Below are 576716 nucleotides of genomic sequence, written 5' to 3' on the forward strand. Positions count from 1 at the left end.
ACCCTTCTGTTCAGCCTTCACAAGTAGGTGATCATTAGCCATAGCAAGTGGAGGTGAGGACCAACACATGCTGAATTAGAAGAGCTGTGTACTTACAAGAATATCACTATAACAAGAACATAATATGCAATGTGGAGAATACTGCATTCAAGGGTTTACAGGGTGACCAAGTATGAAAGACCTGATAGTTTATGGTAAGGCATACTGCAGTGTGGCACCTTAGGGAGAGTTTAACCAGTGGGATACTTGTTCTGATTATCATAGTGGAAACACTCTGGCTGCAGTTTAGAGATTGCATTGGAAACACACAAGAGTGCAAATGGGGAGGCCAACTATGAGGGTTTGTTGCAATCCAGGAAGAGGCCTGAACAAGGCAATGGCAACAGAGATGGAGGAGACGGGGCAAATTCAAGGACTATTTAAGAGATGTAAGTGGTAGATATGACTCAGTGAATTTTGGATGTGAAGAATAAGGAAAGAGAGTCTAGGTTTCTGGCTTTGACAACTGGATGTAGAGTGGTGCCAAAAACCAACACAGGAAATTCAGGAAAAGGATGAGATTTTACATGGAAAATGGTGAATTTATTTTTGGACACATCGAGTACGGTTATCTGTGGTTTATCCAAGATCAGACATATATTGAGTGTTGAGGGCTTGGTTCAGATGTGAGTGAAAGAGGAAGATCTGAGATTTACCAGGTCTTAGTTGAAGCTATGAAAGTGGATGAGATAAACCAGAAAAATATATAAAAGATGAGGTAAAACTTACAGATCTGGGAAATATTAACTTTTAAGGAGCAGGCAGAGGAAGTGGTGACTGCAGGTAAAAGTTAGATATAAATCCAGAAGATTAGCGCTCTAAAAACCAAGAGGTAAGGTGATTTCAGAAATAAGTGGGGGAAGTTGGTCACTGGCATCAGATTCACAGAGAGATTAGGCAATAGAAGAATCAAAGAGAGTTACTGAGATTTAACATCCTGGTGGTCATTGGTACCCTAGGGTAGCTCTTTCCTTCAACATGTAGTAGAGAGAGTAGCCAGACTTTAGGACTTTGAGGACTGATTGGATTGTGAGGGTTGCTGAGTATGGTTATGCAGGGAGCGGCTTGCTTGAGAACTCCCATCAAGTAGGCAAGTGTGGGCTAAACATACCCACTTGGTCTATTTAGTGGGTCATATGCCCAGTTACAAGGTGGTATACATCCTAAGGAATTGGCAACGTTTTCTAATTTTTTCAAAGGCATTGATGGTTAACTGAAGCCTGAGGGAGGATTTCCCAGTAATACTAAGTATGAAGAGGAAAATGAGGTTAACAGCTAGAGGAATGTAAGATTTGTTTGATTTTTAAAGATCAACTAGACTTGGCCATACTTAAAGGCTAGAGGCTAAGACATAATAGAAACATAGAGTTTAGAGACAAGTGAAAAGAAAAGAAAAACAAAACAAAACAATAAATAGAAGGACCTGAAGAAAATGGGATGTAGAGACAGTTAAAAAAAACAGATTAGGGCTTCCCTGTTGGCGCAGTGGTTGAGAGTCCGCCTGCCGATGCAGGGGACACGGGTTCGTGCCCCGGTCTGGGAAGATCCCACATGCCGCGGAGCGGCTGGGCCCATGAGCCATGGCCGCTGAGCCTGTGCGTCCGGAGCCTGTGCTCCGCAACGGGAGAGACCACAACAGTGAGAGGCCCGCGTATACCGCAAAAACAAAACAAAACAAAACAGATTAGACTTGGGTAGAAGGAGAGATTCCTCTTTTACTGATATGGAGAAAAGGAGATAAGAATGAGAGAAGATGCAGAGGAGCTTATGTGTAAAGAAAAATGTGAAAAATCCTGAAACCAGGTAGAAATAAAACAACAAACAGTAACCAAAAGAAAGAAATAGAAGTACTGAAAATGATAAATTAGCTAATTGAGAAACGGTCAATAGACATTGTGTCCAAATTGGACACAAAATGAGACTAGGTAGATAACCTAGCAGCTTGTCCAGAATGTAGCTAAGGAGAAAAAAGAGATAAATTAAAAAAAGAAAAGAGAAGCTAAGACACATTAAAGGTAGAGTGAACAGGTTCGCAGATGTTTAAAAGAAATTCCAGAAGAAGTTAATAAAAGGAATGGCCTATAAAAAATATTAAAATAGATAACATATGAAAATTTTCTCAAATTGAAGAAGAATATGAGCTTAAATTAAAAGGGTCACACTAACTGCCAAACAGTTGAAGTAAAAAACAAATCATGATTGTGGTAGATCAGGGATAAAGAAGAAATTTTCAAAGCTACAAGAAAGAAGACATTTTAGCTATTGTGGTAGGTGGTATTATTGGTTTACAAATCTTTCCTCCCTACCCTTACCAGGATGGGTGGTATATACCTCCCTGACCCCTTGATTTTGGCCAGTGGAATATGGGTGGAACTAACAATGTATAAATTCCAAGTAACATTACCCAGAGAGAAGGAATAGGGTATAGTCTGAAGTTATTCACAGTTACAGTAAGTTTAGAAACTATTGTTCAATGTAATTGATTATAAAAATAATTTTTCTTTTAAAAATATGTAATTCCAAATAATAAGAAAGGCAAAATGTTTATTTGTATGTGCCTGTATAAGAATGTGATTAGCATATCAGATTGTATACACACACAAACATATCTATGTACAGGTGGCTGGTCCACCATATCCTCAGGTTCTGCATCCTTGGATTCAACCAGCCTCAGGTCAAAAATATTCACCCCCTCCAAAAAAAAATTCAGAGATTCCCAAAAAGCAACACTTGAATTTGCCATGCACTGGCAACTCTTTACATAGCATTTATATTTTATTTACAACTATTTACATGGTATTTACATTGTATTAGGTATTATAAGTAATCTAGAGATGATTTAAATTGTACGGGAGGATGTTAGGTTATATGAAAACACTATGCCATTTTGTATAAGGGACTTGGGCATCTGAGAAGTTTGGCATCCGAGGGGGTCCTGGAACTAACCCTCTGCAGAGACAAAGAAATGACTGTGGATGTATGTGTTATCTATATATACACACATAAATTATATACATTTATAATTTATTTACTTGTATGTAAGTTGTAGCTTCTAAATCATCAGAGCATAAAAAAAGATGAGGGGGATGACTAAAAGCATATAAATGGGAAAAGACAGTAGAAATAAATCTAAATGTATCAATAATTTCAAAAAATATAAATGGACTATACCTGCTACTAAAGAAAAATCTATTGAAATATCTAAAAAAAAAATAAACAAAAAGGTTGTCACATATTATTCCCAAGAGATACACCTAAGCCAAATGATTCAGAATTGCTGAAAATAAAGAGCTGTAAAAAGATATAGCGTAAAATTCTAACCAAAGTTAAGTGAATAGAACAGTATTAATATCAAGACAAAAGAAAATTTAGGAAAAAAGGACTAATAGTCATAGCTAGGTATAGTAGATACTTATGAATAAACTTCTAGCAAAACAGAGAAATCATTTACTTTATGCATATTACAATATGACTTCAAATCATCTAATGTAAAATGGATAAAATTTCAAGGGGAAATTGACAATCAGTAATTATAGTATGGATTTTAACACATGCTTTAGAAACCAATAGATTTAACTGACAAAAATTTAGTAAGTCATAGAAGATTTGAACAATAAAATTAGTAAATGAAATATATATTGTGATATTATATATATTACTTTTTCAAGCTAAAATGGACTTAAAAAATGACCCTTTATAAGGCCACAAACTCAAAAAATTCCAAAGAGCACATAACATACAGACTACTTTCTCTGACCACAATTGAATTGAGTCAGAAATTAACATACAAAATGGGCAATTTCCTTACTCAGCGTTTCTAAAAAAGAAGAAAATAAAATTAACTAATTTATGGATTAAAATATTTCACTGGAAATTGGAAAATACTAAGAACTAAAGGAAATTTAAAATATTCTATAAAATATGAGATACGCATGTGGACCATAGATTTTATTTGTGCCCTGACTTCACATCTTAGAAAAAGATTATAACTTTAAATTACATTCATTAAAAAATTAAGAAAATTGGAAAATAACTTATTTAAACATTCAAGAACTAGAATCAACTCAAGAATTAGAACACAGAAAATAATAAAAGCAAAAGTATAAATTATTGACATAGAAACCATAACCAACAATAATAGAACCAATAGAAATGTTTAAAGAAAATAATCCTATCTTTTGAAAAGATGAACAAAATAGAAAAAGCTATAGTAAGATTAACATAAAAAAATTAAAGATACAACTGTAGAGTGGATATTTTAAGACATTATAAGATACATTTTAAAAATCAAGACAATTGCACCAATAAATCAGCAAACTAATATTAAATACTTTTCTAAAAAATATAAAGAATTAAAATTGAATAAAGAAAAATTACATTAGTCAAAATTATTTATTCTAAAATAAACTAGTTTTAAATTGTTTTAGAAATGTTTTCTCAAACTTATAAGGAACAGACAATCCACATATTATAAATTTGCTTCCAAGAAAGAAAAAGAGAAAATGCTATCAAATTAATTTTATGTAGCTGTAACATGCACCCTAGAGTAGGACAGCATAAAAGAAAAGCCAGTTCAGTCTTCTTAGTGAACATACATGCAGAACTACCTAATAACCGATAGTGCACAATTCAAATGTTTGCAAGACAGCAGGTGGATAAGATAAATGTTCGAAGCAGGTTGGGTGGGGATAAGAAAGATAGTGTAAGGACCATGGCAAATAGAAGAGCACACATAAACATGTCCTTGTGAACTTGTGAGAATACACCTAGTTTTGTCAGATTGGCCAATTTTTTAAAGAAGAATCCTAAATCTATATTTCTAAGTATAATCTTCTGATTTTTAAATGTTGACAACCTATTCAATTTTTGTGAGCCAACTGCACATGCCCATAGGCGGGATTTGGTTGGAGGACCAGAAACAGCTCTGGTTGACTGTTTTCCAACTTTGCTATGAGCGCGGACAGCGAGGCTTGGGGAAAGAGTAGGTCCATTCATTCCTTCTGACCTCTCAGTGCTCAGATGACCACCAGAGCCTCCAGCTGTGCCCAGAGCCCAGTTTCTGACTGGGATCCAGGGATGCTACGATTGGGTCAGCACTGGTGATTGGCCTACTTGCCACTCAGCTGTTTGGTTACCTTGTGTGACCCAATAACTTTTCTTCATACTTTGCCATTTCTGCTCAAATATGCCTATCAATTTTTAAGTCTAATCCTAAATAGTCTTACCAACATCTTAGAGAGTCTTTTCCTTGCTTCGTTTTCTTTAAAGGTCTGATAGGAGTGAGGTTGTTCTTTTCCTTTGGAGTAGATGTGGTCTGTCACTGATACTGTGAAGTTATTTTATGAGCTTTAAAGTAAAAACTAATGTCTGCAAACATCTTCCCTCAAATAAAGATGATCATTCCAAGAGACTACAGAGCCAAAACATTCCTTGCAAATTGAGTTCATCAGAAATATCTGGCCTTATTCAATGCTGTGATGTTGATGCTGTAGTCAACAAAACATGTGGAACTGATAATCTTTTTTGTGTTCAGTGATTGTTGACCTATTATTGGTCTGTTGCTACATGACCCAGTGTTGTAGTTTTATTTAAAAGGTTTTGATGAATTATTCTTTTTCTTTTTGTTATTTCTAGTAAGGTGCAATGTTGACACATAAGATTTCATGCCACATTTGGAGTTGTACCAATAACACAATATGAAAATCACAATCAAACAACTCAAAAATATTCTGTAATAATGCAGGGGGCTGAAAAGAACTGGCCTGTAGCTTGCCAAGAAACAGCAGCTTTTTATACAGCAGGAAATCAGGTTACTTTTAAGGCAATCCTCTTGTTACAAATTTTCTTAATCAGATTATATCTGTACACAGAGAGGAAAGGGGAAAACTGAGGCATGTAGCTTAATATTTTTAGCTTTAAACTTGTTTTTGGCTGGTAATATTAAGACAATTGATGCCAGGGTGATAGTCAAAGGCCTCGGTTTTCTAGTTTGTTCTCTCATTTCTGCATTTTAGTTTGACCATTGTAATACACTCTGTATCAGGAAATAGGGTGGAAAGTACGGTCCTTATTCTAGGCATATTGTGGGAAGTCTAGGGGATTCTTAAAGTGGGTACATGCACTTTTTTTTAAACTATAAAAAGGAAGGACTTTAAAAAAATTATGATTATCTGTCCAATACTTCCTCTCAGGTTTGATACTGCCTTAATTATTCCACCTGCCGAATAAGACCTATAAGAACTGTGAACACTAATGTGTAGAAATTAACTTGAGCAAGTATATTTTCTATTTTATTTAGCATTCACAACCAAAGCAGGGCTATTTTTGATGACTACAATCAACTGCCTTCATGCCCAAGTCTAAGCTTCCTAAATCAGCAAGTGCCAGAAATTACACTTTGAACCTCCAAATAGTGTGAGTTGAACAGAAGTGTATTTTTGGATACCAAATGTGCTCTCATATCCTTCCAACTCTGAAAAATCAAACAAGCAGGAATTTCATTATCTGGGCGTTCAGCCTTTATCCCTCACAACTGGCCCTGTCTTCCTGTGACCCTGTTCCCCTGCATCAGACAGAGCCATAACTGTATCTCAGTGTTCATTTCCATCCTACCACGACCCCTCCCTCCACCTCCTCCCTCGCCCTCTCCCCTTCCAGCAGGGAAATGCTTCAACAGAAGGGAGAGAAAACTCAAAGAATCCCCCTTTACCAGCTAGAACTAAGATGAATTGTGTCAGAGTTCAGAGCCCCGTTGTTGCTTTGGCATGAAATCACTGCCCTTGGTTTCTGCCAAGACGGGTGTCAGCTGGTGAATTATAACACTGGCAGACAAGACTGAGATAAGCAAAAAATACAATGACAGCTGCTACACAGAACTATTCTTTCTGGCCTAGTGAATACAAAAATACATTGTGTAAATAAAGACAGACAGCTTCATTATGCAATTGTCTGCTACTGTGTCACTGCTGAAGAACAAGTATTGATTCTGGAAAATATATCCAGACTCTTCAAGCTAGTATGGTCTTGCTCTTGGCATGCAGGGGGCGTTAAGGAAAGTAATCATCTCATCTAACTTCTTAACTTTGGAGCTGAACCAATAATGTAAATTTAGTATAATGTCCCATTACTTTAGACATTTGAAATTTAACTTTTTTAAAAAGCCTCTTTTGCATTCAAGTCCTCAATTTTTTATATGAAAAAATATATATTTCGTGTAAAATTCTAGGGCTTTGATTAGGTTTTTATGAATTATAAAGTAAGTGTGTGTATTAGTCTGCTCAGGTTGCCATAACAAAATACCATAAACCAGATACCAAATACCATAGAACAAAATACCATAAAATACTGTTGGCTTAGACAAGAGAAGTTTCCCTGTGCTATACAATATATTGCATATTTATTTTATATACAGTAGTTTGTGTCTCTTAATCCCATACCCCTATCTTGCCGCCCTCAATCCTCTCCCCATTTGTATCCACTAGTATTTTTCTATATCTAGTCTGTTTCTGTTTTGTTATATATATTCATTTGTTTTACTTTTTAGATTCCACATATAAGTGATAACACGCAGTATTTGTCTTTCTCTGCTTCACTTATTTCACTAAACATTGTATTCTCTAGGTCCATCCAAATTGTTGGAAATGGCAGGATTTCATTCTTTTTTATGACTGAGTAATATTCCATTATATATATATAAAAAATATATATATGTATACTAAATTTTTTTTTATTCATTCATCTGTTGATGGATACTTAGGCTGCTTCCATGTATTGGCTATTGTAAATAATTATGCTGTGTATATTGGGGTGCATGTATCTTTTCAAATAAGTATTTTCATTTTCCTTTAATACACACCTATAAGTGGAATTGCTGGATCATATGGTACTTCTATTTTTAGTTTTTGAGGAACCTCCATACTGATTTCCATAGTGGCTGAACCAGTTTACATTCCCACCAACAGTTTACAAGGATTCCCTTTTCTCCACATTCTCACCAACATTTGTTACTTGTAGATTTCTTGCTGTTAGCCATTCTGACAGGTTGTGAAGTGATATCTCATTGTGGTTTTGATTTGCATTTCTCTAATAATTAGTGATGGTGATGTGGAGCTTTTTTTCATGTGCTTCTTGGGCATCCATATATCTTCTTTGCAAAAATGTCTATTCAGGTCTTTTGCCCACTTTTTAACTGGGTTGTTTGTTTTTTTTAATATTGAGTTGTATGAGCTGTTTGTACATTTTGGGTATTAATCTTTATTCATTATATCATTTGCAGTTGTTTTTCTCCAATTCAGTAGGTTGTTGTTCCATTTTGACAATGGTTTCCTTTGCTGTGCAAAAGCTTTTTAGTTTAATTAGGCCCCATTTGTTTATTATTACTTTTATTTACTTTGCCTCAGGAAACAGATCCAAAAAAACATTGCTACAATTTATGTCAGAGAGTGTTCTGCCTATTCTCTCTTCCAGGAGTTTTATGTATTCAGGTCTTACATTTAGGTCTTTAATCCATTTTGAGTTTATTTTTGTATATGGTGTGAGGAAATATTTTAATCTCATTTTTTTACATGTAGCTGTCCAGTTTTCCTGACACATTGTATATTCTCACCTCATTTGTCATAGATTAATTGACCACAGTCATGTGGGTTTATTTCTGGACTCTCTGTTGTGTTCCCTTAACATATGTATGTATGTTTTTGTGCTAGTACCATGCTATTTTGATTACTGTACCTTTGTAGTATAGTCTGAAGTAAGGAACATGATACCTCCAGCTTTGTTCTTTTTTCTCAAGATTACTTTGGCAACTTGGCATCTTCTGTGGTTCCATATAAACTTTAGGATTATTTGTTTAGTTTTGTGAAAAATATCATGAGTATTTTGATAGGGATTACATTAAATCTGTAGATTGCTTTGGGTAGTATGGCAATATTAATTCTTCTAATCCAAGAACACAGGCTATCTTTCCATTTCTTTGTATCACCTTCAATTTCCTTAATCAATATTTTATAGTTTTCAGAGTATAGGTCTTTCACCTCCTCTGTTAAGTTTATTCCTAGGTATTTAATTCTTTTTGATGTGATTTTAAACTGGATTTTTTTTTATTTTTTCTTTCTGATAGTTCAGTATTAATGTATAGAAAAGCAACAGATTTCTGTATATTAATCTTGTATCCTGTAATTTTACCAAATTCATTTATTAGTTCTAATAGCTTTTTGGTGGAGACTTTTGGGTTTTCTATATATGGTATGTCATCTGCAAATAGTGACACTTTTACTTCTTCCATTTACATGATGTATCTTTCCATCCCCTCACTTTCAGTCTGTGTGTGACTTTGTCTCTGAAGTGAGTCTTTTGTAAGCAGCATATAGCGTGGTCTCGTTATTTTTGTCCAATCAACCAACCTATGACTTTTGGTTAGAGCATTTAATCCACTGATTTTTAATTATTGATAGGTATGTACTTACTGCCATTTCATTACCTGTTTTCCAGTTGTTTCTATAGTTCTTCTCTGTTCATTTTTTCTTCCCTTGTGATCTGATGATTTTCTTTAGTGGTATGCTTTGTTCCTTTCTTTCTAGTTTTTATGCATCTATTGTAGGTTTTTGATGTGTGGTTACAATGCAGTTCATATATGTTGACCTAAAACTTTGTTTTAAACTGGTGGTCCTTTAAGTTCAAACACATTCTAAAGATTTACCGTTTTCACTCCTCTCCACATTTTGTGCTTTCGATATCATATCTTATGTCTAATGTTAATCCCTTCCTTTTTATTGTAGTTATAATTACTTTTACAATTTTTTGTCTTTTAATTTTCATTCTAGCTTACTTAAGTGGTTGATTCTCAGCACTTACTATATATTTGCATTTCCTAGTGGGATTTTTCCTTTCCTATAGATTCTTATTTATTGTTATAGCCTTTTCTTTTCCACTTAGAGAAGACCCTTTAACATTTCTTTTAGGGTTGCTTTAGTATTGCAGAACTCTTTTAGTTTTTGCTTGTCTGAGAGGTTCTCTATCTTTCCTTCAATTCTAAATGACAATATTGCTGGCTAGAGTACCCTAGGTTGTAGGTTTTACCTTTCAGTACTTTGAATATATCATGCTACTCCCTTCTGGCCTGCAAAGTTTCTGCAGAAAAATCAGCTGATAGCTTTATGAGGGTTCCCTTGTATATTACTCTTTTTCTTTTGCTGCCTTTAGAATTCTTTCCTTATCTTTTACTTTGCCATTTTAATTGTGATATGTCTTGGTGTGGAACTGTTTGGCTTCACCTTGTTTGGGACCCTCTGTGTTTCTCATACCTAAATATCTGTTTCCCTCTTCAGGTTTGGGAAGTTTTTAGCCATAATTTTATCAAATATATTTTCAACCCCTTCTCTCTCTCTCTGTCTTCACCTTCTGTGACCCCTATAATGCAAGTGTTGCTATGCATTATGCTTCATGGTATGCTTCATGTTATCCCAAAGATCTCTTAAACTGCTCTCGTTTTTAAATTTATTTTTCATTTTGCTGTTCTGATTGGGTGATTTCCATTATTCTATCTTCCAGATCACTTACGCATTCCTTTGTATCAGTTAGTCTGCTATTCATTCCTTCTAGTGTGTTTTTCATTTCAGTTATTGTAGTCTTCATTCCTGACTAGTTCTTTTTTATGTTTTCTAGTTCCTTGTTTAAATTCTCACTGTGTTCATCTATCCTTTTTCCTAATTCAGTTAGCATTCTTACTACTAATGTTTTGAATTATTTATTTGGTAAATTATTTATTTCTGTTTTATTACTTATTTTTTCAGGGGTTTTCTCCCTCTCTTTCAATTGAGACCAGTTCCTTTTTGTTTTGCTTAACTTTCTGTCTATATATATTTAGGTGAAACAGTTACCTACTGCAGTCTTGAAGGGGTGCCCTTCTATGGGAGTGTCCCTATACAGTCTGTGGGTGCCCATTGCCTTTGGTGGGAGAGCTGGATTGGAGCTAAAGTCTCATCTTTCCTCAGGGTGTGCTGGCAGCTATCACCTTGGTAGGAAGTGGAGCTGGAGCTGGAGGGACTTGGGCCAGAGGCAGGTGTAAGGCGGGACTTTCCTCTTTGCTCAGTGGCCATCACTGCCCTTTTGGGTGTGGGGTTGGATCCCAAGTTGATGGAGCAGAAGCCCTGATGGTTGGGTCCAGGCTGGCTCTGTTCCCTTTAAGTGTGTGCTCTCCCTTCTCCCAGCACTGGTACCCCTGCCCCAGTGGGGAGCAGTGCTGGAGCAAGAGGGGCCTATGTGGGCTTTCAGCTCATGATGAGATGCAGGCTGTGGTGGGCTGACTACAGACAGAGGCAATCCCTGTTGCATTTAGGTCTCCTTTGTCCCTCACAGCTGATTACTCCCCATAGCCTCTTCCACCCCCACCCTGTTGTGGAGCCACTCTGCAGAGCAGACAGGACCCATGTGGGCTCTCTGTAGCAGGGGCTGTGGCAGTCCAGCCTTGTGATTTCTTTTTTTTATCCTAAGAAATGTGTTCACATTTAGAAGCAATGAACTTTTTGGGTTGGCCAAAAAGTTTGTTCAGATTTTTCCCATAAACTGGCTCTAGTAGTGCTTAGTTGTCCTTAACTTCATTTGAAACAATTTTGTTAGATTGTATTGTGACAACTGTCATATCAGTGTGCATTTAAAAAAAAAACTTATCAAAATTGGTGAATTTGTGGGTAGCCATTTTAATATTGAAGATGGAAGAAAAAAAGAAACATTTTCGGCATATTATGCCTTATTATTTCAAGAAAGGTAAAAACACAACTGAAACACAAAAAGAGATTTGTGCAGTGTATGGAGAAGGTGCTGTGACTGATTGAATGGGTCAAAAGTGGTTTATGAAGTTTCGTGCTGGAGATTTCTCGCTGGACAATGCTCCACGGTCTGGCAGACCAGTTGAAGTTGATAACGATCAAATTGAGACATTAATTAAGAACAATCAACATTATACTATGCAGGAGATAGCCAACGTACTTAAAATATCCAAATCAAATGTTGAAAATCATTTGCACCATCTCCGTTATGTTAATCGCTTTGATGTTTGTGTTCCACATACGTTAAGTGAAAAAACCTTCTTGACCATATTTCTGCATGTGATTTTCTACTTAAACGTAATGAAAATTTTCCATTTTTTAAAACAAATTGTGATGGGCAATGAAAACTGGATACTGTACAACAATGTGTAATGGAAGAGATCATGGGGCAAGTGAAATGAACTACCACCAACCACACCAAAGGCCAGTCTTCATCCAAAGAAGGGGATGTTGTGTATATGGTGCGATTGGAAGGGTGTCCTCTATTATGAGCTCCTTATGGAAAACAAAACAATTAATTCCAACAAGTACTGCTCCCAATTAGACCAACTGAAAGCAGCACTGGACGAAAAGCGTCCGGAATTAGTCAACAGAAAATGCATGATCTTCCATCAGGATAACACAAGACCACATGTTTCTTTGATGACCAGGCAAAAACTGTTACAGGTTGGCTGGGAAGTTCTGATTCATCCACTGTGTTCAGCAGCCATTACACCTTCAGATTTCCATTCATTTAGGTCTTGACAAAATTCTCCTAATGGAAAAAAATTTCAATTTCCTGGAAAACTGTAAAAGGTACCTGGAAGAGTTCTTTGCTCAGAAAGATAAAAAGTTTTGGGAAGATGGAATTATGAAGTTGCTTGAAAAATGGCAGAAGGTAGTAGAACAAAAGGGTGAATACATTGTTCAATAAAGTTCTTGGTGAAAATGAAAAATGTGTTTTTTATTTTTACTTAAAAACCAAAGGAACCTTTTGGCCAACCCAATACTTAATGAACTGCTATTTCTTATGTGATCAATGCTTGATGCTATGCAGTCATTCATGAGTAAAGGAGTCATTCAGCATGCAATATAGACCAATGTATTTCAAAGTAAGAGATTATAAAAAAATTCCTTGATAAAGTTTCAAATTCCATTGCAGTTAACCTTTAGGAGCTACCTCTGATTGAGCTTTTGGCATGATATCAAAGGTGAATATACACAATATAAAAAGGCTACTGACATCTCCCTTATCCATCCGCATGTCAGTGTGAGACTGGATTTTCTTCGTATGCTTTAAACCAAAACTATATATTTTGACAGATTGAGCAGAAGCTGATCTGAGAATCCAGCTGTGTTCTATTAAGTGAGACATTAGACAGATTTGGCAAATATGTAAGGTGATTTTACTCTTCCTAGTAATTTTCTTTGTTTTGACAAGAAAGTTATCTTTTTTGGTAAAAAAGTGTATTATCTATGTTAGTGTGTAATGTGTTCATTATTATTGATTTAAACAAATCATTAAATAATATTTTATAAAATTTTCAGTTTTATGAGAAACCTTGAGAGAGATAGCTCATAAAACAAAAGCTCTTTGGAATACCCAGTATTTTTAACAGTGTAAAGTGTCCTGAGAGCAAAACAGTGTGAGAACCACTGGTGTAGTGGAAAAATAAGAGTATTTGTCAACTGGAAACCTTTTTTTAAAAAAATGTCCTCTGCTAGTTATTTTGTGAGTTGGGGTAAGTTACATGATCTGAGCTATAGTTACATTATTTATAAAACAGAGATAATAAGGCCTACTTCACATAGTTTTTGTAAGGATTTATTTAATGGGTTCATGAACATGAAAGCACTTTATAAACTGTAAAGTGCTAAACATTTTCAGTTGTGTGTTGATGTTTGTCTCTAGCATAGACTTATGGGACCGGCAAGATACTGAAAGCTCACAGAATTTTGCATTACGTCTTTATTCTTGATTTGCCCCTTTTAATCCTGTTCATCAACAACAGAACAAAGATGATAAATGTCATCCTTTTCTTCAAGGCTCTCTACAATACAGCTCCAATTTACCTGTCCCCAGTTACCTTCCACAAGTGCTGTATGTGACCAAGAGAAGCCCTGGCCAGAGGAGCTCTACTTGCAGGTCCTGCATTGTGCTTTCTGCTCATGCTGTTCTCTCTGCCTGGGATGGTACGTGGAACTCCTCCATCCTCAAGGCCTTTTTCAAAAATCCTTATGAAGCCATTCCTGCCATTCCTCTCCTCTCCTGAATTTGTAAATGTTTTCTGTTTTTTGACTCTGCATATTAATTTAATGTGCTTAATTTAAATACATGTAAGACATGCTTCTCCTGGTTCATTTGTCTTTGCAGTTATTTAAGCTCAGGCCACTTCTCTTGGACCATGATTCTCATCAAAAGGATTTTGTTAAGCTCACCTCTTTTATTCTCTGTAAGCAGTACTGCTTAGAGGAGGTATTTCATAAATTTTCATTGAGTAGAATTGAACTTACAAATATGCCAAAGCCTATTTTATATGGTAAGAATAATTTGTTTATAAGGGACAAGATGGCATACGAGGCTAAAATTCTTTTGAAGTCTGAAAACAATTCTCTTAGCACGTATTGTAGGGGAAACATCAAAAGATTATTTGTGATTTTCTTATTGAAGCAGGTAAATAATGCTTCCCTCTCACATCTCTTTCATAACTTCCTGTCATGCACAGCTTTGTAGCACACCTATAAGTTTCCATGAACCAATTCAATGAATTCAATAAATTGAGCTAAAAAAAAAATCATCCAACTGTTTGCAGTCCATTGCAGAAACTTTATTTTGCTTTTGTTTTCTGTTTTTTACTTTTCAGGAATTTGTTTTCTTCTGTAGAGATTATTGAATTATTTTTTCAGGTCTTGAAGTATTCCTAGCCTTTAATTCATGTTTAAAGAAGACCATACGAATTCCCTGTTCCTCTTGGTAAACTGCAAGATTAATGTGAAGTAGTGCTGACCAATAGGACTTTTTACAGTAATGGAATTGTTCTCTATCTGTGCTGTCCATCACAGAGCCACTAGCTACAAGTAACTTTTGAGCACATGAAATGTGGCTAGTGCAACTGAGAAACTCAATCTTAATTTATTTGCAGTTTGATTAGTTTAAATTTAAAATAATTTAAATTTAAATAACAGTGACTAGTGCCACTGTATTTGACAGCACAGGTGTAGATTGTGAGTCAAAAACTTTTGCCTGTCTGAGACAACTGGCCCATGAAATGGTAAACTGAGGGAAATAGTCTAAAAGTAACTAAACTTACCTTTTTTTCTTCAAGAAACACAAAACAGGAAATGTCTTTTAGTTTTAAACTGAAGGAGCAGGGAAGAAGAATTTATGGTCACAGACAAACAATAGAGAAAATGGAAACACGAAAACAGATATACAAAATGACCAATACATACTTAGGCTGAAAACTGAAGAGAAGGAAAAAGTAGTCAGAACACCGGGGATTCTGAAGAGTTAATTAAATATTCATTCTACCCTGCCTTACATTTGGATTGTGTCTTCAGATTATTACCACTTCTAATCTTGTCCTTTTATATTCTTGTCATTCACTGCTCATTGTTCTCTGTTTTCTTTCATCAACCTTAAAGACAACTGGTGTTCCCTCAGATAATTCTAGAATTTCACTAAGATGAAATGAATTCACTGTGCTGCTACAGTAATGTCCAGGAAAAAATAATATCCCAAGGGATGCATAAAAGTAAGTCAAGGGCTACTGTGAATATGGATTTACTCAGAAGCATGAAGAAAGGAAGGATCAGAAAAGTAGTATTTTTATTAACTGAGAAAGAGTAAAAGAAAAAATACTGTTTTAAGTTTTATGGGAAATTTGGATAGATATCTGCTATTAGAGAATATGCTGCTTCATTCTTGATCCCCTCATTTCTTTATCAAGTGATCTATGAAGCTGCAAATTTAAGATGTTAATAATTGGCAGGCACGTTTAGTAAAAGTCATTAGGTTCCATAAAGAAAAGCTGATAGCGTTTGCTCCTTTTTAATCTCTAGACTGAGTAGTATCGCTTCAGGTGCATCTTGCTAAAGCAGGTGGTAGACCTAATGATCTCTTTAACAGTAAATCAAATCCACAACATTATTGTAAAAACTGATAATGTTCTTAAAGACCACCACTAAAAGTGAGAATGTAGTAATTGGAAATATTGTGTGTGATCTCAGCTAACCAAACCATATAAGTGAAAATAGAATAAATTTAATTTATGCTTCTTACTTCTAAGAATACTCCTTCTCAAAGCTTTTTAATAGCCTCAGAACCCTTTAGGCAGTAATAATCTACAATATTGCCATAATTTCACTAATATTAAAAAGAAAACAGTAAAAGGGAACTTTGAAGTAAGCTTCATCATACATTAAGTCTAAAATAGCAGTATTTCTTAAACTAATGGTCCTACAACATTGTGAAATCAATTTAGGGGACCTCAATAGCAGTGTTTATCTCTTTAAGGAAAACAGGATGGGATAGACTGGCCTGTATTGCATGTAGTAAGGGTAAATATTATATCATGAAATGTTGTTTCACTTAGATAAATATATATTTATTTGTATACTGTTTATGTTGTATGTTTTTCTGTTGTGAGTTAACTTGACAAAGACTCTTCTAAGTGAACAGTCAATTGATTTAGTTCTAGTTCCAAACAGGGCTAAACCTTTTCCACACAGAAACACACATTTTTATTCTTGGCAATGGACAAAAATTTTCAACATATTCATAGAAATGTCCTTATTGATATTTTTGGGTTAAAAAGATGGTGAATTTGTGAGGGTTTACTGAACTGAAAATATAAATATATAGGATATCTGAATATTTATCATGGGGTTTCTGTGATTCATTGGTGCTGGGCCCTCTGTGGTCCCTTTCAGTCTTGAAATACATGCTGTTCAATTCTGAGAAATTTTCCTGAATTACTTCTTCGGTAATTTCCTTCCTTCTGTTTCTTTTGGTCTCCCTTTCTGGAAATTTTATTTGGATGTATCCTTAAAGGACCAATTAGCTAATTTCTCATCATTTATTTTCTAGTGATGCTGTGTTGTCTTTTGCTGTACCTTCTAGAAGCTTTCTACATCTTTATCATCTAAACTTTCAACTGGCTATTTTATTTCTTCTACCACCATTTTAATATCCAAGAGCACCTCCCTTCCATCTTTTTCCTTGTTCCTTTTTAGTGATCCTGTGCCTTTGGACTCTAAACTTCACGAGAGTTTCTCAGTTTTTTTCTCCCTCTGTAGGTGGGACAGGATGGCTACAGCTGATTGGAGTTGGGTATTTCCCTTTCCCCAGGTCAATTAGGCTCTGATTAAACCCCGGCAGGTTTGGATCTGGTTAATTAGTTTCTCCTGAGGGCAGACCTTGTTAAGAACAGAGCGTCGTGGCAAGTTCCAAAATGGTTTCCTTTCCTCTCACCCGGCTGGAAGCTCTAGGAGATTTTTCTCCATTTTTTACTGTTACTATGTTGAGCTCCTGGCGGCAAAACTCAAAAAGCTGTGGAAGTCCCTCCAGTGACTGGGTCCCCTGGAGTTCTGAACTCTCAGAGTTGTTCATACTCTAGAAATTAGTAAATCCCAGTTTGGTTTGTCTTACTCCCAGCAGCGTCAGTTCCTGGTTTCTGCGGCTGGTTCTGCTCCGCGTCTCTGCTCTGGTAAGCTGTACCATGTTCCTTTGTTTTTAATAGCATCTTGTTTCATAGTTGCAATGTGTTTTCTTATCTCTAAAATATATATATTTATATTACTTCATCCTTCTCGCCTAGTTTCCGTTTCCTCTATTTTGTTCTTTTTCTGTTTGGGATTATTATTCACATTGAATGCTGTCATGAAATGTTGAAAATTGTTTGTAATTGTTGGCTCATGATTTTAATTGAATTTTGCAGTCCCTAAATACAGCACCCATCCACCTCCCATTTATTTAGGTTTTTACTTAATCTCACTAATATTTTAGAGTTTTCTCTGTAGAGGTCTTGCATATCTTTCACTAAATTTATTCCTCGATATTTGGTGTTTTTCAAATTTGCTTTAGAAAATGGTATTATTTAAAGAGATTTCTTTCTAATTGTTTGTTGCAAGTATATAGGACTATAATTTATGTATATTATCTTTATTCAATAGACTTCATAAATTAACTTTTTAATTCTGTAAATTTATCTGTGTATTCTTTTGTGACTTCTCCCTATGCAATCATATTGTCTGCTAATAAAAACAGACTTCGCTCTTCCTCATGATCCTTATACACCTTTTATTTCTTCTTTTTGACTAATTTCACTGGTGAGGACAACTGTGGAGTGTTAATAGTAGGCTTTCTTGTCTCATTCCAGCTCAAGAGTAAACGATTCCATAGTTCAGTCATAAGTTTGGTATTTAGGCTTCTTTCTTTTAAAGATATTTATCAGATTAGGGAAGTTTCCTTCTATTCCTTGTTTATGGTGCATTTAAGAAAATAATTATTGGATATTGAATTTTATCACTAGCTTTTCTGCATTTAATATGATCATATGGTTTTTCTGTCTTATTATTTTAATGTGGATTAAATGGATTGATTTTCAAATGTCAAACTAATTTTTCATTCTTTTTTTTTTTATTTTAACATCTTTATTGGAATATAATTGCTTTACAATGGTATGTTAGTTTCAGCTTCACAACAAAATGAATCAGTTATATATATACATATGTTCCCATATCTCTTCCCGCTTGCGTCTCCCTCCCTCCCACCCTCCCTATCCCACCCTTCCAGGCGGTCACAAAGCACCAAGCTGATCTCCCTGTGCTATGCGGCTGCTTCCCACTAGCTATCTACCTTACGTTTGGTAGTGTATATATGTCCATGCCTCTCTCTCACTTTGTCACCGTTTACCCTTCCCCCTCCCCATAGCCTCAAGTCCATTCTCTAGTAAGTCTGTGTCTTTATTCCTGTTTCACCCCTAGGTTTTTCATGACATTTTTTTTTCTTAAATTCCATATATATGTGTTAGCATACGGTATTTGTCTCTCTCTTTCTGACTTACTTCACTCTGTATGACAGACTCTAGGTCTATCCACCTCATTACAAATAGCTCATAATTTTTCATTCTTAAACCCATTTTGGTCATGATATATTATTTCTACATATTGCTAGACTTGCTAATATTTTGTTTATAATTTTCACATATATGTTTATGAAAGTGATTTATCTGTTGATCTGTAATTTTCCTTTCTTAAAATGTCTGTTAAATTTTGGTATCAAGTTTTGTTGGTCTCAAAATAATTCGTTAAAAGTTTTCTCTATTTCTGATCTCTAGAAAAATTTGTGTGAGATTGGTTTTATATCTGCCTTAAATGTTTGGTAGCAATAAATAATAGCATCTGAATCTGGATATTTCTTTATTGGAAGGTTAATTATAGATTCAGTTTTTAAAAATTGATATAGCACTACTTTGACATTTTATTCCTTCTCATATTGATATTGATCATTTGTGTTTTCCTAGGAATATGTCCATTTCATCTGTTTTTAAATTTATTGGGGTAAAGTTGTTTATAATATATCCTTATTGACTACTTGATTCTAAGATCTGTAGTGATTGCCCTCTTTGTAGTCCTGATATTAGTTGTGTTTTCTCTCTCTCTCTTTATTTTAGTCTCATTTTGGATTTATTAATTTTGTTAATTGTTTCAATGAGCCAACTTTGTCTTTTTTTCTCCTTTAAGATCTATATTTAATTCTGTTTTATTAATTTCTGCTCTTATTGTTTCCTTCCATATAGTTTCTTTGGACTTACTTCCTCTTATTTTTATTTTGTCTCTCTCTGCCGTTGCGTTAATGAAAACCATCAACATTGGATATTTTTAAAATGTGTACCTTCTCAAAACAATTAATGGGGTGTATGGAATGGATAATTTAATAACCTATTAAAATCAATAATTAAAAAAATATTAATATTTCCTGTGAGAAAATTGCAGTTTTTACAGATTGAAATTTAAAATGTTCTGATAATATCATGTAATTGGGAAAAATCTATATAGTTTTAAAAGATTTTTATTAAATTAACAGATATTTTAGGAAAAAAGTTGCCAAAAGTAGCAATATTTCTAAAATTATAAGGAAAAACTAAGTATAGGAATTCTTTGAATTCATAATAAGGTGATGTACTGAATGGAGAAGATATTATTACTAAAACTTAAATTTTAAAAGCTATATATACATTTAAAATACATTACAATTATTGGTGTACTTTAAATTTTAAAATAAAATAGAAAAGAATTCAAATTATTAGTATTACTTTCAGAAAAGGCAAAATTAAGAGACTACTGTAATCTTCCATATATAATTTAAAAAATTTATATATTGTGGATTAGCCTCATAAAAATTCTGGAAGTTGTGAAATGAATTTTTAAAATGTGAATAACTTACACTGAGTTAAAATGTACTATTGTCAAATGGAATACTGATTGGATTGCAAAATTAAGATTTCATGGAATTTAAAAATTACTATAAATTTATGAAAACAGCTTCCATTTTCATCTTCCACTCATTTTTCCTTATATTTCTGCTTTGATAATCTTTCTTTTGGTCTCTTTTTTTGAACATGGAGGAGGTCTAAATAAGCCTCAATTAAAATATTCTTTTAGATTATCCATAGGAAGTATGCTGTGGAAATAAGCTTTCTCATGAATATTTGTGATGAATGAACATTCTCTTCAAAGCAGTAGTAATGGTTTGGTGATCATAGTTTGCGTTGATTAGATTATAGCTTTTGTACTGCATTGTTAACCAGTCTTTTTTTCCTTAAGGATTCTTTATCTTGACTTGTAGTCTACACAGTTATAATTTATTAGTGATCAGATATTTAGTGTGTGCTGCACAGTGTATCATTTTAACTTACATGCAAAATCTCATTTAATGTTCACAAGTAACTGCATAAAGGAAGTATTATTTGACTCCTTTAACAGGTGAGATAGCTAAGGACTATAGTAATTAAGCATTTGCCCAAGGTCATTTGAGTAGTAGTGAGATTTGAATCCAAGAAATCTCATTAGAGTGCTTACTCTTAATGTATTTAAAAAAAATACAGGATAATGAAAATAAACTTTACAGTTTTTTATTATTTAAACAAAAGTCATCATGGAATTCAATGTTATCCTTCAGGGGAAAGAGTTTTATAGCTCTTTGATTACCATTTAGAGCTTTCTGATGTTTGACATAATCTTGAATTTGGAATTTTTCTGGACTTTTGAGTGTCAAAGATATCCTTAAGAACAAATAGCAAGAAGTTTTCCTTACTCTCTGAATATCCTATTTAGAAAGTGTGATAACTCTGAACAATGTTCTAGTTATTTTATTTGACCCTCGAAGAAGTAATGATCTTATAGGCATCAGCAATAATGATTTCTGTTCTTTAAAATATGCAGTTTTCCTCAAAACTGGATATTACTGTTGAGACAAATTTTAACATACTTATAGGACAAATGTGCAGATGATACAAATAATTAAAACAGCTACTTTTAAGTCCAAGGGCACTGTTAATACAAACAAAACTTTATTTTTAAATACCACACAGACCTTAAGAATTTAGCCTTTTTTTCTCATGGTCATTTCATATTCAAATGCTTACTATTTCTTTCACTCCTGTAGCCATGGCTGCCATGCCTAATTCCTTTCTCTCAGTTGTAAGCTGTTTTCATTATGTTCAGGTGGAGAATTGTCCCTGGTTAGGTAAGGCTGATGGAAGAAAATCATTGTATCCCTCCCAGAGGGGTGTTGCCTCAGTGCTTTCAGAAATGCATTTTACAATTAAAAGCTGCTGAAATGGTGGTGACCAGTTTAAACAACTTCAGAATATGGTCAAGAAGGAATGTAGATTTGGTAGAGGATTTTGTTTTGTTTTATTTTGAATGCTGAAGTATAATTTCAAACTGTTTCTCTGAAAAAGAAAAGGAACTCCCTTTTGAAGCATAAAACTAAATATCTATTAACAGGAATCCCATAGGATTGCTTTTTGCAATCCCTGTGTTTTTTGTGGCAGTGAGAGATAAAAATTAATGTTCTTGGCTTCTTTTTCTCGTTGATTATAGCAAAATCTGATGCTGTGTATTCATGGTGTTTTTACTATGCCAGTACAGCCTATCCATTGGAGTGAATTTGTTATAAAGCTTATATATCTTCTTCTAACTAAATTGGAGAGAGTAGATGTAATCATCTGGTGCATTTTATTGCTATTGTAGTCTCACATAATCACTCAATGTGATGCAGTTCACATGAGGACTTCATAGAATTTCTTCCAAATTTATTGAGTTAGCTTTGCTCTGGATTCACAATGCCATGGCTATTATTCATAAATATCTTTACCTCATCTTATTCCCAGTCCATCTCCAATTTTATATCCTTCTCAATCTCCTCATAAAAATAAAACTAAAGCAAACAACTAAAGAAGAACGTTACTTGCAAGTGTTTTCTGTTGTTGTAATAAATGAGTTGTTTTACTATCAATTGTAAAGATAACCAGACAAAAGAGTAGCAACCAGCTCAAGATACTGTAATTACATCTGTTCTTTGCTTTATTCTACTGAGAAGAAAACCTTTGTTTCTAATATTCACTGGTATCTTAAAAGCAGTCCTCAGAGTTCCCTAACATGTTTAATTATATATCGTTGATATACACACAGGGCTCACTAAGTCTGTATTTTAGAGTGAAAGAGCTGGAAGGCCTCTTAAAACTCATTTAGCTCAAACTGTGTATTTCAAAGTTAGGACAGTGGAGGATAGAGACAGGTGGACTATGGCTCTCTCACTCAAGGGCTCTCAACCATGTGGCAGATCAAGAATCAACCTAGGGTGGCTGACTCCCAGCCTGTTACTCTTGGTAGCATCATTCTGCCTTCACTAGAACCCAGCATACATTAATGTGTGCACATTCATGTCTAAGAATGTATATAAATATACTCTGTGCTTCTCTATGTCTATAAATGTAAATATATTGGTGCAAGATCAAAGCAAGTGGTTAAATCAGAGAATCGGAAGGCATGGAGTTTAACCACTGTTTTGAAGGTAACAAAGCAAGGACATACAGGGCAAGTGAAAGGTATTTTAGGCCATGAAGTTCATTATGAGCCCATGTTTTGTCAACAACAAATTCAAAGCAGCTGCAAGGAAAAAAAAATATATCCCAGGGAAATGTTGTAAGTTGAAAATCTTGAGACAAGAATGAACAAAATATACTGTTTAAACTGAAAAGTTCGTCCAATGTCATCATTTATTCTTTTTTAACATCTTTATTAGAGTATAATCGCTTTACATTGTTGTGTTAGTTTCTGCTGTATAACAAAGTGAATCAACTATACATATACATATATCCCCATACCTCCTTCCTCTTGTGCCTCCCTCCCACCCTTCCTATCCCACCCCGTTAGGTGGTCACAGAGCACGGAGCTGATCTCCCTGTGCTATGCGGCTGCTTCCCACTAGCTATCAGTTTTACATTTGGTAGTGTATATATGTCCATGCCATTCTCTCACTTTGTCCCAGCTTACCCTTCCCCCTCCCCGTGTCCTCAATTCCATTCTCTAGTAAGTCTGCGTCTTTATTGCCGTCCTGCCCCTAGGTTCTTCATGACTTTTTTTGTTTTTTAGATTCCATATATATGTGTTAGCATATGGTATTTGTTTTTCCCTTTCTGACTTACTTCACTCTGTATGACAGACTCTAGGTCCATCCACCTCACTACAAATAACTCAATTTCATACCTATTTATGGCTGAGTAATATTCCATGGTATATTATGTGCCACATCTTCTTTATCCATTCATCTGTTGATGGACACTTAGATTGCTTCCATGTCCTGGCTATTGTAAATAGAGCTGCAATGAACATTGTGGTACATGACTCTTTTTGAATTATGGTTTTCTCATGGTATATGCCCAGCAGTGGGATTGCTGGGTCATATGGTAGTTCTATTTTTAGTTTTATAAGGAACCTCCATACTGTTCTCTATAGTGGCTGCATCAATTCACATTCCTACCAACAGAGCAAGAGGGTTCCCTTTTCTCCACACCCTCTCCATTTATTGTTTGTAGATTTTTTGATGATGGCCATTCTGACTGGTGTGAGGTGATACCTCATTGTAGTTTTGATTTGCATTTCTCTAATGATTAGTGATGTTGAGCATCCTTTCATGTGTTTGCTGGCAATCTGTATATCTTCTTTGGAGAAATGTCTATTTAGATCTTCTGTCCATTTTTGGATTGGGTTGTTTGTTTTTTTGATATAGAGCTGCATGAACTGCTTGTAAATTTTGGAGATTAATCCTTTGTCAGTTGCTTCATTTGCAAATATTTTCTCCCATTCTGAGGGTTGTCTTTTCATCTTGTTTATGATTTCCTTTGCTGTGCAAAAGCTTGTAAGTTTCACTAGGTCCCATTTGTTTATTTTTGTTTTTATTTCCATTTCTCTAGGAGGTGGATCAAAAAAGATGTTACTGTGATTTATGTCATAGAATGTTCTGCCTATGATTTCCTCTAAGAGTTTTATAGTGTCTGGCTTTACATTTGGATCTTTAATCCATTTTGAGTTTATTTTTGTGTATGGTGTTAGGGAGTGTTCTAATTTCATTCTTTTACATGTAGCTGTCCAGTTTTCCCAGCACCACTTACTGAAGAGGCTGTCTTTTCTCCATTGTATATTCGTGCCCCCTTTATCAAAGATAAGGTGACCCTATGTGCATGGGCTTATCTCTGGGCTTTCTATCCTGTTCCATTGATCTATATTTCTGTTTTTGTGTGAGTACCATATTATTTTGATTAGCTTTGTAGCATAGTCTAAAGTCAGGGAGCCTGATTCCTCCAGCTCCATTTTTCTTTCTCAAGATTGTTTTGGCTATTCGGGGTCTTTTGTGTTTCCATACAAATTGTGAAATTTTTTGTTCTAGTTCTGTGAAAAATGCCATTGGTAGTTTGATAGGGATTGCATTGATTCTGTAGATTGCTTTGGGTAGTATAGTCATTTTCACAATGTTGATTCTTCCAATCCAAGAACATGGTATATCTTTCCATCAGTTTGCATCATCTTTAATTTCTTTCATCAGTGTCTTATAGTTTTCTGCATACAGGTCTTTTGTCTCCTTAGGTAGGTTCATTCCTAGGTATTTTATTTTTTTTGTTGCAATGGTAAATGGGAGTGTTTCCTTTATTTCTCTTTCAGATTTTTCATCATTACTATATATGAATGCAACAGATTTCTGTGCATTAATTTTGTATCCTGCTTCTTTATCAAATTCATTGATTAGTTCTAGCAGTTTTCTGGTAACATCTTTAGTATTCTCTATGTATAGTACCATGTCATCTGCAAACAGTGACAGTGTTACTTCTTCTTTTCCAATTTGGATTTCTTTTCTTTCTTTTTCTTCTCTGATTGCTGTGGCTAAAACTTCCAAAACTATATTGGATAATAGTGGTGAGAGTGGCAACCTTGTCTTATTCCTGATCTTACTGGAAATGGTTTCAGTTTCTCACCACTGAGAACAATGTTGGCTGTGGGTTTGTCACATATGGCCTTTATTATGTTTAGGTGAGTTCCCTCTATGCCTACTTTCTGGAGAGTTTTATCATAAATAAGTGTTGAATTTGTTGAAAGCTTTTTCTGCATCTTTTGAGATTATCATATGGTTTTTCTTCTATTGAAGAATACTTGCATTCCTGGGATAAACCCTGATTGATCATGATGTATGATTCTTTTACTATGCTGTTGGATTCTGTTTGCTAGTATTTTGTTGAGGATTTTTGCATCTATGTTCATCAGTGATATTGGCCTGTAGTTTTCTTTCTTTGCGACATCTTTGTCTGGTTTTGGTATCAGAGTGATGGTGGCATCGTATAATGAGTTTAGGAGTGTTCCTCCCTCTGTTATATTTTGGAAGATTTTGAGAAGCATAGTTGTTAGCTCTTCTCTAAATGTTTGATAGAATTCGCCTGTGAAGCCATCTGGTCCTGGGCTTTGGTTTATTGGAAGATTTTTAATCACAGTCTCAATTTCAGTGCTTGTATTGGTCTGTTTATATTTTCTATTTTTTCCTGCTTCAGTCTCAGAAGGTTGTGCTTTTCTAAGAATTTGTCCATTTCTTCCAGGTTGTCCATTTTATTGGCATAGAGTTGCTTGTAGTGATGTCTCATGATCCTTTGTATTTCTGCAGTGTCAGTTGTTACTTCTCCCTTTTCATTTCTAATTCTTTTGATTTGAGTCTTCTCCCTTTTTTTCTTGATGAATCTGGCTAATGGTTTATCAATCTTGTTTATCTTCTCAAGGAACAGCTTTTAGTTTTATTGATCTTTGCTATCATTTCCTTCATTTCTTCTTCATTTATTTCTGATCTGATCTTTATGATTTCTTCCCTTCTGGTAACTTTGGGGTTTTTTTGTTCTTCTTTCTCTAATTGCTTTAGGTGTAAGGTTAGGTTGTTTATTTGAGATGTTTCTTGTTTCTTAAGGTAGGCTTGTATAGCTAAAAACTTCCCTCTTAGAATTGCTTTTGCCATATCCCATAGGTTTTGGGTTGTTGTGTTTTCATTGTCATTTGTATCTAGGTATTTTTTGATTTCTTCAGTGATCTCTTGGTTATTAAATTGTGTATTGCTTAGCCTCCATGTGTTTATATTTTCCACAGTTTTTTTCCTGTAATTGATATCTAGTCTCACAACGTTGTGGTTGGAAAAGATACTTGATATGATTTCAGTTTTCTTCAATTTACCAAGGCTTTATTTGTGACCCAAGATGTCATCTGTCCTGGAGAATGTTCCATGAGCACTTGAGAAGAAATTGCATTTTGTTGTTTTTGGCTGGAATATCCTATAAATGTCAATTAAGTCCATCTTGCTTCTTGTGTCATTTACAGCTTGTGTTTCCTTATTCATTTTCATTTTGTTTGATCTGTCCATTGGTGAAAGTGGGATGTTAAAGTCCCCCACTATTATTGTGTTGCTGTCGATTTCCCCTTTTATGGTTGTTAGCATTTGCCTTGTGTATTGAGGTGCTCCTATGTTGGATGCATAACTATCTACAACTGTTATATCTTCTTCCTGGATTGTTCCCTTGATCATTATGTAGTGTCATCCTTTGTCTCTTGTAATAGTCTTTATTTTAAGGTATATTTTGTCTGATATGAGAATTGCTACTCCAGCTTTCTTTTGATTTCCATTTTCATGGAATATCTTTTTCCATCCCCTCACTTTCAATCTGTATGTGTCCCTAGGTCTGAAGTGGGTCTCTTGTAGACAGCATATAAATGGTTCTTGTTTTTGTATCCATTTAGCCAGTCTATGTCTTTTGGTGGGAGCATTTAATCCATTCACATTTAACATAATTAACGTAATTATGTAGCTTCCTATTACCATTTTCTTAATTGTTTTAGGTTTGCTATTGTAGGTCTTTTCCTTCTCTTGTATTTCCTGCCCAGAGAAGTTCCTTTAGCATTTGTTGTAAAGCTGGTTTGGTGGTGAATTCTCTTAACTTTTGTTTTATCTTTAAAGGTTTTAATTTCTCCATTGAATCTGAATGAGATCCTTGCTGGGTAGAGTAATCTTGGTTGTAGTTATTTCTCTTTCATCACTTTATATATGTCCTGCCACTCCCTTCTGGCCTGCAGAATTTCTGCTGAAAAATCAGCTGTTAACCTTATGGGGATTCCCTTGTATGTTATTTGTTGTTTTTCCCTTGCTGCTTTTAATATTTTTTCTTGGTATTTAATTTTTGATAGTTTAATTAATATGTGTTTTGACATTTTTCTCCTTGGATTTATCCTGTATGGGACTCTGCACTTCCTGGACTTGATTGCCTATGTCTTTTCCCATATTAGGGAAGTTTTCAACTATAATCTCTTCAAATATTTTTGCAGTCCCTTCTTTTTCTCTTCTTCTTCTGGGACCCCTATAATTTGAATGTTGGTGCGTTTAATGTAGTCTCTGTGGTCTCTGAGATTGTCCTCCTTTCTTTTCATTCTTTTTCTTTATTCTGCTCTGCGGTAGTTATTTCCACTGTTTTATCTTCCTTGTCATCCATTCTTCTGCCTCAGTTATTCTGCTATTGATTCCTTCTAGAGAATTTTTATTTTCACTTATGTTGTTGTTCGTCACTGTTTGTTTGCTCTTTAGTTCTTCTAGGTCCTTGTTAAACGTTTCTTGTATTTTCTCTATTCTATTTCCAAGGTGTGGATCATCTTTATTATCTTCACTCTGAATTCTTTTTCAGGTAGACTGCCTATTTCCTCTTCATTTGTTTGGTCTGGTGGGTTTTTACCTTGCTCCTTCATCTGCTGTGTATTTCTCTGCCTTCCCATTTTGCTTAACTTACTGTGTCTCCTTTTTGCAAGCTGCAGATTTGTAGTACCTATTGTTTTTCGTGTCTGCCCCCGGTGGCTAAGGTTGGTTCAGTGGGTTGTGTAGGCTTCCTGGTGGAGGGGACTGGTGCCTGTGTTCTGGTGGATGAGGCTGGATCTTGTATTTCTGGTGAGCAGGACCACATCCGGTGGTGTGTTTTGGCATGTCTGTGAACTTATTATGATTTTAGGCATGGGTGGGATTTTGTTTCTGCCTTGCTAGTTGTTTGTCATGTGGTGTCCAGCACGGGAGCTTGCTGGTTGTTGAGTGGAGCTGCGTCTTAGCATTGAGATGGAGATCTCCTGGAGAGCGCTCTCTGATTGATATTACGTGGGGCCAGGAGGTCTCTGGTGGTGCAATGTCCTGAACTCGGCTTTCCCACCTCAGAGGCTCAGGCCTGACACCTGGCTGGAGCACCAAGACCCTATCAGCCGCATGGCCAGGTACATGGGGAGTTTCTTGCCTTTTGGGAAGTCTTCTGCCCGCATTCAGTAGGTGTTCTGTAGGAGTTGTTCCACATGTAGATATATTTTTTATGTATTTGTGGGGAGGAAGGTGATCTCCACGTCTTACTCCTCCACCATCTTGAAGGTCCTCCCTTGCTCATTTGGGGCTTAATCTCTTCATCCAAGTCCAAATCTTCTAAATCAAGGAAATTGTCTTCACCTTCCCTGCCCGATTCATATCACCTTGAAAGGAACTGCCCCAGTGTCATCTTTAATGAAAATACTTGAATCGTATGTTTTTGTTCTAAAGGCTAACGATCAAAATAATTCACCGTGTACTGTTGAAAAATGAATGTAAAACAATCAATTATTTATATGAACTATAAGAATCACTGCTTAGAAAATACAAAGTTGTTTATACTTGATTCTTTTTCTTTGTCAAGAGACCTCCGCTTGAATAATTCATTCAACCTAGTACTCCTTTTTATTCTTACCTGGGAATATGTCTTATTGTTTGAAATACCTTAACACTGCTTTTTTTCTAATTTACATGTATATATTAAATATACATTTAAGCTATATCTTGCATCTTTCTCCCTATATTTATTTTCATGGCAACAACTTCTTTCCAAAGCCCTTTTCATTTGAGAATGTTAAACAGTAAAAGCTCTAGGAGTGGTGCTGAATAGACATTACTAACAAAGATGACTTGAGATTTGAACTGATAATTTTTTTCTAAGTGATGTAAAAAGTATTTTAAACCTATCTGCAAATTAGAAGACCAAGTACACAATACGATAATCAACGAATTGTACAAATTAGGATTCTTGCAATTACCAAGTACCCCTCATGTGTACAAAACTTGAAAATAATGAATTTTTGCCTTCCAAGTTTTTGTTTTCTTGTGTATGTGTATTTTTTTTAAGATGCTAAGTGTTATTAAATGATCCCTATCTACAGAGAAGGATGACTTTACAGATTAGGCATTGTTTGTGTTGCTATTATTTAGAGGGGTGGTGGGAAGTTCCTTGCCCAATTCCTGCTTCCTCAGGGTCCCAAGTAGTTATTGTTTCCTCTGGACACAAATATTCTGAAAGTCTGCCCTGCCCTGTCGCCTTGTGTGTGCCTCAGAGGAAGGGAAGGGACACAGAAGGTTGAGATGATGGAATGGGTGAAGGAAAGCTGTGTCACAGAGCCTTACCTACATGGGAAAGCTCCCTCCAACCTTGGGACTTTGCTCTCTCCCCACATTACTAAATGCGTGTCAGATTCTTGCAAAACATTACGCAGTTGTTTAAAAACCTGCAACCAATTATTTTTCCAAAATGTAAGCTTGTCCTTTAAAGATTACAGATTATTATTTATAAGAAAATAAACTGATCATGTAAAACTCTCGGTAGGGAGCAACAAATAGCTCAGAATATCTCCTTTTTTTCTTAAAAACCATATTATATTTGATGCATTTATCATTTTTAAAGTATCTAAGAATAAATCAAAAGGTATTTTCCAATAAGATCCTACCACATTCACTCTTTACAAAGCACTTGTGACCTGATGTAAGTAAAATTTTTCCTTTATAAAATTTATCTGAAAGACTCAAAGCAGTGTTTGATTTTTATCTTTCAGTTAATTTAATAAGCCTTTATTGAACTCTTATTATGTGCTAGGCACTATTCTGAGTGCTAAGAGTATGAATATGAAGAAAACCCTGGCCTCAGAGCTTTCTAATACAATAGAAAAACATTTACCATAACAATAACATGCATAAGTATAAAATATATTATCAGTCTATGAAAAAATGCAAGTACATATAAGGCAGAGAAGCAGCCCAGAGAGAGAGAGATAAAGGATGATAGAGTCAGGAAAGGCTTTTTGAGGAGGACATGTCTGAACAGGTTTTTGACAGTTGAATAATTATTTACTCAGTGGAGATAAGTTGATAGGTAGGGTAATCCAAGCAGAGAGATGGTGTTATGTGTTGAATAGTGTTCTCAATACCTCACAGTATGACCTTACTTGGATCTTTCCCAAGTTTAGGTCTTTGGCAAGTGAAGATGAGGTCATTAGGCTAGACCCTAATACAATACAACTGGTGTTTTTTTGTTTTTGGCTGCTTTGGGTCCTACTTGCAGCATGTGGGATCTTCATTGCAGCATGCGGGATCTTTCGTTTCAGCGCATGGGCTTCTCTCTAGTTGTAGTGTATGGGTTTTCTCTCTCTGGTTGTGGCACGCGGGCTCTGTAGTTTGCAGCACGTGGGCTCTTTAGTTGAAGTATGCAGGCTCTGTAGTTGTGGTGCATGGGCTTAGTTGCACTGTGGCATGTGGGATCATCCCAGACCAGGGATTGAACTCACATCCCTTGCACTGGAAGGCAGATTCTTTACCACTGGACTACCGGGGAAGTCCCCACACTGGTGTTTTGATAAAAGCAGGAAATCTGGAGACAGATTGGCATACAGAGAGAATGCACGTGAACATCACGGAGAGACCAGGGTGCTGTGTCCAGATTTCGCCTCACAGCCCTCAGCAGATACCTTGATCTCAGACTCTCTAGTGTCCAGAACCTTGATCTCAGACTTTCTAGTCTCCAGAACTGTGAGAAAATAAATTTCCTTTGTTGAAGCCACCCATTCTGTTGTACTTTGTCAGGTCAGCCCTAGCAAGCTAATATAGATTGGCAAAGCCTTGGATGTAGGGAATAAAAAAATATGAGTTGTTGAGGAACTACCCGTATTTCTGAATGCTGGGCTCCTAAGAGCCTGTGCTGGTAGAGTACCTAGAGGTGAGGCTCTATCAGCAGCCAGCACTGGTTCCAGAGGGCTCAGCCCAGGAGTTAGACTTTATCAAGTAGATAATGTGGAATCAGGCAGGAATCTTAATAGAGTGATGTTGCCATTTTTGTTTAAAAAAGACCTATCTGGTGGCAGTGTGAATGCTATTTTGGAAGAGGAAGAGTGGGAGGAAGAGAGATTGTAAGCAAGGGTCTCCTTGGTCGCACTTATCAGAGTCTAATGATGCTTGGGTGATTCTAAGGTCTCTGCAGAGCGAATGCAGATGATACCAAAGAGTCCGTTCTGCGGAGACTCATGCATCAAATCAAACCATTGAGAAGTTCATTCACATGTGTGTTCTCCACATTAACTAAAATCAAAGAACAAGGAAAATGCTGCCTGAGTCCTAGAAAAGATCAGTATTTCTTCCTTCCAAATTACAGTCATTATACTCCATGGAAAATACTAGATAGAGATTTTTCTTGACTTGTGAGGAATAGACTCCATACAGTAAGGTGCATTTTGCTAATCTCAGGCTCTCTTACTTGCTAATGGACAAGCCTGCAAAGGGCTAACCACTGTCTTTCATTGGCTCTTTATTAAGTAGCCTGCACTGTAGATAATCATTTTCACTGAATCTGACAAGCAACCTAGTTGAACCAGCCTGGAGAAGATCGTAGGTTGAACAGCCAAAGTCTTAGAAATGAAAATTACAAAGCTGAGAGTACTTTGAGCCAGTTAGTCTGGTCACTACCAACTTAATGTTTGACAATACTATAAAAGAGCATGACTGCAAATAAAAACAACTCTAAAAATCATTTCTGGGCTTCCCTGGTGGCGCAGTGGTTGAGAGTCCGCCTGCCGATGCAGGGGACACGGGTTCGTGCCCCGGTCTGGGAGGATCCCACATGCCGCGGAGCATCTGGGCCTGTGGGCCATGGCCGCTGGGCCTGAGCGTCCAGAGCCTGTGCTCCGCAACAGGAGAGGCCACAACAGTGAGAGGCCCGCGTACCGCAAAAAAAAAAAAAAAAAAAAATCATTTCTGTGTTGTTTGGCAAATTATTACTCTTAGTATGGCTGCTTAAATACCTCTTTGGGCTTCTTTTTTTTTTTTTAGGCATAGGCTTAGCACATACGATAGTATATTGACATTTACATCTGTGAAGTCATCGAACATCTGCACAGAGCCATACATGCTCATGCTGATAAATTTTCTTGTCTTATAATCATTTCTTATTTATATAAATACTTACATACATTTTTATATTTATTTAGTCATTTCTTATGTGTCTCCCAGAAGACAACTCCCCACCTACCCCACCAATGACTTTTCCAACTGGCAACAGAAATAAAGTCAGATTATCATGTAAACCATGAGATAAGGATAATTTCTGAAGCCTTTGCTATGCAAAAGTACATAATACAAAAGTAACATCCATGATAAATTGTCCCTTGTGTTCAGGGCATTGTTCCTCCAAAATCCTTTCAGAAGTGAAATAGAGCTGTTAGAAGGACAGCCATGGTCGCACGGTTCCGATAATATATTAACAATTTCCAGCATTTACTGCGCTCTTGTCATATAGCAGGCATACTACCACATACTTGGTATGTTTTACTTTACTTAATTCTTATATCACAATATGGGATTATGATTATTATCCTTATATCATATGGGGAAATAGAATCTTAGGATGAGTTAGTAAATTCCCTAATAAGTTTAGTCAATACTGAAGCTGTTTTTTTGTGGGAAGAAACAACCATTAGGCAAAACAGTGTCAAATGCCCGTAGGAAATGGTGTGTATGTTTGTGTATGTGGGTGGTGTGTGTGTGCATATTTATATTTGTGGCGAGTGTCCATGTGTGGTGTGTGTGTTACATGTTGGGGCTGAGTCTCATGTCCTTTCAGGAGGACAGACAGAGAATCTCATCGTCTTTAAGAACCTTGTGTTGGTGTGATCCATCCCTATAAAGGGGGTAATATGATTTACTTTGTATTGGGCAAAATATGTCAGTATTTACTAGGCTATCTCAAATGAATTATGATTTGAAAAATAAGTTTATTTGTAACCCAAATGTATATTTCACAGGCTTTTCCCCTTTCCTTCCTACTCACCATTCCCCCAGGGGCAAACACATGTCATCTGCAACTCTACACAAGGCCACAAACCAAATGACTCAATTCTCACAGGGACTGGTGAGGAACTTCCCCATAAAACCGAACAGGAATGCCTACGTTAAAATGAAGCAGACTCAGGACTCCTTTGTGGACCTACAGAATGCACCTAACTGTGGACCTAGAGGCCCAGCTTGTGCATATGGATTGTGTCATGTATAAATTTAGTTTGCAGCTCTGCTTTGCTGGGGTTGATTTATTCAAAGAGAGGAGACAGGACAACAGCTTACGGAAGATGTTGTTTCCAGTAAGTCTAGGGCTTTTGAAAATGGATAGGCTGACTGCAGCATCCCTCCCCCTTGTTTTGGTAGTCTAACACCTCTACGCTTCTGATGGAGGGATATTTTCCCCTCAACTTTAAATATTCTAGTCACACTAAAACGTGCACTTCTAGTTTTTGGTCTCCCTTTCTCCAGATGGAAACTTTTCTTTGACAGGATTCAACTTATATAAACAAATACAAATATTAAACTTCAAAATAAAAGACTAGAAATATATTTCACTCCTTAGACTCTCCGTGACCTTGAAAAATGCCTGCCAGTTGGCAGCAGCCGCTTCGTATAATCATGCTGTTGACCTCAGCTATGCCTTTCCAAGAACTCAAATGGTAACAGGGCTCTTAAATGGGAAAGGGACTGCTTAGCTTAAATATTTTGTTTTCAATTCCTTCACACCTGCTACTGGACTCAGGGAGGAGGTTTGCAAGTGCAGAGAGATACAGTGGGAGAGATCTCAGGTCATGGCTACAAAAACAAGCACTGTTTGTTTTGCAACTACAAAAAAATGGCCACTTCCTCTCTGAAGAACTGTGATAAGCACTTCTGGAGGTGTGTGTTGGGCTCTGAATGAAATTAATCTTTCTATCTTAAGTCACAAAAAGAGCCTACAGCCTTCATTGTTAACACAAGTTCACACCCCATTTCCTCAATGCCACCCCTTCTTTTTCACAAGCCTTCTTCCTCTTCCTTCCAGCTCCAATAAACCTAAGAAGGATAAAGACACGAAAACATCACGCAGCCAAACACACACACACACAGCCCCTCACAGTGATACCAGTATTTTCAGATTCGCATTTCAGCTTGCAAATGGATTATTTAAAATAAGGCAGAGAAATAGTAGTGAAATACGTGCATTTCTTTCTCTCCTCCATGCAATTAATGTAAGAGTAAACTTGAGGTCACTGATAGGAGGAAAAGTAAACTCAATCCTATGGAAATACTCAGTACAATCATTTACTTCTTTGTTGTAACAAATGTTTATTAAGTGTAGCAAATTTGTTTGCTTTGTATTAGAAGGGTAGCAATTCAACTTTGTAATACGGATAAACAAGTTAGTACAGATTTGCTAATTCTCAGAAGAAAGGGAGCTCTTTTAAGATTTGAATACGAGGTTTAATCATTTCTGGAACAAATCATTGGGGACTTGCTTATGACATCGACCTTCCTGAAAGACATCTATGAAATAAGCATTAACCTTCCTGGGAAGACAACAATTCATAGCCACCATAATATATCAATAATTGGAAAAAGAGACTGGCTTCCTAACAGAACTTCTGTGACAAACTATTTTGTGTGTTTACATTTGACTTCTAATTCACCAAGAGAACACAAATACTGGAAGAGGCAATTCTGTCATTGACTCTGACAGCATTCAAAGAAGAAAAAGCCCAGATAAAGCTATTTTAAGTTATTCTTGTCACCATTTTCCTATAAACTTGAGCCACATTTTCTTGACAATTCTCATTCATGGAGATAACATTGACAATATCAGATCTTATCTAACACGTAGAGAGAATGCGTAGTTTTTTCCTAAATCTGTGCTGCACATGTGGCTATTGAGTATTTGAAATGTGACAGGTTCAAATTCAATGTGCTATAAATGTAAAGTGCACATTGGATTTCAGACTGAGGATGAAAAGTGTACAATATCTCGTACATAATTTTTTAATAAAGATTACATGCTGAATGATATTTTGGATATATTGGGTTACATAAAATTTATTATTAAAGTTAATTTTATATGTTTAATCATACTTTTCAAAAGTGTGGCTGCTAAAAATTTTAAATTACATGGATAACTCACATTCTGTTTCTATTAAAATAGTGCTACTCTAGGCAATTCATTTTGTTTTCCACATGACATGACCAACTATGAAGATATATTTTGTAAAACAGGTTTTGAAAATTTTCTTTTCCCAAAAAATACAATTTGAAATTTATGGTGAGATGTCTGTTGCCACTTTTGTTTTCCTGTAGAGTATCCAGCAGTTATTCAGAGTAAAAAAATTAAATTTAATAGAAATTTATCTTTTTATATGTGTTTAATATTTCTTCATTGTTTGTGTGTGTCTGTGTTTCTAATATGACTAATGGTGGTTACTCTGTATTGTCAGATTAAGTTTTTGCTCAAAATTACTATCTTATTCTCAACCTATCTCATTTCCACTGTAGCACCACTTTTCTAAGATTCTTAGATATTCTTTTAACCCTAAGATTAATTTGTACTTAAAATAGATTTGATTTGTATTTTTAAAATAATTTTTGAATAGCAACTCTATAAAGAGTGGCCTTCTCTGACCTGGAATGGACATAAGCAATTAGTCATGTCTGTCAGGCAATCAACAATACCCACGTCATGCTTTCTTTAGGCTTGGCTCTCAGCTAATGCTGTTAAATAAGTAATGAGAGTCCTGGCTCCTACTCTTAAGAAGCTGATAGTTTTGTAGTTGAAGAGTCAAAATGATTTGCATTGAACACAGGTGAAGTAAAATAAGATAGAAAAATTTCATACTAAACTCAACATTTGTGGCTTCTCTTGAAAAATGGCAACACTGCTCTGCATTCTTGTCATGCAAACCATTGTCTGAAGTTAGTAGCTACTGTCCACATGAGATGGGCGTACAGTGTGCAGTGTGCCACTTTACATTGTCTGTCTGGCTCATATAGACATTTGAGTTCGATTCCTGATGTAGGTAATTATTGATGTTCCTTTCAACTGCCAGCTTTGATTATGAGCTTCTTGACCCACTAACTTAGAAATCTTCCTCAAAGGACTCTCTTGTCAAAGTAGACTTGGCTCCTACTTAACTTCTACTGAAAAATCATAATCCACTAGTGGTAGGAAGTATATCGGGTAGCAGTTCAAATAATAAGCATTATGGAAAATCATGTATTATCTGAATTAACTTTTCACGATAGTAAGATTAACTCAGTATTTGACAGATCTAGTTTCTGCTGCTCGTGTGAGATCCCTTTTCTGGGCAAACAGATACTGGCATGGGATTATTAAAAATGTTACCCATGTGTTTATGGTATCTAACAAGGGATAATCTGTGTAGTAAAACATTGTGATGTTATTGTTTACTGGCTCATTCAGAATTGAGTGGTAAGATGCCGTGATGGAAAACTGTATTGCCAATTCTTTCCATATGTTCTTAGATATAAAAATAATGTGTTTGTCACATAAAATTCTCTATTGGGAACTGTAATAAGCCAATGTTGCTCTTATTAGACATCCCCAAAGAAAGCAGTGTGTTAGTGGTTTTTGGTATTTTGTCCTATTAAATACTAATGGATGATGAAATTACATCCTAAAAAAAAATAATAGGGAAAAGGACTATAGTAATATGTAGAAGTAAATATAACAAGAATTTACAAGAATATTGAAAATTTTATATTAACTGAACAATTATAACAATTATTGGATCAACATTTTGTCACTTTAAAAAAATTGATAAATTATTCTTTCTACGATATGTATCAGTATTTTGGACAATTCAACGTATAATTAAAAAGTACTTTTTAGAATTTCCTACCATTAAACAACAAGTAGATATTGATAATTTAAAGCTAGGTCAAAGAAAGCATTATTAATAGTGAAAAGAACATTCTAGGCAGATGAGAACAGCTGTCTGAGGGAGAGGGCATGACTAGGCCAGGTATGAAGAAATTGAACTCTAGTTTGTATTGTTTACTATGTATTAACTTGCTAGTTCCTCATTAGTCAAGGGCTGACAAAGAAATTAACAACCAGTTTTTATCACCTCCCCGTATACACTGAGTAGCATTCTAGATTATGTGAGGGATACAATGAAATCCAAAAAATAGTCCCTTTCAAGAAGTATACACTATGTCTTGGGGTTCAAGTAAACAGATAACAGATGCTACTTGGTAATACGTAATCGAGTTCGGCAGGATTTTAGCAAAGTTTAATGAAAATTTCTAACACTGAAATAGCTTGGGAAAGCTTCATTGATGAAGTAGGACTTTATGAAGACAAGGATGAGGCTGAATCATAGTACTTGCTTATGGCAGAGGTGGTACAAATACCAGGAAAATTTAGGCAGAAATTCCTTTTCATCCGGTGTTTCAGTATTTTATACTCCTTCTTAAGACTATGGAAAATTATGCATAGAATTCTGAGTCTACTTTTTTATCTGTGGAAAGGAGATACTATTATACTTAATTTCTCTATGATTCCTTGCAATATAGAATGTTAGAAAGTCAACTTCGTTCCAATCAGTTCTTTCATTGGTGAAAAAACTGAGGCCTGAGGAGGTGAAGTGACTTGATCAAAATTACTTTGTTGCTTCTAGATGTCCATAAAGAAAATAAATTGATAGCTACTATCCTGGCTGCATTGTACAAGTGACAGATTGAGCATGTATACAGAGCACCAGAAGATACAACCTCAGAAATATTTTGGGGGAAGATGGCAGAGAATTTTATGTGGACATTAAATAACCATCCAAAGAAAAATTAGAACTTTATTAGATGTTCTTATGGTTCAGCATTGTTTTTGTTTTGATTTATGCAGATGAGTGGTGAAGAGTGGACACCACGATATTTTAGAATGTAGGACTTTTAAAATTTTTCATATAGCCCTATTTTGGTCTTTACTTTTAAAGTCGTCTTCACATTTTTACCAGAAGAATCTCAAATTAACTTTATATTGTTAATACTTCATGTAAAAGTCTGTGTTCTACTATTGGGCTTAGCTTCTCTGGGCCTTTCCCAAGTGTATATGCTCTTTCCCTGATGAACACCTGGACCTTAGAGCAGCTTTTTATTCCCTGCACATAGCATGGGTGGAGAGGGTAAGGCAATGGCCATAGGTGAGTGTTCTGCAGCCCTACTATTGGACTTTGCCTTTCTTGTAACATCCTAAAAGGGGGACCCATGGAAAAAGGTCACACACAGATACACAAAGAAGCGGCTCTTCTCATCGAAAGCACCCACTCTTGCCACATTAGAATGTACTTTTATGCATCAGGCCCCCAAAGATCAAATGGACCATGCACTTGATCTGATTCTTGCAAAGGACCATATTACCAAAAGGTGCATTTAATGGGAATGCTGTTACATAAAGAGTTGCGACACGAGTGAAAGGAGATGGAATTTCATTATCGATTAATTTGAATTCTACATTACTGTCAGTTAAAAGGGACAACTTTTATCTGTATCTTCAAATCATCCAAAAGGCTGGTAGTATATTTGGCCAGTAGAATGAGAAACAGCATTGGACATTTGAAATCTGTGCCTTTGGCATTATTTGGAAACTTTCTTGTGCTATTAATAACACAAAATAAAGGCTTTTAACCATCAGAATTTTTTTAGCCAGTTATACCGATATGTTTATTTAACCAAAGCAAATCCATTATGCAATGAAATTTTACATTTTAATAGCTTGTGATGAAGTAGGTTTTCTGTCTGGCTGTTGAGTCAGTTCTATCGGATATTGAGTTAGGTAACCCTTTTGATAATGATTTCTGCTATTCACAGTGCTAAGCCTCTAATGAATGCTAAGTGGATGTGAAGTGATGAGGATGGTATAAGTTTAATTTGTCAGTGCCATGAGGAGAATGAGGAACCAGAACTTTGTAATAAGGAAAGACATAAAAGCATATCTTTACCAGACTCAGCTAAGTGTTTCAGCCCAGATTTGACATATTCTTTAGATGAACCTTGCAAAAGATAACAAATGCAATTTACTTGCACCTTGCCTTTTTATTCATTTATGACATGCAAATATCTTCCACAAAAATCTGGGGGAAGAGTGCTCCCATAGAAGAGGCATATCTGGCAACATTGCTGGAGATTATAATTGTGTTCTCTGCTCTACCTGTGGTATTGATTAATTGAATAATGGAATCATGGGGATAGCAGTAGAATCCTCTGTGGGCCTGCAACGATTAGGCTTTTCATAATTTGTTTATGTTGTATATTTTATCAGAAACACAATGAGGAAATAGATTTTCTGCCTGCATTATGAACTTGATTTCTCTGTTGATGGTTCATGAATATTAGTCATTGAGTGACAGATTTTGTTGTATGTGTTTGTATTCATTGCTCTTCAGAGTGGGTGGGTGTTATATCTTGAATATGCCAGCTGTCTCTTGGGCCCACTTGACAAAATGAGAGGCTTTTCTCAAAGGGTAGTATTTTTTTTCCATAAAGTGGAAGTCAAGTTCTATTTTTTCCCTTCACTATTTGAAAAAATTAAATATTGTGAAGAAAAAAACATTTCTTTTTCAAATCATTTCTCTCACACAAATGGCACTTAGTTCAAAGAGTTTTGCACTTTTCTCCAAACAGAGATGAGTGACACAAAGAAATCTGACTTGAATTTAATGGATTTACATGGTAAACACCGCAAAGCACATAGAATCGTCTTCAACAGTGGCATATAATAAGACCTTTATATCAATGAAAGGCTATAGAATAGAATCTGCAATTCCTAGAAATTCTTTATGCATAATAGTTATCTCTACGGATAAGAAATGGATATCTTGCTGAGAAGAAACATGAAACATACTGAATTTGGACAAGGATAATTGTGTCTGGTGTGAAACAAGAATCTTCTCCATTTTTTCCCCTACAATAAGAAGCAGCTGTGAGTCCTGAATCAGAAGTAGCTAATAATGAAATCTACATATATTTAAAGGTAAGTGAGATGCATGGTTTGTAGAAAGGATCACACCTTCTGGTTAAAGTACAGTGGATGAAGAGCTAGGATAGTAAGTTTCACATGTCACCACTGAGACTAGTGAGCTTAGGAAATACCAGGAGGAAGAAGACCTTGGGTTTGCGCAAGTATGAGAGATGAGTGAGAGTGGAATTACTTCTCAAATTGTCGGATTTTTGTTGAAGCCTTCAGTACTCCTCTGCATAAATTCATGGCTGACTGATAGAAAGTTCTATAACCAGAGGGTGAAAATATCATCTCTAGAGCCCAACTACCTGGTACACTTGGGGATAAATTCAGGGTGTACTGCACAGCTAATCAATAAGAATCTAGCCAATGGAAGATGAAGGAAAGTGAGCTGTATAGGAATATGATTCAATGGAAATTAAGACCTACTTCCCAGAAAAGTGGTATCTGTCAATTTCTAGGAGCCCATGCACACACATTCTCTGCTCCAAATCCAACCAATTATTTTGACCTCTTCCTGTTAGATGATCAGAATAGGTCCTGAAAACCTTATTTTAGAATTCAAAGCCAGGGCCATGGATGGTTGAGCCACATGAGCTAACTAGGAAATGACTGCTTCCCTGTATCTGCCTCCTCAGGTCCATGTTGGGTGAATGGGCCCCTGCTTCCATCAATATAAGGTTCTGTTCCTTAGTGGAAGCTGGGATTAGTCCTATCTGCATGTAGTTCAATGTGCCTTTTTTTTTTTTTTTTTTAAGATTCCAGGGTAACTTTTATTCAGATATACCTTTTAATTTTGGATATTACAAAAACAAGAGTATCACTACACAATTAGTGATATTCCCCCAGAAAAACTTTCTTAGCCAGGGTGAGGGTTCCACTGGACACTCCAGCATAGGAATGCAGTTAAGAAAGCCTCTGTTTCAGTCAGCTGGATTATGTCATACTGTGAAATCTAGAGAATTCCTCTCATGCCTTTTGAACCATGAAGAAAACCCTAACTAATAAAATAGCACTTAAAGGCATATAATTATCATCCTCATATATAAAAGCTAAAGTTTATTGGGATTTTTTTTATGTGTCAAGCACTATCTTAGACACTTTATAAGCAACACTCTATTGTTTCAACACTTTTATAAGATAGGTACTAATATCCATCCGTTTTTTCACATGAGAAAACTGAGGCTCAGAAAGGTTAAAGAACTTGCCTAAAATCAAACACCTACTAAAAACCAGAGCCACGTTTCCAACTCAAGACTGTTTCCTGAATCTGAGATTTTTAACAACTTTCATAAGTTGACTCTTTTAGAAACCATAAAGATAGAAATTTGGTTTCCCAAAACTTGAACAGTGTCTGAATGTCTAAAACACTGCAAATAATGAAAATAATACTAGCTCTCATCAAGTTTGTACTTGCTATTTCCTAGACACACTGCTTAGACTTTATGTCCATAACAGGTCACACCATCCCCATTTTATATATGTTAGACCTGAGTCTTTTTTTTTTTTAATTGAAGTATAGTTGATTTACAATGTTGTGTTAGTTTCTAGTGAACAGCAAAGTGATTCAGTTATATATATATATATATATATATATATATATATATATATATATATATATATATAAACCATATTTTCCATTATGGCTTACTATGAGATATTGAATGTAGTTCTCTGTGCTATACAGTAAAACCTTGTTGTTTATTTTATATATAATAATTTGTATCTGCTAATCCCAAATTTCTAATTTATATGCCCCCCCTTTCCCCTTTGGTAACCATAAGTTTGTTTTCTATGCCTGTGGGTCTGTTTCTGTTTTGTAAATAAGTTCATTTGTGTCATATGATAAAACTGAGTCTTGCTGAGCCAGAGAGGCTTGTCCAAAGTCACACAGCTAGTAAATGATAGAATTCGGATTTGAAACTCAAGTTTGCCTAATACCAAAATCTGTCCTCCTACTGAAAGACTGTTTGCAGTCATCTGGAAAAAATATTTGCTTCATTTGTAACAGACAAAAGGTTAATAACTTTCATTCAGAAAAATAAGGTGCTGAAGATGGAAAAAAAATATACAGAATTATAGAATGCAACGTTAGGAAACAAGCGAAGAAAAATAACTCTAATGGTCAATAAAGAAATATTATAAGTTAATATAAAGAGATCAAAAGAAATGCAAACAAAGCCAATAAGATACCACATCTGAACAAAATAATTGAGGCAGAGTTCTTATGTTTTAATAATACCCAGTGACAGTAAATATGCAAGAAAACAAATATTCAAATACATGGGGGAGTAAGTTGATATACTCTTTTCAAGAAGGGAATTTGGCAATATATTAATCTGAAGCCTTGAAAGTGGATGTTGGCTTTTCCTCAGTAATTGCATTATCAAGAATTTATCTTAGATTTAACAAAGATTTGATGAAATAGAAATTATAGCATATTTTAGAGTGCTGCAAACCAAAAGCAAAGTAAATGGGTAGTAATAGGGATCGGTTAAATAAGTTACGACACATTTATAAAATGGAATGTGGTACAGATTTTACAAGTGATAGTGCAAATATGTATAGACTGATTGAAAGTATAGTCACAATACAATAAAAGAAAATAAGGATAAACAGTGTGTACACCAATGTCACCTTTTTTCTTGCTGTTAAAATAAGTTTATTCATAGAAAATTCTGAATACATAGATACAAAATATTAACCATTTTTTTGAGTAGTGGGTTTCTGGATCATTTTCTTTTTATGCTTCTCTAAATTTCTAATTTTTCTTGGTTGAGAGTATTTAACTAAAAATTGAACCTAAAGAAAGAGTCTAGTACACACACACACATGAAAATCTCAAATTTAGTATGGAAATGAAATTACTATCAGATTTTCCAAATGGAAGAAAACTTCTTCTGGGTTTCCAAACAATTAATGTCTGGTAAATTTAATTAATGTCTCCTAGATACAATCTAAGTAAGAGTTTATATAATTTACCTGAATACTGATGGGCATTGACATTATGTTTCTTTATTACTTACAAGAAGACGATTGATATTAAAAGAATAGACGTTTGACTAAACAGTCATTTGTTTAACAAAAGGAGAAACCAACATCGAGATGAAATGTAACCATAAACAATAGCAGAGTGGGTTGATTCTTTCTTACTTTGATGATTAATCCTGCTCCTGTTTCCGATATATAGACTCTCTCTGCATTGTTTACCAACAACATTTTTCACCAACAATGGATTAATTTATTTAAACAACTAATAATCCTTGCATTGCATATGAAAAATAATTTGATATTTAGTCCCCAAACAGTTCTTTAATTTTAAGAAAGCAATAAATATTAGTTGCTATTTAAGTTAATGAAAAAGTCTCACTTGTTAATTATATCCTCATATGGATCATCTTGATCATATATTGCAGTTATACATTTTTTGATTTGATAGTCTCAGAATACTTTTTCACAATAATCCAGACCAGTATTCTTGTGGGATAACAGAAGCATAAAATTTAATGTTTAGGTTTATTTTGAATTTGAATATTCACAAAATGACAACTAAACTGAGATACTACTTTTGGTCTCTGATTTCTCAGCTGTCAAGACGTAGCATCTATTTCTCTATTCTGTCATCTATCTGTCTATCTATCTGCCATTTATTTATCATCTACTTATTGTATACATAACATTTACTGTGAGGAATAGAAATAAATGGATGTATACACTTCCCTAATAACTGGAAATACAATAACATATAAAATATTCATTTTTAAAATTTTATATTATGAACTAGAATAAAAGTCTCTCAGATTTAAAAACTGTAATGAATTTTCTCCCAAAAGAGTCTCTACTTTCTCCCTCTTTAAACTGCTAAAAATTAAAAAAAAATCTTCTGACATTGATTTATAATGATCAGCAAGTATCAATTTACTTTATCAAAATTTGGAAATACACATTTTTCTATCACTCCTCTTGTGTTTCCATACTGTTTAGTTAAGAATTATTTCTGCAAGGAAAAAGAAATTTGTTTTATTTTTTCTTTTATATCCATATAGGATGAAGGATATTAACTAAACTTATTATAGTAAACATTTCATAATATATGAAAGTCAAGACATCATGTTGCATACCTTAAATGTGCATAATACTATCTGTCAATTATATCTCAGTAAAACTGGAAAAAATGGAATTATTTCATAAGTATGAATAGACTTCTGAGGAAGAATGTCCTTAGGATTTCTTAGCTTGAATAAAAATTATTCTTTCTTTAAAAAATAAATAAGTAAAATACAAAAATAGAAGAATAGTATTAGCAAGAAGATTTTGTTCTTAATGATGAAAATTCCTATCATGGAATTTTTAACACAAGGCCAAAGAACCTGTAATTAACCCCAGACTTCTAACTGGTAGTTCCTTTCATTTAGGTAGAAAACCAGTTGGTCCTAAACAGCCTCACATCCATGATGTTATGTTTTATTCAGTACAATAATAAAACTGAAGCTGTTTTTGCATAGTCAATTATCTGCTTACGTTGGGGCCTCCTATATCTCGTAAATGATTTGTTCCTCTTCTGACATTTATTGTTCAGAGACCTACCCTCTTTTCAGAGTGGCTGGAAAGTGCTGTGTCGGCAGGCAGTGTTTGGGTAGTGCAGACTGTGCTTTCCTCTCTAGCTGAAAACAGACAGAGGAAAGGAACGTGTCTTCCTGCAGCCCTGAGCTGCCCTCCTGGTTAGACGCTCTCCGCAGCTGCAAGGCTGGCCACCTGGGCCGGCGGCCCTGTTCAATAGCTGGATATCCTGTTCTGCTTTTCTGCTGCTGAGCTGTCCAGGATGATCGCCTGGGAAGTGAATTGTGACTTTCCAGGGTTTTAAGCTTGCCAAGATTAGTTAGGAAAACACAGTTTGAGGTTATACAAATTCCAAATTTTCTGGCACTCTTGTTGCCTGAAATTTGAGAAAAGGAAAAAGTATTGGTGGGAGTTGTAAGCTTAAGTGTGTTCTAGCGTGAGGATTTTTGTTGAAAATATATAAATTGTCAGTGAGCATATTTTGTATGCAAAGCGCAGGGGCCCTATTGAATTTTTTTTAATGATGTATTTAAAAAGTACGAGGTCCCTCTGTGCTGCATGGAGTAACATGTAGAAATTGTTCTCAGAGGCAGTTATGGCAAAACAAATGCTGAGTGTTAGAGTTAAAAGGCATCTTTGAGACTTGGTTGAATAGTTAATGCACTTAGATTTTAGAGGAATGTTCTTACTTTGAAATTGTTCTGATGCTCCAGAAAAAAAAAAGGAAAAGAAAAAAAATGTTTGGAGGGGAAAAGTTGCTTCTATGCTTTCTTACTGGCAGTCCTGATACTTCCTACCAGATATGCAATTGCTGAATAAATTCAAGGGACAATTGCTTTGGGAAGATGCTTAGACCCCACAACATCAAAAAGTCTGCTCCAGCCTCACTTGAAAGGGATAAAGTCATGAATCTGTTATGTCAGGAGATGGAGTCTGACGAAATACTCTCCATCTAGTATTACATGGACTTTTTTTTTTTTTTTTGCGGTCTGCGGGCCTCACTGCTGTGGCCTCTCCCGTTGCGGAGCACAGGCTCCGGACGCGCAGGCTCAGCGGCCATGGCTCACGGGCCCAGCCGCTCTGCGGAATGTGGGATCTTCCTGGACCGGGGCACGAACCCGTGTCCCCTGCATCAGCAGGCGGACTCTCAACCACTGCGCCACCAGGGAAGCCCTTAACATCTTTATTGGAGTATAATTGCTTTACAATGGTGTGTTAGTTTCTGCTTTATAACAAAGTGATTCAGTTATACATATACATATGTTCCCATATCTCTTCCCGCTTGCGTCTCCCTTCCTCCCACCCTCTCTATCCCACCCCTCTAGGTGGTCACAAAGCACCGAGCTGATCTCTATGTGCTATGTGGCTGCTTCCCACTAGCTATTTTACGTTTGGTAGTGTATATATGTCCATGCCACTCTCTCACTTTGTCACAGCTTACCCTTCCCCCTCCCCATATCCTCAAGTCCATTCTCTAGTAGGTCTGTGTCTTTATTCCCATCTTATGCCTAGGATCTTCATGACCTTTTTTTTTTCTTAGATTCCATATATATGTGTTAGCATACGGTATTTGTTTTTCTCTTTCTGACTTACTTCACTCCGTATGACAGACTCTAGGTCCATCCACCTCACTACAAATAACTCAATTTCATTTCTTTTTATGGCTGAGTAATATTCCATTGTATATATGTGCCACATCTTCTTTATCCATTCATCCGATCATGGACACTTAGGTTGCTTCCATGTCCTGCCTACTGTAAATAGAGCTGCAATGAACATTTTAGTACATGACTCTTCTTGAATTATGGTTTTCTCAGGGTATATGCCCAGTAGTGAGATTGCTGGGTCGTATGGTAGTTCTATTTGTAGTTTTTTAAGGAACCTCCATACTGTTCTCCATAGCGGCTGTACCAATTCACATTCCCACGAGCAGTGCAAGAGTGTTCCCTTTTCTCCACACCCTCTCCAGCATTTATTGTTTCTAGATTTTTTGATGATGGCCATTCTGACCAGTGTGAGATGATATCTCATTGTAGTTTTGATTTGCATTTCTCTAATGATTAATGATGTTGAACATTCTTTCATGCTTTTGTTGGCAATCTGTATATCTTCTTTGGAGAAGTGTCTATTTAGGTCTTCTGCCCACAGGTACATGCAAAAGTATGAAGTTAGAACACTCCCTAACACCATACACAAAAATAAACTCAAAGTGGATTAAAGACCTAAATGTAAGGCCAGACACTATCAAACTCTTAGAGGAAAACATAGGCAGAACACTCTATGACATAAATCACAACAAGATCCTTTTTGACCCACCTCCTAGAGAAATGGAAATAAAAACAAAAATAAACAAATGGGACCTAATGAAACTTAAAAGCTTTTGCACAGCAAAGGAAAGCATAAACAAGCCCAAAAGACAACCCTCAGAATGGGGGAAAATATTTGCAAACGAAGTAACTGACAGAGGGTTAATCTCCACGATTTACAAGCAGCTCATGCATGGACTATTGATGGCACCGATTGTAGCTGCCCCTTAGGGAACAAACTGTTTTCATCTGGTTTCAGATCATGTTTTGAAGTCCTGAGCTTTCTCACTAACATGTCTAATTTTTTTTGTGTCTGCTTTAAGATAAAGGCTATTCCTTTTTCTATTTCTTTGGTTTAGGGAGTGTCATTAGTGAATGAAACCATTATCTCTACCTTGAAGATGTTGGCTTATGCAATGACTTGGATCTGTTTGGAAAAAGGAGTATACCATTTTATCACAATGTTAAATCATTGATATCAGATCTTATAATAATCAGAATATTTACCACGCATAGAGCTTTATAATTTAAAAATTACTAGCACAACATTTTAAAAGTGAGAGAAAGAAAGTAAATGTATCATCGAATAAGGAAAACACAACCCCCTCCCCCCACCTTTTACCGCTTCTGCCTCTGTCCCTATCCTGCAGCCACACATTACGGTTCTGTGCCAAGCAACTTCAGGGAGAGGCTCTGGGAGGATGTTGATGAGAACATTTTCTCCCCCTTCTGGATCATCACTTCACTTTTTGTTGTCCCCAGTGAGAACCATAAGGACTACTGTTTTGAGAGGTATATAAAAATCAAATACATCAAGAAACCAGGAATTCACTAAAGGCTGATATTAATTTGGAAGTCCACGTTTTTACATGTGAGTCAGATAACCCGATCTTCAACTAAGTATTACAGTTCACTTCTCCAGTTCTAAACCATAGAATATGAAAACTAAAATTAAGTTGTAGGAAAAAGCATTTAAGCTTTCACAGGTTCAAAGAAGAGCAATGATTATTTACTACCACCGAACTTCATAAACTTAATTCTGGGACTAGGATATTGGCCTTCCACTAAATTCACCATTATAATATGGAAGGCTAAAATATCTAAGTATTTTTAAAGTATTTTTACTTTTCCATTATCATAAGAGCTACAGTTTAACTTGAAAGTTTACTGTGATTGTAATACATAGGCATCAAAAATTATTTTTCACATTTACCTCTAAGTGTATCTTTTGAAAAGTTAGTATGTAAATGTAAAATTCTTAAAGACACTTGCCAAGAATGAAGTTTTATATCCTATCATTCAAACTATGCATAGGGTTTACTCAAATCTCCAATTTCAATTCTGAGGAACTGTTTCCTAAATGTATATGTAAACACACCCTCACACATACATGCATGTATATAAATATGTAAAATACTCAGAAAGTAGATCTTCAAAGAGGTCAAGTTTTTAAAAAGTATTATTATTCATATTTTGATCTTATACACAGCTGTGGTTTTCCCTCTTCTGTTTTTAGTAGGGCTATAACTTCTGTTTTTGATGAAAGCAAAACAGAGCACTTTGGAAATTTATGGTGAGGCTGAATGTTAGTTAACATTCAGTCTCTAGTTAGGGTGAGTGTGGGTGTGTGTGTGGATGTTGGTGTTTAATTTTATCTACAAATATGGTTAACCATGATATTAAATAGTTTCCAAGGTGAATTTCAATTTTTTAATTGAACAGTCATAATTTAAGTTTTCTAATAAAGAGAATTAGGTTGAGAATAGCAACATTCATAGAGGTGATATTTGCTCAGCATTAATGCAGTGTGAGTAATAGAAGTCACCATGTCTTGGAAAACCTAATTCATGACATACCATTAAATAATCCAGATTGAATGTTCTTTGATGGTCATGATTCATTCATTTCATTCATCCCTTCAGCAAATCTTTATTGTCCAACAAAAGATTAATTCAGTTTACTCAATAAATTGACCATAATAACAGAAAAAAGTTTGTGAATAGTTTTATATTAGAATCTAATTTATTGCTTATCCTAAATTGTTGGCATCATGAAGCTAAGAAAAGCAAATACTAGTTTCGGGTTGATTATGGGCAGTATCTACACATTTTAGGCACAAATATTATATCATTTTGGTAATTTCCAAACTTTGAAATATTTCACATGGGCCATAATCTCCTAGCATGTTACAAACATGCAGATTCTGTGATGAGATAGATAAAAATGTGTATATAGTTCTAAAAGAATGTGAAAATATAACTTGTGAAAGAGTATGGCATGTTTCATTTATGTGCTTTATATTTTATGTCAAGCATAAAAATTATACATATTCATTATATATATATATAATTTTAACAGGGTTCAAATCATTATTTTAATAGATTTTGATCTTTAAAGAAGAATTTAAAGATGACTTAGTTTAAAGAAAAAAATCAATACCAATCTTTTTCAAACTCTTCCAAAAGTAGAAGAAGAGTGAACACTTCCAACCTTATTCTGTGTGGCCAGCATCTCCCTGACAACAGAGCCAGACAAGAACACTACTAGAAAAGAAAATTATAAGCAAGTATACATGATTTCTTACATATAAAAAATCCTAAAGTCTCCACCAAAATATTAATTAGAATTAATAAATGAATTCAGCAAAGTTGCAGAGTACATAATCAACATACATAAATCTGTTGTGTTTCTATATGCTAACAGTGAACTATTCAAAAAACAAATTAAGAAAACATTACCATTTAGAATAGCATCAAAAACAATAAAATACTTAGGAATTAATTTAACCAAGGTGAAAGATCTGTACACTGAAAATTATAAATAGATAAAAGAAATTGAAGAAGAAACAAATAAATGAAAAATATACTGCATTTATGGATTTAAAGAATTAACATTGTTTTGAGTAGTATGGACATTTTAAACAATCTACAGATTAAAGTCAATTCCCATCATAAATTCAATGACATTTTTCACAGAAATAGGAAAAATAATCCTAAAATTCACATGGAATCAGAAAAGACCTCAAATAGCTTTGTTCTTCTTTCTCAAGATTGTTTGGCTATCACACTTTCTGATTTCAAACTGTATTACAACACTATAGTAATCAAAACAGTATGGTACTGGCATATAAATAGAGGCACAGACCAATAGAACAAAATCAAGAACCCAGATATAAACCCATTCACAAAGGGGAAAGGATAGTCTCTTAAATCAATGGTGTTGGGAAACTGGTTATCCACATGCAGAAGAATTAAATTGGACCATTATCTTACACCATATACCAAAAAATGAATTCAAAATAGGTTAAAAACTTCACTGTAAGACCTGAAATCATAAAACTCCTTGAAAAAAACATAGGGGGAAAGCTCTTTGACATTGATTTTTGCAATGATATTTTTGGATCTGACACCAGAATCAGAGTCAACAACAGGAAAAATAGATAAGTGAGACGACATCAAACTAAGAAGTTTCTACACCGCAAAGGAAATAATAAACAAAATGAAAAGATAAAGTACAGAATGGGAGAAAATATTGCAAACTATATACACAATAAGGGATTAATATCCAACTATATATAAGGAACTCATACAACTCAATAGCCAAAAAGCAAATAACCCAATTGAAAAATGGGCAGTGGACCTGAATAGACATTTCACCAAAGAAGACATACAAATGGCCAACAGGTATATAAAAAGGTGCTAAACATCACTAAACATCAGAGAAATGCAAAGCCAAACCACAATTAGATATCATGTCATACCTGTTAGAATGGCTATTATCAAAAACTCGAAAGATAGCAAGTGTTGGCGAGAATATGGAGAAAAGGGAACACTTATAGACCATTAGTGGGAATATAAATTGGTAAAACCATTATGGGAAACACTATGGAGTTTCCACAAAAAATTAAAAGTAGAACTGCCGTAAGATCCCGCAATCCCACTTCTGGGTAAATATCCAAAGGAATTGAAATCAGGATCTCAAAGAGATATTTCTTCTCACATGTTCATTGCAGTATTATTCACAATACCCAGGAGGTGGAATCAACTTAAATGTTCATTGACAGATTAATAGATAAAGAAAATTTGGGATATGTATGTATATAAATATTATTCAGCCGTGAAAAAGAAATTCTGCCATTTCTGACAACATGGATGGACCTGGAAGACATTATGCTAAGTGAAATAAGACAAAGAAAGACAAATACTGTGTGAACTTACAATACATGGAAAATTAAGTCAAACTTAGAGTAGCAGAGACTAGAATAGTGGTTAACAGGGCCTAAGGGATGGGGGAAATGAGGACAAGTTGGTCAAAGGATAAAAATCTTTCGGTTATAAGATGAATAAGTTCTTGACACCTAATTATAGCATGGTGACTATATATAAGAAAATATGTTTAAAATAAATTTTTATAAAAATGTATATTTTTAGGGTTGAAGCATTAGGGGAGTGAGGTATAAAGCTAACACAAAATAGTCCTTAATGCTAACTTCAAGGGTTTTTTTATAAGCAAGATTGTTTAATAGTGAAATAACTGGGCAAAAGATTACATTAGGTTTATATGATTGAAAGGGAATGTAAAAAAGAAAAAGTCATCACAAGAATTTTCATTTAGAATGGAAATTATTACCAAGAATTTGTCCTTGTCTCATTTCTTATTTTATTAAATTTATGACATTATTGAACATTGTGTCCTATCCCCCTGACATTCTACTAAGTGAAAAATGATAGAGCTCAGCTAATTATTTGATTATGGTATAGAATTGTGTCTGATATGTCAAGATAAATGTTAACACTGGTACAGAATGTATGGATTTGTAGACAGTATTTAATTTTTGGAAAGAAATCTTTCATCAAAATTATTAATCATTTATTATTGTCAACACAACTGTGTGGTAGGTTTCATTACACTACAGTAAAAGATATTGAATGTAAAATCTCTTTCTGGACTGACTGTCATGAAACACCTAAAACATTTGAAGAGGAAAAAATTTATCTGTGTTTTCACAAAGATTTACACCATCATCAGTTTTATATAAAGAGAAACCCTGTGCCTATAGAGAAAAGATACCTGCAGGTAAAATGTACATCAGGGTAAGTGTGGATCCATGAGATCTCTGGGACCAGGGGTCCAATTACTAATCCACTTTTTTTATTTTAAAAATTGATAGACTGGCTTCCCTGGTGGTGCAGTGGTTGAGAGTCCGCCTGCCGATGCAGGGAACACGGCTTCGTGCCCCGGTCCAGGAGGATCCAACATGCCGCGGAGCGGCTGGGCCCGTGAGCCATGGCCACTGAGCCTGCGCATCTAGAGCCTGTGCTCCACAACGGGACAGGCCACAACAGTGAGAGGCCCGCATACCGCAAAAAAAAAAAAAAAAAAAAAAAAATTGATAGACTTTAATTTTTAGAACAATTTAAGGTTTACAGAAAATTGAGCAGAGAATTCTCTTAACTCCCTCTTCCCCCAGCTTACATATTCCCCATTCTTTTTTAAAAATTTTTATTGGAATATAGTTGATTAACAATGTTGTGTTAAGTTTCAGGTGTACAGCAAAGTGAATTCACTTACATATATACATATATATGTATATCCACTCTTTTAGATTCTTTTCCCATATAGGTCATTACAGAGAAGTGAGTAGATTTCCCTGTGCTATACAGTACGTCCTTATTAGTTATCTATTTTATATATAGTAGTGTGTTTATGTCAATCCCAATCTTCCAATTCATCCCTTCCCTCTCCTTTACCCCCTGGTAACCATAAGTTTGTCTTCTACATCTGTAGCTCTATTTCTGTTTTATAAATCAGTTCATTTGTTTTGTTTTTTTTTTTAGATTCCACATATAAGCAATATCATGTGATATTTGTCTCTCTCTCTCTCTGACTTACTTCACTCGGTATGGCAATCTTTAGGTCCATCCATGTTGCTGCAAATGGCATTATTTCATTCTTTTTAATGACTGACTAATATTCCATTTTATATATGTACCACATCTTCTTTATCCACTTCTCTGTCAGTGGACACTTAGGTTGCTTCCATGTCCTGGTTATTGTAAATAGTGCTGCAGTGAACACTGAGGTGCATGTATCTTTTCAAATTATGGTTTTCTCCAGCTATTTGCCCAGGAGTGGGATTGCTGGATCACATGGTAGTTCTATATTTAGTTTTTAAAGGAACCTCCATACTGTTCTCCATAATGGTTGTACCAATTTACATTCCTACCAACAGAGTAGGAGGATTTCTTTTTCTCCACCACCTCTCCAACATTTATGGTTTGTAGATTTTTTGATAATGGCCATTATGACCAGCATGAAGTGATACCTCATTGTAGTTTTGGTTTGCATTTCTCTAATAATTAGTGATGTTGTGCATCTTTTCATGTGCTTTTGGCCATCTGTATGTCTTTGGAGAAATGTCTGTTTTGATCTTCCATTCATTTTTTGATTGGGTGTGTGTTTTTTTGATATTGAGCTGCATGAGCTGTTTGTATATTTTGGGGATTAATTCCCTGTCAGTCACCTTGTTTGCAAATATTTTCTCCCATTTTGTGGGATGCCTTTCGGTTTTGTTTATGGTTTATGTTTTGTTAGGTGCAAAAGCTTTTAAGCTTAATTAGGTCCCTTTTTTTTTTTTTTTTTTGTACGCGGGCCTCTTACTGTTGTGGCCTCTCCCGTTGTGGAGCACAGGCTCCGGATGCACAGGCCCAGCGGCCATGGCTCATGGGCCTAGCTGCTCCACAGCATGTGGGATCCTCCTGGACCAGGGCACGAACCCGTGTCCCCTGCATCGGCAGGTGGACTCTCAACCACTGCGCCACCAGGGAAGCCCTAGGTCCCATTTTTTGATTTTTGTTTTTATTTTCATTACTCTAGGAGATGGATCAAAAAAGATACTGCTGAAATTTATGTCAGAGAGTGTTCTGCCTATGTTTTCCTCTAAGAGTTTTATAGTATCTGGCCTTACATTTAGGTCTTCAATCCATTTTGAGTTTATTTTTGTATATGGAATTAGAGAGTGTTCGAATTTTATTCTTTTACATGTAGCTGTCCAGTTTTTCCAGTACCACTTATTGAAGAGGCTGTCTTTTCTCCATTCTCTTGCCTCCTTTGTCATAGATTAGTTTACTATAGGTGTGTGGGTGTATCTCTGGGCTTTTTATCCTGTCCCATTGATCTATATTTCTGTTTTTGTGCCAGTACCATACTGTTATGATTACTGTAGCTTTGTAGTGTAGTCTAAAGTCAGGGAGCCTGATTCTTCCAGCTCCTTTTTTCTTTCTCAGGATTGCTTTGGCTATTCAGGGTCTTTTGTGTTTCCATACAAATTAAATTTTTTTTGTTCTAATTCTGTGAAAAATGCAGTTGATTATTTGATAGGTATTACATTGAATCTGTTGATTGCTTTGGGTAGTATAGTCATTTTGACAGTATTGATTCTTCCAATCCAAGAACATGGTATATCTCTCCATCTGTTTGTGTCGTCTTTGATTTCTTTCTTCGGCGTATTATAGTTTTCTGAGTACAGGTCTTTTGCCTCCTTAGGTAGTTTTATTCCTAGGTATTTTATTCTTTTTGATGTGATGGTAAATGGGATTGGTTCCTTAATTTCTCCTGATCTTTCACTGTTAGTGTATAGGAGTGCAAGAGACTTCTGTATATTAATTTTGTATCCTGTAACTTTACCAGATTCATTGATGAGCTCTAGTAGTTTTCTGGTAGTAGTTTTCTGATTGAGCCCTCTTTGTATTTGTGGCAGGACAAAAAAAAAAGATACTTTGTCTTCTAAACATCAAAAATTTTTTTCTACAGAGTTGCTTTTGTAAAAATTAATTTATAAAGTATTTCCATATCTGTTGGTTTGAAAATAAGTTCTGCTTTTATTTCAAGTGAAACTACGCACCAATAAGGATGTGTCTGTTCAACATCCAACATGCCAATTAAAGTGTAACAATATTAACATAAAAGGTTTCTCAAAAACTGGAGGTAGTGTCTTTAGGATTTTTCTAGGTATAGTATCATGTCATCTGCAAACGGTGGTAGTTTTACTTCTTTTGTAATTTGGATTTCTTTTCTTTCTTTTTCTTCTCTGATTGCCATGGCTAGAACTTCCAAAACTATGTTGAATAAAAGTGGCAAGTCTGGATAGGACATCCTTGTCTTGTTCCTGATCTTAGCGGAAATGCTTTCACTTTTTCAACACTGAGAATAATGTTAGCTGTGGGTTTGTCATATATGGCCTTTATTTTGTTGAAATAGGTTCCCTCTCTGCCCACTTTCTGGAGAGTTTATCATAAATGGGTGTTGAATTTTGTCAAAAGCTTTTTCTGCATCGATTGAGATGATCATATGGTTTTTATTCTTCAGTTTGTTAATGTGGTATATCACACTGATTGATTTGTGTATATTGAAGAATACTTGCATCTCTGGGATGAATCCCACTTGATCATGGTGTATGATCCTTTTAATATGTTGTTGGATTCATTTTGCTAGTATTTTGTTGAGGATTTTTGCATCTATGTTCATCAGTGGTATTGGCCTGCAACTTTCTATTTTTGTGGCATCTTTGTCTGGTTTTGTTATCAGGATGATGGTGGCCTTGTAGAATGAGCTTGGGAATGTTTCTTCTTCTGCTATTTTTTGTGAGAGTTTCAGAAGGATGGGTGTTAATTCTTCTCTCAATGTTTGATAGAATTCACCTGTGAAGCCATCTGGTCCTGGACTTTTATTTGTTGGAAGATTTTTAATCACAGTTTCAATTTCATTACTTGTGATTGGTCTGTCCATATTTTCTATTTCTTCCTGTTTCAGTGTTGGAAGGTTGTACCTTTCTAGGAATTTGTCCATTTCTTCTAGGTTGTCCATTTTATTGGCATATAGTTGCCCATAGTAGTCTCTTATAATCCTTTGTATTTCTGTGGTGTCAGTTGTAACTTCTCCTTTTTCATTTCTAATTTTATTGATTTGAGCCTTCTTTGTATTTGTGGCAGGACAAAAAAAAAGATACTTTGTCTTCTAAACATCAAAAATTTTTTTCTACGGAGTTGCTTTTGTAAAAATTAATTTATAAAGTATTTCCATATCTGTTGGTTTGAAAATAAGTTCTGCTTTTATTTCAAGTGAAACTACGCACCAATAAGGATGTGTCTGTTCAACATCCAACATGCCAATTAAAGTGTAACAATATTAACATAAAAGGTTTCTCAAAAACTGGAATATTTTAAGTATAGCCCTCTCCTTCCTCAGAGTGAAATGCTATATTGAAGTATAGCTCTTCACCCGATTATTTTAGTAGTTGGTAGCAGTTGTTATATGATTGTAGTAATACTCATGTTAGCAAATTAACTCTTTTTTTAATGCATAGTGAAACAAATAAGAAAACAGCAGAAAGAAAAGGATTACTCCTTAGCAATCTAAGTTTAAAACTCTCTGCTATTACCTTAAAGAAATAACTAGCTTTAACAAGAGAAACAAGTTTACTTCTCAAGATAATTCATCTTGAAATGAAGTGATTACATAAATATAAGATTTAAATCGTATATGCTAAAATCTTGTGAATTAAATGCTCTGGCGAATAATTTAAAAAATGGTAACTTCAGAGCTTCCTTGTCCTCGCGGTGAGACACAGCCAACCCCAACTCTGCAGGAGACCCTCCAACACTAGCAGTGCTGCATCCAGGAGTCAGTGCTGTGCCTCTGAGGTAGAAGAGCCAACTTCAGGACAGTGGTCCACAAGAGACCTCCCAGCTCCACATAATATCAAACGGCGAAAATCTCCCAGAGATCTCCATCTCAGCACCAAGACCCAGCTTCACTCAACGACCAGCAAGCTATAGTGCTGGACATCCTATGCCAAACAACTAGCAAGACAGGAACACAGCCCCACCCATTAGCAGAGAGGCTGCCTAAAATCATAATAAGTTCACAGACACCCCAAAACACACCACCAGACGTGGACCTGCCCACCAGAAAGACAAGATCCAGGCTCATCCCCCAGAACACAGGCACTAGTCCCCTCCACCAGGAAGCCTACACTACCCACTGAACCACCTTAGCCACTGGGGACAGACACCAAAAACGACGGGAACTACGAACCTGCAGCCTGCAAAAAGGAGGCCCCAAACACAGTAAGATAAGCGAAATGAGAAGACAGAAAAACACACAGCAGATGAAGGAGCAAGATAAAAACCCACCAGACCTAACAAATGAAGAGGAAATAGGCAGTCTACCTGAAAAAAATGGTAACTTGAATATACTGAAAAAAATCCTAGTGGCCTTAAAAAGTTGATGTCTTTTAAAATAAGAAAAACAAGCTTAATTTACTCTCAGGGAATAATTTCAGCACTGGGAAAATTGGGTAGAAAAAAGAAAACTTATAAATGAAAGTCAGTCTTTAATGACTACTAGCATAAAAATCTATAGAATACACACAAGATAGCAATTCAAGTTTTAGTTGAATTCTTTTGAAAAGACATCATCTTGATTAGATTTAAGAAAATGGCTTAACAGGGAAATTATGTGCATATATTTTGAAACAATAATTTATGTTAAATGACCTTCTGTATGACATGAGAAAAAGTAAAACTGGAGGATTTGAGATTTACATTGAACGTGTACTTGTCATTAATTTTTTCCAACTGATGACTTTCTAATGTGGTAAGCCTTAAATCTCTCTTCTTAAGAAGAAATGTTCCCTGAGCTTAATTTTAGAGTGAATTCTCCTTTTCCTGTCAGTACCAAATGGAATGGATAGCAATGGAAGAAGATGTAAACAGTTTTCTTGCTATAAATAAGTAGTTTATGTAGAAAGTATTTTTTTTAACAAAAGCTTGCTTTTATTTAATAAAAATTGAGGATCAGTGCCTACTCTAAATACTGGATAAACAATGGATTTAGAAGAAAATAGGAAAATACCATTTACTAAAATGACAGTTCCCTAGAATTGCCCATGTCCAATGTGGATGTTTAATCTAGACTGACAAATCTATTGCTATACCTTCCCCCAAAGATGAACCGTGGCATCTGAGCAGTATTTCAGGTCCTTCCCCGAGTGTCATGATCTATCTTGAGTGTTCTTGAGTTGTACTCACTTATAATCTGCTCTTCCTCTCTTATTTATGGTTTAACTCCTTCCTATTAATTTCATCGTCTGTATTTGTTCTTCCTTCATTAACTCTTGGATCTCTCTCAGGGATATAGTTTAACTTTCCTACTGACTCTTACTGTTCCCAGCTCCACATTCAATTAGTCAAAGACTCATGGTGCTTTTCCTCTTAAATATTCACAGAATGTGTCTCCTGCCCTCCTCATTACCACCAGTTGCTTAGCTCACAATTACATCTTCTCTGAGTCACTTCAAATATTACAGCACTCTGCTCACCAGTTGTTTTGCCATAGTCCTTGTCAACTTCTAGTCGATACACTACACTTTTCTAGAGTAATCTTTGTAAAAGAAAACGTATATTATTTCCTTGTTTAAAACCATTTGATGCTTCCCTGAGCCTTTTTGGATATCATGTAGACTCCATTGCATGATGTGAAGGTTCTTCATGGCCTGGCTCCTGCCTTACTTGTTTATGACTTTCTCTTAACAGTCTTCAGAAGGAACACAGTACTTCAGCCATACTGAGCTATTTTCTTTTCTTTGAACATGTTGTGTTGTTTCAAAACTGTGTGCCTTTGTACTTGTTGTCTTCTCTGCTTATAATACCCTTCTTTGTTTATCTGTGAGAAATTTAAATAAAGTTTGAGTATGAAGATCAAATGTTCTCTGTCATAGGTAGGGAAAGTGTTGTGGATGAGTTGAGACATTTATAGCCCTCAGTGTATGAATAGCATCCATGAATACTGTCAGAGAGTAGTAAGAACCCAGGTTTTGCCTGAGAGCTAGGGTGCCCAACAATCCCAGTTTGCATACGACTGAGGGGTTCCCAGGACACACGATTTTCAGTTGTAAAACCAGATAGTCCTGAGCAAAGCAGGATGGTTGGTCATCCTAACTGAGACTCAGGAGCTAGAAAGAAACAAATCTTCCTCTTATATATCCCCAATGTTTCCTAAATCTCTAAGGCTTATCACTGTCTACTGCAGCTGCTTTATGTTTGTGTCTGATTCCCACAGCAGGCTATGAGCCTCTTCGGGGATTGGGTCTTATTCACCTCTGTGTCTTTAGCAACTGCTTTGTTGCCAGTCATGTGTTTTTTCCCCAGGAAATGTTTGATAACCATGAGTGAAGGAATTGATGAGCAGATACATGAATAATTGAATGATATAGAAAAATTGAAAAGGGGAGGACAGGACTCATGTCCCAAGAGTTCTAGATAAATTAACAAAATTGATCCAGAAATTAAGACCTGCCATAGAGATCTCAGAACAAGCAAGAAACCCACTTCTCAGATTCTGGGGCACATGAGTACTGTGTCAACAGAAGTCTCTTGCCTCTAGAAATGTCAGGGTTGTTAGTTTAAACTCTGGTTCCTCCATTGCATGGAAGTCTAAGTCTCTCTCCAGTACATTAATAAATTCTGGGAGTGAGGAAGATTATATTCTGACTGTCACATCTGTCTTTGGGTTCTTGGTTCCTCAAGTACCAAATGTGTTTGTACCAGTACCAAATGTGTTTGTACCAGCCAAAAACAGATGAAAAGCTAAGTCTTGTCCATGGTTTCCAAAAACAATTCACTCACTCAAAGCATTTGCAAAGTTGTAGAATTTACTGAAGATTTGGGGTCAGGGAGAAGAAATGCTTATATTACAAAAATGTGGAAAACATCAGCAAAAACACCAAAACTTCAAAGTGAACTTTGGCATCTGTGATCCTGCACTCAGATATCCTCTGGCCATCTACATCTGGAGAATTTCCACACACTTTTCCTCTGAGAGCCCCTCCCCTGATACTGGCTCTGTTGTTCCTATCCCTCTCCCTTTTCTTGTCTGCTCTTGTTTTTCTTCTCTCTCCCTCCTTCACAAAAATAATTTATCCTTTTGTCTCCTACTGAACAGTGTACCTTGGTTCTTTCAAACATCCAAGTTTTCTTGGACCTACTCTCTACTCCAAGGGGCTTAACCAAGGTATAGTCCCAAGAAAAGACAGTTCCCTCCCTACAAAGTTCTTGCCAGTCTTGATGATTACATTTCAATTCCATTATCAAAGTTAGAAGCAGATTAATCACAAAAGTGCAAGGACAATGAATCTCAGAGTCAAATAAAAGGTAATAATTGCTTGTTACCTAATGATAGGCAGGACAGATTATGAATGGAACTGAATTCTGCTCTGCTTGAGGGTAGAGACCATTTCTGACTTATCTACGATGTATCATCAGCACTTAGCCCAATTCATGTCACATAGTAAATACTCACTAAATGTTTTAAAATTTTGAATAAATAAATGAGTTTGCAAATTTGGTGACATAAGCGTTTGATCAAATTAAGTCATTGAAATACGTGGTCTGTTCAGAGTAAAACAATCAGTTAATCCACTTACTTAATACAACAGCCAGTTTATTAAACACAATCAGTTGTTAGCGATTCTGAGAGCTACCAATGCAATTCCACAATTTTTTGAAAAGTGGAAAAATAAAATTACTGAATGATTCTTGTCACTTCCTTTGAAAACAAATTTTTATGTTAACTATATTATTACCTTAAGAAGTTGTATAGGCGGAAATAAAACCACAAATAAGCATTTTTGCCTAAGTGTACTGCAACAGAAGGCATGTAATTGATTTGGGCTCAAAATTAACATTAACAGATTAAACAAATAAGTGTACATATAACTTGGAAATTTATAATTAAATTATTAAAGCAAACAGGCGCATTACAGAATGCTTTAATATTGCTAACACTGCTTATTCAGAGTTATGTAAAATGGTAAAGGCTTAATTTGTTTCAACAAGCAATTCATAAATCCACAGTGATGTCAGCATTACCAAAACTATAGGAGTGATTTCTTACCCTATCAAGGTTAAAAGACTATCCTCACTGATAACATTAGTCATCAATGTATGTGAAATACATTAAAAAAAAAAACAAAACAAAACAAGAATCTTAACTGCACAGTCACAGTTACATAAAAGCAATAGTTTAGCAGGAATTGTTTTAGAAGCTTTTGTCATTTATAAAGTCCTTTTGTAGTTCAAATATACATGTATTAAAAATATTTTACTTTGGGGAGCCCTGGAGACAATGTTTTGGTATTTTATTTCATTTCAGTTATTCTTCCCATGGATTATTTTTACACTTTTAAAATTCAGAGTCAAAGGAACAATTCTAATGACTTTCTTTGTTTTTATTCTGTTGTTAACAGAGACAATTATAGGTTATTACCTAGTGGGATTCTGTTTCTAATATTCAAAAGAACATTCAATAACTAAGAGACAGAGAATGACAGAGAATATAGATATTGTTTCAGCTCGCTAAATCTGCACATTAAATAATCATGAGAGCATTTAAAACCATCAATGGGTTTTCTCATAAAATGTCTCTTTCAAGTGTCTGTTCTTCCCTCCTTCCATTTTACAGAATTCAAGATGGGAAAGCACATGACTTTCTTTTGTTCTGGCCTTCGATTTTACTGTCCCCAAGTGTAACTCAGACATCACAGCTATTTTAGCTAAAACAGGAAACTATTCTGTAATGTGAGTAAACTCAGATTGTTAAGCAGCTCTTATTACAAAAATTCCTGCTTTGCTATTTTTCTCAAGGATAGCAAGAGTTACTAGGATTCCAATTTGGGGGAAAAAAAAAACTATAAGGGGAAAGGGAACTAGTCCATCATGTTATTTAAGTCTGGTGTGGTGAAAAGGAAACAACTTTGATTTGTTGAGTGGGGCATTTTTATAAATCTTTTGAATGATTGAAGTCCGAAAACATATATAACACATATATTCATTTTGATATGTCATTTTTAGGATATTAGAATTTAAAAATTGAAATAACTGCAAATATGGGGCAAAATGGGGATTTAAAATATTTCTTCTGAAAGGCTCACCCACCCTCTGCTTTGCCTTTCATCAATTATGGATCCAAAGAGACTGTTGATTTTACTTGGATTATTTATGGCAACACAGTCTGTTTCTGACTTCTTTTGGTGGAAAAGTGTCTGAGGAACATTTTTATTCAGTTCTTAAAATTGCCATGTCATCCATCTCTTTTTTTTCTCTAATGAACACTTTAGTTGTGTTCATACAACACCAGACAGAGCTAAAGTTCAGTATCTCAAAGTGACATAAGACTGTCCGTAAAAAGAAAAATAACAATATTCACTAGAGGAAATACTATGTATATATTTACTTATTTATTTGTTTGCTTCGCTTTCTTTAGATGAAATAGGATCACCCTGGGCCTATGTTATGAGCAAGCAAGCTGTCCTAGTTATGCTCTGATGGGCACCTTGGAGAGTTGCCTTAAGTGGAAGGGAGATATGTGAACTGGCTGCCAGTGAGTTGAAAGAGTTCAAGCAACCTCCAGGGCTACCTCCTAGGATGTAATTTATATGCATAGAAAATCCACCTCATTTTTCTTAAAGACCACAATGTACGCCCTATCCCCTAGCATATTTTGAAGCATTATTTATTATCATAGATGTTGGAAAAGGAAACACTTACTCATACTACCATTTTCCCAGAAGTATATTTTTTCAGGATACCCTGACAGCTTTGCCTAGTCGAACTCTAAATGATTGCAAGCGTTTTCTTTTTTTTTAAATCACCAACTTGAAAAAATTTTAAATTAGCATCCTAAGTTTTTCCCTTGATATCTGCAATTAATCCCTCAAATTTACTGAAACCAATTTACCTAAATTAGTCCTCTGTGCTGATAGTCTTCAACGTTTGTGGAGTAGAACAACTAAAATTCCTTTGTTTTCTGATCCATAGAAAATTTTTGAAGTTATTAGTCAAGTATTTGTCTTCGTTGAATTGTTATATGCATTTTACTACATTTTAAAGTCCAGAGTATCTGTGCTACATTTAATTTTGGAAATTTCATTATTGTTTTGCTCTCAAGAAGTATTATTGAATTATGTATGGATCAGTCAATTATTCATTCTTTTATATCCTTGTACTGCAAGTACTGGTCAGTGCATCTTTCTAAAGAAGTAGTTTAATCTTAAATACAATACTTTTATTTTCCTCATTTTCTTTAAATTGTTTAAAAGTTTAAATGTACTCCTTGCCTGTATGTATACACATATTAAATACATTTGCTATTCCTGCATTTATTTAACTAATAGCTGTTGAAGGTTACCTATGCCACTATTTTAGGCATTAAGAGATATTTGTCCCAATAACTTGAAAAAATTATTTTGTCTATGATAACATCTAATCATTCTTAAAATTTCAGATAATTACCCCTATTGTATCATTGCAAATGATTTATATATTACCTATTAATCTTATGATCTTATGCTTAATAGATGCTTAAATGGCAAATACTAATTCCTAATAATGCAAATGCTCACTTATAAGTCTATCCACAATGTTTTCCATTAGTGGTATTTGCAGCAGATATGCAAGGTGACATCGACAACTTTCCACAGGGTCATTTGGGGTGAGAAAGTATGCAAGTCTTACCAAGGAAAATTAGCTTGAAGGCAAATTGCCTATTATTTTGTAGCACAGAAATTGGAAAACCCAGATATGTGGTTCTTTTGTCCATTTGCACATTTTCTATTGGTAATGAGATATATTGGGCTTGGAAAAAAGAATTTGACTTCTTAACATAAAAAAATGTATCTTAAACCTATGCGATCAAATGTTCTTGAGTTGTTCACTAGAACATGGCAAACCTTGGGTGTGGACGGTTTATCGTCTTATCTGAGGAAATGATTTTTTTAAAGGGATGATTCGTAACAGTCGCAGATTAAACACTTTTCATACTAGGCATTCCAACATCATAAAGAGTTAAATCACAATGTAAGTTGTTAGTTATTGTAAATTGTGTCAGTTACTATACTCCAGACAGCATGTCCTCTATTGAAAAGAGTTTTGAAAAGAATAGCTCACTTTTATGGCTACCTAATTGTTCTGCAATATCAAATCCATCTCACAGAAGTTAGAACTCAAGTGAAAAATAAAATGAGACAGAGAAGACTTCAAAAATTGAATTGTGTGAAAGCTACTCAAGTGTATGTATATGTCTCTGTGTGTGTACATTATGTATATAGAGAAAATTCCTCTTTTGTACTGGGCTATAACCTCCCATAGAGTCTGAACTTAGCTCTTAACAGGGAAAGAAATAGGAGACAAAAGACACAAGTCTAAAACAACAAACATTCACATAAACCTCAAAGTTAAGACCTTGCGGACCTGACACATTTTTACAAAAGTATATGCCTGCTATTTAATATTGATTTCAAGTTTCTTTATAGGCTTTTTGAATTCCTACAGGCGTGTGTGTGTGTGCGTGTGTGTGTGTGTGTGTGTGAGACATATATCTCATGGGACAACATGCTAAATTCTCCTAAGAGCTTAATTTACTTATCCTGTATTTTTTCAATCACATAAAAATCAGAGTGGAAATGAACTAATCTTAAGATAATTGATGAGTTAAAATCTGACTGTTGACATAACAAATAATTTTAATTAAATGTATCCAGTAAATACACATCAAAGGCAGAGCGTAAGTACTTGAAAGTTAATGTTGTATATGTGCTTGCTAGACTTCAGCGGACTGTTGAAAGTTTTTATAATGGAACACACACACACACACACATACACAGGCTCTTGCATATTTAGAATAAGCTCCCAAAAGTCAGATTCATTTCTCAATAAAAATGTCTCAACTCAAACATACTGAACTGAAGTATTAACATCTTTCTCTTTTATATTACTAAATATCTATGCATTGTATAGAAGTAATATTGCATTTATTGTTTTGTGAGACTTAGCACCGTGGAAAAATATTGGAGAAGACTTATATTCTTTCCTGCTTTTAAAATTTGTGAGACCCATTTCATGCCACATGAGATTCAATTTCATAGTCTCAGATGCCCCTGAAATATTTTAGGGATGCATTCCGTGAACAAGACATATTGTCTGTCCTCACCAGGTGACAGTTTCATGCTCAAATATCAAATATTCTCAGACAAAATAGTAACAACAGTATTTTTTCACACAACTGTAAAATACTTGATTTTCTCGCAAGGAATCAATTGTGACGTTTAAGAATCTTTATAGTCAAGCCATATCATTGCACAGTTGTAGTCCCTCATGTTGGAACTAAATCTCACTTTTTTCCTTGTGCTCTCAGTAGAAACAAAGTTTCTGACAATGGTAAACTCTAAATGTATTTATTGAATGAATGAATGAATGACAAATAGCCAGTTATGTGTTTTGCATATGAACCTCTACTGGCCAATATTTATAAAAATTAATAACTCAAATTGAAGTTTCTCATTTTTCATATTTTCATTGCATTGAGCTCTGTTGTAATATACTAAATATAATATAGCAGTGCATTAAAGCTGAAAATTGCATGTGTGAAATAAAGATCCTCCGTTTCTTTCCTGCTCCCAAACTCATAAACTCCTATCTGTGCTCTCCTGGTCTCCCTCTATCCTTTCTCTTTCTAGCCCAAGTCCAATCTCCTGCTTGTGCACTGTATTTCACCCTTCTGCCCTAAGGCAACTTGCCCTACCAGTGATCCTGTTTCCTCCTCTGTGATTGCACTTTCTCCTTCATTTATCTAAGGATATTTTCGGTATCAAGTATCTCCTAGCTTAAAACAGTGAGTCTGAAGTGGTTCACACTTTGCTGCCTGTCCTTCCTTCTTTGCTTTTCATACCTAATAAGGATTCAGACTCCTCCTTCATCATCCCATGTAAGCTATTCATTTGGTTTCATTACTGGCCACTTTGCTGTACATTTTCCAGTTTTCATCTTATTTGACTTTTCATTGGCATTGATGGGATGACCAATGATATCTTCCTTGTTGGAAACTTGCTCTCAGAAAAAAACATTTGGTTTAGGTTCTTTTCCTAATTTACTAGGTATCGCTTCTCAAGCTTGGGTAGACTTATCTTTTCATGCACTCCTTAAATACTATTCCTTTCCTTCCCCCAGAGTACAGTGGTCTGTCTTCTCATGAATACGATCATGAGTCTTTATTTTTTCTCATCCGCAAACTCTCTCTGTGAATCCATGCTTACTGACAGCTTCCACTGCTACTGAAAGGAATGTTGACTTTCTGAAAAAAAAAATCTAAATTTCAAGCCCAGAATTCCTTCCTGGGACATTTGGGGCAAGGTGGAGTCTTATAGTCCCAGAAGTACCTTTTGGCTGACCCCTTCAGCTTCTAGGAGGTAGCTACTATAGTTCTCCTAATTCTAACTGACCTGACTTAACTCTTCATGTTTTGAAAGTTTTTTTGTACTCAATTTTCTGTGATTCAAAATAAAAACAAAGCTCTTGATTTAAATTGTTAATTCTATCAATATTACGATTTTTAACTCTATTTTATAAATAGCAGTAAAACTTAAGGATTTAATTGAATAAACATGAGCATAGATTATAATATAATGTTACATTTATATAATTTTATTATTTTCAAAGGATGTTCTCATGTTTAGACAATAAATTCTCACAACCATCATGTAACTTTATTATTATTATTTATTTTATTGTAGGAAACTTTGGCTTCTAGAAGTTTGGAGGCTTGCCAAAGATCACACTAGAAAGTGATAGAACAAGGCTTGAAATATTTAGGAAAAATTAAATATCTTTGCATAAATATTACAAAGTGTTTAATTGTTACCAATCACAAATTAATCAAATCCTGTACCATACCTGAGGATAGTTTTCCTCAAAGATGTTACAAAGAAGGAAATATTAAGTTTCTTATTTTTACTAGCTTGTCCATTTTTTTGATGGAAGTAATAATTTAGTCCTAAGGCATAAGACAAAGTGGAAGATTAGAGAGGTAAATGAAAGACCATGTATCACCTATTAACTTGAGTTTTATATTCTAAATAATCAACAGTTAGTGACTGTGTATGTGCTTTCTTTTGAATGAGATTCAAAAAAAATACATGCTGGACAGTATCTAAAATTAGAAAATAGATCTTACATTTTTTTTTTCTTAAAGGATTAAAAAGCTCCTTCCCCAAGATTCAGAGAAGTTGCCTGTCCCTAGTGGCTTTTGCTCAATTTGCTCATACGGCGATGGGCTTTTGACATTTGCCTTAAGGGCGTTTGCTGATCTTGCCACCCGCTCCACAGGTTTAAATAAAACACGTGGTTTTGCCAGTGTCCTGCCACCAACCAACCAGGAAACGTAATCTCTGAATGAGACAGGAGCCAAGACCCCAGAAGTTCTTCAGAGTTATGCTGGGATGAGACTTCCGGCTAGCAAAGAAGGTGCATTAAATTCCTTCCTGGCACCTGCTGAAGCAAATCTCAAGAATGGCAACAGGCTTGTTTTAGGGGTTTTAAACTATCAGTCTGGGATCAGCAGTCTGTTCTGAGAGGCTGGGGATGTCAAATTCCAGCTGTCGCAACTTGCTTCTGTGAGAACCTCATGCTCAGTCAGAGACGTGGAAGACGAACTTTGTTAAGACCATGCACCAGAACCCTTTTTATAGACAGAACAAACCGAAACCGCAAATCTCCCTCTTGAAAACCCCGGCCCTTCCTTCCTAGTTTGGAATACGGGGTCAACACAGGGTTATCTGTAGGTTGGGTGTGAGCACCCAAACAAAATATTTAGCCAACTGCGTGACTAGTTTGTGGTTTCAGGTTTTCATTTCAAAATCTTTGCAGCCCATTAATCACTATCATGAAAGAGTCTTCATCAAGAGTTCATGCTTAGTTCACTCACTGGGCTACAGAATCAGTGTTTGTATTTTCAAAGCCCAAAGAGAAAAGCAATAATTGACTAAATTGAATCACAAACATGCCTTGAATTTGGAACTTCCAAGCAAAGATTTTCCTCTGGACAAGATTTTCATTTATCTACACATGACTCTACAGTAGTTACTTGGGTGATATTAATTTTCTTAGGGAGGAAAAGGTAAGGTTTCAGCTCCACGTGCGTTTTCCCAGGACCAGAACCATGACTAATGAATTGTTCATCAACAGGAATAATAGCTGAGCTTCAGAAAGTTAGGAATGTTTCACTGGTTAGCTGCAGTGAACCTTATACTTTATTTAAATAAAGTGTTTATTGGACCTAACAGGTCTCTGATTATACTCCTTAAACAGAATTTCCTAAATTATTATCAAGAGCAGTTAAGTAATAGTTAAAAATAATTGAATTCTTAATAGGTACAGTGCACTGTTCTGAATCTTTTACTTGTATTAATGCTTTTAATCCTCACAATACTACTAAGAGGTGGCTATTTTCATTATGCCCGTTTTATTAATGAGAAATATTAGGCCCAGAGAAGTTAAATAACTTGCCCAAGATATCACAGCTAGAAGGTGGAAAAAAAATAGGATTTAACCTTGATGTTGCAATTTAAAATAATAGAAAGCAATAAATGGAAGGCTATATTTATTGCTGCTGAACTTATTCAGTCTTTTGGCTTCCCTCTTGAAATTTGTAAGAGCTACTTATATGCTACGTACGTCTATGAAATAATATCATGATTGGATTTTCAGTAACATTACTCTTCCCATTATTATAGTTTAACTTTGTTGTATGAGTGGTCATTTTCAATAAGTCAATGGCAGTGTTGATACTCTTGGTCAGTGTTTTGGATGGAGCGTGAGGTTAGGAGTCAGAAGGCCTGGGTTTTAGATTCATCTCTGCCATAGACAAAGTCTTTGTCCTTCACAAGTCACTTAACCATTCTGATCCTGTTTCCTCTCTCTCTCTCTTATGGTCCTAAGGCTTCTCCTGTTCTGCCCATTTAATGGAACTGCTTAGACATCAGAGACAAGAAATGTGTTAAAGGATTGTGTCCATAAAAATATCATATGGATGTAAGCTGTTATTATTTATTGATGAAATAAATACCCACTCATCTTAAAGCCACGAATGACTTTGACAAAAACTAATAGCTATTTACTTATAAAGCCAGCAATTCTGTCAGATGTTACAAAACTTAATTTTGATAAAGTACAACTTATCCATTTTTTCCTTTAGTGCTTTTGGTGTTGTATCTAAAAACTCATTATCAAAAGCAAAGTCATCTAGATTTTATCCTATTTTATCTAGAAGCTTTATAGTTTTGCATTTTACATTTAAGTCTACAATGCAGTTTGAGTTAATTTTTGTGAAAGATATAAACCTTTATGTCTAGATTCTTTTTTTTTTGCATATGGATATCCAATTATTAGTATAATTTGTTGAAGAGACAATTAATGCCTTAGCTCCTTTGTCAAAGATCAGTTAACTATATTAGTGTAGGTCCGTTTCTGGGCCCTCAATCCTGTTTCATTGATCTATGTCTATTCTTTAATCAGTCAATCAATCAGCACTACACTATCTTGATGTCTGCAGCTTTATGGAGTCTTAAAATTGGTGCCGTGAGCTCTCCAACTTTGTTCTTCTCCAGAACCCTGTTGGCTATGCTAGGTCTTTTACATTTTCATATAAATTTTAGAATAAGGTTGTCGGTATCTACAAAATAGCTAGCTGGAATTTTGTTCAGGATTATATTGACTCTATAGAACAAGTTACAAAGAATTAATATTTTAACAATATCGAGTCTTTCAATATATGAACATAAAATACCTCTTCATTTATTCAGGTCTTTCTTCATTTCTTTCATCAGTTTTGTAGTTTTTGCATATAGATTCAGTACATACTTTGTTAGATACCTAAGTACTTTATAAAATACTAATTTTATTTGCTGATACTATTGTAAATGTCATTTTTCCCCCTAAATTTCAAATTCTAATTTTTCAGTGCTAGTATAGAGGAAAGCAAGTGACTTTTATATATTTACCTGTATCTTGCAACCTTGCTATACTTCAGTATTAATTCAAAAATTTTTTCTTTTTTATCAATTCTTTCAGACTTTCTACATACAAATGTATGTCATCATATATAATTCTTTGTATACATTATTGGATTTGATTTGCTAATATTTTATTGAGGGATTTTGCATCTATGTTCATGCAAGATATTAGTTTGTAATTTTCCTTTCTTATGTTTTCATGATAGTATTTAAATGTATCAAAGAACTAGTTGCAGTATAAATCAGGATGCTAAATCCAGTCAGCAAAGCTAATTTATGGGTGCAGGCAGTAGCAGATTTTAGGCAGTTTTTTTCTCACTTGCTGATCCATATTAATGTTATATCTATTTGGCATCCTTATCTCACTAGAACATAGCCCAGAACCTAAAGTTTAAAAGGTCTTTGATGGCCTACAATATATATCTATTACTGAAAATACAGAGGAGATCACCATCAGATCTTATTTACTTCTATTTGATATAAAATATTAATAACCTTGGTAACATGACCTTTAAGTCCATAGACTAGAAAACACAAATAATTTGATTGAGGCTGGAGGAACACCAAAAGAAATCTTACAGAAGTGAGAAGTTATAGCTGCCAATTTTGGAGCACTGTGGCCACATGAACGGCAGTCCCAAGAACACTGGTATAGGTATAAGTTCAAAGACTTTTCACATCTCATCAGACAATAGAACTACTACTGTGTTATAACTATACACATTAATTGCTTTCACACTGATGTCAGTAAGTCCTCAAGAAAAGCTGGAACTGCATCTCTGATGTTTTCGTTCTGCATACCTATCCATTTTATATGTGATACTTGATGTGGTTCAGAAAAATTGCCATAAAAATAGATAAACGAACAAATCGTTGTGTAATACGATTTTATTTATCTTCCAAATACCAAGGCAGAGCACCATCTTCTCTGTATTTTTGGATATAGCATTTCTTCTGAGCTTTTTCTTTCTAAGAAAGCAAACTGGAATTAAGGATATAGGACTGAGCAGTGACAGGCCAGGTAAACAGTACCTTTCAGACTCTACTCACACAGGGCCAAGTCATCTAAGTCAAGTTTTTGAGACATATTTGGCACTTGGTGTCTTCACTTCTTTCCCTCTAATTTTCTGCTCAGTCAACAGTGATCTGGGTTTCACCTCCTACTACTTAAGTAAACTTACTCTCACTGTTGATTCCAAAGCACACTCTCCCATCATTCTATCACTTGAACTTTGGGGTATTGGACATTATTGACCAACGTCTTTCTTTAATGCCCTTTTCCCTTGGTTTCTTGGACATTAGACTGTCCTGATTTTTATCCTATACTTATGGCCAAATCCTCTTGGTCATCTTCACAATCTCTTCTTCTTCCCCTAATTCATAGATATATACATCACTCTTCCTTAAAATTTTATGCTGCCCAAACTAAATTTTATCATTTTCCCTGTAACTCGTTCTTCTAAAAATATTCCCTACTGTATTTATTTTATATTGCTGTTGTAATGATTTACCACAAACTTTGTGGCTTAATACAACACATACTTATTGTTTTATGATTGTGGAGACCAGAAGTCTGAAATTGGTCTCAAAATCAAGGTGTTGGCAGAGCTATGCTCCTTCCCAGTGCTCTAGGGGAAAATCTGTTTCCTTTCCTTTTCCAGCTTTTAGAGACCACTGGAGTTCCTTGGTTCATGCCCTTTATTCCAACATGTAGCATCTTCAAACATCTCTTTGATTTTTACCTCCTTTTCTTGCCTTACCCTTTCATGTTAAAGTACACTTGTGATTACATTGGGCCTATCAGAATAATCTAGAATAATCTCCTTGTTTTAGGGCCAGTTTATTAGCAACCTTAATTCCATGAACAGTTTCATTCCACCTAACCATATTATATAACATATCATAAGTTCCAGGAATTGGGACCAAGACATATTTGGAGAAGGCCATTATTCTGCTTACCACACCAACTTTTGTGCATGGCAAACCCACAAGCTAAAAGCCTGGAGGTTTTCCTAGATTCCAGCTCTTTCTCAAATCTGAACACAGTATGTTACCAAGATTTGTCAATGCTACACTCTGATTTTTCATAAATCATCCTCTCCTCCACACAATCTCTGATTCTTTCTCAAACATAGAAGTTCATGTTTTTAGCACTGCTTAGGTAACCAAGGTACCCTCCTAATCATTCTCCCTGTGGTCAGTCTCACACCATCCTTGCTCCCATTATCCTAACATCCCTGCATATTGAAACATCTGCCTTATACTCTACAGGCAGATAGGTATAAATATGGATAGAGATATATAGTTTAAGATTCAGAGTTGACTATTCTATTTTCATTAAAAGCTTCTTTCAGTGGGTCTCTACATCTCAGACGGTGACAGTCAAATATCTGAGACTGCCACTCAAGGCATTCAGGCCTGGCTCCTGCAAACCTATTCGTGCTCACCCCCAACACATTCTCTGCTACAGCATATTCAACTCAACTCCTCATTAGGTGATGCTACTTCTTGCTTTATTTTCTTTTGTACTTTCAATATCTTCTCTGTCAAATCTTTTTCCTCCTCTATGATCTTTCTTCTAGCTAGCCACACTCATCCTTCAAGACTCTGCACAAACAAATCTTTCTTCAAGACTTGCTTGCCCTGCCTGGGTGGAGAGTTAGTCTTTATCTATGCTCACAGAGTACTGCATTTCTGTCAGTACTCTTACTGTGTTATAATCTGGTTTACTTGTCTGTCTCCTCATGACCTTCTTGAAAACAGGAACTTTGACCTTTGTTTGGTCAGACCCATCAGACCTACAGAGTTATTGGTAGGAAATAGATACACAGAAACTGCTTAATGAATGAATGAGTCCTGGGGTTATTAATCTATTCTAGGAGCTAAAGGAGTATTTCATCTTGAGCTTGGTGAGAACAGCACTGGTGTTAATCCATTCTTCAAGGCTTTTCTCAGGTAGAAGCAGAAATTCTAATCCTTGACATCCTCAGAACTGTACCAGCATTTAGATTCTTTCTCTAAGAGGAGGCCAGGAAAACATTTCTTCTAGCTCTTGTTTAGAGCCACAGACCATGAAGTAGGCTTATGAAAGGCAGCAAGGATGCATGCACCAGATAAATGTTACAGGACTTGAAATGACATCTCCCTCTTGTCTCAGTTCTTAATTGGCTGCTCATGGTCGCTGGGGTGTTTATATGGCCTCAAGGCTGGCTCCATTCTGCTGCCATCTGTCTTAGTTATAAGTACACTACAAATTCCATATGGCTGCTTAATTCCAGTGACCTTAAAGCATTCTCATATTCCACAGGGCCAGTTGAGACAAATGACTTACCTAATTTGTTTGGGTTTGGAATAACTAGGAAATGAAATTAGTAGTACCCCAAATTTCTCAAAATGCTTTTCCTTTAATAGAGGAGGATACTGTGGGCAACTGACCCCACTGCTACATCTTCTCACATGTTTATCTACTCTCTAAATGGAGAGGACATGTTTGCTCTTAAAGGAATGGAAAGAAGGTTACATTTTTATTTGTAGTCAAGAAAACTAACAATATCCACTGGATTCATGTTAAACTTACTATTTCTTTCATAGTATAGATCATTATTCTTTTTAAATGATGATGATGATAGTGGTGCTATTTTACCTTGCCTGGGTACCTCATGATCAGAAATTACACATGCATTTATTCAGTCAGAGATTTTTCTTCAGTGCAAAGATTTCTCAGTTAATTATGTGAATTGTTCTTTCATGAGAACCCTTTGAATCTTCATTTCCCTTACTCTTTTATCTGTTTCATAACTGCCCTGCAGAGTCCTAATCCTTGATTTATGCAACCATCTGCCTTACCAATTATAACTAAACTGGAGAATTTATGAAACTATGCAACTTGGCCTCAGTACACATTTACTGTGTCCCAGGCCTGATGGGACCTCAGTCTATCATCGATTCCTTGTCCTTCAAAGGCTTCTATCCTAGTGCCTCAACAAAATTTCTGAAGCCTTACCATTCTTTTCATGACCCAAACTCTTCCTTTCCTTTCCCACACCCCTACTCAACTTCCCACTTCTTACAGCTACAGACTACTCAAAGGGGCCACCTCATCCTTATCCATTCTAATCTAGGAGGATTAGTTATTGCATGAAGACTAATCCTTCCAACTGTGGTCTCCAATACACTTCTCGTCTTCTCAGGGGGCCTTGCTTTATCAGTTGCCTACTCTGTTTGGAATCATGACCCATTCTTTTTTACTAGATTCTTCTCTTCATCATTAAAACATTCAGGTCAACATATCCTCTCTATATAAACCATAAAACAAAGACCCAGTACTAATACTGTCTCTAGATTATACCAAGATCTTACATTCCTTTGTCATCAAAAGTTCTTGAATTCCTTCTCTATACTTGCTATCTTCACCTCCTCCCTCTTTTCCTTCCCCCATCTCCACCTCTGTTAACTGTCTTAAATGATGCACTCTTATCTGTCATGGAACTTCATGTTCTCTTTATACCTCTGTCATGTATGTGGGCTCCTTTTTTCTGTCCCTTAAACTATCAGTATTTCTAAGATGTTGCAAACTGACCTCAGTTAATTAGGCAATTCATGATCCTAAGTTTCATTTTTTTGGTAGGCAATGGTAGTCACTCTAAGGGTTTGAGTTGGTAAGAGTTAGCTACTTCTCTAGATTTGCTACTAGTTTATAATGAAAGCAAATTACAGATCAAATTCTGCACAGGGACTACAGATGCTTATTCAACAAATGTTCGCTAGAAAAGCAGACATTAAATGAGTCTTTGCAATTGATTTAATCTTTGATTTTTATACTGAAATCCCTCTGCATCTTTTAGTTTCATTAGATATCATCATGATTTGAGTTATGTTATATGTGTATGGATGGGCTGGGTAAATAGGTGCGTGTGACTCCTTCTATGTTTATGTTGGCATGCCATGAAACAGGTGGAAAAATTCAGTTACAAAATCTCAAATACATTTCCACATTCATCTGTGCTAACTGGGGAGAGAGAGAGAGAACATGCAACTAAAAAAATACCTCTTTTTATATTCATGACCCATCAGGTACCTATTATATTTTTACTCTGTAAATTCTCCTTCTTTTGGCTAATTTCTATGTGTTTCTCAATCTTCACTTTTTTCTAGGTGGCCTTTTCTCTCCACCCACTCTTCCCTAGTCCTGATTGGGTGCTCTCTTTATGTGCTCTCCTTGCCCTACTTTGTATTATGTTACTACCTAATTTCCATTCTGACTGGATCCACCATGAACTTTATGAGTCAAAGATAGTATCTTTTTTCTCTGAATCCTTAAGGCTAAACATAATAACCTCTGAGAAGGTTATTCTAATATAGAATATGTTATACCATATGTTAATATTGCTATGAAATGTAAGCTAAAAGGAGTTTAATGACTCTTGGAATTTACCCCTTTCAAGCCCTAATTCCTGTGCTAAGGATCAAAATGATTCTATTTCAATATTTTTCAGCAAAATTTACTTTGGTGACAACCAACTCTAAGTGACAGTCACCACATTACGGTCATGTGAGGGCACAACTATACTTTCCATGTTGAAATTATCATAATAAAATTGGTCAAGGCCCTCACAAAATACTTTTTACCTATTTTAGAGTTTGGAAAGTAAGATGAAACCTCCAGTTGCATTTTAGGAAGACTTTTGCATTTTGGTTGCACAGATAGAGATAACAGAATTTACATTTGGAACTCTGGTCTTTTAGAAACATCATGGGCAGAGAGATGGTATGTGGGCTTCCATGAGCTGACTGCAGCTCCCTGTGGATATCAAATGGTGGGTAGACTGCAGTTTCTGCATTTGACACACAGAGCGCTTTCATCACTTAAGTAATTATGGACAGGAATGTGAAAAAGAAGCTAAAGAGGAACTCATGACACTGAGGTTTTGGAAAAATGTTATGCTGGTGAAACATTAGCAGCCCAGCCTAGTTTGGGATTTTAACTATTTGTTGCTGCCATTCCTCTGGTTATGCTGGTTCTACTCATGATTTTTTATCTTCAGAAGTGGTTATAACTATCACTGTTAGGTTTTCCCTGGTCTCATAATATTCAAAATCAACATTAAAGGTATCATCTTGATTCTGAGAAACATAACCAGTTTAAACTTATGAATAGCTATAATAGTTACTTTTTAGGTAGGCATTTTTTAACTTTATGGTTTACTGTGGTAATAATGATCACATTCTTGCCTTCCTTCCAGGTAAAACAATGAACATACCAAAGGCATTTGACAAATTATTTATAATATCCTCCATAGGCAAGAAAGCAACAAGAAAAATGGGCTCCATTTCTTAGAAAAGCAAACAAGTCATGGTGATGTTTTATGACTTACTCGTGGCACATGCCCTACAGATCAGTAACAACCAAGGAAGCAAAGTGGCAGCCACATAACTACTTGCAGATTCTCGAACATACCAAACCCAATGGCAGGCATGGTAATAAATCACTGAGTTAAGAACATTTTTTCTAAAAATATTCCCAAGTGAAATATTCCCCAGATACAGTTGTTTTTTTTTTTTTTTTTCACAGAAAGAAATAGGTATGAAGTATAAAGTTTTACCTCAGGCAATAGTTTTATTCATTTTTATGCATTCTTCAAATTACTTATTTACATACTTATTCATTTAAATAGGTAACACATGCACACAGTAAAACAAATCATTAAGTACAAGGAGTATACATGGAAAATACAGTTTCATCTCACCCCTTCCCTGGCTCCCACTTCTCTCCACAGAGTCAACTAGTTACAGGTTAAGACTTGTGCTTATATGATTATACATACATTTTTCCTTGTTTAAGAGACTTAAGTATGTTCTAGTCTCAATTTAAAAATTTTAATCTCTAAAACAAGGCTGATACTAAAATAATATCTATTCTCTTTTCAAGGAAAACCACAAACTCAGAGCCATCATCAGTCCTAACCAGTTATGTATCTTTAAAAAGAAACACATTTGTTTCACTCAAAGCCAGCTGTACTTGTAAGGAACACATAAATATTTAAAGAAACAGCAAAAGCTGCAAAGTAAAAACTGTGATATTGGCTGAACTCTCACAGTACATCTTATGTACAATATTAGATGCCTCTTTTAGAGTCATTCTGGAAAGGTTCTTATAGAGGTCTATTGAGGAAGTAAACTTTAATGCTTAGGTTTGGGAATACTGAATGTCCTCGACTGCATATTAAAAAGGAAGTTGTTGTAAGAGTATTACAACATTATTGTCAAGACAGAATAAAGTGAAATAGAAAAATTCATTTTTCACTTCAGGAAGTCCTTGGTTTACTTGACTTTATTTTGTTTTCATACCTAATGTGAATCCACAGTCAAAATAGAGGGTCTGGAGAAATCAAGGAAGAGGGTATTATGTTTGCTTTTATCATCTTCTAATTCTGAATATATGAGGTCAAGAATTTACTCAGTGGAAATATTATTGCATTTTGGAAACTAGAGAGCTTAGAAAACTCTTGTAAAAGAACAGTGAATTAATTGGAAATATCTTCTATATTTAATCACAAGGATAAATGGATCTGAGTAAAATATTAGTTCTGTGGTCAGGATTTGGTCATGATGGTTGACTAAGTATTCAGTTAGGTTATTTGGGGTAGGTTTTCTTTGGTTAATTTTATATACTAAATTATGCAAAATTATGAACATTAATTTGGTTTTGGTAAGATTTGTAAATCTATTTTCCTAAAATTATAATTACCCAATTATAATTTATATTAAAATTTAGTAAATAATATTTTCCCATTATTTATAATGCTTTCTTTCCCCTATGTGAAATACTCTGACATATGCTAGGGTCTTATAATGAATATTCTTTTGTGACCCATTGATATGTATGTGTGATATAATTATGAAATTTTAATTATTTTGTCTTATAATGGTTGTAATATGTGCCAAAGAGATAGTATAAGTTCCTTCACAATTCCTCTACCATCCATTTATGTAATATGTACTTGTGATAGTATTGTAGCATTTAATTATTTTGTCGTGGAGATATATCTCATTGTTGCTTCATTTTAAAATAGTTTGAAAATATAATTTGATAATCTTTTATAGTTCCAGATGAATCTTAAGTTAATTTTGTTTTTCTTCAGGAAAAATCAATTGATTTTATTTTGTTATTGTATTAACTGTATGCATTAAATTTGGAAAAACGAATAACGTATAATTTACTCATCAAGAAAACATTTGGAATCAGTTTAAGATAGATTTTTTAAAGTTACAGTACTTTTCTAAGAAATATTAATAATAGGAAATTGTTTTGTTTGATACAATACCGAGTGAAAAAAGAAAAAAAATATGGCTCATTAAAATCATGTTACCTTATATGATTTTTTAATTTAACTTTCCATTTTACATTTTACAGTTAGATCTGTGATCCATTTTGTGTTAACTTCTGTACTAGATGTGAGACTTGTTTATTTTTTGCCAGTGGATGTCCAATTCCTCCAGCATCATTTGCTACAAAGACTTTTCTCTGTTTAATTACATTTTTACCTTTTTTTCAAAAATCAGTAAGGAATATTTGTGTGGGTCTCTATTCTCCATGATTTATGTCTGTCCCTCCTCTAACACCACACAGTTTTGATTACTGTAGCTATGAAATTAGTATCGTAATCAGGTAAACTGATTCCTCCTATTTTATTCCTCTTTTTCAAAATCGTTTTAGTTATTCTAGTCCCTTTCTTTTCCATAAATTTTAGAATAATTTTGTCCATATCTTAAAAAATTATTTTGGGATTGTGTTAAATCTGTATTTTAATTTGTGGAAAATTGATATCATTATTATATTGAGTTTTCCATTTACTTAGTCCTTTTTGATTTCTTTTATCAACATTTTGTAATTTTCACCATGCAAATCCTGTGCTTGTTATGTTAGATTTAGGCCTAAGTATTACATTTTTTGAGCTATTGTAAAAAGTATTGTATTTTTAATTTTCATTTCCACATGATGTTGTTAGAATATTAAACTGTGATCGATTTTTGCATGGTGATCTTACATCCTCTGACCTTACTGAACTCACTTATTAGTTCTAGGAGGTTTATGTAGATTCCTTGTTTTATTCCATGTAGATAATTGTTACTGACTGAATGTGTACACTCAGTATTCATATGTTGAAATCTAATCCCCAATGTGATGGTATTTGGAAGTGGGACTTTCGGGAGATAATTAGGTCATGAGGGTGGAGCCTTCATGAATAAGATTACTGTCTTTATAAGAAGAGGCCAAAGAGCTAGCTTGCTCTCTTTCTGCCTTATGAGGATACAGCAAGAAGTAGACAGTATTTCATTCTTTTTGTTTTTGGCTGAGTAATATTCCAGAGTGTGTGTGTGTGTGTGTGTGTGTGTGTGTGTCTGTAGCTATATCACATCTTCTTAAACCAGTCATCTGTTGATGGGCACTTGGGTCGTTTCCATGTCTTGGCTTTTGTAAATAGTGCTGCTATGAACATTGGGGTGCATGTATCTTTTTGAATTAGTGTTTTCATTTTTTTCTGGATATGTACCCAGGAGTGGAATTACTGGATCATATAGCCATTTGCAGCAACATAGATAGTCCTAGAGAATATCATACTAAGTGAAGTAAGTCAGACAGAGAAAGACAAATGTATAATATCACTAAAAAATAATACAAATCAGTCTATATACAAAACAGAACCAGACTCAGATATAGAAAACTAATTTATGGTTATCAGAGGGGAAAGGGGGGGAGGGATAAATTAGGAGTATGGGATTAACAGATATAAACTACTATACATAAAATAGATGAGCAATAAGGTTCTACTCTGTAGCACAGAGAACTATATTCAATATCTTGTAATAATCTATAATGGGGAGAATAATCTGAAAGAAATATATATATATAACTGAACCACTTTGCTGTACACCTGAAACTAACACAATACTGTAAATCAAGTATATTTCAAAAAACAAGATTCTGCAACCCAGAGGACACAACTCACCAGAACCTGACCATGCTGTCACCCTGATCTCAGACTTCCAGCTTCTAGAACTCTGAGAAATAAATTTCTGCTGTTTATAAGCTACCCGGTCTATGATACTTTGTTGTAGCAGCCCTAACTGGCCAAGACAATGATAATGTTATCTGTAAATATGTACAGTTTTACTTCTTCCTCTTTGATCTATATGTTGTTTATTTCCTTTTCTTGCCTTTTTAGCTAACTAGAACTTGCAGTACTATGTTGAATAAGAGTGGTTAAGAATGGGTATCTATCTTTGCCTTGTTCTCAATCTTAGGGTAAAAATACAGCCTTTTACCAATAAGCATAATATGAATTGTAGGGGTTTTACACATGATCTGTATCAAGTTGAGGAAGTTTCCTTCTATTCTTAAGTTGCTGAGAGTTCTTTTTCATGAATGTGTTTTTAATTTTGTTAATTTTTTTTTTTGCGGTATGCGGGCCTCTCGCTGTTGTGGCCTCTCCCGTTGCGGAGCACAGGCTCTGGACGCACAGGCTCAGTGGCCATGGCTCAGGGGCCTAGCCGCTCCGCGGCATGTGGGATCCTCCCGGACCAGGGCACGAACCTGTGTCCCCTGCATCGGCAGGCGGACTCTCAACCACTGCGCCACCAGGGAAGCCTTTGTTAACTTTTTTTTTTACATAAGTTAATATAATCTTGTGATTTTTCTTCTTTTGCCTGTTAATATGGACGAGTACATTGATTGATTTTTGAATACTGAACCAGTCTTGTAACTCTGGAATAAAAAAACAGTCATGGTGTAAATCTTTTTATATATTGCTAAATTATATTTGGTAATATTTTATTATGGATTTTTGGTCTATATTAATGAGAAATATATATATATATATATTTACTGTCTTTGTCTCATTTTGATATCAGGGAAATGAATTGAATTTTCATTATAAAATGAAATTGGAAAGTGTTCCCTCCTCTTCTTTTTCTAGAAGAGATTGTGCAGAATTGTTGTTAATTCTTCTTCACATCTTTGGTAGCATTCCCTAGTGAAACAATCTGGGCCTAGAGAATTCTCTTTGGAAAATTTTCATCACAAATTAAATTTTGGGTGAGTTGTGGTAGATTGTGTTTTTAAGGACTGTTCCATTTCATCTAAGCTTTAAAATGTATGTGTGTAGAATTATTCATAATATTCCTTATTAGCATTTTGGTGTGTACAGGGTCTGTTTCACTCCTGCTATTGGTGATTTGTGTCTTTTCCCTTTTTTCTTTGTTAGTCTTATGAGAGTTTGTTAATTTTATTGATTTATCCAAAGAATTAGCTCTTCATTCATTGTGTTTATTATCTTTCTCTTCTTAATTTAATTGATTTCTGCTCTTATATTTGCTTTCCTCCACTTGTTTGGGTTTATTTTGCTAATCTTTTTTAAGTTCTTGAGTTAGGCTCTTAGATTATTGAATTGAGATTTTTCCTCTTTTCTATTGTATTCAGTTAGTGTTATAAATTCACCTCTCAGCATTGTTTTAGCTACCTCTTTGACTCAAGGAATATTTAGAAGTGTGTTTAGTTTCCAAGTGTTTAGATACGTTCTTATTATCTTCTTGTCATTGATTTCTAATTTGATTCCAGAGAATCAAATGCTCAGAGAATTTGAGAATACGCTATGTATGATTTTTAATTCTTTTAAATTTGTTCTTTTATGGCCCAAGATATATATTTCATGGTCACTTGGTAAAGAAATGTATGTTCTGCTACTATTTGGTACAGTGTTCTAGAAATGTTGATTACATTATGCTAGTTGATGGTGAGTTTTTGCATACCCTTGTTGATTTTTCTATCAATTGTTGACAGAGAAAAGTTGAAGTCTCCAAATATAATTATGCATTTGTCAGTTTTTTCCTTCAGTTCTATTCGTTTTGCTTCATATATTTTGCAGTTCTGGTTTCTGGTGCATACATGTTTAGAATTGTTATGTCTTGGTGGATTGACAGATGTTTTATTAAATAATGTCCTCCCTGCCTCTGGTAATTTTCTGTGCTCTGAAGTCTGCTTTATCTAAGATTAATATAGCTACTCCTTCTTTCTTTTGATTAATGTTTACATAATAGCTATTTTCCCTTTCTTTTAACTTCAACTTGCCTATATTATATTTTAAGTAAGTTCTTTTTATATAGTGTATGTTTAAGCTATGTTTTTAAATGTCTTGTTATTTATGTATTTTGATCATTTACATTTAATGTAATTATTGATATGTTAGGCCTTAAATATGCTTTTTTATTTTTTGTTTTCTGTTTGTTTCCTTTGTTTTTTATTTCTCTGTTTTCTTTTGCTTTATTTCTCTGCTTTCCTGTAGGTTATCAGAACACGTTTTTGCACTTTATTTTGATTTATCTATATTGTTTTCTTAGTGAAAACATTTAAGTGGTCACTCTGTGTATAATGTTATATACAAATAACATGGTCTACTGGTTTTGTCATTTCCCCAGTTTAAATGAGGTATACAAATTATCCCTGCTTTTGTGTTCCTTTTTTTCTACCTAGCTATAATTGTCTTAAATATCTCTTCTTTTGTCTTCATAATATGTCTTAAATATTATATATATTTAGAACTACATCAGGTGGTACTCTAATATCTGCTTCAATTGTTAAGCATAATTTAGAAAATTTATGAAGAGAAGCAAAGTCTTCATTTATCCATAATTTTATTACCATGTGATTACTTCCTGATGTCCCAAGGACTCTTCTTTTACCATTTCTGTTTAGAGAACTTACCTTAGTCATTCTTTTAGTTTAGAGTTTTTGGAAACAAATTCTTAATATTCCCTTATCTGAAAATGTCTTTTTTCCCCCCTTATTCTTGAAGGATATGTTCAATGGATATAAGATTATAAGTTGAAGTTCTTTTCTTTCAGCACTTGGAAAGTGGTTGTGCCACTTACCTCTAACTTCTATGGTTTCTGATGAGAAATCTGCTGTTATTGAATTGGTTTTCTCTGTTAGGTAAGGTATGGTTTTCTTTTTCTGCCGTTTTTTCTTTGTCTTTGCTTTTCAGAAGTATAAGTATGTTATAGTATAGATTTCTTTTGGTTTATTCTATTTGAGGTTTCTTCAGTTTCTGGAATTTGTAGGTTTGTATATTTAACCAAATTTGGTATGTCTTTCACCTCTCTGTCCAGTTTCCAAGGATATAAATGTTAATTTTTTTAGTAGTCCCACAGTATTCCAAGGTTCTGCTTCTATATTTTTCAACCTGTTTTCTCTCTGTTGTTCAGATTGAGTGATTTCTACTGTTCTACCTTTCAGTTCACTGATTCTTTCCTCTCTTCCCTCCATCCTCCTGTTGAGAGCATCAATTAAGTAATTTAATTTTGGTTATTATATTTTTTCAGCTCTAAAATTTCCATTTTGTTTTTATTTATAACTTCTTTTTCTTTTCTGAGACATTCCAGTTTTTCATTTATTTCAAGTGTATTTGTAATTACTACGAAAACATCTTTATGATGGCTACTTAAAATCATTGTAAGGTAATTCTTACACCACTGTCACCTTGGTGTGGGCATCTGTTGACAGTCTTGATTCAGTTTTAGATGTTCCTGATTCTTGGTATGATGTGTGATTATTTCTATTGAAACTTGAAACTTTATGGCACTATGATTATAGACCCTGGATCTTATATAAACGTTCTATTTTAGCTAGTTTTGTATGGCATGACTCCATCAGTAGAAGAAGGGGATCTCTGCTTTCTTACTACCAGGTCAGGGCAGAAGTTCAGGTTCTGCCAGTAGGAGTAGAAATTCAGGTTCCCCATTCAGCCTTTGCTGATATTAAGTGGAAGGGGCTTATCCTTCTGTGAAGTGGGAGTGAGATTTCTGGCTCCCCACCAGGCCTCTATTGATACACCCTGGCTGAAAGGGGTAGAAATGCCTCATTACTCCCCATGTAGCCACTGGCTACATCACTGGTTGTGTGTGTGGGGGAGAGTCGTACCCCTTACCTGGCAGTGGTGAAAGTCCTGGGCTGAGTGGTCACGAAAGTCCTGATTCTTCTGGATTTCCTTCTATACTGCCCCAGCAGAGAGAGGGAGGGCTGGCTTATTAATACTGAGTGGGAGTGAAAGTCCAGATGCCCCCATAATACCTACTAACACCATTCACTGGGGGACACATGATCTTGTTAATGCCAAATGGGATGAAAGTTCTGGCTCCCTACTTGGCCTTCTCTGACACCACCTTAGTGGTCAAGGGGAGGTGGATTGTGTCACCTCATTGCAGCCTGGAAAGCATGAAAATCTAGGCTGATGATTCAGCCTTTGTTGACATGGATGGAGATGGGGCCACATTTTATTTTCCATGTGGTGTTGGGTTGGAGTAGAGTGGTTATTGTGCAAAATTTTTTTATGTTGCCTCTTTTCTTGTCCTTTGGTTGAGAGAACAGTTTTTGTTGGAATTTATTTATTTTTTATTTATTCATCCATCCTGAACCTATTGGTGTTTCTGGGTTGTAGGCTTCTGTAGCTCCAAGTCTGATACATATGAGGTACATATGAGACAAAAAAGAAAACACAGGGAACTCACCACATCCCCAGTCCTAGATGGTCTGCAATCTCTGCTTCACCTTCCAGAGTCTTAATGTTTGCTTTATATATTATGTCCAGGATGTTTAGTTGTACTTAGCAAGAGAAATATGAAAGTATATCTATTTCATCTTCCTAGAAGCAGATGTCTGAAAGTTTTTAAGACTTTTAAAGTCCATAAAGTATAACATTTTAATATATATATATATTTATACTTAGGTGAAAGCTAAATGCATATTTTAGTAGTGTAGCAATCCAGTATTACTTAAGATAACAAATCTGTCACAATTGCCTAATCACCAATAAAATAATCACAGATCTTATTCAGAAATGTCCGATTTTCACTTGGAAATGAGCTAACGAAATATTGACATCAGGTCCACCATAAGAAGTGTCCAAAGGCTGAAAAGTCTGCTGATTAAAGAATCTCATGGGGGTATCATTTATCTTTCTCCATTTCTCTGTTTTCTTAAAATTACACTAACATTCCTAACCTGGTCCAATGTGATTTCATTTGGGAGGAGTACAACTGCAAAGATAAAAACCCCAGAGTTTTAAATTTGTTAACATGTTTTACATTATTTTCCTTTTAATACTTTTTTTTTCTGTGTCCTACTTGGGCTGGTGTAAGAGCAAAGATTTGCTCAACGTTGCTTAGATTAAGCCCCCAGTTTGATGAAACAATAAGTTGGTAAAAAAGCAGCAGCTTGTTTGAGATATAAAGGGTGAGCACAGTGCCTGTGAAGGCCTTTCTCCTCTTTAGCATACGGAGGTGGGCTTGTGGCCTGTGGGGATGTGTACATTGGGGCTGGGGGAGCCAGTGGAAAGCATTGCCTATGAATCTTTGTGTCTGGAAGATCTTTCTCTCTGCTTGGAAGTCAGTACTCAACCATGAGCCTGTGCAGATGGCCACCGAAAGGGCCACACCTTAAGTCTGTTCAGATAGTTCCATGTCATCAGCAGTGGAACAACATTATTATGTCATTCCCTGCCGATTTTTCCACCTACTTCCATTTACTTACTAAAGAATACACTCTTATTTCAGTAATAAACTATCCCATCCTTGACCAGATGAAAGAAAGGGTTTCAATAATTCCTGTAGGAAAAAAAATCGTAGTTCAAGATAAATTCAGTCTTGGTAAGCTTAGATGGATCAGAATATGAAATATTAAACAGGCATGTGCGTGCGCGCGCGCACACACACACACACACACACTTCAGTCTGTCACATCACATATACTCAATAACTTCCCATAAGCAACCTTCCAAATATTTTTCAGAGACATCCTCCTAGAAATTGGTAACCATTGCCTGTGCTAATTTTCCTTCTTGCTCAAAGCATCAAATGTTTGTTTAAATTACAGCCACTTTGGAATGCACAGGAGATTTTCAAAACAGTGAGCTCTTAAAGTTCTTTTCCATATGCTCAGTATGCTTTTGGGAATCATCAGTATTTAAATTTTCCCCATTGAGAAATCAGTTCCTGCAGAGGTAAACATAGGAAATTATTTCTCTTCCTTTATCTTATATTGTTGCTGCTCTGCTAAGAACTGCAATAGAAAACAGAGAACAAAACACAATATTTATATATTTGATGCAAGTCATTACTTTAAGCTATGCTGACCTCTAACTAGTATGTCCTAGTTTCCAGCCATGTAAGATCACCAGATATTACTTTTGAGTGAAGTTTACTTTCAGAAATGCCACAAGAGAGGGAAAACATGTAATTTGGATTTTGTTTTAGATGTTGTAAGATAATTCCATACATACTTCAGAAAAACCACATGTGAAAGATATATCTGTTAAGATAGATATTTGTAAATAAGGATAACTTTTTAAAAACTATGCATGTTAATGAGATGAGGGAAAAAGGACTAATTGTAAACAACTTTTTTTCCTTTCTGCAAACTATAATTCTGAGAAAGGAACACTATGCCAGATTAATGGGTCATTGAATGTGAGAATTCAATGCCTCTCTTTTAAGAGTCATGCTCTGAGCATCAAGACTCAGCATAAGCATGACATCACCCTCTAGCAGTCTTCATTCAGATTAGATTTCATGCACTGTTTCAACTTTGCAATGATCACTGGAGTCAGGCACTTAGATTCTCTGTTATGTGGATACTGATATTGCTGGACTATCACCTGATTAGAGAAATTGGTATCTTTTTTCAGCAGGCATTCTGGAAAACAGAGCACATGATCAATGATGGAGATTGTTATTATGGTACCTAACTAAGCTGAATTGCTGTTACTGTTTGTTTCTTTATACAAGTTATAAGATGTTAACATTCGATTTAAAAACTATTACTCCTGGAAAGAAAGATGGAAATATGCTCTCCTTACACATAAAGATGACAGATGCCTTGCCCACCAGAGGTTCAAATTCAGTTCACGTTTAGCTTGTGTCTTGTCAGGAAAAGGCAGGCAGAGATGAAAGGCCTAAATTAACCCCAAAAAGCCAGTTTATGTTTATATGCCTTTAAATAATTTCTCAGTCTGTAAAATTTAGTAATATGTTAATAATTAAACATCAGGCAATTTGTAACTTTTGGAATATAATAAAAATAGCTTAGTAATGTAATCATATAGAACTTTCCATTTTCAAAAGTGTTTTTATATGTATAATCTCATTTGCTCCTTACAATAGCATACTATACAGACCGGGGAAATGTCATTTTCCTCATTTTTCAAAGGAAACTAATGTTCACAGTGTTGATTGACACAAATAAGAAGACACAGAATCAGTCTGGTAACCAGGCTTTCTGATTCCTCCTGGTCTAGTGTTCTAATCAACAGATGAATTCCCATCAATTCCAAAATAAAATTGTTTAAGGCTGAGTTCCCTAGAAGCAGAATCCAAAAAATTAATTTGCAGATAACTTACTGAGGGAGTATTCTCAGGACAATCTTCTAGGGTGGTGAGGAAAGCAGGGTAGAGCAGGGGGAGAAGCCAGGGAAAGATGGGATCTCAGGAGAAGGCTAGCCTCAGCCTGATCCTGCAGGCAGCTTTGGCGTGTGAATTGCACCTAAGGTTTCCCACTGAAAGGTAAGAGCTGTTGTACGGCTTTCTCCCCATCAGTCATTCATTAGCTGTGGACACCGTGAGGGTGGGATGGGGTGGGATGGGGCAGCTGTCTTGGGCATAGTCATGGGTGGTGACTCCCAAAGTAAACTAAGGACCACGCTCTGAAGAAGGGTGCACAGGAGAGCAGCAGATGGGTAGGGGGCCACCGGACCACTAAAAATACCCAATAGAATCTGCTACGGATAACTAATTATAATTATTCTTTGAGAATTGTTTCATTTTTCAATTTGTTTTGTGAATAATTTGAAACATATATCAAGATAGAGAGAAAAGCATAATGAACTCCTATGTACTTATACCTGCATCAGTAATAATCAACATGTGGCCAATAATATTTCCTCTGTGAACGTTGTTTTGAAATACAGTGCAGTGCCTGTTACTCTCTGTGTTCAGGACACCAACATACACAGCACAGTTTAAATAATTCTTTTGATTGAAATAGTTCCTTGTTGTTGAGGAACCATTTAGTCTACTACATTGAGACTAGGATTTATGATATATGTGTTTCAGTCTTTGTTCTGCAAAGTTAGGGAACCGGACAGATTACCCCCTATGATCCTTTGTAGCTTAAACACTTGATAGTTTCCTAACCAAAGGTAGCATAGAACAAATCGCTTATATTCTCAAATGCATTCAGAAGTTTTGCACTAGTTCTCTGATGACTGTTGAACCCAAGACAGACTCCCAAGTACAGCTTGTACAAAGTGGCCTTCTTCAGGTCATCATAGGACAGATGGGCATGCCAATTGGAGCCCTAGGGCAGGGGGTCTTAGCAGATTCCTATTGTTCATAGGATGACCTCCACACTCTTAGGTGAGATGCAGGGGTCTACACAATCGTGCCGCTACATCTCTTTACTGCTTCACCATCCTCAAGTCTCCCACATCTATGCTGTGTCCCTGGCACTCCTGCTCCTAAGTCACCATGTCCTTTGGTGTGACTCTGGGCCTTTTAACTTTCTATTCCTCTGCCTAGACTCTGAGCCTCCACATTGCTGTGTGAAAAGATTAGTAATAGTACAGAATATCGTCTACCCTCAGAAATATTTTTCAGCCTCCATTATTTCCTCTTTTCACACTTTCTTTTTCCTTCTTTCCCTCGTCTTTTCACTCTCACCCCATCTCTTCCTAGGCAAAGAGTGATTTCTTTGTCCCCAATTAATAATCTACATTCCTAGAAATATCTAGGACAGTGCCTTGGTGCCTTGTTTACATTTGCATGAAATGGGAACCTAGAAAATAGTGCCCAACAAATTATTGTTAAAAATGAACAGATGAATGTAGCTCCCTCCTTTGATTCCCTTGACGTTTTTAACATATATTGACTCTACATTTTTTTTTCGTGATTATCTGCTTCCATGCCTGCCTTACATTTTATGTTTCAACTTCACTGGGCTAAGGGATGTCAGATAGCTGGTAAACTATCTATTTCTGGGTGTGTCTGTGAGGATGTTTACAGAAGAAGAAGATCACCCTCACCAATGTGGGTGGGCATCATCCAGTCCACTGAGTGCCCCACTAGAACAAAAAGGTGAAGGGAAGACAGATTCTCTCTCTCTCTCTCTTTGAGTTGGGACATCCATCTTCTCCAGTCCTCAGACACTGGAGCTCCTGGTTCTCAGGCCTTTGAGCTCAGGCTAAATTATACCTCCAGCTTTCCTGGTTCTTCAGCTTACACGTGGCATATTGGCAAAGAAACTAATATCTCAGACTCCACAATCACATGAGCCAATTCCCATAATAAATCTTCTCATATATCTGCATGCAGTTGATCCCTGAATAAGGCCGGGGTTAGGGGCACCAACCTGCACGGTGGAAAATGCACGTATAACTTTACAGATGGCCCTCTGTATACACGGTTCTGCAGCCACAGATTCAACCAACCGCAGATCATGTAGTACTGAAGTACGGATTTTTTTTTTTAAAGTTTGCATACAAGTGGACCTGTGCAATTCAAACAGTGCTGTTCAAGGATCACCCGTATACCCCCTTGGTTCTGTGTCTCTGAAGAATCCTGACTAATATACCTATTGTCTTAATTTGCATTTTCCCAGAAACAGACCCTGTGTTAAGGATTCTAGAACAAGTAGCTTATTTGTGTCACGATATTAGGAAACATGAATAGGGGAGTGGAGAAACAAGATAGGAAAGGAAAAACCAACACCGTGGGCAATTGGAACTTCAGCCTGATGGGGAGCTCTGGAATCTGTAGAACATGGACTTCAGTGCTATCCCATCTGCAGAGATTGATGTAGGACTGTTTCTGAGAAACGTTAATTTCCAGCATTTCGGCCTACTGCACATGGGCAGAGCAGGATTTGATGGCCAGAGAGAGCCCTCTGATAAAGAGATTCAAGTGCTGGCTGTTGGAAGTTAGTCAGGCATGGAGGAAAATAGTAGCACCAAGGGCATCGGGTGTGGCGCCGAGAGCATCTATTTTACATACAGATTGAGGGAGGTGCTGGATTTTAATCAAGATCAATTTTGCTTTTACCCTATCCCGTCAAGCTAATGATAGTGTAGAGGACCAAAATAAATGCTATAAAATGAATGCATAAATTGGTAAGTGAATGGTATGATGAATGGCTCCACTAAGTTATAGTCATGCTAAATCCAACCAGGCTCAGGGTCCTGCGAGGAAACCTCAGACCAGCACAACAATCCTGTCCTGGAATGTGATTTACTCTCCCATACCGACAGATTTTAAGACCCTCAAGCTGAATCCTTTACAACACACGCATACCACCAAAATGCCACCCCTGCTATATGTGGTAATTCTACTCTCCAATTGTGGCTTGTTAGCTGAAACCGTAAAACATAATCATAAAAGGCCTTGATATGGGTAACCTAACACATTCCAAATTTTTTCCAAGCCCATTTTCCATTAAGTTGCCAATGTGTGGTTATTTCAAGTGGAATACGATCCATATGGCTCATTTACATTTACCTCTCTGAATATTGCTTTATAAAAACAAGTTAATATCCTGAGGTACATTTTCAAAGATGTTTTAATTTGAATATATTTCTCTTTGCCTTGGAGATAACTTGACCCAGAAAAATGAAGTTGATTTTTGTGGGTTTTGAGTATCAAAAGGTTTTAGGATTGAGTTAGGTATGCACTTAACACAACCCAGATTTTGCCATCATTGCTGTGTAAGGCAATGGGGAGTTTTTATCATAGTTAACATATTTGGAAAATGAGTGTGATTATAATGATTTGGTGTTAAAAATTTTTGGCTAGGAAAAAAATGCATTACAGCCAATCTTCCACAGTGAATGAAAGATATGTGACTCTGGTTTCTCTGAGATATTTGGAATAAAATGATTTTTTATGCTCACATACACACACATACATAAACAGAGGGGAGAAACTTGTATTTTCTTTCACTTGTGAATATAATATTGTTGCTATAGCTTAAGATATATTGATGTCACGTATTGTGAAGTTGATAGGCTAAGTAACATCATAGGTAACCTCTTTTATTTGCCTGAAATCTGTGAGAGTTTAAGATTTTATGTTAAAATTTGTTTCTCACCACTTTGTTATGAAAAATTTCAAATATACAGAAAAGTTCAAATAAATTTACAGCGAATGCCCATACACCCATCACCTAGATCATATCATTAACATTTTACTGTACTTGATTTATCACATATCTACGCGTCTCTATCCTTTCCATCAATCTTCAATTTTTGTATGATTCATTTCAACAAAAATTGCAGCTCTCAGTACTTCTTAAATACTTCAGCATAATAGATTTCATGTTACATTACCTTTGAACAAAACCATGTTTTGGAAGATAAATAATGAAAATAATTTTAATGCTGTTGCATTTTATTACCTTTCATAGTTTGCAAAATAATCTCAAAAACAATTTTATGAAACATAAGAAAGATTTTATGTTTCCATTTGAAGAAAAAGAAAAAAACGGAAAAGAATATAGCACTTGTCATAGTTTGTAAAACTAATATGTGATAGTTCCTATAGATCACAAAGGTAGGTCTTGTGTCTCCCAATCCGATCTATTGCCAAATATATTATAAGGCTGAGGTATTTACGCTAAAGATATATGGGCAGTGTTGTTTAAATATATAGATATTCTTTGCTTCAACCATCAAACATAATTTAGAAAACTCAAAAGGAGGAGGGAAGTCTATAATATTTATCTATATTTTTCACTATTTCTTCAAGATTTCTTAAGGTTTTTTTCCTTTATTGTTTATTTCTTTTTCAAGAACTTCCATTAGCCGTTCTTTGAGTGCAGGTTTTCTGGTGACAGATTCTCTTAGTGTTACTTCATGTGAGAATTTCTTGATTTCCCCTTAATTCCTGAAGAATATTTTGCTAGATATGGAATTCTGGCTTGACAGTTCTTTCAGCACTTGAAATGTAGTGTCACTTCCTTCTGGCCTCTGTTGTTTCTGATCAGAAACCTGCTGTCATCCTAATTACTTTTCTACTTCTACTTTTCAAGATTTTTTTTTTCATTTTTAGTTTTCAGAAGTTTGATTATGTTATTTGGCATGGCTTTTCTTGAGTTTATCCCGTTTATGGTTTGCTAAGCTTCTTGAATTTGCAGATTTATGTCTTTTACAAAATTTGGGAAATTTTTAGTCATCTCTTCAAATATTTTTTCAATCCCACACCTTTTCTTCTCTCCTCCTGGGGCTCTAATGCTGTGGATATTAGGTCGTTTGTTTTAGTCTTATGAATCCCTGAGGCTCTACTTACCTTTTCCAGTCTATTTTTCTGTTTGTTGTTCAAATTGGCTAAATTCTATTGTTCTGCTCTCAAGTTCATTGATTTTTCTTCTGTCCCCTCTATTCTACTGTTGAGCCCATACTGGTTTTTTTTTAATTTCAGGATTTTCTTTCTAAAATTTCAATTTGATTCTTTTTTATATTTTCTTCGCATTTTATTTTTGGCTGAGAATTTCTATTTCATTTGTTTCAAGTGTTTCCTTGATTGCTCATGGAAGCATATTTATGATGACTGCTTTAAAATCTTTGCTAGTTAATTCTAATGTTTGTATTATCTTGGTTTTGTTATATGTTCATTATCTTTTCTCATTCAAGCTGATACTTTCCTGGTCTTGAAATATTGAGTGATTTTTTTTTTATTGTATCATGGATACAAGATTCTGGATTTTATTAAATATCTCCCATTACACTGGAGGGAAAGAGTATACTGCCTTGTTACTTTCAAGGGAGTGGTAATTGATTTCTCTGTCTTGGTCTCTGTTGGTACCCCAGTGGGGGAGGATGCCTCATTACAGCTGAGCTTGATGAGAGTTCAGGCTCCCCACTAGGTTTCCAATAACACCACCTTGACTGCAAAGGGAAGGAGTTCCTAGTTATTATACCCCATATAGCCTCCACTAATTCTGTGGTCAGGAGAAGACCTTATTCATGCTGGAAGGTGAGGAAAGTTCCTGCTTCCTACTTGGCCTCCTCTGACATTATCCTTGTAGGGAGAGAAAGTGGTGCCTTGTTACTTCTGGGTGGAGGTTGAAGGGTCCCCTCATGGTCTTTACTGACACTGCCAGTGGGGAATCCTTATTATTCCCTAGTGGAAATCAAAATCCCACCTTCTCACTTCTGTCTTCTCTGGTATTATACCTCTGACATAATCTTGGTGGGAGGGAGGTATGACTTGTTACAGTCAGGGCAAGGGTGGAAGTCTAATCTCCCCATTTGGCCTTTGCTGACATGGAAATATAGCCAATTCTCTGTGTTATTTTGTTGGAGTAGAGCAGTTGCTGTCTAAAAGTTTTCTGTCTTACTAGAATGCCCTTTTCCTGGTCCTATGGTTACAGAGAGCAAACTTTCCTGAGGCTTTTTTGTCTGAGCCATTGGTTGGCATTTCCATGTTGCTTGCTTCCTCAGTGCCCACTCTCTCTATAATAGAAAGCCCGGGGAATATACCACTGGGTCTTTTCTTGGGTCTTGGGAATCTTAGCTAATCTGCCTTCAGAGCACTCTTATGTTTGTCTCATTTACAATGTCTATGGTGTTTAGCTATACTTAGCAGGAAAGATGAGAAGTGTGTCTACCACGCTTTACTGTAACTCAAGTTTGTTTTAATAGAAGCATAGAAAGAAAAAAGTAAAAGTATCATTTAATGAGACCATACAGATCATATCTATTAATATTAATCAAATAAAATGGTTAGAAAAGTAGATAGAAGAGAAAAACATAAATAATAATTAGAAATCTACTGTGCTTGATATCTAGTTCCTTTTAACAAAAGTAACCATTATGAACAGATTTTGTTTTAATACATGTATATGTCAAGGAAAATGACATAAACAGAATATGTCGATATAAAACCAAATATAAATATTGCTTTCTAGTATTTTTTTAAAAGGAGGGATAATGTTATACTCAGAGATCTATGTCTTTCCTATACTCAGTGTATCTTAGGAATCAAGACATGAATACATTGATTTCTTTAGCAGCTATATGGATTCCATTACAGAGCTGCACCTTTATTTATCCCATCCTCTAAAATCTCTTGGGCTTTTTTGGTCATAAATATTGTCAACTATAGAAATAACATAGTTTTGTTGTCATATCTATAATATAATTTAGTAGCAGTGGATTTTGTTGGTCAAAGAGCACATACATTTTTAATTTTGATAGATATTTCCTAAAAAAGTTCTCCCAGTTTGCACTTCCACTATAGTATATGAAAGTGCCTCTCCTACAACTTCAACAACTGTCAGTATCACTAAGCATCTATTTTTAAATGATTATGTATATATCTAACGGCTGAAAATAATACCTTAGTGTTAATTTCACTTGCATTTAATTATGAGCAAGTTTGCATCTTTTTTCACTGTTTTCCCACTTGTAGCTCTTCATCTGTAAGCTACCTATTGGACCATTTTTAAACTGAGCTTTTCATCTTATTTATTCTCAGGAACTCTTCTTCACAAGAAGAGATTGTCTTTTCTTTCAATTTTATCATGACGTTTTTGCTGAATAGAATGTTAACTTTTTTTTTTCCTAGTCAGATTCAAAAACCTCATACTTCATGGCTTTTGGGTTTTGTGATTTTCCTCAAATGTCTGTTGAGATTTTGATTGAAATTGTATTAAATCTTTAGGTCAATTTGCAGAGATGACGTCTTACAGTATTGAATTTTGAACATTATATACCTTTGCATTTTTTAAGTCTTATTTCTTTCCTCTCTATAATATGTTGTAGTTTTTAGTGTAGAGATTGTGCACATCTTCCCTTAGATTTATTCCTAGGAACAAGATTTTTACGGTACTGTAAATGTTATCATTTTTTAAATGTAATTTTTTGATAACTTTTTGCTGGCACATAGAAATAGAATTGAATTTTGCTTGATGGTCTTGCACTCAGCATCTTACTGAATTCACTTATTGATCTGCATTCTCTATTTTTATAGTTTTCAAGTTTTCTGTGGGTAAAAACATACCAAGTGGAAACAATAATTATCTTATTTCTTCTTCAATCTTCATATCTTTTATTTATTTTATTTTTACTGGCAAGCCTCCAATGCAGTGATAGATTGGAAGTGTTGCTACAGCGTATCCTTGTCCCTTTCCTGATTCCACAGAGAATGTGTTCAGTAACTTACCAGTAAGCATAATGTATGCTGTAGTGTTTTTCACTTGTATATATTTTTTATCACGTAAAGGAAGGTCCCTTTTATTCTTAGTTGGCTATGAGTTTTTATCATGAATGGACATTGTCTTTTGTCAAATTCCACTTCCACATTTCTGAAAAAAAATTATCTTTTTCCTTCTTTGTGTGTGTTAATGTGGCAGATTACGTTGATTTATTTTCATATGTCAAACCATCTTTGCATACATGGAATAATAATCATTCTTACTGCTAATTTTTTTTTTATGTTTGGGTTTCATGGTCATATCATCTTCAAAAAATGAATTGGGAAGTGTTTCCTCATTTTCCATGCAGAATGTATGGAAGCTTTCATCCCTGAAGCCAACTAGACCTGGAATTGTCTTTTTAGAACAGATTTAGGTAATGGACTTAATTCTTTAATATGTATGTGTCCATTCATATTTTCTATTTTTCTTTTATTAGCTATGGTAAATTTTATGTTTCAAGGAATTTATCCATTTCACCTAAATTTTCATATGGATTTCTGTAAAGTTGTTCATAATATGCCATTGTGGGCCTTTTTTTTTTTTTTTTTTTGTAGTCAACAGGATCTCTAGTGATGTTCTTTTTTTTTTTTAATAGAGAGAGTATTTTGTCTGTTAATGCAGTCTTGATAGATGTCACAGATAGGACTATCACTGCATTGTAAAGTAAGCTTTCCTTTGTGATTCTTGTCTTTAGCTGGGTGAACCTGAATAAGCTTCCTAAAAATAATCAAATATTAAAATAACCATTTCATAATGGGAGTCTATTTTACAGGTTATAATTGAATTTTGATAAAATCTATTATTTGTTGGATAACATGATATTATAAAATAGATATGACCATTTGAAATAAATGCCTATTTAATCAGTTTTTCTTTCTGATTTGACAATTGTTTTGCTTCCACAAAAGTACATAGAAAATGCTGTATTCACATATTGAGTAACTTCATAGAAAATTAAAATTTTTCTTTGGTTTTTAATGAAATTTATTATTAAAACGTTGATAAAGCTTCAAAATAGATTTGACTGTAGAAAATATCAACCTTGCATAATTTCTACTTATTGTCCATTGTTGTTTTTGAAGTAGTTTCTTTCATCCTTCTGGCCATTGAGCCATGACAGATGTATCTTCCTACGACTTTACAGAGCTATAGTATTTATTATAAAGACACCTTATAACAAGCCACTTAGGAAAGGCCCAAGAAGACTTCTGCAACCAAATTCCTAATCAGTCAAGTTATTATTTAAAAGTTGCTTTATTGTTTGTATTTTGCTGGATTCTAGTGAGAAAGAAAAGAATTGTTGGTTGTTTTACTTGCTTCCAGTGGCCTATATTATTATTATTTTTAATATTGGCTATATTCCCTGCATTGCACAATATATCCTTTTAGCTTTTTTATTTTATACATAGTATAAAATAATGGCCCATGTTATTTTACTGACAGAAAAACCTGATATGTAAAACAGCTAGAAGATAATACAGAATATAATAAAGAGGAAGTTTTGTTACAGTGTGGGATGGGTTCGAATCTTGAAAAAAGATACTAGACCCTTTTAAAATCATTTAAGAAATGCTATGACCACATCTGTGCCTACATGATACCAGAATAATCTATTGAAATACAAAAAAAAATTATCCATACTTGCCTGGTACAAACTGACAGCATATTAACAAAAATGCTGTTTAAAATCAATATTTTCTTTAAAATATTGGTCGAAAAAGTTATGTCTAAACAGATGGTTAAAAACTGAAGGAAATGATTGGGCAAATAATAAGTTAATCATTTTGTGTACATTAGTCTAGATAATAGTCTGGATGATTTTTGTTTTGTTTTACTAAACTGAGTGATTTTTATGGACCTAAGTAAGCATAATATCAAAGGCTCTTTCAGGAACTACTGCAATTCATTTTTTTATCCCGGAGAAGAGTCAGGATGACTAGGAGAGTACTCAACAATGAAGGTTAATACCAGATTATGAAACCAAATGAGGAGTCTATATAGAGTCCAGTGGTAGCATGGAACCTGAAAGATAGATACAGATACTTCCCTCAGATTTAGAAATATATAACCTTTTAAACTAAATGCAGAGTTTATGAAGTCTCTATCTTGAACTCCCTTCTCATTTAAATTTTTCTTGATCTGTGGATAGAAGATGAATCAGGGCTGTGTTTAGTAGAACTGATATAAGCAAGATTCTTTTGTCATGTCACATGATAAAAAATGATTACAGCTGCAATATGGGTACATAATCTCCAGAGCAATATTACATAGAAACTTCATAAAAACCCTCTATTTCTAAAACACACTATTTCTATTCTGTGAAATTGAGATGATGACATAAACTTTATGAAAAATAGTAGCTTTACCTACTGTAGTTTCAAAGTAAATTTGGGGCAATAACTATTTGAGGAATATAAACTGTCCTACATTTTGAGGTTAGGGTTTTAAAAAAAAAATGTGAAACACAAGATTTGTTAGCAAGGACATGGACGTCTTTAACCTACACATTTTTGGTGCAAGTATATAATAGTACAATTTATTCAGAAATCTGTCTGGCAGTTTCTCATAAAGTTTAACACACCTACCCTACCGTTCAACAATTTCACTCCTAAGTATATACTCAAATGAAATTAATACGTAGCACACACACACGTACACATACATACAGACAATGTGTACAGAAGTGCTTGTAGAAGTTTCATTCATAATAGCCTCGAACAGAAAACAACTCAAATGTCCATCAACAAGAGAATTGATAAACAAATTGTAGCATATTCATACAATGGAATATTATACACCCATGAAGAACATACTACTTATATACACAATGACACATATTAAGATAAAAAAATACTATGCTCGATGAAGAAGCCTGAAACAAAAGAGAATATAATGTATGATGCCATTCTTATGAAGTTTCAGATCAGCAAAATTAATCAATGCTGGTTGAAATTCAGAGTGGTTGCCAATGGATTAACTTGAAAGAACATGAAATAATTACTCTGGTGATGGAAATTTATATCTTGAGCTGGTTGATGGTAATAAGCAGTGTGTCCTGGTACATGCTTTAACAAGTGGCTCTCTGAAGGAAAAAGAAAATCCTACTTTGCAGCACAAATTTCTGAGTTGTAAATACTCTCGCTATGGTCAGTTTCAAATTACCAATATGACATTCCTCAAGCAAAGCCAGGAAGGGATGTACCCAGCAGGTCTTGTGAGCCAGTAAAAGTGGGCCTTCGTACATCACTGGTTGCAAGGTGTACACATTTTTAAAAATTCATGAAGCTGCACACCAAAGATTTGTTACTGTATTTAAATTATATCTCAAAATTCTAAAAAAAACTTGAAAAAAGAAAACAACATGGAAAGTTCCTCTAACCCCTTTTAGTAATCTGAAATCCAACAGTGAAAGGTCACTCACTAACAGTGACATTTCTAAGACATATTTATGAAGCATCTAGCTTTGCTACATTATGTTTAGTGAGTTATAAAGATGAGTAAGCCTTGGTTCTTATCCCCCCGTGAGCCTAAGGTGCAAGTAGAGCAATAAAACAAAAACACTGAATAGTTGCAACATACAGTAAGAAGTGTAAATACAAAATACATATATACGTGCATACATACATTCATACAAAATGCCTGGTAATAAAACACATCTGATAGAAAAGGAAAAAAGGTGTCTTCACAGTATGTTCCCTCCAGTTTCTTGCTAACTTAATTGAAACCTTATTCCCAAGTTAGCCTGGGTGAAAGCAGTACATTTTTCTAGCTCTCTGGTGATGTTCCATGACTTACATTTTTTTTTTTTTTTTTTTTGCGGTACACGGGCCTCTCACTGTTGTGGCCTCTCCCGTTGCGGAGCACAGGCTCCGGACGCGCAGGCACCCCGGCCATGGCTCACGGGCCCAGCCGCTCCGCGGCATGTGGGATCTTCCCGGACTGGGGCACGAACCCGCATCCCCTGCATCGGCAGGCGGACTCTCAACCACTGCGCCACCAGGGAAGCCCAATGACTTATATTCTTGTACCTCCATGTACCCATGATTTTTACTTATCATTCTGTACTTCTACTTAAAGTACCTGCTTTTAGGGCACATACTATATTCACTGAGGACTTTCCATCTGCTTACAGTGGCCTTCTATACCTCAAATCCTGTCATCACAGGAAGTTATTTCATCATCTATGAGGATGCCAGTCCAACTCGGGATTCAGTTAATCCCTGTGACCATCACCTTTGTTCTACCTTAGCCATCCTCTTTTAAGTGTATGCAGCAGCATTGTTAGCTGAAACTTCTATAACTTTGAACTCAAATGTCCAACTTCCTGATCTCAAACTTCTGTTTTGCAACTTTTTCCACACCTTATTTCTCACACCTGCTTAAAGTAGCTTAGATTTCAGAAGTATTTCCAGCCCTTGCCCTTGACACTTAACACTTTGACTGGGGTTAATAGTTCTATGTCAGGTTTTCCTCTCCTCCTACTTCTTCCCTCTGGCTCCCAACGTTGATTGTTTAATTCCCTAGTTATTTGGCACCGGAAATAGACAAAGGTTTTGATAAATATTAGTTGAATGAATAATGAAAGTCCTTGATATTCATTACCAGAAATAAGCACCCAGTGATTCTTGCTGACACATGGTTTTAAGAAGAAACAATGACAAATTTAATTAATTGTGATTTAAAATTACACCTTAACACTTTAAATACACCTTTTCTGGAAAATTACAACATGCCTGTATGTTACTCATCTGAGTTATGACAATGTATTAACCTTACATAATATTCTTTAAAACTGGTGGCCTTTTTGTGTTCAAAATATTTGCAAGTTATAATTAGAAATGACTTTAAAATTTCCGAACTGAACTTGTATGTATTGATACCATGTATTACCTGGCTTTAAGTTGTCCATACTTGATCAAGCTCCACAAATCTTCTATAAACCATTCAGGAAAGGTGGATATTTAAATATTAATGAACAATAGCAATGCCACTTATGGGGGTGGCGCCTTGCTGACAGTTTTGTACTCCTCTTCTTGTTTTTCTTAAAGGACCCAGTGCTGTAACATTATAGATTCATAATTTTAATTCTAACATATGAATTGTCTATCCTGCCCCTAAAGTGATACATAGATTTAAAGTGCATTTCTGAGATTATTCTTAGTAATTTGGATATAAGTATTAGAGCTGTTTCACATTCCACAAGTGTTTCAACATCATTTACTTTCAAACTGAGTTACTGTATTTGAAAGATATGAAGCTACAATGCAGGACACCCTATGCCAAACAACTAGCAAGACAGGGACACAACCCTACCCATTAGAAGCAAGGCTGCCTAAAATCATAATAAGGTTACTGACACCCCAAAACATACCACCAGACATGGACCTGCCCATCAGAAAGACAAGATCCAGACTCATCCACCAGAACACAGGCACTAGTCCCCTCCACCAGAAAGCCTACAAAACCCATGGAAGCAACCTTAGCCACTGGGGGCAGACACCACGAACAACAGGAACTACGAACCTGCAGACTGCGAAAAGGAGATCCCTAACACAGTAAGTTAAGCAAAATGAGAAGACAGAGAAACACAGAGCAGTTGAAGGAGCAAGGCAAAAACCCACCAGACCTAACAAATGAAGAGGAAATAGGCAGTCTACCTGAAAAAGAATTCAGAATAATGATAGTAAAGATGATCGAAAATCTTGGAAATAGAGTGGAGAAAATACAAGAAACATTTAACAAGGACCTAGAAGAACTAAAGAGCAAATAAAACAGTGATGAACAACACAGTAAATGAAATTAAAAATTCTCTAGAAGGGATCCATATCAGAATAACTGAGGCAGAAGAACGGATAAGTGACCTGGAAGACAAAATAGTAGAAATAACTACGCAGAGCAGAATAAAGAAAAAAGAATGAAAAGAATAGAGGACAGTCTCAAAGACCTCTGGGACAGCATTAAACGTACCAACAATTAAATTACAGGGATCCCAGAAGAAGAAGAGAAAAAGAAAGGAGCTGAGAAAATATTTGAAGAGATTATAGTTGAAAATTTCGCTAATATGGGAAAGGAAATAGTTAATCAAGTCCAGGACACAGAGAATCCCAAACAGGATAAATCCAGGAGAAACACGCCAAGACACATATTAATCAAACTATCAAATATTAAATACAAAGAACAAATATTAAAAGCAGCAAGGGAAAAACAACAAGTAACACATAAGGGAATCCCCATAAGGTTAACAGCTGATCTTTCAGCAAAAACTCAGCAAGCCAGAAGGGAGTGGCATGATATATTTAAAGTGATGAAAGAGAAAAACCTACAACCAAGATTACTGTACCCAGCAAGTATCTCATTCAGATTTGATAGAGAAATTAAAAGATTTACAGACAAGCAAAAACTAAGAGAATTCAGCACCACCAAACCAGCTTTACAACAAATGCTAAAGGAACTTCTCTAGGCAGGAAACACAAGAGAAGGAAAAGACCTACAATAACAAACCCAAAACAATTAAAATAATGGTAATAGGAACATACATATCGATAATCATCTTAAATGTAAATGGATTAAATGTTCCAACCGAAAGGCGTAGACTGGCTGAATGGATACAAAAACAAGACACGTATATATTCTGTCTACAAGAGATCGACTCAGACCTAGGAACACATACAGACTGAAAGTGAGGGGATGGAAAAAGATATTCCATGCAAATGGAAATCAAAAGAAAACTGGAGTAGCAATTCTCATATCAGACAAAATAGACTTTAAAATAAAGACTATTACAAGAGACAAAGAAGGACACTACATAATGATCAAGGGATCAATCCAAGAAGAAGATATAAGAATTGTAAATATTTATGCATGCAACATAGGAGCACCTCAATACATAAGGCAAATACTAACCGCCATAAGAAGGGAAATTGACAGTAAGACAATCATAGTAGGGGACTTTAACACCCCACTTTCACCCATGGACAGATCATCCAAAATGAAAATAAGGAAACACAAGCTTTAAATGATACATTCAACAAGATGGACTTAATTGATAATTATAGGACATTCCTTCCAAAAACAACAAAGTGCACTTTATTCTCAAGTGCTCATGGAACATTCTCCAGGATAGATCATATCTTGGGTCACAAATCAAGCCTTGGTAAATTTAAGAAAATTGAAATCATATCAAGTATCTTTTCCGACCACAGCGCTATGAGACTAGATATCAATTACAGGAAAAAATCTGTAAGAAATACAAACACATGGAGGTTAAGCAACACACGACTTAATAACCAAGATATCACTGAAGAAATCAAAGAGGAAATCAAAAAATACCTAGAAACAAATGACAATAAAAACACAACAACCCAAAACCTATGGGATGCAGCAAAAGCAGTTCTAAGAGGGAAGTTAATAGCTATACAAGCCTACCTTAAGAAACAAGAAACATCTCAGATAAACAACCTAACCTTACACATAAAGCAATTAGAGAAGGAAGAACAACAGAAAAAACAAAGTTAGCAGAAGGAAACAAATCATAAAGATCAGATCAGAAATAAATGAAAAAGAAATGAAGGAAAAGTTAGCAAAGATCAGTAAAACTAAAAGCTGGTTCTTTGAGAAGATAAACAAAATTGAGAAGCCATTAGCCAGACTCATCATGAAAAAAAGGGAGAAGACTCAAATCAGTAGAATTAGAAATGAAAAAGAAGTAACGACTGACACTGCAGAAATACAAAGGATCATGAGTGATTACTACAAGCAACTCTATGCCAATAAAATGGACAACCTGGAAGAAATGGACAAATTCTTAGAAATGCACAACCTCCCGAGACTGAACCAGGAAGAAATAGAAAATATGAACAGATCAGTCACAAGCGCAGAAATTGAAATTCTGATTAAAAATCTTCCAACAAACAAAAGCCCAGGACCAGATGGTTTCACAAGAGAATTCTATCAAACAATTAAAAAAGAGCTAATACCTATCCTACTCAAACTCTTCCAAAATACAGCAGAGGGAGGAACACTCCCAAACTCATTCTATGAGGCCACCATCACTCTGATACCAAAACCAGACAAAGATGTCACAAAGAAAGAAAACTACAGGCCAATATCACTGATGAACATAGACGCAAAAATCCTCAACAAAATACTAGCAAACAGAATCCAACAGCACATTAAAAAGATCATATATTATGATCAAGTGGGGTTTCTTCAATATACGCAAATCAATCAGCATCATACACCATCTTAAGAAATTGAAGGAGAAAAGCCATAGGATCATCTCAATAGATGCAGAGAAAGCTTTTGACAAAATTCAACACCCATTTACGATAAAAAACCTCCAGAAAGTAGGCATACAGGGGACTTTCCTCAACATAATAAAGGCCATATATGACAAACCCACAGCCAACATAATCCTCAAGTGAAAAAGCGAAACCATTTCCACTAAGATCAGGAACAAGACAAGGTTGCCCACTCTCACCACTATTATTCAACATAGTTTTGCAAGTTTTAGACACAGCAATCAAAGAAGAAAAAGAAATAAAAGGAATCCAAATTGGAGAAGAAGAAGTAAAGCTGTCACTGCTTGCAGATGACATGATACTATACATGGAGAATCCTAAAGATGCTACCAGAAAACTACTAGAGCTCATCAATGAATTTGGTAAAGCAGCAGGATACAAAGTTAATGCACAGAAATCTGTTGCATGCCTATACACTAATGATGAAAACTCCAAAAGTGAAATTAAAAAAATGCTCCCATTTACCATTGCAACAAAAAGAATAAAATATTTAGGAATAAACCTACCTAAGGAGACAAAAGACCTGTATGCAGAAAATTATAAGACACTGATGAAAGAAATTAAAGATGATGCAAACTGATGGAAAGATATACCATATTCTTGGATTGGAAGAATGAACATTGTGAAAATGACTCTACTACCCAAAGCAATCTACAGATTCAGTGCAATCCCTATCAAACTACCACTGGCATTTTCACAGAACTAGAACAAAAAATTTCACAATTTGTATGGAAACACAAAAGACCCCGAATAGCCAAAGCAATCCTGAGATAGGAAAACGGAGCTGGAGGAATCAGGCTCCCGGACTTCAGACTATACTACAAAACTACAGTAATCAAGACACTATGGTAATGGTACAGAAAGCGAAATATAGATCAGTGGAATAGGATAGAAAGCCCAGAGATAAACCCACGCACGTATGGTCACCTTATCTTTGATAAAGGAGGCAAGAATATACAATGGAGAAAAGACAGCCTCTTCAATAAGTGGTGCTGGGAAAACTGGACAGCTACATGTAAAAGAATGAAAGTAGAACACTCTCTAACACCATACACAAAAATAAAATGGATTAAAGACCTAAATGTAAGGCCAGACACCATCAAACTCTTAGAGGAAACCATGGGCAGAACACTCTATGACATAAATCACAGCAAGATCGTTTTTGACCCACCTCCTAGAGAAATGGAAAAAAACCCAAAAAAAACAGATGGGATCTAATGAAACTTAAAAGCTTTTGCACAGCAAAGGAAACTGTTAACAAGACGAAAAGACAACCCTCAGAATGGGAGAAAATATTTGCAAATGAAGCAACTGGCAAAGGATTAATCTCCAAAACATACAAGCAACTCATGCAGCTCAATATCAGAAAAACAAACAACCCAATCCAAAAATGGACCGAAGACCTAAATAGACATTTCTCCAAAGAAGACATACAGATTTCCAGCAAACACATGAAAGAATGCTCAACATCATTAATCATTAGAGAAATGCAAATCCAAACTACAGTGAGATATTATCTCACACTGGTCAGAATGGCCATCATCAAAAAATCTACAAACAATAAATGCTGGAGAGGGTGTGGAGGGAAGGGAACCCTCTTGCACTGCTGGTGGGAATGTGAATTGGTACAGCCACTATGGAGAACAATATGGAGTTTCCTTAAAAAACTAAAAATAGAACTACCATATGACCCAGCAATCCCACTACTGGGCATATACCCTGAGAAAACCATAATTCAAAAAGAGTCATGTACCACAATGTTCATTGCAGCTCTATTTACAATAGCCAGGATATGGAAGCAACTTAAGTGTCCGTTATCGGATGAATGGATAAAGAAGATGTGGCACATATATACAATGGAATATTACTCAACCATAAAAAGGAACAAAACTGAGTTATTTGTAGTGAGGTGGATGGACCTGGAGACTGTCATACAGAGTGAAATAAGTCAGAAAGAGAAAAACAAATACTGTATGCTAACACAGATATATGGAATCAAAAAAAAAAATGGTCAGAAGATCCTGGGGGCAAGATGGGAATAAAGATGCAGACCTAGTAGAGAATGGACTTGAGGATATGGGGAGGGGGAAGGGTAAGCTGTGACAAAGTGAGAGTGGCATGGACATATATACACTATCAAATGTAAAATAGATAGGTAGTGGGAAGCAGCCGCATAGCACAGGGAGAACAGCTTGGTGCTTTGTGACCACCTAGACGGGTGGGATAGCGAAGTTGGGAGGGAGGGAGATGCAAGAGGGAAGACATATGGGGACATATGTATATGTGTAACTGATTCACTTTGTTATAAAGCAGAAACTGACACACCATTGTAAAGCAATTATACTGTAATAAAGATGTTAAAAAAAAAAGAAAGATATGGATTATTCCCCAACTCCAGACTTAAGTTAATAGACACCTAGAGATATATAAAATGTATTTTTTTATTAAGGACAATTAAGGTTTTTTTGTCCAAGAAATATTACAAAAAAAATCTGTTTCATTTGGAATGTGTTTCACCTTCTTGACTATCAAATTATATTAATTTCACTATATGAAAATCTGAAAATTTTTTGCTATTAGGAGTATATTGGGGTATAATAACAGGAAATAAAACTATTCTATCTCGGTAGCTGATGAAACTACTTGGTGTATAGGAATTGGTCTTTTTCACTGTGAAGTGATAGAATTAGCATAAGCTGAAGGATTTGATTAGAAATAGCCAACAAAACTCCATGCTATGCTTTCACAGGTAGTGTCCAAGAGCATTTCTTATAGACATTTTTGACCAATTTGTCAATTTTTGTTTTATGTAATTTGTGACTCATGCAAATGATTACATAGGACTTTTTTTTTTAATGGTACAGTCACTTTTTAATTTTATTTATTTATTTTATTTATTTACTTTTGGCTGTGTTGGGTCTTTGTTTCTGTGCGAGGGCTTTCTCTAGTTGTGGCAAGCGGGGGCCACTCTTCGTCGCGGTGCGTGGGCCTCTCACTATCGCGGGCTCTCTTGTTGCGGAGCACAGGCTCCAGACGCGCAGGTTCAGTAGTTGTGGCTCACGGGCCTAGTTGCTCCGCGGCATGTGGGATCTTCCCAGACCAGGGCTTGAACCCATGTCCCCTGCATTAGCAGACAGATTCTCAACCACTGCGCCACCAGGGAAGCCCTGCATAGGACTTTTTACATTGACCGATAAAATGCTATTGGCTACTTTTAATTATGTTGTCTGGTCACAGTAAAGAATACATTTCATTTCAATTTTTTTAATTTACTTTTTTGGTAAGGAGAAGATGTAAATAAACAAGATATTAAATCAATTACTTAAGTACGTTCATGTTCAGGGGATTTCCTAAGTACAAATTTAAACTGAGATTTATTTTATATTAGAAATGAGAGTACTTAGTGACATTTTAGGATTGTTCAAATTCTGGTTTAAGAGAGAATCAAATGTATCTTTCTCATATTGAGTCAGCATTCATTCAACCAAGTTTTGGAGCAATTCAGAGTCTATTTAATATTTAATATGCTTTATATTTAAAAATAAATATGAAAATATGATTATATATATGAGGTATAAGGGGATGAGATCAAAGGATTGAATTAATTTAGAATATCTTGACAACGGATCTACGTTGGCACCAGGAATTGATTCTGCTTCTCGCAGGCCTATCTATTAAGTTGTTGGCACATTTAAATGTGTTCACACCCAATAATGCCAGAGTATATTGATATGAATATGTTCAGCAAAGTATTAAAGCTAGGTGTATCTCTATAATAATGTTTTTATTATGTTTGTGGCATGTGGTTAGATATTTATGGAAAGAAATAATTTTCTATCTCCAAATGGACTTTCAAATACAATGACTTTCACTTAAAGACAAATTAACTCCAGAGTTTACCATGTATATTCAAAAAAAGTCTGTTTTGCCATCCCCAAATTATCATAGTACAATTGGATTCTATCTTTTAAAATCTCACTCTGTTATCCAGGGTTTAAATGCCAAAAATGTTTTTGTTTTGTTTTGCTTTGTTTTAAATGTTAGTTTATGTGAATTGCTTAAGTCTGCAAATTTCAGAAGGAAATCTCTGCAGTACAGACTTTGCTAAAATATTTCCAGTATTTCCTGCATCTGTTTGGGTGGAAATGGTACCCAATGCAGCTTTTACAACTATTTCAGTAAAAAACAGAGGTGGTTAGAATATAAGTTTAAAACAATGGAAACAAATGTTGGTTATTTTTAAAGTTAAAAAATGTGTTTTAAGCCTAGTTCCTGACAAGGTTAAACTGTTAGTTATTTCTTATCCTGTCTGAATTCCTCCAGACCCTTAGTCCTTGAGTTGGAAGTAACTTCAAGGAAGGTTTAATTCATTATTATGTGTACATTCATATGTATAACACAGTTTCTAACAGTTTTATTTCCCCAGTATTATTAATTTTTCTATTAATCTATAAACCATGGTTAATTAGGGAAAATTCTATTTTATTGTATTAAGTTACAGCTCCACTGTCATTCCAAATAGAGTTATTTAAAATTCCACTTGGAATTAGCAGTTAATCTGCATAATCTCATGTATATATTTAAAATCTTTTAAAAATCATAACAGCAATAGAAAGAACACTCGTAATAGAGGGTCAGACTTCATTTTTGATGTTTGATCACTGACAGATTTCAAGCCCCATCTTCCCCTTTTTTTGCATCATCTGAGCAAGCTGATAAGAAACTTTACACACACTGCCCCTTTTGGTACCAGCAAAAAGTTTAAGCCTTGCAACCCTCCAACCCAGGTTCTGGAACTTTTCCCCAGCCACAACTCCTAGCTGCTATAAAGGCTCAGCCTACACACCCTGTCTCATTCAACTCAGCTCAAACCCACTTATAGTTCCCTCTTTAGATTATCCGTTTGAAGAGACACAATACATTTTTACTTGGCTACCCATGGGAGTACCTCTTGAGCCCTGCCATGGCACACAATATTTGCAGACAAGATCTTAACTACACCCAGCCTTTCTCCAGAAACACAGGTATGACATTGCACTAATGACCTCAGCCCCACAATTGGATTCACCCCCTTTCCTTGTAATAACCAGCCCTGCAGGTGCATTCACTCCTCATGATGATATCACCTTCACAGCTAGATTCATCCCCAGTGATTACCTCAAGTCTAGAGTTGGAACAGTTGGATTCATTCTGGACAGAATCACCCACAACCCTGAGTCCCATTATAAAACCTATGAAATATATTTTCTCCCCCCGCCAATATTCCCTTCTACGCCCCAACTTTCAGCAACTACCACCTTGATTAGTCAGTAGCCATCAACATCTAGGCAAGAGGCTCAGATGATGGTTAGCATTTTTTAGCAATAAAGTAGGTTTTTTTTTTTTTGCGGTACGCGGGCCTCTCACTGCTGTGGCCTCTCCCGTTGCGGAGCACAGGCTCCGGACGCGCAGGCTCAGCGGCCATGGCTCACGGGCCCAGCTGCTCCGCGGCACGAACCCGTGTCCCTTGCATCGGCAGGTGGACTCTCAACCACTGTACCACCAGGGAAGCCCTAAAGTAGTTTTTAAATTAAGGTTTATACTTTTTTTTGGACATAATGCTATTGCACACTTGATAGACTACAGTATAGCATAAACATAACTTTTATATGAACTGGGAAACCAAAAAATTTGTTACTTGGTTTTTCATGATATTCACTTTATTGCAATGATCTGGAACTTATCCCACAATATCTCTGAAATATGCCTGTACATACATTTTGTTTTGTCACACTTTGTCAGTTCCTTTGTTTCTGGATTCCAGCAACTGCCAGTCTTGTCCTTTTCTGCATCTTACACCATATCTGAAAACACTGTTTGTCAGATCCTCTCCTTCAGTTTGTTGCTTTGACTTCCTGCTTATCTCCTGTACTGTCTGACTGTCTGCTCCCCTTGGATTTTAGCTTCATCCATCCATTCTTACTGCTGTGGACATTTGCTCCCCACTCTGCATGGATTTCCTGTATCATGTTGCCCTTTTGCCTCTATGCCCACCACTTACACAGGGCCTTCTTGACATACTACTTTCCAGTCTTAGTCCCTTTTCTTCTCCAAAACCTCATGTTCCTTCAACGATCGCTGAAATTCATCACCTCTAACCTTTTTCTCTCTCAAATTTTGACTCCGCCGGGAGTTAGGAAGCGTGGCTATTTCTGGTGGTATCACAGTGTGTAGTGTGTACTTGTTATTTATACCTGCAGTCAGTCGTTCACTCTTCTTTTCAAAAGTCCGTATTTTTCTATGAGATAACACCTCCTCTAACCTTAGTCCAAGCAGTTTGTTTGGGAGAAGGTGATTTGCACCTCAGTATCTTGGAAGACATATGACTCAGGAGAAGCCCCTTGGGGCTGAGAGTAAAGAAAGGACTTTTATGGAAGTATAGGAAAATAAATAATTTCTTTCCTGAGGGATTTCTGTAAGATTAGATATAACCTTGGAGATTCACTGTAATCACAGTTTGCAAGAGAGTGCTCTCCTTGTCTCTTCACATGGTATGAAGGGAGATCTGGACTGGATTCATAGATCTGTAAATCATTATACAGTATGCTGCAGTGTCAGCCAAGTGAGCTCACTGAGTGACTGACTATCTGTAGAGTGAGAAATGTTGCCAAATGGAACTTTGGAGGAATGTCCAATATTTCATGATTAGGTGGAGGAAGACAAATCCGTAGAAGAAAAGAGAATGGCCAAGATAATTAGGAGAAAAATTGGGAGCTATGGCTAAAATAAGACAGAGAAAATGTTTTGAGAAGTAAGGTATGATCAACAGAGTTAAAATCTGCTGAGAGACCAAGCAAATTAGAACTGAAAACTGGGTGGTGGTGGTGATCTTGGCAACAGATATTGAAGTAAATTGATGAAGGAATGGGAAATGAGGGAATGGAGACAGCAAGTACACCTATGCTTTCATAAAGCTTGACTCTGAAGGGAGGAAATAGGTAAGGAAGCAACCAGAGACCAAAAAAAAAAAGATCAAAGAGATTTTTTGAAGATGAAAAGGATTAACATATGTTAATACATTGATATGAAATATGGGGAATGTGAGAGAGGGGAGAGATAGAGAGGGAACTGAGGAAGAGAGAGAAGAAGGGAAGAAAAAAAATGAAGAAAAGGCTATTCGGTGGAACAAAGTCTTTGAAGATACTGGTGGGAATAGATTTAAGCTCACAGGATGAAAGCAGATTGCCTATCTTCTTCACCCTGCATCACCTTTCCCCACCCTGCTCCTAGGGCTGAGATTTATGACTAGTAAATTTTATATCATAGTTACTTAAAGTTATCTCAAACCCTGCATACACTAAACATTTCCTTATCTTTTCTCTGAAAATCTGTTTTCCCTATTATATTGCTTATCTTGATACCACCATATACTTTGCATTTACTTTCCCAAGTCAATAATCTCACATTCATTCTTCACATTTTGATCTGCCTTACTCTTATTAGCTCATTAATCAACAACAATTTTTGTTTCAAGTCCTTATCATTATTTACTGCAGGTAATCTCTAAGAAGCATCAAAACTCTCTTGAGAATCTCCACTCTCCTCCTCTGTATCCCTTCACAGGCAATCCTTTCTCTATTCATTTATGTTTGAATAAATAAAATAATGTTGCAGAATTGCTGTATATAAAATCCTAAAACAGGCTTCTTGATATTTTCATTTCTCCCTTTTATATTTTTTCTTACTTTCCTCTTTCTAGATTTATAGGATCTTCATCATGTCTCTAAGGTCTTTCATAGTCAACATCTAAGACACTATCTGTCTAGCACCCCTTTCTTCTCCTGGGAATGCTTCTCATGTGGCTTCTCTCCAACATTTTAATGTGGTTGATGTTAGAACTACCATGTTTTTATATGCTGTTGATTCTAGAAATAGTTGATTGGATCTGGAGTGGTCCAAGACCTACTATGATACAATTAGGGTTCTTTCCTGGGGCTATTTGAAACAAACTGAGGAAGTGAAAGAAATAGTTTTTCTTTGGTGGTGGTTTTTTTTTTGTTTTTTGTTTTAGAAGATGTTGGGGGTAGGAGTTTATTAATTAATTTATTTATTTTTGCTGTGTTGAGTCTTCATTTCTGTGCGAGGGCTTTCTCTAGTTGTGGCAAGCGGGGGCCACTCTTCATCGCGGTGTGCGGGCCTCTCACTATCGCGGCCTCTCTTGTTGCGGAGCACAGGCTCCAGACGCGCAGGCTCAGTAGTTGTGGCTCACGGGCCTAGTTGCTCCGCGGCATGTGGGATCCTCCCAGACCAGGGCTCGAACCCGTGTCCCCTGCATTACCAGGCAGATTCTCAACCACTGCGCCACCAGGGAAGCCCCTTTGGTGGTGTTTTTTAGAAGAGGTAAAACTCCATCTTCTGTAGAAGAATCTGGTATACAGTCAGAGACAATACACACACCCCACACCCACATGCACATATACACACTCAGAAAGAGAGAAGAGAGAGAAGGAGAGAGAAGTTGACATACACAGAAACATACATAAGATTTTGAGAACAATTTCAGGTGATTTTCAAGCCCATGATATTAGTTGTTTGTAACACCCAGCCTTAACTGTATGCCTACTCTTACTGAGGTCATGCCCATTTCTTACAACAATATTTCAGGTGGTTTTCTGTTACTTGCAACTGAAGGATTTTTGAATAACAATCTCTGTTTACAACTCTTAGTTAAAAAGTATGAAAAAATAAACCTGTTGTATCCTTTAGAGTTTGTGATAACAAAATATTTTGTGGTAACAAACAAAACTAAGTGTTACTGGCTTATAGCAACAAAAGTTTATTTCTCTCTCCTTTTATATATGAGTTGAGTGTCACTGTGGGTTTATTCATCATGTGATCCAGACCAAAGAAACAATTCTTACTTAGGATATACCATTCTCATGGCAGAGGGAAGAACAATTACAGAACTATGAAATAACTCTAAAGCTTCTGCCATTCATGGCACACAGCGCTTCTTCTCTTATTCTATTGGCTAAACCAATCACTTGGCCAAACCTTTGTCATCTTGATGCAAAGTATTTTCATTCCACAGGGAATTCTGTAAGTCATAATAGCAGTGAACATAATATATGACTCATAAGAAGGATGATGAATACTTTCTAATAAGAATTCAATCTACCAAACCTAGTTTTTTCCCTACAGTATTCCATGTTCTAAAGTTACATTTTCCACTCATCATGCCAGTTCATCAAAGAGTGAAATAAAATTTCACCTCTTGTCTTCCCTGGTCTCAGATACATATTAGAAAAAAAAGATTGAACCTGTACTAAAGCCTTCCCAGAATTATTTCTCCTGTTAAAATAGGGGTTGGTTTAAAAAAAAAAATTGGAGTTGTTCAAGTAATAGGAGAAGAAATAAGTGAAATATCTTGGGCAGTGTGAGGGGAATACATTTTGAGTTATATCTGCTTATTTTATCTATCTTATGACTAGTTAATATCTTCCCTGTTTTACCTAAAGCTTCATGAGAGAAGATACAAGAGCAGGGAAGCATGGTGTGGTAGTCACACATCCCTTACTTTGGAGTTAGACCACCTGGGTTGAGATTCTAGCTCTACTGTTTCCTAGCTATATGACCTAAATTCTTTTTCTTCTCAGTGTCTGAACTTCAACCATATAGTGCTTTTTTATAGGGTTAATGATTAAGCAAGTCTAGAAGAGGCACATAATTTAGAACAGTGTCAAGCATGGATATAAATCTTTGTTATTGTTGTTACTATAGAGATGTAGAATGTCTTGCTTATAATCACATTCCCAGGGATTAGCATAATGCCTGTATGTAGCAGGCACTGAAAATATTTACGTATTGAGTGGATGAAAGACTGTGTAAATGAATGGATGATTATATCTTTGTATATATTTTTCTGCATGTGAATATATCAATACATCAACATTGTATATATGTATAAACATATATACATGTAATTGTTTTATCTTTTTATGGTAATGCATTAAGGCAAATACATTTAAAATGTAGAAGTAGTAAAAGTCTTACATTTTTAAAGCTATAAAATCATTAATTTTGCAAGATGTCAGAATTTGAAAGGAAATTATCAGTGAAAAGCCATGGAGATGTTTCTATATAATGGGGGACAAAAGGAAAGAGGTATGGCATTTATTCTTCTGCCCTGCCACTTGGGCTTTATGTCAGCTGCTTAAAAGGTGGCACTGAAGTATGTGATTGGTTTTATAAGAGCCTTAAAAATGAAAAAAGAAAAGTGATTCTTGCATATTAAAACAAAGGTCCAGCAGATTCAACAGACTGAAAGAGAGTGAGGAACAGACATCGTCACATTTTATTATGGATACCAGTGTCGCTTCACCATCCTGAAGCTGACAACCAAGATGACCATAGAGTGTTAGGCCATTGCTTGTGTACTGATGATTCTCTGCGTTCCGTATATATTTGTAGTTTTAGGGAACCTCAGCAGTGATAGCCAGCCGGGAACTTCTGACAAATAAAATCATAAAATGCTGATGCTAGAAGGAAACTCAGGTTATATGAATTCAGGTCCAGCAACCTATCCCTGCTCTGAGATTGCTTGGTCTGACCTGTTTTGTTTTATGGAGCCTGTTAGGCCAAGGAAAGAAAACATTTATCAAATGTGGCAAATGACATTCAACAGTTTGAACATATATAAATTATTCATTCAAATTCAGAGAATCTTTTTCTTTTTTCATGTTTAAAACAAGTAATTGGAAAACTGAAACTTAGTGCCTTCCCAAACCATTACTAATTATAATAGTAATTAGAGATTTATTTAATAAACATTCAGTAAACAGTTTATGATTGACTACTGGAAAATTATTATTTTTTTGCTTTTTGAAAGATTAGTCAAATTTACATACAATAAAATGTCTCAATTTAAAGTATCCAGTTCAGTGAGTTGAGGCAAACAGAATCAGCCATGTAACCATCATGAACAATATATAGACTACTTCTTTTACCCCAGAAAGTTTCCTCATGTCCTTTTCCAGTTAGTTCCTTCCCACACCCCAAAATCAACTGCTATTTTTGCTTATACTTGAACTTCATGAAATTTATATCATGCAGTATGAACTATTTTATTCCCATATTTACTCATTCAACATAATGTTTTTGAGATTTTTTTCCCAAATTGTTGCATGTATCAGTGGTTCATTCTTTGTAATTGCTGAGGGGGATTTTATTATATAAAGTATTACAATTATTTTCTTCATTTTGCCATTGCTGGATATTTGATTGTTTTGCATTTATTAGTTATTATGACTAAAATTTCTATTAATATTTTTATATTAGTATTTTTGTGGATGTATGTTTCTGTTTCTCTTAGGAGTCAAATTGATGGGTCAAAGGGTAGGTATGTTTTTAATAAATTGCCAATTACTTTTCAGAATGGTGGTAGCATTTTACACTCACACAAACAATATATGCACATTATGATGGCTCCATATCCTCCCTGTGTTGGTATTGCCAGTCTTTTAAATTTTAACGATTACAGTGTGTATAAGACAGTATCTCATTATGCTTTTAATTAGCATTTCTCTGGTTACTAACGATGTTAAGCATCTTAACAGATGTTATGTTCAAGTCTTTTCACTTTAAAAAAAAATTATTTTATTTATTTTAGTTTTGGCTGCGATGGGTCTTTGTTGCGGTGCACGGGCTTCTCATTGTGGTGGCTTCTCTTGTTGCGGAGCACAGGCTCTAGGTTTGCGGGCTTCAGTAGTTGTGACACGTGGGCTCTAGAGCACAGGCTCAGTAATTGTGGCTCACGGGCTTAGTTGCTCCGTGGCATGTGGGATCTTCCCAGACCAGGGCTTGAACCCGTGTCCCCTGCATTGGCAGGCGGATTCTTAACCACTGTGCCACCAGGGAACCCCAGGGTCTTTTCACTTTTATGTATGGGTCTACAATACACCTCAAATTAACTTTTATATATGAAATAGAGGTCTAGGTTGTTGGTTGGTTGGTTGGTTGGTTGGTTTCCTTTTTAAATGTATGACTATCCAGTTGTTCCTGCACCATTGGTTGAAGTCTATTCTTTCCTCAGTGAATTATGTTGGTGTATGTGTCAAAAAATATAATTGGTCATGCAAGTGTGGGTCCATTTCTGAAAACACTATTCTGTTCCATTTATCTGTTTGTTTGTATGCAAATACTACATTATCTTGATTATTGTGGCTTTATGTTGAGTTTTAAAATCAAGTAATATAATTTCTCTAAATTTGTTATACTTTTCAAGATTGTTTTCACTATATTAGGTCTTTAGTTCTTCCATTGTTTTTAGAATCAGCTTATCAATTTCTATTAAAAAAAAACAAAACCTGAGATTTTTTTGAATGGGATGATGTTGAATCTATAGATAAATTTGTAATGAATTAACCTCTTAATGTCTTAAAATCCGTGAACATGGTATATGTCTCTACTTATTTAGGACTTCTTTAATGTCTCTCTATAATGTTGGAGATTTTTAGTATAGAGATCTTGAACATAATTGTTAAATATATTGCTGAGTATATTATGTTTTTTTAATGTTACCGTAAATGGTATTTTTTCTTAATTTCATTCCCAGTTGTTTGTTGCTTGTATACAGAAATTAAATTGATTTTGTATATTGAATTTCTCTTCTTAAATCTAGCGAAAATCACTTTTTATTTTTAGGAGGTTCTAAATGATTTTATCACTTGCGAATAGTAGTGTAACTACCTCTGTAATCAAATGTCATTAAGTATGTGTGCAGTCAACTATGCCATAACCACAAATATTTACTTCATGCTACTCCTTTATTTTCATAGCTATTCCCTGTCCCCAAGCCATCCCTAATTCCTGCCAGCCACTAATCTGTTTTCTACATCTATAATTTTGTAATTTGAAAAATGTTATATGGATGAATCATATAGTATGTGACCTTTTGAGATTTTCTTTTTGACTCAGCATAATGTTTTTGCAATCTATTCTAGTTGTTGTTTATATAAATACTTTTTATTATTGAGTATTATCCATGATATAGCTATGACATTTTATTTACCTATTTACCTGTTGAGAGACATTTTGATTGTTTCCAGTTTCTTTCTACCACAAATAAAATGGCTGTGAACATTCATACACAGGTTTTTGTTAGAATATAAATTTTCATTTATCTAGGAAAAATGCCCAGCAGTGTGATTCCTGAGTCATATGATAAATGTAGTGTAGTGATTCAAAGAAACTGCCAGACTATTTTTCACAGTGGCTTATCCATTTTGCATTCCTATCAGCAATGTATGAGAGATCCAGTTTTATTGCATCGTTGCCAGCGTTTTATGTTGTCACTATTTTGTAATTTTAGTTTTTTAATATATGTTTTGTGATATCACATCATGGTCTTATTTGCATTTCCCTAGTGGCTAGTGATGTTTTCATGTTTCTTTTTCCATTTATATTATCCTCTTTGGTGAAATGTCTCTTCTTGTACTTTGCCTACTTTTCAATTAGATTGCTCACTTTTTACAGTTGTATTTTAAAGATGCTTTACAAATCCTAGATATAAATTCTTTGTCATGTGTCATTGGCAGATAGTGTGTAGTCTTCTTATCTTCTTAACAAGGTCTTTTGCAGAATAAAAGTTTTTAATTTTAATGAAGTCCATTTTATTGGGGTTTTGTTTTTTCCTTTTACTCATCATGATTTGGGTCATTTCTAAAAACTCTTGCCCAAGCCCTAGTTCTTAAAGACTTTCTCATTTGTTTTATTCTGAATGTTTTACATTTAAATATCCATTTGAAGTTAAACTTGTATAAGGTGTGAGGTTTAGCTAGAGTCTTTTTTTCTCTCTCTTTTTTTTTTTTTACCTATGGTATATCAGGCAAAAGACTATTCAAAGACTATTCTTCCTTCATTGAATTGCTTTTGCACTTTTGTAAAAAAAAAAAAAGAAAAAAAAGAAAAATTCGTTGACTGTACTGGTATATACTTGTGTATTTTAAATTCTGAATTCTTTATTTTTTCCCACTGATTATGTGTTTATCCCTCTGCCAGCACTACTGTTTTGATTAGACCAGCTATATAAAAATCTTAAAATTGTGTAGAGAGATTCCTCCTACTTTATTATTCTTGTCCTTGTTAAAAAATTCTATTCTAGTTATTTTGCCTTTCTGTAAAATTTTAGAATAATTTTATTTAAATCTATAAAGTATCTTGCTGTAATTTTGATACAGATTGCCTTGAACATATATCAATTTAAAGAAATTTAATATTTTTACAATGTTAAGTGTTCCAGTCCATGAACATGGTATGTGTCTCCATACCATTTAGATGTTCTTTGATTTTTTAAAAATAAATGTTTTATTTTTCAGCATGCAAGTCCCATACATGTTTTGTTTATTTATACCTAAGAATTTATGCAGTTCACTTAGTATTATTTATTTAGAAATAGCTAAGTATTTTAAAAATAAATTTATACCCTCTTCATCTATTTCTCTTACCCCCATTCCCTGCCTCTGGCAACCACCAATTTGTTCTCTGTATCAGTGAGCTTGGTTTTGTTTTATTTTGCTTTAGATTACACATGGAAGAGAAATTATATGGTATTTTTCTTTTTCCATTGGACTTATTTCACTTAGCATAATGTTTTCAAAGTCCATCCATATTGTCACAAATGGCAAGATTTTATTTTTATTTTTCATAGCAGAATAATATTCAGTGTGTGTGGGTGTGTGTATCACAATTTTCTAATCCATTCATTCATTGATGGACACTTAGGGTTTTTCCGTATCTTGGCTATTGTAAATAATGCTGCAGTGAGCATAGGGGTGTGTATATCTTTTTTATTTAGAATTTTCATTTTCTTCAGAAAAATATTCAGAAGTGGAATTGCTGTATCATATAATAGTTCTATTTTTAATTTCTTGAGGAAGCATTATAGTGTGTCCCATAATGGTTACACAGTTTACTTTCCCACCAACAACGTACAAGGATTCCCTTTCCTTTACATCCTCACCAACACCTATTATTTGTTGTCTATTTGATAAGTCATTTTAATAGGTGTAAGGTGATATCTCATTGTGGTTTTAATTTGCAATTCCTTGATGATTAATAATGTTGAGCATCTTTTCATGTACCTGTTGGCATTCTGTATGTCTTCTTTGAAAAACGTCTATTCTTATCTTCTGCCCATTTTTTTAAACAGAGTGTTTTTAAACAGATTGTTTTTTTGCAGTTGGGTTGTATGAGTTCTTTATATTTTGGATATTGTCCCCTTATTAGATATGCGACTTGCAAGTATTTTCTCCAGTTTAGTGTGTTGGCTATTTATTTTGTTGATGGTTTCCTTTGTTGTACAGAAGATTTTTAGTATGATATAGTCCCACTTATTTATTTTTAAACTTTTGTTACTTTTGCTTTTGGTGTCAGATTCAAAAAATCATCCCCAAGCCCTATGTTGCCTATATTTTCTTCCAGGAGTTTCATGGTTTCAGGTATTACATTCAAGTCTTTAACCCATTTTGAATTCATTTTTGTGTATGGTGTAAGAGAGTGGTCTAATTTCATTCTTTTGCATGTGGCTGCCCAATTTTCCCAGCACTTTTTTGAAGACACTTTCCTTTCCCTATTGAATAGTCTTGGCTCACTTGGTATAAATTAATTAACCATATACACATGGATTTATTTCTTGTCTCTCTATTGTGTTCAGTTGATCTGTGGGTCTGTTTTTATGACAGTTCCATACTACTTTAATTACTATAGTTTTGTAATATAGTTTGAAATCAGGGAGCATGATGTTTTGTTCTTTTTCAAGATTGCTTTGGCTATCTGGGTTTGTGTGTGTGTGTGTGTATGAGTGTGTGTGTGTGTGTGTGTGCACGTGTGTGTGTGGTTCCACAAAAATTTTGTGATTATTCTATTTCTTTGAAAAACACTTGAAATTTTGATAGAGATTACATTGAAATTCTAGATTGCTTTGGGTAGTATGGACATTTTAACAATACTGATTTTAATCCATAAGCTTGGAATATCTTTGCATTTATTTCTGTCTTCTTCGGTTTCTTTCATTAATGTCTTAGAGATTTTAATATAGGTCTTTCATTTCCTGGATTAAATTTATTCCTAGATATTTCATAATTTTTGATACAATTGTAAATGAGAGTGTTTTCCTTATTTCTCTTTCTGATAGTTTGTTATTTGTGCATAGAAATGCCACAGATTTTTGCTTATTGATTTTTTGTGTGTTTTTTTGAATTTTATTTAATTTATTTTTTTATACAGCAGATTCTTATTAGTCATCAGTTTTATACACATCACTGTACACATGTCCATCCCAATCGCCCAGTTCACCACACAACCACCCCCACCCCCCACCGCTTTCCCACCTTTGTGTCCATACGTTTGTTCTCTACATCTTTGTCTCAATTTCTGTCCTGCAAACGGGTTCATCTGTACCACTTTTTTAGGTTCCACATATATGCGTTAATATATGATATTTGTTTTTCTCTTTCTGACTTACTTCACTCTGTACAACAGTCTCTAGATCCATCCACGTCTCAACAAATGACCCAATTCGTTCCTTTTTATGGCTGAGAAATATTCCATTGTATATGTGTACCACAATTTCTTTATCCATTCGTCTGTTGATGGGCATTTAGGTTGCTTCCATTACTTGGCTATTGTAAATAGTGCTGCAATGAACATTAGGGTGCATGTGTCTTTTTGAATTATAGTTTTCTCTGGGTATATGCCCAGTAGTGGGATTGCTGGATCATATGGTAATTCTATTTTTAGTTTTTTAAGGAACCTCCATACTGTTCTCCATAGTGGCTGTATCAACTTACATTCCCACCAACAGTGGAAGAGGGTTCCCTTTTCTCCACACCCTCTCCAGCATTTGTAGTTTGTAGATTTTCTGATGATGCCCATTCTAACTGGTGTGAGATGATACCTCATTGTAGTTTTGATTTGCATTTTTCTAATAATTAGTGATGTTGAGCAGCTTTTCATGTGCCTCTTGGCCATCTGTATGTCTTCTTTGGAGAACTGTCTATTGAGGTCTTCTGCCCATTTTTGGATTGCGTTGTTTGTTTCTTTAATATTAATCTGCATGAGCTGTTTATATATTTTGGAGATTAATCCTTTTTCCATTGATTCATTTGCAAATATTTTCTCCCATTCTGAGGGTTGTCTTTTCGTTTTGTTTATGGTTTCCTTTGCTGTGCAAAAGCTTTGAAGTTTCATTAGGTCCCATTTGTTTATTTTTGTTTTTATTTCCATTACTGTAGGTGGTGGATCAAAAAAGATCTTGCTGTGATTTATGTCAGAGTGTTTTTCCTATGTTTTCCTCTAAGAGTTTTATAGTGTCTGGTCTTACATTTAGGTCTCGAATCCATTTTGAGTTTATTTTTGTGTATCGTGTTCGGGAGTGTTCTAATTTCATTCTTTTACATGTAGCTGTCCAGTTTTCCCGGCACCACTTATTGAAGAGACTGTCTTTTCTCCATTGTATATCCTTGCCTCCTTTGTCATAGATTAGTTGACCATAGGTGCGTGGATTTATCTCTGGACTTTCTATTTTGTTCCATTGATCTATGTTTCTGTTTTTGTGCCAGTACCATATTGTCTTGATTACTGTAGCTTTGTAGTATAGTCTGAAGTCAGGGAGTCTGATTCCTCCAGCTCCGTTTTTTTCCCTCAAGACTGCTTTGGCTATTTGGGGTCTTTTGTGTCTCCATACAAATTTTAGGATGATTTGTTCTAGATCCATAAAAAATGCCATTGGTAAATTGATAGGGATTGCATTGAATCTGTAGATTGCTTTGGGTAATAGAGTCATTTTCACAATATTGATTCTTCCAATTCAGAAACATAGTGTGTCTTTCCATCTGTTTGTATCATCTTTAATTTCTTTCCTCAGTGTTTTATAGTTTTCTGCATACAGGTCTTTTGTCTCCCTAGGTAGGTTTATTCCTAGGTATTTTATACTTTTTGTTGCAATGGTAAATGGGAATGTTTCCTTAATTTCTCTTTCAGATTTTTCATTATTAGTATATAGGAATGCAAGAGATTTCTGTGCATTAATTTTCTATCCTGCAACTTTACCAAATTAATTGATTAGCTCTAGTAGTTTTCTGGTGGCATGTTTAGGATTCTCTATGTATAGTATCATGTCATCTGCAAACAGTGACAGTTTTACTTCTTCTTTTCCAATTTGTATTCCTTTCTTTTTCTTTTTCTTCTCTAATTGCTGTGGCTGGGACTTGCAAAACTATGTTGAATAATAGTGGTAAGAGTGGACATCCTTGTCTTGTTCCTGATCTTAGAAGATATGCTTTCAGTTTTTCACCATTGAGAATGATGTTTGCTGTGGGTTTGTCATATATGGCCTTTATTATGTTGAGGTAAGTCCCCTCTATGCCACTTTAAGGACAGTTTTATTACAAATGGGTGTTGAATTCTGTCAAAAGCTTTTTCTGCATCTATTGAGATGATCATATGGTTTTTCTCCTTCAGTTTGTTAATATGGTGTATCACAGTGATTGATTTGCATATATTGAAGAATCCTTGCATCCCTGGGATAAATCCCACTTGATCATGGTGTATGATCCTTTTAATGTGTTGTTGGATTCTGTTTGCTAGTATTTTGTTGAGGGTTTTTGCATCTATATTCATCAGTGATACTCGTCTGTAATTTTCTTTTTTTGTAGTATCTTTGTCTGGCTTTGGTATCAGGGTGATGGTCTCATAGAATGAGTTTGGGAGTTTTCCTTCCTCCTCAGTTTGTTGGAAAAGTTTAAGAAGGATGGGTGTTAGCTCTTCTCTAATTGTTTGATAGAATTTACCTGTGAAGCCATCTGGTCCTGGACTTTTGTTTGTTGGAAGGTTTTTAATCACAGTTTCCATTTCATTACTTGTGATTGGTCTGTTCATATTTTCTATTTCTTCCTGGTTCAGTCTTGGAAGGTTATACGTTTCTAAGAATTTGTCCATTTCTTCCAGGTTGTCCACTTTATTGGCATAGAGTTGCTTGTAGTAGTCTCTTAGGATGCTTTGTATTTCTTCAGTGTCTGTTGTAACTTCTTTTTCATTTTTAATTTTATTTTAGTCCTCTCCCTATTTTTTTTGATGATTCTGGCTAATGGCTTATCAATTTTGTTTATTTTCTCAAAGAACCAGCTTTCAGTTTTATTGATCTTTGCTCTTGTTTTCTTTGTTTCTATATCATTAATTTCTGCTCTGATATTTATAATTTCTTTCCTTCTGGTAACTTTGAGTTTTGTTTGTTCTTCTTTCTCTAGGTCCTTTAGGTTTAAGGTTAGATTTTTTATTTGAGATTTTCCTTTTTCTTGAAGTAGGCTTGTATAGCTATAAACTTCTCTCTTAGAACTTCATTTGCTGCATCCTGTAGGTTTTGGGTCATCGTGTTTTCATTGTCATTTGTCTCTAGGTATTTTTTGATTTCCTGCTTGATTTCTTCAGTGATCTCTTGGTTATTTAGTAACGTATTGTTTAGACTCCATGTATTTGTGCTTTTTACATTTTTTTTCCCTGTAATTCATTTCTAATCTCATAGCATTGTGGTCAGAAAAGATGATTGATATGATTTCAATTTTCTTAAATTTACCAAGGCTTGATTTGTGACCCAACATGTGATCTATCCTGTTCTGTGAGTATTTGAGAAGAAAGTGTAATCTGCGTTTTTTGGATGGAATGTCCTATAAATATCAATTAAATCTATCTGGTCTGTTGTGTCATTTAAAGCTTGTGTTTCCTTATGAATTTTCTGTTTGGATGATCTGTCCATTGGTGAAAGTGTGTCCATTGGTGTCCATTGTTAAAGTCCCCCACTATTCCTGTGTTACTGTCGATTTCCTCTTTTATAGCTGTTAGCAGTTGCCTTATGTATTGAGGTGCTGCTGTGTTGTTTACATATATATTTATACTTGTTATATCTTTTTCTTGGATTGATCCCTCGGTCATTATGTAGTATCCTTCCTTGTCACTTATAAAATTCTTTAAAGTCTATTTTATCTGATATGAGTATTGCTACTCCAGCTTTCTTTTGATTTCCATTTGCATGGAATATCATTTTCCATCTCCACACTTTCAGTGTGTATGTGTCCCTAGGTCTGAAGTGGGTCTCTTGTAGACAGCATATATATGGGTCTTGTTTTTGTATCCATTCAGCAAACCTGTGTCTTTTGGTTGGAGCGTTTAATCCATTTACGTTTAAGGTATTATCGATACGTATGTTCCTATGACCATTTTCTTAATTGTTTTGGGTTTGTTTTTGTAGATCCTTTTCTTCTCTTGTTTTCCCAACTTAGAGAAGTTCCTTTAGCATTTGTTATAGAGCTAGTTTGGTGGTGCTGAATTCTCTTCGCTTTTGCTTGTCTGTAAAGCTTTTGATTTCTCCATCAAATCTGAATGAGATCCTTGCTAGGTAGAGTAGTCTTGGTTGTAGGTTCTTCCCTTTCGTCACTTTAAGTATATCATGTCACTTCCTTCTGGCTTGTAGAGTTTCTGCTGAGAAATCAGCTGTTAACCTTACGGGAGTTCCCTTGTATGTTATTTGCCGTTTTTCCCTTAATGATTTCAGTAATTTTTCTTTGCCTTTAACTTTTGCCAATTTGATTACTATGTGTCTCAGTGTGTTTCCCCTTGGGTTTATCCTGTATGGGACTCTGTGCACTTCCTGGACTTGGGTGGCTATTTCCTTTTCCAGGTTAGGAAAGTTTTCAACTATAATCTCTTCAAATATTTTCTCGGGTCCTTTCTCTCTCTCTTCTCCTTCTGGGACCTCTGTAATACGAATGTTGTTGCATTTTAGTGTTGTCCCAGAAGTCTTTTAAGCTGTCTTCATTTCTTTTCATTCTTTTTTCTTTATTCTGTTCCACAGCAGTGAATTCCACCATTCTGTCTTCCAGGTCACTTATGCGTTTTTCTCCTTCAGTTATTCTGCTATTGATTCCTTCTATCTATTGTATTTTTCATTTCAGTTATTGTATTGTTCACTTCTGTTTGTTGGTTCTTTAATTCTTCTAGGTCTTTGTTAAACATTTCTTGCATCTTCTCGATCTTTGCCTCCATTCTTTTTCCGAGGTCCTGGGTCATCTTCACTATCATTATTCCTAATTCTTTTTCTAGAAGGTTGCCTATCTCCACTTCATTTAGTTGTTTTTCTGGGTTTTTATCTTGTTCCTTCATCTGATACATAGCCCTCTGCCTTTTCATCTTGTCTATCTTTTTGTGAATGTGTTTTTTGTTCCACAGGCTGCTGGGTTGTATTTCTTCTTGCTTCTGCTGTCTGCCCTCTGGTGGATGAGGCTATCTCCAAGGCTTGTGCAAGTTTCCTGATGGGAGCGACTGGTGGGGGGTAGAGAAGGGTGTTGCTCTGGTGGGCAGAGCTCAGTAAAACTTTAATGCGCTTGACAATGCTGACAGGTTGGGCTGAGTTCCCTCCCTGTTGGTTGTTTGGCCTGAGGCGACCAAGCACTGGAACCTACCTGGGCTCTTTGATAGGGCTAATGGCAGACTCTTGGAGGGCTCATGCCAAGGAGTACTTCCCAGAACTTCTGCTGCCAGTTTCCTTGTCCTCACTGTGAGACAGAGCCACCCCCGGCCTCTGCAGGAGACCCTCCAACACTGTCAGGTAGGTCTTGTTCAGTCTCCCCTGAGGTCACTGCTCCTTCCCCTGGGTCCCAATGCACACACTACTTTGTGTGTGCCCTCCATGAGTGGAGTCTCTCTTTCCCCCATTGCTGTCAGAGTTCTGCAATCAAATCCCACTAGCCTTCAAAGTCTGATTCGCTAGGAATTCCTCCTCCCATTGCCAGACCCCCAGGTTCAGAAGCCTGACCTGGGGCTCAGAACCTTCACTCCAGTGGGTGGACTTCTGTGGTATAAGTGTTCTCCAGTTTTTGAGTCACCCACCCAGCAGTTATGGGATTTGATTTTATTTTGCTTGTGCCCCTCCTACCATCTCATCGTGGCTTCTCCTTTGTCTTTGGATGTGGGGTATCATTTTTGGTGAGTTCCAGTGTCTTCCTCTCAGTGATTCTTCAGCAGTTAGTTGTGATTCCAGTGTTCTCGCAAGAGATAGTGAGAGCACATCCTTCTACTCCGCCATCTTGGTCTAAATCCCTGCTTATTGACTTTGTATCCTGCAACTTTATTGAATCCATTTATTAGTTCTAATAGTTTCTTGGAGGATTCTTTAGGGATTTTATATATAGTATCATGTTATCTGCAAATAGTGACATTTTTATTTCTTCCTTTCCAATTGGATGCTTTTTATTTATTTTTCTTGCTTAATTAATTTGACTGGGACTACCAATACTATGTTGAATGGAAGTGGAGAGAGAGAGCATCCTTGTCTTACTCTTGATGTTAGAGGAAAGGCTTTCAGCTTTTCACCATTGAGTATGATGTTATTTTGTGCTTCTCATATATGGCCTTTATTATGTTTTGAATGATTATAAATGGTAATATATTTAAAATTTTGGTTTCCATGTGTTCTCTGGTCATTTATGGAAATAAAGTTAATTTTGTTATGTTGATTTTGTATTCTGTAATCTTGATGAAATCAGGTATTCTTTCTAGGAGTGTTTTTGTAGAGTCCTTGGGATTTTCTACATAAACAATTATGTCATCTGCAAATAAGGACAGCTAATTTCTTCTTTTATGATCTTTATGTCTTTTATTTCCTTTTATTTTTACCTTTTTGAATGGACGAGAATCTCTAGTACTATGTTGAATGAAGTAGATGTCTTACCGTGTTCCAGACCTTAGGGGAAAAGCATTCAGTCTTTCACTACTACATACTATGGTAGATGTAGGTTTTTTGTAGTTTAGGAAGTTTCCCTCTAATTTGCTGTGAATTTCTAGCATGGACAGGGGTTAAATATTATCAAATGCTTTTTGCATTAATTTGCAATGCTAATGTGATTTTTCTTCTTTAGCTTGTTAGTATGGTAGATTACACTGATTGGTTTTCAAACATTGAGCCAGCTTTGCATCCCTGGATAAACCCCACTTAGTCATCATGTATAATTCCTTTTATATACTACCCAATTTTACTTGCTATTATTTGGTTAAGGAGATATGCAGCTATGCTCATGAGGGATATTGGTTTGTAGTTTTCTATGTTTTGGTACTGCCTTTGTTTCTTTTTGTTATTAGGGTAATACTAGCTTTATAAAACAAATTGAGAAGTGGCCCCGTTTACATTTTCTGCAAGAGATTATTTAGACTGGTGTTAATTCTTTAAGCATTTGGTAGAATTCTCCCTTGAAATCATACAGGCCTTATTTGGAGAAGTTTAAAATTTTGAGTTCAATTTCCCTGATATTTTTAGAGCTACTCACACCTGGGCTACCAGACACTATGTGGTTTTTTAAAGAACTTCATATTTCTGGGAACAAAACTTTTCCTCCAGAAAGGGCATGTAATGAAAAGAGAACCTTGACTCTGATGTCACTTTACTTTTCCCACTTCATATCTAATATTTTGTTATTCTTCTATAGCAATAGTTTCCAAACATTTTTTTTTTTCATAATGTGGAAGCCCAATGTAGAAAATAGACAAAAGAAGTGGTCAGAGTTGGAAGGGCTCTCTCTTGTGTTTTCTCATAAGGTGTCTCTGAAATGAACAGGACTCTGTGAGACACACTTGTCAGTAACCCTGGTCTAGGAAAATAGAGTACTGGAGTGTGAGTCAGCAGGTCTGCCCTCTTAAATCATCTCTGCCATAAAATTTCTGACCTCGGTTACATTTCTTTATTTCTCTAGGTCTCAGTACTCTACAGAATAGAGCATTAAACTTGATCAGACATTCATAACCAGGGTGCAAGTAACACATGAAATTACATCCAATATTTTGCTTGCCTGTGAATATATTTGTTTTTCTTGGTATGATATCCAGAAATTTTATCAAATTTCCAATAAGTTCTGTGACCTAAAAGTGTTTCAGAAACATGGGACTAGAAACTGTTCTCTGTTCCATTCTAGAGTTAAATCTGTGATTCTAAGTCATTATATTATAAATATGATAAAGCCAAGGTATGGAATGACTTGCACTTTCTAAAATGTTATGATTTTAGCTTGCTTTTATTCATATTCTTATTTGATTTTGATAATAGTCTGATAACATGGTCGTACAATTTTTTCTTTATTCTATAGGAAAGAAAGAGTATAAGTGACTTGTCCAAGGTAGAGAGATTTATATAGGGAAGCTGACAAATGAGCACAGACTTTCTGGCTTCAGATCCAAATTCTTTTTCCTATCTCATATAACCCAGAAAAGGAACGTTTGAGAATCATTTTGAGGGTAATTTTATGTTAAAGCAATATGAGGTAGTTCCATTTATTTAGTGTCATATGAAGTTCACTTAAATTCTAGGCCTATTATCCCAATATCTGTCTAATAAGATAAAAGATATTCCATTAAATTTATCTCTAAGTTGACCAATAAGGGCCTACTATATAGCACAAGGAACATGGCTCAATATTCTGTAATAACCTAAATGGGAAAAGAATTTGAAAAAGAATGTATACTTGTATGGGTATAACTGAATCACTTTGCTGTGCACCTATAACTAACACGTCATTGTTAATCAACTATACTCCAATATAAATTACTTTTTTTACAAGCCTAATCTGATAGGCTTTTAAAAATAGTGAAATAAATAAATAAATAAAGTTGAAACCACTCTACCATCTAGAGTGTAGGTAAAACCTGATGCAGGAAAAAAAAATCTAAAAGCTGTATTTAAAACCTTTTGATTTATTATAAGGAAAATAACTTTTAAAAAAGTTTTTTGTGTTTCTTTTTTTAAAATTTTACACTATTAGGAAATATTTTTAATCATTTTTATGCTACAAATACAAATATTAAATTTCCTCAGTTTCTAGCTACTTACTTCTAAAAACTCAGAGAACACAGAGAACATTATCTCTTAGAATAATGATAGAGAATTATTGTAAAGTATAATTATTAACAGGAATTTGGAAGATAAACCGAAGGTCTAAGGGAGGTGATGTGGAAACTGTATTCACTGCTTTGATCTCCCTATTCCTGCAAAGAGTTAAATCTATTCTTAAAAGTTCTCAAGAAGAAAAACTACGTACAGATATAAAGACAAATGTATAGACACCAAGGGGTGAAAGCAGGAGGTGGGAGGTGGTGGTGGGATGAATTGGGAGATTGGGATTGGCATGTATACACTAATATGTATAAAATAGATAAGTAATAACTGCTGTATTAAAAATTTCTTTTTAAATAAAAAGTTCAGACATACAAAAAAAGAAAAAAAAAAAAGAAAGAAAAGTTATGTAGTCCGAAACTCTAACAGCTTGTACCAGATTCCTGAAAGTTGTTTATGGAAAGAATATTTTTTCTCTCTCCTTAAAATTTTAAGTCAAAGCTTTATCCTGCTGAGTGGACTTTAATAGGAACCCAGAAACTCAAATTCAGATTTATTAAAAAAAAAAAAAATTCAGAAGATAGACTCTGTGAAGTGAATCAAAGAATAGAGTTGCTAAATATACTAAAAGGTTTTTTCTTTTTCCCAACTTTTTTTTTTAATATCTTTATTGGAGTATAATTGCTTTACAATTGTGCATTAGTTTCTGCTTTATAACAAAGTGAATCAGCACTACATATACATATATCCCCATATCTCTTCCCTCTTGCGTCTCCCTCCCTCCCACCCTCCCTATCCCACCCCTCTAGGTGGTCACAAACCACCGAGCTGATTTCCCTGTGCTATGCGGCTGCTTCCCACTAGCTATCGGTTTTACGTTTGGTAGTGTATATATGTCCATGCCACTCTCTCACTTTGTCCCAGCTTCCCCTTCCCTCTCCCCGTGTCCTCAAGTCCATTCTCTAGTAGGTCTGTCCTCTTTATTTCCATCCTGCCCCTAGGTTCTTCATGACCTTTTTTTTTTCCTTTAGATTCCATATGTATGTGTTAGCATACAGTATTTGTTTTTCTCTTTCTGACTTACTTCACTCTGTATGACAGACTCTAGGTCTATCCACCTCAGTACAAATAACTCAATTTTGTTTCTTTTTATGGCTGACTAATATTCCATTGTGTATATTTGCCACATCTTCTTTATACTAAAAGGTTTTTAATGGGCTTTTCCCTTTCTTCTTCAGAAAATATCTATACTTCCTAAGTACAAGTTAATGGAGAAGGTTAAATAACTGCCTTCACAAAGACAGCCTGAAAACATCGATTGCATGTTAATGACCACCTATCTTGGTATTGCACGTAAAATTTCTGAAAAAATATACATCTTTAGTATTCTGCGCATGTTTCCGATAAAGCTATTTGTATTATTTCTGCTTTAAAATAAATGATTAGAGCAGAGTCTGCTCTAGTTTGTTTTCATACTTTTCCGGAGGATTGTGAACTAAGGTTAACTACTTTTTACAGATAAGTTTCAAGATAATCAGATTTGAATACACACAATTATCGCATATAAAGAAACTGTCATAGTTCATTGAGAGTCATTTCCTGAGCTTCACTGCTGATAAAGAAAACTTAGAGGGAATTGCCTTTAAGCTCAAAAAAAAAAAAAAAAGAAAGAAAGAAAAGAAAAGAAAAAAGAAATCCCATGCTTAGGCTGACATCTGGTAAGTAAGAAACTCATCTGCCCTTTGAGCAATGGAATCTGAACTTCAGTGAGTAGAGGTTACAGTGAGTCCAAATCTTTTATCATTCTCTTGGCCTCATTCAGTATTCAAAAATCCATCACAGTGGAGCTGTTGTTGTTCGTGTTGCTCAAAAGCTTCAACAGATATGCATGCCAGTATTTGTGGGAATAGTTAGTAATCTTCCTATTTCAGAAGAAACAGAAAGAGAGTTTCTTCAAATTGATGGAAAAGAAAACTACCCGAAGATTTTATTTTTTTGTGGTAAAAACTCATCTACAATCTTAGCCATTTTTTTAAGAGTACAACTCAGTAGTGTTAAGTATATTCACATTACTGTGAAAGAGCTCTCCAGAACGTCTTCATCTTGCAAATTCGAAACTCTACATTCATATTAAACATTTCCTCTTTTCCTCTTCTCCCCAGGCCCTGGCAACCTCCATTCTATTTTCTCTTTCTATGTGTTTGATTACTTTTGATACCTATATAAGGGGAATCATATAGTTTTTGTCTTTTTGTGCCTGTGGCTTATTTCATTTAGCATAATGTCCACAAGGTTCATCCACATTGTAGCATGTGAGAAAATTCCCTTCCTTTTTAAAGGCTGAATAATATTTTGTGTGTATACCACATTTTGTTTATACATTCATCTGTCAGTGGACATTTGGGCTGCTATCACCTCTTGGCCTTTGTGAATAGTGGTGCTCCAAAGCTTTTATTTTACTTTTCTAATTTAATCTAATTGTTTGGCTTACATCAAAGCAAATGTGGGAGAATATATTTAGTTAATTGTCTAGGAGTTTTGTTTTCCTGTAGAGTGAACCAGGATAGTAAATATGTTTAAATGAATTTTAATAAATGAGTCAGGTACAGTTTCTCTAAGAGCAAAATTAAAGAGGGAAATGCTCCAGGAGAGACTATGGGAGTTGGGAGTGGGGATGGAAGTTGGGCTTGAGTTGGGAAGTGAGGTGAGAAGCAGGGTTGATTTGCTTGCCTCAATCTAGTGCCCCATGCAGACATAGGAGATGAGTCCTTTGGTCCATGAAAATTAGGGATTTAAAAAAGGGGCCTTCACCTAAAGTGGGGGCCTTTGAAGTGCTATGCCATCAGTGAAATGATGGACAAAAGTAAGTTCACATACCTGTATAGGAAGATAATCAGGAAAGCTTTTGCTCTGGTTAGGAAAGGTAAAGTGTCCTCTAGGAATTCCTAACTTTTTGCTTATTCTTACATGAGTTTGGTATTTAAATTTATGCAGTTAAGCTGAGAAAATGACATACAAAGGAGTCCCAGACACACTAAGTACTGGCAGAGATATGGAGGAACTGAATTCTCATACACTGCTAGTGGGAATATAATATAGTACAACTGATGTGAAAAGTAGTTTGACAGTTTCTTAAAAAATAAAACACCTACCATATGACCCAGGCATTCCACTCCCAGGTATTTTTCCAAGAGTAATTAGACATTTTTTCACATAAAGTTTTGTATGTAATTGTTCATAGCAGATTTATGTGTATTAACTTCAACTGAAAACAATTCAAATATCCATCATAAGTGAATGTATAAACAAACTGTGATATGTCCATGCAGTGGAATACTACTCAGAAATAAAAAGGAATAAACTATTGATATGCTCAATAGCCTGGATGAATATTAAATTGTGACACTTTTATTATCAAATGTCAAAACCATTATGTTGAAGTTTAAAAGTTATGCAAACAATAGTATATACTATATGATTCCATTTATATAAAATCCTAGAAAATGCAAACTAATGCAAATGTGGCTCCTCCTCTGGGAAATTACAGATTAGTGGAAAAGGAAGATCTATTTAATAAATATATACAAAAATAATTTTCAGATGGATCAGAGACCAAAATACAAACATTTGCAACTGTTAAGAACGATATAAGAGTATATAACAATGACCTCAGGGAAGGAAAATCTTCTTAAAAAAGATATTAAAAGCATAAATCAGGGCTTCCCTGGTGGCGCAGTGGTTGAGAGTCCGCCTGCTGATGCAGGGGATGCGGGTTTGTACCCCGGTCCGGGAAGATCCCAGTGCCGCGGAGCGGCTGGGCCCATGAGCCATGGCCGCTGAGCCTGTGCATCCGGAGCCTGTGCTCCACAACGGGAGAGGCCACAACAGTGAGAGCCCCGCGTACGGCAAAAAAAAAAAAAAAAGAAATGTAAATTAAAATGAAATTATATATCTATATAGATTCCTAATAGGTTTTTTTTTTCCGACGGCTTGCTAGGTACTCTTTTTTTATTCATTTTTTAATTGAAGTATAGTCAATATACAATGTTGTGTTAGTTTTAGGTGTACAGCAAAGTGATTCAATTATATATACATATATTTTTTTCAGAATCTTTTCCATTATAGGTTATTATAAGATACTGAATTTAGTTCCCTGTTCTATACAGGAGGTCCTCCTTGTTTATCTATTTCACATATATTAGTGTGTATGTTAATCCTAAACTCCTAATTTATCTACCCCTTCCCCCCACTATCCCTTTTGGTAACCATAAATTTGTTTTCTATGTTTGTGAGTCTATTTCTGTTTTGTAAAAAGTGCATTTGCATCATTTTTTTTTAGATTTTAGATAAGCAATTATCATATTTATCTTTCTCTAACTTACTTCACTTAGTATGGTAATGTCTAGGTCCATCCATGTTGCTGCAAATGACATTATTTCATTCTTTTATATGGCTAAGTAGTATTCCATTGTATATATGTACCACATCTTCTTTATCCATTTATTTGTTGATGAACATTTAGGTTGCTTCCATGTCTTGGCTACTGTAAATAGTGTTGCTGTAAACATTGAGGTGCATACATCTTTTTGAATTATAGTTTTCTCTGGATGTATGCCAAAGAGTGGGATTGCAGAATCCTATGGTAACTCTATTTTCAGTTTTTTAAGGAAACTGTACTGTCTCCATAGTGGCTGCATCAATTTACATTCCCACCAGCAGTGTAGGAGGGTTCCTCTTTCTCCACACCCACTCCAGCATTTATTGTTTGTAGACTTTTTGGTGATGGCTATTCTGACTGGTGTGAGGTGATACCTCATTACAGTTTTGCTTTGCCTTTCTCTAATAATTAGCAATATTGAGCATCTTTTCATGTGTCTGTTGGCCATCTGTATGTCTTCTTTGGAAAAATGTCTATTTAGGTCTTCTGCCCATTTTTTTTTTCTTTTCCCTCCCTCTTGAGCCTCCCTCCCATCCTCCCTATCCCACCCCTCTAGGTCTTCACAAAGCATGTAGCTGATCTCTCTGTGCTATGCAACAGCTTCCAACTAGTCATCCATTTTACATTTGTTAGTGTATATATGTCAATGCTACTCTCTCACTTCATCCCAGCTTCCCCTTCCCACCCTGAGTCCTCAAGTCCATGCTCTACATCTGCATCTTTATTCCTGCCCTGCCACTAGGTTCATCAGTACCATATTTTTAGATTCCATATATATGGGTTAGCATACGGTATTTGCTTTTGTCTTTCTGACTTACTTCACTCTGTATGATAGACCCTAGGTCCATCCACCTCAATATAAATAAAAAAATTTCGTTCCTTTTTATGGCTGAGTAATATTCCCTTGTATATATGTGCCACATCTTCTTTATCCATTCATCTGTCGACGGATATTTAGGTTGATTCCATGTCCTGGCAATTGTAAATAGCACTGCAATGAACATTGTGGTACATGTCTCTTTTTGAATTATGGTTTTCTCAGGGTATATGCCCAGTAGTGGGATTGCTGGGTCATATGGTAATTCTGTTTTTAGTTTTCTAAGGAACTTCCATACTGTTCTCCATAGTGGTTGTATCAATTTCCCTTCCCACCAACAGTACAGGAGGGTTCCCTTTTCTCCACACCCTCTCCAGCATTTGTTGTTTGTATATTTTCTGATGATGCCCATTCTAACCAGTGTGAAGTGATACCTCATTGTAGCACTGATTTGCATTTCTCTAATTATTACTGGTGTTGAGCAGCTTTTCATGTGCCTCTTGGCCATCTGTATGTCTTCTTTGGTGAATGTCTATTTAGGTCTTCTGCCCAATTTTTATTGGGTTGTTTGTTTTTTTAATATTGCGCTGCATGAGCTGTTTATATATTTTATAGATTAATCCTTTGTCCATTGATTTGTTTGCAAATATTTTCTCCCATTACAAGGGTTGTCTTTTCATCTTGTTTATAGTTTCCTTTGCTGTAGCTTTTAAGTTTATGTTCCATTTGTTTTTATTTAAATTATTCTAGGAGGTGAGTCAAAAAATATCTTGCTGTGATTTCTGTCAAAGAGTATTCTTCCTATATTTTCCTCTAAGAGTTTCATAGTGTCCGGTCCTACATTTAGGTCTCTAATCCATTTTGAGTTTATTTTTGTGTATGGTGTTAGGGAGGGTTCTGATTTCATTCTTTTACATGTAGCTGTCCAGTTTTCCCAGCATCACTTATTGAAGAGGCTGTCTTTTCTCCATTGTATATCCTTGCCTCCTTTGTCATAGATTAGTTGACCATAGGCGTGTGGGGCTTTCTATGGGCTTTCTCCGGGCTTTCTATTCCATTCCACTAATCTATATTTCTGTTTTTTTGTCAGTACCATACTATCTAGATTACTGTAGCCCTGTAGTATAGTCTGAAGTCAGGGAGTCTGATTCCTCCAGCTCTGTTTATTTCCCTCAAGATTGCTTTGGCTATTCTGGGTCTTTTGTGTTTCCATACAAATTGTGAAATTTTTTGTTCTAGTTCTGTAAAAAATGCCAGTGGTAGTTTGATAGGGATTGCACTGAATCTGTAGATTGCTTTGGGTAGTATAGTCATTTTCATAATATTGATTGTTCCAATCCAAGAACATGGTATATCTCTCCATCTGTTTGTGTCATCTTTGATTTCCTTCATCAACGTCTTATAGTTTTCTGAGTACAGGTCTTATAACTCCTTAGGTAAGTTTATTCCTAGGTATTTTACTCTTTTAGTTGCAGTGATAAATGGGATTGGTTCCTTAATTTATCTTCCTTATCTTTCATTGTTAGTATATAGGAATGCAAGAGATTTCTGTGCATTAATTTTGTATCCTGCAACTTTACCAGATTCATTGATTAGCTCCAGTGGTTTTCTGGTGGCATCTTTAGGATTCTCTATGTATAGCTTAATGTCATCTGCAAACAGTGACAGTGACAGTTTTACTTCCTCTTTTTCAATTCATATTCCTTTTATTTCTTTTTCTTCTCTGATTGCCGTGGCTAAGACTTCCAAAACTATGTTGAATAATAGTGGCAAGAGTGGACATCCTTGTTTTGTTCCTGATCTTAGAGGAAATGCTTTCAGTTTTTCACCATTGAGAATGATGTTGACTGTGGGTTTCTCACATATGGCCTTTATTATGTTGAGGTAGGTTTCCTCTATGCCCACTTTCTGGAGAGTTTTTTATCATAAATGGATACTGAAATTTGTCAGAAGCTTTTTCTGTATGTATTGAGATGATCATATGGTTTTTATTCTTCAATTTGTTAATATGGTGTATCACATTGATTTCTGTATATTGAAGATTTTTGCATCCCTGGGATAAACCCCACTTGATAATGGTTTACTATCCTCTTAATGTGTTGTTGGATTCTGTTTGCTAGTATTGTGTTGAGGATTTTTGCATCTATATTCATCAGTGATGTTGGTCTGTAATTTTTTTGTAGTATCTTGTCTGGTTTTGGTGTCAGGGTGATGGTGGCCTCATAGAATGAGTTTGGGAGTGTTCCTTCCTCTGAAATTTTAGGAAGAGTTTGAGGAGGATGGGTGTTAGCTCTTCTCTAAATGTTTGATAGAATTTACCTGTGAGGCCATCTGGTCCTGGACTTCTGTTTGTTGGAAGGTTTTTAATCACAGTTTCCATTTCATTCCTTGTGATTGGTCTGTTCATATTTTCTGTTTCTTCCAGGTTCAGTCTTTGAAGGTTATACGTTTCTAAGAATTTGTACATTTCTTCCAGGTTTTCCATTTTATTGCCATAGACTTGCTTGTAGTAGTCTCAGGATGCTTTGTATTTCTGTGGTGTCTGTTGTAACTTCTTCTTTTTCATTTCTAATTTTATTGACTTGAGTCCTCTCCCTCTTTTTCTTGATGAGTCTGGCTAAAGGTCTAGAAATTTTGTTAATCTTTTCAAAGAACCACTTTTACTTTTATTGATCTTTGCTATTGTTTTCTTTGTTTCTATTTCATTTATTTCTGATTTGATCTTTATGGTTTCTTTCCTTCTATTAACTTTGGGTTTTGTTTGTTCTTCTTTCTCTAGTTCTTTAGGTGTAAGGTTAGATTGTTTATTTGAGGTTTTTCTTGTTTCTTGAGGTAGGATTGTATTGCTATAAACTTCCCTCTTAGAACTGCTTTTGCTGCATCCCATAGGTTTTGGATCATCTTGTTTTCATTGTCATTTGTCTCTAGGTCTTTTTTGATTTCCTTTTGATTTCTTCAGTGATCTCTTTGTTATTTAGTATTGTTTAGTGTCCATGTGTTTGTGTTTTTTACGTTTTTTTCCCTGTAATTGATTTCTAATCTCATAGTGTTGTGGTTGGAAAAGATGCTTGATAAGATTTCAGTTTTCCTAAATTTACCGAGGCTTGATTTGTGACCCAAGATGTGATCTATCCTGAAGAATGTTCCATGTACATTTGAGAAGAAAGTGTAATCTGCTGTTTTCAGATGGAATGTCCCGTAAATATCAATTAAGTCTGGTCTGTTGTGTCATTTAAAGCTTGTTTCCTTATTAATTTTCTGCCTGGATGATCTGTCCTTTGGTGTAAGTGAACTGTTAAAGTCCTGTATTATTATTCTTTTACTGTCGATTTCCTCTTTTATAGCTTTTAGCATTTGCCTTATGTATTGAAGTGCTTCTATGTTGGGTGTATATATATTTATAATTGTTATATCTTCTTCTTGGGCTGATCCCTTGATCGTTATGTAGTGCCCTTCCTTGTCTCTTGTAACATTCTTTATTTTAAAGTCTGTTTTATCTGATATGAGTATTGCTACTCCAGCTTTCTTTTGATTTCCATTTGCATGGAATATCTTCTTCCATCCCCTCAGTTTCAGCCTGTATGTGTCCCAAGGTCTGACCTGGGTCTCTGGTAAACAGCATATTTATGGGTTTTATTTTTGTATCCATTCAGTGGGCCTTTGTCTTTTGGTTGGAGCATTTAATCCATTCACATTTAAGGTAACTTTCGATATGTATGTTCCTATTACCATTTTCTTAATTGTTTTGGGTTTGTTTTAGTAGGTTCTTTTCTTCTCTTGTTTTCCCCACTTAGAGAAGTTCCTTTAGCATTTGTTGTAGAACTGGTTTGGTGGTGCTGAATTCTCTTAGCTGTTGCTTGTCTGTATAGCTTTTGATTTCTCCATCAAATCTGAATGAAATCCTTGCCAGGTAGAGTAATCTTGGTTGTAGTTTCTTCCCTTTCATCACTTTAAATATATTATGCCACTCCCTTCTGGTTTGTAAAGTTTCTACTGAGAAATCAGCTGTTAACCTTATGGGAGTTCCCTTTTATGTTGTTTGTTGTTTTTCCCTTGTTGCTTTTTTTTTTTTTTTTTTGCTGTACGTGGGCCTCTCACTGTTGTGGCCTCTCCCGTTGCGCAGCACAGGCTCCAGATGCACAGGCTCAGCAGCCATGGCTCACGGGCCCAGCCGCTCCACGGCATGTGGGATCTTCCCAGACTGGGGCACGAACCCGCATCCCCTGCATCGGCAGGCGGACTCTCAACCACTGCGCCACCAGGGAAGCCCCCCTTGTTGCTTTTAATAATTTTTTTTGTCTTTAATTTTGATCAGTTTGATTACTCTGTGTGTCAGCATGTTTCTCCTTGGTTTTATCCTGCCTGGGACTCTCTGCACTTCCTGGACTTGGGTGGCTATTTCCTTTCCCATGTTAGGGAAGCTTTCGACTATAATACCTTCAGATATTTTCTTGGGTCCTTTCTCTCTCTCTTCTTCTTCTGGGACCCATATAATGCAAATGTTGGTGTGTTTGATGTTGTCCTAGAGGTCTCTTAGGCTGTCTTCATTTCTTTTCATTCTTTTATCTTTATTCTCTTCTGTGGCATTGAATTTCACCATTCTGTCTTTCAGGTCACTTATCTGTTCTTCTGTCTCAGTTATTCTGCTATTGATTCCTTCTAGTGTAGTTTTCATTTCAATTATTGTATTGTTCACTTCTGTTTGTTTGTTCTTTAAGTCTTCTAGGTCTTTGTTAAACACTTCTTGCATCTTCTCGATCTTTGCCTCCATTCTCTTTCCGAGGTCCTGCATCATTTTCACTATCATTATTCTGAATTCTTTTTTGGAAGGTTGCCTATCTCCACTTCATTTAATTGTTTTTCTGGGGTTTTATCTTGTTCCTTCATCTGGTACATAGTTCTCTGCCTTTTTATTTTGTCCATTTTTCTGTGAATGTGGTTTTCATTCCACCGGCTGCAGGATTGTAGTTCTTCTTCTATTGTCTCTATTCTGCCTGTTTTTTGTAGTGAAAATAATAAAAAACATAAATTATTAACATCAGACTGATAAAACTTTAAAAAATATCGCGAAACTGAATGTCAGCATGGAATTCTCACATACAGTACTCAGGGTTTGAGTATAAATTGGTACAGCCAGTTTGGAGAGCAACTTGAAAACATCCAGTAAATTTTAAAATTTCTTTTCCTTAAAACCCAGAAATTCCATTTCTTGGCTTATACACTATGGAAACTCTTAAAAATATACCTACTAAAACATATACGTATTTTCCATTAGCATCATTTGTAATAGTAAAATCAGAAACATCCTAAATATCTAGCTACAGAATAAATAATTATAGCATTTTTGTTATCATCAAGTAAAATATGAACCAGAAAATTTTTCAAGAAACATAAAGCTAAAAAATATACACCCATTAAAAATTGCTGTTCAAAACACTATCTAAACATTTTGACCAATACCATGTATTTTTATGTCTAACGGAGTTATGGTAAAAATATAAGATAAACATATTCAGGCTCATAATAAACACTTCATTCACTATTATGGTTACATTTAGAGAAGGGAGACTGGAAGATTGCATTTCAGAAGGATATACTGATGTTTTCAACTGTATCTATATTGTTTGATTTCTTAAGAATAATTTTAAAATATCACAGTCCAATGCAAGGTAAGGTTTATATTGATCAGAGTTGGCTACAAATTCTTAAGAGTGTTCTTAAAACATTAATAACAAGAGAAGCTAGAATTTATCTGTCTCTATGACAGTATGCTTTTAAAATGTTCAGTTTTTCCATCACCTGCTTCTGTATCCCTCTGGGTAGTTGCTTTACAATGTAAAAAGGAAAACAAGCAGTTCAGGCAGCTTGGGTAGTTATCTCAGCCTTTTGTCCTAGGCTGAGTTTCCTTTGCATGTACTGATCAATTACTGGAAATATTCATGAAGACTTAGGTTACTCCAGAAAATGAATTTTGCAGGTTGTGGACCCAGTGGAAAATTTGTGACAGATTTGAAGATTTTCTTGTTTTTGTAATTCATTGTCAGTAATTTGGGTGGCAGAGTTAAAAAGCATTTAACCAGGACTCAGGAAACTATCCTTAGCTAATTTTTTGACTTTGTGAAAATTTCTTAAACTCTCCATACTTATCATTTTTTTTAAAAAAATGCAGACTTTGGATTATCTCACCAATAACCATCTTTCCAGTTCTAAATGTTCCAAGTTTCCGTTTTAACATTAATTCATATTGTTAGCCCTAAGGGAATTATTTTAATTCTATGTACTGTGTTGACACAGTCTCACTGTGACAAAATTTTAGGATGCTAGCTTGAAGCTTCACATGTTATTTGCTGACATTAATTCTCTGAAGACATAATTATATTTGGTTTATCAACTAAACACATAATCACAGAACTTTTATCAGAATATAGTTTAAAATGTACACATATATTCTTTTGAGCTAAAGATTAATGTTCTAAAGATTCCAGTATGAACCAGTTGATTTGCAAGCTGTTCAGGGAATTTAAATGCTTCTAGGATATGCATTAAATTTTAGTCACAGCATGTGTTTTCCTTCTCCAAACTATATTTCATTGATACACCGTAATTAATTGGCTTTTAAATAAATGTTCTCTTTGTATTTATCAAGCTGGCAAGAAATTAATCAAAATCATTATTTAACTTTTTAACTTGAAATAACTTTTAGAGAAATTTAAAAAGTTTTTTTTGTCATATGATTTATAGTTTCCTCAAAAATACAAATAGTTCAAGAACATTTGGGGTATTAGAGTTGACTATTCTCTAGCCTGGTATAAATAGGAAAGCTCAGACTTTATAATATTTCTTTAATGAGGTATGTATTACATTAACTTGTAATGAGATGATTTCAGAGATACAGTTGCAAATATCAAATAGTCTGCTACAGATTAAAGCTAATTCCTTCCAAATGGTTGGAAACTCTGTTACACACTCCAATCATCACCACCACCTGGCAAAAGTAATTCTGGGATTTACACAAAAATATACATTTTTAAAATTTGAAAACGGTACTGTATATTTAAACCTTGTTAAGTGTGTAAATAACTGTATAAAAATGTATCAAAATGAACTCTTCCCATAATTCCCTTAAGGTTTAGTCCTTATCATACCAATATTAGTAAAATGATTTCTGGGGGAATCAGTTCATAAGTAACTCTTTCTGGTTACTTGTTAGGGTTTTAAATGAAGCAATTCATAATATATGAATCTTAAAGAACTATGCATTGAGTTTTACACAGTGTATACCATAATATTCTTGTATTGATCTCTTATCCAACACTTGTGCAGGGAAATCTGTTTGTTGTGTTACAGTAGGCAGATTGGCAGAATTTCTATTTATGGTACAAATGAGCAATTTTCACTGATTTTTCAGAAAATTAGTCATATAAGATTAAATTATGTATAAATGGTAACTTATTGAAAAATAATTATTTGAAATACTTAGTTGTATCAATATTCCATCATGTATATTTGTTCTTCCAGGTACATTTGTCAATACTTCACCTCTCAGTCTTGATTTTCCAACTGAATATTAAGCCTCATCTATCTTCTGAGGTTCTGGGAAAATAAAAGAAACTAATTAAATATATGATGTTCACAGTAGTTTAAAAACAGACAAATCTATTATTTTGAAAAATCTTATTTTTCAAAAATTCATATAAATAAGCCTAAGGATTTTTTATAAAGCATTTTTTAAATTAATTAATTTATTTATTTTTGGTTGTGTTGGGTCTTCATTGCTGCACTTGGGTTTCTCTAGTTGCAGAGAGCGGAGGCTATTCTTTGTTGCAGTGCACAGGCTTCTCATTACGGTGGCTTCTCTTGTTGTGGAGCATGGGCTCTAGGCATGTGAGCTTCAGTAGTTTTGGCACACAGGCTCTACAGCACAGGCTCAGTAGTTGTGGTGCACGGTCTTAGTTGCTCTGTGGCATGTGGTATCTGCCTGGACCAGGGCTCGAACCCCGGTACCCTGAATTGGCAGGTGTATTCTTAGCCACTGTGCCACCAAGGAAGTCCCAGTCTAAGGATTGTTAATCGTGGCCAAATATAAGTTTTTACTGCTTTGCTTGTGACTGCAATACAAAATTTAATTCCAAAAATTCTACGTTTAGTAAGACAAAATAGTTTGGAACTCTTCTCAGTTTAATTAACCACAGGTTAAAGGCTCAGGAGAGCTGGAAAAGGATGCATTAACATAACCTTCACATTGCTTTTTCCCCCATTGGGTTACCAAATAGCTCTTGAATTGTGCCCAAATCTATTTATGGCAACTGTACTTTTTATCACAATTATATGATTTAATTAATGTCACAATAAACCAATTATTATCACCAAAAAACTAATGAGAAATGAGTGACAAATGGAACAAATTCTATGAAAACTCATTTGAAAGCTTTGGAAATATTAATGATATTATAGTGAGTTGCTAAAAAAATAATGTTAAATTAACTTTGATCAGACAATTATAAAGTATAGAAGAAAGTATTATAAAAATCTTAAACAAGCCTGCATCTAGAGGGCTTAACAAATATCTATTATTAATTGCTTGTTCATCTTTAACAGTGTGGTAATCTCAGATAGTGCTTTATGAGTGTGACTTATACACAAAGACTGGGAACTCCAATCATTGGATCTACAACCAAAGACTCACCCATGCATTAAAAGAAGATGAATGAATGCAACTTCTCTACATTTTATATATATATACATATATATTTCATATGTATGTTTCCCATCTTAATAGACTTAAAAAGTTAATCTACCAGTGACTTCTTCTAATCATTTGAGAACAGAGGATATCTATCTTAAATGCCAGGCAAATTATGGACATTGGGAATGGAGTGATGAAGAAAGTCCTTGCAACTTTGAACATCATTTTCTGTATTCCTTGCAACTTTAAAAATCACTTTCTGAGACAGGTGTGGTAAGACAGACAATAAATATAAGAGCCAATAATCAAAAGATAATTACAAATTAACTCAAGGTAGTAAGTGCTATGAAGAGACTATAAACATACAGAGTAAAAGGGAGTGATAGTGGCTTTGACTGTGGTGGTCAGGGAAACCATCTTTGGAGAGCAGAAATTTGAACAGAAACTTGAAAATAATCATGAAAATATCTATAGTTCTCTACAGGGAGAAAATGATTTGACGTGCTTAAGGAACATCTAGAAGGTCACTGTGGTTAGAAAGTTGTGAATAATGGGGAAAGTGGAGAAGTTAAATTCAGAGGGAGAGGTAGGGGTCCGTTTACATGAGCGTTTTTAGATAATAACAAGTCTTTTGATAAGGGTTTTGATTTTAGTTTAAATGCAGTAAGTATCCACTGGGGAATTTTAAGCAAGTATATAATATAATCTAATATGTTCTTTGATTCTTACCTTAAAATGATGAGAAGATACTGCAGAATCTTAAGGATTAGCATGGTAGCAATGGAGATGGCGATCTGTGACTTGAATTATTATCTTTTTCTTTTTTCCAGAATGTAGCCACCAGATTTTGCTGATAGTTGGTATAAGTGGAATGAAAGAGAAAAGAATCAAAAATAACTTATAAGTTTTAGGCTTAGCATCATTAGCTAAGATTGTAATGACTAGGGGAGGGGTAGGTTTGGCATATGGGGCAGGTGGTGATAAGTGATTAGTTCTGAACAACAGTTTCAAAGTTGAGATGCTAATTTGACACTAAGGTAGAGATGTCAAGTAGGAAGTTCAACATACAACTCAAGATCTCAGGAGATGGGTTGTAGTTGGAGATACAAATTTAAAAATCATCAGAATCTAGGTATATTTGATGCCCATCTAGGGAAAGGGTAAGTCCAGAAGAGAGAATAAAGAGAATAACTGAGATATGAGCCATGCTGTCCTTGAGAGGTCGGACCACAGAGAAGGAGTCAAAAAGGAGATTGAAAAGAAGTAGCCAATGGGGTATAAAGAATTTGACAACTTTGCGGTAATGAGAAGTTAAAGGAAATGCTGCTTTGAAAGAAAGAATGGATAATATAAATAGTTGGGAAAGAGACTGTTGGGGCTTCAATAGTGTCTTAAGAGCCCTTCTCAGAGCTCTTCTTGTTAGTAGTGAGAACAAGCCTAGAGTTCCTTAAAAGTATATGCTATTGATACTGTGTATAAAATAGATAACTAATGAGAACCTACTGTATAACACAGGGAACTCTACTCAGTGCTCTGTGGTGACCTAAATCGGAAGGAAATCCAAAAAAGAGAGGGTATATGTATATGTATAGCTGATTCACTTTGCTGTACAGTAGAAATGAATACAACATTGTAAAGCAACTATACTCCAATAAAAATTTTAAAATAAACTATTCAAAATTTTTAAAAAAAGTAAAGACATGAAGATGTGCACCCACAGTATAAATGACTCATTTAAGGAATGTTGCTATGAATTGACGAGAGAAATGGGTGGTAGCCATCAAGGAATATAAGGTCACTATGAGTGCAAAAGATATCTCATATTAAGTAAGCCATGTTGCTATACCAGTGACAATAGTACTGGTGTGAAGGAGAGATTGAAGATGTAGGGGGAAAGTGGGACAACCACCAAAGTAAAATCCTTGAACAAGTGACTGAGATTGGCTCCAAGCATAACTGTAGAGATTGACCTTGGATGAATGCAAGGCACTTAATTTATTGTGACAGGAAGAAGTACAGCGTAAATGAGTCCAGATGCAGAGGATGGATTTGGACAGGTAAAGTAAGTCCACTCCCATTTGAATATGTAGTAGTTAAGAGCAGCGCTCTAGGGCAGACTGCCAAGGTTCATTTCTTAGCCTGGCCTCTGACAGCATTCTCATCTTGGACAAGTTACTTGACCTTTGTGTGGCTTGATTTCTTCATCTGTAAAGTGTAGAACTACCTTATAAGGTTGTTGTGAGAATTCAGTTAGTTAATATATCTCTAATACATGTACAGCAGTGTCATGATCCTTTGTGCAAGCTGAACTAGCTTCTAAGAGTGAGGAGACAAATAGAAAGGGATTTTGGAAATTGTTGTTTTTCTTAACATGGTATTTGTCCTGACAATCTCTTAGGCACTGTTTTAATGCTTTAAATGTATGAATATATTAAATACCCACAACATCCCTAATAGACATATAAATAAGAAAATTGCCTAAGGTTACACAGCTGGTAAGTGGCAGAGCTAGTATTCGTATTAAGGGAGTCTGCCTCCAGAGCCTGAAATCTTTTCTTTTCTTAAGGGGGATTTTTTTTTTCTTTTTTACATTGGTATTGAGGTACAAAATACATAAAGTATCCATAAAGAAGATATACAAATAACAAATAAGCACCTGAAAATATGTTAGCCATTAGAGAAATTAGCCATTAGAGAAATTCACGTTGAAATTATATCACCCCTATCAGAATGGGTAAGATGAAAAATAGTGGTAACACCAAATGCTGGTGAGGACTCAGAGAAAGTGGATCACTCACATTGCTGGTGGAAATTTAAGATGGTACAGATACTCTGGGAAATAGTTTGGGAAATCATTTTGGCCTTTCAGAATTGAAAATGGACTTAACATAAAGCTTAGAAATTGCAGCCTTGGGCATTTAGCCCAGAAAAATGAAGACTTATTCTTATTCATGTTTGTAGCAGCTTTATTCATTATAGCCAAAACTAGAAACTACCCAAATGCCTTTCAGTGGGTAAATGGTTAAACAAACTGTGGTATATCCACACCATGGAATAGTACTCAGTGACAAAAAGGAAGAAACTTGCTATGCACACCAAATTGGATGAACCTTAAGGAATCATGCTGAGTAGTAAAATAGCCAGTCTCAAAAGAATACCTACTCGGGTAGATGCACATAGAGTCTGTCATACAGAGTGAAGTAAGTCAGAAAGAGAAAAACAAATACTGTATGGTAACACATAAATATGGAATCTAAAAAAAAAAATGGTAGTGATGAACGTAGTGGCAGGGCAGGAATAAAGATGCAGACATAGAGAACGGACTTGAGGACATGGATGGGGGAGGGGAATCTGGGTCGAAGTGAGAGTAGCATCGACATATATACACTACTGAATGTAAAATAGTTACCTAGTGGAAGCAGCAGCATACATAGCACAGGGAGATCAGCTCAGTGCTTTGCGTTGACCTAGAGATGTGGGATAGGGAGGGTGGGAGGGAGGCTTAAGAGGGAGGGGATATGGGGATATATGTATGCATATGGCTGATTCACTTTGTTGTACAACAGAAACTAACACAGTACTGTGAAGCAGTTATACTCCAATAAGGATCTATTAAAAAAAAAAGGATACATACTGCATGATTCCATTATATTACGTTCATGAAATAACATAATTAGAAAGATGGAAAATAGATTAGTGTTTGCCAGGGTTAGGGATGGCAGAGAGGGAGTGGGAATGTGGCTATTAAGGGCTAGCAAAAGGTAATCAAGTTGAGTTTCTTGATTATGATGGTAGTTACATAAGGCTACACATTAATAAAATTGCATTGCTCTGTGTACATAAAAGAATGTATGTGTAACCTATGACATTTGAATAAGTTCTATCAGTTGTAGTATTCTCAATGTCTTGGTTTTGATAGTCTAATAAAATTGTGTGAGACGTTAAATTTGGGAGAGGCTGGAGAAAGGAAGCACATAATTTCCCTGTACATTTTTTCTTTTGCAGAAAGAAAAGAAATCTATATTTCTTTGTGAATCTATATTCATTTCTTTATGAATCTATATTGTTTCAAAATAAAAAGGTTTTTTTTTTAAAGAAAGCAAAGTACAAAAATGTGCCATCACCAGTGTACAGCTCAATGAATTTTCACATGCGCACATGTCCTTACAACAACCACCATGCAGATTAAAAAACAGAACAATTCTAGCACCCTATAAGGATTTCATGTGCCTCTTCCTAATCAGTACCTGCTCGCTCAGACTTCTATCACTACTCTGACTTATATTACCACCGATAAGTTTTTGCTGATCTTGGAGCTTTGCAGAGATGGAATCCATTGGTATACTCTTATGCATCTGGCGTCCATCCATGCTGCCGCATGCATCAGCCATTGTCCTTTTCCATTGCTATGTGGAATTCCATTGTGTAAATACACCACATATTTTTTTACTTTGCCATTGATGGATATTTGGGTTGTTTTATAGTCTTTGGCCATTTTGAATAAAACAGCTATGATTGTTCTTACACATGTGTTTTGGTACATACATTTTTCCCCCCCTTGGGAATGTGCCTAGAAGTAGAATTGCTTTAGTACATACAGCCAAATAATTTTGAATCAATTACACTTCCACCTGCAAAGTATGAGAGATCCAATTGTTGTACATCTTTGCTAGCACATAGAAAGTGCAGTCATAACCTCTATGCTATACATAGGAGTAAGGAAAAAATGTGAAATAAGCACAACAGAGAGAAGAAAATGGACTTTACTTGGAAAGTGTGGCAGGATTACTGACATTAATAAATATCCATTTGAAATTTCTTGATCCTAATTTTAAAGGAAAATGAGTAGTCCTGATTGTGTAATTCACTCCATCAAGATTTAGCTGCTTGAATGATGATATAGCTTGTTGGATTTAATCAAGGTGTTTTAGGAAAAGCAAGTAGAACAGATTGGAGCCCTTTGAAGTGCTTAACACCCTGTAGCTAGGAGGTTTGTAGATGGTGGCAACAAGGACAGATGACGCATGCTTGAAAAAGTGGGAATAGCTATATTTTGGGGTATTATATATTTCTTGGGGTACTATATATTTGGGGTACTATATATTTCTTGCTTTAAAAGAACCTCAATATCTCCTTTGTATCTTTCAAAAGGTCTTAATACATCTTTTAGAGAGTGCAAATTTATGGTATTGATAAGAAACTACTTTAGAGAATCATGGCAGATAAAATTTCAGTAATATATCATTGTTTACCCATTAGGATCCCTCATTTTGCTTTTCTGTTGCTTGTACTTTTTACTTGCAAAGCCCATTGTTTGATATTCTCTATAGAACTTCACAAAGTTTAAGTTTACATATCCTACAATACATCCATTATCTTATGTTTCAAAGCTTTTAGAAACATAAAGGGAGACAGCATTGTTATCACAAACTTCTGATTCCAGTTCCCCACATATTTTTTAAATCTGTTCTATAATCCTGCCTGTTGGAAGGTTTCCTTGAGAATTTCCTCCAGAGATTCCATTGCCTTTTCATATTTTACCTGCTAAGGAGGCTTAGCCAAGTAATGTCTTTCAAAAAAACAAGATAGTCAATTATTTTTAACAAAATAATTATTGATAAAGATATTTCCAAGTAGTTATGAATTTTACAGAAAGTCACCTGTTTTTCTTAATCATCATCTTGAGTTTTCATCATCTTTTGTAGATAAGACTGTTAGCTTATCTCTACATGTCTGTGTTTATAACTGTGTTCTGCAAAAAGTTTCATGAGTCTTTTGATTGGGCCATCCCTTTAATAACGTAATTTTGTTTCATGATATAGAATTCTTGACCAAGAACTTTGGCTAGAGTGACTTTAACTTATTTTATGATGCTCTTTCTCAACTGCATACATAAATTTAAAAATTTCTACCACACAGTAAGTTGAATTTTTCCAATGCTGTTTTAAAAATTTCTAGAAAATACCTTTCTGTATCTCATGATAACTTAAAGTGTAGAATAATTCCTAATGTTATTGGGAGGTATTATGATTTTGTGGTTTTAGTGACTACTTCTGCTAAAACACCCTGTGTTTCAACCTGAGTGTGCCACGTGATTTTGGAGGTAGTTGGAATGACCTTTTAGGTGAAAAATATCAGCTCCATAGTAAGATAGCTTTTCTTTACATAATTTATAAAAATATGTTCATCTTACTACAATATCATTTACTACTTTTACTGAGAGCATTTACAATAGTGATTTTTAGAAAGGATGAATATTACGGAGATTTCAAGATTCCAGCTATAAGAAGAGCCAATTTTCAACTTCCTCCAAATTTTAAAACCACAGACCTTACCTTATTATTCTCTTATTATATTGAGAGAACTTGTCTAGGGGTAAAGAAATTATTGTTACTAAATTCCATAACTCTTTTTATATAAAACTACCAATTTGATCATTTTAGAAATTTATTTTGAAGAGAGGAGAACCTAGATGGCAAGATTGAAACTGAATCTATTCTCAGCATTTACATCATCTACAGTACAATTGGCTATAAAAGACAGAAACCAATTCTGACTTGCTTAAGCAAAAAATAAAGAATTATTAAACAGATATGCAGGGCCACATCATGAATGGGAGTCTGGGAACCAGGCTGGGTACTAGGAGAGCTGCTTAGAGCCAAAAAGCTAGAAGCACAATGACTGTCTTTTAACAGAAAGAGTAAAGCTAGGTCTTCTGAGGCTCTAGGGTATGGTCTCTTCTGTAGCCTTAAAAGAATTCTTCTTGTTCCTCATTTTTTATGTCATTCAATCAAGAGACAAAGGCCTACTGGGGCATCTGATAAGCTATTGCAAAATGATGTCCATATGTGCTGCCTGCCAGTGTAGAGCAAAAGTTCTTGCCTTTCTGGTACTGGTAGTGGGAGACAGACCATTGCCTTTCAACAAGGTGACACATACAGTAGGGAACTCCTACCAAATAGAAAAGAAGGATGGAAACTCATCAATCAAAAGAAGATACCAAACTTATAAATGAGCTCTTCCCCATTAAAAAATTAAATATATACATACATATATACACACATTAATACACGTATATATAAATTAAGTGTACATATACACATGTGTATTTCATGTCAATATGCATGTATATTTTACACATTTTAGAAGAAATAAAATTCCTTGGAAAAAAGAGATCAATAAGTACTTTTTTCTGTGACTCTTTCCCTCCTTTTTCCCTTCTGAGCCATAATATTTTAATCTAGAGAAAAAGTATTTTGACTGCTGGTTTCCTCACCTCTGTGCAATGAATTAGTGTGTTAACAATGTGAATAAAATACATAAATATTTTCCAATGATACTGTCCTCTAAAATCCAAAAAAAATGTACAATTGCCCCATTATTTCACTTTCCAAATGACAAGAGTGAGGAGAAATTCAAGTTGCTTATTTTAATAAGGAGTAGACAAGTGATGCTGTCACAGGTGCTACATGATGTGTCCCATGTACATGACCCTGTTGCCCCGAGAAAGCTCCCTGACATGCTTCCATCAACCCTCCCTTCATCGGCGGTCTGCATGTTCTGAGGAGACCCTGCAGACAGAACTAACCTTTCCCAGCTGTGTCCTGGTCTCTCCCTCCTTTCACTCAGCACCTCGCCAGGAAGAGGCTCTAGGGCTCCAGCAGCTCCAGCCACAGGGGGCCTGGCTAATTTCTACTCTAGGTGCATTTTCAAATGATATAGTTTAAAGTTCTGATAAAAAAGTGCAGTTTCTCTTGCTAATGCTGCATCTCATATGGGAACCAGGATCTCTAGTCTGAAAATTTGTAATTAGAGATTGATGCAACGTAGAGGACTATATAATTTTAGATATTAACCAGGAGATAGGCAGCTAGGTACATAAACAGATAATCACAATGTTTGAAGATAATCATACTCCAGACTTGTAAAGTGTTTGAGGAAAACTAATGCTTCCATTTTCTTTTCCTTATATTGAACCAAAACATATATTTTAGAGAACAATATATAGCAATATTTACAATTTTGGAGTTATATCTGAAGCTCTTATTATTTTCAAAGTAAAGAGTAATATAAATGGATTGGACTTGGATTACAACATTAAACAGTTAAGAAAATAATTCTCCGTTAAGTTTGTTCCTATGTGTAGGGCCACTCTTAAATTCAATCTCTCTATGACACTGATCCACAGCTTTTAACAAGAAACACCTGTTTACAGAATAGTACATATTTTCCTTTTGGACTGTCTTGATATTTATATTTTCTATTAAAATACAAAAGAATAGGGCTTCCCTGGTGGTGCAGTGGTTGGGAGTCCGCCTGCTGATGCAGGGGACACAGGTTCGTGCCCCGGTCTGGGAAGATCCCACATGCTGCGGAGCGGCTGGGCCCGTGAGCCATGGCCGCTGAGCCTGCGCGTCCGGAGCCTGTGCTCCGCAATGGGAGAGGCCACAACAGTGAGAGGCCCGTGTACAGCACAAAAAAAAAAAAAAAAAAAAAAGAATAAATTTCAGCCCACTTCTCATGGTGAAAGGGTGACCCTTCTAAAATATTTTTTGGCATATTTAAGTTGCAATGCAGCAATACAGTGTTTTTCTAGTGTTTAGAGATGATGTGTCAGAGAAGACTCTTTTAGAGAGCAGAGTTGGCTCAAATCCTTCACAGATGTAGTTAGCACAACTTTAAAACTAAAATAGGAAACAAATACATCCAATGTGATCTAGGTATATCTCAACTGTGATCGGAGCCTGTCTTTTCTTTCCCTTTGGAAACGCTGGGTCTTCCCAGAAGTGGATTAAGAGAGAGGACACCTGCTTCTCATTTGAGAGCTGACAGGTCATCAAACATTAGTGATTCTTGCTTAGTTCTTAACATTCTTTTCCCTGTTCTGATTTTATTCTCATTCTATGCTCTTCAGTATAAATTAATATTTCAGCCCAAATGTCCAAGCTAGTTTTTACCTTAAGAACCAGCTCATCCCTTACCTTCCCACCACCATCTTTTCCTTTGTTGTTGAGTTATTCTACTGTCATCTCTTTATTCCTCCCCTTTAGTGAGTCACTCATACCTAGCATTTCCCCACTGAGCCACCCTGACCAACACAAAATCACTTTATAGCAACTACTCTTAACCACCAAGAATAAAAATAAAATTTGAAATAAACCTCATTCTTTGTAAGTGGAGGTGTGAGAGGAAAAGTACTCCTTTGTTTTCATAGTCACAGGCTCTCTTGGCTTTTTTTTTTTTTTTCCAGTTTAGAAGGTGAGTGTATCTGACACCGAAGCATATTTTATACCCTAAACTGAGGGAAAATAGCAGGAAATAGTTCTAACCCAATGATAGAATAACCAACTTTGCCCATTGTAGTAGTACAGGGAGAGAGTACTCAGTTGCTTGGAAAAGATTCCTTTATCGGGTTTTTGCAAACCAGATGTATTTTATCCTCACTAACGCCTTACCCCTCTCCCTATTAAGTTTCTAAAGCTTCATGAAAATGATTAGACAAAGGATGGGGAGAATTCACTTTCTCTGGATATGTCAAAGAACTATGTTTTTCCTGTTTATTTTAGTTTTAAAAAATTCTAAACATTTTTTTTTTTTATTTCTTCCTCCTCTGCTTTCACATCACTGAGTCCCAAAGAGGTTGTTACTTCGAGTACTTTTTGAAAACTGACAAATAGACAAATACATGGAAATAAAGTTAACCGCAGCAGTGGATGTTTGTTCAGACCTAATTAAAGAAATAGAAATTTGATTCAAGGACATTTTTACCATTCCGATTTGAGCTTGTCCCCAGCAATACTGAAATAACCTTCTTCTTCATAACTAATGTTTTTAGCTCATTGATGTGAAGCAGGGGCCGTTTTACAGTTTGGATGAATTGTGTGAGGGTTGCTGGGTGAACAGGACTGGCTGCCATCCTCAGGCCAAAAGGCTTTGGCTTCTGCAGCCTCTGCCACTTCTGCCATCACCTGTAGGGTTGAAGGAATGGACACTGAAACCATTCTGCAGACTCCAGTGCAAGAGGGACTGCTCCTTACCAAAACTTACCGGAAAAAGAATTTCAGAGAAATTTTCATTCTGAGTGCAATGAAGACAATGGGCCCCAGGGGAAGGTCCCACCTGGAAACAGGAAGAAATGTGTAAGAGACCTTGAATTTAAAAATGGTGATATGGTTGAAAGAATAATGGTGCCCTAAAGATGCCCACATCCTAATCCCTGAAACCTGTGAATATGTTAGGTTAAAGGGCAAAAGTACATTAAGGTAGCAGATGGAAGGACTTCCCTAGCAGTCCAGTGATTAAGACTCTGTACTACCAGTGTAGGGGGTGCAGGTTTGATTCCTGGTCAGGAACTAAGATCCCATATGCCTTGCAGCATGGCCAAAAAAAAAGGTGTCAGATGGAACTAAGGTTGCTAATCACTAACTGACCTCAAAATGGATTATCCTGGGTTCCTGGGTTTTCCAGGTGGTCCCAATGTAATCGCAAGGATTCTTAAAAGGGGAAGAGAGATATAGAAGAGAAGGTCAGAGTGATGAAGTATGTGAAGAACGCAACCCACTGTTGCCGGCTTTGAGAGGAGGAAAGGGCCATGAGCTAAGAAATGTGGGTGGCCCCTAGAAGACAGAAAATACAATGAAATAGATTCAGCCCCACAGCCTACAGAAGTCTGTGTACCATTTTTCTAGATTCCACATATATGCATTAATATACGATATTTGTTTTTCTCTTTCTGACTTACTTCACTCTGTATGACAGTCTCTAGGTCCATCCACGTCTCTACAAATGACCCAATTTCGTTCCTTTTTATGGCTGAGTAATATTCCATTGTATATATATGTACAACATCTTTATCCATTCATCTGTCAGTGGGCATTTAGGTTGCTTCCATGATCTGGCTATTGTAGATAGTGCTGTAATGAACATTGGGGTACATGTATTTTTTTGAATTATGGTTTTCTCCATATATATGCCTAGGAGTGGGATTGCTGGATCATATGGTATCTCTATTTTTAGTTTCTCCATAGTGACTCTACCAATTTACATTCCCACCAACAGTGTAGGAGGGTTCCCTTTTTTCCACACCCTCTCCAGCATTTATTATTTGTAGACTTTTTGATGATGACCATTCTGACTGGTGTGAGGTGATATCTCATTGTAGTTTTGATTTGCATTTCTCTAATAATTAGTGACGTTGAGCATCTTTTCATGTGCCTCTTGGCAATCTGTATGTCTTCTTTGGAGAAATGTCTATTTAGGTCTTCTGACCATTTTTTGATAGGGTTGGTTTTTCTTTTGATATTGAGTGGCATGAGCTGTTTGTAAATTTTGGAGATTAATCCCTTGTCTGTCACATCATTTGCAAATAGCTCTTTGTTAAATATTTCTTGAATCTTTTCAATCTGTGTCTCTATTTGTTTTCTGAGATCTTAGATCATCTTTACTATCATTACTCTGAATTCTTTTTCAGGTAGATTGTCTATCTCTATTTAGTTGTTCTTCTGATGTTTTATCTTGTTTCTTCATCTGGGACATATTCCTCTGCCATCTCATTTTGTCTAATTTTCTGTGATTACTGTTTCTGTTTTGCAGGCTGCAGGGTTGTAGTTCTTGCTTTTCCTTTCTGCCCTCTGGTGGATGAGGCTGTCTAAGAGGCTTGTGCAGGCTTCCTGATGGGAGACTGGTACCTGCCCACCCAGAGCTGGGTCCTGTCCCTCTGGTAGGCAGGTCTCTGTTGGGGGTGTGTTTATCAGGCAGCTGTTTATTCACAAAGACTTTAAGCTTATCTACTGATGGGTGGAGCTGTGTTCATGTCCTATTGGTTGTTTGGCCTGAGGCATCCCAGCACTGGAGCCTACAGGCTGTTGGGTGGGGCCAGGTCTTGGTGAGAAAATGTTGGCCTCCTAGAGGGCCTACACCAATGAGCACTCACCAGAACCACCACCGCCAGTGTCCCTGTCCCCACAGTGAGCCACAGCCACCCCCACCCCTGCCTTCACAGGAAACCCTCAAACACTGGTAGGTGAATCAGGCCCAGTTTCTTATGAGGTCACCACTTTTTTCCCTGGGTCCAGGTGCACACAAGACCCTGTGTATGCCCTCCAAGAGTCAAGTTTCTGTATCCCCCAGTCCTGTGGAATTTTTGTGGTCAAACCCTGCTGGCTTTCAAAGGTGGACTCTCTGAGGACTCCTCCTCCCATTGCCAGACCCCCAGGCTGGGGAGCCTGATGTGGGGCTCAGAACTGTCACTCCTGTGGGAGAACTTCTGTGATAGAATTGCTTTCCAGTTTGTGGGTTGCCCACCTTGCGTGTATTGGATTTGATTTTATCACAGTTGTGCCCCTCCTACTGTCGCATTGTGGCTTCTTCTTTGTCTTTTATATAGGGTATCTTTTTTGATAGGTTCCAGCGTTCTTTTTGTCAGCCATTGTTCAGCAGTTAGTTGTGATTTTGGTGTTTCCGTAAGAAGAGGTGAGCTCACGTTCTTCTACTCTGCCATCTTGCCTCCTCTCCTAAAGTAATTATCTTATTCAGTGACAGCATTATAATCCAGTTAATTAGGTTTTATCATCCCTGAAAATAAAATATAAATTTAAATTCACATTTTAACTGCACTGTACGTATCCTTCTTATTAGAATTTATTAGAGGTCAAATTTGGGTATTCAAATATATGTGTTTATTGATTTACCTATCATGTTAAAAATTGCAGAGCTGCATAAGTAGTAATCATTTATACTTCTCCTATGTTAGTGTTACTTCAGCAAAAAGTCTGTAAGGCATTTCCATTTCTTCCAAGTAAAAGCATTATGTGACAGAAAATATAATACAGGAAGTGCATTAACGTGACACTTAGGAATATTTTAATGATTTAGGGATAAATTTTGAGCAATAAATCAGAACTTTAATTCTTTCATGTTGTTTCAACATGCATGTAGATGAGACAGGTAACAATTTCCCTGAAAAATTTCTGGACCATCTTAACTTTCATCTCCACTTTATATGAGCTACAGTGCCTGGAGAAAATCCATGAACTTAACCATCACCTGCAAATGGTCCGCCTTGAAAATCATAAATGTAACTTTCTGCTCTTTGACCACATTCTTCCATTCTTCAGTCTCACTCTAACTTTCCCAATATGCCCACTTTTCAAACTAAGAGAGCTCCCAACTCCCTGATGCTTTCTTTTTCTCCTAAGCCTATCAGCCCTCCTCACTGCTAATCATCTCCTTCTGCATCTCTCCCTTCCCTCTCCCTCATTTGACACCAGTAATCCCAACTCTGCTGCCTTCAATTCCTGTGGAGAGAGAGCAGAAAATAACTTGGTTGCACCTGCCAGTTCTGCAAATCCTGATCTATAATCCTGGAAGCAACCTTTTAATATCCTTGGTTCATTAGTGATGAGAGGTTTGCTTACGCTGCCATAGAAAATCCCCAAATCTCAATGGCGTAACACAATAGGGCTTATTTTCTGCTCATATTATACTCTGATAATACTTGATAGCCCTTCTTCAATTTATAGCTTTTCCATTGGAAGCTCACAGCCTGTAAGATTTTCATAGCTGGTGGAGAGCGAGCATGGAGCAGATATACCCACTCTAAACTGCCTTTGACTGGACAACACTCTGCTCACATGAGCCCTCCTAGATGTGTGAACGCTCAGGAAATCTAGAGGACAAGGTGGATATTTGCTGAACACTAACAATGTCTGGCACACATCATTAGCTCAACTCTATTTTCCTGAATATATGTTTTACATTTTATCACTCTCCTTAAGGCCTCAAATCATTTTCTGTATCCTTCTACCTACCCCACCTCCCTCACTTCTCCTACCATTTTCAATAGATGGCCCTTTCCTTCTTCCATGAAAACTTTGAATGTTTATATTTGATCTCCTTCTATTTTCCAGTCCTATCCATCCCTCATCATTTCTCTTTCACTCTCATGCCAATGAATCTACCCTAACCCTTTCTCACCAAGACCATGCTCCTTTAATTCCTCCCTATTCTCTATCTTTAGACAACCTCTTTTATCCTAGGATCTTCTCCTCAACCTATAAGTACAGATTTAAAAAAATCTATCCTAAATGCTTCTTAATCCCCTGTTTACTTCCTTTTCGCCTCCAAACATCTCAGAGTTCTGGTTTATTACCTCTCATACACTCATGCCATTGTAATCTAGCTTTTGCTCTCACTATGTTTTTGAGATTTTACCTTACAAGGTCTAAATACAAAGGACAAAGTCTTTACTTCAATTGACTCTGCTAATCAGTATCTAGTTCTGAAAACTTTCTGTATTACAAAAGGAACATACTCTTTTGAGTCTTTTCCCATCTTTGCGTTTTTCCATGTAATGGATTTTTCTCCACCAGTCCTTTCAATGCTGATTCCTGGAGGCTTCATCCCCAGCAGCTGTTCATTTTGCATTTACTGTGGGAGATATTGTCCAATTTCATGTTTTCAGAGACCAACCATATGAAAAAAATAGCTCTGAAGTCTGTGTGTCTAGTCAAGGCCACTTACATGACTTGAAGACCTTGTATCTGATTGCCTATTTTACCACTCCAACTGACTGTTCTAAAGATACCTCAAAATCAAAAATTTAAACAGTGAACTAATTTTCTCAGCACCGTCATTCAGTAGACACGTTTTCCTGAAGTCTGTTTCAGTTGGTGATGACATACTACACCCTGACAACAAAGTAACATTCTGGTCAACACCTTCCATAACACCAATAGAAGCCTTGACCTCCTCTCTCAATCTGCACAATAACCAACCAATGATGAGGGCTGTCACTCTCACTTAGCATATATTTCTGAAGTCACTGTAACCATTCCTAGTCCCACTGCCATAGTTCAGATACTTTTCAACTCAACTTGACTACAGCAATAGTCTCCTAGATGATGTTTCTCCTTCTAGTCCAGTCTTTCCAAGTCTATTTTGCATATCCATAACCTCAGGTAATATCATTCTACTGCTTAAAATTCTTCTTTGACTTCTCACTACCCACAGGATAAATTCCCAGTCTCTTAGCAGGGCATATAAAGATCTTTTCCATCTGTCCCTTGCCTACCAACCCATCTTCACATCTTTACCTATTTTGTATGTTTGCTTTCACAACATTAAACTGTTAGGAGAGCAGGAGCACACCATGCTGTTTCTCCCTCTATGCCTTTGATCATGATGTCGCCTTTCCCTGGAATGTTCCTTCTCCCCTCTTCACTTGGCTGGGTCTTCCTGTTCTCCCCATTCTTCACAACAGGGAACCAATAGGAGATATATAAACATACATATACATTGGATTTATTATAAGGGATTTTCTCACGTGATTATGGAAGCTGGCAAGTTCCAAATCTGCAGAACCAATGTTCCTGTTTTAGCCTGAAGGCTGGCGGGCTGCTCTTGTACCAGGAAGAGCCAATGTTTCCATTTGAAAAATTACCAGTGCCTTTGTGGGTCAGTGGTGGGTCAGCCTTTGTAATATTCAGGACTTCAACTGATTGAATGAGGCCCATCCACATTGTGGTGAACAATCTGGTTTACTGTGTCTACTGATTTAAATGTTAGTTTCATTCAAAAATAGCCTCCCTTGTAGATCAACTATACTTTAATAAAAGAATTGGCCTCTCAGAAACACCCAGAATAATGTTTGACCAAATATCTGTTTACCCCATGGCCCAGTCAAATTGAAACATAAACTTAACCATCACACCACCTAATACTATTCTAATGTATCTTATACTTGAACTCTTTTATAGAAGACCTTATCATACTTCTGTGCAATTAAAATATTTATATTAAAATTTTTTCTGATCATTATCCTCTGTTAAAAAAGTTTCCTCTAGACTGAGATATTATTATAATGATTATTTCTATAAAATGGATCAAAATAACATAAATATTTTACATTTTTCATAGATTGTTAAACATAAAATTCAAAATTTTACCAAGAACTCCTATTTTAATAACATAGATAGCTGCTTTCTCTTCAAATAGTTTCCGTGTATTCGGATGAATAGTACTTAATGCAGGACTGAGAATGGGTTTGGCATCAATTCTATCCCTACTTTTCATTTTTATAAATGTGAATGATAAGGAATCTTGTTTTGATATAGCAGTGTCACTTGACTCCTTGTCATATGCCAAAAATCACATAGTTATCCATCATTTACAAAAAAGAAAACTCATCTTTTTGTTGACAGCTTGATTAAGTCCTCTAACTCTTGAATCAAAGAATCAGAAGCCACCCTAGTGTGATAATCTGGGCTTTCTTAGATTGTGACAGGTAACACTGTATAAAATAATCACATACATGTGTTTGCCTTTCTGACTGGTTTGTGAGTCTCAAGAGGACAGGGACAATATGGTATCTATCTTTGATTCTACAGTGCTACATAATATCTGTCACATAGTAGATGCAAATTAATAAAAGTTAAATTCATATATTGTGGTTTGTTTTATAGTCATTTTTATTATCTCCAAAGGTAGATAAATAATAGGTCTCACATGAGGCGTAAGTAAATTAGATAGTTACCTGTATATAAAACTACTGATAATTTTTTTCAAGAAAAATTAAGAAAATCCTCTCATTCAAAGACTGGATAAATATTTCCTGCATTGTTTGCTAGGGCTGTCATAACAAAGTACCACAGACTGGGTGGCTTAAATAACAGGTGTTTATTTTCTGACAGTTCTGGAGGCTTGAAGTTGGAGATTAAAGTGTTGACAGGATTGGTTTCTTCTGAGACCTTTCTCTTTGGCTTGCAGATGACTGTGTTTTCCTTGTGTTTTCACATGGTCTTTCCTCTGTGCATGTCTGCGTCCTAATTGCATTTTCTAATAAGGAGACCAGTCATACTGAATCAGGCCCCATCCTAATGATATTGTTTTAAATTAATTACCTCTTTAAAGGCTTTATCTCCAAATACAGTCACATCTTGAGGTACTGGGGGGTTACAGCTTCAACATATGAATTTGGGGGGGGATACAATTCAGCCCATAATAATCCCTAATTAATAAAATGACCGAATTTTACCTTAATTATATCTTTGATTTTACTTTCTGATTGAAATCTTATTTCCCCCCCCATCCTCACTCAAACTACTGAGTTACTTTATTCTAGGACGAATTCTCAGTTGTTTCAGTCTGTCAAGGAAATGCCTTATTCACCTACCTGTGCCCTTGCTCTAATTGCCCACAGATCTAATTGCTCAGTGTTACCAAAATTGCTCTTGTTAATGGGAAGCCTTTCCATGTGTAGGTGTATATAACCACTGATCAAAATATATATGTGTACAGTTGTATAAAGAACCTAGTACAAAACTTTACTATGGAACAGATTGTATTCATTGTTGTGTTATTTTTATGTGCTTATCTCCTTCACTAGTGTATAAGTTACTGGAGGGCAGGAACCTGTCTAATTCAACTGGGACTTAGAACCAAACACAGTGCTAGTAATATGCATAGTGGTATCTCTGTAAGTGTTGAATGATCAGTTAAAAATCATATCTTAGGTTTTGCTGCATTTCAACTGATTATGTGTTGATTTTCCTTTTAGTTGGTGTAAATCTCCGCCAGACTTTTGGTGAACATAAAGGAATTGAATAGTAATTCAATTTTATTTATGTCTTTAGTAAAGAATGTTCTCAACATCCAGATGGGAGAAAAGAATGGGATAAAAGCAAAAAGCTTGAGCCTTTGAGTTTTCTGTCCTTTAATGTTCAAAGCAACTGATGCTTGAAATCTACTTCCTCACTTTCAGTGCTTGTAAGTGTCAATGTTTTAGGGGAGGAAGCATCTTGTTCTATTTAGAACTTCTTTTCCTGTGCAGGAATCTGCGCTTTTTTTTGCTTTATTCCCCCTCCCAGAGAATTGTGTTGTATACCATCAGACCTGTGTCTTCTCTTTTTCTATTTGCTGACTCTTCTCACCAGCTACCTACGTTTTTACTTCAGGATCAGCTTGGAAATCACACTGGCTGGCTGTGATGTTGAAAATGCTTGTCCGTTTCAAATTTCTAATACAGATGGTCAGTTCCCATAACTATCTTCGTCATTTGATCAAACATACCCAGTGGAGGTGACAGAGGGGCATAGTGATCAGTACTACTCTCTTTGTGACAATTAGCTTCATTTTCATTTTCTTTCAATTGTGAGTTATATGCATTCATGGACAAAATGATGAGAAATTACTTTTACATGTATATATGACAAATCACATTAATGCCAAAAAGTTTTAGAGCACAGTGTTAGCTAAGTAGACTCCGTTCTATGAGGTTATCTGTAAATATTCTCTAGTCTGGAAAAGACTGATAAGTGAAAACATTAGTCTTAGTTTACCAGATTGCTATAGAAAAAATAGCAATATGAGAACAAATGTAATTAAATAAATGTCTAAATGCACCAGATATTTTTAGAGACATTCCACAGAGGAGTAGTAAAAATCAGTTATCGGGCTTCCCTGGTGGCACAGTGGTTGGGAATCCGCCTGCCAATGCAGGGGACACGGGTTCAAGCCCTGGTTCGGGAAGATCCCACATGCCGTGGAGCAACTAAGCCCGTGAGCCACAACTACTGAGCCCAAGTGCCACAACTGCTGAAGCCCGCACGCCTGGAGCCTGTGCTCTGCAACGAGAGAAGCCACCTCAACAAGAGGCCCACGCACTGCAACTAAGAGTAACCCCCACTCTCCGCAACTAGAGAAAGCCTGTGCACAGCAACAAAGACCCAACACAGCCAAAAATAAGTAAATAAATAAAAAGAAAAAAAAATTTTTTAGATCAATTATCAATTAAAGCCAAAATGCTATATGAGCACAAAACATATACAGTAGGTTAGAATAATACAATTCCACTCAGATAATTTTCTAACTATAACTTAGAAATGTTAACAGTTCAATCTTTATCTTCCATATACAAGATCACCTATATTTACTGGTGTATTTTGGTTGATAACCACCAACTTTATGTTCTCAATGAAGTACAGAGAAATAAATGCAAGAAATGTATTTTCAAATATAAGCAAAGTGTATTTATCTTTTTGTTGATAAACTTGGGCCAGGAAACTCATGGTTCCAAGCTTTTACAAAAGTTATCTAAAATAAAATTAGGTTTTAAGGGCTTGGGAGCAAAAGAAATAAGGCTACTTAGATAACAAGAAGTTTTGATTAAAAATGAATGATTGTGTACGTATGTCACTTTATATAGAAATTATTGGGGTTGCTGCTTGTGCGACTACCTTATATTTATAAGCTTATTTCATAAATACTTCTTTTAATAATCATGACAAACTTATTAGCTAGATATATTATTCCTCATTTACATATGAAAAAATTGAGTTTTAAAGGGGTCAGTCAGTGGCCCAAGATCACGCAACTAGAAGCAGAAGAGCTAAACTTGAACTCCCATGTACGGAGTTTAGTATATCCCAGCTTTCTCTCATGAGCGGCAGCTAAAATTTTTTTAAGGTTTAAAGTTGGAAATCACCTTAGAATGTGATAACACCAAATGTCCCTTAGATAGTTAGATTATCTTTGTCTATTGACAACTGTTATTTCTTCCTCCACTCACTTGCCCTATTCATTGCTTCATAAAATCATAGAGCTGAAAGGGACCCAGATCTCTCCTTTGTTTGTGAGAAAACAGAGACTAAGAAAACCAAATATATTTGTTCTAGATAATCCAAATAATTATTGGAGAATTTCAAATAGAATTTAGCTTTTCTAATCCCCATTTCAGGGATCCTATCATTGCATTCCTAGTGAAGCACATAATCATTCAGAAGTTATTTATTGAAAATCTGCTCACTGAGGTAGTAAAAAGCTTCATTTTCTCTGACTTCTAAGTGCCTTATAATTCAGCTGGAGAGATATAAAGATATGAAATAATAAAGTGACTGTCATTGACCGTAAGTTTACTGGTACACCTCAGAGCAAGCAGAGATCAGTTCAGGACATGGTACAGGAGCCCTAAGTGAGGGAGGCTGGGCCTTAACCCTTCCGAATAGGTAGATTTCTAATGGAGGGTGGGGCAAAAGAGAATATTTTAGAAGAGGACAACAGTCTGTCCTTAACCCATATGCTACGAACTTTGTATAGATGCTCCATCAAAATTGTGAACAATTTGTTAAATTTATTGTTGCTGCAAAACAGAGGCTCTGGTGATGACTGTCAGATGGGATGTTGAACTGAGCAAGGGTAAGGGACAAGTAGCTGAAGGATGTGAGAGGTGTGGCTCAATGTTTAGCTAATACCAAGGAAAAGTTGCTTTTTTTCCTCATATTTGTGAGAACTTTGTTTTGTGAAACTAGGCAAGAGGGCTATCAAGGAGGTAAATGGTGCCATTCAAACAGAGGCAGCACAAGACAATTGAGTAAAAGAAGAACTAGCTAGATCTTTCTAAAGGTGTACTGAGCCAAGGGTGATCATGTGGTCAGTAGTACTGATGTGTTTGGTAGTTCCTACAAGAACTTGACCAAAATACTAATTTTAAAAAATAGGTTGCAAAAACAAAAAGTTGCTGGTCTCATAGGAATGTCCATAATGACTATCAGGAGTCAGTAAAGAGATGGAGATTCAGGCTGGAATGGATGGCCTGAATTGATGCGGGAAAGGAACCTGCGCTGCCGCTCAAACAGAGGAGAAACTGACAGGCATATTCTCTAAACTTCATTGGGTTCTTTGTTGTTGGTTTCAGTTAAAATGGAATTCAATCTCATTCCTGTTCCTAAATTTCCTTTAGAGAAAAAATAAAAGTGCTTATTTTGGTCAAGCAAATCAAAAATAAATCACAATATCTAATACCAAAAGAGATGAGATAGTCTTTCCAGCCAACCCTAGACCTAAAACTTGTTACCTTGTCCATCCAATATTTTAAGGAACATGATCTCCCTTGACAGGAATCAATTCACCTTAAATATATGTATAATGACCAGGCTTTTTTCTTATTCTTGACATGTTCTGAAGATAAAAGAGCCTATGAACCCTCCAAGGAGCAAAATTGAAATACTGAACTGAAAACAATCGTAGTAATAGGAAGGCCCTAAAAGGGCTTCAGTTTTATTAGAATCACAGTAAACCAATGCGTGAAGAGAAGCCAGTTGCAAATGAAAAACAGAGAATAGGTGAAGATGAATTACAAAGAAAATATATGCATTTAAAATAATCAAAGAATATTATAAATTGTCACACAGCTATATCCCAAAAAAAGACTAGGAAATAAAGGAAAAAAAGATACTAACAGGGTGAAATTGGAAAGTTAACATGATTATAGCTAACTTGTTACCTATAAAACAGCAATTACAAATCCTCAAACAACACTAGAGTTTGTAATACTGTGACTTTTTAGTCTATTTTTTTAAAGTATGAGCAACAGATACATATATCTTGACAGGATTAAATTTAAAAATTTCTAACAACATTTAGAACATGCTGTAATTAATTATTAGTTCTGGCTGAGTGCATTTTGCAAAAAATGCTCTTAGAAGAATACTTAGATGTTAATAGGCTCAACGTTGAAATCTTTTCAGTAAACTACAGGAAAGACCTGAATTTTAAAATAGAATGGATAGCTCATATGACAAGAATGTTATTTAAAAGAGTTGGTCATACTTCTGAGGGAAAAAAAAATTAACAATTTTACAGCCTGGCTACAGCCTGGCAAAACTAAATAGCAGAAATTTATGAAGACACAAAGTAAAAATTCAAAACTAAAGTAATAGAAAAGGTGTGGCAAGTAGAAATGTAAGGACAGTAGAAAAAAAGAATGCTACCCTTTTATTCCTAAATATTTCGGGAACAAATTAGAAAATAAATATACAGAAGTATTGAAGATTTTAAAGCAAATGTAGTAAATAGAAGATGAGGGTAGTGCATGGTGGGGGTGGTGTGTCTGTGTTGGTGGTAGTGGTGTGTGTGTGTGTGTGTGTGTGAGAGAGAGAGAGAGAGAGAGAGAGAGAGAGAGAGAGAGAGAGAGAGAGAGAGAGAAAGAGAGAAAGAGAGAGAGAGAGAGAGAGAAAGAGAAAGAAACTCAGTACCCAAAGGAAACCAACCAATAGGGTTTTGTGGCTAGATTTAAAAGGACAGCAAGTTGATCTTTCAAGCTTGGTGGTAAGGCAACCGTGGGGCTTCAAATGAAAACCCATACTCTATAGGGTCACATACTTTCTTTCAAGTATAACATGCATAACTGTGGATTAGTAGTGCTACAAAGACTTGGCATTACACAGCTCATTTTGACAGATTCATCAAATCATGGATCAAATTGCACCTCTAGTCTATATGTCCAACATTTATGTTGTGTGATACATAAAATGTAGCTGCACTTTGGGGATATGAGGAGATCCAGAGACACCTTTCAAACTATACTAAGAAAACACATTGCACCATGGTTTTATAAATCTTATACGCTCACTTAGAATAGTGAGGGTAAAAAGGAATTTGAAAACAGAAAAATTAAAAAAAATACCCTTTAGAATCAATAAAGTGATTATGATGTAAGAAAATAATTAAAAAGTGGGAATGAAAGGGAAGGTATGTACATGGGAGGTAGACTTACAAGAGTGCTGAAAGGATAGATTTTTAAGTGCAAAACAATGGGACATTGGTAATTAGTATGAAATACCATCATGAACGTACAGTGGGCTGGTAAATTCAAGAGTATCATCAAGAACCTAGGGTAAGCTTTTATCTAAGACAATAAGCTATCCTGTACTGGCATCATGCCATAAACACATTTCTTTCTTTTTTTCTTTTTTTAACTTTAATTATTTCATTTATTTTTTATACAGCAAATTCTTATTAGTTATCTATTTTATATATATTAGTGTATATGTGTCAATCCCAATCTCCCACTTCATCCCACTACCACGCCCCTACCTCCACTTTTCCCCCTTGGTGTCCATACATTTGCTGTCTACATCTGTGTCTATTTCTGCCTTGCAAGCTGTTTCATCTGTACCATTTTTCTAGATTCCATATATATGCGTTAATATACGATATATTTGTTTTTCTCTTTCTGACTTCCTTTACTCTGTATGACAGTCTGTAGGTCCATCCACGACCCTACACATGACCCAATTTCATTCCTTTTTATGGCTAATATTCCATTGTATATATGTACAATATCTTCGTTATCCATTTGTCTGCTGATGGGCATTTAGGTTGCTTACAAGACCTGACTATTGTAAATAGTGCTGCAATGAACATTGGGGTGGATGTGTCTTTTTGAGTTACGGTTTTCTCAGGGTATATGCCCAGTAGTGGGATTGCTGGGTCATATGGTATTCTATATTTAGTTTTTTAAGGAACATCCATAGTATACTGTTCTATTTAGTAGCTGTATTAATTTACATTCCCACCAACAGTGCAGGAGGGTTCCCTTTTCTCCACACTCTCTCCAGCATTTGTTGTTTGTACATTTTCTGATGATGCCCATTCTAACCAGTGCGAGGTGATATCTCATTGTATTACTGATTTTCATTTCTCTAATAATAAGTGATGTTGAGCAGCTTTTCATATGCCTCTTGGCCATCTGTATGTCTTCTTTGGAGAATGTCTATTTAGGTCTTCTGCCCATTTTTGGATTGTGTTGTTTGTTTTTTTTAATATTGAGCTGCATGAGCTGTTTATACATTTTTGAGATTAATACTTTGTCCATTGATTTGTTTGTAAATACATTCTCTCATTCTGAAGGTTGTCTTTTCATCTTGTTTAGAGTTTCCTTTGCTGTACAAAAATTTCATTAGGTCCCATTTGTTTATTTTTGTTTTTATTTCCATTACTCTGGGAGGTGGGTCAAAAATATCTTGCTGTGATTTATGTCAAAGAGTGTTCTTCCTATGTTTTCCTCTAAGAGTTTTATAGTGTCTGGTCTTACATTTAGGTCTTTAATCCATTTTAAGGTTATTTTTGTGCATGGTGTTAGGGAGGGTTCTAATTTCATTCTTTTATATGTAGCTGTCCAGTTTTCCCAGCACCACTTGTTGAAGACACTGTCTTTTCTCCATTGTATATGCTTGCCTCCTTTGTCATAGACTAGTAGACCATAGGTGCGTGGGTTTATCTCTGGGCTTTCTATCTTGTTCCATTGATCTATATTTCTGTTTTTGTGCCAGTACCATATTGTCTTGATTATTATTGCTTTGTAGTGTAGTCTCAAGTCAGGAGTCCGTTTCCTCCAGCTCTATTTTTTCCCTCAAGATTGCTTTGTCTATTCGGGGTCTTTTGTGTCTCAATACAAATTTTAAGATTTTTTGTTCTAGTTCTATAAAAAATACCATTGGTAGTTTGATAGGGATTGCATTGAATCTGTAGATTGCTTTGGATAGTATATTCATTTTCACAATATTGATTCTTCCAAACCAAGAACATGGTATATCTCTCCAACTGTTTCTGTCATCTTTGGTATCTTTCATCAGTAACTTACAGTTTTCTGAGTACACGTCTTTTACCTCCTTAGGTAGGTTTATTCCTAGGTACTTTATTCTTTTTATTCTAATGGTAAATGTGATTGTTTCCTTAATTTCTCTTTCTGATCTTTCGTTGTTCGTGTATAGAAATGCAAGAGCTTTCTGTGCATTAATTTTGTATCCTGAAGTTTACCAGATTCATTGATTAGCTCCAGTAGTTTTTTGGCGGCATCTTTAGGATTCTGTATGTATAGTATCATGTCATCTGCAAACAGTGACAGTTTTACTTCTTCTTTTTCAATTTGTATTCCTTTTATTTCTTTTTCTTCTCTGATTGCCATGGCTGGACTTCCAAAACTATGTTGAATAATAGTGGTGAGAGTGGACATCCTTGTCTTCTTCCTGATCTTAGAGGAAATACTTTCAGTTTTTCACCATTGAGAATGATGTTGACTGTGGGTTTCTCACATATGGCCTTTATCATGTTGAGGTAGGTTGCCTCTGTGTCCATTTTCTGGAGAGTTTTTATCATAAATGGGTGCTGAAATTTGTCAAAAGCTTTTTCTGCATCTATTGAGATGATCATATGGTTTTTATTCTTCAATTTGTTAATATGGTGTATCACATTGATTGATTTCCATATTTTGAAGAATCCTTGCATCCCTGGGTAATCCCACTTGATCATGGTATATGATCCTTTTAATGTGCTGTTGGATTGTGTTTGCTAGTATTTTGTTGAGGATTTTTGCATCTATATTCATCAGTGATATTGGTCTGTAATTTCCTTTTTTTGTAGTATCTTTGGTTTTGGTTTCAGGGTGATGGTGGCCTCATAGAATGAGTTTGGGAGTGTTCCTTCCTCTGCAGTTTGTTGGAAGAGTTTGAGAAGGATAGGTGTTAGTTCTCTAAATGTTTGATAGAATTCACCTGTGCAGCCATCTGGTCCTGGACTTTTTTTTGTTGGAAGATTTTTAATCACAGTTTCAATTTCATTCCTTGTGATTGGTCTGTTCATATTTTCTATTTCTTCCTGGTTCAATCGCAGAAAGTTTCACCTTCTAAAATTTGTCCACTTCTTCCAGGTTGTCCATTTTATTGGCATAGAGTTGCTTATAGTAGTCTCTTATGCTTTGTATTTCTGCAACGTCCATTGTAACTTCTCCTTTTTCATTTCTAATTTTATTGACTTGAGTCCTCTCCCTCTTTTTCTTGATGAGTCTGGCTAATGGTTTATCAATTTTGTTTGTCTTCTCAAAGAACCAGCTTTTAGTTTTATTGATCTTTGCTATTGTTTTCTTTGTTTCTATTTCATTTATTTCTGCTCTGATCTTTATGATTTCTTTCCTTCTGGTAACTTTGGGTTTTGTTTGTTCTTCTTTCTCTAGTTCCTTTAGGTGTCAGGTTAGACTGTTTATTTGAGATGTTTCTTGTTTCTTGTGGTAGGCTTGTATACCTATAAACTTCCCTCTTAGAACTGCTTTTGCTGCATTCCATAGGTTTTGGATCATCGTTTTCATTGTCATTTTTCTCTAGGTCTTCTTGATTTCCTTTTGATTTCTTCAGTGATCTCTTGGTTATTTAGTAACGTATTGTTTAGCCTCCATGTGTTTGTATTTTTTACGTTTTTTTCGCTCTAAATAATTTCTAATCTTATAGTGTTGTGGTCAGAAAAGATGCTTGATATGATTTCAGTTTTCTTAAATTTACTGAGGCTTGGTTTGTGACCCAGTATGTGATCTATCCTGGAGAATGTTCCGTGTGCACTTGAGAAGATAGTGTAATCTGCTGTGTTCGGATGGAATATCTTTAAATATCAATTAAATCTATCTGGCCTGTTGTGTTATATAAAGCTTTTCTTTCCATATTAATTTTCTGTCTGTGTGATCTATCCATTGGTGTAAGTGAGCTGTTAAAGTTCCCCACTATTACTGTGTTACTGTTGATTTCCTCTTTTATAGCTGTTAGCAATTGGCTTATATATTGAGGTGCTTCTATTTTGGGTGCATATATATTTATAATTGTTATATCTTCTTCTTGGGTTGATCTCTTGATCATTATGTAGTGTCCTTCCTTGTCTCTTTTAATAGTCTTTATTTTAAAGTCTATTTTATATGACAGCAGCATTACTACTTCAGCTTTCTTTTGATTTCCATTTGCATGGAATAACTTTTTCCATCCACTCAGTTTCAGCCGGTATGTGTCCCTAGGTCTGAAGTGGGTCTCTTGTAGACAGCATATATACGGGTCTTGTGTTTGTATCCATTCAGCGAGCCTGTGTCTTTTGGTTGGAGCATTTAATCCATTCACATATAAGGTAATTATTGATATGTATGTTCCTATTACTGTTTTCTTAATTGTTTTTGGTTTGTTTTTGTAGGTCGTTTTCTTCTCTTGTGTTTTCCACTTAGAGAAGTTCCTTTCGCATTTAGAGCTGGTTTGGTGGTGCTGAATTCTCTTAGCTTTTGCTTGTCTGTAAAGCTTTTGCTTTCTCCATAGAACCTGAATGAGATCCTTGCTGAGTAGAGTAATCTTGGTTGTAGGTTCTTCCCTTTCATCACTTTAAATGTATAGTGCCACTCCCTTTCCGGCTTGTAGAGTTTCTGCTGAGAAATCAGCTGTTAACCTTATGGGAGTTCCCTTGTATGTTATTTGTTGTTTTTCCCTTGTTGCTTTTAATAGTGTTTCTTTGTCTTTAATTTTTGTCAGTTTTATTACCTTGTGTCTTGGCATGTTTCTCCTTGGTTTTATCCTGCCTGGGACTCTCTGCACTTCCTGGACTTGGGTGGCTATTTCCTTTCTCATGGTAGGGAATTTTTCACCTGTAATCTCTTCAAATATTTTCTTGGGTCCTTTCTCTCTCTCTTCTCCTTCTGGGACCCCTGTAATGCAAATGTTGGTGCATTTAATGTTGGTTGTCCCAGTGGTCTCTTAGGCTGTCTTCATTTCTTTTCATTCTTTTTTCTTTATTCTGTTCTGCAGCAGTGAATTCCACCATTCTGTCTTCCAGTTCACTTATCCATTCTTCTACCTCAGTTATTCTGCTATTGATTCCTCTAGTGTATTTTTTATTTCAGTTATTGTATTGTTCATCTCTGTTTGTTCTTTAATTCTTCTAGGTCTTTGTTAAACACTTCTTGCCTCTTCTCGATTTTTGCCTCTATTCTTTTTCCGAGGTCCTGGATCATCTTTGCTATCATTATTCTGAAATCTTTTTCTGGAAGGTTGCCTATCTCCACTTCATTTAGTTGTTTTTCTGGGGTTTTATCTTGTTCCTTCATCTGGTACATAGCCTTCTGCCTTTTCATTTTGTCTATCTTTCTGTGAATGTGGTTTTCATTCCACAGGCTGAAGGATTGTAGTTGTTCTTGCTTCTGCTGTCTTCCCTCTGGTGAATGAGGCTGTCTAAGAAGCTTGTGCAAGCTTCCTGATGGGAGGGACTGGTGGTCGGTAGAGCTGGGTGTTGCTCTGGTGGGCAGAGCTCAATAAAACTTTAATCCGCTTGTCTGCTGATTGGAGGGGCTGAGTTCCCTCCCTGTTGATTGTTTGGCCTGAGGTGACCCAGCTCTGGAGCCTACAGGCTCTTTGGTGGGGCTAATGGCGGACTCTGGGAGGGCTCACGCCAAGGACTACTTCCCAGAACTTCTGCTGCCAGTGTCCTTGTCCCCGTGGTGAGCCACAGCTGCCCCCTGTCTCTGCAGGAGACCCTCCAACACGAGTAGGTAGGTCTGGTTCAGTCTGCTATGGGGTCACTGCTCCTTTCCCCTGGGTCCAGATGCATACACTACTTTGTGTGTGCCCTCCAAGAGTGAAGTCTCTGTTTCCCCCAGTCCTGCCAAAGTCCTGCAGTCAAATCCCACTAGCCTTCAAAGTCTGATTCTCTGGATTTCCTTCTCCCATTGCTGGACCCCCCAGGTTGGGAAGCTTGACGTGGGGCTCAGAACCTTCAGTCCAGTGGGTGGAGTTATGTGGTGTAATTGTTCTCCAGTTTGTGAGTCACCCACCCAGCGTTTGTGGGATTTGATTTTATTGTGATTGTCCTCCTCCTACCATCTCATTGAGGCTTCTCCTTTGTCTTTGGATGTGGGGTATCCTTTTTGGTGAGTTCCAGTGTCTCCCTGTTGATTGATTGTTCAGCAGTTAGTTGTGATTCCAGTGCTCTTACAAGAGGGAGTGAGCATATGTCCTTTTACAATGTACACATGTGCAGAGATCATGCACACATTGATCTCTGTCTCTTTGCTTGCTAATTGTGAAAAAATAAGCAGAAAAATGAAAAAGAGTGCCAAGAGAGTATAATTACTCATTTCTCTCCATTTTTTTCCTCTAACATTATGGATGGCTTAAAGATGACCAACTAAGTGAGAGACTGAGAAACAGCAGGGTGCAAAACCACATGTGTAATAAAGGAAAAACAAAGAAAGAAAAGGAAGTATACCTCAGTTATAGGTGACTAGATTGCTTCAGAATATAATTAAATTTTATGATGGAAGAGAAAATTCGAAACTTGACTCCTTGAAACACTCTTCAAAGTATTATTCTTGACTCATTGCCTGAACCTGTATAGACTCAAGTACTCCAAGCAGTTGCCTCAGGCTGCCTGAAATCGTTCCTGCCTATAAATAGATAAGATTGGAATGACAGTTTACTGATATCCTACTTCTACTATGTTAATGCAGTTATAAACAAGAAAAAATACTCAAGGTCAGTGTTTTCACACGTTATAGAAAAGCAGGCAAACCTCAATCTAGACAGATAACTACTGTACTTCCTGTTTTCAACTACTAACTCTTCCAATTCAGTGGAGTATCCAGTTGTCAGTGATAAGGTGGTGTTGCTAGGCAACAAGGGTAGTCCTTGCTACTCTTCGGCAGAAGGAGCTGCTGCTGTGCAAAAGCCTTTACCAAGCCTGTATTTGTCTAGAAATAGCTAGTACCTACCACTGTCTTCCTGCTGAGAATCACAAATGATAGCAAAGCCTTTTAATAATATTTAAGAAATGAATATTGGGTTTTGAGGAAAATTATTCTGCAGAGTCCATCAAAGTTCACATACTACAAAAGGGGTCCATTCCACACACACACACACAGAAAAAGGTTAATAATTCCTGGACTAGAGACAATAAAGAATTATATAAAATCAGAATTTAATTTGGAAGGTCAGAAAATTTACCTATCTATATTAGATATCATCAATAGAATGAAATGTTGAGGTTTAACCAATTTAAAAAGTATTAATGTGACAGGAATTCTAATCTGTCAACCTTAGGGAATGTGTGCAAGGCCAAGGCAGAGGTAGAATTCTAGGTGATGTCCGCTTGTGTTTTAACATTTTCTCTAAGTGTTTTCCTACCACTAAGTACTGGATTCCTTCATGCCATTTCAGACATGACTGTCATCATGTACTATCTTCAGATATTTATCTATGTTATCTAATTGTCAGATCAAACACTAATATCTCATTACCTCTCATTTTGCTATTCTTGCTACTTTTTATTGCAAATATTAATGATCTTTCTCTTTTGGATATGTTCATGGTAATGTTAAGGGAAGTTAAAATGTCATAAAATTTAAATTCAGTACCTTCAACTCATTGAGGTACATTTTATCTTGCTTTTTGTTTTATGAGTCTCATTTCTATATAATGTATCTAATTATAGTCTTCAGTTCATGGCAAACTATCATCATTGGTCTGTTTTATCTGAGGTTATTAATTTTTCCTCTTCAGCCTCTCCCACCTACAGGAACCCAATCTAATGTGTTTAGTATCTGACTTCAGTATGGGGCTATTCTATATGATTGCAGTATGTTAGTTTATTTTAGCAAAGTGATATTGTGTTGTATTCTTGTTTTCTTTCTCAATTTTTTCACCTAACATTATGTATTTAGAACCTACTCATCCTGAGCTATAACACACTCACATACACACACACACACACACGCACCTCAACTTCAGTGTTTTTGATTGCCGTATAGTATACTGTTCTCTGTTTCTACCATATGAGCTTCCCACCCCCCCGCCAGCCCCCTGAAATTGCCCTGATTAACAGCCATATTCATGTCCTCCCTTGGACCTGTGGGAGAGAGTCCCTGTGGACACACTAAGAAGTGGGATTGCTGGGTCAGAGAGATAGGTTGCTGTGCTAGTTTTCAGAAAGGTTGCATTTGTTGACACTCCCACTAGTAATTTATAAAGGTTTTTATTTCCCATACATTTTCTAAAACTTAGTATTATTGAGCATTTAAAAAATGTACTAGTTTTTATGGAGAAAAGTAGAACCCCATAGGCATTTCTCTGATTACACTATCAGTTGATCATGTTATTCTTACATCAAAGCCACTTAGGATCTCCTCTTGTGATTTGCCTATACACGTCCTTGGACCATTTTCCTGTTGTGCTTCCCATGATTTTCTTGCTAATTAATGAGAAGTGCTTGTTAATGTTAGATACATTATTCACATCTCTGATTTAGGCATCACTAACAACTTCCTCCAATGGGTTCCCCTTTAGCAATTTTGTCTGTGGTATTCTTCATTGAATAGAAACCTTTAATTTTGATATAGTTAAGTCGTACTATTTTTTTGCATTTTGTTTTGTGCTCTTGCATTTTATTGAAGAAATTTCCACCCCAAGATCACCAATATAGTCTCTTATATACTCTTACTATTTACCTTATAGTTTTACCTTTCCATTTTTTTTTTTTTTTTTTTTTGGTACGCGGGCCTCTCACTGTTGTGGCCTCTCCCGTTGCGGAGCACAGGCTCCGGACGCACAGGCTCAGCGGCCATGGCTCATGGGCCCAGCCGCTCCGCGGCACGTGGGATCTTCCCGGACCGGGGCACGAACCCGTGTCCCCTGCATCGGCAGGCGGACTCTCAACCACTGCGCCACCAGGGAAGCCCTAGATATTTTTTTAAATTAATCTGGGTTTTATTCTTCTATGTTATTTGAAAGAGGGGTTGAATTTTAGTTTTTCCTATATAGAGAGTCAGTATTACAAATGCAGTCATACATTATCTATAGTAAAATAATATCTATTCTCCTACTGCTCCCTGTTGTCACAGCTATCACACAACACTACCCTAACTAAATATAAATCTGCTTCTGGGCATTCTTGCTTTTCCCTACTTTTATGTGTCCCTGTACCAGTACCATACTTTTTTATTACTGTGGTATAGCATGCATTAAAAAAGCAATAAGGTGAGTCCTCCTCTTTCCTCTACTTCCTCAGAAATTTCTAGCAGGACAAAAAGTTTACTGGCCACATTTTTTTTCCTTCAATATAAAATTTGCTATATTTGAGAATGCTGAAAAACAATATATAAAAAAAACTTTTATGGGCTTCCCTGGTGGCGCAGTGGTTGAGAGTCCGCCTGTTGATGCAGGGGACACGGGTTCGTGCCCCGGTCCGGGAAGATCCCACGTGCCGCGGAGCGGCTGGGCCCGTGAGCCATGGCCGCTGAGCCTGCGCATCCGGAGCCTGTGCTCTGTAACGGGAGAGGCCACAACAGTGAGAGGACCGAGTACCGCAAAAAAAAAAAAAAAACCTTTTATTGCCTGCTTTAGGAATGTCAATGCAGAATTGTGCTCTGCCCTGGAACCACTAACACTTGATCTTTGGTATGTTAGAATAGGAATTGGCAGCAGTATTTTAATATTTCATTCAGAAATTAAAGCATGAGTCTTGAAGCCCAGCCAGCAACATACTCCTCCACAGTCTTTATTTTGTCCAGCACTGCTCAAGGACTTAATGTGAGATAGTTCATTAACTCTTAGCCAAAAGTTTTTTAATACTCTATTGTTTTCTCTCTGTTGATCCTACTGCTTATTTTACCACTACTAGCAAAAGGTATACGAAAGAGTTTGAGAAACGTGAAGGCTCTTAATACAGTACGTATTTTCCATTATAAAGAGTAGTGTTTTATAGATAATAACAGTAAAGCTTTATGTTTGTATGATTTATAAGTTTATACAGTAAGACTTTATTCTTTCCTTGACTTTAATGACAAAACCTCTGACTTAAGAATTTCTCTTATCCCGCATTATACACGAAGGATCTGAGGCTTAGTGTGGCTCTCTTACTTTTTCAAGATCATAGGGCTGTGTGAAAGGCAGAATCAAAACTGGACCTCAGTTCTGTCCGTCAGCATGCTGATACCATTTCATTGTTTGTATTGGCAGAAAAGCCTTGTCTACTGTAGCAAATCACATAAGAGACCCCTACAAGCCACAGTGGAATCTATTATAGGTTGCATTAAACTAGAACCTCTGGGTAAGAAAGATAACCATGCATAATGTTTTTATGCCTGATTTATAAAAGAATATACTATGGCTGTCAGGCAAACCGGATTGCAGTAACAAGAGCGTTAATAATCCTCTATTGGCAATATTGTTCTAATATTACCAATTATTCACTCTCCTTTTTAAATCCTTTTTCCCCCCCGGCTCAGCTTATATCATACGTTCTGTGCATTTGAACAGTTATGCCAGAACCACTTGGCATTTATAAAAGCTTTCCCTCACAGACAAAAGTTGGCAAACACGTTGTGAGACAAATGCAAGAGGTACTGTGGCATTTGCGAGGCTCAGAATATGAGGAACATATGATCACTGAGGACAAATAGACTAAGAAAAACTAAAAATGTGCACAATACGCCTCTGATTTTCCAAACTGTGATGTGGGAAGATTGGAAATCTTTGATTTGTTGCCCCTATTACTAAGAATTTTCTCACCAAAATGAAGATAACAAAAGAATTTAAGTACACCTAAATATTTTAAATATTCATGCAGAAAACCCAGTGATAAATAAAATCTATTTTTTGTGTTCTTTATTGCATCATATATATATTTATATATATGCATTTTATATAATATAGAATTATCTCCACGTTTATGAGAAAGGGAAAAGCTTATGTTGTACAAAATATGCTAGATGAAAAATGTTTAAAGGAGAAAATCTTGTCACCTGCTTTTTATTTTTTTATAATAGGCTATAAATTAAGGGACTCAGCAATATAGGTGAATGACCATGAAAGACATGTGGGACTGACTGAGAGACCCTAGCAGTTTTCTTTTTATCTTCTTCAAATGAGCTGCATTAAACATTACTGGTATCTTGTGAAGATCAGCTCTTCATCTCTTTCTGCAGATCTCTTGAGCTTGAAACTGTGGAGTGTCTCCAAACGACTCCTTTCTCCACATTTATCTCCTAGTGACAAGTCCATGCTCCTGTACCTCTGTAATAGTTTCTCTCTCTCACCACTGTCATTGCCTCAATAACTCTTTCCCAGGAGTAATTCTGGACCCTATTAAAATAATGAATAATGTGGCCTTTTAACACACACCTTCCCACAACACTGCAATCTATTTTATACATTACTTTCACATTAGTTGTCATTTCGAACAATTTCACTAAAGAGTTTTCCTTCCCTAATCAAGATTTGTGAGCCTGTAAACAGCCCAAGGATGGATTTTGAATAGCCGAGGCCATTCACCATGCCACTCTGCCTGCTTTTTATGGCTGTGCCTCTGTTATGTATGGTTAGATTTTTAATTGTTCCAGAGCCTTCAGATAACATGTCAGCAGAGTACATTTCTAATTGGCCTTTCCAGCAACCACATTGGTTCAACGCTGAGTGCTTTATGTATGTCCCAAGGAAGAGTCATTTATATCCACCCTAGTCAAGATTCATTTGCTTCAACATTTACTATATTTAGATGTTTGACATCAGAACATAACTCAAGGTATAATGATGGAAAAGGGAGGAATTTACAGGCATTCCTTTGCACAGTTCTCATGGGCACAAATACCAGTTGCCACGATTTAGTAAATAACACCAGTCTACCAACAACACTTCAAATTTCAATGATCACTGTATTAGCTGTGAGTAATTGTATTAGGTACAAACTTGGAGGCTAGCTCTCAGTGCACAAATCACTACATAAATAACAGATGCCTTTATGATCAGGGACTGACTGACCACATCACTTCTTTCAAAATCTATCAGTGATTGGTCACTGCACATCTATTATTTGGTTCACCCACAGACAGCAAAGGGTATAGTTCAGTTACCTCCTTGACTCCCAATGATAAAACCCACGTGACATTTTACAAAAGTGGATACCCAGAAGAGGAAATTGGCCAACAAAGATTGAAGTGTAGCAAACAAATGATGAATGATAATGCTGGAAGTGAAATATGAATTGGGAAAAAATGGAGATATAAAGAAACAGCGAACCTGGGCACGTTGTTGGGGCCCCGATTGGAGAGAGTCTAGATGGGCAGCCAGGAGAACTTAATAAAGGGGAACTTGACATAAATGAAGAGAGTGGTTGTGAAAAAAAAGGATGACGACTGTCCCGAGGAACAATACAGGCAAAACATTTCACATGAAAGGAACTCCTGGAGTTATTTCACAATACTGAAAGCACAAAGGATAAAATGTCAGAAGCATATTCAAAGTTGGAGAGAGGTATGATGGTTCTCCAAGGCTTAGAAAGAAAAGTAGCTCTGTATCCTGTTATATGGCAAGAAGAAGGCAAGCACTGTTCAAACAACCACTTGATAAGTTTTTTTTTTTACATAAAACACTCTAATTCTCAATATTTCTAGTGGTTAAAATTATAGTTTAAGTAAATAATAATTTTACATCAAAAATGTTTTAATACATTTTAAACTAACATTAACAGAATTTTTAATGTCCTGACAAAATTTTTAAAGGTCACCAAAGAATCGTAACTTTCCTTTTTAATTGTTATTATGATCACTTTACACAGTTTCAGCTTATATGGTCATTTTTACAGTCCCATACTGTGCAAAGTGAGGAATACACACTGTGAATGTGTGTGTACGTGTGGTCGAGGTATGTGTGTGTATTTTGGGAGATAAAAATGACAAATCTTTTCAAATAAAATTTAGATATAAAGTTTATAAAGTGTAAAATGTTATTTATATATATAGCCCACATATATTTTACACTCAAATTATAGATTACTAAAAGAAGTCATGAAAAGCTATACTTTTATCAGAAAGATTACATTTATAAAAACTTAACTGGAGCTCGTCAGAGTTTATCTTTTAATTCAAATGTTTTTCAGGAGAGTTTTAAAATGGTTATATAACCATGTATTGAGCTCATATCTCTCTGGCAAGTTTACCAACCTCTCTGGAGAGTGCACCAACATGGCAGTATAGCAGTGAGTACTTTCCAATGCCCCCTGCCAAAAGGAACATTAAGTGGTTTCAACAAACAATGAATTTCAGCCACTCATATTGAATACTCTGTGTGCCATCATTGACCTACTAGAAATAGGATCCTTACCACATTTTGCCTGCTGTAATTTTGTGACTCGATTGTCATACAGATATGAACAACCTGTACTCAATAATGGAAGGCATACTTCAATCCGTTGTGCAAATAAAATGTAATTTTTTCCTTGATCTTGAAGCTTTGCAAAGCAAGATGTTGCAAAGCTACCAAAAGTTGTTCATCTGTATATGCATATGCTACTTTAAAAAACAAAATAAAACAACAAAAGCAAAACACAGAAACATCTTGTGGTACTGAAATCTTGTCCACATGTGCAGTGAATACTCCTTAATCAATAGATTGGAGAATGCAAGGTTCAAATCACTCAAATATTCTTAATAACACACAGTTACTCTACATGTGTCTTCAGATATTAATATTTCAGATAAATAGGGCCAATAGCATTGCTTTCAGTATAATTCTTAATGAATTAGAAGATATTTTAAGATATTCTTTATGAATAGAAATTGTAGACCTCAGGAAATACAGTGCTGGTTAATGGGGATTTCTGCCTGAAGGGAAAATATTGCCAGACTTTAGGATGTGCTGTTAATAAAAAAAAAAAAAAAAACATTCTTTAATTTGCAGCAAATGCTATTTCAAAAGATTTATGTGGTTTGGAGATTTTGCCCATCTGTCATAAAAAAGGCAAAAATTACCCAACTGGTTCAAACTCATCCTTAGGCCATGGGGTTCCAGCGTACTCTGAGGAGTCTCCTCTCTAATATCACCCTGAACAAGTATCACACGCCCACCCTCTTCGCTGCCACGCCAACACCCACCTTACTCCAATAACTCAGTCTTAACCTATCATCTCTAAAGGTATTACCTGAACATGGTTGAATTTCAGTCTGTGTCAACACTTGACAGCAAGAAGATCCATATATAGGTCTTTACTCTGTGAAATGCATTTTCATAATTTCTGCTTCATTTATCTCTTAAGGTTCCAAGGGGTAGGCTTTGGGTTTTATATTTCAGACCTGCTAAAGGAACTGTCTGCTTTTTACAACCCCTTCATGGCCTTATAAGCAGCAACACAATCCTATTTGGCACTTAGGTTAAAAACAGGCAACTTACTAAATTTGTGGTTTGGTTATGGAAACTTACCATCATTTACACGTTAAATACATAACTCTACAAGGCCTAGGAAATGTGAATTTGCCGTGAGGTGGTTAAGAGGTTACAATGTAAGAACCAGAGTCAGCAATCCTGGGTCCATTGCATGACGTTTCGAGTCACACAAATTCTATTCTCACTTTCTTCATCTATAAAATGGGTATAATAATAATTTATGCTGCAGAGTGTTGTTAAGAGGATTAAATGAGATGATGTATATCTTTATACTTGGTGGCATGTAATAAGCACTAAAATATTTTCAACTATTATTAGAACAACAACATAATTTATAACCAAGCCCAGAAGTTTTGTATTGGACAAATGCCAAACCAGACAGAATACGGGGCTTAAAATAGGATCACCCCAGGAAAACCAGGATGTATGGTGACCTTAGTTATTATTATGTGGTTGTTTTAATTAGTTTTACTTATGGCAATTGCAATTAACCTTTCTACCCACCCATTCTTACATTTTTTTGTTCTTGTATCCCAACCTATCCAAGATGGCCATATGTAAACCATAAGATGACATTAGCAAATGGTATACCATATCCAAAGTCTCTGTGGCCATACAATTGATTGCTGGAGTGGGTCAGCCCCAGAAGTACAGTGGACATGATGATGGCAGTAGCTCCATTCATTACAGCTGGCCCAAAGGTGGGCAACCCATTTTCTAGACCTGAGTCCTTTATAGCAATCTTCCTAACTTTTTTTTTTTTTTTGGCTGCTTTGGGTCTTCGGTGTTGCGCCCAGGCTTTCTTTGGTTGTGGCGAGCGGGGACTACTCTTCATTGCAGTGCACGAGCTTCTCATTGTGGTGGCTTCTCTTGTTGTGGCGCATGGGCTCTAGGCGCGCGGGCTTCAGTAGTTATGGTGCACGGGCTTAGTTGCTCTGCAGCTTGTGGGCTCTTCCCGAACCAGGGCTCGAACCCGTGTCCCCTGCATTGGCAGGTGGATTCTTAACCACTGTGCCACCAGGGAAGCCCAACCTTCCTAACTTTTTCAAAGCCTTCGTCACTGTTACTTTTATTTATACAAATTGAGGACTATGAAAGTTCAGTTATAACTCATGTTATTATGTGAATTCCAATTGATGCGTGCTTTTCAGCTAAACTCAATAGTTCTTGTGTAAGTAATTCTTCAGAGTTAAATAATTCTTACCCGTGAATCTCATTTTACTCTTCAGATAAAACATTTTCTTGTTTTTAATAGCTATAAACTCTAGAAACATGATGGCATTTTTCTTCCTGGAGCTAGAAAGATGTAATAAGAAACCAAGCAAGTTTATGCAACCATGGTGCTAGCAGCTGGATTGTGTCAAAATTCCTTCATTTATTACTTCAGATTTACCAACAATTATGGACTCTTTTAAGCCAGCCTTCAGAGTTTGAACATATTTTATTTCTATAATCAGAGTATACTCCAAACAGATGGATTAAGAAAATGAGACCATTGACCTGTGAATGACAGTTGGGGGCAACTGGGGGAGAATGTGCAAAGTATTAGGGCTGCTGGAAATTTCCTCCTTTTATACCAAGTTTTGGACTTGAAGAAGCATGACTATTACATTTTTCTGACTAGTGGTGGGAATCATTTTCATTAGTAGTAGCCTTAGTGCCAGATTAGGACAAGGAAACCTGGGCATCAGCTAGTATTTTCACTTAACCTCTAGAGTTCAGTGTTTTCTCCTTAATATAAGAGAATTGGCGTAATCTTCAAGATGTGTGCTTTATCTGTAATTCTCTGCTTCTAGGGTTTTCTTGACAATTTAGGAGAAACTAGTCATACTTCTGGGATAATAAATCTTGCAATTGCATGATGCATCAGAGGAAATTGAAGGAAGAGAGAGAAACTCTCATATAAGAGTCAAAACCAAGCCCCTCTGTAATCCTACAGCATCCCCTTGATGCAGTACCTATGCTTAGAAATGTTTGCAGTAGGGACTCTAGGCATTTTTACTTAAGATCAAGGTCAACAGTTGCCACAGTTGTCCTAAGTTACTCTTAGTAGTAAGCAGTCAGCTACATAAGTTCTTCTGTGTGTGCCTGAGAATCCTTCACATCTCAGAACCTTGGCCTTCCTTAGAGCCACTTGATACTTCTGCCTCAGTTTCTCAAGTTCAGTCATTACACAGTAAGTCATACAGGAAGGTGTACTCGGTGTACAGAGAGTCCATCATTCACTGCAGTATGACCAGTTTAGCTTTAGTGGAAGAGTTGATGAAGTTGATTTCCACCAGGATGGAATGAGGTTGGTCCATCTGGATGTTATGCGGGGAAGACTACACAAAAAGAGAACTTCTTTTTCCTTTGCAGATTTTAATGTATGTTTTTCTTTAAACATCTGATCTCAGAGACTAAGCTTTCATTTTATTGTTGCATAATGTCTTGCTTTCTTTCCCTTTTTCATATAAATGCCATCTTTCTGACCTTTCAGAATCACTAATTGTGTGGCATTTATCCTGAATGTATTTTTGAGTTGTATTTAAATGGAACAATAACAGAATTTCTTATGACTCTGTCTCTAAGCTTTTGCCAAATGTCCTTAGATCCTCAGATTCCTGAATAACTTAAACATGCAATCAGAGATCTATTCTTTAGAAACTAGGCCTCACGTATGTGAGTCACAAGAGGAGAAAGTAGCGTCATGACCTCATCCCCAGATGCCTATCAAAGGTGAAGCAAAACAGGACCAAGTCATACTGACATCCAGGCCAAAGAGGTTGCAGAGGCAGTTACTCAGTGTGCCAAGACCATAGCGCTTCATCACGTGTCCCTCTAGGAACACTGAAAATTCGAACTGAAGGAGATTTTAATATGATTGTAGCTTCAGAACAAATATTTTATACCTCCAAGAGTAATATGCTGTTTTGGTGAGTTGCCATATCCTGGCCTGCTTTCCTGCATGAAGAAGGTCAAGCTTCAGTACATTACATTTATGATGCCACTTGGGCCTGCCAAGGGAACTTAAGAAACACACACCTGATGTCTAAACTGAAATATTATTTTTGAAACCAACCCTATTTTGTGTAAAACTCAGCTATGTACTTTAAAAAAAAAGCAGTTACTACTCAGCATTTACCCCCTTTCCAGATCAGGAAGCTGAGGTCTGTTTTATAATTGGCTGAGAATATGTAAGATTATCCACTGCAAGTTGGACTTCAAATTTTATAACCAGTTAGAGCTCTCATTAAGCTGCATGTCCCATGAATTTGATTCCATGTCTATTCTCTTCTTGCCAACTACAGCAACCTTGAAATACTTGTCTACTATAAAATTTTGCTTTGCATAATAATCCCCAAAGGAAATCAAATTTAAACTTGGTCAGTTGGGTTTTTCTTTTGCTTGTTTTATTTTTGTTTTTTTTTTTAATCTCTTTATCAAGAATATTCTCACCTTGGTAAAAATAATGAATTTCATCTGGGTCCTGGTACCAATGTGCAGCTCCCAGACTGGGAAACTTTTCAGGGTGGATGTGAAACAAACACTGCCAGACCTCCGAGGGTCTCTAGTCACTGTGGAATGTCTTTTGTTTCTCATTGTGCAGTCTCAGGAGCCCTGGAGGTATGTAATTTTCATGTACTGGAAAGTCTTAAGAGCTAAAGTGGAAGTCACTAGACCTGGAGGAAAGAATGGTGACTTGCAAAAAGGTCTAAATAAAATATCTTTTTTTTTTTGCTGGGTATTTGGAGAGATTAGGTTAGAAATACCAACACCATAGGAAAAGATACATGCATCAAGGCACAACGCGTCAGATTAAAGAGAACTCCTGAGTTATTTGAGTTCTCGGGTGTTTTCTCAAGGGTCTGACTGCCTTGGAGGTCTCCTCTGGGGGAAAAAAAAACACCTTACTCTTGTAATAAACAAGTTTTTTATTGCTAGGTGAGGGCCTAGCACAGTGTCTGACTCAAGAGTAAGTGCCCTTACTAAGTAGTTGTTATATTTCTTTGATATGTTGTGACTTTAAACAGTTTGAAATATCTTTTTGTCCATTATGATGTTTTTCACTTTAAATTCTATTTAGTCTTATGTTAAAATTGTTACATTGGCATTTTTATCCTGTATGTTTTATGTACATTGTCGTTCTTTGATTTCATGCTTTCTATGTCCCGTTGTTTTATTTTTCTTGTAAACAATATACCATGGGACCTTCTTTTTAAACAGATATGAGAAGCTCTATCTTTTGATTGTGTGTACCCACTTATATTTGACTCTTACCCATTTATTAGCTCTGATTACTCTTATATCTGCCATCTTGTTTTGTATTGTCTTGTGCACATGTGCCTGTGTGTGTATGTGTGAGACTTTGAGTACCCTGAGTTCCATGGCCAGCCAGCTAACACCAGCTGAAGTTTGTGACTACAGTGGAGAAGGTAACACCTTTCTCAGGCAACCCTGATGGCAGCTTCTGGATTGGCCAAACTCAGGGCAACGTGGGAAAGAGAACAGAACAACTAGAATGCTCTCCAACTTAGTCCACTATAGTTGGCTATTTCCTCCCTGTCAGGGGACTTGTTCCTTTTCTGATCTTTCTCAGATAACTTTTAAGTTTTCTCCATGAATGCCTTAGGACCCATGATTCTCTACCCTCACTGTACATTATTACCATCTAGGGAATATTTAGGAAGTACCAGTGGTGTAGTGTCACCTTAAGGGACTCCAGTTTAATTGGTGTAGGATGAGATCGGGGAATTGGTTGTTTTTTGTTTTTTTAATTTTTATTGCAGTATAGTTGATTTACAATGTTGTGTTAGTTTCAGGTGTACAGCAAAGTGAATCAGTTATACCTACACATATATACACTCTTTTTTAGATTCTTTTCCCATGTGGGCCATTACAGAGTATTGAGTAGTGTTCCCTATGCTCTACAGTAGGTCCTGATTAGTTATCTATTTTATATATAGTAGTGTGTATATGTCAATCACATTCTTCCAATTTATCCCTCCCCCCCTTACTCCCCAGTAACCATAAGTTTGTTTTTGACATTTGTAACTCTTTTTCTGTTGTTCAGATAAGTTCATTTGTGCTCTTTTTTTAGATTCCACATATAAGTGATATCATATGATATTTCTCTTTCTCTGTCTGACTTACTTCACTCAGTATGACAATCTCTAGGTCCATCCATGTTGCTGCAAATGGCATTATCTCATTCTTTTCTATGGCTGAGTAATATTCCATTGTATATATGTACCACATCTTCTTTATCCATTCCTCTGTTGATGGACATTTAGGTTGCTTCCATGACCCAGCTGTTGTAAATAGTGCTGCAATGAACATTGGGGTGCATGTATGTTTTCGAATTATGATTTTCTCTGGATATATGCCCAGGAGTGGGATTGCTGGATCATATGGTAGCTCTATTTTTAGTTTTTTAAGGAACCTCCATACTGTTCTCCATAGTGGCTGTACCAGTTTACAGTCCCACCAACAGTGTAGGAGGGTTCCCTTTTCTCCACATACTTTCCAGGCTTTATTGTTTGTATAATTTTTTAACATCTTTATTGGAGTATAATTGCTTTACAATGTTGTGTTAGTTTCCACTGTATAACAAAGTGAATCAGCTATATGTATATATATATCCCCATATCCCCTCCCCGCTGTGCCTCCCTCAGATTCTCCCTATCCCACCCCTGTAGGTGGTCACAAAGCACAGAGCTGATCTCCCTGTTCTATGCAGCTGCTTCCCACTATCTATTTTACATTTAGTAGTGAAGATATGTCACTGCTACTCTCTAATTTCATCCCAGCTTACACTTCCCCCTCCCTGTGTCCTCAAGTCCATTCTCTACATCTGCGTCTTTATTCCTGTCTATAAGCTAGGTTCTTCATAAACATTTTTTTTTTTTTTTTTTTTTTTTTTTTGTGGTACATGGGCCTCTCACTGCTGTGGAGCACAGGCTCCGGATGCACAGGCTCAGCAGCCATGGCTCACGGGCCCAGCCACTCTGCGGCATGTGGGATCCTCCCGGACCGGGGCACGAACCTGCGTCCCCTGCATCAGCAGGTGGACTCCCAACCACTGCACCACCAGGGAAGCCCTATAAACATTTTTGTTTGATTCCATATATGTGTTAGCATACAGTATTTGTTTTTCTCTTTCTGACTTACTTCACCATGTATGACAGTCTCTAGGTCCATCCACCTCACTACAAATAACTCAATTTCGTTCCTTTTTATGGCTGAGTAATATTCTGTTGTATGTATGTGCCACAACTTCTTTATCCATTCATCTGTCGATGGACACTTAGGTTGTTTCCATGTTCTGGCTATTGTAAATAGAGCTGCAATGAACATTATGGTACATGACTCTTTTTGAATTATGGTTTTCTCAGGGTATATGCCTAGTAGTGGGATTGCTGGGTCATATGGTAGTTCTATGTTTTTTTTTTAAGGAACCTCCATACTGTTCTCCATAGTGGCTGTATCAATTGACATTCCCACCAACAGTGCAAGAGGGTTCCCTTTTCTCCACACCCTCTCCAGCATTTATTGTTTGTAGATTTTTTGATGATGGCCATTTTGACCGTTGCGAGGTGATACCTCATTGTGGTTTTGATTTGCATTTTTCTAATTAGTGATGTTGAGCATCCTTTCATGTGTTTGTTGGCAATCTGTATGGAAATAAAGATAAACAAATGGGACCTAATGAAACTTAAAAGCTTTTGCACAGCAAAGGAAATCATAAACAAGACGAAAAGACAACCCTCAGAATGGGAGAAAATATTTGCAAATGAAGCAACTGACAAAGGATTAATCTGCAAAATATACAAGCAGCTCATGTAGCTCAATATCAAAAAAACAGACAACCCAATCCAAAAATGGGTGGAAGACCTAAATAGACATTTCTCCAAAGAATATATACAGATTTCCAACAAACACATGTTTGTATATTTTTTGATGATTGCCATTCTGACCGGTGTGAGTTGATATCTCACTATAGTTTTGATTAGCATTTATCTAATAATTAGTGATGTTGAGCATCTTTTCATGTGCTTTTTGGCCATCTGTATGTCTTCTTTGGAGAAATGTCTATTTAGATCTTCCTCCCATTTTTTGATTGGATGACTGGTAGTTTTTTTAAGTCTCACCACCCCTGGGGATTCTAATGTGCAGTCACAGTGGAGAACCCCACTACATTACAAATATCATCTTTCACGATTTGTAACGTTTACCTAATACAAGGAACAAAAGCCTAGTCCTGAGTGGCTGCTCCTCCTGGAGGCTTTTGGAAGCTTTGTACATGTGGGGAGCTGCTTGTGGGGCTATGAGTACCCTGAGTTCTGGACTGACAAACCCCAGACAACATTTGTGGTTACCAAGGAAAGAGGGCCACCCTGCTCAGACCATTCTACTAGGAACTTCTGGGTTGTCCTCAACCAGGACAATATGGAGGGAAAGGGTTAGAATAAGGCACAAGGGGAACTTTCTACCTGTCCTCATATTCCATATTGTCTTTCCCTAGCCCTCTCCTACTGTAGGCTGCTGTTTTCTCCCAACGCAGGGACTTAACCTCCTTTTTCCAAGGGTCTCTCATAGGATTTTTGTTTAGGTGACCAGTGAGGCTTTAAGTTCTGTCAGCCTCTCCTGTGCTCTTTCTGGTATTGAATGCTCCATCTTAAAAGGGCATTTTCCCTCAGCTCTTTTTTTTCATCCCTCACTGCCTTTGTCTATCTACAGTTGTAGGTTTTCATGTCTAACTGTCTTCTAGAGTGACTAGACTATAATCTACTTGAGGGTCAGAGCCTTTGTCTCTGGTAATTATTGTTTACTCTGTGCACAGAGTGGTGCTTGGCTTGGTTCATAAAATTATCTTTATTCCTGTTATCTTCAAGTAGTGAAGCTCTCCATCTTAAACAGCTTTGATTTTACAAGTTTCAATAAAAATATTTTTTAATAATCAGAAATAAAACATACATTAATTTAAATAATTTATATAATTTATTTTACTCATTTAATAGGAGGTAGGGCTATAATTTCAATTTTGTGATGGCCTCTAACTAGTTAAAATGAGCTTGTAAGTATCAAACTATTCTTAGCACGCTATGATATTACTGTTGACACAAATCAATCTGATGTGTTTATTCTGGAAAAATTACATTTTATAAAAGACATGGGCCTCTAAGATATTTTAGTTTCCTGGCTTATGGCTACATACTGCTTTTTATAATACCTAAAGTTCTGGCAGCAAATAGAGCCTTATAGAGAAAGAAAAGTAGTTGAAGGTGTTTTATTACACCTTGGGATACAAGAAAGGGAAAAACAAGGCCAAACTTTGGAGGGAATAAGCCAAGTTCAGAGCATACCAGGAGCCTCAGGAAACAGGATCTGATGGCTTCAATTAGTCACAGAGGATGAAGAGGGGAGGCTGTAGAGCACAGTAAACAAACCGTCTTGCAATAGGCTTTAGAGCAGGCGTAGAGTCAGTTACATGCCTGAAGATGTGGAGGTTGTCCTTGTGGAAAAATTAACCTGAGAGAAGAGTCTGTCTCTGCCAGGAGAAAGGAGAAGAAGAAAGACCTAATTGGGCTTATAAGCAATTTGGTGAACAAACAAACCAAAGGGAGTGGGGGCGGGAGGGAGAGTGAAAGAGAGTACAGAGAGCAAGAGAGAGTTAATTTCCATAACTAAATGATCTGTTGGGAGAGTTTTATGTTTTTCCTTTGAGAAAACATCACAGTTTAAATGGAATATGATCAGTTTCTCAAGCTTATTCACTTTCCTTTGATTATGGCCACCATACTTAACAAAGATAGTTGGCTCGGTATAATTTTTCTCTTTGCTTGTCAGTTAGTTTATTTGCTAACTCTGAGAAAATAGCCATACATATAAAATGATTTTAATTTATAACATAATTATGAGATATGAATCTCAATTTTCCTTTAAAAAGAGTATAAAAGGCAAATTTTACATATCAGTAATAGCGTATGCATCATTATGTCGCATTAGTCTGAAGCATTAAATATATTTTTAAACTCAAAGGAGACATGTTTAAAGTGAATAAGTTAATTTTATGTGAATTTTTTTATTCATTAAACTTCTGATAGCCAAAGGAACATTGAGATTTAAAGTTTGTTCATGTTCCATCTTCTAAAATTGAAATAATTTAAGCCCTACACATAATTTTAAGACATTCAGAAGTAAAACAACAGGGTGTCTCTAACTCCCTGGTTAACTGAGTTAAAGGGTTAAAAAGACTGTACAAGTCAATTTCAAAAGGAATTCAGAGATGTAAATCACCATGGCCAATGTCCTGCTTTCAATTAATGAATAAAAAACCCTGTAGAAAATCTACAGACTCCTATTATAGAGAATGCCCTGAAACAGCAATTGTTCCATAATGTATTGTTAAACAATAAAACATTGTCTTTTCCTTCATATAAAGTTTGAATATTTTAAACAAAGCAGAATACCACCCATCTCTTGAAGAGCTCTTGCAGCTGTTTTCCCCAGAATAAGGAGTCTATTGTTTTATAAACCAGATCTGTCGGGAGCTATCTACATGGCTGAAAAGAGCGGGATAGGCAGTAAACGGTTCATCTATAATCCCAGCAAGTCAGTTTATTGATGGTTCAGTAATCCCTCAATTCCTTGAGTTGAACAACTGGGGATTTTTTTTTTTTTCTCTTCAGTTGATAGATGTGTCTGCCTCCAGACTCAGAATTTACCTAAAGCTCTTAAAGGATAAGTACACATACTTTATCAGTTAGGAAAAGCATGTTTGAAGTTTCAGACCATTGGTTCTCTGATGGTAGCAACTTCCTTAATTTCTGGTTTAGATTAGTCTTCCGAAAAATGATGAGATAGAGTTTGTGTAAATTATATGACAGCTATCTTCTATCTCTGAAGTTCTATAGCACTACCAAAGGATCTTATTCCACAAAAACAGTCACTGGAATTTTTCATTTTGATAAAAAACTGGCCAGAGATATATTGCTCTCGACTTGAGGTGCCTCATGAATAGACTCAGCACTAAAATCAGGATGCACGTAGAATGTATATTCTTGTCAATTTTCCGACAAAAACAAGAGTAAAATCAAAAGCTGTCTGAAAAGATGAGGTGATCCCAAATCTAAAGGTTTCTATATTGGCTTGTAGTTGCTATGCTTAGTAATTCAAAGAAGTACTTTTTATTTTATACTTTAAATCCACAACTTGATACAATCACTGCTGTGTTTTTTTGAGATTATAATCATACGTGAATTATTGACAAATAATCTCACGGGTTGTAATCATTGATCACTTTCTCCATTTATTTGAACGTCGTTGCTCCAGGTGTTTTCAGGACTCATAGCAGGAGTGGCCCAGACTTGAAAGCTGCAAGCACAGGCATGGAGTGTGCTCTGTGAATCAGCTCTTTACAGTTGGGCCACAGTGTGAGCTTACTACACTTATTTTCAATAATTTAGGCACATAAACTATAGTACAACCAAAACTTACATCTAGATTTGAACAAAAGTTAAGCTAATCTTCTGGTATAAAGACCTCAAAAATAGTCTGTTTGCATTCCTGGTCTGGTTTACCACATTTTCCAGTTTTGAATAAGATCAAACTAAAATAATCTGCATAAATAGCATGCTAACCCAAAAGAAAACAATTATCCAGTGCCATAAATCTCACAACAAGAATTTTGTTGGCAGAGTTTTGCAAATCTCATTGATATATGAGGGCCTTGAGCTGTGTATCTGAGTACAGCTGACATTCATCAATGATTGCAAAAAATTAAGGGAGAATTAAAACACTAGAAATACTCACTGCAAAAATGGGAGAAGCTGTGAGGTGTTCCTAATCTTTAAAATAATTCCTGTCTTTCAGGGAATATATTATGTAATCAGTTTATTAGTTAAACATTGCTTTTCCTATCACATCCTTCAAGCACAGTTCCGTTCTTTTCCTAGAACATTTTCTTTATTGTGTGCTTGCATTTATATACCTTTAAATGCTCTTTTGACATAAATTTTGTAGTATTGTTTAAGCTACACCTTAAATCTTTTCTAGAGTCTTGTTACATAAGAAAACAATATTAGATGTGAAGGATTTTTTGCCATATTAAAAATCAATAGCTAAGATAAATAGTATCAAAAATACTGTCAAACTGTAAAGATAGGGGATGGTATATTGATACATACATTTAAAAAAATAAACATATGCTTGTCATAAAAAATTAAACTCGAAGAAACCTGAGAAAACTACAAATATATGTCAACAAAAAGAAGGTAATATAGTAACTGACTACTGTGAACTACATCTAAGTGGTATATATTTATAGTATATAACTATAGATACTATATAGTATATGGCTATAGCTAAGTATTATATCTAGTAAGTTTTTTAAAATTTTTATATTTTTATAAAGGGGTCTTTAAAATTAATTACAAGCAATGATTTTCCTCCCCTTTTCCTACTCTCAGAAGTGAGTGCTTTTATCTCTTTAGCTTTTTCTTTTGGAAAATAATATTCTTCCAGCTAGTTCTCCATCCATCATTTTAGCCATTGATTATCTTTTGCCAGACAAATGAAATTTATCTCCTCTTTTGCCAGACCTCTAGCTCCCCTCCTCCCATATTGGAGATATATACTTTTTGTCGAGATTTAGTTCCTTTTTCAAAATGTCCCATTATATCTGTAGGTAATGCGTTAACCTCTTATTTCATGTTCCCTCAATTATGGAAGATCTCTTTGATGCTCCACTTTGTAACAAATGGATACAGTCTCCCCCATCCTACCCCACCAACAGCTCTTCTTATAATTGTGTATAAATACTGTTCATTAAAGACCCAAGAGTGAATATGATTCCACTTCACTTCTGCTGCTGCTTTTCTTTTCCCTGAAGTTGCTAATTATTCCTTTTTATGTACTGTTTATAGTAAGTATTCCCTCTATTTCTTTCTAATCATGTGTGTTTTTTTAGAAACCTTTCTCCAAGGTCTCTGTGTTCGGCTTTGATCTGGTACTCTGTACACTACATTTCTTTCCTCTTTCCTGGATTCTGTGTTTTTTCCTTTCCTTTGCTTTTCTTTCCTTTTTCCTTTTTTTTCTTTTTGAATTCTGTTTTGCTGCATTCATTTAGATGGTTTGGGTTGGGTCCAGAGATTCTGAATTTCTGTATGATGCTGATGCTATTGGTCAGGGAAACACACTTTGAACAGTATTGCTGCAGACTAGTGCTGTCCAGTAAAAACATGATGCAAGCCAAATCTGTAATTTTAAAATTTCTGGTGGCCATATTAAAAAAGTAAAATAAACAGGTAATTAATTTTAATAATATATGTCATATTACCCAATATATTCAAACAGGTAACATTCAACATGCAATCAATATTTTTAAAGTATTCAAAAAATATTTTCATTATTTTTCATACTAAATATTTGAAATCTCGTACATATTTTACACTTTACAGCATCTCTGAATTTGGACTAGCCACATTTCAAAAGCTCAATAGCCATATGTGTCAGGCACCACTGTATTGGACAGTGTAACCCGAGGGGACCTCTTGCATATGTGCACTAGGACATGTGTACAAAAATGTTCACAGTGATGATGCTCAAACTAGCAAAACAATGGAAAAACCTAAATGCCTATTGACAGGAAATGAATAAGTGACTACTGTGCAGGATTAAAACTACAACTTCAAACAACAACAGGGATGAATATTGGGAACATAATTAGTTAACTAATAAAAAACTTAGTTAACTAATAAAAAAATTAGTTATATAAAACTGTACTTATAATACTATTTTATAAAGCTCAAAGACATAGAAAAGTAAAACAGTATATTCCTTTGGAATACATAAACATATGTTAAACTTATAAAACAAAACTACAGTAAGAGAGTGACAAAACCAATGCTTGTGACTATGGCTTGGGGAGGGCACGAGGGTTGTGAGAGGCTGAGGAATGAGATGGGGAGAAGCACATAAGAACTTGTGAGTTATTGGAATGCACTAGTTCTTGGGAGGTGGGTAGTGTAGCCAAGGGTGTTGTAGTTTATGTAACTGCAATTCAAACCTTTTAACTTGCTTTCTTGGCTGAGGTTCCCCCAGGAAGATAGAGCCTGAGACAAGTGATGGCATGCAGGTGGTTTGTTATGAGAAGTGATTCCAGAGAACAGGATAGGGATTTTGGAAGAGGGAAACAGGGAAGAAGAGAAAGCCAACAGAGTTATTGAGGACAACTGGGGCAGGACAAATCTGCCAGGACCTCTGTGGGACCAAAAGAATCTACCTCAGAATCCCAAAGTGATGCATTCATCACTAGCTCCTGTCTCCTTTGGTCAAGGATTGCCCCATGGAGCATTAACTTCCCACTTCCAGGTGGGGCAGGAATGAGTGCTGGCTCAGTTCACCCCAGCCTCCCGCATAGTGGTTTTAGGGAAGCCTCAGCCCCCAGGTGAGAGATCACCACTCAGCTAAAGTAGATGGTCGTGGCGGGAATGGCTATAGGAATAAAATGTCCTCGAGGATGTGAAGCAGGAGACCAGAGTTGTCCAGACAACTTCCCTGCAGAATACATATATTCTTATGTAGGTATCAAATACATTTTAAAAGTTGATAATAAGGAAAAAAATACATGTACGTTTCTTTTTCCCCAGATAAAATTATTTCATGGGTACTTAATACTTAACAGATATCATAGTGTCCCTAACATGGCCAAACATAGCGTCCATGACCTGGTCTTGGCTACTTCTCTAACCTCATTTTCTAACACCCTCCTCATTCTTTACAGCAATCCATCAACATTGCCTGCAGATATTCCGGGGACTCACCAACTCCTGGAACTCACCTCAGGGTCTTCACTGTTCCCTCTGCCCGGCTGCTCTTCACACGGCTTACTCTCACTCCATGGAGGTAGGTCTCTGCTCACCTGTCAGTTTATCTGAGAAGTCTTTCTTGAGCACCTAACCTTCACATGAGTGTCCCCCACTGACCCACTAGGTTGTCACTCTCTGTACTCTTGTGCTGCTTTTCTTTACATGGCATTTCTCACTACCTGATATTACGTTATAAAATTACTTTTGCTGTCTGTGTCTCCCACTAGAGTGAAAGCTCCATGAGGACAGGGATACTCCCTGTTCAATTCATAATTCATGCCTGTACCCCAAGGGCCTAGGATAGTACCTGACACCTGATGAATATTTATTGAATGCCCTCTTTTTACTATTAAAAAAAAAAGCATACCCCTAGCTAGTTTTATTTGTTTGTTTTTGGCCGCACCATGTGGCATGCTGGATCCTAGTTCCCCGACCAGGGATTGAACCCATGCCCCCTGCAGTGGAAGCATGGAGCCTTAACCATTGGACCACCAGGGAAGTCCCAGTTCTCTTTTTTAATTTCACACTCTACCAAAATCTCACCTACACTTCTTTTTCCAAGGACTCAAATCTAGAACAACTGCTTGAAATATATGACCCCTTTGTAAATAGCTGTGCCTTTTCTAGAACCTAAGCTGACATTTAAGTTTTAATGAAACCTAAAATTGGACAAATTCACATGGCCTCAGGCCTAACTGAGTACTTTGCATGGTATTGTATAAAGTATTGTATAGAGTGGTCATTCATTAGCTCTTCCAGACAACACTTGCCTCCCCCGGAAGGATATTTGGGGATGCAGAGTTACAGCTGAATGGTTATGGGCTTCCTTAGGTGGCACAGTCTGTGTGTTTGTGAATCAAAAGTGTGGGCAGAAATATGCTTCACAGTCTAAAGAAATGTAGGATAATACTAACATTTGTACATATTACTTAATTTAGCCATAGGCTATTGTTATAATATTTCAGTTTACATTAAGCTGTTTGGGTTCTATTTGTAGTTGTTTCTTCTCTGACAAATGGTACATTTAGAACCGATTCGTAATGCTCTCCACATAGGAAATGCTTTATACTAGCATATATTTGGTATGTAAGCCACATGGTCTTGCTCACAGGGCCAGTGGAATCACAGAGCTGATCAGTGGGGAGGAGCAGTATGAGTGACGATGGTGATTTTTACACCATTAAGTTGTAACTCTGAAGGTGGAGGACTAATGACGCTTTAGTGTTGGTGCCCAGGGCACCTATCTAGGTCCCCTTGGGGCTGAGTCACTGTCCATGGAGTCTCATCTTTGACCTGGCTACACATTATGGGTTTCTAAGAAGAAAGGACATTCACATTCAGGGGTGGCAAAGCTCTGCCTTGAAGGAAGCAGTTATGCCTCATTCATACGTGGGGCCCAACATATGAGGACCTAGTAAGTATCTGTTGATTGAGTTAATTAAATGCCCAGTATCAATGATCAGCTAGTACTAAAAGAAAAACAAAGGGCAACTTTTGTTTTTGTAATTCAAAAAAGTTTAAAAGTATTTTTTTCTTTTGAAAAATGTACTGTCAGTTGTGTAGGGGTCTTTTACCCATAGCCTTAGACCAATACCATTACTTCTTAACCTCAAACTAAATAATAATAATAATAAAAAAAAGCATGAAACACCAAAATTTTTAGTACTACAAAACCAAGGTTTTTTCATCCTTTGTGGCACTACATATGAGTGTGTGTGCATGCATTTGCATGTATATATAATACAAAAATATTAGTAAATTTAGAAAATGATATCAAAATATAAAGAGCCCAAATCCTGAAAAATAACTTGAAGTTAATAATTTTTCTACCACTATAATATATATGATGGGCTTTTTTGATTTTGTGTTTGTTCTTTTTATATCTGAAGATTTAATGAATCAATACATGAATAGTACTTGAAAGAGTGCCTATTTAAAATGGCACTTGGTTTCTCAAGGGAACTTGCCAATAATTAGAATGTCGGTATCTACATAGATATGAGAGGAAAAAATATTGGAGTTTTTCTAAGGTTTAATGCAACATTTCATGAAAGATTATAAGATAGAACCTAGGAGTACTAGTAAAATTTCAAATTTTAAGAAATTTTAGCTTGTGTCGCATTAGAGAGTTGTGTTCTGTAGATACACAGTCCTCATCCTTTCCTCATTTTCACGCCAAGTATTTTGGCTGCACCATCTTCAAATATCCATTTGGAAAAACATGTCAGCAGCTCATTTTCTCATCAATTTAAACTACTAAACTATAAATTTGTTGCAAACCGCAGATGGCCTCAAAGATTGTGTTGACTATATAGAAAATACGCTGGATGCTTTCTAAATACGTAGCAAAATAAGAAGCATTTTTCTAAGTCAAGACATTATACCCTTTACGGAGAGACCTTCAAGATGATGGAGGAGTAAGACGTGGAGATCACCTTCCTCCCCACAAATACATCGGAAATATATCTACATGTGGAACAACTCCTACAGAACACCTACTGAACACTGGCAGAAGACCTCAGACTTCCCAAAAGATGCCCTCAGGCGACCTACACACAGAGGCGGGGCCAAATCCAAAGCGAACCCCAGGAGCTGTGCAAACAAAGAAGAGAAAGGGAAATTTCTTCCAGCAGCCTCAGGAGCAGCGGATTAAATCTCCACAATCAACTTGATGTACCCTGCATCTGTGGAATACCTGAACGGACAACGAATCATCCCAAAATTGAGGCGGTGGACTTTGGGAGCAACTGTAGACTTGGGGTGTGCTCTCTGCATCTAATTTGTTTCCAGTTTTATGTTTATCTTAGTTTAGTATTTAGAGTTTATTATCATTGGTAGATTTGTTGATTGATTTGGTGGCTCTCTTCCTTATTTTTTAATATATATATATATGTATTTTTTCCTTTTTCTCTTATTGTGAGTGTGTATGTGTATGCTTCTTTGTGTGATTTTGTCTGTTTAGCTTTGCTTTTACCATTTGTCCTAGGGTTCTGTCTGTCTTTTTTTTTTTTTTTGGTATAGTTTTTAGCGCTTGCTATCATTGGTAGATTTGTTTTTTGGTTTGGTTGCTCTCTTCTTTCATTCTTTTTTTTCCTTTTTAATTTATTTTATTTTCCATAATTTTTTTTCTTTTTTCTTTTAATAACTATTTTACTTTATCTTATTTGTTCTTTACTTCTTTCTTTTTTTCTCCCTTTTCTTCTGAGCTGTGTAGCTGACAGCATCTTGGTGCTCTGGCCGGGTGTCAGACCTGTCTCTGAGGTGGGAGAGCTGAGTTCGGGACATAGGTCCACCAGAGACTTCCTGGTTCCATGTAATATCAAACAGCAAAAGCTGTCCCAGAGATCTCCATCTCAATGCTAAAACCCAGCTCCACTCAACGACCAGCAAGCTACAGTGCTGGACACCCTATGGCAAACAACTAGCAAGAAAGGAACACAGCCCCACCCATTAGCAAGGAGTATGTCTCAAATCATAATAAGGTCACAGACATGCAAAAACACACAACCAGAAGCAGTCCTGCCCACCAGAAAGACAATATCCAGCCCCATCCACCAGAACACAAGAAGCAGTCCCCGCCACCAGGAAGCCTACAAAACCCACAGAAACAACCTTAGCTACTGGGCGCAGACGCCAAAAGCAACTTGAACTACGAACCTGAAGCCTGTGCAAAGGAGACCCCAAACACAGTAAGTTAAGCAAAATGAGAAGACAGAGAAACACATAGCAGACGAAGGAGCAAGGTGAAAACCCACCAGACCTAACAAATGAAGAGGAAATAGGCAGTCTACCTGAAAAAGAATTCAGAGTAATGATAGTAAAGACAATACAAAATCTTGGAAGTAGAAAATATAAGAAATGTTTAACAAGGAACTAGAAGAACTAAAGAGCAAACAAACAATGATGAACAATACAATCAATGAAATTAAAAATTCTCTAGAAGAAATCAATAGCAGAATAACTGAGGTAGACGAACGGTTAAGTGACAAGGAAGATAAAACAGTGGAAATAACTACCAAAGAGCAGAATAAAGAGAAAAGAATGAAAAGAATGGAGGACAAACTCAGAGACCTCTGGGACTATATTAAACACACCAACATTCGAATTATACGGGTGCCAGAAGAAGAAGAGAAAAAGAAAGGGACAGAGAAAATATTTGAAGAGATTATAGTTGAAAACTTCCCTAATATGGGAAAGGAAATAATCAAATCCAGGAAGTGCAGAGTCCCAGACAGGATAAATCCAAGGAGAAACTCGCCAAGACACATATTAATCTAACTATCAAAAATTAAATACAAAGAAAAAATATTAAAAACAGCAAGGGAAAAGCAACAGATAACATACAAGGTAATGCCCATAAGGTTAACAGCTGATCTTTCAGCAGAAATTCTGCAAGCTAGAAGGGACTGGCAGGACATATTTAAAGTGATGAAAGGGAAAAACCTACATACAAGATTACCCAGCAAGGATCTCATTCAGATTTGACAGAGAAATTAAAATGTTTACAGATACGCAAAAGCTAAGAGAATGCAGCACCACCAAACCAGCTTTACAACAAATGCTAAAAGAACTTCTCTAAGCAGGAAACACAAGAGAAGGAGAACACCTACAATAACAAACCCAAAATAATTAAGAAAATGGTAATAGGAACATACATATCGATAACTACCTTAAATGTAAATGTATTAAATGCTCCAACCAAAAGACATAGACTGGCTGAATGGATACAAAAACATATATATGCTGTCTAAAAGTTACCCACTTCAGGCCTAGGGACACATACAGACTGAAAGTGAGGGGATGGAAAAAGATACTCCATGCAAACAGAAATCAAAAGAAAGCTAGAGTAGCAATTCTCATATCAGACAAAATAGACTTTAAAATAAAGACTATTACAAAAGACAAAGAAGGAAACTATATAATGATCAAGGGATCAATCCAAGAAGAAGATATAACAATTGTAAATATTTATGCACCCAACATAGGAGCTACTTGACGAGTTTAATTGTACAAGAAGATGTGCTGGTGAAACCCTACTAAGTCATTCTGTACTTGGACAGGAACTATTGAGAGACTAAGTTTCACTGGAAATGAAAAAGACTTCCAATCATTGACTGAAATGAAATTGTATCTAACAAAAATAGTTTGCAATTTAAAAAACTTCCCATCACCTAAAGAAAAAAGGACTATGATAAATGAGAGGGCAGAAATATTTTTTGGATGAAGATGGACACTTCTTTATAGAGAAAAAAAATCCAGTAAGAAATTTGGTTTGTAATGATATAGAGTAAACTTTCTAGTCAGGAAGGTTGTATTTGTTTATTTTTACCAAGGGTAAGTCCTAATATGTTATCCCAGAAGAGAGTCCTCCTTTCAAAAATATACAGTCTAAGCCCTACACTAAGGATTCTGTTACAGACACTGAAAGGACTTTAGATTTTAAAAAGAAAACTACAGACATGACTCTTATCACTGTAAGTCAAAAGTACAGTGCAAGACTAACAATCAGAAGTGGACGGGGATGACAAGATCTAATTATTTCCACCTCTGATCCAGGTTTCTCAAATTGATTCATTGCTAGTGCCCACTAGGGAATCTTAAGCCCATCATTTGCCCCTTACATAAATCCCTTTCATTGTTCCCATAATAATCAGACTGGCACTGCTATAATTTGAAACAGTGGTTTCATGGAGTCTTATTTTTCACACTAGCTATAAGAATTCTTTGAGACACCTGGACCATACTATCCTTTGATTTTTTTCTAAGGCCCAAGGGTGAATCATGAAAGCAAAAGAGTAATGATTCCATGTATGGCAAACTAAAGACACTTATAACCCCTTTGCTGTAACATTCCCGGAGGGTTGATGTAAATACATTAATCATTCTGCCAGGAGCTAAATTTATATTCTAGTTTGCACAATTGCATCATGACAAGCAAGGTACTGTATGTTTCAAGACATCATACTTAATTAAGGCTTTTTAACAGGTCTTCTTTCCTTCTTTGGAAGAAGAATTTAAAACATTTAACATAATGTGATCTGGCTTCCTGAAGTTTACTATAATTTGTTTGGGCAAATTAAACAAACAGTATTATAACTGTTTTGTAGATTCTCATTATTTTTCTAAAATATAAACCAGAAATATGAATTAGAGCCACTTCCTCAATGAAAACCTCTGATAGATTCCCATAACTAATGCCATTTATTATAACAATGTTAAATAATACAATTGTATTCTTGCAATATAATATTATAATTGTAAAGTTATTAATATAATTACATACCTGTTAATTATGGATTTATACATTTTATTATATATATAATTAGCAACTTCCCAGATACACAATTAACAAGCACAATGATAAAACTCTTGAGAGAGGAGCATATAGTACATCTCTTGAAAGAGTTGAAAGATCTATGTAAGTTTCCTTAAAAGTTTGTCTCTATGACAAATTCAAAATATGTACAATCTTCATACATCTATTTATACACTGGATTATGGTTTAAAATTACTATGTGGTTAATGCTACTCCTTATAGATACTCTAAGAATAATTTTTAAATAATTAAGTAAATAAATGCTCAGAAGCAGATATAATTCATACACATAATTACTATCTCCCTGTCACATGTGTGTCAACATTTATGAATTAGGAGGCACAACTTACACCTGATCACATTTGTTCATTTATTCTCTTGGATAAAAGAGTAATCACATATAAAACCTTCTGAGCTGCTCCTTGGGGAAATATACATTGGTATTTATACGTATGAAGATGGATAGCTGGTGGGTGGGAGAGAGGTTGTTCACTGGGCTATGAGTAATAGCAGCCTTGACCTCTCCTCTTACAGTCAAGACAAGGTGGAACCAGCGAGGCAGAAAATTCCTGGGGTGCTGCCATGGCATTTATTGTGCCTGGAGTTGTTATGTATGAAATGGGATCAGCCTGGGATCATGAACCTGGTATGGCCCATATGTCTGGGTTGTGTCTACTGTGCTCAGAGTATTCAAAGTAGAGAGGCAAGGCCAGTACCTGCCATGGAGTCATTGGTGTACCTGGGCCTTTAGTAGAGCATGAATAGCTAATATATCCAGGTCATCAATGAGTGCAGTAAAGTCAATTTTCTCCATTCAGTCAGGATGTCAGTCAGACATCTGGATGGAGTGCAGGCTCCAAAAGGATCTAGGTCTACCTGCTTCCTATACTTGGCCCTTTTGTGTCCCTCCCAAACCATGACCCGAGCCTCTGTTGATGTTAGTCCCAGCAAAAATCTATACCACTCTCTTTGCCTACCTACTCCCATCTTAGTCCTCACACACAGCTCTACGTAGAGTTTTGCCCGTAACCGTGGGGCCCATAACTACTACAGCTCTGGACTTCATGTTCTGGAGACCAGAGAGTGGTGGCCTAGATGGCTAATGACTTCTCATTGTGGGCTCCATATGTAGGCAGTCTGGGGTCAAGTCCCAGTTATGCTACTGTTGGTTAGGGAATTTTGAAGGAAGTAACATAACATCTTTAAGGCTCAGTTAACTTATCTTTAAAGTGAAGAAATTAATAATATCTATTTCATAGATATTAGATATGAGACCATAAATAATGCCTAGCTCCATGCTTGGTACTGAATAAGCAATGAAGAAGTGAAGTGATAGTTGTCTTCTTTTCTTTTATCCCTCAACATAAAACATTCTTCTCCCAACATTCATCTGAGTGTGGTTTTTCCATAGTCACTAGGTGGTTACACACTCATCCCTAGACTGAGAGCGTGAACCCGGGGAAACAATGGAAACCATTTCGTTGGAAACCTGTATTTCCATCCCCATCTGCTCCTCACTGCCGTCTACATTCCTTCCACTCTGAGCCTCTGATTTTCTTCCCACAGCTCTTCCACACCACTCTTCTTGCTTTCACCTCTTCCCTACCTTGAAACTCCTCTTAGACTCAACTCAAATATCTGCTCTGTAAAATCATCACTGACCTCAGGAAGAGTTGAGTTCTCTCATTTGTGTCCTCAGAATTCTGTGTACAGACTCCTCTAAGTACTCCTCATATGAAAATTATTTAATTCTTCTGTGAATTTAAGGAGATGTCCATCTAACGACTGCCTTTTATGTTTTAATTCTTAGGAATATAAACATCTTCCTCTGAAAATAAGGATAAGTCAGCATTAATATCACAGTTTCAAGTCACAAACTTAAAACACATACTTTAAATGGCACAGCAATGAAGACCCAATGCAGCCAAAAAAAAAAAAAGGTTCCTAAAGCAGTCAACATTTTACACACACACAACTTCTTTCAAAGTCATATATCATAGGCTTTTATAATACATAATTAATTATATAATTATAACAGCAAGGAAAATTGGCATCACCAGTTTGGGGAACAAACACAACTGACTCTTGGTAAGCACAACTTGTGGGAGAAAATAGATGTAGGTAAATAAAAGATTAGCTTGCAGGTTGACTACAAGCATTAACTATTCTGTGGGCATCACTCAGCTATGTTTTGCACAGGGAAGAGAAATCTTTATTTGAGATTGATGATGCATTAATTATACTTAACACTGGATGAAAACACTGGTGTGGGGTAAACTTATTTATTTGTATAATTCCTATAAAACTACATGAACAATTTATGAACATTGAATTTAGATGTGCCACAAGAATATTAGTCCAGGTCATTCTGTTAGGTGATTAAGTCCAAGTTAGAATGGAGAATGGCAACTGTCTGATGGGATCTGACATAAGATGAGGAGAGATGGTGGAGAGGAGCAGACACTGGGAGAGGAGTCTGGGTTCCAGGCCCCATGTCATTGGCACAGGCCATGCAATGAGCCTCTGGTTCCTACCTGCAAATTAGGGATCCCATCTGCCTTTCTAACACATGATTAAATGAGATGGTAAATGTGGAAACCTTACAAAAGCTGAAGGTAACAATGAAAAAAGTGTGATTATTATATTTTACACATTATATTTAATCTATGGAAAAACCAGCTTTTAAAATGGAAAAGGACCTTACGTGGTTTTAAAATATGTCCATTTAAAATCTTTTATGGGGCCTCAATATCCATAGTAGATAATACCAAAGAGATAGCATCCAGATCCAGCTGATCTATGGGAGAAAAGCCCAGGGTCCTACTTCCTGAGGCTTACTCTCATCCTGTCAGGCAGCCCTTAAGGCATCTTAACTCTCTCCTAAGACTCCACAAAATTCAATTTAACACCAGAGATCCAGGCCAACACTCAAGTATTGCAGATAAGGAGTCTGAGGGCCAGAAAGGCCAAGCAACAAATCTGTGGAGACTTGGGGAAATAGAAAGGCTGTGATTTCACTTTCAGTAGGTCCTATTTTTTTGACAATTTGCTCACGTAGTGCCTTCTAATAAAGAGCTCTACTTAACGCGTTACTGTTCTCACTGGTTCACTGAAAGGTTACTGCCAGCACATGAACAGATGAGGAAAGCAGCATGCGTGGTCAGAATACAGCACATGCACCGTCAGCACGGCACCTAAGGCAGCTACCGTGGATAGATGACTCATTCTCTACATGACACTCAGGCATCTGCCATGTGCCAATACTAAACATATTTTGCTCCATTTTTTTATAAACCAAATTTGTTTATATAAAATGTCAAGATGATGAAATTTCTTTTTTTATTGAAGTATAATTGATTTACAATGTTGTGTTAATTTTTCCTGTATAACAAAAGTGACTCAGTTATATATATATATATATATATATATACACACACACACACACACACACACACACACACACAGACATATATATATTCTTTTTTATATTTTTTTCCATTATGGTTTATCCTAGGACATTGAATATAGTTCCTTATGCTATATAGTAGAACCTTGTTGTCCATCCATTCTATATGTAATAGTCTTCATCTATTAACCTCGAGATGATGAAATTTCTTAATTTCTTCTGGGAATTTTTTGAGTAGTAGAGACAAAGCACATAATTTCTGTTTTTACAGATAACACTATGTAATTCTAGATTGTAGTCTCAATCATGCTCTCTCTCTCATATATACACACACACTTACACAGACATAAACACCCAAGGCAAAAAAAAAAAAAATTGCTCAAATGGTTAAGGTAAACAATTTTCTCAAAATACTATACCATGCCCTAGTACATCAGTCCTGGACATTTAATGAGTAGAAAGGGTTATTTCAAGATATCCCAAACTAGAAAGAGTTATCACATATCCAACACAAGACATTCATATGTTTTAATTTTTCACATTAGCAGATTTCCTTGTGAAAAGTGTCACTTCTGTCCTAATATATTTAATAAAAATATTTAAATATTTAGAATAATAAGACCCAAATTAGGAATATGTATTTTATATGAATAGCTCAACTTTGTTAAAAGAATACAGTTGGTTCATTTTTTAATGTGGGAAAAGTTTGAGTAAAACAAGAGGAGCCTTAAGGGAATGGAACTTAAATATGCCTGGAAATAATACTTTAGGAAAAAGGGGAACATTTTTGACCCAGTGGGAGAAACTAGAATTAAATTTATGTTGTAAAAATATAAACAAAGGATAGAATCCAATGTGGTTAACTAGGATGTAACTGTAGAAAAGGAAATTAGCAAAGGAACTTTAAAGCACAAACAATGTGGTAAGGGAACAATTTTGAATACATATTATAAAAATAAGCAAAACTAAATGGAAAAGGATAATTAAGAAACAAATGAGAATAGACAGTATGAAAGTCAATTAAAATTTTGCCAATGATTTAAAATGAGTTTGATAATATGTGGGAGTCAGCAGTTACATCTTTGGCAAGCCTTGATGAAAAATTATTTGTTCATTGTAATTGGACTGTTTTCCTCATGAAAAACTTTATTTTGAATATTTCCTTGTATTGATAATTGAATAAAGGATAACTCCCCCCGCCACTCCCCAATACTTGACTAAGTTCTCCTGTTCAGAAACCTGCTTCCAGCTTCTCAGGCAGTCTCACCAAATAGATGCAATTAAGTAAAATATTTTTCACACTTCCAAGTAACTTTATCCTGAAATTTGTCAAGTCAACTAATTCTTTCTTCTCTCTATTTCTCTTTGCTTTCTCCAGCATTCACTTTCTCTTTATTTATTCTCTGCTAGAATATGTGCCCCATCCTGTTTTTCTTTCTCTGTTCCTGGAAATCAAGATGGAGAAGAAGCAAGCCTACCTTGGCTTACTTGATCATGTAACACATTTGAGTATAATTAAATGACTTCTTTCATGTTGTATAATGTCCCAGATGTCAGTTCTGATTTAGACATATTTAAGACTCATCTTGAGCTAATAATGAATTAATTTCTCATCCTAATGAACTAAGTTCATTGTATACTAACTTGGGACCAGTTAGAATGCATCATATCATACTTTTCTTTGAAAATGTTTTCCTAAAAATGTTTTGTGAGTTTAGGATAGATTAAGAGAAATTCTTTTATTAGGGAATATTATCACTCTCAATTAACCAATATTTATTGAAACCCTACCTCTCAATTATAGCAACTGTGAATGATAGATACAAAGATCAGATACTTTGTCAAGAGAGACAAATATGTATTCTCACAACTCTGTTGCAAAGTAAACAATGATACATTTTATAAAGTAGACCCAGTGCAAGGGCTGTGAAAGAAACTTTGCTCCCTGTGCATGAATTTTTCTCACACTGTGTATCCTCATTTGGTGGAGTCCTGTGTCTCCTGTATTGTTCAAAGATTTTCTTCACAATGGCCCTTAAACAATGAAAAATTGACTGGATTGGCAGTCTTCCAGTTTCTTTCTCCCAGGGGCATTGGGTGGGGGGCATAGGCGGAGGGAGAATTTAAAATTTTACTCTGCTTCATTTTTAACCAATGACCTCTATTCTCCGGAAACAGGGAAATGCATAACCCTGAGCTGCTAATTGGCCTTATTCCCTTATGTTATTCATGGGAAGAAATGTTCTGCTTTTTCATAATAAAACAAAAGCCCATATTTTAAATGCTTTCTAACCATTATAGTTCCAGTATGTGAAGGATCCTATGATTAACTGAATATAAAGTAGGTATGATTTGGAATTTCATTTATCACATCAAGTGACTTTGTGTTTTGTTCTATACTACAATTAGAACACCACACAGAACAAAGATTTCAGCAGTGGAAATATTCTGGGATTATCCTTTATGGCTAGGACTAGAATGAGATGACTGAGGAACTTGTCTTGGACATAAAGTGTAGAGAGGTGCTGAAAAATTCAATAATTAAGATAAATAATATATAATGCAAGATTTATAAAAATAAAAACTAACCTAGAAAATACATAATGAACAAAACATCACAATTAAAATAAAGACAGATTAGTGTTGATGGTTTTTCCTTTTGCCTCAAACTGTGGCTCAGCACAGCACTGGCATTGTCTCTGAGACTTCAGTGTCAATGGCCAATCTTGAATTGGTTATTCAGTCAAGATTCATTTGTTCGGTTAAAGACATACTAAGTGGCTAGATCTGCAGTGATATGGTTATTGAGAAAGTTTATCATTTTGGTCCCCAATTTATTTTGCCTTGAACTGATGAAATTGACAAATCATTTTAATGACATGTAGACTTTACCATACTTACTCTTCTGTCTTTCTCAATTTTGCAATTCCTCTTTTTACTTTTTTCCTCTTGTGGTTTTATTTCTTATGCAAATGATGTCTGACCTTTTGGAGGACTACTTTCATTATATGTTGTAACAGATTTTTGATGGTTCACTGGTAGAACTTTGCTGACTTACTTCCTCTCCAGATTTTTTAAAATCCACTAATAATACAAGGGAAGTGATAGGTCAAAATTTTAAAGCCTTGATTATAAACCTAAATTTGAATTTCCTCTGGAGATGATTTCTTATCATTTCTGAAATTTAGTATTTTTTATCACAACAGACAATGTGTAGCTTTTTTTCCCAAAATGAATGATCATAATTTAGTAGTGAGACAGAAATACTTCTAGTAGGGTATAATTGCTGGTGTAGCATTTTTAATGCTAAACACCTCAGTTGCATACACTCCTCTTAAAATTCCAGATGAAACCAAATCATCCAGCTCTGAAACTAGCTTCAAATATCATAGCGCTTAAAATAATAAAGAGTAAGATCCTTCCAACAGTACAATTGTCATTCCTCCCTCCCTTCTTTTGCTATACTGTTCTCATACAATTTACTTTTACATATACAATAAACTCAAAATACATTGCTACTATTTTTGCTTTAGATATACAGTTTTAAAATAAATAAAAGATAATAAAAATGCCTCATATTTACCTGCATTTTAGCCATTTCCAGAGATCTTCATTTTTTGTATATACTTAGGTTTCTGTCTGGTATTATATTGCTTCTGCCTATGGAACTTACTCTAAAATTTCTCATAGAGTAGTTCTGCGGATAATAATTCTATGCTTTTGTTTGTCTGGAAGAAGCTTTACTTCCCCTTTATTTTGACATTTTCTCTGATTATAGAATTCTGGGTTTAGTTTAATTTTTTTCTTTCAGTACTTTAAAAGTGTCACTCCAGACTTCTGGCTTGTATAGTTTCTGACGAGATCTGCTGTAATTCCTATCTCTGTTCCTCTGTAAGTAATGTAAAACTGCACATAGAGACCAACTTGCCTCCCAAGAAGACTCCTCTAGTATTATTAAACTTGGCACTCAGCATGCTTGGATAGATTTGAATCCATTCAGAGATAAATAAACAGAAAAATAATGAGATTAAATGTGGGACTTGTGCAAATTTTTGTCAAAAAAACCACACACACACATAAAGCATGCAAAAGATAGATGAGGAGACAAGATATTTTGATTGCATACCCCAATACAGAGAAAAAAAATTGGATAAAAACTTCTTTGAACTTTGAAGGAAATTAAAGGAAACACAGATGAGAGAGAGAGAGAGAGGTAGAAATGAAGACACTATCACTCTTAAATGCTATAGATCTTTTGATTAGGAAAAGGGAGTGTAAGTATTAGCAGTCCCAGTACCTCAAGTGGCTTCCAAGTGCTTTCATCCTGTGCCAGTTGAAATTAGGGAATTATGAAGCTGTTTACCAATATTACCTTTATATAATTTCCCTTAACATGTCGGGTCTCTCTCAGGAAGTAGGATTATATGATTAGAAATATCTATAAATTAGAAATCATATAATCTATACATTAAAAATATAATCACCTTTCATACAAATTCCACTATATCTGGCAGAAATTCCTTTATGTATATATTTGGCACTATTCCCTAATTTTGAAACCAATGAAGTGGCTGCCACCTTTTTCATTTCTCCTTGATCATTTCAATCAGTCTGGAAGAGGAATGTGTAATCCCCTTTGCCGCTTTCCCAGAAGTTTGTATAACTGATTAAAAACAAAACACCACCACCAGCAAAAAGAAAGACTATATCTTTTGTAAAGTTTAGAATCTGTGATCACTGCAATAATCAACATTAATTAATAAACATTATAATTTTTAATTAATAAACAAAAACGTCTGCTTTGTAGTTTGGGCTTTAATTTTAAAATTTGGATATTTATTAATATAACATCTTAATTATAAAAATTAGAAAATATAGGTTAGTGAAAACAAGAAAATAAAGTTACCAGCAATCACCATTCAGGGCTAACCGTTGTTGACCTGTTAGTCTGGTGCCTTTAAACTTTCGGAAAAATCTGTTTGTCACCCCTGCCTCCTCAAATTAACAAAATATTATGAATATTTTCCCAGGTGAATTGTTCCCTAAGGACACCTCCACATTATTTCACATTCACTATTGTGATGTTAGACATTTTCCAGTTATTTGCTACAGCTATATCTTATTTTCTTGATTCTGTTTTAAGCTATTCAAAATGGTTTCTATTAAAATTTTCTCCATCCCCACATCAATACTCTTGTGCTTTATAGAAGCCATTTGTCAAATAAAGATCTGATTGTTTTGACTGGAAGACAAGCAATGAGTTTTTAAGATTCTCATTTAAATCAAATAGGGGCCTATTCATATGGACTTCTCACATCTATATAGGAATTGAAGTTATCTTTTAGGATGCCTGAATGTTCATCATTATAATCAACTTAGTTGTTGAAGAGCATTACATCTTCAGGAGCTCATACTAAATAAATAAAACAGAAGTTTCAGGTCAATACATGTACTTGTGTCTTAAGAGATATACCTCCAGATGGCACTTTATAAAAATAATACTCATCTATAAACTCAGAGTAATATATGAAACCAATTGACTTCTCTAGTCTCATCAATACTGGGATGATAAAATCTTCTGCATCTGTTACATATGGGTAAAAATGGAATCTCATTAATTGTTTTAATTTGTGTTTTTCTGATCACAGGTGAAAATGGATATTTTTCTAATTATAAAGTACTCAGTCAATACTTGTGCTGTTTTTATTGAAATATTTCCTTATTGATTGGTAATTTTTTAATGTATGAAAGGTAAATCTTGATAAAAACATAAATGTGATTTATGCTTTCTTATTTCTTGCTTCAGTATCATGCTAAGGAAGTCATTCCATCCCCCACAATTATAAAAACTCATCACCTGAATTTTCTTTGCATATTTCAGTATTCAACATATACTTCAAATATATATTTTATATATATATATATATATATATTTTTTTTTTTTTTTTTTTTTTTTTTTGCGGTACGCGGGCCTCTCACTGCTGTGGGCTCTCCCTTTGCGGAGCACAGGCTCCAGACGCGCAGGCTCAGTGGCCATGGCCCACGGGCCCACCTGCTTCGTGGCATGTGGTATCTTCCCGGACCGGGGCACGAACCCGTGTCCCCTGCATCGACAGGCGGATTCTCAACCACTGCGCCACCAGGGGAACCCTATTTTATATTTTTAAGCCATAAATAATAAGCCCATAAGGAATTTATTCTGTGTAATGAATTTGTAATGTATAGTGTTAAGATATGATTTTAACTGTTTTTTAAAATTTTACTGAAGAATAGTTGATTACAATGTTGTGTTAATTACTGCTATATAGCAAAGTGATTCAGTTATACGTATATATTCTTTTTTGTATTCTTTTCCATTCTGGTTTATCCCAGGATATTGAATATAATTCCCTGTGCTATATAGAGTAGGATCTTGTTGTTTATCCATCCTCTATAGAATAGTTTGCCTCTGCTAATCCTTCCCTCCCAGACTCCCTCCCCCTTGGCAATCACAAGTCTGTTCTCTATGTCTGTGAGTTTGTTTCTGTTTCACAGATATGCTCATTTGTGTTGTATTTTAGATTCCACATATAAGTGATATCATATGGTATTTGTCTTTCTCTTTCTGACTCATTTCACTTAGTATGATAATCTCTAGGTCCATCCATGTAGCTGAAAATAGCATTATTTCATTCTTTTTATGGCTGAGTAATATTCCATTGTATATATACCACATCCTCTTTATCCATTCATCTGTTGATGGGCACTTAGGTTGTTTCCATGTCTTAGCTATTGTAAATAGTGCTGCTGTGAACATAGAGGAGTGACTTTAACTGTTCTGAGTATTGGCTATTCTCAAGTGGGTAGCTTGTTTTACTGAGTGTTCCATCCTTTGCTCAATTATTTGAAATTAAACTTTCACTATATACTAAATTCAGGCTTAGTAGTCTACCCTATTGTTCTAGATCTACTCCTACAGTAATACCACACTTCTTTAATAGATGTAGTTTTATAATACACGTCTAATTGAAAACTTTTGGATATAATTGCAGATTCACATGCAGTTGTAAGAAATAATACAGAAAGAAATATGATTAGTTTTCCCTAATCATAACACCTTGCAAAATTATAGTCCATTATCACAACTAGTATATTAAAATATTTACCATCCATGAATCTTATTCAGCTTTCCTCAATTTTATTTGTATTCTTTAATGTATTCTTCAGTGTATCTTGACTGTGTGTATTTAGTTCTATGCAATGTTATCACATGTATATATCACCACAGTCAAGATATTGAGCAGTTCTATCACCACAAAGATTCCTCAGGTTTCCCTTTTATACCCATATATACCTTCCCATCTTCCTACCCCACTCCCATTCCTAACCCCTGTCAATCACTATTCTGTTCTCTATCTCCAACATTCTGGTGAGGATGCAGAGAAACTGGATCACTCATTCATTGCTGATGGGGATGTAAAATGGCACAGCCACTCTGTAAAACATGTAATTACCATATGACCTAGCAATTTCACACTTGGGCATTTGTCTCAGATAAATGAAAACTTATATTCATAAAAAAATTTATACACACAGGTTCATAGCAGCTTTATTCATAAAAGTACTCAGTAATAAGAAGGAATTATTGATACACACCTGAATGAATCTTTGGGAAAATATGCTGAGTAAAAAAAAGCCAGTCCCCAAAGATTACATACTGTATGATTCCATTTATGTAACATTTTGAAATGAAAACATTTTAGAGATAATGCAATTTAATATCTGTTAGTGCATGACCCTTATCATGTTTTTTTAGCATTTTTCTGCCTAATCTCACAACTTTAAAAATTCTGATCAAATTATCAAATCTTTTTTACCTTATTTTCCAATTACTGAGTTGTGATATAGCTGAATTACTATATTAAAATCAGGAATTTGACCCTGTGGTACTAAATATTGTCATATATATGACTTAATGAGTATCTCCAATTCAAATATTCTTTTATGTTGCTCAGTAGAATTCATGGATTCACCCATGGTGATCTTGCATATTTCTTATTAAGTTGATTTTGAGTCACTTCCTGAAAATGTCCTCTTATTAATTTCACTTTTTACTTTTTACATAAATGAAGGACACTAATTTCTGTATATTTATTTTATAAAAACTTACACTATTCATTATGCACTATATATACTATTTTTTTCCCCCTTAATGCTCACGATTATTGAGCACCAAGGTTTGCATATGGGTTAGATACACATTTTTAGAAGATTCGGTTTTCTAGTTATACTATTAAATAATCATTAAAACATCATTTGCATGATGGCTAGTTTTCATTTATATTTGAAATGATAAAATCCTTTGATTATTTACATGCTTTTTAATTCACATCTATAGATGCCAAATTGACATAAAAGACTTTGGTTGTTATTTAGGTTGAATTTCTCTTTGGTCTCTTAGAGTAGACATTGAAAAACATCAAAGTTCTTTGGGAGTTTGGAGCTCAGGTTTGGATTCAGGCACTTTTGACTGGGTATCTCACTGGGTATCTCATCAATTGTGAGACCTTGCTCAAGAGAGTTAACTTCCACCAGGTCTCAGCCTCCTCATCTATGAAGATGAAAGCATCCATCTTACAATGCTGTTTTATAGATTAAATAATTAAATTTAATATAGATTAAATATAAAATATTTGGTAGACAGCCTGATAGAGTTGGAGAGCAATAAATCTGTGTGTGTGTTTGTGTGTGTGTGTGTGTGTGTATATATATATAATATAAAAAAGTATATATTATATGAGAAGATTTATTTTGATGTGATGAGCTGGACTCTTGTTTTAGCTGAAGTCATGCAAGGGCTATAATAAGTATATCTAAAAGATAAAATATATATTTTTTTTATTTAGTTTTTTAATAGATCTTTATTGGAGTATAATTGCTTCACAATACTGTGTTAGTTTCTGCTGCACAAAAAAGCAAATCAGCCATATGCATACACATGTCCCCATATGCCCTCCCTCTTGAGCCTCCCTCCCATTCTCCCTATCTCACCTCTCTAGGTCAGGCAAAGCACCAAGCCGACCTCCCTGTGCTATGCTGCTGCTTCCCACCAGCCAACTGTTTTACATTCGGTAGTGTATATATGTCGATGCTACTCTCACTTCGCCCCAGCTTTGCCCTCCCACCCTGTGTCCTCAAGTCCCTTTTCTATGTCTATCTCTTTATTCGTGCCCTGCAACTAGGTTCATTAGTACAATTTTTTTTTTTTTTTTTTAGATTCCGTGTATATGAGTTACCATACGGTATTTGTTTTTCTCTTTCTGACTTACTTCACTCTGTATGACAGACTCTAGGTCCATCTACCTCACTACAAATAACTCAATTTCATTTCTTTCTATGGCTGAGTAATAGTCCATTGTATATATGTTCCACATCTTCTTTATCCATTCATCTGTCAATGGACACTTAGGTTGGTTCCATGTCCTAGCTATTGTAAATAGTGCTGCAATGAACATTGTCATACATGTCTCTTTTTGAATTATGGTTTTCTCAGGGTATATGCCCAGTAGTGGGATTGCTGGATTGTATGGTAGTTCTATGTTTAGTTTTTTAAGGAACCTCCATAGTGTTTTCCATAGTGGCTGTATCAATTTATATTCCCACTAACAGTGCAGGAGGGTTCCCTTTTCACCACACCCTTTCCAGGATTTACTGTTTCTACATTTTTTGATAATGGCCATTCTGACCTGCATGAGGTGATACCTCATCATAATTTTAATTTGCATTTCTCTAATAATTAGTGATGTTTAGCATCTTTTCATGTGCCTCTTGGCTATCTGTATGTCTTCCTTGGTGAAATGACTATTTAGGTCTTCTGCCCATTTTTTAACTGGATTGTTTGGCTTTTTTCACATTGAGCTCCATGAGCTGTTTGTATATTTTAGAGATTAATCCTTTGTGTGTTGATTCTTTTGCAAATGTTTTCTTCCATTCTGAGGGTTGTCCTTTTGTCTTGTTTATGGTTTCCTTTGCTGTGCAAAAGTTTTTAAGTTTAATTAAGTCCCATTTGTTTATTTTTGTTTTTATTTCCGTTACTCTAGGAGGTGGGTCAAAAAAGATCTTGCTGTGGTTTATGTCAAGGAGTGTTTTTCCTGTGTTTTCCTCTAAGAGTTTTATAGTGTCTGGTCTTACACATATGTCTTTAATCCATTTGGAGTTTATTTTTGTGTATGGTGTTAGGTAGGGTTCTAATTTCATTCTTTTACATGTAGCTGTCCAGTTTTCCCAGCACCACTTATTTAAGAGGCTGTCTTTTCTCTATTGTATGTTCTTGCTTCCTTTGTTGTAAACTAGGTGCCCACATGTGCGTGGGTTTATCTCTGGGCAATCTATCTTGTACCACTGATCTATATTTCTGTTTTTGTGCCAGTACCATACTGTATTGATTACTGTAGCTTTGTGGTATAGTTTGAGGTTGGGGAGCCTGACTCCTCCAACTCTGTTTTTCTTTCGCAAGATTGCTTTGGCTATTCGGGGTCTTTTGTGTTTCCATATGAATTGTAAAATTTTTTGTTCTATTTCTGTGAAGAATGCCATTGGTAATTTGATAGGGATTGCCTTGAATCTATAGGTTGCTTTGGGTAGTATAGTCATTTTCACAGTATTGATTCTTCCAATCCAGGAACATGGTATATTTCTCCATCTGTTTATGTCATCTTTGATTTCTTTCACCAGTGTTTCATAGTTTTCTGAGTACACGTGTTTTGCCTCCTTATCCAGGTTTATTCCTAGGTATTTTATTCTTTTTGTTGCAGTGGTAAATGGGAGTGTTTCCTTAATTTCTCTTTCTGATTTTTCATTGTTGGTGTATAGGAATGCCAGAGATTTCTGTGCATTAATTTTGTATCCTGCAACTTTACCAAATTCACTGATTAGTTCTAGTAGTTTTCTGGTGGCATCTTTAGGATTTTCTATGTATAGTATCATGTCATCAGCAAACAGTGACAGTTTTACTTCTTTTCCGATTTGGATTCCTTTTATTTCTTTTTCTTCTCTGATTGCTATGGCTAGGACTTCCAAAACTATGTTGAATAAGGATGGAGAGAGTGGACATCCTTGTCTTGTTCCTGATCCTAGTGGAAATGCTTTCAGTTTTTCACCACTGAGTATGATGCTTGCTGGGGGTTTGTCATATATGGCCTTTATTATGTTGAGGCAGGTTCCCTGTATCCCCATTTCCTGGAGAGTTTTTATCATAATTGGGTGTTGAATTTTTTTCAAAAGCTTTTTCTGTATCTATTGAGATGATCAAATGGTTTTTATTCCTTAATTTGTTAATGTGGTGTATCACATTGATTGGTTTGCATATATTGGAGAATCCTTGAATCCCTGGGATAAATCCCACTTGATCATCGTGTATGATCCTTTTAATGTGCTGTTGGATTCTGTTTGCCAGTATTTTGTTCAGGAAAATGATGTCTATGTGCATCAGTGATATTGGCCTGTAGTTTTCTCTCTGTGGTATCTTTTTCTGGTTTTGGTATCAGGGTGATGGTGGTTTTGGCATCAGGGTGATGGTGGCCTCGTAGAATGAATTTGGGAGTGTTTCTCCCTCTGCAATTTTTTTGAAGAGTTTGAGAAGGATAGCTGTTAGCTGTTCTCTAAATGTTTGATAGAATTTGCCTGTGAAGCCATCTGGTCCTGGACTTTTGTCGGAAGATTTTTAATTACAGTTTCAACTTCATTACTTGTGATAACTCTGTTTATATTTTCTAATTTTTCCTGGTTCAGTCTTGGAAAATTGTCTTTCCAAGAATTTGTCCATTTCTTCGTGGTTGTCCATTTTATTGGCATATAATTTTTTGTAGTAGTCTCTTATAATCCTTTGCATTTCTGCAGTGTCAGTTGTGATTTCTCCTTTTTCATTTCTAATTTTATTGATTTGCATCATCTTTTTTTTCTTGATGAGTCTGGCTAAGGGTTTATCAATTTTGTTTATCCTCTCAAAGAACCAACTTTTAGTTTTATTGATCTTTGCTATTGTTTTTCATTTCTATTTCATTTATTTCTGCTCTGATCTTTATGATTTCTTTCCTTCTACTGACTTTGGGTTTTCTTTGTTCTTCTTTCTCTAGCTGTTTTAAGTGTAGGGTTAGATTGTTTATTTGAGAGTTTTCTTGTTTCTTGAGGTGAGAATGTACTGCTGTAAACTTCCCTCTTAGAACTGCTTTTGCTGCATCCCATAGGTTTTGGGTCATCGTGTTTTCATTGTCATTTGTTTCTAGGTATTTTTTTATTTCTTCTTTGATTTCTTCGGTGATCTCTCGGTTATTTAGTAGCACACTGTTTAGCCTCCATGCATTTGTGTTTTTTACCATTTTTTTTTCCTGTAATTGATTTCCACTCCAATAACATTGTGGTCAGAAAAGATGCTTGATATGATTTTAGTATTCTTAAATTTACCAAGGCTTGATTTGTGACTCAGATGTGATCTATTGTGGAGAATGTTCCATGTGCACTTGAGAAGAAAGTGTATTCTGCCACATTTGGGTGGAATGTTCTATAAATATTAGATCTGTCTGTTCTGTTGTGTCATTTAAAGCTTATGTCTACTTATTTATTTTCTGTTTGGATGATCTGTCCATTGGTGTAAGTGAGGCGTTAAAATCCCCTACTGTTATTGTGTTACTGTCGATTTCCCCTTTCATGGTTGTTAGCATTCGCCTTATGTGTTGAGGTGCTCCTATGTTGGGTGCATAAGTATTTATAATTTTTATATCTTCTTCTTGGATTGATCCTTTGATCATTATGTAGTGTCCCTCCTTATCTCTTGTAATAGTCTTTATTTTAAAGTCTATTTTATCTGATATGGGTATTGCTACTCCAGCATTGTCTTGATTTCCATTTGCATGGAATATTTTTTTCCATCCCTTCACTTTCAGTCTGTATGTATCCCTAGGTCTGAAGTGAGTCTCTTGTAGACAGCATATATGTGGGTTTTTTTGTATCCATTCAGCCAGTCTATGTCTTTTGGTTGGGGCATTTAATCCATTTACATTCAAGGTTATTGTCGATATGTATGTTCCTATTACCATTTTCTCAATTGTTTTGGGTTTGTTTTTGTGGGTCTTTTTCTTCTCTTGCATTTCCTGCTTAGAGAAGTTTCTTTAACATTTGTTGTAAAGCTGGTTTGGTGGTGCTGAATTCTGTTAGCTTTTGCTTGTCTAAAAAGCTTTTGACTTCTCCATTGAATCTGAATGAGATGATTGCTGGGTAGAGTAATCTTGGTTGTGGGTTTTTCTCTTTCATCACTTTAAGTATATCATATCACTCCCTGCTGGCCTGCAGAGTTTCCACTGAATAATCAGTTGATAACCTTCTGGGGATTCCTTTGTATGTTATTTTTTTTTCCCTTGCTGCTTTTAATATTTTTTCTTTGAATTTAATTTTTGTTAGTTTGATTAATATATGTCTTGGTGTGTTTTTCCTAGGGTTTAATCCTGTATGGGACTCTCTGTGCTTCCTGGACTTGGGTGACTATTTCCTTTCCCATGTTAGGGAATTTTTCAGCTATAATCTCTTCAGATATTTTCTCAGTCCGTTTCTTTTTCTCTTCTTCTTCTGGGATCCCTATAATTCGAATGTTGGTGCATTTAGTGTTGTCCCAGAGGTCTCTGAGATTGTTTTCTATTCTTTTAATTCTTTTTTCTCTGTACTGCTCCTTGGCAGTTATTTCCACCATTTTGTCTTCCAGTTCATTTATTCGTTCTTCTGCCTCAGTTATTCTGTTACTGATTCCTTCTAGTGTATTTTTCATTTCAGTTATTGTGTTGTTCATGTCTGTTTGTTCTTTATTTCTTCTAGATCTTTGTTAAACATTTCTTGTATTTTCTCAATCCATGCCTCCTTTTTATTTCCGAGATTCTGGATCATCTTTACTATCATTACTCTGAATTCTTTTTCAGGCAGATTGCCTATTTCCTCTTCATTTATTTGGTCTTGTAGGTTTTTACCTTATTCCTTCATCTGTGACATATTTTTTTGCCATCTCATTTTTTTTTTTTTTTTATCAGTGGGATTGTGTTCCTGTTTTACTGGTTGTTTGGCCTGATGCTTCCAACACTGGGAATTGCAGGCTGTTGGGTAGATCTGGGTCTTGGTGCTGAGATGAGGAACTCCGTGAGAGCTCACTCCAATGAATATTCTCTGGGGTCTGAGTTTCTCTGTTAGTCCAGTTGTTCGGACTCGGAGCTCCCACTGCAGGAGCTTCAGCCCAACTCCAGGCTCGTAAACTAAGATCCCACAAGCCACCTTGGGCAGAAAAAAAACTAACAAACAAAAAAAATACAACAATAGCAAAGTAAAAAATAAAATTAGACTAGGAAAGTAGCAGCTATGTTAGGAAGAATATAAAAATAAAAATATAGATGAATCAACAACCGGAAGGTACATCAGTACCACAATAGTAAAAAATAGGAGGAGGGAAAAGAAAAGAAAGGGGTGGGGCGAGGCCTTGGCTGTGGTGGGGCCTAAGCAAGGGTGAGGTTTGGGTGGTGGGTGGGGCCAATGCTCAGGACCCACAGGGCTGGAAAAGGCCTTGGGGGCTGTGAGGGGTGAAGCTTAGGCTCAAGGAACAGAGGGGTCCAGGCGTGCCCCCCACCCCTGGTCTCAGAGGGCAGGGGACCTCACCTGGGTGCTCAGCAGGCTTCCTGGGCTCAAGTGGGCAGAGCAAACACCCTCCTCTCCTCTCCTGCTTCCTCCGGTCTGGGAGGGCTCCTTCCGCCTTCCTCTCCTGATCTCCCTGGCCTCACTCCTATGCCCCCAAGGATCATCCCATCTCCTTGGGCATCAGAGTCACCCCCAGCAGTTGGCAGGCACCCTAGTTGTGGGGAGACGCTAACTCCATGTCTTCCCACATCACCATCTTGACTCTGCCTCTATATATGTTTTATTAAAGTATAGTTCATTTACAATGTCATGTTAGGTTCAGGTGTACAGCATGGTGATATATATATATTTCAGATTATTTTCCCTTATAAAATATTGTTATTACAGAAGGTTGTTACAAAATATCAAGTGTAGTTCCCTGTGCTATACCATAGGTCCTTGTTGGTTATCTATTTTATATATAGTAATGTATGTATGTTAATCCCAACCTCCTAATTTATCCCTCACCCTCTTTCCCCTTTGGTAACCATAAGTTTGCTTTCTATGTCTGTAAATCTCTTTCTGTTTTGTAAATAAGTTTGTGTCTTTTTTTTTAGATTCAACATATAAGTGATATCATATAATATTTGTCTTTCTCTGACTGACTTCAGTTGGTATGATAATCTCTAGGTCCATCCATGTTGCTACAAATGGCATTATTTAATTCTTTTTTGTGGCCGAGTGATATTCCATTGTATATATATGTACTACATCTTCTTTATCTATTCCTCTGTTGATGCACCTTTAGGTTGCTTCCATGATCTGGCTATTGTAAATAGTGCTACAGTGAACAATGGAGTGCATGTATCTTTTTGAATTACGATTTTCTCCAGGTATATGCCCAGGAGTGGAATTCCTGGGTCATATTGCATGTATCTTTTCAAATTAGAATTTTCATCTTTTCCAGATACATGCCCAGTAGTGGTATTGCTGGATCTTATGGTAATTCTATTTTTAGTTTTTTTAAGGAATGTCAGTACTATTTTCCAAAGTGGCTGCACCAATTTACACTCCCACCAACAGTGTAGGAGGGTTTCCTTTCTCCACACCCTCTCCAGCATTTATTATTTGTGGACTTTTTCATGGTAACCATTCTGACAAATGTGAGGTGATATTTCATTGTAGTTTTGATTTGCATTTCTCTAATAATTATTGATGTTGAGCAGAAAAGGTAAAATATATTAATGTTGCTTTTTGTCAGGGAGGTTTTACTATACACACAGGGCCCCCATGAATTGCCATGGAGTTTGTACACAATCCAGGCCCTGGAGCACCATTCACACAGACTGCAATGAGATGGTGACCTTTGTGTCTATGACATGCGCAATCAGCAGGTCCAAAATTAAGGTGATGTGAGTGATGCAATCAAATATTAAATATTATTTAATATTTAATAAATTAAAATATTAATATTTCAGTGTAAAAGTTTTAAATGTCAGGTAGGCATATTTTTGCTTTTGCCTCAGACTCTGCTATAAGTGCATGGCACTGTTTCTGGTCCTGTCTTTATTTACACTTTTTATATTTCGTTCATGATAAATTTTTGCATTAATTTTTGATTCTTAAAAATATTTGTAAAATATTGCACTAAACTAGTATTTATTATCTTGATTACTGAGTTTTTCGGTGACCCCTTAAATTTTGCACCCAAGGCAAGTGTCACACACTCGCCTCACCCTAGTCCCAAACATTACAGCTAGTATAACTTTACTCAGTGGATCTATGTGTACAGCTGTCATGTGACAATAGTATTGATAATCCCAAACTTTCTCTTCCTCCAGTCATTTCCTTCTCAATAAATGGCACCACCATGTACTCAATCCCTCCAGGCCAGAAACCTTACAGGTGTGTTTAACTGATCTTTTTTCCTCTACACCTCGCATGTATATAATCCACATGTAATGTGGATATGTGTAATTCACATGTAACCTAATCCAGCTGATTCTCCCTTCAAAATATATTCTACATCCACTTTTCATTACTTTTACAATCCGCCTTAATTCAAGCCTGGACTAACTGGTGTTTTTTCTCTCTTAACCCTCACCCTCCTAGTCAAGATGAACCAGAGGGATTTTTATAAAATGTAACTCAGACCATGTCATTCTTTTCATAATCCAGAGAGACATGATTTGTGGCTTACTATACAGTTAGGGTTCATTTTTTACAAATTGGCTCTTAGAATCTAGATTCTAAACAAACATAAAAGTATTTATATTCCAATCATTAGAGCCCTCCACTGGCTTCCCATTCCAGTGGAACACAATTCAAATTCCTTTCAATGCCCTAGATCATCACAGAACCTGACTTTAGCCCATCTCTTCCTTGTCATCTCCAACCACTGACAGCCACCCTCACTCCAGTCTAGCCACACTGGCCTACTTCTGTTACACTACCCTGTATTATTCTCCATCAGAACACTTTTTGGTATTTAATTATAAGTTATCTCTTTATGTGTTTATTGTCTCAGTTGCACAATTGAAAAAAATTGGAAGATAGCCTTACTTAAAGTATGTAAATGATAAGGATTACTAGAATGTAATCTTTGCAAGATAGTAATTTGTCTTGTGCTTACTATGTTACTTTTTGCTTGCCGTGAAGACTTTTCTTCATGATTTTTAGCATTCCATTGCAAAATATATTTCTTGTAATTTATCTAATATATACTCATATTGTTAGAGGAAAGTTCCTCAAATTATCTAGTCCTGTATTTTTAGAAGCAACTCTTTCTGAGTAATTTCTTTTTAAATAAGAATTTTAGTTTATATCAAATTTAAATGCCAATTAAACAGTGTATAATGGCTAAATATTTTTAATGTTAAAAAATTATATTTTTTAACAAAAATGCCACCTGAAAGTTTTGAAATTGAGAAGAAATACTCTTAAATCTTCAGATAAACAACACGTTACCTGAAAGTTTCTATTGGGAGTCTGCAAGTATAATTGTCATAAAAGCTTAATTCTCTACCTTTTAGTTCTCTGTTATCCAGGAGAGACCCTGGCCCCATGTGCTATTAGCACTAGATTTCAAGGACTTAGCACAAAGGAAAGAGTTTAATTTCTCTTATGAATGATTTGTATTTTACTTGCACATTAAAATGATAATATTTTAGACATAGGGAGCTAAATAGAATGCATTTTTAAAATTAAGTTCACATGTTTATTTGTACTTTTAATGTGGCTACTAGAAAATTTAAATGATGTTTATGGCTCCCACAGTATTTCTCTTACCAAGCATGGTAGCTCTAGCTACCATTTTCAGATTTTCTACAAATTTAGTCATATTTTTAAAACAGTCTTGAAATATAAACTGGTAATGATTTCATAAACTTTCAAAGTATAACTTCCAAAGAAGCCTTAAATATAAGATAAATGCTATGGGTACACTTTATGACACTTGTTTTAGAATTTGCTTTGGATAAGAAATGGTTTTAATTTTTGTTCCTATTTACAAATATAGTGCATACCCTTTGTTAAAATTTCAAACAATTTAGACACGCATAAATTGAAAAGGCAAAAAATGAACAACTCAGTTCTAACCATTCAGAACAACCTTTATAAATACCACAATATTAGATCTTCAGAATTATTTCAATTATGTACACATATACATATGATTGATTTTTTAATTAAACTCTTATTCCAAAGGTGCACAAAAGAACTCATCACTGCACCAGTAGCAATATTTCTGAACTAAACTGATGACTGTATATAACAAAAAGTAACTATGAAACTATTATGGAATTGATACAAATTACATGTGAGATGCTAAATCTATATCTTGAGAGGTTCCCTTAATTTTTATGAATTTTTTTGTAATGATATAACTTGCTTTCTACATACTGTGAAATGTTTTTTAAAAGAACTGTAGTTACTAAGAGAAAACCCTGAGTAGTCCGTATACATTGCACCAAAATATCCACTTCTAAGAAAAGTTTAAAAATACACTGTGAGAATTCAGTAATTGCAACGAAAACCGACTGAGCAAAGGTGAAACCTATTCCTTAAGAAATGTATTAAGATTTGGGGGTGGGGTGGGAACTGAAGAGTTAAAATAAATACATCTTTGACAAGGAGTCATAAATTTAGTTACCATTACTATTTATGAAGGCAGTGCTGATGCTGAACAGCCAAAACACTTCCTCCATCCTCCATGGACTTTGTATTCTTAGAAAGTCATCCTAACTGATGTTGACTGTGAAATCTAATGATAAACTTGGTTTGTTAATCTATAGAGAAAATCTTACAGTTCTATTCATTTCCCTCTGCATTTTTCAATAATAACATAAAATTATCCAAACACTGTGCCATTTTTTTCAGGTTCACATCTACAGACACTGTGAGTTTCTTTTAATGAGTTTTGATACTTACAATTACTATAAACTGGGAGATAGCATACAAAGTAAAATCTAGTATTAAATCATCTGAGAACTATAGAAGTTTGTAGTTGTTGATTTTATTTTACCTCTTTGAGAGTCATCTGCTTTACTCGTTTTCTCATGGTCTAGCCTAGATCAAATGTGAGAATTGACTTTGAGTTACCTTTTAGTGGCTTAACCGAATATAATTCATCTTTTTACTATTCTGAGAAATTTAAAACCTATAAAACTGTCTATTAGATTTAATTCCAGTTTTGATTAACAACCTACTGCCATATACTCCTTTTTTACCAAATAGTGTGTGTATTTATATAGATATATATGTAACTTATATATACTTACCTATAAATATACATATACAATTTTAACATTAAAAACTGTCCATATTGAACATTGTGATTGGCTTACATGTAAAGTATAATATGCATCATCTTAAATTTCATGGAAGCAACTTTGGTGGTAGAAATCTTCCCCTCTTCCTTCTGTGATGACTTGAGCTGTGAGGCTAGGGGTGGGGGTGGAAATGGCAAATAGAAAGCTTCTTGACAGTGTGAAACTCTCAGGAACATTATAGGGGAAAGAAAATTAGAAAAAAAGGAAGGGGGGTGTGAGGAAGAAGGAAACTGGGAAGCAGGCATTGAACACCACCACCTATCAGGACTAAAGATCTTCCTGAGTCCTTTGCGGGAATGAAGGTTTATGCAGCGTCTGAAATCCACCACTTTTCTGAAATCAATTCACCACTTTTCCATTACTATTAAGAGGACAGTCTGTCCCTATATGCTTTGTCATCCTTGTGATAAAAAAATAGTGTTTACAGATGTTGAAACTCAAGAGAACATATTTGAAAATGTATCTGCTATTTTTTCCACTTTACTAAAACATTTGAAACTTAAAACTAATTCCAACATCAGAATTCAAAATTCATATGATCTAAAATACATGTGTTTGCTTTGTTAAAAACTATGACTAAGAGTTTGATCAAATAAAATATAAATGCATTAATAAACAGAAAAAATATAAATACTAATATTCTGTTGAACACAAAGTAAACACAATTGTTGAAAAGTGTTTTAGAAAAATAATTTTTTATTCTTTTTTTAATTGAAGTATAGTTGCTGTACAATATTATATATTAGTGATATAGTGATTCAAAAATTTTAAGGTTATACTCCATTTATAGCTATTATAAAATATTGCTATATTCCAATATATCCTTGTAGCTTAATTTATACCTAATAGTTGGTATTTCTTAATACCCTACCCCTATATTGCTCTTATATTTGTCTTACTCTGTCTGACTTATTTCACTTAGCCTAGTGGTCTCCAAGTCCATCCATATTACTGCAAATGAAAAATTTTCATTTTATGAGAACAAAATAGCATTTTTTAAAATGAAAGATGTAATTATTATAATTAAAAATTCAATGAAAATTTCGAACAGAATTAATGCACTGGAAGACGTATCTGAAGAAATTATCTTATGTGTAATGTAGAGAAACAAGGCAATGGAAATAATAAAAGAGATTAAGAGATGACAATAGGTAATATTATACATTACAAGAAGGTCTAACATATATCTATTCAGAATTCTTTTAGAGAATGAGGAGTATTAGGTGGGCAATATTTAAAGATCTAGAATGGATGAAATTTGCTAATTCACAGGCAGAGGAGGGGAGCTTAACTTAAACAAGAAAGATAAAAAGAAATCCACCATAGACATAGTGAAACTTCAAGTTAGATTCTTAAAATCAGCCAGGGAGAAAAAAAGAATTGCCTACAAAGAAGCATTAATCAGGCTGGCAGCTAATATTTTATCAGCAACAGTAGAAGGCAGAAAATGATGAAATAATATCTTAAAAGAAGTTGGAGATAATAACTTTCAACTGGAATTCATACTCAAGAAAATGATCATTCAAGATCAAGGATGGAGTAAAGTCATGTCAAATTAAAGAAAAACTTGAGTGAGGATTGGCAAATTTTTATTAAAGTAGCTACTGAAGGATATGTTTCAGAAACAAAATGTCATATGGTAGCTTTATTTTTAGTGTTTTTAGGAAGCTCCATACTGTTTTCCATAGTGGCTGCACCAATTTATATTCCCACCAACATTGTAGGAGGGTTCCCTTTTCTCCACACCCTCTTCAGCATTTATTATTTGTAGACTTTTTAATGATGACCATTCTGACTTGTATGAGGTGATACCTCATGGTAGTTTTAATTTGCATTTCTCTAATAATTAGCAGTGTTGAGCATTTTTTCATGTGCCTGTTAGTTATCTGTATGTCTTCTTTGAATAAATGTCTATTTAGTTCTTCTGCCCATTTTTTGATTGGGTTGTTTGATTTTTTTTGATATTGAGTTGTATGAGCTGTTTGTGTATTTTGGAAATTAATCCCTTGTTAGTTGTATCATTTACAAATATTTTTTCCCATTCCGTAGGTTGTCTTTCCATTTTGTTTATCGTTTCCTTTGCTATGCAAAACTTTTAAATTTAATTAGGTCCCATTTATTTATTTTTGTTTTTATTTCCATAACTCTAGGAAATGGATCTGAACTCGGGGATTTAGGTTAGGTGGGTAGGTAGGTAGGTAGGTAGATAGATAGATAGATAGATAGATAAAGTAGGTTGGTAGAGATATACATTGAAATTTGTATGTATGATATGCCGGGTACTGTCTGCATCTATGTCTATATATTAATCTATATTTATATTTTCACTGAATAAGCCCAGAAATAAGGATACCCCAGTAATAAAGATTACTCCTAGTGCCCAGGCTGTGGTGTCTGTATATTGTTTCCATTAAAATGAACCAGAACTTCTTGGAGAAATGTCTAATTCCAGAACTGATTTTATTTATCAATTACCCACTGAGTATTATTTCCTCTCCTGAAGCTTCATCTCTTGCTACCTAGTGAATCCTTTTGTCTGTCTATAGAACAGTATTTTCCAACTTCCTTTAACCTTGCTCCCAGCTGGAACTTCTGCTTGGTGTCCTTCCTTTAACCACTACATTAGTTGTTTAAAAGACTGTCTGATACATGGTAAATACACTTCTCAGGAAATGTACAGTTCACTAGTTACTTCCACATCCTCAACTCTAGTCATCCCTTAATCTGTTGCAGTCTGACTTCTGAAATGAACTCTTTGGTAAAATTACCAACGAGACACCTTTTCACAAAGTCCATTGTACTACTTCTTGACACCTGTCCACCATTTAATACTGTTTCTTGTAGTGTAAAGAACTTTCTTGGCTTTGTTGGCACTTAGGCTACCTTGATTCATGCTACAATTATTAAAACTCCTCTGTTTTTGCAACCATCAGCTTTATGTCCTATTTTTTTTCAGATTTGCATAACTTCACTATCTCTAAATAGCTCCACTTTCTTCATTTATTTGCTTTAGAATCAAATAAGTGGAAGGATCACAAGTTTGATCAGGCTTAAGCTATCATTTTATGCTGCAATCTGTATCTATAATGACTTTTGTTAAGAGACCACCGAGTCTTTGGCTTGCTAAATTTATAGAGCATTGATGTCAGGCACTATGTAGGTTAAGCACTCACCAAATACAATGGCCCTTTGAAAATTAATTAATTTCCCCATTTTAGAGATGAGGAAACAGAAGCTTAGGTTAAGCAGAAATGATTATACAACTTGTAAGAGTTGGACCTTGATGGTGTGGCTCCACCCACTATCCCTGTTGCCTTGCTTGAAAGTCTTCCTTTGAGGTTGTTCTTTCCGTTTTTAGATAGTTTTTACTGTTAGAAACGTATTTCTTATGTTGAAGTCTATCTCCCCTCTAGTTCCTACTATTTATACTAGCTCTGTTTCTGGAACCATGCAGACTATGGCTAATCCCTCTTTCACATGATGACTTTCAAGTATGTGAAGATAGTTATCACATCTCCTTTAATTAATTGTCTTTCATTCTAGTACAAATACCCTCTGAACCTTCATCTATTCACCATATCACATGATTTTTAAATCACCTTACCATCCTGGCTACCCTCTTCTTATACAGTGTTTCCATTTGTCATTATTTTCCATAAAGATCAATGCCTGCAATTGACTGTAATACTCCATACATGATTTGGCCAAGTAAGAGTAATTCTCATGCTGTTCCACCTGCCAAGAATACCCTATCCCTTATCTCATCTCCTCCTACTGGGATCTTTTACTGGTCCAGATATCTGGTACAGCTGTCACTTATTTGACGAAATCAATACTGTCCCTAAAGCCAGAAATTTTTTCTGACTTCTCTACTTTCTTTGAGCACTTCAACCTCTCTTTTTGCATTACCATACTTGGTTTTATATTTTACATGCATATATGTTTCATCTCTCCTATTAAATAATATTCTTTGAGGTAGGAGACCAAGTTTTAAAATTTTATTTCCCACACCAACTACAGTACTGCACACTCGTCTAAGAATTCTTATATATTAGTAAGTTCTCAGTCCATATTGTGGCTCAGGTCATGAGTTCTTTGCTACTGTGGTATATCTGGCACATGGTAGGAACATTAAGTAGTTATTTAATCACTTATGAAATAAAACTATTAGTTTTACATTCAATACATTTAGGTAGTACAAATTTAATTTTCAAAAATTTTTCCTCTTCATAATAAACACTATACATTATAATTAAAACGTGTTCTCAAGCATCTGGAATTTTTCCCCATGATATCTAACAACTATATCCTTGGAAACATTTGATTAATGAAGTGTTTCCTTTACAATAGAGTATTTTCTATTACATAAACACCACCTCAGGATTTCTATAACTAAATACAAAACAAAATATAATTTTTTAAATATAAACATTTGAAAAATCTCTGGAATTAAGCAACAGATATTTTCATGTCCAAAGAACTAAAGAAAATACACATATAGTCATTCACTGTAATAAGGGTGGCATTCAGCTCTTACTATTTGCAAATACAACCAGAGGGTAGAGAATAAATGTTTTCTTTTGAATTTAGATCTCTGCCTTTAAAGCAAATGACAGAATCTTACTCTGATGGTACATTTTGTTACAGTGAATATTTTTTATAAATTGGACATTTTCTCTACATTGACAATTTAGTACTGGAGGAAAGAAAAATATGAAATTTACAAGTTCCAGTCACAATCTCATGTCACATTTTTACTCACAAAAAAGATTGACAACACAAAGGCCCAACCTGGCATCATTCTCTTGCCTCTCTGTGTTTTTTTTTGATTGTTGTTTCTGTTCACACAGTGCATATTTGTAAGCCAGTATGATCATTCCTCAGCACAGTACTTCCAGTAATATATAATTAACTACATAGTTTTTAGACCCATAATGTCCAGTTGGTTTACCAAAAGCCTTGGTAGAGCTAGAATTAAACCCATTTTGGAGAGTCTAGAAAGGGAAGGGTAAAAGGCAAACAAAGAACTCCCCCAAAAAATTCAGCTCTGGAGTTCAGCTTTTGCTTTGAAGCAGAGGTCACCTAAAATCAGTGAAATTGAAATCCTCTGGTAGGACCTGAGAGCCCCATGCTCTGGCCTTGTGGGCAGTGTGAGTGCATTATGAGACTGCACACCCTGAAATATGAAGAGCCTCAGAAATGGAAGCCAGGACATTTGCATATAGAGTGCGGATTTCGTTGTCTGAGTGAAAGCTGCTCTTGCTTTGCTTCACCCCTGTAAAAATCCGTCCAGCCAACTGTTTACATGCTCTCCATTATGTTAGTGTTGGCAAGGAAAGGGCAATAGCGAAGAGATTTTCTTTCAGCTTACACTCTGGGGAACCGTGGGAGTTCACCAGCTTGACAGACAATTAGACAAGCCTGCCTTCTCTTTCCAAGAAACAAGAAAGTGACCTGTGAGCTATGGAGGTATATGTGATAGTGAACTAGGCTATGTTGCTTGGACCTCAGCTCCTGAAGTTCAGGTCTTAAGTGAGGGAGAGGGCAAAGCAGAACAAATAGAACAGGAATAAGTCAAGGCCATAATATATGAGTGTGCTCTGCTACAATTATTCCTTGTAGACCAAAGGAGCCTCACTGATTTTTTCAAATAGAGCTCCCTTCTAAACTCATAATTTTGTTTTTAAAATCTACTTTTCTGACCTGTTGGGAGCAGGAGGATCTGTATTTTAAAAAACTAGAAGGCAGGGCTTCCCTGGTGGCGCAGTGGTTGAGAGTCCACCTGCCGATGCAGGGGACACGGGTTCATGTCCCGGTCCGGGAAGATCCCACATGCCGCGGAGTGGCTGCGCCCGTGAGCCATGGCCGCTGAGCCTGCGCGTCCAGAGCCTGTGCTCCGCAACGGGAGAGGCCACACCAGTGAGAGGCCCACGTACCGCAAAAAAAAAAAAAAGCTAGAAGGCAGCAGTTTTGAGAAATAGCATGTTACGATTTCCATTGAGTAAAATATTAGCTTGAGTCCATAGCACTGCTGTCCCAGCATCAGAATCTAGGGCCTCTGGTTAGCCCAACTGATTATAACACAGAATCAGCTATAAGAGGATAAATCTCATCAAAATGTAACAACTAAATGCAGGACAGATACTTGTGTAGCACCCATGAGGATCTTCCTCTATTCTATGCATATAGATTCATGTGATTTTCTTTAAAGGTTTGAGTTTGATATTGTCTGTCAGGAGGAAGGTGCAATTACATGGCAGAGATAAATCTCAGTAGGTGTAGGCATCACTAGTGTTGCTGATGAGATGGATAGTATCACATCAGCCCTAGAGTCATTAAGGTGTTTTGTTTGTTCACAGCTGATACCTTGTATTCTGTTCCTACAATCCAACCAAACATAGTAGCTAAAGCAGAGTTTCACAGTTTATCAAGAAATAACTATTCTTAATTAAAAGGATTTTGTTAAAAGGAAGGGGAAAAGAATTTGTTTTTAGTTTTGCATATAACTTATTTTAATTTTTTCTGATTAGAAAAGTCAATAAAGAACTTAGAAATGCATAAAAATGAAAATCATCAAACGCTAAATAATTAAAAAGCATTAAAATTAAGTAGTGGGCTTCCCTGGTGGCGCAGTGGTTGGGAGTCCGCCTGCTGATGCAGGGCACATGGGTTCGTGCCCCAGTCCGGGAAGATCCCACATGCCGCGGAGCGGCTGGGCCTGTGAGCCATGGCCACTGAGCCTGCGCATCCGGAGCCTGTGCTCCGCCAACAGGAGAGGCCACAACAGTGAGAAGCCCGCATACCGCAGAAAAAAAAAATTAAGTAGTGGGGGTGGGCTATTGACTCAAAGGCTGTGCATGAAGGCTTCTAGGGTTCAGGTTATTTTCTTCTTTGTAAGTGCTGGTTATCCAGGTTGTCTCACTTTGTACTTAATAGAGTTGCATTATTTTTGCACATTCTGTACATATACTTCAATGAAATTATAAAATTTCATTGAAATTTCAATGAAATTATAAAAAAATCAAACTCCTTAAATATCCTTTTCTCCCTATAAAAATCACTCATGAGGATTTCCATTATGAATATGAAGGTAGAAGCTCAATATCTTCCACCTTCTCCTTCTGGAACTCAGAGTAAAGAAACAGCAAACAAAAATGATACCACAGACTCCCTTTTTTAGCAAAACTATGAGATTGGCAGCTTGAGAACTGTCAAGAATTAGATCTAAGAAAACACAAGCAAAAATACATTGGAAGTTGATGGGTTCACACTGAATTGCAAAAGTTACATCCTGTTTCTTCAAGAACGTTAGTTAAGATGTAGGCCTACCGGGGCTGATTTCTGGCTGAGAATGTGCAGGGTGAAATGGAAAAAACTGGTATAAAAATGGTAGCTATAGAAGACAGGCAAAGGAGAAACAATGTACTCCTCCTTAAGGAAGAAAAAAGAGTCTCCAAAGGGGGGGAAAAAAGAGAGAAAAGAGAAAAAGAGTGAAAGAAATATTTTAAAGTAGAATTCAAGAAAACTTGAGTCTAAATATAAGAATGCACCATGTACCACATCCTGCAAATTTTACACCCAAAAGTCAATACTGAGACACAAACTTGTAAATATACTGGACGTTAAAAGTAGAGAATGGATCTTTCAGACAGGCAAGCAAAAGGATCAAGCATTTATGTGTTGAGAACAATGAGGCTGTCCACAGACTTTGCCACAGTGACATTCGTTGCAGGAAGACAGGAGAGCAAAACTTACAAGATGTTCATGTGAAGGAGGCATGAGATTTATATCCAATCAAACTCTCATTCTGGTGTGAAGACTGCAGACAGACAGTTTTGAACATGCATTATCTGAGGAAATATTATTCCCATGAACCTGTGGAAGATAATTTTAAAGGATGAACTTCAGCCAACCAAAGGGTTACTGGAAACATTATGGCAGAAGAATTCCTCTCAGATTTGATCTCAAAGAAAAACCTAAGTTTTCTCTATAATGAAGAACCACTAAAAACAAGAGAGGGAGAAATTGAGGAATGTTAAAATATATGTTTTTAAAAGGATGTGTAAATGTATGTCACCAAATGCAAATATACAAACAGAAAAATGTAGGAGTTGCAATCTTAATATCAAGCCAAAGGGTATGCCATAATGATTAAGGGAACAATTCACATTGAAGATATACAGTTATGTGTATTAATGTATGAAATACCATAGTAGCATAGTAAGCAGACATTACAGGAGATGTGAGAGAAATAGAAACAAAGAAACTAGCAGAAGAAAATGTTAACTCACTACTCTCAGTCCATCAGAGTTTGAGTAGACCACAAATAAAGATGTTACAAACATTCAATGTATTTAATGAAGTAATTTTCTATCTACCACCCATCTGCCTGTCCTTCTGTCTATCTATCTATCTATCTATCTTTGTCTATCTGCCTATCAATACATCTCACAAACTCTACTGAGAAATAGGAAACTCTCTACAGTAAAAATGGAAAACATAGATTGCTTTTAAAACAGTCACAAAAATTGCCGACGTATTAGGCCATAAAAATAATCATTCAATTCAAACTCAAAAAAATATACACGTATATGCAAATCCAATTTAAAAACATTAACAATTTGTATAAGGCCCTGGGTGAACTGCCACCTCCCTCTCCCCACCGCCCCATCCCCTTCTGCCTACCTCTCTAATTCCCTTGATGCCTCCCTGCCTATTCCTGAGCACATCAGGCATTTTCTGCCTCAGGGTTTATGTCTTATTCTTTCCTTATTTGGAATGCCCTGGTATATCATTTTACATCCTTTTACTTTTAACCACTCTGTATGTAAGGGTTTCTTGTAGATAGCATTTACTCTGGTTCTATCTTTTTTATAAATGTTGTTTCATTTGTCTTACATTTATCTGCTTTCCTTTTTGAAATATTTATTTTTTCACCCTTTTCTTAGCTCATAAATGTCTGTGCAGCTGCTTAAGTTATATAGGTTTTCTGATAAAATATTCTGGTTTTGTTGATGAGTTATACCCTGTGATTTTCCTTCATGTCAGTGTAGGTTCATATTTCTTTAATTTTAAGGTTTATCTTGTCATATTTTTCTAACTCCTTGAGTTAATGTGTTTGTTATTTTAATTTTTTCTTATTTTACAATAGAGATATTTAAGTTTGTAAATTTCCACACAAGCCCTGCAATAAAGTTTTATTCATTTCAAAAAATGTAAAGTCTATTTTGATTTTATTTTTATATTAAATACATGTTTGGCTTTTGCCTGTTACTTGCATTAAATACCTGAGCGGGAAGATTTTGTTGTTTGGCAGGCCCTTTGTTGTTAATTCTAATATAATACTAGTGAATTCTAGTCAGTGAATGTGTGTTGTGAGCTTTTTCCTGTTTGTATGTTAACGGTTTATCTTCATGATCAAATGTATGGTTTTAGTTGGGATTTCTTGTATGTTTGCAAGTCCAAGCTTTGCATTTGTCCTCTATGTCTTATTTATTTTAGGTCTGCTTGAAGTTTTTTTTAGGGATTTAAAGTTATCTCTTTTTTTAGTTTATTTTTACGCAAAACATTTAAAGTAAGGTAATAAATTTGGAAGAAGACTTCTTCAATAAAGAAAATCACAAAGAGAAATTCAAAAGATTTAACAATTCATAAGCAGAATTAAATGGCAAATAAAGTTAGTGCAGAGCCTCACTCCTTAAATAACTGATGGATTATATTTTAATATCTGATAGAATTTATCAGTCATTTATTACTTTTCTTCATATTATTTTTGAATATGGTCTCATTTTTTCTATATAAACTTTAGAATCATACTGTTTTAGAAATATGAACCTATTAGTATTTTACTGGGGATTGCATGAAGTATATTACTTTATTTCGAGAGAATGGACATATTTATAATGGTGATTCTACTTCTCAAAAACTACCTATTCAAATCTTCCTTTGTGTTCTTCAGTAACCGGCCAATAGGGCTTCTAATGATAAACGACAAGTTTTGTTTTCTGTTCTTTTTTAATGCAGATCTTGCCATTTCTTATATGGTTTATTCCTAGGTTTTTGTCCTGATCCTTAATTGATCATTTCTTCTTAGTGGTTGTTCTTTCAGAAATTCATTGCACACATACCATTGAGCATTGACTAGGGTCCAGTCACTGTTCTAGGAACCAGGAATACAACAGTGGACAGAGGAAACAGCAAAGATTGCCCTGCTGTGCACTAACTTTATTTGCCATTTAATTCTGCTTATGAATTGTTAAATCGTTTGAATTTCTCTATTTAAGAAGTGTTCTTCCAAATTTATTACCTTACTTTTAATGTTTTGACGTTTCCTTTTTTACATTGGGCAATTCATTGCATCCGGAATTTATTTTAACATTAAGTACAGAAAGGAGATAGGTGATGATGTTTTTTTCTCCAAAAGTCTTGCCAGTTTTCTTGATGCCATTTATCAGTTCACACGTTGACTTATGTGCTTCCCTTGCATATATAAATTTCACATATATATACATATATATAATCACACACATAGCTATATCTATTTTATAAATACGAGATTCTCTCTCTGTCTCTCCCTCCACAGGATTCAACTGAGGAGAGTTTTGTTCTTCTTTGTTCTTTGGAACACATCTGCTTCTGCGAGCAATATCACACTGTTTATTGACTTTAGTTTTATACTATTTTTAAATTTTTGGTTCTCCTTTGTCCATCTTCCTTTTATAAACTTTTTCATAAATTTATCTTATTTATTTTTGCCTGTGTTGGGTCTTTGTTGCTGCACGTGAGCTTTCTCTAGTTGCAGCTAGCGGAGCTACTCTTCGTTACGGTGCACAGACTTCTCATTGCGGTGGCTTCTCTTGTTGCGAAGCACAGGCTCTAGGCTCGCGGGCTCAGTAGTTGTGGCTCACGGGCTCTAGAGCACAGGCTCAGTAGTTGTGGCACACGGGCTTAGTTGCTCTGTGGCATTTGGGATCTTCCCAGACCAGAGATCAAACCCGTGTCCCCTGTATTGTCAGGCAGATTCTTAACCACTGCACCACCAGGGAAGTCCCTATAAACTTTTTGACTATTCTAAACTGTTTATCATTCAATTTAAAATATAAAATTATTTATTAATAGAAAACAATCCACTGGTATTTTGATTTGGACTTTTCATAAACTTAAGGATTAGACTGAGTAGTTGATGCCTTTCTGATATCAATTTTATAATCTAAAAGCACAGCATATCTCTCTGTTTATTTGAAGCTTCTTTATCTTTCTCAGAAAGTATCTGAGGCTTTGTTATAGGTTCTCCATATATCTTATTAAGTTTATTCTTAGATGATTTATATTTTTGTTGCTACTGTGAATTTTTGGAGTCCTTGTTTCAAATGTATCTTTTAATTATTTTGGCACCAGCGTTTTTAAAATATTTTGTTTTATATCAGAAATATCAATGATGGTTTAATAATTCTCTTTTTTACTTTACAACTTTTATTATTCAAATTTTTGTTTCATACTTTAGTGGCCAAAAGTTTCAGAAAAAATACATTTAAATGATGCTGATGTGACTTTTTCTATGTTGTCCTAGAGGTTAAGGAAAAATTAGATGTTTCTATGTAACTTGAGAGATGTTTTTATATCATATGAAAGTATTATAATATTGTTCCTAATTTGATTATTTTTTAAGATTGGACTTAGGGTTTAAATTTTATCCACTAGTTTTCTATCATCTGTGGATATGGCATGTGGTTTTCTTGGCCAACTGATATAATATTATAGTTTATGATATTAAATCATATTTGCATACTTATATAAACCTACTTAGAGATGATAATTTTTAAATAAAGCATTCATTTAAATTAAATTTATCCAATTAAAGATATGAATATAATATTTAACAAAACAATATTTATTAATAACTATTTGGGGTTTCACATATATGTCCATAAGTGAAATAGCTCTGTATTATTATTATTGTATGATATCCTGGTATAAAAGTTTTTCTAGTTTCATATTACAGATAACCTTTTAATTCTAAATGTAGTAGACAGATGCTGGTCTATACATTTAAAGCTTGAGAACAAAACTTATATAAAATTATCTATTATATCTAATTAAGACCATTCTATATCAGCTGTCTATTAAACATCTTATTTTAGTATATTATTGCTAGTTTTAAATGCTGTGACTGTTAGTTTTATGTTGATCCAATATTTAGTAATAACAAAGCCTACAACAAGACCTTTAAAGTTCTCCCCAAATCCTTACATATACATAGGACTTCAGGAAAAGAATTTTATCACTTAATGAACACATTTAATGAGTGACTTTCCCCAATACAGAATACTTGAAAATGACAAGAATGCAAAAAAAATTATTTTCAGAACTAGATTTTGGCCCTCAGGCCAAACGATGATAAATAGAAATAAAGATGAGGGTACATTATATATCTTTCTTAATTCAAGACATAGATGTATGTGTGTGTATATATATACATAAACACATATATATGTAAAGAAGAAATTAAAATTGTAACTCCTCACCTTCCTTTTTATGCAGTCTATTAAAAAGTTGCATTTAGTCATTTATTTACACACATCTGACTAATGTTTGGCAAGAAATGGCTATGGTGGAGGAAGGCATGACAAATTATCTAGAATAAAACAAACTTCAGTGCATATTTATAGTTATTGTTCTGGGAAAGTTGCCAAATAGGGAATTTTGCTTAGTAAGTTTAGAGAAAGTGGTGTGTGTGTGTGTGTGTGTGTGTGTGTGTGAATAAGCAAAAAACTGGGGGCAGGGGTTCTAAAACAACTTTTAAAAAGTGGAGTCTTTACTTGACTATTTCAGGTATCAAAAAAGATATTTCTCTTTAGAATATCTTTATGCTTTAAATAAAACTTCAGTTTTTCACATCAAGGGGACATATCTTTGCCTTCCCCCCCCCCCCCACTAAGCACTTGAACCTGCAACATGTGGACAGTATTAGAATAGGATAAACAAATAATATTTTTTCACCTATAAAATCACTTGACTGTTCACTTGAAATAATTTATAAATATTCTGATGTGTCAATTTTCTCTTCCTTGATAGTAAATTACCTCAAAATATAGTGGCTTAAAACAACAACAATTTCATTTGCTCATAATTTTCTGGCCAGCAGTTTGGGCTAAGCCGACCAGTTCTTTTCATGGATTCCGTTCTGTAGTCACAGTCATCTGGGACTGAATGGTGTAAGACGGTCTCACTCACATGTCTGGCAGTTGGTGATGCCTGTCAGCCAGGCTACAGTAAACGTAACAAATGAGCCTGAACTCCTTCACATGGTAACGTCAGCATTTCCAAAGGCAAAGAGTAGATGCTGCAAAGTCTCTTAGGTCCTAGACTTGGAAGTTGACAAAGTAATCTCTGTCACATTTTATTGGTCAAAGCAAGTCACAAGGTCAACCCAGACATAAAGCAAAGGGAGAGTAGACTCTACCTTTTGATAGGAAGAACAGCCAAGTTACATAGCAAAGAGTGTGAATTCAGGGGTAGGAAGAATTCTTATGGATCTTTGCAAACAATTTATAGTTCATATTATGGGACTACTAATGAGAGAAAGTTCTCAAAAGTATGTGAATGAGGTAATAAGCATATCTATCATGTCATTTAATCGATTAAATAAACTTCAAAATAAATAAATTTGATGAATCAACTTCCCCTGAATGTAGAATGTCAACTATATCCATTCAAATAGTTTCCATGTGTGTGTGTGTGTGTGTGTGTGTGTGTGTGTGTGTGTGTGTGTGTGTGTCTGGTTTGTGATTTGGTGTAAAACCTGCCATGAAATGAAACAACATAAACCTAAAGTTTTGGGATCAGGTTTAAAATCAACTTAGACTTTGAAGTGCAGGGTGAGACAAGGAGCAGTTTGCCTCCGTGGGGTTAACATCAGCTAGTATTTTTATTAATTTACCTGTTAGTAATTAGGAGATTATCCGAATAGTCTTTATAGACAGTTGTTTTCCTTACTGATACCATTTCACTTCAACACAGAATTGTGTAAAAATGAGGTGTATTTCTCCTTAATAATTAGATTATGCATTGATCTAATGCCACTTGAGTAAAAAACAACTCCTTAAGAAAAGCTGAAATGTTACATGATAATATGTAAGTGCTTAGTCCATCCTGACCCAATAAAAATTATTTAAATATATGTAAATAATGGCAGAATTGTCTTTAAGATAATTGAGAACAGGAAGTAAACCTGGCTACAGGAAAAGTGAATGACTCATTGCACAAGACCTGAGACTTTGTTTGGGTTTAATATATAATAGCTTTTTGGTGAAACAAATTGTGTTAAGCTAGTCCTTACATAGACAATATATAATCTAACATTTTTTACCTAATCCTTTCACTTTATGGATGAAGAAGTTGAAATCCAGTGAAGTTAAAGAACTTACCCAAAGCCACTTAGTTAGCTGGTAGTAGAAGGGGGCTCAAAACCCAGATTCCCTAACTACCAGGGCAGTACTTTTGTGTTTGTTTTGTTCAATTATTCAAACCTTGCATTAAGTGAATTCATATTTACCTGGTAGTTCCACTCTTCCTTCTTTATCTAGGCATTTGGCCAATGCCATTTCACCCCCGCCCCCGCCCCTCCACTTTTGTTTCATGTGTATGGACCAAACTTTGGGGATATCAATGGTAGCTTAAACAATGTTCTTCCTTGATAACATTTTAATGATATTATAAAAATTAATTTACTCTCATAGTATAAGCACAGTTATACCCCCGATATTAAACATTGTTTTATTAAAATGAAATGTTTGGTTCAAGTAAATTAATTCTTTTAACATCATTAACTATTATTAAGGAAAAATTATTTAAACTGTCACTGATATGACCTATGGTATATTAAACATTGGTTTATTAAAATAAAATGTTCCGGGGCAGGACAGGAATAAAGACGCAGATGTAGAGAATGGACTTGAGGGCATGGGGAGGGGGAAGGGTAAGCTTGGACAAAGTGAGAGAGTGGCATTGACATATACACACTACCAAATGTAAAATAGATAGCTAGTGTTCTCACTAGCACAGGGAGATCAGCTCGGTGCTTTGTGACCATCTAGAGGGGTGGGGTAGGAAGGGTGGGAGGGAGATGCAAGAGGGAGGGGATATGGGGATATATGTATACATATAGCTGATTCACTTTGTTATAGAGCAGAAACTAACACAACATTGTAAAGCAATCATACTCCAATAAAGATGTTTAAAAAATAATAAAATGTTCTGTTCAATCCAGATAGCTCATATCATTATCTTCATTATTCATCATTTATATTTCAGCATTTGGAAAGGTGAGGTTTTATAAATATTATTTGGGACTCTATGGAAGATAATTTTCACATAAGTAACATTAAGTAAACAACTTATTTACAAGTTTGCCTCAATTGTATTTTGCACAAAGGTTTGAATTACTAGTCATTATAGAAAAATTATTTTTCATAGGACATGTACACATTATGGTGAATTATCCAATTGCCATTTTGTAACAATATTGGCAGTTTTACGTGATTTAATCCAATATACATGTTGATTGTGTTACTCTCAATGATTTGTGTGTTGTTTTTCTATATACGCACATTTCTAGTTAAAATTTTATTCAATCTGTTTAAATTATTAATTCAACAAATATAAACGTAAATTAATGGAAAGCTTTTAAAATGGCAAATTGCTACACATTTGTGTTTTTGACAGAACCATGTAATCTTCAAGGCATAAGAAAATTCAGTCTTAAAAATAATATATAACACTCACTCAGCTTCCCTGGATAATACAGCAAAAAGACTTTAAGCAAAAGTAAAGAAATGAGTGAAAGAAGACTGGGATACAAATCAGAAGTTGAGGGTAGAAGAGAAAAGTGGAAAAATGTAATTTTACCAAAAGGCTCAGAAGTATTAGAGTACATATTCATGCCTGAATAATACATTGATTATCTGAGATTAAATTAGAATCAGGAAAAAATGTAATACTACATTTCTTGTATTCACAAAGATATACCAGTTGAAAGACTATGAATAAGTTATTTTCTACTCAACAGTTAAACCAAACTATTTATGAAATTGACAAAGAATCTTTAAAGAAGTGTCCTCTTTGACTTTAATATTTCATTTCAAAATTGGAAATGTTATTTTCCACTCAGAAAAATCCATTAGTTTGTTACAGCAATAAAATACCATGAAGAATAAAGCTATGACCTAATAGTTTGAGAAAATTTTAGGGCCCCTAAATTCAGTTTGGAATGTCTGTGTGTACATCCGTAGATTTTATGACTCCATTTTTTATTTTATTTATGTTTCTTTGGTGTTCCCACATTTGTATTTCATAGGGACTTGTCGTGACGTTAAGCCCATTATTTTGTTTGTTCATTTTTAGCAATGAGGAAGTTACGGTTTATAGTAGCACAGTTTCTTATCTGGTCACTGTTACCAAATAGATTATTCTTTTCTAAGGAATTCAGACTTTCTCTGGCTTTTCCTGTCACTATTCTAGTGAGCCTTCAAAGTGCAATAGCGTTTCACAACACAATAGGTGAGATGGGGACCTTCTTGGATAGAAACTCCTAGAGAAATGAAAGGGTATGGGCAGCACAAGTAGAGAGACCATCTCTAAGTTTCTATACTGAGTGTTAGATGGGGCTCCCAGCTGTCACTGTGTAACTTGATAAGCCAGAGGCCAAGGGTCTTAACTTCCTTGACCTGCTACTGCTCATGTTGCAAAGACTCTTCACTGAACTTCCAAGAGCTTCTTAAGTTTCTATTCTATAAAGTTTTGCTATTCTTATTACCTTTATATTATTATTGTGATTATTATGATTAACCAAGTAGTCTGTTAGGTGCTGAGGATATAATGGTAAACAAAAAGACAGTTTCTGCTCTTATGGAAGGGAAAGACAAATCATTAATCCATAATTTGGCATAAATATGATCACATTTTCATACTTTAGGTCAGTTTTTAACTACCCATAATCCAATTACTGTGTTTAATTTCATCATATACAGATACTTTTGCACAGATCTCAGTTCACCCTTTGGTGTTGAGACCATAGTCACTAAATTAAGCCTCCCCACTCTTTCTCCTAGATAGCATTTTTTGAGTGTCATATGGTAATCAACACTCAATATGTTTATGTTAGCTTTAAAAAGATCTCCACCGTAGTCCTATGAAATCAAAAGCTAGAAATGATTAAGCTTAGTGAGGAAGGCATGTGGAAAGCTGAAATTGGGCCAAAGTAGGCCTGTTGTGCCTAATTGGTTAGCCAAGTTGTGAATACAGAGGAGAAGTTCTCAAAGGAAACTAAAAGTGCTACTCCAGTGAACACATGAATGATAAGAAAACAAAACAGCCTACTTGGTGATATGGAGAAAGTTTTAGTGGTCTGAATAGAAAATCAAACCAGCCACATTCCCTTAAGCCAAAGCCGAATCCAGAGCAAGGCCTGAATTCTCTTCATTTCTCTGAAAGCTGAGAGGGGTGAGGAAGCTGCAGAAGAAAAGTTGGAAGCCAACAGAGGTTGGTTCATGAGGTTTAAAGAAAGAAGCCATTTGCATCACATAAAAGTGCAAGGTGAAGCAGCAAGTGCTGATGTAGAAGCTGCAGCAAGTTATCCAGAAGATCTAGCTAAGGTAATTAATGAAGGTGGCTACACTAAACAGCAGATTTTCAATGTAGACTAAATGGTCTTCTATTTGAAGAAGATGCCATTCAGGACATTCATAGCTAGAGAGGAGAAGTCAATGCCTGGCTTCAAAGCTTCAAAGAACAGGCTGCCTCTCTTGTTAGGGCCTTATGCAGCTGGTGACTTTAAGTGCTCATTTACCATTCCAAATATCCTAGGGCCCTTAAAAATTATGCTAAGTCTACTCTGCCTATGCTCCGTAACAAACAACAAAGCCTGGATGACTGCACATGTGTTTACAGCATGGTTTACTGAATATAAGACCACTGTTGAGAGCTACTGCTCAGAAAAAAAAAAATTCCTTTCCAAATATTACTGCTTATTGACAATGCAACCCATCACCCAAGAGCTCTGATGGAGAGGTACAAGGAAATTCATGTTGTTTTCATGCCTACTAATACTACACACATGCGTCAACAGGTAATTTTGTCTTTCAAGTCCTGTTATTTAAGAAATACATTTTGCAAGGCTATAGTGGCCATAGATAGTGATTCTTCTGATGAATCTGGGCAAAGTAAATTTTAAAACCTTTTGGAAAACGTTCACCATTCTATATGCCATTAAGAACATTTGTGAGTCACAGAAAGAGATGAAAATATCAACATTAACAGAAGTTGGAAGAAGTCATTTCCAGGCCTCATGGATGACTTTGAGGGGTTCAAGACTTCAGTGGAGAAAGTAATTGCAGATGTGGTAGAAAAAGCAAGAGAACCAAAATTAGAAGTGGAGCCTGAATATGTGACTGTATTACTGCAGTCTCATGATAAAATTTGAATGAATGAGGAGTTGCTTCTAATGCATGAGCAAAGAAATTGGTTTTTTGAGATAGAATCTACTCATGGTGAAGACTCTGTGAAGACTGTTGAAATGACAACAAATAATTTAGAATATTCCATGAACTTAGCTGATAAATCAACAGCAGAGTTTGAGAGGATTGACTCCAATTATGAAAGAAATCCTACTGTAGGTAAAATGCTACCAAACAGCATTTCATGCTACAGAGAAATTGTTCACGAAAGGAAGAATCAATCAATTAAGCAAACTTCCCTGGTGTCTTATTTTAAGAAACTGCCACGGCCATTGCAACCTTCAGCAACCACCACCCTGATCAGTCAGCAGCCCTCAACATTGAGACAAGACCCTCCACGAGCAAAAAGATTATGACTTGCTGAAGGCTCAGATGATGGTTAACATTTTTTCGCAATGAAGTATTTTTAATTAAGTTATGCACATTGTTGTTTTAGACATAATCCTATTATACACTCAGTAGACTACAATATAGTGTAAACATAACTTTCATATGCACTGGGAAACCAAAAAATTCATGTGACTCTAGTGCAGTCATCTGGAACTGAACCTGTGATATCCCCAAGGTATGCTTGTATTTTGTCATCACACACTTATTGAACACCTACTAGTTGTCAGGCACTGTGCTAGGATGCAAAAATGAATAAGTTGTAGACCTCAGTGTTGGTGGTGTGATAAGGTAGACCTATTTGTATGCAGATGTTGCACTACAAAGTGATATGTGCAAAGATGGTGGACAAAAACATGCAGCAGTAGCCTACAAGAGAGAAGGCCTCCACATCCGGAAGCTCTAGCTAGAACAGAGAATAAAGTCCTTTGTCTTACCAAAGAGTAAACAATCATCTTCCAAAGAATTCCAATAATTTACAGATCACTCTAGGGTAGGAGCTTTTCCATGCATTTCTGTTTACTGGAAAGGTTCTTATAACCTATAATTAGATTCCATTCAGTTGCAAAAGTTCTCATTACTCACTTTCTCAAAATCCCAGACAGTTTCCTAAATCCCAGGTAAAGACCCATCTCCCCAGAGATCTATACACAGTGGGACTTGCAAATAAAATTCCCTCTGGCTACTGTGGTTTAGTGGCACATGTTTCCACCAATATTAGTTTCCTAGGATGGCCATAATAAATTACCACAAACTAGGTAGCTTAAAACAGCAGAAATTTATTCTTTCACAGTTCCGGAGGCTAGATATCCAAAATCAAAGTGTCAGCAGGGCCTGCCTACCTTCCAGAGGCTACAGGGGAGAATCCAGTTATGTATTTTTCAGTTTCTGGTGGTGCCAGGCATTCCTTGGCTTGTAGTCGCTTCACTCCAGCCTCTGCCTCTGTGGTTACATTACCTCCTGCTTTTCTTTTTGTGTCGCTCCTGTGTTTGTCTCTTATAATGTTACTTGTCATTGGATTTAGGGCATACCCAGAATATCCAGGTTAATCTTCTCATTTTAAGATTCTTAATTTAATTATATCCATGAAGACCCTTTTCCTAAATAAGGTACATTTACACGTTCCAAGGGTTAGGACTTTATATCCTAATATCAATTCACTACACCATCTGAGGCAACCCTCCTTTCCAGCTTGAAACTGTCCTTTGGTTTGTTTTTGAGAGATAATGAAGGATTTCATAGAGAGTCAGGATCTCTCAGTGAAAAGGAAACATCCTGTTTAGAAGAGTTAGGACACACCTTTCACTTTGCTGTCACCTGATAGTATTTGCAAAAATTGGGGAACCAGGAGAGATTTTGAAGCAATGTAGAATTGAGAAGCCTGGCAACAGTCTTAGAGAGACATGTATTCCCGAGAATGTCCTGGGATTTCATGAGTGGCTCTGACAAGTGGAACACAGCTTGTTTTTGATAGAGCTGGGATATCAAATGAGTTTATTTTTTTCACTGTAAACGGCAATGATATATTTGTTAGACCCTCTCTCTAATTCCTAAGCGAGTGGTTTGGCAAACATCCTAAATCTCAGTTTATATCTTTTAATGCACTAGGTTCTATAACAGCAGTAAGCTGAGAAACATTTTTATAGAAACCAAAGAGTTCATTTGATACCTTTAAGCACATCCTCATAGGGCTCTAAAATAACCTTATATGCAACCATTATTCACGGTTTACAATTAACATCTTTATTATCCACTGACACACTCAACCAAGTATATGACATTCTAAACTCAATAGTCATTTTTAAAATGTAGTGACTGAGAAATGTTATACAATGTTTCTCTTGCCTTCTCTGAAACTAATTATGGTTTTGCAGCATCTCATAATATTAGGTCACTGGCTATGCTCAGTCACATATAGACTTTAAATTATCTCAAGCATTTTCAGAAACAAGAAGATTAAATCACATCAAGGAGTTATTTCAATATGGCATTAACAATTAAAGACACAGCTGAATCTAATTTAACTACTGTTTAATTCACCTAGTGGGTAGTGGCAATAGACTCTAGAGATCCTAATATTTTTAGGCCACATTCTTTGCTTGAATAGCCATCCACATTTGCTAGGATAAAACTATAATGCTTCATTTAACTTTTCTAAAATAGATAATGCGTGGATCTGCTGGAAACCCTGTTGAATTTAATCTATTTTTTAATAATTCTTAAACTACCTATCTTCAAAAAGGTTCGATGATTTATAGTATTAACACATGTTTAAGAAACAAAATTATTATTAATTCTTTAAACATCTTTATTGGAGTATAATTGCTTTACAATGGTGTGTTAGTTTCTGCTTTATAAAAAAGTGAATCATCTATACATATTATCCCCATATCTCCTCCCTCTTCTGTCTCCCTCTCACCCTCCATATCCCACCCCTCTAGGTGGACACAAAGCACCAACCTGATCTCCCTGTGCTATGTGGCTGCTTCCCACTAGCTATCTATTTTACATTTGGTAGTATGTATAAGTCCATGCCACTCTCTCACTACATCAGAGCTTACCCTTCCCCCTCCCCATGTCCTCAAGTCCATTCTATACGTCTGTGTCTTTATTCCTGTCTTGCCCCTAGGTTCTTCATAAACATTTCTTCTTTTAGATTCCATATATATGTGTTAGCGTACGGTATTTGTTTTTCTCGTTCTGACTTACTTCACTCTGTATGACAGTCTCTAGGTTTATCCACCTCACTACAAATAACTCAATTTCATTTCTTTTTATGGCTGAGTAATATTCCATTGTATATATGTGCCACATCTTCTTTATCCATTCATCAGTCAGTGGACACTTAGGTTGCTTCCATGTCTTGGCTATTGTAAATAGAGCTGCAATGAACATTGTGGTACATGTCTCTTTTTGAATTATGGTTTTCTCAGGGTATATGCCCAGTAGTGGGATTGCTGGGTCATATGGTAGTTCTATTTGTAGTTTTATAAGGAACCTCCATACTGTTCTCTATAGTGGCTGTGTCAATTTACATTCCCACCAACAGTACAACGGGGTTCCCTTTACTCCACACCCTCTCCAGCATTTATTTTTTATTTTTTTTATTTATTATTTTTTTTCATTTTAACATCTTTATTGGAGTATAATTGCTTTACAATGGTATGTTAGTTTCAGCTTCACAACAAAATGAATCAGTTATATATATACATATGTTCCCATATCTCTTCCCTCTTGCGTCTCCCTCCCTCCCACCCTCCCTATCCCACCCCTCCAGGCGGTCACAAAGCACCGAGCTGATCTCCCTGTGCTATGCGGCTGCTTCCCACTAGCTATCTACCTTACGTTTGGTAGTGTATATATGTCCATGCCTCTTTCTCGCTTTGTCACCGTTTACCCTTCCCCCTCCCCATAGCCTCAAGTCATGGTACATGACTCTTTTTGAATTATGGTTTTCTCAGGGTATATGCCCAGTAGTGGGATTGCTGGGTCATATGGTAGTTCTATTTGTAGCTTTTTAAGGAACCTCCATACTGTTCTCCACAGTGGCTGTATCAATTTACATTCCCACCAACAGTGTAAGAGGGTTCCCTTTTCTCCACACCCTCTCCAGCATTTATTGTTTGTAGATTTTTTGATGATGGTCTTTCTGACTGGAGTGAGGTGATACCTCATTGTAGTTTTGATTTGCATTTCTCTAATGATTAGTGATGTTGAGCATCCTTTCATATGTTTCTTGGCAATCTGTATATCTTCTTTGGAAAAATGTCTATTTAGATCTGCCCATTTCTGTATTGGGTTGTTTTTTTGATATTGAGCTGCATGAGCTGCTTGTAAATTTTGGAGATTAATTATTTGTCAGTTGCTTCCTTTGCAAATATTTTCTCCCATTCTGTTGGTTGTCTTCTCATCTTGTTTATGGTTTCCTTTGCTGTGCAAAAGCTTTTAAGTTTCATTAGGTCCCATTTGTATATTTTTGTCTTTATTTCCATTTCTGTAGGGGGTGGGTCAAAAAGCATCTTGCTATGATTTATGTCACAGAATGTTCTGCCTATGTTTTCCTCTAAGAATTTTATAGTGTCTGGCCTTACATAGAGGCCTTTAATACATTTTGAGTTTCTTTTTGTGTATGGTGTTAGGGAGTGTTCTAATTTCATTCATTTATATGTAGCTGCCCAGTTTTCGCAACACCAATTACTGAAGAGGCTGTCTTTTCTCCTTTTTATATTCTTGCCTCCTTTATGAAAAATAAGGTGACCATATGTGCGTGGGTTTATCTCTGGGCTTTCTATCCTTTTCCATTGATCTGTATTTCTGTTTTTGTGCCAGTACCATACTGTCTTGATCGTTATAGCTTTGTAGCATAGTCTGAAGTTCAGGAGCCTGATTCCTCCAGCTCCGTTTTTCTTTCTCAAGATTGCTTTGGCTATTCGGCGTCTTTTGTGTTTTCCATACAAATTGTGAATTTTTTTGTTCTAGTTCTGTGAAAAATGGCATCAGTAGTTTGATAGGGATTGCACTGAATCTGTAGATTGTTTGGGGTTGTATAGTCATTTTCACAATATTGATTCTTCCAATCCAAGAACATGGTATATCTCTCCCTCTGTATCATCTTTAATTTCTTTCATCAGTATCTTATAGTTTTCTGCATACAGGTCTTTTGTCTCCTTACATAGGTTTATTCCTAGGTATTTTATTCTTTTTCTTGCAATTGTAAATGGGAGTGTTTCCTGAATTTCTCTTTCAGATTTTCCATCATTAGTATATAGGAATGCAACGGATTTCTGTGCATTAATTTTGTATCCTGCTTCTTTACCAAATTCATTGATTAGCTCTAGTTGTTTTCTGGTAGCATCTTTAGGATTCTCTATGTATAGTATCATGTCATCTGCAAACAGTGACAGCTTTACTTCTTTTCCGATTTGGATTTCCTTTCTTTCTTTTTCTTCTCTGAATGCTGTGGCTAAAACTTCCAAAACTATGTTGAATAATAGTGGTGAGAATGGGTAACCTTGTCTTGTTCCTGATCTTAGAGGAAGTGGTTTCAGTTTATCACCGTTGAGAACGATGTTGGCTGTGGGTTTGTCATATATGGCCTTTATTATGTTGAGGTAAGTTCCCTCTATGCCTACTTTCTGGAGGATTTTTATCATAAATGGGTGTTGAATTTTGTCAAAAGCTTTTTTTGCATCTACTGAGATGGTCATATGGGTTTTTCCTTCAATTTGTTAATATGGTTTATCACGTTGATTGATTTGCATATATTGAAGAATCCTTGCACTCCTGGTATAAACCCTACTTGATCATGGTGTATAATCCTTTTAATGTGCTATTGGATTCTGTTTGCTAGTATTTTGTTCAAGATTTTTGTATCTATGTTCATCAGTGATATTGGCCTGTAGTTTTCTTTCTTTGTGACATCTTTGTCTGGTTTTGGTATCAGGGTGATGGTGGCTTCATAGAATGAGTTTGGGAGTGTTCCTCCCTCTGCTATATTTTGGAAGATTTTGAGAAGGATAGGTGTTAGCTCTTCTCTAGAAGTTTGATAGAATTTGCCTGTGAAGCCATCTGGTCCTGGGCCTTTGTTTGTTGAAAGATTTTTTATTACAGTCTCAGTTTCAGTGCTGTGATTGGTGTGTTTATATTTTCTATTTCTTCCTGGGTTAGTCTCGGAAGGTTGTGCATTTCTAAGAATTTATCCATTTCTTCCAGGTTGTCCATTTTATTGGCATATAGTTGCTGTAGTAATCTCTCATGATCCTTTGTATTTTTGCAGTGTCAATTATTACTTTTCCTTTTTCATTTCTAATTCTATTGATTTGAGTCTTCTCCCTTTTTTTATTGATGAGTGTGGCTAGTGGTTTATCGATATTGTTTATCTTCTCAAAGAATCGGCTTTTACTTTTATTGATCTTTGCTATTGTTTCCTTCATTTCTTTTTCATTATCTTTATGATTTCTTTTCTCCTGCTAAGTTTGGGTTTTTTTTTGTTCTTCTTTCTCTAATTGCTTTAGGTGTAATTTAGGTTGTTTATTTGAGATTTGAGGTAGGATTGTATTTCTATAAACTTCCCTCTTAGAACTGCTTTTGCTGCATCCCATAGGTTTTGGGTCGTTGTGTTTTGATTGTCATTTGTTTCTAGGTATTTTTTGATTTCCTCTTTGATTTCTTCAGTGATCTCTTGTTATTAAATGCTATATTGTTTAGCCTCCATGTGTTTTGTATTTTTACAGATTTTTTCCTGTAATTGGTATCTAGTCTCATAACGTTGTGGTCAGAAAAGATACTTGATACAATTTCAATTTTTTTGAGTTTACCAAGGCTTGATGTGACCCAAGATATGATCTACAATGTTGTACAAGTACTTGATAAGAAAGTGTATTCTGTTGTTTTTGGTTGGATTGTCCTATAAATATCAGTAAGTCCATCTTTTTTAATGTATCATTTAAAGCTTGTGTTTCCTTATTTATTTTCATTTTGGATGATCTGTCCATTGGTGAAAGTGGGGTGTTAATGTCCCCTACTCTGATTGTGTTACTGTCAATTTCTCCTTTTATGGCTGTTAGCATTTGCCTTATGTATTGAGGTGCTCTTATGTTGGGTGCATAAATATTTACAATTGTTATATCTTCTGCTTGGATTGATCCCTTGATCATTATGTAGTGTCCTTCTTTGTCTCTTGTAACAGTCTTTGTTTTAAAGTCTATTTTGTCTGATATGAGAATTGCTACTCCAGCTTTCTTTTGATTTCCATTTGCATGGAATATCTTTTTCCTTCCCCTCACTTTCAGTCCGTATGAGTCCCTAGGTCTGAAGTGGGTCTCTTGTAGACAGCATATATACAGATCTTGTTTTTGTATCCATCAGCCAGTCTATGTCTTTTGGTGGGAGCATTTAATCCATTTACATTTAAGGTAATTATCGATATGTGTGTTCCTATTACCATTTTCTTAAGTGTTTTGGGTTTGTTATTTTAGATCTTTTCCTCCTTTTGTGTTTCCTGCCTAGAGCAGTTCCTCTGGAATTTGTTGTAAAGCTGGTTTGGTGGTGCTGAATTCTCTTAGCTTTTGTTGTCTGTAAAGGTTTTAATTTCTCCATCGAATCTGAATGAGATCATTGCTGGGTAGAGTAATCTTGGTTGTAGGTTTTTCTCTTTCATGACTTTAAATATGTCCTATGACTCCCTTCTGGCTTGCAGAGTTTCTGCTGAAAGATCAGCCGTTAACCTTATGGGGATTCCCTTATATGTTATTTGTTGTTTTTCCCTTGCTGCTTTTAATATTTTTTCTTTGTATTTAATTTTTGATAGTTTGATTAATATGTGTCTTGGAGTGTTTCTTCTTGGATTTATCCTGTATGGGACTCTGAATTTCCTGGACTTGATTGACTATTTCCTGTCCCATATTAGGGAAGTTTTCAACTATAATCTCTTCAAATATTTTCTCAGTTCCTTTCCTTCTCTCTTCTTTTTCTGGGACCCCTATAATTCAAATATTGGTTTGTTTAATATTGTTCCAGTGGCCTCTGAGACTGTCCTCATTTCTTTTCAATCTTTTTTCTTTATTCTGCTCTGCAGTAGTTATTTCCAGTATTTTATCTTCCAGGTCACTTATCAGTTCTTCTCACTCGGTTATTCTGCTATTGATTTTTTTTAGAGAATTTTTAATTTCATTTATTGTGTTGTTCATCACTGTTTGTTTGCTCTTTAGTTCTTCTGGTTCCTTGTTAAACAGTTCTTGTATTTTCTCCATTCTCTTTCCAAGATTTGGGTCATCCTTACTACCATAACTCTGAATTCTTTTTCAAGTAAACTGCCTATTTCCTCTTCATTTGTTTGGTCTGGTGGGTTTTTACCTTGCTCCTTCATGTGCTGTGTGTTTCTCTGTCTTCTCATTTTGCTTAACTTACTGTGTTTGGGGAACACTGTAGTTTTTGCATCTATAGAAAGAATTCTTGGTTTAAATACGGAGATGTTTGTTAAAGTACCTTTTTATGTTTCTTGCAAAACTATAGTTGGACTCGTTCAGTGCTTCCTCAAAGTTTTTTTCTTTTCTTGTTTTTTTTTTTTTTTTAGTAAGTATCACCAAAGTGAAGATGCAGCAGCTAAACTTAAAAAATAGGGGAAAAAAAGAAAAAAGCTGTGTTGCTTCTGGAAGAGTCTTTTAAAACAGTCCCTGAGTTCAGAAAATTGTATACCTGTTTCTTTTAAACATTAGATTCTCAAGTGAGATTTTGTTCACTTTGGGGTCCTAGATGTGTGAGAAGGACTGCTGATAATCTGTCATAAAAATGTCACAGTCAAAGCTCCATCTTTTTCTTTAAGTTTCCATCCTACTTTACTAAAGAAGTGGTTCAAAAGGGTGCCTTCAGAGAAGGCCATTTTTTCTTTAATGAAAATTATGTTTAAATTCACTCAGGCTCTTCTTCAGACATTAAATTAGTGTTCTGGTGTGTTCTGCCATAAACTGTGGACGATTTGGGGCCTAAAATACCAGAGTGTGATCTCTGGGGAAGGTCACGCTCTCAGTAGAACTACAGTCTGATAGACACACTTTAGAAGAATCCTTCAAAGGGTATTTATTACATTGTTCAACACCATAATAATCCATATTGAGATCCCACAAAAGCCTGAAGACCAACAGTAGAAATAATTATTTATAAAAAGTTATTTCCAAATGAATTACTTTAGAAAATATTGTCATTTCAGTAGGGTTTAGGAAATTTCTAAGATTATTTTATATGCTCAGAATGTAGATTATTTTAGGTAACTATGTCAGTTATATATGTGAATTCTGACTAATGAATAATGAGGAATATTTTAGAATAATGACTAATGGACTAATTCTTATTAACTTATGAAGATGTATTCAGCCATGTGTACCAGTGTTAAGTGGTGCTCTCATGAATATTCTCAATTATTTAGGTTTATAAATTTAGAGTTGATTATTTTCAAGTAAACATATTATTCATGAAGTTCCGAATTATCACATTTTCCCAAGAATCACATTTTTATTGCATGCATGCAAGTTTATAAAAAATCCTTTTCTTTGGTTATTAATAAAACATATCTGGCATACACATTGGCAGCTGACACATTAGTATCAAAAGTGTGACTAAATTGATTACTAACATTTCTGCTCCCTTAGGATTATGGACTCTTCATTGGATGTTAAAAGAATAAAAAATGCTATTCTGGTCATTCCCTAAAATGCTTGGTTATGAGAAAAATTGAAGCTTATCTACCATGAGTTCTTTTTTACACAAAAATGAATTTATTTCCTGAGTGATTAAAGACCATGTGTTGGCAGAGTTAGTTCCTCTTTTAAAAATATTCCATGATAAGTACATCAGACACAGATTATTCTTTAGCAAGATTGTTATCCTACTTTTGAAAAACTGACAATAATGTCTTACTTAGATCTTGTTATAGGTCTATGTATTATTATGTCTTACCAGGACACTGAAAAGGCTTCTTTGTGGTTTATATTTGAGCAGACAAATCAGTTTTTTTCCCTCCATTAGAAAACAGTCACATTAATAACAGTTTACAGTTATGGTCTCAAAATAAATGGGCACCATGCAGACATTTAAATCATGCCATCTATTTAGTTTGGGTGCTTAACAGAGTTCTATATCATAAGCACAGCTCTATTACTAAACTATGCAGGCAATCATTGAACAATGTTATTTTTATGTAGAATTTTTTATTTAGGTAAAATATTTTGTTTATATTCCAATTTATACTTGATGTAGATTTGATTGCATGCTATTTTTTATGGCCGTGTTGACATGCCTTGATACAAAATTGTTCAGAATAAGTTGTCATAGAGTTAATAAGAACTGATTTCTGCCTAACACAGCTTCTACCCAAAGCATAAATTAGCTATTCACTTTAAATTGCTTGATCAAAAAGACAACAGTTTCTAAAAGCTTCCCTTGAAATTTTCTGGAAAATATACAGTGGAATTCATGTTGTAATGCAAAAGGTCTCAAGAAAATACATTCTTGAAGAATTTCTTACTTCAGTGTACCATCATTATAGTGTTGTACTCCATTGCTTTTGGCTGATAAAGTTATCAAGATAACTTTAAAATTCAATATGTCCTCAGTAAATATTTTTACCTAGTAATCTCTGAACACTTCCTGGCAAAAAACTAAGTCCTTGACTAAAAAACATATAAATTTCTGACTTATGTCCCTTTTCCTTCCCAATTCTCTGTCTCTTTGCCTCTGTGTAGATGTGTGTGGAACTCTTGATATAGAGAGAATAGAACAGGAAAAAAGAAGCTAGAAATGAGTTAAACATAAAATTTGGTATTAAGGAGCTGAAAATAAGGCAAAGAAACTAAAAATTTGTATACATTACATACAATAACATAGTGGGAATAATGGGATGTGAGTAGAGGGATAAGGGAGGAAATCCATTAGGCAACCTCAAAACAAGAAAGTTAAGAAAGATAATAGTGTCAGCCTCTTGCAGATCAATTAAAGAGTGGGAATTGAGCCAATGTTAGAAGGGAAGAATGGTACTATAATCTTCTTTTGAAAACAATGGCAATGGGCCATTTATCCTGTTGGTTTTACCTCGGGCTGGTGTCCAGCCTAGACAATTAATAAAATATTCTTGTTAAGGCACTGGCAACTTTATCTTGCCGCTGTTAGCAAAGTGTCACTAACAACTATGTGCACAGATCTGATCCATATTCTAAGTTTAAATGAAGTGAAAACATAACAATCCAATGCAATTGTAAAGAAACAAGTTAGTAGACAATGGAGATGGATCTTTGCTCTTTCTTGGGGCAAACGTGTTGAATGGAAGGACAATTCAACCTGATATTTTCATGATAATGACCATTTTTACAATGAAATATCGAGATGATATCTGGGTATCTGAATGGATAAGTAAGGTAGATTATTTATGGCTCCAAACAACTGGATATTTGGAGGTCCAAGTACATTGGTCCTAACAAATGCCAAGGTAAAATAACCTAAGTAAATGTGTTTTTGTTTTGTTTTTTAACATCTTTATTGGAGTATAATTGCTTTACAATGGTGTGTTAGTTTCTACCGTATAACAAAGTGAATCAGCTATACATTCCCATAATAAAAAATATATAGTACATTCTGTCCTATGCCAATAATATGTCTGAATTAGAACCAGTATTTGATATTCTCTCTATTTCTCTAAGTATTTTGAAGAGCAAATGACAACGAATACATTAGAGTTTTTTAAATACAAGGAATCCTTCAATATTTTTGCTTTCCTGTGGTTTAATCCCAATTTATTTTTATTCCTCCCAATAAATTTTTTACTAATATTAACATTGGCATTATAAACAATGTATTTTATAATTTATATACATTTATAATAAAATTCAGATAATTAACTTTTTAATATATTATTTGATGGAACACATTTTGTTTTTCATTTGTTCTCTCTTTTTTTTTAAGAGTATTGAAGTTGCTTATTTCTGAAAATTCTTATACTCTACAATGTTAGCCACAATTGGGTCAGTTTAATCTCTTTCAAAATCAGGATCCTATCCAAGAACAAACAAGTCGCTCTCATTATTTTAGTCACAGTACGTAAACACTGGGGAAATGTATTCAATGCTTTCTGTCAGAGTTCTTTCAGTCATCAAAAAATACACTGAATGGAGTCTAAACAATATGATTGTAAATTTCTGATAAAGATCCATTTATTTCCATCAGCCTAAATCTTAGAGATTTTATATAACATGATGGTTCACCAAAAACTAAAGGTTTGTTGTGTGTGTTCAAGTTCAGTGAAAATCTAATTTCTTCTCCATACTGTTTTGTGTTAGAGAAGAAAGACTTTAAAAGGTTAACTTGGCAAATGGTGTCCTTTGTTGCCTTTTCTTCTAATGGAAAATTGATACATTCCCCAGGTAATTTTTATAATGATGGAAAACTTATCGTGTTTAATTATCAAACTTACCACTTATATGCATACCCATACCTAATATGAAAATGAGAGTACAAAATTCTGAAGATTTTAGTTCCATTACCATAACAGATTAGACTACTCTTCTGGAGACTTGGTTTTGTCAAAAGAATAAGAAACACATACCCAAATACAGAAAACAGTAGAGAGGCAATAAGTAACCACTGAAGTGTGGCTGCCATATTTAATGTTTTATGTGCTATGTCTCCAGATAGCTTAGAGAGTAGAGATAGTGGAGTCCCCCCAAGCAGTGTGCCTTACTTATATACTAACATGGCATTATCACTTCAAATTAAATAAATTTTTAAAATAAGGATTATTTAAAAATCCGTAGTTTAATCAAGAGCTTGAAGATAAGCTGCAAATTTTCTAAAACTAGCCTCTGTCTCTACCTTACTCTAGTTATTTTAAGTTTTCTTTTGAAGAAGAAGTCTAATGAGATTTTGCACAAAAGTAACACTCTCAGAAATATATAATGATACGGAATCTTCAGAATAGTTAAGGGTGTTTTGAGTCAACTACGTTATTTTGCAGGATTATTTCATGCAGTGTTTATTTTCACCAGGGGATTTTTATTTGCTGTTGTAGTTGTATGAAGTAATGAAAATACCTTCTGGTCCTTTAAATAAGTAAATTCCTATATCCGACTTACCTAGCAGTAGTTCTTTTAGCAATTATGTGGCAAAACAAAGGACATTTCTTCTATATACAAAAGCTATGTTTCAATCCACGGATTGTTGTTGCATTCCAAGATATTAGGTATAAATCCAGTTTATCCTTATAAAATATTCCCAGTGAAATTAGGTGGAGTCCTGATTGATTTAATACTGAAGAGTCTGGCTTACTGTAGTAAAGGCAGTTGAAAATTATATGAAATAATTGAAATTGGAATGGGACACACCCATAATGCTAAGCAGAAAGCAATATAATTAAAACCACACTGATATATCATATGACCTTGACCTAAATGGAATCAGTCTTGGACAATTCAGCAAGGGCTGTTTATCTTTGTTTTTTAATATTTGTGCTCATCCTTCTTCAGTACTAAGAAGAAAGTCAAATGGCTTATTTTTCTTGGAAAACATCCAAACATCTGCACGTGGATTTCTACTCTCCTAACCATCCAAGTAGAATGTAGGTCACTTCCTTACATACGTGAAACTCTGTATACAGACTCTACAAAGTGGGGCAAAACCTCATTTAATTTAGAGTGTGGGTATATGACTTAATAAATAAAGGTCATATCCAAATTTTTTTATACTCAAGTTTAAACTTTTCTATTTTACCATAATTTCTAACTTTAATGACTGTTTATTTTTAATTTAAAATATTCATTTTACACCTGATAATGATAAAGAGAATTCAACTGCTCTTATTAAATTTTTTCCTACTTCTCATTCATCCCAGTCTGTCTATACGACAAGCGATCCTTCTGCACAGTCATGGGACACCCCTGCCTGCATGTCCAGGCTTTGTCCACACCCCTGTAAACAGCTACCCTGTAGCCACCCTTTGGGCCTAGAGGCACGTACTCACTGGAGTATGATTGGCCCTCAGAGGGTGGAGCTAGGGAAAGGGCCTGCAGGGCCTCTGGATGTGGGCATGGGGCACTCATGTCAGAGTTCCTGGTTCCTGGAGTATGGTTCAGAAGTGGTGGCAGGAGGTTGTAGCCACTGGTTGAGCGGGTGTCCTTGGGCCATCAGATGCCTAACACCACACAGACAACTGGAGGAGGATCAGAGCAGGCTTCTCTGAAATATGAAGGCCCAGGATAGGGACACTAGTACCTGAGAATATAGATCTGGGAAATGAGAGTTCCAGACTAAGGTGGTGAGCTGTGTCAGCCCTTTGGAGTTCAAGCAGAAACAGCTCTGGCAAGAAGTGGGGTAACGTAAAGGTTGTGCACTCCACAAGGAACTAGAGAGAGCAGGCTTCGACACCTGTATTTTATAAGTTGGACTCCGTGTACTTTTAATATTCTTTGTATTTATTCCTTTGGGCATTTTTTCTCCTTGGTACTTAGCTATCTATTTTGTATTTCTAGGCCTAACTTAGCTGTGCTAAGTTATACTTGCATCAGAGCTTTTAGGGGACAGTAGCTCCAGGTGCATGCAAGGCATGAGGGAAATAATCAAAGGAAGTGGAAATTTGGGAGGCAGTGAGGATATTTACTGGATGATGGTTATACATGTACTATGGAATCCAAGTTGGAAAAGAAGGGTGTGTAAGAGCGGAGGAGATTAATGGATAAGAGAAAAATGATGGAGTCAATACATTTGAAATTTGTGAACTAAGAGTTAGCGTGGTGATGTAAATCTGTTAGTTTTTTTGGTTGGAAACCAAGAAAGTAACCCTGACTCCCTTAAACATTAAAAAAAAATTAAAAACTGTAACAAAGCCCTGGAAAATGCAGAACAGAAACTCATGGGAAGTCTAGGAGAGGTCCACGAGATGACTCAGTGAAACCACCATTCATAGTGGTTTATCTTTGCTCATTTATATTTCCTAAATTTCCAAGAAAAAGACTTTTTTTTGCGACTTTAAAGTGCATTTATAAATTTCTCCTCATTGATTGTTCATGTACATTCAGGGGACAGGGCTGATAACAATAATTTAATAACTAGGGAATTAACCACTTGAGCAAGAGAGCTGGATGAACAGGAGTTTATGGTCAGAGTGGAATATTAGAAACTGTGATTTCAGAAAGGGTGCAATTTCTGCTGATGACAAGGAGTGATAAGGGGTGGTGGCTGAGTTCTGCAGAAAAAGTCCTAGTCAAGGAATTGTGGTCACTTGTTCCATATTGAACAAAGAAAGAGACAAAGAATGTTTCTGGTCTGAGATATGGGAAGAATTGAAGCAGCAGTAATCAGAATGAAGGTTGTCTACCAGAAGAGCTAATTGGAGGGTGTGGAAAGAACAGACGGGGAATTATGTGGCTTAAAAATGCTAAATGAAATGCAGTGCATTATATGGAGAAATGGAGACAAATGAGGAGAAATGGGGAGACACAGCACAGGTCTCAGCCCTGCCCTGGCTTCAGTAACCTATTGTTCTTTTGATCACTCCAGGTCTCTGTTTTATTCTCGTAGTTCTCCTGTGCCCTCCCATACCTTTGTTCTTAGTGTTTTGATAAATAAACCCTTCTCAAATTATTCCAATTTGAGTGTACTATTGATTTCCCGTTAGGACCCTGAATGATACATCAGCTAATTTAAAATATTTTATCTCATTTTTCTCTATTATATATTATGGTTAATGATAATGATCAACTTTGTAATTACTAATAATCAAGCAGTATGCATATATTACATAATAATAGACATTATATTATTTAATTATATTATTTAATCTGTGAGGTAGGTTGTGCTCTCTTCATATTATAGGTGAGAAAACTAAGACTCAAAGATATTGTTATATAGTCAGTAAGTTGCAAAACCAGTCTGGGTCCAGTATTTGTTTTCTTAAATACAAGTATTGGATTGACTCTCACAAAAGGGGATACCAAACTGAGTAACTTTACCTCTGCCCTTAGTAAGAGCAACAGCTATTTGGTAAAATAATAATTAACTAATTAATTAATGTACGGTGTGTGTGTGTTTGTGTGTGTGTATCCTTCAAAGGATAAACTGGCTATCCTAGGTATGGAAGAAACCCACTTGAAAACTTTCCCAAAGCCCATCAAAATAGGTCATTACTTTGAGAAGTTGGCTTGATGAAAGCAACATTTACTTGAGTAAGTGTCTGCAGTGAGAAGTTTAAGCCATTCTCTATACACAGACAACCACATAGGAAAACAGCTCAGTAAATTCAAAGCATGAAGATCAAAGTTGTTATGATTACATTTTATTTCCATTTCACCTTACCTTACTGTGCATGCTTATTATTTTATGCTGTTTATACAGCCCATTACCTACTCCCTCTAGTTCTGAGGTCAGAGGAATGGCATTTCCCCTTTAGAGCATTACTACCTCACGCTCTATAATTGGCTAGTGGAATTAGAGATTTTGTGGTTATGGGAACAGAAAACTCCCCCCTTCAGCAAAAATGCAGAATTGTCATGGTACAATTTACTTTCACTCATTCAAGCATTATTCAGACTTACTGATTTTTTAAAATTTCTTTCATTTTAAAAAAATTTGAGGTATTTTCTATTAAATTGGGCTGGCAGAAAACTATAAGATATATTTAAAACTTGGAGAAATTCCAGACACTATTAATCCAGACACTTTTGTTTTGAAAAGAATCCTTAGACATCATTTACAATTCACAGGACAGTTGTTTTCACATAGGGGAAGTTGTTATCTGCCAAAGTCATATCAAAGATAACACACAATATCTGACAGGACAGAAAATTAGAGAAGTAATGTTCTTTGAGTTTTGAATTTTTATTTTATCTTTAAAAATGTAAATACGTTCTTATAAAATAGCTCATCTATGATTTGGCATTTCTGTTGTCAATAATTTATAGAAAGTGAGAACAGCAGTTGGCTTATTTTTTTCAGGAAACTTTTCTGAAGACAACAGAACTGGAAAACTAAATTGAACAATCTTACCACCCTCAAAGGACATTTCTTAGGAGCAGAAGCCCAGACATGTAAGTTTTTCCTTGGTAATCTTGTTAATAATAACTCTTAACCACTGGCGACAAGGGGACTTTTCCGTTCAGTACCATCAAAGGCAGTTGAAATTAAGGACACTGAAAATGAAGGAGTTGGGTTGGGTGGAGGGCAGCCACTAATATAATCTAATTCATATTTAACCAGACAGTGATAAAAAAAAACTTGCTTTCCTATTCATATAAATTGGATAGTTCATATAGGCTTTTTTTCTATTATAGGTTGGATTTGTAAAGAGTTAGTTTCTGTTACTTCTCCTGGTTACTGTGACTCTGCAGAATGAAAATAGAAATTCCGAAGGCTTGTGGCATGTGTTTGCATGCCTGAGTGTGTCACATGGGTGAAGAGGGAGACAGAGAGAGAAAAGCTTGTGAGCTGGTAGATGGAGCCAGTGTTCTCCAAGATGAACTCTTATGGGGGAGCCTTCTTGGATTTAGATTATTCCAAGCACAGCCTTCATTTCACTCTGATATCTTTTAATGTTGGGCTTTTTCTGTGCCAGTAGCATTCTTGAAAGCTATAAACACAAGAGAGAAGAACTGTTTATCGGTCAGGCCAAATGAGTTTTGTTTGTGGATGTTCTATGCACTGTGGAGGAAACAAAAAGCCTGTGAGGCCAGAAGTGCTGAGAACTGAGGTGCCAAGAACACCAGAGCGCATAGGGCAACTAGGGATGGGCTAGAACACAAAGGAGTTTATAATCAAGCCAGGTGAACTCTAAAACTTCATTCGTTGGGGAGGCTGGAGATGGGACTTAAGTTCGACTTCAATTTTTCCAGACATGCGGGGCTCCTTTGGGCAAGTTTAATCCACGTGGACCTCAGTTTATTCTTCCATGTAATGAGGGATATCTTCTAGTCAGGGATAAAAAATATATGCATGTAGCTGAGTCTTCCCTGTTTCTCCACCCATGTGGCCAGTAAGCTAGGATGATCACACCTTTTCCTGCAGAACCCAGAGAGTGCTTAGAAGCCTTCTCAACATGATTTGCAAGAAGTAACTATCACTTGATTGGAGCTAGTGTGTGAAGTGAAACCAATTCACCATTCAGGGCCTGATTGATCTTTGACATCTGAATTTATGAATCCAAAATATGTTGTACATGATCTGTGTCACACGTTTGGCATAAAAATAAACAGAAAAACAATGTCTTAAATTACAGCCCTTTATGGGCAACAAACTGCTTTAGGTTAAACCTATTCTAAAACAACTGGTTTCTCAATTTTCAGTACACATCAAAATCACCTGGAAAGATTTTTGAAAACAGAATGCCCAAGTTTTATCCTCAGAGATTCTGATTCTGTTTTCCTGGGGGTGGGTCCCAAGTATCACTTTTTTTTAAGCACCTCTAACAAATCTAATGTGAAGACAGGGTTGATAACCATTGAGCTGGAGGAAACAAAACAGTAGCACTGAACACTACTCCTCTCAGATAAGCATGAGGAACAGAGAGAGAGAGAAACACCCGTGCAGTTTGCTGCAGTATGTCTCCATGTACGAGGCAAGGATTTTATTTGGCTGTGAAGATTAAGCTGGGTCTGAATACATGTTGAGGAGAAGGGAGAGAAATTTTCAGGTTGGAGAAGTAGAATAGACAAAAAGCACAGAAGTGAAAAGCATGTCATGAGTGAAGAAGACACAAAGGCTATTTGATGTTGGGGGAGGGGTGTGAGAAATTAGATTGGCTAAGTGTATAAAGCTATTGAAATTGACTAGCATTTATCATTTAAGTTTCATAAAACTGTTCTATACACCTGCACTGGAAGTGTTACAAAAGCCTTCAGTCTCCGTTTTAGTGACTGAATAAATAGCCGATGTTCTCCTTTTAGAAACAAACTAACTCACGCTTTTAACCTGACCAATGAAGTAAAGTAGGCCTTCATCTGGTAGGAAATGCTGGTGACTGGAGTCTGTCTGCTCATTCTTGTTTAGACCCCCAGAAGAAGTGTAACCTCTTTCTGAAAATGTTCTAAAAACAGTGTAAGAATTCCACAACCAGTGGAAAATAATTTAACTTAGCATTAACGTTAGAGAAAATCCATACCATAAGGGTTACTTTTTCTCTTTATAACAATCTTGAACTCACTGGGGTAGAAAATGAAATGGTTTTATACATCATCCTGTGACCATAAAGTACCTAACATAGAGCTTTATAGAATCTGGGTATTGAGTGTATGTCTGAAAATGTAACCAGATTATTATGCTCCTTCTTTTTTGTTTTCCAATTATTGTTCCTTTCCTTGCATTTGAGTTCTTATAGCAGTCTCCCCTAATTAAGGTTTTGCTGTTATTGTTTTCTGTTTTCCCGGCGCAACGCATCCACCCGGCAACCCTCTCAAGTCAGGATGCATTTCTAAAGTTGTATGTAAGATAAGGGGAGCTCTTAAATAACCTGAGAACAAAATTCACTTAATGTGAGGTAAAGGTTAATAGATGAAAATAGACTGTGGAAAAAAAGGGCTTTACACACAACTTCTTTGCTATTTAACTTTGAGTTTTGTAGGCAGCTAAAAATAGCCCAGGCACACCTGTGTTATTAAGTGATCCTTTATACTGTAGACTTTAGGTTAGACTGTGTTTTTACTTAGGTGTTGATAGCTAGGCAATTGCTTTAATTTATCTGCTACATTTGAATTATTTCAAGTTAGCATCATTTTTCCATGATAAGCAAAATAATAATAACTTATGAAATGGAAAGCTCTTCATTGGGCTCTGTGAATGGTAGATCATGATTTCTAATCTTGACCTTCCAGCTTCCACTAACTGGTAAAGAAATAAGAGACTGCATTAGGTGAAATAAGAATAGTAATAATAGCAATAGTAATACTTCAATGAGGAATCAACACTATACATAATCACAGAGGAAATCGTTCTCAAGCATTTTATTTTCTCCCTTTTATGGATAAGCTTTTCTACAATCTATAAACATTCATAAAAATCTCAATCTCAGTGAGTGCCCTGAACTTTGTATTTTCTAAAAATACATAAATAGAGAGGACTTCAAAATTCTGAGGTATGGATCAGGATAGCACCAGAGATCTGTTGTCAGCATAAAGGTACATTCCAAAGGTGTTTGGTTTGGTTGGAGTTTCATTGTGAATGGAGCCCACTCAGATCAGGAACTCCCCAGTATTACACTGAGCTGAAATTTTTCACTTATCCAGATTTCCTTAAATGATTCATAATCTTACTACCTCATATAATACATTTTTATTTTAGTATGTATTCCCTTCTTGTTTTTAAGTCAGCAAATTCTTTTTCAGCCATATGCAATATATATAAGTATCTTACATACACAGTTACACACATATATATATTTCCTTGTATATTTAAGAAAAAACTTTAGCATCATCTCAGTATTGCAAAGAATCTTAAAATGTCCAATCCAACTATCCATCTGATACTAGAATATTCTCCTACTACCTACAGGCATCATCTAGGTCAGCCTTGAATATTTTCAGTGATGAATAACTCACCACCATTAGAAATCTTAGGATAACACTAATATTTGAAATTTCTCCCTTACATTGTACTGTACTTTCTGCTTATGGTTTTTTTCTCTAGTCTTTGACAATATAAAAATTGAATCTAATGTGTCTTGTACATGCTATTTCCTGTAGTAGTTCCTCATATGGCAGAGTTTCCAAATTTATCCTTCATCAAGAAACTTTCCTCAAGAATATTACATAGAGAGGTGTTATATTCCTAGTTACAGAAAGATATATCTACTCATAGATGTAAGTATTAGAGTATGTAAGTAAGTATGCAAGTAAAGCCAAGTATTAGCTTTTGACTTTTTTGGTTGGTTAGTTTCTTTGTTTGTTTGGTTTTGTTCTTATCTCATTCCTGTTGACCTGTTTCAAAGTTTATCATTGCATAACATCACAAGGTTGCTAGCCAATTGATCAGACACTATTAATTGTACACTACTATATGTTCACCACAACCATGGTTTATCTTTAAATTTTACATTAAGTGAATTTCTAATGTGTTCAGGTGTCTAGCTTTAGGGAAGTTTCCTCTATTCCAAACTCATGGGTAAATCCTGAACCCATGTCAATTATGATAATTAGTTTTCCTTACCAGAATTAAGTAATGGATGTGTGACCCAGGTCTAGTCCATGAGATGTGTTGCAAAGTCTGTAAGGTAGGAAGAGAGGCTTCTGAAATACTGTTTTTTTGAAATACTTTTTCCTACAAGTAAAAAGAGACCATATAAAATAATAGTTTCTCTTCCACTGAATATTGTCTTACTTGTCTGTGATGCCTGAGAATATGGCAGCCTTCTTGCAAGCATGAGATAAATTAGCCAGAGGACAGGCAGACACACACAAGATGACAAAGTAGTTCTTTTTGCTGGTTTTAAAATTTATTGAGGTACAATTTAAATACAGTAAAAATACAGGCACAAAAACTTATGAATTTTAACAAATGTGTATATTCATATAACAACACCACAGTCAAGATATAGTCTCATCATCCCAAAGTGTTCTCTCAAGACACTTTGTAGTCAGTCACCTCCCTACACTCCTGGCCCTTGGTAACCACTATTTTTTTTTCCTGTCATAGTTTTTCTTTTCAGAGTGTCATATAAACAGAATCATACAGTATATAGCTTCTGACTCTTTTTTCACTTCACATAATGTATGTGAGGTTCATCTACGTTATCACATAAAACAGTAACTTGTTGTTTTTTTACTACTGAGTAGAATTTCATTTTGTGCATATGCAGCAGGAACATTGATTCTTCGTGGTAGTCAACCACAGAATTAATCAGATTGAAAGCCATCCTACTCTGGGATGTATTGATAGGCAAGACAGTTTTTCCCTTTTAAGCTATTTTGTATTTCTTGTCCAACCCATTGTAGCTGATATACCAGATTGATCTGTCCTACTATTAATGATGTCAAACAGTGAGTTTAAATGTAAGGTGGTATATTTATTCCAGCTGGACATTTCACTTAAAGTGAGTTCATTCAAAACAAGTTTGCTTAAAATCACTGTCTATAGTCCATTCACTTAAATTCTATCTTGTTGGATTGAGCACACCACAGTGGCTGTCAAGATATATTTTTGCCCTAATTTTGTCATTTAATATGTGTGCTATTCTGCTGCATTTATGCTGTACAAATTGAGTGAGCCTATCTTATATCAGCTAATCCAACATAATATAACAAAAGCTATATATATTGAAATCCAGTCTTATTGTCATTTATTATATTTTCCTTTCTCCTTTAGACCATTTATTTACCCTTTCCAATACAGATGACCACACTATTCCAATTGTTTCCAGGTTGTCTCTAAATCATTTTTCTATTTGAAATGTTTGTCCTTAATAATTTAGAGAGAGACTCAATTAATTCTTCTCCCACTGATGTTCATTTATTTCAGTAAAATTTATTAATGATAGCACCTTTCTAGAAAGAGTCATATTAATCCAGAAACACAATAAATAACATTAGTTCAGCATCTATTAAGTTGTTTACACTCTACCACATATTAACTTATATCCTCTCATTTATTCTTCACAATTATCATTTCAACTTTACAAATGAGAGAATTAAGCTTAAATCTTGTATCAACCACAGTAACATGTCCTAAATTAAATTTTCTACACCCAAATTTGTAAAATGTCATAAAAAGTAATGTGCAGCAATATGTTTTCTTTTTGAAGTGTGTTTCTTTTGCCTGTAAGGGGAGGGTTTCATTTTATTTCATTAATTTCTCAACTTTAAAAAATAAACATGCCAATCTTCTACACCAAAACCCAATGGCTGCATTCAATATAAATATATCCATATGCTTTCTGTATCTGTTTTATATTTTGAAAATTGCTCCAGCTAGAAGAAGTAGTAGCAACAACATAATCTAGCAACACTCTAGCAACATTCTAGCAACATTCTAGCAACATTCTTCAGTATGCTTGTATCTCTTATGGGTCTAGCAACATTCCTCAGTATGCTTGTATCTCTTACAGGTCGCCAGAAATATAATTATATATCTCAATAGATATAATAGGTATATATATGTGCCTGTCATTTGTCCTCATCTCAAAAAGGGTTAATGGAGGCACCAAATCATATATTAAAAGCACATTGAGAAGGATGAAAGAGAGAGTCTTCTGTGGGTACTTTATAAAACTACATTTACAACATGATAAAACTACCATGAGGTGATTCTCTAAATCATCCTTGAATGTTTGAGCAGTGGCATCAGTGCCCTTTCCTAGCAAGTCATAAAGCAGGTTGCCCTGGAGGTTCACTGGTATCCCTGCCCAATGGCCATTTTTTCCCCTAATTTGCTTTTATAGTCAATGAGTGTATTTAGTCATGTCTCCATTAATCATTTCCAGGGGAACCAGCCAACAAAGGTTATGATGTTCTGTTTTAGGATGTTAGTCCTGGTGTTTGCTTGAATACAAAAATCTCCTAGACAATTAGCCACGGCAATTCCAAAGCTGGTGCATGGAGGCCTTCCTTCAATTTAGGAAAGAACCCTGGGTAGCTACAAGAAAGGCCACCAAGCAGGGGAATGTCCCTATTTGAGTTATGCTGAGACTAATGTGTAAATGTGTATAATGAATATGCAAGGAAGATTCTTACTTCAAAAAGAAATTACTTCTGCCCCAGGCATCGATATCTTTACAATCATAATGACTGATGCCTCTGCTGCAGCTTTCTTGGCCAGAGCTGCAATAAATGAAGGGAATCCATCAGTAGCGAAGGCTAGCAGCCTACTGTCTTACAACAGATTGTTTGATTTCCCTCAGTCAACTTAAACAAGCATGGCACTCAGGGAAGAAGTATGCATAGTATGTAGAACACTATTTGGGGAGGACTGGGAAATGCATGCTTCGGGAATGTCACTCTGTTTCAAATCCCTGCTCTGTCACTTACATCCATGTAATCTTGGTCAATTCCTTAGTTACTCAGTGCCAAAACTTCCTTACCTTCTAAGTTAAAAATAGTACCCAGGTCATAAGTTTGTTGAGAAGACTAAATAAGATATTTTGTGTAAAGAGCAAAGAACAGTGTCTTGTATGCTATAGGCTCTTGGTTAATGGTAGCTATCATCATCGTTGTTGAATATGTGGATTACAGTTCTACTTTAGGACATCATATGAAGCTTTTTAGACTTTTTAGGTACCAGCTTCATCAAATCATTTGGACCCGCAAATACTAAAATATCTGAATGTCAAAAAGCTAACTTAGAATCTTTATGAACTAACTAGAATTTGCCAAAGAAAAGATTTAATCATAAAATGTGTTCTTATACTTAAATGAAAGGTACAGAAATGCTGCTACACTACTCTATATGTTATTCAGCATGAATATACAGTTTCTACATTTTTGTTTCAGTTCTTTAAAAAAATAGCTGTTCTCACTTACAAGGTGCTAATTAAGAAACAAAAGAAACAAAGTGAGACCCAGGGTTGAGACTGATTCTTTATGACATATTTTACTTGAAATCACCACAGAAAGATTCTCTCTACCACAAGACTTTTCTATTCCTTTCTATTTCTAGTATTTCTTACATCTCTCTGCCCTTGAACTAAAGAAACATAACCAGCTATTCATATGTAATACCAATCATACAATAGGTAATGTGTGTAGAGGACACATGAATGCCCAGTACAGCTGTGGGTACTTCCTCTGTATCATCTCATGAGGCCTTCACAACTCTATGAGGTCTTAGTATTCCCACTTTATAGATGGGAACACTAAGGCACAGAAAATGTAAGGGACTTGTTTCAGATCATATAGCTAATAGGCAAACTGCATGGGACTACAGAGAATGCTCCTCACCACTGTGCCTCACTGCCTCCACAGTGCAGAGTTTGATTATAGTACTGTGTCCCTACCAGTCATAATCATCTATGTGACTTGACTAGATATCTAACAATAATCTTCCTGGTTATTTTATACAGAATTCCATTTTCTCTCTTAATCTCTTTCTAAATATGCTGTCACAACTGTCATAAATACAAAGTATGAGGGTTATTTGATCTGATTTCCTTTTTGCCCACAAGGATAGTGGGTAAAACTGATCAGATGATCAGTCAAAAGAAAGAATAGGTCCCTAATATCTAGATTTATGAGACTGTACTATGAAGTAATTGAACCAACTTTTTAACAAACCACTAAATGAATTCTGTTCCGTTCCGTGGTGTCACAGCTTGGTGAGGATGTGATTAACCCCAGTGATGTCTCCATTACTCTTACGGAATTTCCTTTTGTATCTGAAACACATTTTTTTGTCTTCTTTTTAATTTTCTTGGTGGTGAACGGTCATGCATTGAACGAAAGGGGGTAATTTTCAAAAGGAGCCAAAATGTATTTAATTAAAAGTATGAAAGAATATTGTAGAAGGTAGTGGCAGGACATATTTAAAGTGATGAAAGAGAAAAACCTACAACCAAGATTACTCTACCCAGCAAGGATCTCATTCAGATTCAATGGCGAAATGTAAAATTTTACAAACAAGCAACTACTAAGAGAATTCAGCACCACCAAACCAGCTTTAAAACAAATGCTAAAGGAAATTCTCCAGGCAGGAAACACAAGAAAAGGAAAACACCTACAATAACAAAACAAAAACAATTAAGAAAATGGTAATAGGAACATACATATCAATAACTACCTTAAATGTAAATGTATTAAATGCACCAACCAAAAGAAATAGACTGCCTGAATGGATACAAAAACAAGACCCATATATATGCTGTCTACAAGAGACCCACTTCAGACCTGGGACACATACAGACTGAAAGTGAGGGGTTGGAAAAAGATATTCCATGCAAATGGAAATCAAAAGAAAGCTGGAGTAGCAATTCTCATATCAGACAAAATAGACTTTAAAATAAAGACTATTACAAGAGACAAAGAAGGACACTATATAATGATCAAGGGATCAATCCAAGAAGAAGATATAACAATTGTAAATATTTATGCACCCAACATAGGTATACCTCAATATATAAGGCAAATGCTAACAGCCATAAAAGGAGAAATCAACAGTAACACAATCAGAGTAGGGGACTTTAACACCCCACTTTCACCAATGGACAGATCATCCAAAATGAAAATAAATAAGGAAACACAAGCTTTAAATGATACATTAAACTAGATGGACTTAATTAATATTTATAGGACATTCCATCTAAAAATAATATAGAATACACTTTCTTCTCAAGTGCTCTTGGAACATTCTCCAGGATAGATCATATCTTGGGTCACAAATCAAGCCTTGGTAAATTTAAGAAAATTGAAATCATTTCAAGTACCTTTTCTGACCACAACGCTATGAGACTAGATATCAATTACAGGAAAATATCTATAAAAAATACAAACACATGGAGGCTAAACAATACACTACTAAATAACCAAGAGATCACTGAAGAAATCAAAGAGGAAATCAAAAAATACCTAGAAACAAATGACAATGAAAACACAATGACCCAAAACCTACGGGATGCAGCAAAAGCAGTTCTAAGATGGAAGTTTATAGCAATACAATCCTACCTCAAGAAGCAAGAAACACCTCAAATAAGCAACCTAACCTTATACCTAAAGCAATTAGAAAAGAAGAACAAAAAAACCCCAAAGTTAGCAGAAGGAAAGAAATCATAAAGATCAGATCAGAAATAAATGAAAAAGAAATGAAGGAAACAATAGCTAAGATCAATAAAACTAAAAGCTGGTTCTTTGAGAAGATAATATTGATAAACTGCTAGCCATGCTCGTCAAGAAAAAAAGGGAGAAGACTCAAATCAACAGAATTAGAAATGAAAAAGGAGAAGTAACAACTGACACTGCAGAAATACAAAGGATCATGAGAGATTACTACAAGCAACTATATGCCAATAAAATGGACAACCTGTAAGAAATGGACAAATTCTTAGAAATGGGTAACCTTCTGTGAGTAACCCAGGAAGAAATAGAAAATATAAACAGACCAATCAGAAGTGCTAAAATTGAAACTGGGATTAAAACTCTGCCAGCAAACAAAATCCCAGGACCAGTTAGATTCACAGGTGAATTCTATCAAACATTTAGAGAAGCGCTAACACCTATCCTTCTCAAATTCTTCCAAAATAGAGCAGAGGGAGGAACACTCCCAAACTCATTCTATGAGGCCACCATCACCCTGATACCAAAACCAGACAAAGATGACACAGAAGAAGAAAACTACAGACCAATATCACTGATGAGCATAGTTGCAAAAATCCTCAACAAAATACTAGCAAACAGAATCCAGCAGCACATTAAAAGGATCATACACCATGATCAAGTGGGATTTATCCCAGGAATGCAAGGATTCTTCAATATACACAAATCAATCAATGTGATACACCATATTAACAAATTGAAGGAGAAAAACCGTATGATCATCTCAATAGATGCAGAGAAAGCTTTTGACAAAATTCAACACCCATTTATCATAAAAACTCTCTAGAACGTAGGCATAGAGGGAACCTACCTCAACATAATAAAGGCCATATATGACAAACCCACGGCCAGCATCGTTCTCAGTGGTGAAAAACTGAAACCATTTACACTAAGATCAGGAACAAGACAAGGTTGCCCACTCTCACCTCTGTTATTGAACATAGTTTTTGAAGTTTTAGCCACAGTAATCAGAAAAGAAAAAGAAATAAAAGGAATCCAAATTGGAAAAGAAGAAGTAAAACTGTCACTGTCTGCAGATGACCTGATACTCTACATAGAGAATCCCAAAGATGCTACCAGAAAACTACTATAGCTAATCAATGAATTTGGTAAAGTAGCAGGATATAAAATTGATGAACAGAAATCTGTTGCATTCCTGTAGACTAATGATGAAAAATCTGAAAGAGAAATTAAGGAAACACTCCTGTTTACCATTGCAACAAAAAGAATAAAATACCTAGGAATAAACTTACCTAAGGAGACAAAAGACCTGTATGCTGAAAACTATAAGACACTGATGAAAGAAATTAAAAATGATACAAACAGATGGAGAGATATACCATGCTCTTCGACTGGAAGAATCATCATTGTGAAAATGACTATACTACCCAAAGCAATCTACAGATTCAGTGAAATCCCTATCAAACTACCAATGGCATTTTTTACAGAACTATAACAAAAAAATTCACAATTTGTATGGAAACACAAAAGACCCCAAATAGCCAAAGCAATCTTGAGAAAGAAAAGCAGAGCTGGAGGAATCAGGCTCCCTGATTTCAGACTATACTACAGAGTTACAGTAATCAAGACAGTATGGTACTGGCACAAAAAGAGAAATATAGATCAATGGAACAGGATAGAAAGCCCAGAGATAAACCCACGCACATAGGGTCACCTTATTTTTGACAAAGGAGGCAAGAATATACAATGGACAAAAGAAAGCCTCTTCAAAAGTGGTGCTGGGAAAACTGGGCAGCTACATATAAATGAATGAAATTAGAACACTCCCTAACACCATACACAAAAAAAACTCAAAATGGATTAAAGACCTAAATATAAGGCCAGACACTATAAAACTCTGAGAGGAAACATAGGCAGAACACTCTGACATAAATCACAGCAAGATCCTTTTTGACTCACTTCCTAGAGAAATGGAAATAAAAGCAGAAATAAACAAATGGGACCTAATGAAACTTAAAAGCTTTTTCACAGCAAAGGAAACCATAAACAAGATGAAAAGACAACCCTCAGAATGGGAGAAAATATTTGCAAATGAAGCAACTGACAAAGGATTAATCTCCAGACTATACAAGCAGCTCATGCAGCTCGATATGAAAAGAACGAACAACCCAATCCACAAATGGGCAGAAGACCTAAAAAGACATTTTCCCAAAGAAGATATACAGATTTCCAACAAACACATGAAAGGATGCTCAACATCACTAATCCTTAGAGAAATGCAAATCAAAAGTACAATGAGGTATCACTTCACACCTGTCAGAATGGCCATCTTCAAAACATCTACAAACAGTGAATGCTGGTGAGGATGTGGAGAAAAGGGGACCCTCTTGTACTGCTGGTGGGAATGTAAATTGATGCAGCCACTATGGAGAACAGTATGGAGGTTCCTTAGAAAACTACAAATAGAACTACCATACAACCCAGCGATCCCACTACTGGGCACATACCCTGAGAAAACCATAATTCAAAAAGAGACATGTACCACAATGTTCATTGCAGCTCTGTTTACAACAGCCAGGACATGGAAGCAACCTAGGTGTCCATCGACAGATGAATGGATAAAGAAGATGTGGCACATATATACAATGAAATATTACTCAGCCATAAAAAGAAACGAAATTGAGTTATTTGTATTGAGGTGGATGGACCTAGAGACTGTCATACAGAGTGAAGTAATCAGAAAGAGAAAAACAAATACCATATGCTAACACATATATATGGAATCTAAAAAAAAAAAAAATTGGTTGTGAAGAACCTAGGGGCAGGACAGGAATAAAGATGCAGACATAGAGAATGGACTTGAGGACACAGGGAAGGGGAAGGGGAAGCTGGGACGAAGTGAGAGAGTGGTATGGATATATATACATTACCAAATGTTAAATAGCTAGCTAGTGGGAAACAGCTGCATAGCACAGGAAGATCAGCTCGGTGATTTGTGTCTACCTAGAGGGGCGGGGATAGCATGGGAGGGAGGCTCAAGAGGGAGGGGATATGGGGATATATGTATATGTATAGCTGATTCACTTTGTTATACAGCAGAAACCATTGTAAAGTAATTATACTCCAATAAAGATGTTAAAAAATTATTGTAGAGTTATGGCAGAGCAGGGGAGGAAGGAAGGAAGGAAGGGAGGGAGAGAGGGAGGAGAAAGAGAAAGGGGTGGGTGGGGGAAGAGAGAGAGAGGAGGGAGGGAAGGAAGAAGAAAGGAATAAAGAAAAACAGAAAGAGTTTCTCTCTGTGGTTATAATGGATCCAGAATGCAATTCTGAAAAGAAGTGTCCTAGATTTTGAGCTGTATTGAATATTGAATTGTATGCATTGGAATTTATGTGGAACCTCCACAGATGACAGCTATAAAGACAGTATTTTTTTGTTAAACTTTGAGGAAAAATGCTTTTAAATTTTATTATTTTACTTTTTTTTTTTTTTTTTTTACAAACACTGAGTCAACAATCCTAAATTTTTGTTTTTTCGCAGAGGACAGCCGGATGGCGAAGAAAAAGAGTTTGCTGGAATGTGGAAATCCATTTAAACCTATGCTTGTGTCCCTCTTTACTGATTTTTTAAGTAGCCAAATGCCCTATTTAGCATTCTAGTCCTCCATTTAGGGTTTTAATCCAACTACAGCCGTGGAAAGAGAGTAGTTTTAAATAATAATGGAATCTTACTATTGAAACTTTACATCATCCAGGAACCAAAACATCTTTTTTGTCAGATGAGGCCCTCCATAAGCCTGCGTTATCCATCACGTCCACTCTAGGTTCAAAAAGCGGAAGGACCCACTTTTCTTTCAAGTAGATTTCTCATCTGTCTCAGCTAAGTCCCCTCCTGAACAGTATTCTTCGCCGTCCTCCCCTTCTCTTTGCAAAAGAACTTTAAAAGATCTCAGGAAAGAGCTCTTTGGATTGTGTTGTTCATGGCAGGATCAGCATCGCTAATTCTTCCTGAGTGTTCTCAAAGTGTGGCTTGTCTCCAAAGCCAGAAATGCAAAATAATGTGATTTTTGTCATTTCCTTCATGATCCAATTTAAGGCATTTGGAGGACTTACATTTTATATCATTAAAAGGTCTTTTAAATTTTTGTTATTGAAATAGTCCCTAAAAATTATTTGTATGGTCAGTAATAGATAAATTATGTGGTCAGTTAATGGTATTATAAACATGTGGTTATGTAACCTCTAAACCCAAAGATCTATCATAAATAAATAAGTCAGAATTCAAATCCTGTGAGAACAAATTACATGCCTCCAGTTTTCCTTAGGAAACAGCTGTACTGAATCAGGTGGATTGATGAAGGCCAACTATACTTGGCCTTGAGAGTTGGACTTAATTAGCATCCACGACTCTCACTAAAATTTATGAGGATAAACTTTCCTTAGACATAATGGTCCCTGCCTTTTTGTTATCTCACGTCATGCTCACTGGCTTCCACAAAGCACTTGAATACGTTCAGAGCCTGTGTGTAGAAACTCGATAGCATCTTATTCCTAAGGATTTTCAGGGTTATATGATGATTTCTCAGATAAATGGAACAACAAATTTCCATGAAACTTATAGATTATTAAATGAGAAATGTTCATGCTAGCTAGAGGTAATGTGCAGAATCAATCTGAGTAAAATGCAGCACTAGAAAATTTTTATGCATTTTTTAACGGACATCTATAGCAGATGCCAGTTGCTAAAGGCTAAGTAGTTTTGTTTAGCAGAAATACTAAATAGGGTCAGTCACTAATATCTGAAATTTGATATGGACCTAAGCCCTGTGTGGTTTACATGGAAAGAACATCTTTGCAGATGGGTTCAAGAAATGCTTAGGGGATCCATATGCTACAATAGTTGTATACTTTCTACTAATTGTCCCTACCTAAAAATTGCCGGATGGTGCTAAGAAATTGGATAGATCACTTGCACCGGATGGTGCTAAGAAATTGGATAGATCACTAGTATACGGATGGAAGTAAGAGCAAGTTTTATAGGAACAAGTGGAAGTTATTCACATTATTCAGAAATATTAGTAATATCATTGACTTGATCAGATAATTTAATGTTTAGTCATTAGTATTAAATTAATTTTCTAAGGAAGATTTTCTGAGTTGAGATTTTCTTATTTATTTTTCATTCAAAATGTGAATTTCTTATTTTTTTAATTTTTATTTTAGTATAGCTGATTAACAATGTGTTAGTTTCAGGTGTACAGCAAAGTGATTCAGTTATAATATACATGTATCTATTCTTTTTCAAATTCTTCCCCTATTTCGGTTATTACAGAATATTGAGCAGAGTTTCCTGTGCTATACAGTAGGTCCTTGTTAGTTATCTGTTTTAAATATGATAGTGTGTATATGTCAGTCCCAAACTCCCAATTCATCCCTCAGCCCCACCTTTCCCCTTTGGTAACCAGAAGTTTGTTTTCTAAGTCTGTGAGTCTCTTTCTGCTTTGTAAATAAGTTCATTCGTATCATGTTTTTTAGATTCCACATATAAGCAATATCATATGATATTTGTCTTTCTCTCTCTGACTTCACTCAGTATGACAGTCTCTAGGTCCGTCCACGTTGCTGCAAAATGCGTTATTTTGTTTTTGTCTATGGCTGAGTAATATTTCCTTGTATATATGTACCACATCTTCTTTATCCATTCATCTGCTGATGGACATTTAGGTTGCTTCCGTGTCTTGGCTATTGTAAACAGTGCTGCAATGAACAATGGGATGCATGTATCCTTTTGAACCATGGTTTTCTCCAGATATACGCCCAGGAGGGGGATTGCTGGATTTGAGAGGAAGTAACAGGAAGAATAACTTAAACCATACCAAACAGGTCAACATTTAATTAGTTAATTGAAACTTACTTAATATACTTATGCATTTGGGACCACTTTTGACTCCTATTTAAAATGAATAAATGAATGAATGGGTATTTAACAAAGCCAATTAGTTAATTAGTAGCCTTTACCAGTATTTTTCCAGCAAGCACCTTGCAAATCCCCTATCTCAGAGCAGAAGTCTAAATGTTCTTACTCTGAGAAATAAAACTTCATCTGTGGATGTTTGATTGGGAGCTCAAAATTTTGACATTTATGAATAAGATTATCCATAAGAATATATCTTATTCTGACTAGTTCTGAACACAGCTGTTTGGTAAAATTGTATTATAAAAAAACATAGAAAAATTTGAAAATATAATTAAATGAAAAATATTCATAACCACCAAGGCCTAACTGCTTTTAATATTTTGGTATATAGTCACTCAGGCATATTGTTGTGCACATATGGTTGCATATATAAGTATATATGCATTATAATATATAAATTATAAATCCTTAAAAATAATAGGTAATTAAATATATAATACAAAATATGACATAATAAAGCTTTCTCAAATGAAAACAATTATAATTCTACAATTCTTGCCATTTTTCATTTTACCTTCTGATCTGCATTCATATTTCTACTTAATTGTAATCATAAAATTCATACTTGCATAACTACTTTGATAAGAAAATTATAACTGTACTTTTATTGCTTTCGGGCAATTCTTTTAACACACATTCCTCTCAAATTCATCCAAGAAGTGAAAAACCATGACATTTACATCAGAAGTGTTTTAGCCTTTTTGGGTGACAACTCAGTAGACTTATTTTAAAAAGCAATAACATAAAAAATTCCAAACATCTTATTTCCATATGGGACGCAGCTGTTCTTTTTCATATTGGTCAAAGGAGATTTTTGTGTTCTCTGCTGTCTGGCCTACTGGGGCCCTGATCACTGAAATCGCCCTCCTGCTCTGATGCATCCTTGAGAGTTGGTGATGATACAGATAAGTTTATTGGAATTTATTCTGTGACAACACTGTGCTGTGCATTTTACAGTCATTACCTCATTTATTTCTCCAACTGCCATTTTAAAGATGAAGGAAGTCAGGCTTAGAAAGGTCACCTATCTTGCCCAGGGTCATGCAAATAATAAGTGGCAGGGCCAGGATTTTCATCTGCCTGTTGCCAGAGCCCTTGACCACTAGCGCAGTGTTATCCTGCATGCCTCTGTGTAGCTACATTCCACTGTTGATTGGGAGATTAGTAATCAGATGTCTTATGCTGAAACCTTTCAAATCCTATCCGTTGTCTTCACATCTTGGAGTAAATACTTCTGGCTTTTAGAAGAGCCTAGCTTTGGAAAATCTACTGTTCTACTCTTGGGAAAGCTCCTGACACACTGTTCCTTTTCTAGCAATTTCTCCTCATTTCTTGGCTCAGTACCTTGAATTAATGCAGTGCCAATCATTACCTATTTCTACGTTATTTCTCTCCCTTAGACCTGTAAGCTTTATGCCTCCCCCCAAAATCAACCTGCATATAGTTCTCTTATCTTCAGTTTCTTATCCATTTGAGATATTTGAGGGATCCCTTGTAATTTTCAAAACAATTTAATTCCTCAAAAATCTTCCATATTGTTTTCCAGTTGTTCAGGTCAGAATTTTTGGAGTCAACCCTGAATCCTCTTTTTCTCTCTCATCCTGCATCCAAACCATTGGCACACCCTACAGGTTCTACTTTCAAAATATCTTCAAGACACAGTAGTTTAAGATAAAACCACTTCTTACTTTTTTCATTGCTGCGACCCTGCTCCAGGTCCCTATCATCCTTCTTCTTCTATCCTTGCCTCTGTATTGTATTATTTACACAGAGGTTAGAGGGATCCTATAGAAACTTCTTTCAAATTGGGTCACTCTTCTGCTCAGAGTTCACTAATGAATGACTTCCTGTCTCAGAGCAAAAGCCAGATGCCTGCACGGCCCTCCATGCTCTTATCCCTACTCCCACACTGTCCTACCAATATCCCTACTTGTCTAATTAAACTGGCCACCTGCACTTTCTAAAATAAGCCAAACATCTTTATACTTCATAGGCTTTGCACTTGTTTTTCTCTCGGTCTGGGACATTCTTCTGGCCAATAGACACATGGCTTGATTCTCCATCTTATTTCACATCTTCCCTTAGAAGTCACTTTTTCAGAGTCCATTCCTGGTCCCCTTATATAAAATAGCAACTCCCAACCTCAATGTGTCCTACTCTTCCTTTCCCTGTTTTAGTTCCCACCATAGCAGTTGATCAAAACCTGACCTGTGACACATTTATTTCTTCAATTGCATATTGTATTCCTATTAGGATGTAATCTTCATGAGGGCATGGAGTCTGCTGTGTTTACTGATATACTGTCAGCCTAGAAGAGCACCCACCACACAGCAAATATTTGTTGTATACATGAATGGAATTCACCTCACTTTTGAGGGATCATCGTTTTAGTATGGTGCTCACTACTTTGGAAGTAGGGTGCCCAATAATGCAAGTCACTTTAATAATAATACTTAAAGTGTTCCTAGAATATTTTAGTAATTCATGTGATATATTGACAGTTGAACCCAGAAATGAATTTATCATAAAGTTATGAAGTTTAAGTAATCAAATAGTTACCTAAACAAAAGTAGACAAATCAATTTTTTGACGATGTATGTTTATACATAGCACTTGTCTTTGTCTGGTCCAATATCTCACTATCAACATTCCATACCTGGGCTCTGTGCCATTTTACAAGATAGAGAATGTTCAGAAGTGGAATAATGCTGTTTTGGCTGAACTGTCCCCATTTCTAAGGCTTTTTCTCCATTCTACCCTTACCTCTCTGTTGGAATACTATGATAGTTTTTAAAGCTGCGATCATAAGGGCAAAATTCGCATTTCCCAAATTGAGTCAAAATCTATTTGTTCCTTCATGTAACATTTTCTCTTTTCTCCTAAGAAACATTTAACGAAAGCTGTCAGGCAGAACAATGAGAGGAAAGTAAAATCTCAACCAAAAAAATTATGGCTATTTTCACAAATTGAAAATTTATTAGAATTAAACATTCACTAGCCAAACTGGCCTCGAATGGTAATCTGAATACTATCCAATTTCATTTAGAAAATGAACCTAAGATCAAATGGTTCTTTAAAAAAAAAATCCACATAAAAGATGACTTAAAACAAATACTGATAAATATACAAAGAAAGGGGGAGACATGGGCTAATTTAGGAAAAGTTTTTTTTTTTTCTTTTTGGTGGTTTATTATGACCGGGGCTGAACCCACCTATTTACAGTTTTCAGGGAAAGAAAATATTTTTTCTGACCACAGCTGAAGAGAGACCCTGACAGAGCTTTCCTGCTCCCCATCTCCCATGTCATCAGTGTTTTCTGGGAGAGGAATCTGAGGTGGTTTTCCAGCTAAGTGGTTACAGCTGTTTCCACGGCATCAGTCAGATGGAGTTTCTGCTCTTGTTGACTTTGGCTGAAGTCTTCCCCATGAGCCCAACAGCATAAGAGCATTTGCTCTGAGGCCTGGGGCTCTGGACAAACATTCCAGTTTCTGAGTTCTTAACATTAACATTTGATAAATTCTTCTCTTAATTTCTCCTGGAGAAAAGTCAAAGACACTGGAGAGTCGCCTTTGCCCTGTGACAACCATGGTATTTCCCCCACACGTAACCCTTTTCCTTCTTTATATATAGCTGAAAACCTGAAAAACATAATCATGTGTGCAAACTATGCCAATCTATGAAAAAAATGCATTCTTTTAAATATGTTTCAACATATTTTTGACAGTTTTCTGAAACACCAGACTCCTTTGAAGACGTTAAAAATAAAAGAGAAAAATAAAAGAGAAAAATAGGCTTTAAAGCAAATGTTGAAATGCTGGTGTCAAAAGGTGCTATGAGAAAATTTGAAGTGTAGTTACAGAGTTAATTAGGGGGGTCAGCTGTCATAATTGCATGAGGTAGGATAGCACTTCTTAAAGTTATTTTGATAACCTTTAGAAAATAGTAAGTCTAATGCTTACTTTTGGTTAAATAGTTTTTATGTGGATCCTCACATTAATCATGAGAGGCAAAACTAAGGTTTGATTCTTCAACACCTGAAGTATTGAACATAGAAGGTTATAACAAAATGACATTAGGAAATGATCCATTTTTGTTAACTGGCCAGCATGAAATGGATGAAATCTGCCTCCATTTGGGATAGCAGTAGAGGAACCCAGCTTTGGTTTCTACTCAAGGATTCCAGTTGTAAATAAGAGAGCGCACCCTGAAAAAAGGTTATAAAAATGATAACTTGGATACCGAAAGTGACCTTAGAATCTTTTGCCAGGCAAGTTCTGAAAGTATACTTTTAAAAATTATTTGACTAAATTTGCCAGTATAGTCAAAGTAGGTATTAAAGTGATATTAAATGACATTTCAAAGTTCTATCAAGTCCACTACTGTGATATTTATGTAAGGTTACACTAAGACACAAAATGGCTACATGCATTTATTTTACACACACACACACTCATATAAATTTTATATATCACTATAGTATTGTATATGTTCCCATATGTATAGTTTAGAAAATAAACTCTAACAGAGCATAGTCCTTGATTCTTATACTGATTCATTATATAAAGCTCATAACAAATAATCTGGAATCTAAGGCTATATTACCTGTGTTATTTGCAACATTATTCTAAGGGTAAATGGATAAAATGTACGTTGTTCGTATGTTTGTAGATATATATATCCCCACCTATTTTAGGACAACTTAAAACCTTGTAAGAAAAAAAATCTTAACTTTGACAGTATAGGGTGATGCCTAAGAGTGTGGTCTTTGGAGACAAGTTGCCTGGGTTTAAGTCCCGTTCAGTCCCTTGTTAGCTGTTTGGCCTTAGGCCAGTTATTTATCTTCTGTGCCTCAGTTTTCTCATTTGTAAAGTGAGAATAATATCGGCATTTAGTCCATATACTCATAATGTTACTGAGTCCAAACTTGTACTGCTCACCACATGACAGGCCAATAAATTAAGAGATGAGGTGCCAGAGCAAGGAATAGCAACCTTATTTGGAAAGCCAGCAGACCAAGAAGATGGTGGACTAGTGTCCCAAAGAACCATCTTACCTGAATTAGAATTCAGGCCTATTTTGTACTAAAAGGGAAGAGGGGGTTATGGCTTGTTATTGCAAACTTCTTGGTGCAGGAATCCTTTGGTCTTATAACTGTCCCATGCAGGTCTGGTCACAATGCTCCTATAAAACTCCAACAAGACAGCTGTTATTTTCTGCAACTTTTTTTTTTTTTTATACCTTTAATGGTCATGCCTGGGAGGTAGAACCTTGAGAATGGGCTATCATGTATATTTCAAGCTAGAGGCACCATTCTTTTACAGAGGTGCAGAGCCAGCATGACAAAGGACAGGCAAGAGAGCACGAAGTTTAGCACAATATGGAGTCAGGTTTGTTCCTCTCTGTTACAATAAGAATTAAATACATATTCTATTTAAAGTGCTTATGAAGCACTAGCCATATAACCCATTCTCAATTTAAAAAATTCATTATCTTTATTCTTTTTCTATTTTAATGCAACTCACCTCCTAATGAAAAGATATCCTCTGTAACATGGTGCCTGTGGTCGAATAATATAAGCTTGAATATTTAAGTAAGGATGCTTTCTGGAAGAGCCCAGGGCTTTGCTGTATATCTCTAAGGGATAGAAGTTTCATTTTTCAATTTAGGCAAAATATGACTTCCTGAATCTTCTAGATGCCTAGATCAACTCCAATCATTTCTACACCTTCCCTGTTACAACCTTCAAACCCTTAAAGCTTTGTTTAATCCCACTCCTAACCCCTATCTGTAATTACTCCCACCCCGGCCAAACACACTGCATGCACTCAGATATTTCTTCTATTATATGATTTCATTAGTCTCTTCCCATCTTAGTGAGAGGTTTGAAAACTCTTAGTTGTTCAGCCTTTGAGCCTAGCAGGTATTTTACCTTTCCGAACTTGGACACATACTTATATTGATACCGTGTAAACATTTTGGCTATATTGTTTTTGGTCAAGTAAAACCCCTTGATCTCTTTCATATAAATTTTTGTAAATCAGCTTCCTATAATTCTTTCTTTATTGTGTTGCTCTAGGACTCTTTATTGTATTGGCTCTTTATTATATTGGCTCTAGGACTTCTGTTTTTAACAATAACAGAGTGACTTCTATCAAACCATCCCACTAGCCAAGAAAACCTATAAAAGCTGGATAAAAAACAAGGACACAAGTATCCCATGTGGTTGCAGACATTAGCAAACAAAACAGCCATGATGTGAGGGGTCAACATCCCTAAGAGAAGGAAAATTCACAGGAGCAATCACCACTTCTTTCTCTCTAGGAAGGTAACAATCTGGAGCTTTTAGCAGTTGTAGAAACAAATACTGCACTCCAGAGCTACCAAAAAGGCAAATCCCAGAGTCAAGGAAAGCACAGAGACGTGAGTCTCATAAATGGTATGTCTTTTCCCCTTCAAAATACTTGCCAAAACCAAAGCTTCCAAGGATTGAGAAGGGAAGATCCACGTGGAAAGTGACTACTGAAACAAGCAGAGTTTTTGGCATTCTCTGAGACAGTACAAGGAGATGGGGAAGGCAGAGCAACTCTTTACAGCCTGGAGAAACTGAACGTCTACCTTCTCTTCTTGACCTTTTCTGATGTGGTTGGTCCTGAGGCCCCAGTTTTTTCTGTGCTGTTTGGCCGAGTAGAGAGGTTGTCGTCTAAAAATTCCGTCTTGTTAGGTTGTCTCCTTTCTTGTCCTTTAGATAAAGGGAGCAGACTTTTATTGGGGCTTTTTTAGGTCTACTTCACTTGATGTTTCCAGCTGCATGTCTAGGATATATGAGGCAAGGTTCCCAGCAAGTCTGCCTTCTTCTCTCCAGCTTTCTGGGTCCAACTAATTAATTAATTATATCACGTCCAGAGTTTCCAGTTGTACCTAGTAGGAGGAACAGGGAAAAGTATACCTACTTTATATTCCTGGAAGCATGAGTTCCCTCTTAGTTTTCTTTTACATAAAAATGCCCTTATGTAGCCTTCATTCTTGAGGGATAGCTTTTGTGGAATAGCAAAATATTCTGAGTTGGTAGATTTTTTTTCCCCTTCAGCACTTTAAAGATGTTCTATGTTCTTCTGAGTTCATAGTTTTTGATAAGACACTAACCATCACTTTCCACTGTATTTAATGTGTCATTTTTCTGTGGCTGCCTTTTAAAATTTAATCTTTACCATTGATTTTTAGCAGTTTTATGGTGACATGCTCAGGTGTGTTTTTATTTTTATTTATCCCATTTGGAATTCTTTGAACTTCTTGAATTTCTAGACTTATTAGTTTGCAGTTCTGGAAATTTTTGGCCATTTTCAAAAATCATCTTTACCCCTTTCTCCTTCTTTCTTGCTGAGATTCCAATTAAACATATGCTAAACCATTTATAATTGTCCCATATATCCCTGAAACTTTGCATTTTTTCAATCACTTTTTCTCACTCAGGTGGATAATTTTTATGATCTATCTTCAAGGGAATTAATTTTTCTTTTGTAATCTTTCTTATGCTATGAGCACACCCGGTTGATATTTTATTTTATATATTGTATTTTCAGTTATAAATTTTTCATTTTAAAAACTTCCATTTATATTTTGAGGTTTCCTCCATCTTTATTCATTATAAACATATTTGTCTTTGTGTCCCTGACTATAGTTAAAATAGCTGTTTTTATTTTTTTTTAATACCTGCTTTTAAATCTTTGCTAATTGCACTGTGTTGTCTCAAAATTCTTTTCTATTTATCTTTTTCTATTGTTCTTTTCTATTTATCTTTTCTTTTCCATGAGAATTTGTCACATTTTCCTGGTACTTCATTTGCTGAGAAATCATGAATGCTGTGTTGCGGAGCCTCTGGATTTTGTTTTATTCCTCTGAAGAGTGCTTCTGTTTTTGTTTTTGTAAGAGCAGGCAATTAACTTGATTAGACTCAAACTTCAACTTCTGTTTCTTGGCAGCAGTTTAAATCTCAATTTAGTTCTTTTATTCCCTTATCTGGCTTGTGTGTGTCTTTTCTGCATGTGTGTTTCAGAGGTAAGACAAATAATTGACAGATTCTTACACAGAAACTGGATCTTCCCCTCTCTCTGTTTCTTCTCTCCAAAATTCCTTCCTTACTTCATGTATTCATGAATTCTGTCCTCTGGTTTTTCAGAGAAACTGCTGATGTCTCTTTTGAGTTTTAACTGCCCCTTATAGAGCTACCTTTGTTCTTCCCTAAAAGTCATATAAATGGATAATTTACCTATGCCATAACTTCTTTCAAGTATTCACTCCAAAAATCTCTCTCTTATTTTTCTCATTGTCCACTGCTTCTGTAGTTTTTTAAAGTTACTACTGTGTTCATAGTTGTTATCTACAGTATGGTTGGGTCCAATAGAATCTTACTTCATCATGCAAAAGCAGAACTACATCGATTATATTGGAGTGTTTGTGAATCAGAAGGCTCCCAAAGATAAAATTTTGAAAAGTACTATATAAAATCATCTTTATCTCTAAATTATTTCTAAATAAAATTGCTATATAAGAATATTAGCTACCAACTGGAAGAAAATATTTGCAAACAAAAATAACAGTATAAAAATAGTTCATCAAGACTTCCAAATTAATAAGGAAAAAAACAAATAAATCAACAGGAAAAATGGATATCAAGAGGAAAATCAGAGATATGGAAACCCAAAGGACAATAAGTTTATGCATAAAAATTCTTAAATTCTCTAGTAAGCAAATAAATGAAAATTAAAATGTTGTCACTTCCCATGTATTAACTGAGCAAAACATAAAAAGCCTGACAATACTGGATTTTGGTGAAAATGTGGAGTAACAGGAATTTTTATGCATTACTGTTGGAAAAAAAATTTGGCATGACTACACTGGAGATATTTTGTAAAAATTAGTAAAGAGATAAGCCTAAACTATGAACAATAATCCCACTTCTAGATATGTACTCTAAAGAAATCCTCAACCATAAGGACACCTTTACAAGGATTTTATTGCAGCAAAACTTTGGAAAGAATATAAATATCAATTAATATGGTGTTATGGACTAAATTGTATCTCCTCAAAATTATATGTCAAAGTCCTAACTCCCAGGACCTCAGAATATGACTGTATTTGGAAAGAGTGTCTTTAAAGAAATAATTACGTTAAAATGAGGTCATTTGAGGGGACTCTAATCCAAAATGACTGGTCCTTATGAGAAAAGGAAATTTGAACACAGAGTTACAGAGGGAAGACACAGGGAAAAGATAGCTGTAAATAAGTCAATGAAAGAGACTTCCAAAGAAACCAACTTTGCTGACACCTTGATCTCAGATGTCTAGCCTCCAGAGCTGTGAGAAAATAAACGTCTGTTGTTTAAGGCAGGGAACCAGGCTGCACAGCAGGATGTGAGTGGTGGGCAAGTGAGTGAAGCTTCGTCTGCCCCTCCCCATCGCTCGCATTACCACCTGAACCATCCTCCCTACCCCCACTCCATGGAAAAATTGTCTTCCACGAAACTGGTCCGTGGTGCCAAAAATGTTGGGGACCACTGGTTTAAGCCACCCTGTTGTGATACTTTGTTATAACTAATACATAGGATACGTTAATGATATATTGTAGTATACTTAAGTTATTACTATATAGCAATCATAATGAATGGATTAATGCTAAATGCATTTATGTGCATAAATCATTTTGAGGGAAATAACTTGCAAAATGATACATATATGGAATGATTTATAAAGTATTAAATACACAGAAATCTGCTTCATGTTTTATATATGCATACCATGTAGTTAAAGAATAAAGACTTTGATAGAAAGATTAAACAGCCACTTCAGAGATCTTATCTCTGGGGAGGGAAAAATGAAATTGGGGTGATGAATATAGAAACCTTCAAGTATACTTGTGAGGGAGAGGGAGGAAGTAAGCTGAAGCAAATATGCAAAATACTAACATTTCCTTGATGTACGTGATAAGCACATGGATTTTATTTTAATAACATTCTTTAAACTATGTTTAAATATATATAATGGATTAAAAAGAGAGATGGATCATAATTATCACATGCTGCCTCATTTTATATTGTTAGTTGTTAATTACTCAGTTGTTAGTTATTCCCGAGTCTTTCTATGGCAATTTTCATTCTAAAATTATTTCTTGGGAATTTCTTTTACAATAGGATTTACATGACTAGAAGTACATTGTATTTCTTCATTGCTTGTCATATAAGTCAGAGATAACTATAAGGTGCCCATCAAATAGCTCCAACTATTTTCTACAATGGTAGAATTACAGATGACATTTCAAAAATGCCAATTAATGAATACTAAATTTAAGTGACAACATTTAGACCAAAAATTATGCTTTCTTCATTTCCATTTTCTGAGCAACATTGGCGTACATATGATTGGGGTTTTATTCATCTTTTTCTTCTCTCTTACTGCTTAATTAATTGCTACTTCCTTTTAACTGCTTTAAATATTTATTTTTGAAAAGGCAGTAAAATCATTTTTAATTTAATTACATTGTTGCCAACCTATTAAACAGCCTGGCCAGAAAACTCAATGAGTGATATGGAAAGAAAGAGAAATTGAGACAAGTATTAGAACCCCATGCTATCTTTTAGATTAGTAATCATAATATAATCAGTGTGATGAATTGAGTGTTTGAGAAAAAGTTCATTAAAATTAATAAAGAAAAACAGAAACGTCTTCAAGTCTTTCTCAACATTAGAGAGGTCTATTTTAAAAGTATTTTCTGATGGGGTCAGGCTAGATCATTTAACATAAAAAGACTCAGTAATTTTGTACTGCACATCTGTAGGGCCACTAGCGACTATTTTTACTCCCCAGGAAAAGTCAGTCTATTAGAAACATTTTTAGAATTTTTAGGATTTATCACACATTGGAAGTGGAAAAAACCCTGAAAAGATAACTTAATCTAACCAACCACTTCACTGTAGTGATGAGGAAACTGAGGCACCCCAAATTAATGGTCTCAATCAAAGTATTAAAGGGGGTTGAGAGCAGAGCCAGTAGTAAAATTCACTTATGATCTATAATTCAACCTTTCCTTTTTTAAAGCCTACTCCATTTAGTAGATGCTTTCATTATAATACTCAGTTCTTCTTTGCTTTAAAAATGCTTCTGAGGACTTCCCTGGTGGCGCAGTGGTAAAGAACCCACCTGCCAATGCAGGGGACACGGGTTCGAGCCCTGGCCCGGGAAGATACCACATGCTGCGGAGCAACTAAGCCCCTGCACCACAACTACTGAGCCACAAGCCACAACTACGGAAGCCCGCATGCCTAGAGCCCATGCTCTGCAATAAGAGAAGCCACTGCAAAGAGAGAAGCCTGTGCACCCCAACGAAGAGTAGCCCTTGCTCACTGCAACTAGAGAAAGCCCGCACGCAGCAACGAAGACCCAACGCAGCTAAAACTAAATAAATAAAATAAATTAATTTTAAAAAATGCTTCTGAGCATTTTCAATGGGGATTTCTATGAAACTTACCTTTGGGTTGTGAATGCAACCTAGGTCTAATGCTAACCAATTGACTCTGTGTATGAGATCACTGACACTTTTCAGTGCAGCTGCCTTTGAAGGTGCTCAGATTCCAGGCCAACTGCCAAATTGCCTGGGCAAGATGGGGCCCTGAACACAACCCTGTTGATTTTGAAGACCTGTCCAAATTTGTATCCTTCATTCCTAAGAGTCACTAGACCATCTGATAACTGAAGAGTTCAGTTAAGTATGGTGAAAGCAAACATCTTTTCTAAGCTGATCTTTCTTTCCATCTACTTGTTCCCATTCCTTTCTCTCTCCGTTTTTTTTTAAATTAATTTTTATTAGAGTATAGTTGATTTACAAGGTTGTGTTAGTTTCTGCTGTACAGCAAAGTGAATCAGTTATACATATACATATATTCACTGTTTTAGATTCTATTCCCATATAGGCCATTACAGAGTACTAAGTAGAGTTCCCTGTGCTACACAGTAGGTTCTTATTAGTTATCTATTTTATATATAGTAGTGTGTATATGTCAATACCAAACTCCCAATTTATCCCTCCCCCACTTCCCCTTTGGTAATCATAAGTTTATTTTCTACATCTGTAACTCTATGTTTCATAAACAGGTTTCACTTGTACCGTTTTTTAGATTCCCCATATAAGCAATATCATATGATATTTGTCTTTGTCTCTCTGACTTACTTCACTCAGTATGAAAATCTCTAGGTCCATCTATGTTGCTACAAATGGCATTATTTCATTCTTTTTTATGGCTGAGTAATATTCCATTGTATATATGTACCACATCTTCTTTATCCATTCCTCTGTCGATGGGCATTTAGGTTGCTTCCATGTCCTGGCTATTGTAAATAGTGCTGCAGTGAACATTGGGGTACATGTATTTTTTGAATTATGCTTTTCTCCAGATATATGCCTGGAAGTGGGAATGCTAGATCATTTGGTAGCTCTATTTTTAGGTTTTCTTGGAACCTCCGTACTGTTCTCCATAGTGGCTGTACCAATTACATTCCCACCAAAAGTACAGGAGGGTTCCCTTTTCTCCACACCCTCTCCAGCATTTACTGTTTGTAGATTTTTTGATGATGGCCTTTCTGACTGGTATTGGGTAATACCTCATTGTAGTTTTGATTTGCATTTATTTAATAATTAGTGATGTGAGCATCTTTTCATGTGCCTCTTGGACATCTGTATGTCTTCCTTGGAGAAATGTCTATTTAGATCTTCCACCCATTTTTTGATTGGGTTGTTTGTTTTTTTGACTTTAAGCTGCATGAGCTGTTTGTAGATTTTGGAGATTAGTCCCTTGTCAGTCACTTCATTTGAAACTATTTTCTCCCATTCTGTGCATTGTCTTTTCATTTTGTTTATGGTTTCCTTTGCTATGCAAAAGCTTTGAAGTATAATTAGGTCCCATTTTTTAATTTTTGCTTTTGTTTCCTTTGTGTTGGGGGATAGATCCAAAAATATATTGCTGTGATTTATGTCAAAGAGTATTCCACCTATGTTTTCCTCTAGGAATTTTATAGTATCCAGTCTTAGATTTAGGTCTTTATCGATTTTGAGTTTATTTTTGTGTATGGTGTTAGAGAATGTTATAATTTCATTCTTTTACATGTAATTGTCCAGTTTTCCCAGCACCACTTATTGAAGAGACTGTCTTTTCTCCATTGTATATTCTTGCCTCCTTCATCATAGGTGTGTGACCATAAGTACATGGGCTTATCTCTGGACTTTCTATCCTGTTTCACTGATCTGTATGTCTCTTTTTGTGCCAGCACCATACTCTTTTGATTACTGTAGCTTTGTAGTGTAGTCTGAAGCCAGGGAGCCTGATTCCTCCAGGTTAATTTTCTTTCTTAAGATTGTTTTGGCTATTTGGGATCTTTAGTGTTTCCATACAAATTGTAAAATTTTTTGTTCTAATTCTGGGAAAAAGTACTACTGGTAATTTGATAGGGATTGCATTGAATCTGTAGATTACTTTGGGTAGTATAGTCATTTTGACAATATTGATTCTTCCAATCCAAGAACATGGTATATCTCTCCATCTGTTTGTGTCATCTTTGGTTTCTTTCATCAGTATCTTACAGTTTCTGGGTACAGCTCTTTTGCCTTCTTAGTTAGGTTTATTCCTAGGTATTTTATTCTTTTTGATGTGATGGTAAATGGGATTTTTTTTTAAATTTCTTTTTCTGATCTTTCATTGTTAGTGTAATTGCCTGGGCAAGCAGGGGCCGTGAACACCACGCTTTTGATTTTAGAGACCTGTCCAAACTTGTATCCTTCATTCCTAAGAGCCACTAAACCATCTGATAACTGAAGAGTTCAGTTAAGTATGGTGAAAACAAACATCTTTTCTAAGCCGATTGCTCTTTCTATCTTCTTGTTCCCATTCCTTTCTGTCTCCATTGTTAAATAATACTGTTTACTGCTTTGACAATCAAAAGGAGTCACCCAAATCAGTTTTTAAATCAGTCTAGAAACATTTTCTGAATGCCTACCATATTCCAGGCAGTGTGCTAAATATATCAGAAAGTGCCTTGACTGCAGGATAATTTTCACAGCCAGGTCTTTCCAGGCTATTTTGATTCAGAATCCATTGTTGGTGATCCTTTTCAGAGGTAGACAATCTAGTACCTTCTTTCATCCCCATAATCTGTCATACTTGAATACAGTGATCCAGTGCACTTAGAGTTATTGCAAATCTTTGGAAATAAGCCTGGATCATACTGACAAAAGGAGATCCAGGCTGGTCTTTTTGCAGAGTCTTTCTTGGGGTCTAATCCAGAGCCCTGACATTTCTTGCCTCCTTTGTCATAGATTAATTGCTGTTAATGTGTGGGTTTATTTCTGGGCTTTCTATCCTGTTCCATTGATCTATGTGTCTGTTTTTATGCCAGTACCATACTGTTTTGATTACTGTAGCTTTGTAGTATAGTCTGAAGTCGAGAAGCATGATTCCTCCAGCTTTGTTCTTTCTCAAGGTTGTTTTGGCTATTCGGGATCTTTTATGTTATCTAATATCAACCAATCTATTATCTGTCTAAATAAAAATACCATATAACATCTTGTAACTTGATTTTGTCCTTTAAACATGTATTAGGGGACTTCTCATTTTTATTAAATATATTTCTATACTATCATCAGTCTTAATTACTAAATATTACCTCAATGTATGAATATAATTATCTTTTACAAATTTAGGCTTTTTCCTTTCTTTCTTTTACTGTTTGTAAGTGATAGATGCCCAGTGCCTCAAGTATTTGTTGAATGAATACATTGACTATAATAATAAAAATTATTTAAATTAATTTTTGTACATTTGTTCACCTACTTCCTTGTGATAAGTCATTAGAGGTGGAATGCATAGTCCACCAGTATGCATAATTTTTAACTACAGCAATTACAACAAATAAACACCCAATTAACAATTTGTTCTAACTTTCAACGTGCAGATGACAGTTGAGTAAATTACTTAATGAGGAGATTATAAAACATTCAGAACATCTGGGGGTAACTCTATAAACATGCCTGTAAGAGTTTCTCCTAAAAATTTCATCTGGGCTTTATGTTTAAAGTAAAATGTGTGTTGGTGTTCTTACTATACACAGTTCTGAATATGGACCTGAAGTAGATTTATTTCTGTTTATAGTTTTAGATATTAAATATAGACCTGATGCCTAAATTGAACACAGGTTAAAAGATAAATCGATCTGCATAAAAATGTTAACAGATTTTATCTCAGTGTGGACAAGCTGTTCTAGACCTAGTGACCAACTGTCATCCTAAGAGTTCCTTTCACTAAACTTTTGTGTTTGCTCTACTCTTTCTTTCTTACACCTGTATTTTGCCTGAATATGACCTCTGCAACAGTTCCAGGAACAGTGCATATCACATAAATTTTCTGAGTACTTATGTGTCTGAAAATACTTTTATCTGGCCATTATCCTTGATTGTGTAGTTTAGCTGGGTATATAATTTAAGGTTCAAAATATCTTTCCCTTTGAAGTTTAAGACATTGCTTTTCATTTTCATTTTCTTCTTTCATCAAGGCATTGCTAATGAGAAGTCTTATGCTCTTCTGACACTTCTTTGCAGATGATCTGGGGTTTTTTTTCCAACCAGAAACTTTAAAATCTTCTTCTTATACTTAGTGGAATTTTATGAGAATGCATCTAGGTGGAATTTTATGAGAATGCATGTCTTCCTTCATCCTACTGATACTTAGTAACATGAGTCTGAAGACTCTTTCTTCAGTTCTGCTAATTATTCACCTATTCCTTTTCGATTTTCAATTATCTCTTTTTTCCCTGAATTTCCCATTTGTTGAATACTGCACCTCCTATATTGATGCTCGATGTCTCTTAAATTTTTAACCATGTTCCCCTCTATTTAACTACGTCTGAGTTATCTTCTCAGCTTTCTAGCCCTTTGAAAGTTTTATGTCAACTGTCACACTTTTTAATTCTAAGAACTCCTGACTTCATGGATTTTTACTGAACTTCAGTTTTTGTTGCATGCATGCAATATCATTTCACATATCTCTGTGAATATTAATTAGACATTTATATTTTTTCTGAATTGACCCTTTAAGAGACATCCACTGAATTTCACTCAGAGCTTTGTTTGTAGCTCCAGCAGCATAGATCAGTAAGTGCCCTTCTTCCCAAGAAGCTGAATGAGGAGAGTTTTTGATTTGGAGCACTAGCATCCACAATGGAAACCCATCCATCCTAAAGAGCAGTTTACCAATTGTATCTGCTTAAAATGACACTGTTGGTAAATCAGAGCCAGCACCATATTCCGGGGATTCTGATTTCAAGGCTGGTATTCTTTCATTTCTACTTCTGGCTGAGTGATCCAGCAGATATGATCAAGGCCAATTAGTTTTATATCATAAATTTTTAAATATTTCATATAAGGGACTGGCCCTTTATAGTTACCATAGTCTTTGGTATGTAATATAAGTCATATAAAATTATATCATTTTTTACATCAACCATATCTCAATAAAAATTATAGCATTTTTCAAAGTATGAGTCATTTACAATAATACATTTATTCACATTTATAGAAGTTCTCATGCATGCAAATAGTTTGTTAAGACATCTTAGTTGAATAACCTCTACTGTGACAAGGATGCTGAGTTTTCCTTGAAATGTCAATGCTTTGAAGTCTAAGGAAAATATTCTACAGCTCCATGGCAGCTGTTTTCAGAGAGAGTTATGGTTAGTAGTTTATGGTTGCCACAGTATCCCAGTTAATACCATAGCAAGGAGGCTTAAGTCCTGTCAGAAATACAAAAGTCACTGCATTTGTATGGATTCAGATGGTATTTCTTCTCTATAGTTAAAAACAAGTCAGAGTTTTCAGCTGGTAAAATTGAGATCTTCTATGCTTTCCAAAGTACATCTCTAATCTGGTAAGGGCATATCTTCTGATGTATGCATATGGGCATTTAACATAAGTGTGTCAGGCAAGAGAGAAGCCAGGAGGATGCTGTCATCTGCAATCTGTGGTGAGTTCTACAATGTCAAGCCCTTCCTAAACAGCCAAAGAATTTTAGGAGGAAACCTGAAAAAAATGATTTCTAGTTTAAGAAACGCAAAAAAGGATTTAAAAAACCCCACATGTTCTCTTTGCAACAGTTAATTTTTCAGGACAGACAATTTCAAAGAAAGTTTACCCCATACTTCAGCCACAGCACTGTTTCTCTATGAGGACGTCTGAGTTTCCTCAAAGAGTAATCAAATATCTGCTTCCTAAGAGACAGAAGTGCCCAATACCTCTTGGAAATTTACCCACTAGGGACTTGTCAATCATGTGTGGAAACAAGTTGTCAATTCTTGCCATCAGATGGCAAATCAGAAAGGCCAACAGCAACAATGATTTAGAATGTCATAGCATTCTGACTTCTCCTGAGGTGACTAATGTTTTAGCCTCGCTTTTTTTAGCTGTTAGTTTCTTGGGAAGATTTTTTTGTTGTAAGAGGAGATAATATATTTTAATAAACACAGGGTAGTAGAGTAGATGGTAGACTTATGTTGAATACCTCTGTGGATCTTTTTTTTTTTTTTTTGCGGTACGCGGGCCTCTCATTGCTGTGGCCTCTCCTGTTGTGAAGCACAGGCTCGGGATGTGCAGGCTCAGCTGCCATGACTCACGGGCCCAGCCCCTCCGCGGCATGCGGGATCTTCCCGGACCGGGGCACGAACCCGTGTCCCCTGCATCGGCAGGCGGACTCTCAACCACTGCGCCACCAGGGAAGCCCTCTCTGTGGATCTTATTGCAGGAAATATTAAGAGCAAGAATTTAGACATTTTTAGAAGTCTAGTGGACAAGAGAAAGCAAAGAATACAACATGGAAAACATTTCTTAAATGGCTCAGTAACTTTAAAAAGATCACAGAAACATTCAATAAATGTACAGTTGTTTAGGCAGGAAATTAAAGGTCTGCAAGTGTTAGTCTGGGATTGGACACTGTCAGTGTGCCAGTATTGACCACTCTGAAGGTAGAAACGTGCTCTAATTTGCGCTTGTGAATATGCTCTAATATATGTGCAGATGCCGGATGTGCTTAGACTAACATCATCAAAAGTGCAATGTTTCTGCTGATACGGTGAATCTATTCCAGCAAGGATACAGGAACACCATGGATAAAATGACAGAAGGTTTGAGGAGAGAAGTAATTTCAGAATTTAGGGAGAATTTAGGTAACATCAGTTGTGGAAACCTCCAGTTAGAGGTAATGAGTTCCTCCCTCTGTGTTGTCTGTAATGCTGTGTGTTGTGTTCTTGCTCAATAAAGATCGGTGATACTCGGCCAAGTGTGACTCAGTGCCTAAGTTCAGGGGAATTTAATTCGAACGCAACTTCCAACATAGGACACAGTCTCAAGAGATCAAATTCCATTTGGTGGATAAAATAAAAATGTGTTGTTCTCCTTTGAGACAAAAGTAATAACATTTTACTGAGTGGCTCAATCCTGTAAATATTAAGAGCTAAGTAATAATAATAACATTTAGAAAGACAATTATATTTGGATTTACCAAAAGATATTTAGGGTAGAAGGACTTAAGTATACATATAAAATATAAAATCCCTGCTTTATGTGATCAAAAAAGGTATTATTTAGTGTCAGGTCAGTTAGAATACAATTTAAACTGGGCACCCTTACATCACTCTTAGAGTATATTATATAGGTATTATCTTATTATTGAAAGAACCCCTAATCCCATTACTGTCCTATCCACAGGGATATTATGTAGTAGAATTTTGGGTAAAATTCTAATGGTAGAGATTACTGTTGTTTATTTTTTTTTTTTTTTAAGATGGAGCTTATAGCGTACATAGAAAAACAAGAAGCAAAGCAAACTCAAATTTAGGGAATGATTAAAAAAAACAAAACAACAAAAAAACACAGTTCACAGAGCAACCTCTGGTATTTCCCTAGCTCAAAAATGTCAATTGGCAAGTACTTTTTGGATTACAAATCCAAGTGAAAAAGTGCTAATCAGCAAGACATAGCCTGTGAGTCACACCCTGGACCTTGGCCACCCCCTAAGCAGCCACAGGACCTCTGGGAATCACTAGAGGCTCTGGCTGCCCTTCCCCATGAACCTGAACCCTTGCAACAGAAACAGGAGCTGACTCAATCTGCTCGCTGCACACTTTTTTGTCCCCCATCCCGCTCGCCCTACTTTATTTATTTATTTATTTATTTTGGCTCACTCTGTAATGAGTAATCTTTTGCTATCTTTTTGTTAACACTCTTTAAATCCTATTTGGATAGTCAAAGGCAAATGCTAGACTGCTAAAAACCTATTCTCTAAAGTGAGTAAAAATTATGGGCAGAAATAAATAATATTAATCTTTTCCATGAGAACTTTGAAAAACATCTTGATATTTTAAAGAGCAGAGTTTAACTTATCAAGCATCTGATGCCTAATGGAAAGAAAATGAAACCCACTCTGTCCTTTCCAACTTTCACCTTCCCCTGAAAGATAGGCTCACACCATTACCCTCTATATGAGTTTTCAGGGGCTGCTGCAACACACCACCACACACTGGGCTGCTTAAACAACAGATTTACTTTTTCATAATTCTGGAGGTTGGTGGTCTGAGATTAAGGTGTTGGCAGGTTTGGTTTCTTCGGAGAAACCTTTGGTTTCTTTGGTTTCTTCCCCTCCTTGCCTTGCAGATGGCCGCCTTCTGGCTGTGTCCTCATGTGCTTGTCCCTCTATGTTATCTGTTTCCCTGTGTTTGAACCTCCTTTTCTTCTAAGGAGATTAGTCCTGTTGGAATAGGCCCCACCCTAATGATCCCATTTGAATTTAATTATCTTTCTAAAGGGCCTATATCTAAATAAAGTCACATTCTAAATACTGGGGGTTAGGGGTTCAACATCTGCATTTTGAAGGAAGTGGGAGACACAATTCAACCAGTAACACTTTCCAACAGCATTCTTCTACTTATTACTTTTGATGATAATTTCCTCATTTTTTTTTATCATGGTAAATTATTGCTGTTGCTGCTATATTGTTTAAAATACAGCACACATTTTTTTTCATAATAATGTGCCCTGTGCTTTGTTTATGATCAATCATCTAAGAAATGAGACATGTTGTTTTATGTCTATGTTATTAGTTAATTTTGGTCCTTGATGAACAATTCTTTAATAACGTAGTAAAAGTAAATTCTACACTTTAAGTCTTATGATGTTACCTATTGTATTAGGCATCTGATATTCTCAAACTAACTGCCTTTTTTTTTTTTTTCTGGCTGCTTTGGGTCTTCGTTGCTGCACGTGGGCTCTCCCCAGCTGCGCTGAGCGGGGGCTACTCTTCCCTGCGGTGCGCGGGCCTCTCACCGTGATGGCCTCTCCCGTTGTGGAGCACGGGCTCTAGGTGTGTGGGCTTCAGTAGTTGTGGCTCGCAGGCTCTAGAACACATGCTCAGTAGTTGTGGCACACGGGCTTAGCTGCTCCGCGGCACGTGGGATCTTCCCGGACCAGGGCTCGAACCTGTGTCCCCTGCACCGGCAGGCAGACCCTCAACCACTGTGCCACCAGGGAAGCCCCCACCTGCCTTTTTATTCTGTAGACTACCTTCAAAGATTTTTGTTGTTTATTTGGACTTTTTATACAAAATATTTGTTTGCCATATAAAATGAAATCGAATTTCATAAGAAAGCCTTAAAGGGAGAGGAAGGGAAAAGTAGTGTCCAATCAAAGTGGGAGCAAGAGGAAGAGAGATGAAGAATATAGCTAGAAATGACAAAGAAAGCACTGCCAGCTGGGACATCCAGTTCATCTGAAGCTTGTTGGAAGGTGGCAGAATGGCAGGCTTCAGGGCCGCATGCCCACAGCTTTATGTGACACACTTAGCAGTGCCAACTTTTAGCAGATTGATGATTGTAACCCTTCAGCATAATGGCAGGGAGGTTAATTTTTAAAAATCAGTGACAGGTTAATTATTCATTTCATCTAAGGTGGTTTTCTGTTGGTGTGGCCATTAAAAAACAAAACAAAACTATATTCCCGTAATATCTCACTCACATCCATAGTGCAGATATTCATAAATTAAAAACATGTCCAATCTGAGCACCGTGTGTTTTTCTTCTCTGGGCATAAATTAAAAACACGGAAGTGTCTTTGATGGTAAATGTTGTCCAGAGCTTAGCCAAAAAAAAAAAAAAAAACCAAGGGTCCCTGTTTCACTAATTACAGTTGTCACTAGTCAAATGTAATTGGAGAGTGTGGAAGGTATTTCTAGAGGATGGTTTATTTGCCCTGCACTGAACATTTTTTTGAATGGTGTTCTGATGTTCTCAGCGACTAAAAGTGTATATGCTCTTTACTGATATTGTTGCTATTTGGCTTCTGCACACTGACTGTTTGCTTGCTAAGAATGCAAGAGTTAAAAAGACAAAAAATGAAACGCTAAAGCACAGTGATTCACTCATGAAACTACTGTACCTCAACACATAAGTCTAACCATTGTACTTTTACTAACATCCAAGAATGACTGGAAAATAAGGATTCTGTGAAGTTGTAAAGATAAGTTTAAAGAGCAGAAAAGTAAGACCCAAAACTAACCAGCTGATCGCTCTTAGCAGAAAAAGAAGCATTGCAGTTTGCTTTGTGTTTGTGTATTTCCCAAAACAAAGTAAATGTCATTCATTTGTACTTAGATGGGTATTTTTGTCTTAGCACTAGTGTTTGCAATGAAACACGCTTAGATAAAATCACAGCCTTGCATCTCTTTCTAGTCATATAATTTTATACCAAACTATAAAATTAGCTATTTTTTTTCTGTAAGTTAGTGTGACCTTGGTGAGGGTGATGAGTAGTCACAGAATATAGGAATGTGTACATTGGCATTTGCTCTGAGAGTGTGTTTATGTGTGTGTGTGTGTGTGCACATGCATGTGTCTGAGACATTTAATTTAACCCCCAAAATAATATATGGTACTTTGAAACCAATTATGCAGGTGTTTTGCTTACAAATAACTCAAGTAGAGCTTTCATTTAGCATTTTATCTGCATATTATCCCACCAAAGGAAATTGCTGCCTTGAGTTTGTGGGTGGATATCGATTGATTGATAGGCAACTCCTGAACGAACTTGGCAAACTCCACAGTGCCACCAGTGGGTTTCTCACGGTACCTTTCCTGTTTGAGATTGGAAACTAGAGTGGTTTCCTTATTCCCTTCTTTTCACCGCAGTTAAATGTTCAGAGATTTACATTTAAATCCCATGGCCCTAAGCAAGATTGAACAAAACAAAACAAAATTCATGATTGTTTATTACTGAGCCTCTGCTTTGCCCAAAGCACCATGTGTGACTCAACTACATAAGACAGGACCTCTGTCCCCAAGGAGATTCAGAAGCGCTCTTCCTGGACACTGTGATACAGTCCTTTCTCTCAGGATATCACAAGCTCTTAGGAGGCAACTGGTGCAGTGACAACACTTAGTGAAGGGATTACTATTCTCTACTCTCCTATCTTGGCCCGTAAAGCAAGGCAGTGCATCATTTAGAAATGGAAAGTAAGTATCTGTGATATTGCTTAACTCCCTTACCCCTCAAAAGAAGAGAAGTAGCTGACTTGATTCATGCAATTAAGAGAAGGAAATAAGCCTGTTCTGCTCAACCCCAGATTTTTTCTTTCCAGCAAGGTGTTTCTGTGTCCAGGCGTGCCTTCCAGAGCTAGTTCTACAGGCCATCTCATTCTGTCCAACTGCCTAGGTCCCTTGCATGTGAGGCAGGGATACTGGATCAGAATATCTGCTCTGCAGACACACATTCTCCCTCCTGTGGGTCATCTCAAGTTCTATATGGGGTGGGGGGTGGGTACAGAGGCATCAAAAGGCAGATTGTTTCCCCACATATAAACCAGATTGTCCAGGCCAGCCTTATCAGAAATCTGATAAATCTATCTGATTTTAAGAGCCTCTAATTTTTTAAAATTTTGGTTGGAATTCTAGAGGGTAAAGCTATGTAATATTTATTGTTCCTCAATATTCATGCAATTAAACATCCATCGACAAAAACTTAAAATTCTTTATTTAACCTGCAACTCCTAGCAAGTTACATGAATGTGGTTAAGTTCTCGTTAATGAATTAATCGATGTTGCAATAAGAAATCAGTGTTTAATTGTTTTTATTGGATGGGAAAAACTTAATGAAGATGACTTCAGTAGCTTTTGAATTTATTTATAGACTTTTGTGTTAGTGGTTCTGCCACTATACTCTGCCCGTATCTTGAAAATCGCACAAATATACTATCATTGCTACCGCAGTACTACATAACTTTGCTGCTCAGAAGATAGCACAATTTTTAGTTGTCAACGTTTATTAAGAAAATGACCCAGAAAAGCGGTGTAGATTATTTGAAGAGCAACAAATTAATGAGTGTTTAAAGAAACAAATGAGGGAGAAATGCCCAAAAGGATGAGGCAATAGAAAAGGCTCCAAGCTAAAATTTGGGAATCAGTCTAGCTGATACCTTAACAAAAGTTGTTATAAACTTGTTTTCCATAGCACTTAAGAGTTATTATCAAGGCTTTTTAGTAACAAAATATAGTAGGGAATGTTTACTTGGAATGTGTTTAATGTTCTGATCGCCCTTCCTGTATTTCTTCCCCCCTCATTGGGTTCTCCTCTCTGCATTCAGCTACCCTATGTCTCCTTCGGCACTTGAAAATTCCCCTTTGATATAGGTATAATTCAAATGTGACTTCCATTTCCTCCGGAATTCCCTGGAAGAGCAAGCCAGAATTACCCTCATCTTCATGGGACTTTGTTGGATTTTATACTTCAGAGTGGTTCCTTTCCTTTATGCCCCAGTTCCCCAATTCTTTACTGGTTTTTCCTTAGAACACTTCTTAACTTTACCTTCACTTTATTCCTCATCTCAGGGTCTAATTTGGGGAATCTCAGCCTAAGACACTGGGCTATATAAATAGGCTGCATGTAAGATTCGAATAGCATCTCAATCAACGTCTCCTTCTTACCTAGGTTTGAGACCTTAGTACTTTTAAGGTAAGAATATGAAGGGTGGGTAGTGATCATTTGACTAATTATTGTTCCTTTAAGATTTCCACTGGATCAGAAATGTCCTTTATGTCCCTTCAAGTTTTCACCCATATTAATAAAAAGGGGGAAAGGCTTTAGGTTAGGAATGTTTGTCTTCTAATTAAATTTTAGCAGCTAATGTGTCAGGAAATGATCTATATTCTCCTATGTCATTAGATGTGGCTAGGCAACTTAAACTGGAGGAGAGTCATATGGATAAAAATAAATGGAAATTAATGTAAAAATGAATGAGCATAACAGAATTTTCAGGTACAGAGCATCTTGAAAAATGTTTGAAAGTCTGTTTAAGAAATTATTATTACTGGACTTTTGCATCTGGTAATGGCAGCCTAGGTAATCAGACCAAATCTCTGAGAGCAACTGGAAAAACTGGATAAAATATTTTTCTAAAACCTGCTTGAGATTAGCAAAATGCTAACAGTGTAATAAAGATTTAGGGGCCAAGATCTGTAAGAAGAATCAAACCCAGAGGGTTGAGCCCAGCATTGGGGAATGCTTTTTCTCTAGGAACATCTGCCCATTCCGGATTAGGCCAGAACTTTAACAATCTTCTGGAGTTAAGGCAACAGAAATAAGATTCCAGAATCACCAAGAATTGAGAACCCTAGTAACTTCCCTAGGTTTGGGGTTCGATTCTAAAGGAATGAGCTCTAGAATTAATGATGAACAAAAGTAAACAGGCACTCAGAGAGAATGATACCCAGGTAATAAACTCAATCACTGGAATTGAATTAAAGACTGCTAATGTCTCTGTCTGTACAAAGTAAACATTTATCCTTCCTGAAACAAAAGACATTATGACAGTTCTTAAATAAAATTTACAAATTTGTATATGCAATTTCTGGTAATTATTCAGAAATTACCTGACAAGAAAGGAGATAAGACAATATGATTGCAAATTTACTGAGAAAAAAGACAACAGAAACAGACCCATAGGTTATATAGATAATGAAATTATTAGATACAAGTGTTAAAATAATCATGCTTGATATGTTCAAAAAATGAAAAGACAAAAAGGGAATTCTAAAAGGGAAATGGAAATTATATCAAAGAACTAGCAGAATTCTAGAACTGAAAAATGTATAACAACAATAATTAGTAATTAAATGGATGAGTTTGATAGCTGATTAGACTCAGTGGAAGAAGGAATTAGTTGACGACAAGACTCAAAAGGAAATACCCAGAATGAAGCAGAGACAGACAGACAAGTGAAGAAAGGATAGAAGATAAAAGGAATAGACAGAAAGTCTTAAATATGTGTTGGGAGACCTAGACAGGACAGAGAGAGAATTGGGTGGGAAGAAGCAATATTCAATGGAGTAATAACAGAGAATTTCTTAAACTACTAAAATATTAAGCTATAGATTCAAAAATATAATGTTGTTTTCATAGTAAAATTGCTTAAAATGTAAGGCAAAGGACAGGTTTTATTTAAATGATCAATAATTATTCTGGCAGCTGCTTTGTTAATATAAAGGTGTAAGTCAAAAAGACCATAGACTGATATCCTGAACATTCTGAAAGAATAAAATCACTTCTCAAGAACTCTGTGTCTTGTGAGAATACCCTTCCAAAATTAAGCTGGACTAGAGGCATTTAGACACACAAACAAAAAATTCTGAAAAAAATTATCACTGGCATACTTTCATTAAAAGATATACTTAAAGGTGTTCTTCAGGCCAAAAAAAAAATTAATGTCAGATGGAAATGTGGAGATACAGGAAATAATAAAGAGCAAGTAAAAAGGTAAATATCTGAGTAGACATAAATAAAAATTGGATATAGAAGTATAAAATATATTAACTACAATGTTTTTTAGAGATATAACTTCTAAAATAAGCTGACTCAGAGACAGAATTTAGCAAATAGGATATTTATTAAAGAGAGCCGTTGAGATTAATGCCCATGGGAAGGGAAGGAAAGAAATAGGGACCAGAAAGAAGGAGAAGTTAAGCAAGCATCCAGTCTCAATTACCATCTTGGAAGATCCTCTGGGGAGCTTTGGGTCTAGAATAGTTGAAGTTGAACCAAGCCAGGATTTTGTACTCTCACATTGATCAATCATTTGATGTGTTCACCCCTAGGAAGGAGTGGAATCTTGGTTAAGGGAGCTCTCTCCAGCTGAGTCAGTTCTTGAAATGGTTGACATCTAAAGGCTATTTGCCAGCAGCACTCCCAGATGCTGGCAAATAGTCATTGTAAAAGAATCTGGACAGCACATTATAGCATTCTTCACAGTCCACCCATTATGTCACTCTGATCCACTTATTCACATATGTTCTGGAACAGTTCCATTAGATTCTGATGGATGTCTCTTCCTGGGGTAAAACATAAAAGAAGAATAGTGGAAAAATAGTTCTTACTATGACAGCATTTCAGGTCAGGACTGATATTCATTATATCTCTCCTTCACTATCCAATCTAGTTCCCTCATTTGCAGCTAGGACGTCTGCTAAACTCAGTGATTTATTTAGGCACATGAACCAGACCCTTACCACTGACAGTTTTGTTTCCCTCTTTGGGAAGTGAGATTTCTAAACTAGTAGATCCCAGAGGTCTATGTGCAGTTCCCTCGAGTTGGTCACTCTTGCTTCTAATCCTTGATCCTTATTCCTAAGAATTCTTCTTATTGGGAACACATTATCATGGTGAAATTGCATATAGAGTACCAAATCAAATTTCATAATGTACCTGAAGGTTGGGTCACATTCTCATAAAATATTACCTTCAAACTGGCACATTACCTACAACTTTAATCGGTTCAGTGTAGTCAACTTTCCAACTAGTGGCTATTGGTTTTCTGAAGAGACGGTGCTAAATCAAGGACTAAGCATTTGCACAACGCTGAGAAGTGAGTGACTCTTAAATTTTATATGTGAGGTACCTCTCCCTTTACTCTAATCCAAGCCCAGAATCTGAATATATTCTGACTTCAGATTATTTCTCTGTTCCTACAAAACTGATGACCAGATGAAACAACCCAAGCTCTGATCTTTGGTAGGATGTTCCCACACCACTGTCTTTCATACCCAATCTTGAGTGGGTTTATAGTATGGCTGCCATCTATTTTCAGCTCCCACCCACATACTGAGACAACTCATCCATAACCAAGCTCAAGCTTTTTCTTTCCCTGCCAGTTTCTTGTAGGAGATCCCTCACACAACACAGGTGTGAGCTGAGAAAAAGGTACAAATGCATCAGTAGTGCATGGCATGTAGGTCTGACTACCTACTGTACAACTTGATTGTGTAATCTAGTCCTGCTTATTCTTATTCACAGATGTACCATTTCCACCTTATAATGGATCATTGCTAGATCTGTTCATTGCTAGGTCATATGACTTGGTGGGTCTGACAGAATTTGGCTCATAGTAGAAATTTATGATCACATGGTGGCCAGTGTTCCATATCAGACACTCTACACATCTACAGTGGCCGAGTAGTACACAAGGACTTATTTTCCGAAAGGCAAAGAATTTTCTTAGGCGGATGGCATGGCCTTGCTCTGAAACCTGAAACCTCTGAAACCTATGGGTCTGTGTTGTGATTATCACATAAACTCCATACAGCACTTCCTTCCACTGTTGTTACCTTTAAAATAATAGTATCTGCTTGGTCTTATGGCCCAAGGGGCAGGTTGCTTGTGCAACAGTCTGGACCTGTTTGGGATCCTATGCTACTATGGGACATACACAAAGCTAAAAGCATGGTGTGTCACCAACTGTACACATCAGAGCTATATTCCAATGTGGGAAATATGCTGCCACCAGAACCCAAAGAGGGCTACTTGACATGGGCTTCCTTCTTCATATTGAATGTAACCATCCTTTACTTGGGATGACATGTCCTGATGTATCTAATTACTGGTTCTCCAAAATTTTTACCGATATGGTAGGCTCCCAGATCTTGGTAGCGTTTATTTCCCATCTTTTCAAGAACTGTGTAAGGTCTTGGATTTTACTCTACTTACAGGTTAAGTAATTAGCCTGCCACAATCTGATGGTTGCTGGTAGAATATATGATAATCCTTTTATTACTTTTATGACTTATAATTTATTACTTATAGCAATAGCAGTAACCAGATCATCACCATTTTTGTACTGGCTTCCAAAACTCCAGTTTCCACAGGGTAACATGAATATGGCCACATACCAGATGCCTACACACGCAGTGAGTTCTGTTACAGGAAAGAAACAACAAGTTGAGGGAAGCCACATGTTTTATGACTACTCTTTGCTCTTGAGGGAGATACTATCTTTATTTTCCAAGGTTATTTGCTATGAAACATTCTTGAAAAGATGGTCCAGAACAATGGGTAGTCAGTGCCTTGGTGGTAAGACATGCAGAATTGTAGGAGACCTTAGGAGAAGGTTTCTTAAGAAGGTCTCCAACATACTAGCCCATTCTGGCTCATCTGGTCCAATTATCATGATATTATCAATGTAGCAGATTGGTGTATTGTACACAATGTTCATTCACTCCAGAGCTTCTTGGGTTTTATTATAACTAATATGAGAAGATTATTAACATATTCTAGGGCAAAACCTAAATATGTTCCATGTGAGTATGAAATGTTTCTTATCCTCTTTTCTAATAGGGATGAAAGAAAATATATTAGCCAAATTAATAGCTTCATATTATGTTCCTGAGGCCATGTTCTAGCACAGAAAGCACACATCTGGAATGGAGGCTTCAAGTATTTGAACAGTTTTGCTCCACAAAAAGCTTTGGAATAGAAATCAACCTTCAGAGATGCCTCAAGTTGGCTAGATCTTTACTCTCCTATATCACCTATTGGATGAGGGCTGACCCAGGAAGCAGTGTGACCTGGCGTGAGGTGGCTCTATGCAGTTGAGGCAATCCTAGAAGAGGCTGACATCGTGAGGCTGCCACGCAGTTGGGGCAGAAAGTGCTTCAGTGAAGGGGGATGTGGATGGCACACTACAGTGTCTGCCATGATATAGAGTTAAAATATACCACCAAAAGCTGGCAGATAAGTCAGCAGGGATATAAATTGAGTTAAAGAATGCAAATTTCTTTTCTTTTTTTTTTCTTTTTCTTTTTTTTTTTTTTTTTTTTTTGCCATACGCGGGCCTCTCACTGTTGTGGCCTCTCCCGTTGCGGAGCACAGGCTCCGGACGCGCAGGCTCAGCGGCCATGGCTCACGGGCCCAGCTGCTCCGCGGCATGTGGGATCTTCCCAGACCGGGGCACGAACCCGTGTCCCCTGCATCGGCAGGCGGACTCTCAACCACTGTGCCACCAGGGAAGCCCTCTTTGCATTTTCTTGAAAGAATTAGAAGCATTGCTTTAATTATATACTGTGTGATTTTGACTATATGACATTCTGGAAAAGGTAAAACTATGGAGACGGTAAAAAGTTCAGTGGTTGACAGGGAATGGGGTTTATGGGGAGGGATGAATACACAGAGCACAGAGGATTTTTTAGGGCAGTGGAAATACTCTGAATGATACTATAATAATGGATATACATCATTATACATTTGTTCAGACCTACAGAATGTACAACACCAAGAGTGAACCATAAGGTAAGCTATGGACTTTAGGTGATTATGATGCGTCAATGTAGGTTCATCAGTTGTAGCAAATATACAACTCTGGTGGGGAGTTGTTGATAATGCTGACAAAGAGGGCAAGGGGTATATGGAAAATCTCTGTACCTTTCCCTCAATTTTGCTGTGAAACAAAAACTGCTCTAAAAAATTGTCCTAAAAGAAAGGACTGCTTTATTTTAGACTTTTATTAGTGATGTATATTGTAATTTCTAGTATAATACTGAATAACAGTGCAAGAGTGAATAGCTACAAAGCTAAAAGTGGGAAAGTTGTGGATTAATAAAATCAATCCAAAGGAGGGTAAAAATGGAAAGATAAACAGAGTATAGCTATATAGCAAGTGATTGAAATGTTTATTTAAACCAGATATATCATTATTTATATTTAAATTTACATTATTTACATTTAATTTTGTAATTTTATTACATTAAATTTAACAAGGTAGAATAAAAGAAGAAATAGATAAATCCATAATCATAGTGGGAGATTCTATTACAGTGATAGAAAAATCAGGAAAAAATTAAATAAGATTATAAAATATTTGAACAAAAAATTAACAAGATCAAAATAGCTGACATATACAAATCGTAGCATTAAAAAATGTCAGAAACTCACACGTAACATATCTTTCGAGCACACATGGAATAGTTTTGATTGGTTACCAAAGGACATTAGACAAAGGAAATTATTAGCCTTATATGTATATATTAGGAAAAAATTATTATTCAGTGATTTAAACATCATAGGAAGTTAGTAAAATAATTAAACCTGAAGAGAATATAAAAAAAACGAGTAAAGAACGGAACTTAATGAAACAGCTTCTGTTTAAAAGTTTTCTCCTCTCTCCTGAAATTGTTCATTTTTTCAGTTATTATGTCTTATCTTCTCCTGTAAATTATTTAACATATAAAATGGTCACTTTTAAGTTATTGGAGTGTCTGGGTTATCTGTAGGTCTGGGTTATCTGTTAGGTCTGCTTCTGTTGGCTACTTTTCCTCTTGATTATGGGTCATATTTTCATGTTTTTAAAAAAATTCTCATTAAAAAAATTATATTCTAGACAGTTTTAGGCAGAAAAGAGGAGATTGAACACTAATATATTTCTATTAAGATTAGTTTTATATTTCCAAGATACTGCAAGCAAGCCCTTTTCTCTGCCTGGTGGTTAGGATGGCAATTGGTTATCAGATTCCTCCAAAAATCAAGTTGCGGTGAGGCTGAGCTAGAACTGAGATTAAGTTGAGTTTGTCTCTGCTTAGCCCTGCCCTCATTTCCCACAGCACTGATGGTGAGGAGGAGTACTTTTTTATTGTTGGTATTTGAGCTGGGAGGGTATCAGGCCAAAGTTTCAGCTAGTTGGTTTTCAGCCCTAGCAGGATTAGAAGCATCATGCAAATGTGGGAGACTCCATAGATTCTCTCAGCTTTCAGGACTCCCTCCACTGGTGCTTTCTCAGAAAAATACATGGGGGTTTGGTGAAGAGAAGAATTTGGGGGCTGAAAGTGTCCTCTCACATTTGTGGCTCTTCAAAATTCCAGTCCATTCTGTTAGCTCATCACATTCGCGTTTGGTTTCTCCTTGTCTCTCAAAGTCTTTCCATTGATAACAAATCTGCTCCTCTGACCACCTGCACTGAGATCAGGTGCTCGAGCCTAGTTATCAAAGCTGTTGCTTCTCTTTGTTCATTTAACAGGGGTACTTCCTCTCTAGAATTTAGTTCATCACTGCTGTTTGATAGCCTTGTAAAAAAACTTTGATTTTAATTGTATTTGTTAGTCTTATTGCACCAAAGGAGTAAATGTCTTTCACATTATATATGTTTCCTAATCGAAAAAGAGAATCTACCTGAGCAATTTTATTTTATACTTAAGTTAAAAATTTATTTTAAAAGTTATTTTTAGCAATATAGATAAATGAATCTGCTAGAAGACAAAAGAATTTTCACATAAAAGTAGATTTACAAAATCATATCCATTCAACAAATCTGCATCACTTCAACAAAGCAAAAATTTATGTAATTCCCCAAAATTCAATCTTCCATTTCATTTGGGTGGAAAAATGTTCATTAATTATGAATTGATATCTTTTTGTTGATTATTGAAAGAGCACAGATAATTAGATAAAAAGTAGACTTCCAGGTACATTGTGGCCACTGTATTAGTTTATTTTGTAGTATTCAATTTGCCTATAAACTCATAGTAAGAAAATCTATTAAAAAGACTTAGTGCCTTTCTTTTCTTCTGTAGTGATTTAATCGGAACATAAGGGAATTGTATAGTAAGAAATAAATAAGGACTAGATTAAGGGTTTGCAGACTAGAAAGAATATATAAAATACCTAAATCTAAAACATATAAAGAAAGCTTCCTTATCATTCATGTGTTCACTTAAGTAGCACTTTTCATTTCCTTCAAGAACATTTCCTTTGCCTTCACAAGTTGGCTAACTGTTTGGGTCAAGAGGCCTAGCTTTTGGCCTATCTGGGTTTTTGACACATACTCCTCACTAAGCTTAATCATTTCTAGCTTTTGATTTAAGGCAAGAGACGTTGGATTCTTCCTTTCCCTTGAACACTTACAGGCCATTGTAGGGTTAGTAATTGGCTTAATTTCAATATTGTTGTGTCTCAGGGAACAGGGAGGCCCAAGCTGAAGGAGGTAGATGGGGGAATGTCCAGTTGCTGAAGCTGTCAGAACACACATAACATTTATTGATTAAGTTCAAGTCTTACATGGACGTGGTCTGTGGTGCCCCTAAACAATTACAATAGTAACATCAAAGATCACTGATCACAGACCACCATGATGAATATAATAATAATGAAAAAAATTGCAGTACTGTGAGAATTACCAAAATGTGATGTAGAGACACGAAGTGAACAAATACTGTTGGGAAAATAGCGCCAATGGACTTGCTCCCTGCAGGGTTGCCTCAAACCTTCAATTTGTAAAAAACATAATATCTGCAAAGTGCAATAAAGTGAAGCACGATAAAATGCGATATGCCTATATTCCCTTCTGTAATTGTCCCATAGTTCTTGGATATTTTGCTTCATTTTTTTTCATTTGCTTTTCAGCTTGAGAAGTTACTGTTGACACATCTTCAAGCTCATTCATTCTTTCAGCAGCCCATGTTCAGTCTACTGATGAGCCCATTAAAGACATCCTTCATGTCTGTTTCAGAGTTTCTGACTTCTATACTAGTTTCCAGAATTCCCTACCAAAAGTTATATTACTGAGAGCATCAAATGAGGAATTCTCAATAGCAACAAGTTAAGTGATTTTACTCTAATGAAGCCACCTAGTATAGCCTCTCTAGTTCACATTCTGGTTGAGAAAACTTAGCAGTGCTCCTTATGAACGTAAGTTAACAGACACTGCAAGAAAGTGGAAACCTATTTATTCTTAACTCAGCACAACAGAAAAGACTTTCCGTTTCTGCTCTCACTTATTAGGCCATCAATTAATTTCTCTTTACACTCCAGGACACAGCAGGGAAAGGACCTGATAATTGCAAGCAAACCTAGATTTCAGTAAGATGGCTACTTCCCACTGAGGACTTTAAGTGTTCACAGGGACCCTGCTGTGTTGAATATAGATTCAGTGCCCTGTCAGGAGGATGCTCTTTTTGTTCCCATATTAACTTTCAGATCACCGACCTGTGGAGTCTCCCTCGTATTTTGAACAAAACAGAATATTCACCTATAAATTCAGACCTCCTGACAGTCGTGCAAATATCCAGTTAGGAAAGAAAGCCCTTTTCCCCTGTCACCTTTGAATTAGTAGCAAAGTATTTCCCAAACCTTTACAAAATGCATTTCTAACTAATTGGCTGCTACCCTGACTTGTTTTGAACAGCTTCAGTAATGGAGAACTTTCTTCCTCTTCAAGCAGCTCATTCCATGTGGACAGCTATCATAATGTTGGATCCAGATTGTTTCATTCTCTCATTCATTATCCTTCTTTCATTTTATTTTCCCCCTAGTGTCTTATACGACAGCCTTGTAGAAAATGGCACTTCCCGTATCTAACACCCATTCACACAATGGATCTTTCTTTAATTTTTTTCAAACTGAGCATCCCAAGTTCCCTCAGTGATACCTTACACCACATGGCTGTTTTCTCTGGAGATGCGGTACTCAGAACAGGACCTAAGAATGTGTGAGATGAGTGGATGAACTCTAGATTACATATCCTATACTCTGCCTCTTCTTTGTATTTGTAAGCTATCCAAAGACAGATCACTCTCTTGGCTAAGTAATGTCCATTGACAGAGAGTCAGGAAAATTACAACAGGGAGGTGAGACTCTCTGTGATGCCTTACCTTTCTTAATCTTCCTTATTTGGGGTCCTCATTACTTTCTCATAGCATGATCTCTCATGTGCGTCTGGATGCTCCCTGTCAACAACACTTGCTTTTCTGTGCCGTAACCCAGCAGGAACCTGATCATCTCTGTTGAAAGTAGATTAGTATTGAGTTAATTAGAAAAGTTTAATTTCAGGTTTACCTGGTGATACTTTTTTCTGTCAGCATCAACTACAGAGTTGTGCACAAATCCAATGCTTTATAAATTGCTTAAAATAAATGTCAACCCATCCGAAATGCACATATACCCAGAAAGCACTTAAAGAATGGCTAAAGATGTTATATTCCATATTTAGAAACACACAGGTCTGAGTTGCCTCTGTTTAGGACTGAGATATAGAAAGAGCAGACCTTTTCTAAACCAGTGCTACTCAAAGTGTGGTCCCTGAACAGACATATAAACAGCATCTGGGAACTTAGTAGAAATGAAGACTTGAGGCACCTCCCCAGGCTTAACTGAATCAGAATGCCTGAGGATAGATCCCAGAATTCTCTGCAGAAAATTTTTATGCAGAATAAAATTTGAAAACCAGGCTTCTTAACCACGGCTCGCTCTCATAATCTGTCCCTTCCAGGCAGCTCTGGCTTCCTGTTGACATGGCATTAAGTGTGGTAGCATGGAAGAAGGGTGTATGATCTCCAGCACTGAGCGCCTGTAGTATTCAAGATTTTCAGTGATCTGATTCACTATCCTTACTTCCACCTTTCTCCTAAAGAACCTCTCTTGGATTACTACTCTTGGACACACTGTTGTCTGAACTATCATTCAACCTAGAATGCCAACGTTATTCATCTTCATCTATCAGAATTATGTTCATCTTTCAAAATAAAACCTAAAACCCTGCTTCCTCATCACTTTCCTGACAAACCTAGATACTGCACTTAGGAAAACATCTCTTCTTTTTCTAAACCCTACTGTCACATCATTCACAGCTCTCGTACTCATTAACACATTCTACCTGTGTAATAATTAAGTGTTCCTAAAACAACAACAACAAAAACTGAGACTGAAGCAAAATTTTATATGCTAATAATTAATTAGAGAGTATAATCACAAAGATCAAGTAGGGGGAAAAGAGAGGAGGAAACGGGGGGAAAAAGAAATTAAATTCAAGAAGATGAATTCCTGATGTGGGTACTGCTTGGTATCAAGTGCATCTAATTGGTTATTCTTGAAGAATCCTCCTTATAGCACCCATATGAAGAACTACATCTCAGGACACCCTGTCCAGAGTGAAGAAGGTACAGAAATACAAGATTAACAGGGACTTTAAAATGTCTGCTTAATGAATTCCATGAAATTAATAAGTTCTCCTCTCTACACCAGAAACTTACAGTCTGGAAATCTTCCAGTTGTCATTTATTCTCTTTATTCTTACATCTGCCAACTAGATGTCTATGTCCAGTGCTGTTTTGGAGTCCATTTGTTAACTTCTATTAAAAACCCATAAAACAGAGTCTACAGTCTTTAATCTATTTGACAGATAAGGAATATGACCTCCAGCTAGGGCACTAAGTATCGGATACTTTTTTTGTGTGTGCATATTTTGGGGAACATTAGAACGTTTTATATTCCAAATTTATTTGAAAATATCTGCAGTGAAAATGATTGCATTTACTTTTCACACAGTACTTGAACTAAAACTTGCTTTGCAAGACAAATTTTTATCTTGCTCCTGGCAATCACATAGAAAGCTATAGGAAATACAAACAGAATCTGTACTTGCTGCTGTGAGGAATGGAAGCTAGAGGCAGTGCTAAGAGAATGATTTCTTCATAGCCCAGGTACATTTCTAAAGTAAAAGTCTTGGGGGTTGAAAAGAATGTCATCTCCTTGTGCTGCCTACAACAGTGCTTTAATATGGAAGGAAGTGTGCAGATATATCAGCTTTTGGCAAATCTCTTTCAGTACTTTTAAATGAATCAGTATAAATTGATCTGTTAGGTAAACTTATCATGTGAATATCCTGAAGCAGTTGTATTCTACGTAGAGTAAATTTTTTGCAATACAAAAAAATTGCAACCAAGAGTTTATGGAAATTGAAATGATCGTGAAAGAAATTGACTCAATTTAACAACTGCTCAATTCGATAATTGCTGAATGCACACTTATTAAATACTCCATTTTTTAAAAGAAAAATACATGCCATCCATATTCTGGGTGCTTATTATGTGATCTGTAGTATAGATGTTAACATCATGGAAAACTGTAGAAATGTAATATCAAACACATGAAGCAAATGAGAATAGGCTATGAGGCAGAATGGTTTGATTTTTTTTTTTTTTACACATTATGTTAAAGCTTCTATATGTTAGATGCTCTCCTGTCCTGTGACTGTGTTTGTGTACCCAACACTAAAGGTAATGGAACTCTTCGTGGCCTAGGAGTGAAGATGGGAGAAGTTAGCATCTGCCCTTTGGAGGAAAGCAGGGGCTTTTCTTCTGCCTGGAAAAATCTAGCCATAGATTTTTTGGTTTTTAAATATGGGTGATTGAGCTGATTTGGATGGGAAGTGGGGGAAGGATGGATATTATGATGGGAGGATTCTGTGGGAGAGGAGAGAAAAAGAAATCCCTAAATGTAGAAGATGATTTTTTTCTTAAAGATATATTGCGTTATTGAAATGCTTGTATAGAATTTTTCTGTTCCTAGTCTTCTAAAAGAAAACAGTGCTTGAAATAACATGAGGTTAGGATTTACAACGTACATCCATGAGAGCAATGCCTCTAAGGATATTTGTGTTACTGAGCTATCCATCACAAGAATCATCTGTGAACTGAATGATAAGTGGAGTTTCCAAAGTCAAGTTTTGAAGAGATTTATAGAAAAAGAAGGGACCTACCTGTAAGAAAATGGGTAAACAATTTAAAACTTAGCCTACACATTACTCATAATCTAAGAATTTCAAAGCTTTGACAGAATATTTGTCTGAGGGAGTTTAAATCTCAAAACTAAAATCTTAATTATTAACTGAATTTGCATTAGGAAGATGCTGTAGATATAATCAGTTTTCAGTCCTTCTCTGCATAACCTTCATTGACTTAGAAATGCCTCTAAAATTTTTTACAGACATTTCAAATACAAAACAATTGTAACTCAATAAGCATTAATGTAATTATTTTGGACCCATGTATTGAATGTCCGAAAAATAATTATTTTGAATCATTTCATCTAAGACAAAATGAAATCGTGATTTTTTTTTATCAGATATAATCAAGTGGAAAAGCTCAACTTCATTCATGGATTGCTTACCTCCTATTCCTTAACCAAATGTAATATGAATTAATTTGCCCTTTGGTCACTAAATTTAGATCATACTACTAGTTGGTGTACTAAGTGGAGACAGTTGTTCTAATTATTAACAGGGTGTTTAAGAAAAAAAAAAGTTAATGCTAAGCCTAACTTATCCTATGGCACAATATTTAATATCTCAGACCCAAGTTTTCTGATACACTTAAAAAGGATAACACCTACTTGTAGGGTACTAAATTAAACACAACGTATGAAAAGCACTTAGCATAGTGCCTGATGAATGACACGCATGTCATAGAGGATAGTTTTGTTACCATTACTGTTGCAAATATTACTAGGCAGTTCAAGTCAAATAATCAGAAAAGCTTCATTTTACAGTGCTGAGGTATAGTCTAAACTGGCATCCTTAAGAGAGAACACTTTTCATGTCCATTTGGAGATTAACATCAGTTTGGGTTTGCTTGAAATGAGTGACATACTATACTTCTCCAAATAGCAAAAACACTTGTAAAAACAAAACTGTAATAGGTTAATTTGAACCAGTTTTCTAATTCCCATGAGAACTATTATTATTTTTTTATTTCCCATAATCATATGGTCATAGAAAAAACAATTGGGTGTTAACCAAATTAATGATATTCATAAAAATTGTTAATTTGATGATGCACTGATTTTATTACTAATGGTTTTTAATCCAATACTGTCTAATGGATAGTTACAGCCCATAATTTTATAAAAATAATGATTTCAAATCATGTGGTACTGTCTAACTCAACAAAATAGTTTTGTAGAATTTGCATTTCATATATGTCTGGATGTGCAAAGTATTGATTCATTGCCTATAACCAATCATATTAATAAGTGTCAAAGAAAAAAATGAAACTACTTATCTCATATTTTTACTCCATTTCCCATATGAATAAAAATCATCTTCATATTAAAAAGTGGAAAATAGCATTCATAAGAAGGAATGGAAGTAGATTGGGATTGACATATATACACTAATGTGTATAAAATAGATAACTGATAAGAACCTGCTGTATAAAAAATAAAATTCAAAAAAAGAAAACATTGAGAAGAAGGAATGGAAGTACTTAAAGATAAGTTTATTAAAGAGCACAGGCTGTTGGACTAAATGTAATCTCTGATAGAGCAAATGGTGTCCTGGTAAATTACTGAAGTCTCTGGGAAATTCACAGACGAGATAGCTGAACCACTGCTAAGAATCTCTAAGGAAACTATAGGACAAGAAAATCACCATAAATCTTGAAGATGAGCAAATATAATGGCAATTTTTCACCAAGAAATTGAACTAAACACTATTTTTTTCCTGCAAACTTGTACTCAAATTTTCCTGCAAACTTGTGTTCTTGAAAGAGAAACCTGCATAGATTGCATAGATTCACTAAGGACAAGTCATTGTTCACTAGTCTTGTGGTCATTTTTTAAAATAAGACAGGGCTGGTTATTCAAGGAAATTCTACCAAAATTGTTTTTATATTATCTCTAAATTTTAGCATGGAATTGTAAAACTTCTGCTATAGCTTTCTCAACAATGTGAAATAGTAATAGTGCAGTTTGGAATATTCATATAGATTTAAATAGTACTACTAATAAAAAATGGTAATTAATGAGTCTTAACTTAGCAAAATGGAGGGCCTCTGTCTACAAATCTATTTCATTCAGTAGTTTATTTTTTAAATTTTCTATCAAAATAATATGCAAATATTTTTAAATACCTTATTACAAAGTAGTTTATTTTTAAAAGCAATAGTCCCTACCTAACCTTTCCCCACCCCAATCACAAACACCAGAAGCAATCATTTGTGATTTCCATGCTTAAACTTAAGTTACCTCCATTGTCTCTAAATGATATACTCATTTTAATAGTTCTCAATTTATCAACAATAGGTATGATTTATTGCTTGTTATACCATGACTTTAAAGAGTTAGCTTACTTAAAATCTGCTTCATTCCCACCTCTTCTCAATAAAATTATAGTACTACTTTTCCTTTTTTTGGTAATGAGTAGAATGTTTTATTTATTTATTTTTAAATTTATTCTATTTTTTGAGTTGAAGCATAATTGCTGTAAAATAGTATATAAGTTACATGTGTACAATACAGTGATTCACAATTTTTAAAGGTTATACTCCATTTATAGTTACTATGAAATATTGACTATATTCCCTGTGTTGTACAGTATCACCTTGCAGCTTATTTTATAGCTAATAGTTTGTACCTCTTACTCCCCACCCCCTATATTGCCCCTCCCCGCTTCCCTCTCCCCGCTGGTAACCACTAGTTTGTTCTCTATATCTGTGAGTCTGCTTCTTTTTGTTATATTCAGTAGTTTGTTGTATCTTTTAGATTCCACATATAAGTGACATCATACAGTGTTTGTCTTTCTCTGTCTGACATATTTCACTTCTCATAATGCCCTCCAAGCCCATCCATGTTGCTATAAATGGCAAAATTTATTTCCTTTTTATGGCTGAATAGTATTCCATTGTGTATACCACATTTTCTTTATCGATTCATCTGTTGATGGACACATAGGTTGCTTCCAAATCTTGGCAATTGTAAAAAATGCTGCTATAAACATTGGGGTGTATGTATCTTCTCAAATTAGTGTTTTTGTTTTTGTTTTCATTTATATACTCAGGATACCCAGGAGTGGAATTGCTGGGTCATATGGTAGTTCTATTTTTAGTTTTCTGAGAAACCTCCATACAGTTCTCCACAGTGGCTGCCCCAGTTTACATGCCCAGCAATGGTGTATGAGGGTTCCCTTTTCTCCACATCCTCACCAACATTTGTAATTTGTGTTCTTTTTTATGATAGCCATTCTGACAGGTGTGAGGTTATGTCTCACTGTGGTTTTGATTTGCATTTCCCTGATGATTAGCAATGTGGAGCATCTTTTCATGTGCCTGTTGGCCATCTGCATTTCCTCTTTGGAAAAATGTCTATTCAGTTATTCTGCCCATTTTAAAATCAGGTTGTTTGTTTTTTTCTGATGTTGAGTTGTATGAGCTGTTTACATATGTTGGCTATTAATCCCTCATCAGTCATACCATTTGCAAATATTTTCTCCCATTCAGTAAGTTGTCTTTCACTTTGTCTATACTTTCTTTTGCTGTGCAAAAACTTTTAAGTTTAATTAGGTCCCATTTGTTTATTTTTGCTTTAGTTTCCTTTGTGTTAGAAGATGGATCCAAAAAAATATTGCTGCGATTTATGTCAAAGAGTGTTCCGCCTATGTTTTCCTCTAGGAGTTTTATAGCATCCAGTCTTAACCTTAGGTCTTTAATCCATTTTGAGTTTATTTTTGTATATGATGTTAAAGAATGTTCTAATTTTACTCTTTTACATGGACTGTCCAGTTTTCCCAGCACCACTTATTGGACAGACTGTCTTTTCTCCATTATATATTCTCTTACCTCCTTTGTCCTAGATTAATCGACCATAACAGCATGGGTTTATTTCTGGGCTCTCTGTCCTGTTCCATTGATCTATGTGTCTGTTTTTGTGCCAGTACCATCCTGTTTTGATTAGTGTAGCTTTGTAGTATAATCTGAAGTCTGGGAGGCTGATTCCTGCAGCTCTGTTCTTTTTTTTTTTTTTTAACATCTTTATTGGGGTATAATTGCTTTACAATGGTGTGTTAGTTTCTGCTTTATAACAAAGTGAATCAGTTATACATATACATATGTTCCCATATCTCTTCCCTCTTGCGTCTCCCTCCCTCCCACCCTCCCTATCCCACCCCTCCAGGCTGTCACAAAGCACCAAGCCAATATCCCTGTGCCATGCGGCTGCTTCCAACTAGCTGTCTACCTTACTACGTTTGTTAGTGTGTATATGTCCATGACTCTCTCTCGCCCTGTCACAGCTCACCCTTCCCCCTCCCCATAACCTCAAGTCCGTTCTCTAGGAGGTCTGCGTCTTTATTCCTGCCTTACCCCTAGGTTCTTCATGACATTTTTTTTTCTTAAATTCCATATATATGTGTTAGCATACGGTATTTGTCTTTTTCTTTCTGACTTACTTCACTCTGTATGACAGACTCTAGGTCTATCCACCTCATTACAAATAGCTCAATTTCGTTTCTTTTTATGGCTGAGTAATATTCCATTGTATATATGTGCCACATCTTCTTTATCCATTCATCCGATGATGGGCACTTAGGTTGTTTCCATCTCCGGGCTATTGTAAATAGAGCTGCAATGAACATTTTGGTACATGACCCTTTTTGAATTTTGGGTTTCTCAGGGTATATGCCCAGTAGTGGGATTGCTGGGTCATATGGTAGTTCTATTTGTAGTTTTTTAAGGAACCTCCATACTGTTCTCCATAGCGGCTGAACCAATTCACATTCCCACCATCAGTGCAAGAGTGTTCCCTTTTCTCCACACCCTCTCCAGCATTTATTGTTTCTAGATTTTTTGATGATGGCCATTCTGACTGGTGTGAGATGATATCTCATTGTAGTTTTGATTTGCATTTCTCTAATGATTAATGATGTTGAGCATTCTTTCATGTGTTTGTTGGCAGTCTGTATATCTTCTTTGGAGAAATGTCTATTTAGGTCTTCTGCCCATTTTTGGATTGGGTTGTTTGTTTTTTTGTTATTGAGCTGCATGAGCTGCTTGTAAATTTTGGAGATTAATCCTTTGTCGGTTACTTCATTTGCAAATATTTTCCCCCATTCTGAGGGTTGTCTTTTGGTCTTGTTTATGGTTTCCTTTGCTGTGCAAAAGCTTTGAAGTTTCATTAGGTTCCATTTGTTTATTTTTGTTTTTATTTCCATTACTCTAGGAGGTGGGTCAGAAAGGATCTTGCTGTGATTTATGTCATAGAGTGTTCTACCTATGTTTTCCTCTAAGAGTTTGATCGTTTCTGGCCTTATATTTAGGTCTTTAATCCACTTTGAGCTTATTTTTGTGTATGGTGTTAGGGAGTGATCTAATCTCATACTTTTACATGTACCTGTCCAGTTTTCCCAGCCACTTATTGAAGAGGCTGTCCTTTCTCCACTGTACATTCCTGCCACCTTTATCAAAGATAAGGTGTCCATATGTGCATGGGTTTATCTCTGGGCTTTCTATCCTGTTCCATTGATCTATCTTTCTGTTTTTGTGCCAGTACCATACCGTCTTGATAACTGTAGCTTTGTAGTATAGTCTGAAGTCAGGGAGCCTGATTCCTCCAGCTCTGTTCTTTCTGAAGATTGTTTTGGCTATTTGGAGTCTTTTGTGTTTCCATACAAATTTAGAAACTATTTGTTCTAGCTCTGTGAAAAATGCCATTGGTATTTTGATAGGGAGTGCAATGAATCTGTAGATTTCCTTGGTTAATATGGTCATTTTAACATTTGATTCTTTCAAACCAAGAACAGGGTATATTTTTCTATCTGTGTCTTCTTCAGTTTCTTTCATTGGTGTCTTATAATTGTCTGAGTACAGGTCTTTTACCTCCTTAGGTAGGTTTATTCCAAGGTATTTTATTCTTTTTGATGTGATGGTAAATGGGATTGTTTCCTTAATTTCTCTTTGTGATAGTTCATTGTTAATGTATAGAAATGCAACATATTTCTCTATATTAATTTTGTGTCCTGAATTTATTGATGAACTCTAGTAGTATTCTGGTGGCATCTTTAGGATAGTCTATATATAATAAATTTCTGGGATTTTTTGTTGTTTTTCAGACATAGTGTATACTGAAACCCTTTATTGCTAGATAAGTATATCAATACCCATAATCATTCCTTCACCTCTCACCCTCCTGTCCACTAACTTGTATGAGCTATACTTTGACTTTTGCATTGTCAATAGTGATGACATTTAGATTCTATTTTGCCATTATGACAAAGCTTCCATGCTTTATCTGAAAGTTGAGCCTAAAGTTGAAAGTGAAGTTTTCACATTATTTTAATTATGTGCCCTGTGCCCCATGCATACTGCAGTAGTTTACTTCAATTAGATTTCTACTCTGCCACTCAAGAAAGCATGCTCAAATGAATTCTCCTTAATGGCACACCAACAGCTGGTCAAATATGTCACTTACTTTAAATTTGGTCCATGGTTGTGGTAGGCAGAATTATATGATGACCCCCAAATCTCCACTTCCTAGTGTACAGACTTTGCATACTCCTCACAATGTGAATATGATGGATTTTAGTCCTATGATTTGATTATGTTATATGGCACAGTTGACTTTAAGGAAGGATGATTGTGTGCATGAGCCCTTTAAATTTGGGTATTAATTTCAGATACAGAGGAGTCAGAGAAAGAAGTCAGTCATTTTTCCTGTTGATTTGGAAAAATGTAAAGAGCTATTTTGTGAAATACCTATGAGGGGGATTATCCTCCAGGAGCTGAGAACAGTCCCTTGCTGACAGCTAGCAAGAAAACAGGGACCTCAATCCTACAGGCACAAGGAAACAAATCCAGCCAAAATCTTGAATGAGCTTAGAAGGGGATTCTTCCCCATGGCTGTCAGATAAGAACTTAGTCCTGCTAACACCTGATACATTGATTTCAGGCTTGTGTGAGACCCTGAGGAGAAAACCTAGTTACACTGTGCTAGTCTTCTGACCTATAGACTGTAAGATAGTAAATGGTGAGCTAATAAGTTGGTATTGTTTTAAGCAACTAAATTTGTGGGAATTTGTTACACAATAATAGAAAACATACAGCATTTACAGCTGTGTTTGGAGAGTCAAAAAATCTCTGAAGTCAGGATTTTTTCCTTTTTTTTTTGAGGTGGTTTTAAAACATATCCACAAACTTTGATACTCCTATAAAACATGGAGTTTAATTCCTCTCCATTTGAATATGAGCTGATGTTAGTGACTCGATTTTGTTGAGCAGAATATATATATATAAGTGACGTTGTGTTACTTCCCAGGCTAGGTTGAAAAAAGTGATGGATGCCCAAAACTGGAAGCAACCAAGATACCTTTCAGTAGGATAATGGATAAACAAATTGTTCTAAGTTTATACTGTAGAATATTATTCCGTGATCAAAAGAAACAAGCTGTCAGTTCATACAACAAGATGGGTGAAATTTAAGTGCATATTTCTAAGTGACAGAAACCAGTCTTATAAGACTGCATGCTGTATGATTGCATTTATATGATGTTCTGGAGAAGGGAAGACTAAAGAGGTGGAAGACAGATCCATGATGCCAGGACATGGAGAGGGGAGGGGTTGACCAGGAGTAGGTGAAGGACACAAGATTTTTTAGAGCTGAGAAACTATTCTATAGGACACCATTTGACAAAACGTCTGTCAAAACCCGTGGAACTTCACAACATAAATTTACATAATATATGTAAATTTAAAACAAAACAGGAAAGCTCAAGATCTCAGGATGGAATGCAGTTTGTGACAAAAGAATCTAACTATATTACAAATGTATGATGTAACCTCACTGAAGAGAATGAAGAAAAAGAGGTGTTGTCCTACATAACTTTGGAAATGACTGGAAAATGTAAGACTGAAGACAAAGGAACCGTGTGAAAGCACTGCACTCTAGTTGGTAAAATTGTTTCTCATGGAAGTGCAGGTGAACAATTCTGAAGCCACTGTACATCTATACTGAATTAAACAATAAGTAAATAGATGGCAGATGGTGAAAATCAGGCTTATTCACCATTAGAGTGGGAAGTTACAGATAAGCAAGAGGTGAAAGCTAGAATGAACCAAAGGTACTTGGACTGTGGTTTAGATTAATATAAATACTGATGGATAATGTGAACACACGGAGATATGTATGTGTACATGCATTAGTGTACGTAAATATATTTCCTCACTCTATCTGCTGAGAGGACCTAAAAAGTAATGATCACACCCACTGTCCGGATATTAGTTTACAACCCCAGTCTTCAATAAACTTAAGCAAGAGAAAGGTTGTTTTGAGAAATGGCTGAATCTAGGACCAAGGAAAGGTAGGAAATATACAAGATGAGCTAGAGCATCTTGTAGTGTCAGAAGGGACATACTGCCAACTGAGAGAGCTGCTAATGGTTGAAGCTGAAACAATTTGAGCAGTGAGATAAATAATGAATAAGGGAGTATAACAAAGTATAAAATAAATATTCATGAATCCAGACTGATCTGATTAAAAATTGGATGAGAGAGAAGAGGTAAATCCTCCATACAGAAGAATTCCAAATAATGTATATAGGTGCTGCTCCCTCAAAGAAGTGGGACATAACTCCTCATTCCTCAGGTATGGGCTGTGCTTTTTCACTTGCTTCCAAATAGGAGCTGGAGCCACAGAAAACATATAGCTGCCAGAGATGCTGCCTGAGGCAGGAAGGCTGAAGAAGAAATACCCTAGCTTCTCCTTTTCTGCCATCCTCCAGTCTGTTGCCAGTACCTTCTGTTGGGTGAATGCAAGAAAAGTCAGCTCAATCAGGAGGCTGGGAAATGCAGTTTGTAAGATTCAGTCTCTGTGACACAGATCTTAGCAGAGAAAGGCAGAGCTGAGCAAACCCAGGAATGGCATGAAAAAGTTTTCATATGGATCCAACAATCAAATGTATTGAGTCAAAATTTATTATATATCCATGTTGAAGTGGCACGTTTTTATGAAAAAAAGAATTGTATTTTCTAAGAACTTTTTATGTTAATTGAGAACTATAAACTGAAATCTTAGTAGGAAAGTGTAGCATTTAGTTTTTCACCAAGGAGGAATATCCAAGGCAAACAAAATTGTTGCATTTATGAACTCATTCAGCTTTATATACGTCCTTAGGATTATATATTTATCTCAACTAATGTTAAGTCAGGCATTAAAAACCTGATATTTATTGAGCTCCTGCCCCAGTAGCGATTCGCAGTCGCCACAGTGAATTGGTAGCCTCGCTGTTCCTCCACAGATGCCATCTTGAATAAAATGAATGTCACAGAAGGCACTCAGATAGAGCAACATAAATTAATCCCAACTTTATGGAAACCTTTATGGCATATATTTACAATATGTGACGTCTTTATATCTGACAATAAAACAAACTTTTTGAATTCTGCTGAACTGATACCATTATAATCACTAGAGAGGAATTGAAAAGAAAATTCCTTTTAGATATTCATTATATACTGCTGCTTAATCTCAAAGCTTTTTGATGAAAATATATGGCTGTTTTGCCCCCATGATGACAAATAACCAGATGTTTGGGAATATCCAGAAGTTCCTCTGAATATTTTTTAACTTTCCTCACTGTTTGGAGTGACATCAACACAGCTAACATATGGGAATTGCAGCTTGAATGGCAATATGTAGCTAAGAACAAATACAACTATCTTTTTGGTAACTGTCTGTTTTGGCATATCGGCTATACTATAGTTATACAGATGATTTTAAAAATTAGATGAATAGAAGAGTATGCCTCACTACCATTGCAATTAACCTGGAAGGAACAAATACTACAAAACCCATCCCTTTACTGTCAAGCCTTAGTTTCCCATTTTTTTTACCCTAGCCTCCTAGGGGCATCTTCTTTCATTCTCCCTCCACTTGGTCAAAGCATTATAGCTTTATGAATACTATTTACTGAAGGTCTAACACATGCCCTCTTCGCTAATCAAAAACTTTAAAATAATCTTATGATACTAAGCACTCTTTGTTTATCCATTCATTGTTTCAATCGCTTATCCAATGTTTATTGAGGGCCTGCTCTCTGTTAAGTGCCAAGAATCCTGACATTATTTCCATTTTACAGGAAGAAGCTACACATTGCAAGAGTTATTTGCATTTTAAAGAAGGGAAAATTGAACTTTAGGAAGTTTAGGGATGTTACCCAAGGTCACAAAATCCAGCACATGTAGCCCTAGGATTCCAGCTTACGAAATCTGACTTCAGTGTCAACAGTCTTGACTAGTATAATGGTTCTGATTCTCCTGCCGTTAGGCACTGTGTTTTCTCCTCTCTTAAGAAAGCCTTTAATTAATTTATTTGTTCACACTGAGATGCACCTACTTGATAAGCATCTATATGTGGTAGACTGTGGGCATTGTTTTTTCTGGCCTAGCAAGCTTTCTTAGTTCATTTTCCCTAGTTACAGACCCTGTCCTTGGGTCACATGGATTAAACATAAGACCCATGCCTGACCATCTTGGTAAGTCATGGTAGACCATAATCCAGACAACAGTTACTGGCTTATGGAGAGTGTATGCAACTCAAATCAAGTTAATTAGATTACCTCTCTGGGATTAATATATGGATAATAGGAGGGAAAAAAATCACTCTTTGTCTTTCATGAGTACTGATAAAGTGAGGTTGCTGGACCTTGGTAAGACCTGTCTGCGGAAGAGAATAGGGCCAACATGTAAAGAAAATGAAAGAAAAATGGATAAAGACATGGAAAAATAAGGAGAAAGAGAGTGAAAGAGAGAATCTCCTGACAGCGTTGAATCCCCAGTTTCAGTCCCTGAGTCTTTTTCTTTTCATTTTTCTCTCTTGTTCTGTGAATTTCTAAAGCATCTACAAGATAAAAAAATCTTTTGTTTATGGGAGTTTTAATTGGGTCTCTTGTAATGCAAGGAATCATGACTAATTCTCTCTTCCAGTATCATATATATTTGTATAAGACATAAAACCTTAAGCAAATGAGTCTCCAATGTGGGAACTCTTAGCATTCATAAGCCAGTACTAAAGGTATACCTTGGTGCAGGAAGACTTGCCTCGTACCACATATCTTATGCTTATTGACTTCTTCTAAGAGATTTCCTATTGTTCAGGGCTCCTTTACTTCACAGAGTGCAATTCTCTGTACCAGAATTATTTGGCTGATATAATCTATTGAACTGGAATGCTTTTAGGTGAGATGGGAACACTTCAGTTGTTCACAGTTCCTACCATTACTATTTTTTTAAATCTTGCCTGCATGGCTTCTTCCTGGCTCTGAAGACATTTACATTTATAATCCCTATACTAGAAATTTCTTTGTCACTCTTTGCATCAAAAAAGTGATTAATTTCTTATCAGTTTATAATTTGATAACTCCTATTTACATGTCTGACTCCTATGGAGGGAGAGAAACTTAAATTTTACCATAAAATCTGAAAACCTGATTACTCAGAAGAAATTACATGTAAAATCTTATCAGTTAGTATTCATGTTTATAATCGTCAGGTATTCAGTTGATAAAGTTAAGCAGCATGCTACTGATGTTATGGATTATAATACCAAGGTCACATAATTTTCTCCATAGATAAAAGTTAGCCTACAACTACTATACAAGGTGGTTTTAAAACTAATTGGATACCGGACATAAACCTTAAAAGTCAATAGCGTATTGGCTATGGAGACAGGTGGAATGGTAGTTGACTCTTTTAGTTCAACAAAATGATGTTTAGCTGCTTCAAGGAGGTAGAATGGAAATGAGTACTTGAGTTCATTCAGTCTCCATTCAGACGAATTCAATAAAAAGTCAAGGAAAATAGCATTTGGGGATATTGGCAAAGGTATAATGGGAATGATAAATTATGAATTCTAAACTGGATTGTGAGTGAAGTTATATGAGACAAGGCTTAGTTGGTTGAAAAAAGTAGAATCATATGAATAAAAAGATGGATGGATGGATGAATAGATGGAGAACCATCTAGAACAAATGCAGGCATTTGTCAATTGACATTATATATGTCTTAAAAAACACTGAGTTTTTTTGTAGTACAAGTTTGAGAGAAAACTAAGAATATCCTATCCTGACTGTCAAGAATTCCTTTCTGTTGAAGTCCTAATATTCAATATAAATCTTTGGCCAGGAATATTTTCATCACTTCCTGTAGAAAAGCCCTTGGGGAATTACATTGAACACCTTATCATACAATACGGTGTTTTCACAATGAGATTTAATTTCAGATCATCTGTTTCTAGCCAGTTTTAAATGGGAACACTTCCTAGATATGCTGCATGTAGTGCAACAGGAGTAATATCAAACCATCCCATTTGAACAGGAAATTAATGTTGATGGAATCTATATAGGTTGATTTCTTTTTAATGGGACCATCCACTCCATTTATATGCAACTAACATCTTTTAAGCTTATAATTTGATAGGTTCCGTGGTAGATATTAGGCATAAAATCTTAATAGACTGTTTCTGCTCTTTAGAAGCATAAAGTCCAGGAGGGGAGTCATATATGTAAGCAGTGTAATGACATAGGTATAGCAGAGTACACTGGGATCACAAAAATGGGAAAAGCTGACTGCCTACTGAATTGGTGAAAGTTCATAAAGTAGTCAACACTTGTGCTGGGTCTTGATGGATAGATCAACAAGTGAGACTGTGTAAGATCTGAGTATTAATCATAAAATATTCACTTCTCTACCTCTGTCCCTTTGGGTGGAACATATTTCTCTCCCACATTGATATTGGGTTTGACCAATGTGCATTGTTTTATCCATATGAACTCAGTGGCCACGATGCAAGCAGAGTCCTTAAATGTGCTACTGTGATCTAGGGTAACAACTTATATTCAGTAATCTTCCAGAAGGAGAACATACTCTGGATAGCTGCTGGTTCAAGGAGAATGAGGAAATACATGGAGCTGACCTAATTTCTAATCTATAGCTTGGAGCCAAGCCTGGTAGATCCCAGCTGAGCCTTACCTAAAACAGAGCTGCCCACACAATGCGTAAGAGGAAAACAAAACTGTGTGATGCTGTAAACCACTGTACTGGGTGTTGAGGTAGTTTGTTATGCCTTATTATTGCCACATAACTAAATAATACAGAGGGAAAGTCTTGCCTGGTAGGGGAAATGCTATATGAAAGAACATGGTTATTACTTTGCTATGACTAGACATTGGGTGATTATAAGGGAAAGAAGGGAACTGGAAGACACAGTTTGAAGCCCAATAGTGAATCTGAAGTGTTGGACCAAGTCCCATAGGTGGTGTAATGTCATCAAAGTATTTTTTAACTGAGGAAATGACATAATCATACTCCACAGAGTTAATCCTGCAATTTTATCTAGGAGGGTATCTACCAGAAAACTCACTCATTCAACAGATAATTAATGAGCACCAACTATGTGCCAGACATTTGGGATATATTAGTAAACAAAAATAAGCTCTCTGCTCTTACCTCTTAGTGGAGGAAAATACACAATAAACAACAAGTATAATAAGCAAGGTATATGGTGTATTAGAAAGTGATAAGTACTGTGGAAAAAATAAGAAAAAGCAGAGCATGCAAGGGAGGGCTGCAATTTTTAAAAGGTTATGTGGGGTAGGTCTCATTGAGAAAGCAACATCATCTTGGAATCTGCAGTATCAAGGATTTTTCAAGATTGGCAGCTATCATGTAGCTGTAAGCATCTAGCCAAAAATTCCATAAAAATGACTCTATAATTAATGGTATAAACTGTTCCTTAGAGAAAGCTTATGACTCACACAACTTGTAAACATCAGATAGAAAGAAGTTGTAGAACGTTATGACTCCAATAATCACAGCAAAGATGTCTTCGTCAATATGTACAGTGTTCTATTCTGTGATAAAGTGGTTCATGAATAGGCAGTAACTACTGCTGCTGGCCCACCTGGCGTCTTGTGATGAAACATGTTTTCAGCACCAGGATCTGAGTCTTCACTGGTGAGAAATGGTGATTTATGTTCACCGAGGCATACCGCAAAACCTTGGCAGTCAGCACCAACTTGGCATTCTGGAAGGTATTTTTATGCTGGAGAATTCAAACACTGTGCCAGGCCTTCCTCTAAGAAACAGTTGAACTGACTCAGTTATGGTTTCAAGTTATATTTTCTTTTAAGGAAGATAGCATGAAGTTATTCAAATGGTGCAAAAAGATTCTAAGTTCTTTCTTTGCTTTACGGTGGACACATCATGGAATACAAGTATCTTAGTGTTTTGTGCTAAGTGGAACTCTGCTGATAGGAGCTGTACAATATAGATACTGTGGTGTAAGGTGCTACATGATTTTATTCATTTCCTAGTTTGCTCTCTGAAGTAGCATAGATTTGTGGAAATCTTTTGGCAAGACAATTCATTTTTTTATAGATAACATAAAAATCTATTTTATGTTTTAATTTATTTTTATGTACTTATTTGTGTATTTATTTTTATTGAAGTATAGTGGCTGTACAGTATTATATAAGTTACAGGTGTACAATGTAGTGATTCATAATTTTTAAAGGTATACTCCATTTACAGTTACAATATATTGCTGTATTCCCCGTGTTGTACAATATATCCTTGTAGCTTATTTTATAGCTAATAGTTTGTACCTCTTACTCCCCTACCCCTATATAGACCCTCCCACCTTCCCCCTCCCCACTGGTAACCACTAGTTTGTTCTCTATATCTGTGAATCTGCTTCTTTTTTGTTATATTCACTAGTTTGTTGTATTTTTTAGATTCCACATAAAAGTGATATAATAAAGTATTTGTATTTCTCTGTTTGACTTATTTCACTTAGCGTAATGCCCTCCAAGTCCATCCATGTTACTGCAAATGGCAAAAATTCATTATTTTTCATGGCTGAGTATTATTCCATTGTGTGTGTATATCACATCTTCTTTATCCATTCATCTGTTGATGGACACTTAGGTTGCTTCCATATCTTGGCAATTGTAAATAATGCTTCTATGAACATTGGGGTGCATGTATCCTTTTGAATTAGAGTTTTGGGGGTTTTTTTGGATATACACCCAGGAGTAGAATTGCTGGATCATATGATAGTTCTATTTCTAGTTTTTTGAGAAATCTCCATGCTGTTTTCCACAGTGGCTGCCCCGGTTTACATCCCCACCAACAGTGTACAAGGGTCCCCTTTTCTCCACATCCTCACCAACACTTGTTATTTGTGTTCTTTTTGATGATAGCCATTCTGACAGGTGTGAGGTGATATCTCATTGTGGTTTTGATTTACATTTCCCTGATGATTAGTGATATTGAGCATCTTTTCATGTGCCTGTTGGCCATCTGTATTTCCTCTTTGGAAAAGTGTCTATTCAGTTCTTCTGCCCATTTTTTAATTGGATTGTTTACTTTTTGATGTTGAGTTGTGTGAGCTGTTTATATGTGTTGGGTATTAATCCCAACATATCATTTGCAAAGTTTGATCATATCATTTGCAAAGATTTCCTCCCATTTAATAGGTTGCCTGCAAGACAATTTTAGGTAGTCCATCTTGACACCTCCCTCGCCCTCATCCTTCACGTGCTGCCCTACTAAGTCCATCTCTCCACTGCTGATTCTCTGTCTTCTCTGACATCAACACAGTTCACAGCCACTCTCATCTCAGAATCCTCCCAGCTCTCCTCACAATGTGAGTTCTTGTACACCTACCCTCTGTGCTCTGCATTGCAACCTGAGTGATCTTCAAAAAATGTAAATCAGTCACTGACCTGTGTAAATCTCTTCACTAGTGTCCCACCGTTGTTTTATTTTTCTGTTTTTCCATCTTCTATTTTTAATAAAAACTTATTTATTCATTACAAATTTAGATGTTTCACATTCAATTTCCAGTCTTTAAAAAGTTACTCTTGAATTTTGAGAATACACATGTAACAAAGTGTACCCTTTGGATATGAGTTAAAAAGTCACTTGGTCAAGGAAAGTTTTCTCTTGACATAAGTCCTCATAACATCCTGTTTTATTATTTCATAGAACTTTTCTTTATCATACATAGAATTAATTATGTAATTAATTTATTACATCTGTCTCATTCCCTCCTCCTCCACCCTACCACCAACAAAGGCCATTAGCACCAAGGGCAGGTTCCTATCAAGTTCGCGCCAAATCCTTAATGCCAATCATAATACCCAGCATTTAACATTTATTTAGAGAGTAGATGGATAAATGGATTAATGAATCAATCAATATATCATTCATATACCAAACTACAATTTACCACTGAAAACCAGCATAAAACAGATAAGAACTCCCTAACAGAGATGTTTCATTATGTAAAGCAAACGTTATATAGAGATAATATATTTCACAGAAAGTTGTAATGTACAATTCAAACTGTAAGTAATTATCTTCATGAAGAAAGAAAGAAAGAAAGAAAGGGAAAGAGACAGAGAGAGAGGGAAGAAAAGAAAAGTAAAGCAAAACAAAGGAATCAGAGAAGTCTATGGAACCCATCTCACTAAAACTGCAGAACAGACACTGAGTTGGGAAAAAACACATGTAAAGTTGTAGGACATGGAATAACATTTTGATATAACTAACATATTTTTGGTTCTAAATTATATCAATTCCATTTTTTAGTCTCCTGGCCTTTTGTCCATGAAAACAAAACTATGCAATTGAGCCATTTGAAGCTTATTGGCTCTGAGCCAATACAGGACTGAGTGACAACTGGAAGAGAATTCAAGTTGGGGTGCATTTCTGAGAAAGGGATTCTATAACCTTTCTCCTATTCCTGAAGTGAGTTTGAAGGGAAGGCATGTAAAAGAAACTCCAGTTAAATGTTGGTGATTCTGAAAATAGAAATTATCCTCTTCCCAACTGGATTTTGGAAATAACATTCTCAAGAAAGCGTCTACTGCCTTGGTAGGGTTAGAAAGAAGTGATGGATCATAGAGGCAAGTCTTGGCAGGGAGGGACTGAAGAAGCCCCATCAAGTCTCCATGACCCTGGAGTTCCATGAGAAAGCAAACATGGTGGGACTCTGTGGTCAGGCTGGGCAAGACGCAGATGCAGAGGCCCACCCCACAGCCATAGGAACACATCCCTCTTGGAAGAAGTGAGCATGAAGACCATCCATAGGGCTAGAGAGGATAAGTTATAGTTCAGTGGATATACCACTGTGACAGAGGATGGCTGCCACAAAGATGACGCCTGCTGCATGTCATGATGGTATGTAAGTGCCTGGAATGTACCCCTACAGAGAAGACGCAGTGAAAGTGGAATCTGGAATTGAGTGAATTAAAGCTTGAAGTGATTGATGATATTCTGGGATGGCTGAGTCTACCTAGACTTGAAAAAATTAAGTTTTTCGCCACCAAAAACAATAATAGCTCAAAGTAAAGATTTAGTTAAGTTGAAAGAAAAGAAGGTAGTTATATATTTGCACACCTGAGTTTGCGTCTTGAAAATTCCTATTTGTTCCATTAGCAAATGTGCAGATGTAACCAGCACTTTATAGATTTTATATACCAGCTGCATATTAAAGTAGCTGGCATTTGTTTCACTAAAAACGAGAAAAAGCATAAATTTTATCTTTGGTGCTAATCCCTCCTAGAAGGGAATCCTGTTCCCTAATAAAAATATTTCCCTGCAAAAAATACTTAGTTCCCCCTAATATCTTTCTTCAAGCATTATGGAAAGGGGGCAAACTTTCATTTACCAAAGACAAATACCCATATTTGTAATGCTACAGGATACAGCCCCTCCCCGCAAATAATTCAGACACATAAGACTCAGCCCTATTGTACACATGGCATTCTCCCTGGGCATGATCATGAATGAGTCTGAATATTGGGAAATGTTCCCACTTCCTTCTTCTGGGATATCATACCTATTCTAGGAGGTCAGTCCTCTAGTTATTTGTCCTTCTGATTCCCTCCTCTGCCCCTCTCCTAGTCCCCTTTGGAGATGGGATATTGCACATGATTAAGGCCTGAGATACCTGGACAGCAGCAGCCTCCCACTCCATGCTGCTATGGCTCCCCAACTTCCCAACTTTGACCCAAAAACAGCATTCTTCAGCTTCCACTTGGGAGGTTACTCTTTGCCTGTCTTAGCACTTGTCCACCATTTTGAAGAATAGAGGATCATTCTTCACAAATTAACCTATGGATCACATTAATTTCCTGGGGCCATTCTCTGCCAGCACTTCTGCATAGGTACGGGTCCAAGTCTCTTGAAAGCATCGTGAAGAGTAGCTCTCAACACATTGCAAATTCAGGGCTTACTAGGGAGTGCCACTTTCTATGACAGTTCTAATTTGCTTCCTTGCATTTCTGGGCTCTGTACCTGGCATTATGTGGGTGCCAACATCTTCCTCCCTCCCTTCCTTCCTTCCTTCCTTCCTTCCTTCCTTCCTTTTCTTTCTTTAATTGTTGTTATACAAGAGACTAAGGTAAGCTTTCTAAATTTGCCCTAGATTTGGCTGGTACTGAATGAAGATTCCCAAAGGTTCATTTCTCTCATAAATATGCATAAATCAATAGAGAGTCGACATTTCTACCCAGGAATGAAAAAATAGTTTTCAGGGCAGTGGCATCATTTGTAGAGAGTATTTGGGCTTTATTAAAAATAATACATGTTGGCTCATTGATATTTCTGCATAGGTTTTAGTGAATCCTACATTTTTAAAAGTTCAGCTAAGCCTCTCTGGTTTGGGGGTGTTTTAGAGATAACAAAGAGTGCCTCTGGATTTTGTACCCCAGTCAATTGAAGTAATTCATCCAATAGGCAAACCCACACACTAAGAATGCTCCATAGAATAGCAACTGTTTGGATGAAACATGAGGCCTCTTTTCCTCAAAAATCTGTGGAAATTGTATTGTTGCAAATAATACTTTGAGAAGAAGCCTGAGGGGTTTTTTTATCCTTCTTTTTCAAACCATGTATTTATTCTCTTCCTCTAAATCCCTCTCCACATATAACTAAATGTGTGTATATATTTTCCCATGTTGTACCCATCCTCTGATGCTCACATTATATATCATTATATATTAGATACTATATATACATCATATATATTAGTAAAAATTCTCAATTTTTTTCTTTTAATTATCCCTTCAAGGCAAAAGATTATGCATCAAATCTGGGGGTCTCTTCCTAGTTTATCCAGATTACATGGAATCTGTAGGATTATCTTCCAAGTTTGTTGTCTGAGCCTACACTGTTCCCTTGTCTTAATAATGAGGATATTTTCTTTATAAATTTTAAAGGTTTTTTAAAAATATACCATTGAATTTTGAAGAGACCATGTACAAACTTGTACTTTTCTCAACTTTCCTGAATGTAAATCAATTTTTTAAATTGTGTGTTCAACTCATATTTTTAAAAATAATAATCCTTTCTAGATGGTGCTTGAAATGAGATAGGTGTGAATTTTAAATCCCATTTAAGCCACTTGTATCGAATGGCCTTGAGCAAGCTCTCAGCTTAATGAACCTAAGTTTTCCCACATATAAAATGGAGATAATCTGGAAAAGTATTCATCTAGAAAAGATGTTTTGAAGATTAGATATGATGTATACATAGCATCTAGGCAGCATCTGATAAAGAGGTATACAAACAAATAAATACATTATCTGAAGCCACTTGTTTCAAATAGTTGTAATTTTTAAGCTCCATTTTAAGCCACTGAGTATTTGGATATCATGATTCTTATTGTAGAATATTGTATTTACAAATGGTTTTTGAAACATGTCCTCAATAACCATGTCGGATGGTGGTGTGTGAGCAAAGTAGAAACTACTTCTCTAAAGTCTTCTAAGGATACTGAACTTCCATCTTTTCAAAAGAAGGCTTCTGTGAAAATTAATCAAAATGGCATTTTCAACTATTTCTCATGCTTTTACTTTTCTTCTATATTCTTCATGAACCTGTGGGAAATACTGAATTAAAAAGTTCTAAGTTATCATCCATAATTGTTCTCTCACTTTTGTATTATAAATAATCATTCTGTATACTCAGCAATTCATACAGGCAGGAGCAATTATAGGTGTACTGTAGAAATAAATCACTTTTTTAGGAAAAGGAATTGAAGGAGTCATTACTTTAATTCTGTAATTTGAAATTTATAAACTGTATGTATAGGTAAGATATCACTAGGGCATATTAAAATAAAGCAATATTTTAGTAAAACTTTTTAAACATAGGGTTTAAATTCTTTTATTACTTTAATGCAAATAGGAAAGCTTAGTTCTTATTCTGAATGCCACCAAGTAGACAATTCTGCATGTTCATGTTTTCCAGTAAGCTGTTGAACATTTTCATCCCAACTCTAAGAAAGGGCAAAATCACAAACTTGAAATAGTTTATCTGAAAATATATATTCTTGTCTTAAACATAGGCTTTGTTTTACTGGTCCATGTTACTTCTAACCAAGATCCATCAAGAGAAATAGTTATATTTTTCGTAAAGTAGCCAAGCTACATGAAATACTCCATACACGTCCTGCTGTCTTCCTATGTAGGAAGGTTATTTTGCCATTTCCTCTGGTGGATCTATAATTTGGCTTTACAGGGAAACAGCCTGAGAAATAGCACTCTCCCAGGAGCTGACTGAGCTGGCCTGGGGCAGGAAGTCACAGTCTAAGTCGAGAAGGAACTGAAAGGAGACAAGCAGTGTGCTGACTCTTGGGTCAACCAACGAATGTCAATCAAAGTGAGATGACCTTATTTAACACTTTGTGCTTTTGAGTACAGCTTCACAGTTCTCATTTCAAACCCATAGCATGAGATGAAGCATAGACCCTTGTGTAATCTTTGGAGTTCCTACGTGCTTTCACAGGTCAGGAAACATGAAGGGTGAAAGAGAACAAGGGGAAATAATAGCTTCAGCAGTCTGTTGGCCTAGCTCTGTGGTTACATCCTTTCTACTCCTTTTCCTGTCTTGAAAAGCAAATCCCTAAATTAATTGTAAAATGTGAAAGCCAGGGGTAGCTTTCATGTCTATTTTTTCATAGACAAATCTCATGAAATGTCTATGAGCTTTTAATCACAAGCCCCAGAAGTGGAGTCGAATAGTGGTCAAGAGAAAAATTAGACAATCTGAGTTCAAATTCCAGCTCTTCCTCTTACTAGCTGTGTGATTATTGACAAGTTAATCAATTCCTCTGTCCCTCACTTTTCTTGCCCAAAAATGAGGAGTAAAATGATAGTACTTAACAAATAAGATTTTTGTGAGGCTTAAATTAGTTAATGTACTTTTACAGTACTTAGTTTCATAGGTAATACTCAGTAAATGCAATCTATTATTAATAATATTAAAATACTCAAAACTGACCTAATGGAATATATATTTGAGTGTCTGTCTTCAAAACACAGAACCTAGGCTTCTAAACTCAGAGTATGAGACTTAAGAAAAGATACAAGTACCTTGGAATGTGCAATGTCAAGTCATGAGGCTGAGGGCACCTGAATATTAAACTTTTTTTAAGTTGAAATTCCTAAATATGGTCCCCTTTTCCCATGTTTTTTTCCATATTCACAGAAAAAAAATGTAATTGTGCTCCTGACCAATTAGCAAAATATCCCACACTATTCCATAGCCAGGGCCATATGAAATGCAAATTAATTAACTTGCTCAAAATAGAGTTGCCAGATAAAATACAGGACACCAAGTTAAATTTGAATTTCAGATAAACAATGGATATTTTTTAGTATAGGTCTATCCTATGAAATATTTGGAATATTCTCAGACTAAAAAAATGTGTAGGTTTATCTGGACTTTAAAATTAACTGAATGTTCCATATTTTATTTGTTAAATCTGGCTATGGCTAAGACTTCCAAAACTATGTTGAATAATAGTGGTGAGAGTGGGCCACCTTGTCTTGTTCCCAATCTTAGTGGAAATGGTTTCAGTTTTTCACCATTGAGAAAGATGTTGGCTGTGGGTTTGTCATATATAGCCTTTATTATGTTGAGATAAGTTCCCTCTATGCCTACTTTCTGGAGGGTTTTTATCATAAATGTGTGTTGAATTTTGTCAAAAGCTTTTTCTGCATCTATTGAGATGACCATGTTGGTTTTATTCTTTAATTTGTTAATATGGTGTATCACATTGATTGATTTGAGTATATGGAAGAATCCTTGCATTCCTGGGATAAACCCCACTTGATCATGGTGTATGATCCTTTTAATGTGCTGTTGGATTTTGTTTGCTAGTATTTTGTTGAGGATTTTTGCATCTATGTTCATCAGTGATATCGGCCTGTAATTTTCTTTCTTTGTGACATCTTTGTCTGGTTCTGGTATCAGGGTGATGGTGGCCTCAAGGATGAGTTTGGGAATGTTCCTCCCTTGGCTATATTTTGGAAGAGTTTGAGAAGGATAGGTGTTAGCTCTTCTCTAAATGTTTGATAGAATTTGCCTGTGAAGCCATCTGGTCCTGGACTTTTGTTTGTTGGAAGATTTTTAATCACAGTCTCAATTTCAGTGCTTGTGATTGGTCTTTTTATATTTCCTATTTCTTCCTGGGTCAGTTTCCGAAGGTTGTGCTTTTCTAAGAAATTGTCCATTTTTACATGTTGTCTATTTTATTGGCATATAGATGCTTGTAGTACTCTCTCATGATCCTATGTATTTCGGCAGTGTCAGTTGTTACTTCTCCTTTTTCATTTTTAATTCTATTGATTTGAGTCTTCTCCCTTTTTTCTTGATGAGTCTAGCTAATGGTTTATCAATTTCATTTATCTTCTCAAAGAACCAGCTTTTAGTTTTGTTGATGTTTGCTATTGTTTCCTTCATTTCTTTTTCATTTGTTTCTGATCTGATCTTTATGATTTCTTTCCTTCTGGTAACTTTGGGGGTTTTTCGTTCTTTCTCTGATTGCTTTCGGTGGAAGGTTAGGTTGTTTATTTGAGACGTTTCTCGTTTCTTGAGTTAGGATTGTATTGCTATAAATTTCCCTCTGAGAACTGATTTTGTTGCATCCCAAAGGTTTTGGGTCGTCGTGCTTTCATTGTAATTTGTTTCTAGTTATTTTTGGATTTTCTCTTTGATTTCTTCAGTGATCTCTTGGGTATTAAGTAGTGTATGTTTTAGCCTCCACGTGTTTGTATTTCTTACAGACTTTTTCCTGTAATTGATATCTAGTCTCATAGCATTGTGGTCGGAAAAGATACTTGATATGATTTCAATTTTCTTAAATTTACCAAGGCTTGATTTGTGACCCAAGATATGATCTATCCTGCAGAATGTTCCAAGAGCACTTGAGAAGAAAGTGTATTCTGTTGTTTTTGGATGGAATGTCCTATAAATATAATATTAAGTCCATCTTGGTTAATGTATCATTTAAAGCTTCTGATTCCTTATTTATTTTCATTTTGGATGGTCTGTCCATTGGTGAAAGTGGGGTATTAAAGTTCCCTACTATGATTGTGTTACTGTTGATTTCCCCTTTTATGGCTGTTAGCATTTGCCTTATATCTTGTGGTGCTCCTATTTTGGGTGCATAAATATTTACAATTGTTATATCTTCTTCTTGGATTAATCCCTTGATCATTGCATAGTGTCTTTTTTTGTCTCTTATAATAGTCTTTATTTTAAAGTCTATTTTGTCTGATACGTGAATTGCTACTCCAGCTTTCTTTTGATTTCCATTTGCCTGGAATATCTTTTTCCATCCTCGCACTTTCAGTCTGTATGTGTCCGTAAGTCTGAAGTGGGTCTCTTGTAGATAGCATATATATGGGTCTTGTTTTTGTATCCATTTGTATCTGTGTCTTTTGGTGGGGGCATTTAATCCATTTACGTTTAAGGTAATTATCAATATGTATGTTCCTATTACCATTTTCTTAATTGTTTTGGGTTTGTTTTTGTAGGTCTTTTCCTTCTCTTGTGTTTCCTGCCTAGAGAAGTTCCTTTAGCATTTGTTGTAAAGCTGGTTTGGTGGTGCTGAATTCTCTTTGTTTTTGCTTGTTTGTAAAGGTTTTAATTTCTCTGTCAAATCTGAATGAGATCCTTTCTGGGTAGTGTAATCTTGGTTGTAGGTTTTTCCCTTTCATCACTTTAAATATGTCCTGCCACTCCCTTCTGGCTTGCAGAATTTCTGCTGAAAGATCAGCTGTTAACCTTATGGGGATTCCCTTATATGTTATTTGTTGTCTTTCTCTTGCTCCTTTTAATATTTTTTCTTTGTATTTCATTTTTGATAGTTTGATTAATATGTCTTGGCATGTTTCTCCTTGGATTTATCCTGTATGGGACTCTCTGTGCTTCCTGGACTTGATTAACTATTTCCTTTCCCATATTAGGGAAATTTTCAACTATATTCTCTTCTAATATTTTCTCAGTCCCTTTCTTTTTCTCTTCTTCTTCTGGGACCCCTATAATTCGAATGTTGGTGTGTTGATTGTTGTCCCAGAGGTCTCTGAGACTGTCCTCAGTTCTTTTCATTCTTTTTTCTTTTTTCTGCTCTGGGGTAGTTATTTCCACTATTTTATCTTCCAGGTCACTTATCCATTCTTCTGCCTCCGTTATTCTGCTATTGATTCCTTGTAGAGAATTTTAAATTTCATTTATTGTGTTGTTCATCATTGTTTGTTTACTCTTTAGTTCTTCTAGGTCCTTGTTAAATGTTTCCTGTGTTTTCTCCATTCTATTTCCAAGATTTTGGATCATCTTTACTATCATTACTCTGAATTCTTTTTCAGGTAGACTGCCTATTTCCTCTTCATTTGTTAGGTCTGGTGGGTTTTCACCTTGCTCCTTCGTCTGCTCTGTGTTTCTCTGTCTTCTCATTTTGCTTAACTTACTGTGTTTGGGGTCTCCTTTTTGCAGGCTGCAGGTTAGTAGTTCCCATTGTTTTTTGTGCCTGCCCCCAGTGGCTAAGGTTGTTTCAGTGGGTTGTGTAGGCTTCCTGGTGGAGGGGACTAGTGCCTCTGTTCTGGTGGATGAGGCTGGATCTTGTCTTTCCAGTGGGCAGGTCCACGTCTGGTGGTGTGTTTTACGGTGTCTGTGCTCTTATTATGATTTTTGGCAGCCTCTCTGCTAATGGGTGGGGTTGTGTTCCTGTCTTGCTAGTTGTTTGGCATGGGGTGTCCAGCACTTGAAGTTGCTGGTCATTGAGTGGAGCTGGGTCTTAGCATTGAGATGGAGATCTCTGGGAGAGCTTTTGCCGTTTGATATTACGTGGAGCTGGGAGGTGTCTGATGGACCAGTGTCCTTTACTTGGCTCTCCCACCTCAGAGGCACAGGCCTCACAACTGGCCAGAGCACCAAGACCCTGTCAGCCATAGGGCTCAGAAGAAAAGGGAGAAAGAAAGAAAGAAAAGAAAAGAAAAGAAAGTTATTAAAATCAAAAATAATTATTAAAATAAAAAAATTAAAAATAAGGAAAAAGAAAAAAAAGAAGAGAGTAACCCTACCAAAAAACAAGTCCACCAATGATAACAAGTGTTAAAAACTATACTAAAAAAAAGAAAAATGGACGGACAGAACCCTAGAACAAATGGTAAAAGCAGAGCTATACAGACAGAATCACACACAGAAGCATACACATGCACACTCCCAAAAAGAGAAAGAGGAAACAAATATATATATCCTGCTCCCAAAGTCCACCGCCTCATTTTTTGGATGATTCGTTGTGTATTCAGGTTTTCCAGAGATGCAGGGTACATCAAGTTGATTGTGGAGATTTAATCTGCTGCTCCTGAGGCTGCTGGGAGAGATTTCCCTTTCTCTCCTTTGTTAGCACAGCTTCTGGGGTTCTGCTTTGGATTTGGCCCCACCTCTGCATGTAGGTCGCCTGAGGGCATCTGTTCTCGCCCAGACAGAATGGGGTTAAAGGAGCAGCTGATTCGGCGGCTCTGGCTCGCTCAGTCCGGGGGGAGGGAGGGGTACAGAGTGCGGGGCGAGCCTGCCGTGGCGGAGTCCACTGTGACGTTTTACCAGCCTGAGGCGTGCTGTGTGTTCTCCCGGGGAAGTTGTCCCTGGATCACGGGACCCTGGCAGTGGCGGGCTGCACAGGCTCCAGGGAGGGGAGGTGTGGATAGTGACCTGTGCTCTCACACAGGCTTCTTGGTGGCAGCAGCAGCGGCCTTAGCGTCTCATGCCCGTCTCTGGGGTCCGCGCTTTTAGCCGCGGCTCCCGCCCGTCTCTGGAGTTTGTTTAGACTGTTCTCTGAATCCCCTCTCCTCGCACACCCCGAAACAATGGTCTCTTGCCTCTTCGGCAGGTCCAGACTTTTTTCCCGGACTCCCTCGCGGCTAGCTGTGGTGCACTAGCCCCTTTCACGCTGTGTTCATGCAGCCAACCCCAGTCCTGTCCCTGGGGTCTGACCTCCGAAGCTGGAGCCTCAGCTCTGATGATTTCTTTAAGGGTTGGGTTGAAATATGCTAATTCACCACTGCAGTGGCCATATGAATATATTACAACTATGCTGTTAAATACATTGATATGAACTTTTTGCTTTGTTTTATTGAAGTATAGTTGATTTACAGTATCAAATTAGTTTCAGGTATACAGCAAAGTGATTCAGTTATACATATACATTGTCTTTTTTCAGATTCATTTTCATTATACATTATTACAAGATATTGAATATAGTTCATTGTGCTATACCGTAAATCATTGTTGTTTGATATGAAGTTTTAATCTCTTTAATATTAGAGTTTCTTAACCATGTTGTTTTGCTTGAACCATCCGTAGCTAACTGTAGAAGAAGGAAAAATGGGATAATTAACAAAGATTAACTTTTTAAAAAAATCTGTCAAATGCTGCCTAAGGGAAACAAGTTTGTGTCTTATCCCAGTAAGTTCAAGTAGTAAAAGCTCCTCAGGAAAATTGTATTGCAAGAGTACTTTAGATTCAGTACACCTGTACTTATTAAACAACTAGTATATCTTAGACTCTTGGAGTGGGGAATACAGAAGTGAATAAGACATGGTTCTTGATCATGAGGAACTTCTAATCTAGCTGGCTGGCCATGTAAACCTATATACATAGTAATAAGGAAAGTTTAGGGCTATAAGACAACTACAACCAAAGTATCATAGTGGAGAGAGAATTTCCAATTGGAATGATCAAAGAAGACTTTTTGGAAGAGGTATTATTTGAATCAATTTGAATTTTAATTGGTGAAGGTGAAGAAAATGGAAGCATCATATATTGAAATAATTGGTTTGGAATCTCATAGCCCTAAATTCAAATCTTAAGCCCACCATGGTATAGATGGAAGCAACCTACATAGTTTCCTCATTTACAATGTAAAACTGGTTAAGAAACTTTGTCAGTCTTTTAATCTCTAACATACAACTTGTAGGTTAAATTAGATGAATGGATGTGAGAAAGAGCAGGGAGAGAGAGAGAGAGAGAGAGAGAGAGGAAAAGGGGCAGGAGAGAGATATGAGGTCAGAAGTGTAATGTGCTACAGGGAACCTAGATAAAATGAAACTCCAAAGACAACTACATAGCTGCTGACCTCACCTATCTGACCTTCTCTAGGTAGCAGAGTGAAGGAGAAAGGGCAGGGAATTCAGGAGGCCCAAACCTTGTCTCCTGTGTATATTTCCCAGTGGTAATTCAAGGTAGTTCAACTTTAAAATTCTTCTCTTTAAGGCTCTCTTTGCCAATTTCAAAGCTTTTCTCCAAACAATTCAATAGCAATTCCATGATATTAAAACATATAACACATAATCTTTGAGAGCAGAATAAAATAGTAATAATAAGCATGTCATGAGAGCACAGAGTATATTTGAATATTAGTGAGTATGGAAGGAAAAAATTTGAAATCAGATACTGGGGTAGCAAATGTGAAGCAATCTGATTCTAGCCATTACTAGTTACATATCAAAGTGTGTTTATGTTGTAGTGAAAAATAAACACGTGCAAATTTAATATTTCTGACCTTAGAATTACCCATCTGACAGTTTCTCTGTGCTGATTTATTTTAAGAATGATTATGCTTCTGGAAACATGTACAGATGTTGAATTCGATGAATTTTTATTAACTGTTGGCACAGGCTTTCTATTTGATTTCAGAGAAACACTTTTCGTGATTTATTTTGAAAAAAATAATTATTAACAATTCAGTTGTGGGAACATGCTTTGGGGAGGTCATTGCTTTTTTCTCCTTTAAGTAAGCATTCATTTTAAAATTCAGCAGGAATGTGTGAAAAGGGAACTCAATGACTAGTGTTGAAAAGAATTTTTTAAAAACAGCTCATTTTGTTGCTAGTATATTTAGGAAGACAGGGAGTTATTATGCTTTTGTATTTTGTACATTGAAAATACCCAAGGCCGGGTAAAACTGGGGAAATATGAAGAGAGGTAAATTTGATTCAACAATGAATTGACTATGACATCATGGGTATATAATGACTCTTCCCATAACTGCTAATAAAAAGTCACTTTGCCAGCACAGGAAAGGAAAGTGCCAGATAAATGCCATGAAGAACCTTAAATTGTATAAATTTAGTACATTTTCAATCTCTCTAACTACTGATGAGTTAAAATGGTGTTCTTTCTTTGTGAATGTTAAAATCACACACACCAAATGTATTAATTACTGGCTAAAAGGTATACTGGATTTTATTAGGCCTACTGAAATTTTTTGTCCTCTAATACCACAAGTTAATGTAAATGAAAAAGAAATTGGTAATAATGATTCAAGACATATGTTAAGCATTAATTTATTCATTCACTCAGTTAATGTATATCATGTATATTAAATTATTAGACAGCTGTGTAAATGATTCTGACATGTATCAAGGTTTGGAAATCCCGGGCCTATATAAAATAACACTACTTATACTACTAATCTTACTCGGTTTCAAAACAGAAAGGTAAGTAAAGGTGTCCCTAATATCTTTCTGTTCTCTCCCAGTTCTACTGCCGTGATGCCACATCTGACCCTCATTAGCATTAACTTTCATAGGAGCCTCCTACCTGGTTTCCTTTTCTCCATTCTCTTTATTTGGTTATTAAAATACCCAGATTACTAAAGCCTTAGTCCTTACTCTCAATTGACTCTCTAGAGGATGTCAGACAGTCCAGTGATTTCAATCACCATTTTACAAAGATAACTCGAACATTTTTACATCCAGCCCAAATCTCTTTCCTGAGCTTTACGCTCATACATTTCACAGTTCAATGCACACCTCTCAAACGAGACACAAAGACATCCCAAAGTCAACTCATCTAATGCCTTGCCAAGCTGGTCCTCTTCTGCCATATCAAAATTCAGAGCGACCACAGGTTTACTCCCCTGACCATTCTTCTAGTGACTCCAGAAGCTGGGCCCATGGATCTTTCCATGTTGTTCATTGGTTGAACTTTTTTTTTTTTTTTGATACATCCTTTTTCACATGAATCTGCCTGCTTCCCCTTACCAAGACACTCTGTCTCTGCCTGCCTGGTCACCTTTCTGGATGTTAGTCCCTTGATCCGGACAGTCTTCCTCTCATAGTTAACATTCTTGCTGGTCCTGATGGCCATTCCTGAGAAACACTCTCTAATCGCATCCCAGGAAAAGAACTTTCCCATCTCTGTATCTCATATTCTTCATGATAATTTAAACATTCCATCTTTAATTACAGTTATTTGTAAACATGACTTACTTATACAGTTAAGTGTAGAAACCAGATTTTTTTTTGAAAACCTAACACATGCTGCAACAGTTCCAGAAACATATAAAACTCTAAATAAGTAGTTATGAAAGGAATTAATCATTCCACTCTCTGCAGCTTTGTCTTGCTCTTAAAGGCAATTTATTTTCCCAGTTCAGTGGTTTTATGGATATTTGTTTTTTAATGTAAAAAACAATGCATTCGTTTCATTTTATATAGATTGGAAATGTTGAAAAACATGAAGAAGAAAATGAAAATTGCCTATTACCCCATTTCCCTTGGGTAAATACCTTTAATATTTTGCACATTTCCTTCTAAATTCTTTTCCTATGCCTGTATGTAGGTATTTTGTGTAGTTACACATACCATAGATGTTTTTATGGTACGCTTTTTAGTTTTATGGTGTACCCTATAGATCTCCACAATTTTTAAAGCAGTTAATTCAACATAACTTTATTAATCGTAAGTAGAGATATTAGCAGCAATGTTTCTAATGGTTTTAAAATATTTGTTAGTGAAACCTGAAATACTCTAGAAATATTATACAGTAAATGCAAATAAGGGCTCTAAGAGAAAAGGAGCAAAGATGGCTCTGTTTATAGTCTTATGAAATGTATATAATTCAAGCTTAGAAACTGAAGTATTTGGGAAATTTGTATTAATGTTTCCAAGAATACAAAGCAAGAGAAAACAGTAATTGTGAAATGTGTGCCCTTTCATTCCTTAATTTTAAAAACTTTCTGAACACTTGGCACTGTATTAAATATGCAATGAACAAGATACACCAGGTGACTGTGCTTAAAGAACTTACGTAATAAATGGGGAAACCGACAATATATAGTTAAATAAATAATGGAAATCAATACAACCTGTAGTAAGTGCCAAGAAGGAAATAAAAATGATGCTGTGTAAAGAACAGCTTGTGGGACCTGCTTTAGAAACAATAATCAAGGAAAGAACCAGCTACCAGAAGAACAGGGGAGCCTCTCTTGAAAAAAAGAACAGAAAGTACATGGTGCTGAGGACAGACAGGTGTGCTGTCTTCTCGGAAAGGACAGGCCAGCCAGTGATGCTGAAGTTGGCAATAAAGGGAAGAGCATATGAGCAGAGTATGAGGGGAGTTGAAGGCATGGGCAACAGTTGGATCATAATGGGCCATATATTTGGCCTTAGCTATTCTGCAAGCATATAATATAGCAGATCTATACTACATCTAAATATAAAAGCTGCTAAGACTGCAATTCCTATCATTTTTTCTTGTGTTTATTTATATATGTGCACATATAAAGACAGCAGTTAATATCCACAGGTCTGATTACAAATGAGTACATTTTCTAACTCAGTCATTTACATAGCATATTGTAAAAAAAAAAATCTTCAAACTTCGGGTAAAACTGAATGCATTTAATGCAGTGCTGCACACAGAAATGTTGATTGAATCTGAATTGCTGTTATTACAAAGATGAGGATGTAAAATTCAAATATATTGGAGGAAATTTATACCCAATGTCAGCAATGCTGGTTTGTATTTTATCTTCTTTAAACAAAAATAGTTGAGGGGGCTTCCCCGGTGGCGTAGTGGTTGGGAGTGCGCCTGCCGATTCAGGGGACACAGGTTCGTGCCCTGGTCCGGGAGGATCCCATGTACTGCGGAGTGGCTGGGCCCGTGAGCCATGGCCGCTGAGCCTGCGCGTCCGGAGCCTGTGCTCCGCAACGGGAGAGGCCATAACAGTTAGAGGCCCGCACACCGAAAAAAAAAAAAAAATGAAATAGGAATCCATAGAAATGGAAAATAAGTCTGAATATCACTTCAATAAGTTACTTTGTTAATTGTTTACGCCATTAACATCTCATTAAATCACACATATGATTCTAAAACGTATGAATTATTCAGTCAACTTTTATTCTGTTAGCCATTTCTTTCCACTTAGTCTCTCCTTGGCTGCTTTCTGCCCTCATATATTTCAACTGAATTATGAACCTGCCTGAAGCTGAGTAAACCTGGCCAAAATGTACTTTCCACTAGTGCTATGGTAAACATCCACTGCTCACATAATATATTGTACACCACCTCCTTCCATCTTAATGCTGTTTTCTGTCTGTATTTCCACCTACTTTCTTTTCATCAATTTCTCATTCATCCAACATGTCCAGATTCATGACTTCTGGTAGTCAGGCGGGAGAGCAACCCAGAGGCAGAAGGGCCCAGGAATTTATTTCATTTTGTGAGGTTTTTTTCTCCCAAAGCCACGCATCTTATTGCGGAGCAGGACAAGTGGGGTATGGTGGGTTGGGTGGGATAGGTGTTATTTTCCTCAGGGATGGCAGCCATGATGATGAGAGAGGGCTACATGATGCCGGCACCAAGGACGTTCTCTGCACAGTCTCTGACCAGGGGGCTGAGAGACCAGGTGGGCCAGAGACTGAGCAATGATGTCAGCTGAGCTTACCTCCAGCTCTACAGGTGGCTGGAGAACCAGCATCTCCATCTCCATGACTAGTCTCTAGGTCTTGAGCTGTCAATGGATTGAGGGTCTCCACACCATCCTGGACCTCCACATTGACTTTTGCCTCCTAACACGCTCATAGGATTCTACAGCATCAGCTCTAGAATTCACCTTCTGTGAATATACAAAAAGCCAGGCATATACCTTTTCTTCCAGGTCAGTATTTATTGCAGATTGATAGCCAGGGCTACAGGTTTGCAAAAGCAGATCCTTAGGCTTAACCCAGACCTACTGAATCAAACTCTCTTGGGCCAGGAATTGGTATTTGCTTTCCTAACAATGCCTCTGGTAATATTTATTTGCACTAAGATTTGAGAACTCCAATTGTTTAGACTTAATTTATATGCATTTGTATCTGATATCTGCCTCTTTCCATGGAGAATTTTAGATAAATTCCCTAAAAATCAAGAAAAGTCAAAATATGTAAGCAAAAACTTACTTTATATTACTATGGAGAGTACAGAAAAAATGTTTATTTAGTTGTTTAATTTTTCTAATATATTCGTACCTGAGAGCTTGGGAAATTTACTTCAAACTAGATATTTTTTCAAGAACAGAGATAGCATTTGAGCTGGAACTCAAAAGATTCATATTCCTTTTCTTTATTATTTTATTGAAGTATAGTTTATTTACAATGTTGTGTTAATTTCTACTGTATAACAAAGTGATCCAGCTATACATATATATTTTTTTCATATTCTTTTCCATTATGGTTTATCACAAGATATTGAATATAGTTCCCTGTGCTATACAGTAGGACCTTGTTGTTTATCCATCCTATATATAATTGTTTGCATATGCTAATCCCAAACTCACAGTCCTTCCCTCCCCCAGTCCCCCTTCCCCTTGGCAACAACAAATCTGTTCTCCATATCTGTGAGTCTGTTTCTGTTTCACAGATATGTTCATTTGTGTCATATTTTAGATTCTACATATAAGTAATATCATATAGTATTTGTCTTTCTCTTTCTGACTTACTTTGCTTAGTATGATAATCTCTAGGTCCATCCATGCTGCTGCAAATGGCATTATTTCATTCTTTTTTATGGCTGAGTAATATTCCATTGTATATATATACACATATTCTTTATCCATTCATCTGTCGATGGACATTGGTTGTTTCCACGTCTTGGCTATTGTGAATAGTGCTGCTATGAACATAGTTTGCCCTGGATATATGCCCAGGAGTGAGATTGCTAGATCATATGGTAACTCTATTTTTAGTTTTTTGAGTAACCTCCCAAACTGTTTTCCATAGTGGCTCTACCAACTTACATTCCCATCAACAGTGTAGAAGGGTTCCCTTCTCCACACCCTCTCCAACACTTATTGTTTGTAGACTTTTTGATGATGACCATTATAAGCAGTGTGAGGTGATACCTCGTTGTATATTTGATTTGCATTTCTCTAAAAATAAGTGATGTTGAGCATCTTTGCATGTGCCATCTGTATGTCTTCTTTGGAGAAATGTTTATTTAGCTCTTCTGCCCATTTTCTGATTGGGTTGGTTTTTTGTTATGGAGCTGTTTGTATATTTTGGAAATTAAGTCCTTGTCAGTTGCATTGTTTGCAAGTATTTTCTCCCAATCCGTAGGTCGTCTTTGCATTTTGTTTACAGTTTCCTTTGCTGTACAAAAGCTTATAAGTTTAAGTCCCATTTGTTTATTTTTGCCTTTATTTCATTTGCCTTGGGAGACTGACCTAAGAAAACATTGGTATGCTTTATGTCAGAGAATGTTTTGCCTATGTTCTCTTCTAGGAGTTTTATGGTGTCATGCCTTACATTTTAAGTCTTTAAGCCATTTTAAGTTTTGTTTGTGTGTATAGTGTGAGAGTGTGTTCTAACTTCAGTGATTTACATGCGGCTGTCAAACTTTCCCAACACCACTTGCTGAAGAGACTGTCTTTTCCCTATTGGATATCCTTACCTCCTTTGTTGAAGGTTAATTGACCATACGTGTGTGGGTTTACTTCTGGGCTCTCTATTCTGTTCCATTGATGCATATGTCTGTTTTTGTGCCAATACCACACCGTTTTGATTACTGTAGCTTTGTAGTATTGTCTGAAGTCTGGGAGGGTCATGCCTCCTGCTTTCTTAAAAGATTCACATTTCTGAGTGAGCAAGAACAAAACAGAAGCATTAGGGTTTAAGAATCTCAAAAGCCTGCAGACATATATAAATAGAGTAAAATTTAGATAAATATCTAGGTAGAGAGAGTAAAAGCTGCTAAAATTCTTTGGGGTCTGGAAATGAAAGACCACTTTCTAAGTAATTCAGCATAGCCATAATTATGGGAAGACTTGGGAATGCATAAAAAATAACCTCAGCTCTTTTATACCTCAAAAGCAAAGCATCCGAGATCTAGGAAACATACCTGCCTTCCAGAACTAATTCTTTACCTATGGTAAAAATGAATATGGTAAGCTGGATGGCATAAGGCTGCTTTGTCTAGAAAGTGGAGTAAATGTTCTAGAGGAAGTGGCCCTAGATTAACACCTTTAAAGAAGAAAACACATGCCTCAATTCTCTGTGAAAGAGATGCCACTAGGTGTGTGCTTTGAAAAACTGAGCAATCATCCATCCGTGAATCTCATGGAAAGAAAAAAAAAGATTTGCCTCAAGTTTCGAGGTAATTGAATATATGAAATGAAGAATTGAAAAACATTTAAATTAGAAGTTCACATATTTTACTGTATTCTGCTATTCCAAAATTTCATTCCCTTCTCAACAACTATGATAGATATAATGTTTGACACAGTGTACAAACAGCCAGAGGGCTATGGCAACACTGGAATTGGTTAAGTCAACCTACCTGAGATAAAATGGATTCAAAGCATCCCTAAAGCCAAAAGTTCTAAAAACTAAGCCCCTCTGTCCTTTGGCTCCAAAGACCAGAGACTAAGTTTAGGGTCATACTCTTGAATGAGAAGCTCTGAGCCCTAAGCCTTGCCTCCTGCACACTGGCTACACAGTCTTGGGCAAGTCATTTAGCCTCTCTGTTAATTGATTTTGTTATCTCAAAACAAAAACAATAATACCACAAAATAAGATTGATAAGAAATATATGTGTAAGTGCTACATGATGCTGTTGAGTATAGAAGACCTAACATAATTGATATGCTGTTAAAATTATTTTCATATGCCAAAGCAATCCTTGATTTTCCAATGGCTGCCAACCATTACAGTATTAAAAATATATATGCTCTTGTGTAGCACTCAATTATATTTGGGAGCAAACAATCCAAGAGGTCTGATATTGAACTTGTATGTTCAAGCTCTATTACACATGGCATAGCATTCTTCATTACCAAGTTACACAGGATGAAAAGCATACTACATATCAATACTTTATATCTCTTGTCTTATTGATTGCATTTATAAACAGAAAAACTAAATTATTATTTGGTGGTTCATAACAGTTTGTTTGCTGCTTTTTGTGTTAATACTCCAGTTACACGCAGATTTTGTACCACACTGGAGCATGATTTAATACACTCTTTGCAGTTTAGAAGTGCTTAAGCACCCTTCCCTCACATCAGCAAACCCAAGCATAGCTGCCATTTATCAGAGTCAGCCAGAAGAGTGATGAGCTTGCAACAAATAGGATTTAAAAAGCTAGAATCAATGAGTATACTCAGCATTACTGCCCTGCATACCCCAAAGGAATGGCAAAATGACCCATGAGCCGGAACTAATAGTTGATGTCTTATGGAGCATAACAGTGATTTTCCAACAGTTGGCCACATGGGTTTGGAGACTGTTCTTTGGGAGACATATCATCCATTCACAGAAACTATAATTACTGCATATTCCAGGCTGAAATTGTTGGAGCCAGCTTTATTTGTGTATCATTTGTTTTACATTTCCTCTGAGAGTTTATAAAATAGATAACTATTGCAGATAACTGTGCATACACAAACACACACATGAAGAAAAGAGATTTAGAACCATTTTCAGATTCTACTTCCACCTTTGTCAATACATTTATCCATCACTAATAGTTCTCCAATCCCAGGGCCAGAACAAATTTTTGATACTGAATTTAAATTCCATGCATTTTTTTTTTTTTTTGCTTTTCCAATGGACATTTTTCTGTTGGCATGTATGAAAGTACACACATGTCTTCTGTAATAAGAATGGAAGCAGGAGGATTTGCCAAAGCACTTTTTTCAAAATTGGACACAGTTTTAACAATTCAGAAAATTGCTATTACCGGATTTATGGCTTAACTTCACTGAGGTAAATAAGTGCTTTAATTCCATTTTAACTGGGAAAACATTTGCTAAGCTAGTCTGACACCTCGATGGACATTATCTGCTTCATCTCCTTGAGGTATCTAGGCTACAGTCAAATTTCTCTTTTCTAACATTTAATGCTACATAAAATGATGCTGGTAGTGTTTGTCTGTCACTAAGTAATAATTTTAGAGAAAGTGAAAATCAAGATAATTATAAAATACACTTGAATAATTTCTTTAGGGGAGGGGAAGTAAAGGTTCCTATATACTCTGTTATTTTACCTGCTGTTTTTCTAGCATTTACTTTCTGTTCCCAACCAGCTCAACAATTGGCTTCAGCCTCTCATTGTCACAGAAAAAAAAACCCAAAATAAAAACCATACTAACCTCTCCCTGTTGAGAATTTTATTTTCTTTTTATACTTAATTTGAAAGATCCAATCCTCGGAGGTTAAGTAATAATTATATGTGAGTTGATGATTCTAATCCTCACCTAATTGCTACTTCTATGTGGCAATCTAGGTAAATCACAAGTTTTAAGTTTCTCTTTTATGAAATGATTTTAGCAACTCTTTTGCCTTAGTTATACAGTTATATATCTTGAACACTAACAGATTTTTGAAATATATAATATATGCGTAGTTGTATATGTATATATAGCTCCGCATGTAGCATCAAATTTGTTAACACACATGAATTATTCAAACAATTTTGACTAATGTTACTACTAGCATTCTCTTTACAATACTTTTCCATTTTGGAAGTATTTACAGAATTTTCAGAAAAGATAACAAAGAAGAATTACACATAATTTCAGCTGGCTAACCAATGCTATCATTTTATGTTTAAAACTCAGATTTCAATATGTCTCTAAACTAAATTTATTCTGATCTACCCCTTCACCCACATTTCCTAGAATTTGAGATCAGTTTCAATTCCAAAAGCCTCTCCACCATATGTGGAGGTCTCACAAATATTCCCAAAGTAGAACTTGGGTCACCAAGAGGGAGCCCATAGAATCAATGGTTCCTGGGAAATTCCCTGGCAGTCCAGTGGTTAGAACTCTGCTTTCACTGCTGAGAGCTAGGGTTCAATCCCTGGTCTGGGAATTAAGATCCCAGAAGCTGTGCCACATGGCCAAAAATTTTTATTTATTTATTTATTTATTCATTCATTCATTCATTTATTTATTTGTAAATAACCTTTGGTAACTGTAAGTTTGTTTTCTATGTCTTTGAGTCTATTTCTGTTTTCTAAATAAGTTCATTTGTATCATTTTTTTAGATTCCACATATAAGTGTTATCATATGATATTTGTCTTTCTCTGACAGTTCATTTAGTATGATAATCTCTAGGTCCATCCGTGTTGCTGCAAATGGCATTATTTCATTCTTTTTTATGGCTGAGTAATATTCCATTGTATATATATATACCACATCTTCTTTATCCATTCCTGTTGATGGACATTTAGGTTGCTTCCATGTCTTGGCTATTGTAAAGAGTGCTGCTATTAACATCATGGTGCATGTCTCTTTTCGAGTTAGAGTTTTCTCCGGATTCAAAATTATACACAAAATAATAAGAAATGTCATCATTTATTGAGTGGTAGCCATTACCATATGTTTTACTAGAAATTTTCAACATATTACCTTATTATTTCTGAAAATAATTCAGTGATGTAGGTATTATTATCTCCCTTTTAAAGGTAATAAAGAAACTGAGGAATAGCAATGCTTGGTAAATTATAATTAAGGTACAGTGCTTCTCACTTTAGTGTTAAAATGTCCTATGATTTAGCACCTAAATGGACATACACACTTCTCAGGCAGAGCTGTTTGAAAATCCAAAATTTATTGTCACTCCGTAACAATTTACTCCTGTTGATGATGATGAAAACATCCTTCTTTTGCACTTTGTAATTGTACTACATATATCATTTCATTACATGCAGCTCTATTCTCTGTTTTTCTGTACCAAATAAATGTGTCACTCCTTTACATTTGGGTATCAAATAAACTGCCATTTATAATGGTACTTCCATGTGTATAAGTCTTGCCTTGCCCAATAGATTTTAACTTCACTGTGGGCAGATTGTTAGCTACGTAGTGAACTCCACAGCATCTAGGACAATGCAGAGTACATAGGTACTCACTGAATACCCATTGTCTCATAAGTTTATTTTTTAAGAATGTTACAAGAGATGTGTAATAGGTATGACCAACTGCTGAGTCTTTTAACATGAAAAATTTAGTAACTTTGAAGTATGTTTACTTCATTAATTTCTCTTCATTAATTTCTTCAGTGGTTAGATCCTTTTTCTGCTTGGAGGTTATGCAAGACTAATGGTAATATTTTCAACATGCATTAGCTTACCAGACAGACTTCATGAAGATGGTAGAATTATTGATCTAGATGTATTTTTTCTTCCTATTCCCGTAACACACTTCTCCGGCCAAGTGCCAATTTACACAGAATATGTAAAGAAACTTTATATAAAACATGCACCAAAAACATTGCACTTCTTAGCATCATTGAAAAGTACAAAAACTACCACTTTATAGTTGGAAAAAAATCAATACATATTGAAGAGCAATTTATGACTAATAATTTTTAAAAGTCATAATGTTGGATTAGCTAAACAGAAATAATACTTTTAATGAATATTAAACCCTTGTTCACACACGCTCACATATATAATATAGATATTATTTAAACATGTTCTTTTGGCTGGGGAACCATCAGGCATATTTTTCTCAATTTAAGGAAAGTACAGAGTCAACAAATACTGTTATTAGGGATGAATGTCAACTTCGAATAAATAAGCAGTACAACATGAAGCAATTTATTTCACTGAGAATAACTCATTTTTGTATGGCTCTGAAATGTCAAAGATTTTCTGATGATGAAGAGGCCCTTTAAGACACTGCTGCCTTTTCTAGAATGTTAAATGCTTGGACATGACCCGAAATAGTCCACATACCTGTAAACTGAGAACAAGATTCATCATATACTAGGAATGCAGAAAAATGAAGCGCAGTTAAGGAAAATCCATATGGCATTTCACATGGTAGATCATGAGGCTAAGTTGCTCTTTGTATTCAAACTGCAGGTAACAATCCAGAACTTAAAAAATCAAAAGGCCTAAAACAATAATAAAAGCCACCAAGGATTTCTCAAGCTTCTCCCAATTCTGATATACTGAATCAGTTCAAATGAAGAATATGAATATTTAATTAGTTAATCCTTGAGTCAAATTTCACTTCTATGCAGCTCAAATTCTAAATATAGAAGGGAAAAGGAAAGAAAAGGGGAAAAGTTAAATTTTAATTCAACAGACAGGATGCATATTTAAAGAACTCACTGAAGTGATAAGTGTAACTTTATAGATTATTCATATGCAAAAATAAGGCATTTAGCATAAACAAATATATACAAGTTCACACATAGAGTCTTCCTCTCACTCTCCCTCTCTTCTTCTGTCTCTGTCTGTTTGTCTGTGTCTCTCTCTTCCTCTTTTTCTAATTAGCTGTATGATGAATCTTAGGACTATTTGAACTATAGCTTTCAGGCAAACAGATTCAAGTGCAAAGCATTATTGCCTCAACCTCAGAACATCTATTTCAGTTGCTAACATATTTTCTCTATTGTCTGTTTTGGAGACTAGGTTATAGAGGGTTGAGTTTGGTAGAAATATGAACTGCAGATAAAGCTTTATTACTATAAACTACCTTCGGTGTATCAATTACCAGAATTGAAATACAAGCTTACTCTTTCTATCTTCCTACAAAAGGCCCTTTACAAAATTTAACTGGACCTGACATAATTTACCATATCTTCATGGATGTAATTAAATGTACAAGAGAGAAAAATCCCTTCTTGAAGAATTAGATTGCTTATTTCACTTTTCAAAGGAATTTTAGAAGATATTGATAATTTATCCTAAAAGTGTGCTTGGAACGTTTTGTTCTATTTAATGATAAGAAATTACCTATATGTCTTTCTTACTCCCCACTTTATGAATTAGTTCAAATAGAAATTACATGACATATCAAAAGATTCATTGAAATCTTAGTCTGTTACCTTTATGATTTCTATTTTTTAATAAAAACAATATAATAATTTTACATGTTGAGCATTACTCAATATAGAATTACATAATTATTCTGCAGATCTATGAAGAAGGAAACATTTATTCTCTGGGGAGCTATAAAGAAGGAAACATTTATTCTAGTAAAGTAGAATAAACCTCCACAGTTCTTTTCCTCAAACATTCACTTACTGTGACTTTTGAATTCTACCCCACAATTTCCTCTCAAATTGACTTTCTCCTACATTTCTTGCATTTGTCCATTCATAGAATACTTTTTCAGTGTCCCCCGTGTTTCAAGTGCTAGCCTATTCTCTAGGACCACAGAGATTAAAACAAGTGATAGACCTCACCCCCAAATAACTTCCAGCAACTGTAGGAGACATTCAAGAACTGGCAATAACAACATAATTGAGAGTGTCCATGGTAGAGGCTCACAGTCACAAAATTCCTGAAGGCACCTGTCTTGATCCAAGAAAGTTAGAAAAGTCTTTGAAGAAAAGGTAAAATTTGATCTGACTCTTTAATAAGTATTATTTAAGACAAGGCATGTAAAGATGTTCCAGGTAAAGGAAATACTAGCTGAAATGACTCAAAGGTACAAGGGAGCACACCTCACTCAGGAAACTGCAAGAATTTCTGTAAAGCTGGTTAAGAAACTGTAGCAAGAGATTGAAATGAAAATGTATAAAGAGGACTTTATACATTTTATAATGTATATACTTTATACATTATATAAAAATGTATGTATATGTAATGTATGTAATGTATATACTTTATACATTATATAAAAATGTATAAAAAATGTATAAAGAGGAAAATGTATAAATCTTAAGGGTTCTTATAAACATATCTAAAAAGTTTGGGCTTTTGCCTGAATGCAAAAGGGAGCCACTGAATGATTTTAAGGTTTACATTTTACAGCTGTGTGGATAATCAGATAGATCGGAGTCAGAGAAATCAATTAAAAAGCTATTCTAACGATATTAATTTGTCCAATCCAAGAGCATGGGATATCTTTCCATTTCTTTGAATCATCTTCAGTTTCCTTTATTAGTGTTTTATAGTTCTCAGCATATAAGTCTTTCACCTCCTTGGTCAGGTTTATTCCAAAGTATGTTATTTTTTTGGATGTGATTGTAAAAGGGATTTTTTTTTTATAGTCCCTTTCTGACATTTCATTTTTTAGTGTGAAGAAGTGCAACTGATTTCTGTATGTTAATCTTGTATCCTGCTACTTTGCTGAATTCATTTATCAGTTCTAGTAGTTTTTGTATGGAGTATTTAGAGTTTTCTATATATAATATCATGTCATCTGCGTATAATGACAATTTTACCTCTTCCCTTCCAATTTGGATACCTTTTATTTCTTTTTCTTGTCTGACTTCTGTGGCTAGGACTTCCAATACTATCTTGAATAGAAGTGGTGAGAGGGGGCATCCTTGTCTTGTTCCAAATCCTAGTATCCTAGGTAAGAAATAAGGCAGGCTCAGCTAATGAAATCCAGTTGCAATGTGGAACAGAAGATAGGTTTGAAACATATTTAGAAAATAGAGAAGACAGTACTTGGTGATAAACTGAATGACATAAGGGAAAAAGAAGAGTTTAGGGTGAGCCCAAGTTTCTATTTTAGGGAACTGGATGAATGTGGTATGATAAGATAGTAAATACAGGGTTTGGAAGTGAAATGTGCACTTGGGTTGAAATGTGGTGAGTATGGTTTTGACATGTTGTTCGATCTTAAACAGTTTTGATATAACTAGGTTAAAATGTTGATTAGAAAGCTGGAAATGAGTCTGGATCTCAAGAAACAAAGATTGGCTGGAGAGAGAACGTAGATGATAGATAAAAAAAATTTTTTTGGTGGGAAAAATCTCAGGGAGCATGTTCTGTGTGAAGGAGCAGAAGGCCACTATCAAAGTATATTCTCATATATTAAATTTATTTTTATAACATTTCTTGAGAGAAGGGCAGAGAGAGAATAATGATCCAAGCATGAGTAAGACTGAGTTTCCTATTGAGGCTTTCAGAGTACATAGATAGAGTCACTGGATCAACCCCAGAGGGAAGAGTTTTAATTTCCACCCCTGTTAAGGCTGTACCTAAGCTCGCCCTCCCAGGTGTTCAATGAAGGACTCCGTTTTTGTCTTTTTATGTATGATCTGTATTACCTACCTGCTGTTTTTGTCCTGTTGGTGGAAACAGAAATGAAGCAGAATGAGGAAATAACTTGTTGAAACTCACCTAATATATTGAGATGAAAGCCAGGCCTAAAAACGAAATGTGATTGACATTGTTCTCTAGTGATTCCGTATTAGAGTTATTCCATTTATCATTCACGTGAGAAAATGAAATGAGTAAATCAGAACAAACACTAAGTGAATATCAGGACGTATATTTTAAAGGCCCTTGAGAATGTGGCTTGATTACCTTTGGGTAAAATAGATAATAGTGGCAAAGTCACTGCTGTGTGGTCACCAACTCATTCCCTTGCTTCCCACCCAACCCCCAAAAGACAAAACAAAACAAAGCAAAACAAGCTGACGTACAATTCCCAGCTTCTGCAGTTAGATGCTTGAACTTCGGCTAATGCAGTGTGGATGAAAGTGATGCACATCACTTCAACCAGGATTAGTTTCCTGTTGCTGCATACGAAATTGTCACAAACTAGGCAGCTTTAAGTAAAACAGATTATTTTACTGTTGCTGTTGGGGCATGGCATGACTTGATTCCCTGCTCATTATCTGATTGGGTGTTGGAGTGAGAGTAGCACTCATCTGGGGCTGGAGGAGCTCCTCCAAGTTCATGGTTGTTGGCAGACTTCATTTCCTTGCAGCTGTAGGACTGATATCCCCGTTTTCCTACTAGCTGTCTGTCCACTGGGAACTGCTCTCAGGTCCTTGTCATTGGCCCCTCCATCCTTAAAGCCCGCAATGGAAAATTTATTCTGCGTCAACTCCCCCTCATTTTGAGTCTCTGGTTACCACTGTCTCTGATCACTAGACCCAGGTTTCCTGTAATTAGATCCATCCCACCCCGGTGATTTTCCTTTTTAAAACTCAACTCTGCCCTATAGGATAACCTAATCAAAGGAGCAAAATCCCTCATATTCACAGGATGTGGATAGTAGGGAGCAGTGCATCCTCAGGGCCATCTTAGAATTCTGCCTACCACTCTGGCTAACACACAAAAGAGACCTTCTACTCTCTTTCCTGTTTGCTGCCAGATGCAGAGAGCCAGCGGAGGACTCTGAGTCCGTGAAAGATGAGGGGCCACCAGATGGAAGGGGCATCAACACCATCCACTTCCTCTTCCCCCACGTTCTCGCATTGCCCTGGAAAGTGAGCAAGAAACGAATCTTTATTGCATTGGATTTTTGGAGCTCTTTGTTCCAGTTGATAACCTATTTTGGTTAATGCAGAAATTGGCACCAAAGAATAATAGGATAATATTGTGATATATTAAGAACTTGCTGTTTTCCAGCTTGTTATCTATTCCTTCCTTTCCCTAATAATTCAGGTAGCATCTCTCGCTTTCTGTGTGTGGTGGGCTTGAGCAAAAATCTATGTTTTGAGCCACTAAGTAGATTTTGTAAATCTTACTAAACATAGACATCAATTTGAAAGCTAATGTGTTTTTGATGTGCAATGTGTAGGCTTTATTGAGAAAGAAATCCTTCTCTTGGAGTTATAAAAAACTGGTCTGCATATCAAGAGCAAAGTTGTGAGGTTCAGGATATAGACTACATATAATGTATCATAGATTAGTGAAAAATGCATATTAGTATGCAATAGTTTACTTGCCTAAAAGGAGAAAAAGCATGATTACTGAAGGAGGAGGAGGATGGAGGGGTTGTAATGAGATATCCCCTTGGTCTAGGAGAAGTGGAGAGACCCACATTCCTGGGTGAACTTCAAGCCACATAGAGAAGCCCCTTGTGCATTTAGAGGTTGAAATGGTGGAAGAACTACAGCTGATGGAGGTGCTCAGGTGCATCTACCAGACTCAGTGCTGGTAAAGCACCTGAGGGTTCCAAAGTATTCTCCAAAGTAATGAATGGGCTGACAAATCTGAAGGGGCTGAGGGCCAGGACAAGGATCTCATAGCAGGTGTGAACTTGTCCTAGAGGCTGAGGCTGGGCCAGTGAGAACAGAGGCCGATGCAAGGCAAGGTAGGTGATAACCCTGCGGATGCTGCTGAAAATGCAGGATGACACTCAGTGCAGACCACACTCTTCTGATATTAGAAAGATATATTATACGACTCCCCTCCCTCTGTATTGCAAGTAGATTACTTTCAGGGAGAAGGGGAGAAAATGAAGAGAGAGAAGGAGAATAAATGAGTTTGGATTCTTAATAAAAGGGACTGGGTTTATGGACTGACAGTATTAGGCTTTCCACCACCAGCTGAAATAGAAGCCCAAATTGAAGTTACTTGGAGAAATATGCAAAATCACATCTATGAAGATAAAACATCTTCCCCTCAGTCACTTAAAGGAATACTTTTTGACTTAGATTTCAATAGCAGCTGATATTAAAAAGGTAAGAAAAAACAACAACACAAGACTTCCCAAATAAAAACCTACTTAATTTCATGAGGAAAGGAGGCCAGCTAAGGCATACTCTCTTCACATCTTACTGGTTTCTTTTGTTTGTTTGTTTGTTTGTTTGTTTGCCTAACTCTTAAAAGTTCCCTTGAATTTTATCCTCTGCCATCTATGTTTTACATTCCAAATACCACCCTAAAGAAGGCTCATCCACACCCATGTTATGCGTAGCTGACTACCAAATCTCTGGCTTCAGCACTGATCTTGCTTCTGAGTTCCACACCTACGTTTTCAAATTCTTACAGGTCTGCATTATTGACCTCTATATAGTGGGAAGCTCCAAGTCAACATGTGTCCCTTCTTTCATCTGCAACTCCTCTTGCTTTTTCTACCTCGACCACTGAAATTTAAAAAAAAAATCTAAACATTGTCTGAGATTTCTCTTCCATCTTCTCCAACTACACTTACTTGTATGAATTCTACTTCCTGAATCTCTCACTTCTGCCTCTTAAGCTCACTCCTCATTGCCTGTGTCTGATATTAGACTTCAGTGATTTCTTTGCAGGATTATGGCAATATCTTTGGAATGGCCTCTCTGCATCAGGTTTGGCTACCCTACTCCCCAAACTATATACCCAGTTCCACCCAGTTCATTCTCCAAGAGTGGTATTCCTACAAGACAATCTAACCATATTACTTTTCTACTTAAACTGTTCAGAGTCTCTCCTTCAGGATAAACTCCATGATATACTAGGCTTTTCATGGTCTGTCACTTGCCTACATTTAAACTTCATCCTCCTTTTCTCAATATTATGAATTACAAAGAGTTCCTTGGATGTGCTTTGTTCGTTCAGCCCTCTGTATTTGTTAACAGGAAATACAGTACCTACATTCTTGAAATCCCTTTTCCTAATAATTTTTGTCAAATATATTAACTCCCATTTGTCTTTCAAGATTCACTTCAAGCTTTACATCCTCCTGATTTTTCTCCCCCAAATCATCATTTAGATTGAAGATCTCAAAATCATTTTCTCTCTCTCAGCCCCCACCAAGAAGAACATGCGGTGATTATCTGTTACTTGCCTTTATAACTCGATTATCTGTTACTTTCCTTTATAACTCGTGTTGAAATCATTGTTTTCCCAATTCTATAAATGGAATTGGTAGCATACCTCTCATGATATTCTATAATCATCCAAAGAAAATCCATTTTTTGTTTCTTTTAAAGTTATTTTTTTTCCTGGGACTTCCCTGGCAGTCCAGTGGTTAAGACTCTTAGCTTCCACTGCAGAGGGCACAGGTTCAATCCCTGGTCGGGGAACTAGGGTCCCGCATGCCGTGCGGTGCGGCCAACAACAAAAAAAAAAATTATTTTTTTCTGTCATCTTCATCTCACTTCAGCTCCCTTCTCATCAGTTACCTCTTTTATCGCTTTTTCAAATATGTGTATCATATCTAATTGTCTCATTTGAAAAGTTATATTGTTGCAGAGACATGTAAATGTTTGGGCCCCCTTTCTATATATAGGATACTATTTTAAATATCATTGTTTCTTAATATTTTCATGAAACTTGTTTTTGAGCTCCATCCATGTTGCTATATGTAAATCTAGTTCTCATTTTGGAATACTGAATGCCATTCCTTATATGCATGTAACATATTTTGACTACAGTATGGTATTCTATTATATGCATATCCTGCATTTTAACTGCTGTATCTTCCCAGCAGTGGTCAACTAGGTTGCGTCCATTTATTCTCCTCCAAACAATAATACCGGGAATGTCTTCATACCTCTTTACCAGTGTGGGTTTTACTCTGAAATATCTTGAGTAGAATTGGTTACGTCTTAGGGAATATGCATACCCTATTTTATAGAGTATTTCCTGATTCCTTTTTAGAAGGAATCCTCCAATTTACATTCCCAACAACAGTGCAGAAGTGTCTTTATATACCCATGTTAAAACTCCATGTAAATTAGATATTTGAATAATATAAATAATTTCTCCCACTTCTACATTCTTTAGTTTTTTTCTTTGGTATCTCTCATGGAACAAAAATCTTCAATTTTGATAAAATCATATGCTTCAGTTTTTTTCTTTGGTGTTTGTGCTTTTTGGAGTCTTGTTTAAAATCTCCTTTTTAACCCTCAGATCACAAAAATATTCTTTATTTTGGTGACTCCTATTATCCAGTTGTTGACAATTTTGCCTATATCCACTTTTACTCATTTATTTTTCTTCTATCCTTCTCCCATGTCATCCCAAATTAATCTCTTCCAGTGCCTTCTTGAAGAGTCTCCTACCCAGTCTTCACCTGACTAATTCAGTTTCCTACAGTATATATTTTGTCATTCAACCCACTCCTTGTCCTTTCTTATTTCCTCATTTCAGATTTTTCTCCCCATACCTGCACAGTTTCTTTAAAATATCTGTTTTGTTTCATGTTTAATATTTTCCTTATGTGTTGAATATATTTTTAATGTGCACTTTAAATGTTTGTTCTTCCTGTTGCATTAGTTCTGCTTTTTCAGGTAACAGTTTTTCCATTAGTGATTTTTACTGCATAGTGTTTGAGCTCCTCAGTAACTGGAAAATCACATTTTATTGGATCTATCTATTGCTTTGACTAATACTTGTTACTGAAGAGGAGATTTAGAAACCTAGGCTCTAACTTGTGCTCCCCTTTGTTTAAGAGTGGAGATTTCAGTATGGCATTCTACCCCTTCCATCCCTGTCCTATTTCTAGGAAACTTCTAGTGACTCTGCTCCTGTCAATGCTTTTGGCCTGGACCCTTATTTCTGTTCTGATTAGCTCTTGCAGTGGGGATAAGGGTGGAGGTGCAGGAATGATCAGAACCTCCCCAGGCTGTGTACACTCACTAATAGGGCATCTCTACCACAGCCAGACTTGTTATTCCTTGTTACTCCACTGCATGTCGCTGACAATGGGGCTGGTGCTGCTGTATTCCTGCCCCACGGAAGTGAAGGCTGAGGGAGAGAAAGGGGCACAAATAGGAAATCTAACCCAGTCTGTGCCTCATTTGAGGCTCCTGTCCTTCTCTAATTTGCAAACTTCCCCATCTCCCACTACCCTGGTTCCATCAAGATCCAACCATCTTTCATCTTTTCAAAGATTTTATAGTTTTCTATGAGTGGTTGAATGGGGGCTTTAATGGCTGTTGTTCTACATTGTCTAGGGAGCACCACTCATACTGTATTTTAAACTCCAGTGAGGTGCCATTCACAGAATACAATGTGAATAGTGACTTTCACAGTCGTGCAATGATGGACTTAGAATTCATTAACCGTCCTAACTCTCCTATGGCTGATTCTATTGGAGGAATATAGGAGCTTGTGGTAGTTCACCGTGTTGTCTAGAAGCAGAAGAAACCATCAAGTGTCTTTTTTTGGTTTGTTTGTTTGTTTTAAACACGGTATCTCTTAACTTACTAACAGTTCATTTAAAATGAAGATTGTTTCAAGTACCACTCTATACCCAGCATGAGATTCAGCTCCTGGTTCATAATGAAATTTAGGGAAAAGGTTAAATCAATTTGTTAAATGAAACAGAAAGGAAAGGAAGGGGAATTTACTTGAGAGACATCAGAGAGATAAACAGAGATAAAGGCAGAGAGAGACAGAGACAGAGAAAATAAAGAAGGAAATACAGGAAGAAAGTAATTGAAAATTTCCAGGTGGACAACACTATTGATAAATTATACTCCTGGCTTTACTACCATTCAAAGAACCTTGTAAGATGTCATTGTTTTTCAAATACAATCACAGGGCCTGTGTTTTGCATATCATTATCTAATTGCAAAGAACCAATAAAATCACAACTTGTCTCATTACTGACTTATGAAAGGGTTTAAAAATAAGACTCAGATTGTCAAAAGCTATTGGCTTTAGCATGAATGTACACATTTTTCCTCAGAACAATTTAATTAATTCAGGGATGTGCACATCAGTGAAAAAGCTTACTAAAAATTAAATTTGTACTTCTTTATTGTAAAAATTACAAAAATCAAAACCTTTGTCTGTCTGGGGTAAATTCAGGCTATAAATATGACCTCCCAGCCATCATCACCCATGCTCTGAATCCATAACCATACAGAGACCGTAATTTAGAGGATTATTGACAAAGTCAACCTCTTGTCACAGAACATCAATGCAGTTGGTGGTTAGCATGTACATTTTGATTCTTCAGCTTTATAAACTTGTTCTACTGGATTTCTGATCACTCTTGGACATGATTATAAGTAAATGTCTGTCAGAGGTATTCCATTAGGATCATCTTGCTTGAGTTGAAACTCAAAGCATAAGTAGATGTTTTTTTTGGCTTTGGTTCATAAGAAACCATAGATTTTTAACTTAAACCTTAGATTAATTTTAGTGGCATAAGGAAAAAATGCACCAGAACACATCCACGGAAGTTTTACTTCCAATACAACCTAGTTATAAGGAAGCTTTATCTAGAACATGGGCTCCAGGGAAAGTATGGCAGGTAGCAGTGTACACGGTTCAAGTCAGAGTTCATGGATATAAATGGCTTCACCAGACTACAAGAAGACAATTTGGATCACAGCCTTTAACAGGAGAGTAGAGAAAGGAGGGGGGAGGGATCATAGAGTTGCATCTATTCTTAAGTATCCAATACTTTTGAATCAGGGGAAAAAATAGAATAAAAGCTACCAGTGGTTAAAAATCCGCCTGCCAATGCAGGGGACACGGGTTCCATCCCTGGCCCGGGAAGATCCCACATGCTGTGGAGCAACTAAGCCCATGCACCACAACTACTGAGCCTGTGCTCTAGAGCCTGTGAGCCACAGCTACTGAGCCTGCATGACACAATTACTGAATCCCGCACGCCTAGAGCCCGTGCTCTGCAACAAGAGAAGCCACCACAATGAGAAGCCCGCACACCACAACAAAGAGTAGCCCCCACTTCCTGCAACTAGAGAAAGCCCACATGCAGCAACACAGCCAAAAATTTTAAAAAAAATAAGAAATAAATTAAAAAAAAAAAAGCTACCAGTGGGGAGAAGGAAAAAGTTCTCTAAATTAAACATTAGTTGGAGTTAAGTAATGGGAGAAAATAATTTTGTGGCTTTAAAGAGTATCTAATTTTGCTCTTTATTTTATAAGCTATTGGTCATTTCTTATTATTTTTTAAAATATGATATTCTCTTATATCCATTTTTTTTCCTGTAAGAAAGGAGTAAAACCAGACTACGTACATTTTAGTCAGTTTTCAGACAGAGTTAATGTTTTTGTTCTTATCTGACAAATGCATTCACTAAAGTTGTGGTTTGTATTTCAGGTAAATATAGTACAGAGACCTAGGAAAGCAATGTCAGTATTAATCAATTTTCTGTTCTGTGTTAAGCTGGAATAAAACATTCCTGAGTGACATGACAAACCCACACTTTATAAAAAGGAGACAAGATCCAGAGAGTTTTTGGTTTTTCTCCTCGAATCTTGTCAGATATGTCCAGCTAAAAAGCCTTTCTTTAAAATATGGGATCTTAATACATACATTTAAATTCTGGTAGTTTCATCAAAACATGATTTCCTTCTTTCCTTCCTTCATTGAGCGGGTCTCAGGCAGTTGCTTTCTTTGTTTCTCTTCTTTGATTTAACGACAAATGATTTTCATCATGTTGTGCTCATAGTTTTCTTTAAAAGCAAATAACAATTGACTACATGCTGTAAGTGATAATCTCACAATATAAAATCCAGTCTTCACAAAATATTTGACATGTACAGCCCTCAGAATGGAAGACCTTTTCTTTCCAAAATTTTCCAACTATGCCATATTAATATGTATATTAATATATGTATATCGATATCATTTTATCTTTTTAAGTCCTCTTAGTCGTAATGCAAAGTAATAAGCACCATATAACAAACATAAAATACTGGCTAAAAATGAAAGAGACTATAAAGAAGTTAAATAATTTATCACAATTTAATTCTCATAAACAACTTTATATGAGATTTTAAGCTCGGGTAGAAAAAAAAACTAGGTAGAAAAGTTTGGGAACCTAGAAATATACCCTCATTGTGTGTGTGAGTATCTGTGTGTAAGTTAATTTCTATAAAGATATCATGGTGTATATATAAAAATATTAAAGGCTTATATGAGTGTTATTGAATTTGAGATTACTAAATATGCACTCGAAATAATGTGAACCCAGGAGGGATTGTGAAAATTACAACCATGTTTCTATAAAGTAGAAAATATTTTCATGTAATTATAATTGATGTTTTAATTTTTTTAAATAAATTATATTATGAATATAAACATTTCTAACACAGTTAAATAGCAAATAAAATTTGGAAAATGACCATATAAAACAGAAGTCACTGTTATATGTCTTATTCATGTTGAATACATAGGATTAATTTTAAAAAAATAGAAAAAGTTAAAGGAGATATATATATATTTTTAATTGAAATGAATGATACAAAAATTGAAAAATAATCACCTAATTGTGATTAAAACAACATTATTATAAGGATGATGTATCTATCTGTTGTTTCTGTTTTTCTTGTTTTATTTTTAATGATTAAATAAATATTCATGTTTACTATAGGGTGATAAGACACTCTTCCACAGTCCTGGAGGGACTATGACTTGTGATACACTTTTTGGAAAACAATCAAGAGTCTCAAAAATGTTCACACATTTTTTTACTCTTAATTGAAGTATACTTGATTTACAGTGTTTCAGGTATACAGCAAAGTGATTCAGATATATACATAATTTTTTTTTCTTCTTCAGATTCTTTTCCATTATAGGTTATTATAAGATATTGAATGTAGTCCCTGTGCTAAACAGTAGGTCTTTTTAAAATCTATTTTATGTATAGTAGTATGTATCTCTTAATCCCCAATTTATCCCTCCCTCCATCCTTTCACCTTTGGTAAGCATAAGTATCTTTTCTATATCTGTGAGCCTATTTGTTTTGTAAATAAGTTCATTGTATCATTTTTTTAGATTCCACATATAAGTGATATCAAATGATACTTGTCTTTCTCTGACTTACTTCATTTAGTAAGATAAACTCTAGGTCCATCCATGTTGCTGCAAATGACATTATTTCATTCTTTTTTATAGCTGAGTAATATTCCACAGGAAAAAACATATATATATATATATATATATATATATATATATATATATATACACATACCACATCTTCTTTATACATTCATCTGGCAGTGGACATTTAGGTTGCTTCCATGTCTTGGCTATTGTAAATAGTGCTTCTATGAACATAGGGGTGCATGTATCTTTTCAAATCAGTGTTTTCATCTTTTCTGGATACATGCCCAGGAGTAGAATTGCTGGATCGTATGGTAACTCTATTTTTACCTATTTAAGGACACTCCATACTGTTCTCAATAGCAGCTGCACCAATTTACATTGCCACCAAAAGTGTAAAAGAGGAAAAGTTTCCCCTTTCCACACACCCTCTCCAGCATTTATTATTTGTAGATTTTTTGATGTTGGCCATTCTGACCAGTGTGAGGTGATACCTCATTGTAGTTTTGATTTACATTTCTCTAATAATTAGCAACATTAAGCATCTTTTCATGTGCCTGCTGGCCACCTGTATATGTTCTTTGGAGATATGTCTATTTATGTCTTCTACCCAATTTTTGATTTGTTTGTGTATTTTGGAAATTAAGACCTTGTCAATTGCATTGTTTGCAAATATTTTCTCACAGTCTGTAGGTTTTTCATTTGGCTTATGGTTTCCTTTGCTGTGCAGAAACTCATACATTTGATTAGGACCCCTTTGTTTATTTTTGCTTTTATTTCTATTGTCTTGGGAGACTGACCTAAGAAAACATTGGTATAATTTATGTCAGAGAGTGTTTTGCCTATGTTCTCTTCTAGGAGTTTTATGGTGTCATGTCTTATATTTAAGTTTTTAAGCCATTTTGAGTTTGTTTTTGTGTACAGTGTGAGGGTGTGTTCTAACTTCATTGATTTGAATGTGGCTGTCCAACTTTCCCAACACCACTTGCTGAAGAGGCTGTCTTTTTCCCATTGTATATTCTTGCCTCCTTTGTCGAAGATTAATTGACCCTAGGTGTGTGGGTTTATTTCTGGGCTCTGTATTCTGCTCCATTGATGCATATGTCTATTTTTATGCCAATACCACACTGTTTTGATTACTGTAGCTTTGTAGTGTTATCTGAAGCCTGAAAGGGTTATGCCTCCACCTTTGTTCTTTTTCCTCAGGATTGCTTTGACAATTCTGGGTCTTTTATGGTTCCATATAAAATTTAGGATTATATGTTCTAGTACTGTGAAAAATGTCATAGGTAATTTGATAGGGATTGCATTAAATCTATAGATTGCTTTGAGTAGTATGGCCATTTTAACAATATTAACTCTTCCAATTCAGGAGCATGGGATATCTTCCATTTCTTTGAATCATTTTCAATTCCTTTATCACTGTTTAATTCTTCTCAGCATATAAGTCTTTCACCTCCTTGGTCAGGTTTATTCCTAAGTATTTTATATTTTTATGAGACTTTTATAGGGATTGGCTTTCTTTTTTTTACTTTCCATTTCTGATATTTTGTTAGTGTAAAGAAGTGCAACTGATTTTTTTAATGTTAATCTTGTATCCTGCTACCTTGCTGTATTCATATATCAGTTCTAGTAGTTTTTGTGTGGAGTCTTTAGGGTTTTCTATATACAGTATCATATCATCCGCATATAATGACTATTTTACCTCTTCCCTTCCAATTTGGATACCTTTTATTTCTTTTTCTTGTCTGGTTGCTTTGGCTAGGACTTCCAATACTATGTTGAACAGAAGTGGTTAGAGTGGGCATCCTTGTCTTATTCTAGATTTTAGCATAAAGGCTTTCAGCTTTTCACCACTGAGTATTCTGTTGGCTGTGGGTTTGTAATAAAATCTTTTGTTATGTTGAGATATGTTCCCTCTCTACCCACTTTGGTAAGAGTTTTTATCACGAATCAATGTTGAATTTTATCAAATGCTTTTTTGGCATCTGTTGAGATGATCATGTGGTATTTATCTTATCTTTTGTTGATGTGGTGTATCACATTGATTTGCATAGGCTGAACCATCCTTGTGACACTGGGATGAAACCAACTTAATCATGGTGTATAACTTTTTTTTTAATTTATTTAATTTATTTATTTTTGGCTGTGTCAAATCTTCATTGCTATGCACAGGCTTTCTCTAGTTGCAGAGAGTGGGGGCTACTCTTCATTGCGGTGTGCAGGCTTCTCATTGTGGTGGCTTCTCTTGTTGTGCAGCATGGGCTCTAGGCATGGGGGCTTCAGTAGTTGTGGCATGCGGGCTCAATAGTTGTGGCTCATGGGCTCTCGAGTGCAGGCTCAGTAGTTGTGGTGCACAGGCTTAGTTGCTCTGCTGCATGTGGGATCTTCCCGGACCAGGGCTTGAACCCATGGCTGCTGCATTGGCAGGTGTATTCTTAACCACTGTGCCACCAGGGAAGTCCCTGGTGTATGATCTTTATGTGTTGTTGGATTTAGTTTGCTAATATTTTGTTGAGAATTTTTGTATCTATATTTATCAAAGGTATCAGCCTGTATTTTCTTTTTTGTTAGTGTCTTTGGTTTTGGTAGCAGGGTGATTGTGGCTTCATATAGTGACTTTGAGAGTGTTCCCTTCTCTTCAGTCTTTTGGAAGAGTTTGAGAAGAGTCAGTATAAGTTCTTCTTTGTATGTTCGGTATAATTCCCAGGGAAGACATCCGGGCCTGGAATTTTGTTTGCAGTCAGTTTTTTGTTTGTTTGTTTGTTTTGTTACAGATTCTATATCACTTCTGGTGATCAGTCTGTTCAAATTATCTATTTCTTCTTGATTCAGTTTTGGTGGGCTGTTTGTTTCTAGAAACTTGTCCATTTCTTCTAGGTTGTCCAACTTGTTGGCATGTAATTGTTCATAGTATGTTCTTATGGCTTTTTGTATTTCTGTGTTATCAGTTGTGATTTCTCCTCTTTAACTTCTTATTTTGTTTATTTGGGTTTTCTCTCTTTTATTCTTGGTGAGCCTGTCCAGAGATTTGTCAATTTGTTTACCTTTTCAAAGAACCAGCTCTTGGTTTTATTGATTTTATCTATTATTTTTTTAATCTCTATTTTATTTATTTCCTTTCTGATCTTTATTATTTCCTTCCTTCTGCTGACTTTAGGTTTTGTTTGTTCTTCTTTTTCTAATTCTTTTAGGTGGTAGGTTAGGTTGTTTGAAATTTTTCTTGTTTTTTTGAGCAAGGCCTGTATCACTATGAACGTCCCTCTTAGGACTGCTTTTGCTGTATCCCACAGATTTTGTGGGTTGTGTTTTTATTGTCATTTGTCTCAAGGTACTTTTTAAATTTCCCCTTTGATTTCATTGTTGACCCATTAGTTTTTTAGTAGTGTGCTGTGTGTTCTCCATGTAATCTTATTTTTCTCATTTCTGTGCTTGTGGTTGGTTTCTAGTTTCATGTCATTGTGGTCAGAAAATATGCTTGAAATAATTTATATCCTCTTAAATTTGTTGGGGGTTATTTTGTGTCCTAGTATATGGTCTATGGTAGAGAATGTTCCATGTGCACTTCAAAAGAATATGCATTCTGAGTTTTGGGGTTTTTTTGGATGTAATGTCCTGAAAATATCAATTAAATCTGAGTGTTCTATTGTATCATTTATGATCTCTGTTGCCTTATTGACTTTCTGTCTGGAAGATCTGTCCACTGATGCCAGTGGGGTGTTAAAACCTCCTACTATTATAGAATTTCTATCAATTTCTCCCTTTATGTCTGTGCTTGTTTTATGTATTTAGGTGTACCTATATTGGGTGCATATATGTTAATGAGTATAATATCTTTTTACCATTATATAGTGTTCTTTTTAATCTTTCTTTATGGCCTTTGTTTTAAAGTCTGTTTTGTCTGATATGAGTATTTCTACCCCCATTTTATTCTCATTTCTCTTTGCATGAAATCTTTTTCCATCCCCTCATTTTGAATCTATGTGTGTCCTTCACCTTAAAATGGGTCTCTTGTAGGAAGCATATTGTAGGCTCTTGTTTTATTATCCAATCTGCCACTCTACATCTTTTGATTGGAGAAGTTAGTCCATTGACATTTAAGGTAATTATTCATAGATATGTATTTATGGCCATTTTAAACATTGTTTTCCAGTTGATTCTGTATTTCTTCTTTGTTCCTTTCTTTTTGTCTCTCTTTTTGTGGCTTGATGGTTTTCTTTTGCATTATGCTTGGGTTCTCTTCTTTTTGGTTTTTGTGAATCTATTGTATGTTTTTGATTTGTGGTTACCCTTGTTTCAAGTATGTTAACCCATTTACTTACTTGCTTTATACTGGTAGTCATATAGGCTCAGACATATTCTTAAAAAAAATTTACATTTTCTTACTCCCCACACATATTTTATGATTTTGATGTCCTCTGTTACATCTTCATGTTTACCCTTTTGCTGTTCATTGTAGTTATAACCACTTTTGCAAATTCTTTTTGATTTTTTAAGAAGTCTATGTACTGGTTTATTTAAGTGATTTACTTTCCTATTTTGATTTTCTCTTTTATATAGTTTCTTAATTCTTTTCTATTTAGAGAAGACCTTTCAATATTCCTTTTAGGATATGTTTAGTATTGCTGTATTCTTTTGCTTGTCTGATAAATTCTTTATCTCTCCTTCTATTCTAAATGATAATCTTACTGGGTAGAGTATCCTAGGTTGCAGGTTTTTCCCTTTCAGGACTTTGAATATATCTTGCTACTCCCTTCGGGCCTGCAGTGTTTCTGTAGAGAAATAAGCTGATAGCCTTATGGGGGGTTGATTTTAACTAACTCTTTGTTTTCCTCTTACAGCTTTTAGAATCATCTCTTTACCTTTAACATTTGCCATTTTAATTGTAAAGTATCTTGATGTGAATCTGTTTGGGTTTATCTTGTTTGGGACCCTTTGTGCTTCCTGTACCTGTGTATCTTTTTCCTTTTATAGGTTTGGGAAGTTTTCAGCCGTAATTTCTTCAAATACATTTTCAATCCCCTTTTCTCTTTCTTCTCCTTCTGGGATCCCTATTGTGTGTAGATTGGCATGTTTTATATTGTCCCATAGGTCTCATGTTTCTTTAATTTTTTTCATTTAGCTTTCTGTCTGTTCTGATTGTGTGACTCTATCTTCCAGATCACTTATTCATTCTTCTGCATTATTTAATTTGCTATTTATTGCTCAGCTTTTGTCTCAGGAAATGAGTTTTCTAATTTTAATTATTTCCTCTTTATAGTTTTTATTTCCTTGTTACAGTGATCTGCATTTCTATAGAAAGTCTTTCTTAATTCCGTCAGTATTTTTATTACCTCATTTTTGAACTCAGGATCTGGTATACTGGAGAGGTCTGTTTCATTGTTTGTTCTTTCAGGAAAATTTTCTTGTTCTTTGAATTGGGAGTGGTTCCTCTCCTTCTTCATTTTACTTATATTTCTCTGACTCCATGAATTTAGGAGAAACAGTTATCTACTGTGGTCTTGAAGGACTGTTTTCAACTTATAATTCTGAAAATTTTTAATGACAGAGGAAAATTATTGCTATATACTATCAAGTAAAAAAACAAAATACCATCAGCTAAAAACGTGTGAAAAAAATTTTAATTGCATACAGATGGATTTAACCCCTCTACAAAAGTTTTCTATGTCTAAAATGGAGAAAATACTAGTATCTAGTTCATAGACTTACATTGTTTGTTAACTAAGATGCTACATGTGAACTAACTGGTTCTAGAACTGGTACATGGTAAACATTTTATAAATGTCAGCTACTGCTGGTAAGAGTTCTTATGAGAATATTAGGTCAAAAACAGGAGGGAAATTCTGTTCTTATTAAAGAGTTCATAGAAGTCTTTTCTTTCTCTGTGTATGAAAAAGCAATTATAATGAACAATTTCAAAATTAGGAAAGGGAAGGTAAAAAATTCATCTTCCTGTTTTGAGGTAATGAACGAACATGACCCACATGGCCAGGACAATCAAACAGTAGATGTTAAGTGTCTGTCAGATTTCAAAGGAAGTATCTGTTAACAAATGTGTCCACAGGCCAAATGTAAAGAGTGAAAAGAGCTAGTTACCTGCATACTTGGTCTATGCCACCACCTTCTGTGTTAGGCTTCCTCTTGATAGTCACCTGAATGTTCTCTACCAAATGGGCTCTTTGTTGTCTGTCACAAGAGAAGGATCCACTGTTTCCAAGCCCCTTGGGAAGGAAAACAGTAGTCAAGTGTCCTGTCAGTGGCTGGGAAGTTACTTAAGATGTGGTAAAGCTGAAAAATGGGACCCAAATTTCTATTTGTGTGATTCTGTCAATAAACTGATGAAGGGAGGGAGGGAGAGAAAGATGGGAGGGAGCAGAGAGAGAAGAGGAGGAGGAGGAAAGGAAATGGACAGCTCCTACACCTGTGTAGGACATGAGGTGGCTGTATTTAGCATGCACTTAAGTCCTCTAGCATTTCCTATTTTTTTTTAGCTTTTTTGTTTGTTTACCCACAAATCTTTCTACGTATTTGGAAATGGAAGTTCAGTGAGTTTAAGTGACTCACTCAGTGACTCAGCTAGTAAATTCAGGGACAATGATCAGAGATTCCTTGTTGGTTCCAGTCTTTTCACCCTGTCATACTAGAAATGTAGGTCACCTTCACTGGGCTCATAGAGTGCAGTTCAGCTTATTAGTTCACATTTGGAAGAGGTCTCCACAACCCTTTATGTCTAAAAAGCCAACATTCAGCTTCACCCTCTGACAGCAGGGCGGAGAGAGACACAGATGCCCATTCTCCATTGTGATATCTTTATAATATTGCATTTACACAGTCTTCTTTTTCATATCCATTCTAGGGATGTATTTCTGAAATTCCTTTCTTTATGAAATGGGGTTAAACAGGGTTATGACCAGAGAGGGAGAATAAAATGAGATCACAGAGTCAAAAAACAATCCCCCACTAAAACAAATATGAAGAAAATATCTGAAAAGTTACACCTCTGATTCCAGCCATAGGTAACAATTTACAAACAGCTCATTTTCTTCTCAGATTATATCAGTGTTTTCTCCAAGAATATTGTTGGGCATTTGCTTTTCATTTGTTCAAGTAAAGAGACATTTTAGGATTTTTCCCAAAATTGACAGAAGGTGACTAAGTTCCACTTCTAGAAAGACCAATGTTAAGCAGCAGCTTTTCCAGCTCCCACTCTTTGAAGCTGTGATAATCTTGGGTCCGTTTTCCAGCACCATTTCATCAAGCATCATGATACATAAAGAACATGACTTATTTAGGTCTCACTTGAAAAAAAGATATTTTGATTGACCTAACGGTTTTCAAATTGAAAGTGGAATTATGATATTAGAATTAGAAATAGTATTTAGGAGTTTTCTCTTCAGTCATTGTGCTTTTAAAAACTTTTGTACAGTTTCTCATTGCATCACAAAATATACCATGTTTTTAATACTCTCTTTTACTATAGTCTAATTAGGCCCACCAGGTATAAATATATAACATTTGAGGTTGAATTTGTGTGAACTTCATATAAGGACAGTCAAAACACTTTCAATTGGAGTATTTTGAATAGAGTGAAAAAATGAATTGTTTTAATAGGTGGAAGATTTTAAAGGATGTTCAGACTCAGTTACATCATTCATTATAAATGGCAGAGGGATTGCTACTAGAATAATGCATCTCAAACTAAAGTTTCAGAATATCTTCCAAGGACTTCAGCAACTCTATAAGAATATATTTTGATGATCGTCTAAAAATAATTCACTCATATTCTGGATTACCTGATGGTCCTACCTGTAATCAAATACTGCAAGGTTTCAGCACTTGCATGTCTTATTATGGAGTCCAAAGCTGAGTGAACAAATGTTTTCCAAAACTCAGATTTAGGAAAAGGTAAAAGTATTTGTGCAATTGAGTTATCATATAGTATATGATAAACTTGAACAACAGCAACGATGACAAAACATGTGTGACAGCAGGCATTGTTGTCAACATGTTTGAGGCAAACTATTGCACTGTTCCTGTTTATATTGGCAGTTAGTAACAGCTTGTTCATATAAGTGTAGAAATAAATATGCAGTAAAATTTTTTTCATAGGAAAATCAGAACCAGACATTCATTTAGTGCAAATTTCAGTAATACCATAGCATGCAGTGAACAGGACCACTTTACAGAATTATCAAGTGATATCTCATTAAATAGTCAAGAATTACTGTCAGTTTTATTTACGTAGGAAATCTGATTGTCCTTAACTAGCAAACAGGCTCTTAATGTTTTAAACAGTATTTTGACAATATACATAGGCAAGTCAGCATTCTCTGAATTTATATTGTTAAATTCAAAATATAGAAAAAGATTAAATGTAGAACTGGATCTGAGATGCCATCCTTCCGCCATTAGCATCATGTTGTAAGGATGCCACTGGAAGGGAATTCAGAGGACCAGAGGTCCAGTCTTGGCACTTTACCTCCTTGTATTACTTTGAGCACAAAACTGAACCATCCTTAAACCTCAGTTTCTACACTATTAAAGCAATGACACATAAGGTTATTTCTGATGTCTTCCAATTCTAACATTCTATGTAAAAAGATGCCCTAGGTATCTGTTGTAAATTCATGTGTTATATTTTTAGTTCTTTGAAATACCTAAACTCCACAAATAGTGTATTTTTTACCATATTCCAACAGAGTATTCTTCATCTTCAAATTGAAGAATAGGGGCAATGATTCCAATGTTATTCTAAATACAATGCCTAAAAGAAGGAGTCCCAGCAAACTCATTTAGTCCCTTTTATTTCAGGACTATGTTACAGTAATCTTCTAAGAGAGCATAAAATATGTTTAATTGTAGATGTTTTATTTTTTAATTTAATTTTTATTTTATATTGCAGTATAGTTGACTTACAATGTTGTGTTAGTTTCAGGTGGACAGCAAAGTGATTCAGTTACGTATAAATATATCCATTCATTTTCAGATTCTTTTTCCATATAGCTTATAACAGAAAATTTTTTTTAACATCTTTATTGGGGTATAATTGCTTTACAATGGTGTGTTAGTTTCTGCTTTATAACAAAGTGAATCAGTCATACATAAACATATGTTCCCATATGTCTTCCCTCTTGCGTCTCCCTCCCTCCCACCCTCCCTATCCCACCCCTCCAGGCTGTCACAAAGCACCGAGCCAATATCCCCGTGCCATGCGGCTGCTTCCCACTAGCTATCTACCTTACTACGTTTGTTAGTGTGTATATGTCCATGACTCTCTCTCGCCCTGTCACAGCTCACCCTTCCCCCTCCCCATAACCTCAAGTCCGTTCTCTAGGAGGTCTGCGTCTTTATTCCTGCCTTACCCCTAGGTTCTTCATGACTTTTTTTTTTTCTTAAATTCCATATATGTGTGTTAGCATATGGTATTTGTCTTTTTCTTTCTGACTTACTTCACTCTGTATGACAGACTCTAGGTCTATCCACCTCATTACAAATAGCTCAGTTTCGTTTCTTTTTATGGCTGAGTAATAGTCCATTGTATATATGTGCCACATCTTCTTTATCCATTCATCCGATGATGGGCACTTAGGTTGTTTCCATCTCCGGGCTATTGTAAATAGAGCTGCAATGAACATTTTGGTACATGACTCTTTTTGAATTTTGGTTTTCTCAGGGTATATGCCCAGTAGTGGGATTGCTGGGTCATATGGTAGTTCTATTTGTAGTTTTTTAAGGAACCTCCATACTGTTCTCCATAGTGACTGTACCAGTTCACATTCCCACCAGCAGTGCAAGAGTGTTCCCTTTTCTCCACACCCTCTCCAGCATTTATTGTTTCTAGATTTTTTGATGATGGCCATTCTGACTGGTGTGAGATGATATCTCATTGTAGTTTTGATTTGCATTTCTCTAATGATTAATGATGTTGAGCATTCTTTCATGCGTTTGTTGGCAGTCTGTATATCTTCTTTGGAGAAATGTCTATTTAGGTCTTCTGCCCATTTTTGGATTGGGTTGTTAGTTTTTTTGTTATTAAGCTGCATGTGCTGCTTATAAATTTTGGAGATTAATCCTTTGTCAGTTGCTTCATTTGCAAATATTTTCTCCCATTCTGAGGGTTGTCTTTTGGTCTTGTTTATGGTTTCCTTTGCTGTGCAAAAGCCTTGAAGTTTCATTAGGTCCCATTTGTTTATTTTTGTTTTTATTTCCATTACTCTAGGAGGTGGGTCAGAAAGGATCTTGCTGTGATTTATGTCATAGAGTGTTCTGCCTATGTTTTCCTCTAAGAGTTTGATAGTTTCTGGCCTTACATTTAGGTCTTTAATCCATTTTGAGCTTATTTTTGTGTATGGTGTTAGGGAGTGATCTAATCTCATACTTTTACATGTAGCTGTCCAGTTTTCCCAGCACCACTTATTGAAGAGGCTGTCCTTTCTCCACTGTACATTCCTGCCACCTTTACCAAAGATAAGGTGTCCATATGTGCATGGGTTTATCTCTGGGCTTTCTATCCTGTTCCATTGATCTATCTTTCTGTTTTTGTGCCAGTACCATACCGTCTTGATAAATGTAGCTTTGTAGTGTAGTCTGAAGTCAGGGAGCCTGATTCCTCCAGTTCCTTTTTTCGTTCTCAAGATTGCTTTGGCTATTCGGGGTCTTTTGTGTTTCCATACAAATTGCAAAATTTTTTGTTCTAGTTCTGTGAAAAATGCCAGTGGTAGTTTGATAGGGATTGCATTGAATCTATAGATTGCTTTGGGTAGTAGAGTCATTTTCACAAAGTTGATTCTTCCAATCCAAGAACATGGTATATCTCTCCATCTATTTGTATCATCTTTAATTTCTTTCATCAGTGTCTTATAATTTTCTGCATACAGGTCTTTTGTCTCCTTAGGTAGGTTTATTCCTAGATATTTTATTCTTTTTGTTGCAATGGTAAATGGGAGTGTTTTCTTGATTTCACTTTCAGTTTTTTTATCATTAGTATATAGGAATGCCAGAGATTTCTGTGCATTAATTTTGTATCCTGCCACTTTACCAAATTCATTGATTAGCTCTAGTAGTTTTCTGGTAGCATCTTTAGGATTCTCTATGTATAGGATCATGTCATCTGCAAACAGTGAGCGCTTTACTTCTTCTTTTCCAATTTGGATTCCTTTTATTTCCTTTTCTTCTCTGATTGCTGTGGCTAAAACTTCCAAAACTATGTTGAATAAGAGTGGTGAGAGTGGGCAACCTTGTCTTTTTCCTGATCTTAGTGGAAATGCTTTCAGTTTTTCACCATTGAGGATGATGTTTGCTGTGGGCTTGTCATATATGGCCTTTATTATGTTGAGGAAAGTTCCCTCTATGCCTACTTTCTGCAGGGTTTTTATCATAAATGGGTGTTGAATTTTGTCAAAAGCTTTCTCTGCATCTATTGAGATGATCATATGGTTTTTCTCCTTCAATTTGTTAATATGGTTTATCACATTGATAGATTTGCGTATATTGAAGAATCCTTGCATTCCTGGAATAAACCCCACTTGATCATGGTGTATGATCCTTTTAATGTGCTGTTGGATTCTGTTTGCTAGTATTTTGTTGAGGATTTTTGCATCTATGTTCATCAGTGATATTGGCCTGTAGTTTTCTTTCTTTGTGACATCCTTGTCTGGTTTTGGTATCAAGGTGATGGTGGCCTCATAGAAGGAGTTTGGGAGTGTTCCTCCCTCTGCTATATTTTGGAAGAGTTTGAGAAGGATAGGTGTTAGCTCTTCTCTAAATGTTTGATAGAAGTCGCCTGTGAAGCCATCTGGTCCTGGGCTTTTGTTGGAAGATTTTTAATCACAGTTTCAATTTCAGTGCTTGTGATTGGTCTGTTCATATTTTCTATTTCTTCCTGATTCACTCCTGGCAGGTTGTGCATTTCTAAGAATTTGTCCATTTCTTCCAGATTGTCCATTTTATTGGCATAGAGTTGCCTGTAGTAATCTCTCATGATCTCTTTTATTTCTGCAGTGTCAGTTGTTACCTCTCCTTTTTCATTTCTAATTCTATTGATTTGAGTCTTCTCCCTTTTTTTCTTGATGAGTCTGGCTAGTGGTTTATCTATTTTGTTTATCTTCTCAAAGAACCAGCTTTTATTGATCTTTGCTATTGTTTCCTTCATTTCTTTTTCATTTATTTCTGATCTGATTTTTATGATTTCTTTCCTTCTGCTAGCTTTGGAGTTTTTTTGTTCTTCTTTCTCTAATTGCTTGAGGTGCAAGGTTAGGTTGTTTATTCGAGATGTTTCCTGCTTCTTAAGGTGGGCTTGTATTGCTATAAACTTCCCCCTTAGAACTACTTTTGCTGCATCCCACAGGTTTTGGGTCGTTGTGTCTCCATTGTCATTTGTTTCTAGGTACTTTTTGATTTCCTCTTTGTTTTCTTCAGTGATCACTTCATTATTAAGTAGTGTATTGTTTAGCCTCCATGTGTTTGTATTTTTTACAGATCTTTTCCTGTAATTGATATCTAGTCTATAACAGAATATTGAATAGAGTTTTCCTGTCCTTATTGATTACCTATTTTATATATAGTAGTGTGTATCTGTTAATCCCAAACTCCTAATTCATCCCTCCCCCCCCCACCTTTCACCTTTGGTAACCATAAGTTTGTTTTTGAAGTCTGCAAGTCTGTTTCTGTTTTGTAAATAAGTTCATTTGTATCATTTTTTTTAGATTCTACATATAAGTGTTATCATATGATATTTGTCTTTCTCTGACTTAACTTCACTCAGAATTGTAAGGTCGGATCTTAACAAACGGCACCGCGAAACAGAGGAAAGCTTCAAGTGAGCTTTATTAGGGAGCGCTCCCGGGCGAGGTTCACTGGTCCGAGAGAAAGGGGCCAGAGAAGTCGCGCCTGGGCGAGGGTTCGGGCAGAATTTATAGGGGAAGAAGGGAAAGGGATGTGGTGAATCCGGGAGGGCGCAGGGTATTCCTTATTTGGTGGTCTTTTCGGGTATCATGGGGGACCGTTAGTCCCGCCCTTCAAAAGGCGGGAAGGCTGGGCCGGGTGGAAAGTCCCCAGGTCAGTTCCTGGAACTGGGTGGTCTGGAAAGTCTCCAGGTCAGTTTCTGGAACTGGGTGGTCCGGAGAGTTTCTGTCTGATGCAACCTGTGAATCTGATTGCGTTACCCTGCCTCAGGCCAGTTGGCCTTACATCCTGACATCTTTGGTGTAATGGGGCGGCGTTCTGATCTCTGGCTACTTCATGCTGAATGGGGGCGTTGAAAGGGGAGTCAGGCGACCAGAGGTCTGAGGCTTAGGGGAGACCAGTGGGGGGTTCTGTAGGAAGCAAGGTGTAAGGACCGAGGAGCATTTGGTTTGTGGCCACCCGAGCGACTTCCTCCATGCGCCTGCGAAGGAACCTAAGAAAACAGGGAGCAAACGTGAGCAAGATACAGATGAGGATTAAGGGGCCTAAGGTTGGTGTTAGCCAGGTATAGAGGGTGGATCGCCACCAATCGGGAATTGGGGAGGCGGACTGATGGTGTTTGCGTTGGAGTTCTTAAGCGATGGAGGGCTTTTACGTTGTCTTTTACGTTGTCTTCGACGAGTCCTGTTTCATTGATGTAATAGCAGCATTCCTCCTGTAGGAAGAGGCAGGTACCTCCTTTGTCGGCCGTCAGGAGATCCAGGGCTCGTCGATTCTGGAGAGCGACTCGGGCTATGGAGGTGATTTGGCGCTGGAGAGAGGAGATGGCGGAGGCTTCAGTGGCTAGCTGGAGTTTATGTTCTAAGTCGCGGGATGTTGAAACACTATGTGTTAGAGCTCCCCCCTCCACGAGGCCTGCAGTGACCAGGGAGGAGGCGAGAGAGATGCCTGCGACCAGAAGAAGAAAGATAGCTCTTTTCCGTCGGGTAAAGGGCGGCGTGATTAGCGAGGAAAATTCGGCTTGGCTATACAGTGTGAGTTGTGGGATGAGAGTAACGGGGATACATGGGAAGGGGGAGGAAGAATTGATCTCTTTTGTGAGGGAACCATTGCACCACAAAAACATGCCTGGTGGTGCTTCAGTTGATGTGTTTACCGTGAGGGATGAGTTGCAAAGAAACCCAGTATCAGCTAGATTTGGGCGGCTGCCGTAACAATGGTGAGATTTTTTGAATCAAGGAATATGGGGACTTTTAACGGGGGAAAAAGGTGGGTTTTGGGAGGTGTAGGAAGTAGAATTGAAGGGCTGGTCGAGTGGGACAGCAGCCAAGGGTGGCCGGCCAAGCGAGGCACATAGAAAGCGGTTGGAGATGTTACCTATTCCTGTGTAGTTGAGTATCTGTACTGCTTGACGGACGAGGGTCAACCAAGAAAAAGGATCCTCTTTGTGTTTGGGGTGAGGTAGTTGGTGTCTTAGGGCTTGTTCTGTTTCCTGGATGGCAGTGGCGTGGGTGTGACCTTTAGCTTGCCATGTCCCGTGGACATGGAAGCGCCATAGGGACATCTGGTGAGTCCTGGATGACAGGAGGAGCAGCAGGAGGAGAGACAGGGTGACGGACAAGCCATAGTCTCGTGGGACCCAGCGGTAGGGCCGTCCAAGTCTCTGGAGTTGGGGCCATTTTAAGGCAGGAAACATGGTACCAGAAGGGGTCTCCCAAGAGTTTAGCTGCCGTGGGAGTGGTGAGGATCACTGTCTGGGGGCCTGTCCACCATGGCTTGAGAGATTGAGGGTGTAATTCTTTGAGGAGGACGCTATTGTCGGGTTGTAGAGGGAGAGAGGAAGTTTCAGAGACAGTCACTGTCGGTAGATGACGGTCAGCGTGTTCGCGGAGAAGACGGTGAAGCAGGGAGAGGTAGGGAAGGTAGGAGGCTAGGGGTGGACTCTGGGTTGGTAGGTCGTGAAGGAGGAAAGGGCGGCCATAAAGTAGTTCAAATGGACTGAGGCCAGTAGGAGTCTGAGGTGAGGCTCGGATTCGGGTAAGGGCTAGAGGAAGCAGGTCGGGCCATGAGACACAGACCTCAAAGGACAGTTCGGTGAGGTGGTCTTTTAAGATCCCATGGGCACGTTCAACCTTACCGGATGGTTGGGGGTGGTAGGGGATGTGGAGTTTCCAGGTGATCTGGAGAGCCTCTGATACCCGTTGAACCACCTGAGAGACAAAGGCGGGTTATCCGACTGAATGGAGACCAGCAGACCAAATCGGGGGATGATGCGTTGAAGCAGGATGGTGGCGACTGTGTCTGCCATTTCTCGAGTTGTTGGATAGGCCTCGATCCAACCTGAAAAGGTGTCAGTGAGAGTGAGCAGATATCGGAAGCGTTTGCAGCAGGGCATATGGGTAAATTCGATCTGCCAGTCTTCACCTGGCTGATGTCCACGCATCTGGTGTGTAGGAATTCGGGGCCGTAGGCCTCCTTGTGGGGAGACGGATGCGCAGGTTTGGCAGGCCATGTGAGTCTTTGAGATGGCCTCTCTAAGTCCTGGCAGATGAAAGAGGGGGTCCAAAAAACGGAACATTGCTTTTGGACCAATGTGTAAGGATTTATGGATGTCTGATAGGAGGCCGGCTGCTTGGGCCAGAGGTAGGGCAATTTTGTTGTCTATAAAAATCCATCCTTTGTTGTCTTTGTGTCCGCCTTTTGCTAGTAAGGCAGCTTCCTCGTGCGAGGTATATGTGGGTTGGGTAGGACTGGTAAAAAAATAGGAGTGGAGCTGGAGGATCCCCTTTTGTAAGCTCTCGGGCCACGGAATCGGCCTTCGAGTTACCTTGTGCTATTGGGTTGGATGGGAGTTGATGACCCCTGCAATGGATAATTGCTACTTCTTTAGGAAGCTGGAGGGCCTCCAGGAGTTTTGCAATGAGGGAAGCGTTGACTACTGGGGATCCCTTAGTGGTCAGAAATCCGCATTCCCTCCATAGTGCTGAGTGGCTGTGTGCAATGAGAAAGGCATATTTAGAGTCTGTGTAGATGTTAACCCTTTGGTCTTTGGAAAGGTTAAGGGCTTGCGTAAGTGGGATTAGTTCAGCCTTATGGGAGGTCGTTCCTTCTGGGAGTCTGTTAGCCTCGATAGTAGTTGAGATAGTTACCACTGCGTAGGCTGCCCGTTGGCGTCTGTCAGGACCGAGTATCGAACTACCGTCCACAAAGAGAGTGCAGTCCGGATTTGAAAGAGGGGTGTCAAAGAGTCCCTCTCTTGGTGATTTGAAGGCTTCTATGACATGAGGGCAGGAATGGGATGGAAAACCCCCGGTGCCAGAGATAGGCAGGAGGGAAGCCGGGTTCAGGTGAGGGGAGAGATCAAGAGAAATAGCTGGGTTTTCAGTGAATAGTAGGTGGAACTCCTGAATGCGGGAGGGGCCCAGGAGGGAGAGAGACTTGTGGCCTAGGAGGTCGACCAGCCGGTGGGAGGAAAACACGGTTAGTGGGTGGGCCAGAGTCAGTTTGAGTGTTTCTTTGGTCAGTTCGGCTGCCGCTGCTAGGGCCCGAAGGCGTGGTTGCCATCCCCGAATGGTTGGGTCTAGCTGTTTGGAGAGGTAAGCCACGGGGCAGTAGGAAGGCCCTACAGGCTGGGCAAGGAGTCCAGTGGCTATTCTGGCCCATTCATCCACAAAAAGGTGAAAAGGTCGGTTTGGGTTGGGCAGAGAAAGGGGAGGAGACGATATCAGAGCGTTACGGAGGGTGAGAAAGGCCTGTTGAATGGCAGAAGGAGAGGTGAGGGGTCCTTGAGGGATTTCTTTAGAGGCTAGATATAAGGGTTTAGTGAGGAGAGAAAAGTTAGGGATCCAGTGTCGGAAAAATCCTATGATGCCCAAAAAGGAGAGAATTTGTTCCGCTGTTTCCGGAGGCTGGAGTTCATGGATAATCCGGGTGTGATCGGCTGTTAGACCTTTTGTGGTAGGGGTAAGGTGGCGCCCCAGGTAGGTTACAGAAGATACAGATAACTGAGCCTCAGCTGGGGAGGCCCAATAACCGCGAGAGCCAAGGTAATTGAGGAGATCTGCAGTATGTTGTCGAGAGGCTGAGAGATGGGCTACAAAGGAGGAGGTCATCTACATATTGAAGGAGTGTGCTGGGGGTAAGGGAGCAGGAGGTGAGGTCCCGTGCCAGCACCTAACCGAAGAGGTGAGGACTGTCGCGGAAGCCCTGGGGAAGAACTGTCCAGGTGAGCTGACTGGAAGTATGAGTATCTGGATCCGTCCAGGTAAAGGCAAAGAGGAAATAGGAGTTGGGATGTAGGGGGATAGTGAAAAAGACATCTTTGAGATCCAGAACCGTAAAGTGGGTTGTGGATGGGGGGATATGGGAGAGAAAGGTGTATGGGTTTGGTACTACTGGGTGGAGAGGAATTATGGCCTCATTGATTAGTCGGAGGTCCTGGACCAGGTGATAATCCCCAGAGGCCTTGTGGACAGGCAGGATGGGGGTGTTGCAGGGAGAGTCAGTGGGGATAAGGAGTCCCTGGTTTAGGAGTCTGGTGATAATAGGTTGTAGGCCCCTAAGGTGAGTCTCAGAGATGGGAAATTGGGGCCTTGATGGAAATTTGGAGGGGTCCTTTAGGCAGATGAGGACGGGGGAATGGTGTGTTGCTATTATGGGCTTAGAAGTATCCCAGACTTGGGGATTGATTGGGTTCGGTGTGATTGGAAGAGGGGGATAGGAGGGGGAGGATTCTAGAGACAGGCTGAGAAGAGGAAGCAGGAGTTGGGAGGAGGGGACCTTAGGGTCAAGTCTAACCAGCTGGAGGGAGGCCCCTAAGTGAAAAAGGACATCTTGGCCTAGCAAGGGAACTGGGCAGGATGGTATGACCAAGAAAGAATGAGTAAAAGGGAGTCCTTCGATATGACATGGGAGTGGACCGGTCTGGAGTGGGAAGGATGGTTTGCCATCAATACCCATGACCGAGATCTGGGAAGGAGAAACTGGCCCGGAATAGGTAGGCAGGACCGAATAGGTAGCCCCCGTGTCCACCAGAAATGAGATGGACTTACTCACTACCTGTAGCGTTACCCTGGGCTCGGCGAGGGTGAGGGGGGGGGGGGTCTTTGAGTCCAGGCGCTGTCAGTCGTCAGCCAATCCCAGCAGTTCGAGTGGTAATGCCGTTGGGTCGGCCTGCCCCCCCGCGTGGAGACGCTGAGGGAGGGCCAGTCATAGGGCAGTCACTCTTCCAGTGGCCCGTTAGCCCGCAGCTGGGACAGGGCTTAGAAGGAGGTCGGGGATTGGGACATTGGCGAGCCCAGTGGCTTTCTTTTCCGCATTTGAAGCAGGCCCCTGGCGGGGTTGCCTTCTGCAGACCCCGTGGATGCTGTGATCCATGGGAGATGGCCGGCCTTAGGGCGGCTACAAGAGCTTGGGTTTGGAGGGCCACCTTCTGGTGCATCCGAGCCTGTCGGCTGGATTCTGCCAAATCCTCAGGGCCATTGTAGACTTTAAAGGCCATCTTTACCAGATCTCGAATAGGGGTTTGAGGGCCGTCTTCTGCCCGTTTTAATTTCTTTCGGATGTCCGGGGCTGATTGATTGGGTGATAAAATGGGTGGCTAGGACCGCTGCCCCTGCCGGGGTGTCGGGATCCAGCCGGTTGTAGAGAGTTAAGGCCTCTGTAAGGCGATTGAGAAAGATAGCTAGATTTTCGTTAGGTTCTTGGGTTATCTCTTTTAGTTTTTCAAAATTGACTACCTCATGAGCGGCAGCCTGCATGCCAGCCAGGAGGCATTGGATCATGAGGTCGCGTTTACAATGGCCATCTTGGCCATCCTGATAAGTCCAGCCTGGATCGGTGCCAGGTACGGCAGTCGCTCCGACAGGCATGGAGTTGTCGGTAAGGTGAACCTGATCTGCATGGTTTCGGGCAGCAGTTTGAATTCTTTCCCTCTCGTCAGGGGTCAGAGTAGAAGACAGGATCACAAAGATATCGTTCCAGGTTAGATCGTAAGCTTGAGAGCGGTAGCGAAATTCTTTGATGTAGCGGGAAGAGTCGGCAGAAAAGGAGCCTAATCGCTTTTCTATTTGAGAGAGATCTTGGAGGGAAAAGGGAACATGAACTCTAACTAATCCTTCTGCTCCTGCTACCTCCCTCAGAGGACAGTGGAGATTTGGATCTTGGGAGTCGTGAGAGCGTGTATGTGCACTAATTGGTGAAGCAAGGGGCATGGGAGGAGAAACCATTGAGGGAGGCGGGGGAGCAGTTGGAGGGGCCGGAGCGGGTTCGGGAGGAGGAGGGACTGCTTCAGGGTAGGGTGGAGGTTGGAGAGGAGCTCTGGAGGGGGGAGAGGTGAGAGATTGGGGTGGGTCGGCTAGTGGAGAGGGGTCATCGTCAAAGGAAATTAGGGGCTTGGATATAGGACATGTCTGTTTGGCGAGAAGGATCTGGGAAGTGGAACAACCGACGCAGAGGGAAGGGCGGGAGCGTAAATACCAGAAGGCCTGAACATAGGGGACCTTGGACCATTTGCCCGTCCTGCGGCAGTAATTATCTAGATCACGGAGGATGTTAAAATCGAAAGTCCCTTCAGGAGACCATTTGGATTGATTGTCTAGAGGATATCGTGGCCAGGCCTCAGTGGAATAGAAAATACGCCGTCGGCGACGGAGATCTTGGGAGAAACCGAGGGCTGTAAAATTGGCTAGGAGACACCCCAGGGGCGTCTTAGAATCTGGTTTCGATTGTGAGGTTCCCATGACCCCCAGTCTGTCCCTGAGTGAATGGAGAGGGAGAGAGGCATCCCTGGTCTCAGTCTCCAATTCACGGCAGGTCGGAGGGCGGTCAGGCGATTGGGACGTCTCCACAGTTGCCCGAGGCCCGGAGAGAGGACGGAGGAGTCCCTGACATGGCGGCGATTAGGGACAGGGAGTCCGGTGGGTAGGGACTCTGGGGGTCGGAGGGAACGAGGGGGACTTACCCTGTTTTCTGCCAGATGGGGTGGATGAGTAGAGGTTCCCTGGTTGTCTCCTGGGGGAGGGGAGGGGAGGAGCGGCCCGCACGGTAACCCGCAGGGCTTGGTACCCCTCCCAGGTTTCGGCACCAAATGTAAGGTCAGATCTTAACAAACGGCACCGCGAAACAGAGGAAAGCTTCAAGTGAGCTTTATTAGGGAGAGCTCCTGGGCGAGGTTCACTGGTCCGAGAGAAAGGGGCCAGAGAAATTGCTCCCGGGTGAGGGTTTGGGCAGAATTTATAGGGGAAGAAGGGAAAGGGGTGTGGTGAATCTGGGAGGGCACAGGGTATTCCTTATTTGGTGGTCTTTTCGGGTATTGTGGGGGACCGTTAGTCCCGCCCCTCGAAAGGCGGGAAGGCTGGGCTGGGTGGAAAGTCCCCAGGTCAGTTCCTGGAACTGGGTGCTCCGGAGAGTTTCAGTCTGATGCAACCTGTGAATCTGATTGTGTTCCCCTGCCTCGGGCCCGTTGGCCTTACAAGAATGATAAGCTCTAGGTCCATCCATGTTGCTGAAAATGGCATTATTTCTTCTTTTTTATGGCTGAGTAATATGCCATTGTATATATGCACCACATCTTCTTTATCCATTCATCCATCGATAGTAGACATTTAGGTTCCATGTGCTGGCTATTGTAAATAGTGATGTAATGCACACTGGGGTGCATGTATCTTTTTGAATTATGGATTTGGTCTAACGTGTCCTTTAAGGCCTCTGTTTCCTTTATGTTCTTCTGTCTGGATGATCTGTCCATTGATGAAAGCAGGGTGTTAAAGTCCCCCACTATTATTGTGTTACTATTTCTCCTTTTATGGCTGTTAGCATTTGCCTTATATATTGAGGTGCTCCTAGGTTGGGTACATATATATTTACATTTGTTATACTTCTCCTTGGATTCATTTCTTGATCATTATGTAGTGTCCTTCTTTGTCTCTTGTAACAGTCTTTATTTTAAAGTCTATTTTGTCTGCTATGAGTATTGCTACTCCAGCTTTCTTTTGATTTCCATTTGTATGGAATACCGTTTTCCATCCCCTCACTTTCAGTCTGAATGTGTCCCTAGATCGGAAGTGGGTCTTGTAGACAGCATCTATACCTGTCTTGTTTTTGTATCCATTCAGCCAGTCTATGTCTTTTGGTTGGAGGAGTTAATCAGTTTACATTTATGGTAATTATTGATATGTATGTTCTTATTGCCATTTTGTTAATTGTTTTGTATTTGTAGGTCTTTTTTTCTTCCCTTCCTCTTTTGTTCTCTTGTGATTTGATGCCTATCTTTAGTATTGTGTTTGGATTGCTTTTTCTTTTTTGTGTGTCTATCTACTGTAGATTTTTGGTCTGTGGTTACCATGGGGTTTTGGTATAGCAGTCTATATATATATACAAGATTGTTTTAAGTTGCTAGTCTCTTAATTTCCAATGCATTTCCAACATCCTGCATTTATACTCTCCTCTTCTCACAATCACTGGTTTTGATATCATACTTGTGTGTGGACAGTTTCCCACCTTTGTTTATGTTTGCCTTTACCAGTGAGCTTTTCCATTTATAATTTTCTTGTTTCTAGTAATTTTCTCATTTCTAGTTGTGACCTTTTCTTTTCTGCCTAGAGAAGTTCCTTAGGATTTGTTGCAAAGTTGGTCTGGTGGTGGTGAATTCTCTTAGCTCTTGCTTGTCTGTAAAGCTTTTGTTTTCTCCAAGGAATCTGAATGAGAGCCTTTCTGGGTAGAGTATTCTGAGTGTCTTGCTGGGTAGAGTATTCTGAGTTGTAGGTTTTTCCCTTTCATCATATATTGTGCCACTCCTTTCTGTCCTGCAGAGTTTCTGCTGAAAAATTCACTGATAACTTTATGGGGATTGCCTTGTATGTTATTTGTTCTTTTTCATATTTTCTCTTTGTCTTCAATTTTTGTCAGTTTGATTAATATGTGTCTCAGCATGTTCCTCCTTGGGTTTATCCTGTATCTGACTCTCTGTGCTTCCTGAACTTGAGTGTTACCTTTCCCATGTTAGGGAAGTTTTTGGTTATTTTCTCTTCACATATTTTCTCAGGCCCTTTCCCTCCGTCTTCTCCTTCTGGAACCTCTATAATTCAAATGTTGGTGCATTTTATGTTGTCCCAGAGGTCTCTTAGATGGCCTTCATTTCATTCTTTTTTTTTTAAATTCTGTTCCACGGCAGTGATTTCCACCCATCTGTCTTCCAGCTCACTTATTCATTCTTCTGCCTCATTTATTGGGCTATTGATTCCTCTAGTATATTTTTCATTTCAGTTATTGTATTATTCATCTTTGTTCTTTAAATCATCTAGCTCTTAAACATTTCTTGTATTTTCTTGGTCTGTTCCTCCATTCTTTTTCCAGGATCTTGGATCATCTTTACTATCATTATACTGAATTCTTTTTCAGGCAGATAGTCTATCTATCTCCACTTCACTTAGTTGTTCTTCTGGGGTTTTATCTTGTTCCTTCATCTGGAATATATTTTTCTTCCATCTCATTTTGTCTAACTTTCCGTTTGTGGGCTCCATTTCGCAGGTTACAGGATTGTAGATTCTTGCTTCTGGTGTCTGCCCCATGGTGGGTGAGGTTGGTCCAGGGGCTTGTGCAGGCTTCCCGGTGGGAGGGACTGGATCTTGTCCCTCTGGTGGGCAGGGCTGTGTCAGGAGGAGTGTCTGTGGGCCCAGAACCACTTTAGGCAGACTGTCTGTTGATGGGTGGGGCGTGTTCTCACCCTGTTGGTTGTTTGGCCTGAGCACTGGAGCCTGCAGGCTGTTGGGTGGGGCCAGGTCTCTGTGACAAAATGGCGACCTCCAGGAGAGCTCACGCCAATCAGTATTCCCTAGGAGCCTTCGCCACTAGTATCCTTGCCCCCATGGTGGGTCACAGCCAACCCCCACCTCCCTAGGAGACCCTCCAAGACCCACAGGTAGGTCTGGCCAAGGCTCCTATGGAGTCACTGCTTTGCCCTGGGTCCCAGTGCATGTGAAACCTTGTGTGCACCCTCCAAGAGTGGAGTCTCTGTTGCCCCCAGTCCTGTGGAGCTCCTGCACTCAAGCCCCACTGGCCTTCAAAGCCAAATGCTCTGGGGCTCCGAACCCTCACTCCAGTGGGATAACCTCTGGGATAGAGTTATTTTCAACTTGTGGGTCACCCACCTAGGAAGTATGGGATTTGATTATATCACGAAAGTGCCCCTCCTACCATCTCACCGTGGCGGCTTCTTCATCTTTGGGTGTAGAATATCTTTTACGGTAGGTTCCAGGGTTTTTTTGTCCATAGTTGTTCAGCAGTTAGTTGTGATTTTGGTGCTTTCATGAGAGGAGGTGATCTCAAGTCCTGCTACTCCACCATCTTGTCTCCAATCTCTGCTGTAGATGTTTTAATATAGCAGGAACTTCATTAACCATTTTATTGCCTGATAAGTTTTTAAAGGGTAATATGTTCTCATTTCAAACAGAAAAACATCATTCGGGAATGTTTGTGTATTTGGGTGTATACCAGTGGTAGATATGAACTACCCTGTCTATAACAAAAGCACAGAATTTCTAAGTCCTCCAGGTCATCATTTAGAAAAGAACTCTAGCACACTATTTTCATGAATAGATTATCACCAGGATACTCCTTAAAATTATTTTCTCCTTTGTGTATAAAAAAACACATGACTTTACACCAGTGGTTCTCAACCAGGAGTGATTTTGTCTGCCAAGGAACGTGTGGCAATGTCTGGAAACATTTTGGTCATCACAACTGGGGGTAGGGTGGGGGAAGTGCTCCTGGCACCTAGTGGGTAGAGGTCAGGGATGCTTTTAAACATTCTACAATGAAGAGGACAGCCCCTGTAAACAAAGAATAATCGTCCCCAAATGTCAGTAACACCAAGACTGAGAAACCCTGCTGAAAACTGCATGTTCCCATTCCCTTCTGTACCAGGTCTATGAAAATGCTAAAGGATACTTTTCTCCGCTTCCTCTCATTACAAATCAGGAACTGAAGGCTTTTATTCAACTGTTATAATCTTTCTTTTTTTTTAATCTGCCACATTCTATCAGTCTTTTAGAAGTGCTAACATGGGAACTATTTCAGTTACTTGGCAAATACAGTAATTTCATTACAGGACCTGTTTAGTGTCTTATATTTCCAGAAAGACTTAATTTTTTAAAAATATAGGGCTTCCCTGGTGGCACAGTGGTTGAGGGTCCGCCTGCCAATGCAGGGGACACGGGTTTGTGCCCCAGTCCAGGAAGATCCCACATGCCTCGGAGCGGCTGGGCCCGTGGGCCATGGCCGCTGAGCCTGTGCGTCTGGAGCCTGTGCTCCGCAACAGGAGAGGCCACAGCAGTGAGAGGCCCGCGTACTGCCAAAAAAACAAAAGAAAAAAAAAATATATATATATATATATATTACTGACAAATAATGTCTTTCCATGCTTTTGAAAACTCAGTTGAGGAAGCCAGTGCAGCTTTTTTATTCCTTTGTCATTTTTCAATGTGTGAGAATTGTGGTTGCCAAGTGTTCTAGGAAGGATAAATTGGAAAGCCTTGGTGTTGATGTTTAAAATGTGATGTATATGCTTATATTTATTTCCAGATTTGTTCAACATAATTTCTCATTTTTTCCTTAAATTGGACAAATCACTCTTGCTTAGACTTAACTACATTTTTATTAGTGTTTCCATTTATCTGAAGGACTCCCAAATCAATATCTAGGTAAACCATAATGTAGGCCTGTTGGTGGCTCTCTCATTATTCTCACAGGATTGTAGCGCCACCTACAGGAGTCCTTATGCATACCACTATTTGACCAGCTCTGCTCCCAGCAAGCATTGATTGCTATTTGTATAGTACAAAGGAGAAATGAACAAGTCTGGAAAACAAAGGAAGACAACAAAAACCCAAGGGAAACACTTATGTTACACCGTATGTCTTTCAAGTATGAACTTTACTGAAGACTTCTGAAAGCAAGTAATTTGGTTCCCAACACCAAAGGGAAATACTAGTTTCAAAAATTTGGATTTTTAAAAAAATAGCTTCAAGTTTAAAATAAAACTATACATTTATTTTCTAATGTGCTGAAAATAAATGAGTGATGAATATTTAATGATATGGAATTTTGAAAAATACAAAATTTTATAGATAAAATTGACCTGGAATTTTTTAAAAATTAAAGAAATCAAAAAAAAATCCATAAACGACTGCCAACATAAAGAGAAAATTGGAATATGTTTTCCTTTTCCATTCTCTTCAAACCATGGGTTTATTCAAATGGGTTTATTCAATTGAGTACCTTTCTCTTTTTGGCAAAAGCCAGTATTTTCTGGCTTTAAACTCACACTGCCTATTTTTGATAATGATGAAAGATATCAAGTTCATGTTCTTGTCCCCTGTGCTCCTCTGCTTTATGCATGTGGACTTTACTAAAGAAAACTGGTATATAGACGCATCAGCATAAGATAGCATCTGTGAGAACCTTTAAGAACGTTAAGGGCAGATTTAGACCAACACACAGGTAGTTGTTTAGTAAGAAAGAAGTTGGCATTCTAAAATCTACCTCTTATCTCCTGTGAAAAGGATACTTAATTCCTGAAGACCTAGTTTTTACACCAACTAAAGAGGTAAAATTTGGTAATTACATCATCAAAATCTGCCTGGCCACACTGCATGTGCCACGCAATCACACTCTTCTTTTTCACCAATAGAATGTTCATTGGTTCCTTTTGGTAACTTTATGTACTGTGGATTAAAATCAGACCTTGTCTGTTCCTATCAGGGAAGGAAAAGTAAAAAGAGAAGAAGGTATTTTTAGAGTGAAGACCAGCCAAGAAAATTAAACCAGACCATTGAGCTTAATGGAGTTGGAGAAACCAAGGGGCAATTATTAGTTCAAAATAATGACCTTCCATCCAACTTCAAGGAAATGTGGGATAGCAGAATTCCCTCAACTCTCTCTGCATTTCTCTCTCTCTCCTGTGCCTAACCACGGAAGGACACAAGGAATGAAGGTGGTAGGGATCAATAACCAACTATGCTAACCATGAAGTATAGTTATATAGCTTAAATATTTTTTCCAATAGTATCAATTCCCTCTGTAAGTATTAAAATAGCACATCAAAAGTTAGCCATATGGAGCTTTCTAAGAATATAGGTAAAATAAGTTTCAGTTGGTCCCAAAGAGATTTACAGCTATTTATAACCTAAAACCAGCACACTGGCTGTGATAGAATAAAAGCTGTGGGGGGTAGTGTCATGAAAACAATAAAATAAAAGAGCCAAATAGTTTTAATGGGATGACACTTGTCTCAAAAGTGGTGGGAGAAAATTTGTCCTTTCTCTGTTCTGTCGTGCTGAAATAGTGTATATAGAACAGATTATGTTGCCCAGTTTAGGGAATTTTAAATTGCCCAGACAAGCAGGTTGGAAGTAGAATTTGAGATCTATCTGTATGTATTTTTGGGGAGTTTATTTTCTTATTCAAATATAGTGAATAATAAAACTAAACCATTGAATGAACCCATCTCCCTATTATACAAAATTGCTTTAGTAACCTTAATATCTAGTTTATGTTATAGTGAATTATGACTTACAATATAGTTAATTGTAGCATACTTATATAATGCCATTGCTATATAATTTTGTTAACATACAAGCAGGCATTTCTCTCTTGCCACTTTAGATCAATTTCAGAATTAAAATAATCTACCTAATACATATTAAGTGAGAGAATATAGCATTAATTTCTTTAAATTTTGTCTGAAGTTGTATAAATCTATACATACTTCTTACATGATCCTGAGAGCTCCTGAGAAATAAATGAACAGTCCAAAGGATTCTGTGATTTGAAAAAGCAAAATCTGTTGTAAAAAGGAAATATAAATCAAGAGGAAAAGCCACACGAAAGAAGTATGTATTCAATCTTTGCTTAGGATCAAACTACATTTTTCACATAATTCACAGAGACTAAGATGCCAAGTTGATACATGACTTGGAATATATTGAAGTTATAACAAATTCTAGAACACTGTTGAAAGGAAAAAGAAAATGCTAATGCTAAATTTTTGGTGCTACAAATGGGAATGCTTTGGTATCATAAAACATCTTAGCCTAAAAAGTGCATCCTAATAAAGGTAAGTATGTTTCAATCACTTTTCTGGATCTCTTCTTTAAGATAGATTTTCAAAACCTAGAGTCATGTCTGCCATCATGCTAGTATTACGTCCTTAATTGGGAAGACACTTCTCTTGGTAAAAGCTTGAAGCTACTTCTTCATGTGTGTGATTTTCTCTGGCACTAGGGACTCTGCCTCTAGTTTGTCAGAGGAGAACTTTAAAATGGGAACACTTTAGTCAACCAACATTCTTTTCATTGACAAATATCCATCCTATTTAGCTTAACTTTTTTATTGAAGGGACAGTTGTTTTAAACTCAATTTATCCGTTACCATCATGAGCTGTGTTATAAGCATCTCAAAGCCAAATCCACTAGTGCCTCTATGTGCAAGTTCACGGTTACCCCCTAAGAAAGTAGTACATGCACTAAATGTAATTTTGACTTTGTCTAGAAGGGTAAGTAAAGTACAAGGGCTTAGTCCCTTACCAGGAAGGACTCCATCTTACTGCAGAGATGATTAGGAATACAGTTAGAACTAGTATATTGTACAGACATTTCTCATTTTTCCCACTTGACTGACCTTTGGTTATATCAAGGTCCCTGCTCATAAGCATCCAAAATTCCCTCTTCTTCCTATCTTTTTCTCCTTCTTTTATGACACCTTTTCTTCCTTCCTCTTCCTGTCCAATTACCCACAAGCACACACCTGCCTGGATTATTGGCTTCCTCTGGGCATCACTGTCTTTGAGATGCTAGCAATGATATCAGCAAAGGCAAGTCCTCTTTCCCTGGTGCATCTTATGCTTTAGAGTGGACTAAATATAAGATTGGCCTTTGGTTTCACTAATATGCATTATTCTTCTGTGTTATAAGCATTACTCTGGTGCATTAATACATCAAAAGCTATCCTTATTTTGCAGAGGACCTAAAAAGCCACTTGAACACTTCCGGGTCTTTTAAATGAAATGACCATGAGAAACAGGGTGAAAGAGAAAGAAAGTTATCTCACATATCCCCCTCTTCCCACTAATTACCAAAGGCTTCAGGCCTTGGAATCAAATCACTTCTGGGACCCCAAGAGCTATTGGCCCAAAATATCTGGTAGTTAATACCAATACTTTTCATTTTATCATGAGTTTTAGTCTTCCTAAGATGCCAAGTGATTAGTGACGACACAGTGAAAGTGTTTAAATGGCCAAAACTTTAAATTTTACACATTTTTCTTAATATAGAAGTTGAGACTAAGCCAATATTTCCTGTACCAACACTAAAATCTAGCTATTTGTAAGTATTCATTTAAAGGGAGAAGTGATTATTTTTCAAAAAGAATTCTACCCCAAATCCAAATTAAACAATTTGCTCATTTCTGCTCCTGTTTTCTGGTCTCCATTTTAATTACTCTTATTTGGGTGTCTGAATTTACTCATAACTCTTACCTATCAGGAGATAAAAGGAATGGGATAGCAAGCCTGCCATTTTATACTTCAAAGTCAGAATCAGCATGCTAAATCTACTTCCCAAGTCCTCCTTGAAAGCCTTCAGTAAATTATTCTATAAATTATTCCAGGGGTATTGACAGAGAGCGTGGCTTTCATTTTTAGCTTTTATGCATAGCATAGAGGATCTTACTGGTATGGAGCTAACTCTTTAAGTTCTTTAACTGTAGTTGGGGTGGGAGATGGGGAGAAGAACACAAATTAAATAAAAACTATCGCTGAGTGCACTCATCTACTGATTTTCCATTCAGAGGTTCACAGATAATCAACAAGGTACAGAATAAATTTGTCTGTTGGGAGTTCTAATCAGCTGAAGAAAAACCAACTCCAAAGTTCTAATAAGTTTTTAAAACACAGGATTATGGCAAGTCCATACACTGACTCTGACTATCAACTGGATTTCTTCACATTGCCCATTATTCTGATCCCATTTCTACACACAATCCTTTGGTTCTTAATTTTTCTATACAGTTGACTCTCTAACAACACAGGGGTTTGGGGTGCCAACCATCCCACACAGTCGAAAATACGCATATAGCTTTTGACTCCCCAAGGACCTAACTACTAATAGCCTACTTCTGTTGATCAGAAGCCTTGCCAATAACCTAAACACTTGATTAACACGTTCTATAATTTATATGTATTATACACTCTATTCTTACAATAAAGCTAGAAAAAAATGTTACTAAGAAAATCATAAGGAAGAGAAAATACATTTACACTACACATATGTGTTTATTGAAAAGAATGTGCATAGAAGTGGACTTCTGTGGTTCAAACCTGTGTTGTTCAAGGGTTAACTGTAGTACCAACAGTCAATGGCAAAGGTTTTCAAATTTTATAAGGCAATAATAGTTTTAAAATACTGATAATGGTTTTTCGATCCACCTCCTAGAGTAATGAAAACAAAAACAAAATCAAATGGGACTTAATTAAACTCAAACCTTTTTGCACAGCAAAGGAAATCATAAATGAAACAAAAAGACAATCCTCAGAATGGGCAAAAATATGTGCAAGTGAAGCAACTGACAAGGGTTTAATCTCCAAAATATACAAACAGCTCATGCAGCTCAATATCAAAAAAACAACTCATCCAGTCAGAAATGGGCAGATCTAAATAGACATTTCTCCAAAGAAGACATACAGATGGTTAAAAAACACATGAAAAGATGCTCAACGTCACTAATTATTAGAGAAATGCAAATCAAAACTACAATGAGGTATCACCTCACACCAGCCAGAATGGCCATCATCAAAACATCTACAAACAATAAATGCTGGAGAGGGTGTGGAGAAGAGGGAACCCTCATACATTGTTGGTGGGAATGTAAACTGGTACAGCCACTATGGAGAACAATATGGAGGTTCCTTAAAAAACTAGAAATAGTGCTACCATATGATCCAGCAATCCCACTCCTGGGCATGTATCCAGAGAAAACCATAATTCAAAAAGATACAAGCACCCTAATGTTCATGGCAGCATTATTTACAATAGCCAGGACATGGAAGCAACCTAAATGTCCATCAACAAAGGAATGGATAAAGAAGATGTGGTCCGTATATACAATAGAATATTACTCAGCCATAAAAAAAGAACAAAATAATGCCATTTGAAGCAATATGGATAGACCTGGAGATTGTCAGACTGAGTGAAGTCAGAGAAGGACAAATATCATATGATATCTCTTATATGTAGAATCTAAGAAAAGGCTACAAATGAACTTATCTACAAAACAGAAATAGAGTTACAGATGCAGAAAATAAACCTATGGTTATTGGGGGGTAAAAGGCAGGGAGGAATAAATTGGAAGATTGGGATTGACACATACACACTACTATACATAAAATAGATAACTAATAAGGACCTACTGTATGGCACAGGGAATGCTATACTCTATAATGGCCTATATGGGAAAGAAGCTAAAAGAGAGTGTATATATGTATATGTATAACAGATTCACTTTGCTGTACACCTGAAACTAACACAACATTGTAAATCTACTATACCCCTATAAAAATAAAAAAAAAAAAAAGTTTTGGTACTTTCTAAAATAAAATAATAGTCTCAAACTAGCTTCATTTATACGAAAGTCACATATTAACTACTTGACAAGTGTGGAAGGACAGGATTATTCAATAAATGATGTTGGAAAAAACTTCTTATCCTTTTAAAATCTTTACCTCAGTGTTTTCAAATAAATATAGATCAAAAAGGTAAATATAAAAATTACAGAGAGAAGAAAATAGAAATTAAAAATATCAAATGTTAGGAATGGCATAATATCTAACATTAGAGATAATGGGATAAAATCCAAATAAAAGATAAACAATTTTGTACACACACAATAATTTTTGATCATTAAAAAATAACAGAGGAACCAAGATGGCAGAGTAGAAGGACGTGCTCTCACTCCCTCTTGCGAGAACACCAGAATAACAACTAGCTAGCTGCTGGACAGTCATCGACAGAAAGACACTGGAACTCACCAAAAAAGATATCCCACATCCAAAGACAAAGGAGAAGCCACAGTGAGATGGTAGGAGGGGCGCAATCACAGTAAAATCAAATCCCATAACTGCTGGGTGGGTGACTCACAGACTGGAGAACACATACCACAGAAGCCCACCCACTGGAGTGAAGGTTCTGAGCCCCACGTCAGGCTTCCCAACCGGGGGGTCCAGCAACAAGAGAAGGAATTCCTCGAGAATCAGACTTTGAAGCCTAGTGGGAGTTGATCACAAGACTTCGACAGGACTGGGAGAAACAGAGACTCCACTCTTGGAGGGAACACACAAAGTAGTGTGTGCATCGGGACCCAGGGAAAGGAGCAGTGACCCCAGGGGAGACTAAACCAGACCTACCTGCTAGTGTTGGAGGGTCTCCTGCAGAGGCGGTGGGGGACGGGGCAGGGGCAGGGGCTGTGGCTCACCGTGGGGACAAGGACACTGAAAGCAGAAGTTCTGGGAAGTACTCCTTGGCATGAGCCCTCCCAGAGTCTGTCATTAGCCCCACCAAAGAGCCCAGGTAGGCTCAAGTGTTGGGTTGCCTCAGGCCAAACAACAAACAGGGAGGGAACCCAGCCCCACCCATCAACAGTCAGGTGGATTACAGTTTTACTGAGCTCTGCACACCAGAGCAACAGTCAGCTCTACCTACCACCAGTCCCTCGCATCAAGCCTCTTAGATAGCCTCATCCACCAGAGGGCAGACAGCAGAAGCAAGAAGAAATACAATCCTGCAGCCTGTGGAACAAAAACCACATTCACAGAAAGATAGACAGGATGAAAAGGGAGAGAGCTATGTACCAGATGAAGGAACAAGATAAAACCCCAGCAAAACAACTAAATGAAGTGGAGATAGGCAACCTTCCAGAAAAAGAATTCAGAATAATGATAGTGAAGATGATCCAGGACCTCGGAAAAAGAATGGAGGCAAAGATCGAGAAGATGCAATGTTTAACAAAGACCTAGAAGAATGAAAGAACAAACAAACAGAGATGAACAATACAATAACTGAAGTGAAAACTACACTAGAAGGAATCATTAGCAGAATAACTGAGGCGGATAAGATAAGATAAGAACGGATAAGTGACCTGGAAGACAGAATGGTGGGATTCACTGCTGCAGAACAGCCTAAAGAAAAAAGAATAAAAACAAATGAAGACAGCCTAAGAGACCTTTGGGACAACATTAAATGCAACAACATTCACATTATAGGGGTCCCAGAAGGAGAAGAGAGAGAAAAAGGACCGAGAAAATATTTGAAGAGATTACAGTCAAAAACTTCCTTAACATGGGAAAGGAAATAGCCACCCAAGTCCAGGAAGCACAGCAAGTCCCATACAGGATAAACCCAAGGAGAAACATGCCGTGACACATAGTAATCAAATTGGCAAAAATAAAGACAAAGAAAAATTATTGAAAGCAGTAAGGGAAAAACAAAAAATAACATACAAGCGATCTCCCATAAGGTTAACAGCTGATTTCTCAGCAGAAATTCTAGAAGCCTGAAGGGAGTGGCACGATGTACTTAAAGTGATGAAAGGGAAGAACCTACAACCAAGATTACTCTACCCAGCAAGGAACTCATTCAGATTCGATGGAGAACTCAAAAGCTTTACAGACAAGCAAAAATTAAGAGAGTTCAGCACCACCAAACCAACTCTACAACAAACGCTAAAGGCACTTCTCTAAGTGGGAAACACAAGAGAAGAAAAGAATCTACAAAAACAAACTCAAAAAAATTAAGAAAATGGTTATAGGAACATACATATCGATAATTACCTTAAACGTGAATGGATTAAATGCTCCAACCAAAAGAAACAGGCTTGCTGAATGGATACAAAAAGAAGCCCCATCTATATGCTGTCTACAAGAGACCCACTTTAGACCTAGGACACATACAGACTGAAAGTGAGGGGATGGAAAACTATATTCCATGCAAAAGGAAATGCAAAGAAACCTGGAGTAGCTATACTCATATCACATAAAATAGACTTTAAAATGAAGAATGTTAAAAGAGACAAGGAAGGACACAACATAATGATCAAGGGATCAATCCAAGAAGAAGATATAACAATTATAAATATATATGCACCCAACATAGGAGCACCTCAATACATAAGGCAACTGCTAACAGCTATAAAACAGGACATCGACAGTAACGAAATGATAGTGGGGGACTTTAACACCTCACTTACACCAATGGACAGATCATCCAAAATGAAAATAAATAAGGAAACAGAAGCTTTAAATGACACAATAGACCAGATAGATTTAATTGGTATTTATAGGACATTCCATCCAAAAACAGCAGATTACCCTTTCTTCTCAAATGTGCACGGAACATTCTCCAGGATAGATCACACCTTGGGTCACAAATCAAGCCTCAGTAAATATAAGAAAATTGAACTCATATCAAGCATCTCTTCTGACCACAACGCTATGAGATTACAAGTGAATTACAGGGAAAAAAATGTAAAACACACAAACACATGGAGGCTAAACAATACGTTACTAAATACCCAAGATCACTGAAGAAATCAGAGGAAATCAAAAAATACCTAGAGACTAATGACAATGAAAATGATGATCCAAAACCTATGGGATACAGCAAAAGCAGTTCTAAGAGGGAAGTTTATAGCTATACAAGCCTACCTCAAAAAACAAGAAAAATCTCAAGTAAACAATCTAACATTACACCTAAAGGAACTAGAGAAAGAAGAAAAAACAAAACCCAAAGTTCACAGAAGGAAAGAAATCATAAAGATCAGAGCAGAAATAAATGAAATAGAAACAAGGAAAACAATAGCAAAGATCAATAAAACTAAAAGCTGGTTCTTTTAGAAGATAAACAAAGTTGATAAACCTTTAGCCGGACTCATCAAGAAAAAGAGGGAGAGGACTCAAGTCAATAAGATTAGAAATGAAAAAGGAGAAGTTACAACAGTCACCGCAGAAATACAAAGCATCCTAAGAGACTACTACAAGCAACTCTATGCCAATAAAATAGACAACCTAGAAGAAATGGACAAATTCTGAGAAAGGTATAACCTTCCAAGACTGAACTGGGAAGAAACAGAAAATATGAAGAGACCAATCACAAGTAATGAAATTGAAACTGTGATTAAAAATCTTCCAACAAACAAAAGTCCAGGATCAGATAGCTTCACAGGGGAATTTTATCAAACATTTAAAGAAGAGCTAATACCCATCCTTCTCAAACTCTTACAAAAAATTGCAGAGGAAGGAACACTCCCAAACTCATTCTATGAGGCCACCATCACCCTGATACCAAAACCAGACAAAGATACTACAAAAAAAGAAAATTACAGACCAACATCACTGATGAATATAGATGCAAAAATCCTCAACCAAATACTAGCAAACAGAATCCAAAAACACATTAAATGGAACATACACCATGATCAAGTGGGATTTATCCCAGGGATGCAAGGATTCTTATATATTTGCAAATCAATGTGATACACCGTATTAAAAATTGAAGAATAAAAACCATATGATCATCTCAATAGACGCAGAAAAAGCTTTTGACAAAATTCAACACCCATTTATGATAAAAATTCTCCAGAAAGTGGGCATAGAGGGAACCTACCTCAACATAATAAAGGCCACATACGACAAACCCACAGCAAACATCATTCTCAATGGTGAAAAACTGAAAGCATTTCCTCTTAAGATCAGGAACAAGACAAGGATGTCCACTCTCATCACTATTATTCAACATAGTTTTGGAAGTCCTAGCCACGGCAATCAGAGAAGAAAAAGAAATAAAAGGAATACAAATTGGAAAAGAATAATTAAAACTGTCACTGTGTGCAGATTACATGATACTATACATAAAGAATCCTAAAAATGCCACAAGAAAACTACTAGAGCTAATTAATGAATGTAGTAAAGTTGGAGGATACAGAATTAATGCACAGAAGTCTCTTGCATTCCTACACACTAATGATGAAAAATCTGAAAGAGAAATTATGGAAACACTCCCATTTACCACTGCAACAAAAAGAATAAAATACCTAGGAATAAACCTACCTAGGGAAACAAAAGACCTGTATGCAGAAACTATAAGACACCAATGAAAGAAATTACAGATACCAACAGATGGAGAGAAATACCATGTTCTTGGATTGGAAGAATCAACATTGTGAAAATGACTATAGTACCCAAAGCAATCTACAGGTTCAGTGCAATCCCTGTCAAATTACCAATGGCAGTTTTTACGGATCTAGAAAAATCATCTTAAAATTTGTATGGAGACACAAAAGACCCCGAATAGCCAAAGCAGTCTTGAGGGAAAAAAAACGGAGCTGGAGGAATCAGACTCCCTGACTTCAGAGTATACTACAAAGCTACAGTAATTAAGACAATATGGTACTGGCACAAAAACAGAAACATAGATCAATGGAACAAGATAGAAAACCCATGCACCAATGTCAACTAATCTATGACAAAGGAGGCAAGGATATACAATGGAGAGAAGACAGTCTCTTCAGTAAGTGGTGCTGGGAAAACTGGACAGCTACATGTAAAAGAATGAAATTAGAACACTCCCGAACACCATACACAAAAATAAACTCAAAATGGATTCAAGACCTAACTGTAAGACGGGACACTATAAAACTCTTAGAGGAAAACATAGGAAGAAAACTCTTTGATATAAATCACAGCAAGATCTTTTTGATCCACCTCCTAGAGTAATGGAAATAAAAACAAAAATAGACAAATGGAACCTAATGAAACTTAAATGCTTTTGCACAGCAAAGGAAACCATAAACAAAATGAAAAGACAACTCTCAGAATGGGAGAAAATATTTGCAAATGAATCAATGGACAAAGGATTAATCTCCAAAATATATAAACAGCTCATGCAGCTCAATAGTAAAGAAACAAAGAACCCAATCCAAAAGTGGACAGAAGACCTAAATATACATTTCTCCAACGAAGACATACAGATGGCCAAGAAGCACATGAAAAGCTGCTCAACATCACTATTTATTAGAGAAATGCAAATCAAGACTACAATGAGGTATCACCTCACACAAGTTAGAATGGGTATCATCAGAAAATCTACAAACAACAAATGCTGGAGAGGGTGTGGAGAAAAGGGAACCTTCTTGCACTGTTGGTGGGAATGTAAATTGATACAGCCACTATGGAGAACAGTATGGAGGTTCCTTAAAAAAAACTAAAAATAGAATTACCATATGATCCAGCAATCCCACTACTGTGCATATACCCTGAGAAAACCATAATTCAAAAAGACGCATGCACCCCAATGTTCATTGCAGCACTATTTACAATAGCCAGGTCATGGAAGCAACCTAAATGCCCATCGACAGACGAGTGGATAAAGAAGTTGTGGGTGGGAGGGAGGGAGACGCAACAGGGAAGACATATGGGAACATATATTTATGTATGACTGATTCACTTTGTTATAAAGCAGAAACTAACACACCATTGTAAAGCAATTATACCCCAATAAAGATGTTAAAAAAAAAAAAAAAGAAGTTGTGGTACATATATACAAAAGAATATTACTCAGCCATAAAAAAGAACAAAATTGAGTCATTTGTTGAGACATGGATGGATCTAGAGACTGTCATACAGAGTGAAGTAAGTCAGAAAGAGAAAAACAAATATCGTATATTAACGCATGTATGTGGTACCTAGAAAAATGGTACAGATGAACCGGTTTGTAGGGCAGAAGTTGAGACACAGATGTAGAGAACAAACGTATGGACACCAAGGGGGGAAACCATGGTGGAGTGGCAATTGTAGTGTGCTGAATTGGACGATTGGGATTGACAAGTATACACTGATGTGTATAAAACTGATGGCTAATAAGAACCTGTAGTATAAAAAAACAAACAAAAAAACTAATACTAAGCTTTCTTTGGGTTATTTGTATGGAAATATGTTAATATAAATGTTCCACACATTACATGAAATTTCTAAAAATCTTATATGTTTTGGTATAATGTTATAAGTCATAATTCAAGTCATTACTTTAAAATGTATATCTCAGAAGTAACTACATTTCCTTGTCAATTGCATTATTATGAACTTTCATCAAATCTTTAACCATGGTCATTTTTAAGTCTTTTGTCATTTACAGACAGTTCTGGGTGTACTCTGACACTTTCACAAAAATGTTCCTATAAAAGGGTTTCATCTTCAAGGAATTCATGGAAAAGACTGACAAGTACAGGTTTCTGGTAACAGAAATGAATATGCATTTTCAGAACTCTAATGGAAAACTGATGAATTCATAAAAATGCTAACAAAAGATCAAGATGAAAAAAAATGAATTACATGGGACTGAGTGAACTGATGAGGATGATTATAATTTTGGTGACTTTCTGTTTGAATAAAAAAAAAAATCCCACGAGGACTCAGAGGCAAAAAATATACAAATCAATTTTCACTGCAAAGTAAAGGAGCTGTTACAGTGGAGGATTACTGGACTGAATGTCAATATCATGACGTAGTATGAGCATGTTTCACATTTGGTAATTGCAATCATTGTTGCTCTTGTTGTGGTCATCCATTTACAATGCTTGGTGTCAGTTTATTTATCTCTATGTGTGTGTGTGAGTTTTGGAAAAAAAAAAAAGAGCTCAGGAGTTGTCACTTCCATCCTCACAACAGAATAAAATCTGAGTAACCGAAAAAATAAAATAAAATAAAATACCATCAAAAAGGATAAAATATTTAGGCATGACCTTAACAAAATAAGCATGAGACATGTACATAGAAAACTACAAAATATTGTTGAAAGAAAATAAAGAAGACATAATAAATGGGAAAAAAATCCCAGGTTCATTGATCAGAAGGCCTAATACTGTTAAGGTAACTATACTTTCCAAATGGAGCAACAGATTCAATGAATCTGTGTCGAAATTCCAGTTACCTCTTTTTTTCAGTAATTGACAAGCTGGTATAAAATTAATTGAAAATGCAAGGAATCCAGGATAATCAAAATAACCTTGAGAAGGAACAAAATTTGGAGTACTCAACTTACCGTTCTTGAGTTCAAAATTTACATACAGCTATGATAATCAAGACATTGTGGCACTGGCATAAGGCTAAACATATAGATCGATGGAATAGAATTTAGTTACCAAATACGAATCCTTACATTTGGGCCAGTTGATTTTACAGGTTTGCCAAGACAATTCAATGTGGATTATTTTTCTAACAAATGTTGCTAGGACAAGTGGATATCCACACGCAAGTTGGACTCCAACCTCACACCATATACCAATTGACTCAGAGTGGAACATAGACTTAAATATAAAAGCTAAAACTTTAGAATAAAACATAGGAGTAAATTGTCATGACCTTCAGTTAAACAGTGGTTTCTAGTTTATAACACCAAAAGGACAAGTGACAGAAGAAATAAATTGAACTTCATCAGCATTTAAAACTTTTGTGATTCAAAGCATACTATCAAGAAAGTGAATAGACAACCCAAAGAATGGGATAAAATATTTGTAAATTATAAAGCTGATAAGAGTGTCTTATCCAGAATATATAAAGGACTCTTACAACTCAAAAATTAAAAAATCAAACATTCCAATTAAAAATAGTTAAATAATTTGAATAGATATTTCTCTAAAGAAGATATATACATATAGTAAGCACATAAAAAGATGCTCAAAACCTTTGACCATTAGGGAAATGCAAACTTATGCACAGTGAGGTAAACTTCACAAGTCTTAAAGGCATTCAGCTAAAGGAAAGAAGAAGTTTGAAGAGACCATATATTGTGTGATTCCATTTATATGACACTGGAAAAGGGGAAACTATAGAGATAGTAAGCAGTTTAGTGTTTACCAGGGGCTTGAGAAAGAGGATGGTTAAATAGGTGAAGTGGGGCTTCCCTGGTGGCACAGTGGTTGAGAGTCCGCCTGCTGATGCAGGGCACACGGGTTCGTGCCCCAGTCCGGGAAGATCCCACATGCCGCGGAGCAGCTACGCCCATGAGCTATAGCCGCTGAGCCTGCGCGTCCAGAGCCTGTGCTCCGCAACGGGAGAGGCCACAACAGTGAGAGGCCCGCATACCGCAAGAAAAAAAAAAAATTGGTGAAGTGAAAATGTGTGTCGGGTGTATGTATATTTCTGAAATATATCTCTGTACTGTCTTCACAGCTGTTTTATAAATCTAAAACTGTTCTAAATTTTAAAAGTTTATTTTTGAGAAGTCATTTCTGAGCTTAATATAAAGAACATTAGCAATATTGTAATATCCCCTGTATGCATATCCCCAACTTCATCCTCTTCCCTACCCACTGAAGGTGTTATTATTATTATTTTGAAGTCTCTATTCATCATTCCTTTATTTCTTCTTCTTATTTTTCTCTCTACATTTCTATTTCCAAATAACATACTGTTCAGCTTTGCTCATCTTCAAACTTAGATAAATATAAGTGTATAAATTAATCCATATCACTAGCATAATCATGAGAAAACATGCGACAAATCCACATTTTGGAACATTCTACAAAATATTTGACCAGTACTCTTCAAAAGGGTAAAGTGCATGAAAAATAAGTGAAGACTGAGAAAGTGTTGCAGATTGGGAGAATACCTGAGGTAGCGGGTAGGCTCTAAGATGGTACCCGATGATCCCCACTTCTTGGTATACCACTTTGTGTTCTAATCCCTGCTCGTGTGTGTGGGCAGGAACTGTGACTTTCCCACATGGCAAGGAACTGAATGCAACCTCTAGACAATGGCCAGGAAGGAACAGAGGCCCTTGGTCCAACAGACTGCAGGTAATTGAATTCTAACCATCATGTGAGTTTGGAAGGGTAATCTTCCTTGGTTGAGCCTTCTGTTGAAACTTGATCCTTGCACATTATCTACATCTGGATTCTTCACCCACACAAACTTTGAGACAATATGTGTGTAATTTTAAGATGCTAAATTATGTGGTAATTTATTATTAGCAAAAAAATTATGTGCTACATATGGCAAATAAATGTAATGTGTCCTGGAATATTGGAAAAGAAAAATGACCTTAGTTGGCAAACCTACTGATAAAATATCAAGAAAGTCCAGACTTCCTTTAGTAGTTTTATACCACTGTTAATTTCTCAGTTTTTATAAATAAACTATGGTGATATAAGAAAAAATAATAAGTTAAAAAAAGAAAATATTGAAAATAAGTTTCTGGAAGTTTTACAAAGGAAATGTACGTATTTCGTACAGGCACACAAAAGAAACACCAAGACTAGCATAAGTAACTGGATATAGGACTTAAATTATTTTGTCTTTGGTTAAAAATCATATGTTTAAGTTATCTAGTGATAAAAGAAATGAAAAATTGTCTAAGCTCATTGGTATTATACTTTTAAATTATATATAAATATGTAAACACTGTACATACTTTAGACAAAGAGGTCATGTGCATACATAGATAGTAAAAGAAGTGGGATATTTCTATTAGTAGTTTTTTAGCTATTAATGAAGTATAGAGTTGACAAATAAAAGCATCCAATACTGGTGAGGATGGACATCTTCAAATACTGTTGGTGACAGTGAAAAATATCCACTTTGGAAAGAAGGTGGCAATGCTTATATAATAAGATATAAAATGGGACCCTTTGTTTATCAGTTTTGGTTGGGGTCTCAAGAGAATAGATGATAACTGACCCCTTATTCTATAGTAAAGTGCTAGACCATCTGCAGAACTTGCAAAGAAAGTGTCCAAGTATCCAAGAACTCAACACATCATCCACCTCCTGGCTATATAAACGACCAATAATTTAATTATGGAAGTTGAAGGCTTAATAGAGGATTTATTTGGAGAAACATGGAGGTGCTGTGGTCTCATGGGGGTGGCGCTAGTCTTTTTATGCCTCAAGAGTAGTGAGAAATGATTTAAAGAGGCAACTCGGAAAGCCTGGTGTGATTTCTTGGAGTTGGTGGTCAATGGGCATTGAAGGGGTGGCCTTGTAGAGGAGCATCTGATAAACCTGAGATATCTAACTATAAAGAACCTGGCTGAAGAAGCCTGTGACATCAGTGGATGGGACTCTTTGACAGAGTCAGAGGTGTGTGTGTGTGTCTGTGTCTGTGTGTCTGTGTGTAGGGAATGTGATGGGAGATTGTTGGAGGAGTTAGATTAGGAAGTGAAGTGATGTGATTGGATTTACACTTTTAAAAGCTGACTCAGGCTGAGGAGTGGATTAATAATAATCGTAATTGTGATGGTTAATTTTATGTGTCAATTTAACTAGACCATTAGGTGCCCAGACATTTGGTCAGACATTATTCTGGGCACCTAATGATCTAGTCAAGGGAGAATTCAGTGTTGGGAGTTCTGTGGAGTGTTTTTGGATGAGATTAACTTTTGAATTGGTAGACTGAATAAAGAAGATTCCCTTCCCTGATATGGGTGGCAATTATCTAATCAATTAAACACCTGAATAAAATAAAAAAGGCTGAGTAAGAGAGAACTCCTGCCTGAATGTTTGATCTGGGACATCAGTCTTTTCCTGCTTTAAGACTGGAACTGAAAAATAAGCTCCTCTTAGGTCTTGAGCCTGTCAGATTTCAGACTGGAACTTACACTATTGGCTCTCCTGGTTCTCAGGTCTTTGAAGTTGGACTGAAGTTTAAACTATTAATATTAGCTCACCTAGTTCTCAGGGCTTTGAACTTGGACTGGAACAATACCATAAAAATTACTAACATTGACTGTTTCTTGTACTAGGTGCTACCCATTGGCTCCCTTGGGTCTCTGCCTTGTGGACTGCAGATCTCAGGACTTTTCGGACTCCATTATCATGTGAGTCAATTCCTTATAATATATCTCTTTCTAAATATGTGTCTATATATTCTGTTGGTTCTGTTTTTCAGGAGAACCCTGAATAATACAGTAATAATAATTACTAACATTAAGTGTTTCTTGTACTAGATGCTATCCAAATGTTTTATGTTTACATATATCAATCTATGTAATCTTCACAATGACTCTATAATAGATACTATAATGGTCATCATTTTAAAGATAAGGTAATTGACAGAGCTAGTTAGGGGTCAGGTCAGGTCCAAGATTCTCATTCATACAGTCTACTTTCTGCACTCACTCCCCTACCCCCTACTCTATACTCCATAGTAACAAAAACTGATTATGGTTAGGGACAATGATGGAAGCAGGGAGACCATTATAAGGCTCTTGCCAATCAGGCAAGAGATGATAGTGGCTAAGACTAGGTTTAGAGCAGATTGTAATTACATATTGAAGGTGTGGTATAAGAGACAAGTGCCAAACACAGCAGTGGACATGTATCCTGTGAAAGCAAAGCAAAGGAAACACAGATTTTTGGAATTAACTTGTTACTCTAGTATACCTAAACTATCCTTTCTTATGATTTTGATTCTTTTTCCATATCATCTTTTAATGCATTTGACATTTTATATATCCATTAGACATATGTACATTATAATTAAATAAGTATATAATAGATAAATTAATATATAAAACATATATATACAGCTTTATTTATGTGGGTACATTTATTTTACCAAGAGGGTTTATAGTTATAAATTCTCAAAGAGTCTTGTATCCTCACAAAAGTTTAAGAGCATGGGTTTAAAAAGTCCCGATCAGGAGTTTCTAGGGTACAATACCGACACCTGAACCCCACTGGAGCCAAAGAACTATGTGGTGATGTTCTTGAGTGGAACCCTGATTACTGAGAATAAAAATGATGGGTAGCTCCTGAAGCAGAGCAGATGCTAAATGTCACTGATAAATGGCATTTATCAAGAAAGGAAGATAGGAGATTTGGACAGAGATAGGAAAACTGGGACAAAGAATCAGGAATCCTGCTTTGAGCATTCCAAGTTTGAAAGCCTTTATGCTTCTAAGCAGAGAGCCAGACTATGTGGTTTCATATAAGAGTCTGGAGCTCAAGGGAGAATTCAATGCGGAGATGTAAATTTTAGTGGTATCGGTTTATGGGTGATATTTAAAACCATGAGACTATAAGCCATGAGACTAGGAAGAGTGTCTAAATAAAGAACAGAAGGCGGCTCAGGGCCAAGTCATTCCAACATCTGAAGCTTTAAAATAGGAGGCAAAATTAGGGAGGGAGACAGAAAAGAAGTAGATAGAGGGGTTAGAGGAAAATCAGGAAATGGAAGTATTTCAATACCCAAAGAAGAAAGTATTTCAAGGAGAGAGAGGGGAATGATGCTGAGGGAGCAAGATGAAGGATGAGGAGTGACAACTGGCAGGATGGAGGCTGAGGGTGAGCTGGACCAGAGCTGTTTCAGCAGAGTGATTGAGAAAGAATCTCATTGAAGTAGATTGAGGAGTGATTCAAGGTTAGGAAAAGCAGACAAGAAATGAAGACATTTAAGTTAAGCAAGCCTATAAATCATTGAAACTTGCATGTTACTGGTATTAATTAATAAAAAAATCCAAATCTCCTTTCATTAAAGATCTTAAAATTTTCTAGCAACAGTCTTAATTGGAATATTGGTGTGTCTGCTGAAGGGCTGGTGAGGGGGAGGGATTCTCTTTGGTTCTCTACTTGCCATCAGATGTCCCCAAAACCACTATGCGTCTAGTGATTCACCAGGAGGACTCAGCATATAGTCACAGTCACATCAATGATTTATTACAGTGAAAAGATGCAAAGCAATATCAGCAAAGGGAAAAGGCACAGGGGGTGAAGTCTGGAGGAAACCAGGTGCATGTTTCCATTAGTCATCTTCCAGTGGAGCCACACAGGAAATGCTTAACTCCTCCAGCATCAAATTGTGCCAACAGGTGTGAAATGTCTACTCGGGAAGGTCATTAGAGACTCATTACCCAGGGTTTCCACTAGGGGCTGGTCACATGGGCACCCTCAGCTGAGCACATACCAAAGTTCCAGACTTTCAGAAGGAAAGCAGTTGTTCAGCATAAACCACATTGTTTGCTCAAAAAGTTCAAGCACAGTGAGCCCCTCTTATGAGTAAGGGATTGGTTGGAGCAATCCCAAAATCTAAGTTCTTCAACATCACCCAAGGGCCAACCTTGCAAGCAGGCCTTTCTAAGGACAGCAGTCTCTTGCATACCATCTGTTACAGACTAAATATTTATATCCCCCCAAATTCATATCTTGAAGTCTTAATCTCCAGTGTGATAAGTACTTGGAGGAAAGGGCTTCAGCACATAATTAGATTTAGATTAGGTCATGAGGGTCTGACCCTCTTGAGAGAATAAGTCCATTTATAAGACTCTCTCTCTCTCTCTCTCTCTGTCTCTCTCTCTCTCTCTCTGCATGTGCACCTAGGAAAGGGCCTCTGAGCACACAGCCAGAAGAGAACCCTCATCAGAACCCAGCTATACTCACACCCTGATCTCAGACTTCCAGACTCCAGAACTGTGAGAAATGTTTGTCGTTTAAGCGACCCAGTCTATGGTATTTTGTCATAGCAGCTCCAGCAAACTAAGACAGCATCCAAAGCTGATTACCTTCTTTTCTGTCTTAATGTATTTTAGTAGTATTCTGGCTTCAGTGCATACCCATCAGAGAGGCTGAGCAAGGAGAAAGGTAATTATGAATGGGTATTATGTGGAGTTTCAGCCAGATCATCAGTGTGTCTGGCAGTAGCTAGCCAGTTCCAAATGCTGATCTGAGAGCCAAAGGCACAGCTCTAGCTTAAGGAGAAGTAGTAAGGGCATGAGAGGGCCAGAACTTAAAGCAAATAGAAAATCAAATAGTAACTTTTTTTTTTTTTTAACAGAAGGGGAATTGTCTGTTCCAGCTCCTACCTTATAACTAGATATGAATATTTCCAATTGTTGGGAGTAAGGCCAGTCACACCCAGAGGATGGAAGGTCAAAAGCTGTGTAGTTGAGGTGTCATTCACACAGAGACCTGCCCTGCTCTAGAACCAATTGTGGTTTCTAGTAGAGGAGAAGTCTGTTCCAATTACCTGTTGCTGCATAACAAAAGACCCCACAACTTAGTGGTGGAGCCCTATATTCATTCTCATTCCATTTATTAAAAGGCAGGCACTTATTTATAATAGCCAAGATATACACAATGTAATACTAACCATAAAAAAAATGAAATCTTACCCTTTGCAAAAACATGAATGGATCTGGAAGGTGTTATGCTTAGTGAAGTAAGTCAAACAGAGAAATGCAAATACTGTATGCTTTCACTTACATGTGGAATCTAAACAAACAAAAGAATGAATATTACAAAACAGAAACAGACTCACAGATGCAGAGAACAAACTAGTGGTTACCAGTGGGGAAGGGGGAGGAGCAAGATAAGGGAAGGGGATTAAGAGGTACAAACTACTCTGTATAAAATAAATAAGCACAAAGGATATATTGTACAGCACAGGGAGTATAGCCAATATTTCATAATAACTTTAAATGGAGTATAACCTATAAAGGTATCAAATCACTATGTTGTACGCCTGAAACTAATATATATTGTAAACCAACTATCAATACAATTAAAACAAACAAGGTAGGCACTGTTTTTCAAAAGAAGGATACACTCTAGCACACTAAGGAGCTGCTAGACTGTCTTAATTAGTTTTTACTTCACACTTATAAAGCACTGATATTTATTATGAAAATCAAAGGACCTACAAGAACTCTTCTTGGATCTACATATGAATGATAATAATGAATGTATCTGACTTATAAACAATGAAGTAAAATGGAGCTGGATCTGTTCTCTCAATGGAATGGGGATTATATTTTTATGAGTAGAGCCTACAATCTAGAGTTTATTATAAAGTTATATGGTAGGACAGAACAAAACATAATTCCCATAAGAGGAATAACAATGACAAAAATATTTGATAAAGGTGTTTAATGTGATTCAAAAAGTACAATCATGTTCAATAGTCATAATAAGTGAATATGTACAAGCACACGGTCATAAGTGGATGGCTGGATTTCTGTTTTAGGACTGGGATACCATGCATGTTCACTTGCAAACCTTCATTAGATACTTTTTACATATTAAAAGTCACAATTTTCTTCTTTCTAATAATTACAAATTTATATACTATTCCCTCCCCTCTGCACGTGCATATGTGTGTGTGTGTGTGTGTGTGTGTGTGTGCGTCTCCTGTTGAATCATTGACAGGATACAATGAGAACTAGTTTGCAGCTAGAAAGTACTTCTGTTTACAAACGTCAAAGCAAAATAAAAGTTTTCTCTTTTAATATCATTGGAAAATGAGAAGTTTGTCTAGCAGGCTATATTATACAAAATAAGCAGGCTATATTATACAAAAATAACATTGCCAAGTAAGGCATTTGAGTTTAAACATCATCCTAATTTGCTTTACATAGGTACCACTTTAATAATTATTATTAATAATTCCTGAATCATAGTAATTATTAATGGGCTCTGTTTCTCAATGCAAATATACTTCACAGAGTTTATTAGAAAATTTACAGTAGGGGCGGAATGTCATTTGCCCTCTTAAGAGGGATAATTTCTTCTCTCTGCCTTTTGGAATATAACTGGAAAATGGAGACAGTGACTGTGCTCATAAAGCACAGACCTGTCAAGATGGCTCTGACTTAAGCCATTTCATTTTCAACTCTCAGCCAACACTAAGACAGATGGATTTGAACCTTGAGTTTTATTTTAGGAGCTTTATGCACTGTCCTACGTGAAAAAGTAATGCTATCTGTAATGGGATTTTTCATTTCCAAGCTTAATTTTAACAGCTGCTGCAGAAAATGTCCTTCTGTTAGACTCCTAATCACCAGGCAGGCTGCTTGGCAGATATCTCACCTTTGTATGAATATTCATTATAAAGTCGAAAATAGATGAATAGTTGTTGATCTGACTTCATCCTCCCTGGACCCAGAAAATAGTACCATAAAAACTTTATTTGCACCCCCTTGCTCCAGAGCTATCTCAGGACTAAGGGGCCACAACTGCCTGGTGGGTCCATCCCCAGGGCCTCTGCCCATCACGTTCAGGTCTGAGCCCAGAGCCCTGTGCCTGGAGTCAAGTTGCTATGGCTGCCTGAGGCACCTGTTACTGGGATAAGGTGACCCCTCTCATGTCTACCTGACAGCCTCCAGCCTTCAGCAAGGTCTTTATGTAAAGCTGAAGAAAAGGAAAAGGAAAGAAAAAATAGAAAAGGAACAAAAAAAAAGAAGACTTTTACTTGATGTTTAGTTTAGATTTTTATATTTTAAAAAATCACTCATACCCATACATCTTTCTCCTGACTGGGATTTAATAATCCAATTAATGAAGACTCTGGTCATTTTCAATGAAATCAACCAGCCTCTGAGACAATAAAATGAGAAATGTGTGTCGTGTCCTAACATTTTAGCGGTAATATCATTCCTCACGTATTTTGTTCTGTGGGTTGAAATTTACACAGAAGAATCATGATCTGTCAATGATGTCAGAGATCACTTTTATAGAGGTGCCATGCCAGATTCAGTGACTTTTTTAAAAAGGATAGGGGAGAAGGCCCAGTTAAGTTTGAATTTCTGGTAAATAAGTAATATTTTTTTTATTATAAGTATGTACCATACAATACTTGGGACATACTTATACTAAAAAAATTCCTTGTTTATCAGAAATGTAAATTTAATGGGGCATTCTGTTCTTTTATCTGAACCCTAGTTGTATATGTCTTTGGCTCTGTGTTGCATTGCTAAAATTAAACTTAGAAATCTCATTTAAGCAAATAGGAGAAAAATATCCAAATGGAGAAAACTTTTTTAAATGAAGATGAAAGTTGCCATGCAACAGAAATCCTTATAAATACATTGAAAGAGTTAAACATCATATTTATCTGATTATCCTTTCTTCCCTCATTCTGTAAGTATCACAAGAAAATTTCTCAGTTTTATTGAAATCATTGTTTATTCTAAATTAACAGAGGATGCTTAGAAAATACAGCAGGTAATAGAGAATTGAAAGGATCAGTGGGTTGTTGGGCACTTTTTAAATACAGGTCAATGATTAGAAAATCAGATTGGGCATTTATTTACCATTTCACTATTGTCAATACTAATCACTATGTCAATACTCTAATATAAGGAGAGACTAATCCTAAACCACAACTCCAGTATCTATAGTACTTCACATTAAAATACACTTTTTGCTCATTATGTTAAAAGATTAACTAAACCAATAGTAGGCTACCGTATATGTTTTATATACTGGGTTGGCCAAAACGTTCATTCAGGCTTTTCCGTAAGATGTTACAGAAAAACCCGAACTAACTTTTTGGCCAACCCAATATTAAGTGTATGTGAGTGTGTGTATATGTATGTGGATACATACAAATGTGCGGGTATATATATGTAGATGGATATATATCTATGGATACTTATATCACCAGATCACCTCCCAGAGCAAGAATGGCAGCATTTTACCATAAATTTGCATATGGACCTACATTTACTATGAATAAATGCAATAGAAACAAGATAAACTTCAAAATATGAAGTTGATATGCTGCTTTTTCCTTCGTTTCTTTTTCATAACTACTTTACAGTATATTATTTTTCTCTTTTACCAAATATGCCCATTTCTTAGAGAAAATAAATCACATTTTAATAAAAAGCAGCAGAAAGGATTTTTTTTAAAGGGCATGTGTTACTGTGGAAATAGTGAAGAGAACTCATTTAAGCAAAAGGCTTTCACACTATCAGAATAGGTTTATTAAAAAGAAGATACATTAAACAAATTGATAGTATTAATAATAGTGTAAGAAAAGCATTAACCTAGATAAAAAGATACATAGCCTTAGCAGCAACCATTTGAAAACAACAAGAACAGCAGAGCTATTCTATTGAGTCTAAAGGGGTCTATTATAAAACATTGTTAAGCTAATTTGCATTCTTGTTATGGAACTAAGTTAATAAATCCAATTATATTATGAGAATATTCTGTAATCCTAACTTCATAAGTTCAACCTAACTTCATGAACTCAAACCACAACTAGAAGGAATTAGTGAAATTTTGATTGTGTGTGTGTTTGAGATACCCTTTCACATCTACAAATTACAATGGTGACTGTAGTCCTGTTTGTATGTTTGACAAAGGGACTTGTGTATTAGTAATCTTTTAATGGTTAAAACAATGAAGTTGATTGTTTATGTTTTTTAGGGAGCAACTTTCAGTAACTTTAAATATACCTCTTTGCGTTTAAAAGGATCCATGTGCTTATTTCTGCTACCTTCACCTTATAGCTATGAGGTGACAAGCAACTTCATATGTAGTGAATCTTTAGAGGAAAAGCTTTAGGTAAGCATGTGTTGCCTTGAGTGTTATGGTTTTAGAAAAATTATAATTGAAGCAGTGGAGATGGGGTATGAGGGGAGGTGATATTTAACTAAGTGATAATTCATCTTGCTGAAAACTCAAAACCCCATTAGAGATTTCCATAAAGTTTCACACTCCTAATGAACCTAACATTTCATGCTGAGGGAAGAGTTGCTATTTAGGTATTTGACAGTAGAGCGTTGAAAGGTCATTTGTCAGCAGGGTCACTGAGCTGCAAAACTTGTTAGGAAAGCTTGATACTGCTCCGTCCCACATTGTTGCTGTCTAATATCCCATGGGAAGCTAGCAAGAGCAATTAGGCAAATTCTGGTTTAGCCGAGATTGACCCCTTTCAATATTTTGAAATATGCATAAGTGCCTGTCAAAGTGTATCAGCTGACTGTATTAATAAGAGGAGATGCTCCTGGCAATGATCCATGCCTCCTGCAGAGAACTGAGATTTAAGGCCAGTTAAACTAAAGCTTTGTCAGGCAAAAGGTTATTGAAGGAGGTGGCAGATTGATGTTGGAAAACCTGCTATTCAACCACACACTACACCTATATTTGCATTTACTCTATCCTGTGTATCCTCTTATGGTCATTAAAGTTATAGATTGGAAAAGTACGTTAATGCCCTTTCCACAACTGAGCTATTTTGATATGCTATCTCATATGTGTTAATGTGCTTTATTTTAAAATATAAAATCACAATTAAGATCGCAAAGTAAGATCTATGAAAGAGTAATTTCACCTTTATTTTAATATTGCTTTGTATGGCCAAATATTTCATACTTCATATGGGGATGAGAAAGTATGCACATACATGCAGAGTGTGCATGTGTGATCAGATATTTGTAGCATTCTTCAAAAGAGATGATCAGATTAAAACGAATTTTTATAATTCCCCACTCTTAAAAATCTCAAAGAGTTAAACGAACAAATGTAATTTTTAGACAATAAGTCCCTCAGCAAATAAATTTATTTTCTTAGTGTCATTCTTTAGCATACAATGTACTTAACTCCAGGCAAATTTATTTTTCCAAAACAGTATTTAACATTGTCAACCCCCATACCAAAAATCCAGTGGTACCTGAATAATGAAGGTTAGAAAATGCCAATCTACCAGTCTCAGCACAATGCCAGAAAACCAACCTCTGACCAGATGCTTCTGTTGATGTTTCTGAGCCTCGCAACTAAAAGCTTATTTGAGACCAATATTTCTGCCACACGCTAAGACACTGCTTTATTAAGCATTGTCCTAGAGAATTTCCATAGAATGTAAAAATAAAATAAAAACTAAACAACCAAATCATGAAACAACAATAAAACTGAAAATAAGAGGTTAATTTATTCTTGCTAAGGAATTGTTTACTAGTCTTTAAATAACTCATGTTATTGAGGTAAATCAAGTAGAGAGTGAGTAAGTATTGTGTGCAAGAAAACCCAAGTGTTAACTGATCTGGAAGTAAATGGAATTTAATAACATAAATAGCATTTTTATTTTTCTATGTGTTGATAGTATGTACCCTCCATATGACGTGATGAGAATGACACTTCACCTCTTTGGCATTCCTCTCAAAACCCATAACCACTGTCTAATCATGACAATAACTTCAGACAATTCAATATTAAGAGACATTTTACAACATACCTGACCAGTAGTTCTCAAAACTTTCAAGGTCATCAAAAACAGAAATGTCTGAGAAACTGTCATAATCTAGAGGAGGCTGTGGTGATATGATAATAAAACGTGAAATACTAGATGAGATCCTGGGACAGGAAAAGTACATTCGGTAAAAACTATAAAAAAAAAAGTTCAAATAAATAATCGGCATTTCCATGATGATTATTTACCTGCTTATTGATTTACATCTTACTGATCATTCATAAACTTTTCATCCCTCTGTTACTGTGTCTATTCAAGCCTTCTCCTCATTTATTGTATTCTTATTTATCATTGAGCCTAGGTCATATTAGTTAAAGCATACCTAATTCCATCCAGATATTGTTCTTGATAAAATTTAATAAGACATTACACACAATTTCATTTCTTTGGATTTTATATTGGTATGCATTCCTATACACTAACAACAAAAGATCAGAAAGGAAAATTAAGGAAGCAGTCCCATTTACCATCACATCAAAAATAATAAAATTCCGAGGAATAAATCTACCTAAGGAGGCAAAAGACGTGTACTCCAAAAACTGTAATACACTGATGAAAGAAATCAAAGATGACATGAACAGATGGAAAGATATACAGTGTTCTTGGACTGAAAAAATCAATATTGTCAAAATGACTATACTACAAAAGACAATCTACATATTCAACACAAAACCTATCAAATTACCAATGGCATTTTTCACAGAACTAGAACCAAAAATTTAAAATTTGTATGGAAACACAAAAGACTCCAAATAACAAAAGCAATCTTGAGAAAGAAAAACAAACTGGAGGAATCAGGCTCCCTGACTACAAAGCTACAGTAATCACAACAGTATGGTACTGACACAAAAACAGACATATAGATCAATGGAACAGGACACAAAGCCCAGAGATAAATCTACACACCTATGGTCAATTAATCTCTGATAAAGGAGCCAAGAATACACAATGGAGAAAAGACCATCTCCTCAATAAGTGACTTGGGAAAAATGGACATCTCTGTGTAGAAAAATGAAATTAGAACATTCTTTAATACCGTACACAAAGATAAACTCCAAATGGATTAAGGACCTAAATGTAAGACCGGATAATTAAAACTCCTAGAGGAAAACATAGGCAGAACACTCTGACATAAATCACAATATCTTTTTAAGATCTGTCTCCTAGAGTAATGGAAATAAAAACAAAAATAAACAAATGGGACCTAATTAAACTTAAAGTCTTCTGCATAGCAAAAGAAACCATAAATAAAACAAATAAGAATTTAGAGATGTGTACTTTAGTACATCATAATAAAATAATTTCATTTTTAAAAAAGAAAAAGATGATCAGATGTTGGTAACGTCGGCTTCTTTATGAAACAAATCCTAATTTCCAGGTAAAATTTGAAAATATATAATAATTAATGATTTATGAACTTAAGATCATTTATACTCTATGAAGTTGTTAGCTCTTAGGTGGCATGCCTAAATCTCCACATACTTTTTTTTTAAAGAACTAGCATATAGTTAGTTCTTTAAAAAAGAACTAACATATATAGTTATATATATTCTATAGAACTATATATAGTTCTATAACTAACTATATGTTATAGAACTAACATATAGTTAGTTCTTTAAAAAAGAACTAACATATATGTTCTTATTATTCATTTGTTCAACAAATATTTACTAAAGGCCCATATGTTCCAGCCACAATCCACAAAAATCTATAAAAGGGCTGAAGAAGATGGAATGGGTCCTTGATCTCCCAGAATTTAAAATCTAGTGAGTAGATGGCAAAAACAAGATGGCAGAGTAGAAGGATGTGCTCTCACTCCCTCTGGTGAGAACACCAGAATCACAACTACCTGCTGGACAATCATCAACAGGAAGACACTGGAACTCACCAAAAAAGATACCCCACATCCAAAGACAAAGGAGAAGCCACAATGAGGTGGTGGAAGAGGCGCAATCACAGTAAAATCAAATCCCATAACTGCTGGGTGGGTGACTCACAGACTGGTGAACACTTATAGCACAGAAGTCAACCCAGTCAAGCGGTTTAAAGTTTTACTGAGCTCTGCCCACCACAGCAACAGTCAGCTCTATCCACCACCACTCCCTCCCATCAAGCCTCTTAGATAGTCTCATCCACCAGAGGGCAGACAGCAGAAGCAAGAAGAAATACAATCATGCAGCCTGTGGAACAAAAACCACATTCACAGAAAGATAGACAACATGAAAAGGCAGAGGGCTATGTACCAGATGAAGGAACAAGATAAAACCCCAGAAAAACAACTAAATGAAGTGGAGATAGGCAACTTTCCAGAAAAAGAATTCAGAATAATGATAGTGAAGATGATCCAGGACCTCGGAAAAACAATGGAGGCAAAGATTGAGAAGATACAAGAAATGTTTAAGACCTAGAAGAATTAAAGAACAAACAAACAGAGATGAACAATAAAATAACTGAAATGAATACTACACTAGAAGGAATCAACAGCAGAATAACTGAGGCAGAAGAACAGATAAGTGACCTGGAAGACAGAATGGTGGAATTCACTACTGTGGAACAAACTAAAGAAAAAAGAATGAAAAGAAATGAAGACAGTCTAAGAGACCTCTGGGACAACATTAATGCAAGAACATTTGCATTATAGGGGTCCCAGAAGGAGAAGAGAGAGAGAAAGGACCCGAGAAAATATTTGAAGAGGTTATAGTCGAAAACTTCCCTAACATGGGAAAGGAAATAGCCACCCAAGTCCAGGAAGCGCAGCAAGTCCCATACAGGATAAACCCAAGGAGAACACACTGAGACACATAGTAATCAAACTGGCAAAAATTAAAGACAAAGAAAAATTATTGAAAGCAGCACGGGAAAAATGACAAATAACATACAAGGGAACTGCCATAAGGTTAACAGCTGATTTCGCAGCAGAAACTCTACAAGCCTGAAGAGAGTGGCATGATATACTTAAAGTGATGAAAGGGAAGAACCTACAACCAAGATTACTCTATCCAGCAAGCATCTCATTCAGATTTGATGGAGAAATCAAAAGCTTTACAGACAAGCAAAAGCTAAGAGAAATCAGCACCACCAAACCAACTCTACAACAAATGCTAAAGGAACTTCTCTAAGTGGGAAAAACAAGAGAAGAAAAGGATCTACAAAAACAAATCCAAAATGAGAAAATGGTCATAGGAACATACATATCAATAATTACTTTAAATATGAATGGATTAAATGCTCCAACCAAAAGACACAGGCTTGCTGAATGGACACAAAAACAAAACCCATCTATATGCTGTCTACAAGAGACCCATTTCAGATCTAGGGACACATACAGACTGAGAGTGAGGGGATGGAAAAAGATATTCCATGCAAATGGAAATGAAAAGAAACCAGGAGTAGCTATACTCATGTCACATAAAATAGACTTTAAAATAAAGAATGTTACAAGAGACAAGGAAGGCCACTACATAATGATCAAGGGATCAATCCAAGAAGAAGATACAACAATTATAAATATATATGCACCAAACACAGGAGCACCTCAATACATAAGGTAACTGCTAACAGCTATAAAAGAGGACATCGACAGTAACAAAATGATAGTGGGGGACTTTAACACCTCACTTACACCAATGGACAGATTATCCAAAATGAAAATAAGGAAATAGATGCTTTAAATGACACAATAGACCAGATAGATTTAATTGATAATTATAGGACATTCCATCAAAAAACCACATATTACACTTTCTTCTCAAGTGTGCGCGGAACATTCTCCCGGATAGATCACACCTTGGGTCACAAATCAAGCCTCAGTAAATTTAAGAAAACTGAACTCACATCAAGCATCTTTTCTGACCACAACACTATGAGATTAGAAATGAATTACAGGGAAAAATACGTAAAAACCACAAACACATGGAAGCTAAACAATACATCACTCAAAAACCAAGAGGTCACTGAAGAAATCAAAGAGGAAATCAAAAAATACCTAGAGACAAATGACAATGAAAACACGATGACCCAAAACCTATGGGATGCAGCAAAAGCAGTTCTAAGAGGGAAGTTTATAGGTATACAAGCCTACCTCAAAAAACAAGAAAAATCTCAAATAAACAGTCTAACCTTACACCTAAAGGAACTAGAGAAAGAACAAACAAAACCCGAAGTTAGCAGAAGGAAAGAAATCATAAAGATCAGAGCAGAAATAAATGAAATAGAAAAACAGAAAACAGTAGCAAAGATCAATAAAACTAAAAGATGCTTCTTTGAGAAGACAAACAAAATTGATAAACCATTAGCCAAACTCATCAAGAGGGAGAGGACTCAAGTCAATTAAATTAGAAATGAAAAAGGAGCAGTTACAACAGACACTGGAGAAATACAAAGCATCCTAAGAGACTATTACAAGCGACAATGTGCCAATAAAATGGACAACCTGGAAGAAATGGACAAATTCTTAGAAAGGTATAACCTTCCAAGACTGAACTGGGAAGAAACAGAAAATATGAAGAGACCAATGACAAGTAATGAAATTGAAACTGTGATTAAAAGTCTTCCAACAAACCAAAGTCCAGGACCAGATGGCTTCACAGGGGAATTCTATCAAACACTTAGAGACAAGCTAACACCCATCCTTCTCAAAGTCTTCCAAAAAATTGCACAGGAAGGAACACTCCCAAACTCATTCTACAAGCTCACCATCACCCTGATACCAAAACCAGAAAAAGATACTACAAAAAAAGAAAATTACAGGGCTTCCCTGGTGGCACAGTGGTTGAGAGTCCGCCTGCCGATTCAGGGGACACGGGTTCGTGCCCCGGTCTGGGAGGATCCCGCATGCCGTGGAGTGGCTGGGCCCGTGAGCCATGACCGCTGGGCCTGCGCGTCCGGAGCCTGTGCTCCGCGACGGGAGAGGCCACAACAGTGAGAGGCCCGCGTACAGCAAAAAAAAACAAACAAAAAAAAAAACAAAAAAAAAGAAAATTACAGACCAACATCACTGATGAATATAGACGCAAAAATCCTCAATGAAATAGTAGCAAATAGAATCCAATAACACATTAAAAGATCATACACCATGATCAAGTGGGATTTATCCCAGGGATGCAAGGATTCTTCAATATACTCAAGTCAATCAATGTGATACACCAAATGAACAAATTGAACAATAAAAACCATATGATCATCTCAATAGATGCAGAAAAAGCTTTTGACAAAATTCAACACCCATTTATGGTAAAAACTCTCCAGACACTGGGCATAGAGGGAACCTACCTCAACATAATAAAGGCCACATACGACAAACCCACAGCAAACATCATTCTCAATGGTGAAAAACTGAAAGCATTTCCTCTTAAGATCAGGAACGAGACAAGGATGTCCACTCTCACCACTATTATTCAACATAGTTTTGGAAGTCCTAGCCACAGAAATCAGAGAAGAAAAAGGAATACAAATTGGAAAAGAATAATTAAAACTGTCACTGTTTGTAGATGACATGATACTATACATAGAGAATCCTAAACATGCCACCAGAAAACTACTAGAGCTAATCAATTAATTTGGTAAAGTTGCAGGATAGAAAATTAATGCACAGAAATCTCTTGCATTCCTATACACTAATGATGAAAAATCTGAAAGAGAAATTATGGAAACACTCTCATTTACCACTGCAACAAAAAGAATAAAATACCTAGGTATAAACCTACCTAGGGAGACAAAAGACCTGTATGCAGAAAACTATAAGACGCTGATGAAAGAAATTAAAGATGATGCCAACAGATGGAGAGATATACCATGTTCTTGGATTGGAAGAATCAATATTGTGAAAATGACTATACTACCCAAAGCAATCTACAGATTCAATGCAATCCCTATCAATTTACCAGTGGCATTTTTTATGGAACTAGAACAAATCATCTTAAAATTTGTATGGAGACACAAAAGATCCCGCATAGCCAAAGCAGTCTTGAGGGAAAAAAACGGAGCTGGAGGAATCAGACTCCCTGACTTCAGACTATACTACAAAGCTACAGTAATCAGGACAATATAGTACTGGCACAAAAACAGAAACATAGATCAATGGAACAAGATAGAAAGCCCAGAGATAAACCTACACACCTATGGTCAACTAATCAATGACAAAGGAGGCAAGGATATACAATGGAGAAAAGACAGTCACTTCAATAAGTGGTGCTGGGAAAACTGGAAAGCTACATGTAAAAGAATGAAATTAGAACACTCCCGAACACCATACACAAAAATAAACTCAAAATGGATTTGAGACCTAAATGTAACACCGGACACTGTAAAACTCTTAGAGGAAAACATGGGAAGAACACCCTTTGACATAAATCACGGCAAGATCTTTTTTATTCCACGTCCTAGAGTAAAGGAAATAAAAACAAAAGTAAACAAATGGGACCTAATGAAACTTAAAAGCTTTTGCACAGCAAAGGAGACCATAAACAAAACGAAAAGACAACCCTCAGAATGGGAGAAAATATTTGCAAACGAATCAACGGACAAAGGATTAATCTCCAAAATATATAAACAGCTCATGCAGCTCAATATTAAAGAAACAAAGAATCCAATCCTAAAATGGGCAGAAGACCTAAATAGACATTCTCCAAAGAAGACATACAGATGGCCAAGAATCACATGAAAAGCTGCTCAACATCACGAATTATTAGAGAAATGCAAATCAAAACTACAATGAGGTATCACCTCACAGCAGTTAGAATGGGTATCATCAGAAAATCTACAAACAACAAATGCTGGAGAGGGTGTGGAGAAAAGGGAACCCTCTCGCACTGTTGGTGGGAATGTAAATTGATACAGCCACTATGGAGAACAGTATGGAGGTTCCTTAAAAAACTAAAAATAGAATTAGCATATGATTCAGCAATCCCACTCCTTGGCATATACCCAGAGAAAACCATAATTCAAAAAGACACATGCACCCCAATGTTCATTGCAGCACTATTTACAATAGCCAGGTCATGGAAGCAACCTAAATGCCCATCAGTAGACGAATGCATAAAGAAGTTGTGGTACATATATACAATGGAATATTACTCAGCCATAAAAGGGAATGAAACTGAGTCATTTGTTGAGACGTGGATGGATCTAGAGCCTGTCATACAGAGTGAAGTTAGAAAGAGAAAAACAAATATCATATATTAACGCATGTATGTGAAACCTAGAAAAATGGTACAGATGAACCGGTTTGTAGGGCAGAAGTTGAGACACAGATGTAGCGAACAAACGTATGGACACCAAGGGGGGAAAATCGCGGTGGGGTGGGGATCGTGGTGTGCTGAATTGGGCATTGGGATTGACATGTATACACTGATGTGTATAAAATTGATCACTAATAAGAACCTGCAGTATAAAAAAACAAACAAAAACACAACTAATACTAAACTTTCTTTGGGTTATTTGTATGGAAATATGTTAATATAAATATTTCAGACATTACATGAAATTTCTTAAATAAATTAATTAAATTAAATAAAATCTATTGAGTAAATCTTAGTGAGTTTTAGTGGATTGATCATTAAAAACTCAATATATAAGCACAACTTTTTCCTTTGGGTTAATCACTAACTTAAAAGGGACTCTCTTTATACCAGCATATTGAAAGAAGTCTAAGCAATAATGTTATTAAAAATGTCACCTTATTTTTAGAGAGCCAGGTTGCTAACTCAAAAAAGGTACTCAATTGAAACAATTCTAGAAAATGAGCATATACATACACACATACACAATTACATAAACACACAGTTCAGTGCAAACCCTAGTGTTACTAAAATGATCGTTAAATGTTCTTAGACTAGTGTATTAATTTTCTTATTAAAAACAGTTATTTGGATTTTTGTTAAAAAATTACATCCTAGGACAACCTCCCAGATATTATGATTCAGTAGGTTAAATGTGCATCCCAGGAATACACATTATCAACCAATCTAATCTGATTCAGTTGCTCCATGGCTTACACTTTGAGAAACATTACCTTAAATAACAAATGGACTGTGTTTATTATTAGCAAATCAGAACCAGACTACAGGACTTTCATTTCTGTCCATAAATACTTACTTGCTAAGGAATTTGTTCTCCCATCATAAAAAAATTTAAAAACTAAAAAAAAAATAACCTGGATAATATATATAAAACTATAATTATCAGATGTTTCAAATAGGCAGTAGAGGGCTGTGGTTCTTCAGAAAAGGGAAACAAATAATATGACCCCTATGGTTGCTCCAGGTTACTTAATGGAAGTAGTTCTCAGAACTCAGAGCAGGTGAGGGCAACTTAAGCCACACAGAGTTGAGAACAGAATTCCAGAAATTGGAATTTGGGAGACGAGGGATGGCTAGAAATTGTGGGACAGACTACAAGAGAATTGGGAGCTGGGAATGGGGGCGGAGAGAGAGAGAGAGAGAGAGAGATATGTAAAGCCATTCCCTCTAGTCTTTGGTTGAGTATCTGAACACATGTAGGATAAAACTCACTAAGACTGGGGAAAAAAATACCAGGAAGAAGGCTGAATAATCCCTCTTGCTCACTGAGGGTTGAAAATATTTTACATTCCCACAGTCAGAATAGAAAAATCTCACAATATACTCATAGAATATTGAGTAGAATCAAAAACAGGTATCACTTTAGGAATGAACTAAGAGAGCCTAAGACTAAAAACTTCTTTGGATCACTCCTAACAAAGTTTTGAAGAAAATTATGAGAGCATAAACTTGGTCTCAAACAGTTCAACTGAATGCTAGAAAAAATTCAACACCCTTTAAAGGCATACAACAAAATCTACTAACCAACAGCATAAAGTTCATTGGGTAGGACATTCAAACAAAATTCCAAGGTATACAATGAAGCAGGAAAATGTGACCCATAAGAGATATAAGTGTCAATTAATAGAAATAGACCTAAAAAGGACAGATTATGGACTTGAAAGCCAGAGACTATAAAACGGAAATTACAAATGTTATAAATATGCTCAGGAGTGTAAAGGAAAACTTAAAAATGATGATGAGAGAAACAGAAGATGTAAAAAAGAAAACAACAGAACTACTAGCAATGAAAAATATAATATATAAAATGAAAATACTTAGTTGAATAGGATTAACAGCATATGAACTGCTGCAAAAGTTCAGAGAACTTGAACACATACATAGCAACAGAAGCTATTCAAAATAAAGTTCAAAGAGAAATACACTGAAAAGAATAAACAATATCAGCAACTGGTTGAACAATATCAAACTATCTAACGTATATAATTGGAACCCCAGAATCATGGAGACAGAGAGAGGGTGGGGAAAGGTATGAGGAGACAGAATAATAGGACTGAAAAAATAATCAAAAGTGATGAAATGTATAAACCCTAAGATCCAAGAAGTTCAAAAAATTCCAAGAAGAAAACACATAAAGTACTATATAAAACAATAAAGACATTCTAAAAATGGTGACAAAAAGAAAATCTTAAAAACAGCCAGAGAAAGAAGCATTACATACAGAAGACCAAAGAGATGATGATAAAAGACTTATTTTCAGAAACTATGCAAACCAGAATACAAGAAATGTCATCTTCATATTACTGAAAGAAAAAAAAATCTGTCAACCCTCAACTGTACACCCAATGAAAATATTATTTCACAAATGAAGGCAAAATAAAGACTTTTTAGGAAAGAAAAAAAAAAAAAGCTGAGTAACTTTGTTGTCATCAGACTCTCCACAGGCAGAAGGAAGGAGATACCAGATGGGAACTTGAATCTTTTCGAAGGAGTGAGTAGTGCCAGATGACTAGCTGTTTAAGGCAAAAGTAATAATAGTGTGTTGTGGGGTTTCTATCATATGTAGAACTAAAATGTATGACTATGTTAGCATCAAGGCAGGGAGAATAGAAGTTTTTTATACTAGATGGAAGTGATACAATGCTTGCTAGTTGAAGTGATAAGTTAAAGTGATAATGACAGTGATAAGTTTATATATTGCAAACCTAATAGAGAAAACATAAAACAACATATGCTAATAAGCCAATAGTGGAAGAAAATGTATTCATAAAATAATGATAGATGCAAAAGAAGTGGAGAAAAGAGTAACCAAAGAACAAATGAAATATTTAGTAATATGGTAGATTTAAAATTAAACATATCAATAATCACATTAGATTGGAGTGATCTAAAGCCTTCAATTAAAAGATAGATACTGTCAAAGGAGGCAAGAATATACCATGGAGAAAACACAGTCTCTTCAATAAGGGGTGCTTGGAAAACTGGACAGCCACATGTAAAAGAATGAAATTAGAACATTCTCTAATACCATACACAAAAATAAACTCAAAATAGATTAAAGACCTAAATGTAAGACCAGATACTATAAAACTCTTAGAGGAAAACATAGGCAGAACACTCTGACATAAACTGCAGCAGTATCTTTTTTGATCCACCTCCTAGAGTAATGAAAATAAAAACAAAAATCAACAAATAGGACCTAATTAAACTTCAACCCTTTTGCACAGCAAAGGAAACCATAAACAAAACAAAAAGACAACCCACAAAATGGGAGAAAATGTTTGCAAACGAAGCAGCCGACAAGCCATTAATCTCCAAAATATACAAACAGCTCGTGGAGCTCAATATCAAAGAAACAAACGACCCAATCAAAAAATGGGTAGAAGATCTAAATAGACATTTCTCCAAAGAAGACATACAGATGGCCAAAAGCATATGAAAAGATGCTCAACATCACTTAATTGTTAGAGAAATGCAAATCAAAACTACAATGAGGTACCACCTTACACTGGCCAGAATGGCCATCATCAAAAAATCTACAAACAATAAATGCTGGAGAGGGAGTGGAGAAAAGGGCAAATTTATAGTTTTAAGTCAACTATATTCTTGCACTGTTGGTGGGAATGTAAACTGATACAGCCACTATGGAGAACAGTACGGAGGTTCCTTAAAAAACTAAAAATAGAGGTACAATATGACCCAGCAATCCCACTCCTGGGCATATATCTGGAGAAAACCATAATTCGAAAAGATACATGCACCCCAGTGTTCATTCCAGCACTGTTTACAATAGCCAGGACATGGAAGCAACATAAATGTCCATTGATGGATGAATGGATAAAGAAGATGTGGTACATATACACAATCGAATATTACTCAGCCATAAAAAAAGAATGAAATAATGCCATTTGCAGCAACATGGATGGACCTAGAGACTGTCGTACTGAGTGAAGTAAGTCAGAGAAAGAAAATATCATACGATATCGCTTATACGTGGAATCTAAAAAAAGGATACAAATGAACTTATTTACAAAACGGAAATAGAGTTACAAGTGTAGAAAATAAACTTATGGTTATCAAGGGGAAAAGGGGGGAGGGATAAATTGGGGACTTGGATTGACATATACACACTATTATATATGAAATAGATAACTAACAAGAACCTACTGTATAGTACAGGGAACTTAATACTCTGTAATGATCTATATGGGGAAAAAAACCTAAAAAGAGTGGTTATATGTATAACTGATTAACTTTGCTGTAAAGCAGAAACTAACACAACATTGTAAATCAACTATACTCCAATAAAAATTAATAAAAAAAGATTATTGTCAGATTGGATACTATATGTAGTCTGCATGAAACCCATATAAGTATACAGATACAAATATGTTAAAAGTAAAAGGATGCAGAAATACACACCATGCAAAAGTTAATTCAAAAAAGCTTAGGAATAAGAAATATTACCAGAGATAAGCAATATTACCAAAGAAAAGGATGTCATCTCCTAATGATAGAGGAATAAATCAAGAAGACATAACAACCCTAAATATGTCTGCATCTAATAACAGATGTTAAAAATGCATGAAACAAAAACCAAAAGAGAAATAGACAAAAGTACAGTTAGAGCTGGAGAGCATGCTGATTTCAACTTTTTTTCTTTCAGTAATGGATAAAATGATATAGAAAATAGACAAAAAATTCAATAAGGATGTAGAAGACTTAAATACACTCTCAACCAACTTGGTCTAATTGACATATAGAACTTTCTAACAAGAACAATAAAACCTACACGTCACGTTTTTCAAGTTCACAGAGAATGCTGACCAAGGTAGAGTATATTTTGGTCCATAAAGAAAATCTGAATAAATTTAAAGGGATCAAAATCATACATATGCTGCTATCTGGCCACAATAAAGTTAAACTAGAAATTAATGAGTATGTGAAGATTAATAAAAGGATATATTTTCATTATATATTTATATACACACACACACAATATAGCAATACATTTAGGAATTTTATACTAAATAATCCTCAAGTCAAAAAGTGTATCACAATGAAAATTAGAAAATATTTTGAATGGTATCAAGATGAAAACACCAACATTTTTTGCTCACATCAAGAACAGTACTTCAAGGGAAATTCATAATATTAAGTGTTTGTACTAGAAAAGAAAAAATGTGTCAAATAAATGATCTCAGCTTCCACTTAAACTAAAAAATGTAGAGAAAATTAAACACAACCAAGTAGAAGAAAATAATAAGGATAATGTTAAGTCCATAAAATATAAAGCAGAAAGAGAAAAATTTATGAAAACAAAGGTTGGTTCTTTAAAAATATCAATAAAATTGATAAATATCTAGCCGCTGGTTAAGAAAAAAAGGACAAATTAGCAGTACATGGAAAGAAAGGGGAGTATTGGCTATACTTCCTACATTGAAGGCTACTAGTAAAGGAATATTATGAATATCTTTATGCCTATAAATTTGAAAATATAAGAGGTGGACAGACCTTGAAAGATAAAAATTAGAAGTTCACTGAAGAAGAAATAGTAGTATAGAACACTATATGTATAAAAAATTGAATTCTTATCTAAAAGCCTTCCTACAGAGAAAAACCCATGTCTGAGATAATGCAATAATGAAAGGAGAGTGTTTGGCATAGTTTTGTAGTTTTTGTTTCTTAGTTACCCCAGCATAACCTACCTTAATCTTACTAAGATAATATCAATAACATACTAAACTCTGATACTGTAGGGATCTCTGTCCTCTGGAAGATTAGAGGGTAGCAAAATAGAACTCTAACCTGAGAAAGCTGATTAGCCTCTGGCAAGATGTCACAGTTTAGCAAAATGGCAACAATCAAAGCACCATGCTCAAAGGTGGTCAGTTTCAGGAAACTCTTACCAAACTCATATATAGTTAAATAGAATATGATTTATGTATTTGTAGAGACGTCATGGAGACTGGTCAATTAAGTCCAAGTCTACTGGTAAGGGGGAGTGTGGTCTATTTACTCAAGTCCTCTGTTCAAAGCATCTCTTCCCTGAAGGCAAATAAAACATTGACAAATTCTTACCTGTATACTCCCTTTTCCTGACTTCTGTGTAAACATGTCCTTTGTTCCATTGTTACTATCACCAGTAAAGCTACAGCTTCCTCTTGTCAAAATGGGCTTTGATTTTCTTGTCTTTTTTTCAACTTGGAATTATAAAGACATTTAAAGTAGCTTATGCAGAGAATTCATATCATCCATTGTATGTTAATTTTGCAGACTAATGCCTCAGAGTTCCCTCATTCAATAAATATTTATTGGGCACCTACTATGTATCAAGCATGACTCTAGGTGATGGGAACACGGTGAATAGGCTGAAGCTCCCACTAATGAGAAATATTAAATGAGGAAGACAGACAAGAAACAAACATGTAATGTCAGTACTGGAGGCTGCTATAAAGTACTTGGCTAATTAATCCTTCGCCATCACAAATATCTTATTTGCATTGGACCTTGGGTTTGTTTGGTTTTTTTTACTACAATCCTTTAAACAGTAGTGAAAGATACATTTATAAAGTTCAGGAATATTAACACATTTAAGAAAAATAATAGGTATTAGTTGTGCTTTAAAATAGCTAGTTGTGCTATAAAAATTGATGCACTATCTAACATTTATTCAGGATTCAGTACATTTAAAAATACCATACAATGAGTTTATCTTTTTCTTCAAAATGTATGTGAGCCAAGAAACATTCTATAAATAGAGTAATAATTAACACATTGCACAAATTTAAATTCAAAGCACTTAAAGAAGTGCTTTCACAGCTCCAAAACTGTTCCTGTGGCTGAAACACCTAAGGAAGATGCTGTACAGTGTGGCCATAGTGCTTCTTATTCCCAGTTTTACTATGTTATGGTTTCAAAGGGAGCTTACAAATAGCAAAAATGCTGTGCCATGTTGATTTCTCTAGGAAACAAGGTTCATTTTAATCAAGCATTACTTTTATCATACACTAAAATACCTGCTAGAAAATGGTAGGTTAGTAAGCAGTCCTATATCAAATGGCTACACTGTATCTTTTCAATTTTTTTAAATTGAAGTATAGTTGATTGACAATATTGTGTTAGTTTCAGGTGTAGAGCAAAGTGATTCGATTATACATATATGTGTGTGTGTATATATATTTCCTTTTTTCCAATTCTTTTCCATTATAGTTTATTACAAGACATTGAATATAGTTCCTTATGCTATACAGTAAATTCTTGTTGTTGGTAAAACTATATCTTAAACCACAAAGAAACAAAAATGATGGATCACTATGCACCCTAAGGGACCTCCTAAATGACTGCTAGATTGTTATTTTCTTCTCTAAATATCCTGCAAGGTGTAACTTTGGACTTCTCTGAAACAAACAAAACTATAGACCAATTGACAAGCTATTAGGCATGGGTTACAAAACAGAAGGAGAGAAAATGTTTCACTTTTTCCAGAGAAGGGAAAAACAGAAAATGTTAGGATAGCCCACATCTGATGGAGAGTGTCTAAATCTGGGTATACCTTGAAATCTCAGCTCTGATTCTGTGTCCCTCCAAAGTACAGGGAACCTGGTATTCTTTCCCTCTTTTTCTTCACACTTTTCTTTAAATGACAGAACCAGAAGAGTTAACATGCGTGAACTCAGGGAAATCATGTCTAAGGAGAAAGATAATTGATAATCGTATCAAGAAGTTAGAAAGAGACAACAGAGAAAAGAGTGAATGATGCCAAATTAAGATGGAGAGTCAGCTATAAATAAAGGCGTCCGTTATTCCAGGGTTTGGCAGCTGTTTTCTGTAAAGGACTAGTAGTAAATATTTTAGGCTTTGCAAGCCATATGGTCTTGGTTGCAACTAACCAACTTTCATTATAGTGTGAGAGCAGACATATAGGCAATACCCAAATGTTCCAATAAAACTTTATTTATAAATGCTAAATTTGAATTTCATATAATTTTCAGGTGTAATAAAATACGATTTTTCTTTTATTTTTTCCCAAACATTTAGAAATGCAGAAACCATTCCTAGCTGACAAGCTATATAATGTGCTGTGGACCAAATGTGGCCCATAGTTTGCCAACCCCTGTACTATCCAAGGAACATACAAGATCAACGGCTGTATGAAATTTTCTTTTTATATTACTACAGTCTGAATGTTTTATTTTTAAATTAATAATGTACATGATACTTAATACACAGTTTAAAAATGTGTGAGTAGGAAAATAAAGTTATATTTCTTATTTTGGTCAGGTCTGTTTTGTACATCCAAAATCTTTCATCCCCTGATATTAAATCCAAAATGCAAGAGCAGTACCTAACTAATAAATTAACTCCTTGACAGCCAAAACTGAAAATCTGGGTAACAGAGGTAAAATCTTCAAGCCTCTGGCAAAATGTGCATGAGAAACAGAGCGAGAGTGGGAGCGAGCAAGGGAGGGGGAGGGGGGGAGAGAGAGAGAGGGAGATGGTCATTGCAGTTACATTTTGATTTGATATATAACCACATCCTCGGTCAAAAGAATCTTCAAGTCCTCACAATAGTGTATCCCTACAAATCCCCATAAATTTATTCACTGGATTTCCTTGTTTTCTATCTCTAAACAATTATTGTTTCTAGAAATCACAGTACTAGAGAAGGAGATCTTTGTTTCCAGGGGTGATTCCTGTCCAATCAGGCATAACCTGGGGACCTGAGTCCTGGGGCTTCACGCTGCTTTCTATGTTCTGAATCCATCCAGTGATGGGGGACTGCTGAAGGATCAAACAGTGAAGGGGCCTTGCTAGAAATCTTGACAGCTTTTTTACTAGAAAGACATTGGCTAAGGTCAATACACGTAGTTGATACATAGGGTAAAGGCATTTCTGGAGGTGTCACTGCACTGCAGAGTAAGCAACAACAAAATAAAGCAGGACCCTCATCTTCAAGAAACACTGGATATCGTGCTGGAAGGCTCAGAACTGCCTGCACATTAATTTATTTGCATCAACCATTCTTTTTATATAATCTTTATGTTGAATTCTGCAGTTCTCAAAACTTTGTTTTTATAGCAGCAGTTAGATTACTTTAGGAATCCAACAGAAAAATCTCAAGGTATAAATCAGTCCAAGGTGGGGCTCCTCTGGTTGACTGTGGGTGAGTCCATTGCTTGGGGTTCTCTCATCTAATTCACTGGCTCTTGGGGCTCCTTGGAATATCATTCAACAATTACTGGTCTTTACTATTTTACTTACTATTTACTTTTGCTTTGCAAAGGTAAAGTTTTTCTCCAACCATATACAGAAATGGCAACCTATTAAAAATCTTCTCTTTCAGAATAAAATTCCACACAAGTTTGTTATAAAGTTATGATAAATTTCAAATAAGATCCCTTTACCCTTTCCCAGAACAAATAAGGATCTGCAGTATTGCTCATTGTAGATTACTAAATGGTTTATTTCCTCTTTTGTTTGCCTTTGGAAATAACTTTTACTTTAATTTCAAAACAGTTAATTTTGGAAGTATCCACAGTGTCCTTCATGTACAGCATTCACAGATATTTTCATAGAAGGCAGAAGCTTCAGGGTGGGGGGAAAAAAGAGAGGTTGAGTTCTTGCTAACAGGAAGCACCTCAGTGATTTCAGTTGCAAAGATTTCTAGAGAAGGCAGTGAAACCAGGGATAGAAAAGCAACCTCCAACTGTGAACAGTCATGGGAAATTGGAAGATAGAAGGACATGCATAATTTCGCCTGGCTGACAAATTAGCATTCATTCCAGTCTGTGAATACACAGCTTTGGCCTGCCCACAATTAAAGCGCCCGCTTAGCTTTCAATTCAAGGGGCATTATAAAGATCAGAAGAAAAAATAACAGTTTCTAAAGCCCTTTATTTAGACTACTGAAAACATCTTGAATTAAATTGAAAGAACAGCTCATTTACTTTCAACTACTTTTGCCACTTGTTTCCACAGACCAAGAGAAATGCAACATGGAGATTGCTCGGGACATATTTGCGGACTCCAAGAATTATTGGTGCCTGCTGCTGCTGTTGAATATTTGGTCTCAACTTCTAAAACATTAATTAGGACTCCAATTATAATATTGCCTGATCCGTGTTAAATATCACTGAACTTATTTTAAAAAGCAAACTAAATTTAAGAAAAGCTACAAGAAATATAATTTAGTAGCTCTTAATATAAATAGCCTTTTTAAGATTAGGTAACTGGTCCTGTGTAGATTTAAAAATGCAAGAGAGGGCACATCTGGAGATGAAGTTATATGTTAATTTGTTCCCTCATCTCAAGCTGCTTCCTCAAGTATGTAAGGATTTAATTTAATGTAGATTATTTGGACTTCTTTCCAGGCTTTGTTTTCTCAACCTGGGAGGTCAGTCCTGGAGGGGATGAACAATAGTAGTCAGTTAGGGAATCTTTTTTTTTTTTTTTTTTAAATAGGAAACTTCTGAGGTTGTATTTTTAATCCCACATAAAGGGATGTGTGTGTGTCTGTGTCTGGTGTGTGAAATGTAAGCTCAAATTTCTAGGATATACTTTTCTCTTAAAATCATACAACAGGATCTCCCGAGAATAGGTTTGGGGGTAGAAAAAGGAAGATTATTTATTTATTGAAAGTTTCTTAAACAAAATCCAGTTTCCATTTTTAATTAGTTCAACATATTAAAAATGCATTTTACATATATTTGTGTGTATGTGAATACCTATTTTATATATATATAAATATTAACATATAAATATATGAATATTATATACATATTTATGTTAATGTTATATTTATATATAATATTTATATAATATATAAATATATATATATTTTTTACATTGACTGTATGCCACCTGTGCACCTTTCTAAACTCAGTTCTATGTGAAGGTCACTGAGAGTGCACAGGCTCTTCATGTAGCCTGTGGCACTATAAAGTGTAGCAGATAATGAGCTAAAAACATATTTGGCTGTGATTATGAAAGGTCAGAGCATGCTTGCTGAAGGGTCACTAAGTGGAATTCGTTCTGAAATAAAAGCAGTCTTCGTGGTACTAAAAACAGCCAGATGAAAAGTGAAAATCAAGTCAATCTGCAAAGTCACCTGACAATGTTTTACAGTCATAGTGTTGTTTATCCAAAGTTCACACACACACACATCATAGGAAGAGGCGCTTCTCAAGCATACAAAAATTTTCATGATCGTCTAGGTTTTTAAACGGTTTGGAGGAAAAAATACACACATTTTATTGTAAGAATCAAACAAACAATTTAGTAGTAACCGAAGAACGATGATTAGAGGGGAGATGGAATTATGGGTTTTCTTTCAACAGTGTAATTTATTTTCAGTGAGGAATTGGTGATTTCAACCTCTTTCCAAGATATTCCTTATTTACTCCTCCCTAACCTCCCAGAAGGCTATAGCCCTAGTAAACAGAAGAGTTGTCAGGAGGGACTGTTGTGTTGGTGGGAAAGAAAACAATTTTAACAGTAACTTCTCACTTTTAATGCACCAAATATAATTATGTATTAAGGAAATACAGGTTAAAGGCTATGTCAAGCTGCCATGCTTGACATCATGAGAGAGCATGGATAAGGGTGTAGGCATCTCTTCAATTACAAGTAGCCTGCATTCTAGGAGTCAAGCTTCCTAGTAATGGACCACACCCACTGGTGTGACTTGACAGGGATACACAGGGGCTTGGAGATGCTGAGTCTCTCTGCACTGGGGCGGCCAAGTAAGCCCTGCAGAAGACAAGACCTATGGCCAATAACCTCCAGCTGTAAGCAGTCTTACTTTGATTTCCTTGGAGATCATCATAAGCTGGGTGGCACTTCTGATGGTCCAGCAACCTACTGAATAATACTGAAGAAGTTCTCTACCAACCAGACATCTGGCTCTGAAGCCAGCAAGGGTTTGTAGGCTGCTGCTAGAAGATTTTATTCTCCAGGTTTTTCATAAATGCCCGTTATTAGACTGAAGGAGTTTTATTCTTTTCCTAGCATTTCAAGGGGTTTCATCATAAATGAACATTTAACTTTGTCATATGCTTTTTCTGCATCTATCTAGAAAATCATAAAATTTTCCTTATTCTGTTAATATATTAATATAATATTAACATGCTGTTGATTTTCAAATGTTGAACTTGCATTTTCTGGATAAACCCCACTTGGTCATGATGTATTATTCTTTTTACACATTGTTTGCCTCTCTGCTAAAATTTGGTTTAGAATTTCTGCTTCTATATTCATGAGGGATATTGATGTACAGCTTTTATGTCTTGAAATATCTTTATCTGTTTTTGGTATCAGGGTAATGTGGTCCCAAAAAAATAAGTTGAGAGTATCCACTCTTCTTCAATTTTCTAAAAGAATTAGAGTACAATTTATGTTATTTCTTCTTTAAATGTTTGGTAGAATTCTGCAGTGAAGACCTCTGGGCCTGGCATTTTCTTTGTGAGAAGATTTTAAACTACAGTTCAATTAGGGCTACTGAGGTTAATTTTTTTTCTTGGGTAAATTTTGGTAGTCGATAGTTTGTGTCTTTAAGGAATTTGACAATTTCATATAAGTTTTAATATTTATTCTCATAAAGTTGTCCATAAATATTTCTTATTTTCCTCTCAAAGTCTGTAGAATTTCCTCTTTTTCCTGATATTGGCGATTTGAGTCTACTTTTTATTTTCCTGATCAATGTGACTAGAGGTTTATCAATTCAATTGACTGTCTTAAGGATTGATATTTTGGTTTTATTGACTTTATTGTCTTGCTTTATATCTGCTCTTATCTTTAAAATTATCTATAATTATTGTTTAATTTTATATCTTATCTTTATTATTACTTATTATATTTCTATCATTATTACTTGTCATTTCTCCTACTTTTGTTGCATCTAATTTGCTCGTTTTTTTCTTTCAGTTTTATTGATATATAATTGACATATAGCACTGTGTAATTTTAAGGTATACAGATAATAATTTGACTTACATACATCATAAAATGATTATCACAATAATCCATCATCTCATATAGATATAAAATTAATGAAATAGAAAAAAATCTTTTCTAGTGATGAGAACTCTTAGGATTTACTCTCTTAACACTTTTCATATATAACACAGAGCAGTATTAATTATATTTATCATGTTTTATATTACATACCTAGTACTTATTTATCTTATACCTGGAAGTTTGTACCTTTGACTGCCAGGGGATCCTGGGCTGGTGCCTACCCACTAGTGGGTAAGGCTGGTCCCAGGGTTAGTGCGGCCCACTGGTAGGTGGAACCAGGTCCCAGAGTCTCTGGCTGTAGGGTCCTGGGGGTCCCACGGATAGGGCTGGTGTACTGATATGCAGGGCTGGGTCCTGGGTCCTCCATTTTTTTTAGATTTTTTTAAGTGAAAGTTAAGGTCATTGATTTGAAGCCCTTTACCTTTTCTAATATGTGTATAATTAATATAAAATATTTACAATTTTCTAAGCACTGTTTAAGCTGCACTCCACAAATTTTGATATGCTGTGCTTTCATTTTCATTCAATTTGACATACTTTTTTTTTAACATCTTTATTGGAGTATAATTGCTTTACAATGGTGTGTTTCTGCTGTATAACTAATTTGACATACTTTCTAATTTCTTTTGTGATTTCTTCATTGACCCATGTGTTATTTAGAGGTAAGTTATTTAGTTTTTGAATATTTACGGATTTTCCAGCTATCACTCTGTTGTTGATTACTAATTTCATTTTGTTCAAAGAACATATTTAAATTATTTAAAATTTACTGAGACCTGTATTATGGCCCAGAAAGTTATGTCTTCATAAATATTCCATTTTCACTTGAAAAGATTTCTTGCTGTTTTATGGGGGGGGGGGGTTCTATAAATGTCAATTATGTCAGGTTGTTTACACTGTTGTTCAAATCTTCTGTATCCCTAGTGATGTTCTGTCTACTTGTTCCATTAATTATTGAAAGACGAGTGTTGAAATATCTGATTGCAATTGTGAATTTGTCCATTTTACTTTTCAGTTCTATCAGGTTTTGCTTCATATATTTAAAAGCTCTGTTATTATGTGCACAAATACTTAGCTTTGTTACAAATTTTTTATGAATTAACTCCTTTATTATCAAGAAATAACTGTCTTTATCCCACGTAATACTCTTTGGTCTGAAATCTGTATTTTTCATAAGAATATAGCCATTCCAGCTTTCTATTGATTTGTGTAAGCTTGGAATTTCTTTTTCCAAACGTTTACTTTTAACATATTTGTATATTTTATTTTAAATGAATATTTTATATATAGCATAATGTCAGCTTTTGAAAAAATCCAATAGGACAATATTTGCCTTTTAATTGGTGCTGTTAGAACATTTATGACAGGATACCTTCAAGTAATATCATTCTATTTCATGTATATCATAAGGCCTTTACAACAGAATTCTTCTTCTTCCCCTCCCTCAGTCTTTGTTTCTTTGTTTTCATATATTTTACTTCTATATACATTATTTTTTTGTTTGTTTGTTTTTGGTTTTTTTTGCGGTACGCGGGCCTCTCACTGTTGTGGCCTCTCCCGTTGCAGAGCATAGGCTCTGGACGCGCAGGCTCAGTGGCCATGGCTCACAGGCCCAGCCGCTCTGCGGTATCTGGGATTTTCCCAGACCGGGGCACGAACCCGTGTCCCCTGCATCAGCAGGCGGACTCTCAACCACTGCACCACCAGCGAAGCCCATTCTATATACATTATTAACTCTATTTTGTAGTGAAGATGTCTGGGTCTGGCACTTTCCTTATGAAAAGATTTTTAACTAAAAATTCAATGAGTACTATAAAGAAAATGAAAAGGCAAGTCACAAACTGGGAGACAATATTGTCAAAACACATACCCAGCAAATGACTTATATCCAGAATATATATAGATCTCGTATACCTCGATAATAAGCAAACCAAGAGTCCAATAAAAATGAGCACAGCATTTGAACTGAAACTTCAGCAAAGAAGATATATGAATGCCAAATAAATACAAGAAAATATTCTCAATACAATTGAGGAAATGCAAATTAAAACTACAAAGAAAAAATATTACACACCTATTAGAATAATTACAATTAAAAAGACTTACCATACCAGATATTAGGTAGGATGTATGAAGGAACTTGAACTCTCATACACTGCTGGTAGAAGTGTAAAACGGTACAACCAACTGTCAGTTTAAGCATACACCTACCATATGATTTAGCCATTTCTCCATAATTATGCTCAGTGAAAGTGTATGATTTCACATAGAAAATTCTAGAAAATGCAAACTAATCTATAGTGACAGAAAACAAATCAGTGGTAATCTGAGGACATAGTGGAAGGAAAGACGAGGATGGAGTATAAAGGCATATGAACAGGGTTTGTATGTGATTGATATGCTCATTTTCTTGATGGGGTGATGGCTTCATTGGTATATACATATATATAACACATTAAACTGTTCATATATGTGTAGTTTACTGTATATTAGTTGTATATCAATAAAGCTGGATATAAAGTATTTTACTTAAGTTTTAAAAAGTATTATTGAATTTGAAATCCATTTGTGTAGTGACAAATTTCAACATTACCTTTATCAATAAAAGAGTTTTGTATTTTTAAAATTATTTCCAGTTGTTGTAATGCTTTTAATAAATGTCACATTTTTAATCACCTCCTGGCCTGAACATCAAGGGTGGCTACTTAGAATTTTAAGAAATCCAAATGAGAATTACTGATTAGAAATGGTATGTAGTCATTTCAAACAACATCTGTTATAAAAAGTTTGTGATTATGAATAAAAACTCATGAAAAGCTTTTATTTGAAAGCGGTATAAGAATGTAGTATGTAATATCTTTCTAATTTGGATATTAACTTGCTTATCGAACTTATTTTATATATATAAAAAAAAACTACGGTTTTTTTCATCAAACCTGAAATAAATACCCCTAGATTACCTCCAGCTTACTCCCGTGTGCTGTACAAAAATTATCATGTTTTATGTGTGCAATGAATCAGTTGTTTTTTGGAAAGGCTACTCAATGAACTAACATAAAATAGATTTATACATGCTAATTTTTAAAAATAAATTTTGGGTCTTTGGGGTCTGGGAACCTTGTACACTGTTGCTGGGATGTAAATTGGTACAGCCACTGTGGAAAACAGTATGGAGGTTTCTCAAAAATCTAAAAATAGAACTACCATATGACCCAGCAGTGCCACTCCAGGGTATATATCCAAAAGAACCAAAAACACTAATTCGAAAAGATACATGCACTCCAATGTTCATAGCAGCATTATTTTTAATTACCAAGATATGGAAGCAATCTAAGTGTCCATCAATGGATAAAGATACAGTATATATATATATATACAATGGAATACTGTTCAGCCACACAAAAAAAGTGAAATTTTGCCATTTGCAGTAACATGGATGGACTTGGAGGGCATTATGTTAAGTCAAGTAAGTCAGACAGAGAAAGACAAATACTGTATGATATCACTTACATGTGGAATCTGAAAAATATGACAAACTAGTGAATAAAACAAAAAGGAAGCAGACTCACAAATACAGAGAACAAACTAGTGGTTACCAGTGGGAAAAGGGAAGGGGGAAGGTAATATAGGAGTAGGTAAGAGGCCCAAACTATTAGGTATAAAATAAGCTGCAAGCACATATTGTACAACACGGGGAATATAGCCAATATTTTATAATAACTATAAATGGAGTATAACCTTTAAAAATTGTGAATCACTATATTGTACACCTGTAACTTATATAATGTTGTACAGCAACTGTACTTCAATTTAAATAAATAAATAGCTGAAACTAGATCTTTGAGTGGGACATTTCTATTCCCATTATTAATTTCAGGTATACGCATACAGTGAAAATTAAAAGCGGAACTCTGTTTCATTAAACTAATAACCAAAGGAAGCTTAATGGGGTGTGGCTGGAAAGAGGGCCACCCCCTCTCATGTCACACAACTGCCCATTCATGGGAACCTGATGCTAAGCTGTTCCCAGACAACCTGCTTCTGGGTCCGGATTTTGTAGCAGAGCAGTTCCCTCGCTGCAATCTACTGAAAGCCTTTGGCGTTAATTTTCTTTTTAAAGACATACTTTTGAGGTAAAATAAGGTGGAAGAAAAGAATGGTGAAAGAAGGAGCATACATGAGTAGGCAAACAACCAGCTCAACTAGCCAAGGCTACTTTGACTCATTCAGATTCTTGGTTTAATGTTGACTGCACGACTGTGCATTCCAGATTTCAAAATGTGCCACTAATACCACTTACTCTTTTGCCTGTCTTTTAAACTACAGGTACAGTTGACCCTTGAACAACGCTGAGGGTTAGGGGTACCCAACCTCCAGACAGTGGAAAATCCTCTAGTCGACTTTCCTTATCCAGGGTTCCTCAGGATCCTTGGTTCCATATTAAGATTCAACCAACCCCATTTTGTGTAGTACTGTAGTATTTGCTATAGAAAACAATCCACTTATAAGTGGTCCCACACAGTTCAAACCCATGTTGTTCAAGGGTCAACTGTAAAACAATAGATAATGTTCAACTTTTAATTCACAATTTTATTTTCACATGTACTTCAAATGGTATTTCACTTATAATTTGCCATATAGTGCTCATATATTTTATTTTTGTCAGTGAATTTTAAAGTGAAGGTGCTTGACCTCCATGTTCTCCTTCCCCCTCCCAAAGGTTGGTGAGATACCCCTGACCCTAAAGACAAAGGTAACTGGAATAATTGCCTTAGACCCACAAATGGAAGTCCCATAGCATTTATAGTAGATGGGGTACAAATGCACTACCCACCTGAGTCTGTGAATGACCTTGTGGAGAAAAGCCTGTCTACTCATTTTGAAGTATTAGTTAAGCGAGAAAAACGTTCTTTTTTATTGATAGATTTTGGGGACCTCCTTTGAAAAAGTTTAGAAGATACTCTAATGAATACAGTCTAGAAAACAAATTTTCTCCCAAACCTAGTATATTTGTATAATCTAGCATGGAGTATTACATAGATGTTTTTCTCAAGTATGTCTATTCTAGGTGAGAGATAAGGGGTAGGCCCTACCACCAACTACTAGTAAATACCGTCCTTGCTGTGATAAGGAACCAGCCCCTTTTGTAGTCAAATTCTTAACCACTGCAGTCCCACAGTAGACATCAAAAGGACATGTGCAAGGTATGGAGTGTCCTCATGGAGGAGACTTAGGGGCAGCACGTGAGGAAGGGATGCAGGTGAACTCAGCAGGCTGCCATTGACTTAAATGAGCTCCTTGAGCAGTTCTTTCTCTATAGGAAGGGTTGAGGGTATGTTTATGACCACTGAAGGGTAAGGTAGGAGATAAAATTAGACGAGATTGACTCTCGGTGCATCCACAGTGATCAGTGAGTGTTCACAGATCGTGTGTGTCTATTGTTTTACTTGCTTCTAAACCCATCTCCCTTCTGTCTGATCTGATGATTCACAATCATCTCCTTCTGTCAATCTTCTGGGTGTTAATCTAATCTAATTCCCAAACCTTTCTATTCTATCCTCATAGCTCTGCTAATCTTCAGGAATAATAAAGAATCAATTAGGAATGTATAGAAGCACAGCAAAAGCTGGAATCCATCATTTTATAGAGGCTGGGGCTGGTGCAGCAGGGCACTGACCAGAACTAACCAAATATCCATGGAGCCCCAGATCAGGGAGTCACATCCAAGGGTCAGGGAGCAAAGCCATGACCTATGCAGGTAGCTGAGGTCCAAATATTATAGAAGAGTCCAGAAAACCACAACACGTGGGCTAAGGCCTAGTCAAACACAACAACTAGAGTACTAAAAATCAAAACAAATGGTAAGAATTTCAAGTAGCCATTGAAATTCAGAGTTGGAAGGAAACGTAGATAGGCTTTAATTCATAGTTTTTTAGTCATTTATCACTAAGTGGAAAAACTCTTCAAACAAAGCCTTACTAGGAACAGCAACATTGCTCCTGAAGCAGTGTGAAAGGAAGACAAAGATGGTGTCTTGTTAATTGTCCCCACAGATCCAGACCCCACCCAAAGTCACAACCTGGCCACTAAGCTCCCTCTTCCTTATAGGAACCCTGTTATGACAAATAGTATTAGAGTAGCTCTGGTTGAAGATGGGTGAGGAATTGAAAACTCCAACAATCTTGCCTTCTCATCCATCTTTGACCTTTAAGAGATTCTATGGAGTCCTAGGAGTTTTTGCACTGAAATTTGAGAAAACCAATCTTATTAAACTTTCTTATGTCATAGATGAGGACACTGAGGTTGAGAAAGGGTAAACTTCTTGCCCAACCTCAAGACCAGTGCCTCTTTCTCATGCTGCCAATAAATTATCATCTTTCTCTGGTTACTGGGAAGAACTGATGTGAGCTTCAGGACAAACATATTCTACGACTAGAAAATACTTAAATGGATCATTATGTATACTAAAAATAATTGGGGTATGTGGCAGCTATCAATTTAATGCCTCTCCACAACAAATCATCCTTTGTTGCCTAGCCTGGAAAAATGAATCTGGGCCCTTTACAGTCTTTGCTTTTCGGGCTGGTATGATGTTAACATTTGTCAGTAGAGGGCAACAGAGAGGCATTTGGGGAAGAGGACAGGGCTTCTCTTCTTGGTGATACACTTTTTCCCCACTGACTCTCCCTTGGAGTTTTCTTCACTGTCAAGTGCTTATAGGGCAAGCTTTCACATTGTGTTTTCTATAGTTCAGGAAGCAACAGTGTAGACGGACGCACCAGACAAATTTGGACCTTGTCCCAGGGCTCTTCACTGCTGCCCACACCCTTACTTTAGTTCTGGGTGGTAACAAATGAAGGGAGCCCTGTGGGTCTGGCCAGTCAGCAAGCTGGTAGTATTATGTGACTCCATATACCTTATAAGTAAGATAATGCCTGAACAAAATCTAGTGCTTTGCGATAACCTAGATGATGACAATATTTTTCTCATGCTTCTCATTTTTATGTTTCATGTGATATGATGTGACTATATTATAAAGCAGGAACACTGATAATGAATCAGAAAACAACAATATGGGATGTGGCAAAGTCAAAATAAATATATAGGTAGTAGCATCTATTAAAAGAGATTGTAACTTTAAGTATCACATGAAAGGAATTTGAAAATGGGAATTGAGGGCTTCCCTGGTGGCGCAGTTGTTAAGCATCCACCTGCCAATGCAGGGGACACGGGTTTGAGCCCTGGTCTGGGAAGATCCCACATGCCGCAGAGCAACTAAGCCCCTGTGCCACAACTACTGAGCCTGCACTCTAGAGCCCGCAAGCCACAACTACTGAGCCCACGTGCCGCAACTACTGATGCCCGCACGACTAGAGCCCATGCTCCGCAACAAGAGAAGCCACAGCAATGAGAAGCCCGCACACCGCAACAAAGAGTAGCCCCCGCTCACCGGAACTAGAGAAAAGCCTGTGCACAGCAACGAAGACCCAATGCAGCCAAAAATAAATTAATTTTAAAAAATGGGAACTGAGCTGTTATTCTTGTAATAACCTATTAATCTTGTTTTCAAAATACATTTTCCCATGCTGTAATTGTATTATAAAAGAGATATTGATGAAGACATGCCTTCAGTTAAGACAGTCAATAGGAGCAAGAAACTCTGGAAACTCAAATTACTAGCATAGTACACCCAATTCAGTATGTTTATATAACATAATCATCTCTAGATAATCTGTGTATTACTAGGCATGTTTTGAAAAAGTATAGCTCAATAAGAGTTTATTAAATTATATCCAAAAAAGACTATTTTCAATTGGAAAACTGAAAAACAAAAAAGGAAATAGAAAAAATTGATAGAGATCTCATCACCTACCATCTATTTCCTAAGAATAGTTGCTGTATTAAAAGGTAAATAACATTCCATCAATTGATGAACTTAACATTTATAACCAAGAGCCATAAAAACTTAGAGAAGTTTGAGAAGGTTTACAAGTAAGTTTGCTTGTTATGAGTAATTTTGTGTCAACATGTTTTAAAAATTACTACCTTGGATTTTAACCATGAAAAGATACAGCTCTATCCCATATCTTGGATTCCCTTACAATGTGACATGTCATTTCCTTTATTTATTTTGTTCTAATTTTGCACCTTTGCTTGGATTAAGGCTGGAACCCCAAACCTCAGCTGGTATGGGCAATAGGTGGCCACCAGAATGGAGATTAGCCACTCCAAAAATGTACTTGGGTTTTACCGAGTACAAATGCTGGTCTCAAACAATACCTAGAGGGGCCTGTGCTACACATATTTCATTTTGATGTACAACTGTATTATATTCTTGAGCAATATAAAACCCCCTCCAGGACCATTGGAGAAACAAGGTATCAGCCCTCTTTTGTTTCCCAGGGCCCCAGGTTGATTTACAAAATGTGAATTTGAAAATATTCTAATTAGAATTTTTTTGAAACATTTAATAGCTCAGACCTTTCACTTTCAGTTTCTTTGCCAATGGTCTTAATTATGGGATTCAATTTTGCAATTATCAGAAGTATTCTAGCTCTTAAAAGTGTTATAACATATAGATATGTGATTTTTGCAATTATCAATGTTATATTGTTATTAACAACATTTTCATACTGCTAATATTAGACAAGGACAATTAACCTGGTTCCAGAATGTAAGTATTCACCTCCAATGTAGGTAAAAGGAAAATAATCTTTAATATGAATGAGAAATTATAGTAATTTATATTAATTATTAATATCTCAGATCATTGGTATTCCCATAGTTAAGAAACCATTACTTTCTCCCCATCTCAGATCTTTTTTGCCTGTTAACTCCAAACAATTTTAGAAATACTAGACTGTCCATTTGTTCAACAAATAAGATCATAATATTTCTTCACTTGACAGATGAATTATCTCAATTTAGGATTAGGTTGAGAAAAAATGTGACAAAATTTTCAAAACCTTAAAAATAACTTAAATTTTCTCCTTTATTTTTTAGGTAAAGATTTTCATTTTAGACCATCATTAAATAGAAACTCTAAAAATTATAATTGTCAAGAACTATCAGCCATTTTTTGTAATGGTTGTTTTATTTGTGTAGTTTTAAATATATATGCATATATACACATATATACATTATATATATAATTGAAATACTTATAGTATTTTGGTAATGAAACAAATAGCACCAATTTTAAATAATTTTTGGTAAATGGTACTTTGCAGTTGAATTTTGCCAATTCCATCCATACTTATTTCACTGTGCTTGCTAATTTAATCCTAAAAGTTACTGAACAACAATAAACTTCGGTCATTGCTAATTGCCTCACCTCATTTTCGAATTTAACATCACAACAATCCTCTCATAAAGCCATTATTATCATGACCATTTTGTACACAGTGACAGGTAGATTCTAAGATCTCAAGCATTCAAGGAGAAAGAAGGTAAGAAATAAAGCCTGGATTTTGGGTCACATTTTCTGAGCCTCATTTTCTGAGCTGTGTGACTTTTACAAGTTCACTTTTCTTTTCCTTTCCTCATCAGCAAAATAAGGTAATGATAATTTCTAACATACAGTAAAACAGTATTAACTTACACAGCAAGTGAAGAGCATGTAAGTTAATGATAGGCCTATGAAAGTATCTATCCCATGATAGATGCCCAAGAAAATGAATTTCCTATTCCTTACCCAAGGTAGCACAAATAATAAATACCAGATTATGACTCAAACCCAGATTTCCTGACTCCAAGACCAAGTACTATTTTCCACATGGTTGACCCAGCCTCCATTCACATATTTAGCTAAATCCAAATGCATGCTATGTTCAATCAGAGCCTATCAGGTCAAGGACAGGGTAGCAGTGATTTGCCATACATTTGTATGATTAGAGTTTATGTGTGTGAAATTGTGTACAAGCTGCGTCCCTGTCCTTTGAAGTAAAAGGGCTTTGCTTTAGTCTCACAGGCCTCCCCTGAGTCTCAAAGGGCTGGTTCAAGAGTTAATGATTAGGAAATGTGAAGATGTAGAAACAAAGAATAGCTGTTGGGCCTGGAAACTGGTAACAATTTAGACTATAAATCCACACCATCACAGAATCACTGAACTCCCAGTTCCCTGAAAGATATAGATAAAGGCCTGGCACATATTCCTAAGTTGTTTTTACAGGAAGCAGACCTCCAGCAGATGAAAACTGCTGACCACAAGCACATAGACCCTAGACCAGTTGAAACCAGAGGTTGATGGTGCTTGAAACTTCACCTTGATGCCAACCAATCCAAGAATGGTGCACGAGCTGATCACACACCCTGCAGCCCCCTCCCTCACACTGCCTTTGAAATCCCAATTGGGGAGTCTGGGTCTTTTGAGCATGAGCTGCCCATTCTCCTTGCTTGGTGTCCTGCAATAAAAGCTCTACCTTCCTTCACCACAGCCTGGTGTCAGTAGCTTGGCTTTACTGTATGTGGGCAAGCAGACCCAAATTTGGTTCAGTAACATGTACAAGATGCTGTACATGAGAGAAAGCTGCCATGGCTTGACCTCTGGAACATAGGAAGCTGGTTGCATTTCACCTATTTTCCCATTTGTGTTTCTTGGTGGTATATTGGCCTTTTTTGGACACACATGCTCTTGTAAATACCAAGCATGCACTCAGGGTGTTATATCTAGACCTGTTTATCTGCACAACCAGAGGCAGATGCACAATTTTAACAATGATGGATGTTGAGCTTCTGGAGGCCAGTGTTTGACAGTTTCAGTATCCCACATATTCCATGGAGAATTAGGTTCCAGTGGGATGAAATAAGTTTTGAATATTTTCTCACAAGTATGTTCTATAAGCATGCCCACTGTTTGGCAGCCACTGTGCTAGACACTGCTGACACAGTGGGCAACAATAAGACATGGTCTTGCCCTAGAGAATCTAGCAGTGTTAGTGGAGAAGACAAAAAGCAAATATCCACTGCGACAAATAATATGAGGGTGACGTACAGAGAGGATATGAGAGCCTACAATAGGGTATTTGGTTGGATCAGAAAGGTCAAAAGAGGCCTCTAGGATGGATTGAAGCTTGAATTGATATCTGAAAAATAAGTAGGAATAACCTACTTGAAAAGAGGAAGGAAGCATATTCTAATATACTAAACAGATGTACAGAGGAACTGTGGCAGGAGGAACACGGTAAGTACAAGGGATGGAAGAAGTTACAAAGTGGCTAGAATAGGAAGAATGAAGGGAATACTTGGTGGAAAATGAGGGTAACAGAAATCAAAGGGTCAAATTGTTCAGAATCTGTAGTATATGTATTATAAGAAGGAGGAAGTGTTATAATTTGGTTGTTAACTTTGGCTGCAATATGAAGACAGATTGAAGAGGGACTAATATGAAAGCCTGGAATCATGCAGTAGGAGGTGATAGAAATAAGACAACGCAAATGAGAAATTTTGTAAGTTCATAATAGACGAGATAAAGAGCAGGGAGGGAGATGGAACTGTCAAGGATGAATTCTAGGTTTCTGACTTGTGCAGCTCAGCCAAATTCTCAGTAATTGGTCTACCATCTGCTTAATAGCACAGTACAGGGAGTGTGCAATATCTGAGCCCATTAGCCCCTCACTCCAAGGTGACAAGTCCCTTGTCCACTGAGCCAGTGCCTCCCCTCCTCAAAGAGGCACTTGAGATTAACCCCACTAAATCACGTGCCTTGTTTTCATCATTAAATGCACAGAGTATAAGTCCCCCCAAGCCTCCAATGTCCTCTACAGCACCTTTGTATAAATGAGAAAAGGGTGACCCTGTGGGTGGATGCAGTCCCATGAGGGGGGGTGGGTTTCACCCCTCACTACCTTGCCCATGCACTGTAACAATCCACAACCACTCAACCACAGCGCAGTGCCCTCTCCAAACCTTACCTAGGACCTACCCTTCCTCCACATTCCACACCCTTCCCACATGTCCCCAAGAACTGACAAACATCCTCATACCCTCTATTTGGGGGGATATTTTCCTCTACATCTTTGATTTTAATTTAAAATGTAGCTCACCATTTTCATGTAGCCCTTTCAAATTGGTCCAGTTATTTTCTCTTATCCACACACTGAAGAGCCAGGACTCCCATTAGCATGGTCATATCATTGCTCTTTCCTGCTCTTTAAATAAAAAGCCTAACTCCTAATTCCTGGAAGATTTTGTGTATTATACCATAGTTGATAAGCACATGGACTCTGAAATCTTCCTCTCTGGATTCAGATCCAAACTCTCTGCCCTCATTAGCCCTGAGACCTTTGTCAAGTTACCGAACCTCTCTGTGCCTCGATGTCTTCATTTTATAATGGAAAAATAATTTTACTTAACTCATGGGATTACTGAGAATATTAATGAAATAATGTATGAAAAGCACTTAAAACAGTGTTTCACATATTTTAAGTTATACCCAATGCGTTAGGTGGTATTACTATTATTAATTAGCTATACCACTATCTTCCATGTTGCTATTCACCAACAAACTCAACAAATTTCCTGATTCACTGGACACCTCGTCATCTGAACCATCATCACTCATCATGCCAGCTGACTTCAGTACCCACATAACCAAGCACTCCAGAACCATAGCTTACCACACTCTTCTCCCATTGCCGTATCTTTGGTCATGTCATTAGCATACAGATTCATTCTCCAAAAGCATTGATTCAAACATTTTCTTTGACAGAAGCCTCCATTCAACTTTTTTTTTTTCATTGTTCTTGCTCTGTTTTCTGACCACACGGGGAACTCCTATACAGTGATGCCTAAACTGCTTATCAAGCTGTCAGTCCTCTCCTCTCTTCACTTCCACAGTATATCAGACTTAGATTACAGGGTACATTGTTTCACAAACCTTCTTACTTTTACCCTAAATTCCCTTGACCATCTGTGCTTTTGTCATCTGGCTCTAAACACCATAGTCCTATATCAACCCAACAACACTCGTTTCTTTGCTGGAGAAAATCACAGGAAGCAGGAAAAATGATTTCTTTAAAATTCATGAACAACAATGAAGTAGATCCTCAACAATGCACCTGACTTTCCACGACATTATTTCAGACATTATTTCCACACAGCTTTACTTTCACTAGGCTGCTAGATTGATGTATTAGAAAATCAGGGAGTTTTTATCATTTGGCATATATTCTCAGCCCTAAGTTTGATTTTCTGATGATCAATGATCAAATAGGCGGATACATCTGTAAAAGAATTTATAAACCGAAATTTTCTTCACACATGTTAGTGATGGCTTTATTATCATTATTACCTTTGCTGGTTTGCAGATTTAATGGATGATTGGGCCTTCTACTGGGACAAAGGAAGACTGAATAAGACTGAGTTTGGGAGAGGAGGTAGGAAATCTTAAACCCTGAGTAAATTCTACAATGATATTACAGTTCTATTCCTAACATTTAGTGATTTTTCATCTCTAAAATTTATTTAGCTAAATGACAAAATATCAAAGACTATTTTGACAGATGCATTGACAACAGTTGCAGCAAAATCCCTGATCTTTGCTTTTACCACTCAAAGCACATGGATCTTCAGCCACAACTTAGGTTGGAAAAGAACATATTTCATTTTCACTAAATATCAATGTGATGACTAGTCAATGTTGTAATCTGTTTTGACAGTGACCAGGCAGAGTTATTTTTTTCTTAGATATGTGTGAACATGATATTAATGACACACACACCCATGAAACTTGAACACCACTCCCCTTCAAAGACACTCAAAGTGCCTAACACACATTTATCCTCTGAAGAGCAAGAGGTGAGAGAGAGTAAGCACTATCGATAATATTCAAAATATAAGGAAGTTTACGCATAAAAACGTACTTGATTTATCCAAAGATGAATGAAAAGCAATTGGTGGAACTCAAAAGACAGCCCAGGTTCCCAGGTTCCCAGCCATCTCTGGAAAGTCTTTTTCCCAAAATCACCCTTCCTTTTGCTGGAACTGCCATTGAAGACAATGAAATCTGGCTTCACATATCTTTTTTTTTTATTTCTTAAAATTTGTGTTCTATTAAATGAACTAAAGGGATATCCTATTCTTGAATAAGAAGTAACTAGCATTTTGCTCTTGACTATCACTCCCCTCCAGAAGAGGAGAAATTTCTATTTTCAGGCAGTAAAAAAACACCATTACTTATTGAGCGCATATAATGAAAGATCAGTCTTCTTTTCACGTTTTTAATATACTGTCTTCAAATACGTCCCCAAAATACCCATCAGGTGCTTCACCCACTAAACCTAAGTATCAAACATGGCATCTGTAGACCAGAGTTTCGAGAGTCAGGCAGTCTCTTATCTGACTCTTTCAGATAGCTGCAAATAACGGAAAGCTGCTTATCAGAACTCCCAACACTTTGCAGTGTATTCATTTCATACAAGAGGTCAAGGGGCAGACAGTGCTTCGGCTGCTTTTTACTTTCTTGCTGTACCATGTTTGCAATGCCTGCTTCCACAAATCAACTGTTTACTATGGAAAAAAGAAAAAAGGGAAAGAAGGCAACAGCAGACAGTGGGCAGAACCTGGCTACTTGCAGCTATAAGAGAGACTGGGCATTTGATGCATTGCTTTTATGTGAGAGGCAGGCAAAGGAAAAGGGTGGGTAGAAGAAGTATGAAATGAGCAAACCCACAGTTTCTGCTCTACAGTCTCTCCTCTGCCTCTTCCTAACTCTATCTTGCCTGGTCAAATTAAACAGACAGCCACTGATTCAGAGAGAAAATCAGGGAGATACTTTGGGAATATAACCTAGAAAGCTTTCCTAAATTAGTTCTTCTTGAGTAATGCCTGTACAAATTCTCTGATTCCCAGAGTCATAAATTGAATTTTTTCACAAAATAGGCATCCACAGACACTGAAATAATTAATAAAAGAGCTACACAAGCTATCCTAAAAAGCAAAATAAAAGCTCTCATAAAGGAATATCCAAGAGATCCTTGATATGGGCTATATTAAGGAACTACTTCTGCTGCATTTTTCACACTCTCAGCTTGCCTGTGGTATATGTGTTTAACAATACAGAGACCTGTAAGTAGCAAAACCAGCAAGTCATCCTCATGAGGATATCTGTAGTCACATCTTTAAAATGACTTACTCCTCTTTTCCACTCAGGATTATCCTGCCTCTAGGAAAAAGACTGAGGTCAGAACCATCTAACATGCTAAGAATAATACAGAACAAAGTTTGAGGCACTTGTCATGTGACCTTGAGCAAGATATTAAATCTTTCTGAGGCTATGAATGTGAAATAAAACAACATCTGTCACTGTACATGTAAGGAATTATTAGCAATGCATTATTTCATTTCCAGAGAATTCATTAGGAAATTTAGTTAAAAGTTCTGGATGCATGAGAATGAAAGCCACTCACCAATGAAACTGCTCATCCTCTTCAAACCAAAAGATTATCGGAATAACAACTATTGTTACTCTTATTATTACCACAATTTGTGTGATTTCCCGTGTCCACTCTTTGCTAAGAATACTAGCAGCTTTGTTCCTCCTAAGAAACCCACTTTACAGATGGAGAAACTAAGATCTGTGGGATCATCATGAGCCCAAGATGACCTTACTACTAAGTGATGGCCCTGGATTCATACCCCTATTTTTTTTTTAATTCAAATTATTTCTTAGTCCCTAGTATACTAGGTGCTCAGTAAAAGGATATGAAATTACTCCATCCCATCTTTTGTGTCTTTGAATTGTGCATCTCCTTAACTGGAATATGAGCTCTTTGACAGCGTACAACCCATGAATATGGTTCACTGCTGTATTTCTACAGCTTAGGACAGTTTTCTCAGTGGATGAATGAATAAATGATGAATGGTTGAATGAATGTCTTATTAGAATCAGCATGCTTAGTTATAAGAGGCCTTTCTTCTGATGTTCTGGGAAATCTTTGCACAGTTTTTCCCAATCCCTTCAATTGGTAGCAAAGATTATTCACATATTGAATCATAGGAGTAAACACCTTCATACATATTTCCCTTTTTTGGGAATAATTATTTGAAAAGATCTTTGAAACATTCCTCATAGTACTGGTGTTTATAACCAATATGATGCTAGATTGGTTGCTTTAGCAATTAACAAAGTATCTAGACAACAATAGAAAATTAAATGAGATATAAAGGTATTTATACAGAATAAACACAAAAATGTAAAATATTTACATTTGAGCACAGAAAAGTTTAGAAGGGACTTTTCTAAGGCCAGCAAAGGCTTGGAAGAAAGACTTCTCATACTAGGAGCACCAATGAAGGTAGAGGATGAGCAGACACTGAGTGGATGGGAGGAAAGAACACTCAGTTGGGTGTGCCCAGTGGCTGGCTACAAGCTTGTAAGGAACGACAAAATTTGAAACGCTGCTTACTGTCAGATGGTAGAGTTATGTAGATTCTAGGCCAAGAAGACAGAATTTTACTTAAAGAAATTTTGGAGGGTGTTGGGGAGAAGATGGTGATAGCACTTTTGGTTAGACTGAATTTCAAGACATCTAACAAGGAGATAGCAAATGGCAATTGTAATACTGGATTTGAAACTCAAGGAAAAAATTTGCACAGGAGAAAGAAAATCAGGCATCATCTCTGTGTAATTGGATGTGATGCCCGAGGGAGGTGGTTTAGAGTGGGAAGAGCAGGACTGAGCCTTGGGGGTCACGACAGGTAATGCCCAAGTGGAATGAGGATCAAAGGAAACCACGTAAGAGACTGTTTAATAATCCAGGCAAGTGCCGGTGAAGAGCTGGTCTGGCATGATGACTGTAGAACTGGAAAGAAAGGGAAGAATAAAAAACACTTCTGTTATTGTTTATTTTTTAAATACAAAGGAAAACTGTCTAGTATGTGAATGACCAGTTTGTGTCTATGCCAGTGATTCCCAAAGCTGGTTGTGCATGGCCATCACCTGGACATGCCTTTAGTAATGCTAATTCCTACCTTAGCTTTTCCCCAGTATTGCATCCCCAAATCTGATGCAATAATTTGTGATGGGATCAAGGAGCTGGTAATTTTACAGAGCTCTACAGCTGATATCAGTGACCAGCCAGATGTGAGAACTGCTGGTCTAAGTAGTCCATTTCAAAGCCATTCCAGCCCAGCGAACTGCGACCTTAACTGAAGTTGATATTGCCGTGCTAGGATGTTCCCCAGTGGCTTCTAGTTCAAGTTGCCATGGTGGCAGCTCACTTGATAAAGCATCCTCGATGGGCTGCCTGCCTTTTCTAGTCTCAATTTGTCTTTTCTTTACAATGTCTCCTTCACCTTTCAAATAAATGTTTTTCGTTCAGATCTTTTCCTCAGGGCCTGCTTCTAGAAAGCCCAAACTAAGACCCCTGGTTTTGAAGTGCAGAAATAGTGTTTTGGGACCAGAGTGTAAGAAGAGCACTGGACATCACAGTCTAGAGGCTGGTGGCAGCAGATACAGAGATGAAGCAACAGAGCTACTATAATTAACAGTAGGAAAGACCAGTCACCAATGATCACTGCTGGCAGAGCTTCAAGCAGAAACTCCAAGTATACATTTGAATCCCACCCCTGCCAATTCCACCACAGGCACACACACAGGCACACACACAGAGACACACTTACTATCCCAGTAATTTCTAGAAGGAATAACCAGAGAATGGAAAACCAAGGAAAGACTGGATTTTTGTTAACCAAGTAAGTGGAGTGTTAGATTCTTGTGTGGTGTCTCAGTAAATGCACTATGCTTTTTCTCCCCATTGTTTAGACCTGAAAATTACATGTTACATATATAAAATACATATATATATATATATGCATATGGTCTGAGATCAACACAAAATATGCTAAAATGAGTATCACTTTGTTATGTTGATTTTGTTCTTCATTCAAAATTTCAGGACCATAAAATGACAATAAAATCAGATCTAAAGATGAATACATGCACAATTCTTTAGACAGTGGAGGGAAATACAATTCTGGCGTTTGCATTTGAAAAATGGTAGCAACTTTTTGAAATCTAAAGCATAGATCTGGGTCAAGCAGACATAGTGACTCTGTGGGTTGAGTGAATTTTCTCCTCTCTTCCTTAGACACAAGTACAGTTTCCCCAGTGTGAAATGGGCTCCAGTGGTTACAAATGCCCAACCCACAGAGTATGTATTCTGAATACCCACAGAGTATGTATTCAATAGCTGCTCCTGAATGTCTGTGTACAACTATGAATGCTCCAGGTTATGGGGCGCTGGCTGCTGTAAGAACATAGTTATCTACCGGAGTGAAGAAGTGCAAGAAAGAGTCCAGGAGAGGCTAGCAGAAAGGGAGCTAGAGCAAAGCAAGAGATGTAGCTTTAAAATGATATGTATATAGGGCTTCCCTGGTGGTGCAGTTGTTAAGAATCCACTTGCCAATGCAGGGGGCACGGGTTCGAGCCCTGGTCTGGGAAGATCCCACATGCCATGGAGCAACTAAGCCCATGCACCACAACTACTGAGCCCACACGCCACAGCTACTGAAGCCTGTGCGCCTAGAGCCTGCACTCTGCAACAAGAGAAGCCACCGCAATGAGAAGTCCACGCACTGCAACAAAGAGTAGACCCTGCTCGCTGCAACTAGAGAAAGCCTGTGCAGCAACGAAGACCCAACGCAGCCAAAAATAAATAAATAAAAATAAATAAATGAAAAAAATGACATGTATACATTTCTCTACTTCACAGCGTGAAAGGCTCAGGTCCACAGACCCTGTGACTGCAGCATGCTGAGTATCATCTTTCGGGAGGTGAGGGCGTGATACTATCAACAAAATCTACAAGACACCAAGGTGTAGTGGCCATGCTATAAATTCCCAGTTGCACTTGGATCAAATAAAAGGCAAATGAGCTTTTGTTATGTTTACCCATTTTTCTGGAATTATTTTCTCCTCCACTAAAACCTGTTCTTTCTGTTGAAAGAAAAGTTGTGTTGATATCATACTAAATGTTTCATGCAACGTATGTTTACCTCAGTCCCTCTGTGCAGGAGAGAATTTAAAAGTTTTATGGGGATTGATCATGGACCCCTTAATTCATTCATTTTTTCATCCATTCATCCAAACATCCAACAAATCCTTGTTGAGTACTCTACTAGATTTTCAGTCATCTTTCTAGAATAAAAATTGACTCTTTTTTAGGATTTTGGTAAAGTGAATCAGAATATAATTGGAAACTGGATAAAAGTTTTAAAAATAACTGACCTAAGGTTTTTTTAAATGATTGTATTATTTTACTAGTTATTAGGTGGATACACATTCCAGAGGCTCTTAGATTATGTTAATCAATAGTAAATGCTAACTAGGGATGGTCACTCAAGCCTTCATGCCTTTGATTTCAATGGCAAATTCTTGCATAGTTGGTTAAAACTGATGATTCAGCTCATGATACAAAAACATGTAATTGCCTATGTGAATTAGTCATTAAATCTTATTTTCAGCAAGGACATGATTTTACCTTAGGTTGCTGCATTATAGACAGATTAACTAAAAAATAAAAGTGAAATTAACCTCTTTAATTGAAAAGAAACTGGAGAAAACTAATTTGAAAAGTTACATGCACCCCAGTGTTCATAGCAGCATTATTTATAATAGCGAAGACTGGAAGTAAGCTAAGTGTCCATTGACAGATGAATGGATAAAGAAGATGTGGTATATATACACAATGGAGTACTACTCAGCCATTAAAAAAGAATGAAATAATGCCATTTGCAGGAACATGGATGGACCTAGAGATTATCATATTAAGTGATGTAAGCCAGACAGAGAAAGCCAAATATCATGCGATATCACTTATATGTGAATCTAAAAAAAATTGATATAAATGAACTTATTTTTGAAACAGAAATAGACTCACAGACATAGGAAACAAACTTATGGTTACCAGAGGGGATAGTGGGGGAGTGGGAGATAAATTAGGAGTTTGGGATTAATATACACACACTACTAAGTGCAAAATAGTTAAACAACGACCTACTGTATAGCATAGGGAACTATATTCAATGTCTTGCAATAATCTATAATGGAAAAGAATCTGAAAAAGAATATATATATACATACATATAACTGAATCACTTTGCTGTACACCTAAAGCTAACACAACATTGTAAATAAACTATCCTTCAATAAAAAAAGAAAAGAAGCTAGTTACTGTTTTATTCAACTGTAGATTTACTGGTTAAATACATCACAGAATATTTGCATTCCTCATATAGGCAATTACAGGCAGGTCTTCATTATCGGAAAATTAAGAAAAATTTATGCTACTAGACGGCTTTACTTCCACAAATTTGTACATCCTTCTAATGTGAAGTTTAACAATAAAATGTTTGCTTATATATGAAATAAAATAAACATAGTTTTAGTCATTTATTTTAATTTGTGTTCCCACGCTAACTTCCCCAAACAAATTGTTTTCATAAGAATCCCTTTTGAGATTGTTTCGTAGAAAGTCTTTAGGATCTAAGTGCAAGCAAAATATGTGTTATCCATCAACATCTGGAAGTCTCTGTAAGCTACAGCTTGACTGGAGGCAAGAAAATGACCCTTGACCTAAGAAGGTCCAGCCTAATGTTACTGTAGCACTTGATACAAAAATGGCCTTGGCAAGCTGCCTCATTTTTACAGTCCCAGTTTCTTCACCCATGAATTAGCAATAATCACTTCTACTGTAAAGTTTCTGTTTCATCATTCAGAGGTACTATTTAGGGAACTAATTTTATCAGTAACCCTTGATATTAGTGATGGAAGATAAAGTATGCATGAATTCCAACTGTAAGAATGAAATAATGTACAGAATAGTGGTTAGTAAACCACTATCTATGGTACACATGCTGTTATTATTATATTCATGCAGTTAGGTTTTATTACCTTTTAAAAAGAAAAATAGAAGTATTTTCAGACTCAAGACTGATGAATATATGTGTGCATTTCATCACTTTATTATTTCCAAGATATTTGTAACACAAGACACAGACGCTCCTGTCTGGTGCAGGCAGGGCAACAACAATGGGGCCTCTCTTAATCCACTTTCTGCCATGAGCACTACACTTTTTAAAAGGTGGCCATTCTGTAGAAAATGAGATTCAGATTTATCAATCTGGGTCACAGTTTAAGGTATGGACAGGGGCTGAATTAGTATTAGGCTGGTTTGACTACTCCAGATTAACATTTGTCTAGGAAATATTTATTGAATTGTAGCTTGTCACATAATCCTCCCAGAATCTGAGATTCTCATGTAAAACATCTCTCCCTAATAGTTGTTACTAAATAATCATGGGTGGAAAAAGAAGTTGAACAATTTCTTTGATCTCCCAACCCACAAGGACATTATTTATTTATTTATTTTACATCTTTATTGGAGTATAATTGCTTTACAATGGTGTGTTAGTTTCTGCTTTATAGCAAAGTGAATCAGTTACACATATACATATGTTCCCATATCTCTTCCCTCTTGCGTCTCCCTCCCTCCCACCCTCCCTATCCCACCCCTCTAGGTGGTCACAAAGCACCGAGCTGATCTCCCTGTGCTATGTGGCTGCTTCCCACTAGCTATCAATTTTACGTTTGGTAGTGTATATATGTCCATGCCACTCTCTCACTTTGTCACAGCTTACCCTTCCCCCTCCCCATATCCTCAAGTCCATTCTCTAGTAGGTCTGTGTCTTTATTCCTGTCTTACCCCTAGGTTCTTCATGACTTTTTTTTTTCTTAAATTCCATATATATGTGTTAGCATACGGTATTTGTCTTTCTCTTTCTGACTTACTTCACTCTGTATGACAGACTCTAGGTCCATCCACCTCATTACAAATAGCTCAATTTCCTTTCTTTATTTGGCTGAGTAATATTCCATTGTATATATGTGCCACATCTTCTTTATCCATTCATCTGATGATGGACACTTAGGTTGTTTTCATCTCTGGGCTATTGTAAATAGAGCTGCAATGAACATTTTGGTACATGACTCTTTTTGAATTATGGTTTTCTTAGGGTATATGCCCAGTAGTGGGATTGCTGGGTCATATGGTAGCTCTATTTGTAGTTTTTTAAGGAACCTCCATACTGTTCTCCATAGCGGCTGTACCAATTCACATTCCCACGAGCAGTGCAAGAGTGTTCCCTTTTCTCCACACCCTCTCCAGCATTTATTGTTTCTAGACTTTTTGATGATGGCCATTCTGACTGGTGTGAGATGATATCTCATTGTAGTTTTGATTTGCATTTCTCTAATGATTAATGATGTTGAGCATTCTTTCATGTGTTTGTTGGCAGTCTGTATATCTTCTTTGGAGAAATGTCTATTTAGGTCTTCTGCCCATTTTTGGATTGGGTTTGTTTTTTTGTTATTGAGCTGCATGAGCTGCTTATAAATTTTGGAGATTAGTCCTTTGTCAGTTGCTTCATTTGCAAAGATTTTCTCCCTTTCTGAGGGTTGTCTTTTGGTCTTGTTTATGGTTTCCTTTGCTGTGCAAAAGCTTTGAAGTTTCATTAGGTCCCATTTGTTTATTTTTGTTTTTATTTCCATCCCCAAGGACATTATTTATCGTGATGCAGTCTAGATGATTAAATGGTCTGGATGCTCAGAGTAAATTAACTTTCATCTATATCCACCTCTACCTATTTTGGAAAATAATGATATTCAAAGAGATTGAGTATTAAAGCAGTAATTCAGTTCAGGTCTGCCTTAAGATTTATACAATAATAGGTTTTCTGCATGTTTGATGGAGTAATTCAGGGAGGATTTGATCAGACCTTCCAATTATTCTTCCTTTTCTGTTACACTTTTCCTAATACCATGGATAGTGGGTTACAGTAAAACAGATATCATAAGATAATATACCTGTTCATATATATGTCCTGCCCCCATACTTTTTTAATCACTGCTGCACTTTAAGTATTCATTGCTTCCTCATTGTGCAGTGCTCAAATCCAAATCAAATCGAAATCAAATTTCAGAAAAGTCTGTTATTTCCTTAAAAGACTTAAAAGACTGATCTATTATATAATGTATCTTCATATTTTGTGCAATACTTTTTAAAGTAAAAAATTATAATATTTTGGTTATATTGCCATATGTCAAAAATAAGAGTAGGGTTTATTTCAGGTAACCTGAAATAATATTCAGACAACTTATTTTCTATGCTTTCCATTAGTACCTCCTGATAATGATGGTGGGAAACAAAGCATGCAGAATTCATAGTGTGAAACCATCTCTTTAAGAAATTAGTTTGATATCTCATTTTAAAAATAATTTATTATAATTCTACCAAAAAACACATTTTAATAAAAGCAATATAAACACTGCACCAAGAGGTCTAAATGAAGTAAATGTAAGAAAGTATTGACAATACAAGTGAAGTATTAGATAACTGGGAATACATAAAGCAAAGATTCAAAGCAAATATTTGGGTATCAAAAATGTCCACAGTTTAATGCATTTTTCAATACAAATATTTGGAATGATTCAGATTAACCATTCTAAATTGAGTAGATTTTTGAGATTATATTTAGATGTTTGGCAGCACAATGTTAAAAACTTTGGGGGCAAAAATACTAGCTCAAATTCAGAATCATACTAATTTGGAAAGTGGAGAATTCAAAATTATCATCCCTTTTGGAAGTAGAAAGAAGGAATACAACTAAATTTTGCTTTTAGGTTAAAAGACATGATAAGAAACGTGCAGGAAAATTGAAAAAAAAGTCAAAATAGCCTTATTCTGTTCAAATTTGATTTTTTTTAAGTTTTTGTTTTCATCTGGCTACTAATATCATGTGGTGATAGCTCTGAATTAATACTGCTATAGGTAAATACCCTATAAGATTGTTTAATTTTTCTCCTGTGTACATACATTAATCGATAACTCATCACTAGAAAATAAGCTAATAAGTAAATAAATGTAATGTTACTGCAAACTGTGTCACTGTTTTAAGTTTATTATTATTAACCAGACATGAAAAATAAAATACAGATAATAGAACAAAAAATGTCATCTTTCTGTAGTCTGAAATGTTCATATCAGTATTTTATTATCAGGTTAACTCATATGTGCATATTAACCAGTTTCAATTAGAAGCTGAATCATAGTTTTGTTCCCATTTTTACTGCAAAATCAATATAGATATTCATGGAGCACTTCCCTAAATAATTACCTGCCCACAGGTAATTATGGAAGACATACTTACAAATATTTTAGCTGCTTCGTTGTTTTTTGTTTTCTTTTTTGGCCCTGATTTATCTTTCTATTCTTTTACTTTCTGTACCATAAGAAAAAATATATTTGTCATAAATCAGGAAGTTACCAAATGAAGTCTAGTGTTCAGGACCAACATTACTTAGAAGTGAGGAATGTTAGCATTTTAGTCTCTTAGGAAATTCTCTCCAAACCGTGCCCCCAATTTACAGCTGAGTCAAGTTACACTCAGGTCACAAGCAGACTGAGGAGGTAACAGAGGGGAGGCGTGAGGGGCAGACACCCCACCCGGTGACTTGCTAGAGCCACTTGGGCCCTCCTTTCCTTTCAGTCCCGTTCACAGAGTAGTATCCCCTCACCATCTTTCACTTTTAGAAGTTTCTGAGTAGATGTGCAAGGCTGAGAATGTGACTCCTTCTCTGGGCCCCACATCCTTCCCTCGCGCCTTTTTCTACCCTTATAACCACACCCCTACCCTGCCCAGCCCCGCCCCTCCCCAATCCCATGCTCCTGCTACAATATAAAAATACTCCTGGACTAGCTCTGAGGGAGGAGAAGGGTTACTTATTAAGGTCCCACAAAGATTAAATCAGGTCTTGCTGTGATGTAGTCTCAAGGCCCTACAATCTGGGTGGGAAAGATACATGCCGTGTCAACAAGTCTCCTATCTCTAGTGGGCTTCTAGAAACATTCATAAAAAGTATGGCAATGTTTAGTTCAGGAGGTGCACATTCTTGAGCTGAAGAGTTAGTGGGGCCACAGGTTTCGCTTGGAAAGCTCCTCCTGCAGTATTTCCTGTTTACTAATCTGGGTTTACATGCAGCAGAACGCAAGCAAATATAAAATCCTAATATGATTTCATAGGAATTCGCGTATTTGCCACCTAGGGGTGCAACAACAAAACATACACTTACATTATTTTACGGTTACCCTCCAACACACACATACACACATGCCATCCTGACCCCAGATATCCATTAAATAAAAGTAATATCTGTTGGCTACTTCAAGGAGGAGCATATTTACTATTGGAGCAGTGAATTAAGGGACATGTGTGTGTGTGTGTGTGTGTGTGTGTGTGTGTGTGTGTGTGTGTGTCTGATGTCTTCTGACTTTATGTCATCAAGTCACTCCTCTAAAAGAAACAGGAACAAGCTTGGAAATCAAGGTTTATCAGCAACCTCTGTAGGTTTCATTGTGATTCATCAGGTTTGAATTTCCTGGGAGGGTATCTTACAAGAGTTACTGGAGGCCTTTACTTAATGTTTAGTATTCACTTGATTATTGTTTCTCTCTGAAGGGATTCTTGCTGTCACATGGGTCATTTCATAGTTTGTAAGATCCAAGTGCATTCTACCCTTTGGTAGTATGTTTTCCTCCAATCATCTGCTTCCCTTTAAAATGGGCTTTATCTGGATCTTTGCCTAACTGCCTTGGTGAAAGAGCTCTCCAAGTTCCCCATGTCTATGTTAGGGTACTGAGTAACTGTGTGCTGGATGTATGTCTTACAACTCAATTTAAATTAATTTTCATTATGGCCAAGTCTTTAAGATATTGAGGTAGTTAAAGCAATTAAGCAATGCTATTTGACAGCCATGTCTCAGCATCTTGGTTTTCAGATGATAAGATAAAATCTACCTGTTTGGCTATTGCCTTTGCAAAGAGGTAAAACCATCTGATATTCATTTTAACAGTGCATAAATCATGGCAACATACATAAATCAAAGCAATGGTTTCCATTTCAGACTCCAAGAGCCAAGAGAGATAAGCTGATCTCAAAAGATCCAACTAAATGAGAGAAACAGATGTCAGAGACTTTGCATTTCAGTTTTTCCTCTATAAGAATGTTAATTTCTCCCCTTGGTCACAAAGCCCTAAGAAAGCAAAAAACTGCCTGCCATACCTTGTCATATTAAGTACCCCATCACCCAGCATTAAAGCACAAAGAAGAGCTAAAATGACAATGATATAGTCTGAAAAAGTGATCAGAAACATTACATTTCAGTGCCTCATTTGTATAAGATGCTAAGAATATGGACCAACTTCATGTGGGTTTCTTTCAGGAATGACTTAACTGAGTGCTTTAAACACACTTCTTCTAAATTAGCTACATATGTTACATTGATCAAAGGTCCAATAGCAATCATAGTGTGTTGAACAAAGCACTAGAGTATAAATCAGGAGATGTGGGTTCTAATCTTTACTATTCTACTGTATTAACCATGGTCCTCAGACAAGTCACATAAAACCTCTCTTCCACTTCTTTAGCATTTAAATTAGGATAATATACCTCTGCCAGCTAATCAGGATGGATGTTGTGAGACTCAAATAAGGTAAATATTTAAAAGTGTTTTGAGAAAGTAAAATATCTGTAACAAAAATTTTTAATATAAAATCCATTTTGTGGCCACCAACAGCAATTATATAGAGTAGATTGATCATTTAACTTAGTCATTCATTTGTTCATTTAACAAAAATTTATTTATCCTTGCTGTTTCAAGCACAATACATAATTTAAAGTAATAATCTAGAGGTTCTTACAATATAGTGAGGAAGACAGGCATACATACAAGTAATTATGTTATGGTCAATAATATTCTATGTTAAGCCTCAGACTTCTATGAGAATATGGATATAGGATCCATGATGTGCCTTTGTCAAAGAGGAGGATTTAAGAAGATCTGGAAAGATGAGTGGGACTCTGCCACAGAAAAGTCAGAACTCACTTCAAGTACAGAAACGATATGAGCTAAAAGTGAAAGCTAAGAGTGAAAGAACTTTTGGAGACCTTGAAGGATTTCAGTGCATTTGGGACATAGATGGAATACTGAAATTGTAGTTGGTTTGGGGAAAAGGATGAACACCGGACATGTTGAATTTGGGTGCCATGAGCCAGCCAGATGGCTCTGGGGTCTGGAGCTAGGGGGGAATTCTGAGCAAAATAGAGGTTCTCAGGTCCTCAGTGTAGCTGCAGTCATTTATCATTTACATCATCAGAGTAGGTGCAAAGATGCAAAAGGAGCGTGCAGTGGCATGCCCAGCATTTGCCACAGAGAGCAGTTTTTAAAATTTTATTTTGAAATAATCACAAATTTCAAAGAAAAGATAGTACAGAGAGGTCCTATGTAGCCATTACCTAGTTTCTCCCAATGGTTATATTTTAAATAACTATGGTAAAATATCAAAACCAGGTAATTGACATTGGTGCAATGAATGTGTATAGTTCTATGTCAATTATCACATGTGTACATTAGTGTAACCACTTCCAGAATCAAGATACAAAACTATCCCATCACCATGAAGATCTGCTGCATGCTTGCACTTGATAGACACACTATCCTCTCCTTCATCAGTAGATTAAACAACCAACGAGCATTTATATCTCAAGGAATGGAGGTGAGCCTAGCACAATTGCTGCAAACTTGCCAGTTAGATTAATGTTGAGATTTCTTTCCAAGAGATGAAACTAATGGCCCATTATGAGGATCTATCATGTGTGATCCGTCATAGACCTCCTAAGTGAGAATACAAATCCAAAAACTTGAAAGGGAAGAAATTTAAAGCCCAAAATTCACGTTAACATTATAAGGAAGAAATAAATTAAATTGACTCTCACACTCACACACACACACTCATGCATTCACTCAAACCACAGTTATGAATAGTTTCTCATTTCAACAATTCTCAGGAGAGGCTGAGTGAAAGAACATTCAATTAAATCATATTAGCTCTCTTATTAGGCGTGATAACACTAAATCTGAATTTAAAATGTTTCCCTTGACTTGTCCCAGTCTTATGACTTTCAGCCATCAAGAGGAAATAACACTGGGCAAATCGGACCGAGCCCTTTGCTTTTCCACAAATATTATACTTTGTTTCCTTGATTCTACTTCTGCATTTTGTATTCATATGAACATGTAAATCAGACTACAACACCCCATTTTGAAAACTCTTCAGTGGCTCCCCATTGTGTTTGAAATAAAATCCATATGCCTGGATCTCCCTTCGGGAACAAAGGACTCATTTCACTAGCTGCTGGGAATAAGGCCAAGTCAACCCTCAGGTATCAGCCTTCCTTGTGGACTACGGTGGCTGAAGAATACTGCTTCTTCTTCCTTCTTTCAGGAGCAGCCCATATTCACTGTCTGAATCAATGTCACAATATGATTTGGGACAACTCTGAAGGGCCATGCCAGCTCCAGTGCCCCCATGGGCTTGGCTGACAGCTTTGTCAGAACTACAGTGCAGCTCATTATCTCCCTTTGCCCCACCCTCGGTCATCCCTGTCTTCCAAAGTTGGTCCTAAGAGCACTCTTCATAAATGTCCCCCATGCTAATTTCCATCTTCAAAACTGCTTCCAGGGAGTTCAACCTGGAACCCTGACCACTGCCTGCAGGGATCTGCATAATCTAAGCTCTGCCTACCTTTCCCAGTTCACCTCACTTCACTGCCCTTCGCTTGCTACTAGACATAGTAATTTCTTTTGACCCCTTAACTGCACTACTCCTTGAAGACCTCTGCATTTTCATTGTCCTCTGCTGGACCACTCTCCTGCCTCTTTATTCAGCTGGATATTTCTTGCTTTTCAGGCATCAGCTCTTCAAAGTTCTTAACTCTAACTCTTCCCCTTCCCAAGTCACACTCTGTTCCTTTTTTCCTTCATTATACTGATAACTTTGAAATAATCTTGATTGTCTCCTTCCTCTTGACTAGAAGCTCCAGGAAAGCAGGGACCATGCCTGTTTGGTTCACCATTGTATCCACTGTGCCTAGAGGGTAGTTACCACATAATAGTGATAGTAAATATCTATTAAATGAATGGAAAACTCAAGAAAGCCTCAGGAATAAATTTTATTTTTATGACTTAAGAGGACCGTTTCCAGTTGTAAGCTTCATAAGTGGTACAAGAGCAGAGTCAGTAACACTTAATATCCACACCCCTCTCAACACATACACACACAGACACACACACACACACCCCCCATTTCAATATCAGTCTATGGTTTGAAGTCTCACGGTTTGAATGTGATACTATTTTAGGTGGTAAAAATCTAATTCGACTCATTAAACTTTACTTAATATATTTAGCTTTCTTTTGGAGCTATTGGACTTTTTCAAAGATCCCACAATCATTTTAAATGATAAGACATTATTTCTCTTGGTTGTGTGATTTACGGAAAAGAATGTCCTTCAGTGAGTAGAATCTAGGTGTCCTTACCCACGTCTCTAAGATGAACAGATTATGTAAGAAAGTGGCAGACAAGCATGACCTCTTACCATGAGAGAATGTGATGACTCTGGGAGGCAGAGGGCATGGAAGCATACTGTAGAATAACGTAGGCAAGGGGTACCAAACATTCACATGTGAATTCACTTATGGAAATTACTCTTTTGACGAATCAGAGGAATCAGTATGAGACACTCAGATTTAAAGTGAAAAGTAGAGCTTGCCCATAAATTCTACAAAATGTGCATCTTAGTACTTTCCTGGGGCCTGTACCAAATAGCAAATACCTACCTGTCAGATGAATACAGCTGTATTTTGCTATCAGGAACCTAACAGGCAAATGCACTTTGAAGTTCCTGCGACTCATTTGTGTCCACGTGTTCTTTAATCTCGTGCTTCCATTTTTGTGCATACCAACACCTGGCTCTGGCAGGAAACCAGAAATAATATTCAAAGCAATACTGTGCTGTCAGTGCTGAGCACAAACAGCTTAGTGATGGATATTTTACTTATGTTACTCCAAGTTTGAGTTGCAAAAGGCTGAATAAATCATCCCAACCTCAATACACTAACATCCTTCAAGATGACTAATTTACTTTGCAACAGAAGCATCTTCCTGAAAGGAAGGCACCTTTTGATGGAAAATAAATTCTCTCTCGGCATATGTTTCTGAAGTGTGAATGTTAATCATATTGGAACTGGGGAAAAAACATGAGCATTTTTACTGGGGATCTAGTTTTATTAATAGACACACACATAATTCAATTTTGGCTTTATTCTAACACTTCCTTGGCTATTGGTTTTTCTAACAGTGACAGGATATTGTTTTTTTCCAGAGTTCTTACATGGAAAGAGTTCTGTCCTGTATAAATCCTATCACGTTAAAAAAAACACGGCAAACTTTGATTTAAATTAGATTATTAAGACTGTTACCAGAAAGAGATCTATTTTTAATTTAAATCTCCTTTAGTTTTATATACTTGGAATTATGAGATATTTTTGTTACTTGCTTAGAAAAGTGTGGCTCTTTTTTATACTAAATTGACATATGTTCATCAACCAATATTTCAGCACTTTTTATAAAAAACACTCACTGAACGATGAGAGGCAAAAATTAACTCAATGTTTAAGATACCAAGTGTCTTAAAAAGCAAAATGGTGGTCTTGCTCAAAGAATTTTATAGTAATAAATAATAAGTCATCAATATATATAATGCAAATGATAAGCACTTTATGGGTAAAGTTCAGACTTTTCTACCCTCTCCCTTCCCCATTTTTAAGTGGTGCCTGCTGCAAGTGCAATCATTACCCAGAGATCTTTCCCACGTATCCATCTTCTGAAGCTAAGCTTTTACTAAGTTTTACCTATTAGTTATGCTTCACAGAGAGACCCCAGACTTAACTATGAGGACAGTGAAAGCAATAATGGGAAAGGATTCTGAAACATGTACTTATACATCACTTATTGAATGATAAATACATCAGTATACAAATAAATCAATAATCAAATCAATACTGAAATCAATATTTTAAGAAAAATCAATAGTGTATATGGAAAGGGGCAATGTGTATATACAGGAAATCTTTAAAAACTGCCGTTTCCTGGTCTGTATTGGATACCACAGAAATACACATATATAGCATCATTTTAGCCTGACAGAAATCTTGGAAATTTGGAATGGGGTTTAGAATTCTAGTTCTCCGCACTGGGCTCAAAGCTTCCTCAGTAGAATCTCTTGTGGTAATTCTAAGTAGTTTGCATGATGCTTGATGGGTAGGGTAACGATTTAATTTATTGTCCAAACCGGTGTAAAACGTGGCACAATAATAATTATACTGTTAGAGTTGGGCTAAGAGTGTAATTATTAAAGCTTAGGCTGACTCAGGCCCCCTGGGATGGTGCAGACCCTATTGATTGGAATAAATCAGAGAATCATCAGGACAGCTTGTCCTTTTCTGGACAATTAGGCCGCAGGAGCTTAAAGAAGAGATATGCCTACCCACATAGCAGGTAATCAATAACTTTCAGTTAAAGTAAAAATAATTCATTTTAGGGCACTAGAGGAGTCTCAGGTTTAGAAGATATCAAAGATACTGCTAGCTGTCCAGAAAAATGCTTTCTTCCCTATTTCCATAATAGTAGTTGTTACTGGGACATGCCCAGCCTCTTAGCCCCATCTAGAGCAGTGATCCCCAGTTTCTCTGCAGCTGTTTCATGGACATGTGACTAGCTCTGATAAATAAAATGTGAGCAGATACAAGTGTGTGATTTCTGATTGACTTGAAACTGAGCTTCCTCTTCAGTGGATGAAAAGGCAATGGCTAGAACAATCCTGGAAGCCATCTGTTGAAGGTAGTAAATCCATCATCAGACTGAATCTCTGAATTACCATGTGGAGCAGAGTGCCCACCCACCTGAAAAGTTCACTTGAGAACTACTACATGAGAGAGAAGTAAATTTCTAGGATTCTTAAACCACAATATTGGTTGGGTCTCTTTATTAGGCATCCTAGCCTTGAACCCCATCTCACGCAGGGCAAGAAGTTACATAGATCGTTTCTCTTTGATTAGGAGCAACTGACTCAAGGCTAAATGGATGGAGATGGTGTTGGGGGTGGTTCTTTTGGAGAACATGTCTGCAGTTTTAACAACCCAAGTGTTTACAGTATACTGCTTTGAGTGTCAGATATATGAGACCAAACATGACATTGTACAATTTCAGGAAGCACCATTCACGTCTTGTTTAAGTGAATGATGCTCCCTGGAGTTGTTCACTGTTTATAGACATATACAGAGGCCTAGCTCTGTCAGACCTTTCAAATGGCAGCTACAATCACACTATGTTGTCTATCCTAATGTGTCTATTGGGAACACCAAACCAAGCTTCATCTATGGTATTTTTTTTCTGTTCCTTGGCTATGCATATATATTACTCATTTCATTCATTATTGTTTTGCAGTTTTTAGCACTAATTGGTATATCCTTCAACCTACCGTCTCACTTGTCACTCCTGTGCCTATTGTCCTTGCTTGTAACCTCAGAGTAGCCTCCCACCTTGTTTCCTGACTGATCCTGCCACTGAGCTACTTTTCCCACCAAAAGATGCTGTCCCCAGCACACTTTGGCTATGGAAGATACCTAGGGATTATTAGCCAGCTAGAGGAGTTCTGGAAACTGAGTATTGGAGCAGATGCTCTACTGAGGTGGACTAGAAGAATGAAAGACTGGAAGCTCTCAAGGTCTCAAACCACTTACAGTCGCTTACAGCACTATGTAGCATCCAAGGAGCACTGTCAATGATTCCTGATAGCCTAGAGACTTGCTATTAATCCAAAATGTGGTCCAAAAGCATTAGCAACACCTGGGAGCTGGCAGAAATACCGAATCTCAGGCCCACACCCCAACTCCTGAATTGAAATCTGCATTTTTACAAGACTTTTATTGTAAGGGGTGATTTGTATGCACAGTAAAGTTTACAAAGCATTGGTAGAGAGACCAGGCTGGCTGGGATCAGACATGGAGGCAGAGATAGAGATGAGGCATTGACCCATCAAAGATCCCAAGTTTAACACTAAATCAGCAGAGTAGTGACATTAAGGGAGCAACTCTGTCTTGCATAGGTTTTTCAGCAGGAAAGGAAATGCTGTGGGGTGATTGGTGAATCTTCTGTGAACACCATAAGGACATGGTGAGACTTAGATTCCTGAATTTTTATTTACTAATATATTTTTGCTTCTTGATAAATGATATCTTGAGGATATATAAGTATGCATGCTCCCAAAGTGGGAAGCAATTCTAGTGAATGATTTCTCCTGTTTATCCTAGAAGGGGCCTTGAGCCAATGAAGAATGAAAGCCTGACACTTTAGTCTGGGACTAAATGTCATGTGTGCTTCTAACAAGCAGAAGAGGCTTTTTTTCTTCTTAAAACTCATATTAAAATTCTATTCCTCTAGAATACATGGTTGGACTGCAACCTATTAAAATAAATATAAAGAAATAAAGCAGCTGTACCTACGGGTTTTGATGAAAAAATAAATTTGGACTAATTTCCTACAAAACCACTATTTTCTACATTAAAAAAAAACAATTACAGTGCTCTAAAACCTCGTTAAAAAGTCATTAAAGTTTTAAATACATTTACTAGGGCTTACAAATTTTCCATTAAGGGTGCTGCTGTACCGTATGGTTAAGAAAAAGAAATAATATCTCACAGAAAGCAAGGGAACCAGAGGATTGTGAAAACTATTACAGTGAAATGGAGAACTCCAGCTCTTCCTACATTTATTACACACACAAAAGCAGCTTCGAGGAGCTCTGAAACCAAATAAACCAAACTTCCTTTCAAGAAGGAAGGAACTAAACCAATTCCAGAATAGTAGACTGTGTTGGAAAGGTTGGCAACTAAATAGGAAATCGGAAAAAAGGAAGGGCAGTAGGGATCACTTAAAGTGACCATAAATCAAAGCAGCTCAGGCTGGAGAAATGCCTTTAAAGTAAAGCCAGTGAGGAAAGCCAACAGCAGACCCGCCAAAATGGTTCGCATTTTCTTTTCTTCATCCCTCCCTTTCACAAAAAAAAAAAAAAAAAAAAAAAAAAAGACTAATATCTTGTTTTAAAGTAACAATAATTTTTAAATGCCTTATGAAATTTTATCTATGCTACAGGTACAACCCCACAAAGAGCCACAAAAAAACTCACTGGTACTCCACTGGAAGATTTTTTCTGGCTGGTGTAGAGGGTACAGGATGTGAAGAGGTGTTATAGGCATAATTAATGTCACCCCGATAGCAATCCAGACGTCAGGAAAATCAGGCTCGTTAATTTAATCATGTACTAGCTGAAGCTGCAAGCACCTCCTTAGGTGTATCTATTATCTTTGAAAAACTCTTCAACGAATGCCAATTCCGAGAACGAAGAAAACTTCAACACATCACAACCCTGCCAAGGATGCTCGTGGGATGCTATTTTGATCATTTATCTCGCTTTTAAGAAGAATCCAAAAGAAAAATTTTCAAATAAAGAGCCTTGTTTTGAAGCTTTTATTTCTAATGCCAACACCAAAACAAGAATCCCAGACAACTTTCCCCCATCCTTCAAAGGCACATTCAAATGCACATAATGGGATAATGGGTCTGCCCTAATGAAGGATAAGGGAATGAATCAGAAATTCTTAGAAAAGTTAACTAAATGGTGTAGTGAATTCTAATTCCTAATATTTTGGTTACTGGGACTTCCTGATGGAGACAAGGAAACTGTTTGGTGAGAGATGTTAATCACCAAAGGAAATACCAAGACAAGCTGTCAGGCAATGCCATGGTCACAAAAACATACACATGCTACTAGTATTACTTATGCCGCTAGTATGCCTATATCTTACAAATTATTTGGAAAATACAATAACATTGAAGAAACAAATCAAAGCAAGTACAGTAAATGAATTTTTCAACGATTCAAATATAGCGATGTTCTTTTACATGTGCACATATTTTCACAGTTTGACACAAAATGCAAATGGCATTTTGTATTTGATAGTTTCATTTAACTTTCTAGCATAATTTCTACTTCTGTCAATGTTTACAATTATTAACAGGCACATACTACTCTATTTTGTTGTTGGAATATGGTGTACTAAATAATATCCCAAATATAAGACAAGTAGACCATTTCTATAGGTTTTTCTTTTAGAGATATCAGAAATAATACAATCATATGTATAGCTCATAGCATTTTTGCTTCTTCAGAATTATTTCCTTAGTATGCATGCCTCAATCTCGTTTCCACATCAAGATATTTATTTATGGTTCCTTTTACGAATGCCTACTTTGCTTTTCCAGAAGTTTTCCCCAATTACCCTTCTACCAAAAATTAATAAGGGTAGCACCCTCACAAGAATCTCTTTAACAATTATGACTTTCCTAAAAATTTGACTGCTTGAATATATAAACTGTATTTTCTTTAGCTTAGATTATTTTTTAAATTTTCTACATAGACTAAACGTTTTTTCACACACTTTAAAAATTATTTCTTTATACAAATAACAGTGAATGAAAAAAGGTATTATTGGAATTATGAGTATTATATGTATGGGATCACATATATTTCCTTTTTATGAGTTGCTTGTTCATATTGTCAGTTTATTTTATAATGAATATTGAATTTTATTTACAATCCAAATGAATTACTATTATATTGTGGTATTTATCTACTATCTACCATATTAACTGAGAGTATTTTTCCTAATCTGTTTTCTCTTAGGTTTTGTTGCATTGTAAATTTAGTTTTGCTAATTTCTTTCAGTGTACATAAACTTTAGATTTTCTAAATAATCTGTTAAGATATTTTATAAAGAATGCCTTTTAAACTTAATGGTAAGAATGTATTACATTCTTCTGCATGTCCAAACATAAAATTCAAAGGCAAACAAAAAAGTAGAAGGCCATTCACAAGAAATTGCTTGATAAAGTATTAACATCCTTTCTATACCAAATTCTGACACAAATTGAAACTGAAAACCACAGTAGATAAAAGGGCAAAAGAAAAAATAAATCTCAAAAAGAGAAATGAATGCAAACCAGCAAGTGAGGCTATCTTTATGTGTGACAGTAATCAAAAATGCAAATTGTCCTAAAGAATGATGACTCTTTCAATCTTAGAAGGCATAGATATATTGTAGTCTGTACAGAGTCAACTTCTGTGGACACAACCTTGTAAATGCTTCCAAAGGAAGAAAGGATCCGACCCCTGTTTCACAATAGAAATTTTCAAGCTTTTAAAAATGTAACTCATAGTAAGAACTATATTGTACATTGGGACAAATTCATAAACACATGTGCGTTTCTAATAAATCAAGATTCATGAAAAAAATGCCAATTGAGAGCAGAGTTAGATATCTGTTGCCTGCCTACAAGCTGGAAATGCCATGGCAGCTGAGCCTTCCGCTTGCACATTCCTCTGTCCTCTCCCTACTGCCTTCAGCTCTACAATTCCAGGGACCAGAGGACATCAGAGGACACCAGTGGTCAGAGCCAGGAGGCAAGACAAACAGACTAGGTATTGTAACCATTTCACTCCTGACATGTGGAAACCAACATACAATAAACCCCATGAAATGCAAATAACAACTAGAGGACAAGGAGAGAAAAATCTGGCAGAAAAAGTAAGTAAGCTCCGAGACGGAAATTTCATATTAGATGGAGGGTGAAACTTTCATAACTGAACTGGATTAAAAACTGCTCAACTGTGCTGAGTCTCAAGATTAAATTAAGTATGGTTTTCCCATGCCTGAGAAGGAATAAAGACTTATCGAGAAATGTAAGCAGTTAGCAAAATAAAGTCGGTCACACCACTCATATCTAAGTGGTAACTGTCAGGTTATACCCCCTATTTATATAAAATTAGCCAAGATTTTGTTTTTCATTGTGAATAATCAGTACTGCCACGGACTCATGCGGGACTCACACACACTGTTGGAGAGAATGAAGAGGGCTGCTACAGTGCCACAAGCACCCCAGGTTCCCCTCTGGGCTCCTGACTTTCTCTTCCTCCCTGGAGTAAGGTTAGTTTTTCTTCCTCACCCAGGTTTGCCATTGTCTCATGACAACCAGCCTATCTTCCCCCAGCAGGCTTGCCCATGGACATCTCTCTCCTACTTGGAGTCCAGTCCCTAACCCCTCCTGACTCCAAAAGGAATAACCTCTCCTGTTTCCCCTGTAAGTTCTTATTTTTTCTGCTCTCTTAGAAACACTGACAATGAAACTGTCCACACTCTTGGTGGAAACACCATGTCCCTAGTATGTTGTGGTTTGACTTTCCCCAAGCCTCCACTAGGACAAGCTACCCTAATATAATACTTCACATTTTCTCTGAAGCAACTGCATTTTGGTTAATTCACCATGCTTAGTTCCTCCCAATGTCAGCACATAGGTAATTGTCTTAAATCAGCATAATTAATGAGACCCTTCCAGAGAGTTTCCTCCAAAAAGGTGAAATCATGTCTTTATCCTAGAAAATCAAACTTCTTGTAACTTTTTAAATAATCAATCCATTCTTCTTCAATTACAAAGGCCCAGTCTCTCCTAGATGCCCCATGTCGTAATAATTCCATAAATATTGAAAATAGCTACCTTTTATCTTATACAAATGAACTTATTTACAAAACAGAAACATAGTCACAGACTTAGAAAAGAAACTTATAGTTACCAAAGGGGAAAGTTGGGGGGAGGGATAAATTAGGAAGTTGGGATTAACATATATACACTACTATATATAAAATAGATTATCAGCAAGGACCTACTGTATAGCACAGGGAACTCTACTCAATACTCTGTAATAACCCATATGGGAAAAGAATCTGAAAGAGAATAGACATATGCATAACTGAATCACTTTGCTGTATACCCGAAACTAACACATTGTAAATCAACTCTACTCCAATATAAAATAAAATTTTTTTAAATACAAAATAAAATTAAAAAATAAAAATATAGCTGTTTATCTTGAATGCTCATTTTATAAATGAGTGTTAACCAATTTTTAAATATATTTTCACATTTCACTTGGCAAGAACTGAGTTTTGGATAAGCTCATTATGTTATATTTCTACTTCACTGAAAAATAAATGGCTTACTTAAATTTCATAACACAAACTCATGAGTCTATGAGGAAGATGGAATTATACATGCTATATAGATGAAGAAACTGAAGTTTCAGAAGGATTTCAAAAGTTACCACACATTACATATCTAGCAAGTGGCTGGGTCAGAACCCAGCCCACCTGATTGCAAAGCCCTTACTCCTTTCATCCTGCATCAAGGCCATCTTTGCAGGGAAGATTATTTCTTGGTACCTGGCCTGGTGATGATTCCTTTGAGGGAAATGTGTCTTGTTGTGTAAATTTTTATTAGCAGTTAACAGGACTGTCAAAGAAAGGGAGGTTCCAGAGTATGCCTTTATTGTAGCAGGAGAAGCTCTAGACCCTCTATTGGAGGATTCCTGCTGAAAACTCAATGATTTTGCTAACAATACTGTTGATTCCAAGCTAAAATACAAAGCGTTTAAAGGTTTTCCTTGGTTGAGAATAGATCTTCTTTTAGAATCTGAGTGTGGAAAATATGCTTAGTCTTTTCTAGTGTCTATTTCTGTTTGATAGATCATTTCTCTTTGGTAAACATAATTTGTTTGAAATCAGATATTTTGCTTTGCATTAGAATCCTATGTTCCTATTCCTAGTCCTCATGAATGCTTAAAATATTCTACGAGCAAAGAAACAACAATCGTAAATAAATAATTCACTGCATTGCTTTCAAGTACCCCAGATTTTAATTAGCTGTTTGCTTTTTTGCTTGTTTGTTTATTTCTCTGCTTGCTCTTTGGAGGAGAGCCCAGTACAAACAAGGGTTAATGTAAAACCTTCAATTTTTTTTTTTGTAAGAGGAGCTTTCTTCCTTGGATCTGAATAACAACATATCTGTCCTGCAATATAAACCACTCAACTGTTGCAGATATTTGGGAATGAATGCTTATCCACTAATTGGCTTCAGCTGTTTTTTCTCTTCATTATTTGAGCTGAGAAAACAGCTGTTTTGGCAAATGGTTAAGCCCTGGGTCACATGGTTAGTGATTTACGCACTTCAACATGCTGATAGATGCCTTGTACAGCATGGTTTTGTTTATTTGATTGTTACAGGCCATAGTTAATGAATCATGACTTTCTTTAAACACACAGTGAACCCAATCTCGTGGAGCAGCTCTTAATTTGGAAGCTTTATTTTCTGATCATTTTTTTCAGCTTATTATCATTTGCTTGATTTTACTTCTGTGGGATAACAAGAAAACAAGGAGAAAATGGAGATAAAGGCTGACGTTTTTATGAAATCTGATGTGCTTGCAAGTGAGCAGGGAGTCGACTGGCAGAGAACACAGGACAAGCGGGGAAAAGAAAAAAGAAGAAAACATTTGCCTTTTGAATTGTTTGAGCTAACCACACTCCGTGTAGTGTTCTCGGAGCAGGCCTGTTAGCACCAGCAGCTTTGGCACTCAGTTACATTTGCCAGTTAGGCATTAATTGACCAGGGCTGAGATGAGACCCTTGAAGTTATCCGAAGGGTGTTTTCTCACCACCATAATCAGAAGAGGCCAATCACAAATGCTGATGCTCTTCCAGAATTAAAATAAGTATACTGTCATCCCAGTAATGTTAATATTAATAATAAATACTATGACTAGATATGACCAGCTATAATCACATTGAAAGTGAACAGGTTAAAGCAATGAACGAAATAGCAAAATTTAACACAGATTTTATTTTTAAAATCTGACATCTTCAAGTAGACTTTTTCTTAAATCATACGAGATGGTTATGTTTTCAAAGACTTTCAATGTGGGCCCTTCAGTCTCCTCAAGTAATCAATTCTAGCCTATAATCCTTGATGTCAAAAAATTACTAACAAAATTTATCTGATTTTTCACCAGTTTAACTCTCCTAGGATGATAGAATGTTATTATTTCACAGAACATTAGAACTCAAATTACTCAGTCCTCTCACCCTACAATAAAGAAACAAAGCCTCTGGAAGGTTAAGTATATTGTCCACACATAGACATAGGCAAGTTCACTGAAAATAGAATATTCCCAATTTTTTTTTTTTTTTTTTGCGGTACGCGGGCCTCTCACTGCGGTGGCCTCTCCCGTGCGGAGCACAGGCTCCGGACGCGCAGGCTCAGCGGCCATGGCTCACGGGCCCAGCCGCTGCGCGGCATGTGGGATCTTCCCGGACCGGGGCACGAACCCGTGTCCCCTGCATCGGCAGGTGGACTCTCAACCACTGCGCCACCAGGGAAGCCCCCAACTTTTTTAGAACATTTTTAAGATTTTGGTTTTGCCTAAATTCCCTGGCTCTGCCCTGTCCTGCCTTTGCTTTTGCCTCTGCTCTAATCAAACCCCAGTTATAACCATGTTTGGGGTGAACTTGCATGAACATAGGACAATAGCTAGTACGAAGAAAGACCAAGAAGAGCTGAGAACTGGAGTTTATAGAAAGGGCTGATAATTATCAACCTAGAGAACAGAATCATCAATCGGCAAGGGTGGGTTTTCTAAATATTGGGAAAATATTAATGGCAAATGTGAGCCTTGGATGCTGAAGGGGTTGAGGACACTAAAATTACATGACAACAGTACAGAGGCAAAGATGAAAGCATGTGACCATTTTGAAGAATAGAATGAATTTTCAATAACATCTTCATTGATGGAGATGAATGTCAAGATGTATTTTTGAATCTCAGTGTGGTATAGTACATAGCATAGGACAGATGGTTCCCAGGGACCTATCATCGGTCTTTACCTCTTCTCCCTCTCTGGACCTAGCTTCAGAGCAGGGTATACACTGACCAAAAGAAATGAAACACAACAACAGGGAAATGATTTGCTAACTTAAAGGGAATTTTTCTTAACTCCTCTAGAGCACACCTTACTTCCCTGTAGCCCTTCCTGCACCTTTGAGCTCTTCTCTTCCATCATCTATCCAGAAGGGAAATCCAAGTGCACCATGGGACTGAAGGTAAAAGGGTACAGACAAATGTAAATACAACAGGTCTTAGGATGCTTGATGAAAAGAGCAAAACATCTTTGTAAGCAAAGGAGGAGATACACAGTTGGATGTTGTACATACTGGGTCTACTGTGTTGAATAGTGTCTCCCTCCCCCAAACTTCATGTCACTCCTGGAACCTCAGAATGTGGCCTTATTTGGAAATTAGATCTTTGCAGTTATAATTAAGATGAGGTCATACTGGATTAGGGTGGGCCCTAAATCCAACAAGACTGTTGTCCTTGTTAAAAGAGCAGAGACACAGAAACAGACACACAGAGAAGGAAGATGACCAAGTGAAGACAGAGGTAGAGATTGGAGTGAGACATCTACAAGAAAGGAATGCCAGGGATTGCCAGCAACCACCGCAAGCCAGTAGAGGCATGAATGGAGCTTCCTCTAGAGCATTCACAGAGCGTGCCCCTGCCTGCACCTTGATTTCAGACTTCTAGCTTCCAGAACTGTGAGAGAACAAATTTCTGTTGTTTTAAGGCACCCAGTTTGTAGTACATGTGTTGTTATACAGCAGCCCTAGGAAATGAATTCACTGGGAATGGTGTGGGATGTGGAAAGATACAAAAAATTGAAAGTGTTCTGAAATTTTTATAGCAAATCAAACTGCTATGACATCCAAATGAGTGACTGGTAGACTCATCTATTTGGGAAGGGTATAGCCTGGTTCAGCTGCTCAAGGTCATGTGATGAGTCTCATGCCTCCTGAGTTGCATACTAGTCATGAAAAATAAGATCATGTTTCAATAAGTGCTATTTTTTCCAACTTTATTGAGATAATTACTGACATATAAATTTAAGGTGTACAATGTGATGATTTGATACATGTATATATTGTGAAATCATTACCACAATAAGGTTAGTTAACACCTATATCCCCTGACAAAATTACCATTTTTGTGTGTGTGTGAGGTGATAACTTTTAAGTTCTACTCTCTTAACAACTTTCAAGTATATAATACAGTGTTATTCATTGTAGTTACTCAGCTGTACGTTCGCTATCCAGAACTAATTCCTCTTACAGCTGGAAATTTGTAAACTTTGTTCAACACCTCTCCATTTCTTCCAACCCCTATCCCCCTGCCAACCACTATTCTACCCTCTAGAATTTGATTTGATTATTTTTTAGATTCCACATATAAGTGAGAACATACAGTATTTGTCTTTCTCTGTCTGGCTTATGTTACTTAGCAAAATGTCCTCAAGTTCTATCCATGTTGTCTCAAAAGGCAAGATTTCCTTCTTTTTTATGGCTGGATGATATATATGGATGAGTAACATATATATTATATATATCACATTTTCTTTATCCAATCATCTGTTGATGGGCACTTAGGTTGTTTCTATGTCTTTGCTATTGTACATAATGCAGCAATGAACATGCTGGGTGCAGATATCTCTGAGATAGTGATTTTATTTCCTTCCCATATACACACAGAACTGGGATTGCTTGATCATACAGTAGTTGTATTTTTAATGTTTTTGACAAGTGATATTTTAAGATTAGTTTCCCAACTATGACCCAGAAGTGAATAAAAATATTTATAATGTCAGCATTTATATATTAAAACATATCCTTTACAATCATTTTATTTTAAATCAAAACTATTTTTAAATTTATGATTCAAAACTATCAGATAATAATACAAATAGAATTTCCCTAATTTAAGTTTTAACTCTCATGGCTGCGACAAATTTTCATTTACCTTTTTATTAAGAAAAACACATTTTCTGGATGTGGCAGGAGTCATAAATCAAATGTTGGTGATCAAAATTATTCCAACAAGTAAAAACTAAATGTTATTTTTACTCAGATATATGATTCCTCATATATTTCATTCAGCTTTGTAGCTTTATTTGATGATGAAATACTAAAACAACAGTATGTTCTTTATGGCAGTACACTGGCTAATAAAACAATGCAATCCTCAAAATTTAAGGAGACTTACATATAAAGCATAAGGAAATAAGTTGAAAACAAAGAATACTTCAAAAGGAGGGATACTGATTAACAATTTTACAAAAGCAGATGCTTAATATTCCACATATAAATATTAGTCCTTTCTAAGCTTCTTTTAAAGTAGCACTAAGATTTGCTAAGATTAAATAGACATGTGAAATGGCTGACACAATTGGTTAAAGATTACATTAGTAAGAGACTGTTCCAAATATTGGGTAAATCTGGGCAAAGAATTAAGCACCACTTTCCAGTGACAACATAGCTCCAGGATCTAATGAATTATGTGTCAAACCAAGTCATAAAACTAATAAACTATCAAAGATTTTTTTTCATAGCCTTTGACAAATACACCGGCATAATTGCTAACATGGCAATTATTTTTAGTACATGGGTAACCTGAACATGTTGGTGCTATGAAGGAAAAATTATTTTTTTCAGTTCATTGTTGATAAATACAGCTAGATCTGAACTTTATAAACTATAAAAGATTGCACTGTCAACAGATGTTATCTTAATTTTGAGTAGTAGCACATTCTGATGACACAGTTGCAATGACAGGAAAATATTCTGGAGTAGCAACAAGATTAAGGTTTGAATATAAATTACTATACTACTTCCTTCATTTTGAGAAATTGTTGTATAAAAATGATGTCAGTAGAACTCAACAATGTGCCCAGTAGTATAATAAAATTTATGAAGTAGATAAGAATTAGTGTATTAAGTTCAAGGTTTTTCTCTCTATAAAACTATCAGTCTACTAATCATAAACAACTTATATCCTGATATATAATGATTATCAAGGGAAAAAGGTATTTTAGAAATTAGAAAATAAACTCTTAAGGTTTCTATAGGATGAAAAACAGTTTACTCTCAACGTTTTAAATATGTGAAGTGCTCAGCCAGACTGACTTATACGTCTATCTGGTATTTTAATGATCTTAATGTTTCCATACAAGAAATCAAAATATTTTTCAGTGGCAGATAAAAAGTCAACTGCAAAATTTAGAACTTTGGAAGAGCACAATTTATACAGAATGTGATGATGTGTTACATAATTTAACAATTATCAGTGAAGTAGGTGATGATCTTAATATTGCACATCAGCAAAAAGCTATCACCAAACGCCTTATGAATTTGATATAACCTTTGAAATTTGATTTTTCATCTAAGACAAAATTAAAGTCTTTCAGCCCAAGACACATAAAAATTAATTATAAAGTTAAGGTTAAAAGCTAAAATAAAGATACTAATAAAATAATAATGTCGCTAGTATATCAGATTATATATCCTAATTACAGCCTATATGTTCTTTTAAGTGTTATGTATTACCTATCTATCCACACACATTATACATATATATATATATATATATATATAAACGCATCTATATAGCATGTAAAACACACACACACACTTATAGCCAAAGAAAACCTAGACCTAATACAGGAAAATGATTAAACTAGATATAAAAACACTAGGTATAATTAAATTTAAATAAATAATGTAATTTAAATAAATTAATTTAAATAAAATTTAAATTTAATAAAAATTTAAATAAATCAGACCAAATTTAATTAAACTAAACATTTTAAAAAACAAAACAACTCAATCATCTTCAAATCTTAAGATGTTTTATTAATCTACTCTTGCATCCAAAAAGAAAATCAAAACTAAATTTATAGTATATCTGGAAAAATATGATCATGAAAATCTAATATAAAGGAATTGATACCATATAGCCAAAGTAGTGGTCAAAAAAATTAAAATCCAGCTTATAATAATTAGTTTCTTAGTAATTGATTTTTACTATTAATAAAGAATAAAAATCATGAATTTATCATTTAACTCAAGAAGGTAGAAATATAAAAATAACAATCTGAAAGAAGAATAAGAAACTAAATAAGTTAAAATATAAATTAATCAATTAGAAAACAGACAAATGTAAAAATAATCAATGAACTAAATCTCTGAGGAAAAAAAATAAATGTTAGCCAGCCTAATAAAATTAAAGCAAGCATTTCAAATATACAAAATAAGAGGAGAAAATAGCTACAAACACTAAAGAAATTAAAAGAATATATTAAACTACTTTTCTCAACTCTTAAATGTGAAAAGCTGGATGTAACAGATGAGTTCCTATGAATATAAACTCCCAAATTTAAACAGATGCCAGGACTAGATAGTTTCATGGTTAAAATGGACCAATTATGAAGTAGCAGCCACCATATTATTTAATCTGTTATATAGCACAGAAAAAAAGGGTAACCTACATTTTTAAGGGGCCCAGTTTATACTTATATCAAAGCCCCCTCAAGAAAGATAAAAAAGAAAACTACAGAGTAGTCTTACTTATTGAATACAGATGCAAAAGCCTTAGATGAAATGTTAACAAATAGAACCTAGCAGGATACTGAAAGAATACTACACAATGACTAAGTGGATTCTTAACCAGAAATGGCCAAAAATAGTCCAATATTACAAAATCTATTAATAATATTTACCACTTATTTGCTCAAGGGAAAGAGTCCTTGTCTGATCATTGTTTTAAAATCAGTGTCCATTTTTGAAAAAAAATTTTTTAAATAGGAATTGGCATAAATGGAAAATTCTTTAATGCAAATTCTTATTATTTTATACAAATTTTGTTGGAGGTTAACTTTGCAATTTAGTATTGAATATTCAGACCGGTCTATGACTGAATTTGAGTAGCAATTAACATGGAACAGAGATGAACACAGATGTGAGGACCATGCCTCTGCTCACTTGGTTTGGAAAAGGCTGAAAACATCTTCACTTGCATAAAGGATATTTGCATATTATTAGGTAGAAACACGGAGTTGTTTTTTGTTGTATGAAAGTTCAGTTTGTGAGAAGGGTGAGGATAGATGACATGTAGCTGAAGAGGCAGACTGTGCCAATTGGTGAGTGTTTACCTCCTAGCTTCACCCACCCTTCTGTACTGCCTTTGTCATACTGGATCTGGAGCTCTGCAAACCACCTTTCTTTCTACCTTGCCGGGTGGCACCAATGTTAGGCTCTGCCAACAGGGGGAGCTACAGAGGTACACCAAGGCTGGAAGAGGAAGAAGTAGCTTGCTTCTCCCATTTGTAAAACAATGGACTCTCAGTCTCAGGTTCAGGTGCATGCCACCACAGCAACCCTTCTTTACCCCGGCAACAGCAGGTCATTCCCATAGTAGCATTTTAATCCAGGGTGCAGTTTTAACACTCCCAGAATCCAGCCTTACACCAGTCAAGCAGCACTCTCTTACCAGATGTCCAAGTTTCAGCTCAAAAGAAGATCTCCTCCAAGTGTCTAAGTTTTAATAATTTCAACTTGTTCCATTTTTTCCCATAGCCCTAAGTAGCAGATGCTTCCTGCAGTGCTATCTCTATGATTCCTCAGAGTTTTCTTTTTACCCTTTTATTTACCCAGTTTACAAATGTATGACTAGTATAAATGTATAAACTAGTATAAATGTATAAACTACAGTGTTTTCTTCAAATAACTAATGTAGTTCCTGTCTCCTAGCTGGATCTTGATTGATTCATTGTATAAACATATAATTAGAAAACAATGTTTAAGTACAATACTAATCATAACGATCACTAAAACTTACTGAGCTATTGCCACGTGACCCTCATATTCTAAGCTCATTATATTAGGGTCCAATTGCAAAAGGCCTTAGCCAACAAGTTCAGAAGTTTAGATTAACCCTGTAGATAGTGAGGCCTCCCCCAAAAGATTTAGAAAGAGGGGGATGAACAGATTTATTTTTTAAAAGGATATTCCTGGTATTTTTTAAGTATATGAATTCTAGGAAAGAGATACTGGAGATATTAAGATAATAAGTTGACAATTATCAGTCAGCTGAACAATAACAAAGAGCTAACCTAGGATGATGAAGATCTAACCAGGAAAGGAGGGAAGGGCCATAATGAGAAACATTTCATAAATATCATCATGGAGCCTCACGGCTGATACAACCCGGTGAGTAAGAAAGAGGAAGTAGAAAAGGATGACTGACGCTCTTAGATGGAGAGGATGGCAAAGAGGACACGAATACCAATAACCAATGTATGAAAAAAAGGGATTTTAAGAGAGGGGAACAAAGAGTTGGTAAGTTAGTGGTCCCATCAAGAATCTTAATCTGCCTAGCCATCTCAGCTGGACCATGGGCCACGTTGATCTCATTGCAGGCTTCGTTCTTTAACATTGGCTTCCCAATCTGCCACCTGAGTAGCTCCATTGTGCTCCCAGGTATAAAGTTCATGCACTACTACTGTATTGCATTGAATCACTGCTTTTTTGTAAGGCAGCCCATTATTTTCCTACCATTAAGAAAAATAAAACTTTGTATTAAAATAAGATGATTTTTTTATCACATTGATTATAAAATACACCCTTATTTCAGAGATGAAATATAATACTGTGAAAGCATTAGAAAAAAATGACTTTTGAAAAGAGGCCACTTCCCTAGGAAACTGCCTCAAGTTACATTACACAAACAGAAAATTGGAACTTCACAGCTTGACTGTATTTTGACAGTATTTCTAAAGAAATCTAATCTTAAGAAATAGGAAAGAAATAAATACTTTATTGAGATATTGGCATAAAATTAGTCATAATGGCTCAAACAGATGCTTGGGGTTGAACTGAAAATGTACTACTTTATATACATAAAAATAACCTTTATAAAGTCCACAAGTTTCTAAAATTTTATCAAATTTAAGCAAAATATAAATGGAAAGCTGGCAAAATATCTCAGGATTCTCTCTACAACAGACTTTAATCATTAAAAAAAAGAATCAAATTTTTATTAGACGGCTTAGGGAAGATCTCTCAAATACACACTAGGGATTTTATTTTGAGAGTTGATTTATAGAATAAAACATGTCCACTGAAAAACTGGAAAATCGGTGGCTCACTACAAATAGAAAACTAATGTACTGATTTAGATGATATAATCTATCAGAGCTGGACACATTGTGGATCACAAGCCATGCCTATTTTTGTGAATAAAGTTTTATTGGAACATTCTATGCTCGTTCATTTACCTAGTCTATGGCTACTTTTGTGTAACAATGCAGAATTGACTAGTTGCCAGAGAGACTGTAAAGATTAAGGTATTTATTATCTGGCCCTTTAGAGAAAACATTTCCTGACCTTGGTCTAGATTCAATTTTAAATTCTCTTGCTATTTCATCTTTAATGCTATATATTGATAATGCTACAGAAACTATCCTCTCATTATATATCATGAGAGAATATACTGATCTATATTGCTTATGAAAAATATATAAACTAAAAATAATGTGAAATTAAAAGTATGTATTAATCTTTATATCAAGAGCATGATCTTTTATATTTCTGCATTTTCCTATTATATACTTACATGCATTAAGCAATACACCTGCAGAAAATGAAAAATATTAAAAATAATAAGACCAACTTAAGGTTCATAAGTAAATATATAAGTAAATACATATATATTTTTTATGTTTGGTTTTTAGTTCAATCATAATTTATCATTTTCATCATCACTGTCATCATCACCATACCATCACACAAGAAGTTAGACTCTATGACTTTTATAAAGTCCCTTCTAACCCTCTAAGATTCTATTTGTGGATGCCTTCAATAAATGAGGCTCTGCCCAAAGTAGGGAATATATAAAATTTTATAATCTGTTGTCTGTGCCCTGCAAAGCTTTGCATCTGGTTTGAAACACAAAATACACATTTTAAAAATAAACAGTAATACAGGGCAACCACGCTAAATGACAGGTATATTTCGAGAGAAGGAATAGATCATCGCAAGCTGAAAGTCTGAAAGAAATTCTCAGCAGAGGTAGAATTTGATGTAAGTTTTAAAGAACCATAAGACTTACACAGAGAAAACAAAAGAGTAGAAGATTCAGGCAACAGGAATAGCAGAGAACCAAAAATGCACACATTATTTATCAAGAATACGTAAAATGAAAATACATTGGTCTTTCTTCTGAATATTCCTTTCTTTTAAACATCTCATTTAACATTTCAAGCAATATTTATATTCACAGAGAAACTGGTGCACAGCTAGAATAAAGATTGGCCCAGGCCACACAGCTATTAAGTGAGGAAGGATGCTTTAAGCCCAGCGCCGCTAATCATAAAGTTCATTATACTAAATAAGACCAGTTCTGTTGAAAGAGTGGCTTCAAAGCGAGGAGTAATGTGAAATGGATTTGGAAAGGTAATAAGGTTTGGGTCAGATTATAGAAATCTCAAGTTTATACTACAGGGATGGGGAGACAACTAACCATCCTGGAGCATGAGAGTGGCACGTCTCTTATAAAGAGATGGGGAAACCTTTATAAAGAGATGGGGAAACAATCCTGAAGCAGGCCACTGCAGGAGACAGCACAGTCCTGTCTGCCTTTATGAAAGGAAAATGCCTTTATGAAAGGAAAATGAATTTTCACAATTCTTTAAAAGTTCTTGCTTATTAAACTTGTGCCAATACAATGATTACTTAACACAAGGAAGGGACCACCCTACTATTCCACTATCTGTCTTGGAAAGCTGGCAGCACACTCATTTCACTTTAAATTAGCTATTTGGTTTTTTCTTACAGGTCCCATGGGTGTGTTTATCACTCCCTCAAGCCCCATCCTGAAAAGATCCTTTCAGATTCTGTCAGATTATGAGGATGACTCATGTTGAAGTGATCCAGGTCTCTGATACCAGGCCCTGCCTTGTTCCTCTGACTCATGCTATTTCAGTATCTGGGACCACTTGACCTGTTACCATAATCAAGCCTCACTACAAGAAGAATTTAAAAGGAAGAAACAGCTCCACCACTCAGGGACTCAGCAAACCATTTGTCTTGCTGCTGGTTTTCTCCTGATATACCACTTCATTTGTAGTCACTGCTTCCTTATATCCTTTGTTCTGTTAAAACTCTAGTCCTGGGCTTCCCTGGTGGCGCAGTGGTTGAGAGTCCGCCTGCCGATGCAGGGGAAACGGGTTCGTGCCCCGGTCCGGGAAGATCCCACATGCCGCGGAGCGGCTGGGCCCGTGAGCCATGGCCGCTGAGCCTGCGCATCCGGAGCCTGTGCTTCGCAACGGAAGAGGCTGTAGCAGTGAGAGACCCGCGTACCGAAAAAAACAAAACAAACAAAATAACCCTCTAGTCCTGATAATCTGTTCAAGATCATAATTCTTCTAACTAGGCCTCCAAACTCCATGCTCTGGCCCTTCCAAGGATGAGTACCCAGTCCCCGTACTTGCCCGATGGTGGGAGCCCTACCATCTGCTGTCAGGTCTTCTTAGTGCTAAGACCTTGATGCTAAGGTCTTAGCCCACTTCTAGGTGAACTCAATCACGTTCTACTATGTCATCTCTATTGAACTTTTACTCTGAATTTATTCATGGTCACTTGTGTTAGTCAGCTTTTCCTGTTATGCTTACAACAAACAAACCCCAACTTCCAGGCTTAAAACAAGGATCATTTACTTCTCATTCAGGCGTCTGGGGGTCAGCTGCAGTGTCTGTCCCAGGCTGTGGGTTGGGTACAGGAGTGTTCCACATGTCCTTTCATTCCATGACCTAGGGGAAAGAGTCATCTCCTATCTGTGATGTGATGATGTCATAGCAGAAATACAAGAAAGGGGAGCAGAAGCCCACACTGCCTTATGAGTCCATGCTTAGGAAGCACATTATCAATTCTACACCCTCCATTTGTCAGAGCAAGTCCTAAGATCAAGCCAAGAGCCAGTGGGATGAGGAGGTACACTGTGCATGCACAAACAAACCCTACCAAGGGCAGAGAAGAAAGGGGAATTGTGAACAAGTAGCACAATCTACCAGCACACGTGTCAGCTAGCTGAGTTCTCTAAAACAGGAGGGTGACCTGTTAACGTAACATTAGAATAAGCTGAAATTCTCAATGCTTTGCTTTGCACATGGTCAAACAATCCTTGCTTTTTCAAATAGTTTGCAGAGAAGCTTAAATGCAAGACATACCATTCCATTTTCCACGATGGATCTTTCCACAGGAACTTGTTGAATATGAATACACGTCTGAAATTGCAGGCCGTATGAATGAAACAGTAATGCAGCTGCTTATTTGTGTGAATGTATGTGTGTGTATACTTTAGTACTATTAGAGTTCCTCCTCGGTCTACTTCATTACCTTTACTTAACCACTTGTATCAGTGTTTCTCGGTTCAATAGGCATTCCTTTAATATAAAAGGGTAAATGTAGAAAGGTAAATATTACTGGGTTATTTTATAATTTTATTTTTTATGAATAACATGTCACTTCCTCTCCCACTCATTTATTTTTAATTAAATTCCTTTGTTAAAAACTAAGCTTAATTCTAGGAAACCAACCTTTTAGCGATTTGCACAAGGTAAAGCCCCTTTGCATTTTTTTGGCGTAATTCTTTTTATATGCTAGGGGAAGTTAGGGAGAAATTGTTTATTAATGAACAATTTCATGCAAATTCATAGAAGTAGAACCCAAAAGAACCTTAAGAGCTTACCAAAATGACATCAAGGTCCCCTCCCCACAGCTAATTTCTTTTTCCCTGAGATAGAGTTTACATCCTTTATGTTAGTTAAGACATCCTCCAATCTGCCAACATTTAATTCTTATTTTAGTAAATAAAATAAAACAGAAACATAAAAGGAAATGCTTATTTTAAGCAAAGATACGTGTCTCTGTAGCTAGCAGGCTTTTTTGCCTTTATGTAATCTATCTGTTAGATGAGGATGTTTTTTGAAAGCAAAGGACAAAGACTTAATTATATTTGTATAAACTCAGGTATTTTCACATTTACCATCAGAGTACTTTGAAAACAGTTATTCCAGGAAAACATCTGATGAGCAAGGAGAGTATATTTATTTATCCAAAGATACATAAACTTACAATTTCAGGATATAATACCAAACCTTTGAAACTGAAGTAAAACCAAGGGAAACTTTTCATGCAGGGTGAAAATTAAACCAGTAATTGGTTCTGTGAAATGGTTATCATCAAACTTCCCACAATAAGTGGTGTACCTTAGTATACACATCTTCTGATATCAAAGAGCTGATGTTTTTGATGTCTTACTTGTTAAAGAAGAAAGAGACCTTTTATTTAAAATTAATTTAGCTGCAAGAAATATTGATGTCATATTTAAGAACACATACACACATACACTGGAAAGATATTTAGGTCCTCCAGATTTTGCCAAACTCACAGGGAACAAAAGTCTTAAATAATAACAATTATGATGAATATTATTTTCCAGAAATCAATGAAGTTAAGCACTTAAGCTCTCCTTACTTGGAGTGGCAAGATTATATGATAGATTCTGTAATTAAAAACAAGCACATAAATAAGTAACTAATAATTGTTCAAATGTATTATTTGTCCTTTTATTTATAGGATACCATTTGAATTTATATTTGAGTTTTTTTTGTGTGTGTGTGGTACGCGGGCCTCTCACTGTTGTGGCCTCTCCCGCTGCGGAGCGCAGGCTCCAGACACGCAGGCTCAGCGGCCATGGCTCACGGGCCCAGCCGCTCCGCGGCATCTGGGATCTTCCTGGACCGGGGCACGAACCCGTGTCCCCTGCATCGGCAGGCGGACTCTCAACCACTGCGCCACCAGGGAAGCCCTATTTGAGATTTTTTAAATGAGAAATATAACATTGTACGTTCCATCTCCACCAAATCAGTGAATTTAGTAAGATGGCTGCAAAATCTATCAATATGGCCAATGAGAGCTGCGTATTTAGGGAAGATTGGTAATCACTTAAGTATTTTAAAAGTCACACATAATAACAATAAACCTATTTTTTGGTCACTGGGCCACACATTTTTTTTCAGATTACTTGTAATCCTTACAATAATCCAGCAGAGAAATGTTATTATACCCATTTTGTAGACAGGAAGGCTAAAACAAAATGAAGTGACTTCCCCAAATCTTTTAACTGATTAGCGTCCAGCTCAAATCCTGTGTTCTTCCTACTACACTATAGAATCTATAAAGGGGTGAATTACTCATTCCTTCTTCCAATTTAGAAGATAGAAATTGCTGTGACAGTTTACAGGTATTTGAGTACTTCTGTCTCTGGTGAAAGTGTCCATAAGTGCCCTTTTCGTGTTAGTGCCACCTGTTAGGTTTTGTATCACAGGTTTAGATGTGAACCTTGAACAATAAAAAAACAAAACCTGTAAATTAAAGTAACACATAAAATAAAGTGACAATTGAAGTTTTACCCCACCAGTTGCGAGAAGGTGCTGTATGTCAGTGTCAACCATTAATCCTATTAATTAAAAACAAGAAGCATCTACCATATTTCCTTTCAGATCATATCAAGTGTTCATGATGCCCGTTACATTACCTAGTCTATAAATAAAATGTGAAGATGTTTATATTGACTTGTTTCCATAGTGATGAAAGAGTCTTCCCTTGAGTTGTCAAGGCAATGTGCAGTAGCCTAGCAAATTGGACAAGCACGGGAGCCATTTGTAAAGTAATAGGTTTAAGAAAAGTCAGAATAATCCAATAAGATGATCTAGCTCTAAGTAGAGCCATGAATCTCAGAATGTGAGCATTTTAGTTTAAATGACATGCTAGCACCATTTCTTTTGGTGAAATGTGAATCCATAATAAGAAGATATACTGTGCATATCCAGGTATCTTTACATTAATGGTGAGATATTTTTCCCAGAGTAGCCAAGCTTTTATTATAGAAAAGCAGTCAGAATTTTCCAGCTCTGAGGCTTAGTTGGCAAAAGTGAAAGGTTCACCAACAAATTTGATATGTTCAAGGGCATTTACATTGGAATCAACAGAATCCTCAATTATGAAAATAAATTTAGGAAAATGATTCCTTGGGTAATTTGCGGCAGGGGAAATGTTGAGAAAACCAAATACATTGTCTCTTTTTCTTGATAGATGAAAAAAATAAATAATGCACAATTCAGCTTTGTATTTCTTGGCACAGATGCCTGTTCTAACTTCCAGGGTAGTTGGGGACCTGATATTTAAAAAAAAAACCTGCAACCGTAAGAAAAACACATCTCCTTCCTTGAGTTTTCCTAGTGTCTTTATTTATTAATAGACAAATTGAAACCATCAGGTCAGAAAAAGCAAGAATACCTGTTTTTTTTTTTCAGAAACAAAAAAAATATATGGCAACTTAGTCCTGGCTGAATTTGAGAGAAGAATAGATGAGAAGTCATATTTTCAAACAAGTGTTATAGGGAAGATGTCTGTAGTTCATGACAGCAGAGACACAGCAGAGTAAGAAGATTACTCAGCTCTAGACTATGCAACAGGCAGCAAAGGACTGTCCAGCTAAAGTTAAGGCATCAAGTCACTTCTTAACAAAATTTAAAAAAGAAAATGCCAGTGACAATAAATAACTACAATAACTAGAACGCTTCTTCAGATTCTAAGGGGAACAAAGCCTTAAGTCATGAAGCCTTTTCTGAGACATTTTCTTTAATAACGTGTAGTAAGTTAAATAATTTTTTACTGGTCAATTTCCTTTAGTTGTCTAGTTAAGCCAATGGTTTGGCATTGAGATGATTAAATCATCTGGTAATTTACAGTGAAAATTGAAGCAAATTTTCAAAGTATTTCATAGAGGTGGAATGGACATGTGTTATTTTACATTCTAGGTATTTTCCATGTAAGAATTTTTGCCACAAGTAGTTTCGCCACACAACTAACTGGGCATAAGACAATTCTGTCCTGAAAGATAAAAAGAACATAACAAGAAAGATAAAAAGGAGATAATGAAGCATGGATAAATTTTTTAAAGATTTTATTGTGCAAAATGAAAATACAAAAACTATTTTAATACATTTAAAATGTGTGTAGATTCATGGTTATAGTTGTATTCAGGTATATCTTAGAGAAGCAACGATACTTCCTTTCTAAAAGTTGATCATTAGGGATACAGGATCTAATGTCAGATATAAGTTCTTTATAATGTAAAAAAAAAATCTCCTGTAAGTCTCTTCAGATTTCTTTGGAAGTAAAAAACAAACAGGAGGGACTACTGCTATTTCTTATCAATACATGTAACACATAACTATTTCTTATCAATACATGTAACACAATACATGTAACACATAACATAAATATCTAGACTACATTTAAATCTTCTATCACCTGCCCAGTCCTTATTTTTTACCAGCTCAAGTAAGCCGATTCTGTGCCAAATACCAAAATTCTCCACCACCAAAAAGCAAAAAATATTCATTTTCAAGAAACTTGTACTCATCAGGAATCAGGTCACCATTCTCTTTTGAGGAGTAGGAGAAGCCTGATTCTTCTTTCGCCTCCAACTTCTAACTTTGTATGATAAATCTGGTAAAGAGCATTACAGAACAAGCTGTTGTTGTATCTAGATTAGCTAAAGTATAGATAACAAATGTTCTTGAAGACTGTTGTGAATTACAGCTATTTTATCTTTTATGGTAAAAATTGCCTTAGAGCCAGTCGGTTGTGGGGTAAGACTGCTGTGGCAAAGATGTTTACAGTGACAATATGGGACACGGTTGTTTTAGTCTGCCTGGTATTCTGCATCCCCTTCATTGGAAACAGCAGACGTCCTGTCCTCATTTCTTTGGGAGAACTACTTGACACAAGATAATTCTGGTGCGCTGCCACAGTTCCCTACACCCGACTGCAATTGCCAAATAAGTGTTGGAGCCATGACCCAGCAGACCAATGAAATCTTCTGGGGTTTTATGTATGATCGCTGGAAGCAAAGCTCTCTCACTCCTCTGTGGACAGTAGCTGAGGTAATGCTAACCATCACCATCACACTTTTGTCCCTCCCAGAGAGAGCCATCTGCATCAGGAGAGAAGAGCCAACACAAACCAGAGTCAATAAGAACCAGAGCTGAGATGTGAGAGAGATGAGACAAGGAAGAGACCAGTATCACCATTTGAGTCCCTCAATGGAGTCCCACTTTAAATAGATTTAACTCTGTCTTCTCAGATTAAAAAAAGGACAATAACTTCAACTATTTTCATTGTTTACACTATTTTAAGTTGTATTTCTCCCATTTGCAGAGCTGCACTGCAAAAACAAAAACTCCTTTCTTAATTTTCAGTACTCAAGGTAAAAATCTGTAAAAATTATATTTACATGGCAGCCTATAATGTCCCTTTGATACATTTTCCTTGATTACTTTTATTTTGCACTGAATAATTTGCCTAGCTCCATCTTCAATCTTTAAATAAGGTCAAAAATACTCTTAGCAATTGTCCTTAAATACATCAATGTTCTGTCTCCTTTGATTAAGCACTTAAGTCTATCTGAAATGGCTTGGCAAGGTGATAGGCTGGTGTTATTTTTACCCACGCATTAGCTCTAAGTACAGAAGTTAAAGTGACTTTTCCTTGTCAAAATAATTTGGGGCTTCACAGAAGACAGTGACTTCCAGGGGTAGGAAATTTTAAACTAAAAATTCAAAGATGGAGGATGGATGGAAGGAGGGAGGGAGGGTGGGAAGGAAGAGAAGGGGAAGGGAAGGGAGGAGAATGAAGGGGGAGGGGAGGACTTATATGATTATATTCAGTTTCTCCTCTGAGATTCGCTCTCTCAAACAAAAGACACAATCCCAACCCATTTTCTTAAGTCAGAAATCAGAGCAGCATTTTGGAGTCCTCCTTCACCTCCCTCAGTGCCCTCACTTAATCAAGAACCAAGCCCTATAGCTCTAATTTCAAAATACCTTTCCTGTCCAATAACCCACCCCCTTCATTGGCACTGCCCTAACCCAGGTCACTATCATTGTTTTCATGGACTACTGCAAGGACCATCTGGTCAGTGACACTGTCTCCTTTCCAATTTCTACTAGCATCACCCATTCATGTCCTACTCTTAAACCAAGGTGAGAATATTAAAATGCAAATACGATCATGTATGATTTAAACCCTTCAGTGGTGTATGCCTGGTATATACTATCAAATCTGTTCTTTACCTTTCTATTTCCCTTTCTCAAGGGATCAGATTGGTGTCACTTATTTCAGGAAACCTTTTAACGATCTGAATATGGTTAGGTGCCTTTCTGATTTGCTAACCTTCTAAATAACTTATCATTTATTATAATTGTTCACTTGTTCCTCAGTATATTATAAACTACAAAATATTAGCAGTTGTTTCTTTTGTTTACCATTTTATTTCTAGTAGTTAGTACAATTCGTAGTATATACAGCAGATACTCAACAAGTAAGTAAATTAACAAAGAAATGAATTTTTTTAGTGCTCCTTTTATCTTTTATTATCTATTGAAATGGACAACATTCACCAAAGGAAAGTTAACATTAAGCTGAAGCAAAATATTTTTATCTGTGTTGAGCATTACTTGCTAATAAGACATACCTACCTATTAAATCAAAAAGCCATTTCATCATTTATGTGTCACTCAACAAGAGTGTACTGGTTTAGCAGAACTGTCTGTGTCTGGCATTCATCACTCTTAATTACCCAATCAACTAGAGATAAAAATTAATATCTTTGGAGAAAGAAAAAATATATTTATTCTAACGCAGAATTTGTCAACTTTCTCTTCAGACCCAAATGTAGAGAAGTGCTGATGATGTACATGCATAGACAGCTGTAAACTCTTCAAAAGAAAATTTTATGCTGCCTTAGGAAACCTCTCACAATTAAAAGTGCCTCTGAGTAAGCCTGGTTGAAAACTTGTGATTTCCCAATTTTCTTTAATCACTTGACAATTAAAAAAGGCTGGATTTAGAGTCTTAGTGATACAAGGCTGAAAACTGGGGGCTTTATTGGCACCTGATCTACATTTCCCTGGAAATGTGATTGGTTAGGTTTCTTCAGACATTTTTTTAGTAGCATTTAGTCAAGTGCTTTACTAGCCACTGTGTCCAATTACAAGCTGCATTAAAAACACCTGTCTATACTTCCATAGCAATTCTGAAAGTGTGGGAAAATGTATGACACAGACCATAGAATACCCCATGGGTTAATCTCCCAGCAGGATGTACGAACACCCTGCAGCCCCCGCATGTAAGAGCCATCTTCCTAGAGCACCACTTTGATCACACCCGTCCCTCTGCTGAACAGTATTCAATGTTCAGTGGGAAGGTGCCCTCTTCCCTTTTAGAGTAAACCTAAAATACTGGTACATTAAAAAGAGAAGCAACAAAGGATTAATCTCCAAAATATACAAATAGCTCATACAGCTCAATATCAAAAAAACAAACAACCCAATAAAAAAATGGGTTGAAGACCTAAACATATTTCTCCAAAGAAGACATACAGATGGTCAAGAGGCACATGAAAAGATGTTCAACATCACTAATTATTAGAGAAACGCAAATCAAAACTACAATGATGTATCGCCTCTGACGATGGTCAGAATGGCCATCATCAAAATAACTACAAACAGTAAATGTTGGAGGGGGTGTGGAAAAAAGGGAACCCTCTTACACTGTTGGTGGGAATGTAAATTGATATAGGCACTACAGAGAACAGTATGGAGGTTCCTTAAAAAACTAAAAATAGAACTACCGTATGACCCAGCAATCGCACTACTGGGCATATACCCTGAGAAAACCATAATTCCAAAAGACATAGGTAACCCAACATTCATTGCAGCTCTATTTACAATAGCCAGGCCATGGAAGCAACCTAAATGCCCATGGACAGATGAATGGATAAAGAAGATGTGGTACATATATACAATGGAATATTACTCAGCCATAAAAAGGAACGAAATTGGGTCATTTGTAGAGATGTGGATGGACCTAGAGTCTGTCATACAGAGTGAAGTAAGTCAGAAAGAGAAAAACAAATATCGTATATTAACACATGTATGTGGAATCTAGAAAAATGGTACAGATGAACCTAGTTCCAGGGCAGGAATAGAGACGTAGATGTAGAGAACAGACGTGTGGACACAGAGGAGGAAGGGGAGGGTGGGATGAATTGGGAGATTAAGTTTGACATAAATACACTACCATGTGTAAAATAGATAGCTAGTGGGAACCTGCTGTATAGCACAGGGAGCTCAGCTCGGTGCTCTGTGATGGCCTAGATGGGTGGGATTGGGAGGGGTGGGAGGGAGGTCCAAGTGGGAGGGGATATGTGTATACATATAGCTGATTCACTTTGTTGTACAGCAGAAACTAACACAACATTGTAAAGCAATTATACTGCAATAAAAACAAAAAAAGAAATACTGATGGAAGTTCAAAAAGGAAAACAACCTCATTACAAAAGTGCATGAAGAGGGCCACAAAGGAAAAATTCCCAGAGATCCAGAAATTCTGAAGGCCACAGAAAGATATCTTAGCCATGTCTGTACCATTAAAAAAAAAAAAAAAAAAGACATAATGTGAAGTAATTTGGAAAATGCAGAACCACTCAACAGTTTGTATGTATCTTCTCCAGAAAAAGTGGTTTTGAAGTTGAAGGGTAGGATAAAAAGTATAAAGAGGGAATTGAAATCCAAAACAGTGAAAGGAATGTCAGTGAATACAGGATCATACTAAATGAGTTTAAGTTTCCATCTCTGAGAAAACTCTCTCAGGTTACGGCAGTAATTTACAGGTAGGATAGGTTTTATCTCAAAAGAAACTGTCAGTAATATTGAAAGATTATAAAGGAGAAGAAAGTTTCTGGAAAACTAAAAAGGAGCACACATGCCAAGGTAATGTGAAAGCAGAAGATTCACAGAAATAGCACACAAGTAACTCTAAGGCTAACGCCCAATTGCAAAACAAGAAAATGAAAGAAAATTGGCTGATCAGATACCTGGTTTTTAGTTGACACATTTCATGTAAATCATCAATTTTTTTCTAGCAGATAAAAACGCTTACATAATCTTAGTATTAGAGATTTTATAACTCTAGATTAAAAAGAGTTCCTTGACTTTCTTTGATGGTTAAGACCAATATAAAGTATCGTTAGATTCTCATCAATTGTCTCTAAAAGAAACATTAATAGTTATGAATGTGTATCAATAAGGCAATCACGTTTGTAAAGGATTTAGAATCAGTGACAAAAGAAAAAATTAAAAGAAATTATCTTTGAAAAAGCTAAGGAGAAATAGAGTAGCTCTATTCATCTATTCAAAAATTTCACATGTAGAACACACCACTTCTCCTGCATGGAAAAAAAGCAGAGAATAAGAGTGTTAGAAAGTGGGAACAGAAGGGAGAGAAGGGGGATGGAGAGAGAGACAGAGACACAGACTACTTCCTTTCAAGAAAAGGCTGCAGTGCCCTGAAATTTTGCTGATCGAATTAACCCTTCCTGTTTTTAGGGAAGACTAAAAGAGGATGTGAGAAGACTGAGAGCTTCCACTTGGGTGTCACATTTAATGTTTGCATTTTTTAGAAGCGATTTTAAACTGACTACTAATGAGTTATGTTTGACATACTATTTTTCTGAGCACAAGTACATTTTAGTTTTGTCTTGGCTACAAGAAATGCATTAAACTATGCTTAGTTCGGCATTTTTGTTTTCCTTTTATGTTCCATGTTCTTTTACATTTGATTTGTTTAATTTGCAAGGTTAGAAATTTAAAAAGAACCGAACCAGGAATTTCATGACTCCCCACTAACAGGAGTTATAAACAAGCCAGAAGTAAAAAGAAAAACACCTGGCAGAGGTACTAAGAAATGATTTCGGAATGACATGAGTCCAAAAGCCAAATCAAGGTTTTCTTGAACTGGGAATGAGATTCTGCCATGGCTACATGTCCCAGCTGGAAACATTGTAGTCTGGGCAGCAAGTGCAAAGCTCTGACTGTGTAACCATCCTGAAAGATATTATCTGCTATAAAGAAGCAGGCTCTTCATATTTGAAATCTAAATTCCCTCATGTATAAATCCTCTGGTCCTTTCCAAGCAGCTACCTGGAAAAAATGATTTGGAAACAATCAAGTTCAGGCAGACTGTTACAGTTTTAATTAACATTACAAAATCACCTTTTTGAACTACCTGGACCATGTGATTAAACACAGACAAAGAAGTATGAGGTCCTCAAACCCGATTCTGCTTTCTGGTGAGATCAAATTCATTTATCTCAATGCGTACTGTACCCAGAATACACAGTGATTCATCATGCCCGGCACCAATTTGATGGTCTCTTAAGTACCACATTCTCTAATTACTTGTACTAAGTAACTTCAGAAGACACAAATTCTAAAGTCAGTAATAGTCCTTCAATAAGCTCTTTGTATATGTGAACTACAACTACAATATTTACAGATATCACACTTGTGTGGGAGGACACATTATCTTTTCAGAACCAGCAGTATACTGAAAAGTCAGGTCTACTACAGAAGCAAAACAGAAATAACTCTTTTGACATCACCATCACAAAAAAAGAGCAAAGTATTTCAGAGTTTAACATTGAATACACCCAATTAATTTTAAATATAGTATTATTCTTCCATTTGTTTATAGTATATAATCTGAACTAGTTTCAAGACTGGATTGTGATCTAATTCAATCTAACTTGTAAACTTTCTCTCCCACTAGTCCTCTTCATGTGCTTGCTAATTGATCCTTATAAGAGTGCATCAGCACAGTGAGTGGCCTTTTCCTGTTGCCATGGAATTCATAACTTTAGGGCTCAGAGTTGGGGACAAGAGTCACCGAGCACTTCACTTTATAAAGGAAACTCAGATATGAACCACCGTGCCATAATTTTCACAACACACACACACTCACACACACACTCTCACACACACACTCTCTCACACACACTCTCTCACACACACACACACACTCTCACACACACACACACTCTCTCTCACACACACACACACACACACACACACTTCAAATCCAGTTAAGCAGCAGATTGGGGAAGGAAAAGAAGGAACTGTCAGCTCTATGAGCCCCCAACCTTGCAGGACATACAGTGAATTTTCCTTCCACTTTTCAAGCCAATGGAATGAGCACATCCAAGAGAACCACTCACAGAGACTGAGAGTACCCTCAAGAAGCTGGCATTGCCATCTCATTCTTCTGTGGGATTTCTACCAAAGCAGTGGTTGGGCTTGTCTGTCCCCTGTGCCTGATACCAGTGTCTGGATTTGAGCCAACCTGTTGGTATCTCATCCAATGGCAGGTTGCTGGGCAAGGAGCCCAGCAGAGAAAGGCTGGGCGGGAGAGCACCGGGAGTACGTACGGGCAAAGGGTTATGGAGACACAGCACTGTAACAGATCTCCCACCATGCACTTGGCAGCACTCCGCATCCACAATCACCGCCCCCACCCCAGTTAACTCCCTGCTGAAGAACTCCCTTATGTGCCCCCAAGAGAGTCAGCATTTGAATGTCTGTTCTCAGAGAGCCTTGGGCCGCTTATGGCCGCTCAGTGGTATCCAGAGAAAGAACCGCAACCAAGAGCCAATTCATATCAAGCACTTGAACTGTGCTGGACAGTCAGTGGTCAATAAATAGTAACTACTATTATTTTATCCTGGGAATTCTTTACAGGTCTGACTCAGAAAATATCTGTCTAAAAGGTAACATTAAATATAACTAATGGATAATTAAATGAGGACTTAAAACATCTGATACATACTGTAAGTCACAACTCCCAAAATAGGAGATTTACTATTTCTGCTGGAGATTATAAAGAATACATATTGTCACAAGATACAGATCACTGTATGTAACACATTTAACTTAATTACGTTAATATAAATTCAATCAGAGCACTTAAAATCACTGTCTTTGAGTATTACTCCCTACCAAAATAGGCCAATTTTTTCTTGCCAAACTAAGATGAAGGCAATCCAAAGTTAGTTTTCACAGAACCACAAATAATAATGTGAAGTTATTTCAGTTGTCACTCTTGAATTTTAATAATCTGAAACATCTTTAAAAATAGATTCATACACATTTTAAAAATGATTACATGTGTTAAACCTCTGTGTGGTACAACTTTTTGCAAGTCTTTTACAGCCATAAACATTGTTGGGATTATTCCTAAAATTTCATCCAACGGGACAAAAGTATTAAGCACATCCTATATAGAAATCACTTAAAATTTGATGCATTCACTGTAATTATTTGTGTGGTCATGGTTTAACAGTGGTATATGGTTCATACAAATTTTACCCACTATACTTCATTGGACATCATTATTGCCACAAATTGTTATAGCCATAAGTATTTTATATAATGTTTTTATTTCTTTTAATTTTAATTTTTGTAAAGAAGAAACTCCATAGACTTTGAGACGTTCCATCCTGTAGGTACTGATGATCTGCCTCGTGACTAGCCAAAGACTTTGGATACAGAACCTTCCCTGCCATCACATCCATAATCCCATCATACAAATAAAGCAAAACCATGAAAATGACAGGTCAGATGACATTCTGCTCTTATAAGCTAATCCCAAATAGTGAAAGACTGAAAGCATAGGAGAATATAGCTCAATGAAAACTTATTAGTATTTTCCTTTCACAAAGTCCTACATAAACTTCTGACATTCAGTTCATTAACACAAGCTTTGATAGTTATCTGCCATATCCTTGTGATTCAAGGGAAAAGTTAGAAGGCTAAATACTTAATGAGAAAGACTAAAAATAGTATTATTTCTTCCTGCTTAAAAACAAAAATAATAGAATTGCTTCTTTTTCAAAGTCTTCCCAGGTAATTTTTGCTACTGAGATAAATTTGATGTAAGTAAATTATGTATATGCATTTGGGGACGGGGTCAGGATTGAATAAAGGGACTTGAGATAGCACTAGATGTGTGAAAAATTAAGACAACTGTCTAGATAATTAATCCATAAAACTTAAAATCATTTTGTCCATTTAATCCAGTTTCACAAGAGGATGTGTTCCATGCACAAATGACAAGCATCACTGGAGTCTAAATATAGGCAGTCAATTCTTACTGATTCAACCGAAGAAAACAAAGCATTAAGAACCTAATTGGTCACAAAAAGAATTAAAAAGGGTTTCTTTTTCTAGATCAGAATTCTATATGAGAATTTTTTCCTAACTATTGTAAGTTGATTTAAAACATTCATTTAAACTAAAATCACGTAATTTTATATTGACATAAAATTACCTCGTTCAGAAAGTAATTATGGAGAACTTTCAATTATGGAGAACAGTCCACACAAGGTGGCATGCTGTCATTCGTACCTGCTCTGCTCTGCTAAATTCAACTGTAAACCCTGCAAATAATGCAAAAGGCCATCAAAGGAAAAGTCTGAAAAGGGAAAGAAGAAGGAGACCTGGTTAGGGACTGCAAGACTGGAGGAACAAGGTAACAACAGGTCATCTTGTGACCCCTTATGCTCAAAAGAAGGCTATCCAGGTCTGGTGTACCCAGACTCCCAACCCAGCAACAGGAGATAGCCCAGGTAGGCGCATTCCTCTCCTGCTGAAAACACCAGGCAAGCCCAGCAGAACAAGTGAGGGGGTTCATCGGGGGGCCTTGTTGACAAGAAGAACCAGGGGCAATGCTATCCTTCCCCATGAGCCTGAGGGCCCCCATCCGAACCCGGAGACACTGGGTGGCAACGGCAAGAGGGATCCCACCACAAAAAGGGGTCCAACCTGGAACATACAGTTTGTCCCCACAGTCTGGGGACTCCCTCCCCCCAGTTAGAGGCTCAGGCAAACGGGCCTGGGGAACTTCTTCCTCATCCTCGGGTAGCACCAGTGAGAACCAGTGTGTGCAGCAGACTGAATAACCCTGTAAAGTCTCTGAAAATTAAACCACTGAACCACAGTCCACAAAAATAGGCCAAGCCCCACATGCTAAACCTGAACAGGGTGAGTGCCTGCTAAAATAAAAGCTTTCACTGGGACCCAGAGTCTCCTTGCATTCAACTCTTTCTATATTTCATCTTTTACCCACTTTGATAGCTTCTTCTTTCTAGAATGTTGTAAGAGGATCTCATAGAGAAGACCCACTCAAAGACTCCAAATCATTCTGTACTGAGTCTGCACAGAACAGAGAATGTGAGTCTCATGGAGCCTTCAGGGTGGCATACTGAGAGCAGCAGAGAGAAAAAAGAACAGAATCCTTGCATAAGCCATAGCAAGGAAGACGTTTTTCCTTAATGTGAGATCATTTTTCGAATTGACTCTTTATCTTGCTAACTATTGGCTAAGTGCAAGAGACATCTAATTTACCTGATTATGGTAAATTGTAGCATTTTCTTTTTTTCCTTTTTAATGCAAGAATCTATTTTCATGGCTTTAATTTTTTTATGATTGAAAATCTAGAATCTATCTACCTATCTCCCCCATGTATTCCCCCATGGAATTTGACATTTCCCTATTTCTGAGGTATTTTACACACAGAACCTATTCTAATGCAAGTGTATTTAGCCCAGCTGAACATCACTCACAAGTCACAGAGCACAGAACAGACCATCAATCAGTATACAGGGAACACACGGTTTCAACAAAACCACAACTTTGCCCCATCCAATAGCAAACTAGCAAGATTTTTTTATAAGTTCTCACAATTTTTCACTGGATGAATTGATTTAAGTAGAAGCTTTATCACATCAAACCAAACCAGAGATTTCTATTAAAACATAATCTTGTGCAAATATACACATATCTGATGTTCAGCAGGGCTGCACTGAACACTTCACCCAAATAGTGATCTGCATGAGAACTAGATCCTTCCCTCTATGTAATGTAATTCACTCAGAAATGTGTCATAAAGGAAATCTTAGCAAGAGCCTTTAAAATCCCTGCAAAGCTTACCCCACTGAATGGAAACCAAGGCACCACTTGCTCTGTTGATTTCTTTTATTTGGAATGGGATTCACGAGCAAGTTGACTCTACCATAAATGTAATGGCTTCAACTTAGAGCCTAAATGACTACATTTACTCCACCATATGTGTGTGTGTGTGTGTGTGTGTTGGGGATGGGGGTAAAAAGCCAACAAGAGCAACACCACACAAGCAGTTGTGAATGTACAATAAAATATTCAAGTGGACTACCGTAATGAGCCTAACTATGAGAAGCGGCCACCTATGCTGGCAGAATAAGATCCATATTATAAGGTCACATGGCTGCAATTCAAGTTCATAGAGGCTTTGCCTGAAGACAGAAAGTAAATCATGGAAAAGGCATGTCTCCATTTCACCCACAGGCTGATAGGTGACGTTTACGGTCCTGGATCTGGGCTCCCAAAGGCCTCAACCACTGTCACAAATAGGCAGCAGACCCCTGAACTACTTTGGATTCAGTTCACAAAATTCCTGGGCAGCCTTGTGAAATAAAAACTGTACATGGATTTTATATTCTGTAAGGGTGTCCCAAACGGGTGTGTGATACTGTCTTTGTCTTCCACCCTGACTGTCACAAGGATGAGTTGGTGGACAGTTCCTTCCACAATTAGCATGTGAGGAGCTTGGCTCCACCCATGGGATGTAAGGGGAAGCCAGGGACCACTCCTCCTTTGCCAGGATAGAACCACAGCCCAGTGTATAAGCCATGGTGTATGGATGCATGCCTGCTAAAATTCCAGAATGCATGAGTCAGCTTTGGGAGCTCATTCTTCTTGAAAACAGACATCCATGCACGTTTACTCCATAGCTGTTATACCCACTTCCAACCATAATTTTTCTTCTTAATTATATCTAATTCTGGAAAACGTTTTCTTTCACTACTTTTAACAACAGCAAATAAAGCTAACCTTCAGAGTCTGAGCTCATATCCCAGCTTCACCACTTACAAGCTGTGTGATCATGGGTAAGCTATTTTAACAGTTTGTGCTTCAATTTTTTGTTTTGTACAATGGGAATAAATGAATAATCACCTGATAGGTTTTCTCATGGAATTAAATCAGGTAAATTATGAGAAGTCTTTAGGATTTGTCTCACAGCAATCAATAGCTATTATTAATATCATTATTTAAATAGGGTCTCAAATCTGACCAATACTTTAAAGATTTTAGTACAAATTAAGTAGAGGATCCATAAGGGGAAGAGGCTTGCAATTCTAAATAATTTTCATGTGAAATTCTACTAAAAGTTTTTAATCATTTCCCATGGGCCTAATGGTTTAAAACTATGTAAATAAGTATTGTTTTGTTAAGGTGATGAGATGTGTCTAACGGTACAAAAACTCTGCATTTTTCTTTCTACCATAAAACCAAAACAATTAAGCATATGCTATGCTGTCTGAAATAAATCCTAAATTATGAATTATTAAAATTTGGTTCATGGCACATATAAAAAAATAACAGTCACTAGTCAACAGCATGGTGTCATTAAAAACAAATAAGTTTGAAAAATATAGAACAAGTATGGGTATGAGGAAACTAAAGTTCAAAATAAGTGAAAGTGGTAAAGTGCAGAGTTCAGGAAATTGCTTTTAAAAGGTTTAGGTCTTGCGTCCTAAATAAATCCCACTATAAAGTACTAAGAAGCCTCACAGACTGTATTTCCCCTTGGTGGTCTCCCAGGTATGTGCACAAAAGAGGATGTGGTGACAGACATCAGATAACAACACAAATGTATCAAACATCCACTCTGCATCCCATTATTACTTAATTCTAAATGGAACACTGAGAAGTAGAAACAATGATCCCACTTCCAGAGTGAAAGATGAAGACAACCCAAATTATCTGCTCAAGGTCATACAGCTGGAATTTGAAATCAGGTTTGTTTTTTATCTGAAGCCTTTCCTTTTTCTTCATTACAACATGATGCTGTTTATATACCAGCTTGCCTGGTTAGCTTCTAGAATATATAGTTTTTTTAAAACATTCCTTAGCATTTGGAATAAGTAACCACTGATCAGTAGAAGTCAGTTTGTTGATTCTAAGGAAAAGTGATTCCAAACAATTTTTTCTTGCTTACTTTTCAAGGATGCTCAAGAGGTAGCGTAGAGGAACACTTAGAAATCACGAATCTGGACACCAAAAAGGCATTATCTTTCATTGTATACATTGAAGGGATGTGTGTAAGCTAGCTAATGGTATAAATAAGTGAATTTGAAATTATTTGAAGACTAAAAACAAAGTGTGCTTAATAGGGTTTGAAATGAAGCTTTAGAAAATTATTTAAGCCTATCAAAAGGTTTACCTTTAGTAGCACCCAATGTATGCAATGTTTTTATCAATGATTTTGATAAGGATATTCATTGAGTGCCAATTACATACATTACATTGAATGACACAAAAAATACATTGTGTGAAATAATTAGGATTCTGAAAAGAACTCAACCCATTGGAACCATGTGATCAATCTAAGTAAATAAAGCTTAGCAGGGATAAATGTAAAGGGTCACTATTTGCTTGAAGAAACTAACTTAAAAATTATAACTTAGGAGATATAACAAGAGAATATACATTCAAATATAATAATTGAAAATAAGCTCAAAATTTTAAAAGAAATTATGTGGCTGACAGAAATCTAATGCGATCCTAGGATACATTAAAAATATACTAGATAGAAGCGGTGATAGTTCCCATCTTTGCATTGACCACACACTACATTCGGATTATTTAATTATTTCTCTTATGTCAAGGGACATACATCAACACATTCTTAGGAGCAAAACCTAGGTAGTTTGAGGGGTCATGTGCTCTATCAGAAACATTTGAAAGAACTGAGGAAGGTTATACTGGATGAGAAAACCTGAGGAAAGTAATTTTTTTCCATTTGGTTTCAGGACATGTAACTAGGATGAGTAGTTAGAAGTTGTAGGGAAATGCATTTTTTTCCCCATATAAGACAGAACTATTTACCCATAAGAGCTATTAGAGTAATGGAATAAGTTTCCTATGATCACAGAAAATCCTACTTCAATGTAAGTATTTATGAGTAGAAGAATGAACAATGTATGATATATTCATCACTATAACATATTCAATGTATTTAATTCTGCTCATTAAACAGAAATGACCTACTGACATATATAACATGCATGAACCTCAAAAACATTATTCTGAGTGAAATAAGTCAGACGTAAAATAGGACAAACCATGTGATTCCATTTATATTAACTCCTGGGCTTAGCAAAAATATTCTGTGGTGACAGAAATCAGAATAACGGTTGCTTCACGTGGGGCTGGTGAGGGTGAGTGGGATGGTAATTATCCCTGACAGGAATGGACACAAGGAGACATTCTGGGCTCATGGGAATAAGTTCTCTATCTTGATAGGAATGTGTGTCACATGAGTGTATGCATTAATCAAAATTAAATGAACTATACTTTTAAGATCTGTACATTTCATGATGCATAAATTATATTCTCATTTTTGAAACTATGAACAAAACCATCTCAGTCACATTTCCCCCTCCGGCTACCAGCTATTTCTCTGAACCCCATTAGATGAAAACTGAAAGAACTTTCTATTCTTCCTGTCCTCAGTTCTTCCTCTCCCATTATCCTGTGAACACTCTCCAGTCGTTTCCCCCTTCACTCCACTGAAATTTTGCTAAGTCACCAGTTACCTCCAGCTGAAAAATCCAAGAGCCAGTTTTCACTCCACCCTTCACTTGATCCATCAGCTGTACATAACACAGTGGACCACTTCTTTACTTCCAGGACATGTTTTTTTTTTTATTTTTGGTATTCCTTCCACCTCACTGGCCACTCCTTCCTAGTATCCTTTTCTGGATATTCCTTCTCTCCCTGATGTCTAGGTGTCGGCATGCTCTAGAGCTCAAACCTTAGCCTTTTCTCTAACTATGTTTATGCTTTAAAATGGAAACATTAAATCCTATGACTTCAAAAGCCAATTGTATAGGCCAATAATTCCCTAATGTATACTTTTAGCTTTCAACTTTCCCAAGAAAGTTCAACTCAATTATCTAGCTGCTTATGCAGTCTCTCTCCATGGAATTGGCGTCTCAGTCTTAAAACATACCTACCAGAATTCTTGATTCCCTATACTCTGCTGAGATTGGCTCCCTTTCAATTTCCCCCATCCTACTGATGTCCTGACCATTCACCAGATTGCTCCACTATGTATCACTAAGATTCTTGTATGGATTTATATTAACTATATACTCGTGACTAAAGAATATTTCTGTTATATCCTTGAAGGCTGTCGTCTTTCAATAGGTTGCTTTGAAAGGAGCACAGGTGAAACTACAAGGAAAGAAGAGGAGGTATATTAAGCCAATAAAATTCACTATATCAAACCAGGTCATGAATGCGGAAAACATGTCTCAGCAATAGTTTTCTTCTACATTACTACATAACTTGATTTAAGTTTATAAAATCCAAAAAGTTCTCCAGTTAGTAATAGATGACTGAATTGGAGGGAAGGAAGGAGGGAGGGGAGGAGGGGCTACTTCACTCTGATAGTTGAGATTCTATGACCACATGATCACTGATTATATACATGTATTTATTCTCAAATACTTATTTACTGCCAGACAATATACTAAATGGTAATTAGCACTGATCTACAGAAATTAAAATAAATAATTTCTTTAAGTAATATTAATGGAAAATGTACCTTTTAACAGGTACTGTTTAGAGTCAGATATTTTTAATATTCTACATCTTTTGTTCCGTGAGTAAAAACAGAATGAAGGTGTTTTGGACCACCTTAAGTTGCAGCGCTAGAGGTCCATGTGGAGAAAACCAAGTAGACAGTTTGATACTGAATACATAGCTTTGGAGTAGAGAAGAGTAAACAGAAATATAACTTTGGGAGTATCTCAGGCTAGGTTCCTCAGAAAATAAGCCTGAAGAAAAAGCATATGCCCTTGCACTTTGCTGAGGAATAAAATCCTAGAGAAACAGTTTTACTGAAATAACAAAACCAGAAGAGCTTATCTCACTGAGCAAGATACATAGAGATGGAAGAATGATACAGAAAAAGAGACTATATAGCTTTAACACTTATGAAATGCCGAGAGAGAGGAAGGAACTGGAGTGGAAGTAAGGAAGAGTTTGCAAGAAGCGTGATGGCTGAGATGCTAAAATCAGATGGAGAATGCTTTGAGTTAGAATTTTAAAAGAGTGCGTTGAGCTTGCAAGCTGGAGATTATTTTGGTTTCTTCTTCTGCTCTGATTCTTCCGACCTCCAGATGAACTCCTCTATCCCAAGTGTCACTTCTGCCCATCGAAAACAAAATCAAAAACGAAACGAAGTAAAACAAAGCAAACTAAAAGATGTCCTAGATAACATCAGATCTTATTCTTGTGATCGTTTTTATGAGTAGACTTAAATTTCTGGAAGTTTTAGCTGCCTGGCCTGACACTTCCATCTCTCCTTGTTACTTGCCTCCACCAAACAGTGGCAGCATGGCCAGAGGAAACAGAATGGGGAACAGCTTTTAGCTGGCCTGAATGTAACAGTGAACAGAACATAGTCTTTGATCATACAGAGTTTACTGTTTAGCTGGGAATGTAGAAACTAAGCAAATGATCAGAAGTATGGTGAGGCTACAAAGGACAAGTCTGGGATGATATGGGAGTGAACTATCTCTAATACAAATTGGAAGCTTATCAAACTCTTCCCAAATAAATTAGCACTTCATCTGAGCCCTGAAAGAACTATGAGACTTATCCAGGTAAATGTGATGGGGATAAATATTGCAGGGTGAAGGATTAGCACATGTGAAGGTATTGAGGAGGGAAAGAGCATATTTGATCGAGAAACTAAAAGAAGTCTGGTGTGACTGGAGTATGGAGAGCAAGGAGGAGAGGAGGAAAATATGAGAATGATGTTAGTTATGTGTTGAGTCCATATCCATGTCGGGCCCTGGACACCATAATAAGGATTTAAGATTTTATTCCAAGGCAAGGGGCAGCTAATGAAGGCTTGTACATAAGAGATACTGGATGACATTCCTATTTATAAAAGCATTTGGGCTACCATTTGGAGAATAAATTGAAGGACCCAAGCATGGATTAAGTGAGACTAACTGAGAAACTATTACAGTAGTCTAGGTAGAGGCTAATGGTACTTGAATTACTGTGGCAGCAGTGGAGATTAAAAATACATGCACAGATTAGAGATATTTAAGAAATACATTTAATAGTGATTAAGGACTAATTATATGAGAGAGTTAAGAAAGGGACAAAATAATGATTCCCAGCTCCCAGGCTTGAGAGATTGGATGTTTGAGAACGTAATTTATTAAGCTAGGAACACTGAAAAAAGAAATGTTATGGATCTGTGGGCCATGGAAGTGTTTTGGACCTGTGGCTTTGAGTTGCAACTGGAGTTCCAAATGGAGTTCCAAATGGAGAAACCACACAGACAGTTGAATACTGGATATATGGCTTTGGAACACAGAGGAGTAAGACAGAAATAGAAATCTGGGAGTATCTCAGGCTAGGTTCCCTAGAAAATAAACCTGAAGCAAAAGCATATGGTCCTTACATTTTACTGTGGAATAAAATCTTAGAGAAGTAGGAGTGAAGGGGAAAGGGAGATGAAACAGGGAAAGAAAAAGTAAATTTAGAAAAAGTAAATGAATAGTTGATTGCTTGCAGGTATCTCTAGAGAGGCCATATGAACTATTGCACTCAGGACAGACCCACCAGGGAAAACTATCTGCTGGCTCTCTACGTCCCTTGGCTTCCATCGGTCAAAGTCCTGTTATCAAGGTGGCGTGGCACTCCTCTGTACTTGAGTACAACATCTGCGTTCTCAAGGAAGAGAAAAGTAGGAAAGCCAAAGGCCCTGAGGGTCACTCCAACCAGTGAGCAGGCCTGGAGATCTGCTTTTTCCAGGTGGCATTCTGTGCAGAGCTCCTCAATCGTTAGCAGTTACAGCAGCAGCGACCTAGTTCCAGGAGTCCAGGTATACCACAAGCACATATGGGGTGGCACAGAAAATGGGTCTGCTATGGAGTCTGGTGACTGGATGGACAGCACAGACATGAGAACAGTGAACTTGCAAAAGAAACAGACATGAAGAAAAGAGGACCCTGAACAGAGGAGGATGACACCACAGAGAATACACTGGAGAGTGAAGTGATGAGGGAAAAAATTGAGAAAGCAGTATATTGGTGCTTTCAAATTCAAATGGTATTTTAGAAATAAGTAGATTTAATTTGGGGAAACAAGATTTGAAGAAAACAAACTAATGCACAAATAGTACAAAACCAGATCAGTTTAGTGCCAGCTAGTATGTATAAAATATCACAGAAACTGAACCTGATTGCATATTTATGGGAATCAGGTGACAGAAGTACTGAATGTTTTCAAACATTAGGAAGAAAGTTAACTGGTCTTAGAGTTTTCATCAAGGAAAACTGCAGCGTGAAATAAAGTTGCCTAGAAACCAAGCCCTCCCTATATTTTAATTTCACATAAATTTAAAGGGATCATAAAAGTAAGCAGTATGTGGGATCACTCAGCCTATTCCAAGGGAAGAACTAGGCGAAAACATGGCCAACATCAAAGAGCGGCAGGGTTTGTGTGATTCCTGAATTTAGGTGTGTGCGCTGTCAGTCTACTAAGTTATTTCCAGTACAGTGGTTTTAAAAATTATTTTCACAGCACCTGATTGACAAAACAGATAAAAGTGAGACTGCTCTGGTTGGGAAGGGGTGGGTACCTAGGGAGCTTCAGATGGTGCTATATTTAAGGTACATTTCCTATTCTTTTAGCCAAGTTTCCAAATTCTGCGTCCATGCAGAACAAGGCACAGATTAGAGGGGAGTGCAGTAAATCAACACGGCTAATTAAAAAAAAGAATTGTTCAAAAATAAGACATTCAAATTTCAAATTGGATTTAATTCCCCAAGAACCTGCCAACCTGATTTGCTAATTGAAGAAATACAGTTGACTGTGATATATACAGATAGCGCAACCAAAATAAAATTCAGGAACACTGTTGTCTTCCAATGCCTAGTGCTCAAGTTGAAAGTAAATGGATGATACACTCCAGCTATATAAACACTGGAGCCCACTTTCACTAGAAAAGTCGCTGAAGGACCAGTCTTCACAAAACACCAAAGTGCTAAGCAACTACACAGAATACCAACAGGTCTCCTACTGAGCTAAATCAATGCCAACAGCAGTTAGCTTTTCAGAAATGCCTTTCACTCCAAAGGAGACCCTCCTGGGAGAAGGGTGTGACAATGAAGATGCCACTGTGTTTTTCTTCAACCCCTAACAAACCAAAGCCCTCTTTAAAAAACTAAGCTTCAAATTGGTAACTGATGGGTGTACCTGCTGTTTAACCGAATATTCTGACACTTCTGTCAAAGGTGACTTTTAAGTATGCCCTAAATAAATCCTCTAACTCATCAATGGGAACTCACTTTTAAAGCTCTGTTTAATCCTCTATTTGGTGAAGGTGGCAGGTTTTCAGAGGTTTAATTCCCTGTGGCAGAAATTGTTCAATTTAATGTCTCTGAGCAAAGGTAGGGCTCCTCATCATCAAGGGCTTGTTAATAACAGGCCAACAATTCAGTGACAGGTAAGTGGAAAAATGCAGAGGGGATGGCCAGTAAACCTGCATCACATCCTGTTCAAGAAGAAGCAAGAGTGACTGATGTATCAGGCTCCCAGATGAACTTGTGCGCACCTTACTTTCCGGAATAAAAGGGAGTATTTGGTAAATCAAAACATAAGATGTGGGAGAAGTTCACAATTAATAGAATATGAACACTATTTGTGTGTGTCCATTTGTACTTTGTGGCAATATCCACTCCCTCTGCTGTCTTGAGAGCTGTAAGCATTGAATTTTCTTTTTTTTTTTTTTTTGGTAAAGAAAGAAATACATGAATTTTTGAGAGGTAAATTTGGTTGTTTATGGGACTTCCCTGGTGGCACAGTGGTTAAGAATCCACCTGCCAATGTAGGGGACAGGGGTTCGATCTCTGGCCCAGGAAGATCCCACATGCCGAGAAGCAACTAAGCCCATGCACCACAACTACTGAACCTGCGCTCTAGAGCCCAGGAGCCACAACTACTGAAGTCCACGCACCTAGAGCTCGTGCTCCGCAACAAGAGAAGCCACTGCAATGAGTAGCCCGTGCACCACAATGAAGAGTAGCCCCCGCTCGCCGCAACTAGAGAAAGCCCACGGGCAGCAATGAAGACCCAACGCAGAGAGATAATTAATTTTTAAAAATTTGGTTGTCTATCTAGATCTTAGAAACTTGGAAAACCAAAGTTTGGTAGTGAAGGAACTTTAGATATCAGTTAATCCAAACCCTGCCCCTTCCATCTTCCAGATGAAGAGACTAAGACTGAAAGAGGTTCTATTACTTGCCCAACATCAGGCACCTAATTGGTAATAGAATCTACAGTTAATGTCCACTTCATTTTACTTTAGGTAATAAAGGTTTCAGGGAGGTTTGTCAAATAAGATTTGTCAAAAAATTATATAAATAAGGCATGAGAAGTAAACAGGTGATTTTTGATAACATACTTTAAGTTAAACAAGTATAAGAAGTATGACTCTGACACCCTTACAAATACTTGAGCACCTTTAACAGCTCCTTCCCACCCACAGTAGAAACTCCCACTCATGACCATTATTGAAAACGGCCTGGTTCTTTGGTTCTTCAGGTACCCGCAGGACTCTGTAGGGCTCCCACAAGCATGCTATACCCTGGGCTGGCCAATTCGCAGCCCTATGCTTCCTCAGCTGCAACGCTTCAAACTCATTGCCTTGTTCTCACAACAGGGATTCACATTTGTTGTTCTCTCTGTTAAAGGTCTTCTCTCCACCCTCTAAATAAATGGGTCTGTCTCACAATTCAGAGTTCAGAACAAATGTGCATCTCCTCAGAGAAACCTTCCTTGACCACTCTTTGAAGTAGCCCCTCTCTATCCCCTTACTCTCCTGTATTTTATTTTTAATACTTATTACTCTCTGAAACGAAACTACCTCCCTGGTTAGTGTCTGTCTACTCCACTTGAATGTAGTTCCATAAGGCCATGGACCTTTTCTATTTTTTGTTTTTCTCTCCCAGCTTTATTCTTAGCCTATAAAACATAGTAAATATGTGTTGAATCAATAATTGAATGAATAAATGGATGGGCACTTCATCCTACCTACACAAAATCCTAATCCTACTTGTTCACTTTTGACAGGGCTCAGTTTTTCTTCTCTGTCTGACTCTCTCTGGATTCGTATAAAGTCAGGATAGCATTGTGGTTGAAAGCACTGATTCTAGGGTCAGTGTACTTGGGTTAAATTCCATATCCACCACTTGATAGCTGTAAGATAAACTTCCTCTTTCTTGTTCAGTGTTCTCATTTGAACAGTTCTATCCACCTCGTGAGATTTTTGTGAGGATTAAATGGGAAAATATATTTGAGGCACTTAAGAGGTTTTGGTACAATGGCACTATTTCTTGAATATTATTGTTATTGAATATTTCACAAAAGCTTTCTGTGTCCTGTCCTAACTGTGGCTACTCTTGACTCTGGTTATTCCCTGTCCCACAGTCAATGCAGCTCTCTTGCCCTCCCAGGTTCCTAAACTTCTAGCATCCTACCACTATCCCAGCCACCCACCCCGGATCTGGAAGAAGAGCTTAAATCCTGCCTCATTAAACCTTGAAACTAATCCTTTGAAATGGGTATCTCCAGTATATCCATATTCATATCAGAATGTTGAGGAATGGGAGAAATTAAGCCAATCTCCCAAGATTACACAGCTAGTAAACATCTGAGCTGTTATTCAAATCCAGATCTTGCAACTTAATCTTAATTGCACTTTCCTTTGAAGTCCAGTTTCTTTCCAATATGATCCTGTGCCTTTAATGTCAGCAAGCACTGAACATATCACCCCGATGCTTTTGCTATGCTCATCCAGTAAGCCTACAAAGATTTTTCAGAGCATAATGATCCACATAAAATAGTATTGCCCTTCAGAGGAAAAGGAAACTAGGGTTTTACCAAAACATTTGCATATGTAAAATAGAAATGATTTTGCATAAGGAACAAGGTTTAGAAAGGTTGGGTCTAATACAAATTTATAGAATTAATTGAATCTGTCAAAATATAGCTGTTTGACACTGAATGCCCACTACTACAACCTTTCAAGAAACTGACCTTTTTTCCAGTCTTTATTTCTGGCTCATGCAATAAACAGAAAAAGACACGAATATGCAATTTGAGCTTTTTTAAACAAAATCTTGAGTAAACCTACATTTTCCCAAAGGATTTTCTCTCATACAAATAAGTTAAGAGTTCTTACCACTATTAATAATATCATTATATAAAAATGAGATGAAATAGTTATACTCTGCAACTGAGTTCCTACACTCTAAACCACGTTTTTGTATTATGACATTTGCTAAGACTTTCTGGAGAAAGAACTTTTGTGCAAAGGATCTAATCAGAAGGAAAGCTCAACCTTATGTTTCCTATGCAAATTTAGAGAGACGGAATTCATTTTGCATTGTAAGAATTTCTCAATTTCTGTTAAACTATGTCCCAGAATAATTGCCTACAGGTAAATTACTGCATGCCTGGCCTGTTTTTCCAGTGGTTCTCATTATCAAACTGCAAATGTATTTCCAAGGAAAGTATGCGTTCCTCCAGGAGAATAAAAATCATATCGAAAAAGAGTTACAGTTATCATTAATAAAATACTAAAAACACTGAAACTACAAATACCAGAAATGATGAATTAGAGATGCTACAAGATTTAATAAAATGTGAAGACTACACACTTTCTAACCCTTACATCATTAAAATCTGCAATGTAGGGCTTCCCTGGTGGCACAGTGGTTGAGAGTCCACCTGCCGATGCAGGGGACACGGGTTCGTGCCCTGGTCCAGGAAGATCCCACAGGCCGCAGAGCGGCTGGGCCCGTGAGCCATGGCTGCTGAGCCTATGCGTCCGGAGCCTGTGCTCCGCAATGGGAGAGGCCACAACAGTGAGAGGCCTGTGTACCGCAAAAAAAAAAAAAAAAAATCTGCAATGTAGCTTCTCTCTGTTTTGGAGGAACAGTGATGAGAAAGATATGATTAGATCAAGTCAACCATCCCTGCTGTTTCCTTTACTGCTCTATAGAAAGCACATAAAAAGTAGGGCAACCCTTTACCATTTTCTTTACAATAGCTCTCCTCATACCTTAAACATAGGACAAATGATTATTAGCTTCTGTATCAGTAATCTGTTACCACAATAATGCTATGTAACAAAACATCCAAAAATCTCATTGGCTTAAAAAACAATAGCAATTTACTTAGCTCATAGCTCTCCAATCAGAACTTGAGACTGGGGTCAGCTAGGAAGTTCTTCTAGTCTAGGCTGGGCTTGCTCCTGCATCTGAGATCAATTGTAGGTCAGCTGGGATAGAATGACCTTGACTGTGGCAACTGAGCTGTGCTTTTTACTTGAATCTGCTCAGCACATCTTGTCCTCCAGCAGGCTAGCCTGGGGATATTCTCAGCATGGAACTCCAGATATGTTCTCATGGGGATTTTGTAGATGCAAGCAAAGGAAAAGCTAGATAAGCAAGAGGAAACCACCTAAAAACAGTGGCCTAAAATAACATGTTTGTCATTATTCATAAGTTTACCAGTCAGCTGGGTAGTTTTACCAAAATGGGCTTGCTATGAGTGTTTAGTCAGATATAGACTGGGTAATATGGCTTTGACTAGGAGACCTGAGCTCTGTTCTACGTGTCTCATCTTCCAGAAAGCTGCCCCAAGCATGATTTCATGGTGATTACAGAAGAAAGAAAAAAGCAAAAACACGGCATTTTTTCCAGGTTTTGCTTGCATATTTTCTAATACCACATTGGCCAAAGCAAAGATATATTGAGCCCAGAATCAAGGTGTGTGGCAGAAACTACAAAGAGAAGAGCAAATTAAAGACAAGAAAATAATAAATATTAAAAATGAGAGCAGAAAATAATGAAATTGAAAACAAAAAATAGCAAAAAACGTGTCTCTTGAACACAGATGCAAAATTTTCAATAAATTAGCAAATTGAATCTAGAAATAAAGAGTATAATACCTCATAAAAAATAAGATTTATCCTGAGAATACAAATTTAGTTCAAAATTCAAGCAATATGCCTCACCATATCAACAGACTTTCAAAGAAGACCATATAATCATCTCAACAGATGAAGACAAAGTATTTGACAAAATTCTATATTCCTTCATTATAAAAAGGAAAAAGGATAAGCAAACTAGACATTGAATGGTACTTCCTCAACCTACTTAAATTGCATCTATGCAAAACCTACAGCTAACCTTATGCTTAAAGGTGAAAGAATGACAAGGCCAGGATTTTTTTCTTACCTCTTTTATTCAGCATCATAATAGAGGTCCCGGCCAATGCAAGAAGGGAAGAAAAAGAAATAAAAGGTATACAGATAGGAAAGGAGAAATAAAGTATCTTTATTATCATATGATATGATTTCCTCAAAAAAGTTATTAGAAATAAAGTGAGTTCAGCATGGTTGCAGGTTTTAACGTCAATATAGAAAGATCAACTGTACTTTAACGTACTAGCAATGAATATTTGATAATTTAACTTTAACAAACAGTCATGGTAGCACCAAAAACATCAAATCCTTGAAATATATAATTCTAAAAAGTATATACTATACATTTATGAGAGAAGTCAAACACAGCTAAATAAACAGAGCTGTACCATGTTCATGGGTAGAAGATTCAATATTGTCAACTTTTACAAAATTACTCTTTACATTTAATGTAATTACAATAAAAATTCTGCATGATTTTATAGAAAATGACAAGCTAATTCCAAAGTTTAGATAGCAAAGGGATTAGTTTAGAGAACAAAGGAATTTGAATAGCCAAAGCAATTTTTGGAAAAAAAAAAAAAACATAAGGTTAGAGGATTCACTGTTCCTGATTTCAAAATTTGCTATGAAACTACAGTAATCAAAATGGAATTGGTGAAAGGACAGACACGTAGATCAACTGAAGAGAACATAGTCCAGAAACAGACCCACATATATGAACAATTAATTTTTGACAAAAGTGTCAAGGTTATTGACACATTTTGACAGATACTGACACATATTGACACATTTCAACAAATGGTCCTTTTTTTTAAAATAAAGAAAGAAATATAACAAATATTTTAGGCTGCATAATTAACTCTTAATGGGTCATAGACCTAAATATAGACCCTAAAACTAAAACTCACCTCAGGGAAAACATAGGAGAAAATCTTCGTTGTATCTAAGAAATCTTTGGATTAAGCAAAGATTTCTTAGATACACCACCAACGCATGATTCACAAAAGAAATTTTAAAATTGTTTATCAAAATTTTAAATTTCCATTCTTTCAGACATTTTCTAGAAAATAAGACAAGCCACAGACTAAGATAAAGTATTTGCAGAAAACATATCTGATAGAGGACTGGAATCCAGATTAAATGAAGAACTCTTAGACCTCAATAATATTAAGATAAGCAACTCTTTCCCTATAAAACTTTTGATTAGACACCTCACCAAACAAGATAGACACATGACAACTGTACAGATAGATGCCTGACATCACTAGTCATTCAAGGAATGAAAAATAAAATCACAACTAGATACACACAGCTATTAGAATGACTAACATTTTTTAAATGATGATGTTAAATCTTGGTGAAGAAGGAAAGAAATGATCACTCTTACACTGCTGGTGGAAATGCAAGATGGCACAGCTACTTTTTAAAACAGTTTGAGAGATTTTTATAAAGTTAAACACTCACTCCATACAACCCAATGATCCCTCTCCTAGGTATTTAGCCAACGGAAGTAAAAACACATTCACAAAAAACCTTGTATATGAATATTTATAAAATTATTTTATTCAGAATTGCCAAAAACTGGAAACAATCTGTATATCCATCAACTAGTAAGGAAACATTTTGTGATACATCTTTACAATGTAATACTATTCAGCAAGAAAAATGAATAAGCCACAGATACATGCAATAACATGGATGAATCTTTAATGTATTATTATGCTAAGTGAAAGCAGCCAGACTCAAAATGCTCCATATTATATGGTTCCATTATATATGATATTCTCAAATGGGCAAACTATGGGAAGAGACAAAAGCCTGGTGGTTGCCAACAGGCATAGGGGAAGGTGACTCTACAACAGAGCATGGGGGAACTCTTTGGAGTTATGGGAATGATCTGTATCTTGATTTTGATGATGGTACATGACTCTGCATTTTTCAAAATGAATACACGATTGTGACTCTAAAAGGAGTGAATTTTACTCTATGTAAATACTACCTCCACAAACCTGACATAAAAAATCTATTAAGTGTTCTGCACTATGAAACTGCTTATGTCATGTGAAAGTAAATGCTGTTGCTAAGCCAGGATCATCTTGTAACACAAATGGTATACTCCAAGATCTATGCAACTATTTATTACAATATGACAAAATTTAAAGTCTCCCAAGAGAATGCATTATTTGTCTAAAGCAATTAAATGTAAAGGTGCTCTTATAATTCATCAACATGTACATTGGCTTTTTCTTTCTTTGACTAACTGGGTTCTGCAGCTGCTTCTCTCATGGGAATAGAATAGAAGCAAAAGGAATAGAGTTGATCTTTGTTTTGTAATAACTTGTACTAGTGACCAATAAACTTGTAATGAAATATATAGTTCATAGCCATATAACCCCAAATTTGATTAAATAAGGAATAGAAAGTATCAAAGCTATTATAGATGCTAATTTGAGGACTATTTAGACATTTTCCCCTTTATTCTTAAGGATCTGAAATCTATCAATACATCCAATGGGAAATACTCAAGGTCAGTGCTGGCCCTCCATTAATTGTTGAGGATAGTTATCCATTTCATTCCTTTACACTTCTTTGTTTTGTAATACAGTCAGAATCAAGTACATAAAACTTAGAAAATAAAACTATGAAGATGTAAGAGCCTAGTCTGAAACTTCAACAAACTAAACCACTAAATATTTTAAAGTAGAAATTTAATTGTAAGTAGATATTTAAACAATGCATTACTGCAGAAAACACTCCTAACTTTAATTGTGAAAATTAAAATTTGGGTTAAAGTACAACTTTATATACTTTTGAGTTCAAATATAGAAAACATAAAATTATTGCTAGCAAAATATAGGATAGTAATAGATCACAGGATTTTCTCAAAACTTTGTTAGCCCGCTCAAATTGGTTATGAGATAGCAAAAATAAGTAATAGAATAAGTCAGCATGACTGATCTGCACAGCAAAACTGCACACGATGATAATGAAAAAGGCTTGTTCTGCTCTTTCCAGGGCTTTGATAATCCATGCAGAACCAGGACAAGCATATTTGCAGATTTTGAATCTGATTTATCACTGCCTTCCTGATCTAGCTGCCCAAATGAGATTCATGTAACCACAAGACCATCTGTAAATGTGGGCTTACATTCCAGTCATCCCCTGGTGAGACACACTCAATGAACCTCACAGCCCTAGGCAGATGATTAATCTCATTATAATCTTTTGGTTAGATTTAACAATCTGTCCCTCGACTTTCAAAACTTCTTTCAAGAAATGTGGAAAGTTTAATATTTCCAACTGCCTATGTAAAAGCAAATACTCTGACCATCAGACTTACCTTTATTAAAATATATAATTTTACCAAGAATATTTGTCAAAGATTACATTGACTTATATGATTCTTCCAATAGCAATGTCTCCTCTATTTAACCTTATTCAACATTTTCAAATGAAATCACTCTGAGTAGGAGCTCATCCAAATAAAGCAATGGTCTTTAATAAAACTTTCAATGATAAGTCCAGTGACCCTTACCCCACACAGAAATTCTAACACAATTCAAATGTTTAAAGGAGTACAGATGTGGTGTCCCTAACTTATTGGAACAAGTGGAGCAGATGTTTCCAGGGGGCAGGCTAATTGCACTACTTCCTAATTCATACCAATCTTTAAATATTTTCTCTGGAACGACCAAAGGACAATGACTTAGAAATACATTAGAAAGTTCTTTGTTTCCTAAATTGAATTAATATCTTAATTAAGTTTCCCATATGCATGTTAAAATTTTTATATAGTATACAGATCCAAAGAGCCCTCAATTATCTGTGAGACAGTGTGCTTAAAAAAAAATGAATGCAAAAAAATTAGTTGTTTAAGTAAAATGGAAAAGTTAGAGTCCTAAATTTTTACAAAAACTATGAGATCTAGATAATATTAAAACATGGTCAAAGATGTGCTAAAAATATAAATTTGACACCAATTATAGAAATTTTTATCTCCATGCACAGTGCATTAACTTCATACCAAGGTGCATTTCAAGTAACTCAAAAAGTCAGCAAACTATCATAATAGGCATTAGAGCATTTGCATGTTTATTCTCTGGGTCATCATGACAGCTATAAAAACAGGATCTATGCAGAATCTGGAAAAGCAAAAAACGGTTGGGGAGCAAGGGTATGTTTTAATATACATATTATTAGTGGATTTAGCCATAAGGCATGTTCGCTTAAAAACATTTGTTTCTCAGTTGCACTCTGTGCAATGGTATGATTATTATCAGTCTTACCTCCAAAAATATAGTTTGTTATTAACTTTGATACGTTTATTTCACTTTTCACTTTCCACATGTGTTACTGACTTAGGATGTATTATTTGTTTCTATTTCAGTTTGGCACTGCTTACTATTGTTTTTGGTGAACAACTGGGTTCATATTTTGAATGTTTCCCATGTGGATTATGAAGTACACAACTGGAACTAAAGAAGACTTCCAGCCGATTTTTATAATATTGCAGAGCCTGTGAAGTAATAAATACAAAGAATATTGGCTCTGAAGAAAATATAAAGGATGTTTACCTCAAACAAAAGTAATAAATCATCATTTAAAAAAATAATAAACTGTTATGAAATATGCAGATGAATATAACATGGTTGGAGTGTATTCATATGACTCAAGGAGCTGTGATGAGAAAATCTATGTGGTTCAATTCTCATCCTAAAATAATAGATACTAGAAGTATATGGTTCCTTGAGAAATAGGTTACAGTTATCAACTTATTTTAAGTATTTTTCTTATTTTAAAGTAACACAGAGATACTCATTAAGTATGCCTTTCACTGAGTGCCTGTGTACTGAGGATACAACGGTAGTTAGTGTGCTTAACAGCACAAACACTATACAATAAATTCAGGAGGTTCATTAATTCTGGGGCATTAGGAAACCGTCCTGATAAAGTGGTACATAGCCTAAGACTTGGGAATGACCATGAATTAGCTAGACAAGTAAGGTAGAGAAGGGAGAAGAAGGTACCTAGAAAAAAGTATTCTGAACTTAGCAGTGAGACTAGCACTATAAATTAGGAGTTGGAATAAAGCATTGGAGGCAGTAGTGCTGGGAGTGAGAGAACATGGTGGTAAAAGGTGATACTAGATGGATGGAACAACAGGGGACGTAGTATGCAGCGCCTCTCAGATCAGTGAAATATTTAGAATGTTAACTAGCAGTGTCTTACTAGAGATGAAGGCACTGAGCAGAGCATTAACGTGACTAGTGGTTTGTGGAGAATGGATTAAATTGTGGCAGACACGAACTGGGAGCAACAAATTAGGAGTGTGTTTCAGGCATCCATTCAAGAGACAGTAATGACTTAGACTAGGATGGTAGCAGAGGATAAATAAAAGTGAGTGGATTAAATATATGAGAGAATCTACAAGATTCATTGACTGAACTTGAGGATAAGTTAGAGGAAATAAAATAATGATTTCTGGGATTCTCCGACCCTCAAGACTCAGATAGTTACTTTATTACTTTCCTACTGCTACACAACAAATCATCAAAAATTTAGTGGCTTAAAACAATAGGCACTTATTGGTTCACAATTCTGTAGGTTAGAAGTCAGGCATGGCGTGGCTGCAATCTCTTCTCAGGGTATCACAAAGCTGAAATCAAGGTGATGGCTAAGTTGAATTCTTGTTTGAAGGCTATAAGGAAAACTCCTCTCCCAAGCTCATTCCTACTGATGAATTAGTTCTTGGAAGTTGTAGGACTGAGGTCTTTGTTCCTTGCTGGTTGTCAATCTGGGTGCCGCTCTCAGCTCCTAGAGGACAACCACATTCCTTGTCATGTGGCCTTCTCTACCTTCAAGTGAGTGATGATGTGCTGAATCCCTCCCATGCTTCCAAACTTTGACTTCCTTCTCTGCTTTTAAAGAGCTCATGTAGTTAGGTTATGTCCATCTGGATAATCTCCCTTACTTGAAGTCAACTGTACCATATAACATAACTCAATCACGGGAGTACAACCCATCATGTTCACAGTCCCAGGGATCATACAGGGCGGTACACCAAAACATCTTCAAGTTTTGCCTGCCACAAGTGGTGACACAAATAAGATGGGTACTGGAATAGGAAGAGAGAAAAAGCTGAGCTCCACTTTGGAAAAGTGAATATTCAAATGGAGATGTAAGTGTGCCATTGAAAAGGCCTGGACTAGAGAACGTGAAATGTGCGTGGTTGGTAGAGTCAATAATTGAACCCATGAGAAAGGATGATATCACCTATGGAGAGGTACAGAAGGCTTAGGACCAAGTCCAGAGAAACTGCAATATTGAAGGAATGTATATAAGCCAAAAATTAGTCAGCAAGAGGAAAATCAGCAGAATTTGCTGACATGAATTCCAAGGAGAGAGATAACTGAAGTAAGTAGTATTTGTTTATCTGTGTTAAACCTTGCTGAGAAATTTAGTACGAAAAATACTCAAATGTACTCCTGGGGATGTGGTGACATGGATTTAGGGGTTACAGTGCTTAAAGTTGTCTCTGTGAAATGGTGAATTCAGAAGCCAGACTGTTTGGGGAGTGGGAAGAAGGTGAACTCCAGAAATGGAATCAATGAATTTTCTTCAATTCTTGAATGTGACTATCAAGGAAAGGTACATAAGTGGAGATTTTATTTGTTTCTTTCTTTTAAGACGGGAGAGACTTGAGCCTATTTAAGCTCAAATGAAATGAAAGGAATTCAGCACAAGAGACTAGAAAAGGGAAAGACCCTGAAGTAGATGATTAGAACCCTAATCATCCAGTAAATTTTCCAGAAACACCTCTATCATAATTTAGCCAAGGAAAATAAGGATGATTGTGGAAGTAGAGAGACTTATATTTATGGTGTAATAATGAGGATGCTCCTATCTATTTTCTAAGTAAAATGAGAGGGAAATAAAGTTTTTGAGAGTGAATAAGAAAAGAATGAAACCAAAGGCTTGAGGAGAAAACATTCAAATTTGCCTTTGTGCTGAATGGGAGAAGCTGACTGGAGTAGTATCACAAGATTGTCTTGTAGGCATTAAGACTAAATAAAGTCAGATTAATAGAAAAATCAATTGGTCTGTTTATACATTTTCCCCAGTAGCATGCAGCTACAATTCCCAGACATATCAATGGAAATTAGTAATTATATTCATTAACCCAGGTTGGTACTTTTGCCAAGGGGCCAAGATAGAAAGACAGTGGAGTAAAATACTTCTAGATAATCCCAAGAAAGTGGTGAATTTTTAAAAAAAGTATAATGAAAATCATAGCAAATAAGAGAGAAAACATGACAGTGGATAGCTAATGGATAATACACAGGGAGAAAATGAAATCGTTTCAGGAACACAAAAGGGTTGGTATAGCAGGAATAGTTGTGCCTTCTAGCAGAAAGGATGAAAGGTTACAGTGAAGGACTGTAATGTCTGCATCAGTGATTTCAGAGAAAGATTTGCTTTCTACCTTGTAATTGCCTTTAAGCTTTTTTTTAACCCTTCATTCTACGTTTATGATTTCAATACTTACTGCAAGCCCTTACACCATAATTTTCCTTTCTTTTAATTGGTAATTTTGTTTCATATCTCAGTTGACTGTAGTACATATCCTAATCATGTTTAAAATAATTATATATATAAATACATATATAGAGAAATATATAGATTTATATATATGATATATACATATATATGTATCTTACAACATTCTAGGCACTTTGCTAGGTACTTTACATGCATTTACTCATTTCATCTTCACAACAAAGAGATGAGTGTGTTAATTTTACAGACCAGGTAACTGGAGAAGTTAAGTAACTTGCCCTAAACTATAGTCTATAGAGCAAGAAGCACTGAAAAAAGAGGACCTCAAACAGATCTGCTCAAATTCTAACTTCAAATTTTTCTTCTTAAATATGGATACTAAACTAAAATTGAGTATATTGTTTTGAGCCTTAGCTTATTTGAGTGTCCTTCTGTTCTTTTATGTATGAATTATAAATTGACTGGTATATAATCTGGAAATACACTTAAGCATTTTTCAATAAGTATATTGGAATAATTGGAATGATTCCTACAAACATGGCTTCCTATTTTGAGGTCCTTGAAAAAGGATGACAAAAGAGTGTTTGAGAAATAATTTGTAAAACAGACAGCACTCAGTGACAAATTGGTTATATCTAAATATATATTGATATGATTCAAAGGCAAATTCAGGATTTCAAGCTATATGAAATCTGATGTAGAATGTAGTTAACCATCCCCAGTTTCACCCAAACCCTTGGCTGTGTCCAGTGGTTCTTCACAGATCCCTAGTCAGATCACCCTTCCATACCCCAGGACTGCTGCTCCTCCAAGTATTCACTTTTCTCTTCAAATCGCTATTTCATGTCTCACTCCTTACTCACACTATCAATGGATAGCCCTGATCTTAATTCAAAGAAAAGGAAGTCATCAAGACTTGTTTTTCTCTGCTTCTTTCTGTATTACTTTTAGATTTAATCACTGTAGTACCTGTTCTTACCTCTTCCTTTCTGCCTTAAATGAGAAAATAACTATACTGTGCAAAGTTATTCTCTCCTGGGAGCTACGGATTTCCTTTCCTATTGTATTTTGGGTTAACTGCACTCCATTATCCACTTTTTCCCCTTCAGTATCCCACAAACTCCCAATTCCTTGTCTTCAGCCTATCAAAACAAAACAAAACAAAGACAAAACCCACCAAACAAACCAAAAAATCTTACAGCATCTCCTAGCCTCCTCATCTCACTGTCATCCTTTCTGTCACATCTGAGGCAACGTGGCATAGCAGAAGTGAACAGGTTTTGGAAGCAGACCAAATAGTGTTCTTTGTTTCCCTCCAATACACCATCATTTTCCACTTTGTCACTTAACTTTCTGAGACTCAATTTCCTGATCTTCAAAATGGAAATTATATATACCATTGAAGAGCATCTTTTGCAAAGCTTAGTGGAAAACATGTCACTTTTGTTTTTCTAGCCTTTTTAAGTAGGAGGTAGATATAGGAAACGGAGATTAGTACTGGCTTTTGGATAGCCAGGTCCCTAGATCTTCACTGAAAAAATCTTGAAAAAGTTAATCACTATCATCATTCGCTTTAACTTCCATTCATTCCTTATTTTAATTCACTACACTTTGACTTTTGACTTCACCACTCAGCAGAAATTGCTCTAAGGTCATCAAGAACAATCTGATATTTAAATCTCAAGAGCTCTTCAATATTCTATTTAACTCTCCTTCAGCTTTTGCACTTCCCCCTCGGTTCTAACCTCTGTCCTCTTATAATTTTATTTAGAGGATCTGAGACATCTCTGTAACTCTAATCGTTTCAATAACTAAATCTCCATCTCAAATCTCTTCTCTATCAAACTGGAAATTCACATCACAGATTGCCTATTAAGTATCAAACACTAATTCAAAACTGTCCAGTGGGGAATTCCCCATAAAACCTAGTTCTTCTGAATTCTTGAATTTTTTCCTTACTGTTGCCAAGTCACCATTCCCCAAGCAGGAACCATGGATTCACTTTCAGTTTCCTGGCTCATTACTTCCCTCTGCCAACTGTGATTTGGCACCATAGTCTTATAAAGTCCATTTTTTTTAATATAATTAAGCTTGAAAATTTATTATATTCCAGTAACCTGTAACTTTAAGGCAAGGTTTTTGGTATACTCAGTTTTGTAACCCTAGCAACTAGGACAACATTTACAACATCATAAATAAATGACTCTGCAAATCAAGTCAGTTGTGGTCTATAAATCAGTTATCATTAGCCAACAAATTACTGGGCCCTCTTAGGCTTTCTAGGACTATTATACACTAGCACAACTTTATATTTAAATCAATACTTGATTTTATGTTCATTTGAGAAATGCAAATTAGAATATAAATGCATATTTTAATAAAATATAGACTCCTCTGAAATTAAAAAATATTTGTCTTTCATTTTCTTTCATAGACTATAAATAGAAAAATCCCTCATATATAAAATGAAGACATTTGGTTAAAATTAACATCTAAAATTAATTAACACAAAAGAGATTACATTACTGCATGAATAAAAGTGAGTGCTTTGTTCATTGATTACCACCTGAATGTTTGGTAAAGTCCCTGATTATTCACACATCTGACCTCTTTTAAATATATGGCAGTCCAGGAATTCCAGGAATTGTTAAACTTAGGTATCTATTTTTTCTAAAAGAAAGTTAATTTATAGAATATTATGTAGTAAATTACCACACTGTATTTTATCCTTTAAATTTCAATTCTCCTATGTTACTTGAGAAAGCAAAGTATTTTTATGAATTCCAAATACTGTACCTGGAGTTCTTGTTACTACTGACACTTTATAGTGTTTATAGCATAATGAACAAAGCAAAGAAAGAAGGATCAGGAATTCGGGAATTTTACCAAATTTAACACTAACTAATTTTATGTCTTTAGAAAAGTCACTTTACATTCTGGACTTGAGATTTCTCATTATTAGCTCTGCTATAGAAACATTCTATTAGAAGCCTCACATTAGTTAGAACTCTTAGCCGCAGTTCTGTTATCTATATAATACGCTGGTTGAGACTTTTCAGTTTCAACCACATAACATAAATGTAGATTTTCCCTTCTTTGACAATTACCCAAAAGCAAAAATAAGAATGAAAAAGAGAAATTCCACTTTTGTTAAAAACCATGGGATTGCTAAAACCTCAATATAAATAGGAAAGTGGCTTCCAGAAGCTCTGAATGTCAAAAGTAGTATAAGACGACACAGTTCAAGGAGACCTGGAGCTACAAATCTCATAAAAAGCAGACCCAGTGCACTTCTCCAAGTAAATAGCACAAAGATATTCGCTCCAGCTAAACTTAGCAGCTTAAAGCCATAACCATTTTATTCTATCTCATGAATTAGCGGCAACAATTTGAACAGTCTTCAGCTGAGTCATTCTTATGTTCCATTTGGTCTTGACAGAGGTCATTTGATTGTAGCCACCTGGTGGATGGGCTGGTCTGGAGGGTGTGAAATAGAGGCACCAGACATGAGAGTTCAACTATGGGGAGGACTGAAATGTTGAGGTCAACTGGACCTGTCTACACTTCTGCCTCTTGTGGCCCCTCCACTATGGTGAATGCAGAGTAAGTTGGACTTCTTACATCTTAGTCCAGAGTTCTTACAGCAAGTGTCCTAGTAAACAATGCAGAAGCCACATGACCTTTTATGACCTACCCTCAAAAGTTACATAGCATCATTTTCACTGTATTCTATTAGTTGAAGCAGTCATAAATACCCAAATTTAAGGGGAACCCCAAACTCTAAAGACTTGATGAGAGGTGTGTCAAAGAACATGCGGCCATGTTTTAAAACTGTCATGTGCAAAACCAATAATATTTCTTTGGCCACATGGAAAACAAGTGTGCAAGCTACTGCTGAGAGCCTCCACACATCTGGTTTGGTTATAAGAAGATGAGTTATAGCCTAACAGGAAAACACAAATAGTTCATATTGCAAAAATGATGGAGGAGGAAAATACAGCAATATTTGTAGCCATAGAGCTGTTACTCTTACTTGACTAGTGAGGAATAAACTGAAATAGTGCACTAAGAACTACTGTTGTAAATAAAATTTGTTTGCCCATGAGATGGCCCTGGTCCTTCTTGCAAATAGCTAGTTCAGAAGGATGAACCTTATTTCAAAGCTGGTTAATCAAAAAGAACCAAAACAGAATACTAAAAAGAAAAAGAAAACAGGAAAATACAAATGGCAAACAATAAATATTAACTTTTAGAAGTTACTAATGTTAGTATAGAATGAAAGAAAACTGTGGCTAAACATGTAACTATAAAATTAAATTTTAAAAAACGTATTGAAATAGTCACTTCTATAGTAAAATAATTGAAAACAGAGCTACCAGAGATCAAGAAAATATGATGAGACTATGTGAAACTATAATACATAACCTGGTTGAACTCATTAAAAACCTGAGAAGAAAAACAAATCCATCACAGAAGAGAAGCCCCTACTGGAATCTACACTTAAAAAGAGGTATTGCTGATAACACAGAAAAAGATACACAGGCCAGGATTTGAGTAAAGTGAGCAAAAAGAAATGAAGCCAAGTTTTTAAATGGAATACAGTGAAAATGTTAAATATGAAGTACAGGTCAAGAAATGCAAAAAAAAAAAAAAAAAAAAATTCAATACTTGGAGTCCTAAAATAAAGAAAGGAAAATAATGGAATAAAAGAAAATTATTTAAATATATAATTTAAGAAATGTTCCAAAAATAAAAAAGAAGTTGAATCTAAAGATTGAAAGTGTGCACTATATCCCAGGAGTGTAGAATGATCACTATCAAGACTTATCTTAATATATTTACTGGACATCACAGATAATAAAAGAATCTTTTGGTTGAATAGGCAAAAGATTATGGTATGGGGAAAACACTGTCAGAATGGCTGGTGTCCGATTTCTCCACAAAGAGTAAACTTTGAAGAAAGTGGAGTAAGGCCTTGCAAAGCCACCAAGAAAAGAAAAGAAAACCCAAGAATTCTATGCCCAGAAAAACTGTCTAAGAATAAAGACAAAAGAAAACATAAATAAGCAAGAACTCATGAATTATAGATTCCATGAGACCTCTTGAAGAAAGTACTGGAAAACACACTTCAGTCAACCAAAAACTGCTTGATAAACAATTATAAGAGTGCTATTGAATACTGAAACTATTTAACTTTAGGATTAAGGCAAAACAAATATGGTGATTACGATGATAGAACAGAAACAAAAGTCAGGAAGGAAAGGAACAAGAAGGTAGGAGGTAATAAGTATGCCAATTCCCTAATCTTTTATATTAAAAAAAATCAATAGAGATTATTTAAATTATTTAAAAAGCAATAGAAGTATATTTAAAATAGGAAATATTAAATATACGAATTAATGAAAATATTCTGGGAAAAAGGGAAGAGAAAGAAGTTAAAAATATATCAACTTTATCATTGTTCAGCAGCATTTCAGTAGGAAATTAATAGGTTCATGACTAAAAATTAAAACATTATAATTATTAGACAAAAATATAAACTCCAAAGTTATTTTTAAAAATTTCTCCCCCATCCTACACACACAAGCTAGGAAAATCACATAACATAAACCATGATAACAGAATTAAAACCAAGCCACTTGTTTATGTAAAAATAAAAACAGATTAAAGACAGATAGTAAAAGAAAAAAATCTCAACTATATGTTACATATAAGTAGTTAGCCAAAGCCATGTTACTTAGAAATTTCTTATGTTATTATAGAGCAAATGAAGGAAGTCACTTAGAAAGATTGAAAAATAAGGAATTGAAAAGATATACTAGACAAATGTAAATAAAAATCAGGGGTTGTGATTTTAATATTAGATGAGATTGAATTCATTGGGGAAAGCATTAAACAAGATGGAGACAATAAGACTCACGTTTCAAACCACATGACTATCTAACTGTATGAATATATCTGTATCAAACAGCACTGCTTTAGTATATATGAAGGGAAAAAAAGGAACACATGAGAAGAAACAAATATATTAATAGGAAACTTTAATGTACTTCTCACAGTCAATGATGGATCAAGTAGACACAAAATTAGTAAGAAATAGAAGACATAAATAGGATGATGACTTCTAAGGTAGATCTAATGTACATACATCAAACTTAGTATCTTGAAAACAGATGACAATTTCTTTTTAAAGAATACTTAGAATACTCACAAATAACATGAGCAAGTACAATTTATTCTAAGGATGCAGGGATGGTTCAACATGTGCAAATCAACATGACATTAACAAAAGATAAAAATCAAATGATCATTTCAATGAAAAATTGACAAAATTCAACATTTGTTTGATAAGAAACTTCTAAAGTGTGTATAGAGGGAGCATTCCTCAACATAATAAAAGCCATCTATGACAAACCTACAGCTACCATCATATTCAATGAAAGGCTGAAAGCTTTTGCCCTTAAGATCAGGAACAAACAAAGGATGCTCACTCTCACCATTTTTAATACAACATGGTATTGAAAGTTCTAGCCACAGCAATGAGGCAAAAAAAAGAAATAAAAGTCATCCAAATTGGAAAGGAAGAAGGGACTTCCCAGGTGGTCCAGTGGTTGAGACTTCACCTTCCAATGCAGGGTGTGTGGGTTTGATCCCTGGTCAGGGAGCTAAGATCCCACATGCCTCGTGGCCAAGAAAATCAAAACATAAAACAGAAACAATATTGCAACAAATTCAATAAAGACTTTAAATATGGTCCACATCAAAAAGATAAATAAAAACAAACAAAATCAAAATCAATCTCTGGCCACCCATAATGGTAAAATCTGCAAATTAAAAAAAAAAAATTAGGCTTCCCTGGTGGCGCAGTGGTTGAGAGTCCACCTGCCAATGCTGCCGATGCAGGGGACGCAGGTTCGTGCCCCAGTCCGGGAAGATCCCACATGCCGCGGAGCGGCTGGGCCCGTGAGCCATGGCCGCTGAGCCTGCATGTCCGGAGCCTGTGCTCCGCAACAGGAGAGGCCACAGCAGCGAGAGGCCCGTGTACCACAAAGAAAAAAAAAAAAAATTGGAAAGTAAAACTGTCACTATTGCAGATAATATGATACTATATATAGAAAACCCTGAAGACGTCACAAAAAACTATTAGAATAATAATTGTTAGTAATAACAATAAATAATAATAATAAATGAATTGAGTAAAGTTACAGCACACAAAATCAATATACAGAAATCTGTTGCATTTCCATATATGAACATCAAACTATCAGAAAGAGATATTAAGAAAGCAACTCCACTTACAATTGCATCATAAAGAATAAAATACCTAGGAATAAATTTAACCAAGGAGGCAAAAGAACTGTACCCTGAAATCTATAAGATGTTGGTGAAAGAAATTGAAGATGACACAAATAAATAGAGAGATATACCATCCTCATGGATTGGAAGAATACTGGTAAAAAGATGATACTACCCAAAGCAATCTAGAGATTCAAAGCAATCCCTATCAAAATACCAATGGCATTTTTCACAGAACTACAACAAAGAATCCTAAAATTTGTATGCAACCAAAACAGATCCCAAATAGCCAAAATCTTGAGAAGAACAAAGCTGGAAGTATCGTGTGCCCTGATTTCAAACTATATTACAAAGCTATCAAAGCAGTATGATTTGTTTCATGCCAGTGCTACACTGGCATGAAAACAGACACATAGATCACTGGAACAGAATAGACAGCCTAGAAATACACCCATGCATATATAATCAATTAACTTACAACAAAGGAGGCAAGAATATACAGTGATGAAAAGATAGTCTTTTCAATAAATGGTACTAGGAAAACTGGTACTAGGAAAACAGCTACATGCAAAAGAATAAAACTATCTTACATTATATACAAAAATAAATTCAAAATGGATTGAAGACTTGAATGTAAGACCTGAAACCATAAAACGCCCAGAAGGAAACATAGGCAGTAAGCTCTTTGACATCAATCTTAGCAATATTTTTTGGACCTGTATCCTCAGGCAAAGGGACAAAAGCAAAAGCAAAAATAAACAAGTGGGACTACATCAAACTGAAGAGCTTTTGCACAGCAAAGGAAGCCATCAAGAAAAGGAAAAGGCAACCAACTGAATGGGAGAAGACGTTTGCAAATCACAGATCTGATAAAGGGTTAATATAAAAATTATATAAATAAATTATATAGCTTAAGGACGAAAAAGCAAACCTATTAAAAACTGGGCAGAAGACCTGAATAGACTTTTCCAAAGAAAACATACAGATGGCCAACAGTCACATGAAAAAATGCTCAACATCACTAATCATCGGGGGAAATGCAAATCAAAACTACAGTGAGGTATCACCTCACACCGGTCAGAATGGCTATTATCAAAAAGACAAGAAATAACAAGTGCTGACGAGGATGTGGAGAAAAGGTAACCCTCATGTGCTGTTTGTGGGAAAGTAAATTGGTGCAGCCATTATGGAAAACAGTATGGAGGTTCCTCAAAAAATTAAAAATAGGACTACCATAAAATCCAGCAATTCCATTTCTGGGTCTTCATCAAAAGAAAATGAAAACACTAACTTGAAAACATATGCACACCCCAATGTTCAGAGCAGCATTATTTATAGTAGCCAAGATTTGGAAACAACCTGTGTCCATTGATAGATGAATGGATAAAGAGGATGTGGTATATATATATATTTACAATAGAATATTACTCAGCCATTAAAAAAATGAAATCTTGCCATTTGAGAAAACATGGTTGGACCTAGAAGGTATTATCCTAAGTGAAATAAGTCAGAAGAGAAAGACAATTACTGTATGAGTTTACGTATATGTAGAATCTAAAAGCAAAACAAATGAACAAACAAAACAGTAAAAGACTCAAATACAGAAAACAAATTGGTGCTTGCCAGAGGCGAGCAAGGTTAAGGGGCAGGCAAAGTATGTGAAGGAGTTTAAGAGGTAAAAACTTCTAGTTATTAAATAAACAAATCATGGGGATATAATGTACAACATAGGTAATATAGTCAATGATACTGTAATAACGTAGCATGGTAACAAGTGGTAACTAGACTTATTGTGGTAACAATTTTTAAATTTGCATAATATTAAGTCACTATGATATACACCTGAAACTAGTGATATAGTTTGCCAATTATACCTCAATAAAAAAATCACCTGTTTATTCCACAATAAAATTTAAAAGTAATATGTTTAAATTTGAACATATTTAAAATTTAAATTTTAACATTTTTACCTCACCATGTTTCTAGATCCAGCTATGTAGAATTTCTCTTGAACTTTCTAATAACAGAAGAGTATCGTATGTTGCTTTGAGAGTAGACAGAGAATGGCCCCACTGGGGTTGCCCATGGGGAGGCTGAAAATAGGTGATGTTGCTTGGTTAAGGCTTCCTTTTGTTTCTTCGTAATCAAACCCCCAGATGATTTTATCTACTTATTACCTGGATTCTCAGTCTTTATAGCTCCAAGTTTTCAGATATATGAAAACAGCTCAATAAATGATTTGAATCTCATTTAGTATCTTTCCGACTCCATCAATTTATAAATGGGAACTTGGAATTCTCAAAGAATCAAAGGACTTTCCCAAAGTTACAAGCAAGTAACTGGCCAAGCAGAAACCAGAATTTAGTTCTCACACCCTGAAACCCAAGTATTTGGAGCAAATGATCATAACATTCACATATGGCCCCTCCCCCTCCACCATGTTGGAACAGCAAGTGTTCATATCCTTCGAATGCTCAGTTTGTGGGGGAGAAACGATAGACAGACAACTAGGAGAAACGATAGACAGACAGCTAGTTAACTAGCTAAATAGGATATCTACATACATATGTATAGAATAGAAACAACTTTTTTCCACCAGAGAAGACTCTAATTAAAAAACAAAGTGATTATAAGCCTGTGGAAGGAAAATCTTAGTTTATTTCAATGCAAATACTGTATGACAGCAAGGTCTGCCAGAGGCCTGTGTGTGGGCTCATCTTGACTTTGGGATAAGCCTTCCCCCACCCCTTGTCTAAAGCAACCTGCTCAGTGGTTTTACATAAGCTGGAGAACATTTCCATGCTCCAGTTCATATCAGGTCTATGAGATAACAGAAGGAAGAGGACCCAATATATATAATAAGCAGTTCAACAGCTGAGAAAGATAGCATATGGCAGTGGATACGTAAGTGTAGCTTTGATTTTGGAAGGAGAAGTGAGAAGAAGTATTCCAGAGGCAAAGCTCACTGCCACCTGAATGAGATGATGTATTTTTCTACAACAGAATGAACTTTGTGTGGGCACAGATTTATAGCAAATACAAACACCTGCACAGATCTCAGTAGGGGTTTGAAGAAACACCATTTTCCCATGACAGAAATTATAGGTGCGATAATAATAGTATTTGCATTTAATGAAAGTGGGTTTTTTTTTCAATTCCTGAAAGCATAAAGCATTTGTTAAAATGAATCAACTTATTTTCAGTGAACTTTTCAGCGAAAGAAAGGTATATAACAAGTAAGCTCAAACTGACAAGCTTTAAATAATAGAGCCCTAAGTAAACTGATTTTAATTTAAACAATCAAGTAAAATAAAGCTAATAGGCTTCTTCAGAACTTTTCTATATTGCCATCTAATTTTTCTTAAAAGTTTGTAAAACTTGGAAAACACCCACTGGGGCTGCTCCAGCACTCTTCAACTTGCTTTCAAGATTCAAATTCTAGATTAGAAACGTTCTTTCCCTCCTGGCTTTCACAAGAAAGGAAGATACTACCATGAACATTTGCTTGTTTTTACAAACTCTCTTGTTCAGTCTTATTTCATTCTAATGTTTTAAAATTGTGCACATGAACTTTTAATATCTCGAAAAACCACAAACCTGAATGGATCAGCTGAGTCTGTACTTTACTTTCTTTGCTACCCTAGAGGGGAGGTGTCTACCTACTGCAACCCAGAGTATGAACACTCAACTCCACCAAGGAAAATTACTGCGCTGGTAACATGCATCAGGGCCCAGCAAACATGCCTATGATGGAAAGCCTGACACTAACGCTATCCTCATCCATGTGCGATTTTAATCATCACAACCCGGTCACAAGAATAATCCACAGACCGCCTGGGCTTACCAACCTATGGATGTGAATGAAGTCACCTTATCAGTAGTCAATAATGCATCTGTTCTAGTTTCTACCTACAAAGAACCTCAGCCATTTCCATTACAAAGTCACCCTATGACAAAAGCATCAAGTATTTCTGAGAAGCACTTAGGGGGCATCACATGCGGTCCCAGGCTTTATGCCACAGCCACCGCATGGCATCTACAATGTCTGTTTTGCCTGATTCCTTGTTGATTGTTTACTGTCCATAAAGCCCTAGGGAGAAGCTTCATCACTGCTATCAGTGACAGTGTCCCTCAGAACAATGCCAGAACCCTTGCCAAAGATGCTTCCAATGGCATCGTCTTCCGGATCCACAGCAATGTGGTTCTGTTTTGTTTTCCATCCTACATTCAGCATCAACCACAGTGCTTGTCAGAAAGACGACAACACCCAATGAATAAAATAGGAAGATTCTCAAAATTAGGCACTTTTCCTAAATCACCTAGGTTTTTGAGGTACTACAGAATTCTGCAGTGAACTTACTTGGTCTTTCTCTACCAGTTATGTGACACACTGAGAATTTATTTTCCGTTGGAGTAAAAAAGGTTAATTCACTAACCCTTGGAAAATGCAGTGGTGCACAAAAGCCTGTGTAATAGAGCACCAGCATGATCACTGTGATGACTGGCTTTGCTCATTTCATTCTCTCATGGTCTTTTGCACAAATTTACAAATTTCTCAAGTGCCTCTGAGCGGCCTTGGAATCTTTCACCTCCTTTTGTACATATTGGGATCACTGGCCCCTTTCATCAATCATCCTGTTTGATTAGCTAACTGGTAGCGTTCCTGCAAGTTTATTTGCTTAGATTTTCCATTCTCACAGAAGACTTCCTGACCTTTTAAACCCTTCCAATGCAACCCCACAGCACTCTCTACTTGGCAATATCTTAGCACTCAGCACCTGATGCACCTGCTGGTTTCGTGGCATGTATCCTCCTCTCGACTCTAGACACTAGACTGTGTTCTTGGAGCGCAGTAAATGCTCCCTAATTCACCACTGTATCCTGTGTCTCAGTGGTGTCTAGCGGATATTTACTGTTCCATGAGTGTTGAGAGAAAAACCTACAATGCATCATGTAGAGAGCATCTTAGATATACTAAATGTCTACAAGACACTTAACAAAGTCGAAAATTAACTAGACCCAAGGAGCCTGCAAGGCCTGTATTTGCCCAGCTTCAAGACCAAAGAGCCCAGAGTCAGTGACAGAGACATCAATGGTTTAATGGATTGGGGAGCTTACACATCTGAAGCGAGGTGCCAGAGCAACACCCCACTGTGGGCAGTAGACAACAGGCAGGACGTGGCTGCAGTCTTCGCTCTGCGGGGGAGGGAGAGGTTACCATTTATAGGCATAACTGACGTCAGGTTGGCTCATGGGTTACCAGGGAAACCAGCAGGGGGCAGGCCCCTCACTGCCCCTTTGAAAAGCTATCAGGTGAAGCTGTTCTGATCTAAAGACTAGAACAATCACCAGCTGGGGAAGGGGGCAAGGATGTAGGAAGGTCAGTCATGTGAGTAGGGTGTAGGTGAAACAGGTGCTGGTCAAGGAGGGGATATACAGAGAGCAAGAGAACAGCCACCTTGGGTGGCCTGTTCATATACTCCACCCCCACATACCCTGCACAACCCTTACAACCTTGGTCTAGCCCTCTTCCGTGGTATCCCTGGGGTCAGATGTGTAGGGGGGGGCCACTACAACCAGATACCACAGATACAATACAGACCACAGCAGCCAAAAAGCATCAAAAGTAAGATACTTAGTATGCTAAGAACAGTCATTCACCAGGATGTGGGAAAATTTTGGAGCCAAGCACTTACCAGGTCAATGGAGAAGGAGTCAATGGCAGCAGTGCCCTGTCCATTTATAAGGAAGGTAAGGCCACCCCTGATTTTCACAAACCCAGAGCCCCCCACATGGGAAGGGGAAGGCCCAGCTCTAAAACATTCCAGTGGCCTAGCCGGGAGTCAGCAGTCACAGTACAGGTCTGCCACACCATGTTATGCTGAGTGCTATTAGGGCTGGACCCATTAGGTCTTTGCAAACAAAGAAAGTTTGGAAAGTAGTTAATACCACTAGTTGGACCTGTGTGTCCAGAAGCCAACCTATTCCATTCCACACAGCACAACCCAGGGAGGCTCATGAGCAGTCAGCTGTACAGTAACGTTTACCAATGGGGGTCTTTCTGATGTATTGGAGTGTGGGACAGGAAGATGGTGAGAATCTTTTCCCCCCCACTGACAATGTGGGGGGATGTAACATAGTCACGTTAGCCAAATCAGTTTTTCATGGAAGTCCAGAGGAGGACAACAATGGTATCTCGCTATAGACCCAGCAATTAGACTCATTTCACAGTGAGGCCATTGTTGCCATTTGGTCCAGAAATAGATTTCCTCTGCTCAGGATGAAATGTAAGACATCTAACAGGCATAACACATTGGAGATCATGACAAGCAAAATATAAGCAGTAACTGCATTCTGAGATAATACCACACCTACCTGTGGATTTTGTCTTGGTCTGAAGTACAGTTCAGAAAACTCGAGTTTTCAGTAATACAGGAACTTGTCTAAAATCATGTTCACAATAGCCACCTTGGATGTCTGAACCACAGCTACTCCATTTTGACTTTCAAAAAATTCCCCTCCTCAATGGCCAAAGCAGATGTACAGTGCATATACAACAGGCCACAAAACAGGCTGCTCTGATCAGTAAAATTTAAGTTAAACTGTGGGTAAGCCAGGACGACTTCCCCATACCTCCACATGTGAAGATTTTTCCATCATTTCCCCTTTTGATCGCAAATCTTTTAATAGACCAAAATGTACATGCCTTGAAGCCAGGGTGAATGCTGCCTTCCTGCCCTGGGTGCAGTTCATGTCCCTTTATGTTAGGCATCCTTTGTATTTGCCTAGTTATACAAGTTGGGGGAAAGTGATCAGATATCACGAACAAGCTCAGAGGTATGTTGATGGGGTACGTTTAGAGGTTATACATTTTATCAGTTGTACAGAATTGCAAGCATTGTCCATGTGTTTTTAGCAATAGACTTAAAGCAAGTGGTGTTACACATCATGAGTAGTTGTACTCTGTGAAAACTTCACTAGAGAATTCTCCTTCCATCCTGAACATCAGGACAAAAGTATGGCTAACACAGTAACTTTCATAAATACAGACCTCAATTAGCAGAACTAAAGTTTAGTATCCACTGAAACATATTTTTCTTTCTAAAATTACCCTCCACCAAACCCAGCCAAATCAAGACTAATTTGTTTGCAAGAGAAGTCTGGTCAATTGACCACATAGGCTCCTCCAAACTGGCTGTGGTAGAACTCCTCAGAAGGCGTCTCAGACTGAATTCCCCAAAGGCCTCTCAAAGCCAGGAAAGCCATGCCAAAGGCCTACCATCAGACTCCACCTCAGTGGATTTCTCTCTTCTAGAGGTCCCAAAATACCGAGATTCCTGCACATGCCAGGAGACAGTCTTTCCCATTCACCTGATAAGGCTACTTGGAACCCAAGAGTCTCCAATTTCTGGATGGACCAGGCAGAGAGAAAATAAATATGTTTCAGCTCTACCCGCAGGTATAGTTTGCCAAATTGCTTTAAGTCATAACCAACGTGAGGGGATGGGCTTCCCTATATCTGGAAAACACAGATCAAAACGAGTAATATTCCAGACAAAAACCATAAAATTTATAACCATGTTCACAGTTCACTCTGTAACCAATCCTTCTGTTAACTTTTTATGAAGCCAGGTTTTCCATTAGGATTCTTTAATTTCTTACCCAGTTCAGCAGTATGATCTGAAATTTATCAGAGACCCGTACTTGAAAAAGTCCTTCCTATGAATCTTCTTAATGATGAAGCACTTTTTACAAAAGCATCAGAGTACAACAGTAGCTGTCTATAAATGACAAAAGACTTAAAAAGGATTAAACACCTGATAACAATGTAATCAAGAAACTTGGTTACAATTACTAGAATTATGACTAGTTATAGTCTTAACCCTTAAAAACCTTCATCTCTGGCCAATGTCTTTTGTATTTCTGAGAATTTATGTAAGTGCTTAATTTCTTTTTACACCAATTAAACAGAGCTCATCCACAAACCAGCCTTGACAATGCCATTTGGAGGCAGAGACACATCATATCTATAAGGTACACATGGACTTACATATATCTATAGAGACACAGATCTCTCAGTTTTCCTGCTAGAGTTTAAAAAGGCCTCTTTGTATTCCCCTACATTCTCAGGCATTAAAGTTCCTGAAAGCCCAGGTAGGTCATTTCTATCTCAAAAGCACAGGAAGAGAAATACCAATTCCTTCTAGAAAGCTAACTTCCTAAAACGGCATATGCAAAAACCAGTTTTAGAATAGCAAAAAAGTCCCATCCTAGACATTTTCAGGGATTTTTTTTTCAGTTTCTAAATAGCCAATTCAGTTTAAACAAATAACAGTAATAGGCAATAATACACATCATTCATTCACGTTCACATGCCTCATTTACAGAAGAACAAGAATCAGCATTCAAGTTAACATTTGCCTCAGCTGTTAGCTCAGCCCCTGTGGTCTTTCTTAATACAAAAAGCAGCAGCTGGGCTTCCCTGGTGGCGCAGTGGTTAAGAATCCGCCTGCCAGTGCAGGGTACACGGGTTCGAGAAGATCCCACATGCCACCGAGCAACTAAGCCTATGGGCCACAACTACTGAAGCCCGCGTGCCTAAAGCCCGTGCTCCACAACAAGAGAAGCCACCGCAATGAGAAGCCTGCACACCACAACGAAGAGTAGCCCCCGCTCGCCACAACTAGAGAGAAGCCCGTGCGCAGCAACGAAGACCCAACGCAGCCAAAAACAAATAAATTAAAAAAAAAAGCAGCAGCCAACCCACAGCTGCAGCCAGTTTTTTCCCCCTGTAACGGTGGCCAACATCTCTGCAACAGCCTTAGGGGTGTCTGTGAGTGCTCCGTACCCTCTTGGCACCCCCCACTCATCAAGGACAGCCACCATGGAGCCCACATGCTAGTGGATGGCCACCCTGGATGCCTCCACAACTTGCAGCATCACCCCTGGAACCTTCAGGCGCCCCCCACCCACGTTAGTGGACGCCCCCGCTGCTTTCCATTCCCCATTTTTATTTCCCAACATCTCGGCACTCACCGGAGTTTCCTCGGTCCCCTGGCTGCTCCACCAGTTGTTGGGCTGCACCCCGCAGGCCTACAAGGCCTGTACCAGCCCAGCTTGGAGACTCAAGAAAGAGCCCAGAGTCAGCAACAGACACATCAGTGGTCTCCCGGAAGGGGCGAGCTTAGACGTCTGAAGCAAGGTCCTGGAGTGACACTCCATCCTGTGCAGCTAATGGCAGATGGGCAGGATGTGACAGCAGTCTTCACTCCGGGAGGGAGGGGGGAGGTTACCATTTATAGGGAGAACTGACTTCAGGTTGGCTCATGGGTTACCAGGGAAACTAGCAGGGGGCAGGCCCCTCACTGCCCCTTTGAAAAGCTGTCAGGTGGAGATGTTCTAATCTAAAGGTTAGAACAACCACCAGCTGGGTTGGGGGCAAGTATGTAGGAAGGGCGGTCATGTGAGTAGCAGGGGGTAGGTGAAGTAGGTGCTGGCTGAGCAGGGGATGTACAGAGAGCAAGAGAACAGCCATCTTGGGTGGCCTGATCATACAGAGCCTTACTGATTGAACCCCGTTCAATTAGAGAGCAGCTTGTTATTACCTCTGACTGGTCAATGTGAAGTAAATTATACTCTTGAACCAGTTTGTTAAGACTTATTTAAACAGCTACTTTAGCTCATTTTACATCCCAGCTATTTTCTCTTACATCTGATGTGATTCAACTGAATAGGGTGCATCCTATTTAATCACTTGCTTTGCTGTTATTCATCCTTTGAAAATGTAGTTATTGATTACATATGGCACGCCAGATAGTCAAGATACTGGTAACACAACAGTGAACGTGACAGTCGAGATCGCTGCTCTCTTGGTACTTATATTCGAGTGGAGGAAAGTAGACAGAAAATAAATGAATATGCAAGAGTATATAAAAAAGTGATAAGTGCTAAGGTGGAAATACATAAAGGTGCTATGTTAGAGAGACAGCAAGGGAATTCAGTTTAGGCAATCAAAGAGGTTTCACTGAAGAGGTGGCATTTAATTTGAGGCATGAGTGGCAAGGAGTCAGCCGAGAAAGAAGCTCTGGGGAGCAGCTTTCCAGCTGAGGAGCAGCTCATGCAAACACCCTAAGGTAGGCCCCAGCTTAGCACGTTTCTAGAGAGAGAATGTCTTCCTTTCCCTCAGTTCTCACATTTTTAATGTGTGAATATGCTTGTCTCCTGCATTTAAATATCTGTGGATGACCGCGGAAATAATACAAAAATGGCCACATTTATAAAACAAAATTTTAAACTTTGTGACAAAGTATAAAAAGGAGTTTCTGAGGGATCATCTTCACTAAAGCCTGAGAGATTGGACAAGTGGCCTCAATTCTTCCCCTAGGTAGGGCCCTCGGGAATTTTTCATTTTGAGCCCTACCGCCACAACACAAACAGCACCTGAGTTAGCTGATCACGTTTAACAGTCCAGTTCAAGTTCAGACAAAATGTCTTTTTTGTTGTTTTTGGTTTCCTTTAATACTGTCAAGACAGGCCGACTAGGTATAACTGTTCCCAGAGGCTGGTATCACCCTCAGATATGTGGCTGACCTCTCTGAAACAGGCTGCCTCTGGCCAAAGTTTATTCCTCCTTGTCCCAAGTCTGATCTAAAGCTCTCTTGTCTTGTTACCAACAGGTTCAAAACATTCTTCCTTCTATAAGTTTCCATATATTTATATAACACCCTATTATATTCAAATATATACATGTAGGTATATTCATTAGAGATATATACAATGAAGGCATCTATATATGCATATTGATAAAATATGGGCTATATTGTTTGATTCTAGAAATAAACCAAGAGAAATATAAAGATAGAAACAAGTAATTGTTTAGCCAGGCACATATATATTTCATCCAACCGTCTCAACAACCCAGTTCAGTGAATACTATTATCACTACTAGATCTTAAATCATGAAATTGGAGCTCAAATAAGTTTTTTGGTAAAAGCCACACACAATAAGCTGGGAATGCAGCCTGGTTCTGCTTTTTGGTGGGAAGGGCTAGTTGACAGGCATATAGTACATATTTTTAAACATCACCTTCCCATGAAGGTAATGGGAATCTCCTCAGCTCTAAGTGGAGATACTACCTAAGATGTGGCCAGAGACACATGCCGGAAGCATGATCCCACCTTGATATTTGAAATGATGTGCTGTTAAGGTTGATGAAATGGGGGTGAGGGGGACCTGGAGGAGGGACAAAGGGAGAAAATGAAACAAATTAACAGATGCATTTGAAACAAGCAGGTGCTGCACACTGGAAAAGGATTTGCAAAATCCTTAGAATAGAGTGGGTTACTATTTCACTGTTTTTCTCACTGATCAGGCCTAAGAAAAAGTCAATTGCACGTAGCACAGCATAGCCAGTTTTTCATTATGTACCAAGACATTCTCAACAGTAGTTATCCACAGATATAATACCACAATTGGAAAAAGCAGCTGTATTTTTTTTTTTAGCAGCTGTATTTTAATAGGGCAAGTCACAACAGAAGTTCACAAAAGGGGTAGCTAGCTGATCCGTAGAAATCAGTCTTTCAAATTCAGTGTGGCATCAGTTCTTAATAGAGAGGAAAGCTAGCCTGCAGATACAGAATAATAGAGATTACATTTGTAAATACTGACATATATCATATGAAATATTTCTCCGCTTGGAATCTTGATCGTGTCCTAGCCCCTTTCCCAAAACTAATACATTTATATGTCAGTATTAGAACTATCTAATCAGTTACTTATTGTGGTGATTGACATGTTCATAAAACCCTCAGGTAGCTTAACATTTTTCAATATATGGGTCAAGTCAAAGGACAGTAATGGGCATATATATAAAGTCTTGGTTTCCAATTTTCCACCTCAATTTACCTAATCTGAATAAAATACTTTATTTAAAAGACTAGCATTTTAATTCTAATGACCATATATGTGTTTTTCTTTTAATAAGACTTACTAATATAATTTGTTTTAGTCTTTTATCAATATGCATATATAAATGCCTTCATTGTATATACCTCTAATGAATATACCTACATGTATATATTTGAATATAATAGGGTATTATATAAATAATAAAATATAATGCTAATAAAAAGTATTTTTAGTGACAAAAAATGCAGACCAAAGGTGGGACGAAAATAAGGAGTAGCTCCTTTTCATTTATCCAAAGAAGATTAAAATCAATGTTTTTATTGATCTCTAATTGGAAAACATCAAGTTCTTGAGCAGAGTTAAGCAAAAAAAAGGAAACTACAGGTTTTTTTGCATTTTTATCATCATTAAAATTGATCAATCAACCATAGAGTGCATGTAATTATAAGACCTTAGAATCAAAATATCTTTCATTTCAACATAAGAATCATAGTTTTCATCATTCATGGGGTTGAGAAGTCAATGAGTGTGTGTGAGTATGAAGTGTGTCTGTGTGCAAGGCAGCTACCACTTGGCATCCCTGGCATGCTCCACAGAAATAGTAGTGTCTATGATTAAATGCATGAAAATAGCTCAGTATGTTTTCAGCTGAATGCAATTCAACCTACCCTACTTTACTGGTGGCAAACGCCTCAGCATGAACATATTCTTTGTCTATATTCACTTATAAATACTCACATCTATAGCACTTTGCTTGTTTGTTTGTTTTTTGACACACAGCTTGGTTTAGCTGTGAAACATTAAATAGAAAATATTCCTGCTTGATTTGGCCTTTCCACCCATGTTCAACGAAACAGGCGTTATACAGTTGTACCCCCAGAGGTTCTGTGAAACATGGTTTTAAGGCCCTTTAAAACCATGAAAAAAACTATGAAGAACTATGAAGAATGAAAACTATGAAGAATTAACTTCTCTTTAAATGGTTTGTCAAGTATCGCTACTTTGATTCATAGCAACAAATACTGCAATTTTCATAAATTACACACTTCTCTATTCTTTAGAATCTGAAGAGAGCAAAGGGAAGGTTTACAGAGGTATTGGGGGTGGGAACCAACTATAGAAAAGTTTTTCAGACTATTTTGAATTCCAATTGTCCTGCAGTCATTTTGCATCTGTCTTTCTAATAAGAGTCTAAAATTTCAGTTTTAGAGGGAAGTTTAAAAATGACACCTTCCTTTAAAGTATGAATTTGAAATTAGTTAGCAAATATATTTATACTTTGGAATTTTCTAACCAAAAAACACCGACGGTGTGTGTCTGTGTTTTAGCGCAGTTGCCATGGGAATCAAATAAGCAGCCCTAGGCTTTCTCACAGCCTCGCTGTCATTCAGATTACATTTTTCTCACCATCATTTTTCAGCAATACACTTTAATGAAAGCAATATTATCTTTCACTGCAAGTTAATAAAGATCCAACAGCCATTAGTTTCCCAAGCGTTTGTTTTTAATGGTTATGAAGTTTGTGTCGGAATATAAAATGCCAGGATATTATCCTTCTAGAGGCTTTTGGGCAGAGCGCTCACAGCTGCAGAGCACTACATAATTGCATTTCTTCACCGCTAAGTTCATAACTATTAACCTTTTGGCAAGGATCACCAGAGCCACCATGTCAGAAATAACCGCCTGGCCTCCTTATATCAAACAGCTTGAAAAGAAGAGTCGTGGGCTGTGGCAGCCTGGCATGGGCGGCCCTGCCCCGCCCAGCAAGATGAAGCTCCTTCCTGGCTGACTCTTTTGACTAATTTTAAAATGAAGTACTTAAACTCTTTAATCAGCATCACACCACTCTACAGAGCAACTCTAAAAATTATGTTTCCATGGTAACAACCAGAGACGTATTCACAAGTCCTCATATTGCCTACCTAACCTATTTAATTACATGGGAACCATTAAACTATGTATGTATATGAAATTAAAGCTATATATGTATATTCCTGCATGGAATTAATCCTGCACAGAATTAATTGCCAAGCCTCATTACTTTAATAGGATTTTAAAATACATATGTCTAGAAAAATCTTCAACATTTATAAAAAAGACAGCAGAGAATAAAAATCCTCACACTTGTTTTTGGATCTCACCTTAATTGATTTACAAACTCTGCCTAAAATGAAACCTGTATTTTCATTCCTCATAAAAATTACTTTGGAATGCATGCGTCAGTATTCCTAGAAATATTAAATTATTTATCTGAGACATAAAGACCAATTATCCTGCCTTTCAATTCACCTGAATTTAAAACTAGGTAAGTAAATACATAAATTGATAAGATGGGCAGGGCAGGGAGAGTGATAGGTTATCTGCGTCACTTTCCCTTTGTCTCCAAAGCATATGTTTATTTCTTTCAGCACATATCAATGTGGTGATCAATCAATCAACGTGCTGATATCAATGAGTCTCAGGTTCTGTATAAGGTCCTGGGGGTAAACCAATGAAATACAAATAAGCAAATAGTTCATGTTAAAATTGATGAACACACCATGTGCAGTGGCAGCATCTAATATAGACAGTGGGGGTAAGCCAAGAAGGCTTCCTGGAGGAGGTGAAATCTGAGCTGAATTTTGATGAATGAGGAAGAATCTGCCCAGCAAAGTAGGACAAGGGAAGGGTTAAGGCATCCTCAGAAATAAACAGCATGTGCCAAGCAAGGAAGACACTCTAAGTAAGAAAGATCCGATTGTGTGCTGTGGCTAGAACATGGAGTGCACTAGGGGTGGCAGGTGGTCAGCCTGAAGAGATACATGGACAGCCATCAGTCAGGGTTTTGAGAAGTGTCTGAAGTTTAGAAAGGTCATTCTGGTGGCTGTTGAACTATGTCCTAAAGGGGGGCTCAAGGTAAAGAGACCCATGTAAAAATTAAGAGATGCTGGACAAAGGGAATCTGGTGGAGATGGCAGGGATACCTCTGATAAAGAGGTAAAATTGCCAGTTTTTGGTGATTGATTTTATCCAGGAAGTGAGAGGAGAAGTTTTAAGTGGCATCAGGTTCTGTACTTACATTATTGACTTCTTAGAAGGAACACGTGCAATCACTGCCTGCATTTTCAAATATTATCCTCGTTCCTCAACCCACTTAATTCTGGATTCTACCTCCACCACTCTACTGAAATAACTCACACTAAAACACCTCTGGCTTCAATGTTGCTAAATCCAATGGATCCACACTTTACAGTTGGGCTCATTATACCATATCCACTTACTTAGATCATCTTCCACCCTCAGCGTCCATGATGCTGTACCCGCCCCACCCCCTCCGGTTCTCCTCCTCCTCTGCATCATCTCTTCTGAACAACATTCCTGTGTGTCTTACTCCCCGCAGGACTCAGGTTTTTCCAAGTTACCACAACTCAATATACCAAATCCTAAATTCACCATCTTTCCCACCTGCCCTCACTCCATCCCAACACTACCTTTCTCAGTGCCCCCATCTCAGCAAATGGTTCCGCAATCAACGTTAGTATTTTAAGCCTTAACACTCATGTTTTTTATTAACTGTTTCCTCTCCCTCAAGTCCTCTATTCAACAAATGACCATGTCCTGTTGATTCTACCACCTAAATATCTCTCATTGCCATCACCTGAATCCAAACTACTAGCATCTCTTTTAATAACTACCCAATTGCCTTTCTGAATTCTCTCTTGTATTTCTCCAATTTGTTTTCCAGACAGCAGTGTGATTTTTTAATGCAAATCTGACTTTATCAATTTGCTACTTAAAATAGTTCAATTGTTTTCTATTGCATGAAGGATAAAGTCCAAAATTGGTAACATGACCTATGCTGACTTTGATTATCTTGCACCTGCCAATATTTCCATTCTTGTCTGGCATTGCTCTCCCCCTAAGATGTCAGCACTTAAGATTTCAGAGATGGAGTATTTCCCACTGTTAACTAATATCCAATAAGTGTTCAGAACGAAAAGACAAAGAGTTAAAGGTCAAGGACATAAGAGATGATGATAGTGTCATCTGTATGGACACGAAATTTACAAAGGATGATGGCAGGAGTTAGGGTAGAAAAAAAAGTAATTCTCCATGAATTATTTGTTGGTTTGGTTTGTTGATAAAAGTTTGCTGATTATAGTAACAAGGGAGATAGAGTAACAGTACAAACATCTTGTGAGTTAATGTAACAAGTTCATTCAAGGAAAGGAAAGTAATGGTTTAGTAACAACAGTAAAAAGCTTAGATAGGCCAGTGTTTACTAACATCCCGCATTCTGGGTACAACCCAGAGGCCACAGAATATTACAGGAAGATTTAAAAGTTCTGAATTGAGACCTGATTTTGCCCTTCGCTTTTCTCCTCATGCTGGGCATTGAAATACCTGAAACAAAATATTCTCTTCAATAAAATGGGAATTAGGCCAACTTCCCTGACTACCTCAGAGAGATGCTAAGAAGATTAAATGAGATAATGTGCATAAATAAACTCTATGTTCTTTATAAACTCTATAGCCTTGAACAACTTATTTTTCCTCTCATTCTCATATAAGATGGACACACCCCAGCCAACTTCTTAAGGTCTTATTATCTCTAAATAAAGTTTACTATTTTTGTTATCCAGAAGTAATTTAAGAAGTATAAATTGCTTAATATACTATCATCAAATGCCTGAGCCCTTCATCATCTAGTTAAGCATCCTAAAGAAATGAATCAGTAAAGCAGGCCAAAATAGCCAACAATGCATCAGGAGGGTGGGCTCGCCACCAGCAGGCTCCAGAGTGTTTGTAAACTGTCCTTTGCAGGTATACATTTCAGGATGACACCATTTTTGCAGTCTACATCTTCTCCATCAGTGAGGGTCCTAGCTTCCAGTTTTCCACCATCCTCACCAGTGGGCAACCACAACCCTCCTGTAATCCAGCTGGCATTCTGGTCTAGGCAACAGGCAGGAGAAGATTAAGGTCACCCATTCCATAATTAGCATCATGAAATCAGAGCTCAGCATCCAAAAAAGAATGAAAACTAAGATTTTTTTCTGAAGAAGGGCTAAGGAGCAAATATGTTGTCTAAAAATAAAGACTGGCCACGGATTTAAAGAGGCAGCTCTAGGCCTGAATTATGACATAACTTGACAAGCTTCGTGTCTCCCAAACCCCAAAGCATGTGTCTAATGCTCCAAAGCAGGGTGTTCCCCTTCCAAGTCATCTGATCCATTTTCTATTTTGTGTTCCACAGGAACAAGAAGAGGCCTTCAGCAAACATAATTCTTGTATGTAGGTAAGTGTTGATCTAATGAATTACTTAAATTCTTGTTGTTGTTTTTTCAAAATCCACATTCAGGTGGAAAATGTCTGCAAATTTAGTATGTGTTCAAGGTTTTCTGATTCTTAGTTTTATGCTTATATTGTTTCTAGCAGTAACACTCAACCCTTGACAATTGGAGTGCCACTTACTCATCTAGCATAGCTGCAGGTAAGTGACATAATAATGTCTAAATGGACTTGCGCTGACATGTTGAAATCATGCTAATGAGTTTCCAAATGAAGCGATTACAACCGACTCTTACAGACTTCATAAATGAGGTGATTATTTCTTATATCTTATATTTCAGGTTCAGCTATACAAAATAAGTAGCTAGTAGCAATAAGGGATTTAACACTTTTTTAATGACAAAATAACAGATTGCTTTTTTATCCATTTCAGATTTATACTTTCAACATGAATCCCTTCATGCAAAGATTTTTACAGTGATGACTCTAAGATATTGGCAAGTCTTGTTCAATTTAAGCCCCAGCAATATGATGGGAATATAGTCTTCTTAATTCCCTTTCTAACCACCTAGCCCAGGAGAAAGAGGGTTATAGGATTAAAGCCATTGCTGTCACATAAGATTAATATATCCATATGTAAATTAGATTCAGAACATAAATCTATCATATGCTCAGGGCTGTACCTAAGAAAAATCTTACCAGTGGCCAGATAACTGGACATTATATAAAAAAGGTTACAGAGAATATGTATGAAAACAAGTCATTGTGACAGATCTTGATGGAAGAATAAGACTATAGAAAAGTCATAAAAAATGTCATATTTGTGATATAGTTGGAAGTATGTTGAATATTAAACTGTAATTAATTTTCAGAGACATGGAAGAAATAAAGATTTGTTTAATTAATTCATCCAATAAATATTTATGGTGTCTTTGCTATATGTGGGTGCTGTTCCAGGTCCTAGGGGATCAACATGAAACCAAGCAGAAAAATCCTCCACCTTCATGGAGCTCATATTCTTATGAAGAGACACAAATAATAAATAAATAAATAAATAAAAGAGCATGAAATTCTCCTTCTGGCCAATATGAAGTAACAGGAAATCAATTTAATCTCTCATTTGGAACAATCATAAAATGGAAAAATATGTGAAACAATAGCTTTCAAGACACTGACCATCATACAATGAAGGACAGTGATCCCTGAAATTAACTGATTTTTCTCATTGATTATTTTTCCCTCTAGTGGTTTGAAATAAATGCATTTAATTTTTCTGTTTTACCCTTCATTCATTCAGCAAATACTTAATGAGCATCTACTATGTACCTGACAATCTTCCAGGTTATAGTGATGTAGCAATTAGGTAGAGGAGAGGTAGACAGATAATAAATGAGCAAATAAATGTATAGTAAGCCAGATGATGCTAAATGTTATAATAAATAGAGTAGGGGATTTGTTGTCTGTGGGAAGAACACTTGCTGTTTTAAATGAAGTTATCAGATAGAGCTTTGCTTAGAAAGCAACATTTGGGCAAAGATCTATAGTTTGTCAAGAAGAAAGCTATGCAGGTATCTGAGATAAAGCTGAATGATCAGTGGAAGTAAGGAAAAATGGTATGTGCATGCCACGAACTTTGAGGAACTTCTTCATGATACAGGGTGTATGGTTCAATGTAGAAGGAGGCAACCCTAATTTACTCACAACTCCCCCCAAATATGGAAAACAGGATGCTGGAGAAATAAATAAAGGCATCTCAGAAGAACTGTATATCAGATCCCTAATTTGGCAAGGTAAAGGCAGGCAGTGAGGTGGGTAGCCAAAATCAACCATTTCAGTACAACAGGGATTCCTTTAAGGCTAAAACAAATCAAGAAACTGTGTGGTGTGGCTTCCTTCCAGAGCAGATGTCCCCCACAGGCAAACAATACAAAATAGAGTCATAGAGGGAAAAAGCCTACCCTAGTGTGATTTTCTTCCAGAACAGGCAGCCAAAGACAGAAATCTAAGGTTCTAAGTCCACTGAAATAAGCAACAGAGGAAAATAACATTAAAAATATTAGGAATTTGCTTATTGAGGGTAATGGTTGAGTTCTTTGTTGCAGACCACACTTACCCACCCTTCCAAGAATGTCTAGAAAAGCTGTTCACAATACTTACATACACATGGAAAAAAAAATTATTGGAAGACACCAGAAAGCTACTAAGTCAGATAGGACTTAAGGGGACAGGGGTCACGGAGAAAAGGGAAGCTCATTAGAGAACGATACGCACCCTTGTCTTCTGTGGTAATTTGTAACAAGCTAGACAGAATGAGAAGGTGATCAGAAAGGAGCTGTTAAGAGACTATGAAGCTGAGCAGTACTAGTGGAAATTTCATTAAGCTGGGAAGACAAAACATACATTTCAGGATACACAAAGGAGGAAGGGTACTGGTAAATACCCCAGGCACCCAACCAGGACATTGGGAAGAACTACACTGTAAGAGTAAGGATTATGTGAAAATGACCAACCCTAACAGAAGTCTAAAAACCAGCTTCCAACCAGCTTAATGCTATTCTGGATTGAAGTAATCTTTTCTACTGTAGCTGCCAACCAGAAAGAAACTTCTCTGTCGATGAAGTTCATTTTAACCAGAGTCCCAGAATATCTCTACACTTTTTCAACTACTATGTCTGGCCTTTGAAGAAAAGTTGCCATGACTCAAAGCAAAATAAATAAAAGCCAAGAGAAAAAACAGAAAACAGAAATAGTTCCATACATATCATAATACCAGATATTGGTTTACAAAATATGAACTTTAAAATAAGTGTGATTAACATGTTCAACAAATAAATTACAAAATGGAAAATTTCACCAGAAATCAAAAATATATAAAAAAGAATTACATGGAAATTCCCGAGCTGAAAAATATAATAACTGAATTTAAGAACTCAATAGATGGATTCAGTAGCAGATTAGACAGAGCAGAAAAGAAGATTAGAGGATTAGTGTACTGAAAGATAGGCCAATATATCCAGACGGAAGGGTACAAAAGGAAAAAAAAAAGGTGGAAAACACACAAATAAGTTAAATAGTATTACAAAACAGGGCTTGTCAAGCTTTTTCTTTTTAGGTTTTGTGGGTCATATGACCTCTGTCACAACTACTCAACTCTTCAGTTGTAACATAAAAGCAGCATAGATAAGACATAAACAGATGGGTGTGGCCGTCTTCCAACAGCCTTCATTTACAAACAGAGGTGGTGAGCAGAACTGTGCCCTGGAACTGTACTTTCCTGACCCTGATAGAGGACAAAGTGAAAAATTTAACATACATGTAATTGGGGTTCCAGAAGTTGAGGATAGAGATGATGGGGAAGAAGCAATTTTGGGAGAGATATTGACTAAGAATTTTCCAAAAAAGACATGTCACAGATTCAGGAATCTCTATTGCTGGCTCATCACATAAAAACTGATCAACTATAGCCAAAGTGAACATCTTAAAAGCAGCCATAGTAAAAAGACCCATTACCTTTAAAGGAGCAACAATAATGCTGATGGCCATTTTCTCAACAGAAACAGTGGAAGCCAGAACACAATGAACAAGATCTCTAACGTGAGGAAAGAAAGTTAATTCATGGTCTAGAATTCTAGAGTTAGCAAAAATACCCTTCAAAAGTAAAGATAAAATAGTGACATTGTCATACAAAACAAAAAAACAAAAACTAAATCATCACCAGACAATCAACAGCATAAGAAATAAACAATAAAGAGAATGCTCCAGGTAAAGAAAATAATCCCCAAAGGAAGGGTAAAAAAATCTACAAAGAAAAAGATTAATAAAGAGGTTAAATGCATGTGTAAATCTAAATGAATATTTATAGTGTAAAACAATGATAATGTTTTATTGTGGAGATTTTAATATACGTAGAAATAAAATACATGAAAACAATAACACAAAAGGTGGAAGGAATAAAAGGAGTTAGTGTTCATTCTTTGCTTTGTACAGAAAATGATAAAAGCATTTTTAAAAATATTTGACTCTAGTAAGTCAAGCATGCATGCAGTAAACCCTAGTGCAATTCACAGAAGAATATAAAAGGAAATATAACTAAAAAGCTAATAGAAGGGGGAAACGGCATGATTGAAAAAAGGACAATGGAAGTGCAAGGAGGTGAATCACCCTGTAGAATCAGAGTGAGGGTTAAATTACATAATGACAAGAACAAACTCAGAGAGATGAGGGAAGAGCAAAGAAAAGGGTAAGGACCTGAAAGAGCCCCCTGCAGGAGTGAGACAAGGCTGAAATAGAGGCTTGTGGAGAGAAATCAGGATGAAAACGGTGACAGAGTCGGCAGAATTGAGACAGGAGAAAACAGGATAACAGGAGGTCGGCAAGAGAAAAGGCTATGAGGTCTCTACTATGTGAAAAGGAGAATCACTGAAGTAGTAGAAAGGTAGACAAGAGATATATTTGGGAGGTTTTACCATGCAAAGCTATCTTCTATATCATAAAACACAGAAAATGAATATATCACCTTTAGACTGGTTAATATTTAAAGAGGAAAATATCACTTTAGTAGCACTATAACTCATTCACAGAAAAATTCTACCTGTCCAACCCTACTTTAAGCATCTTTAAGTTTTGACATGCAGCACAAACTTCATATCATGGCATAAAAATAGGCATAAAAATGTTGAAAAAATGATGATACAGGCCAGCAAGGAAAGATTACTAATAATTGAAAGCAAACTTCATTGTAAAAAAGAGTGATGTATTTTGCTACTTTTCTGACTAAGAGGAATTAACACACCAAATTTCTATGATGCCATGTTTTTTTCATATTACATTATTTCAGTTATTGAAAGTGTGAGAGGATGCAATGAAATAGAATTTGGGATCAGGCTGTAGTTCATTTGAATTTCAATGTCTGGAGCAAGAATTTCTTGTGTTTAAGTTAATCATCACAGGCTGAACAATGGAAATTCTGAATCAGATAGCACTAGTGATGGTGTCTGTATGACTAAAGAAATAATGAAAATATATTAAATGCAGCTTATGAAAGTTGACATTTTGCTTTCCTAATAAAACATTTGAGTTGAGAAACATTGAAGACTTCTTGTCAAAATGGATCTATAGATTCAGACTTTGGTTAAATTTATTTGTTGCTGTTATAGTGATGATGGATATGAAATAGGAATTCCAGACTCAACATCACCAATGTCCAAAATAGAACAAAACCTAAAATCATGAGCAGAACAGAAGGCACAGAGGCCAATTTGGCCCCTCACCCAGGAGCAGGAAGTTGGGGCCAGGCATTCTGTTCCCCTGGGATAGAAAAGGTCAAAGGTGTTCTTTGTGGGTGGGAGATTGAAGAGCTAGAAAACCCAAGCCTAAATCTGCTTGAAGCCAGGACCACAGGTGTCACTGGAAATGATTTGATGTGGTTTTAGAAGGATGCTGACCCAAGGAAACACAAAAAGCATAAATTTAGGAGCTGAACCAAGTTGCCCATTTGTCTGATAACAGGATCTTCATAATCCCATTAACCATGATGGCGGAGGATCCCAGATGCACTTATAGGACCTGATTCTGGACCAGCAGCCGGGGAGTCTGGAGGGATGCAACTGTTATACAAAACTCAAAGCCAGAAAAGTGTTTGCAGAGAGAGCGACAAAAAATATAAAATAAAAAGCAAACACATAGAAAATTTTCTACTCAAAATAAGACTTGAAAACCAAAATTCCAAAATATCTAATGCTAAGAAATTTTTAAAAATCAACAAGCAGCTAATGAATTTACTTCAAGTGAAATTACTTTTATGAAACAGTCTGGAAAAATACCTTAAAATTAATGTAAATTAGATATTTAAAGAGAAAATAGGATAAACAACAAGGTCCTACTGTATAGCACAGAAAACTATATTCAATATCCTATGATAAACCATAATGGAAAAGAATATTAAAAAAAGAATTGTGTATATATGTATAACTGAATCATTTTGCTGTACAATAGAAATTAACACAACAGTGTAAATCAATTATACTTCAATAAAAATATATATTGATAAAAAATAAAATTAAAAAAGAGAAAATAAAAATAAAACTTCCTTTAAAGTAGAACTGTATTTTTTTTTTTTTTGAAGATGCTGGGGGTAGGAGTTTAGTAATTTATTTATTTATTTTTGCTGTGTTGGGTCTTTGTTTCCGTGCGAGGGCTTTCTCTAGTTGCGGCAAGCGGGGGCCACTCCTCATCGCGGTGTGTGGGCCTCTCACTATCGCGGCCTCTCTTGTTGCGGAGCACCGGCTCCAGATGCACAGGCTCAGTAGTTGTGGCTCACGGGCCTAGTTGCTCAGCGGCACGTGGGATAGTCCCAGACCAGGGCTTGAACCCGTGTTCCCTGCATTAGCAGGCAGATTCTCAACCACTGCGCCACCAGGGAAGCCCCAGAACTGAATTTTTTAAGCAAAAGCAATGTAACAAGGATCAGTAGACATGAAAAATCTTGGAAGGAAAAAAAAAAGTTGTTAAACATTTTTAAATGCAGCAGATAAGATACAGTCTAGACCAATGCAAATCAAACTAATTTTGGTAAAGAATCATATTTTTTCCAATCTGATACTTTTCTAAAGTAAAATAAAAATGAATTATTATAGTAAGTTAAATGGAAAAAATCCAGACATGCAAAATACAAGCAAATTTTTATGATATTCAATAGACATAAAACTACATTTTAATAAACATAATCAGAATGAACACAATATAAGAAAAAATAAAATAATTTCAAAAATTATACATCTACTTTGAAAGTTTGCATATAGACAATTAAAATACAGAATCAGCACTATTTACAATAGCCAGGACATGGAAGCAACCTAAATGTCCATCAACAGATGAACGGGTAAAGAAGATGTGGTACATATACACAATGGAATATTACCCAGCTATAAAAAAGAACAAAATAATGCCATTTGCAGCAACATGGATGGACCTAGAGATTGTCATAATGAGTGAAGCAAGTCAGACAAAGACTAATATCATATGATATCACTTATATGTGGAATCTAAAAAAAGGATACAAATGAACTTATTTACAAAACAGAAATAGAGTCACAGATGTAGAAAACAAACTTATGGTTACCAGGGGATAAGGGAGGGGAGGGATAAATTGGGAGACTGAAATTGACATATACACATTACTATACATAAAATAGATAACTAATAAGGACCTACTATATAGCACAGTCAACTCAGTACTCTGTAATGGCCTATATGGGAAAAGAATCTAAAAAAGAGTGGATGGGGCTTCCCTGGTGGCGCAGTGGTTGAGAGTCCGCCTGCCGATGCAGGGGACACGGGTTTGTGCCCCGGTCCGGAAAGATCCCACATGCCGCAGAGCGGCTGGGCCCATGAGCCATGGCCGCTGAGCCTGCGCGTCCGGATCCTGTGCTCCGCAACAGGGGAGGCCACAACAGTGAGAGGCCCACGTACCACACACACACACACACAAAAGAGTGGATGTATATTATGTACAACTGATTCACTTTGCTGTACACCTGAAACTAATACAACATTGTAAATCAACTATACTTCAATAAAAATTTTTAGAAAGATACAGCATCACTATTACATTAGCAACTTTTGAAATTCTGCAAATAGTTATTAGTGAAATAATGATTTCTCCTTCTTAAACACTTTGAATGATATCAATGTATATCGATAAATATTTGAAGTTTTTGATGTGACAAACAGGCTTTCTTTTTGCCTATTAACTTATCTAGTTTAAAATAGATTGGCAAAAATACTCCTCAAAGGGGATAATATACTTATAAAATGTTTCATCTGTTTTGTTTTAATAACATTAGTAGTAGAGAAATCAAATTCAAAAGAGATCTCAGGATTTTTTTAAGCTTTTATCCAAAATGAAGCAAATGACACTGAATTTTCAAAATGTCATCTTCAATTCTTCATCACTATTCAGATCCAACAATTTACACCATAAAATTATAATTTCATTTAAATTACCTTCTGGTAAAAAAAAAAAAAAAGAACTCTGAAGCCATGATTTTTTTTCTGTCCATGGATTTCTTTTGATAAAAAAAAAAATCAAAATAGTCTGCCACAAACCCCAGTCTAACATGAGAAACATTAGATGAACTCAAATTGAGGGACATTCTACAAAATACCAACCCTAGCAATATTTCTCAAAATTATTAAAATTGTAATATATACATACATGCATATATACATAAATAAAACAAGGCAAAACTGAGAAATTGTCACCAATTGGAGTGCACTAAGGAGACATGACATCTAAATGCAGCATGGACTGGATCCTGGAAGAGAAAAAGTATGTTGGTAGAAAAACTGGCAAAATCTGAATAAGTCTGGAATTTAAGTTTAGAAAGTATAGAAAGTATATCTAATCCATAGATGTTCAGGGATAAATTTTTGCAGATGTGCAATAGACAGACAATAACTTACTTCTTTGGTAAATGATATTAACTTACTGAACTTGTCATAATAATCTGTAGAAATGTATTTTTCCTTTCCATCTTATCTACAATTGAAAAATATGTATATTCCTTCCTTTGCATGGAAGTATTTAGATCATTAAAAGCACTGAGCTATGAGACAATTAAACAGGACTGACTATCCAAGTCACATGTTTAAAAAATTGAGACCAAATAGGTTTCTAATCTTTTGGAAACACTAAGAGTTTATGCCCTAGTTCTCATATTCTTAACAGAATATTTCCCCTGGAAAACTATCATCATTACCAAGCACAATGTTGTTTATGACTGGCTGTCATATTACCACATAATAAAGATAATAATAAAAAGAATAATTTTGATTAACACATTAACCTTTAACTAATTCATAATTCTGCATCATTAAGTGCATGATTCTACTGATGTTTCCTCTCAATAACCATTGAACCTAGCACAAAATATCAGTAATTTATGACAGTTCTTTTTAAAAGCACATATGATTGGTAACTTAAATATGCAAGTCTAAACAGCTTGTTTGATAAAGATCAAATCATATTGGTCATGAAAAAGTATTTAAAATTGAAATTAAAAGACCAACCTATAAACCTGTTAGTTATAACTGAAAGCAGTCTTAACAGAACTAGTATAGCTTTGAATACACTTTTTTAATTAAGAAAGGTTTTTTAAATGATTTCAGCATTTAAGTCAAGCAGCTAGCAAAACAACAATAGAAATAACATAAAGAACAAAACAAAAGATATAATTAGGATAAAAGTGAAAATAAATAAGATAATAATTGATTCAACAAAGTTGGTATTATATCAAAAAAGCAAACTACCTAACATAAATATTTATAGATATTGACCAAGGAAAAAGTTGACTCGAATAAAACATATGAATGAAAGGAGGACATGACCACAGCTTCATTAAAGATTTTTTAAATTTTAAAAGCTTAAATAGCTGCTCAAGAAAAATTGGAAACGTGAATGAATTAATGACCAGTAAATCAATTGAATTGATAATTAAAAATCTTACCCTCAAGGACTTTCCTAGTGGTCCAGTGGTAAAGAATCCGCCTTCCAATGCAGGGGACGCATGTTTGATCCCTGGTGGGGGAACTAAGATCCCACATGCTGCAGGGCAACTAAGCCCACATGCCACAACTACTGAGCTCGTGCACCTCAACTAGAGAGCCACATGCTGCAAACTACAGAACCCACACGCCGCACTAGAGAGAGAAAACACCTACATGCCACAACTAGAGAGAAGCCCACGTGCTGCAAAGAAAGATCCCACCTGTAGCAGCTAAGACCCAACGCAGCCAAAAAAAAAAAAAAAAAAAAACAGAAAGAAAATAAATTAAAACAAAAAAATCTTACCCTCAATGACCTCACTTACCCACAGAATCTCCAGGCTCCCACTGCTTCTATATAGGATTTATTTTGCCAAGCTGACAAAGAAAAAAAATAATTTTTTATTGCAACAAATTATTTCAAAGAATGTTCTAAATGGGTGAAGTGCCTCATTTTATAGTACTAGAATAACTGGAAACTAAAATCAGACAGAGATAGCACAAGATAAGAAATTTATAGGCCAATCTCACTTTTGAACACATGTAAACGTGCTACGTAAAATTCTAATATAAAATGCAAATAAAGAAAGATGAATCATAAGCAACTTGGTTTTAACCCAGGAACAAAGGAGTATGCAACATCAGAAAATCTAACGATGTAGAACACAGCATTAAGATGGTAAAAGAAAAAATCCATCTCAGAAGATGTCTATAAGCCTACAATGCTAGTCGACACTCATTCACTGAAAAAACTTAGCAAGCTGAGACTAGAGACTATCTTGAACATATGAAAATTACCTATGAAAAGCCTAAATCTAAAGTAAAATTTAATGATGAAATTTTAAAATCATTCCTTTTAAAATGAAAAAGCTTCCATTCAAAATTATACTCCAAATTTTAGTTATTGCAAGGAGAAAATATAAAGAAATTAAAAGCATAAGAACTGAAAGATGATATTAGGCAAAAAAAGTTTATTACCTTGAAGATGATGATTGTTTACATAGAAAATATGAAAGAATCTATAGACAAATCATTAGAACTAACAAAGTTCAACACTTTTTCCAGAATGAACATAAAAAACCAAGAGTTCCAATATATCAGTAATAAAACTTTAGAAACAGCAAAAGAGAAAAATCTCATTTAAAATAGCTACAAAAACCTTAAGATAAGTAGGAGCTGATTTAACATAAAATGTGAAAATTCATGGAAAAAGTGTAAAACTTTATAAAGGCCATAAAATAAACTATAAATTAAGTTTAATTATATATCCTGTGTTATATATTTTATAGCAAGATAATATAAAGACATCATTTCCTTCTGAATTATTTGTTCAATGCAATTTCAATAAAAATCTAGAGTTTTTCTTGGAACTTGGTATACAAACCTCAAAATAGAAAAGTAAGGGCTAAACATAGGTAATGGGTTCTGAAGACTAGCCAGGTATAGAGATTTAAAATATACTACTAAATATTCATTCTTAACATAAAGAAAGAATAATATGCAAATGGAACAGAATAATGTGGTGGACTGGAAGATGCTCCATGAGGTCTGCCTTCTTTTCTTTCTTTCTTTTTTTTTTAAATTGGGGTATAGTTGCTTTACAATGTTGTGTTAGTTTCTGCAGTACAGCGAAGTGACTCAGCTATTTGTATACATGTATTCCCTCTTTTTTGGATTTCCTTCCCATTTAGGTCACCACAGAGCATTGAGTAGAGTTCCCTGTGCTATACAGCAGGTTCTCATTAGTTATCTATTTTATGCATAGTAGTGTATATATGTCAATCCCAATCTCCCAATTCATCCTTCCCCCCATCTCCCCCCTTGGTGTCCAAACATATAGAGACTGTCATACAGAGTGAAGTAAGTCAGAAAGAGAAAAACAAATATCATATATTAACACATATATGTGGAATGTAGAAAAATGGTACAGATGAACCTATTTGCAAAGCAGAAATAGGGGTCTGCCTTCTTTCGGAAAGACCTTGTATGAGCTGCTACTAACGCTGTGTGTGGCTGGCTTCTGGTGTCAGATCCTTCAGGGTTTGCCTCAGCAGAGGGCTGCCTTCCCCATGGCACACCTTTCCCAGAGCGACCCAAATCCAAGGACTGATTGTGGAGAGGGTATAAAGGCTGGAGCTTTTTGCCCACTGGGGTACAATTTTTAGGGGTTGTTATATTCAGAGCATTCTGTAGGGTTAGCTGAGTCTTTCTTAGACATTAATCAGTCGACCTAAGAAAGAAATGGAAAATTTTATTCAAGCCAAATTGAGAATTATAACCTGGGAACAGCCTCTCAGAAAGCTCTGAGAACTTTTCTGCCCATTAGAGGTCAAAGCACAGTTATATAGGTTTCAGACGGAGGGCTGTACATTGAATGACATATTATTGACAGCTCACACAATCTAGCGAATAGTGGGCCATGGGTCATCATGGCCCCTTACAAGATTAAGAAGGAATGTTATTTTTTAAGGAGTTGTCTTGTTGGTCTAGGAGAATGTTGCTGTTTGTGGTCAATCAGGTTTTTCTGTGGATGGGAGGTTTGGTCGATGCATTATGCAGGTACACAATGCACAGTAAAGGGGAGAGAGGGGGCCAAAGGGCAGAAAAAATTTTTCATGTTTAAATTTTTCTTTTCTTGCCATAAAATATGAATTTTATTTCATACCATGCATCACAAGTTGACTTCTCATCTGCGCAATCCTACTTCCTCCTCTTCCCTCCATAGATGCCAATCCCTAATAAATACCCTGCACACCAAACTACATCTCAGCACTGCTTCTGAACCTCCAGCCTGTGACATAAGGAGCCAGAAACAATCCACAGGCATAGGAATCCTGATAAATGACCGCAGTCACACTATAAACCAGTGGAGATATATTCCATCCATTATAAGGTGCTAAGACAAATGAGTACATGGAAAAAAATTATAACTCACATCATACACAACAATCTACTGATTCACGATCTAAATTCAAAAAGAAAAACCTTAACATTTTAGAAGACTCTACAGGAGAATACTTTTAAGACCTTGGATGAAACTTCCACACGACAAAAGACACTAAATAAAATTGAAAGAGAAACCACAAGCTGAGGGAATAAATTTGATGCACATATAATTGAGAAAGCTGAAATTTATAAATATCTTTTATGAATCACTAAGAAAAGGCAATCAAATAAACAAATGAGTAAAGCTTATGAATAGTCAATTCACAGGGGCAGAAATTTAAATTGCCAATGACAGTGTAGAAAGATGTTCAAATTAATTAGCAATCAGGAAGGAGCAAAAAAAAAAAAGGCAACAGGGCTTCCCTGGTGGCGCAGTGGTTGGGAGTCCGCCTGCCGATGCAGGGGACGCGGGTTCGTGCCTTGGTCCGGGAAGATCCCACATGCCGCAGAGCGGCTGGGCCCGTGAGCCATGGCCACTGAGCCTGCGCGTCCGGAGCCTGTGCTCCGCAACGGGAGAGGCCACAACAGTGAGAGGCCCGCGTACCGCAAAAAAAACCCAAAAAGACAACACTTCTCTCCTACTAGTTTGATAAGAATTTAAAACTCTGACAGCGTCTAATGTTAAACCAATTGGATTTCACATACACTGCTCATAGGATCGTCATTATTAACCTCTACAGAGCAATTTACCAATAATTCTCTATCAAAGTACATACTCTAGTAACACTCTCCCACATTTTCACAGAGGCTCATACTATTTATTTAGCATTATGCAGAAAGAAGAATTGGAAACAATCTAAGTGGCAATCAATAGGAAATGGATAACTATATTTTGCATGTTCACAAAGGAATATTATATGGTAATGAATATTCATGAAATAAGATCATTGATATCATCAAGAAAAAGATCTTGAAAATAATGTGGAGAGAAAAATGTGCATAAATATCTGTACAATATAATACTATTTACTTAAAGTTTTAAAATAATCCAAGCAATAATACATATTTTTATGGGTGTATATATAAGTAAAAGTGTTATAAAGACATAAGTAAGTAATAAAGACAAAACTCAGAGTGGAGGTTACTTTTGGGCAGAGAGGAGAGTGAGAGGGATCAGAGAAAAGTATAGAATGTCTTCAACTCTATCGAAATGGTTTATTATTAGTGTTTTTAAAATCTAAAGCTGATGCCATTTCTTCTATGCTAAGTGTAACGATGGTATACACTATTTAATCTGAAGCTTCTATGGCAAAAAACAAAAAAAGATTTTAAAAGCCTAAATTAACAGATAAATGTCTATTAAGTTAATCCCCAGAGTTTTTAAAGAGAGATAATAATATTTCAGCTCTACTGATCTTGGTTAGTGGAACTTATTAGGTCAACTAATCAACAAATATTGGGAAAAAAATGGATACTCAAATGTTGGGAAATGACATACTAGCTGCATGCATAGCACTCAAAATACAATTTTACACTTCTTTACATGTTGTTTATGTGGATTTAGTCTACATTTCAACTGAAACACTTTCCCTGTTTTCCTTGAAGTAAATGATACCTACCAATAATCTGGTATTAAAACAGAGCAAGATATGATGTTGGGTACGTTTACAATCTTTAACTCCTTACGTACATGCAATATTACAAATGCCCTTTCACTTCTTGATACATTGTTCAATAAATAAGAACCGTTACAGCAGTCCCCAAACTTCTTGGCACCAGGGACCGGTTTCGTGGAAGACAATTTTTCTACAGATGGGGGCGGGGGGGGATGGTTCAAGTGGCAGTGTGAGCGATGGGGAGCTATGGGGGAGCGGCAGATGAAGCTTCGCTGGCTCACCGCTCACCTCCTGCTGTGCGGCCCGCTTCCTAACAGGCTGCAGACCAGCACCGGTTCTCGGCCCTGGGGGTTGCGGGGACCCGTGCCTCAGGACACGTATTTTTAGATAAATTATATTTTTAATTTAGAATAAAAACTTTCTGCTACTTTGATGACATTCTATAAAAATATAACAAACATTAACTCAAGCAAATTTTTTACTTTATTTTGAACTACATTTTCCCTATTTTCATTGTATAAGAAAGGAAGAATAAAAAAGAGAGTACAGGAGAAAAAGGTATTCGTAACTGTTCTACCCCAACAATAAAACTTTTGTTAATTTTTTTGTCTTGCATTCTAGTACTTGAAATAATTACATATAACATGTTGCACACATAATCAGAAATAGATCCATCAGGCATTTTTGCTTAAAGTAATTTGCCAGCCTTGCAGCCCAAAGTGTCCCAATATTTGAGTTTAACTATCTATTTGCATCCGCTCAAACCAACAAGCTCTCTGTGGGCCCAAGACTCATCATGTTCTCCAAAATCCATGTTTTCTTCCCCATAAACAAAACCCTCTTGCATCAGGCATAGCCTGGTGACTTATTCTTGCCAGTGGATGTGGGTGAGAGCGAAGTTTGTCTCTTCTAGGCCAACACAGTAAAGCCTAGCCGTGCTTTCTCCACATGCATTGGCTCTGAGGGCTTAGGGGGCTGGACAGGCCACTGTAAGCCAGAAGCCTGAGTCCCTGAATGACTATGACTCACAATGGCCTGTGACACAAGCTAAAAGTAAACTTCTATAATGTTAAGAGAATAAGATTGCATGGTTTGCCTGAATAACAGCTAGCATTACTTACCCTAATACAATTTTTAAAAATAACAGAAGACACAACTTCACTTTTATAAAATAAATTCAACAGAAAATATTAACAGGAAGTGTCATCTTAGCAAGAGGCCTCTCATGGTCACCTACTCACCCACACCTGGAACTCCCTACTCCTTTCCCTGCTTTGTTTCCTCCACGGCACATATCACCATCTGATACAGCACAAATTTAACTTATTCATTTCTTTATTATCTGCAGCTCTCTATTAGAATGCAAGGTCCATGAGGGAAGGAACTTTTCCCTGTTTTTTGCTCACAGCTTTATCCCCCAAATCTATAACAGTGCCTATCACATAATAGTTTCTTAATAATTACTGACTGAATATCTATTGAAGTACAGTTTCAATTCAGAAATTGTAAAATATCTAATCCCATTTAATAATCAAAACTTCAAATTATCAATATTTAAATTGTCTTTTCTCCCTCAGTTAGGGTCTTCTGTAGGTAGAAGGCCAGAGGAGAGGCAGTCTTTCTTCTCTTCTCCCACCTTCTAGTCTTCAGTCCCATTTAGCTGAGCAAGTTTCCTCACCCCTTTTGGGTTGGAGCAGAGATTGAGGAAGAGGCTGGGCTAGTGTTGAAGGAGCAGAGCATTTCTGAGTTGACTGTTCCACATTAAGATGGATCCCAGCAGTCAGAGCCAGGCAGGTGCATAAAGCTGATGTATACCTTGTGAATTCTTCTGAGATCCCTGGCAACATTCCCACGAACAGGTGATTCATTTTCCTCTGTGCAAGTGTTCATCCCTCACCCCTTCTTGCATTGACGACTTACTCTAAACAGATGCTCCATCACTCTTTCATGTAGTATTCTTGAAAAGAATTAAAAAGGTCTATAGGGCAGGTCTGTCTGTCCCCACTCAACCCACCTCTAAGCCCACAAGAAATTAGCATCCTTTACCCCAACAAAAGGCAAGAGGGTAGTCCAAACTTATCCTAGCGTCAAACTCTTTTCCCTCAGCCATCAAAGCAGCTAGCCAGCCATCTCTTGTCCTCTAGATTTCTCACTGCAGTAAGAAACCAAGTTCTCTGTGTGACTCTGTTGGAGGCCCTCTTACGTGAGTTGAAAAGAATATAGAAGCACTTCTCCCCCACCATAGACACCCAGAATAAGGTTTGACCAAAGGTCTGGGTATCCGAGGTCCAGTCAAGTTGACACATAAAATTAACCACCAAAAAGTCTTTTTAAAAAATACTGTCTGCCATGATGCATATATCCAAACTATAAATGAAAGAGAGTATAAGTCAAGAGTTAAGATCCAATCTCTCCTCAGTATGAAAATGATGATGCATTTTGCCAGGAATGTCTGCCCTAGACCTACCTCAATTCTCATTCATCCTACTTCTGTGTCATACACTGGTCCCCTTTCCTGTGCCCATTGATCTCTGCTTCCCTGTTTGAGAACTTCTGTGCCTACTGCTGAAACTTCTCAGCAGATCTCTCTGCAGTTGTTCAGGGTCAGACTTGGAGCATAAAGCCTTCGTCAGCTATCTTTCCACAGCTCTCAGAAGCCCTACTCCTCATCTGCATTGCACAAAATCTTTGCAGCCCTAGAACTTCAGGGAAGCTTCTTGCTGTTACTGGGTTCTGAAAAATGCCCTGAGCAGCCTTCTGTTGCCAGCAACTGCTGTTCTTCCCTGTATAATTCTAAGTAAATGGGTTTGAGAATCACACAGTCCTGGCTTCAAACACTGGCTCTGCCATTTACAATTTGTATCTCTTTGGGAAATAAAATTAATCACTCTGAGCTTCAGTGTTCTCACCTAAAAAAATAGTTAAGACATGAAATATTGGTGGTGACAATGTAAGAAGATGATGAATATTAAATATTTGGCACAGTGGTTGACACAGAATAGAATCTCAACTACTATTATATTGTTATTTTGGTGGTTATTGTTACTTATGTCCTTGTTGTACCAGCTCGGGAAGAGGCCACTTTATATAGGCCACTTTAACTTTGGCAAGAAGAGAATGGCTTCTGGCCAGGGGACTCACTAGTAAGGCCACAGCATGCTTGACTCTGTGAGGCACCCTGGCAAGAGTAAGATATGGTAAGCAACTCCCTGGCCTGTGAGACAGGCCAAAAGTTTACTCTTTAACAATTTTTGTTACATATTTGAAAGAAGACAAGAGAAATAACATTAATTAGAACCAGATATGCACCTGCCACACTGTTAGGATCTTTCTACTTTAACTTAACCTAACTGAGCCTCAGTTTACTTACCTCTAAAATGAGAATAAGAATAGTACAAACTTCATAGAACTGCTGCAACAATTAAATGATATAATGGATTAAAATTACTCATAGTGCCTGAGTAAATAATTACTATAGATCATGAAATATCATTAAGTAGAAATATTTTATTTTAAAAAATATACATGTATATAACTCACTGCTTGATATTTGTCATAAGATTTTCTTATTATGCTTTGGGAAAATACAAAGAAGTGAAAGCTCATTTGTCAAGTTTGAGTGAGCTTGAGGAATTAGTTAGAAGAGTAGGTTAAGTTATACAAGCTTACACTGTCCCTAAGGCATAGAGCTTAGACTCAAGCCCAACTCTGTACTCTTTTCAATGCACTACTTCCTCCCATACATCCATATAGGTTAATTATTCATAATTTTTAAGTGGTTCTTTTACTAGAAGAGCCCAGCAGTTAAAAAACTTTTAGTCTCTGGACTCTTTTAAACTCTTAAAGTTACTGAGCAACTAGTGTTCAGATCTTGGTTTCTAATACTATTTCTAATAAAAAAGGACCAGGTATCCCTGAAGAAATGGCTGATTCTAGGACTGGGGCAAGAAATATACAAGATGAGCCTGGAGCATCTTGTAATGCTAGAAAGTAAGGGAGTGGAAAATAAATAAATAAACTGACATTGATAGAAGTGTGTCAGAGGTATATAGGAGCCAATATAAGGGTTGCTCAGTGGCCAAAGCTGGAACAATTTGAGCAATAAAACAAATAAAGCAGAAAAATTATAACTCAGCATATAAAATAAGTATCCAACTTAGAGGAGGGCACAACTATTTTTAGTGCCCTTCTCTCTACCCATCTCCCCAAGACTCCTGCTGTGCAAAAAAACGAAGCATTCTGGTGATACTGTGCGTTGTTTGACAAGAATGTTAGGCAAGTGGCTCTTTCCCATGTGTGATATAAGCCTGGGAAGAGGTGGTTCCAGTTTATGGGTACAGTAGTTGTGAAAGAAGTAAACATGTTTTCTAGATCTGTGAGGTAGTCCAGAGAGGCCAATCTGATAGGAGTAAAACAGCAATCAGTTACTGAGATGAGGAAAGAAGAGTAAAAGGGAAAAGCCACAGAGATGGAGGGAGTAAGGGAAATGAGCGCCGTGGAGTTTGGGGAAGAGCAGAATTCCCACAGGGCAGAAGTTAAGCTGTAATGCTCTCAATGGCTATGTGTGGTCAGCAGCCATTCGTTTGCTGGTAGCTCCTATTTAAAAGAGTTAATTTGACCCAGTTACCATGGTGTTCGACTTTGTCCATCTTCCCACACCGAGTTGAAATTCTTTTCTTCCTGAAAGCTATGATGTTGGACTAAACAACACATCCTGTGGGGTACTCTTTGGATTTTAATGAGCATCTGGGAAAACCCTGGGAGAGAGCCGTGTTCTCACAGCGCGAGGGCAGGCTCGATGCTTTCAGCTGTTGGCACTGTTCACAGTAGATAGTGTTCTCAGGAGAAAGAGTGTTAGTAAACCTTTATTTGTGTGTGTGTGTGTGTGTGTGTGTGTGTGTGTGTGGCTGCAGAGAATTGGCTGCAAAAGAGAAGTTCAATTCTCTTGTTTCTGAAAGCAGTAAAGAGGTTTCCAAATGACTTTCTCTAACGCATTTGGTCAGTTGCCCTCAGAGACTATTGTTTGAACCTCTCAAAATATAGGCTTAAAAATCCCTCTAATGTCTTTCATTACAAAAAAATCTGTTTAATATTTGAAAAGATGAGTTTGTTTACAAATTTCACCATTGCCCATATTGGGAATAAGATGGTACCCTGAGAAATTCTGGAAGAAGAGGTTGAAGAAGGGGGAGTTTCAATGAGAGTTGATGTAAGCTCTCCTATCCAGTGTAAGAGCTGTTCAGGAAAATTCTTTTGACCACTCCACCACACAACGATGGAGGTGCTGATGCTGGTATTCCTGGTGCTTTCCCAGGAAGAGAAGAATCAAATATAGCTAGAGGTAACTACAGATGTAGAGTAGCTCAATTTGCAACTCCGTATATTCTATTCCGTTCACCTAGAGTAACTTTCCCTTCTTATCCCAGGCCCTCTTTTATTAAACTCTTACTCATCCCTCAAAATCCAGCTCACTCTGTAATTCCTCAGGAAAGCTTTACCTAAGCATCAGGGAAAACTGGTTTATGCTATCCTTGTACTAAGACCTATGCATCTCCAAAACACTTTTATTGTACCTCGATTGAAGGCCTGACATCTTCTACTCTTCCACTTAATTGTCCCCCATAAGATTTGTGAAATCTTTTAGAACAAGGACCATTTCACTTTTTATCCCCAATCCTACTGCAGTGCCTACTATTTCTGAATGAATGAATGAAAAAACAAGGCAGGACAGAGAAGGACAAGACAAATAAAGCTGAAGATATGCGACAAAATAGGAAGGAGGAACAAATAGCATAGGTTGAAAGTATGTCAGTCTGGAGAAGCAGACCAAGTCAAGAAAAGATAGAAGGAAGAACAAGTAGTATGAAGATATATGTTAAAGGACAATCAGTCTATATCATAAAAAGAACGTGGAGAAAATGGGAGGAGAAAGACAGAGGCACTGAGCTAGGGTAAAGCAGAGTCTGAAATGTCAGAAGGCCTTATCTCTTTATAGGGAGCCAAACTGGTGCCCTACGAGATAGAGTGCTGGACTCAGCTCCTAAACTGTTGTTTCTCCAGGAACTAGACTGATGAAGACCCTGGCAGAGGAATTGCCTTTGTTGCGGTCAGGGCAGTTAAACCTGGAATTGAAAGGAAAATGAGACCTGTAATAGCAAAGCAGTTATTTCCAGGGACAAGAGGAGATGTACATCAGTCTTTATTCCATGCCTACATTGCTTTAAATTGAGGACAGGAGTGGCCAAAGGGAGAGCTTAGTTCATAAGTTTTGGCCTGCCACAGGGGAATCGCCCCCAGCTCTGCAAATGTGCTCTGTATATGTGGACCATAGGCCAAGCTCTGCTCTACACGGGGTCACCACTGAATTTTGGAAGCAAACAGTATTATCTCATTTCTATCTTGATTTTCTACCAGATTGTAATTTCCTCAGGGAAAGAGACTATGGGTGTGCTTCTGGAATCAATCCTGGTATGAAACTGATAGCTGTTCCTCAGAAAGTGATTGGTCCAACATGATGGTAGTCTCATTACTGGTCTAATTTGACCACATAAGTTAGCATTCAGCATCTAGATTTCAGCCCTTTTAGACCTATTTTCCTCATTGCTTAGTCTCTGCCCCTAATTATTCCATACTTTAACTGGGGAAGGGCTGATCATAAAATTTTATGCCTACATTTTTTCCTCAATTTTTTCCAAGTTCTCCATCTTACTGTTAATTCTATAAAGTCTCATTCTTCTTCCTCAGGACCTCTTTCCCACCAGCTCCAGCCCTCTGAAATCTTGAGTGCTTGCCCTCTAGGCTGCCATAGGCCACTAATGATGGTTCTTCTTATCTTCTATTGCTTTCTAATGTAGAAATTGTTTCCTGAGTCATTCTTTTCCTTAGCTGACACCATTATTTTGTTAATGTGCATTTTCAGATTTTTGAAGAAAGGGTATCTGGCGTATTAATTTTCCTAATCAGATAACGGCTATACTCTGCCATCACACTTGAACAGTATTCTAGGTAAGTTTAGGATTCTAGATGGGAAAAGATTTGTCTTCAGTGTTTGAAGGCATCATTCCTCTATTTTCTATCACCATAATGTAAATGAAAAGTCTTAGACCAGGCTTTCTTTCCTTTGTAGCTTAACTTCCTTTTCCTCCCTAAAATTTTAAAAATATCTTATTATTATCCTTGAGGTTCTGAAACTTCACATTGATGTGTTTAGATATGGGTCTTTTTAGTTTATTATGCTCAGTGGTACACTGGCCCCTTTAACATTTATGATACATCTCCTTTCACTCTGAAAAATGTCTTTGCATTATTTCTTTTATAGTTTCCTCTCTCCTAGTTCTTCACTCTCCTTTTATTTTACTCCTACTATTCAGATATTGGATCCTAGCTTGAGATTCTTACACCTTTTAAATTTTATTTTTGTACTGCATTCGAACTGATTTCCCAAATGTTATCTTCTATTTCTTTTTTTCTAATTTTGGCAAGCACATTTTTAAATTGCCAATAGCTCATCTTGGTCTCTAAAAATCCTATTTCATAGTATGTTGTTCTTTTTCTGTGGTTATAAAATTCTCTTAAATCTCTCTGATTCTAATAATCAGGGTACATATATGTTGGGGTTTTATTGCCTTTAATTTCTTTTCCATTTCTTGAATTTTTTATTTCTATTGGGACCCATTTTTTTCAAGTTGCTTTGCTTCATCTTTCTCTTTTATACTGCACAATTGCCTTGAATGTTAGAGAAAACCTATCTGAATACATACATTTGTATAGACGTACACATAGACATAATTATATATAATATATGTATTTAAAAATAAAAAATATGAAGAGTGACCAGGAGTTCTTTGAGTACTGGAAGAATTTGTTAATAGGGCACACTTTGCTTTAAGATGAAGTGCCAGGGCTTCCCTGGTGGCGCAGTGGTTGAGAGTCCGCCTGCCAATGCAAGGGACACGGGTTACAGCCCTGGCCCGGGAAGATCCCACATGCCGCGGAGCAACTAAGCCTGTGCGCCACAACTACTGAGCCTGAGCTCTAGAGCCCTCAAGCCACAACTACTGAGCCCGCGTGCCACAACTACTGAAGTCTGCGCACTTAGAGCCCAGGTTCCGCAACAACAGAAGCCGCCGCAATGAGAAGTCCACGCACCGCAACGAAGAGTGGCCCCCGCTCACCACAACTAGAGAAAGCACGCACACAGCAACGAAGATCCAACACAGCCAAAATCAATCAATCAATAAAGTTATTTTTAAAAAAAAAAGATGAAATGGCAGGGGGCTACTTTTGACAGTGCAAGTGTTCGAGTGAACTGGGTCCCGCTGCTTGCCGCTTATCAAATCAATACTTAAAGATGTTGATAGAAAGGAAAAGTGCCTTTAATCAGAATGTCAGCAATCTGGGGAGATGGGGGGACTCAACGTCCCCCCAAAACCATCTCCGAAGATTCTACTTGGCCGTGAAAGGTTTAAAGGGAAGTAGTCTCAGTTAATCATTGAGATAGGGGGTCAGAGTCATCACCATTCCCCACTGCGTGCAGGCAAGTTAGGCAAAGAATTGTGTAATTAAAAGATTTGAAAGGTGTGCTTGGGCTGGAGATGAATAGAACATGGGGGTGCCCGGTTTAAAAGTTAGTTACAATATAGCTTTGCTAGAGTGACAAGAAAAGGGGCTTCCTGCTGAGGGCAGTTTTTTGCAAAGAGCTGCTTACACAAGGATCCAAATTGCTAGAATGACAAGGACTTACCCTGAGGTACATCCAAGCTAGCTCTCCTCTTTCTCTTCTTTGATTTTGACCTGGGCTAAATTCAATAGCTACAGAAAGGTCTTGTGAGGAAGGGGTTTAATGTGGTTGTCTGTTCTCTACACAGACCTTTAACAGGCAATGAGACTGAGCACAGGCATCCAGAAAGATAAAGAGAGGACAGAGGGAAAACGGTGTCCAGGAAGCCAAGAGAAGGATGAGCTTCAAAAAGGAAGAAGTGCTCGATCCTACTGCAAATAAACCAAGTAAGGTGCTCCATGACGCTGCCTCCTGGTCAGTACTGATTGTTCTCTGGGTGGCATTTGACCCAAATTGGGCCAATAAGTAGTCCCTTTTTCTCTCTTAGATTTTGTTTCTTTGTTATTTATTTAGTTTAGATTGAGGAAAAAGAGTTAGTATAATATCTCTCTACTGGCTTTGGCTGTAATATTTAGGTGCTGTCATTACCCATGTTTCCACCATGACATTAAAGCTGGTCTGCGGTGAGAGAGAAGCAGGGAGCCCAAGAGCAAAGAGAAATGGAGCTGAGTGATAGAGGGCATCCAGGCTTGTCTGAGATGCTCACTGGACTTTCTCTTCTCACCATGCTGCCGTGTTCTTACCCGTGGGTTCTGCGAGGTACTCAAGCTGTCTTATAATACATTTCCCTTTGCTTAATCAAGCCTGGGCTATATTTATGTCATTTGCAATTGAAAGAGCCCTGATTAAAGCAACAGTATTTCTGCTATCATTTGTCTCAACTTTAAAATGTATTAATACACTACAAAATCTTTTTAAAGAATGCCTAAGTGAAGAAGGAAAAGAAGCTTAAAAATGGCAAAGGAAATATATATGACTTTTCCCTAAAATGTAGACCATGAAGATTGTAAGAGCAAATTTTCAGAGAGGTACCACCCCTTCCAAGATGATAGGAACATTATAAATAAGTTACAAGTAAGTACATTTTAGGGCTGCATATTTGGTATGATTCTAGTTTCATAAAAACCTGATTTTTCAGGTTTCAGTATTATACAGGGCATAAGGTGTGCTTAAAACAGAATTTTGCTAGGAAAAAAACTGAGGTCTATACATTAAGCCTTAAGAAACTCTTAAATGGTAGTTCTCCATGTTGACCACTTGTTTTTTAAAAGATGTGATTCATTGCCTTTTTCAAAAAACTGTGCTTGTAAGGTACCTACAAGAGCAGAGAATGGCATTCTTTCGTTGCTGTGGCAACAGCAGAATGAGTGAAGCAGGAAAGTTAAATACTTAAGCTTCATCAGGAGCCAACAAGAGTGGAGGGGGAAGGGTGTTTCATTTATATTCTGAGACACGTAACCAGTTAAGTGATGATTTCTGCTAACTTCTGTCTCCTTCAGGCTATCTATTTATGGACTTCATTTACTCAAAGAAAAAACCCAGGAGGCAACCCTAAGGCTTGACAGTTTACTAGCTAGAACCAGATTTGATCTATATTTATGTCTATCTGTCTATACTTTTTATTTCTTTACATATTCATACAGAAGAGAACATAGCACCTATATATTAATAACTCCACAGTCTCTGCATTTTCTGGGCGTGTAAACTAGGGATGATAATAAACCTACTTCATAGAGTTGTTACAAAAATCAAATTTGTTAACACATGTAAAGTACTTGGAATGGTGTCTGTGACATAGTAACTGCTATGTAAGTATTAACTGTTTTATCAGTGGCACAGTAGACCGTAGCCATTCACAATGTCAACCTGAAGTACAGGCTTTAAGGTTAGAGGGAGGGCTGGCAGCAAGTAGTAGCCTGACCCTGAGAAGACACTGCTGACTACTGGAAGCTTCTGGGAGTTACTGTGCATTCATCCAACAAATATGTATGAAACTCATGTCATATCACAGTACTATGCTGTGTGGTAAAAGAGATATGAAAGTGAATGTGACATGGTTCAAATATCCTTTAGGAAAAGAATAAGAAAAAAGGTGAAAACATAGGAGAAAATGGGGGATAAACGATCCTGTATAAGAGAAGGCAGAAATATATAGTATGAAGAACACAGATGGAGAAGTTGGCCTTGAACACAAAAATAGACATTTAACCATTGTTGCCTTCCTGAAGGGCAATAAGGATGAGAATGGGCTTTGCCAAATTTGCAGGTTGGCTGGACAAGCCAAGAAATGGCAATGAGATCCCACCTAATGGGCTCAATTTTCCCAGTTTGTCAAGTGGGCAAGTTATCTGCATAGGGACAGGTGGAAGAGGGTTTTCTGGTAACCTGAAGGAAAGTGGTGAAGGTTTGAAATAGACATTTAGGGGAGTAAAAGTGGAAGCTAAAGCAGGAAAAAGGAAAATGCTGAGAATCACAAGGGATCCAGATGATGTTGAGGTCCTAATTTTATGGGGACACCATTGTACAAGCTTATTTAGTTTTCTCAGCAGTTTTCTACTAATTGGGTAGAGGAAAGATAAAGTGGATAGTAACACTGACCCAGAGTTGGGAATTTGCCTGTTATGAACAGGGAAAGACTAACAATAATACTAACAACAATAATAATACTTATATAGAATTTGCCATACGCCAAACATTAAATATTACATGTGTATTACTCCTTAATCATTACCCCTTCTACGTTTATGACCCATGGTGCCTCCTGTAGACACGTGACTTGTTTAGGACAGTGAAGTGTGAGCAGAAGTGGCCATGTGCCAGTTCTTAGCAGAAGCTTCAAGGGGAATCCTGATTCAGCTAGAGTGCCTGCTCATTTCCCACTTCCAGACAAAACTGGTTCCTCTAGTCTGAGTCCCCAGAATGAAAAGACACATGGACCAGATCCATGGCAGCCGACCCACAGCCTCTAACATGTAGCCTGAGCAAAAAAACAAATGTTTTTTAGAAGCTACAGAGACTTGAGAGGGAAGAGGTTGTTTATTACCCAATTATTACATGTAGATACTAGTCATCCCTATTTTACATACTCCCTCCCTATCAAACTAAAATATAAGAATATTTTTGACAGTCAGCATGCCAATAAACACTTTGGGCACCTATGTAACATGACAGGAGGTATAAATAAAATCAATCTGGTTTATCACCTTGGAGAAGAGACCCTGTCACCGCTTAAGAGATTGTTTCAATTGACCAAACAACAGGCAATGAAGTCCTAGACTCTGGCAGTGGCAGAAAAATGGAGAGAAGAAAAGAGATTAGAATGAATATAAGAATGGCTTTGATATATCAGAACAAATAATAGGAATCAATTTAATTGAAAATAATCTTCAGAGCAAAAAAGGTGTCGAGTACATTGCTTTAAATATTATCAGCTCTCTCGCACAATTAAAGTTGATGCTGTGCCATTACATCTCAATTGTGGAATTTATAGCTTGAGACTTATTCTGAAATCAGTTCTCTGCTGATGTTTGCACCAACTCATTGATTCTTGATCTTTGTAGACTATAGAAGCTGGGAGCAAAACAAGATTGGATAATGAAGAGAAGATCACATGTCTATCCTAAACTCAAGGTAATCCAGTAAAAAGTCCACTTCATGCCATGGAATCAGAATCCTTTTCAGGATGTGGAGGGTGATCCAAACTGTGTGTTTAGGGAAAACTTGGTTTTTCAGCCTGAAACTAGCCTGAAAGGTGATGCTAGGAGGAAGTGAGACTCACGGAGAGACTGAAAACTGAAGGTGGGAGGAAAGGGAAGCACAGCACCTTCTTACAACATGGGCCTCGTGGCTCCTTATTTTGTTGATGTTGCAAACGCCCAGTTGCATCCAGCTTCAAGAATAAATGCTATGTAATCCCAAAGTTAAATATTCTGTAAGACCTTCCCTGCCCTAACCCTGGTTTTTATTTTCTAACTCCCCTCCCCTGCCATCACTTTATTTGCTCTTAGAGCCCCCAGAGTCTGGCATATTGTATTTTTACATGTATGTTTATTGTCTGCTCCCCAAGAATGGCAACTTCATGGGGGAAGAAACTTGTTTTTGTTCACTGCTGCACCTCCAGAATCTAGAACAGTGTCAGGCATTCAGTGAGCAATTTAACAAATATTTGTTGAATGAATGAATGAATAAAAATATCCACGAACCAAAACCTATGAGCTTGAGAATAATCCTGGAGAAAAATGCCTCATTATATGCTAAAACAAGGCAAACAAACACTTTTAAGAAAACAAAACAAAGGAAGAGCCTCTGGTCTTGCTCTCCACAGATCCAATCCCTTCTCAACACTACAGCCAAGTGATCTTTCTAAAACCCAAGCCTCATGATATGCCATCTTGTTGCTTCAAATTCTCGAATGGTTTTGCGTATCTTTGAAGATAAGGGTCACGCTGTTTGGTGTAGTATGGTCTTCACATACTACACAGTTGGTCTTCACAGCTCCTACTCAGGTTTATCACTCTAGGATCAACAAGTATGATGCCCTCACATTCTCACTGTTAAGTCCACTCATAAGAAATGACTGGTGTATTCTTATCACGTGTTTATTCTTGCTTACCTCACTTCCTTCCGGGGAATTATTTACCTGCCCCTGTCTGTCTTCCAATGGCATCAGGTAAAACCCAATCACAGTACTTATGGAAGGAAGAGGCTTCCATGTGCTTAAAAGCAAACAACAGGTAGTTCTAGTTCAGCTACCAACGATGTCACACTTGCTGAGAGGGATAGGCGACCTGAGAGCAAAGTGAGGTTGCTTGGGACAACAGAAAAGGAAAAAACAGCTTTTAGAGATTGTGTGGATACAGGAGAGAGAAAGAAGATACTCTAAGAAGCTGAGAGTCGAATAAGAAAAATAGCAGAGATATTGTAAGGTGATTTACAGAAAGCTTGCTGTGTGGGAATTCACCATCACCTCACAAAAATCCTTCACCAATGATATTCTCCTGTGTTTTAGGTGGTGTTTTTAGAACATTATATTTGCTACATTGTGTGCATGTGTGCATGGGTGCATGCATGTACGTGTGCTCTGAGAAAGAGCTAGGGCTGTCCTATGGTCCTGCCTGGAACTCAGTCCTCTTATGTAAGATTTCTAATAAGTGAAGCCCTAAGGAGTGAAAGAAGCGTGTTCTGAGGTGGGTGATGCCCCTGGTGTTGCTTCTAGTGAGGAAAGGCTGGTCCTGAGAGGAATCTGGAATCTGGCAGTCAGCCCTGGTGTCTCACAGGCTCCAGGACAAAAGGCCAGTCTGTCAAGACAGAGCCAGAGAGAGCTGAGCAGAGGCCACCCACATGGCTCCCATCTCCTGTGGCTGCTGATCTAATTAGCTGCCTCACCTCACGTATCGTAGGCAGCTTCAATGCAGGGCCAGTGTTACAGTCACTTAATATCCAAGAGTTCAGGCCAAATAAATGTTTGTTGAGTGAATGAAGTACGTAACCTGGCCTGGAGCCTGTCATCAGTAATATCTAGCCCACACTACAAAGAAGAGAATTTCAATAATATTTAGGACTATAAAAGCTTCACCTAAGAAATGACAAGCATAATGTGACTACCACCGGGGCCCCTTCCATAAGCTCAAGGTTTATAAAATTTAACTATTTTATGTTAAATATCCAGACAGAATAAATATGGGTTTCTTTAAATTTCACGGTAGAACCAATGCCTGGACTACTAACGTGAAAGGCTTTGTTGTTGCTTTTACTAAAATTCTACAATGATCGTCAAGTGTTCTTTATTTATATAACACTCTAAAGCAGGGACGGGGGACACGGTTAGTGCTGAAACAGAAGAGAAAAAATTGTATGACGCCCCTGTGAGTTACTATCTACTTCAGACACGGAAACAAAGAACCTCTTGGAAATAACTGTGGCATTGAAAACCAAAGTTCAATTTCAGAGCTAGGATTGAATGTCAAGCTCATGGCTTCCATTTCTTGGTTCAATCCAAGACTTAAGTTTATCTGCAATTGATTATCACAGCTAACCTAAGTATTACATCATACTTTAAGTCCTATGGGAGGACACTCTTAAAACCTTATTCACTTTCCACTATCCTAACATTTTTTTATGACATTTGACTCACCTATCTCATTCTAAAGGCTTTCTAAAATGTAGAGGAGATTTTGCAGCTAGTCTTTTATTTTGCTAATTCTTACATTAAAAAGTGAATATATAGGGAACTATATTCAATATCCTGTGATAAACCATAATGGAAAAGAATATAAAAAAGAATGTATGTACACTTTGCCGTATAGCAGAAATTAATACAACATTGTAAATCAACTATACTTCAATTTTTAGAAAGTGCATATATAGATACCAAACATATTAAATTTGATTTTTTAAAATACACTTTTTAAGTAAAGTTTTCTTAACTGCCTGAAAAATAGCTACCACTTATTGAACCAGGGTAGTTTAACATATGTTAATTCTAATTACCACAGAGACCCTCTTGAAAATAATGATCATTATACCCATTTTAAAAATGGAGAAACTGAGGCTCATAGTATCTAAGTAACTTGCCAAGATAAACCCTGCTAATTTGTGGCTGTGCTGAGATTTGAACCACCAGCCGCCTAATTCCAAAGTTCTTGCCATTCCTCCCAAACTGTTACAGCAGATAAATCTGGCAGTCAGGAAATATTCAGGAATTAAAAATCTTTACCAGTGTTTTCAAAACTGCAGTGTTTTATGTTTCTATCTTCATGATTTTTGTCGTATCAGCTCTTGAGTGGCATTTGCTTATACTTTTCTACAAATGAAGTTACCTTTAACATGCTTATTTTATAAAGAAACTATTGCTATAGAACTGAAAAATCACTATTACTTGTTATAAGTAGACTATAACTATAAAAATAAATAAGATGAAAAATTATGCTATCAAATAGAAATTAAAGCATAAAATAAATAAATGCATGTAATATTGAATCTAATTAATTTAAAAACAGAATTCAAAATAATTTCCTCAAAGATAAGAATAAAACAATTTAAGATTAGGAATGAAAGGATAACGGCTTGAAATCATTCAAATTTTATATCAATGTGACAATCTCATTTTTAGTTTTGTTGTGACTTATCATTGAGAATTTCATCTCATGTGTGTGTGTTCTAAAATTGTAGAAGGTATTGAACTGACTTTTCTGATAGGCTTGGACACTGAGAAATCATTCCTAACCAAAATGGTGTGACTGTCATTCAACAAACCAAATAATGTCTTGAATTTCTTCTGAATGTGTCAAGTTTGGGTTAAAAAGGTGAAAACAAAATCTGCTTCTTAGCCACTCATGAATGTAGTCTTCTTGAGAAAAATGATTAGAAAGTTTATCAGGTGTTTCTTAGTACTTCTTGGGACTGTTTAAAATAACTATCCTTTAGTATAGTGCCCCTGGATAACTTTATAACCAAGGGGTTCAGAAATAATCATAGGCATTCAACTCATCTTGATCAAGGTAAATAGTCCACTGATCCAGTTTTGTGATTATTGCAATTACATCTTCCGTGGTAATTATTGATAAAATCTCATCTTTTGAAAAGATAAATATTTGGTTGTTCAAATAAGCAAATAAATCTCAGGGTATTAGAATTTTCAAAGCACGACATTGATGTCATATAATCTCACTCCTCCAAAAAAAGTGAAGTCCCTCAGACAACCTAGACAAGAGAGGACTTTCTGAGAAAACACTAACCATAGTTACTTCACTTTGAGAAGAAAGTCCAAGATGTATGGGCCTACCTATCATGACTGATAAATTTAACAACCTCAATAAGTGCTCTTGAAAATCTCCCTAGGTTTTCACGGAGGGAGAGCTCACTTGAACTTGCACAGGGAGTAGAGTTTGTTTTTGCTCTGGGTCTGCCCACTTGAATCCAGAAAAACATCTCTAAGCAGAGGATTCAAATCACTCACAATCTACTTTGTACATTGCAGTTCATCACAAACTTACTACTGGGTTAAAAGTCTCTTCTTCAGTCGCATGAATTGTCAAGTTTAGCAAAATAACATATTTTAATGGATGCCCTTGTGTTCACTTCTGTTCGAAAGAAAAATATTATATATAAAGTTGAGTTCACAACATAAGTGCATCCATCAGTCTACAATGAATTTCTGGCATAAAAGCTTATTTGGGGGCATAGTTATAACATTACCACAATCTGTGCTATTTTATAAAACCCCCAGATCATCATCTTTTCCAACATTTATTTTCTAGAAGTTTTTATGTGTCTCACCAATAATATTTGTAAATGTAGATCAAGCAGCAGTTTTAAATAATTGCCTTTAAAGGTTATGCTAGTTTTTAATAATCTACAGTCCCACAAAAAATAAATAGATAAATAAAACTGCAACAGGATAACAAGACAGATGTTTTATTTCCAGTTTTTATTGAACTTATGGCCTATCAGAGTTAGCAGCTCTTGCCCTTACTTATATGTTACACTATAAATGAGGCTACTGTGGATTCTGCATTTTCATCCTGGTCATATTGTGCATGACTGATCAGGAGACTTGACTATCCTTTTACTTGGTGAAGAAAAATTCTATAGTTTTGCCTGGTGTTCATTGTTTGTTTCAAAATTGAACTTGAGCTTGGTGGATTTATACTAGAATTTGAGAGTGTCCTCAACATAATGGAATATGTTCACTCTGTTACCAGTAATAAACATTCACATTTCAAATAATTTTCATCACATTGTCAGAATTATTACTTTTCACTTGGTATTTTATGACAATAAATAAGATTCAGGCCGGTTCATTCATTTTGTCCTCACATCTATCTGAAGGCATGTGGCTGATTTCATCACACTCACCCCTACTGCTAACATTTTCATCACAAATTTCATCTTTTCTAAACTTAAAAACGTCTTCTCTATGATGGATAATAAAACTCTACCATAGAGCTCTAATTT

Source organism: Leucopleurus acutus (genome assembly GCF_964270905.1).
Source record: "Leucopleurus acutus genome assembly, chromosome: 15".
In the NCBI taxonomy this organism is placed as follows: Eukaryota; Metazoa; Chordata; class Mammalia; order Artiodactyla; family Delphinidae; genus Leucopleurus; species Leucopleurus acutus.